Genomic DNA, 505,887 nt, shown 5'->3' with positions numbered 1-505,887 from the left:
GAAAGGGGCCGTATTTAACCCTTCGTTACTATTCTATCTATCGCTTGCGCCTTGTCCCGCGATTACGCAGGGTCGGCCATGGTTAACCAGCTTTGGCATGTCAATTGAAAGGGGTGGCCTGATACCCTTCCTGCCGCCATCCCGTACCCCCCAGGACGGAATTAGTGTACCCCAGCTGTCTGCGTCTAGCGTAAATCGTGAAATAGTGTGTATGTGTTGCAAATGTTTGTGAGTCGTGTAACTGAGGCGGGACGTGGGGACCAGCCCGGTATTCACCTAGTAGGATGTGGAAAACCGCCTAAAAACCACATCCAGGCTGGCCGCCACACCGGCCTTCGTCATTAATCCGCCGGGCGGATTCGATCCGGGGCTGGGGCGCCTACCCCAGTCCAGAAAGTAGCGCCTTTGCGCTCTCGGCTATCCTGGCGGGTATTTAACCCTTCGTTAGTATGACCTATTAATTTGACATTAATAGTACAGTGGAGTTTGAGTAACACAAAATTAATATCTTTTTATTTGGAAATAAAAAATAATTGTGTTCATTCGAAATACTGATGAAAACATTGTTAATGAACTCTGAGAACATACATACACAAAACGAAAGTGTAGCACCACTCCGATTTATCGTGTAAGCGTGTTTCGGTTGTGACTGATCCTGTATCGATCGGAACGTCAGCCTTATGTTTGTTAACATACGAGTACACTACTGGCCATTGAAATTGCTACACCAAGAAGAAATGCAGATGATGAACGGGTATTCATTGGACAAATATATTATACTAGAACTCACATGTGATTACATTTTCATGCAATTTGGGTGCATAGATCCTGAGAAATCGGTACCCAGAACAACCACATCTGGCCGTAATATCGGCCTTGATACGCCTGGGCATTGAATCAAACAGAGCTTGGATGGCGTGTACAGGTACAGCTGCCCATGCAGCTTCAACACGATACAACAGTTCATCAAGAGTAGTGGCTCGGCTCTGAGCACTATGGGACTTAACTTCTGAGGTCATCAGTCCCTTAGAACTTAGACTACTTAAACCTATCTAACCTAAGGACATCACACACATCCATGCCCGAGGCAGGATTCGAACCTGCGGCCATCGCGGTTGCGCGGTTCCAGACTGTACCGCCTAGAACCGCTCGGCCACTCTGGCCGGCCAAGAGTAGAGACTGATGTAATGTGACGAGCCAGTTGCTTGGCCACCACTGACCAGACGTTTTCAATTGGTGAGAGATCTGGACAATGTGCTGGCCAGGGCACCAGTCGAACATTTTCTGTATCCAGAAAGGCCCGTACAGAACCTGCAACATGCGGTCGTGCATTATTCTGCTGAAATGTAGGGTTTCGCAGAATGAAGGGTAGAGCCACGGGTCGTAACACATCTGAAATGTAACGTCCACTGTTCAAAGTGCTGTCAATGCGAACAAGAGGTAGCCGAGACGTGTAACCAATGGCACCCCATACCATCACGCCGGGTGATACGCCAGTATAGCGATGACGAATACACGCTTCGAATGTGCGTTCACTGCGATGTCGTCAAAACGGATGCGACCATCATGATGCTGTATACAGAACCTGGATTCATCCGAAAAAATGACGTTTTGCCATTCGTGCACCCAGGTTCGTCGTTGAGTACACCATCGCAGGCGCTCCTGTCTGTGATGCACCGTCAAGGGTAACCGCAACCATGGTCTCTGAGCCGATGGTCCATGCTGTTGCAAACGTCGTCGAACTGTTCGTGGACATGGTTGTTGTCTTGCAATCGTCCCCATCTGTTGACTCAGGGATCGAGACGTGGCTGCACGATCCGTTACAGCCATGCGGATAAGATGTCTGTCATGTCGACTGCTAGTGATACGAGGCCGTTGGGATCCAGCACGGCGTTCCGTATTACCCTCCTGAACCCACCGATTCCAGTCATTGGATCTCGACCAACGCGAGCAGGAGTGTTGCGATACGATAAACCGCAATCGTGATACGCTACAATCCGACCTTTATCAAAGTCGGAAACGTGATGGTACGCATTTCTCCTCCTTACACGAGGTTCAAATGGCTCTGAGCACTATGGGACTTAACATCTGTGGTCATCAGTCCCCTAGAACTTAGAACTACTTAAACCTAACTAACCTAAGGACATCACACACATCCATGCCCGAGGCAGGATTCGAACCTGCGACTTTAGCAGTCGCGCGGTTCCGGACTGAGCGCCTTAACCGCGAGACCACCGCGGCCGGCTTACACGAGGGATCACAACAACGTTTCACCAGGCAACGCCGGTCAACTTCTGTTTGTGTATGAGAAATCGGTTGGAAACTTTCCTCATGTCAGCACGTTGTAGGTGCCAACCTTGTGTGAATGCTCTGAAAAGCTAATCATTTGCATATCACAGCATCTTCTTCCCGCCTGTTAAATTTCGCGTCTGTAACACGTCATCTTCGTGGTGTAGCAATTTTAATGGCCAGTAGTGTACATAGAGTTACCACAAGCGCTACCTACGGGTAGAACGCCGCACTAGAGTAGATAGCAGAATTTCAGCTAAAAGTAAAGCACCAGTAAGGGCGCATTACAGACGTCTATAGCACAGTAGATTGACAACAATTATGCCACGAAGGACAATCGCGACCAATAACCGGATCCGTAACGCCATGTTGCACAAGAAACTTGTCAACCAGGCAAATTGCCCGACGTGTTCACTGGAGTCAATGTTATATGGTGCGCACACGGAATCGGTTCCAATTGACAGGTAGTGTTGAGGTGTTATACCACACAGACAGTCCACATCCGGAAGGTGCCAGGATAATCGATATCTACCACTTTTCAGTCAAAGGTACAAATGGCTCTGAGCACTATGGGACTTAACATCTGAGGTCATCAGTCCCCTAGAACTTAGAACTACTTAGACCTAACTAACATAAGGACATGACACACATCCATGCCCGAGGCAGGATTCGAACCCGCCACCGTAGCGGTCGCGCAGTTCCAGACTGAAGTGCCTAGAACCGCTCGGCTACAGCGACTGGTACTTTTCAGTCAACGAAACTGTGGGATCAGTACTCCAGAACTGTATCTGGCATTGGAAAAGGCTACTGTGGTATCAAACTATTAAGAGACAACTGCCTAATGCGAATCTCTCTTCCCAACTAGCATTGCGAGATCCACGTCGTACATCATAAAAGTACGGATCTGTTACAGATGGGCAAGAAATCATACGGAATGGACGCCCCAGTACTGGCGTAGAATGCTGTTCACAGACTTTGCACCCTGACAATTGCTGACAACGTGTTTGGAGACAACCCTGCAATATAGAAAACCTTCAACCTTGCGTTCCACATGTGCAATAAGGTGGTGGTGGTGTTATGTTTTGGGGCATCATTAGATGTGGCTACCACATACCTCTCGTGGATGTTGAGGTCAGTTTCACTGTCGTACACGGACGAGATTTTGCAGCCAATGGTGGGACCGTACCGCCAACATTTTGGTAGATAGCTCGTATGCTCATCTGCTGTTCTCGTGAACACGTTCCTTCAGCATGATAGGATAACCTGAATGGAATTCCCCCGGCATGAAACCAATCGAAGACGTTTGGGATCGATTGGAATGAGCCGTTTTTGGACGTCGACAGTGACCATGCAATCTGCACGACTTACGCAGAATTGCCATTGAAGAGTGTGAAAATTTGGCTTGATGATCTCATCGATGTTCAGCCACAACGTATTCAAGCCTGCATCCGAGCAAGTGGACGTACCACCACGTATTGAGACTCCTCAGGAGTGCTAGTTTCTCTTGATTTGATGACCTGGACTCACTAAAAATGAATGGATATGAATGTCTCACAGCCACATGTTTTCGAAACCATCCATTTAGAAATAAAGGGGTGATGCAAAACTTTTCATGATCTGTGTATGTCAGATAAATAATGTTTTTCTCTTTCCTTAAGAGCATTAATTTCTTAGTGTTCTGAAAAGTTTTGTAATTTTCAGTCATAATACTCACATTGTGATAAATACACATATGCCCTAATTTTGATTGTAATGTATAGTTTGCTTACAAGAAATATCTGGAGCAAACAATGTTCATTCAGTGTCTACTTCATTAACCACCTTCCACATGTCGAAAAAATGTGTTCTGCGCATAAGAATTTACTCCATGTACAGCACGGATATTTAGTTTTCCTGTCTTTGCATCTAGGACTTATCACCACCTGCGTGTTCTTTGTACATGATAAATCGCACCTGAATTCAGGTAAGTACTTAGGGACTACAACTGGGAATAGCTTAAATTGGAACGGTCATACAGATTATCTTGTAGGTATAGCAAACGTAAGACTGCGATTTATTGGCACAACACTTAGAAAACGCAACAGATATACTAAAGAAACTGTCTACACTACGCTTGTCTGCCCTTTTTGTATTGCTGTGCAGCGTGTGTTCCGCATCAGATAGGATTGACGGAGTACATCGAAAATGATCAAAGAAGGACAGCTCGTTTTGTATTATCGTGAACTAGGAGAAACAGTGCCACCGATATGATACGCGAATTGAGGTGGCAATCATTAAAACAAAAGCGTTTTTCGTTGCGTCGAGAATGTTTCACGAAATTTAAATGACCATCTTTTCCTGTGAAACCGCAAATGTTTTGTTGGCGCCCACCTACATATGGATAATTGGCCATAATAAAATAAGAAAAATATGTGTGAATTCCTAAGGGACCAAACTGCTGAGGTCATCGGACGCTAAACAAACTACTTAAAGTAACTTATGCTAAGAACAACACACACATCCATGCCCGAAGGAGGACTCGAACCTCCGGCGGGAGAGGCCTCACCATCCGTAACATGGGGCCTCTAAACGCGCGGCCACTCCGCGCCGGCATAAAATAAGAGAAATCAGAACTGGAACGGAAATATTTAAGTGTTCGTTTTTTTCGTGTGGTGTTCGAGAGTTGAACGGTAGGGAAATATCTAGAAGGTGGCTCCATAAACCATCTGCCAGGCAATTAACTGTGAAATGCAGAGTAATCATATAGAGGTAGATGTGAGACATCTGACTGGTAAAAACTAAAATTAAAATATGAATTTTATAAATTACAGGTCAAAAATTTCTTGCCCCAGACGAATTTGCTGCATCACAAATTTTTCGGGATGTAAAGGTTGAAAACTACTTACTTAACAGCTGACTTACAAATAATCAACACATAGAGTACATGTAACACAATTTATATTACAATTTCTACTCGCCAGTTTGTGGAAACATGAGAATCCACTACCGTACTGTGGTTTAATAAAAGCCAGAAACAAAAAACGCGCAAGAGATTTAATACAGAGCGCTACATAGCGCTGCCAACATACAAACACATAAACAGCCTACTTACAAAATACAGGGAGCGAAATGCTATTTACAACTCGTACAGAAGCCGGACGGCAGTTATAAGAATGGAGTGGCTGAAAGGGAAGCAGTGATTTGGAAAGGAGGAGACAGAGTTGTAGCCTATCCCCGATGTTATTCAATATGTACGATGAGCGAGCAGTAAAGGAAACCGGAGTAAGGAGAATATAAAACGTAGAGTGGCAAGGTCAAGAAAAGCGTTTCTGAAGAAGAGAAATTTGTTAACATCGAGTATAAACTTAAGTGTTAGAATGTCCCTTCTGAGTGTATTTGTCTGGAGTGAAATATGGACGATAAACAGTTTAACAAGACGGGAATAGAAGCTTTTGAAATGTGGTGATGCAGAAGAATGCTGAAGATCAGATGGGTAGATCACATAACTAATGATGAGGTACTGAGCAGAATTGCGGAGACAAGAAATATGTACACAAGTTGACTAAAACAAGGGATCAGTTGATATGCCACAAGGAGTCAGTTGATAGGAGACATTCTGAGACATCAATGGATCACCAGTTTAGTACTGGACGGAAGCGTGGGGGGTAAAAATCATAGAGGGTCGCCAAGAGATGAATACAGTAAGCAGATTCAGAAGGATGAACGTAGCGATAGTTATTCGGAGATGGAGATGCTTGCACAAGATACAGTAGCATGGAGAGCTGCATCAAACCAGTCTTCGGATTGAAGACCACAACAACATCTATTTAATAATTACTGATCAGGAATAACGAATATTTGGCTACACACGTGTACATTGATGGGAACTGTATAATTACACTTACGTCTAAGACGATGATTTGAAAATGAACGTTATAGTTGACACTAGTCACCACAAAGAAATGACTAGTATTGCAGCTCTGACGGATCTTGAAGGAAAATAAAGATTTAGTAGCCCTGCTTGTTGGTCCTGTACTCCAGCAGTATGCTGGGACTTCATATAAAAGTTTTTTGTCATAATAACCATACTACTACCTATTGGAATTACCGCCCGGTTAGCCGTACGGTCTAACGCATTTGCTTTCCGGGCGGGAAGGCGTGCCGGTCCCCGGCGCGAATCCGCCCGGCGATTAGTGTCAAGGTCCGGTGTGCCGGTGAGTCTGTGGATGGATTTTAAGGCGGTTTTCCATCTGCCTTGGCGAATGCGGGCTGGTTCCCCTTATTCCGCCTCAGTTACACTATGTCGGCGATTGCTGAGCAGTGACTTTCTCCACGTACGCGTACACCATAATTACTCGACCACTCAAACGTTGGGGCTACACTCGTCTGGTGTGAGTCGTTTCAGGGGGGAGGGGTCCACTGGGGGCCGAACCGAACAATAGCCCTGGGTTCGGTGTGGGGCGGCGGTGGGGTGAGTGGACTGCTGTAGCCTGTTGTGGGGTTGTGTACCACTGAGGGCTGTGGCGGGGACGACGCCTCTCCGTCGTTTCTAGGTCCCCATACAATACAATACTTATTGGAAACAACCTCAAAAATCTGACAATACAGCCATTACAGCCTTGTAACGACTTTACCTGTAAATTTAGCGAAATACTCAGAATTTCTGTGGCAGCTCTAAATATTATTTTTGGGCGAATGACAGCACAGTACCAATAAAGTAAAGCTATTACTCTAATAAGATATTTTTATATCTTTGTGTGTAATCTATAATTACGGACCTCCAGAAGTACGAAGTAATCGTCACGAAAAGAAAGAGAAATCTGAAAGCAGTTCATTAAATCATAAATTGTATAGTAAAAATTTATAATACCTTAGATGTGCGTAATAGACTTTTAAATGTAAAATTACTCTAAAACGCTATATTTGTGGTTTAGTTATTACATGTTTCCCGCTGCGAAGAATAGAAAATATTTTTGGCGGCGCAGGCGGTACTACAGACGAATTCGAATAAAACATGCCTTACACAGGTTGGTTATATTAAATGTACGCTACTGGAGCCCGTGTAGACTTAAAACTGCTTACCGTATGGGTACCCATCTTTCTAGGGATGATGTTCAGATGTTGTCTGCAGAATTTGCGTCGCTAGTGGTGTTAGTGTCATGAGTTGCCGTAGGCACAGGTACTGTTACGGCGACGTGGGGTTGAAACACAAGCGTCAGTGTGTTTTACAGTTGCACAGAGTCGGAATGGGTCTGGATAAGGTGAGCAGCGCTTTACTCGTAAAGTTGTTCTATAAAAACAACAGAAAGAATGCTGCTGCTCTTCGTGAGTATCGACGCATTAAAGCAATACGGAGAGGTCCTGTCTGCGCTCCGGGCTTGACGACGTTCGGAAGTTCGAATTAACTGACGATTTTGGAATTTCTCCTGGGAGAGGCCGGCAGCCAACTGCGCCACAAATTGTTGAAGAAGTTACTGATGTCAAGGTTGAGAATGCTGACCACTCTTTCTAGCACTGCGTCAGCTGTGTCACGACAACTGAACATTCCATGGCACACAGTTCGAAGAGTGCCGCGAACGATATTGTGAAATTGTATCTAGTGCGATTCCAAGCTGTCGTAGACGCAGAAGGGCATCACATTGAGCAACATTTGTAAAACGGACCGTAAACATGGCATGTAATAAACAAATGTTATCGTTTCATTTGGAAATTTTTTCGTTATTTCTCTTCCGCGTAACCTTACAAACGTTTACATTCAGCTTCATTGTCCTAGATCACTCCCTTTTTCTTGGGGGCCCTCTCAAGCAGCGTAAATTTAATTATAACCACCCTACAGAATGTGTAAAATTTTCATTGGTTATAGAGATATAGTTGTAAAAGGAATGACCTGCGATTTCTTCCATTCGCTAGGTACCCTTCGTTGCTCAAGCGATCTACAATAAATTACTGCTAGAAGGAGAGCAAGCTCTTTCGCATAATCTTTGTAGACGCTTATAGCTATCCCATCTGGTCTTGCCGCCTTTCCACTACTAGGCGATTGTAGTTGTTTTTCTATTCCGTAATCGATTACCTTAATATATGCCATTTTGAGGTTCGTACAACGACTGAAAGTGGTACCGTGTAACGATCTTCCACGGCAAAACAATTTTTGAAGACCGAATTCAGTATTTCGGTCTTTTCTCTGTCATCTTCCGTGCCAGTGTGGTCACTGAGTGAATGAATAAATGATTTTGACTCACTTACTGATTTTACATACGACCAAAACCTCTTAGGGTTTTTACGCTGACTGGTTGACAAAGCTTTACTTTCACAGTCATTGAACGCTTCTCTCATTGCTCTTCTTACGCTCATTTTCGCTTCGTTCAGCTTTTGTTTGTCTGCTAGGTTTTTACTTGAACCTGAGGTGAAGTTCTCTTTTCTTACGTAGCAATTTTCTAACATACCTATTATACCATGGTGGGTGTTTCCCATCCCTTATGACCTTACCGCAATATATTTGTCTAGGGCATATAACGCGATTTCTTTGAATTTTTTCCATTTGTTTTCCACATTTTCGTCCTCATTATCGAATATTTGATGCTGACTGCTTAGATACACTGATATTTGTATCCTGTCATACTTGCTAAGCAAAAATATCTTCCTACCTCTCTTAACATGTTTCGTCAGACCCGTCGTCATAAATGCTATCACAGCCTTATGATCACTGATACCTTCCTCTACGTTTTCTGATTCGACAAGTTCAGGTCTGTTTGTTGCCAGGAGGTCTAAGACGTTGACCTCACGAGCTGGTTGTTTACCTGTATGCTCAAAGTAATTTTCGGACAAGACATCCGGAAAAATGTCACACGAATCGCTGTCTCTGGCACCAGTTTTGATAGAATGACACTCCCAAGCTATATCTGGAAAGTTGAAGTCACTCCCTATTACACGATTTAAAAAATTGCTAACGATAGTCTGCAAGTACTGTCTGAAGCGCTCTACCACCAGAGCTCCTGACCCAGGCGGCCTGTTAAAGCATCCGATTACCATTTTTGACCGATATCCGATACTTAACTTCACTCAGATTGATTCACAATCGGAATCCGTGATAAACTCGCTCGAGTTTAATGAATTCTTTACTGCAGTAAACATGCGGCCACCATATACTTACGATAAATATTCCAATCTGAAATTAGGACCTCGTTGTCATTAACGTCCAGTTTCAGCCAACTTTCTGTTCATAATACTATCTGTGCTTTACAACCTACAGTAAGCAATACTAATTCTGAGACCTTTCCTTGGATGCTCCTTTAGTTTACTAAAATCATGCTAACCTTTTCTATCTCTGATCTGCGACGACGAACGTTCTCTGAGGACGTTGTGGCTAGTTTATCAGGCAAATCGTCTTTGATCCCAAGGGGGGGGGGGAGGTTCTAACCTAAAAAAGCCCCATTTGCACGCCACACGTATTCCGCTACGCTAGTAGCCGCTTCCTGCGTGTAGTGCACGCCTGACCTTTTTTAAGGGGAACACTGCAATTCTGTTCCCGATAGCGGAGGTCGAGAAATTCGCATCCGATAACGTCGCAGAGGCATTTGAGTCTCTTGTTAGATCTTCCGCTCCGCTCCAAACGAGAGGACCGCGATCAATCCAGGGACCGCTGCTACAAATAGACAGTTCAGCCTGCACCCCGCATGCGGTGCTAGTTGTCTTCGTCAAATCGACCATCCTCCGAAAGGAGCCGCAGATGCCCTCAGAACGCAAGCAGCAGGCGTAACTCGTGCCGGCATGTGCCACTATATGGAGCCCAGTGCGCTCGACAGCCACCGGCAGGCCTCTTCCACATCACAGACGAGATCCTCCCCGGCAAACATGCCGAGTGCGCATTGGCATCCTTTCCCGCCTTGCCTGCTATTTCCCTGAATGGTTCCATCACTCGCCTAACATAGGAGCTCCCAATGACAAGCATACTCAGCCTCTGCACTTGTCCGGACGGGTCAGGAAAATCGGCCACTGGCCCAACAGGAGAGGCATCCCGTGCTGGCTAAGAGCTACCATCAACACTCGGTCGCACCTCGTACCCGTTGCTAAGGCGCAGGGAACCAGCCGCGCGACCTGTTACCTATTCCGCCTTCCGCTCAGAGACAAGCCAACCCACCACTGTCTGCCAGCCACTCTCGCTGCAACTTTGAGCATTAGCCAGAAGCACGTCGAAGGTAACCAATGCTGCTTCCAGCCGTTTACGGACAGCAGCCAATTCTCCTTGTGTCCTCTCACAACGAGCACAGATCCTAGACATATCGTAGTGTGTAAAAATGGGTATAAGATCTCAAATGGCGCCACTTCTATGTCATCTTCACGCGATCCAGTGCTGGAGATACATTCCTGAAACACATTTTCTCGAACTTGCCACGCTATGATCTGAGCGACGCTGATGCTATTACCACGTTTTCCCTGCGATGTCCTCTAACGCATGTGAAAGAAGAACATTAAGGGTTACTGCACTTTTGCTGTCTGGGAAGACTATCTGCTAGTCAGCTGCAAGTAATTCCTGTATAAGGACCCTTAAAGTTCCGTTTTACGAAACTTGTGGAACTTGTTTACCGAACCGCACATATAGGTTGCTGTGCTAGTAATTGGCATTTCAACCAAAATATAAACAAATGTATCGTTCTGCACATAAATAAGCGGAAACACCGGTTACTGCTTTTTATACGACTGTTGAACTATCACTGGAAGCAGACACACCCATTAAAATTTTGAGAGTAGGCACACGTGGCGATTCGAAGTGGAGTGACAACGTAAGCTACTCGTAGGAAAGACAGAAGCTAGACTGATTCGTTGGAAGAATCCTTGTCCATCACGTACAAGGTACCTTGGAAGAACTATCCGTTATATCGCTGCCGCCTATACATATCTTAGGAAAAGATCACGAAGGTAAAATCTGTATAATTCGACGTCATATGGAGACACAGCAACAGTCGAACTTCCCGCGCACCACTCTCGACTGCTATAGAAAGTGGGATACAAGTGACAGTGTTATACAAAGTACACTCCATCGAACACCATAAGGTCGCTTGCGCAGTATACACTAACGAAATTTTGTACATATATATAAGGTACTAAATGATTAATTTTTCTGTTCATTCGGTATTACGTGCATCATCAGCATCAGCATGAGGTGTGAGCCCCACGGGAACTATCATATTCTTGTATTAGCCTGTTTGTTACTTTCATGTGCCATGGATAATTTGCCCGACAAATCGTAATGATGTGGACCGAGTCATTTTACTTTCACATCAGAAATTAATTTCCAATATAGTCACATGCTGAACGTTTATAAGTATTTTTTAAAATTATTATTATTAAATCTACACTCGTGAGTTAATAAATCCTACCCACCACCTTTTACACATCACAATAATGGAAATTCTTCTACGGAATAAGATTTGTGAAGAAGAAACTTTTCCAGTTTATTTTAAATTTTACTTCGCCGTCTGTCAGAAATTTTATATCACTGGCTATGTGATCATAAATTTTAGTTGCAGCATTGTTCACCCCTTTTTGGGCTAAAGACAACCATAATGTGAACTAATGGATATCATTTTTCCTTCTGGTATTGTAATTATGTAAATCATTCTTCCTTTTGAACTGCAGTAGATTATTTCCAACAAATTTCATGAGAGAGTAAATACACTTTGAACCAATAGTGAGAATGCCCAACACCTTTAACACATGCCTACATTATGCCCTGGGTGACGAAAAACATGTCAACTTACTGACTTGTCTCGGCTCAAAAAAAGCAACGATTCTAAGCAAATGTGAATGAACTAAGTTGTTTTACAAGTTACAAAAAGAGCTTTTCCCAGTTTAAACTCTCATCAACACGGACACTTAAAATTTTTGTTGTGTCCATTCCTCTATGTGTTACTTGTCATTGGTGTAGTACACCTGTTGGTGAGAACTGAATATGTTGTATTTTTTTCAAATTGAGGGTAAGACCATTTGTAGAAAACCAGTCAATGACACTTTTAAGACCTTTGTTTACCATTTCTTCCGTTTCTTTACGTGTGATTGAACTGATTATATATTACTGCCATCTGCCAAAAGAACTAATCCTGCATGTTGTATACTAGACGGAAGATCGTCTACATATTTGAGAAACACTAGTGGACATAAGATTGAGCCTTGGAAAACTCCATATGTGATTTCTCCTCTGTCAGAGAAATCTCCTCTGATTAAATTTGTTATATTACTTAGTATAGCTTCCTACATTCATTTGGTTAGATGTGCCATTATTCATAGGTTGGCTGTACCATCAATCCCATAAAACTTCAATTTATCTAGGAGGATATTTTGATTCACACAATGAAATGCCTTAGACAGGTCGTGGAAAAATCCGAACGCCGTTATTTCGTTATTTAATGCTTATAAATTTTGGTAAGTGGACGTGTAAACGGCATGTCAGTAGAGAACCTCTTGTGAAATCCCAACCCTGGTTTTTTACTCAGGTGGGATACTATTTTAGAAAACATCATCTTTTCAAACATTTTGGAAAATTATGTCGTTAGTGATAAGGTCGGTAGATGGCCACGCAAACAAATTCGTTAGGTCGGTAGTTATTGACATCTCCCCTATCACCTTTCTTATAGAGGTGTAGTTATTGACATCTCCCCTTCCACCTTTTTATAGAGATGTTTAACAATGGCATTATTCAATCTCTCTAGAAAAATGGCTCGAGTAACTATCCGTTGCGACATGGAACAAAACAGCCTCCTAAAGACATCTTGAGGAATTTCTTGTCATGCCTGGTACACATGCTGTGGCAGTTACGACTATTGTCGGCTGGTGGTTGATATGAAACTAAATGTCTTCTCATAGTATCCGATAGATGGTCTGTGAGTCACAGATTAGAGGACTGGCCAACCAGTCATGGAACCGTACATACCTCACGGCGTTTGTGGTGTGACATTATGCATTAATCTACTGGAATGTGTCATTTGATACACTGCTCATGAAGGACATGTTAGTACCATCTTTGCCACATACTGATGACCAATCAGCCTCCCTTAAACAGTGACCAAATCAGTTCTCTTGTCATATCTAGCAGTTCCCCTCGCCATCATTCCGGGTATTGGATAGGTCGGCGTCCGTCTGACCGCCACAGACAGAAGCGAGACTCATCGTTGAACACGTCAGTGCCGCACTTAATACTTTGAACGCGGAACGGTAGTTGGAGTTACCTACATAGGACATTCCATTTCGGAAATCGATAGAGAAGTTAGTGCTCCGAGATATACAGTATTACTAGCGTGCCGAGAATACCAAATACCTCTCACCACGGGCAACACAGATGGCGACGACCTTAACTTGACTCCCGAGAGCAGCGGAATTTGCGTAGAGTCGTCAGTGCTAACAGACAAGAAACACTGCGTTAAATAACGGTAGAAATGTATGGGGGACATACTACGAACGTATCCGTTAGGACAGTGCGCAGAAATTTGGCGTTCGTGGACTATGGCAGCAGACGACCGACGCGAGCACATCACCTTCAGCGCTTCTCGTGGACTGGTGACGAAATCGGGTGGACCCTAGAGGACTGGAAAACCGTGGCCTGGTCAGATGAGTCCCGATTTCAGTTGGGACGAGCTGATGGTAGGGTTCGAGTGTGTCGCAGATCTCAGACCCCACAGAGACATGAACCCAAGTTGTCAACAAAGCATTGTGCAAGCTGGTGGTAGCTGCATAATAGTGTGCGCTGTGTTTACATGGAATGGAAAAGATCCTCTGGTCCAACTGAACCAATCATTCAATGGAGACGGCGTTGTTCAGTTTCATTCAAGGGCTTCATGTTAGCCGGCCGCTGTGACCAAGTGGTCTAGGCGCTTCATTCTAGAACCACGCGACCGCTACGGTCGCAGGTTCGTATCCTGCCTCGGGCATGGATGTGTGTGACGTCTTTAGGTTACTTAGGTTTAAGTAGTTCTAAGTTCTAATGGACTGAGGACCTCAGATGTTAAGTACCACAGTGCCCAGAGCTATTTGAACCATTTGAACTTCATGTTACCAAACAGCGATGGAATTTTTATGGATGACAATGCGGCATGTCAAGGGACACAAATATTCGCAATTTGTTTGAAGAGCATTGTGGACAATTAGAACGAGTGGTTTGGCTAACCAGAACGCCCGACATAAATCCCATCGAAAATTTATGGCACATAAACGACAGGTCAGTTCGTGCACAGACTCGTGGACCGGCAGCACTTCCGCTATTATGGATGACTATATATGGCTCATTATTTCTGCAGGTGGTTCCAGCGGCTTGTTAAGTCCTTGCCACGTCGAGTTGCTGCACTATGCCGAGTAAAAGGAAGTCCGACACGATATTAGGAAGTATCCCATGTGTTGTGTCACCTCTGTGGAAACACCGAATAGATTTAAGGAATTAAATCTTTTTGAACACATGGATAATACTTGATTTTTGTGATTTTTTTCAAGTAAAATAAAAAGTAAAACTAAATCTAATGACACAGTTTCATTCCTTACGTTTTTGTCGTTAGGAAGTCGGAATATTGGTCAGCGGCGGTAATTCTCGAATCCGTCCTATTGGACATATAACAAAACGTTTTGTATAGGTAATTTCAATATATTTTCTATCAGCACACTTAGGAAATAACTGAAATATACGGAGTGTTCAAAAAGTTCTCCGCGGTGCCGTATGATTGTTAGCCCGCGTGCCGTATGCCGCAGTGAATATACCGAAATGAAACTCAGTGAAATACAAGTTATTAATTTATTGAACATTCATTTTTACTTACACCTTTTCACATTAAATATTGAAAGCGTCCCCCATGTTATTGAATACACAATTCAATTCGTCTAATCATGTTTCCGAACGCAAGCTGTAACATTTCTTCTGTGACAGAAGCAGAGAAAGTGGATGTTGCAGTTTTCAATTCATCGATGGATTTTGGACGGTTTTTAATAGACAGTTGCTTTTGCTGCACCACAGAAGAAAAAGTCAGGTGGTGTTAGGTCAGGCGATCGTGGAGGCCAAAGTCCCTGTGAAATTATATGATCACCAAAAACATCAACAAGCAGTGACAATGAAAGGCGAGCTGTATGCGCGGTTGCACCATCTTGTTGAAAATAACCGGCTAACAGTCATACGGCACTGCGGAGAGACTTTTTGAACACCCCGTATTAAGGTCTAACAAAATGTTGACGTGTAGAAACAGTTATCATTTTCCTCGACCACAAAATCAAAACAAAAGTGTGCAGCGAAAATAGACTTTTGAAGATATCGCGAATAGGCTGTGTTCTCTGATAGAGAATTCAATCGTATGTACAGTTCTCAAGTAAACTTCCCGGCAGTTCGAAAAATACGGTTTCGAGAAAAACATGTTTAAAGTTTTGGGTTACATTTTTTTGTAGTTAAGTTAAACGTAATCAGTGATCCCTGAACTATACAGCAATCCTTCCAGATCCAAAAGCAGTCCTCCTCCGCCTTCTTCGTGGCCACGATGGTGCTGTGGGCCTCTTTGGCAGCCTATGCTATCCGCTGCTCTGCTCGATTGATACATTTTTCGTCCTCTTTCGTGCAGAAGTTTTATCAGGCTAGTTTGATCTCTAGTTCGATTACGTTCGTAATTTTCATAATTCCTGTTCAACCGTCGTTGAAACTACAGGTCGACTATTTTCTCCCCACTGTGAATACTTTCTGGAGACACTTCTTCACAGATCGCCTTGTACCTCGATAACGAAGCTCCTGGTAAACTTGGGGTGAACACTGTAATAAAGTAGACATCCCAGAGAACATTTTAAGCCTAAAAAACAAAAACTGATTTTTTGAAATTTTTAAAGAGGTGTACCTCCTTGAGATATAACCGAGACTCTGGAGCAAAGTCTGGTAATACGTAATATTACTCCAGCACTTCCTCTCCCCTAGCCTCAATTTTTTACCATGCCAGGACTAGAAATGTCAACGATCGGAACGACTGTCAGTGTTCGTTAGTGGCCTCGGACACAGAAGTGATATTGCAGCTTCACTTTTTCCGCAGAAATAACCTCGTTACTGTTGTTGATACGATTACTACAACGTAATTAAAGGCTTCATTTTCCTTGCAGAGTATACTTCTTCACACTTAGTAGTTGCTACTTTTGAGCGACAGATAATTTGCTAGGTAGTTGCGTAAGTGCTGCCTGAACCGATTGCATCGTACATTGTAACATTCAGGAACGAGCCAGTGTACCGACGTTCAGCATCAGATCTTTCTTTCACAAAACCGTGCGCCGATCAGTCAACTGTTTTTCTTAAAAGTGTTCAGTGTGAGCATCAATCTTCGACACCTTGATCAGTGTGTCTGGAACAATTGTTACAACCATGCTGTTTCTAAAGTCGGATAGGTTAGCTGGTAGCGAGGGCACGTACACATGATCCTTTGTGAAGCCCTCAAAGATAAAAAACGCATGGCGTCAGATCGCGTGTAAACATGGAAAACATGCAAACAAGCTTGGTCCTCCGGCCCCTTGCGGCCAGTCGAGCGGTCGGATATAACGTCGTTTAACCAGTCACGTACTGAGTTACGCCAGTGCAATGGCGCATCATCTTGCTGCCAATAAAGTTCCGTGGTTCAGTTTCTTCCAGTTGAGGATAGAACAATAGTACTAGCTTATCAAGGTAAGAAACGCCAGTTACATTTGTTTCACCGGCATACGGCACAATTTTTGGGAGACCCGTATCAAATGTACCATCGCGAGGGGATTTTGTGACCCCCAAATGCGCACATTATGTATATTTACATTTCTACTTAGGTGAAATGTCGATTCATCACTGAAGACGACACGATCCAGAAAATCTTCATCGTCATGCAGCAACATTTGCTTTGCAAAACTGTAGGATTTACAGCTTGTAACAACTGCAAACGATTAGGATGTAGTTGCAAGCCACTCCTTATAAGTCTCTACTCAGACGTCCCTGGAACTGCTAATTCACGGCTAGCCTTCCGAACTGATTTCTTGGGGCTGTACACGAAAAACTCTTTCACTCGCTCAACACGTTCTTCGGCCACTCTTGGTCGTCCCGCACTCTTCTCTTTGCGCACAGGTACAGAAACAAAACCGTCTCAGTTGCTCTTACATTTGATGTGTGATTAATAATTGTAAGTTGAAAGTAATAAATGCTACGAAGCCTTAATACCCGTATAATCATACTGAAAGACCCTGTATATTGTAAAACGTCCTGTTGGTCCTTCATATATAATGTTTCTTCTACACATGTGCGAAATTTTAAACAAGGGAGAGCTGTAGTGAACCATCAACATGACGTTACAAGCAATGTGCTGTTATTGACTTCTTGGTTGCAGAAAAAGAAACTCTGGTGGACATCCATAGATGTTTGTGTGCAGTGTGTGGTATTGTTACAGTTGACAGGAACAGTGTTGGGCAGTGGGTAGAAGAGTGAAAGCATCGGGTAGGGCGGAAGCTCAGTTCCATGTTCGGCCACATTCGCGATGTTCTGTTACAGCCATTGCTCCCAAAACGTGAGTCGCACAGATTCGTGCAGGTCGCCGCATCACAACACGACAAATGGTTTTACAGCTATCGGAGAGCTTTGGAAGTGCGTGTGGAATGACTCAATCCCTTCGATATTCAAAGATGTGTTCAAGTTGGGCTCCACGAAAGCTTACAACAGACCACAATACTCAAAGCAAGGCCACTTCTTCTGAGCAGTTGGATAAATCTGAGACCAATGGATAGGCCTTTCTGTTACATCTCGGTAGAGATGATGAAGCCTGGGTGCGTAATTTTGAGCCAGACTCAAAAAGGCAGTCACTTGAGCGACATCGTCTGCATCCATCAAAGAAGACGGAGAAGTTATGGTAACACTCTTTTTTGGGCAGTGATGTTCGAGTGATATATTGCCCAAAAGTCAACCAGTAATTGAGAGGCATATATGAAGAGTCTAAACATACTGAAGAACAGTTCCTACGTGGTCGGTCTCAAAGAATCCTAAAACCTTGTTCCAACACGACAGTTCACGTTCACACCCGTCTCAGAAAAAATGAATAGACCGCCAAATTGAGTTGGAGATCATAGCCTCAACCGACCCATACCCCAGACTTGGCGCTCTCGAACGTTCATCTGTTTTGGATTCTCTACTTGCGACACACTCTGAAAATGATGAGAGCTTAATTCATACGGTTATAGCAGACTACAAGCGTAGGACAAGGCATTTACCAACAGGGAACACATGCTCTTACACATCGCTGGCGTCAGGTCCTAGAGCGTGATGGAGGCTATATAGAAAAACAGTGCAGGTAAAAGAAACGATGACTGATATTATCACGAAACTGCAGCTCTGAAGGATAAATATTTTCTGATAAAAATGATGGGGGATCATTTATTGAATGACCCTCGTACTTTGTCCAGATACTTCTAAGTACTTGTAACAGCGAAAATTACTAACAATGACTGTAGAAAAGACTTTATTTTTAATTGTATGTCATATTAGCACGTATAAAAATTTCCTTTGTGGAATATCCAGGCTGATGCGGAATAGGTACAAAGCTTTTAAAGTAAATAATTTTCCTCTAGAACTTTATAGCCTCTGATAATGTCTTTAACGTTACGCGACGAAAAGCTATACACAGAAACATGCGTTAGACCACGGCCTAACGCCCTTGTAACAAATATCACCACATGTAAATAGCAGCCGTAATAGTCTGCATTATGAAGTCTATTTAAAGAATTCCGAAACATTCGTAATTTCGCGCAAATGGTGTGTTGGAGCGAAATGCGGCTGGCATCCCTGCACATGCCTGTGTTTCATGTGTAACTGCCCGAAGTTTCATTGTTGTACGTCTATTAGTTGTTGTCCAGTGCTTGTATCGCAGAGTTTGCGAATTCGAGATGGCAGAGTTAGAGGAGAAACGCGTCTGCATTAAATTTTGCGTGAAACTCTAAAAAAAACCTTTACAGAGAGACACCAAATGTTACAGGAAGCCTACGGTGACGAGTACTTAAACCGTCCTTGGTTTACGAATGATTCACTCTGTTTAAAAATGGCCGGACGGAAACCCTCGTTCAGGAAGCCCTCCGACGTCTGTAGACGACGTTCATGTCAGAAACGTCAACGAAATTGTGCGTGCCAATCGAAGACTGACTTCCGAGAGATAGCAGAGTAATGTAACGTTTCAGTTGGATCATGCCATGATATCCAGACACAGCATGTTGGAATGCATCGTGTTGCCGCCAAGTCCGTCCAACAGCTCATGAATCAAGACGAGAAGAACCTGCCGCTTGCAATATGTGAAGAGCTTTTGGATAGCTCAAATGAGAACTAGATGTACCTTAAGAGAATCACAACTGCTAATAAGATGGGGGTCTACAGTTATGATGTTGAGACCAAGGTTCAATCTCCACAATAGGTCGGAAAAGGTTCTCCAAGACCAGAAGAAAGCTCGTCAGGTCAGGTCAAATGTCAAAGCCATGCTAATAGTTTTCTTTAACTTTGAAGAATTAGGTCATCATGAATTCGTGCCACAGGGGCAGACTGTGAAAGGTGGCTACACTTGAGACACAGCGCCAGAGACTGCGCCAAAGATTATTATTCTGCCGCCTCCACTGGTGCAGTAGTAGTTGAGAGGATGTCGAGGGCAGTTGTTGTTCTGTTGGGCGAGAGAGTAGATGCTGTTCGGTTGGTGTAATGTATAGATGGAAGAAGTTGCAAATGTCACAGTGTATTTGAGAAAGGAGATGGGCTTTTGATTTATGATGCTGGTGTAATGGAAAATTTTCGTCAATATATAATGAGGTAAAAAGGTATTACTTTTTTCTTTAATGACAATGCCTCTTGCTCCCAGGTACAGTCAACGAAGCATCTGGCTCCTGTTCATTTATTAGACTTTTAATTCTGGTTTCTATGTGCAATTATAGTATTTCTGGTTTTTCAATTAGTTCATTGTAAATGGTGTTTAAAATATTTTGTCGTATTGAGGAAGAACCGAGCCAGATACATGTACGTTGAGTCACACTACCACACACAGAACAGTTAGACTTGTGCTTTGTTGTTTCGTAGCTTTTATAGTTGCAGGGGACTTAATTAATCAATTGTGTTAATGGAAATTCCTTGTCATTCTTTATTTTTATTTTATGCAGTCAGATTGCGTGCTAATACTAGTCAGGGCCAACCGGTTACGAGACTTCGTAACCGGTCATACAACTACTAAAGTTATTGCATTTATTCTTTTAATTACGCCCCCATGCAGCTGTTAATCGATGGTACTATTGTGATGTGTGGCGACGCCTGCGAGAAAATGTGACAAGGGAACCGCTTGAAATGTGGCGAGACAATTCAATGCTCTTGCATCACGATAATGCACCCACACATTCATTCCTTTTGGTGCTTGACTACTGCACGAAAACGAAATCACTGTGCTGCCTCATCCCCCGTACTCTCCAGAACTGGTCCATCTGGACTTTTTTTATTTCCAAAGTTGAAAACCCCGTTGAAAGGACGAAGATTAGCAACGATAAACGAGATGAAAGAAAATTCGAAGACGGCGCCCTGCGCGATCCTGCAAGAGCGTACCAAGACTGTTTCCGGAAGTGGAAACGACGCTGGGAGCGGTGTATCAACTGTGGAGGAGATTATTTCGAAGGAGACTACGCACGATAGATAAAAGGTAAGCGTAGAAAAATTTTGTGAACAAATTTCCGTTATTTTTTTAACAGAACTCGTAGATGGTCCACTGACTTTTTAACTGCTCTAGTCACTTGTGGCTCCGGGTTACGGATAACTGTTCACGAGAGTTCCTGTTTGGTACTAATTACCCAAAAGTCCATCCATTGTTTCACTGAACTTCTTAGGCATGTTCTCACGTCAACTTATTTCTTATTTGACGGAAAATATTATGAACAAAGCGATGGCTGGCTATGTGTAGTCCACTAATGTCTGTCGTGGCGAACCTACAATACATGGAATACTAGAATCCGCCAAATTCAAGTCAACATGTTTTATCGATACGAGAACTACAAGTTTGTGGTGTGGCCACATGGAATGAAAAACTCAAAAAGTTCTTGGAACATAATAACTCATAATATGAAATTGACGCCGAAACACGAGAGATTCGCAAGGCCGCAAAAATCCACGCACATTGTTCTCTATTTGCACGCCTCGAGCCCTCACCATCCGTCACAAAGAAATTCCATCCTGAATATTCTGATCCACAAAGCTCCAATGCTGTCAGCCAAGGAAAGACTCTCCGAAGTATTACTGCTCCCACGAACAGTGTTCTCAAGAAATGGGCACTCAGATCGACAAATTAAGAGGTAGCAGCGCAACACCAACAGTACTTTACATCAGTAAATCTAGTCGAGAAAACCTGAGAGAAGAGTACATTACTTATAAAGTAATAAAAACTCCCGAGTATCCTACATCATTTAAAAAATAATTATGACAAGTACATGCTAAATATGTCTTACTATTCAGCTTTTTGAGATATTATCTCAGTCAGAGACAGGACTGCACGTCTCTCATTTGGTCACATTCACATCAATTCTTCGCATTATCAGTTTACGGAAGCTCCTTAACGTTTTAATAACATTTCATAAGAATCGTGTATTGCAGTTCTTTTTATTTTTCCACGTTTCGGTTGGAATTGATGATCGTGAAGAACACAGACATTTAGAAACCTTATCATACAATAAGAGTAAAAAGAAACACTAATTGCTTAATATACAAGGGGTCCCAATTCTTCAGAGTCAAAATTGGACAGATGCTGAAGGATCTTAAACTGAGAACTTTGATACAAAGAACTAATGGTCAGAATTGATTACTTAGTTTTCTAATGGCATAAACAACTTACGTCTTATAGCAACGAATTAAGCTCACAGTGACTATTAAAAGGGACTTCCGGCATTAAAACATAATCCATTGATATAACAGACCACAGAGTTCATGAACATTTGTCCCCATTGCTTGGTAGTCACGTCCTGTGTTTCGTACCTCACACTCTCCGGCCGACGTCCACCGCGCAGAGAAGCTAAACGCAGGCGTGTGACCGGCGTATCCATTAAAAATACACTGGTCAAAACAATTAGGGGATCAGTTGAGATATCTAGATTCTGTAGTATTGCCATCAGAAGAATGAGCTAAAATGGTTCGACGTCTTTCTGTCGGTTGTACGGAGTGGAGACAACAAATTTACGGTCACTGAGATAGTGGTAATAACGGAAAGTTGCTGCAGAGGGGTTTGGTGTTGACTTGTGTTTACTCTGCCAAGCGAATTACACAAGTAGTTGGGTTCAGATAGTGTAGTGAGCAGGTAGTGCAATGCAACAACAACGTTACTTACCCGAATTGTATGGAGAGGCATAGGACGTTTGGAAGGGGGCAGACACAGAGGAAGGTGGCTGCAGCTATTGGAGTGTCCGACAGTGTAATTTCCAGGATCTGGACGCGATTTCAGACGACAGAAATCATCAGAAGAAGGCAAAGTCAAGGTCGCCCGTGAGTAACATCAGCAAGAGACGACCGTTATCCCCGGTTAGCAGCCCGTCCAGACAGGAGGCCGAATGCAACTCAGGTGCAACGCACCCTCCAGGCAGCAACAGGACGAACAATATCAACACAAACAGTCCAAAATCATCTTCGGGAATGTACCTCTACGCACGCAGTCCTATGGTGTGTGTCCCATTAAAACCATGGCACCGTTTAACCCGCAGAAACTGGGCGAAGGAACATCAGGATTGGAGTCGTAACGCATGGCGCCAGGTGCTGTTCACAGATGAGTCAAGATTTTGTGTTCGGCCGGACAATCGTAGTTCCCTCATCTGGAGAGTACGTGGAACTCCGAAGAGTCCTGCTTATGTGCAGGAAACATCACCATAACATGGTGGTGAACGAATGGTGTGGGCAGGCGTCAGTACTGGCGGACGAACGGACCTCTATGCCGTTCAGAATGGCGCTTTGACTGCTCAGAGGTATAGAGACGAGATCCTTCCACCTTTTATTGTACCCTACGCTGGTGCCATAGGAGACGGGTTCCTTCTGGTGGGCGATAACGCTCGTCCTCACAGAACGGCACTGGTGGACAATATGTTTGAAGCTGAGGGAAGAAGCTGAGGGGATTGAACGAATGGAGTGGCCAGCTTGTTCATCGGACATAAATCCCGATTGAGCATATCTGGGATGCACTTGTCAGACACATTGCAGCCAGATCGGCACCACCCACAACGGTTGCCGAGCTGGATATTGCGCTCATGGAAGAATGGCCAAATATCCCTCAAGAGCTGATTGATAACCTCGTACGGTCCATGCCACGCAGGTTAGCAACTGTACCGGCGTTCGAGATGATCACACACCATATTAGAGGGCAACGAGAATGACTGTTTCACTGTTATAGTAGCCGCATGGTGCCTCGCTCTACACAAACGCCATGTAAACCTCAAGTAAAGAGTTGAGATAGGAAAATATCGTAGCCGGCCGAGTGGCCGAGCGGTTCTAGGAGCTACAGTCTGGAACCGCGCGACCGCTTCGGTCGCAGATTCGAATCCTGCCTCGGGCTTGGATGTGTGTAATGTCTTTAGGTTAGTTAGGTTTAAGTAGTTCTAAGTTCTAGGGGACTGATGACCTTGGAAGTTAAGTCCCATAGTGCTCAGAGCCATTTTGAAAATATCCTACTGTATCACACAAATTACAATTGTAACCAATATCTGAATAAAATACGTTACCATATGCCTATTCTGTATGATATCTTACCTGATCCCCTAATTGTGGTGAGCAGTGTAGTTTTGTATCTATCAGTTTAAAGCCACAGCTGACCGCCTCAGTGGACTTATATTCATCTTTGCTGTGTCTGTTACTGATGCAGAAGGTGACTGTACCATAGTCGCTACGTCGCGAGTGCACAGTTCTAGAATCTGTAATGTAACCTAATAGGCCAGTCGACGAAGACCAAAAAAGAGTGAACGGGGGAAAAAATTCGTGTAGTTGCAATTTTTTACTCAGTGGTAGGGAAGAGTGTCGTGAACAACATGCTAAAAATCCCCCCATCTATCGGGTGTGAGCATTCTTGTGGAGGTACGTTTAAATGACACCTTTTTACGTTTTTCTTCAATAACTTGATAACCCGCGTCTTCTAGCGAAAATGTTTCTCAGTACAAAATTAAATTACATTAAATTTCCTACAAGAAATGCCCTATTCTTTTTTTCTCTAGAACTAATAGTTTCTGCGTTGCAGGGCATGGAAAAACGTCAAATTTTTAAAAATACTGTTTTAATGGTATAAAAATAATGTTTATTGTTAAATGAAGCAGGTTAAGCCCAAATCATACATGACTGTACCATATCTAAGTAGAATAAAGCAATATTAAGGGATAAATTGCGTTCTGAATAAGTGACCGGTGGCAGCGGAAGGGAGCGTGGGTGGAGGGAAGAAATGTGAGGGAAGGCAGGTCGCTAGAATGAGGTCACTTACATACTTTGCGTCTGCAAAACGAAGAACGAGCAAGTGAGTCCCCACTCTCCCTACACCACTACGTCGCAGGAAACAACTACACGCTGTTTCACAATCATACCGACCCTTCCGCAACGCGCTTTGCAGGCGACGCATTGGACAGACACACCTGGAGAGTGTTTATCTTCCACAAAATGCGTTGTGCGCAGACACGTCTGGGAAGTGTTTATTTTCCACAAAATGCATCTACACTAAATGGAATACAGATATTAGTTACTAATAAAACAACACAAACGAAGACAATCTACGGAAATCTTCGCACACCGCCTTGCACAGGTAGCTGGAAACTTGTTTGTTAGTCGTCCTGTACGACTGTTGTGGCTTTCTTCTGGGAACGGTCAGTTCCAGCACCACGAGAACTGCTCGCTCTTCGGTTTACACGCATGATAATCGACTATATCCTCCCCAGCATTTCCTGTCTAGTCCTCTTATGCGTGTAGGCAAAATAACTTCACTGTGCTCATGTTTAAATAATAAAATGATTTTCAGTTTATTGAATGAGTAATTATATGCTGTAATTAAGACCGTTTTATGTATATAAATGTTTAACCTGTGAGAAGGACGTTGTCAGTGACCTACACAATGTTGCCGAGAAAGGAATAGGTGGATTGGTAAATACCAATTATTTGAGAAAAGATTGGGAAGCTGATAATTTCAGGAACAAAAAGACACGATGTTGTTTATGCACCTTTCAAAAAAGTCTATTAAAATATTTCAGAGAAAGGCTGTTTCAGGCGAACAGCTTTCACCGTCAGCTGGTGTCAAACGTTTGCTTTCAGCTGAAGCGATATTTGATTTTAAAAGTAGCTGTCTACTTTGTGCGGAAGCTATTGATAATGAATTCTCTGATAAACCGAAGAAAAATCCCAAAAACGGCGGTGAAATGTTTAGTGTTCGATCCTTCAGTTACGACAATAAGGAATTAGTTCATGCAGAAGAGAGGAAGGATGCATGGAGAGATACCATCCGAAGACGTATCTGCTCTGTTGGGGAGATAGGTATATTCGCTGCAGACGCAAGAAATCACGAGGATTGCTATAAAAAGTTTTTATAATCTCAGCAACTAAATCTAAAAAAAACTGGACACCCTATGGATGAAGGGATTAATGTATCAACGGAGCATATATTTAATTAAACAGAGGGGAAAGACGCCTTAGACGAGCTATTGGAGAAGTTTCGAGAATATTACCTTGTATAAGGACAATCAAAGACAGAGCGAAGTGTATGGGGACGGTTTTGTTTTCAGCACACGGTGTGGCTGCCGATTATCGGGCATTACACGTTCCATGGTTTGTGGCATGTGCTATGGTACTTGAACGAACGGTGCACCGTTACTCAGTCTGCAAGATGATGACACAATAGTTGAGTTTTGAAATGTACTCATTCAAGAAAAAAAATAACTGATTTATATTTTGTAACTCTTCAGGCTTTCCCGGCGATCTAATGACATCTTGGGTTGTCGGGTGTTCTGCCGGATATCAGCGTCGTACTTGCACGATATTTCGGTCACGTAGCTCGAGACCTTCATCAGGTGCGACCTGAGACTGTTCCTCGAGTGGACCTGGTCCAGTATTTATGCCTATGGACTTCCCCCTCCACCAACGGCTGCAGGCGCTTCCTCTGTGGTCCGCGCCCATTCCCTGTGACCTGCTGGAGCGATGCTGCTCCGTTTTCCGTCCGCTGCGCTTCTAGGTGTTCCCTCTGCGGTCCGCGCCCACCAAACCCGCTCCTGGGGGTTTCATCTACGGTCTGGGGTACCAGGCGTTCCCCCTGCGGTCCGCGCCCGCTCACCACGACCTGTTGGAGCGTTGCCGCTCTGTTTTTCATCTGCTGCGGCTCTGGATGTTCCCTCTGCGGTGTTCTGGGTGTTCCATCTTCGGTCTGGTGCTCCTGGCAGTCCGTCAGGGGCTCGTTTACCATCTCCATGTCTCTGGTTCTTCTGTTTGTGTAGTGTTGCAGCTGGCCCCGTTGCTCCTTTAACAATTCCAGAGCCGGATCCCAGGCTCTGCTTAACTGGTACCCTGTGTCACGATTCATAAGGTCGTCAGCCATTTTAATCTCAATCGATTCTCTTATGACACTGTCCCAAAATCTGGGTGTTTGTGCTAGAATCTATATTTTGTTTTATTTCTAAGTTTAATGGGCATTAAACATTAATCTTTTACCATTAAATCACTATTTTTAATAATTTGCGATTTTTTTCATCCTCTGCAACGCATAAACTGTTAGTTCTAGAGAGAAAACTGAACCTCTTTTGTAGGAAATTTACTGTAGTTTAATTCTGCACAGGAATATTTTCGGTAGAAGCCGTGGTTTACGAGTCATTCAAGAAAAACGTAAAAAAAAGTGTCGTTTAAACGCGCCGCTCCCCAGCTGTCACATCCCGCAGATGAAGATCTTTAGCATGTTGTTCACGATGCTTTGTTGGCCGAGCGCGGTGGCGCAGTGGTTGCACAGTGAACTCGCATTCGGGAGGACGATGGTTCAAACCCGCGTCCGGCCATCCTGATATAGATGTTCCGTGATTTCCCTAAAATCGCTCCAGGCAACTGACGGGATGGATCCTTCCATAATCCGATGGGACCGATGACCTCGCTGTTTGGTCCCCTCCCCAAATCATCAACCTACAAAGATTTGTGACAACACGAATTTTTTCCCCTAATTTTTCTTCGTTGACTGGACGATAAGGTAATGTTACAATACTAGGTCAGGACGAAGTAGTGTATTTTTACTGTACTATACTTTCCATTCCCCAATTATGTAATCGTAATTTAGTTTTGGGCGTTACATGATGTGTTGTTATGATCAATTATTAGCTTCTATATGCTCTGCATGTACTTAATTTTGTATTAATCATTAGCTGTACTTCTATGTAATATGATGTTGACGGTTTGGTGCGTACAGGTGCACTTTATGTGTTTGAGACACTGACCATATCATATTGGAGCAATGGTGTCATTGTGTGACGAACTGCATGAAAATACTAAAATTAGAACGGCAGCACGCGAAACGGAGCATGCACGTACACTGAAAAAACGTTCAGGAAGAACTTGGCATATCGCGTCAAGATCTTAAAATTATATGTCTTCATGTCTAACAGTTCACTTGAAAATGGTCCTTATGTGATAAAAAAAATATTTTTTTGAAGAAACGATATTCGAAGTTTCAGCAACAGCCTCATGAAGTCCCGAATCGTTGGAATGATCTTCTGACGACTCTTCATCTTTGCCTCTTTTAGCACCTTTCATTCGCTGTCTACCTTGCCTCTCCAAATCATTCTTTCTCTTAGCTTCCTCTTTCTGTCTTTGTTGATTAATGACATCTCACTGATCATTTATTTCTAAGAGCACATGACGGTGAACTGTATTTCGTTTGTTGTGTGTGGTGTAGCATCATATACTGCAAACTGTAGAATGCAATACACTCTGCTACAGATCTTGAACATTTAATGGATTATGTCCAAAAGGACGAAAACCTAGGTTCAGAGCATAATTATTTACATAACCACTGTCTACTAAAGGCTATCATTGGCATTATAAATCTAATTTTCCGAAATCTGTTTTACACTTCCTTATTGAAGAAATGTTTTCATAGTCGTACTCAGAAACAGAATGAGTGCGAACAATGTGATTTGAACCAGAATTCTGCTCTTTAGATCCATGAGGCTTCTTTGCACTGGATGTCGGAGGTGATGTCTCCTCGGACACAGCATTGTTTGCGTTGCCGCGAGAAACTGTAATTATTCTCTTAGTTGTGCACCTACCTGGACGTTTCATCTTTTTAAAAAACGTGCACTGAATAGCACGTAAGCATCTATGAGAACATGCTGCACGAATATATCAGCTGTAGGTTTCCTGAAAAGTCTGAATGACAGATTTGTTACGAGAATATGCAGCTATAAACTTGCCCTAGGACCTGTTGGGAAAATAAATACAAAACATCTAGAACTAAATTAAATGCAAAACACGTAGTCATGGTAAAAAGGAAAGTCTCTATTATTTTAGTATACAAAAAACGACAACTACGTTGTTTGAAGATCCGAGTCTCCTTAAACGCTCCTTAAGAAAGTAACATGTAAGGTTTAAGGTGATAGAAAACTTACAAAGCACATATTTTTTCTGCAGCTCCTTTGACTGTAGTGTTATTCACCGCAAACACATCGTAAAGGCAGAGACAAAAACGTCCGGTTTACTTTCTCGACGGAAGAGGTACACACAGCCACCACTGAATCACGACAGTGACTGGCAAAATTGCCGCAACACAAGTGTGCGGTCCTGTTTCTGTTTGTATGACAAAGCACTCCCAGACCTCATGAGTCATAGCTCCGTGTCAGAATCTTGTACCCTGTACTGATGCAGGAAATCAAGATTTAATAACAAGTGAAGCTAGCACTTTAAACATTAATATTTTTAGCCAGAATCTGTCAAAATTATTCCTTCATCTCTGTCACTTACGCCACACACAGGTTTACCCAACACTATAATGGCACAGGAACTTTCCATTTACAGTAGTAGTAATGAGGAAAGTACTTGTTAAGGAGATATTACTACATACACTCCTGGAAATTGAAATAAGAACACCGTGAATTCATTGTCCCAGGAAGGGGAAACTTTATTGACACATTCCTGGGGTCAGATACATCACATGATCACACTGACAGAACCACAGGCACATAGACACAGGCAACAGAGCATGCACAATGTCGGCACTAGTACAGTGTATATCCACCTTTCGCAGCAATGCAGGCTGCTATTCTCCCATGGAGACGATCGTAGAGATGCTGGATGTAGTCCTGTGGAACGGCTTGCCATGCCATTTCCACCTGGCGCCTCAGTTGGACCAGCGTTCGTGCTGGACGTGCAAACCGCGTGAGACGACGCTTCATCCAGTCCCAAACATGCTCAATGGGGGACAGATCCAGAGATCTCGCTGGCCAGGGTAGTTGACTTACACCTTCGAGAGCACGTTGGGTGGCACGGGATACATGCGGACGTGCATTGTCCTGTTGGAACAGCAAGTTCCCTTGCCGGTCTAGGAATGGTAGAACGATGGGTTCGATGACGGTTTGGATGTACCGTGCACTATTCAGTGTCCCCTCGACGATCACCAGTGGTGTACGGCCAGTGTAGGAGATCGCTCCCCACACCATGATGCCGGGTGCTGGCCCTGTGTGCCTCGGTCGTATGCAGTCCTGACTGTGGCGCTCACTTGCACGGCGCCAAACACGCATACGACCATCATTGGCACCAAGGCAGAAGCAACTCTCACCGCTGAAGACGACACGTCTCCATTCGTCCCTCCATTCACGCCTGTCGCGACACCACTGGTGGCGGGCTGCACGATGTTGGGGCGTGAGCGGAAGACGGCCTAACGGTGTGCGGGACCGTAGCCCAGCTTCATGGAGACGGTTGCGAATGGTCCTCGCCGATACCCCAGGAGCAACAGTGTCCCTAATTTGCTGGGAAGTGGCGGTGCGGTCCCCTACGGCACTGCGTAGGATCCTACGGTCTTGGCGTGCATCCGTGCGTCGCTGCGGTCCGGTCCCAGGTCGACGGGCACGTGCACCTTCCGCCGACCACTGGCGACAACATCGATGTACTGTGGAGACCTCACGCCCCACGTGTTGAGCAATTCGGCGGTACGTCCACCCGGCCTCCCGCATGCCCACTATACGCCCTCGCTCAAAGTCCGTCAACTGCACATACGGTTCACGTCCACGATGTCGCGGCATGCTACCAGTGTTAAAGACTGCGATGCAGCTCCGTATGCCACGGCAAACTGGCTGACACTGACGGCGGCGGTGCACAAATGCTGCGCAGCTAGCGCCATTCGACGGCCAACACCGCGGTTCCTGGTGTGTCCGCTGTGCCGTGCGTGTGATCATTGCTTGTACAGTCCTCTCGCAGTGTCCGGAGCAAGTATGGTGGGTCTGACACACCGGTGTCAATGTGTTCTTTTTTCCATTTCCAGGAGTGTATGATAAATACACGAAATATTGTATTTGAAGTAAATGCCTTCATTTATAAGCAAATTTTATTATGTTTTATTTTATTTTATTTTTTTGTACCTCGTGAATTCTGACACTTTTGAACTTACGTCCTGGAAATTTCGTTCACATACTGTAACGAAGTGCTGCAGCAGCGCAAGTATCTAACACCGAAATAGATGACAGAATGTCATCAATGTGTTCAACTATTAGAAAACCCTAAGAAAATATGTGGTTGCTATGTCGTATCACTAACAGTTGGTTCAGGTTCCGTATATTGCGTTGGCGATGTTAAGGACCACCGGCTTTTTGTTTTTTTAAATGTGGTACCTTGATATTTTCTGTATTTTGGTTCCCCAGACCAACGACATATTCATGTACGGTATTACTCCCGACAAAACTCTACCATCTGATGAGCAATATGTATGAGACAGGCGAAATACCCTCAGACTTCAAGAAGAATATAGTAATTCCAATCCCAAAGAAATCAGAGGTTGACAGATGTGTAAATTACCGAACTATCAGTTTAATAAGCCACGGCTGCAAAATACTAACACGAATTCTTTACAGACGAATGGAAAAAATTGGTAGAAGCCGACCTCGGGGAAGATCAGTTTGGGTTCCGTAGAAATGTTGGAACACGTGAGGCAATACTGACCCTACGACTTATCTTAGAAGCTAGATTAAGGAAAGGCAAACCTACGTTTCTAGCATTTGTAGACTTAGAGAAAGCTTTTGACAATGTTGACTGGAATACTCTCTTTCAAATGCTGAAGGTGGCAGGGGTAAAATACAGGGAGCGAATGGCCATTTACAATTTGTACAGAAACCAGATGGCGTTTGTAAGAGTTGAGGGGTATGAAAGGGAAGCAGTGGTTGGGAAGGGAGTGAGACAGGGTTGTAGCCTCTCCCCGACGCTATTCAATCTGTATATTGAGCAAGCAGTAAAGGAAACAAAAGAAAAATTCGGAGTAGAAATTAAAATCCATGGAGAAGAAATTAAAACTTTGAGGTTCGCCGATGACATTGTAATTCTGTCAGAGACAGCAAAGGACCAGTAAGAGCAGTTGAACGGAATGGACAGTGTCTTGAAAGGAGGATATAAGATGAACATCAACAGAAGCAAAACGAGGATAATGGAATGTAGTCGAATTAAATCGGGTGACGCTGAAGGCATTAGATTAGGAAATGAGACGCTTAAAGTAGTATAGTAGTTTTGCTATTTGGGGAGCAAAATAACTGATGACGGTCGAAGTAGAGAGGATATAAAATGTAGACTGGCAATGGCAAGGAAACCGTTTCTGAAGAAGAGAAATTTGTTAACATCGAGTATAGATTTAACTGTCAGGAAGTCTTTTCTGAAAGTATTTGTATGGAGCGTAGCCATGAATGGAAGTGAAACGTGGACGATAAATAGTTTAGACAAAAAGAGAATATAAGTTTTCGAAATGTGGTGCTGCAGAAGGATGCTGAAGATTAGATGGGTAGATCACATAAGTAATGAGGAAGTACTGAATAGAATTGAGGAGAAGAGAAATTTGTGGCACAAGTTGACTAAAAGAAGGGATCGATTGGTAGGACATATTCTGAGGCATAAAGGGATCACCAATTTAGTATTGGAGGGCAGCGCAGAGGGTAAAAGTCGTAGAGGGAGACCAAGAGATGAATACACTAAACAGATTCAGAAGGATGTAGGTTGCAGTAGGTACTGGGAGATGAAGAAGCTTGCACAGGATAGAGTAGCATGGAGAGCGGCATCAAACCAGTCTCTTGACAAAAGACCACAACAACAACAACATTATTTGTGTCGTTATAACAGGTATAACTGACTTCTTCTGATGTCCGTATAAAAAACCTATGGTTGTATACTCATCGTTGCACCAGTAGATTTGTTGCGTTATTTGCTGATACTAAAATTGTTTTCCCAGTTCGTTAGTAGGTGGCTATACAGGGTGAAAAGTATTTAAACCGACAGACCTTGGAAGGTTGTAGGGGACATCAAAACAAATATTTTTCCCTAATGTCATTTTTTCCTATGAGGATTATTTAAACCGGTGGGGGGCCGTATTACGCTATTTAGTTGTTAGAGGCCGTATTACGCTCTTTAGTTGTTAGAGGCCGTATTACGATCTTCGGTTGTTAGAGGGCGTATTACGCTCTTCAGTTGTAGGCAACTTCTGTCCACCAGTGCAGTAGTGCATTGTCTCTGTTTACTAATGGAGGATACACCTGGAGTGAGTACACTGATATGGTTGGTGCGTACTACGTAGCGCACCACAACGGACGGGCTGCACAGCGGGTTTATCAACAACAATATCCTAATCGCATCATACGACCTTTGCTGCTGTGTACCAACGCCTGCGTGAGACCGGGTCATTTAGCAGATTACCTGGACAGGGACTCTGTCAGTCGGTAAGAACCCTGCAATTTGAGGAAGCTGTCCTGCAGCATGTGGAGCGGGATCCTTCAATCAGCACTAGTGCAATTGCACATAACATGGGGACGAATCAGACGAATGTAAGAACAGTCCTTCGAGAGCAATTGTTACGTCCATTTCACTTACAGCGTGTCCACAACCTGGAACAAGTTGATTATCCACCCAGAGCACAGTTTTCGCAGTGGTACCTAGAACATTGTGAAATGTATCCTACATTTCCATCCTCTGTGTTTTTTATCGATGAAGCAACGTTCGGACGTGATGGAGTCTCCAACATGCACAATTCGCATGTTTGGAGTGAGGATAACCCACATGCCACAGTTACTAGCGCTCATCAACTGCGGTTCTTCGTTAATGTGCGGGCTGGTGTTGTTGGGGACTGTTTAATTGGGCCGTATCTGCTACCTAGGCCATTAAATGGCAGGCACTATTACAATTTTCTCGCCAGAGCATTGCCAGAATTGCTGGAAGACGTCTGCTCCCTACAAGATAACGCATGTGGTTCCAACATGACGGGGCGCCGGCACATTTCAGTCATCGTGTGCGTCGATTCCTGGACCGACGGTTCCCAGAGACATGGATTGGCAGAAGAGGTCCTGTACCATGGCCTGCTCGATCCCCAGATATGTCCCCTCTGGTCTTTTTTGTGTGGGGAGAGATGCACAATCTTTTTTCCGCAACCCCTGTTTCATCAGAAGAGAATTTGGTTGCACGGATAGTAGCAGCAGAGGGAACAATTCAGGATACTCTGGGGTTTTTTGTGTCTGACAGAACATGATCCGACGGTGTAACCTTTATGTGTCAATGGAGGCATTTTTGAAAATCTACAGTAATTGAAATTGAGTTGTGTTAATATGTTGTCTCTTGGTCATAAAAAAATGGAAAAGAGTTTGTTGGTTTAATTAATTTGCCGCTAGAGAAATCTTCCTCTACTGGTTTAAATACTCCTCATAGGAAAAAATGACATTAGGGAAAAATATTTGTTTTGATGTCCCCTACAACCTCTTAAGGTTTGTCGGTTCAAATACCTTTCACCCTGTATAGCTCAAGAATTCCAGGCAATCAGGATGTGCTAAGGCTATGGCTTCTCTGAGTCCTGCTTTCTGTACATGTGGGGCTGTTTGTGCGGTATTTCTTAACTTCTAATTGTTTTATTGCATACGCTTAGAATGTTGTCTGCAGATAGTTCTATTTACAAGACAGAAAGTAGGACTAGAGTCACAATTCTTGTCATCGTCAAGAGCAACAGTGATGAACTATAGCTCGGGTAGGCCAAGAACGAGCACGGGTGTCAGCTTCAACTTTTTCAAAGGAAACACTCCAATTCGCCGTAAGTGATTTACAGAAAAGACTTACTTGGACGCTCAGGCCTGGAATTCTTATCACTGCAAGTCACTGTGCAGTACACGGTGGAGGGGGACAGGCGGGTGAGGGGAGGCTGTGGCGGAGGATTTACTATCAGTATTAGTAACTTTCTTTCTGTCCAGCTCTGTTAGCGCAGGGGTGGAGGTTGGTACGACTGTATGTTTCGATACGTACTATTATAATCCGTTCATCATAAGAATAAACCTGATGTAAACAAACACAAAAACGATGATTGGTCAGAAGCCTTAGCACACGTACACTGGTGTTGTTAAGTTCTTGGAAGTAGGTCCTACTTATGTATTAGATATATTATTACTAAGTTGTGTAAAATGAAACTTTAAGATATTCAAATGCACTAACAGCCATCAACGTTTTTCTTAATCACGCTTAAGCTACGTAGTTTTTATTTCAAAAATCGTGTACAGTCACAGCCGCTAAAGCGTTGTGCTCTGATTGTCGCGCTGTTAATGCACAGAATAAAAATAGCTGAACCTTCTTTCTGTTCCCTATTGAAACACGCCTGTGGAACACGGTTAATAAGTGCCGAGAAATAGATTGTTCTTACTGTTTTTCATAAATTTACGGAGATAATTGCCTTTTAAGTTTTCCCAGTGTTGTATATAAAGCAGTTGATAAATTACCTCGTATTAAATGTGTATCGCAGTTGGTAGCGTAATGGGATGCGCACGAAATACGGTTATTCGTCCGTTGATTCAAATCTCCCCAATATCAATTGTTTTTCTCGTTCATTTTGAAATACCTACGTCTCTTTATTATAAAACTCATAATCATTTTTATGAATAATGCACGTCTTCTTGTTTCTAATTACATATTGGACGCGAAATTCCTGTTTCCTTTTCAAATACAAATTCTTAATTATGGATGTTTTATGAAAGACTGTTCATAAAAGTTATTAAAAATAAGAAAACATAACGATTTAATTTTTAAGACAAAAATGAAAAACCAAATCGTCTTTATTTGCAGTACGTCCATCGTTTTATATCACAGGGGTAGGTAAGTATCGAAGAAACATGAAAAACAGTCTTTTTCACAGCATCGAGCACATCATACAAATGCTACATTTTTACATTTGCTACCGTACCATTACAATATGTACCCAACAGAACTGATCTGGAGCAAGGTTGCGGGATTTGGCCCAGGAAGTAACAAGACTGTTAAGCTGTCTGGAACTAACGCACCTAGCTTTTTCACACGTCACTGCCGAACGCTGGCGGGCTATAGAACGGCTCGTCATAACAGAAGAAGAGAAAATGCAGCGCCTGGTTGGCTTCGTGGATTCTGTTGTGATAGGCTCGTTATCAACGTAGCAGGTGACACTTCCAGAACCGAAATGTATTTCTCCGAGCCGGATAAGGAAGGAGCTAAGAGATCACCAGGCGACTGACTGTAAGTAATACCTTCAGTGGTTTCAATATTTAACTATACGGTGAAATCCTTCAATACTCTCTTATATTACACACAGCTTCTGCAGAAAAACTACCCTGTGGTTAAGTCAAGAAAGTCAAGAATTTTCATCGTTCTTGTTTTTAATTACAATAGAACGTTAGCTAAAAACGATAACATGTTGCGGTTTTAGTCTAGCCGTCTAAGGAGCGTGTTGTGGGAGATTTGCAGTGTATTATTTCATTCTGCTTAAAAATTAAATGACATTCGAAGCTGTATTGCTCCTCTGCTCGTCCCTTTTTTCGTGAGAAGTGCAGCTGGTCACGTCACTGCAGGCTAGCTCTACCAGCTGACCGGCCAGTCCTGCCCAAGTTAAATGCGCTGGTAAAGCTGTTGTCCCGTATTATCGCTAAGTTGATGTGCGCGTAACGCACAGCACAGAACGTACCCTAATTATCGTACTTGACAGTACTCAAGAAAGCTTGGCTGCAGTCCCGCGTGAAACGTAAATCCAATGAGGTTCCAGCAAACGCGGAAGAACACATAGTGCAATATTTACATCAGGTTTGTTCTTATGATAAACGGATATAGCCGGATTATTAATTTTTATGGCGTCGGAACTAGATTACAATGAAGACAGCTGATTTGTTATGGTATTCCTGAAATACTGGCTAAACTTACTCAACAGTATTTCGCAAGAACGACGTCAGTTTTCTTCCAAAGATAGGCGGTGAAGTAAGCTAAGAAGCACCACGACACTTTCGTATCTATGGCTCCATTAATGTAGGTTCACTGAAAGCTATTGTATAGTGCATGAAGGAAAGTGCCTTGTACCACTACAAGCCATTCCTTTTCCTGTTCGACTCAGAAATGGAGTGTGGGAAAAACAACAATCTATACACCTCCATACGTGCCCTAATTCGACTTTTCTTCTCTTTGCAGTCCTTTCGCGGAACGTACTGTCTTAAGACACAAAACCTGGCCGCAGGCTGACCGCCATAGACTGAATCCTTCATTTAAAGCGCAAATATTGCTGGCCGCCCCTCAGAATTCTAAGCCCGGCAATCTGCACTCTGCACGTCTAGCGATGCGTTACAGTGCCGTATCTGCTGGCGATCTAGTGCTAAACGTGACTCAATGTAGACACAAAGTAGCGAATCCGAGTCAACTCATTCCTTTATTTTGTTAATCACACTTCTGCCGTCTGCTAACTGTATCAGTCTGATGGAGCCTCAAAGATAATTTGCATCACTTTCTAAACCAACAGTAACAGCAAAACCTTCTGAAAGACAATGTGGATGCGTCAATATCAGAACAACTACGCTTGAAAGTTGCCCGACAGTGCCCACCCGCCATTAGTTGCTTGACGCTAGCCGCCATTTGTCATGGCGATCATGTACTTCGAATGTTTCTGAGTTCGCGTTGTTAGCATAAAATGGTTTCTTATTTTATTGTTATTTTCCATACGCAATAACTGCAACGACACGTGCGGTCACACAAGACGCTTAGGCTGCTGTGAATGTGTGTTTACCGTGCGTAATTTTCTTATTTGAAGTTCTAGTATTTATCATGCAATTACATATTGGATTTTGCATCCTTCAGTCATACTAAAGTAGTTTAAATGTTCGGATTTAAAGACGTCAAATCAGGTTTGAAGAACAGTTTCATCTGAAAACTAATTAGCTTGGCGGTTTTTCAATAAGGAATGCAGAAGCTGAACATTTAAGGGCCCAAGATCATTTGAGTAAGACCGTGAGCCATGATACTCCAAGCAGACTCTCGGATAGTTTTCTTTGGGAAACCAGCAGAGTGTGTCCTTGTGTAGTAGCAACAATTGGATCGGTTTTATTGGTTTTTTTTTTCTTTATACTGCAAGCGAAAGGTGTCTTAGTTGTCAGAACAATGTCAGTTGTGATGGAAATTCTCCTTCAGAGGAGTTCGTAGTGCAAACTTGGGAACTTGTGGTAAGTTCCTATGGGACGAGACTGCTGAGGTCATCGGTCCCTAGGCTTACACACTATTTAATCTAACTTAAACTAACTTGCGCTAAGGACAACACGCACATCCATGACCGAGAGACGACTCGAACCTCCAACGGGGGGAGCCGCGCGAACCGTAGCAAGACGCTTGAGACCGCATGGCTACACCGCGCGGCAGTTCGTAGTGCAGTCCGTGCCACTACATAAAAAATGTTATCTGTTCAGATTGCTCTTTGCACGAGGAGGATCAGCGATTAATTCCTTCTTAAGAAGATAACTCATGAACACTAACAATGCTGCATAGGAATGCTGAAAGAACGAAATGTTGACGCTCAAGCAAAAATATGGTAAGTCACATCTTTGATCTTTGCTGTTTTGAATTAGAGCGTGCAGTACTCATACATCCAACCTCGGAAGCTGGCCTGTTGAGTGCAAATGTTGCAGTTCATCACATATGTCAGTTGTCGAGGGTAACTGAATGTGGAAAGTCATTCATGCCAGAACTATCTTAACTGAAACAAGAAAATCCTTTTCTAACCTGATTTGTTTGATAATATTCGCCCCAAACATGATATAAGCGTTTCAAACTGCTCTCGCTGCCTGCACCTCTCCATGAAACCCAAAGTGAGCAATGTCTTGCACCAATGTTAGACATGTTGGCAGTTGTGACTCTCTTTTATAACACTTAACACTTTCGCTGTGGCATCGGTGCACGCGCCCAACTCTCCAGTGCGGCCCGGCACCGTGCGAGTGCGGACCGGTAAAGCTCGAGTGCGGGCAGGTAACACTCTGAAATGGCAGGTAACACTCTGAAAGGACAGGTAACACTCTGAAACGGCAGGCACCGCTCAGAGACGACGCTCCAGAGCACACCTGAGCTACAGGCTGACGTCAAGATCTTGTAAGATCTGTAGGATCATGTTCTATACTGACTTAATGATGACACCTTAGATGCATTACTTCAAATAAGCTTCGACTGTATTGTGGTCATGTGTTAAAGTCTGCCGGCCGCGGTGGCCGAGCGGTTCTAGGCGCTTCGGTCCGGAACCGCGCGACCGCTACGGTCGCAGGCTCGAATCCTGCCTCGGGCATGGATGTGTGTGGTGTCCTTAGGTTAGTTAGGTTTACGTAGTTCTAAGCTCTAGGGGACTGGTATCCTCAGATATTAAGTCCCATAGTGCTCAGAGCCATTTTTTCGTTAAAGTCTGTTCGCTGTCTGACACCTATAGGGGCCACAGGCGTCATTCAAATGTTCGTGATTTGTTGATAATGTAACAAAAAATACAATTCAAACAAGCAACAAATCCACAGCATTCAGGAAAAATTAGGATTCCAGAACTCAAATTCTTATGAAGGAAAAAAAGGAAAAAGGAAACTGGATTCATTTGAAATTGTATTTACTTCAAATGCGCATTTTTAAGATTGACTCTGATAGAGTCCCCCATCACTTCAATTACGGTGCTATTAGAACAAATTTAGCACAACAAATTCTTTCGCAAAAAACTGAAGTGAACGCTTTACAACGCAATAAGAAATAAGTCGACTTACCTTTCACGTCGTAAAAAGAAACCATCCAATGTCAAAAGAAATAAAAGAAGTTGTCTTTGATAATCGGAATTTCCCCGATGTTATCACGTTTTTGCTACTTATGGGAAATTATACAGCAGTTCAGCCAGTATCCAGGTTTGTCTGGGCAGGTTGTACACTCGTATGGTGTATCGGTGCGCTTGCCTTGCTCCGTGCACTTCTTACACCGCTTCCTCATTACTTGCTTCTTCACTGCAGTAGCTTCCCGCTTTTGCACAACGTGTGTTTGTTTGTTATTTTCCTTGCTCATATTTCGTGGAACGTCCATTGGTGGAAGGAAGCACTTTATAATGTTCATTCTGTAATCGTACAACGTCATTTTATTTCCTGAGTATTTGTAGTACAGATATAGAGAATTAAAACTAGCGTGTCAATGACATGAAAGAATAGTTTTTTCGGCCAGCGGATAGTCTTTCGTTCACATAAATAATACGATAACATCTGATCTTGTTTGTCAGTCCCAGAAATACAAATGGTTCAAATGGCTCTGAGCACTATGGGACTCAACTGCTGAGGTCATTAGTCCCCTAGAGCTTAGAACTAGTTAAACCTAACTAACCTAAGGACATCACAAACATCCATGCCCGAGGCAGGATTCGAACCTGCGACCGTAGCGGTCTTGCGGTTCCAGGCTGCAGCGCCTTTAACCGCACGGCCACTTCGGCCGGCCCAGAAATACACACATTGTACCTAATAATAGGCAAAGGTTTCGTGACTATTTGCTGGCGTGCATTCATCACTTGCTGCATAACATTTAGGTGTTCTGTGGAATTGTAGGAAACCTCTCGTCGATCCTTCCATTTTCCAATCATAACTCCATTAGAATACCGCGCAATTGTCTCTCCTCACCCAAGTTTTGCCGATACAACGTTTTCGGGGGGTATGTTTGCTATTTAATTTCAGAGCACCTGTGGAAAGTGTTTTTAGATTCAACAGAGTTGTAGCTAAATGGAAACTGTTATAATAATTGTCTAAGTAAATGTGATGACCAACATGCAGCTTTTCTGCCATCAAATGCAAAACGACATTTTCAGCGTGACCTTTTCCCCCCATATCCTTACTACTTACCGTGTACACAGCGCACTTATTTATGAAACCGTCTGGATTGTTGAGTATGTACATCTTAACGACATGTTTATTACGTTTGCTTTTTATGTATTGTCTAAATGACAATCTTCCACTCCAAAGAATCATTGATTCATCTATTGATAAATCTCTTCCCGGGTAATACACTTGAGACATTCTGGTGTTAAAATAATCCAATATACGTCGTATCTTATATAAACGATCGCCTGGTTTCGGGTTTCCTGGAAGTGGATTTTTTGCAAAATGCTGAGAGCGTAATATGATCAAATACCGGTATCTGCTTATACTCGTCGCTATTCCTCCATTCTCAAACAGCGTTTTTTTTTTCAGTAGTCTTGTAATCGCGGATATTTAACGTTACCCATACGTAACGAAACACCCAGGAAAACTAGTAATTCGCCAATACTTAGAGGTTTCCATTTACAGAACCTAGATCCCTCTTTTGTATTTTCGCTCGGCAATATGTTGACTGCGTTATCGTTCGTTTCGTCAACTACAAGTTGCAACAATTCGTCTGTTACCAATAATCTAAAGAAATCCATAGGAGAATTGCCATCAGGATGAATTTGCAAAACTTCTTCCTTCGTAAATGGGTGATACTTCATATTATGTGATTCTTTATGCCAGAACTCACCTGGATTATCTCCGTGTGACAGGTCGGGCTCTTTTTCGCCGTCGATTTCCACACAGTCGTCGTGATCCATATCGTCAGATTCGGAACTGTCACGAAACAGATTCGAAAGCTGTGCTTCCACGCTGTCATCACTCTGCAATTCTTCTGCAGCCTCTAAATGACAATCGCCGTGGCATGCGTCGTCCTCACTACACAGAAAATCACTGTCGTTTAGTACACTAAGTAACTGTTCCTCTGTCGATTTCACACTTTTCCTGCTTCTTTTCACATTGGAAGGACCAGGTGTCAGTTCATTAGCCGCCATTACGAACAATATACGTTCGATAACTGACCACACAAAACAAAAGTTTACACGCTTTGACGCTGTAACTAGACTGAGTAATCCGACAGTGAGCGCGGACGCTTACAAGCGTCAGCCGCACTGGCTCGTGGTTTGTTCTGACGCTTATAAGCGTCAGCCGCAGCGAAAGTGTTAAACAACTTTCATATCACTGCGGTGTGCGAAATCCAATACGTAAACGCACGACAAATAATAGTACTTGAAATATGAAAATGACACTTCATAAATACACTCATAGCGACTTAAGCGTCTTGCGTAGCCTATTCTGTGTTCATTCAGTTTATCAGAGTTATTGCACGCGAAAAATAAAATTACAATAAGAAACCATTTTATGCCAGCAGGGCGAAATCAAACACTACCGCATCGTACATTGTTGGCAATTTGTCCAACTTTCCGGACTCGAAATTCTAAGGCACCTTAGGTGGACGGCTCAAGCGTGCCACGCCACGCCACACAGAGACGTGAAGGACCTGGACAGGATGTCAACGCTTTGTTTTCCATTGTGGTGTTCACACCGGCAGCCGGGCCGTATCAGAATGGTGAGAGCCGCGCCCGGCAGCGCCGGCAATAAGTCAGAATGCTTAAGTAAGGGGGGCTACAATTAAACTTTTGCTACCGATGTAAAACGAGTGATCGTAGGACAATAAAACTTAGTGGAAATATTTGTAAGGAAATGTGGAAGAGAAATAACGAATAAACTATTGAAGGAAACACATTTTAATTTCCACATTAGAGAGTAACATTTGTTTCCTACGTACTACGTTTACGTTGCAGGTTATATACGTTGCTCAATGTGAAGATTATCTGCATCCACGACTGCCTGGATCTACTCTAAAGATAACATTTCGCACTTGTACGCAGCAATTTTCGAATGGGGCACCATGGAATGTTGAGCTGTCGTGACACAGATCGTGCACTGGCTGAAGATCGCCCATTGCGTCTCGCATTCTCAGTTATGGCGATAGTAACTTCTACAACAATTTGTGGGGAAACTAGCCGTCGGCGCTTCCCAGGAGCAGTTCCCAAACCGCCAGTTAATTCGAACTTCCGAATCGTGTTCTTCAGCTCCGTTGCGGAAAGAGAATCCCTAAATGCACCGAGAGTCCCGAAGAGAAGGGGCACTATTGGGGTTGTTTTATAAAACAGCCCTCCTCACCATTTTCAGACTCATATTGGCTGTCTGCATCTGTAATGAACACTGGTGCTTACGTTTCAACCCTACGTCGCCGTACCATTAACGGCGCCTAACGGCAAGTCATGACACTAACACTACTAACAACGCAAAACCCGCAGCACACACTCTGAACATCATTCCTATAAAGTTGGGTATCTATATGGTAAATAGTTTTCCGTCTACACTGGCTCAAGTAGCGAATGTTTAATTAAAACCACGCTGTATTTGCAGCGTAAGCCGGTGGCCAATGGAACTGCGATTCAGTGCCTGCAGTAAACGTGCCAGACGTTTTCTGTCAGTTTTTATCAGAAGTTCAGTGCACGAAATCCTTTTTTTTTTTCTTTTAAAAAAGTTCCTTCACATTTTCCAGTCAGTGAGAAAAAATTACAGATACTGTAATGATACAAAGTTCCTTAGTTCATCTACATTTACTAACTATATCTGTTTTCATACTGAGCCGTGGCGCCATTGAGTTAGCAGACTGTTCCGTCTGGCGCCGCTGGCTCAGGTGTAGTAGCGACTATCCCTCTTGCGGCCCCATTTCCGATCATATGTGTGGGTTGTGTCTTTAGAAGGTCTTTGCTTGGCGATATACACTACTGGAAATGGAAAAAAGAACACATTGACACCGGTGTGTCAGACCCACCATACTTGCTCCGGACACTGCGAGAGGGCTGTACAAGCAATGATCACACGCACGGCACAGCGGACACACCAGGAACCGCGGTGTTGGCCGTGCACCGCCGCCGTCAGTGTCAGCCAGTTTGCCGTGGCATACGGAGCTCCATCGCAGTCTTTAACACTGGTAGCATGCCGCGACAGCGTGGACGTGAACCGTATGTGCAGTTGACGGACTTTGAGCGAGGGCGCATAGTGGGCATGCGGGAGGCCGGGTGGACGTACCGCCGAATTGCTCAACACGTGGGGCGTGAGGTCTCCACAGTACATCGATGTTGTCGCCAGTGGTCGGCGGAAGGTGCGCGTGCCCGTCGACCTGGGACCGGGCCGCAGCGACGCACGGATGCACGCCAAGACCGTAGGATCCTACGCAGTGCCGTAGGGGACCGCACCGCCACTTCCCAGCAAATTAGGGACACTGTTGCTCCTGGGGTATCGGCGAGGACCATTCGCAACCGTCTCCATGAAGCTGGGCTACGGTCCCGCACACCGTTAGGCAGTCTTCCGCTCACGCCCCAACATCGTGCAGCCCGCCTCCAGTGGTGTCGCGACAGGCGTGAATGGAGGGACGAATGGAGACGTGTCGTCTTCAGCGATGAGAGTCGCTTCTGCCTTGGTGCCAATGATGGTCGTATGCGTGTTTGGCGCCGTGCAGGTGAGCGCCACAATCAGGACTGCATACGACCGAGGCACACAGGGCCAACACCCGGCATCATGGTGTGGGGAGCGATCTCCTACACTGGCCGTACACCACTGGTGATCGTCGAGGGGACACTGAATAGTGCACGGTACATCCAAACCGTCATCGAACCCATCGTTCTACCATTCCTAGACCGGCAAGGGAACTTGCTGTTCCAACAGGACAATGCACGTCCGCATGTATCCCGTGCCACCCAACGTGCTCTAGAAGGTGTAAGTCAACTACCCTGGCCAGCAAGATCTCCGGATCTGTCCCCCATTGAGCATGTTTGGGACTGGATGAAGCGTCGTCTCACGCGGTCTGCACGTCCAGCACGAACGCTGGTCCAACTGAGGAGCCAGGTGGAAATGGCATGGCAAGCCGTTCCACAGGACTACATCCAGCATCTCTACGATCGTCTCCATGGGAGAATAGCAGCCTGCATTGCTGCGAAAGGTGGATATACACTGTACTAGTGCCGACATTGTGCATGCTCTGTTGCCTGTGTCTATGTGCCTGTGGTTCTGTCAGTGTGATCATGTGATGTATCTGACCCCAGGAATGTGTCAATAAAGTTTCCCCTTCCTGGGACAATGAATTCACGGTGTTCTTATTTCAATTTCCAGGAGTGTATATTCGGAGTTCGCTGGCCCGAGAGGGAGGCACGAAGTTTGGAGATTGGTGGTGGCGTCGCCACAAGAAGTAGTCGTGAGGTCCGAGCGGCCGAAGCCACGAGCTGCGCAAGGAGGATCTGCGCAGAGCGAAGATACCGGAGTACTTCACCGGGTTCAGCGCCGACTACAAGCAGCAGGCCGACATCCCGCCGGTTGGTTGGCAACATTCGTGTCGGACGACCGCTCGTGGCCTGGCTGCCCTCTTCTACTCGGCTTTCATCGGCGCCACTCAGTAGCCGCTGCGACGGGTCGTGAATCCATGGAACTGCTTGCTGATAAAGGGGAGTAACATTCTGCAACCCTCGTGGTGATTTGTGTCATCCTCCACCTGCCCTCCTTATTATTTTCTGGTTTGTACCCGACCCTCAGAGTTTTACTCGCTCGGCTGTTTGGTCATAAATATAGGCAGTAACATTGTACTAAGACACTAGTTATCGTTTGAAAATTTGTCCTGCTATTATATTGTCTTTCCTTTCTGGGTTGTACCCCTTCATTAATGTTCTAATTAATCAGTTTTTGGTCGTAAATACAGCCGGAACAATTGTACTAAGGCACAGGTTGCCGTTAGAAGAAAGAGGGGCCTTATGGTTAGATTTAGCTGCTAACCGGTTCACTCCTTTGACTATAATTGTATTTCTCAGTCATTAGTTATAATCTGAACAACCTGTTGTACTAAGCTATTCGTTTCTGTGTTTGAAAGACCGGCTCATTATTGGTGTATTTTAGCTGGATCTTGTAGTTCCGCCGAGTGAATTCTCTTGTAATAAGTGTTCACAAGTAAAGTTTTAAGACGTTCCTTCAGAGCGGTCTTTAATAACTGACAATCAGTTTAACTTTGAAAATATTAACAGCCAACTGTCTCCAGGGTTTTAGTCAAAATAAAATTGCCAGTAGGGACTTGTTGCCGATTGAAATTAAGAGTTGGTTACTTTGAAGTAAGCCTTATCATTGTCATATTGTTTGCTAATCTGTTTAACCTTTAAGCACAGGTGCGCATCTTAACCCTGAACCTTTCGACATACAACTTTCAAATTAAAGGTTAAGTCATCTGTTTTGTATAATTGAATCACTCTTGTCATCAATGGTGCTTATATAGATTTCATGTGTTGCAGAAGGGCATTTAATAAGACAGACTGTGTCCAGCGCGGTAGTAAACTCCGCTGTTTCACCAGCTAATGGGCGGGCTGCAGGTCCGGCCGTATTGTAATCACTGCCTTATTGGTTGCTGTTTTACAATACAGCATTTCAGATTTATTTTGCAAAGATTAAAAGCTTATTCAACTTAAGTTTTAAGGTCAAAAAATTTTGCAAATTTGTTCATTTTGTTAAAGAAAATTTTATGGTTAAATGTTTCGATTATCTGTGAAACACAGTTGATATATATTATTAAACAGGTTGTATGAAAAGAAAGTTATATTGGTGGGTCCTCCCTTCCACGTTTTCCTTCATTCCAGCAAGTACCACGTATCACATACATCTGTAACAACAGGAAACTAACGAGTCATATTATGTTACTCCCTTTCAGGATTCTTCAAAATAAAAAGTTGAAATCGAAATGGAACTCCTTAGAGACAGTTGCAGAGAAGAATTAAAAAAATAAAAAAGGAGAAAAACCTTGGCAAAGTGAGTTAGGGGTGATGCAGAGAAAATTCTATTGAAATGCAGTTACACTCGGCATGGTTTCATCGCATGAATTTCGTAAAAGATGTTTTAATTCCAAGAGCTGTGCACAGTTTCTGTCAGTGGAAACAGAACCAGTGATACAAATGATATTATCTCAAGCTCAAAATGGTTCAAAGGGCTCTGAGCACTATGGGACTTAACAGCTGAGGTCATCAGTCCCCTAGAACTTAGAACTACTTAAACCTAACTAACCTAAGGACATCACACACATCCATGCCCGAGGCATGATTAGAACCTGCGACCGTAGCGGTCGCGCGGTTCCAGACTGAAGCGCTCGGCCACTCCGGCCGCATCATCTCAAGTATTTTTGCCTGTCACCCTGTCTGGATCACAAGATGAAGAATATCGTTAGAGAGGTCGTCATTGTCTCCAGTCGACGAACCATTGACACTGCCACGCACCACATCACAAAAAAAAAAGGAAATAGTGAGAAAAATACGGAGGATTTTGCAGCTTGAAAAGGACAAAATACCTCTGATGAAGGCACAGAAAGATATTACCGAACATGGTGACGTTAATTACTTCCTGGTGTGTCTCAGCAGTCCAAAAAACAGCCTTCCTCTCCAGAAGCAAACATTTTTAGAACTTAAAATGCAATAGCTTGACTGTAATGAATTGGAGGCAGTGAGTTCTGTACAAAGTTCTACTTCAAAATAATGATTGTGCAGTAATTTATCTCACCTTATCGTTGTACACAATTTTTCTGTTCTGCTATGCTCCTACAAAACTGTCTCTCCTGTTCCGAAATTTTATCTTGAATGTTCTGCAGCGCATCATGAAATGTATTATCGTTCATTCTGTAATACGAATAAAACTTTTCAGGAAAGTTTTGATGTTCATACAAGGAAAAAACCATCGTACATGACTGGCACTATTTATGAAATGAGCGCATAACCTGTTATTTCTTCTGTGCTTCCAACTCAATGAGTTACTGCACTGTCAAAACAATACCAATAAAATAATAAAGTCCTTGTTTTGTATGATACCACAGACTGGCTGTCAGTGAACAACCGATGGCCGCACCTGTGTTTTCTATGCCTTCGAAGAGTGAGGATTCTCTGGCACCGACACACGGCAAGGAAGAAAAAAAAAATTACACGCACATATGCATCGATTGACAGTAATTCATTAACCTACCCTGCAGCGTTTCAGGATACGCCTAATGTGGCCACTATTCTTTCTGTTAAAATGGACAAATCGAAATGGAAACTCTTTAGAGACAGAGAACAGAATTTAAAAATTTACCAAGGTGACATCAAGCAGCTGACGGAAAAGTCCATAACACGAACTTCAACTTGCCATTGGCTACACCATCTGAATTTCCTAAAATAAATATTGCTCCTAACAGTTAAGCAGGGTCCTTCGAAATTGGAGATGTGGTCGATCTAAAGCTCATAATCATTTACAACTTGTTATACTACATCTCACAGAAGTACGGAAGTGAAAATTTCAGAAATGAATAGCCTGCATATTAGACAAGTTAGATGTAGAAACATTTATAAATATAAATGTATCTTTTAGCATCTCCAACTAGAAAGCAAATAAGTAGAATGACATAAGGTTTCATTGTAGTCCATCCACAGCAGTCTCATCTTAGACTAATTTAATCTTCTTTTCCATTTGCAAATGCGAAATGTTCGTTGTAATAACTGTAGGATGCGGCCAACAAATAATTGCTTGCCTTTTATTATGTAAAGCGTGGCCCAATGTAAAACCGTAGCAGATGATTGTCCAGTGTAATCGGTCGTTACGCTGGAAAAAAATCGTATACATTTGATTGTTGATTGATGATTGAAATCACACGAGGGTCCGATCTAAGCCTACACTGATCGCTAGTAATTTGTTTTGCTATTCTGCAGTGTTTGACACCACGATGAACTCATGTGAACGTGTAGGCTTGCGATCGTGTCACTGACGCCACTACATAACTCGCATTTACTTCTGAAAGGCGTCTGGTAACAGGAATCACTATCGTTTCAAAAAGTCCTTTGTACTTTTAGCTATATTTCATTCGCAATAATGTATATGATCTAAAATATACTGGACGGTAATTTGCATGCTATCAGACATTTTCAATACAAGATTTGTAAATCAAGTGCATGTGCTTGAGAAATAGCGTCAGTTCACAATGACTGAGATGGATTATGAAAAGGTATATGATTTATTAAGGAGCTAACGTACCATACTACCAGTACAAAAATCAGATTTTTTAACAGCATGCCTTCTTCGAAATGAGAAATGTTGTGGAACTAAAACAGCATGCCAAATGAAAAAAAAAAGGTTCAAATGGCTCTGAGCACTATGGGACTCAACTTCTGAGGTCATTAGTCCCCTAGAACTTAGAACTAGTTAAACCGAACTAACTTAAGGACATCACATACATCCATGCCCGAGGCAGGATTCGAACCTGCGACCGTAGTGGTCTCGCGGTTCCAGACTGCAGCGCCTACAACCGCACGGCCACTTCGGCCGGCAGCATGCGAAATGAAAATTAGATAGTTTCTTTTTTCACAAATAAAGTAAAGCTTTTAATGAAAAAATAGGTTCTTAAGAGGCTGTGGCGTAGTCTTATATACTGCCGAGAGTTTTTATAATGTGAAGCTAGGAGATGTGGATTCCCCCCTTTCCTTCCCCCCGCGCGGCCTGGCAGAGAGGGCAATAAACACAGTTGCGGTGGCTTCAACCGGCTAGCCGTGGACCTGTCCAGTACATCCCATTCCGGCTCGTCCCAGCACGCAGTGTGAATGCAGCATTAGGTTACTCATTTGGGTTCAAGAAGCATTTCTGTGATACTAATGTGTTTTTCGAGCCTACCGGTAACAAGTCTGGTAACACGCATTTGAATTTCGTCGACGTCTTCCATCAACCCGAGCTTGTGGGAGTTCGAAACACTCGAGCAGTATTCATGTACTGGTGTGTTATACAAGGTGTTTCACAATTCATGTTACACACTTCTAAAGGGTGCAGAGGGGACATGAGATCCCAAATCCGGAAACGGTTCGTTTCCATGTTACAACAAAACAAGAGGACATCCAACGATAGCACCACACTCGTCCCGGCACCCCACCCCGTGCGCGAGTGTGGGGAGCAACTTTGAAATCTTGAATGAGAACCCCCGTTTTCTATTCCTAATTACCATTCTACGGCAAAATCTACATACATTTTGTCCGAAGTATTTTCTTCATTTCGTCACAGATGGCTCTGTAATTGGAGGAATAGAAATGGATATACAATCATAATTTACCACACATATCGAACAGGGGACTATTCGACGCGCCACCGTGGCCGTGTAGCAAACTACGACGTCTCGTTACCAGGCAGTGCACTGCGACCGGAGCTCACGTATCGCGCAAATGTCGAAGAGACAGGGGCTCTAAACATTACAATGCTTGCGCAGTGTTCTTTGCCTGCACCCCTACCAATCGTTTGGTGAACAGACGTAAAAGTGGACGATGAAAGTTGCAACAACAGAAGAAAAAACTGAAATGAACCTGATTTACGGAGAATGTAAAAGAAATGTTAAGGCTCACTCTCGTTCGTTCTTTTACAAGGTTGAGAACTCCTTTATGTGTGGTGGCAGCGTACAGACCGGCACAAGGAAACGAAGCAAACATGTTACAGGCGACGCTAATGAAATAGCTGTAGTACTGGCAGTGCACCTCAACACACGGATAAGCGCCCGGCAATTACACCGCGATTCCGCTATATCCGTAGGTAGTACTGTCACAATACGGTATTGTCATAGGTGTCAAGAACTTCATGGCGCCGATTTGCATAACCGGGTAATGTTTTGTTTATTGGCAAGTCAAAAAGCGCAAACAAACCTCACGTTCTTTACAGAGGTACTTTTTCCGATGTGGTAGCGTTAACCGGCACAACATGCCTTACTGGTGTACAGACGGTCCCCACTGGCTACGGTAAATTGACCGTCAAAAGCCGTTGGTCGGGTAACGTAAGCTGTGGCATCATGGGGAACAAATTCATTGATCCGTATTTTATCGTCGTCACGGTGAATGGATGCAAATATCGAACTTTTTGGGACAGGAACTACAGGTGCTTGCCCTGGACGTTCGACAAGGTATGTGGTTTCAGCGTGACGCCCAGCGCATTACGGAATTGAAGCACGGGGGCTATTAGGTCGTGTTTACACTTGGTTGGTGGATCAGCTGAGGTTGCCCTATTAGTTGGCAAGCTAGGTTGCGGGATTTGTTGCCGGTTTTCTTTCTGTGGGGATGTTTAAAAGATAAGGTGTACCAGCAAGTGCCAACAGGCCATGAAGACAAGATCGACAGCATCAGAAACGCATGTGCTGACATTCCCTCAGATATGCTTCCGTCCTATGTAGGGTAATTTGAAAAGCGGATCACTAAGAGTATTGAAGACAAACTGCAAGACGGTACGACGTTTTAACACTTGTTCTAACTGGAAAAGTAATAGCGTTCGTCTCGAGCCATGGTCACAGTGGCGCGTCGAGTAGTCCCCTGTTCGATGTCGGAGGAACAGAACATTGCGAATGGGGTTTCCAATTGGAAGCTATGAAATATTGGCCCGTCCTACACTTGCAGCGTGGAGGTGGGGTCCCACGTGTCACCGGATATGCAAGGCCATTGAGCAGCATGTCGTAAATTACGATGGTGTACCCTTTTCCATTCCTCCGATTACAGCGACATCTGTGACGAAACCAAGAAAATGCTTCTGACAAAACGCATGTAGATTTAGCGTAGAATCGTAATCTGCAATAAAAAAAGGGATTCCCATCGAAGATTTCGAAGTCGCTCCCCGCCACCCATGCGCGCGGTGGGGTTGGGGCTGTCAAGTACGGTATCGTATACTATCATTGGATGTCCCCCTTCCGAAACACTTATAACTTTTTTTGACCCGATGTATAGTTTTCGAGATATTTCGATGTCTTCAGTTGAAATGAACACCCTGTATGTTTAAGTGGTTCTGCAGGTATGAAAAAACTTGAACAAGACATGTTAGCCTGAAGAGCTGCATATACCAATCTTTGAACTCATGCCTACAACAATAACAAAAATATTGCTGAGGCTAGCTGATGTAGTCTAACGATATTGTGACTCTGCTGAGCTAAACGAATACAGCATGGTCTGCAGATTGTAACCTGAAAATCTAACTGATTGTTTATTTGTACAGAGAAGTTGTCTGCATATTGCGTCAGTTGGATGAGCGGTCCTCTATTGATGTCGTTTACATAAATATTACACAGTATTAGCGAGAAAGTTGGACGGTATAAACAAAAGCAACAGTCCTTCTTTTGTGCTACTGATCTGACTGTTTTTGTTTTCAGTAACTATCTTCTTATAGAAATTTGGCAAACGTTGTCATACATGTCAGATATTGTTGGGCTGTTCTTTCTTTCTCATCGTGGCATGTCACAGACCTTTTCAATATCTACAGCTACATCTACATCTGTATGATTACTCTGCAATTCACAATCATGTGCTTGGCAGAGGGTTCGTCGATTCTCTTATTTTATTATGATAATCATTTCTCCCAATGTAGGTGGGCGCCTACAAAATACTGTCACACTTCGAGGAGAAAGTTGGTGATTGAAATTTCATCAGAAGGTCCTGTTGCAGCGAAAAACGCCTTTTTTTTGTAATGACTTGTAACCCCAATTCGCGCATTATATCCATAGCACCCTCTACCTTATTTAGCAATAATACGATACGAGCTGCCCCTCCTGGAACTTTTTCGCTGTAATTGTCAATCCTATCTGATGCGGATCCCACACCACACAGCAATATTCTAGAAGAGGGCGGACAACCGCAATGTAAGCAGGCTCTTTATTCAACCTGCTACATCTAAGTGCTCTGCCAGTAAAGCACAATCTTTGACTTGCTTTCCTCACAACATTATCAATGTGATTGTTCCAACTTAAGTTATTCGTAATTGTAATCCAAACTATTTAGTTAACAGCCTTTGGGTCTGTGTAACTTATCGCTTAACTGAATTTAGCGAATTTTTTTAGTGCTCATGTGGATGACTTCGTGCTTTTCATGATTTGGAGTCAGTTGCATCCCGAAAGCCCGCTATTTTGATATGCTACGATTGAATTGAAGGCGTCGGCGAAAGAAAGTGCTGATTCACAAGAGCGATTTTTGCATTATTTCGTGTTATATATTTGATTAAATGCAAAGACAAAAACGGAAATAACATAATGCGAGTTAGTTTATGTGGTAGACAGTTCTTTCTATCTGTACATGTGGGGCTACTTGTTCCAAGGATGTGGTGCACTCGGAAACACAGCGGATAGCGCGATCTAAATTGTTAGCAGTTTCTTCCGCCGACCCCTTCAATTATTGTAAGCTATGCATAACGGTATGTCTTTTCCACACATCAGAAAATAGTTTTTAGTTTCTTTTACCACTGACGATTACAGGAGTACTCAAGTCTTGCGTTATCTCGTTTCCTGCGTTTCTCTGCGCTTATACGAAAGATCGTGGCAGCAGTCTTCCGAGAAGGCGGCCATCCTGTCTAGGACGGGCGACGAAAGCTACGTTTCAACACCAGTTATGTGTGTGTAATCCCGCCTGTGACGCTGTGCATCTGCCGAGACGTCGCGCCGGGAAAACTGGCGGTGTCCCGAGATAGCTGCTCGTGTCACAACGACGTCAGATATCTTCGTATCAGGAAAATTTTTCACTGGTTCAAGCCTTTAAGGGGAATTTAGATGTTATTCATGCCTTAAGGCTGTAAGGTCCATAAAAACCGTATGTGGCTCTTTTAGACGACATGAACGAAGGACATCTCTTTTTGTTCCCATCTTTCATTCACTATGCACGTTGGTCTCTTGTAGAACCTGATTTTTCTAAGACAAATACCAGCGAGCTGCAATATTTTTTGGCGGAGATTTCCCATACTCCTGAAAGTATTGGTAGCACTCAACTGATTGGGACGGGATTATTTTCGATTGTCTTGGAGAATGTTGCCCATTGTGCTTATGTATGAATGTGAGTGTGTGTGTGTGTTAACTAGAGTCAAAGTAAAAAATACACTCGTCTTGAATAAAGCGAGAGAGACAAGGTTCTAGAACAGGAAATGGTATCAGCAGCGAATTTCTGGCCATTAAAATTGCACGTCGTAACACGATGTAAGAGGCAACCAACCAGCATCAAATTAGAATGATATGTACCGTATGCTTGAACATGCAAACAATTAGCATTTCGCCGGCCGGTGTGGCCGAGCGGTTCTAGGCGCTTCAGTCTGGAACCGCGCGACCGTTACGGTCTCAGTTCTAGGGGACTGATGACCTCAGATGTTAATTCCCATAGTGTTCAGGGCCGTTTGAACCTCTTTTTTTTGTTTTTTTTTGTTTTTTGTTTTTTTTTTTAACACTCGCCAACTTGTCCGTGCGACTCAAACATCAGAAAGTGATTTAAACATATGCTCCTCCTGTGAGCGTTATCGCTGTCAGCAATTAGTTTATGAAAGAGACGAAGCAAGTTGAAAAATCAATATCTTGCTAACATTCTTCACTATCCTCGCACCATAAACTGCAACAAATTACAGATTCGTCTTGAACATTTTAAGGTAATTTGAGCGTAGAACTCAGTATTTCCAGGTTGGCTACTGTACCGTAGCATAGACTTTCAGTCTGCTCTTTATCTTTATTCCATAAACAATCTAAAATATATTTCTTACCAACTATCGCAATGTAATATTCTGATATCCTAGATGTTTTACAATAACCTAAATCAAGAGCAATATAATATGCGCGAAAGTTTTTTATATACGGTGCTCTGTGCTTTCTTTCAAATGGATAAAATGGAGTACTTACGATAATAAAGTTCTATGTTTCCGACAGTTTACTGCCGACGGAAGTCCATAAGAACGTTCATAAAGACATTCTTTCATTTTCAAACGTTAACATTAGGGCAACAGAATTCCAAACGTGGCCGTACTTCTCTTGAAGATGGTACACGTGATCGACGTCACAAAACCTCAAACAAAAGCAAGGTGGACGAATAACAAGTTGTTGGTCGCTCGGACACTAAACTGTGCGAGCTAGCTGACACCATAAGAAAGATTGCAGTACATTCACGTGAAGTGTTCCACAACTTCGAGACATATTTGTGCGAGATGAAGGTCGCACAACACAATATTTAAAAGAACCAATTTCTAGTGATTTACTAAGCATTTTAAAAATAATGGAACTGAATTTGTGTGCCAGTGTGTTCCTTTGGACGAAATGTCGAACATCCTCTTCTCAGCCACAAATGAAAGCAGTTGATCCTGCAATATAAAAAAGCTGAAGTGATTTTATCTGCCAGGAGGGTTATGACACATTTTACCTGGAGTGCAAAAGGTATTCTCGTTGCCTTGCAAAGAGAAAAACAATAACTGCAAATACTACTCACTCTTCTGGTATAACTGGATGAAAAATTCGCGAGAACAGGGTTACGTTAAAAAGAAAAAAATGTGTGTGTGAGGCAGTCAAACGAAAAGTTAACACGCACCCCACCGGGATCATGGAATGGTTCGACTCGAAAGTAATCACCACAGATATTAAGACATTAATCCCGCTGGGAGACGAAGCATTCAATTCCTGTTTCGTAGAACGCATTCGGCCGCTGACCATTTGGCCGCTGGCGGATCCACAATAGCACTCACCCTTGCACTTCCTCGTCCGATTGAAAACGGCGTCCACGCGTATGTTTCTTCAGGTCGCCAAAGATGAGAAAATACACGGCGAAAGATCCGGGTAGAACTGAGAGGGTTGCAATGTTTCCCAACCAAATCGCTGAAGCGTAGCCTTCGTCCGATTCACAGTGTGGGAGCGGGTGTTCGGTTTTAACTTGACTGCCCCTTGTATTCCCTCAGGACGATGCATCTGCTCATTGAGTTGTTTTTGCAGTAGGAAAACAGAGGCATCTGAAGTACGGTTTATCGACACACTCACTCTATTCGCTAAATTTGCTACTCTCCGACTTTCACCTAATCCCAAATCGAAATAAATTTGTAAACGGAAAGGATTTTAAGTCCAGCTACAGATATGTATTTTGGATACCTCCCACATTTACTCTCCAGAGATTTAATCTGCACATCCGAAAAAATGGTGCACTGAGCGAAACAGGAATTGCATTAAAGAACAAGTGCATTTTTCTTACGCTAAAACATAATCTTTAACTTCCGTACCAAGCAATTTACACCTTGCTCACGATTTTCCCGCTTTTAGAAATACTGTCTACTTCCCAGTACTTCACCAATGATTTCATCTCCTAAGTTCGCCCTCTTTACAACCAAATGATATACTCGATTACTTTACATCGCATCGTAACGTCACCTTCGGTACTTAAAACGTGTGACAGCTTGGAGGCTTTGCAGGAATTGTGGGAATGACATAGAAGTCAAACCATGAACAAATCGAACGGAGTGTCAGGACATTTTGTAATTGTAGGTATGCACCTTACTCCAGAAACAACTCACATTAAAAGTCTGTCAAAAATACGCAGAAGACCAGCTTTCCAGTAAGGCATTAGTGAGAAATGTATTATGAAGGTGAATATATTCTACATATGAAGATGAATAAATGGTTCAAATGGTTCTGAGCACTATGGGACTTAACATCTTAGGTCATCAGTCCCCTAGAACTTAGAACTACTTAAACCTAACTAACCTAAGGACATCACACACATCCATGCCCGAGGCAGGATTCGAACCTGCGACCGTAGCAGTCCCGCGGTTCCGGACTGCAGCGCCTAGAACCGCAAGACCACCGCGGCCGGCGAAGATGAATATATTTTGCATATAATGACTTAAGAATGACAACGTCCACTTACTATACAAGCATAGCATCCATCTGCGTATAGGAATAGAAATTAACAAAAGTAGGATACCTGGCCTCAAGATGGCGATAACTACATCGAGTATACGTGGTATGCTGTCAACGGTTTTACTTTGTTAACAAACAAAAGAAACTATTCATCAGTTTGATTCCTCGAAATATGTAACAAGTAATGCTCGTAAAAGAATATGTTTCGTCGTCCACGCTAGCTCGTTGAAGCATTCTTCCTCCAATGGATGGAAAGTCCCATCTTCTTTCCGCATATCTTTTGACATCGCTTCTAAATCTTTCCATAAGGAATTCAGTTCGTTGCAGAATGCGGATTTTTTCCAGACTTTCTTCAGAGTGCTGAATACAGAACTTAAAAATGTTTTCCTCCAAGCAGTACGGTCATGAGCAAAAGGAAATACTTTCCATCTGTTCTCCGACTTGCGTTTTATGAAATTCTTGAAACACTTCTGTCGGCTGACGTCGCATTTCCCGCTTCGCAACGGAAAGCACACAAGTTAGTTTCTGAGAGGCCGACTTCACATACGATTCCAATAGCCAGCCTACGACTCCATGTCGTGTGGAAACCGATTGTTCTCGTGCACAGGTCTCTCCAGTCCTTGAGCTTACCTTGAACGTCATTTTGGAAGTACTTCTAAAACAGTGGTGACAAGTTACTGAAGACAGTTAATGTAACATCGGCGTGGAAAGTCGATGTAACTGTGATCAAAGAGACCTTTACTTTGTTGTTTGCAAGAGCCTCATTATTTTTCGAGATACGCTTCCTCAGTTTATCACATCAAGTCCACGTGAGTATCAACAGTACACGTATTTCTGCCTCTGGACATGCAATCACTGAAAATTTCTCCACAAAGTAACGAGAATACTAGTATAACACTGACTATGTAATGATGTGGCTGATACATTATTCGATCCGTATCAAGACGATTTCGATTTTGGTTTCTCTTTGCATTTTCCCGTTTCTCTACATAGCCATTCTCATACGTCGTTTCTGGCAGAGTTTGTGACAACTGGATAAGCGTAACCACCAACTAACATTCATGACTGAACACAAAACATCAGGATGTGCCACTTTATTATCACTTATCGATACGATACACATTACCGGCAAGGACCCCCGATATCTCCCTTATCCTTACCAGATACCGACAAGTGTGTTCACACAGTTAGCAACCACTGATTTTGCTATATAAAAAGAACATTATTCCTTCCCAATTAAGGCGAAAAGAAATGTATGACCCAACAGGTATAGACCAAAGGATGCTATGTAATCCTAACATATTATTTAAGTATCTCTTGGCTTTAAAACTCTTTTTCTTGCTCGAATTTGCTAAAAAGGAAATTTTGTTCTGCCTTGAGCAAAGACGATTGTCCTTGCTTCAGTACCCAAACATATTTCGGAGAAATTTTTCCAATTTCAGTGGATGCATTTATTCTCTATTAAACAACTTGCAAACAATTTATGCATTATTATTTTAGGGCTATATTATTTTCGTTTATAAAAGTATTGACAGAAATATTTACAAGAAAAACAATTATAATGTATGCCTTAGCATTACATATTGGTGTACACATAGCTGTCTGCTATTTGCAGCACAGCTTTAATTGTTGCCTTCCAGTATGTCATCTGCAATTAATAAGCGTTTATCAGTCTTTTGTTAAGTAGTTTGCCAAACTTTAAACCCAATATGAAATTATTGACTCTTTTTCTCTCTAATGTTTTTATTTTCTTTTTATAGCACTACTATCATTGTATTATGTTACGTTGTAAACAATGTTTCACAATCTTATTTTACCCAGAGATGATTTTCACCTTAGATAAGTACAAAAAGCTACATTTCTTAGGCATCACAATACACATACACAATAACCAACACCAATTTTCCATATTCAGAAAACCTACAAGCACTAGAAGAACCATACGTCACTGAACCATTTCATTATCCACAAGGAGCCTATTCATCAAAACATGCTATACAGATTGAATAAAATTCACCTCAGTGAGGACAAGTACGAAAATGAGCTGGTAACAACCAACAAACATGACAAACTAAACCAAAAAATTAGAACAAAAATAAAAAACGGACCCAATACACAGCAACAAACAGATTAACACCAACACACAACGACAGGCACACTTAACATAAGCACACAGATCACAAGCACAAACAACAAATCTGAAAAAGGAACACCCACAACAACAGACAAATGCCACACGCTCACCTACAACAATAAAGCAGCTCATGGAATAGGCAATAATTTCAAAAAACAAGGAACGAAAATTGTCTTCAGGACAGACAACTCTATACAAAAGAAACTGAGGACAACTAATGCAACACAGACAAACAACGGATCTGGAATATACTCACATGTCAAGACTGCAACTCATTTTATATTGGACAAATAAGCAGAAATTTCAACATCATATATTCTGAACACAGTCATAAACACAGAGCTGAAATTTCCTAATTGTAGCAATAGTCGTCTACAGAAACTTATAATAGAAGAAAATTACCGTATCCAGAAAGCCACAGTGGAAGGAAAAGAAGTAATGAATGGAATACACAGCAATATGCAATGGAAGCCTGTTCTCAACTTTAAAAGAACTGTCAGAAGATCAAGACACATAGTACATATACACACATACACACACACACACACACACACACACACACACACACACACATGTATACACATACATACAAAACCTTATGTCTCGCAGAATTCAAAACTCCCTCCCATAACACACAGAACAAGTGAACATCACATACAGTGAATCATTGTATATTAGGAAACTCCACTCATCTACCCTGAAAAAGTATGAAAACACAAGATCTACAGACAGTAAGTACACAGATTTACAGATTTACATACATAGTCCGCTATCCCCTCCCCCTCTCACATGCCACCCCCAGTCACCATGACAAAATGACATTTCGCAATAAACCTATACTTCAACACATTTGTCGAAAACAAGTACTATAATCTAAAAAACGCTAGTCAAACAGTAAAACTATGAAACTCTGTTTACAACACAATATAATATAATAACAGTAGTGCTATAAAAGTAGAAAGAAAACGAAAAGAAAAAATGAAACAATAGAGAGAAAAAACTGAGATTATTTCAAATTAGGTCTAAAATTTGGAAGTTACGTAACAAAATATTGATAAACGCTTATTAATTGCAGATGACATACTGGAAGCCAATAATTAAAGCTGTGCTGGAAGCAGCAGACAGCTACATGAACACTAATATGTAATACTAAAGTACACAGTATATTTATTTTTCCTGTTAATATTCTACTTTTATTAATATGAATACTATCATCTTAAAATAATGTTATGTGTTATAAGGCACAAATTCTTTATATGTTATTTAACAGAGAATAAATGAACTAGCTGAAAATGGAGAGAATTTTCCTAAATATGTGTGGATACTAAAACAAGAAAAATTGTTTCCAGAATGAGATTTTCACTCTGCAGCGGAGTGTGCGCTGATATGAAACTTCCTGGCAGATTAAAACTGTGGAAGGTAGGAGACGAGATACTGGCAGAAGTAAAGCTGTGAGTACCGGGCGTGAGTCGTGCTTCGGTAGCTCAGTTGGTAGAGCACTTGCCCGCGAAAGGCAAAGGTCCCGAGTTCGAGTCTCGGTCGGGCACACAGTTTTAATCTGCCAGGAAGTTTCAAGAAAAATTGTGTTTGCTCAAGACAGAAAGACATTTCCTTATTGCATGTTTAAATTTACTTTATCTCTGTTTTTGAATCATCAGAAAGTGATTGACACTTAAACTATGGACATAGTTAAACCAAAGAAAATTAGATAAGTTTATCTCGTTTTGATATATCAACCTGTTTTGCTCCTTCATATACAGGCTGTAAACGACAACTACTTACAATTACAGTCGAGACGATCAGTTTGGTACAAGACAGTTGTCGTCTGTCAAGCCGTGAAATAACCTCAAATTGGCCCATAAAAACCACTTAAGAGACAGGTATGCGCGTCATTTTGACTGAGATCTTCCTTGAATGTTGATCATTGTTGTTCTTGCAAGTACAAAATTTAAAATTGATGTTTGTGTGAATTTTACCTCGAAATATTGTGAATTTTGACATTATAAAGTAATAATTAAGTTGTTTTGCAAGTATGTCCACTTCTGCAGCTGAATGGTCCGCGAGGCTGACTGCAATGCTGAAGACCTGGGTTAAATTCCCGGTGGTGTCAGGGATTTTTTCTAGGTGGACGGCCTGGTACAGACTGCAGGCCGATTTGTGTAGCCAGCTGAGGCGGTTCCAAGGTCACGAAACCCAACAACGATCGGGAGAGTTGTGTGCTGACCACATGCCCCTCTACACGGCCTCCAATGACGCCATTGGCAGAGGACAACACAGCGGTCGGTCGCATGAGATTGACCCTTATAGGGCCAGAACGCGGAACTTTACCGTGCCAATGCTTTTGCTTTCTCTTGTCTGGCATTTTCGCTTTGAAACTACTGTGCTTCTAAGGGTTAGAGTTAAATCGAATTGTAAAAGTAAATAGTTACTGGATAAATATTACAATAGTGTTTTTCATCATCTTCACAGGAAAGCTTAAATTAATAATATTAACCAAATAGTCGGTTAGTCTGGTGGAATAAGAAAGTAACAGGATACGGGAAGTCTCCCGCGGCCCCTTGACAGACCACAAGTGTCGGATATAACGTTTTTTATCTTCCCCTACACCACTGTAGTACTTTGTGAACAATGAATGACGTTCGCATGCCATATATCAGTTTCATACAGTGTTTTTCTGCCTTATTTACGTGGATAACTGCATGGATCGATAGCAAAAGCCAATAAATACTTTTTTTTTAGTTGTCAGTCTTCTGATTGGTCTGAACCTGCCCGCGACGACTTCCTCCCTTCATCTCAGTGCAGCATATGCGGACTACTTCATCAGTTGTTTGCTGAATGTATTCCAGTCTCTGTTATCCTCTACAGCTCCCTCTAGTGCCATGGAAGTTATTCCCTGACGTCTTAACAGATATGCCATCATCCTCTTTTTCTTGTCAGTGTTTTCCACATATTCCATTCCTCTCCGAGTCTGCACAGAACCTCCTCATTCCTTACCTTATCAATCCGCCTAATTTTCAACATTCCTCTGTAGCACCCATCTCAAATGCTTCGATTGTCTTTGCTCCGGTTTTCCTACAGTCCATGTTTCATTACCATACAATGCTGTGCTCCAAACGTACATTCTCAGAAATTTCTTCTTCAAATTAAGTCCTATGTTTGACACTAGTAGACATCTCTGGGCCAGGAATGCCCTTTTTGCCAGTGCTAGTCTGCTTTTCATGGCGTCCTTGCTCCATCCCTAATTGGTTATTTTGCTGCGTAGGCAGTAAAATTCCTTAACTTCATCTACTTCGTGACCATCAATCCTGATGTTAAGTTTCGCGCTGTTCTCATTTCAGCCACTACTCGCAACTTTCGACTTTCTTCAATTTACCGTCTTTCCATAGTCTGTACTCATTAGATTGTTCATTCCATTTAGCAAATCACGTAATACTTCTCCACCTTCACTCAGGATAGCATTGTAATCAGCGAATCATATCATTGATATCCCTTCATCTTGAATTTTAATTCCACGCTTGAGCCTTTCTTTTATTTCCATCATTACTTCTTCGATGTATAGATTAAATACTATAGGCGAAGGGCGTCTTACACCCTTTTTAATCCGAGCACTTCGTTCTTAGTCTTCAACTCTTATTATTCCCTCTTGGCTCTTGTACATTTAGTATATTACTCGTCTCTCCCTATTTTCCTCAGGATTTCGAAAATCCTATGAACGAGTCCCAATTTTTCTTTAATCTTGCTTCCATTATCAACTGCAACGTGAGAATTGCCTCTCTGGTGCCTTTATCTTACCTAAAGCCAAACTGATCGTCATCTAACACATCCTCAACTTTCTTTTCAATTCTTCTGCTTATTATTCTTGCTAGCAACTTGGATACATGAGCTGCTAAGCTGATTGTGCGATAATTTTCGCATTTGCTTGCTTTGCTACCTTCTGAATCGTGTGGATGATATTTTTCCGAAAGTCAGATGGTAAATCGCCAGACTCATACATTCTACGCACCAACGTGAATAGTCGTTTTGTTGCCACTTCCCACAACGATTTTAGAAATTCTAATGGTTATCTACACCTTCTGCCTTATTTGATCTTAAGTCTTTCAAAGCGCTTGTAACTTCTGCTTCTAATATTGGATCCCCTATCTCTTCTAAATCGGCTCATGTTCCCTCTTCTATCACATCAGACAAATCTTCCCCCTCGTAGAGACCTTCAATGTACTCTCTCCACCTATCTACTCTCTCGTCTGCATTTAACAGTGGAATTCTCGTTGCATTCTTAATGTTACCACCCTTGCTTTTAATTTCACCCAACGTTGTTTTGAATTTCCTGTATGGTGATTCAGTCCTTCCATCAATAATTTCGTTTTCGGTTTCTTCACATTTTTCCTGCAGCGGCTTCGTCTTAGCTTCCCTGCATTTCCTATTTATTTTACTCCTCAGCGACTTGTACTTCTGTATTCCTGAATTTCCCTGAACATTTCTGTACTTCCAACTTTCGTCGATCAGCCTAAGTATTTCTTCTGTTACCCATGGTTTCTTCGAGTCACCTTCTTTGTATCCATATTTTTCCTTCCAACTTCTGCGATTTCCCTTTTTAGAGATGTCAACTTTCTTCTTCAACTGTACTGCCAACTGAACCATTCCTTATTTCGGTATCTATCGCCTCAGAGAACTTTAGGCGTACCTCTTCAATCCTTAGTACTTCCGTATCCCACTTCTTTGCGTATTGATTTTTCTAGACAAATCTCTTAAACTTCAGCCTACGCTTCATCACTACTACATTGTGATCTGAATCTACATGGGCTCCTGGGTACGCCATATAATCCAGGACACATCTGATTTCGGAATCTCTGTCTGGCCATGATGTAATCCAACTGAAATCTTTCCGTATTTCCCGACCTTTTGTAAGTACACCTCCTCCACTTGTGAGTCTTGAACTGAATTTCCGCTATTACTAGTTGAAATTTGTTACAGAACTCAATTAGCCTTTCTCCTCCCTCGTTCCTAGTACGAATCCCATGTTCTCCCATAACCCTTTCTTCTACTCCTTCCCCTACAATCGCATTCCACTCCCCCATGACTATTAGATTTTCATCTACCTTTTCCACTCTGCATTACCTGTTCAATATCCTAACATACTTTCTCTATCTCTTCATCTTCAGCTTGCAACGTCAGCATGTATACCTGAACTATCGCTGTAAGTTTGCTGTCGATTCTGATGAGACTAACCTATCACTGAATTGTTAACAGTAACACACTCTCTGCCCTACCTTCCTATTCATAACTAATCCGACTTCCGTTATACCACTTCCTGCTGTTGTTGATAGTCCACGCCCCGACTCACAGAACGTTATCCTTTTATAGGTTATTCAGTCACGTCGCACTTCGTAGTTCCCTCCCGCAGATCCGAATGGGGAACTATTCCGGAATCTTTTGCCAATGGAGAGATCATCATGAAACTTTTTCAGTTACAGCCTACATATCCTGTGGATACACATAACGTGTCTCTGATTCAGCGCTTTCGATTGCCTCCTGCATCCTCATGCCGTTGATTGTTGCCCATTCTTCCGCCTTTGGGGGCAGTTTCCCACCGCAGGGGCAATAGAGCGCCCTGAGCCTCTGACCACTCCTCCACGCTCTTTGACAGGACCATTGGCGGAATGAGGTTGAGTTCTTATGCCATGAGCCTTCGGCCGCTAACGCTGATTATTATTGAAAGTTTAAGTGGTTGGAGGATTCGAACGCGGGTCAGAGAACGTTTTGAGCCCTAATAGAAGACTCTACCCCTAGACCACGGATGCATACTTATACGGCGTTTGAAAATATGCATTGTTCGATAATGCTCTCTTAGCACTGTTACTGATGGAGCTTAATGAGATGCTTCCACACCTGGAAGATTACACCGTATGTTAGTCCAGTTTTAGGCCCGAGCGACGCAAGCAGCTGCTTGGGATGCTAAGGAAAAAATTAGTATACGGAGGGAAAAAAATCATAAGTTTTTCGTATTAATTGAAATTTAATTATGTCTCTTGAATACAATAGTTTCACAGACAAGCATAACGTTTACGACATAGATAAATCATAATAGGCTACTATATGGCCAAGTGGCCAGCTACGGATTCGCCTTGCGCCGTTTTCTCATTTCCGTTTCGACACCGCCGTAACTCTCGCTTTCGCTGGGCACTAGACTTTCTGGGGTTCTTGGATTCCTTTCGACGCGATCTTTCCTCTGACTTGTATTTTCTATATTACCGAGAATATTTATGAGTCATTTGAGACAGCTTTCATTGTTTTGTAATTTTCAGTTTGATACTTTTTTTCTTATATTCCGGTGAATATTTTTACCAACTCACTTTGGGTCCTAATAGTGCCCCGCAACCTCTTCGCAATGACAGACCATGAAGACCCAACGGTACCGACCGGCCGCCGTGTCATCCTCAGCCCACAGGCGTCACTGGATGCGGATATGGAGGGGTATGTGTTCAGCACACCGCTCTCCCGTCCGTATGTCAGTTTGCGAGACCGGAGCCGCTACTCCTCAATCAAGTAGCTCCTCAGTTTGCCTCACGAGGGCTGAGTGCACCCCGCTTGCCGACAGCGCTTGGTAATCCGAATGGTCACCCATGCAAGAGCTATCCCAGCCCGACAGCGCTTAACTTCGCTGATCTAACGGGAACCGGTGTTACCACTGCGACAAGGCCATTAGTCTTCGCAATGTCTTACTTAAGCGCGTTGCCACGCTACACTAGTTTTTAACTTGACACAAAGCTAATTCATAACAATCACGCGCATGTGGCTTCATTTACGTGAATAACGCCACAGGAATAACTCGTGCTACCCAACGAACACGTACAGATGTGATGTATGCGTCGCGGGGTCGGCCGTTGTTTATACATTATTATCCCCGTACCTATTAGCCGTTCAAATCTGTCACACAGAAAAGTTCGTCCGATGAACACACAGACGTTTTCACGTCGAAAAAGAATCCATTCCCACGATCACTCTATTCAGTTTTACAGTATAACCTCGTTAGCGCGAACTCGCATAAGACGAGCTCGCGGTTAACGCGAAAAAAATATTGGTCCCGCCAGGAATACATTAATTCTTGTGGTATGTTTTATGGGTTAACACGAATTTCGGTTAAGGCGAATTACGAACTCTGTTTCAGTTCCTAGCGTAATTAAATTTCACTGTAACACAAACTTCCGACCTTAGAGTATTCTAAAGCGTAATTCTTTTTTCCGAAATGAATGTAGGAAATGTAGCTACAAAGCTAATTATATTTATTGTTGACACCTCAACAATCAGCGTATGCTGTACATTGTAAGACATTCAATAATGTGTGCAGCAGCATTTAGGAACGTACACAGTGCCAGATTTGACAGGTGTTCCGTATCGAGTTGGAATTCTGAATAAAAACTACAGTTACAACCGATACCGTAGCACGCGATAATGGCAAAGAGGAAAGAGACAGCTCTAAATGTACAGTTAAAGCTTAAGATTCTAGATGAAGTGGACCGTAGTACCAAGAAAAGAGCAATTGCAGAGCAGTTTGGAATACATAAATCTACTTTATCTATGATTATTAACAATCGAGAAAAAATCATTAATGCTGTGGTATCAGGTTCTGGAAACAAATCTAAACGACTTTGTACCGCTAAGTATGAAGACATCGAGACGTTACTGCCAGAATGGTTCAATCATATGCGTGCATCTAACATACATTTAACTGGCCCTGTGATTCAGTCAAAAACAAATGATTTTGCTAAAGATATGGGCATTGAAGACTTCCGTTGTTCTGCTGGTTGGTTGTATCGGTTCCAAAAGAGACGTTCAATTTCATCTGTACAAATTTGTGGTGAAGCAAATAAAGTTGATGAAGACAGTGCGAACAACCGAGTGAGGGAAAAGTATGCCTCGTGTGATGTGTTTAACATGGATGAAACTGGATTTTTCTACAATCTTTTTTTTCCAAATCACTCCCTGCGGATAAAACGTGATGACTGTCACGGTGGAGCACGAAGCAAACAACGTGTGAGTGTTGTACTGTGCTGTAATGCTGACGGCAGCGAGAAGTTTCGTCCCTGGGTTATCGGTAAATCCGAGAAACCACGTTGTTTTAAAAACATAAATATGGACATTTTACCTTGCATCTACTCTCACCACAAGAAAGCTTGGATCGATGGCACATCATTTCGCAAGTGGCTTCTTCGTTTAAACAGTCGAATGGTTGCTCAAAATAGACGTATTTTTCTTACATTGGACAGATATACTGCTCATAACGTTCATGATCTGAACCTATCCAACATACAGGTTCAGTTTTTTCCACCCAACGCCACAAGCCGCCTTCAGCCTCTGGACCAAGGCATAATCTCTCTCATAAAGAGAGCTTATCGTAAGCGACTTGTAAGATCTGCAATTCGTGCTGCTGAAAACAATAGTGCAATCTTAAATTGGAATCTGCTTGACGCAATAAAAGGCATCGCAGCAGCCTGGAACTCAGTATCGCCACATCATATAGGGAAGTTGTTTAACAGAGCTTGGAGACATAGCAACACTGAAGACGTCCACGCGTTAGAAGATGCCACTTCACCTGATGAATGGACAGTTCTGCAGGACGTTGCGAGCCCTGGGATTAGTTTCGAAGAATTCATTGGTGTAGACGACGATGTTGCCGTATGTGTTTCTGTGGAATCGGATGTTCCAAAAGCTGTGAACGAGGTGCAAGTAGGGCCATCAGAAGAAAGTGAAGAGGAAGAGACTGTATATACCATTCCACCTACCCGTCAGGAGATGTTTACGGCCTTGGACTGTTTAGAACGGTTCGCTTCAACATCCAACGTTACTGCTTGGTTTACGGACGCTATCATTACAAAATATTATCGTACCCATGAAGGCCAGCGAACCATGACCGATTTTTTTCCAAGATAGTAACGTACATAATTTGTGAGTACTTGGATTTTACAATCACTTTATAGTGTTATAAGTCTACAATAACGTGATTGATAGTGTAGCGTATTACACATTAAAAATCCGTGTTTTTCACTTAACACAATTTTTTTTAACACGAACTCCTGATTTTTCGGTCCCTTCGGATTCGTGTTGACGAAGTGTTACTGTATTTTGAATGAGTGGCTTGAGTGGGAAAATGGCCTGTTAGCGGCCATGATGAGGTGGTTCCTCCAAGCGGACGGTCGCGTTTTCGCTAGCCGCCCAGTCACGGCTACCAGGGCGCGTCCCGGCGCTGCACTCTCGGGGAAACCCCGCGCCAGCCCATAAACCAGCCGCCGGGTGACTCGGCGTGCCGCGCCGGTCGCCGCTCCTCTCCAGACGGGCCGGCTCGCTGTAAAAAAAGGAAGTGACGTCCGGGCTTACGTCAAACCACCACGGCGGCAGCGTTTCCTGAACGCCGATGACGCTGCGGCAATGTCTATAAACACTATCGCAAGACGCTCCTCAGCGGACGTAACTGAGTACCGTATATTTTTATAGGAAAGGGGAAGGCAGGCGGTCGATGATTCTTGCACATCACGTATCCTATTTCAGGTGTTCCATAGCGATGTACGTACATCTACACATTTACGTGATTACTCTGCATTTCACAGCCAGTTTACCAGAGGATTCAAAGAACAACTTTCAGCCTTATTCTCGACCGTTCAAAAATGGTTCAAATAGCACTGAGCACTACGAGACTTAACTTCTGAAGCCATCAGTCCCCTACAACTTAGAACTACTTAAACCGAACTAACCTAAGGACATCACACACGTCCATGCCCTAGGCACGATTCGAACCTGCGACCGTAGCGTCTCGACCGTTCCATTCCCGAATAGCATGTGGGAAAAACGAACACCTTAGTCATTCTGTGCGAACTGTGAATTCCCTTGTTTCATCATGTGGTCATTTCTCCCTCAGTTGAAAGTCACAATAGCTTTTGCCATTGGGAGCAGAAAGTTGGTGATTGTAATTTTGTGGAGAGATCCTGTCGGAACGAAAAACGAATTTGTTTTAATAACTGTCAGTTCAAATCGCTTACCGTATCCGTGAAGCCCAACTCGCTTATCATATCCATGACCCTCTGTACTTTATTTCGCGATTATGCAAAACGAGGTGGCCTTCTCTGCAGTTTTTCGATTTCCTCTGCCAGTCTTGTCTATTAAGAACCCCTTACCGCATTGCATTATTGCAGAAAAGGACGGAAAATGCGTATTGTAACCTGTCTCTTTAATTGATTTCTTGCATCTTGTAAGTATTCTTCCAGTAAAACACAGTATTTGGTTCGTCTGCCCCATAACCTTTTCTCTGTCAAAGGTTCCAATTTAATTTTTTCGAAACTGTAATCCCTAAGTATTTAGTCAACATTTGATGGAATTTCTTTAGTTATACTCACAGGCACCGGCCTTGCCGCAGTGGATACACCGGTTCCCATCGGATCACCGAAGTTAAGCCTTGTCGGGCGTGGTCGGCACTTGGATGGGTGACCTACCATCCGCCATGCGCTGTTGTCCTTTTTCGTGGCGCACTCAGGCTCGTGATGCCAACTGAGGAGCTACTCGACCGAATAGTAGCGGCTCTGGTCAAAGAAAACTATCGTAACGACCGGAACAGCGGTGTGCTGACCACACGCCCCTCCTATCCGCATACTCAGCTGATGATGACACGGCGGTCGGATGGTCCCGGTGGGCCTCTTGTGGCCTGGGGACGGAGTGCTCATACTCACACTTTTTACTGTTCACATTTCTCATCATGCGGATATCTTGTCTAAGTCATTTTGTAATTCGTTTTGAATTCGTAGATATTCTTAATAGACCACCATAATTTGTCTTCCCATCAGGAAATGTGACCTGTGTAATTAGGTGTCTGTACTGCCCTTAGTCGACTGAGGCCAAATTCTTCCTGTTATGCAAAACAAAACAGTCAGTCTCATCCATTGCTTATTAAACTCCATAGCGTGACCACAATCACATGTGGTCTGAAAATATTGCGCTCGTACCTTCCTTCGCTTTGTCTTCAAATCATGTAATTGTTTCCTGAGGGATAACAATCGTCATCCTACTCCTTGCATTTGTTCGTCAACTTTGTATTGTGAGCTGTTATGGGCTGCCCTGACCAGAACTTTACTGTTGTGTTCTCGATTTAACGTTACTCATCCAACACTAATTGCAGAATGCGTACCAAAGGTATTGAGTAACATAAACGGTACATAATAACGGCAGACACTGTGATGGTGTCTTTGCCAATAGAACCACACTGAAACAGTTTGGAAGGATGCTTCGGTGTGTATTGCTGCCGACCTGATATGTCTCTAGGGGAGTGATGCAGGCCAAAAACATTGATCTGAAAGCAAATCACTGGCAGACGTTCCATAATGTTATTTCAACCTGTGTAGACGCTACCAGAACGAAGATAGCACCTAAAATCTGCACTGTAACCTGCTGCCAACATAGAACTATTACACTCGTGCTTTATCCATGGTATGTACCAACTCCTAGCGCAACTCATCAGCCCACGTGCCTCTTCCCACGCCTGAAGCGTCCGTTTGCGACATTACTACACCCACGTTACATCCCGTGTCCGATGACGTATAGTCAACAAAGGTACCGTATCCTTTGAGCCCCTTAAGGATAACTCTCGTAAGGATGCTAGCTTACATGAATGGAAATGATCTGCTATACTGTGGTCCATCTATATTGCATTAAAGTTAGTTGACAGTGAAACCTTATTCAAGCTGCGTGCAACTTTCACTCAGTAATTCAGTGGAACGTCTGATGGTATCACGGTTACACTAATCATCTACTACTCATGGCGACAGTTGCGCTTTATCTCTCCAAGATGACAGTTCTTTGTGATACTTTTACTCAGTAATGTACAGTGTAATCTCGTTTACCCTGCCCTTATTAATCCGGAGCTCTGGTAAACCGGACTTTTTTTAGTATAGTGATTGTACAGTACTTCATAGTCCGGAAGTAATAATGATAACAATGAACGACGCCAATCGTTAAACGTAAATTCAGCCAAGCACCGTACACGGGTCTTGGTACAGCTTCAGTTAACAAGTTTGAATGGAGTCTACCGCGGTACACTTATATTTCGCGCCCGAATATTGTAATGATACTAATGTAAACTAAGATGAAACTATTATATTATAAAGCAGTGGGTAGCTGTCAGTGAATGAAAGAGGATGGCGAAGGCAGTTTTCGTGGTGTGCTCTATGAACCCACCAAGTGTTAGATTATAATGTAGGAATTATGAGAATATGTACAGGGTGATTCAAAAAGAATACCACAACTTTAAAAATGTGTATTTAATGAAAGAAACATAATATAACCTTCTGTTATACATCATTACAAAGAGTATTTAAAAAGGTTTTTTTTTCACTCAAAAACAAGTTCAGAGATGTTCAATATGGCCCCCTCCAGACACACGAGCAATATCAACCCGATACTCCAACTCATTCCACACTCTCTGTAGCATATCAGGCGTAACAGTTTGAATAGCTGCTGTTATTTCTCGTTTCAAATCATCAGTGGTGACTGGGAGAGGTGGCCGAAACACCATATCCTTAACATACCCCCATAAGAAAATATCGCAGGGGGTAAGATCAGGGCTTCTTGGAGGCCAGTGATGACGTGCTCTGTCACGGGCTGCCTGGCGGCCGATTCATCGCCTCGGGTAGTTAACGTTCAGGTAGTTACGGACAGATAAGTGCCAATGTGGTGGCGCTCCATCCTGCTGAAATATGAATTGTTGTGCTTCTTGTTCGAGCTGAGGGAACAGCCAATTCTCTAACATCTCCAGATACTGTAGTCCAGTTACAGTAGCACCTTCGAAGAAAAAGGCACCAAAAACTTTATTGGCTGAAATGGCGAACAAATGTACAACTAAATGAAACTTTATAGCTCCCTTAATTCGCCGACAGATAGTGCTTAGCTCTGCCTTTTGTCGTTGCAGAGTTTTAAATTCCTAAAGTTGTGGTATTCTTTTTGAATCACCCTGTATTATGGGAAATACAAATATGGAACCAGCAGTTTCATCGCAAGCAAGGTAAAGATGTTGAACATTTATGACTCTCGTTTTGCCAGGGAGTTAGTATAGAAGAGTTGGCTGATAATTGACAATTGTTGAATAACCCCAGAATGTACGTAAACAGATTTGTTGTAAAGGCTAGTTAGACATTTCCCCTTTGTAACATTTCTAAGATTGGTTGACACAGGTATGTGTAATTTAATGGTTTGTCTCATGCTTTTTAGTGAGGTTAGATAATACTTGTTGTATAAACCTCATTGTTTGTGACTCAAGTAGTAAAAAGGATGTAATTTTTCTGAGTAATGTAATTTCAATTTTCAGATGTTTTGGGAAGGCAAACCTAACTTCGAATAAAATTTCACTATTGAAAAGGTCAGTGTTAGTATTTCATTTGTTTTTCAGAGACATTGAATTTTTTTCAAAGTTTTAATTTATTCGCCAAAAGAAATTCATGTACATTTTAAACAAATTTGGCCAGCATTGCACACAGCTGATCCTGTAGCTAGTATATTTTACTCTTCTTTATGAGAAACCGGAATATATCGCTATCCACAGGTGCTGCGTTACAGGTAAGACTATTTTATTTATTTGTTATGTGCACAGGGACAAAAGTTACCAGTTTTGAACAGGGCCAGAGGATTCAGTGCCTAAGGGGCTGAATGTACTTTGCGGTGACTGTATTTCTGTATTGGTATTGAGAGTTGCATTGCCCAATCAGTTCGTATAAAGTTTTTACTAACAATAACACGGAGTAACTTATTGTGTGTGCGAAATTCCTAATGGACCAAACTGCTGAGATCATCGGTCCCTAGACTTGCACACTACTTAAACTAACTTATGCTAAGAACAGCACACATACAACCATGTCCGAAGGAGGATTCGAACCTGTGGCGGGAGGGGCCGCGCAGACCGTGACATAGTGCCTCAAACCGCGCGGCCACTGCCCACGGCCAACAGGAATAAGTACACCACTTGCAGTTACAACACGCTACACGGTAACTCCAGTTTTGTATGCATTCCCAGTTCGGGCATTCATTCAACTTATTACAAACAAATTATTTAAAGAAAGTTACAAGTTAACATTGACTTGCACGGTGCTGAACTGCCTTGTTTGTTGAGAGTATAAATTAACATCAAAGTGATGCCCATGGTCAAAAAGTTAGATGCACTGCATATGATGGAGGAGAAGTGCTGAAAAACACTGCTGCTGAATTTGGTGTTGAAACTCAAACGGTGTCAGATTGGAACAATAACTGGCAATAAATGAAGGAGTTTGTTTCAGAATGATAACAAAAGACAGTTTAAAGTGTCGCGAAATAACCAAAAAACCAACGAATGAGTTGCTAGATGATGCAGTGTTCATGTGGTTCAGTGCAAAGAGGGAGAGTTTGCAGGAAAAAGCGATAATTTTAAACACGAAGTTTTCTAATCGTGATCACATCTTCATAGTCAGCCAGAATTCGTTAGAAAAGCAGAAGCATCGACGAGAAATACATCAGCTGTCAGTGATCGACAACGTTGGCACTCAATCTAAAGACATTATGACTCACACATAAGGAACAACGCGACGAGTCGAAATAATGGTTTATATGAACGCTAGGCACAAACATCGTTGGCGCTTGACATTATGGTGTACGAAAAGGTGTCGTTGAGTCACTGTAGGAGGGTACAGGATGACTTAGACAAATTTTTGGTTGGTGTGATGAACGACAGCTAGCTCTAAATGCAGAAAAATGTAAACTAATCTAAATGAGCTGCAAAAATAACATCCTATTGTTTGAATGCAGCATTGGTAGTGTACTCCTTGAGACAATCAAGTCGATTAAATATCTAGGCGTAACGTTGCAAAGGTAAGTATTGAAGTTTATTAAAACCACGAGCTGCATTTGAGGATATCAATCGGAAAAAGCTGAGAAAAAACTACACGTTCATCAGAAAATAAATTTCACTTATTCGTTATATTGTTGTCAGAGGATTACAATAATTATTTTACTGCAAAAGAAGTAGGAACGTAAACAAATACTACACGATACAAATATGAAAAGACCTAAAAAATTCTCTTATTCCGAATTTTCAGCGTTATTCTGACATAACGATTCTGGACTACTATCCTAGTCGGAACACAAACAGTTTTCATGAAATAGGTAAGTTTTTGGGCATATTCTGCTGCACTCCTTTATACATACTTTACTTCCTGTACAGGTATGTTGTCCACTGCTTCTGACTTCCGTTTCTGTTGGCTCCACATATCCTCCGAATTCTTCTTTATATCCTTCATTTTATTCGTCTTTCGTATGAAGAATATGTTGAGGGGGTACCAACAGATCTGCTTATGATGGCAACAAAGCCATAGAGGAGATATATTACTCTGTAAAGTGAGTTAACAGTTGAGTACAGACCGAGAATAAAACTAGCTATTCTATAATAGAAACGCAGAAAATTTTGTAACACCGTACATTAAACATAGGCTTCGGAACACAAAACGACGATAAATGTCAGCTAAAACAACAGTACAAAACGTTACTTGCTATGTGTCTCTCTAGACGTCTTCCTCAGATTAAAACCGCAATGAACGCATCAGGTTAGCAATGAAATAATAATCGCAGAATCCCGAAAAAAATGGTTCAAATGGCTCTAAGCACTATGGGACTTAACATCTGAGGTCATCAGTCCCCTAGACTTAGAACTACTTAAACCTAACTAACCTAAGGACATCACACACATCCATGCCCGAGGCAGAATACGAACCTGCGACCGTAGCAGCAGCGCGGTTCCGGACTAAAGCGCACAGAACCACTCGGCCACAGCAGCCGGCCCAGAATCCAAAAGTAGTTGTCCAACAAAACCATTTTCAGAGTGCATGAGAAGACGTCTTTACCTTCCGGTGCTCGGTATGCAAGTTCAGAACCTGCTAAACCAAAAGTGTTCCTCCTTTTATTAGAGAAAATTAGTTACTGACCAATCAGCTAACGAGCACGCAAGGACATTAGCAGGAAGGCGAATGGTCGACTTCAGTTTACTGGAAGAATTTTAGGGAAATGTAGCTCATCTATAAAGGAGACCGCGTATAGAACGCTAGCTAGTACGACCCGTTCTTGAGTACAAGTCGAGTATTTGAGATTCCCTCTAGGTCAGATTAAAGGAAGACATCGAAGCAATTCAGAGGCGTGCCATTAATTTCTTACGGGTAGTTCGATTAACACGCAAGTATTACGGAGATGATTCGTGAACTCAAATGGGAATCCGTGGAGGGAAGGCGACGTTCTTTCCGCGAAACATTAATGAGCAAATTTAGAGAAGCGGCAATTGAAGCTGATTGCTAAACGATTCTACCAGCGCCAACGAAAATTTCGCGTAAGAACCACGAAGATAAGAAATTAGGACTCGTGTGGAGGCGTATCGACAGTCGTTTGTCTCTCGCTGTAATTGCGAGCGGAACAGGAAGGAACTGACTGGTAGTGGTACAAAGCACCCTCTGCCATGTAACAGTGGCTTGTGGAGTATATGTGCAGATGAATATGTTACGAAACAACTGCGGATGGAATAATGCTGGTCAAATGCCTGCATGATCGTGCTGAGCTCTAAAGAAACTTACTGACAGTTTTACTACATAAAAATCATGTTTCTTTAATATATAATCAAAATATACGTGAAAATAATGTAAAACTAGTGTGTTTATGAGAAAATTAATATAACGTGTATGTTTATAGCTTTTAAGTAATTCCATTCTATTTTTCTGAATTTTCGGATTACCAGGATTTTCGATAATCCAGATGACCTACCGTCTCATCCAGTCCTGATAAGTGGGATTTCGTTATATTTATATGCTACAGCAAATTTAGATCGATATGGCGCTCACTGTCATTTAGCACACTTGTTACGCCCATAAGATGGCTTCACCCAGTGATTCTTCATGAGTTAATGCTGACTAATGGTCCGCACTCACGAGCACCGAAACCGATTGGCTTTATGTTCTATGGTTCAGTTTGTCAACAAGCGGCCACGAAAGCCTTAACAATTTTGTAATAATAATGTTCACTAACTAAGCCATCTAGTGAGTATATATTGTTACGCAAAGCGGTTCTAAAGCTCCTGTTCAGTAGGCCGATGCCTAAATGGGTGTCATCGTCATCACTTGCGCCGAATTTATCTTCAGTCTTCTCACTTTAGCTTTTCCGCAAGGTTTAAAATTCGTTAAATATAACGATACTCCTTCCATCTTATCCACCTAACAAGCGCCAAATGTTTTTCTCTGTATTTCGTCATACAGTGAAGTGACAGAAGTCGTGTCGGACCCCCTTTTCCCCGGTGCAGTGCAGCATCTAGACGTAGCATGGACCCCACAAGTCGTTGGAAGTCCCATACACAAATACTGAGCCACGCTACTTCTGTAGCCGTCGATAATTGCGAAAGGATTGTCAATGCAGGTTTTTGTGGACGATTTGACCTCTCCTTTACGTCGCATGTCGGGCGGTCTGTGTGGCTAAATCACTCACTCAAACCGTCCAGAATGTTCTTCAAACCAGTCGTGAGCAATTTTGACCCAGTGACGTGGTGCATCGTTGTTTGGGAACATGAAGTTCATTAATGGCTGCAAAAAAGGGTTCAAATGGCTCTGAGCACTATGGGACTTAACATCTGAGGCCATCAGTCCCCTAGAACTTAGAACTACTTAAACCTAACTAACCTAAGGACATCACACACATCCATGCCCGAGGCAGGATTCGAACCTGCGACCGCAGCGTTCACGCGGTTCCTGACTGAAGCGCCTAGAACCGCACAGCCACACCGGCGGGCGTAATGGCTGCAAATTGTATGTAGCCGAGCATAACCGTTTCCAGTGAATGACCTGTTTAGCTGGACCAGACAATCCAGTCCAACCTTTGTAAACACTGAAACTTCCTGGCAGATTAAAACTGTGTGCCCGACCGAGACTCGAACTCGGGACCTTTGCCTTTCGCGGGCAAGTGCTCTACCAACTGAGCTACCGAAGCACGACTCACGCCCGGTACTCACGGTGGTCCCGAGTTCGAGTCTCGGTCGGGCACACAGTTTTAATCTGCCAGGAAGTTTCATATCAGCGCACACTCCGCTGCAGAGTGAAAATCTCATTCTATGTAAACACTGTCTACACTATTATGAAACCACCACCAACTTGCTTGGTGCCTTGTTGACAACTTGGGTCCAGGGCTTCGTGGGGTCTGCGCCACTCTCAAACCCTACCACAGCTCTTACCAACTGAAATCGGGACCCATCTGACCAGGCCACAGTTTTCCAAAGGTCTATGGTCCAACTGATACGGCCATAAGCCCAGGAAAGGCGACACAGGCGATGTCGTGATGTTTGCAAAGGCACCTCGGTCGGTCATCTGCTGCCTTACCCCAATAACAAGTTTCGCCGCGCTGTCCTAGCGAATACATTCGTCGTACGCCCCACATTGATTTCTGCGGTTATTTCGCGCAGTGTTGCTTGTCTATTAACAATGACAACTCCACGCAAACGCCGCTGTTGTCGGTCGTTAAATGTAGGCCGTCAGCCACTATGTTGTCCGTGGAGAAAGGTAATGCCTGAAATTTGGTATTCTCAGTACACTCTTGGTACTGTGGACCTCGCATTGTTGAATTCCTTATCGATTTCCGTAATGGAATGTCCCATGTATCTAGCTTCAACTACCATTTCGCATTCAAAGTCTGTTACAAGTGTCACTCCAAAAGAAATGCACGCTATTTTTGTAAAAATATAGTTTTCATTCTGAATGTGTGAAAGTTTTACAGTGTGTAGATACATCCTTCTCGCTTGTTTTCAAACTTAGTTCAATCTGTTCCCGTGAGTGGCGCCGTCACAGGATGTCTTCAAGATGGCTGCTACACTTGACGTTAGCCAGAAGCAACCTGCTGTCATAGAATTCCTGTGCTGTGAAAATGAGACAGTGGGAAACGCCCACAAGAGGTGTATGGAGATGCTGCTGTCGATCGCAGTAGAGTTAGTCGGTGGGCAAGCAGGTTACGTGATGAAAGCGGGCACGGCAATATTGAGGATTGTCCTCGCAGCAGCAGGCCTCATACTGCACACACTCCAGAAAATGTGCAGAGAGTTAACGAATTGGTGACTGCTGACAGACGCATCACAGTGAACGAATTGTCACGTTACGTTGGGATAGGGGAAGGAAGTGTTTGCAAAATACTGAAAGTGTTGATGTTAAAAAAGGTTTGTGCCAGGTGGGTTCCCAGGATGTTGACAGTGGCTCATAAGAAACAAGAAAAACGGTATGCAGCGAACTTTTGGAACAATATGAGAATGGTGGAGATGAATTTCTTGGAAGAATTGTGACAGGTGATGAAATATGGCTCCATCATTTTTTCACCAGAGACGAAGAAGCAATCAATGGAGTGGCATCATGAAAATTCATCCAAGAAAAATATCCAAAACCACACCTTCTGCTGGAAAAGTTATGGCTACGGTGTTCTTCGATTCCGAAGGACTCTTCCTTGTGGACATCATGCCAAGTGGAACCACCATAAACTCTGATGCTTATGTGACAACACTGAAGAAACTGCAAGCTCGACTGAGTCATGTTCGACCACATCGGCAAAAGCAGGATGTTTTGCTGTTGCACAACAATGCTCGGCCACATGTCAGTCAAAAAACCATGGAAGCGATCACAAAACTTGGATGGACAACACTGAAACACCCACCTTACAATCCTGACCTGGCTCCATGTGACTATCATCTCTTTGGGAAACTGAAAGACTCTCTTTGTGGAACAAGGTTTGGAGATAATGACTCCCTTGTGCAAGCTACCAAACAGTGGCTCCAACAGGTTGGTCCAGAATTTTACCGTGCGGGTAAACAGGCACTGGATCCAAGATGGCGTAAGGCAGTTGAGGAGGATGGGAATTACGTGGAGAAATGAAAATATTGTTCCTAAAGGATGTATCTACACACTGTAAAACTTTCAAGCATGTATTATAAAAGATGGATTTAAAAAAAAAATAGTGTGCATTCCTTTTGGAGTGACCCTCGTAACTCTCGTCATGCGGCCACAATCAAGTCGGACACCTTTTCATATGAAACGCCTCAGTACAAATGACACCTCCACCAATGCACTACCCTTTTGTATCTTGTGTGTGCACGATACTACCGCCATCTGCATATCGCTATACCATGACTTTCGTCACCTCATTGTAAAGTCATCATTTACGGTTGTAAGGAATTTTTCTTATGGTCACTTTGTTTCCTTGTCAAAATCTTAGTCAAATTTTGTTGCACATAGTAAGGTGTCGGCCAGTAATGACGAGAAACCGCATGGAATCAGATGTGAGAAGTAAGCGAAGGCAGCTTGTTAGATAACAACGCTGCAGGTAGTTTCAGAAGGGCCGTTGCAGGTACGGGACTGAGGGACCCAACCCTACACTCACTATTGCTCTGTACGTTGGTGATAGTAGAACAGTGGAGAAGACTGTGCCACTGTGCAGGACATCGAGAGACTACAGTTTCTATAAGAGTTGTAAGGCTGCGAGATTTAATATCCTGTAAATTTTTTTCGATTTATATTTGTATTAGCTGGAGTACCTGGCTTGGTTCATGGAGCTGATATGGGATTGTGTGGCAGCTGGAAGAAAGGGTAAACTTTAAAGAATAAGAGGTAAAAAATTATTGAAAACATGTTATAACTATTTACAGTACTCGTCAAAATATAAGAGACAAAAAAAAAACTTTTTGAAGACATATCCTAAAATTTACAATACTTGTTCATCAACAACATTTTTCATTTTGTTATCTGTGGTATAAATGTACAAATTTTTCGAATTTCCTATTCTATCTATACTACGTGTAGTTGACCGTGAGAGAAGCAGGTGTCTTTGAGGTCAATGCAACAATATTTTAAGGTTTGTCCTTGCGCTTTGTTAATTGTAAAACTATGGGCAAATTTGATTTTAAATTGAAGTCTTTTAAATTGTAAATGCAGTTCAGTAGAGATCAGTGGCATTCTGGGGATAAATAGTGTGTGTCATTTGTACTTTCCAGTCATAAGTTCGGCTTCGATGATGTTATTCGATAGCTGTTTGATGATCATCCTTGTTCCATTACATAGTTTTGGTGAGCTGAGATCTGAGTAGCATGATCGGAGATCCAGTTTTAAATCGAAGACAGTATAATGGCATTTCTGGTACTTGCAAACAGTTCAGAAATCCTGTAAGGAAGTTTACATTTTCTTCGGCGTTTACTAACGTGTTAATCGGTTTGTATAGCCTCTCTTCATCGGGAATTTTCTTTTCAACACTAAAGTTGATACTGTCGACGATATTATTTTTAGTTTTCAAAACTGCCCTTTCAAATAACCAGTCCGTATTGGTATAGCTGTGCACAATGTTTGGATAAATGTGCTTCAAATGTTCAAATGTTTGTGAATTCCTAAGGGACCAAACTGCTCAGGTCATTGGTCCCTGGACTTACACACTACTTAAACTAACTTAAACTATCTTATGCTAAGAACAACACACGCACACCCATGCCCGTGAGAGGACTCGAACCTCCGGTGGGAGGGGCCGCGCAATCCATGACATGGCGCCTCAAACCACGTGGCTACTCCGCGCGCTATAAATTTAGTCGATGAGTTCGTTTTCAGCAGTGGCTTTGTTGCGGAAATCACTCTTGAGTTTAATGAGGCTGGTCGTCTGGTCAGTAGGATATGTGCCTTCGCCTGTACGTAAAAGTTGTTGAGCAAAATGTGCTCTTGTTTCGTCTTTCGATGGTTCAGCTCTCATATTTTTTAGTACTCGCAGTATTTGTATGTGTGGCCAGAGATGTGATTTTTTTTAGGCATGCGTTGATTTCCTCCGCTGGCGTTGACTTGTGGATAACTGGAAGTGTTTGTCGAAAATCTCCTGAGAGTATGAGTAGAGTTCCCCCCATCACTTTAGAGTTCCCTCGCAAGTCTTGTTCTGTTGTGTCCATGGCTTCGAGTGATTTTTTTATGTGCTATTGTGCATTCGTCCCAGAAGATAATTTTAGCTTGCTGTTGAAGGTCACCCCGCGCAAAATGTTCATCTACATCTACATCCATACTCCGCAAGCCATCTGAAGGTGTGTGGCGGAGGGTACCTTGAGTACCTCTATCGGTTCTCCCTTCTATTCCAGTCTCATATTGTTCGTGGAAAGAAGGATTGTCGGTATGCCTCTGTGTGGGCTCTAATCTCTCTGATTTTATCCTCGTGGTCTCTTTGCGAAATATACGTAGGAGGGAGCAATGTACTGCTTGACTTCTCGGTGAAGGTATGTTCTCGAAACTTCAACAAAAGCCCGTACCGAGCTACTGAGCGTCTCTCCTGCAGAGTCTTCCACTGGAGTTTATCTATCATCTCCGTAACGCTTTCGCGATTACTAAATGATCCTGTAACGAAGCGCGCTGCTCTCCGTTGGATCTTCTCTATCTCTTCTATCTACCCTATCTGATACGGATCCCACACTGCTGAGCCGTATTCAAGCAGCGGGCGAACAAGCGTACTGTAACCTACTTCCTTTGTTTTCGGATTTCATCTCCTTAGGATTCTTCCAATGAATCTCAGTCTGGCATCTGCTTTACCGACGATCAACTTTATATGATCATTCCATTTTAAATCACTCCTAATGCGTACTCCCAGATAATTTATGGAATTAACTGCTTCCAGTTGCTGACCTGCTATATCGTAGCTAAATGATAAGGGATCTTTCTTTCTATGTATTCGCAGCACATTACACTTGTCTACATTGAGATTCAATTGCCATTTCGTGCACCATGCGTCAATTTGCTGCAGATCCTCCTGCATTTCAGTACAATTTTCCATTGTTACAACCTCTCGATATACCACAACATCATCCGCAAAAAGCCTCAGTGAACTCCCGATGTCATCCACAAGGTCATTTATGTATATTGTGAATAGCAACGGTACTACGACACTCCCCTGCGGCACTCCTGAAATCACTCTTACTTCGGAAGACTTCTCTCCATTGAGAATGACATGCTGCGTTCTGTTATCTACGAACTCTTCAATCCAATCACACAATTGGTCTGATAGTCCATATGCTCTTACTTTGTTCACTAAACGACTGTGGGGAACGCCTTGCGGAAGTCAAGAAACACGGCATCTACCTGGGAACCCGTGTCTATGGCCCTCTTGAGTCTCGTGGACGAATAGCGCGAGCTGGGTTTCACACGATCGTCTTTTTCGAAATCCATGCCGATTCCTACAGAGTAGATTTCTAGTCTTAAGATTTTACATACCGGGAATTATTCTTCGACTGTGTTCAGCGGTAGTTGTAGAATGGAATGAGCAGTTCGTCCTCCTTCCATAAGTGTGGCTGCAATGCCGGAAGATGCCAGTGCAAGTGCGATGTTTCGTTTAGCACGCATTTTCGCCAGCAGTAGATTTATTAGAAACGTCTTCCCGGTGCCGCCTGGTGCGTCCGAGTAAGTAATTCCGTTAGTGTTGTTGTCGATACGTCCACGATAACGTTGTAAATTTCCTTATGATTTTTATTGAGGATTGGTTTGTTGTAAGCAATGTACTGAATCAGTTCGTTGATGTTGTAGCTCTTTTTCCTTTGTAATTTCGAACTTTAGCGCACTAACAGCATATTTTCGTGGTGCTTGCATCCCAAGCTGTACTAAGGCCTGATTGTTTATTGCAAAACCTTTTTTTCCCTAGGCGAATGAGTGTTTCATTGAAGGCGTCGTTGAATTCGACGGTCAGTTCAGGATGAGCTTGTCGGATTTGGTACAGTATGTCATTACTCATACTCTCTTTGAAGGAGCCCATAGGTGTTTTGGATTCGATGGGTTACGTGTTGTTGTAATAATGGCGAATAAGTCTCTCATTTGTTCAGCTGAGGTTGTGAGTAAGGCTTCTTGTAGTGTTAATTCCCAGTGGTTGTCGTTTTCCAGCAGTCATAAGCGTTGGCATGCTTCTCAGTACGTCTGGCATAGGTAACCGTCAACAGTCTTGAGATTTGTGAAACATGTTGCAGTTGGTAAAAACCTGTCCATGTTGTGTTCTGAGGAGGTTCATTTGTAGTTTTTCCGGTGATGTCTTTTGTGAAGTAAACTCTCTGTCTATTCTCCACATGTACCGCCAGATGTTGCACAGTTGGTTCGCGTTCGCATATGGAAAAACCGAAAATCCGCCATGCTGCTACTGTTGATATATTTTCCCATTTGGTACACGAGGATCTCGTCGTTTCTGTTTTGTGATTCGCTGTCTTTGACTATTTGAAATACTGCCTTTGTTCACAGACTTACAGAAATATTTGATGGGTTTGTCTGAATTGCAGTATTCTATGTTTATGTGTGGTTAGTACATTATGGAAAGTAGTTGTTATATACTTATTGATTATCTATTTCAGCTCGTCGGTGCCTCCTATTCGTATTTTTGCTGTGAAACCACGGTTTTTGGGCGATCGTCTTATGTATTTCGGATAGCAATCAACCCCGGTTTGTGTGTCGTTCAAGTATGATTTTGGGTATTTTTTTGTACTTTTCCATCACACATACACGCATAAAAAAAAGTTTTGCACCACCCCGGGTCCCAGAACTCCTGAAGATAGACATTGACTGTGAATATAATATCACAGACACAGTCCGTTTGACTGTTCAGAGATGTCACTAAACCCGCCCAAAGAGTAAACAACCATGCATGAGCAGCGCCTATTAGACGGAGGGGGTCCGACAGCCGATAGGTTCCAGTCATTCCACCAGGAAAGAGGTACACGGCTCGTGTTGTCTGTGGTTCAACCATGCCTAGACGGCCAATACCGCGTGTCGATCGCGTCCGCATTGTTACTTTGTGCCAGGAAGGACTCTCAACAAGGGAAGTGTCCAGGCGTCTCGGGGTGAACCAAAGCAATGTTGTTCGCACATGGAGGAGACACAGAGAGACAGGAACTGTCGATGCCATGCCTCGCTCAGGCCGCCCAACGGCAACTACTGCAGTGGATGACCGGTACCTAAGGATTATGGCTCGGAGGAACCTGACAGCAACACCACCATGTTGAATAATGCTTTTCGTGCAGCCACAGGACGTCGTGTTACGACTCAAACTGTGCGCAATAGGCTGCATGATGTGCAGCTTCACTCCCAATGTCCATGGCGAGGTCCATCTTTGCAAAAACGACAACATGCAGTGCGGTACAGAAGGGCCCAGCAACATGTCAAATGTACCGCTCAGAATTAGCATCACGTTCTCTTCACCGATGAGTGTCGCATATGCCTTCAACCAGACAAACGTCGGAGACGTGTTTGGAGGCAACCCGGTCAGGCTGGTTGCCTTAGACACACTCAAAAATGGTTCAAATGGCTCTGAGCACTATGGGTCTTAACATCTGAGGCCATCAGTCCCCTAGAACTTAGAACTACTTAAACCTAACTAAGCTAAGGACATCACACACATCCATGCCCGAGGCAGGATTCGAACCTGCGACCGTAGCAGTCGCGCGGTGCCGGAGTGATGTGCCTATAACCGCTCGGCCACCGCGGCCGGCTTAGACACACTGTCCAGCGAGTGCAGCAAGGTGGAGGTTCCCTGCTGTTTTGGGGTGGCATTATGTGGGGCTACGTACGCCGCTGGTGGTCATGGAAGGCACCGTAAAGGCTGTACGATATGTGAATGCTATCCTCCGACCAATAGTGCAACCATATCGGCAGCATATTGGCAATCGTCTTCATGGACGACAATTTGTGCCCCCATCGTGTACATCTTGTGAATGCCTTCCTTCAGGATAACGACATCGCTCGACTACACTGGCCAGCATGTTCTCCAGACATGAACCCTATGGAACATGCCTGGGAGAGATTGAAAAGCGCTGTTTATGGACGACGTGACCCACTAACTGCTCCGAGGGATCTGTGCTGAATCTCCGTTGAGGAGTGGAACAATATGGACCAACAGTACCTTGATGAACTTGTGCATAGCATGCCACGACGAATACAGGCATGCATCACTGCAAGAGGACGTGCTACTGGGTATTAGAGGTACCAGTGTGTACAGCAGTCTGAACCACCACCTCTGAAGATCTCGCTGTATGGTTGTACAACATGCAGTGTATGGTTTCCATGAGCAGTAAAAAGGATGGAAATGATGTTTATGTTGATCTCTATTCCAATTTTCTGTACAGGTTCCGGAACTCTCGGAACCGAGGTGATGCAAAACTTTTTTATGTGTGTACTATTCTGACTTTATTTTGTACAAAAATTGAGAACAGTAACTGTCAAACCTTAATTATTTTTAAAATGTTGCTCAATAATGAAAACGTGTTGTGTTTCATGTAGCTCTCCATAACAGCCCTGAACTGTCAGTTGTCACGCTGCATTTTTTATTTTTATTATTATTTCTTTTCGTGGGAAACACTTCACTGCACAAATAGCGAAATTTTCAAATCTTGCGTGAATTGTGGGACACCCTAGATGTACGTTGTGGATGAGTTATCTCTTCCTGTGTTTTATCCCTGTTATCTTAAGAATACCAGAGCTTCACAAACTTGAGTTCGGTGATACAGGCCTGTAGTTGTGCACATTTGTTTGAAGGCCTTTTTGAAAATGGAGATGACTTAGCGATTGGCCGTGTCCCTGGCGACGGTGCTAGACTAGAAGGAGCGGGTCACAGATAAAGCACGCTAGCAGCGGGCCATTCCCGATGTGCGGCCGGTCACGCATCGAGGCTGCGTATTTATTCGGCTCGCGCCGCCTCCTAGGAAGCGCGCGTCCAGGGCTGAATTTCAAGCGGCCCGGGAAGTCCAGCATTATTACCCACCGTGCACATACGTCGTGTCATTCTGCTGCCGATCGGCGCTTTATTTACTCGTGTGGCTTACGATCGGGAGCGAGCGTTTCTAGTTGACGCCTCTGATCGGCTCGCGTGTCGGACGCTTTACACTGAGATGACAAAAGTTATGGGATGACTCCTAATACCGTGAGGGACCATCTTCTGTTCAGCGTAGTGCAGCAGCTCGGCTTGCCATGGACTCAACAAGTCGTTGGAGGCATCCAACAGAAGTATTGAGCCATGCTGCCTGTATAGCCGTCCACTATTGCGAAACTGTTGCCCATGCAGGACTTCATCCCTCTCGATTAAGACCTATAAATGTTCGATGGGATTCATGTCGGACAATCTGGTGGCCTAATCATTCGCTTGAACTCTCTAGAATGCGGCCCAATGACATCGCTCATTGTCGTTATTGTTATTGTTATTGTCATTTATTGAGCATCCATTTTATCATATAAAATGATATAGGAGTTGTCATGTTACATTATATGAGTTTGTAATTATACAGTAAATTAATAACATAGGCCTATGGTGGTAAAACATATATAAATATATATCTCGTGCGGCGTGTAGTAGAGAATAACAAAACAAACAATAGGCCTAATTAATTATTTATAGTGCATACTATTTTCATACATTTGTTTTTCACCTATGACTTATCATTATCATTGAGTACTATATTAGAGAATAATGGAACAAACAATAATTAATTAATTATAGTGTGTACAGGCAGACTATTTTCATACATTTGTTCAAACATGAATTATCATTATCATTGACCACTATGAATAACAGAACAAACAATAATTAACTAATTATAGTGTGTACAGGCAGACTATTTTCATACATTTGTTCAAGTATGAATTATCATTATCATTGAGCACTATGTTCTGAAAATCCATGTACTCTGTAACACTGTAAAAACATTCTCTTTACAAAAATGCCGTTGTTGTCTGCGAATATGAACTTCCATCAGTTGAGTTGGATCAGAGGAGCCAGTCTGTTCCATACAAACACAGCCCACACCATCATGGAGCCACCACCAAATTGTGCAGTGCCCTGTTGACAACTTGGGTCCATGACTTTGTGGGGTCTGCACCACACTCGAACCCTGCCATCGGCTCTTACCACCTGAAATCGGGACTCTTCTGACCAGGACACTGTTTTTCGAGTTAGCTCACTCGTCATTTCTCTTCTCTTTTGAAGATTTTGAAGATGTGATTTTATGTATGTAAACTTACAATTTGTAATTCTAGTAATTTACCTTGTATCTGTATTTATTTCTATAGTTTAGTGTTGCAATTTTGTAGTTTTGACTTTGTATCAATTGTCTTGTGACAGATCTGAAAATATGAAGGCCATATCCTGATATACGGATAAATTATGACTTGTATAGTAGATATTGTTCTTGTGTTTTCTGTAATATTTTATGTCATCTAGGGTCCAACAAATAAGGTCACGAGCCCAGGAGAGGCACTGCAGGCAATGCCATGCATTTAGCATAGGCACTCACGTTGGTCGTCTGCTGCCATAACACATTAACACCAAAATTCGACGCACTGCCTAACAGACACGTATACCGAAAATACCCAAATTTCAGGCATTACCTCTCACCACAGACAACGCAGCAGCCGACGTCCTTCACTTAACAACCGAGAGCAGCGGCGTTGTCAGTGTTAACAGGCAAGCAACACTGTATGTGGGAAACTAATGACAGGTACAGACCAACTATGAGTAGGAATAGAGTACAAAATCAATCATCCACATAAACCAGAGTATTTAAGGATATGATGACTCATGAAAGAACAACACAATGAAAAATTCTTAGGGCCTAAATTTCTGATGTGGGGACCAACCCATGAATCCAAACCACAGCAGTTACAAACCAGCAAAAAGTGTTTCAACACAACAAAATGAATAAAGCTGTTAGCCATATCAATAAGTCCAATCATATGCTAAGAGTAATTGTAACACACACACACACACACACACACACACACACACACACACACACACACACACACACACACACAGTCGCAATGACCAGGGGTACCTGAAACAGAGTTAAGCATGAGTCTGTCACAACTTAAGTTCCAATCACATACAATATTGCAGTACTCAGGATAAATACAATACCGGTAAACAGTGTCATAATTAGCTTTGAATGATGATATAACCCAGTAGCTTGAGGACCAAAACCAGTATATGAAAGCAGACTTGGATACATCTCGTTATATTGTCTATACTAATAAATGTCTTCTACATTATTTGCCAATCGTCCATACAAACTAACCTACATGCATAAAGACCTAGAAGATTCATTTACAATTGATAAAAAAAATACTGATTTGAAGTTAAAATAATTTATTTGGAAGTCAGTCCCCCTACTTGAAAAAACATGCATTTGCGTAGAATAACACTGTCTTTAGCAGTCTTGTCTAACAATTTACAAATCTCAGTATCAACACTGATGTAGTTGACAGATGGTTGAATACACTACCCAGCACCTGTCATCTCTTGTAAGTTGACTGGTCCAGCTGGGTACAGCCATAGAGCAGTATGGCGAGTGAATCTGCCCACGTCTTTCAGTTTCCTCCCTAGAGTTCTCATCAGATGCTCCATTGGATAGGCAACTTCCTGTCTAGCATTCACATCAAATCCTGAAACATTGTTTTGTGTACTAAATATGCTGTTCAATACCTTTTTCATATCACACTGCATATGCTCTCCCTATTTATATTCCAAAAGCAGTTACATAGCATTTACATCAGGTGAGATTAAAAAGTGTTCACATATGAAAATTTAATAAAAAGAGTTAAATGCAATGAAAAAAGGATTAATAAGGTGATACACACAGATATGCTAATGTACCATTCCTAATTTTTACAGTACAAATTATGTCCGATTTCAGAACTGTAAAAGGATCTAATCATTTAGTCTCATGGTGTATATGTATCAAATTCTAATGCACAAATCTATTACAAAATATTATTATAGAGTGCATCATATATTTTAACTTAGTTACTAGATAAGACAAAATTTCAAAAGTCACTTCATCTTACATACTAAATTCATGCCAATGGAAGAAGTACAAAAAAAAAAAAAAAAAAAAAAAATTAGATACTTATGGATAATATATGTATGCTTTCAGCTCAGAGATATTGCATAGTCCAAACAACTTCTTAGATTTAGGATACACAAGCTTGTGTGCATTAGGATGTGAATTTTCAAGAATTTCGAATGGTCCAATATAAATATTGAAAAACTTCTGTATCTCATACGTCAACTATTTAGATTTCTCTTTGGCTTTCACCAACACAAGTTCTCCTGCCTCAAACTTAGAAAATCTGCCTTTACCATCATGGCTCTGCTTTCTCTTATTCCCCTGTTTTTTTTTTGTTTTTTTTTTTTTTTTTTTTTTTTATCATTTCCCTAACAGACTCTTCCCTCTCTTGCAGTGTCATAATTTTACATCGTGAAAACTCAACATTCTCAGATGTAAGGTTAGCTGGTCTGCAATTAAACATAATTTCAGATGGTGAAAAACCTGTTAAAGAATGTTGTAAACTGTTCATAATATCCTCAAAATCACTGACATAATCTATCCAACTGGTATGATTCTTACTACAATAAGTTCTAAACAGTCTCCCAATCTCTCATATAATCTTCTGCAGGGCTCTCGAAGGATGGTACACCGAGGTTAGAATATGCCTTATTTTTGTGTGATCAACAAAATCTTTCCAAGGCTATGATGTAAACTGAGAACCATTATTAGATAAAATTGTTTTAAGAATACCCTCCTGATGAAAATATGTGTTTTCAAACTTAGAGATGATCTGCTTACTGGTAGCTTTCTCAAGAGGAAACAGCTATATGAATGTTGAAAATACATTAACCACCACAAAAACATAACAAAATCCATTCTTAGACTTAGGCAAAGATCCATATATGTCCACAGATATGAGATCTAGGTTACTATTAGGCAGTATGTTTTGCATTTGCCTCTACTTGTTTGGTTACTTACCTTCAGTTTTTGACATCTGTCACAGCTGGCAATCTTCTTTTTGACTGTCCTTCCTATGTTATAAAATAGATGTTTTCCCGAGCCTTTTGTATGCATTTTGTTGATTCACAAAGACCAAAAATCTCATGTGCATAAGTAATTAAAGTATCAATACATTGTTCCAGCCAACATAGTTTCTAATCCTCTGAGTCTGTCTTATATCTTCTGAATAAAATACCATTGTGTACCTCATAATACTGTTCTACCTTTTCTCCTTTCTTACCCAACATACTCATAACCAATTTCCAATTGGGACCATGACTTTGATACCTGCAGACGTCTTTGCAAATTTTTGAGATCTCTTTTTCCTCTTTCATACCTCTCAAGTACATAATTTTAAACTCTTTCCCTCCTTCTCCAAAGCTGTTAGATGATTCAGTCCCTAAAGGTAGCATAGATAAAGCACCAGCAACTACACCTCCTGTGCCCTTAATGTATCTGATTTCATAATTGAAGTGCTGTAAAAACAAGGCCCAGTGAGTAATTCTGTTATGGTACAGCTTACACACCTGAACATAACATAATGCTTTGTGATCAGTATAGATGATGACTTTGTGACCTAGTGAATAATTTTTAAACTTGTTGAACACTCAATGTACAGCCAAAAGTTCTTTCTCAATTACAGTGTATGTCTTTTCATGTTTCTGCAATACTCTACTAGCAAATGCAAGAGATCTATATTCAATAACACCAACAACTTCAACCTCCTGAAATAAATGAGCACCCAAATCAACATTACTACTGTCTGTCATAATACAAAAAGGGAGAGACAAATCTGGTCTGAACAGTATTGGACTTTGACACAACTGTCCTTTGATCTCATCAAAAGCATCCTGATACTCCTGATCCCAATCCCAAACGGTATTCTTCTTCAAAAATACACACAAGCATGGAGCATTCAAAGCTTGGCTGCTACAAAATTTTCTATAAAATCCAGTTAACCCAAAAAAATGATTTTAGCTTTTTTTGTTGCTGTGAGGAGTAGGAAAATTAGCCATAGCATCAAGTTTCTCTTTATCAGGTGCAATGCTTGTGTCAGATACAACATGTTCTAAAAATTTAACTTCTTCCACACAGAATTTACACTTGCCTATTTTCAAAGTCATACTCTCTGATTTTAATTTTGAAAACACATCTCTTAACAGATCCAACTGTTGTCCCCAAGTCTTTTCTGTGATCAGAATGTCATCAACATACACAATTAATTTTGAACTCACTTCACTTCCCAAGACAGAATCCAGAGCCATTATGAATTCAGCTACAGATACATTTAGCCCAAATTGCACCACACAGTATTGAAAACACTTAACTCCATACAGAAATGCTGTATACTTTCTAGAATTAATTTAAAGTGGGATCTGGTGAAACCCAGAGGTCAAGTCCAAACTACTCATGTATTTTACGTAATCAAATTTGTGTAGCGGCTCATCCATGTTCTCAGGATGGTCAAACTCTCTGACAAGAAATTTATTGAGATATCTAGAGTCCAAAACAATTCAGAATCCACCATTTCTCTTACTTAGCACAACTAAAGGATTATTGTAAACACTCCTACATCAGTTACACCCCATTTTTCAATTTTCTGAATTTCTTTCTCTACATCTTTCCTTTTTGAAAATGGTTTGAGAAAGGAAGGTTGATGATCTCTAAGGTAAAGCAAGCACTGATAGCCTTTCACTTTCCCTGGTTTTTCACTAAACACATTTCTAAATTGCGATAACGAGTTCGTAACATGTTCCTTTTGTAAGTCATTAAGAGTCATAGCTTCTCTTACTTTAGAATCTACTAAACCTTCAAAATCTTGATCCTCAGTCTCATCAAAATCTATATTGTTATCAAACACCTGGTATTCACCTTGGTTCTCAATGTTTTGCATATAGTTACAACTTTCCCCACAATTTAAAATACAGAAATTAGTTACCACATAACTATTATTTTTAGGTTCCAGAATAAACAATTCTGTAGCATTGCATCCAAAAAACAGCCTCAACTTTCACTATCCACACCGACAATTATATTTTCTTTCAGACAAGGGACCACTAAGCATCCATGTTCAAAGGTTTTGTCTTCTCTACTAAACATGAAAAGTACCTGAGATTTTACCAATTTGCTTTGCTTACCTGTAGTTCCTACACCTAGAACAGGCATTTCCACAAAATTCTTACTATACTTAATCTTGTCTCTAAATTCTTTGGATATACCACAAATTGGGCTACCTGTATCGATCAAACAGTTCCCTTCCCACTGATCAATCTTAATCTTAATGTAAGGATACCCAAAATCCGAATCATCATCTCTGTTATTAGACACTTCATGTAAAAGATCACTTTCAATTTCATCAAATGCTTCGTCCACACTCTGTTTTTACAGGGTTTTATAAACTTTACTGGTATCGTAGCATTAGTTTGGTTACTCAAGTTATCAGGTATAGATTGAACACAACGAATGAATTCCATAGCACAAGTAACATCAATACAGAAGGAACACAAAATATATTACTATCAAAATTACACTTCTTACTTAGATCTTCTTTCACTCCATTCCCCCAATTTGGATACAAATTTTGACTAAATACAGCTAACTTATTCCAGAATGCACATTTATCAATGTTCTCATCAATCTCATCCCAAACAAACTTCAAAATGTTTCCATCTTTATTATCTAGGCTTACAGATAACTCACCTTTACTGTGTGGACCATTACTCTGCATGATATTCATGAAAAACTGCATTGACTGGACTGGTATACCATAACTCTCACTTACCTCTTCACATACATCACTTACCTTATCTGTAAGAATATTATGAGAAGGAAAGTTGCTACTCACCATACAGAGGATATGCTGAGACACAGATAGGCACAACAAAAAGACTCACAATTATATTTCCAGCCATTAAGGCATTTATGAACAATAGACACACATGCACATGCACTCATGCAAACGCAACTCACACACACCAACTGAAACCACAGTTGCCTGAGACTGCAGTTGTGTGTGTGATTTTTATTTGCGTGAGTCTGTGTGTGTGTGCTTATGTGTGTTTATTGTTCAAGGAAGCCTTAATGGCCAAAAGCATAATTGTGAGTCCTTTTGTTGTGCCTATCTGCAACTCAAGCATCTTTGCTATGTGATGAGTAGCAACTTTCATTCTCATAGTATTGTTACATTTTCCATTATTTGATACTTACCTTATCTGTATCGTCAACATCGTTCACAAATAACTCTAGAACTTCATTATTCTTAAACACCACAAATACCTGATACTCATCATCTTCATCTTTATCATTATCATCATCGTCATATTTTCCCAATCTCACTTCATCAAAAACATCATTAATGACCCAAGTCTCATCACCATAATAGTCACTTATCTCGACATTCATTCGCAATAACTATCAGTCTCAGACTCACCAACCTCAGTTATTTCACAGCTCTCATTCACATCTACATAAAAAAAACCTAGTTCAGAGCCAATACAACCATCACCTGTTTTACATACATCAATAACGCTATTTTCTGACCCAGAGAAAAAATCATTAGTACTACATCAAAATTCTCATTACTCCCACATTCTGGTTTCATTATTAGCACCTACGTAACTAAAATGAAATGTAGTATCCCAAAACTTTTAATCAAAACATGCATGAGAAATCTGACATCCCTTCTGTTCAGCTTCAGATACCTGTGCCATATCATCAACACTATTTAGCAGAGATGCTGAGTCACAGATAGTGCCTAATTGTGACTCAGCTCTCTGCCATACGGTGTGCAGCAACCTCCCTTCTCATAATATTGTTACATTCCATCCTGAATTTTCCATTGTTTGATATCATTAACACTATGATTATTATACAACTGCAAGTGTAAATTGGGTGTCCTGTGTTTGTTGTGTTTCCTCGCCCCAAAACTATGGACTTTCATTGAGGCGGACTGCCATTTCTCTACTAGTTACCTGTATGATATTTTCTTCTACTAAATTGCCCACAGTTATACCCATTATTCCTATTCTGCTGATGTTCAAAATTTCTGTTTATATTAAAATTTTGACTTTGATAGAAGTTACCATTATCTCTGTTTCTGTATTTATTACCACTGTGATCTCTATCATTCCAATTGTTATGGTACATACTTCTTTCTGCTGCACTATCCAGCCTGTAAACATATCGTAAAAATTGTTCAAGACAATCGTCAGGTCCGTGTACTAAATCCCAGTGCAACCCTTCTGGTCATCTCTTTTTAAGTGCATCATTCAATGTCATTTTGTCAAATGGTTTGTCAAGATGTGTTAATTTCTTAAGGTGATTCTTACAAAACTCTTTCAGAGTACCATCCCTATTCCTATAGTTAGGACCATTCAGAAATTCGCTTTTAATTCTCCCCTGTTCAGCTTCCAAACAAAATTAATTTAAAAAGCTTTTTTTGAAACTTTGATATCTTTCCCACTGACTTAAATTTAAATTTACCCAAGACAAAGCTTCACGTTCAAGACATCTTTTAACAAGCTTAATTTTCTGATCATCACTCATGCCTGATGCAAAACTATCTCTGCAATGGTGCAGAAAATCCACTGGATGCAAATTGTCTAATGGAAAACTTTTGATGGAAGTGTGGGATCATACAATACCATAGTTTGAATAGAGATTTTTGTGAACACAATTTTCATGAACTGCTGAAATTTTTGGACCTTAAACATTTACATTAGTTTGCATATTGTTTTAAACATTTAATTTTTTTAAATCTAAACTACTAAAGTTCTGTTGTGGCGACCACACTGTTCAAACACACAAAGGGATGAACTACAGCACAGCCGACACAGGTGGCTCATCACTGGAGTGTAAACACTCTGGGATCGGTGATCGAGCCATACAGCAAGTGCAACATGCCTGTACAGATGGGCATTAGTGATGAATTGTATTTGTAACTTAGTGTAAGACTTGTGAAGAATAAATGTGTCACAACCAAAATTGTTCTAGTCGTTTCCGTCACGAAGCCTCTCCCTTGAACATAATGCGTGGGCACGGCTATAAAGCTGGTTCACTGCATGTTAATGACTGTAAGCAGTGATACCACATGTCTCTGCTTCACTGTTCCATTGTTTCGGCTATGGCCTTCTGTTAAAATCTGAAATATTAACATTCTTCGTCTGTCTTGCAGACTTGGCAATAAACTCATTTTCCAAAACAATAAATTTTTTTTCTGAGATGTCAACTTTTTTATTTACACTGTTTAACCCCTTTAACAACCCAAGTTTTAGCTCTGAAACCTGATTACTAAGTTGGTCTATTTGGTATTGTACCCTATTCATTTTACAATTGTTTTCAGTTTTCAGATCATTTAATTGTCCTTGTAGTGAAGTACATTTCCTATTGTTGTCCATCCTTATTTCAGTTAACTGCTGATTAACTGCACTAAATTTGCTACTGTTATCTGTCTTCATTTCCTCTAGTTTTGCTAAAATAAACTGCAATATATCAGTTTTTACTGTTTCTTTGCCGATTATGCTTTGACTTGTTTCAAACATGTCCTGACTGCTTTCACTTCTACATCACTACTACCCTCATCGCTATTCATTTTGTTAACAATCACACAAGTCCACAAACAAATTAATTTCACAAATAGTTTGTACTTATCTTTCCTTTTTTGATGTCCTGCATTGTAGTTCTAAACTCCTCTTTCAATTGATCTGGTTTGTCATTGTTGGTAGTATCTCGTCACTGTTGATATGACTTTGTTGGGCAGTCCTTGTCCTCCTTTCTTCATGTGATCAGAAATTCATTTATATATAAACTGCACATGGCACAAATCACTGTCCCTTCTTCTTCTGCAACAGACAAAACTTCATTATCAGTCAGTTGATCCCGGACAACTCCATCAATTGTAATCTTACCCTCCCTCACATCATTTGTTGACTGTCACTCTTCAAATTAACTAACTCTTTTAATAAGCTTTGAGAGGGTAAGATTTATAAATAAACTTTTGACTTATCTTCTTTTCTCATAGTTGGCTCCAGTACATCAAGTCAAGGGGTTGATTCTTGAGACTGAAATTTTTGACATTATAGATTTGGGCCTGAAATATATGACATCCTGTACAAAATCACATGGAACTCTTTTAGTTAAACAGCTAAGATAATGTTAACCTATATAAGATTTGAAAATATTTTTGGTATCGAGTACTTCTGCCAAATAAAGGTAATGTTAGAGAAGGGTGACACTGACTCTGCCATATTCAGGGCCTCATCAGGTTATCAGTCAATCAGAAAACACAATGACAATCATACTGTACAGCACACCATAGTGTCCTTACAATGGGTTAAACTGGTGTGGGTTCTTGCCAGCCCCACCTCAGTCGATAAGGATTCAGAGCTCATTCCAAGTGTAGCCGCAGCAGGTGACATGATTCCAGGTGAGTGTTCAGTAAGCACTCCCGCCTCCCATCCCCCCCCCCCCACCCCTCCCCTCCCTAGTCGTCATGGTACTGTTAGTGATAATGTTCCTAGGAGTGAAAGCGTTGCTTGTGATGAATTGGTCATACATTTCTTCTCACTGCCCACGCCTTCCACCGCCATGGCTAAAGTCACCGTCAGCATCTCTGCATACCCCATTTAGGATATTTCCTTGCAATGTCATAAAGGCTATTTGTTTGTTATTCATGCACCACCATGCTCCCTCAAAGAATTTTATTGTAACCTTATGCTCATCTGAGCTTTCCAATTATCTAGAAACATTAATCTACTTCTACAATGTGTGTGGTTGTCTACTTTTAATAAATTTCATTTGCTTATTTTTCCTAAATAATACTTTATTTACTGTAGCTGCATTATGCGTAATATACTTACACTGGACAGCAAGATGGCTCCCTTCGAGTGTCTATCAGTACGGACAGTCTGCAGACAATTCATGTCCAAGGTGATCAGCCACAACCCTCACAACCTACGCCTGTCTATGTCCCACTCTCCTTCACTGGTCAACCTCTGTGCCAACCAGCACAGTTACAAGATATGTCATGTCTTAACTTTCCTCTGCTTTGATCCATTCCCTTTCTCTAACTGCTTCTATTCTGTGCTCTGCTTTATAATAAAGCAAAATTCTTTTAAAGTCATGTTTCGGGCATTATTTTGCTATGAAAGTCATCTGCATCTATAGACTTCTTACTGACCATCAGTTGAGTTTTGTAAATAATTCTCTAGAGAAAACACAAAGCTGCAAGTGATATGTCATTGATTCTATGAATAATAAATTCTACTTTGATAATATACACTCCTGGAAATGGAAAAAAGAACACATTGACACCGGTGTGTCAGACCCACCATACTTGCTCCGGACACTGCGAGAGGGCTGTACAAGCAATGATCACACGCACGGCACAGCGGACTCACCAGGAACCGCGGTGTTGGCCGTCGAATGGCGCTAGCTGCGCAGCATTTGTGCACCGCCGCCGTCAGTGTCAGCCAGTTTGCCGTGGCATACGGAGCTCCATCGCAGTCTTTAACACTGGTAGCATGCCGCGACAGCGTGGACGTGAACCGTATGTGCAGTTGACGGACTTTGAGCGAGGGCGTATAGTGGGCATGCGGGAGGTCGGGTGGACGTACCGCCGAATTGCTCAACACGTGGGGCGTGAGGTCTCCACAGTACATCGATGTTGTCGCCAGTGGTCGGCGGAAGGTGCATGTACCCGTCGACCTGGGACCGGACCGCAGCGACGCACGGATGCACGCCAAGACCGTAGGATCCTACGCAGTGCCGTAGGGGACCGCACCGCTACTTCCCAGCAAATTAGGGACACTGTTGCTCCTGGGGTATCGGCGAGGACCATTCGCAACCGTCTCCATGAAGCTGGGCTACGGTCCCGCACACCGTTAGGCCATCTTCCGCTCACGCCCCAACATCGTGCAGCCCGCCTCCAGTGGTGTCGCGACAGGCGTGAATGGAGGGACGAATGGAGACGTGTCGTCTTCAGCGATGAGAGTCGCTTCTGCCTTGGTGCCAATGATGGTCGTATGCGTGTTTGGCGCCGTGCAGGTGAGCGCCACAATCAGGACTGCATACGACCGAGGCACACAGGGCCAACACCCGGCATCATGGTGTGGGGAGCGATCTCCTACACTGGCCGTACACCACTGGTGTTCGTCGAGGGGACACTGAATAGTGCACGGTACATCCAAACCGTCATCGAACCCATCGTTCTACCATTCCTAGACCGGCAAGGGAACTTGCTGTTCCAACAGGACAATGCACGTCCGCATGTATCCCGTGCCACCCAACGTGCTCTAGAAGGTGTAAGTCAACTACCCTGGCCAGTAAAATCTCCGGATCTGTTCCCCATTGAGCATGTTTGGGACTGGATGAAGCGTCGTCTCAAGCGGTCTGCACGTCCAGCACGAACGCTGGTCCAACTGAGGCGCCAGGTGGAAATGGCATGTCGAGCCGTTCCACAGGACTACATCCAGCATCTCTACGATCGTCTCCATGGGAGAATAGCAGCCTGCATTGCTGCGAAAGGTGGATATACACTGTACTAGTGCCGACATTGTGCATGCTCTGTTGCCTGTGTCTATGTGCCTGTGGTTCTGTCAGTGTGATCATGTGATGTATCTGACCCCAGGAATGTGTCAATAAAGTTTCCCCTTCCTGGGACAATGAATTCACGGTGTTCTTATTTCAATTTCCAGGAGTGTATTATGGAATTTTCAGCCTTCTGACACAACCTCCCATTCACTTTAAAAACTGTTCAAAACTGTAATGTGTTCTGATGAAACAAGCATATTAATCAAAAGTCTACACTCAGCCATGTAGGACACAATTTAGATTATAGCTGAATGACTCTACAGCTGGTTATGCAAACTATCTGTCTTTCAGTCTAAATAAGGTTCACATTATGTAATTTGGAACAAATACAAATGACCTGCTATTACCTAAATGAGGCGTTAAGTCAAATACAAAGCAAAATATTATGTACAGATCTCATTAATATTAGCTAAATACAAAGCACATACGTAAGATAATCAAGAAGCACAATTTATCGAGTTTTGTACTTTAAAGTATCTCTCATGGCACTGACTTGCAAATAAGTATGCTAACTTATTTTGTGCACTTACTTCCTTGCTGTCCAGTGGAAGTATATTACGCATAATGCAGCTACAGTAAATAAAGTATTATTTAGGAAAAATAAGCAAATTAAATTTATTAAAAGTAGACAATCACACACATTGTAGAAGTAGATTAATGTTTATAGAATTCTTAAACTAATATCCTAGAATGTTTACACCATAATGATGTTTGAAGACAATAGCAAAGATCAGTTTCAGATGAGCCGTGTTTTGGAATAATCATAATGCAAGAAGCAAAGATAATGGCACTTTAAATATTGTGGATGTTTTTGTAAGAGTCTCTTTTCTTGAAGCAAGTGTTATCAAGTACCAGACTATTTCCCTCACAGAGGCCTAAAAGTCAGATTTGTTCAGAATTTCTTCTACTATATCCATGGGGACCCAATGTAACTTGTCTCTCATTGTTTGTCATTTTATGTTATTCAGGACACCTGCTTTCTTTTCTTTTCGTGGAGCTTAGTGCTGCATCCCAGTTCACTGTTAGGTTAATTATTCTATCACTGCAAATATGGAAAAGAAAACTGAAGATGTGTTAGATGACGATGACTCAAATCATAGTATTTGTTGACCTGGAAAAAGCGTTTGTCAATGTAAAATGGTGCAAGATGTTCTAAATTCTGAGAAAAATAGGAGTGAGCTGTAGGGAGAGATGGGTAATATACAATATGTACAAAAGCCAAGAGTGAATAATAAGAGTGGACGACCAAGAATGAAATGCTCAGATTAAAAAGTGTGTAAGACTTCACCCCTACTGTTCAATCTGTACACCAAAGAATCAATTATGGAAATAAAAGAAAGGTTCAGGTGTGGAATTAAAATTCAAGGTGAAAGGGTATCAATGATACAATTCACTGATGACATTGCTATCCTGTGTGTAACTGAAGAAGAATTACATGATCTGCTGAAAGGAATGGACAGTCTAATGAGTAGAGAATATTGACAGAGAGTAAATCAAAGAAAGACAAAAGTAATGAGAAGTAGCAGAAATGAGAACAGTGAGAAACTTAACATCAGGTTTGATGGTCACAATGTAGATAGAGTTAAGGAAATCCGCTACCCAGGCAACAAAATAATGAATGATGGATAGAGCAAGAAGGACATAAAAAGCATACTAGCACTGGCAAAAAAGGACGTTCCTGGGCAAGAGAAGACTAATAGTATCAAACATAGGCCTTGATTTGAGGAAGAAATTTCTGAGACTGTACATCTGGAGCACAGCATTGTATGGTAGTGAAACATGGATTGTGGGAAAACCAGAACAGAAGAGAATTGAAACATTTGAGATGTGATACTATAGATGAAAGTTGAAAATTATATGGACTAATAATGTAGGGAATAACGAGGTTTCACGTAAAACTGGAGAGGAAAGGAGTATATGGAAAACACTGACAAGGAGAAGGGACAGGATAATAGAACATCTGTTGAGACATTAGGAAATAACTTCCATGCTACTAGAAGGAGCTGTAGAGGGTAAAAACCATAGAGGAAGACAGAGATTGGAACACGTCCAGCAAATAATTGAGGCTGTTGGTTGCAAGTGCTACTCTGGGATGAAAGTTTGGCACAGGAGAGGAATTCATGGTGGACTGCACCAGACCAGTCAGAAGACTGATGACTCAAATAAATAAATAAAATAAAATGCTATTGCAGCATCCATTACAAAGAGACGGTTGTTATTTTACGGTCATCTCATGAGAATGGACGGTGATCAACAAACGAAAAGAATATAGAGTTTCATCCAATCTAAGAAAACAAGGCCGAGATGGTTCGAAGAATGTGAAAAAGGTCGTAGGCAGATTGGTATCTCAGAGAGGGAAATTCCTGACAGAAACAAATTTAGAAGATTGGTGAACAACTACCCAGGTTGAAAATGGCATCAACATCCAAAAGATGGAGAGGACCTTTGTCCAAAGAGCATAACCAGATACTTCTTGTCGGGCTCAGAAGATACTGGCAGGAAGTCAAAGCTGGAACAAGAACAAGACCTAAACACTAAAATGAAGTTGGTTGTTACCATGCAGTCCATAAAGGCTCAACTTGATAAAGATTATTACTATTATTATTAAAATAAAATAAAATAAATATCTGATTTTGTGGAGTAACATCCCCATTCGCCCACCCGTCCCCCTTTTTTTTTTTTTTTTTTTTTTTTTCCTCCAGAGTCAGTTCCAGACTAGAGATAGCCCATAGCTTGTTTTTCTCCTCATTGCCTGATTAATTTTCATGATATAAATTTTACCCTTCCAATTGGTCCTTTGTCAGTCTGAGGATGTTTAAAATCCTTTTTCTGCAAAAGGCATTGCATTTAGTTCATATTGTAAGTGCAGCATTCGTTCAATTGTTCATTCAATTATCAACCTCTGTGGAGCCCATAAACCTTCAAGCAGGCACACCGTTTTTTTGTAACACGAGCAGGCATACATCATAGTTTTTATACATGTATAGAATACCTGTCCTTATGTTACCAAGATAAATATGCATGAGGAAAATCACAGTTTAATCTTAGTTTAATTCAACAATGATATAATAAAATTACATTATTTGAGCTAAAGCACTGTTTAATTAAAAAATAACAAAATAAACTTTTGTTCTATCACTCTGTACCCATGTACAAGTATTACACCAAGGTAATGACACACTCTAAGCATTAAACAGTGCAGTAACAACAGTGTTACCTCGACCATTTATTCAATCATTAATTATCTGGTAGACAACTGCCTCGTTATGGATTTTTTTTTTTTTTTTTTTTTGCTAGCTTGTAATTTGGGTCATTTTCTTACATAAATTGTAATTTTTTCTGACATAGCTCATTGTTTATTTTTACTGCTGCTCACTTGGACATATGATAGCACAGCTTATCATTGTGTCAGCTCAAATAATAATGAATGAGTAGGTTGTTGTTGTTGTTGTGGTCTTCAGTCCAGAGACTGGTTTGAAGCAGCTCTCCATGCTACTCCATACTGTGCAAGCTTCTTCATCTCCCAGTACTTACTGCAACCTACATCCTTCTGAGTCTGCTTAGTGTATTCGTCTCTTGGTCTCCCTCTACGATTTTTATCCTCCATGCTGCCCTCCAATACTAAATTGGTGATCACTTGATGCCTCAGAACATGTCCTACCTACCAATCCCTTCTTCTAGTCAAGTTGTGCCACAAATTTCTTTTCTCCCAAATTCTATTCAGTACTCCTCATTAGTTATGTGATCTACCCATCTAATCTTCAGCACTCTTCTGCAGCACCACATTTCGAAAGCTTCCATTCTCTTCTTGCATAAACTACTTATCATCCATGTTTCACTTCCATACAAGGCTACAGTCCATACAAATACTTTTAGAAAAGACTTCCTGACACTTAAATCTATACATGATGTTAACAAATTTCTCTTCTTCAGAAACGCTTTCCTTGTCATTGCCAGTCTACATTTTATAACCTCTCTACTTTGACATCATCAGTTATTTAGCTCCCCAAATAGCATAACTCATCTACTACTTTAAGTGTTTCATTTCCTAATCTAATTCCCTCAGCATCACCCGACTTAATTCAACTGCATTCCATTATCCTCCTTTTGCTTTTGTTGATGTTCATCTTATATCCTCCTTTCACGACACTGTGTATTCCATTCAACTGCTCTTCCATGTCCTTTGCTGTCTCTGACAGAATTACAATGTCATCGGCAAACCACAAAGTTTTTATTTCTACTCCATGGATTTTAATTCCTGCTTCAAATTTTTCTTTTGTTTCATTTACTGCTTGCTCAATATACAGATTGAATAACATCAGGGATAGGATACAACCCTGTCTCACTCCCTTCCCAACCACTGCTTCCCTTTCATGCCACCGACTATTATAACTGCCGTCTGGTTTCTGTACAGTGTTGAAAATGGCTTATCGCTCACTGTATTTGACCCCTGCCACCTTCAGTATTTGGAAGAGAGTATTCCAGTCAACACTGTCAAAAACTTTCTCTAAGTGCACAAATGTTAGAAATGCAGGTATGCCTTTCATTAATCTACCTTCTAAGATAATTTGAAGGGCCAGTATTGCCTCACATATTCCAACATTTCTACAGAATCAAAACTAATCTTCTCCAAGGTCAGCTTCTACCCATTTTTCCATTTGTATATAAAGAATTTGTGTTAGTATTTTGCAGCCATGACTTATTAAACTGATAGTTCGGTAATTTTCACACCTGTCAACACCTGCTTTCTTTGAGTTTGGAATTATTATATTCTTCTTTAGGGCTGAGGGTATTTCACATATCTCATACATCTTGCTCACCAGATGGTAGAGCTTTGTCAGGCTATCAGTAGTTCTAACGGAGTTTTGTCTACTCCCAGAGCCTTGTTTTGACTTAGGTTTTTCAGTGCTCTGCCAAATTCTTCACACAGTATCATATCTCCCATTTCATCTTCATCTACATCATCTTACATTTCCATAATATCGTCCCCAAGTACATCGCCCCTGTATAGACCCTCTATACACTCCTTCCACCTTTCTGTTTTCGCTTCTTTGCTTAGTACTGTGTTTTTATCTGAGCTCTTGATATTCATACAAGTGGTTCTCTTTTCTCCTAAGGTCTCTTTAATTTTCCTGTAGGTAGTATCTATCTTACCTCTAGTGACATATGCCTCTGCATCCTTACATTTGTCCTCTAGCCATCCCTGCTTATCCATTGTGCACTTCCTGTCGATCTCATTTTTGAGAATTTTGTATTCCTTTTTGCCTACTTCAGTTACTGCATTGTTATATTTCCTCCTTTCATCAATTAAGTTCAGTATTTCTTCTGTTACCCAAGGATTTCTACTAGCCCTAATTCATTTTACCTACTTGATCCTCTGCTGCCTTCACTATTTCATCTCTCAAAGCTACCCATTTTTCTTCTACTGTATTTCTTTCCCTAATTCTTGTCAATCATTTCCTAATGCTCTCTCTGAAACTCTCTGGTTCTTTCAGTTTATCCAGGGTCCGTCTCCTTAAATTTCCACCTTTTTGCAGTTTCTTCAATTTTAATCTACAGCTCATAACCAATAGATCGTGGTCAGAGTCCACATCTGCTGCTGGAAATATCTTACAATTTAAAACCTGGTTCCTAAATCTCTGTCTTACCATTATATCATCTATCCCAAAACCTTCCAGTGTCTCCAGGCCTCTTCCAGGTATACAGCCTTCTTTCATGATTCTTGAACCAAGTGTTAGCTATGATTAAGTTATGCTCTATGCAGAATTCTACTAGGCGGCTTCCTCTTTCATTCCTTACCCCCAGTCCATATGCACAAACTACTTTTCCTTCTCTTCCTTTTCCTACTATTGAATTCCAGTCCCCCTTGAGTATTAAATTTTCGTCTCCCTTCACTATCTGAACAATTTCTTTTATCCCATCATACATTTCATCAATCTCTTCATCATCTGCGGAGCTAGTTGGCATACAAACTTGTATTACTGTGGTAGGCATGGGCTTCATGTCTATCTTGGCTACAATAATGCATTCACTGTGCTGTTCATAGTAGCTTACCCGCATTCCTATTTTTTTATTCGTTATTAAACCTACTCCTGCATTACCCCTATTTGATTTTGTGTTTATAACCCTGTAGGCACCTGACGAGAAGTCTTGTTCCTCCTGCCACCGAACTTCACTAATTCCCACTATATCTGACTATAAACTATCCATTTCTCTTTTTAAATTTTCTAACATACCTGCCTGATTATGGATCTGACATTCCATGCTCTGATATGCAGAATGCCAGTTTTCCTTCTCCTGATGCCGGCCGGAGAGGACGAGCGGTTAAAGGCGCTACAGTCTGGAACCGCACGACCGCTACGGTCGCAGGTTCGAATCCTGCCTCGGGCATGGATGTGTGTGATGTCCTTAGGTTAGTTAGGTTTAAGTAGTACTAAGTTCTAGGGGACTTATGACCACGGCAGTTGAGTCCCATAGTGCTCAGAGCCATTTTGAACCTTCTCCTGATAACAATGTCCTCCTAAGTAGTCCCCACCCGGAGATCTGAATGGGGGACTATTTTACCTCCGGAATATTTTACCCAAGAGGACACCATCATTATTTAACCATACAATAAAGCTGCATGTCCTCGGGAAAAATTACAGCTGTAGTTTCCCCTTGCTTTCAGCCATTCACAGTACCAGCACAGCAAGGCTGTTTAGGTCAATGTTAAATGGCCAGATCAGTCTATCATTCAGACTGTTGTCCCTGCAACTACTGAAAAGGCTGCTGCCCCTCTTCAGGAACCATATGTTTGTCTGGCCTCTCAATAGATACCCCTCCATTGTTGTTGCACCTACGGTACAGCTGTCTGTATCGCTGAGGCCCACAAGCCATCCCACCGACGGCAAAGTCCATGGTTCGTGGGGTGATGAATAGGTATGGGCTCAGAATTGTGAACCAACAATGGAATGATACAAGAAAATGTTATCTGCAGGTGGCACACTTTATACATTGGCACACCTACTGTAGCATCAAGAACAATAGCCTCCTGGGATATGAAGTAAGTCAAGATATACATTTACAACAGATGGGCAAATCATGTTAATATGTTCACTGTAATACTAATCACACTTATGCCAACTAAATATAACCAAATAAATGGAAGTTGTTACTTTTAAAAAGGCTACTGGTTCTCCAGTTATATTAATTACCTGTTTTTCATCTCTTAGTGGTAGGTTAATCAATTACATTAGTATTTTACAAAGAAAATAATTATTTATGTCTGTAAATACTGGCTGCTGTTTACAGTACATTACCACTTGTCATGCAGCACTACAATGAACACTCCTACTTGCTATGTATTTATAGATCATTTCTGTCCTTGAATATAGATATAGTTTGTAGAAAGTGTGGCTAAGGAATCAACTAGGTATTTCCAGTTTCTACCTTTATGTTACATATGAAATATTGCTACTCTCACATATGATATAAATTAAGTTCACACATTGCATTATACTGAATACAGTTTACTGCCAGTGATAAAAAAAACTTTAGAGCAGGTGTAACATGGGAGACCAGGAAACAACGTTATGAAATTATTGGGTCTGATGACTGACCAAGACCACTACGTGCTTATAGGACATGTATGGTGTAGATATCTCCTAATATTTTATGTTGTCTCCAATTGGGCATGAATTTTAAAGTTATTTTACGGTCATGTAAGCATAAATTTGGCTTCCAATTAATTGATTTTGTGCAAATTTACTTCCATAGAACATTCCAAAAAGATTGGCATCACATCAGTTTTGAAATCAGATTTACTTATTTATTTAATAAATGTTCTATAAATACTTAAAATAAGGGAAAGACAACCACTCACCTGTAGTGGATTGATTCGCAGAGCATGGTAACACATAACAGCATTAACACTAACCTTTGAGCACTAGCTCTTTTTCTAGCAATAGTACACACTTTCACACACACACAACTACACAGACACCAAAACACACGTTCCCATGTGCACAACACTGAGGTGGAACTGGAGAGGGGGAAAAAGGAGAGATACATGAAGATGAAGAAGGAGAAAAGGGATGGGAGAGAGAGAGGGAGAGTGTTTGGAAAAGGAGAGAGGAGGAAGGGAGGGAGGCAGAGAGAGAGAGAGAGAGAGAGAGAGAGAGAGAGAGAGAGAGAGAGAGAGAGAGAGGGTGGGAAAGGGAAAACACCTGTATGAGGGGCCTCCGTGTTCAGGAAAAGTAAGTGAGGAGATGAGGCTGCCACAGATGAAGATTGTTCAGGGACGAAAGTTACATCAAGAAATCTCATTGACGTCACCATAGACAGCCATTCTGCCTGCGCACTAGATCTACATCTATACTCTGCAAACCACTGTGAGGTGCTTGGTAGAGGGTATATCCCATTGTACCAGTTATTAGTGCTTCTTCCTGTTTCATTCACATATAGAGTGCAGGAAGAATGATTGTTTGAATGCCTCTGTGTATGCAGTAATAATTCTAATGTTATCCTCACAACCCCAATGTGAGTAATAGGTACTGGATTGTACTATATTCCTAGAGTAACCATTTAAAGCTGGTTCTTGAAACTTTGTTAATAGACTTTCTCGGGTTAGTTTATGACTATCTTCAAGAATCTTCAACTTGAATTTCTTTAGTATCTCTCTGACATTCTCACACAGATTAAACAAACCTGCAACCATTCATGCTGTCATTCTTTGCGTAGTTCAGTATCACCTGTTACTCTACCTGGTATTGGTCTCACACACTTGAGCAATATTCTAGAATCAGTCACATAAGTGATTTGTAAGCAATTTCATTTGTATATGATTGCACTTCCCTAGTATTCTACCAATAAACTGAAGTTTACCACCTGCTTCATCCACGACTGAAACTGTGTGACCATTTCATATCCCCACAAAATGTTACACCGAGATATTTGTATGAGACAGCCGATTGCAACAGTTACTCATTGATATTATAGCCATAGTATAATTTTTTTTTCATTTTATGAAGTACAAAATTTTCCATTTCTAAACAAGCTGCCAATCTCTGCACCATTTTGAAATCTTATCAAGATTGGACTGAATACTCACGCAGCTTCTTTCGGATAGTAAGTCATTATAGATAATGCCATCATCTGCAAAGAGGCTAATTTTACTATTAATACTATCTGCAAAGTCATTAATATACAACAGGAACAGCAAGAGTCCCAATACACTTCCATGGGGCACAACCAAAGTTACTTACTTCTGCATCGGACCACGACTCCCAATCCACAGTAACATGCTACCTCTTCCCTATCAAAAAGTCCTCAATCCAGTCATAAATTTCCTTGATACCCTATATGTTTGTACTTTTAACAGTAACTGTAGGTGTGGTACCGAGTCAAATGCTTTCCAAAAGTCAGAAAATACAGTACCTACCTGATTGGCTTGATCCAAAACTTTCATTATGTCATGTGAGAAAACTGAGAGTTGGATTTTGCAAGATCGATGTTTTGAAATTCATTATGGTTGGCAATGAGAAGGTCATTCTGTTTAAGATACCTTACTAAATTTGAGCTCAGAATATGTTCTAAGATTCTACAACAAATCGATATCAAGGATATTGAGCGGTTGTTTTGTGGATCATTTCTATTCCCATCTTGTAGATAGGTGTGACCTGTGCCTTTTTCCAAGAACTGGACACGGTTTTTTGTTTGAGGGATCTACTATTGATTATAGGCAGAAGAGGGGCTAACTCAGGTGCAAATTCAGTGAAGAATCTGAGAGAGATGCGATGGGGGGTCTGGAGGTTTGTATAATTTTAACGATTTCAGCTGTTTTTCAACACTGCTGACACTAATAATTATTTCATTCATCTTTTCAGTGGTACGAGGGTTCAATTGGGCAATTCTCCTTGGTGTTCCTTTATAAAGGAACATTTGAACATTGAGTTCAGTATTTGAGCTTTTGCTTGGTTATCCTCGATTTCAGTTCCTACCTTATTCACTATGTGCTGGACAGTAACTTTGGTGCCACTAACAGCCTTTACAGACGCCGAGAATTTCTTTGGGTTCTGTGAAATATCATTTGACAATATTCTGCTATAAATGTCACTGGAGGCATCACATATTGCTCTCTTAACAGCCAAATGTGTTTCATACAGCATCTCTCTATCTATAGTTGTATGCTATGGTTACACCTATTATACAGTAACCTCTGTTTCTTTAGAAGTTTTTTTACAGTGACTGTATACCATGAAGATTCCCCCCCCCCCCCCCATTATGAACTGCTCTACTGGGTAAACATCGAACCAGCGCATAGTCAACTATTCTTTTAAACTTGAGCCAGAGTTCCTTTAAATGCTCCTGCCCTGCGCTGAAAGTTTCAAGTTACTCATTGAGATATGACCTTACTAGTTTTTTATCTAGTTTACTGAACATATATGTCTTTCTGCTTTGTACTCTGGTAATCGTTGCCACAGCCATATCATGGTCACTGATGCCAATTTCAATGTGGACATTCTCAAAAGGGCAGGTCTATTTGTTGCCATTAGATCCAAAATATTTCCATCATGGATGGGGTTTCTAGCTATCTATTCTACGTAGTTTTCAGAGATGGCATTTAGCAAAGTTTCACAGGATATTTTATCACTCCCACCACTAACAAAACTGTAATTTTCTGAATTCATTGTTGGATGATCTCCATCGATGATTACAGTATGATTGGGGAACGTATGTACAAGTGAAGTGAGGTTTTCTCTTAAGTTTCCGGTTACACCAGGAGATGAGTCTGGTGGGTGACAGTAGGATCCAGTTATCATTTTATGCCCATCCCTGATACTGAGTCTTGCCGAAACAATCTTGCACATAGCTTCAATTTCTACCTTGGTGGATTTGAGAAATTCCTATTTGAGAAATTCCTATCACCTAGACCCAGGTGATGACACGATCGCAAAACACCGGAGTGAAGACATATTTACAGAGTGCACATATGATCGAAGTTGGTCCGCACAAGCCACAAACCCCGCAAAGCGAGGTGGTCGTTGGCTGTCAAAGCACACACAGGCCCCCGCTCATCCCCCGTGCACTCCATCTCAGCTGCAGCGAGCCGCAGTCATCGAATGCAGGTGAAAGTTGCATGCCTCTATACAGTCACGGTTATACTGAGATCATAGCATTCCAAGGTGTGCTCACGCCAGTATGATTGAGCAGTGGTTGTAATCCAATGCAGATGTGTGCTTGAATGGAGAGAGGTGATTCCAATTGATTGACATCATTTTGAACATATAGCGTAACACTAGAGATCTTAGAAGGTAGTGTACATTTTTCTTCTTACAACCTCAGTCTGCACATCGTTTGCTACTACTGTTTGTATTCCTGCTCGATCAGTCGTTGCGTATAAGTATGTGGATATATCGTGGAACCTCTGATACGATGTTGAGACAGACTGTGTTACAAATACTAAAGAATTATCTGGTTGGGATGGGCTGAGGGAGTCGCAAATACTGCGTACATACCACGTTCCTTAGCCGAATCACTATCAAAGTTCAGTGATTTTATCCCGAGGTTGCATCATTAGCTGATAATACGTATTCCTACGATCACCGTCATGGTTTTTGTCCAGAAAAACCAACTCATTCATGGATTCGTAAAGCGGGTATAGGTTTTAACATGGATACTTGTGTGCACCTGTAGAAGCAAGACTGATTGTGACAATCACATACAGTAATTGCTGGGATCGGTTTTTTCTTTAACATCGCGCCGATTACGTGTCTCTTTCTAGGACACAGGGGTAGGACTCGAAAGAAGAACTTAAGAGACATGCATGCCCATCGCTGTTTTCGATCAGTATTATTTGGTATCGTAGACAATCAGTTATTGACAAAGTATTATACTTGGTAGTATTGGCGGGTTCGCATTTGAGCATCACGTTTATAAAGTATGTGTGTTTGTGGAAAGGAGATTACTATGCCCTGTTGTAGGGAAGGTAAGGATTTGACTTGGAGTACTGTGATAGCAAAGAGGGAATATGTCCAGTTGTAAGGTAGGTACAGCTATTTCCAGAGCAACTGCCCACAAGAGGGTGTATTTCCGATACTTCCCTCATTCTCGAATGTTGTTCAATAGAGAGCGCGATTGTAACATTTATTTGTAAGTATATTGATAAACATATATGCGACCGGTTTTCCGGAATGACTCCGTGCATGCAAAGTCTGTGGTGGTAATGATTCACGTTTCCTGTTAACGGCAGCATCCGTGCAAATGCAGAGGCCTGTTGGATTGTAGGAATCTATATGAGTTTACTTTGCCCTTTTCTAGACGACAAGGTGGCGAACTAATACTTAGTATGTGTTAGGCAGCTTTCGTGATCAAGTGGAACTTTGAGAAGATGGTATGATTGCGTTGGAGTGTTATTCATTCCCATGTAAATTGTTCGGTTGACTGTTTGTACATATTTCGCGCATTTATTTAGTTGAGGGAAGATCGAATGTGAGGTGTGGGAGACACATTTACTTGTTCTCTAGACATGGGAAAGACCTTAGTTGACTTGTAAACTATATGGATGATTTAGGATCTACTCCGCAAGCCACCCAACCGTGTGTGGCGGAGGGCACTTTACGTGCCACTGTCATTACCTCCCTTTTCTGTTCCAGTCGCGTATGGTTCGCGGGAAGAACGACTGTCTGAAAGCCTCTGTGCGTGCTCGAATCTCTCTAATTTTACATTCGTGATCTCCTCGGGAGGTATAAGTAGGGGGAAGCAATATATTCGATACCTCATCCAGAAACGCACCCTCTCGAAACCTGGCGAGCAAGCTACACCGCGATGCAGAGCGCCTCTCTTGCAGAGTCTGCCACTTGAGTTTGCTAAACATCTCCGTAACGCTATCACGGTTACCAAATAACGCTGCGACGAAACGCGCCGCTCTTCTTTGGATCTTCTCTATCTCCTCCGTCAACCCGATCTGGTGCGGATCCCACACTGATGAGCAATACTCAAGTATAGGTCGAACGAGTGTTTTGTAAGCCACCTCCTTTGTTGATGGACTACATTTTCTAAGGACTCTCCCAATGAATCTCAACCTGGCACCCGCCTTACCAACAATTAATTTTATATGACCATTCCACTTCAAATCGTTCCGCACGCATACTCCCAGATATTTTACAGAAGTAACTGCTACCAGTGTTTGTTCCGCTATCATATAATCATACAATAAAGGATCCTTCTTTCTATGTATTCGCAATGGATTACATTTGTCTATGTTAAGGGTCAGTTGCCACTCACTGCACCAAGTGCCTATCCGGTGCAGATCTTCCTGCATTTCGCTACAATTTTCTAATGCTGCAACTTCTCTGTATGCTACAGCATCATCCGCGAAAAGCCGCATGGAACTTCCGACACTATCTACTAGGTCATTTATATAGTCGAGAGTGGAAATATCAGTTTCGTCTATTTGTTTCTAATAACTCTGTGGTTTACAGCATGCTGCACCTCTCTAAAGTTTGGGGTTTGTAGAGAAATAATTACCAGTCTATATCTCGGGAATTATGTTGCGGTAGCACTCGGTAGGCTAGTGCTTGATATCGGGAAGTATCGCGAGAATGGTATAATATTATGGTGAAAATACGTGTGTTCTTGTAATCCACGAGTTAGGAAATGTGCATAGAAAAACGAGCAGGCAAGGAGGCAGAGACAGTAACGCATTTGTGCCGAGGGGACACGATCTCGAATTTGTAGAAGAGTTCTGAGGGCGACTTCAGTTCGCTGATGAAGGGATGACTCTGTATGGTTGGGGATATGAATTGCATGTTTACTAGATCGAGACGGTACTCGGTGATATATTGCTGGGATGGAGATCGGTTTGATGGCCCAATATTCTTGCGAGTCTCGTGATCTGTAGACAACTTTGCGAGGTTTAGTTGTCGATGCAGTATGGTGCTCAGTGTAGTATACTTTATTACCGTTGAATGTGGTGTCTGTAGACTGACAGAAAAGGCTGAGGGTGCTTCCCTGGGACTGGGAGGGTGTGGGCTCGTTACATATAGCTGGTGTGAGTGTAGGCATAGGATAATTTTTTCGGGTGCTCTACAGATAAAAAAGATAACTGCACTGTATGTGTGAAATGTGTATATATTGTATTGTAAAGTTACTGTGGCTTACACTGTGCAAACTGTGTACATTGTAAAGTTAGTATGGTTTATGTTATAGGATGACTGGAGAGGATGGCTGTGTGTCCTATCGTAAGGGACATTTAGATTCAGTACATGGATAACCGCGAGAGATTTTTTACTTGGAAAATTATATGCGCTATAGTTATTGAAGCACAATCGTCAAGAGGAGATATTACCTGCACATTGATTGGTGTCGGAAAGTAGCAGCAATCGTAATGTTTAATTGTACCGGTGGTTACACTGGTAAATATCTTCCTGGCTTCCAATATTCTTGTGAGTCTAGTATGTATTTGATAATGTGTAGACAATGTGTAGATAACATTCCATCAGAATTTCTAAAATAATTGGGGGAAGTGGCAACAAAACGACTATTCACGTTGGTGTGTAGAATATATGAGTCCGGCGACATACCATCTGACTTTCGGAAAAGCATCATCCACACAATTTCGAAGACGGCAAGAGCTGACAAGTGCGAGAATTATCGCACAATCAGCTTAACAGATCATGCATCGAAGCTGCTTACAAGAATAATATACAGAAGAATGGAAAAGAAAATTGAGAATGCGCTAGGTGACGATCAGTTTGGCTTTAGGAAAAGTAAAGGGACGAGAGAGGCAATTCTGACGTTACGGCTAATAATGGAAGCAAGGCTAAAGAAAAATAAAGACACTTTCATAGGATTTGTCGACCTGGAAAAAGCGTTCGACAATATAAAATGTTGCAAGCTGTTTGAGATTCTGAAAAAAGTAGGGGTAAGCTATAGGGAGAGACGGGTCATATACAATATGTACAACAACCAAGAAGGAATAATAAGAGCGGACGATCAAGAACGAAGTGCTCGTATTAACAAGGGTGTAAGACAAGGCTGTAGCCTTTCGCCCCTAGTCTTCAATCTGTACATCGTGGAAGCAATGATGGAAATAAAAGAAAGGTTCAGCAGTGGAATTAAAATACAAGGTGAAAGGATATCAATGATACGATTCGCTGATGACATTGCTATCCTGAGTGAAAGTGAAGAAGAATTAAATGATCTGCTGAACGGAATGAACAGTCTAATGAGTACACAGTATGGTTTGAGAGTAAATCGGAGAAAGACGAAGGTAATGAGAAGTAGTAGAAATGAGAACAGCGACAAACTTAACATCAGGATTGACGGTCACGAAGTCTAAGGAATTCTGCTACCTAGGCAGTAAAATAACCAATGACGGACGGAGCAAGGAGGACATCAAAAGCAGACTCGCTATGGCAAAAAAGGCATTTCTGCCCAAGAGAAGTCTACTAATATCAAATACCGGCCTTAATTTGAGGAAGAAATTTCTGAGGATGTACGTCTGGAGTACAGCATTGTATGGTAGTGAAACATGGACTGTGGGAAAACCGGAACAGAAGAGAATCGAAGCATTTGAGATGCGGTGCTATAGACGAATGTTGAAAATTAGGTGGACTGAGAAGGTAAGGTATGAGGAGGTTCTACGCAGAATCGGAGAGGAAAGGAATATGTGGAAAACACTGATAAGGAGAAGGGACAGGATGATAGGACATCTGCTAAGACATGAGGGAATGACTTCCATGGTACTAGAGGGAGCTGTAGAGGGCAAAAAATGTAGAGGAAGACAGACATTGGAATACGTCAAGCAAATAGTTGAGGACGTAGGTTGCAAGTGCTACTCTGAGGTGAAGAGGCTAGCACAGGAAAGGAATTCGTTGCGGGCCGCATCAAACATCAAACCAGTCAGTAGACTGATGAAAAAAAAAAAAAAAAAAAAAAAAAAAGACAACTTTATGAGTTTAACTGTCAACGCAGATTGCAGATTAGCGATCTGTGCAAAATAATTTTACGTCTGAAAGCCAGAGAAAGAAAAGGTGGATGGTGTTTCCACACCGAGGGCATCAGTAATTCGGTGGGTAAATTCGATAAGAGGCAATCATAATGCTCAATCGTTTGTGCCGGGATATAGGAGCATCTACATAGCGGAGGGAACGTTTGCGTATGTTGAGAGCAGGAAGAGTGCAATCGATATTACACTACTGGCCATTAAAATTGCTACACCACGAAGATGACGTGCTACAGACGCGAAATTTAACCGACTGGAAGAAGATGCTGTGATATGCAAATGATTTGCCTTTCAGAGCATTCACACAAGTTTGGCGCCGGTGGCGACACCTACAACGTGCTGACATGAGGAAAGTTTACAACCGATTTCTCATACACTAAAAACAGTTGACCGACGTTGCCTGGTGAAACGTTGTTGTGATGCCTCGTGTAAGGAGGGGAAATGCGTACCATTACGTTTCCGACTTTGATAAAGGTCAGATTGTAGCCTATCGCGATTGTGGTTTATCGTATCGCGACATTGCTGCTCGCGTTGGCCGAGATCCAATGACTGTTGGCAGAATATGGACTCGGTGGTTTCAGGAGGGTAATGTGGAACGCCGTACTGGATCCCAACGGCTTCATATCACTAGCGGTCGAGATGACAGGCATCTTATCCGCATGGCTGTAACGGATCGTGTAGCCACGTCTCGATCCCTGAGTCAACAGATGGGGACGTTTGCAAGACAACAACCGTCTGCATGAACAATTCCATGACGTTTGCAGCAGCATTGACTATCAGCTCAGAGACCATGGCTGCGGTTACCCTTGACGCTGCATCACAGACAGGAGCGTCTGCGATGGTGTACTCGACGACGAACCTGGGTGCAAGAATGGCAAAACATCATTTTTTTCAGATGAATCCAGGTTCTGTTTACAGCATCGTGATGGTAGTATCCGTGTTTGGAGACATCGCGGTGAACGCACATTGGAAGCGTGTATTCGTCATCGCCATACTGGCGTGTCACCCAGCGTGATTGTATGGGGTGCCATTGGTTACACGTCTCGATCACCTCTTGTTCGCATTGAGAGCACTTTGAACAGTGGACGTTACATTTCAGATGTGTTACGACCTGTGGCTCTACCCTTCATTCGATCCCTGCGAAACCCTACATTTCAGCAGGATAATGCACGACCGCATGTTGCAGGTTCTGTATGGGCCTTTCTGGATACATAAAATGTTCGACTGCTGCCCTGGCCAGCACATTCTCCAGATCTCTCACCAATTGAAAATGTATGGTCAATGGTGGCCGAGCAACTGGCTTGTCGCAATATGGCAGTCACTACTCTTGATGAACTGTGGTATCATGTTGAAGCTGCATGGGCAGCTGTACCTGTACACGCCATTCAAGCTCTGTTTGACTCAATGCCCAGACGTATCGAGGCTGTTATTACAGCCAGAGGTGGTTGTTCTGGGTACTGATTTTTCAGGATCTATGCACCCAAATTACGTGAAAATGTAATCACATGTCAGTTCTAGTATAATATATGTGTCCAATGACTATCCGTTTATCATGTGCATTTCTTCTTGGTGTAGCAATTTTAATGGCCAGTAGTGTATTTTCGTAAACAGGTTCCGTTACGGTAAGAATTTTCGAGCACACAAGCTAAAACATCAAGAAAGCGAGCGTTAACTATTTCTGGGGCGCTATACACATCCCGAGCGGTCGAGTTGGTAGCTATTTTTTTCACAAGGCCATGTGACATAAGAATAACGTTTTAGATGCTAGGTCGCCACGCGGCGAGGCGGGAGCCACGTTGGGGCAGATATGCACGGCTGAGGGTGTGTGTCAACGCATCCTGTGCTATTCTGACTTCAATGCTAAAGACAAGTGGTGCCTGGAGATGTCTCGCATATGAGATTGGAATGCTATGATCTCAGTATAACCATTACTGTATAGAGGCATGCAACTTTCTCCTGCATTCGATGACTGCGGCTCGCTGCTGCTAAGAAGGAGTGCACGAGATCTGAGCGGGGGCCTATGTGTGCTTTGACAGCTAACGGCCACCTCACTTCGCGGGGTTTGTGGCATGTGCGGACCAGCTTTGATTGCATGTGCACCCTGTAAATATGTCTTCGCTCCGGTGCTTTGCGATCACGTCATCATCTGCGTCTAGGTGATAGGAAATTCTCAGGTGTGAGGTATGAATGGGGATGTCACAACCTCATGCTTGTGGGCAGCTGTGCACAGTTTGACATTTGACGGATACGTCACTTATTGCTACCTCCTGTGTGCTCTACTGGACAGGGGGTGGCTGACCGCTTGCATGGGTTGATTGCATTATTTCACGAGCAGGTCTGTTGGCCATGCTATGCGCTATTTGGACAGTACTGAGTGTGTCTACACATGAGCGTGAAGCATTATTTAGGAGCTGTTTGCTATTGTGTACTGAAATTAGGAGTTGGTTGTGTGTCTGTGGGCTGTGCAACATGACCCCAGACACATCAAGGTGGGTGTTTTGTATCAGTGTGATAGATATACTCCATCCCTAAACAAGTTGTTTCAAAATAAATAGAGTGTAATCCTTCCTTACTCTCCCCAGCAGTCCAGAGCAGGCTGAGTCAATTTCGCGCCATTTTCCCCCCACCATCTTGGATTAGGTCACAGGAGGAATGACAGCATCATCTGGTGACAGTACTGTGTACTAGGTCAGTTGGACTCTAAATCTCGTGGTGGAGAGACTGTTTGCAAAATAAAGACTTGTATCCAGAGTCCCGCCATTACCCCAGCCATCTTGGGTTACGTCACGAAACGGATGATAGGGTTCTCTGCTGGTGGTACTGAGTGCTAGAACTCGTGGAGAACACGCTGTTTGACGCCATCATGGGTACCTATACTTGCGTCATCACCTGATGTCACGGTAGCGCTCTCTGGTGGCTACGATATGAACTGAGCCAGTTGGGCTCTGGAGCTCGTGATGAACACACTAGGAGACGCCATCTTAGATTACGGTACTTGCGTCATCACCTGACATCACTACAGCATCCTCTAGTGGCATCGATATGAACTAAGCCAGTTGGGTTCTGGATTCAGTGGCGAATACACTAGGTGGTGGTGTTGCCTCAAATTGTTTAAATAAAGACTGGTGTATGATTTTGACAGTTGACGATTAGCAAGTATGTTTGCAGGATCTTTTAGATGGATTATTATTTTGACAATTTAAGAGTTGTTTGAATCTCTGGACGTAAATATATTGCATTATTTACGAGTGGATTGCATGTCTGTATGCTGTGCAATGCGTTATTTTTGACTGTTTACAATTAGCAAGCACATGTGTAGTTTGCAGGTCCATATGCTGTGGAGAATGTCAGAGTGTGTGTTCTGTGATAAATATACTCCACCCCTAAATAAATTGCTCCAAAATAAATAAAGTACACTCTTTCCTCTCTCCAGCAGCCTAGTGCAGGCTAAGTCCTTTTATCACCAACCCCTAGGAAGAGGTGGTGGTTGGGTGACTTAGGTTAGTGGAGGTGAGCTTCGTTTGCAACAACTTTCTTAGGTTGTTAGCGAAACCCCAAGTGAGCTTTGTTTACTCCAGTTCTTAGGAGGAAGTGGCGGCCAGGTGACTTAGGTTAGTGGAGGTAGGCCAAGTGAGCTATCTTCCCGCCATTTTCTTTGCTTAGTAGAGATAACCGGGGTGTGGTGCATCATTATCCTGCTCTAATTTGAACTACGCACCATTTTCCTGGGGGGGGGGGGGAGGAGGCGTGGCACTTTCCTGCCAAAATCCTCCATCTTGATTGACGTCACGGCCGCCATCTTGGATGACGTCATTGCTCCAGTTTGGATAACGGTACTTTGGACTGGTGCCCACCTTGTTACAATACTTGCATTGTCAGTTGAGTACCATTCTGTCTGCCATGAATCTATTCTTCAATAGTTTAATCTCCATTTGTCGATTATGTCTTGTCCAGTAATTTCTCTCATTTTGTCACATCATTCCCTCTTCAGCCGGTCGGATGCTGCTCTGTGGCGAACTGTAATAGCTGTAGGAAAAACTCCCAGTATGGCACATAGTGCCTTAATTGAGGCTGTGCCGACAGCCCCTGAGATTCTGAGGAGAACACCTCTCTGTTGGCGCCTCACAATGGTTTTATGTGTACTTAAGCATAATCGATGTGACAAGCACTAGCAGCAAAACAAGTTATTGACTCAAAGAGTGCTGTATAATATGTCGTCATTGTCTGTAGGGGTAGTCTGTATCGTATAGGGTTCAGTCATGCAAGTTTATGAATCAGTTTCGTTGCTTTGTTAATTGTTAGTCTGGCATATTCGTTAAAGTGTAAATCTTCATCAGTATATGTAAAGGTTTTTTTAAACTACCGCTAGCAGTCACAAACTTTGTCAAGTATTGTATTACTTATTTATTTAGATAAATAAGTAATACAATAGTTGACAAAGTTTGTGACAGGTAGCGCTATTTAAAAAAAAAATCCTTTACATATTTCTTGAGACAGTCACAGTCGAAAAATAGTCAAAATGGCTTCATCAGTACAAATGCCAAGGTATCTTGTGACAGCTTTCCTGTTCATAGATATGTCGTTTAACTTTGTAATAGGATTTCTTTTCAGTGTGCCTCTCAGAAGTAGATAAACAGTTTTGTTAGTACCTATTGTGAGTTTGTTCTTCATGCACCATTCACCGATGCATATGAGAAGCCACATGGCTTTACTCTCTTACTGGGACCTGAAGTTTGTAGATACCATGACCATAAGGTCGTCAGTGTACGCAACCACCCCGTTTGCCATTCATTGTCTTCTAGTGCATTCAGTAATGGTTCTATGGCTATGTCCCAGAAAATCGTTCCACTTATGGATCCTTGCAGACAACCCCTGATTACCCTCTTTATAACCTTCTGGCGATCAGTCTTCCATTCAACTACCTTGTTTTTACAATAACCTCTAAGGCTGTTGTATAGAACCAGTGGAATACTCACCTCCCTAAGTATTACAAACAATGCCAGCCACTAAAGGTTGTCGAAACCACCAGACATGTCAATTAGGACTGCTACTATGTATTCGTCATATACTGTCTGTGTCATTTATTTGGCCTTGGTTACTGCATCATCGATGGATTTATAGGTCGAAAGCCAAACTGATAAGGGTAAGGCAGAAAAGCTGCCAGCGCGACTCAAGTCTGCTGGACAGCAATCTCTTCTATACCTGTTTTAATGAAGCGTATTGATCTGCATGTCTTAGGGTCAGCTGGGTCTTTGTCCTCTGCTTTCTTGATTATAAATGCACTTGCGGTCTTCCATATATTTGGTATTCTTTCTCCTAGTAAAGCAACATTCAGTAAGTCTGTCAGGTATGGTATAATATTGTTTGATGGCTTCAGGATGCATGTAATCTGCGCCCGGAGCATTTTTGTTCTTTATTTTGTATATTTCCAATGCAACTTCCTCGTGAGCGAAGGGGAAGATGATACCCTCGTTTTTGTATTTGTCATGAAGTAGTCTGTGAAGGTCGGTGCGAAGTTGGTTGTACTGAATGGGGTCATCAGCAGGAAGTACTTTGTTGAGGGGATACTTTGGTGTGCATCTCCAGCCTCTTGTAATGGTACCGTCCGGTTTCCTCAGTGTTGATAATACTGTTGGGTCTTGGTACGTTCAGTCTGAAGTTTAAAAGGCTTCTCCCAGATGCTCTTCTGGAAGCTTGACCTAACGTATGTGTCCCAGTGGTCATTCCTGGTTTTATGTAGTTTGTCTTTGAATCTTGTTTTAAGCTTTGTGGTATTGTTTAAGTCTAATTTCTCCCTCCTGTCATTGAATTTTAGTGACATCGTAGTTTATCATGAATGTCTTTTCCAAGTCTTGTTAATAGTGCTGACCATGGTGTCCTTCGTTTGGCTACACTGCGTACTGCAGATATTGCTGAAGCTTTTGCCCTCTGTAAGACGGCTGTAAGAACGTGAGCTCTGTAATCTATGCTTCATTGGGTGGCACATAGAGACAACTCTTCAATCATGTGCCTCAGACTTTGCCAGTTTGCTTTGCGTAGCACCAAACTTAGCTGTTGTGATGTGTCTGTATCTGTGTCTGCGTTTGTTTTAGTGTATATAATTGCTGTTTTATGATCGCTGAGCATTCTCCTATCGAGCACCTGCCCGGTCACCATCTGTATTAATGACGTGTCGTTTGGCAGAGAAATGTCTATGTTGCTGCCTACTCCATTATTTCCATGGTAAGTTTGTTTAAAACCAAAAGATTACATTCATTTATAACGTCGACTATTATTTGCCCTCTGGCGTCCGTTGTCAGACTGCAAGAGGGGTGACTTGGCATTTATGTCTGTTAAGATAAGTAGTCGTCTGCCATTTGCAGACCGCGCAACTTCTTTTATTATTTCGGCAAAAGACTCTGTATCACGTAGGTACTGGACGTATATCGATGAGATGTCCATGTTAACCGGTCTGAAGTTATATCCACTCTAACCGTTATGTTGTGTACACAGTTGCATTATTTGTGTTGCAGCCATTGCCTTGTTTCCGCCTGTGATTTGCATTTACTGCCTCGGAAGGCCTGGAAATCTCCTAACTGGTGTGTACGGTGCTTGTAGAGACAATACGTCCGCACATACCTCGTTCACCAGCCAAGCTTTGCGTCCACTATCGTGATTCCCTTACAGTTTAGCTGCAAGACTTTCACTATAGGGATGTAGAAAGAACAAAGTACTTCTGAGTGTGATCGAGGTACACACGTCCCCGCGCCCTTACTAGATCCTTGTAGACGTTGTCAAGGTTGAAGCCTTCATTTCTTCGTCCACATAATTTCCGTAAGAGATTGCAGAGTTCGCGTTTATCTGTTGTTAGGTTTTCGGTTCGTAGAATCATTCTGTCCGTCTTTTTCGGTGGTCGGATAGCATGTATTATCGTCCAGTGGGTGATTCAGTCTTGCTACTAGTCCAAGTGTAATGTGAAAAATTCCTTTCTTTTCCAGTCGACGTAGGCACGAATTCCCTTCGATGTCATCGTGGTTATTTTGTTTCTTACTGCTTGGCTTTGTTACTGTCTGATCTACTGTATCGTGTTATTTAGCTCTTGATGTAGTCTCGAGTGCTGCGGTGTTTCGTCAGTTACAGATTGTTGTGATTTTCTACTGTGAGCTTTTTGTGTGTTCATGTTGTTTTTACTATCCATACTGTTTTTGGTAACTTTCTGTTGTTTGATGTTTTCCGTTCGCGTTTTTTTTTCCACACAGGTAATTGTTTCTCGCTTTAGAGTTGCTTTTTCGTGCGTATACTTACCGTGGATGAAAAGCACGGTTTGAATGTACGGTTTACACTTTGATGTGCTATATTCATATTTTTCTGCAGTTGTTATTTCATTGTAGGTAACAAGTCATTACATGACGGAAGAATTGGTTCAAATGGCTCTGAGCACTATGGGACTCAACTGCTGAGGTCAATAGTCCCCTAGAACTTAGAACTAGTTAAACCTAACTAACCTAAGGACATCACAAACATCCATGCCCGAGGCAGGATTCGAACCTGCGACCGTAGCGGTCTTGCGGTTCCAGACTGCAGCGCCTTTAACCGCACAGCCACTTCGGCCGGCACGGAAGAATTAATTTACGTTTATGTTGTTTGGGTGCGCCCAGATGTGCTGATGTTTCGTTTGTGTCATAATGCTCTTCTGGATGAGCTTGACCGTGTCTCGGATTCTATCGTAGTTTTTATGTACTCCTGTTAACTGTGGTGTGTTGTGTTTAACCGCTTGTGTCACAATCCCATTCTTCTTACTGGGGACTTCTTCAAAAATGTTCAGATATGTGTGAAATCTTATGGGACTTAACTGCTAAGGCTATCAGTCCCTAAGCTTACACACCACTTAACCTAAATTATCCTAAGGACAAACACACACACACCCATGCCCAAGGGAGGACTCGAACCTTCGCTGGGGCCAGCCGCACAGACCATCACTGCAGCGCCTGAGACCGCTCGGCTAATCCCGCGCGGCGGGCTTCTTCCATTTCTTGTACTCTAGAGCTGTAACCGTTTGGAGTGTTGTGTGCTGGGAAAGTTCATCTTTTTTTTTTTTTTTTGAGAAAAAAATTCGTCAGGTTAGCTTGATGTGACTCGCCACATGGCGCTGTAGAAACACGCATCGTCGATGTAATCTGTTAGACTGAAATATTTTTCTTGCACAATGTTGCAACTACTGTACGGATTTATGTCCGTTATAGAGTCTGTGGTCAGCAGCGGCCGAAGTTGTTATCTCCAGGCTACTGCACGTTGCCACACTCTTGTTTTGGTTGCTGGTGAGTTTTGTTTGCTTTTACAGCGTGAGATGCTGATGTTCATACCTGTGTTTCGTTAAGAGGACGTCTGTACATTTCCGTTGTATTCATATCCCTACCTAAATTTCCAAATAATGTTGTTGTTGTCTCACGGCTTTTGTTTTCATGTGAGCTAGTTGAGATTGTTGGTGACATTATAGGGCCTTATTACACTAGGCCCCTAGGCGACGCAGCCAGCCACGCCACCGGAGGCGCTGTTCCTGTTACACTAACCAACTGCGCCACCAGTGGCGCAACAATCGCTTGTTGTTCAGGCTATGGTAGTTTGGCAGTTCTCATTAGTCGAGCAGTCTGTTTCCCTCGCACACTTTTCCGCGCACTATTTCATTTGGTTCAATATGTCTAGTGAACTGCAGAGTGTCACTGTGGAAAGAAATGAGTGTAGACAGTACTAAAGGGAACATCATGAAGCTGGAAGAAGCACTGAAAGAATGCCAGAAATTATTGGACACACAAGTGAATACCAAAGATTTAATTTGTGCAGTTGAACAACATCCCGCAATTTGGGACACCAGTCCTGAAGCTTACAGTAATAAGCAGTTAAAACTAGATGCTTGGAATGAAATTATTTGTTTACTTCTACCGGATTTTGACCAGCAGTCCTTGGTTGAGAGGAATAACCTTTGTAACTATTTACGCATTATATTTATTCGTAAATCCTCGTAAGTATAATGTTATCATTATGCCTACAGAGAAAACTGAATGCTTGTACTTCTATTTTTAAAAATCATAACCTTATTTTTCTACATTATGCTTGGGAGGATATCCTTCGTTTTTCTCTATCATAGGAAAAAATTGAAAAGGTCATTAATTTTTAAAAAGCTGCCTTTTATTTATTTTTTGCTAATATTCACATAGGTGTTAAAACACCTAGATCCAATAAACTATAATTCTGATAAATAGTAGGTACATGTTCTCGCTTCAGTGGTCGTGCCGTTGAGTTCATTTATTTAGATTCGCTCCATTTGCCAAGGTACAGCTCCTGCTTCACTGACAAAATAATCACAAAACTTATCCATTCATACAAACCTCCGACTGACAAGGTATCTTCAACTTTGAAACCGTCACGTTCTCTTGCAAAACACAGCAATTTCGTATTATGGATTCACCCAAACGAAGGTCAACATTCAATGGTCGATGGAAATATCTCCACTTATTGACCAAGATTCCAAATGTACGCTCCACATTCCTTCGTGCTCTACTAAGTCGGTAGTTATATACACGTTTTATTACGCTCAAACATTTACCTGCATAAGGTAACTTCGTTGTGAAACCGAAACCTTCATCCCCAACAATTACGAAGGGCATAGGCTCATCGAAGCCCTGGAAAAGAAAATAGCGCTCCAGGAATATTTAAGGAGCCCTCGTCAAGTTTTTTCTTAAAAACAATGTCATTAAAGATCGTGGAATCAGCAGACGTACCATATGCACCCACATCCACGAAAATGAATTTGTAGTTGGCATCACATATAGCGAGTAGCACGACTGAGAAAAAGTTTTTGTAATTATAATACAATGAACCACTTTCAGTTGGCTTGATCACTCGTACATGTTTTCCATCAGTGGCTCCAATGCAGAGTGGGAAGTTGGTTTTTTCGTAAAAACCAACTGCTGTGTTAAGCCAAAAGTCTGTGGTGAAGTCTGGAAACCATTCTCGTCTAACTTTTTTCCAGATGGCATATAAAACCTGTCTTACAATCACTGAGATTGTAGATTGGCTTATTCTGTACTGGTAATCTAGATCTTGCATCGAAGTTTTCGTTGCCAGATATCTGAAACAAAATCAAAAAGAGCAGTTCAATCACTTTAACATGTCTATATATAAAAATGAATGTATGTATTGCCCTCTATGCATTCCTACACCTGCCGGCCGGAGTGGCCGTGCGGTTCTAGGCGCTTCAGTCTGGAACCACGCGATCGCTACGGTCGCAGGTTCGAAACCTGCTTCGGGCATGGATGTGCATGATGTCCTTAGGTTAGTTAGGTTTAAGTAGTTCTAAGTTCTAGGGGACTGATGACCTCAGATGTTAAGTCCCATAGTGCTCAGAGCCATTTGAACCGTTCCTAAACCATTCAACCGACTGCGGTGAAATTTTGGTAAGTTGTTATCCGTACGTCCGTAAAGGTTCCTAGCCAAAAAAAGAGAAATACGACACATTGTTGAGGAGATATGACGTCACAAACAACGAGATGTCACCGCGCGAAAACACCCAGATTTATGCACCCAGTATTTGAGAAAGAGAGCACTTAGCGGCTGTTCTCTCTCTCACCTTCTAATGTAGTCTTTGTTCAGTGACACTCATTCAGAAGAAGTGGAAATCCATCCGCTCATGTTACACGAGAGAACTTCTTCGGGTAAAAGGTGCCAGAAGTGGTTCAGCTGCAACCAGGAAAAAACAGTACACCTATTTTGAACCACTACGTTTTCTAGAAACTGCGGTTAAAGAAATTTACAGCAATCCAGGACGAAGAAGACATTATGAATGAAGAAAAAAAATGAAACTTCTATTTCTTTTGATAATGGACCTACATGTAGGATATCTCAGCACAAATCTAAAAAAAGAACCAGCAACGACGATGAGCAAATTGAAGTTCTAAAGAAAAAGATTGCATCGGAAGACAAATCTCGTACTTTACATGAAACAGATGAGGATAAGCTGTTTCTCCTCTCTATGTTAACTGAGATTCATAGAGTACCTGTTGAAAACAAATTAAAACTCTGGCCAGATATGATTCCTCTCGTCGCTGCTGTCCAAAAACCTGTACAGTAAGGATGGCGGGAAATGGGTTATACTGGACCTTTCACTCCTCTGCCACCACCATCCTATAGAACCACAGCCTATGCAAATACAGTGCATGCCATATCAGCCTATGGAACAACATCCTATGCAACAGAAAACAATGTTTCACCCAGGACTAGTGGATAAACAATCACAAGTTCAATTTTTCCGGACTCAGTTTCAACAATTCCCAAATGCAAACGTGCCCTTACAATCTCCTCCATGTGCAGATAATTCTGTCACATCAAATGAAGATTCTAATAGTCAAATGAGTGAACCTTTGCTCTTCAATATGTAATGTATATATACAAATATTCCACACATATAATGTACAAAATGTTTCGAAATAAATGTTCTTATCCCTGATATTTTTGTAAATAAAAGTTCTTATTAGTGTGCTGCTTTTTGTCACACGTGAATCAATTTCCTTTTGACATAACAGGATATGTTAACCGTTTTCAAAAGTAATTAATATTTCCTGAGGCAAAAAATTTAATAACTTTCAAGGCAATTTATTGGTTTACTTAACTCGAAGTGACTGGGAATTTTTCCTCTGGTGAGATACACTTTCTCATTTTCGTTCCTTTCCTGGTAATATCAGCCTTTATTAACGACAATAACTCAAAGAAAGACGATTTAGACATTCGTAGATAGTTAAAAAACTTGTTGTTGTCTAATCACAGTTCATCAAAAGAGTATAATACAACCCTTTAGATTCTCTTAACTATAGCACAGGGTGTACATGCATCTTCCTCTCCCTTCGCCTTCTCCTTTTCATTAAAAGCGCTAGGAGGAGCATGTATGTATAGTTGTTGTCCGATATGTTCAGTGGTCACTAACGCACAGCAGCGAACTGACGACATGGTGGTCAAACCGAATGGTGGTCGCGGGACTGACTGCGCCGCCTGGTGACCCAGTGGAAGAGGCTATGTTTGACACGATGCCCCGCCAAGACTCTCTGCCACCAATGGCGGCCGACGTGGTGGCGGGGTAAGGCAGCCACCTTCTGACGGCGCCACTGGCTGCCCTAGTCTAAAGCCTAGTTTGCAAGACGACATTGGGTTGCGCCACTCGTTGCGTGGAATGAGTTGCACGCAAGTGGTTTCATATATGGCTGTGGAAACCAGTATACACTTCAGTTTCGTCGTTTTGGGGGTCCCTGAGTCGTGTCTGAAATGAAACTTTTGGCAGCTGCACGTCTCTCGATTTATGATGGGAGTTAAAGCTTCTTGCGTGGAATCGCTGCATAAGAAAAAAAATAAGAAACGTGTTTCGATTCGTAACTGGATGAAGAAAAGATGTCAGCTCGGTTGCTCAGCTTCCTTGCTGAATAATTTATAACGGAAAATCTAAGAAGTTCTTTTAATTATCTTAGAATGTCACCAGAGCTGTTCACGTTTCTTCTAGATAGACATAGTTATTCGATAAGGAATAAAGGTACTGTAATGCATGAAGCACTGTCGCCAGAACTGAAATTACATATCATATTGCGTGCATTACAATAGAGAACAATCGGCATGCTATAAGATACGGTTTTAGTTGGTGATGACGCTTTTTCGTTAACACAAATAATTATTAACATTAACAATAATAATTATTAACATTAGCAACAATAATTATTCGAAACAGGCCGCATTAAGAAGAGAATGGTTTGCAAGCTACTCTCTTGAAGATAGATGTGTACAGTGGCAATATTTCAAAATTCAAACATATGTGGATGGGGAGCACTCCAGCGACGTTTTAAATAGATGAATATTGAATAAAGAATACAGCTTCTTGAATTTTTATAGCCTTCCCTCCTGTCAACAATATTCCTCAACAAAGAGTTGGCCAACTCCAACTATGGGATTTTAGTCTTGTAGACGAGAGCATTGCCACAGCTAGAATTACACTTGCTTGTATTTTCTTAATTCAGTTATACACTCCTGGAAATTGAAATAAGAACACCGTGAATTCATTGTCCCAGGAAGGGGAAACTTTATTGACACATTCCTGGGGTCAGATACATCACATGATCACACTGACAGAATCACAGGCACATAGACACAGGCAACAGAGCATGCACAATGTCGGCACTAGTACAGTGTATATCCACCTTTCGCAGCAATGCAGGCTGCTATTCTCCCATGGAGACGATCGTAGAGATGCTGGATGTAGTCCTGTGGAACGGCTTGCCATGCCATTTCCACCTGGCGCCTCAGTTGGACCAGCGTTCGTGCTGGACGTGCAGACCGCGTGAGACGACGCTTCATCCAGTCCCAAACATGCTCAATGGGGGACAGATCCGGAGATCTTGCTGGCCAGGGTAGTTGACTTACACCTTCTAGAGCACGTTGGGTGGCACGGGATACATGCGGACGTGCATTGTCCTGTTGGAACAGCAAGTTCCCTTGCCGGTCTAGGAATGGTAGAACGATGGGTTCGATGACGGTTTGGATGTACCGTGCACTATTCAGTGTCCCCTCGACGATCACCAGTGGTGTACGGCCAGTGTAGGAGATCGCTCCCCACACCATGATGCCGGGTGTTGGCCCTGTGTGCCTCGGTCGTATGCAGTCCTGATTGTGGCGCTCACCTGCACGGCGCCAAACACGCATACGACCATCATTGGCACCAAGGCAGAAGCGACTCTCATCGCTGAAGACGACACGTCTCCATTCGTCCCTCCATTCACGCCTGTCGCGACACCACTGGAGGCAGGCTGCACGATGTTGGGGCGTGAGCGGAAGACGGCCTAACGGTGTGCCGGACCGTAGCCCAGCTTCATGGAGACGGTTGCGAATGGTCCTCGCCGATACCCCAGGAGCAACAGTGTCCCTAATTTGCTGGGAAGTGGCGGTGCGGTCCCCTACGGCACTGCGTAGGATCCTACAGTCTTGGCGTGCATCCGTGCGTCGCTGCGGTCCGGTCCCAGGTCGACGGGCACGTGCACCTTCCGCCGACCACTGGCGACAACATCGATGTACTGTGGAGACCTCACGCCCCACGTGTTGAGCAATTCGGCAGTACGTCCACCCGGCCTCCCGCATGCCCACTATACGCCCTCGCTCAAAGTCCGTCAACTGCACATACGGTTCACGTCCACGCTGTCGCGGCATGCTACCAGTGTTAAAGACTGCGATGGAGCTCCGTATGCCACGGCAAACTGGCTGACACTGACGGCGGCAGTGCACAAATGCTGCGCAGCTAGCGCCATTCGACGGCCAACACCGCGGTTCCTGGTGTGTCTGCTGTGCCGTGCGTGTGATCATTGCTTGTACAGCCCTCTCGCAGTGTGCGGAGCAAGTATGGTGGGTCTGACACACCGGTGTCAATGTGTTCTTTTTTCCATTTCCAGGAGTGTATATCTGCTTCTAACTCAATAAATTTTGCCCTGCAGCTCAGATAATGTCAAACTATCTATGTTACGATCGCACATGGCGCTCTTAGCAGCAGCAATATGTTGCTTATTTTTATAATCAGCATCATTGAAATCCCACAAGCACCTATGCAAAGCATAGATATCCAAAAAGTGAACATTATTCTCCATTCCCCACTTCACATTTCAATTTGTCTGCACTCTATGAACACACATAACCTCAAAACTCATGCAAGTAGTGTCGCCAAAATTGGAACACGCTGAAAATGTTTAATTTGACCAACGAGTCGCGCAAACCGTGGCGCGCATGCGCAGTGGCCAGTAGCACAGTTGCCTGCAACCTAATGTCGTCGTGTAAACTAGGCTTAAGAAGCTCCATAACAATCTATTCTCAATGACGTGAATGGCTGCGCCGCCTGGCGACCTAGTGTAATAAGGGCCATACTCCGTTCTTTCTACTTGTCTTTTGCAGAGTTCTTTGTATGTAGCTTTGTTACACGTTCTTTTCATGTTCTTGCAAGGAATGTAGGCAATAATTGTTTCTTCACGACATTCGATTCTTTTCTAACCAGGTTTCGCACGTTTCTTGCAGAGAGCTTCACTGTCACATCTTTTCGACGAATGGTCAAAATCCCAGTAGTTTTGCGCTGGCACATAGTTCCTAATGCGTAAATACGTTGTATTCGAACTGCATGTACAGCCTATCCCTTAGTAATAACAGTAATCTGACCCATGGTGTCTTCTGTAAAATATTTTTTACCGTTCTTTTAAAGTTCTTTTCTCTTTTGGACCTGTTTTGAATCGTATTTCGACTTCTTCTTGAAATTTCTATTTGGTAATGTGGTCGGTGAGATTTATTTCAGACAGTTCTTCTAGAAAGTCTCGATCTATAAGTGTTGTTGGAGCACTGTGTACTGCCAGTAGTGGTTTGAGTTTTCTGGATTCTTCGCAATGAATGTGCTTTAAGTTTGATGTTTCCTCAGTAATGTTCCTCTTGTCTGCTTGTATTTCAATTTCACAAATCACCATGTTTGCTGCATTACTTACTGCTTTCACTTTTATTTTGTCAAATCCAGGGTTATTGCTTTAGTCAAGTTTTCCCTTATGGCTTTAGCATTCTGGTTGTTCTCTGGTTTAAAAAAGAGGACAGTTGCCCGTTTATTTTTTGCTAATTGGATTTGTTCTTGAACTCTGTTTTTCAGCTTGGTAACTGGAATACCTGCCGTTTAACTGCAGCTGAAGTCAATGGTGTTGCCCCCTTTCAGTGTGTAAATTTTGATTTTCTTCCTTCAGGCCTGTGATATCAATTTCCAAACATTGACTTCTATCTATTGTTGTCAGGGGTATTTGCAGCCTCCAATTCCCTACCCAATCTTTCGTTTTCAGTTCTTAGTTGATCATTTTGTCTGCAGAGTCAGATTTGACCGAGTACTGACCCCTATATTTTGTTCCTTGTGTGGTAGACACCCTTTTCTACTTTAGTTGTAATTGAAAATTCGTCAGAAGTTTAGTCTACAGCAGCTATCGTTTTTGATTTCACTTTTGTCCATCTGGATGTTACATCCCCTGTTGAACTTGTTCGTTTGGTCGTTCCTTCAAATGGCTCTGAGCACTATGGGACTTAACATCTGTGGTCATCAGTCCCCTAGAACTTAGAACTACTTAAACCTAACTAACCTAAGGACATCACACACATCCATGCCCGAGGCAGGATTCGAACCTGCGACCGTAGCAGTCGTGCGGTGGAGAGGAAGGATCTCATAACAGGAAATTCAAGGGTATATTGTTTATTTATAAAAAATTCAGTTTGTGGGGGTTGGATTTCTCTTGCTGTTTGGAAACATGTAGGTCTTGTAAGAAGTAATTACATGGGGCAAACATGTTGCATAACCTAATGTTTGCCACTGTGCTCTGGGTGTCTTAACCTAATTTTCAGCCCTTTGTTGGCACTTAACATATTGTTATGTTAAGTGGTTTTCCATGTCACATCTATCTCCTTAAACTATTGTCCCTCCTTTGATACCAAATTAAGTAATTAGTAATGTTCTCCCACCATTTTCTGTTACACTTTTCGAATTTCACATGCTTTTGAACGCCATGTCTGGCGCATTCTTCTTTGTCACCCATCCCCTTAAATTATTGTACTGCGCTTTATATAAAAATTATGCAAATTAACCTATTGTTCTGCACTTAACCTGCTGTTTTGCTCCATGTCACCCACTCATGCACACTCTCCCCTTAACTATTGTACCCCTAGCAACACATTGATATAAAAAATCTATGCAAATTAATTAAATCGATATTGTTCACATGTATGGGGTAGTTTTTGTCCTTAATTTGCACCATCCTATTGGTCGGTGAAATCCATGGAATATAGTTTAAATAAAAGATCGCTAATAAAAACACATCCTGCCACTCGACGCCAGACGCCAACGCTGCCGACTCCACACATGTCCCCAGGAGTCAGGATGCACCAGCAGTCCCCGAGAAGTGACGACGTGGTCATCAGCTGCCAAGCAACACGTAGGTGTCAGTTCTGGCCCCGCAAGGATGAAGCGGTGGCATCTCTTTCATACTTGACATCTGAGAAATTCCTGTCAAAATACGTGGTCACCTAGGTACCATTGCTGATGCGATGACGCATAGCTGCAGTGCGGGTCCAGCACTCTGAGAGATGTTCCAATTCTTCCCAGAATAGCACAGGGTGCATTGTTCCTAGCAATCCTAACAGGACAGCCCATTCATCACTGAATTTACCCGTCAAACTGTTGCTGCTGGTTGCTCCGCGTGCCATTGTTTTCTGCAGATGATATTTTCAGTGGCAAAATTGTTTTGTACAGATCGCTACATTCCACTGACAGTTACATCATGCAAAAATTGTCTACAGATTATCAAATACATACAAGACTCACAAGTATTTCGGAAACCAGATACATATTTATCAGCGTAACTACAATTAAATATTACGATTGCTGGTGCAGTCTGACTACAATCGATGTACAGGTAATGTCTCCTCTTCACGGCTGTGGTTCTGGAACGAATCTCAGTATCTATAGTGCAAGTAATTTCCCACGTAAAAATTTCTCTCATACCCTCGCAGTTATCGATGCGCTGCATCTATATGTCCCTCACGATAGGACACACTCTCATTTTCTCTGGTCATGCCACAACATAGGCCACAGTAACATTACTCTGCAATAGACATACATTTTACATAAACTGAGCAGTTATCTTTTATATCTGTACAGCGCCCTTTCAGAAATTGTATAGCTTCCCAGAAATAGTTAATGCTCGCTTTTGTAGGAGCTTTCGTGATCTCTCAGTTTGTCTACATGGAAATTCTTGCCCTAACACAACCTGTTTCCGAAAATAGCGCAGAATAACGTCGAATGCATTCTTCCCCGCGTTCCTAACCCTCCCTGCTTTCAACATGCTCAAATGTTCTCACCTCTATGTAGAGACTGCTGTATCCCAGCACAAAGGCAGATCGCCATATTGCACCGACAATTAAACCCTGCAAAGTGCCCCTACATACCGTCAAATACGGAAAGACTCTTACTCAATTACACTGATCTCTCACTGAGGACAGGAGCTTGAATATTAGAGTGTGATAACGTTCTCTAACCCAGCAATATATCACTGTGTACCATGTCGATGCAGTAAACATACAATCCCTATCCTGCGCCCTACAGAATCACCCATTTTACATCATTCCTACATATACCACGAAGACAGACAGCATAAGCACATGCACCATAGATACACTCGTGGCACTAGATATTTCTCGCGAGGTCGGGTAGTCATCCACTCCCAACGCATGACCAGAGCACCCTCGGTGGACTGAAGCCACTCTCAGAACTGTTGGGCAAAGATGGGCTCGTTTCCCCTCGGCACAAACGCGTTACTGTTTCTGAACCTGACCTGCTTGCTTTTTTACACACATCTCCAACCTCTGGGATTACAAGAACACATGTACTTTCACATGGTTTGCCATAATATTATACCATTTACGGTATACATCTCAATATCAAGCACATAGCAGTATCCTACTGATCACTCGTGCAACATAACTCTGAAAATATAGACTGGAAGTTATTTCTCTACAAACCCGAAACTTTAGCTGGGTGGAACGTGCTGTAAACCACGGAGTAACTAGAAACTTATCCTGTCTGCGAACACCTTTACGTTGAACTCGAAAAAAATAGAGGAAACTGATATTTTCACTCGTGAATACTGATGTCGATGATGCAACAGATTCCGAATCATCCCCATAATTTACAAAGTCAACCAAGGTGTTTCTCACGTCTAGAGAACCAGCAAACTGTCTTCCACCTGTCTTTCACCTGCTAGATGCACACAGCACAATCAATGTTCTCTCAACTAAATCAAGATGCGAAATGTGGATAAGCAGTTAATCGAACAATTTACATGGGAGGGAATAATGGCCCAGCGCAAACATACACTCCTGGAAATTGAAATAAGAACACCGTGAATTCATTGTCCCAGGAAGGGGAAACTTTATTGACACATTCCTGGGGTCAGATACATCACATGATCACACTGACAGAACCACAGGCACATAGACACAGGCAACAGAGCATGCACAATGTCGGCACTAGTACAGTGTATATCCACCTTTCGCAGCAATGCAGGCTGCTATTCTCCCATGGAGACGATCGTAAAGATGCTGGATGTAGTCCTGTGGAACGGCTTGCCGTGCCATTTCCACCTGGCGCCTCAGTTGGACCAGCGTTCGTGCTGGACGTGCAGACCGCGTGAGACGACGCTTCATCCAGTCCCAAACATGCTCAATGGGGGACAGATCCGGAGATCTTGCTGGCCAGGGTAGTTGACTTACACCTTCTAGAACACGTTGGGTGGCACGGGATACATGCGGACGTGCATTGTCCTGTTGGAACAGCAAGTTCCCTTGCCGGTCTAGGAATGGTAGAACGATGGGTTCGATGACGGTTTGGATGTACCGTGCACTATTCAGTGTCCCCTCGACGATCACCAGTGGTGTACGGCCAGTGTAGGAGATCGCTCCCCACACCATGATGCCGGGTGTTGGCCCTGTGTGCCTCGGTCGTATGCAGTCCTGATTGTGGCGCTCACCTGCACGGCGCCAAACACGCATACGACCATCATTGGCACCAAGGCAGAAGCGACTCTCATCGCTGAAGACGACACGTCTCCATTCGTCCCTCCATTCACGCCTGTCGCGACACCACTGGAGGCGGGCTGCACGATGTTGGGGCGTGAGCGGAAGACGGCCTAACGGTGTGCGGGACCGTAGCCCAGCTTCATGGAGACGGTTGCGAATGGTCCTCGCCGATACCCCAGGAGCAACAGTGTCCCTAATTTGCTGGGAAGTGGCGGTGCGGTCCCCTACGGCACTGCGTAGGATCCTACGGTGTTGGCGTGCATCCGTGCGTCGCTGCGGTACGGTCCCTGGTCGACGGGCACGTGCACCTTCCGCCGACCACTGGCGACAACATCGATGTACTGTGGAGACCTCACGCCCCACGTGTTGAGCAATTCGGCGGTATGTCCACCCGGCCTCCCGCATGCCCACTATACGCCCTCGCTCAAAGTCCGTCAACTGCACATACGGTTCACGTCCACGCTGTCGCGGCATGCTACCAGTGTTAAAAGTCTGCGATGGAGCTCCGTATGCCTTCTCAGATTTCCACCCGATCAGGAAAGCTACCCAACACATGGTAAGTATTAGTTCGCTATTCGGCCTTCTAGAGGACAAAACGGTTAATTCAGCTACATTACTAAACTCCCAACAGACCTCCACATTCGGACAGCTCCTGCCGTTACCGAGAAACGTGAATCATTACCGCCACAGGACAGCAGCGCTGCACGCCAAGCATCCCTAGACAGAATTATCCTAGGAAATCGATCATATATATATTTGATCGCTATATTTACAATTAAATGTTACAATCGCGGTCTCAGCTGAACGACATTCGACAGTGAGTGAGGTATTGGAAATACAGTCTGCTGACACTCGTGGCTCAAGAAATAGAAATATCTGTACCATTCTTATGACTTGATGTACTGTTCCCTTTGCTATCACAGTATTCCACAACAAATCAATACCTTCCTTACAACTGGACGTAGTAATTTCCTGTGCACATGTCGGAACACAAACACATAGTTTATAAACCTGATGCTCAAGGAGACCCTTCCACACCCCCCCTACTACTAAGTATAATACTTCACCAATAAATGATTGTCGGCGATAAGAAATAATGCTGACCGAGAATAAACGATGGGTGGACATGTCTCATAAGTTTTTCTTGCGAGCTATACCACTTGTAAGTAGGCTGTTGTATATTGGTAGCGCTATGTAGTGCTCTATATTAAATCTCTGACTGTGCTATGCGCAGTCTGTAAGAGACTCTCTGTGGCCGGTTGGACTTGTTGTTGGAGGTAAACAGCCTGCAGTGATGGAAGTTGGAGTGAGTAGTCAGCAGTGATGGAGATTAGAGATTAATAATTACCAGTGCTGGATATTTGCAATAATAGCGCGAGCAGACGATCTGGACGTGTCTGACTTGGAGATTGACTATTTTTCATAATTATATAATTTTTGGAACTGGATGTCACGGATGATTATATATTTGTTTGAACCGGTTGTCTCATTATTAAGGTAAAATTACATAGTTTCTTTGCAAGAAAATCTTTCTTTTCTGACCACACCCCTATCGGTAGTTAGAGCCTTCAGTAGTTAGAATCTTCTATTTAGCTGGCAGTATTGGTGCTTGCGTCAATGCTGTAGTTCGTGTAATGAAGATTTTTGTGAGGTAAGTGACTTATGGAATGTATAAGTTATTGTCAGGATTTCTGCTTATTCAGGGCCATTCTTTTGAGTTAATTTGAAAGCAGTCAGATCGCGTTACCGTTGAATATTGTGAGTTATTAATGAATAGGAGAAGTTTGAGTGGTGGTTGTAAGGGCCATTATTTTGTATTAATTATTTGAAGTCAGGTTATCATTTTTGATCAGTAAGATTGTGTTGCGCTAGGATATTGTGGGTCAGTGTTGAAATGATAATCTAGCAAAGAGACAGTACATTCAGTTTCATTCAGGAGTTTAAGAAAGTTCACTTGCATTCAGCAGTTTAACTAAAAATATCATAAAGAAGTTTCACACTGTGTCTTAGAAAGAGAGGCATAATTGTCATAAAAACAGCGAGATGTTAACAAACTCAACCAAATTACCATCACAAGCGGTCTTGGTTCTACAGGTGATTACAAGTATCCATGTTAAAAGCTATACTGGCTTTGTAAATCAAGGTGTGGTATTACCTCTGAATGAAGTGGTTTTTTTCCAGACAAATACCGTGACACTGAAAACAGACATTGATCGCCGGAGTGTATAGTGTCAGACCGACAGCGCAGTTACAGGTCGCCGACAGTGCAACCTCGTAATAAAATTACCGAATTTTGAAAGTGATTCGGCTAAGGAGGATGGTATACAACCGGTATTTGCAAATCCCTCACGCCGCCGCCGCTAGATACACTCCTGGAAATGGAAAAAAGAACACATTGACACCGGTGTGTCAGACCCACCATACTTGCTCCGGACACTGCGAGAGGGCTGTACAAGCAATGATCACACGCACGGCACAGCGGACACACCAGGAACCGCGGTGTTGGCCGTCGAATGGCGCTAGCTGCGCAGCATTTGTGCACCGCCGCCGTCAGTGTCAGCCAGTTTGCCGTGGCATACGGAGCTCCATCGCAGTCTTTAACACTGGTAGCATGCCGCGACAGCGTGGACGTGAACCGTATGTGCAGTTGACGGACTTTGAGCGAGGGCGTATAGTGGGCATGCGGGAGGCCGGGTGGACGTACCGCCGAATTGCTCAACACGTGGGGCGTGAGGTCTCCACAGTAGATCGATGTTGTCGCCAGTGGTCGGCGGAAGGTGCACGTGCCCGTCGACCTGGGACCGGACCGCAGCGACGCACGGATGCACGCCAAGACCGTAGGATCCTACGCAGTGCCGTAGGGGACCGCACCGCCACTTCCCAGCAAATTAGGGACACTGTTGCTCCTGGGGTATCGGCGAGGACCATTCGCAACCGTCTCCATGAAGCTGGGCTACGGTCCCGCACACCGTTAGGCCGTCTTCCGCTCACGCCCCAACATCGTGCAGCCCGCCTCCAGTGGTGTCGCGACAGGCGTGAATGGAGGGACGAATGGAGACGTGTCGTCTTCAGCGATGAGAGTCGCTTCTGCCTTGGTGCCAATGATGGTCGTATGCGTGTTTGGCGCCGTGCAGGAGAGCGCCTCAATCAGGACTGCATATGACCGAGGCACACAGGCCCAACACCCGGCACCATGGTGTGGGGAGCGATCTCCTACACTGGCCGTACACCACTGGTGATCGTCGAGGGGACACTGAATAGTGCACGGTACATCCAAACCGTCATCGAACCCATCGTTCTACCATTCCTAGACCGGCAAGGGAACTTGCTGTTCCAACAGGACAATGCACGTCCGCATGTATCCCGTGCCACCCAACGTGCTCTAGAAGGTGTAAGTCAACTACTCTGGCCAGCAAGATCTCCGGATCTGTCCCCCATTGAGCATGTTTGGGACTGGATGAAGCGTCGTCTCACGCGGTCTGCACGTCCAGCACGAACGCTGGTCCAACTGAGGCACCAGGTGGAAATGGCATGGCAAGCCGTTCCACAGGACTACATCCAGCATCTCTACGATCGTCTCCATGGAGAATAGCGGCCTGCATTGCTGCGAAAGGTGGATATACACTGTACTAGTGCCGACATTGTGCTTGCTCTGTTGCCTGTGTCTATGTGCCTGTGGTTCTGTCAGTGTGATCATGTGATGTATCTGACCCCAGGAATGTGTCAATAAAGTTTCCCCTTCCTGGGACAATGAATTCACGGTGTTCTTATTTCAATTTCCAGGAGTGTATTTCTCCAGTATTTGTAATGCATTCTGCCTCGGTGCCATGTCAGAGGTTCGGTGATATATCGACTGGAGTATAGGCGAGGGTAGATTGAGAAGGATCACAAACAGTAGTAGATGATGTACTGATTGAGGTCGTAAGAAATGTACTCTAGCGTTTCAGATCTCTAGTGCTACGCTTTCGGCAGGAATGTTGTCTGGGATTAGAAATCAAGTCTTTCCGTTCAAGCAAATACCTGCATTGGATCCTATAGAGAAGTCCTTTCATGATAACAGCCACTAATGAATCGTATTTCTGGCACTCACCTTTCTCGAACCTATCTACTGCAGTAAAACTCCAGACGCGTTTTAGGTAGTCCCTATGCATCTTGCAACTGCTGCCCTTTCTGCGGCTTTATGCATGTGATCATTCCAATTTTAATCGGAAATGAGTAGTAGTGAGAAAAAACTATATCTACCACTTTCTGCAACCCTTGTAGATACAGGCTAAGCTGTGTTACTGCGACAGGACTGTGTTTTGACCATTCGATGGAAACGGAAACTGGGAGAAAGATGAGGATTTTTGCTATTGCACTGTGGTGTGTTCCTAATACTACACATCCGCGCCCACTCACATATATCTCCCGAACATGCTCGTATTGGGACAAGGACGTTATCAGCACACTCTGCATTGTTGCCAGATGTAGCCAACATGGCGGCGATGATGTCATCCAATATGGCTGCCATGATGTCACTGATGACGCAAGTACCATTACCCAAGATGCTGGCTTTTGGCGGGAAAGTGCCACGCCCTCCTCCCCCAGAAAACTGGCAGGAAGTTCAAATTCCAACAGGATAATGCATCACACCATGGTTATCTCTACTAACCAGGAAAATCGTGGGAAGATACCTCGCTTGGCCTACCTCCACTAACCTGTTACCTGATTGCCACTTCTTCCTATGAACTGACACTCGGTTTGAATTTTGGTAGTAAAGAAAGGTCACTTCGGGTTTCATTACCATCCTAAAAAAATTGCTGCAAATAAAGGTCACTTGGACTAACCTCAGTCACGCGACCGCCACCTCTTCCTAGGGATTTGTGGGAAATAGAATCAGATGGCACTGGGCTGCTGGAGAAAGGAAGGAGTGTATTTACTTTCGAACAATTTATTTAGGGATGGAGTATATTTATCACAGTGATACAGAACACACGCTCTGACATGCCTCACAGCATACAGACCTGCAAACTACTCCCAAATAACTCATATATATTGCTTTGCACACGCGCCTGCTAATTGTAAACTGTCAAAATAACGCAATTCACAGCTTACAGACATGCAAACCACTCGTAAATAATGCAATACATTTACATCCAGAGAGCCAAACAACTCCTAAATTTTCAAAATAATAAACCATCTAAAAACTCTGCAAACATGCTTGCTAATTGTCAACTATCGAAGTCATGCACCAGTCTTTATTTAAACAATTATAGACAGCACCACCATCCAGTGTGTTTGCCGGGAGGTCCAGACTCCAACTGACTTAGTACACACTACCACCAGCAGAGGGTGCTGTCATCCATGACATCATCTGATGATGCGACTACTGTTATTCAAGATGGCGACATCGCAAGGCCTAGTACATATTGACACCACCAGAGAGCACTACCATGGCCTTAGGATGAATTTTCGCGAATACCACGCCCACCCGAACTTGGAAGGAAATAGTGGAAGGAAATAGTTGAAGTCTCCATCACGGTCCTCAACTGACCGCCACGTCCCCTTATCAAAACATTTTGTTGGGCTAAGTTACACTAACATGTACTAAAGTGTACTAACGTGCACTAACATGTACTAACGTGCACAGTACATGATGTCATCCAAGATGGTGGGGGGAAATGGTGGGAAAACGACTCTGCCTGTGATGGGCATAAGTTTTCATTTTGCAAGCAATGTCTCCACCATGAGATCTAGACTCCAACTGACCTAGTACACATTACTGCCACCAGAGGGTATTGTCACCTCTCCTGTGAAATAATCCCAGATGGTGGTCTGGAGGGGGAAAATGGCGTGAAAATGACTCAGCCTGCGCTGGCCTGCTGGGGAGGGTAAGGAAGGACTGTATTCTATTTATCTTCAAACATTTTATTTAGGGATAGAGTATATTTATAACACTGATACACAAAACACACGCTTTGAGATGCCTGGGGTAGCGTCACACAGCCCATTGATCTATAAACTCCTCCTAAATAACGCTCTCCAGACACATAAACTACTCCTAATTTACCGAAATAATTTCAGTACAGACATGAAGACTCCTCCTAAATAATGCAGCACAGTGATGTTGTAGACACGCTCAGTACTCATAAACTGTCCAAATAACCCACAGCGCAGCTTACAGACCTGCTTTGAAAATAATGCAACAGACACGCAATCAACAGACACCGTCCACCACCCGCTGTACAGTAGAGTACACTGGAGGTCAGCGGCAAACCACGCGAAGTGATGCGGCCGTCAGCTGTCAAACTACGCACAGATGCCCTCAGGCTGATAATACACATTCCTACGATCACTGTCACAGTATTTCTCCAGAAAAAAAAAACCACCTCATTCAGAGGTAATGTTGTACCTCGATTTGTAAAGTGGGTATAGCGTTTAAGATGGATATTTGCGTTCAGTTGTAGAACCAAGATCGCTTGTGACAGTAACATGCAGTAGTTGTTGCGATCGGTTTTTTTTTACATCTGGCCGATTACGTCTCTCTTTCTAAAACACAGTGGTAGCACTCGCAGGAATAAATCCAAGAGACATGCATACCCATCGTTGGTTATCGGTCAGTATTATTTCGCATCATAGGCAATCAGCTATTGACAAAGTATTATACTTAGTAGTAGGGGACACATGGTATGTTCACACTTGCGTATCAGGTTTATAAAGTATATGTTTGTGTAAAGGAAATGACTCTGTCCAGTCGTAAGGAAGGTACATATATTTCCATTTCCAGAGCCATAGCCTTCAGCAGAGTGTATTTCCTATACTTTGCTCATTGTCGAATACCGTTCAATTGAGACCGTGATCGTAACATTTAATTGTAAGTATAATGATAAAACATATATGCAGCGGTTTTTTTAGAGTGATTCTGTGTATGCATGGGCTGTGGTGGGATTGATTCACGTTTCCCGTTAATGGCAGCATCAGTCCGAATGCAAAGGCCTGTTGGAGTGTAGGAATGTATCTGAGCTAAGTTTTCCATCCTTTAGACCACCGAATAGCGAACTAATACTTTGTATGTGTTGGATAGCTTTCGTGATCATGTGAAAATTCGAGAATGAATATGGAGATGCGTTTGTGTTGGACTGTTCTTCCCTCCTATGTAAATTGCTCGGTTGACTGCTTCTTCACATTTCGCGCCTTTATTTAGTTGAGAGAAGATCGATTGTGGAGTGTGCATCTAGTTCGTGAAAGAGACGTTTCCTAGTTCTCTAGACATTAGAAACACCTTACTTGGCTTCTAAATTATAGGAATGATTTGGAATCTATTACGTCAGTGAGATCGGAATTCGTGGGTGGAAATATCATTTTTCATTTGTTTGTTTATAGTTACTCAGTGGTCTAGAGCACGCTCCACCTAGCTAAAGTTTCGGGTTTGTAGAGAAATAATTTCCAGTGTATATCTTCGGACTTACGTTACGTGAGCGATCGGAAGGGTACTTCTGTGTGCTTGATACCAGAAGTACTGCGAAAATGATATAATATTATCGTAAAATATGCGAAAATAGTTGTGCTCTTGTATTCAAGCACATGTCATCAGTGGGAGAACAGTGTAATTGAGTAAGTCTTTCCGTATTTGACGATATGTATGGCACTTTGCGAGGTTTAGTTGTCGCTGCAATATGGCGATCAGTGAAAGTCTCGTCTGCAGAAAGAAAGAAAAGGCAGATAGTGCTTCCCTAGGACTGAGGAGCATCGTGACATATAGCAGGTGTGAGTGTAGGTATAGCATAATTTTTTCTGGTGCTGTACAGATGTAAAAGACAAGTGCACTGTTCGTGTAAAATGTGTATATATTGCATTGTAAAGTTAATGTGGATCATGTGTAAAATGTGTATATATTGCATTGTAAGGTTACTGTGGTTTATGTTGTGGCATGACTAGAGAGGATGATGGTGTGTCCTATCATGACTACGTATAGATTCAGCACATCGATAACCACGAGAGACTTTTTATGTGGAAAATTATATGCGCTATAGATACTGAGATTTGTTCCAGAAGCACAGCCATCAAGAGGAGACATAACATGTACATCGATCGGTGTCAAACTGTTGCAGCAATTGTAATATTTAATTGTACTTACGCTGTTGAATATGTTCTTGGATTCCAATATCCTTGTGAGTCTCATATGTATTTGATGATCTATAGACAACTTTACGCATTTAACTGTCAATGCACTTTAGCGATCTGTGCAAAATAATTTTACCGCTGAAAGTCCTGTCTGCAGAAAGAAAGAAAAGGTGGATGGTGCCTTGATACCGACGACAACAGTAATTCGGCGGGTAAATTCGATAAGAGCCAATCATAAGAGCATAATGCTCTATTCATTCAGATCCTTTGTGCTGGGATATAGGAGCCTCTACATAGCAGTGAGAACATCTGCGTATGTTGAGAGCAGGAAAGCTATCAAGTTAGGAGCGCTGGGAAGCCTGCATTCGACGTTATTATGGATTATTTTTGTAAACAGGTTCTGTTAGGGCAATAACTATCTTGCATACAAGCTGAGACATAAAGAAAGCAAGCATTAACTATTTCTGGGATGGTATACAATTTCCGCGAGGTCGACTCACTTCTTGTTTTTTGTACATAGTCACGTGACATGAGTGTAAGATTGAGAACATTGTTAGATGCGTTTGCAAAGTTTTGTAGCTACACTGTCATCAACAGTAAAGACAAGTGCTGTCCGGAGGTGTCTCGCATATGGGGGTTGTGCCTTGGAGTTCTGTGATGTCAGTATAACAGTTGCTGTATTCTTGAAAATAGATGCAACTTTCACCAGCGTCCGGTGGCGGCTCGTAACTGCGACAGTGCACGTGTCCCTGGCTGGTTCCGCCAGCATCGGTGCCTAGGTGAACATGTATTTGGATAGGAATTTCTCTCGTGTCAAGTATGAACAGTATGTCACTGCATCATGCCTGAGGGCATCTGTGTGTAGTTTTGTAGTTTGACAGCTGATGGCCACCTCACTTCGCATGGTTTGCTGCTAACCACCACTGCACTCTACTGCACAGGGGGTGGAGGACGGTGTCTGCGTGCGTTGATTGCGTGTCTGTTGCATTATTTTGTGAGCATGTCTGCAAGTTGCGCTTGGGGTTATTTGGACAGTTTACAAGTACTGAGCGTGTCTACACATCGCTGTGCTGCATTATTTAAGAGGAGTCTGCATGTCTGTACTGAAATTATTTCAGTAAATTAGGAGTAATTTGCGTGTCTGGTGAGTGTTATTTAGGGTTGGTTTACAGATCTGTGGGTTGTGTGGTGTGAACCCAGGCATCTCAGAGCATGTGCTTTGTATCAGTCTGATAAATATACTCCATCCCTAATTAAAATGTTCAGAGATAGAGTACACTCGTTCCTTACCCTCCCCAGCAGGCTAGCGCAGGCTGAGCAATATTCACGCCGTTTTCTACCTCCAGACCACCATCTGGGATTAGGTCACAAGAGGGATGACAGCACCCTCTGGTGGCAGTAATGTGTACTAGGTCATTTGGAGTCTAGATCCGCTGGAGGAGACATTGCTTGCAAAATAAAAACATATATGTCCATCATAGGCAGAGTCGCTTTCCCACCATCTCCCCCCCCCCCCCCCAATCTTGGATGGCGTCATGCACTGTGCACGTTAGTACACGTTAGTAGCTGTTAGTGCACGTTAGTACACTTTAGTACACATTAGTGTACGTTAGCCTGACAACATGGGTTGGTAAGGGGATGTGGCGGTCGGTTGAGGATCGTGGTGGAGACTCTAACTATTTCCTTCCAAGTCGAGGTGGGTGTGGCATTCGCGAAAATTCATCCTAAGTCCATGGTAGCGCTCTCTGGTGGTGTCAATATGTACTAGGCCTCGCGGTGAACACAATGTATGCCGCCATCTTGAATAACGGTAGTCGCATCATCAGATGACGTTACGGACGACAGCGCCCTCTGCTCGTGGTAGTGTGTACTAAGTCAGTTGGAGTCCAGACCTCTTGGCGAACACACTGGATGGTGGTGCTGTCTACAATTGTTTAAATAAAGACTTGTGCATGATTTCGATAGCTGACGATTAACTTCATCTGATAGAGAGCTCAATAAGATTTTTACTGTGTCTCTCTCCTCTCTCACATCAAAAACAAATACTGCATGCATGCCAGCATCGAGCACACATTATAATCCTGTTAAATTTACAGGTCTTGATAAACTGCACAGACCAGTTTAAAGTTTCATCGCCTTCACTGTAGGAGGATGATCGTATCCTGCAGTCTATACTGTAAGTCGCAAGAGACGCTCCCTGGGACCGTCTCGTTGTTTGAAACATAGTTTTTTTTCTGTTGTAACTCGCTTTGTACTCTGCCATACATTTTGTTTTTCTACCACGACTTTGAGGTCTGTGCCAGGTTCTAAACTGCCATTAACACGTTCTGATCCATGGCCTGTCGCAGAAAACTAGATGTCACACAGTGTAAAATAATGTTGTTTGCTGCTACCATAACACACCACACACACACACACTTCGGGTGATTTTAAATAAAAGTCAGTTACAACATAAGCTAACTGGAAGAGTTTTGCGGCGTTGTGGAGAGTTTCCAAACTACAGGGAAACTGATTGACGAGCTCTACATTTGAACTCATCTGTCACAGTTACAAAATATCTGATGGCTCTGCTTTCCATTTCGACTGATTCCTCATATTGCAGTCATGTACGCGATCACTGTTTCAGTGCTAGCTACAGTGAGAAGGTGTTACCCCTCTACAAAACTCTTTCTCCAACTCAAACATGGGTTGTCAGTCAATCATTATGTGGTAACCAACAGTGTGCCAGAAGATGGGATGGAAAATGTACTGAAATAATAACCATCGCAGTTGATAATGCGAACAATTTTAGCAATTTTACAGAATTTTCAACACTGACCAATCATGCGACAGCAGGTTTCCCAATTTCATTATCATAGCTAAACAACCTCTTCTCCACTTTGCGAGTATCATCGCGAATGTAGATAGATGACAGTGCAGTACGTATATTCATCGTTAATTCTCGAACACATACGTCTTAAATTTCTGACACCACGAGCATAGTGCTTAATTTACGATCTGTCTCTAAGCTGATGGGAGTCACAGAGCATTCTCGCAGTCTTAGGATAAAATTAGAGACTGAAAGACCCCCCACCCACACTGTCACTGGCCAATCCACCCTTCAGTGCCGTTTCCGATTTAATCTGCAGCCGACCCGAAGTATACTGCTACATTCTACATTTTGTGAATCAATGGAGTTTGCCGAGTCCACGCCCATCCAAGTACACAGGATTTCTCGAGATATGCCCATGTCGAGGAGGTTAGCACTCCTTATCAATGTGTAGTAACATGTTTGAAAGTGTCGTGATGTAATAGCAGACAGTTAAGAAGAACAACCGGATGATCTGTACGTGATGGAGCTCCAGACAGGTGGAGTTCGAAGAATTTTACGTAAATCAATCAAGCTATCAATTTTAAAGTATTATTCCAGAGTCTAGGATCAGTACCTGGAAGGTATTGGTAAGAGAGAACATAAACACACGCATTCCTTAGTCTAAAATGTCCCGCACTTAAAACGGGCTACAATGTCAGGTCGCTTCAGTTTCCGACCTATCAGTTGTATGGAATCCAGAACTGTTAATATTCCAATGTAAGAAATATATTTCAAGCGCATGACATACATCGTTCTTCTCGGTTTCTCTACGTAAACTATGTTATCGAACCGTAAAGCGAAAATCTACTTCTTTAAGACATCGTCTCTGTGTGATACAAGCACAATATAGCTTTCTGGTGATGTATAGTGTTCACTGTTTACGTCTGATCACGGTTCAGAAATTATACTATGCCCACATCAGTCCTACATAAAATGATCGTTAGTAATGGAGAATACCTGTTACAAGGAAACAGATAAACGCATAGCAGCAGCACCCGAAATGTGAAATTACAAGTCATTCAGCCGCTAACTCTGTAAACAGGACATCTGTCAGGCAAATGTATACACGGGGATTGCAGTGCCTCACAAACACCTATCACTAACTTAGAACCATCTTAGTTATTAAGCTGAAGTCTCGATTTTACACTCAAGATGCGATAGGGGGATGGAGTACACTGCATAAATCATAGTTCGTTTAGAGGAATGTGTCATGTTTCATCACACTTGAGATGGAAGTCCTCTGATGACTGGCAGGTTTGCCCTTAACGATCGCAAGTAGACAGTGCTCTAAATCACATACAGGGCATATGGTGGTATATGAGTCGAATGCAGCCTATGTCACATGACTGATGCATTCTGACAGAACAGCGGAAATATTGACCTGCAGCAACTTGTCCTTCATTAGAATGCATCATCAGTCTACCATTAAATCGTACCTTGTTACAGCTCCATCTCAATCGATCACCCCATCCACTCTCTGTTATCCTTTAACGCAGATGCATGTATATTTAGAGGCGGATTGTTCTCTGTCTTCCTGAAAAGCGTCAGATACTGTAGTCAACTCACGTGTATCACTGGTACCTCAACAGACATACAGTATAATGCTGCCTCGATGGAAAAAAGTGACTGCTTCCCTGGTTCCCTCTGCTTCCATGTCGACTTTGTCTTGGATTCCTCTTGCTGTCGCATACTTGCTCCCATGTACAAATTATTCTGCGCCAACCAATAAATACACAAGTACTTCCTTAATTTCACCGCATTTCGGTGTGTATTCGCTCAATTTACAGTATTGTATTCTCCCATCATTTTTCGCAATTCTATCGATTTTATGTCAGTTCTATCCTTGCGATAATGACATAACCTCTTGTTCTGTGTTCTAAAATTACTTGTAAATGGAGTACAGCTGCCAACTCCTAGGCCAAATTCACTGATTGGTATGCATAATATAGAACTCTACTCGATTGTATCCAGTCGCCCCCACCTGACATATTCCACATTTGGAGAGCATTTGCTCTGTTTTCTGTATGTCTATGTATATGCGTGTGTTGTAGATGGCTCCCATGACCAGCAGTAGACCTGAGTTAGCATTCGAGTGTGGATCTGCTGCTAGTTATACCACAGTGATGTTGGGATGCAGATACACAATATGCTGCTCCCGGGATAGGGTTTGAAGGTGGATCTGTCACACACAATGTACGGAGCGGTGTTGGGCTGCATATCCACAATATACCACATCTGAGTTAGCATTCGAGTGTGGATCTGCAGCGCACTATATATTCGGACTGATGTTCGGAGGTGGATCCACCACACGCCACATCTGGGATAGGGTTCGGATGTGGACTAATCATGCATTACACCCGAACACATGCTCCATGTTCGAAGTTTGGTCCAGCAGTGGGGGGACTGGGTTGTTCTATAGATAGCGATGTTGATTACAGTATACCAACCTACGTCGGTCATGTCTTTCCAAGCATTATGTCCGCAGGTGCAGCATTCATTATCACACATATTACCGGACGACTGTCCTTTGTAGCACTTGTTTGAGAGAATCTTAGCAGTATGCAGCACGTTCCAGAAGCGCTGATTCGAACACTTTGTTAGATAATTTCCTAGGACTGAGGAGAATCGAGACATATAGCCGGTGTGAGTATAGGCATAACATTATCTTTTTGGGTGCTGTACAGATATAAAAGATAAATTCACTGTTTGTGTAAAATGTGTATATATTACAGTGTAATGTTACTGTGGCTTATGTTAAGGCATGACCAGAGAAGATGAGTGTGTGTCCTATCGTGAGGGACACATAGATTCAGCACATCGATAACTGCAGGGGAACGAGAGAGATTTTTACATTGAAAATTATGTGCACTATAGATACTGAGATTTGTACCAGAAGCACAGCCTCAAGAGGAGACATTACCTGTACATCTATCAGTGTCAGACTGCAGCAGCAATTGTAATATTTAATTGTAGTTACACTGGTAAATATATTCCTGGCTCCCTATATACTTGTGAGTCTTGTATGTATTTGATGATTTGTAGACAACTTTTGCGGGGTTTAACTGTCAGTGCAATGTAGCGATCTGTAGCAAATAATTTTGCCGCTGAAAGTCTCATCTGCAGAAAACAATGGCGGACGGTGCTCCCACACCTGCAGCAGCAGCACTTTGACCGGTAAATTCAGTGACAAACAGGCTGTCCCGTTTGGATCGCTAGGAAGTATTGGAACATCTCTCTCAGCACTGGACCAACACTGCAGCTAAGTGTCATCGCGCTAGCAACAGTGTCAAGTATGAAAGAGATGCCGCCACCTCATCCTTGTGGGGTCCGAACTGACACCTACGCCTCACTTGGCAGCTGACACGCACTTCGTAACTTTGCGGGGAGCGCCGGTGCATCCTGACTGCTGGTGGACTTGCGCGGAGTTGTTGGCATCTGCGTCGGGTGTCGAATGGCGGTATGTGTTTTTTATTAGCGATCTTTCGTTTAAACTATGTTCCATCGATTTCACCGACAAATAGGATGCTGCGAATTAAGAAAAAAACTACCCCATACATGTGAGCAATATCGATTTATATACATGACGGTAGTATCTGTTCCCGAAAGAACAGTTACCGTGGATGACCATGCAGCTTTGCTAGAAATGAAATGATAATTAAATGGACACCGTAGCTGCAAACAGGCGTCGATGTACTTCATTGGGGACATGTTGAAAATCTGTGTCCCGACCCGGACTCGAACCCGGGATCTCCTACTTACATGGCAGACGCTCTATCCATCTGAGCCACCGTGGACACAGAGGATAGTGCATCTGCAGGGACTTATCCCTTGCACGCTCCCCGTGAGATCCACATTCCCAACATGTCCACACCACTACATTCGTAGTGCGCCTAATAGATGTTTGCCCATCATACTCATTACTTGTGGCAGATTAATCTACCAAGTCCCGTACGAGTTCGGGCATAGCGTGTGCGTTCGCACAAGAAGATAAATGGCCGGGAAGCCATATTTTAACTATATATGACGGTAGTATCTGTTCCCGAAAGAACAGTTACCGTGGATGACCATGCAGCTTAGCTAGAAATGAAATGATAATTAAATGGACACCGTAGCTGCAAACAGGCGTTGATGTACTTCATTGGGGACATGTTGAAAATGTGTGCCCCAACCGGGACTCGAATCCGGGATCTCCTGCTTACATGGCAGACACTCTATCCATCTGAGCCACCGTGGGCACAGAGGATAGTGCGTCTGCAGGGACTTATCCCTTGCATGCTCCCCGTGAGATCCACATTCCCAACATTTCCACACCACTACATTCGTAGTGCGCCTAATAGATGTTTGCCCATCATACTCATTACTCATGGCAGATTAATCTAGTAAGTCCCGTACGAGTTCGGGCATAGCGTGTGCGTTCGCACAAAAAGGTAAATGGCCGGGAAGCCATATTTTAACTATATATGACGGTAGTATCTGTTCCCGAAAGAACATGGCTTCCCGGCCATTGACCTTCTTGTGCGAACGCACACACTGTGCCTGAACTCGTACGGGACTTACTAGATTAATCTGCCACGAGTAATGAGTATGATGGGCAAACATCTATTAGGCACACTACGAATGTAGTGGTGTGGACATGTTGGGAATGTGGATCTCACGGGGAGCGTGCAAGGGATAAGTCCCTGCAGACGCACTGTCCTCTGTTCCCCCGGTGGCTCAGATGGATAGAGCGTCTGCCATGTAAGCAGGAGATCCTGGGTTCGAGTCCCGCTCGGGGCACACATTTTCAACATGTCCACAATGAAGTACATCAACGCCCGTTTGCAGCTAGGGTATCCATTTAACTATCATTTCATTTAATATCGATTTAATTAATTTGCATAAATTTTTTATATCAACATGGTGTTAGTGGTGCAATAGTTAAGGGGGAGGGGGGGGTTGTGTGAGTGGGTGACATGGAGCAGAACAGCAGGTTAAGTGCAGAACAATAGGTTAATTTGCATAATTTTTATGTAACGTGCAGTACAATATTATAAGGGGACGGGTGACAAAGAAGAATGCGCCAGAGATGACGTTCAAAAGCATGTGAAATTTGAAAAGTGTACCAGAAATTGGTGGGAGGACATAACTAATTACTTAATTTGGTATCAAAGGTGGTATAATAGTTTAAGGAAGTGGGGATGACATGGAAAACCACTTAACACAACAGTACGTTAAGTGCCGACAAAGGGCACAAAAAGACACATAGAGTGCAGTGCCAAACATTAGGTTGTACAATATGTTTACCCCATGTAATTTCTTCTTACAAGACCTACATGTTTCGCAACAGCAGAGAATGATGAGCAAGAGAAATCGAACTCCACAAACTGATTTTTTTTTTATAAATAATCAATATACCCTTGAATTTCCTGTTATGAGAACCTTCCTCTCCACCACCTGACCGCCATCTTGGATTACGTCATGGAAGGGACAGCAGTGCCCTCTGGTGGCTGTACTGTGTACTAGGTCAGTTGGACTTCGGACCTCGGGGTGACCACACTTGATGGCAGTATTCCCTCTAAGTGTTTAAATAAAGACTGAAAATAAAGACTTATGCCCAGCACTGGCTGAGTCCTTTTCTCACCAATTACTAGAAAGAGGTGATGATCGGATGACTTAGGTTAGTGGAGGTAGCCCAAGTGCCATTTCTTCCAGCCATTTTCCTAGGTTAGTGGTATGTTGCATTGTCCTGATGGTGTTTGAACTTCCCACCATATTCTGCGAGAGGGGGGAGGAGGGGATTTACCAGAGGGGTTGAGGTTAATTAAGTTGTCAATCAAATTGATAAGAGTGAGAGGGGGTATCCAGTAACTCAGACCTGAAAGTGTAACTGTAGCAGCGAGGGATGAGGTTTCCTGAGGGGGAGGGGAGTGGGAGAGTGTGGGGCAACAATAGCTTAAGTGCCTGTCAATCAAAAGGAAGGATCATTTTAGCAGAACAATAGGTTAAGTGCCTGTCAATCAAATGAGAGCAGTAGGTTAAGTACCTGTCAATCAAAGGAGAACAATAGGTTTGCCCCTGAGCACATACCTATCCCTGATGTAGGCAACCTGCACTAACAAAATGCACCGAAACTCAGTTAGCTATACTACTTCTGTGGACGGCGTTTGTTGAGTCAGGTGCTGCTGTCTGGGACGCAATGAACAGCTGCAGATCGCGCTGCTAGCCCGGCACAAGCGACGCTATCAGCACCATCTGTATCCCATCAATAGCAACAACTGCGTACACGCTGGCCAGATAGTATTAATCCTTCCAGCACACAGAATTCCACCAAGACAATGCATCACATCACAATACCAATCACATGATAAAACGCCATTTCACTTCTAAAACCGGCTGCCACAGTTCTGTCTCCGTGACATCACTGACTAACTTACCAATGGCGCGTTTCCACATTCAGCATTAACCTCACATCAGAGATCCTCTGATTCTAGAAGGCAGCTCATGGGGTTATGCTAATATTTTCTGCAAGCCGCGTTTCTTTCGAAAAGCGAGTGATGGTTGTCAACAAAAAACTCCCAGCAAAACATGAGAAAGCTGCGCTCTCCTTCTGGTAACATGGCGTCCAAGCCACAGTTTGGCCGCCCTGACCTGTCTCAGATCTAACACACTGTGCTTTCCCAACCACACAAACATCATCCAGGAAACAAGCCATCCCAGCTTCATTTTAAATGAAAGGAAAATAACATAGAAAGTGCACTGTCATTTGATATTCTTTAGATGAAAATATTACCCAAGGAATCTGCGCTTTTGTTTCCCTCTAATTTCCTAATCAATCTCAAACTGAATGTAAAAGGCATGTGAAATTTCTTGCAGTGTTTCATAACATCCCCCCCCCCCTAGCTATGAAAGTTTCTTACAGTGGGTGATCTTCTTAAGTTAAGTAGAATACCTCCTGATATGGTGTCCGACCTCCTTTTGCCTCCATAGTGCAGAAACTCGATGTGGCACAGACTCAATCAGTTGTTGGAAGTCCCCTGCAGAAATATTGAGCCACACTGCCTCTATATCTGCCCATAATTCCGAAAGTGTTACTAACGCAGGACTTTATTCTTCAAATGACCTCTCAATTACGTTCCATAAATGTTCGATGGGGTTCATGACAGGCAATCCGGGTGGCCAAATCATTCATTCGAACTGTCCAGAATGTCCTTCAAACCAGTCGCGAACAACTGTGGCCTTTTGACATGGCGCATTGTTGTCCATAAAAATTTCATTATTGTTTGGGAACGTGAAGTCCGTGAATGGCTGCAGGTGGTCTCTAAGTAGGGGAACGTAACCATTTCTAATCAATAGTCGGTCCCATTCTGTGTAAACACTGTCCATACCATTATGGAGCCACCACCAGCTTGCAAAGTGCGTTGTTGACAACTTGGATCGATAGCTTCATGGGCTCTGCGCCACATTCGAACCCTACCATCAACTCTTACCAATTGAAATTGGGACTCATCTGAAAAGGCCACGGATTTCAGCCGCCTAGGGACCACCAGACATGTTCATGAGCCCAGGAGAGGCGCTGCAGCTGGTGTCGTCCTGTCAGCAAAGGCACTTACGTCGGTCGTCTGGTGCCATAGCCCATTAATGCCATATTTCGTTTCACTGTCCTAACGGATACGTTCGTCGTACTTCCCACATTGATTTCTGTCGTTATTTCACGCAGTATTGCTTGTCTGTTATCACTGACAACTAACAGCAAACGCTACTGCTCTTGGTTCTTAAGTTTTATGTGGTGAGAGGTGATGTCTGAAATTTTGTATTGTCAGCACACTCTAGGCACTATGGATCTCGGAATATTGAATTCCCTAACGATTTTTGTAACTGAATGTCCATTGCATCTAGTCCAACTGCCAGTCCACATTCAATGTCTGTCAATTCCCGTCGTGTGGCCTTAATCATGTTGGAACCTTTTCACATGAATCACCTGAGTTCAAATGACAGCTGCACCATCCATTAACATTGTATACCTGGCGTACACTATACCACCGCCATCTATAAATGTGCATATCGCTATCCCACGACTTTTCTCTACCCAGTGTAGTTGGTTTGCACAAATTACATGCCTTGTGACTGACCACCAGTATCATTATAAGCAACTCCATTAATTACTTACTTTATTTCTGGGTGTGACACTGAAGGCAGGGCCTTAACAGTTATGGAATATACAGTAGCAAATAAGGACTAGAGTACCAGTTGAACAATATGTAGAACAGACTTTTCTCTCAGGTCACAGTCAACATTATGTTATACACTTTGAACCTCTTATTCTGCCTGACATTTAATGTGTCTCCTTCCTCACTCATCTTATTACATCATTAATTGTGACTGAAAGTCCACTCATACCCTATACCTAATAAATGTTTATAGTTTTTAAGAATGTTTTCAGGCGATTAAGTAGAATGTAAGAATATTGATTATGTGTTGTACATATCGCCACTGTAGGGTGTATTCGGAGCAAAACTAGTTGACGCAATGAAAAACATGAAGCACTAAAATACAACAACTGAGTACCCATCTAGAAATCTTTCCATACCACATAAATGACTAATTGAACATTGAATGAAATGTTAAGTATAAGGTGATCAGGCGTTTCCATTTACTAAATTATCGTGTCTGTGAACACGTGATATGAGTTTCAAATTAGTGTGACAATGACAGTTAGACAAAGAAATAAGCCTTATGTCTAATTGTGAAATTCTTAATCGTAAACACGTCAAATCTACAATGCACTGATAATATGTGCGATATCAAAGAACAGAACTAAACACAAATATGTGACAATAAAGAATCAACAAGACATTGACATCAAGATACAGATTTACATAGTGAACGAACCAGAATTGAGCTTGTTCTTTAGCTTTACTCTCTTTTGGAATATCACACAGGCACTGAGGTTCACTTCTGTCACACTGAGGCACAACGTACAGTGGATGGACAGATTAGTTCGATGCAGCTACCTGATCATCGCTTGGAACATGATAATGTCACATCTGGCAGATGCAGTCAATGCAATGGACAATAGGTGTGCTACCTTGTCTTCGTTGGTACAGTCTATAGCAGGGGTGACCATGACACTGGCTGTGGCTTGACGAAAATGTGGCTAGCATTCTCCTATTGCAACAGACCCTTGGACGCAGGTGTGTGTCCAGAAACAAGAAGCTGGACATGTCTCCAAAGTTCATGTCCAGGTGACTGGCGCTGGTTGTAGTAGTCAACTCGATTGTACCCTGACAGTATGTTGCTAAACTGCTCACTAGAGCTTAACGGAAATATATTGTGGAGTAGCTTGAACAGTGAATCCACACTATCCACAAGGTCCGATGAAAAGGTGTGCTGAGCTGTACCGAGTGTGATGGTAGATAGCGTCAGGAAGCTCTCACTGTGAGAATAGAAATGATGACAGTGAATAGCTGCATAGCACAGTACTGCATGTGGTGCAGACTGGCTAATGTATATTGTTCTCTGGCAGGAGAAAAAGGTCAGTTTATTCTATGGCGTTGTAGACCATACGATCTGTATAAAATGGAGTTACACTAACAGTATGCAAAAATATAATGACACAAATATATATCCAAGTGAGCCCAAGTGAAAATGAAAACAAACAAAGTGTATGACATTGAACCGTGGTTTGTATGCCATACAGTTTCATAATTGTTTTATATAATTAGTCTACAGTTTTAATGTTACTGGCTATCAGTGCCCCTGACTGGCAAAATGACTTAAGTCTTTGGTCATATTGTGCTATCCTGGGGGAAGAACGAAATAATACTAGATTAACAAGTATTTAACACGTTATTATATTCCCATTTTCACCATGCCGTGCCTGAAATATAACACGTTCAAATAATTTTCATACATAGTAATCCTAGTTTGTTCTATGGATCATGCAGTTCACTATAACGCATCATGACTGACTGAACTACCAAGATCCTGGATACAAACTGTGATCCCCACAGTTGGATGAGACGATCCCTACATATTTCTTTACTGATTACTTTCCATTCCATTCAACTCCTCCATTGTCTTTATATGCTGCTCCATACTCCTGTGGAGAAAATCTCCCAACACAAGACTAGATCCCACCACACTTATCTGTATATCTAATTTTACCTTCCATTAAAATATTAATGCATACAAAGTCAAGTTGAGATGCTCATCATGTTACCTTCAGTTTAATATGAATTAAATGCCTGCATTCTAATAGCTTTGATTTCCCTTACTGTTCCTTGATTATTATAATACTTTAAGCAGTCTCAGTACTGTCCCCCATTACATTGTTCATTGTGCTTAATCTCTCCTGTACACTGTTAAACAAACAAAATAAATTTTATAGACAGTATATGCTGTATATCTTTACGTGCTGTTGCTAGATATCAGACTGTTGCAGACTGGTGAACGTCTGAGTGCTCTGCAAAAAACATGTATTCCCATATTCATTGCTCATGCACATCATCCTTCACTCGACAAGCAAACTTGTTTGCTGCCCATAAACATATTTCTCATGCTCCCATAAAAAAGCACAAAAACTGTTCGCACTGAGGACACAATTCGCTCCGACGTTGTCTGACTTCAAACGACAACAAACACATACTAACCAACAAATTCATGTCCACTCACATCACTGGTGAGGACATCAACACACATAAAATCATCGTCTATAGAGCACATAATTTCACGCAGTCAGTTGATAACTAAACAACTAGGAAAGACAAAACGCCAAATGGGGATTACTATCCATATCTTATCCCTCGCAACAGCCACCTAACAGGAGCCAAATACTTGATATGTAACTATCTCTTACTCTTCATATCAGCACGAACTGGAATCTCGATAGTCCCACATATCAACCAACATAGCTCTGCACTCCTTCCTTATCAACTCTCTAATCTAGTACATTTACGCTACAAGTAATCAAGATGACAGATTCCCAGTAATAGAAAGGTGAAACATACACAATAAATTACACACACAACCAATACACAAAAAAATCATAAACAAATAATCATGTATAAATACTCATAACCATGAGTAATCTACTTGTCCTTCTTAATTCCAAACAGTTAAGCATGGGGTAAAAACCCCACTAAAATGTATGACTTATCATAATTATTTACAAAATCTAATCTCAGACATAAGGCAATCTACTCCCTCCTTCCTGCCACTGATTACGTGATTTTTATCTGTCCCAGGCGGCGCCTGTAGTCCGCATCTGAGCTCTGCCGTATTCACAACTTCTATATCTGTTACCTGCGATAACTTGTGTACTAAATTGCCGGACGCTACGGTCATGATTAGCACAATTTTATGGGTTATTTTGCCACATACGTGGGCGATGTCGTTGGGTAGGAAAGGCTATCGCCTACGCTCTATCAGTCACATATCTTGCAAGTCTCCTAAATTCATCAATATTTACTTTCTTGTGTTCAATAATGGTTCAACGAAATTTGTTAGGCATCTTGTCCTCGCACAACCACAGTGTTTCTGTGGTAGCGAAGGGCTCGTCAAGATATAAATTTCTTGTTTCCAGTTCGCTCAGTAACCACACTACGTTCTTGAATCCTGTATCTTTTAGCGCCCGCAAACTCAACATTTCCTCTTTAATAATATTTTGTTTTATGCGGTGCCAGCAAATCTCGAGGAACTTCTCCCAGAAAGCTACAAATGACAAGCACTTCCTGTTTACTGGTAGCAGCCTGTTTAGTGCCACTGGGTCTAGGAGTGTCACTACATCATCGAGACAAAAAGGTCGTGACCATTTTTGTGGGAAACAATTATCAGATTGATGTACCCAAGCTACCGGATTGATCGACGTCCCATTGTCCTTGAATTCCTCAAGCATATACAATGTCGAATAGTTCTCCTAGTCCAGCATTTCCTTATCTCTCCTCATGAGTTTTGTAATTGTCTGACAGTGTCTGTAGGATACTGGCTTGGCAACATTTATTAGGCTAACTCCCGCTGCATTAGTGCTTGATATCTCTTCCCCAAATTGATGCACAAGTTTATTGACCGTTGTCTCGCAGTCAGTTTCATTAATGTTATTCAGCCTGTCTCCATTGTCGCACATATTCTCTGTTTTCGATTGAACGGTGCCTGCTTACCATGTCCCTGCTTCTTTGCTCTCTACTTGAATAGCTCTATTCTCTGTTCTCTGTGACTGCAGCTCAACTGTACTTCTGTAGATATTTATCTTTGTCTTAGTGTCCATGCTATTCAGTTAAGCCTCTGCCTTCCAGGTCTTTTCATTTCATTAGTGCACGGCCTCTTCTAGTTTTTCTTCATAGTTTTCTCGAATTGGTCCATATGCTCGTCCATCTTGCCCACTAGTCTGTCCCACTCTTCTTATCGCCTCTCCACATCGTTGATCCCATTCTACAACTTTAAAATTGCTACCCAACTCGTCTCCTCTATCCTCTTACACTCTTCCTTTGCCGCTATTGCTAACCTGTTTGCTTCTTGGGCTCCATTTACCGCCTCCTGAGCAATTTTCTTCATATACTCTGCCAGTTTGGCAATTTTCTTCGTGTCTCCCTTTAGTCCTCGAATTTAATTTTTTATCGTCTCCCAAATATCCTTGTTTTCTTACCGTATTTTCTTCTACATGTCCTCGTTTTCCTCCCTAATTTTTTCTCCCGTTTCCTTATTTTCTTTCCTCATTGCTTGTACCATTTCTACCATATCCTGAATTTCTTGTCTCATTCCCTTCAAAAACTTCATGATACTGAACTCCTCATCTGTCATTTCATTGTTTTGCGCTTCCTGGTTCGGCCTTGTGCCCTCCTCTTCCTCCTGGTTGTGAATTCGTTCCTCTTCTACATCCTATTGTACCTTCTCTTCGTCTCCTCTTCGATAAACTAGCTTTTCATGTGCCCTTTGACCAGTGTGATCACTGGTTCAAATGGCTGTGAACACAATGGGACTCAACGTGTGAGGTCATCAGTCCCCTAGAACTTAGAACTACTTAAACCTAACTAACCTAAGGACATCACACACATCCATGCCCGAAGCAGGATTCGAACCTGCGACCGTGGCAGTCACGCGGTTCCGCACTGAAGTGCCTAGAACCGCACGGCCACACAGCCGGCGTGATTACTGGTATACAATTCGTTATGAATTCCGTTATCTTCCCATAGACCAGATTTAATTCTCCAAATGTTTCTATTTTCTTCCTCGTCCAGAATATCCATCCTTTCTGCCGAACTGCTCCCATTTCTACATCCCTGACAGATTCCCAGTAATAGAAGGGTGGAACATACGCAATAAATTACACACACTACCTATACACAAAAAAAATCATAAATAAATAATCACGTATAAATACTCATAACCGTGAATAATCTACTTATCCTACTTAATTCTAAACAGAAAAGCATGGGGTAAAAACCCCAGTAAAATGTATTGCTTATCATACTTAATTATTTTCAAATTCTAATCTCAGTCATACAGTAATCTACTCCCTCCTGAATACCACTGATTACGTGATTTGTATCTGTTCCAGGCGGCGCCTGTCGTCCGCACTGCGTGCCTACAAAAAGCACGCTGTCCTGATAATCTATCCCATTGCACATTTTCTAACCTTCAACACTACCAGTAATTTGCTTTGTCTCCCCATTTATTCTAAGAACACTCTTTTCCTCTGTGCAACCTGAGTCTGGTGGGTCCACAGTCATCAGAATATGGTATCAGACCACAGACATACATATCTCACAAATGTCATAACTCGGTTGGCGAATTCATTTGGTGTTATGCTCATCCCTCGATTTAATGCTATGAATTCTGATGGTTATGACTAAAGAGATTCACTGCACTTGATGCCCTTGAAAGTTGTTGTCCTCATGTTTTCCATTTTAATATTTAACGTGGAACAAAATGAGCAAAAAGAACACAAAACTTTGACCACCTCATGTCTTCTGACTGACCATGACTCTGTTACTACCCAACCCTTTCCCATTTTCCGTTTGTCCCCCACACCTCTACTTAATCTGCAACCACTCCTGACAGTGAATCTGTTCTGATGCACAGCTTATTGATTTCAGGATAAATTTTCTCCTGCACATACAACACAAAATACTATACAAATCTTTCCCAATAAATCTTTCTCCAGTAAAACTTCTCTCAAAATTCTTCTTGTTGATCAATCTACAGTCGTTATCTGTGGCACTCTCACTGCTCCCCTTATTTCTTCCTCCTCAAATGTAGCCATGTGCAGTGTTTGCATTCTTGTGTAGAGTGTTCATACTGCTGACGCAGCACAAACCTCCAAATTCGCTTTATTATGTGGTGTGCTCTGCCTGGTTTGGTTGCACTGCATGCATTTTGTAGAACGTAGACTTTCTGTACCATGTGAGCTCCCTTTGAGTTGATTCAGATCCGGTAGCTCATTCCCATGAACCAACCTGAGACAAAATATTCGATATTGTGACATAAAATTCTATTAACACTCCTGTGAAAGCCTGATGTTCCTCAAACAACAGAAACAAAAATAAAGTATAACAATGTTATTCTAATTTGTGACAAACAATAAATTGCATTTATGAAACATATCTACATATAAGATCCTTTCAAAAATACCACTGGAGTGGATAAGAATCTACAAAAATCATGAACATGAACCTAGAGAGAAAAAAGTACACGGGTTATTAATTCGCTCCAGCAAGTACCAGAAACTATCATGGCAAAATGTTTTTGTTTCTGGTCCGGTCACGCCAATAAGTGAGACGAACAAACAAAAAACACAGACATTAATAATTCGACTGCACATCAGGGGATCCAAAAAAGAATCATATCTTGAGCATGGGTTCACCAATTTACATGAAACGTTCTGTATGTGTAAAGCTACCCAGACCCAGAAAACTGGTTGTAAACCAGACATATCTTTAAGGTCTAAGCTATAAATTTAATATGCACAACTTTAAGGAATAACGCAATTTCCAAGGCCTTAGCTGTAGATCCTAAAGTGAACATTTACATAAAAATATTTTAATATGAGTCGAAGGTGTTTAACAGAGAAAATCCTTTGAGTCGAAGGTGTTTAACAGAGAAAATCCTTCAGTTAACACATTATTCAATAAACATATTCACATCGAACAAGTTATGAAAGACTATGAAATGGTTTAAAAACTCTATTCATGTAAATTCTAATTACTGCATTTCTACTCATGTGGAGCGTTATCTGACTGAATGATGAAAGTATGCCCTCCTGACGGATGTGTCGACCTGAACATGACTCAAAGTTCGTTAGCCTTAAATGAAAACAGTGACAGTAAGCCGCTGGTTAATCAAGAGGCTCCAACACTCAATACAGCAGTTGTGGCCCTGAAACAGGCGATCGTACGGATGTCTCCAAGTGCAGACCGAGAAATGGCCTATCATGCCAATAGTGGCACTTACGCCCAGAGTCAGCTGTGTCGTGCGAATGGCTCTGCTGCAGAGAAGCTGATGGTGCACCGATCTCTGTCTCCAACAAATATTACCGATATGCACACGATGCACACAGCTCGTCATCGCTTTTTATTCACGCTCCTTACAGACTCCACTAATTTTCATTAATTCCTGTGCCCTGCTATCATTTCGTGACAGAATCCCGCCAACACAATGTATTACAGCACAATTCCAATCCCATGACAAAACGCCATCTTATTTAAAGGAAAAAAAATAGGTTGCTGCAGCTACATCTCTGTGACAGCACTGACTAACTGACTAATTTACCAATGGCGCATTTTCGCACCCATCATTAGACTCGCCTCAGAGGTCCCCTGATTCTAGAAAGTAGCTCATAGGGCTAGGCCAATATTTTCTGAAAGCCGTGTTTCTTTCAGAAAGAGAGTGATGGTTATCTACAAAAAGCTCTCAGCAAAACATGAGACAGCGGCGCTCTCCTGCTGGTAGCGTGGCGTCCCAGCCATAGTTTGGCCGCCGAGCAAGGCCTGGGTTGAAATACACATGTGCCTGCCATCTCCTGGATCGCTCCTGGCGTTCCAACTTCCAGGAAGACAGGCACCTGAGATTCCGGACTGCGCTGGCAGCAAAAGACCACTTTCCTCACGTTCCTCGCAGCATTCTCTCCCCAGCCTGTCTCAAATCCAACGCTGTGTGCTTTCCCATGCAGACAAAAAACATTCAGAAAACAAGCTATCCAAGCGCCACATAAATGAAAGGAAATGAACGTAGAGATAACGAAGTGTGTCCAGTCACTGTCATTCGACATACTTTCAATGAAAACACTGCAGAAGAAGTCCGCACTGTTGTCTCCCTCTAGTTACCTAACTAACATCGAATTGGATGAACAAGGCAGGCAAAATTGTTTGCTGCATTTCAGCGTCTCCATAAAATTTATTTAGGATTAAGAATGTCTGCCCCGAATCTACATCCTATACAGCACAGCTGCACTTACCAAACCAATCAGTGTCGCAGTCGAAATCTGACCCAGAGTCCAAACTTCTGCATCTGTCGATATCTTCACTTCCCTCCTCTCCTGAACATTCCATGAAACAAGCCCCACCTAATTTTCTTGAGCCAATCAAAAAGCGTAACTTGTAGTCAGCCTATGAGACAAGAGGGGATTGACTCTTCGAAACCCCTCCTAAGAAAATTTTCATAATATCTAGCTAGAAGCTTTCATGTATGGAAAGAGACAGCGAGATATGTTTAATGGCTGGTACAACTCCAATCTGTTGCGATGTTCCCGGGCTAAGAAACTTCGAAATTCCATCGTTTAGTCGCTTCGGAAAACCAGAGATTTGCGATCCTGGGGGTCGCAGCATCTTTCCAATCTTGAGAAATGCCTTTGGCAGGGCAGGGATTTTATACCCCACTCCAAATTACTCAAAGCATGACCTAGCTATTGTCCCTACAAAGAAAGGGAGAAAACTTGCGAGTAACAGACTACCTCAGCACGCTGTGCTGTGATAAACCTATGAGTAAACAATTCTCTAATTTGTAACAGACAAGATTTTCAGGACACAAGAGAAAGGCATGTCTTGGGCTGGTACATGACACTGTAGCGCTTCATGACATACCACTTGGAATGTAAATAATGTCTGTCCTTTGAAGCTTCTTCCCTCATAGGCGCCGGCCGCGGTGGTCTAGCGGTTCTAGGCGCTCAGTCCGGAACCGCGCGACTGCTACAGTCGCAGGTTCGAATCCTGCCTCGGGCATGAATGTGTGTGATGTCCTTAGGTTAGTTAGGTTTAAGTAGTTCTGAGTTCTAGGGGACTGATGACCACAGATGTTAAGTCCCATAGTGCTCAGAGCCATTTTTGAACCCCTCATAGGCTTTGTAACGCAAACAGTAAGCTACCTTTTGTGAAGAAACATTCAGGGAGATCGCCCACGCAATTCGCTACCAGGTTGTGGACCCTGCAGATGCACATTCTCTCATGCCATACAGGGTCTCCCTCACTCCTAAGCTGCACTGGTCATACAAATTTAACTACCACATGAAGCAAAATTGTTAAGGCTTTTGTGGCCAGTTGTTGACAAACTGCCTATTTGCTTCTTTCTCGGGTTCTTCGGCCGACATTCGTCTGATGATTTTACTGACGTTTCGCCAGCATGAGTGGCTGGCATTATTAAAGCTTCTCCCTCCATTGCCGGTGGTGAACTGGAGCCGAGCTCGCGGCCACAGACTGTATGTACCTGGAGCGCCAACGTCCGAGGGCTTCTCCGCGGTCATTTCCCGTGCGGTTCTCCTCTTGCTACCTGTGACGGTCGTTCGCTGCAGTACGGTAAGCCAGGATCCGTTTACCTTAAGGCTTTCCTCTTTCTTGTTGAAACTGTTCGCGCGTTTGTGATAGTGCTTCTCTACAGCCAGAACTTCCCTGTCGGCGAATTTTATTACGTGGTCGGTCTACTTCAGTGCGTACTCTGCCGCGGCCGATTTCTCCACCTGCCCCAACCTGCAATGTCGCTTATGCTCTTTGATCCTGGTGTTAATTGATCGTCCAGTCATTCCGACATAAACTTACCCGCATGTGCATGGTATACGTTATATTCCCGACATTGCAAGTGGGTCTCTTTTCTCCTTCGCCGATCTAAGACACTCTTTGATCTTCCTTGTCGGTTTCAGAATCGTCTTTACGTCATGTTTGCGCAATATACGGTCGATTCTGTCCGTCACTCTGGGAATGTATGGCAGAAAGGCCGTACCCGACATTTCTTTTGCTGGTTCCTTACTTCGCCGAGTGTTTGGCTCTGTTACACTTCTAATATAATTTGTGGAGTACCCATTGCTCCTCAGAACAGTTTCCAGGTGTTGCATTTCTCGTTTGAGGTGTTGTGGCTTACATATTCGTCCTGCTCTCGTTACGGGCGTACTAATCATGCCTCTTTTCTGGCTTGGGTGGTGGTTTGACAGTTTGTGCAGGTATCGATCCGTGTGTGTCGGTTTTCGATATACGCTATGTCCCAGGTTTTCGCCGTCCCTTGTGACCGGCATATCTAGAAATGGCAGTTTCTTGTCCTTTTCTACTTCCATGGTAAATGTTATGTCGGCATGGAGGCTGTTGAAGTGTCTTAGTAAGTCACCGAGCTGTTCTTTACCATGGCTCCACACAATGAAAGTATCATCGACGTACCTGTACCACACCTTAGGTTTACAAGTCACTGAGTCCTGTGCCTGTACTTGGAAATGTTCCATTAAGAAGTTGGCCACCACTGGATGAAGAGGACTACCCCCGCAACGCCTCCCAGCTGTTTGTAGAAATTGTCAGTCCACGTGAAACAGCTCGTTGTGAGACACGCATGGAAGACCTTTGTGACGTATTGCGGGAAAATGGAACCGATGTGCTCCAGAGCGTCGCTGAGTGGCACTTTCGTGAACAAAGAAACAATATCAGAGCTGACCAGGGTGTCGTTTGGTGCAAGTTTTAGTTTCTTTGGCTTCTCAATGCTTCAGATATGTGCACTGCGCAGATATGATGTCATATCTGTCTGACTGTGGTCATAAAAGAACTGTGCATGTAAGCGCAAGTGTAGAGCAAACAACTGCAATTACAGTAAATCACAATACACCGATTTAAAGAACAGAAAAGGACGAATCCAACGACATACAGATATACTGTGTGGAGGATTTGTAAAAAAACGTTAGTGCCGAAGATGTCCCATTAACAGAAATTTAATAAATAATTAATAACTACTGTAATTTTAATTGCACAAAAGAGACTGACCTGTCAGTTACTATCACTCATCAGTATGCATCGACTGAGATAGTTTCACATTCTATTACACAAATAATTAAACTTTAAGAGGATATTTGATTAAAATCAGCAATTTTTGTTCACCAAATCAGTTACACTGCTACCAATGCACCAACACTGACTGTGCTGACAGACATATAAAAAGGTCATGAACAACATCTAATTCATAAGATTTATAAATGAAAATTTTAGTTCAACTAATTGTTCGTATTTTTGTGTAATTTTGTACTTACTTTTAAAAATATCGGACAATAATGGGTTTGGTTGAGAATAGTTATTAGTGAATCACAAACACTACGTTTTATTACCGAAATTATTACTCATATCAAACATTTTAAACACACCCAACCTTAGCAACGAAACCATGCTAGTGACAGCGAGCAACCAGTGCCGACACACACACACGCACACACACGCACACACACACGCATTCTGGACTGAAAACTGCTGGACACCCACGCCAAACGCTCACACCAAGCAGTAACAATCACTACCTCAGAACGCACTGTCAGCGGGAAAATGCTAGACTCGGCTTAACCAGCGGTAGCTGCAGTAATGTAATATATAATACGCTATGAAGCAGATTGGTAAGTTTATGACCAAAAGTCACAATTAATAACCAATATATCGACGCAGGAGGATATACGATATTCACAGCACGACAGTTGGAAATATACCGCGATGGTTCAGTGGGTACTTTGAGAAACCCATAGTGGTTGGGAATCCGTTTTAGTCTGCCCGTAGTTCAGTAGAACTTGTGTATTTGCCGCGACTTAACCAGGTGGAACGTGGAGTTATATGCAGCGATTCTATTTTTTGGCATGGGTCCCATAGACTGAGGAATATTATAGGATGAGTTGCACGTGTGTTCGGTAAGCAATCGATTTGCCAGTATCCTACCAGTAAACCGAAGTTTGCCACCAACTTTGCCTATAACTGAGACTATCTGATCATTCCATTTCATGTGAACACTAGGCATTATATCATTACTATTCTATGCATTAATATTTTAATATTTTCAGTTTGTCTAATTCACATAGCGTATAAAACATCACGAATAACATTTAATTTATAAGATTTATGGGTTTAAATTTTAGTTTAATTAATTGTTTATATTTTGTGTAATTTTGTACTTAATTTAAAAATAGCGGACAATCATGGGTTTGGTTGAGAACGGTTATTTCTGAATCACAAACTGCACGATTTATCACTGAAATATTCATTTCAAACATTTTTAACACACCCAGCCTTAGCAACGAAACCATCGTAGTAACGTATTTGTGGTACTTGCTTAACTTTCTGTTAAGTTACTAGGGCTATTATATCCTTGTTCAATTTATTCTTTTGCCAACATACAACTACCAGTTAGCAGTAGTATGGGTTTTACTCAGCGCTGAAGTTAAAATACGAACGGAATTATTTATAAACACTGCTACCACTGAAAGTCTTGTAACAATCGATTCTGTATCCTCGAGAATTTCAGGGGGTGTTGCACTTCGATATTCATTTGTTTTATGTTTGTTTCTGATCTCGTGGTAGTGTTTTCGGATGGCAGCACTAACGCATCAAATGCTGGTTTCTGAAAATGGCCGATGAACAGGTGAGTGAAGAAACTAAGATTTATGTTAATTATTTACTTAGGGCATGACATGAAAGTTAATAAATACGTCCCGAGTAACCGGAAAAGACCATAGATTTCTGTTACATATTGAATTATATTGCTTTATGTTATGTTTTAGCTGAAATGTAAGTGAACACTGAGTTTATCGTTAGTTGCGCGCCGGAAAGAAACGCCAGTCAAAATCAAATATAAACAAATAGGAGTTCGTGCGTAAAGCTCATTGTCAGCTTGAAAATACGCCAATACAAGGTGTGTAGTAAGGGAAAAATTGACTTGTGAAAAGTATACAACGCACTTGTGAGATAAAACGTACTATTAATCAGTGTAGAAGGACAAAAACATTCGCAAATGACGGGAATAATGTAACGTTTGAGTACATCATAAAGAGTAGTAGAGCTACAGCTGTTCATTACAGAATAAACTTAAATTGTTGATGAGGTATTGTATTATCTTGTTGATATCTTTTGTTGACTTTTTAGGAGGTGCGGCAATTGGAGTTACTTTGTAAACAACTCTACGAATCCCAGGATTCAAATCATCGCGCTGAAGCTGAGAAGGCATTAGTTGGTTTCCAAAATGCACCAGACACTTTGGCAAAGTGTCAGCTTCTGCTCGAGAGGGGAGACTCTTGTTATGCCCAATTATTGGCTGCTACAACTCTCACTAAACTTGTTTCAAGGAGTGCACAAGGTCTGAGTTTACAGCAGAGAGTTGACATACGTAAGTTACATTCACCTTGTCTGCAGTTATGTATGAGTATGCACTTTATGTAATTATACAGAATTATTGACAATGTTGTACCATCATAAAGGTAATAATTTAGGCCCCACATTCTTCGAAGTTACCAGTTGTAGGTAGGGAAATAATGGTTAAAACGAAAAAAATATTTTACTCAGTTTAGAGTGCTTGAAGCACAAATTGTCTTTGTTCTCTCACATGCTTTTATTTGTAATGTTTTCGTTTCCTTCTTGAGGGATGTGCAGTTATTTCTTGTGTTCCATACATTTTGGGCCAGATGAACTTACGAGTACTGGTTGGACATTGAGCAGACCGTATTTTGTAAATATGGCCACACACTGTTTACCTGTTGAGTAGAGCTGCTGCTGTACAGTACATGCTCAAGTGTAGAACAATAAGAGCACTTTTCCTTCATAATGCATTGTTTTGTAATGCATGTATTTTGCATACCTAATGAAATAATGTAACCAGGCTAAACAAAGTAAATGGTCTGTGTGTTTTGAACGTTGATTGGGTCTGTTTTATATCCTTTTTAGATTAGCTGTCACAGCTACTCATCACGCTATTTTTACAAGAGACAAAAAAATTGTATATGTACAAAGCAACAATACAACATTTCTACCTGGCCACTAATGAACATTCGATCTTCTTCAGTATTTGGCTCATTCCACATGAAATGAGCCAAGTGGTCATTTTTTGAAAATCAGTACAATAAAGATTTAGGCATGGTAATACACAACAAAATATCAAATTTAATTATTTGAATCTCATATTTATTGTATTCAAGATATTTAGTTATGAATTCTCATCCCAAAGTTGTAGTTGACTATACTCCATAAACACCAAAAAGCTTCATTATATTGGCTGAACTGATATGCTGTCTGTGAAACAGATGATGCAAAAAAAAGTGCCTTACTGTTTAACAATAGGTTTCCTTTATATCCTGCACTGAATATTTTTTTCTGGTAAGCTTTCTTTTGGATTTTTTTTCTCATTTTGAAAGTGTCAGGGATTACTGACACCCCTGTGACAAAAAAGAAGATAAAGTTTGCTTCTTGTTTGAACAAATACTTCAAAGTTGTTAATATTATAGGAAAGTGAGGTTAAGAAAATGTATTAACTCCTAAATCTATTAAGTTTTGGAAATAACTGTATTTTGTACAGGAATGTTGTCACTGGTGTGACAGTAATATTTGTCATGGGTGTGACAATATTCACACATTTTTAAAGATTTTCCAGTGTACTTAAATACCAGTATATAAAATTTAAAAGAATCTGTAGTTGGTGAGATTTCAAATAAATAGAGGTTTACTGATGTTAAAAATAAATCTTACATTCCCAGATAATGATTTCTTCAACAGAAAGAATGAGAAAGCTGTGGGATAAAATGAATGAACCGATCCACTGAAACATGAAGAACACTTAAAAAAGGAGAGAGAAAGAGACAGAATGAGAAGAATGAAGAACAGACAGCAGCTGCTGATGAACCAATGCAGTCTACTAAAAAAGAGAGAGAATGGTAAAACTAGACAAAGGTTGTGTAGAGAAAGGAAACAGAAAAATATGGCAGAAACAAACCGTACCAGTGAATTAGGATCCTACAAATGTTCCCAGGCATTAGCCGAAGCTATACACAAGGAAAAAACATCACTTCCAAACAGTTCAGGGAAATGGACTGCTGTTGTCAGGAAACTGGTTAAGGAACTGGATCTTGCTGAAATTAAAAGAAATGTTAAGATATCCCCAAAAGGTTCAAGAAGTTTGCCAACTGAAACAAGGAATAAAGTAGATGAGTATTTTTGTCAAGATGATGATAGTTGAGCTACTCCTGGTATTCATGATGTAAAATCTGTTAACAACCACAGAAGTGGAAAACGAGAACATGTTCAGAAGCGGTATATGATTATGACTGTTGGTGAGGCCTATGAGGAATTTAAGAATTCAAACCCTGATACTAAGGAAACTAAAGCTGGAACCTTTTTGATCTTCAAGCTACAGAGTGAGAGGGGAAATGGACTGAATTTTGTTGCTGTTTTCCAATCAGTGTGTGTGGCCGATCAAATCAATGATATGTTTTTAAAACCTCGTGAGAAATAAAACAAAACTCTTTTCTGCTAATGAAAATGACATTTCAATTGTTTCTTTACAAAAGAATGTTGTTAAAATTTTGAATCTTCCTGCGATTCAGATGAAAGGAAATAGTTTTTTAATTACTTTTGTGAAACTATTTCTGTTTATATTTCTTTAGTTAGCTAGTTGAATATTCATTCCTTTATTTATTTGAACATGGCAATGCTTCATTCTCCATATTGTGTATTATGTTGAGCTAAGAGAGTGTTTCAGTTGAAGATGAGCTGTCTGTTAGTCTCTATTAAAGAATTGTGTTTTTTATTAATTTAACACCAACACCACTTTCATTAAGCAATGTGATTTGTTTGTACTGCAAAAAATGTAATGAATCCATTATCACCCTTTAATTCTCGGAAATATTGAGAGAAATTTGTACATGTCACACCCGTGACATAATTATGTCACACCTGTGACAACAGAAATTATGTTATTACTTTGAAAATAATGTAATTTTCTTTCTGACATTTTCATGGCTAATACAGTAAGTTTTCAGCATTGTACAGTTATTAATTTGTTTACATCCAATTCACAGATTTTTCCCTGTAATGGTCAATGTGCTACATTGCACTTCTGCATTTTGTCAAACCCACGACATATGATTTTTGGCTAATAATATAGGTTTCCATCAGTTACTAAAAGAAAATTATATTCAGGCTTAGTAATGTAATCAATTTCCTTTTAAATGATATATATTGAAATAGGAATCTTTAATACGGGACATCTTAAAATTATTACACAGTTCATTCATAGAGTTCAAGTGTCACACCCGTGACTATGGAATCAGTCATTTGTAAAATAACCAAATCTAAAAGTACAGTTTTTGTCTTTTCATTCCACTCTGTTGTGTTTTCTAACCATATATGGCCTTGGATAGTTATAAGACTTCGCCTTCATTACGTATTGATACAAAATCATGTGGTTGTTTCATGACAGTGCTTTCCTTCAAGCCCTATATAGAAAAGCAATTTTAATATTCAGATTATGACTCTTAAAATCAAAATTTGCAGCTAAATTAATGAGAGCTCTGACAGTACTATGTCTTACAACTGCCAAAAAAGTTCTAACATAATCCATATCATTTTTTTATGTGAATCCCTTAGGAACAAATCTAGCATGATAGAGTGCTGTGTCATCTGCATTTCTTTTTAATTTTTATTCCTTGGTGAGTCCACAAGTTCCCAATCACCATTTTTGTAGAAACAGAAACACTTTTATTCCCTCTTCCATGGCCTTTATGCAGTTTTATGTGCCACTCCTTGGCATGGCCTCCTCCTGATTCACAGGATCTCCTCCTGCAATGTAAAAATGATTTATCAAATCCAGGTACTCCTTGAGTTTGAATACATGGGCTACCCCTATTGACTGGTCATCCTCTAGAGCCGTAGGATCTGTTAACAGTATTTGTGTCTCCATTGCATGTACTACTGATTGAGAGTCCAGGATGTAGTCTGGGTCTTGATCAGTTCAGCACTGTCAGTCCTAGCAGTGCTGACTTCCACTATTTCTTCTGCCGTGTCCTGTTCAGCATACTGTTCACTTGGCCAGATCATGCAGTAATTTTCATATACAATTGGTGTCCTGGTATTGCCTGTCCTGTACTCATCCTCCAGAAAAACCACACTTCTGCATTTCACAATTTTCTTGAAGTTCTGTAGAACGATTTTCCACTCTTTTTTTTTTTTATCTAGTGTATGGAGAAGAGCTCAACAACTAAGGTACTTCTTCTTTCCATAACTTATGGTGTGCATCACTATTAAGCCCTCTATGAGGAACAAGAGCCAACCACTATGGCTTGAGCGGTTCTGGGCGCTTCAGTCCGGAACCGCGCTGCTGCTACGGTCACAGGTTCGAATCCTGCCTCGGTCATGGATGTGTGTGATGTCCTTGGGTTAGTTAGGTTGAAGTAGTTCTAAGTCTAGGGGACTGATGACCTCAGATGTTAAGTCTCATAGTGCTTAGAGCCATTTGAACTATTTTTTGAGGAACAAGATTATTTATGTAAACATATTGTTTATGACACCTGTATTTCATCCCTCTGCTCAATATTGCTTAGGTAGACCAGATTCGAATAACAGGCACCATGCCATCCCACTAAGTAATCTGTTAGTCCTTTACACTATATCATTCTACTGGACTATAGGGAACATTTATCGCACACTCAAACCCTTTCTTTCTGAAAAATGAATGAAACATAATGTTCACAAATCTGCAGCCAGTGTCTGATCTTTTCCACTAATCCTATTTGTGCATAATTTTTAAACTCACTGCAAAATCATATGATTGGGTTTTACTCTTCAGAAAATATCAATGTCCTGTAATAATCATCCAAAAGTGCAATCATGTACTTTTTGTTGTTGTTGTTGTTGTTGTTGTCTTCAGTCCTGAGACTGGTTTGATGCAGCTCTCCATGCTACTCTATCCTGTGCAAGCTTCTTCATCTCCCAGTACTTACTGCAACCTACATCCTTCTGAATCTGCTTAGTGTATTCATCTCTTGGTCTCCCTCTACGATTTTTACCCTCCATGCTGCCCTCCAATGCTAAATTTGTGATCCCTTGATGCCTCAGAACATGTCCTACCAACCGGTCCCTTCTTGTCAAGTTGTGCCACAAACTCCTCTTCTCCCCAATTATATTCAATACCTTCTCATTAGTTATGTGATTTACCCATCTAATCTTCAGCATTCTTCTGTCGCACCAAATTTCGAAAACTTCTATTCTCTTCTTGTCCAAACTATTTATCGTCCATGTTTCACTTCCATACATGGCTACACTCCATACAAATACTTTCAGAAATGACTTCCTGACACTTAAATCTATACTCGATGTTAACAAATTTGTCTTCTTCAGAAACGCTTTCCTTGCCATTGCCAGTCTACATTTTATATCTTCTCTACTTCGACCATCATCAGTTATTTTGCTCCCCAAATAGCAAAACTCCTTTACTACTTTAAGTGTCTCATTTCCTAATCTAATTCCCTCAGCATTACCTGACTTAATTCGACTACATTCCATTATCCTCGTTTTGCTTTTGTTGATGTTCATCTTATATCCTCCTTTCAAGACACTGTCCATTCCATTCAACTGCTCTTCCAAGTCCTTTGCTGTCTCTGACAGTATTACAATGTCATTGGCGAACCTCAACGTTTTTATTTCTTCTCCATGGATTTGAAGACCTACTCCGAATTTTTCTTTTGTTTCCTTTACTGCTTGCTCAATATACAGATTGAATAACATCGGGGGCAGGCTACAACCCTGTCTCACTCCCTTCCCAACCGCTGCTTCCCTTTCATGCCCCTCGACTCTTATAACTGCCATCTGGTTTCTGTACAAATTGTAAATAGCCTTTCGCTTCCTGTATTTTACCCCTGCCACCTTTAGATTTTGAAAGAGAGTATTCCAGTCAACATTGTCAAAAGCTTTCTCCAAGTCTACAAATGCTAGAAATGTAGGTTTGCCTTTCCTTAATCTAGCTTCCAAGATAAGTTGTAGGGTCAGTATTGCCTCATGTGTTCCAACATTTCTGCGGAATCCAAACTGATCTTCGCTGAGGTCGGCTTCTACCAGTTTTTCCATTCGTCTGTAAAGAATTCGCGTTAGTATTTTGCAGCTGTGACGTATTAAACTGATAGTTCGGTAATTTTCGCATCTGTCAACACCAGCTTTCTTTGGGATTGGAATTATTATATTCTTCTTGAAGTCTGAGGGTATTTCGCCTGTTTCATACATCTTGCTCACCAGATGGTAGAGTTTTGTCAGGACTGGCTCTCCCAAGGCCATCAGTAGTTCTAATGGAATGTTGTCTACTCCTGCAGCCTTGTTTCGACTCAGGTCTTTCAGTGCTCTGTCAAACTCTTCACGCAGTATCGTATCTCCCATTTGATATTCATCTACATCCTCTTCCATTTCCATAATATTGTCCTGAAGTACATCGCCCTTGTATAGACCCTCTATATACTCCTTCTCCCTTTCTGCTTTCCCTTCTTTGCTTAGAACTGGGTTTCCATCTGAGCTCTTGATATTCATACAAGTGGTTCTCTTTTCTCCAAAGGTATCTTTAATTTTCCTGTAGGCAGTATCTATCTTACCCCTAGTGAGATAAGCCTCTACATCCTTACATTTGTCCTCTAGCCATCCCTGCTTAGCCATTTTGCACTTCCTGTCAATCACGTTTTTGAGACGTTTGTATTCCTTTTTGCCTGCTTCATTTACTGCGTTTTTATATCTTCTCCTTTCACCAATTAAATTCAACATTTGTTCTGTTACCTTTCTACTAGACCTCGTCTTTTTACCTACTTGATCCTCTGCTGCCTTCACTACTTCATCCCTCAGAGCTACCCATAGCCATGCCATTTGACATTTGCTCCATCGCCTCACGTAAATCCACAAGCACCGAGCCAAGCAGCTCAGTTGCACATTGTCCTCCAGCCTTAGAAAATGGAAATTGACACATTTTATCAAGCACACAATTTACTCTTGTCAGCATGTTCAGAATCATAAGATTCCAACTTTATGCCTCCACTCTGTAAAGTCCAGTGTCAACTCAAACATGACAAGGCTACAGTGCCACAAGTCTTCCTTGTTAATAATTTTTCCAAAAGGTAGAGCTTGCTCATCTGACACAAGTTCAGTAGTTTTCAGTTTGTAAATGTCATTTAACTCCACTCCAGAATAAAGTAAATCATCCCTTTTGAACATCGTACATCTATCTTTGTCATAAACATAATTTATGTCTTTCTTAACCAATACAGAATCTGACAACAACTTAGTGTCTAAGTCTGGGACAAGAATAACTCTTCGGATGAAATATATAGCTGGGGATTGGGCAATAAGATTTCCTTTCCCTTCATTTACTAATTCAGCATTATCAGCACACTTTACCATTATTTTGTGAGCAATTTTCTGGTGCAAAATGTTGGAAGACATCCCTTACTTGAAAATATGTGTCATTCTGGTTAAAATCCAAAACACCGAGTGCACAAAACGATGATTTGTGTGCTCCCTCGGAATCAGTATTTGAAGCTTCTTGCTTCTGGGGACAGGTGGACTAGACGTGACCATACTTCTAGAAATTGAGACATTTTATTTTCGTCTTTTACTTGTTTCTTTGTAGAAACCATGTAGTGATTTGTTACAATGTTTTGTGAATAAAGAATGATCATTGCCATCTTTGCCGAACTTGAGGTATTATTCCACATTTCCATTTAGCTACTTTCGAATACGGCTATGTAATTCTGAACATTTCCCTGAAATTTGTATAATGTATTGCCCTATATCCCAGAGCTCTAGTTTTGTTTTTCCAGCAAGCTAGTTTTCCGGAGTATCTAAGGCTTCCTTTGCCTTTGTAGTTGTTGTTGTTTAACATGTGCATACAGAGATTTATCCACATGCAAAAGAATAAGTGTCCACACGTCTTTGTTCTCCTCTGCATTTGTAGCAGCACTTGAACACGTGGCAGTCCCATAATGTTTCATATATTAGAATTAGTTTCATTCCAAGCTTCCATGTATTTTAGTCTTCCTCACCTGCTAGGGAGTCTACCACTGGAGTAAAGGTTTTATAAAATTTTACATTTGAAGACATTTTTTAATCACAAAACAGAGTGTTCAAATGCCAATGAGCTTGACCTAACACAGTGTTGATTTGTTTGTGTTTCTACAACAAGACATACTCATGAACTGTTTAGAATGTGCTAGTATTATGTATTATGAACTAAATAACGATTACTGTTAAAAACACATTCTAATAATAGCCCCTACAGGATGAACAGACTGGAGAATCCTGGCTTTCTGGATACGAGGCATATAATAAAGTGATTTACATTCACTGAAATTAAATTTATGTAATGGGGGATGAAATCACAGAAGGTGCTATGGCTTGAAATGATACTTGTAAAATCCATTCAGAAATGCTGAGCCTGGAAATTATATATCTAGTGGCACAACAATCCACAGTCCACAAATTCTGTTTGCACAGCAGTGTTCTAGCCCAACTCTCATGGGAGAGCCTCTGGTGGTAGTATTAGGAAATCATGAGAGGAAAATTCTGTGACAGTGAACGTTTGAGGGAGGGCTGAATGCATACTGTATAAGTATGCTCTTTGTGAGGAGTGTGTTCAGTGGGTTTTGTCTATAAGACAGTTTGCACTTTTGTGTTTCAAGTCTTGTGTTTCACATGTTGTAAAGATTCTGCTAGTGAGTAGGAACACTGATCAACTAAGAATGACCTTAGAGAGTTACTAAAAAGTGAGAGTGATGAATTAATTTTTATCTTGTGTGGAGAACAGTTGTAAATCTGTTTTGCACTATTTGTGACGAGACTTCTCTAAGCCAATGTCCTTATTGATTCGATGTGGTAGAGTATTGTCCTTTCTGCCTTACAACTTGTTGATGGATATTGTTTTTTTATGTATACAAATGATAGAAGAACATGACTAGCATATGGACAAGAGAGGGGAATGTGTGTGTAACAGGGCTAACATAGAAATTTTATATATGACTATTTTGTAAATAGAATAATTTGCAAGCCAACTACAGAGGACAACTGCCACTAGAGTGTGGAATGGTCGCATATGCCACATTGAGGCACACATACCATATGCCCAAGTCACATTGTTTCCGAGCATTCAGCAGCAAATTGAACACTGTGTGCTCAACTTTGATGTTTGAAAAGCACAGTCCACGTACCGACAGCTTACTCCTGTCACCAAGTGAGATGGTGAAGCAATAAGATACTGGACTCTCAATTGAGGTGTTTGGGGTTCAAATCCCCATCTAGTCACCCAAATTCAAGTCATCTTTGGTGTCATTAAATCTCTTCAGGCACATGCCAGGATGCTTCTTTTTTAAAGATCACCCCAGATTACATCTCAACTCTGAACTTGTACTCGGTAATGATTGTGTTGGCAATAGGGAGGTTATTCCTGAGCTTCCATGTAACCTTACCAGGGGGAAAAAAGGAAGAAAGAAACTTTCTTGTTTATTTGGTACCAACAATGGTTTAAGTACTGCTTTATTTAAGGGGTGTATTGGGAGTTCCCATACTGTAAAGTTGGCTATTTTTTCTAGTACCATCTGAGATGTTGCCCAGTGAGCTCAACATTGGATGGCAACAATACAGTGTTTGGAACCAGTGTAGGCCTGTGGGTTATGTGATGATTTGCATCTTGTCTGTAAAAGTGTGTCGGTAAAGACTGATGAATGGTTTGGATGAGCTCACCGAGTGGATACTGTTACACTTAAGGAAGAGAGGAAAATACATTTCAGTAATATTGGTTTTTGATCATTAGGGCATTTTCATTCACTGTGAATGAGAGGTACAGAGCTTAAAGCAGTGGACCTCTATTATGAAGCATTGTGGCAAAATTCTCTTCTGACCATCGTGATTTTTGTATTTTGTGCTTTCCCTAAATAAATTAACTACAATAACCAGCAGTATGTGGCTCTTTTCAGAAGTCTGCGTCCTATGTTCTGTCCCATACTTGATTCATCCATGCTTGTTCTCCACCTCTAATGATGTAGGGGGATGTTGAATGGCATATGTCTTTTCTTAATTTTCTTTCTTATGAGTAATATTAGGGGAGGTTTTGGGTGGTGGAAACAGTCATGGGTGACTAATTTTGAGTGATCTGCTATTAGCTTTTGTTTGGTGACTACGTGCAGGGCCTATAATATTTTCCATGAATAATATGCGTTTTACATTAAATAAGAACTACTGTTATCAGTTTTGGGAATTTTTGTGGTTGTACATTATTTTGTTATTTTTCAACATGATTTTCTCAAAACACAACACAGTTCCACCTTTAAAATTAGTAGAGGAAAAAACTAAAAATAAACAAGTGAACATTGAATGCTGTGTAGGGAGAAAAATTGTGGAAGCTAGAACTGAGAGAGTAACTAGGTGCACCAGAGAAGGGTCTAATAAACATTGTGAGCTGTTAGTCTGTTCTTTGAAGTTAGATGCCATATATTGTGTGGATGGTATCAGCAATGTTTTTGTTTGTATGTTTGTCATAGATGTCTTTATAGTGCAGACACTTTAACATGGTAGTTTATGTGGGGAGGGGGCACTTGAGACGTTGCTAGAGGTTGGGCCTGAACTACATTGCTTATGGCACTGCCAACCTCAGTAAGCAATTATGTTCTAGCCATTACCAAATGCTTTGTGTACTCTACTTTCCTTTTTGTTGTGTGTGTGTTTTTTATTTTCTTATATTGGAGTGGATGAAGAGCCTAATCCTATTCCATCACAGCATTCAAGTACCACTCCCAATACACCAGAAGAGCTCAGTTGTTTCCATCACCTTGAATCAGTCTGTGAGGGGGAGGCAAAAATTGTTCCCCTGCACTGCTGCTGTTCCCTTGGTCATCTAAGTTCTAGTTGTTTACATGCATGGTCATCTGCCACATTAAAGTGTTCACACTGTAGTGTATTTTGTTTAAAATATGTCACTTAGTTCCTGTGGGTGGTGATACAGTTCATGTTGTTTACTAGTACACCTCTGCCACCACCATTATTTATTGGTCCATTTCAGTAATATGTAGATATTTTAACTGAAAAGAAGCTCTGTTTTGCAAAAACAGACATAATGTCTTATGGGATAACAGCAATCAGTGATTTTATGTTACTTTAAATCCGTCTTGATTGCAAATTTTTTTTTTTATTATTATGAATAATAATAATAAAAAAAAATACATTTCAGTAATATTGGTTTTTGATCATTAGGGCATTTTCATTCACTGTGAATGAGAGGTACAGAGCTTAAAGCAGTGGACCTCTATTATGAAGCATTGTGGCAAAATTCTCTTCTGACCATCGTGATTTTTGTATTTTGTGCTTTCCCTAAATAAATTAACTACAATAACCAGCAGTATTTTTTTATTATTATGAATAATAATAAAAAAAATTGCAATCAAGACGGATTTAAAGTAACATAGAAGCTCTGTTTCTTCAGAAATGGCTTAAAGTTACGTTTAAAGGTATTTTCTTATGTTGTTGCTGTTTTAAATCACTAGGTAGGCTGTTGAATAAGTGAACTGTTAGCCGTGAAACACTTCTTACGTGGTATAATGCTGTTCTAGATTGAGACATGGATATTACCAATGTTTCTTGCATTGTGGATATGGACATTTTAAAGAACAGTAATTTGGGAACAGGGTACACTCCTCTATGATAAGGCTTGACAGGGTCATTATTTTCAGCTGAAAGATCAATAATGAAAATAGTGACACATTTGGTCATGGGGGGGGGGGGGGGGTTCAACAATGGCATTGATTGTGTTGTACACTAGACCTCTGTAACTGTAGTGGGGTACTGAAGAATTGATACTGCGATTGTGCATTGACTAGTGAAGTCACAGTCTTTTAGTTTTATTAGTGAAAATTGTGATGACGAACTGGTTTCTTCTGTAACTCAGTCTTGTTAGTGATGTCATTGATTGATCATTTCTAGTGGCTCCTATCTCGGCCAGTTTATTGTCGTGGGTCGTATTAACACATATCACATTTAACGATCTTCATAGCAGCTGTTTCTCTGAATATAGGAGAAAAATACAATATGTATAGTCGACTCATTTGTTTACCATTATCAGTATTTACTTGATTGTCTTGAAGATGTTGACATTAAACAAAAAAAGATTTTTTTTTATGAAGGAAATAAACTTCTGTGGACACTTCCTGCTAGAAGATTGTTACATCAGTTCTTATCAATAATTATGTTTCATGTTCCATGGATCATTTTGAATGATACATCGTGATGATGCGTAACAAGTCATTTTACATTCTGATAGCAAATTAATTTGTAGATGTGGCTACATGCTGAACATTTATAATATTTATTTATTTCTTTAGGGTTGTGTACCCCACACCACAATTGATGCAAACGGAACCCATATAGGATCTCTATGTTGTGTGTGTGCCTGACTGTTAAAGACGCTTTTCCTCAGGAATGGATTGACTTCTGAGTTCGAAATTTGTCAGATACTAAAGTATATAGTCCTGTAGTAGTGTAATAAATGTAAGGTTGGAAGTCAGTGCAGTCAAAAGATACAGCCATGTATGTCAGACATTTTCATACTCTCAAACTCAGACATCAAAACCTATAGGGTACTTCCCGTTGACCTCAAATCATGGAGTGGTCAAGAAGCAAGTTTAAATAGTACAAGTAAAGGAAAAAAAATCCAAAAACTGTTAATTTGTAATTGTATCACATTTTTTGTTATCCAAATTCAAACATAAAATTAAAACATTCTTGAAAATCTTGGAATTTGCAAGACTGATAACTTGCCAGTATCAGTGTCAATAACAGGCAAAAATCTTAAAGATTCCTGCAATAGACAAATTTTGTGTGTGTGTGTGTGTGTGTGTGTGTGTGTGTGTGTGTGTGTGTGTGCGTGTGTGTGTGTGTGTGTGTGTGTGTGTGTGAGAGAGAGAGAGAGAGAGAGAGAGAGAGAGAGAGAGAGAGAGAGAGAGAGAATGAGGGGGGGGGGGGTGGATATCTCTTCTGAACAGCATATTGAAAGGCATCCCAGATATGGCCAGCGGGAGTGTTTAGACTCAGAAGTGTGTTCCTGGAGCCACTCTGCAGCAATTCTGGATGTGTAGGCTATCACATTGTCCTGCTGGAATTGCCCAAGGCTGTCGGAATGCACGGTGGACGTGAATGGATGCAGGTGATGAGACAGAATGTTTACGTACATGTCACTCTCCAGCTGAACATGCCCCACACCACTACAGAGCCTCCACCAGTTTGAGCAGTCCCCTGCTGACATGCAGGGTCCATGGATTCATGAGGTTGTCTCCATTGCTTGATGCAATTTGAAAGGAGACTTGTCCCACCAGGCAACATGTTTCCAGCCATCAACAGTCCAGTGTCGGTGTTGGTGGGCCAAGGCTAGGTGTGAAGCTTTGTGCCACGGAGTCATCAAGGGTATATGAAGGGGCCATTGGCACTGAAAGCCGGTATACTTGTGAAATGGTCGTAAGCGAAAATCCCCACTTCATCACTACTTCGGAGACACTGTTTCCCAGCGCTCGTGCGCTGACTACAGCACCACGTTTGAATTCACTCACATCTTGATAACCTGCCATAGTAGGAGCAGTAACCAATCTAACAACTGCACTAGACACTTTTTGCTGACCGCAGTGCCATATTTTGCCTTTTACGTATTTCCTTAATTGAATACACGTGCCTATACCAGTTTCTTTGACACTTCAGTGTGTGATTCTGTTGTATGGAACCCTCAGAGTGTGAGTCCTACTTGCACTAACCAAGTCTTTTTTTAAAATATACAGATGTGAGTTAGTAATTCCTAACAAACATCTTTTACATTTTACAATAATATACTTTCTTCTGCGGAATAGGAAGAGTTGTCAAGGAGAACTATTTTCAGGTTGTTTTCAAATTTTACTTTACTGTATGTCAGAAATTTTGTATCACTGGGTAAGTGATCAGAAATTTTAGTTGCGGCATTGTGAAATCCTTTTTGTGTTAAAGACAACCTTAATGTGGAGTAATGAATGTCTTTTTTCCTTCTAGTATTGTAGTTATGTACGTCATTGTTCCTCCTGAATGGCAGTCGATTTTTTACAAGAAACTTCATGAGGAAATACATACAGTGTGAGGTAGTAGTCAGAATGCTCAACTACTTAATCAGTTGTCTTACAGGATGATTGTGGATAAGCATCTCACATTATTCTCACAGCAAGGTTTTGAGCTATGATGACTTTCTTTCTGAAGATAAGTTTTTCCCTAACATTATTCCATATGACATTATGGAATGAAAATGTGGCAACTTAATGCTGTCTCTCTTCCCAAGATTTGCAGTCATTTTGAGTGCAAATGTGGCAAAACTAAGTTGTTTTATGAAAAATTTGCTTTTTCCAGTTTAAATTCTCAGCATTATGGACACCTAAGAATTTTGAAAATTTCCACCCTATTATTTCCTTCCCACTTATTACGTTGTCATTGTTAAAGTACTTGTAGATATGCAGAACTGAGTATGTTGTATCTTTTTAAAATTAAGGGTGAGACCATTCACAGGAAACCAGGAAGTGGTACTTAAGAACTTTGTTGTCTTGTAGTATGGGCCCACAGCTTCTGTAAATTATTGAATAATTTCATCTTGCTTTCAGCTGTTAGAATTTCATTTTGCAATTGCAGCTTCACCATTAACCCATTTTCAGGCATCTGCATGACATGGTACAATGTAATGAGAGTAATTTACAGTAAGATTGATTAGCTGTAGATACAACCAGTTTTGTAGTTTTTTGACATTCATATACTGTACTTACAAGATTTTTAGATATAGTCAGGGATGACAATGTAATATGCACAACTGCACATCAAAGAAAAACTAATCAGCAGTACTAGTCAATATTCCATTTCATGTGATGTGGTTTGGAGTGTACTGTATATATTACACAACTACAAGTGTCCACTTACAGTATATTAGAGTGAATGTGTAAAACAATTGAGGAAATTTTTGTTTATGGTACCTTCAAAGAACAATCACAGTACACACTCGGTGAACAGACAGATGTCAGAAATAAAGATTTTCTTGACTGTTTTAGACATTTATTCTAATGTACGGTAAGTGCAAACTTGTAGTTGTGTGATATATACAATTCAATCAAAATTGCAAATAGAACATTGTCTAGTATCACTGACTAGTTGCTCTTTGATGTGCAGTTGTGCATATTACATTGTTACCTCTGTATATACGTAAAAAATCTTTTGTACTAAGTACAACTTTCTGCATTCTTTTTGTTAGAGATGACATTACCCATTGGTAGGCTATGGCATCAATCTCATAAAACTTCAATTTACCTAGGAGAATACTGTGGTTCACACAGTCAAACACCTTAGGTAGGCACAGAAAGTACAAACTGGTGCCAATTTATTATTTAACGCTTTTAAAAGTTAGTGAGTGAACATGTAAATGGCATTTCAACTGATTTATTGATTTTAATCATGTCAGGATTGTCTCATGAAGCTGTTTTCTTTCCCTTGCTTTCCTGTCCTGTGCATGTTGCTTTTGAGTATTGCATGTAGCTGTACAAAGTCAGTATCCCCTATCCCCTACTGATTGAGGTGGCACAGTGGTTAACATACTGGACTCGCATCCAGGAGGCTGATGGTTCAAACTCGCATCCAGCCATCCTGATTTAGGATTTCTGCGATTTCCGTGAATCGCTTTTGGCAAATGCCAGTATGGTTCCTTTGAAAGGGCATGGCTGTAATATGATGGGATCGATGACCTCGTTGTTTGGTCCCCACCTCCAAATCAACCAACCACCCTATTCCCTAGAATTTTACACTACACTGGTTACTATCAGTTTTGGGAGAACACTATACTGAATTGCGTTTTTGGCCTAATAGGAAACAAATAAAATTTGCTGCAAGAGTTTTGCTAGTAGGGTATATTTTAATTTTTTTATATATTCATGTGTAGAAACTCACCAAATGATTTTTGTACTCTTTGCAGGTAACTATGTTTTAAACTATTTGTTTACTCGTCCGAAGCTACCTAACTTTGTAATTCAAGCACTAGTTACATTGTTTGCACGTATAAGCAAACTTGGTTGGTTTGATAATGACAAAGAAGAATTTGTGTTTAGAAATGTTGTCACTGATGTCACACAGTTTCTGCAGGTATGTCTTAGCTGTTTATTTTAAACATTCTCCTTACTTGGATTATAATAAGGTACTGTATATTATCAACTTTTATTTTGGTCTTTTACACATTACTAGATAACTTAAACTATGCAGAGTAGATTATTGTAAAGTTCCTAACAAACTTTTGTGGGTGTAGATGTATTTTGTGTATGTAATGTTAAGTATTTAATTTTATGACATGTTGATTTGGTTATTATAAACAGAACTGGCTTAGTAATGTCAAGCCTTCCCAATGCTGGCCGGAGTGGCCGAGCGGTTCTAGGCGCTACAGTGTGGAATCACGCGACCGCTACGGTCGCAGGTTCGAATCCTGCCTCAGGCATGGATGTGTTGATGTCCTTAGGTTAGTTAGGTTTAAGTAGTTCTAAGCTCTAGGGGACTGATGACCAAAGCAGTTAACTCCCATAGTGCTAAGAGCCAAGCCTTCCCAACACAGAAGAGTAATGGAAAGACTGTAAGTAGCAGATAAAAATAGGGAGGTGGAGATCGAATGGTCCCTCTAGAACCTGCTTTAAAAAGTAAAAGAATTGAGAAATAACTGTGAAGGAAGGAAGAGTAATGGAAAACGCAGCTCGCCCAGCTAGCTGTGCGGTCTAACACACTGCTTCCCGAGTAGGAAGGTGTTCTGGTCCCCGGCACGAATTTGCCTGTCAGATTAATGTCAAGTTCCGGTGCGATGGTGGATGGTTTTTAAGGCTGTTTTCGATCTGCCTCAGTGAAAGCAGGCTGGTTTCCCTTATTCTGCCTCAGTTACACTATGTCGGCAATTGCTGCGCAAACACTGTCTCCACGTACGCGTACACCATCATTGCCCTACCACGCAAATATTTGGGGCTACACTCGCACTCGCCTGGTATCTGGTATGACTCGTTCTTGATTGGGGGGGGGGGGGGGGGTGTACATTGGGGGCTGAACCTCACAATAACCCTGGGTTCGGTGTGGGGCAGGTGGACTGCTGTGGCCTATTGTGGGATTATGAACCACTGAGGGCTCTGGCAGGACAAAGCCTCTCCATCGTTTCTAGGTCCTCAGTTCAATACACACACAATGGAAAACCCACAAGTAACAGCTTGGCAACATCATCTGTTCATTACTGATACCACTATGGCATGGTCATTGAAAGGATCGGCATGATATGTCGGGATCAGGCTTTATTATACCACCACTGTCTTCATTATCTATTGTTATCAAAAAGGCATCTAATAGAGTTTAACTGCAAGATGGATATAAAAAAAAAAATTGTCTTTGTATGATTTAGGCATGATGCATAAAAATTCGTAGCAGGATGTAACATTACTTTATACATCAGTGGTAGTCGTAATGCATTTACCAAATTCTGCGTAAAATTACTGTAAGATTTGTGTTGACCCCTTTGTGAAGAATTAAATGATACTTTCAGGCCAGGCTGTATCACTGATAACATTTACTATCCGTTGATGTACTTAGTTTCCATATATGTGCTAAGAACACAGTAGTTGTATGTTGGCTGTTTCAGTATTCTTAAGAAATCTTATCGTCATCTCAAATTTCCAACATCAATTTATTACAGCTGTGTGGAAACTACACTGGAATCTTCACTTCAGGTGACTTGGTCATTTTTGTAGAGAAACTTAAGTGCACGTGTGTTGTGCTAGAAGAATGGGGTTGATAAAAATAATGTGGCCATGTTGTTTCCAGGGTTTATTCTCTGGCTTGACTAGTGCGCTATTATCATCTCTTATTTTCTCTTTGCCCTATAACATCTGTAGAAGTTTATTGGAACAGCAGCATATCTGTGAACATTGGGGTATTTTTGATCTGCAGTCTCATACAACCTTACATACTTATTGACACTTGCATAATTAACATCTTTCAGTTTCAAATCTTCTACAGGTACCTAAAACTTCTGTATCAAGAGAAGGAGAATTTTTATTACGGTACTGGACGTCCAACAGAGAGAAGCAAGTGGCCATCCACTTTCGGGGCTTTCCATTATTAACTTAGGCAAAAATCTGAGTTTATGTCTCAATATTAGTCATCTTTATGCTGACACTACATCAGTGCTTAATTTTTGTTTCCAACTAGAGCTGTTGTACATAATGTAGAGTGTTTGTATTGGTTTAGATGCTTGTACTACAGTTCTAAAATGTGCTGTGTGGATGTCTTTAAATGAAAGGAAAATCCATGAAACCATTTTAGGTGAACATGGTGCACAGTCTGGCAGTGTTGTATATCTGGGAGAAAATGGTGCCCCGACTGACTTGACTTGAAATGAGCATGAAGATGAAATAACATGTCTCTGTGGCATCCCTTACTACTGGACTTGTTTGTCATCAAAGCCTTTGTAGTGTATATTGGCAAAGACTGTTCAGAGCTCTACTCTGCTACATCATCTCTCAGGGAATTATGATTGTTTCTGTGTGAGCAATGATAGAAACTTTAACTGACACCATTTAGAAGTACATTCAAAATACCCAGGATGTTTTCGATGCCAAAGGTGGCACTAAGCAGTACTAAATGACTGTCTGTTATATTTTGTCCACCACATGCAGGTTAGTAACATTTCATTTTGCAGAGAACACTTTTTAGTGACTCATCATCTGTCACAGTGATAAAGGCCTTGTCTTTCAGTGGATCAGTTCCTTTATAGCACTCTTAGTTGAGTGACTTACTTATTTCCTGTTGTTCCTGTTGGATCATAGGACAGCAGTCAAGACCTTCCATCTGGTTCTGTTGGCAGCCAAACATGTCATTTATGTCCATGTTACACCCGCTTTCAGAGCTTCTACTTCCACTGTTCTTTTCCATGTCTTTTTCGGGCGGCCGCATCTATGTGTTCCTTGTGGGTTCCAATCCAGTGCTGGCTTTTCAACAGCTCCTTGTTGTTTGCATATAGTGTGAGCAATACACCTCCATTTTCTTTCCTTTATTTGTTCACGGATTGGTCGCTGGTTTGTCATCTCCCGGAATTTGTCATTTGATATAACATCTGGTTCGTCTTGAGATGTTCTTATTATGCCAGACAGGGTACAGTTGTACAAAGGCTCCATTTGCCTTCCTTATTCGACTCTTTACATCCTCCTTGGCCCCTCCATCTTTACAGACGGTACTTCCTAGATATACAAAGGAGTCTGCTTGTTCCAGTTCCTTTCCATACGCTGTTAGCTTTGCTTGTTTTTCAGATCACGTTCTCACTTCCTTAGTTTTCTGAACATTTATTTTAAGTCCTGCAACTTCTGCTTCCTATTTCAGTCTTTCCGACTTTTCTTCCATGTCAAGCAGTCTTTGCGAGAGCAGACAGTTATCGTCAGCAAAGTCAAGGTCTTCAAGCATGTCTTGCGTTGCCCTCTGAATACCTCTTCTCCTACCATCAACAACTCTTTTTCATTACGCTGTCCAGTACCAAGAAGAACAAGGTAGGTGACAGAGTACATCCCTGCCTCACCCCAGCATTTGTTTGGATAGATTCAATAAGTTTCCCATTGTGTAGCACCCCACATTCATATTCAACATACATGGCTTTAATAATATTTATTATCTTTGATGGTATTCCATATTCTTCCAAGGTATGCCACATATCTCACCTATTAAGAGAGCCAAAAGCATTTTCAAAAACAATAAATGTAAGATAGAGTGTGTTCTGCAGTCTGCTCAAGTATTATACGCAGTGTGTTGATGAGATCGACACAACTTGTGTGTTCTCTAAACTCAGCTTGCTCTTTTCTCTGTCGTGCCTCGACTGAGTCCTTGGTACGATTTAGCATCACTCTACAGAGTACTTGACTTGGTACAGATAGGAGGGTGATGCCTTACCAGTTATTACAGTTGGTACTATCCCCTTTCGTTGACAACTTAATAACCAGCCCTTCTTTCCAATCCTTTGGTATTTTCTCTTCTGATCGTATCTTCTCAAACAACGGATGCAGTAGATTTACGGTGGTGTCAGTGTCTGCTTTTAGCACCTCAGGTGCAATATTATCCATTCCTGGAGCCTTCCCGTTCTTTATCTGTTTGAGAGCTATTTTAATTTCAGTCGTAGTTGGTGTGTTTACATTGATTCTGTCAGTGGCATCTGGAAAATTCCATTACCTCTCCCTCTCTTCAGGTTGCTCTCTGTTTAAAACTTCAGAAAAATGTTCTCTCCACCTTCTAAGTTGGTCTTCTTCTGTCGTCAACAGTCGACCTGTCATTGCTTTTCACAGGTCTGTTATTATTGAAACCTTTTTTGGACAACATCCTAGTGATGAGGTACAGATCTTTTGCATTACCCCTTGCTGTGGCTGTCCCTGGTCTCAGAGCTTGCTCATCCATCCACATTCTCTTATCATTCCTCACAGTACTCATTATTTGAGAGCCAGTAGCTGCATACTCAGCTTGCATTCAAGTTTTCTGCTGTGTTATTTTACTCATATTTAATTTTGCCTTAATCTCCTTCCTACAGCTAATAAAATTCCATGTACGCTCAGACATCCAATCTTTCTTCAAATGGTTTTTAAAGCCAAGGACCTGTTTGTTTATTGCAATAGATGTCCTTAATCTGAGTCCATGTATCAACAACACTATTTTCATCATTTTCCTGTGCTGCTTGGAGAGCGTCGTATCAGTTCCTTAGCTCAGTACAAAAAGCTTCTTGTTTTGCTGTTGTTCTAAGTTTTTCCACATCATATTTTTTGTTCCGTTGTTCGAACTTTCTATTTTTAACCATGATTTTAGTCTAAAATTTGCAACAATAAGGTGGTGGTCACTGCCAACATCAGTCCCACATTTATTTCTCACATTCATCAGCGACCTTCTAAATTTTTTGCTTGGCACTATGTGATCAGTTTGGTTTTCTGTTCTATGATCAGGGGATACCTGTGTAACCTTATGGCAATTCTTGTGTGGGAATAATGTATCTCCAATCACCAAATCGTGACTGGCACAGAAATTTGAAAACATACCCCCATTTTCATTCATTTCTCCGCTAGATTTTGGAGAAATCCAAACACAAGATGGATACACCTTTCTATACTCTGGACCCGCTGGAGAGTGAAATATGCTCACTATTTTTATATACTGTACTTCGCATATTTCGCGACAGTACCTTTTCCGTGAAATGTTTACAAGATGATATTTGTCTTGGCTTCAGTCGTCTAGTGGAAGATCGGCTGCAGAAATGACCTGGTTCAATGCGTTTGCCTCATTTTTGGTGCTTCAAATACCATTTCTTCGAATGTGGTTTCTTCTTAAAGTTTATATAAAAAAATAGTAACATAATTCATTTTTCCTGTTCACTAGCAAATTGTTATGATGGCGACCTGCACATTGTTCTACCGTCAACACACACCAAGAGTTCACTGCCAACTGACTACAGTCAAAGACGACTCCAGCATTAAAGACATTTTACACAACACACAAGCTTCCACTTGTAATCGGTCTCTTTGATATTCCTCGTCACATCTACTAATAGTAATCAGTATGCTGTCACTCTCAAAAATATAAGTAAATTAGTATAAAATAAGGCAAAATACAATTTTAAAAAAATTCGGACAAAAATATAAGAAAACATTTACAATTTGGTATCGACAAATCCGGTAGAAAATAACACATCTCCCAGATCCATTATAAGAGGATGCAGAGCACAGAAGTGGAGTTGGACTTTCATTAACCAAAGGAGTGAAAAAGAGTCTTGTGGAATAGAAACCGGTTTCAGAAAGACTACTGACAGCACGTTTTAAGACAAACGTTTGACATGCCACAGTCATCCAATGCTATGCTCCTACAGAAACCTCAGATACTGAAGAAAAAAGTTTTACGTCTCCTTAAGAGACACCATTAAAAGTACCAGTAAGAGAGACATCTTGATTATTATGGGAGACCTAAATGCAAAAGTCGGAAAGAACAATGAAAGCATAGATCATGTAAAGGGAGTCCATGGTATAGCACTCTTACCTCATATGAAATTGTTAAAAAATACATCATTTTATCGAATACATTTAGCTGACTGCAAAAAATTTTCCTAGTAATTATAAGAAAGAAATTCAGTACATCATATGTGACTTTTCATTACAGAAAAAGAAAGAAATGTAGGTTCATTAGAAAAACTGACTGTTTGCTTTTGGGTCATGGACATTATGTGCAAGGGTTGTATTTCTGAAAGTGTCAGTAAATACAGTTTTCACTTCAGTAGCTTCTTTGTTGCGGTAACATCTATACTTTCATGGATTAGCTTAAAACAAATCCTTGATATATTCATATTTAATCCTTGTAATTGTTCTGGTGAATTGTGTTTTACTGCATTATATTTGTGATGCAAGGAAGATTTAAGAAGCCTATAATGAAAATAAGTGATTTCTTATTTTTCCGGCAGCCTCAGAGCAGGGCCTACAGTACTGCATGTGTAAAGCTTGTAATCAAATGGTCATCGCAGAAAGCAAATTTTTGTATAAAAAGTTTGTAACTGAGTATTTGTTTTATTTATTATATGTGTATTTTGTAATTCATACGAGAAATAAACTGCAGTAGTTAAAAATTTCATGAGTTTTTTTATTTTTCACCTTTTCATTCAGTGGCTTATACAGTTACCTATTGTGTGTGCAAGTATCCAAGTTTGCTGTTGCTCTTTGCATCATTTTACACACAGAAAGGCAGGTCATAGTGCAGGAGTAACTTATTTAAGTGTTAAATGCATCCCAGTTTTTGAAACCAGTATGATTATTTTTATTTCAAAGTTTACAGGCCAGAAGAAAGACTGATTGTTGAAGTAAATCATGTGTAATGGAAATAATACATAAACAGTAATTTCACAACTGAGGCAGTTACAACAAAGACAATAATACCAGGATTTTCTCGAAAAAGAAAAAGAAAAAAAACCCACCTAGAACTAAATGAAGTACAGTTAGGGACTGTTGCAGTAAATACAGCAAAATTAAGAGCTGTCCTATAAATGAGACAATTTTCAGTGTAATAGTTGTAGTAATGCAAAATATAAGATTTGCTCAGCTTTTGTGATTGGTAGCTCATTCTTCAGTAACAAACAAGAAGTGCCATTTGGATTATCAGAGCAAATGAGGTATGAATGTCCTTTACTTTTTCGTACTCCCCCCTCCTCTCTCTCCCTCCTCCCTCCTTCCCCCCCCCCCCCCCTTCCTCCCTCTCTCCATCCCTCCCTCCATCCGTTTCTTTCTTTAAACTGGCCAGTCTGCAGTCATTTTTCCTCTGTTTATAATTACAAGTTCAGTCATTGTGCTTTTAGACAAGTCAATAACTGCATTAATTTATGTGTGTGCTTTTGTTCATTGTGACCAGTTGTATTCTTGTACTAAAGACCTCTCCAGCTTTGTGAATGAAAGTGTATCTTGTCGTTTAGCAAAAAGCTATTGTATAGTTCAAATTTTTGAGCAATATTGGAGTGAAGCTGTGCAATATAAGCCAGTATCATATTTTATCGCACCTTCATAAAAAAATCCATCATGCATTTATTTTACACTGTTTCAGCAGCAAAAAATGTGGTATAATTTTTTCAGCTATTTTGATATAGTTGAAATTTCTGTATGGTATTTTTGGTTGTTTCTTATGTTTTCATGCTTCCTCACATTTTTATAACCATCTTCGTATCAATGTACTTTCTAAACATAGTGCTAGCGCACAATGCAATAGAAAATGCAGCAGTAGACTTGGAAACTGTCATAAAATTATTCAAGACTGTTATTGACGCAGCTTCAGGTCTCTTGACAGAAATGAGCATCGAAACACAGTGTGCAGTGTAATATGAAAGATGACAACAGAAATAATTGGCTCTTTGCCTTTGTATTCATTTGAAACAGCTGATATGGTTGCTTTAGTGAAAAGAGAGGTAGTTACCTTTAATCATTTTTAGTGTTGTGTGAAAATAAATGCAGTGTCTTTTGAGTGAAATTAAATCTCATTTTCAGTCACTACTCTGCCCTGCCTGAAAGGGGGGGGGGGGGGGGGGGAGTGAGAGAGAATTTAAATGAAGTGGTGTCATAAATATATTATGGCAGCAGAATTTTATCTTTCTAATGAAATTGCAATCATTTAGCCAAACACTATTGTACTTGTTGAAAGCTTTAAAGAAATTTCATTGTACCTGCAGAAGAATTATTGTAATATGTATGACATTATACATTCTACAAGAAAATGGCTAAAATAAATCACGAGCTGTTTAAATTTTCTCTTGGAAGGAAATTTATGGGTGATGTTGCTAAAATACATATACTAACATAAATTGCAATACAATGTTTTTTATTGATTTTTTTCAGTATGGATTGTTATGTATTTCCTTTGTATGTGACAATAACATTTTAAATTTTCATTTCAGACATTTTTCATTTTAAGAGGACTTAACGCTGAGATACCTTTGTTACACCAGCTTAATATTTCAAAAAATCTGTGTGTGTGCCTGATTATTTGTTTTTCAGATTCTAATATTGAAACAAGCTTCCCTTAATATATACAGAGTTGGTGTTACTTGTGTGTTACACTAATATGGACTAAGGAAATTGCATATGGCAATGTGTAGGCTCCATTTCTGACACTTTTCCAATAATTATTGACAAGCTCATTTGATTGTATGCCAAATGGGGACATTAACAGTTGCATTGATGGGTCTGGTAAAGCAGTAACCAACCAGATTTATCTCACAATATGTGAAAAATTATGTTCAAAGCAGTGCTTACCACCTCACCTCCTGTTGTATTAAATCAAATTATTTAATCTTGCAATTAAAGCAATATAACTTTCTCTGTCTGTATCTAGAACATCTAATCAACAGTTTGCTCTTTCTGTTCATTTTATTTAATTTTATAGGAGTGATTTTCTAGCTCTTTTTATGCATAATTCAGCTGTTGTCAGTTGTACAGTTTCATGGATATAATAAGTGTCAGCATCATAAATGAATTGTCTGAAATAATTTAACGTCTTGTATTTATTTAAAGGGTAGTGTGGAGCATTGTATGATTGGCGTGCAGCTCTTATCGCAGCTAACATGTGAGATGAATCAGATTTCTGATGTAGATGCAAATCGCTCTCTAACGAAACATCGGAAGATTGCATCGTCTTTCCGAGACACACAGTTGTTTGAAATATTTAGATTGTCGTGTTCTTTATTGGGCACGGCCAGAGAAAACTGTAAAAATCTGAACTTCAATGATGAAGCACAGGTATGTCTCCAATACTGTTTATTTAATTATTACTTTTTATGAGTGCAGACAAAAACTGAGATATTCTTAATAGTAAACTTGCATTTTTGTTTGAACTGATTGTGTGGTGAGACAGTTTAGAAAAGTGTATTTGGCGACCAAACATTTAACACTATTTTTGTTATGTTGCGAAGATGCAATTAATTTGTGTGTGTGTGTGTGTGTGTGTGTGTGTGTGTTTGTGTGTGTGTGTGTATGGGCGCGCGCGCCACTCGTTCGTTCGTTCTACTTGGCCATGAACTCCAATGTATAGCAGTCTTTTTGTTGTGCCTGTGTGTGTCTCATCATCTCCTCTATATAGTGAGTAGTAATAATAATATTGTCATTATTCTGTTGTGGATTCTCCATTGTTTGACATCTAAAGTTTAATGTTTAGTACAGGCTTATTTTTCACTAAGCATTTTGTGCACATCTGTTAAATATGTGTTTATTGGAAATTGATATTAAAGTAAGAATACTAACAACAGAATTAGAACTTTCAACAATCATTGTGTTTTACCTAGACAAGCTACAAATAGACAAGAGACTTTTCTAGTTTCACTTGTTATTCTGCATGCCACCATATAAAAAACAAAAACACTGAATATTAGTATTCTGTGTGAAATTTTTCTCAAAGAATTGTTTTGTATTACTTTTTACTGTTTCCATTTAGCAGTTCTGACAGTCATTTTTGTACCCTGTCAGTCATAAACAGCGCAGTTTTTCTTTCATATTTTTCTGATTACATATACACTACATGATCAAAAGTATCTGGACATCTGGCTGAAAATGACTTAAAAGTTCGTGGCACCCTCCATCGGTAATGCTGGAATTCAGTATGGTGTTGGCCCTCGCATAGCCACAGCTTCCACTCTTGCAGGCATTTGTTCAATGAAGTACTGTAAGGTTTCTTGGGGAATAGCAACTCATTCTTCACGGAATGCTGCACTGAGGAGAGATATCGATGTCGGTTGTTGAGGCCTGGCACAAAGTCGGTGTTCCAAAATATCCCAAAGGTGTTCTACAGGATTCAGGCCAGGCCTCCGTGCAGGCCAGTCCATTACAGGGATGTTATTGTCGTGTAACCATCCTGCCAAAGGCCAAGCCTTATGAACAGGTGCTCGATTGTGTTGAAAGATGCAATCACTATCCCCAAATTGCTCTTCAATAGTGGGAAGCAAGAAGGTGCTTAAAGCATCAATGTAGGCCTGTGCTGTGGCAGTGCCGCGCAAAGCAACAAAGGATGCAAGCCCCCTCCGTGAAAAACACGACCACACCATAACACCACTTCCTCCGAATTTCACTGTTGGCACTACACACACTGGCAGACGATGTTCACCAGGCATTCACTGTACCCACGCGCTGTCATCGAATCATGTGTACCATGATACGTCACTTCACACAATGTTTTTTACAATGTTCAATTGTCCAATATTTACGCTCCTTACACCAAGCGAGGCATTGTTTGGCATTTACCGATGTGATGTGTGGCTTTTGAGCTGTCACTTGACCATGAAATCCAAGTTTTCTCACCTCCCACCTAACTGTCATAGTACTTGTAGTGGACCCTGATGTAGTTTGGAATTCCTGTGTCATGGTCTGGATAGATGTCCGCCTATTACACATTACGATCCTCTTCAATTTTCGGCAGTCTCTGTTAGTCAACAGACAGAATTCAGTCTGTACGCTTTTCTGCTGTACGTGTCCCTTCACGTTTCACTTCACTATCACATTGGAAGCAGTGGACCTAGGGATGTCTAGGAGTGTTCAAATGTTGCGTACAGACATGTGACACAAGTGACACCCAATCACCTGACCACGTTCGAAGTCTGTGAGTTCCATGGAGCGCCCCATTCTGCTCTCTCATGATGTCTAATGACTACTGGGGTTGCTGATAAGGAGTACCTGGCAGTAGGTGGCAGCACAATGCACCTGATTTGAAAAACATTTGTTTTTTGGGGGTTCTGGATACTTTTGATCACGTAATGTATCTGGTTGTCGTATCTGAAAATTACTTCAAACAAATAGTTAGAGAAGACTCAATTTTCTTTCAACTAAGAGGTATTGAAGGTCAGCATTTAGATGTAAATTTCATAAAGCTGTACAGTTCACTTCTCAAAAATACTCGAAAAAATCTGTTTTCAGAGTTTGAGGGATGATGGTATGTGTAAAATGTTTCACTGTGTCACACAGTCATCAGTAGCTGTGTGTTTAATATTCAATAATTGTACTTGTTCCTATATTGAACTTTGTGAATACGTGTGTTTGTGGTACTTTTATACATAGCACAATGAACGGAAGGCCGAATTGGGATGATTGCCAGAATACTAGGAAAGATGGACGTACATAGACATTTTAAGTGAAAACCAAGGTTCAGTAGGTAAGCATGTCATACATTATCAGGGACTGAATACAGGAAAATTGCGCGTAGGGATGCCACCAACTGCTTGGAGGAGCCATCGTGGCTGAGCTGTGGTGGATAGAAGTCCAAAAAATAGGAAAGGAGATTGCAGAAGATGTGTGTGCTGTTGCTCCCGAGGCTGAGTGTGAGCATCCTCTCAAACTCTCATACTGCTTGTGTACCTCAGAACCACATGTGACATTCTTTCCACAATTCTTGGTGGTCGCATCTGGCATAGTCTTGAAGCATGCTCTGTCAGCAATGCTAACTGATGCTATCCGCCTCCGGCCTGAAATACATGGGTGGACAATAATTTTGAATGTGACAGAAATTTCAGTTTTCCATAAATTTTCAGTAAACCCCTTAGTTAGGTGATAGCCTGCACAGAATACTCATTTTCGGGATATTGGAGATGGAAGCAGACAGATTTTCTCTTACTGATGTGGTGGCCATGTAAAGTACATTTTGACAATTTTTTTCTGTACGCTGGATCTAATAATTTATATGAAACAGTTGAATGTAAATTCAACATGCAAATTTGGGGGGGGGGGGGGGAGAGATAGGAAAATTGCTCTTCAGATGGTAACAAAAAGCTCCTGAAGCAGTGGTTTGGCTGTTTTGCCTACTGGAAGGGCAATAATTCTGTGGTCATAACTGCACATGGACAGACAGTAAAATTTTGTGTTGGGAAGCTTTCTGTGGGATTCATCCTCTTACAAGTGTATAAAGAGATGGAATATGGAGGAGGAGAAAAAGACCCAAGTGCCTTGCCCCAATGCTTTACACCAGTACAATAAGTACATGGGGGAGTGGATTCGGCACTAACACTTACTGAACTGTGCAGAGTATCACTGAACTCAAAATGATGGTATCTTCATCTGTTTGGATTCTCTTTAGATTTCTGTGTCATGTATGCACAGCTCTTACATCAGTGAGAAACAAATGACAGCAAAATCTCACTGAAACAATTCCAAGTGTTTTCTGAGAAGAGGAAACTTGGCAGGCCATCATTGGATGCTCAAACAGCCCAGAAGTAGTAGACTGCAGCTCATGTGCCAGTGAACAATGCACAGTATGACAAGTTTTGGCCACTTGGCAGAGTGTCGGTCAAAGGGAATGTAAAATGTTGAACTGTTCTGTGCTGTGTGCCAAAGAGGAATTGTTTTATGACATTTCACTTTTCAGACACAGGAACAAGATTGTAGTACCTATGAGCCTTGTATGGGTAATGTATTTCAGGAAAAAAAAGTAGATCAGTGTTAGACAAGTCCAGATCCATGTAAAATTTTTCATGTGACAATATACATTTACTTTAAGTTACACAATATGTTTTTCTTCATAATATTTTTGTATGTGCCTAATAACGGGTTAATGGAGTGCTCTGTGTGTGTGTGTGTGTGTGTGTGTGTGTGTGTGTGTGTGTGTGTGTGTGTGTACCAACTTCACCTCAAATGTTAACCTGTTAAGTGGGTAGTTCGCGCGCGCGCCTCTTCCACAGTGGGTAATATATGTCAGCGCACACGTTCGCGGTGGTGCTGCGCACTGTTCTCACATTTTCTTTCGCATTTTTATTGTTGAATTTAAATTGATATTGGGTGAAGATGAATAAAATATATTGCAGAAGTTAACAAAACTGTATTTTCACAATATTACATACCATTTTCAGTGTGAAACATTTTAAAACAAGATTCTGCACACAAGGAAACTTTGCATTCTGCGCACCAGTATGAAGTCTCTTTGCGAATGCCTTTTCTCATACACACCACACACCTCCTTGTTGGTCTTTTCTTCGTTGTGGGCGGCAGAAGGTCTGGAAAATGCCTGGGTGTAAGGCGTGTTGCTTTTGGTGTTCGAGGTGGGCGTCCTACTGATGTCCCTTGATGTGGTGAAGATATGGTCAACTGTTCACCAAGACTAATCAGGAAGCTCATTCTACTTTGTTCGCTACCATGCTTCTTGTACAGATTTTATGCATTGTAGCATGCAATGTCCAACAAGTGGCGGAAAAGCTTCTGATAGTATTTTTTCTGCCTGCTTCTGGCCATCTGGTAGCTTTGTAACTGAGAATCGCACCTATCCATGTCCCCCATATTCTTGTTGTAGTCAACGACAACTTGTGGCTTTTGAACGATTCCCTTCTTAGAGTTTACATTTATAAATGTATCGTCAGGGAAGGTGCTGACCATAACGACGTCTCTTTTGTCTTTCCATTTCATTACCATCTGCTTGCCTTTGTACCCTGTTATGTACTCCCCTTTCTTCAGTTTTTCCTTTTTTACAAAGTCAGGGAACCCCTTCCTGCCTTGCCGCATTGTGCCGATAACATCGGTGTTATTGCTGGTTAGTTTGTCCACCAAATCTGTACTGGTGTACCAGTTGTCAAGATAAATGCAGTGGCCTTTCCTGAGTAGATCGTCTGCAAGCTCCAAAACAAATCTAGAGGTTATTTTTTCATCTGGATAGTGGCTACCATAATTAGTGTCCTTTCCAGTGTAAACAAGAAAGCCCCATACATACCCGGAACTGCTTTCACAGAGTTCGTACAATTTGATGCCAAATCTGCTACACTTTGATGGAATATATTGCTTCCATCCAAGCCGTCCTTTCCAGAGCAACAACAATTCGTCAACGGTGATGTTCCTTTCTGGCATGTACACTGATCTGAATTTATGCCGCAGATGCTCCATAATGGGGTGAATTGTGAATAGTTTTCTGCTGATAGTGCCTAGTGGATCATATGAGGTATTGTCAGCAAAGTGGAGGAATTTCAATAGAAGATGAAACTGCTTTTCACTCATCACTTTCCTGAAGAAAGGTGTGTCAACTGATTCCCTCTTTGAAAAGTACATTTTGTGGTCTGGTTTGTGAAGAATTCCTTGAAGTACAAACATTCCAATAAGTGTTTTTACCTCGTCGCGTGTAGTATTCTGCCAACTGTGAACCCTGGAGTGTGCTGCTAAATTGGGATGAGAAGCTATGAACTGTTCTGCATATAAGTTCGTCTGTTCAGCTATCATTGTGCACAAAGCATCATCCACAAAACACATAAAACAACTCATATTTTTGTTTTAGAGGCGCAACTGTACCACTATTACCACTGAACAAATATTGAATACGAACTGAACTAGCACGCGCAAATTCACTAGGTACTGTCTGCTGCAGTAGTGTCTCGTTGTCAGATGTTTCTGAATCGAAGTCACTTTGACTAGCCTCAACATCTGTATCTTGAAAACTTTCAGACTGTCACTGAAGTTATCGTCACTTTCTAAAAGCAGCTTCTCAATCTCCGAATCTGATACACGACTTCTTTTCGCCATTGCAAAAGATCACTCACTAACGCTGCAGTAAACACAGACAAAAAGGCGCGCTTTTGCGGCTGCCTCACAGGACACATTTTCTCGACGCGCGTTCGGGTGGACAGTGTTATAACTAGCCTAGAACACGCTGTGTTGCATGACAAGAGCTGCCATCTAGTGGACGAAGCTCAACTAATACCACATATAAATAAATGGCAGGCCGATAACTCGTCATTCCCACTAGCTACTAGCCACAGAACGCAGTGGAAGGATATATCCGTCGAACCCACTGTGCAATAGCAGAGCATGGACAGATATATCCGTCATACCCACTTAAAGGGTTAAGGAGAAAAAAAACAGTTGCAAAATATCAGTCCCAGCAATTGATCTTGAGCAAAAATTTGGGCTAGAATTCTGATAGTACCCAGTTGTGACCCAAGAGTACAGCTTCTAAACTTTTGTATGCACCAGTTGTGTGTCACTTGCGTTTCCCCACTGCAGTCGCCTAAAGTCCAAGCACAAAGTACTGTACAGCTGATTGACAAGCAGAAAACTCTTATTCATGTGATGTTGAGTGGGTGGGAAGAGGAGGAAGAGGTGGCCACATTATTCTACATCCAGAGTAGTAAGTAATGTGCGAGTATGTAATGTGTCAACCTCATACACACATGTTCAGTATTATTTCAACAGTATTCTCCTATTGATATTTTGTAGCTATATAGATTCCTCAAAATCGAAATTAACAAACCTAAGCAATTGAAGAATGACCATGAAATGAAATTAATGATTTTTGATTTTGCAGATGTACTTCACTTTAACAGTATGAGCTTAAAAATAAAAAAAATTTACGGTGATGTTAATAATTAAATAGTGCTGTGTTACTTCTTTAACAACCATGTTAATTTGTTTCATTCATTTACACTACATTTGCGAACCGCAACATAAAAATATTCAAAATTGAGAGGTCTCTGGCAACAGCTACAGGCTAGAAACTTCGCACTTTGACATAATGAAGGAAGCATGTTACCAATGTAAAAACAGTAATTCACAAACGTCACTCACTCCACTGTGTAGTACTTATCGCTCAAGCAGCTGCAATGGGATGGGGCAATTGGCAAACAGTTGGTGCAGATGAAAGTTTAAAAGCTGTACTTTCAGGCTTAACTGCATAGTGTCAGAATCATGGCCCAAATTTTCACTCGGGGATACATTGCTGTGGGTTCCTGTAGTCATGTCCTAGTTCATGAACCACGGGCAACGTATGAGTGGCCAAGTAAGTGGTCCTGACAGTCGGGATACCAGTTACTTTGGAATAAGGCTCGGCATCTCGGACATATTCTGAGTCGTGGTCACCTTTGTGCTCATACGGCAAAGACTACCAAATCCACCGGTTAGTCCCTCAGCCGTTAGGGGTAAAACCCAATGGGACTCGGGGCAAGTAAGGCTAGCAACCTGCTTCCCTGGTACTTTAAGTATGATGCTGGCAACAATCAGAGCAAAATGCCTCGGACCTTTGGCGGTGACGGAGTCCCACCTCTAACTGACAAACCAGGGACTCCTAAGATACGACTTGGCAAACAAATGGTAATGAGATGGGGAGCTATTAATATCAATGGGGGCTACTCTGGGAAGATGGTAGAGCTGGCAGAGGCTGCAAGTAAGATGGGGCTGGACGTTTTAGCTGTTAGTGACATTCGGGTAAGGGGTGAGAAAGAAGAGGTAGTGGGAGAATACAAGGTCTACCTGTCAGGAGTCAAAGCAGGAATAGCACAATGGGGTGTAGGGCTTTACATCAGGAAAGAAATGGAACCCAGCATAGTAGCAATAAGGTATGTAAATGAACGACTGATGTGGATAGATTTGACAGTGTCTAGGAAGAAAATTAGGATTGTGTCAGTATATTTGCATTGTGAAGGGACAGATCAAGATAAGATGGATAGTTTTTATGAGGCACTCAGTGATGTAGTTGTTAGAGTAAAGGACAAGGACAGTGTTCTGCTCATGGGTGATTTTAACGCCAGGATTGGAAATCGAACAGAAGGGTATGAAAAGGTTATGGGTAAATTTGGAGAGGATATGGAGGCCAACAGGAACGGGAAACAACTCATGGATTTCTGTGCCAGTATGGGCTTAGTAATCACAAACTCCTTTTTTAAACATAAGAACATTCACCGGTATACTTGGGAAGGCAGGGGAACCAGATCTGTCATTGACTATATAACAACAGATCAGGAATTCAGGAAGGCTGTGAGGGACACACGTGTATTCAGGGGATTCTTTGATGACACTGATCATTATTTAATCTGCAGCGAAATTGGGATTGGGAGGCCGAAAGTGCAGGAGGTCAGGTCCGTATGCAGGAGGATAAGAGTGGAGAAACTTCAGGATAAGGGAATCAGGCACAAGTACATAACAGCGATCTCAGAAAGGTACCAGTTAGTTGAGTGTAGTCAATTACAGTCATTGGAAAAGGAATGGACAAGGTACAGGGACACAGTACTAGAAGTGGCTAAAGAATGTCTTGGAACAGTAGTGTGTAAAAGTAGGATGAAGCAAACAGCTTGGTGGAATGATACAGTCAAGGCAGCCTGTAAAAGGAAAAAGGCGTATCAAAAATGGGTACATACTAGAACCCAGGTAGACAGAGAAAGTTATGTTGAAGAAAGAAACAAAGCCAAACAGATAATTGCAGCATCCAAGAAGAAATCGTGGGAAGACTTTGGAAACAGGTTGGAGACTATGGGTCAAGCTGCTGGAAAACCATTCTGGAGTGTAATTAGCAGTCTTCGAAAGGGAGGTAAGAAGGAAATGACAAGTATTTTGGACAGGTCAGGAAAACTGCTGGTGAATCCTGTGGATGCCTTGGGCATATGGAGGGAATATTTTGAAGAGTTGCTCAATGTAGGTGAAAATGCGATCAGTAATGTTTCAGATTTCGAGGTAGAATGGGATAGGAATGATGATGGAAATAGGATCACATTTGAGGAAGTGGAAAAAATGGTCAATAGATTGCAGTGCAATAAAGCGGCTGGGGTGGATGAAATTAAGTCGGAACTCATCAAATACAGTGGAATGTCAGGTCTTAAATGGCTACCCAGGATAATTGAAATGGCCTGGGAGTCGGGACAGGTTCCATCAGACTGGACAAAAGCAGTAATCACACCAATCTGTAAACATGGAAACAGAAAAGATTGTAACAACTACAGAGGTATCTCTTTAATCAGCGTTGTGGGTAAAATCTTCTCAGGTATTGTTGAAAGGAAAGTGCGAGTATTAATTGAGTACCAATTGGATGAAAATCAGTGTGGGTTTAGGCTCTTAGAGGCTGTCAGGACCAGATCTTAGCTTACGGCAAATAATGGAGAAGTGTTATGAGTGGAAAAGGGAATTGTATCTATGCTTTATAGATCTAGAAAAGGCATATGACCGGGTTCCTAGGAGGAAGTTATTGTCTGTTCTACAAGATTATGGAATAGGAGGCAAACTTTTGCAAGCAATTAAAGGTCTTTACATGGATAGTCAGGCAGCAGTTAGAGTTGACGGTAAATTGAGTTCATGGTTCAGAGTAGTTTCAGGGGTAAGACAAGGCTGCAACCTGTCTCCACTGTTGTTCATATTATTTATGGATCATATGTTGAAAACATTAGACTGGTTGGGTGAGATTAAGATATGTGAACACAAAATAAGCAGTCTTGCATATGCGGATGACTTAGTTGTGATGGCAGATTCGGTTGAAAGTTTGCAAAGTAATGTTTCAGATCTAGATCAGAAATGTAAGGACTATGGTATGAAGATTAGCATCTCCAAAACGAAAGTAATGTCAGTGGGAAAGAAATATAAACGGATTGAGTGCCAAATAGGAGGAACAAAGTTAGAACAGGTGGACGGTTTCAAGTACTTAGGATGCATATTCTCACAGGATGGCAACATAGTGAAGGAACTGGAAGCGAGGTGTAGCAAAGCTAATGCAGTGAGCGCTCAGCTACGATATACTCTCTTCTGCAAGAAGGAAGTCAATACCAAGACTAAGTTATCTGTGCACCGTTCAATCTTTCAACCAACTTTGTTGTATGGGAGCGAAAGCTGGGTGGATTCAGGTTACCTTATCAACAAGGTTGAGGTTACGGATATGAAAGTAGCTAGGATGATTGCAGGTACTAGTAGATGGGAACAATGGCAGGAGGGTGTCCACAATGAGGAAATCAAAGAAAAACTGGGAATGAACTCTATAGATGTAGCAGTCAGGGCGAACAGGTTTAGATGGTGGGGTCATGTTACACGCATGGGAGAAGCAAGGTTACCCAAGAGACTCGTGGATTCAGCAGTAGAGAGTAAGAGGAGTCGGGGCAGATCGAGGAGAAGGTACCTGGATTCGGTTAAGAATGATTTTGAAGTAATAGGTTTAACATCAGAAGAGGCACCAATGTTAGCACTGAATAGGGGATTATGGAGGAACTGTATAAGGGGGGCTGTGCTCCAGACTGAACGCTGAAAGGCATAATCAGTCTTTGATGATGATGATGATGATGATACATTGCTGGTGCTGATGTATTGCAGGTGTTCATTTTTCATCTTAAAATATGAGGTCAAGCTGGTGATGTGTGCTTGTTGGACTAACATATGATGAGCAAGGTTGTGAGGGGTGTTAAAGATACATTCTAGCTCATTAACAGTGTTAGAATATTGCTACAAAACTGAGAGAGCATCATCACATAGTTAAACAAAGTCAAAAATCTAATTAACAAACACAAACTGAATGAAGTGAAAATGAAAGCAAGGGGAGAAGCATTCAATCAATCTGAAAGTAAAATTTTGGTAACTAATCCAAATAAGTCATAAGAGATTCTGTGACCCTAGCGATACAAAAACAAAATGTTCCAGAGAGAATATAGAAATACTGAATTCAGTCTATGAATTTTTTTCATCTCAAAAGATTGTAATACAGTCTTCCTTTCAATCATTTGCACAAACACTGAAATAGGTGAAATTGAGATAGAACTAACTCTTGATGGTGCTCTGAAAGAATGAAGTAAATACTATAAGGATAACCTCCAAAAGCTCAACCCCCCCCCCCCCCCCCACCCAAAAAAAAACACCTCTAATCTGTGAGTTCTATATCAGAGACAGGGAGGCCTCAAAAATGTATCTTGGTGTGAACCATCCTTGGAACATTGCTTTACTCCAAATTACTTAGGAGGAACATTGAACCACTCTTCTCCTTCAGACACTGCTGCTCCAATGCCACAGAGAAACCCAGTGCTCATGATAACATCTTCAGAAGGTCAAGAGGCACAAACAAGGAAGCTAACAATTCTTTGCCCCTTGCTATTATGCATCAGACCACGCTTCCTCTGTTTGGTGTAACTCACCTCATACCAAAACAGCAGACTCCGCTGTGAGCAAAGCTTGCAAGGTGATTACAAGTTGCTTAAAACCTACACCTATTGAGGAGCTTAACTGGATTGCCAACACCATACTTCCAAATATTTGTCAGAAAGCTACTCCTGACTATGAATGACTGAAGGCCAAGAACATTGAAGTTCACCCACAGTTTCACCATGGACTATCTCGTACCTTAGTGTAGGCTAAAATCTAGGAAAAATTTCCATCATATAGTAGATCCTTTGAAACAATTATGCAAGATTTTTATATGGAAATTTGTACAACATGATTGTATGGAACCTTGAGAGCACCTTCTAGGGCCAGCCACAATGAGGAGGGCGGTTGTTTGATGGAGGACTGCTTAAGAACTGGTGTCAGTAGGGCGAAGACCCCCTTACTACGATGCATGACCTTATGCTTGCAAATGATGATGCCCTACAGTGATGGGCAAACTCATTTACTGGTTCACTGATGATCATTCCTTTTCGGAAAATATTTTTACCTGCTCACTATCATTTTTATTCAGTTGTGCTTGCTACATCGATTTAAAATAAAGTTCTAGAAAAAATACGAAGTATCCACAAGTATTACTTCTGCATGATAAATTCATTGATTACCTTATGTAGGCATGTTGTTTATTTCAATTTCATTAACCAAATGTTTACTCAGAAAGCATCACATTAGTCAGCTGATGTGATGTTCTTGTGATTGCTAGCCACATAGGGGAAGGCCATAGCAGGCTGAATGAGGTTACGAATTGTGGAACCTGTTAACGACCCAGCTTGGACAATCCCAATTGTCATTCACTTTAGTGGGAAATTTTCATGGGCTTTTTTAGCGTTATATAACTAGAAGTAAACTGTTGTCTGTCAAACCAACATAGCAGTTTTGCTTTACAATGAGCTGGTGTGTAAATTAACTGCAAAATAAAGTGGCATAATATCTGTGTGGAAAGTAAAAATTCATTTGGAGATATCACATCTTCTGACTCAGGAGCTGAGAAATTGCGTACTAAAATTTGAAGCTTCGTGTCAGCAATGAGGACAGCTAATAAATATGCTGGGAGATTGTCAGAACTTTGTAAGTGAAAAGAAACAATATTTGAACTCCATCACACATCATTGCTTTGGAGATTCTTGCAATTGGAAAAGATAATGAGTTCGTGATCACTAGTTAGTTGAAGGGGTCCCTAAAGTTCATGTGTGGAATCACTCCTCACTTATTTAAGAAAGATAACTTTTGAGTGACCCAAGACAGCCATTAAGAGGTGAATGTGAAACCTATATGAAATTCAGCACTAAATAGGTATTAATGTACTGAATCCTCTCTGGTCATAATTTTTTTCCATTTGATCAAAAAATTAATTTTCTGTATAGAAATTGGAAAATAGGTTATTTATTGATAACTGAGATAAATTTAGGAAATTAGAATTTTGGACTTTAAACTAACACTTGTCCATGATGGCCTAGTGAGTGACAAAATTTATTTTCACGTAAACGCTTCATTATTTTTATTGCCCTAATGAAGTTCATAAATATCACAATCCAGTTGCAAAAGGTTTGCTTCTGTATCATAGCCGTATGATTCATGATCACTGCCTGGAATAGTTCTTACTCTTCATTAGAACATAGTCCATCATCACTGTCAGACATTGCAATATTCAATCTCGTCAGAATTTTTGTTTCGCAGTCACTCAGTGATGCCAGCACTGATTCATCAGATATATAGCTATTGATTTTTCTTATGTGTTTTAGTTTGCTCTTTCTTCTCCCATATCATGTTATAATTCATGCTTGCAACATTGCAAGTAAAAGAGCTACATGGTGGTTACCTACTACGTGCTATAACTGTTCCGTGTAACTTGAGAGTCACAAAGCTATTATTCAAATAAATGCTAATATAAATGAGAATAATTGCAATTATTTGGGATATGTATGAATTAGAATACTCACAGAATACCAGCAATATTTTTCCCTTCTTATGATACAAAATAAATATGGAAAAACAATTAGTCAAGTAACAGCTCAGTAGACACTTCAACATGTGCTTCGCAATGGATATGATATGATAACATAAATGATAATTAATAACCTGCCAACAACAGGAAAGCGCTGCCATATTTAAACTTGGATCTTACAGTCGTTAACAAAGGTCCATTCTCAGTCACTTACAGAAAATAACAACAAAACTGGTATGTGACTTCGAAGTCACATGGGGCTGTAGTGGTTTAAAATATGGATTTTACACAAAAATGTATTCGAAAAGTTCACTACTAGCTCAATGCTCATAATTCTACATACAAATTTCAGTCATTTAACTTACTATGGAAAAAGGCAGAACATAGATTTGTTGAATGGCTTTTTAGTTAAATCATTAATTTCTATCACAACAGCATAAAATATGATCACTTTTAGAGGTATGCGTGTTTCCAGAACAGTTCAGTAGCAATTTTAATGGCCAGAAGATGATGTGACTTACCAAACGAAAGCGCTGGCGTGTTGATAGACACACAAACATACACACAAAATTCAAGCTTTTGCAACCAACGGTTGCTTCATCAGGAAAGAGGGAAGGAGAGGGAAAGACGAAAGGATGTGGGTTTTAGGGGAGAGGGTAAGGAGGAGTCATTCCAATCCCGGGAGCGGAAAGACTTACCTTAGGGGGGGAAAAAGGGACAGGTATACACTCGTGCGCGCGCGCGCACACACACACACACACACACACACACACACACACACACACACACACACATATATATATCCATCCGCACATATACAGACACAAGCAGACATATGTAAAGGCAATGAGTTCAGGCAGAGATGTCAGTCGAGGCAGAAGTACAGAGACAGAGATGTTGTTGAATGACAGGTGAGGTATTAGCGGCAGCAACTTGAAATTAGCGGAGGTTGAGGCCTGGTGGGTAATGGGAAGAGAGGATATATTGAAGGGCAAGTTCCCATCTCCGGAGTTCGGATAGGTTGGTGTTAGTGGGAAGTATCCAGATAACCTGGACGGTGTAACACTGTGCCAAGATGTGCTGGTCGTGCACCAAGGCATGTTTAGCCACAGGGTGATCCTCTTTACCAGCAAACACTGTCTGCCTGTGTCTGTTCATGCGAATGGACAGTTTGTTGCTGGTCATTCACACATGGCTCTGCCTTTGATCGTGTACACCTTCCGGGTTACAGGACTGGAGTAGGTGGTGGTGGGATGGTGCATGGGACAGGTTTTACACCGGGGGCAGTTACAAGGGTAGGAGCCAGGGGGTAGGGAAGGTGGTTTGGGGATTTCAAAGGGATGAACCAAGAGGTTACGAGGGTTAGGTGGACGGCGGAAAGACACTCTTGGTGGAGTGGGGAGGATTTCATGAAGGATGGATCTCATTTCAGGGCAGGATTTGAGGAAGTCGTATCCCTGCTGGAGAGCCACATTCAGAGTCTGATCCAGTCCCGGAAAGTATCCTGTCACAAGTGGGGCACTTTTGGGGTTCTTCTGTGGGAGGTTCTGGGTTTGAAGGGATAAGGAAGTGGCCTTGGTTATTTGCTTCTGTACCAGGTCGGGAGGGTAGTTGCGGGATGCGAAAACTGTTGTCAGGTTGTTGGTGTAATGGTTCAGGGATTCAGGACTGGAGCAGATTCGTTTGCCACGAAGACCTAGGCTGTAGGGAAGGGACCATTTGATATGGAATGGGTAGCAGCTGTCATAATGGAGGTACTGTTGCTTGTTGGTGGGTTTGATGTGGACCGATGTGTGAAGCTCACCATTGGACAGATGGAGGTCAACGTCAAGGAAAGTGGCATGGGATTTGGAGTAGGACCAGGTGAATCTGATGGAACCAAAAGAGTTGAGGTTGGAGAGGAAATTCTGGATTTTCCTGCACAGGCGCAGTTGTCGCGTATGAGTAGTACCTTCTCCTGCTTCTGGATACAGAAGTGTGGTTGTCAGCTGTCTTGCTTGTCTCTTGTCTTCACTAGTTTTATGTATCCTATATTTAATTTTATGTCACAAAACAGCAAGTTATTAGCAAATAGGCAATAAAGAGAGCAAATTTTCTGAAGAGTTCTTGTTCTCCTGGTTACAAATAATCCCATCCAGTATTAATTGTCAACTGGGAACAGGAGAGGCACCACAGGACATTTTAATTTCCCCTGTCCTGAATATAGTTTGATGGCATCCATTACAAAATATACACGTTTGAATTCCACAGAACGAAATACAGTAACATGCAATAGAAGAATACTGTGTGAAGAGGCATGGCACTGCACTTTGGCTCACCTATGACCAAATAACATGTCTTACATTTCCTTGAACATATATATTTTATGTATCGGACTGTTCAGAAAGATGTGTGCTACAAAATGAAAAGTCCCATCTCAAACGCTCGCGGGAGGGCAGGGGGGGGGGGGGGGGGGCACTATCTACTATTGCCGTGGTTCGGAAGTATTGTAAATTCGGGGCTGATGCACAGAGCAATCTGAGTTGTAGTGGAGAGATGGAGTAGTCTCCATGTGACTAGTGTTTCCGTTTAGTGATTTTGCTGTTTTCTGTTCGTTTACTGCTCTTACATCAAATAAAAATGGAACGGATTTCTGTGGCCAGGAGCTGTCAAGTGAATTAAAATACATTCACATAATTACGGTTTGTTACAGAAATTTGGCTTCTTTTTTTAGTCTTTTCCACTGAGGCAGTCAATTTCTTTGAAACGAGGTGTTTAATTCCACACTATTGGCTAGTTTCAACTGTTCACTGCATTTTCAAGTACATGTTTTCATCTTCTAGCACGTATGGCGTTATGTCATAACAAAGAACCAAACATGAGATAATACAGTACTGATTCTCCAAGAAAATTTACATTCTGAAAACCACACTGAAAAGCTTAATATCATGCCAAGGCCTACTTCATTGGGAATCTAGACTTACAAATGTGCACTTTAAGCTGAATTATGCATTTTAGTATGGTTCACAAAATTCCGATGCTCTTGGAGGATTCTCTGATGTCTTGTTTCTTTTATGACATAATGTAAGATATTTTTGTGTTTTACATGTGCGAACGTACGGGCTTCTTACGTTGTCGTAGCTGCGCAAGCTCACTGACACCTGTTATATGGTGCTCCTTGGCAGCTGCTGGAACGAGCCTGTTTCTAACAGGTCGCAGGAAAATATTGTGATTGGTGGTTTGGAAAGCGGTACTTTTAAAGTAAATTCTCTTTTACGCAAGATGAACTATGTGCAAGAATGTACGATGAATTTCTTAAATCACAGAGGGCTTGACTCTCATTCAAAAATCAACTCTTTGATGATGAGCCATTTAGAAGAATTTCTAGCCCAGAACATCAGACATTTGTGTCATTAATAAAAATATTACGGGCACATTTGTGTTATGCATCATAAAGTGTAACACGTTAAAAAAAGATCAACATTATATGTGAAACCTTAGCTTCTCTCGCAGCTTATTAATCTTCGAGACCATTATTATATGTGAAAGCTTTGATTTTCTTGTAGCAACTCTATGTATATTAATTTAAACCATTAACTTTTCCAATTTGTGTATTTGTGCTACTCAACAGCGATGTTTCTATTGGTTGGCTACATCACGTGTCCTATGCTCTGAATATCTGCTGCCATTGTCTGGCAAGATCAGGTGACATGAGCTATGACTGTCTTATAAAAGCGCATTGCAATCTCGATATCGATGTTTCGGAAAGTAACATGCAGTGTTTAGTGAAATTTGAGTTTAAACTTTCACAATACAAAAATATGCAGCATACATGTTACTGTACATCAAAGGTCTTTCCAAAACATGTTTTTCCCCCTCTCAGTTTTGTTTCCTAAAGTGCCAAAAAATTCTACACTGGTGTATAAAACCATAACCATTCAAATAACTGATAAGTTTTACAGTTCCGATGGAAAGTACACTGTCACTTAACATGGAAGAAGTGTATTTTCAACTGGGAGAAAGTGTATTTTCAACTGGGAGAAAGTGTATTTTTAACTGGGAAAAATCTAGGAATTTTTTTTCCTTGTCTGCTTGTACACCCTGATACAGAAGCGAAATATGTGTAACCACACCCACAGAAATCACAACAAATTTCATAGCTGTGCAATTATTATTATTTCTTTTCGTTTATGTATGAAGATAGTAACTGTTCTCGAAAGAACAGATACCATTGATGACCATGCAGCTTCTCTAGAATAAATTAAATTAATTGAAACCCTCAGCTACTGACAGGTGTTGTTGATATTCCTCGATAGGGACAGCTGAAAATGTGTCCCCCCAACCGGGACTCGAACCCGGGTTCTCCTGCTTACATGGCGAACACACTATCCATCTGAGCGACAGAGGACACAGGTGAATAGTGTGACTGCAGGGACTTAGCACTTGCACGCTTCCCATGAGACCTGCATACCCAATTCTCAAGAAGCCTCTTGGAAAAAAAGGGGGCCATCTTATAATCAATGTCAATCTATACTTGGGCAAATATGGTATTTTATACAACATAATATTTTATGTCACATAAATATAAAAAAGTTGTACTGGAACAAGGAATAAGTGACTGCCCAAAAAAGAACAGTATCAAGGAGGGAACAAGAAATGAAGGAACCAGACTGAGCAATGAGACCGAGGCAGGAGTAAGACTGGCAGAAGCGAATGGTGAACAATCATTCTTGGCAATGATATCAATGGTGAACAAAGTGAACGACTGTTCTCAGGAAAGATACCAACTGCGACCGAATGACTGACTGCGACTGAAATGAACAGTGAATGACAGTTCCTTAGAAGCTATTCCTCGGTCTTTCTGGTTCACTTTTGTGAACTCTTTCATTTTACACATTACATGATACCATAGGTGTGGTCCAATTTTGGACACGTCATCTGATTTGCAAATTTGATTGTTGATATTTCTGAATTACTTGTGCATACTGCAAAGGTAGGCTTCTGACTCAAGTAAATTTAAAAATGGAATTGAAAATCAACTTACATATTTAAATAGGTACTGTTTGTGGTTAGTGGGTTTAATGTGGACAGTGGTGTGAATGGAGCTATCAGAGAGGTGGTCAATCTCAAGGAAGGTGGCATGCTGGCTTGAGGCAGAGGTGAAGTGTGTGGGAGAAAAGCCATTGAGGTTGTGAAGGAGTGAGGATGGGGTCTTGTGGCCCTGAGTCTATATCATGAAGTAGGTCAATGAGTCTGAACCAGACCAGAGTTTGGGATCTTGTGAAGCTAGTAGGGTTTCCTCTAGATGGCCCATATACTTGTTGGCGTAGGAGAGTAACATGTGGGTGCCCATAGCTGTGCTGCAGATTTGCTTTTATACCTTCACTGCCTCAAAACCCAGGGCACCCGGATGGTGCCCTCCACTATCAGCTTTTCTGAACTGCATGAATGGGAGCTAACCTTAAAACACATTCACTACTCCCAAAATTATCCTGGCCTCAACCTACGATCACTTACTGTCCCCACACACTCCATCCAACATTTCCAACCCCGTTGTCCTATTACCTACTCCCAGTTCACATCCCCTCGCTCTCATTGTGCAAGTTTTTTGCCCATGCACTCACCAATCTTTTCCCCTCCCTGCTCCTCTCTATTTCCAATCCCTGTGCCCCTCCCCTCCCTCAAACTTTTGATGCTGTTCCTGGCAGGCTTGCCCTGCACACTCTGCCAGACAGTGCTCTTCTCTTTGCAACCTGTACCCTGCTATCCCTCCCCCTTCCCTGCCCCACTATACTGCTCTTTTGTTCAACGGAACAACCACAGTCTGACCAGAGCACTCTGAGACATCACTCAGGAGTGCATGAGGTGTGCCTGCTTGTGTGAATGTTTGTGTATGTTTTTCTTTTCTCTTCTGAAGAAGACTGACCAAAAGCTCAGTATGTAACAGTCTTTTTGTTCTGCCTATCTGCTACTAGAAATGGGATCTTTACGGTGAGTAGCTGACTATCCTTTCCATAACTGTTGATATTCCAACCTGGAATGTCCATTGTTTTATTTTCCAGTAAATATGTTAACAATATATTGAGTACAGAAATTATTAAGTAATATAACAAATGCAAGAAACATACACCAACATAATCTGTGTTTATAACCGCATACTGTACTGCACTACTGGACCAAAAACTGGTTCTTACAAGGGAACCTCCCCATCGCACCCCCCTCAGATTTAGTTATAAGTTGGCACTGTGGATAGGCCTTGATAAACTGAACACAGATCAATTGAGAAAACAGGAAGAAGTTGTGTGGAACTGTGAAAAAATAAGCAAAATATACAAACTGAGTAGTCCATGGGCAACGTATGCAACATAATGGACAGCGTGAGGTTAGAAGCGCTGTGGTCCCGTGGTAGCGTGAGCAGCTGCGGAACAAGAGGTCCTTGGTTCAAGTCTTCCCTAGACTGAAAATTTTACTTTCTTTATTTTTGCATAGTTATTATCTGTCCGTTCGTTCATTGGCATCTCTGTTCACTGTAATAAGTTTAGTGTCTGTGTTTTGCGACCGCATCGCAAAACCGTGCGATTAGTAGACGAAAGGACGTGCCTCTCCAATGGGAACAGAAAACATTTGATCGCAAGGTCATAGGTCAACTGATTCCTCCACAGGAAAACACATCTGATATATTCTATACGACACTGGTGACGGCATGTGCATCACATGACAGGAATATGTTGTCGACCCACCTAACTTGTACACTTGGTGAATGGGTAAAAATATTCTTCTACCTTGCCCGATTTAGGTTTTCTTGTGGATGTGATAATCACTCCCAAAAAAGTGATGAAAACATCAGAGTTTGTCACATAAATTGAAAATAAAAAATTAAATTTTTCACTCGATGGAAGATTTGAACCAAAGACCTTTCATTCCGCAGTTACTCACGAGACCACGGTGCTCCGGCTTTCCCATTGTCCTTAATGTTGCATATCTTCCCTTGAACTACTCAGTTTGTATATTTTGCTTATTTTTTCACAGTTCCACACAACTTCTTCCTGTTTTCTCAATTGATCTGTGTTCAGTTTTTCAAGGCCATCCACTGTGCCAACTTATAACTAAATCTGAGGGAGGTGCGATGGGGAGGTTCCCTTGTTAGTGATTCTCTGTGGTAGGTAAGGTCTTCTTTCAGGTAAGGTCACGTCCCCGACCAGAAGTACGGCTCGTTCTTCAGTTTACAGACCACACCACATGCCTGTGAAAAGTATGGGTCATTCCTGTTTCCATGAAAGTCCATCAGACAGATGTACATAATTACAACCACGTATCTCCAATGTCAGCCTATCGTAGTATTATTCATAAAAATTATGTGAGATTTCATAACACAGTCCTTGTGAAACTCTACTTGGTTCGTTCATTGGTGAAATATGGGATTCCCTTACTAGTTCCAAACTTTAATATAGTGAACAAATTACAAGTTACTGAATATCGGATTAGATTTTTAACTGGATTCAAAGCTTGCTAGCAGATATTCTCAATAGGAGAAAATCGACAGATGGAAAAGATAATTTTGGGAGAACACCAGTAGTGTATTACACAACCTTTATTGTTTACAGTATACATAAATTATCTGGTTGACAATCTCAGAAGGTCCATTCCTGTTCATAGATAGTGATATTATCAGTAGGAAGATTGCAATGCCACAAGACAAGCGAAATACAGAAGACTGATGATTGGTGCAGGGGTTGACAATTGCCCGGGAACGTACAAAGATGGCCCAGAAAGTAATGCACCTCTTTTTTTTTCTTCAATAGTTCTTTATTGAACATAATGAGAATTATACACATGAAAAAATGGTGTTTTATCTACACATCCTGTTTTTCCACATAATCTCCATCCCATTCTATGGCCTTCCTCCAGCTCGAAACAAGGGCGTGTATGCCCTGTCCATACCAATACTTGTCCTGGTGATGGAGCCAGTGCTTCACTGTGTGAATCCAGGTTTCCCCTCCTGTCACAATCTGGGACAAGAAGGCCTCCCCCTCAGCTTCAAAACATTGCATCAAGTAAATACAAATGCTTTTTCTGTGTGATTTGTGATCCACCAGTAGACACTTTGGGACCCATATTGCACTCACATTTGAATATATAACACTGCGGATAATGACATCCACACTTCCTTTGCTGACTGAAAGATGCAGCGCCAACAACCGAGTCGTAATCTGTCTGCAGGTTTGCCACAAGTTCTGGAAATCAGGGGATATCAGAGAATTCCAAATGTATCATGGAAATTTGAAAAAAAAAAGAAGACTGGATAAAACTTGTATTTGTCTCAATTGATGAAATGGTTTGTTTACTGAGATCTCGTGTGTCGTTGCTGGGTGGGTGCAGCTGAAGGCATGTGCCGTTTCCCTACTCCTTCATCTTATTGCGTCTCCCCCCTCTACCGGTCCCCTCAGCTTGCAGTCAGTGCTGCCACTAGTTCTTGCCACTGTCCTAGCAGCTGTCAACGAGAGGCAGGGAGGCGTGAGAAGTGGTTTGTTTGAGTCTGATTCTCAGAGACTGTTGACACAATGGGTGTAAATGGCGGTCATTTGTGCATGAGATGCATCTGAGTGATAGTGTAAATGTATGTGCACTCTCATTTTCTGACAAAGGCTATGGCCAAAAATTTAGTTTTGAGAGTGTGATTGTCTTTTCTGTGTGCCTGTCTGTGGCTCGGTGATCATCTGTACGGTAAGTTGCAACCTATCATCATTGTTATTGATTATCAGAGTATTTGCACAAGTAATCTGTTGCATAGATTGATCACAGCAGTCTCACTTCATCAACATGGTGTCTGTGACAAGTGAATAGCTGGCCACACAAGTGGATTTCCATGATAGGCCAAAACTGCAGGCCATTGCTGTGGTCATCGCTTAACGCTTTGGGCCTGCTGATCTGAAGCCCATAGTTTCCCACTAATGTGTTGGCCCTGCCTCTCGGATCCAGTCTGATCTGCCCGCAGGCCAGGACTGTGTGTGTGGTGTAATGCAGCAGAGTTCCATGGTTTATCCATTGACCAAGGACTGTGGTGCTCCTTGCCAGGCCAAAGGCCACAGTTGTTGGATTTCAGGAATTCGACTGTCTCACTGCAAGTACATTGTACAGTGTGGGGTTTTATAGGCATGTTATATATTTTATCACATTTTGACACTTTGAAAGTAGTTTATGTGTTAGAAAGTATGGACCATAAGAAAAAGAAAAGTGGTGGTTGCTGGCTGTTTGTACAGTATGTACTCACGTGTAAGAAAACTCTCACAATATCTGTAATATAATAGACATTACATAGTGTTCCCTCCACCCCTAGACCCATGTACCTCCTCGTTGGTGGGGGAGGCTTAAGTGTCGCAGCAATACAGATAGCCGTACCGTAGGTGCAACCACAATGGAGTGGTATCTGTTGAGAGGCCAGACTAATGTGTGGTTCCTGAAGAGGGGAAGCAGCTTTTTCTGTAGCTGCAATTGCAGTGCTGGTGCTGCAAATGGTTGAAAGCAAGAGGAAACTACAGCCATAATTTTTCCTAATGGAATGGAGCTTTACTGTATCATTAAATAATGATGCTGCTCTCTTTGGTAAAATATGCTGGAGGTAAAACAATCCCCCATTTGGATCTATGGGCGGGGACTACTCACGAGGATGTAATCATCAGGAGAAACAAAACTGGCATTCCACACATCGAAGTGTGGAATGTGAGATCCCTGAATCATGCAGGTAGATTAGGAAACTTCAAAAAGGGGAATGGTTGGATTAAAAGTTAGATACAGTGGGAGTTAGTGAAGTTCGGTGGCAGGAGAAACAAGACTTCCGGTCTGATAAATTTAAAGATATAAATACAAAATGAAATAGGGATATTGCAGGAGTGGGTTTAATAATGAATAAAATAGGAACACGGATATACTACTACAAACAGTACATTGAATGCATTATTGTAGCCAAGATAGACACAAAGCACATACCTACCACAGGAGTACAGGTTTATATGCCAAATAGCTCCGCAGATGATGAAGGTATTGGAGAAACGTATGATGAGATAAAAGAAATTATCCAGATAGTTAAGGAAGATGAAAATCCAATAGTCACGGGGGACTGGAATTCGATAGTAGGAAAAGGAAGAGAAGGAAAAGTAGTAAATGAATATGGACTGGGGGTGAGGAATGATAGAGGAAGCTGCCAGGTAGAATTTTGCACCGAGCATAACTTAATCATAGCTATCACTTTGTTTGAGAATCATGAAAGAAGGCTGTCCACGTGGAAGAGACCTGGAGACATTCGAAGGTTTCAGATTGATTATACACCAAAGCACCAAAGAAACTGGTATAGGCATGCGTATTCAAATACACAGATACGTAAACAGGCAGAATACGGTGCTGCAGTCGGCAACATCTATATAAGACAACAAGTGTCTGGCACAGTTGTTGATTCTGTTACTGCTGCTCTAATGGCATGTTATCAAGATTTGAGTGAGTTTGAACGTAGTGTAATTGTTGACGCACGAGTGCTGAGAGACAGCATCTCCGAGGTAGTGATGAAGTGGGGATTTTCCCATATGGCCATTTCGCAAGTGTACTGTGAATATCAGGAATCTGGTAAAACATCAAATCTACGACATCATTACAGCCAGAAAAAGATCCTGCGTAAACGGAACCGACAACGACTGAAGAGAATCGTTCAGTGCGACAGAAGGGCAACCCCTCTGCAAATTTCTGCAGATTTCAATGCTGGGCCATCAACAAGTGCCAGCATGCAAACCATTCAATGAAACATCATCTATAAGGGCTTTTGGAGCCGAAGGCCCTCTCGTGCACCCTTGATAACTGCACAACACGAAGCTTTATTCCTCACCTGGGCCGGTGAACACGGACATTGGACTGTTGATGACTGGAAACATGTTGCCTGGTCGAGCAAGTCTAGTTTCAAATTATATCAAGCAGATATATTATGTCATGAATACATGAACCCTGCATGTCAGCAGGGGACCGTTCAGGCTGGTGGAGGCTCCGTAATGCTGTGGTGCATATGCAGTTGGAGTGATATGGGACCCCTGACATGTCTAGATATGACTCTGACAGGTGACTTATATAAGCATCCTGTCTGATCATCTGCAGCCATTCATGTCCACTGTGCATTCTGAGGGACTAGAGCAATTCTAGTATGACAGTTCGGCACTCAACACATCCAGAATTGCTACAGGGTGTCTCCAGGAACACTCTTCTGAATTTAAACACTTCTGTTGGCCATCAAACTTCCCAGCATTGACATTATTGAGCTTATCTGGGATGCCTTGCAACATGCTGTTCAGAAGAGATCTCCTCACCCTCGTACTCTTAGAGCTTTATGGACAGCCCTGCAGGATTCATGGTGTTAATTCCCTCCAGCACTACTTCAGACATTAGTTGAGCCCTTGCCACATCAAGTTACGGCACTTATGGGTGCTTGCGGGGGTCCTACACAATATTAGGCTGGTGTACCAGTTTCTTTGGCTCTTTAGTGTATAGACAGAAATTTAGGAACCAACTATTAAATTGTAAAACATTTCCAGAGGCAGATGTGGACTCCGACCACAATTTATTGGTTATGAACTGTAGATTAAAACTGAAGAAACTGCAAAAAGGTAAGAATTTAAGGAGATGAGACCTAGATAAACTGAAAGAACCAGAGGTTGTAGAATTTCATAGGGAGCATTAGGGAATGATTAACAAGATCAGGGGAAAAGAATGCCTTAGAAGAAGAATAGGTAGCTCTGAGAGATGAAATAGAGAAGGCAGCAGAGAATGAAGTAGGTAAAAAGATTAGGGCTTATAGGAATCCTTGAGTAATACAAGAGATACTGAAATTAATGGACGAAAGCAAAAAGTATAAAAATGCAATAAATGAAGCAGGCAAAAAGAAATACAAACGTCTCAAAAATGAAATCGACGGGAAGTGATAATGGCTAAGCAGGAATGGCTAGAGGACAAATGTAAGGATGTAGAAGCATATATCACTAGGGGGGTAAGATATACGCTGCCTACAGGAAAATTAAAGAGACCTTTGGAGAAAACAGAACTTCCTGTGTGAATATCAAGAGCTCAGATGGAAAACCAGTTCTAAGCAAAGAAGGGAAAACAGAAAGGTGGAAGGAATATACAGAGAGTCTATACAGGGGCGATGTTCTTGAGGACAGTATTATGGAAATGGAAGAGTAGGTAGATGAAGATTATTTATAATTTATACAGAACCCAGATGACAGTTAAGAGAGTCGAAGGACACGAAAGGGAAGCAATGGTTCGGAAGGGAGTGAGACAGGGATGTAGCCTATCCCTGATGTTATTCAATCTGTATATTGAGCAAGCAGCAAAGGAAGCAAAAGAAAAATTTTGAAGTAGTAATTAAAATCCAGAGAGAAGAAATAAAAACCTTGAGATTTGTCGATGACATTGTAATTCGGTCAGAGATAGTGAAGGACTTAGAAAAGCAGTTGAACGCAATGGACAGTGTCTCAAAAGGAGGATATGAGATGAAAATTAACCAAAGCAAAACAAGGATAATGGAATGTAATCTAATTAAGTCGGGTGATGCTGAGGGAATTAGATTAGGAAATGAGACACTTAAAGTAGTAAAGGAGTTTTGCTATTTGGGGAGCAAAATAACTGATGATGGTCGAAGTAGAGAGGATATAAAATGTAGACTGGCTATGGCAAGGAAAGAATTTCTGAAGAAGAGAAATTTGTTAACATTGAGTATAGATTTAAGTGTCAGGAAATCTTTTCTGAAGTTATTTGTATGGAGTGTAGCCATGTATGGAAGTGAAACATGGAAGATAAATAGTTTGGACAAAAAGAGAATAGAAGCTTTCAAAATGTTGTGCTACAGAAGAATGCTGAAGATTAGATGAATAGATCACATAACTTATGAGGAGGTACAGAATGGAGTTGGGGAGAGGAGGAATTTGTGGCACAACTTGACTAGAAGAAGGCATCGGTTGCTAGGACACGTTCTGAGGCATCAAGGGATCACCAATTTAGTATTGGAGGGAAGCGTGGAGGGTAAAAATTGTAGAGGGAGACCAAGAGATAAATACTCTAAGCAGACTCAGAAATGTATGTTGCAGTAGTTATTCGGAGGTGAATAAACTTGTACAGGCTAGAGTAGCATGGAGGACTGCATCTGACCAGTCGTTGGACTGAAGACAACGACAACACAGTGGGTGTTGACAAACAGTAACGAACATAGTAGAACCAACAATAAATTGATGGTCACTTATATTGTTGGTTTACACAACTTTTCTCCGCCTTATTCACTTCTTTCAAGAGGCCTACTTTTTCTGAGGTTATTTCTGTAATCAGTGAAGGTATTTTAAATGTGTCTTGTGACTCCAAGGAAATGTGTGTTTTTGTCACCAAATCTGTTTCGTTTTATTGAAATAAAATAACAACAGTGGTCTTAATGAAAAATATATATCATTTGGCTTGCTTTCTTAGTTTAAAAACAGTTCATTACAAAAGGTGTTGATGTTAGTATTCAAGATTTTTGCTCACATGTTTAGAAATACAGAAGTCCTTACATATTTTGTCAATTTATGTCTTTACTTACCCTTTAGATCTCAAAATCTGTCATGGAAAAATGCTAAAACTTGTCTGGAAATCAGGGAAATATCAGGGAATTTCTCATGGGAAAACTTGTGGCAACCATGGTCTGCCCTCACGAATGACATCAGCTCACTGCAATATGTCAGGTGTGATAGCCATGGATGGTCTCCCAGCCCGCTGCAAATCGTGGAGCTCCGCTGAACTCCCTTCTGATGACCTCACCCTCTGTGCTCAGCGACTAACTGTACTTCTGGCAACAGCAGATGCTCCATAGACTTTGCACAAGCATTTGTGAATATTCCCCACAGTTTCTCTCTCTGCAGTGAGAAATTTAATGACAGTATGTTGCTTGTAATGTACGTTACCTACAGACGCCATTTTGAAGCTGTCCTGCAGCTACACTCTCTGTCAGAAGTGATGGAAACTTGGTGTGCTCACTCGGGAGACTTCAGATAATACATACACAATGTTTCGCATTTGTAGCATTGTTTTCGGCTGAGAAAAAAAATGTGGTTCGTTACTTTCTGGGCAACCCTCGTAAATATATGTAATGTATTACACATAAAAAGGCAAAAAAATTACTATTTGATTATGCTATTGGTGATGAACTACTGGAAACAGTAACAACCATAAAATAATGAGCATTAACCATCAGCAGTGACATAAAGTGAAATGACGACCTCAGAATAATTCTAGGAAAAGCAAACAGCAGGCTGAAATTCATTGCAAGTATGTTATGGAAATGCAATTTACCCATGATAGAAGAGGCTTATGAAACAATTGTGAGGTCTGTTTGGGAGTGTTGCTCATACATTTTGGCTCTCATACATCTTGACTATTTTATATGGTTGGTTTAACAGAAGAGAGAGAAAAGAACCAACAAAGAGTAACATGTTTCATCATAGCATCATTTAATAAGCGTGAGAGCATAGCAGAGATCCTCAACAAATTCCAGTGGCAGTGCTACAAATTCCAGTGGCATGTCTCTCTAAGACATGCATCGCAGAGAACTTGGATGAAATTCTGAGTGGTTACATTCCAAAAAGAGTGGCAACGTATTACTTCCTCCCACATACATCTCACAAAAACAAAGGTTCCCACTAGTTATGGAAATCAGGAAATATCAGGTAATTTCAGATGTGTCAGGGAAATATCAGAGAAATTTTAAAGAACACTGGAAAAATCTTATTTTTGTCTCAGTATATGAAATGGTTTGTTTACTGAGATGTCATGCATCGTCGCTGGATGGACGCAGCTGACTATGTGCACTGCTTTCCTACTCCCTCATTCTTACTGCTTACTCCCTTCCTACCATTCCTCTCAGCTTGCAGTCAGTGCTGCCACAATTTCTTGTCACTAGCCTAGCAGCTGCCAACGAGAGGCAGGGAGGCATGGGGAGTGGTTTGTTTGGATTTGATTCTCAGAGACTGCTGATACAGCAGCCAGAGATGGCGGTCATGTGTGCATGCATTGTGTCTGAGTGATTATGCGAAAGTGTGTGTTCCCTTGTTTTCTGACAAAGGCTGTAGCTGAAAATTAGTTGTGAGAGTGTGATTGTGTTTTGTACATGCCTGTTTGCGGATCAGCAATCATCTTCATGGTGATTTGTTACCTACCCTAATTAGTATTGATTCTTCGAGTATTCGTGCAAGTTATCTGTTGCGTGGATTGAGCACTGCGGTCTCATTTCATCAACATGGTGTCTGTGATACACGTGGTCTCTGACAGTGCAAAACTGCAGGCCATTTCTGTGGGCATCTCAATAGATCGGCCCTGCCGATCTGAAGCCCATCGTTTCCCACTGATGTGCAGGCCTGCCCTTCGGATCTTGTCTCACCAATCTGCTTTGCAGGCCAGGTCAGTTTGTGCATTGTGTAATGTGGCAGATTTTCATGGTTTATCCATGGACCCAGGACTGTGGTGCTCCTCGGCAGGCCAGAGGCCATGGCCAATGGATTTCAGGTATTGTGACTGTCTCACCACAAGTACATTGTACAGTGCAGCATTTTATAGACATTTATTCTAGTATATTTTGGCACTTTGAAAGTAGTTCATATATAAAAGTATGGATGATGAGAAGAAAATTGTGGCAGTCGCTAGCATTTTGTACACTATGTCTCATATATTTCTCAAAAGAAAAATTACATAGTACCTGTAAAATGAAATGATCTTGTGACATTGATGGCCAGGAGGCCCCCATCTGGGGAAGTTCGGGTGCCGGGTTGCAAGTCTTTGTTCAGGTGATGCCACATTGGCATACTTGCTTGTCGGTGATCATGAAATGGTTACAAGGTAATAAGGACAACACCCAGTTCACGAGCAGAGAAAATCTGCGACCTGACTGGGGATTGAACCCTGGCCTGCAGCATGGTAGGCAAGCATGTTACCACTCAGCTACTCAGGTGGATCACAATACCTCTAAAACAATAGACATAAAACAGTGGGTAACAACTGACAATAATGAAGATTTTATTGGCGGTTACCTATAGTGTTGGTTTGCACAACTTTTCCCCACCTTATACACTTCTTCCAAGTGGCCTACTTTTTGTGAGGTTATTTCTGAAATCAGTGAAAGTATTTTAAATCTGTCATGCGACTCTAGGGAAATACATATTTTTGTCAGCAAATGTGTTTTGTTTTATTGAAATAAAATAACATCAGTGCTTGTTTTCTCCATCTAAAAACAGTACATTACAAAAGATGTTATGTTGCTGTTTCAAATTTTTTCTCACACATATAGAAATACAGAAGTCTCTTTATTTGTCAACTTAAGTCTTTATTCACCTTGAGATCTCAAACTTGTCTGAAAATAAGGGAAATATCAGGGAAGTTCACTTGGTGCAACTTGTAGTGACCCTGAAACGATGATGAGAAATCATAGAAATTATATTACATACAGAGGCGTATTGGTCTTCCCATTCACAAATGGACAGGAAGCAAGGTGGAAGTGATAATACTACCAGAAGTACCATCCACTACACACTGTAAGGTAGTTCGCAGAGTATATTAAAAAAAAAATACCGTTTTTTGTCAAGTGGATCTCTCTCTCTCTCTCTCTCTCTCTCTCTCTCTCTCTCTCTCTCTCTCTCTCTCTCTCTGTGTGTGTGTGTGTGTGTGTGTGTGTGTGTGTGTGTGTGTGTGTGTGTGTGTGTGAGAGAGAGAGAGAGAGAGAGAGAGAGAGAGAGAGAGAGAGATTGATTTCGCACTGGGTTTTGTCTGTTCAGCAATCTTCAGTTCCCTCTTTCAGATCAGGCTATGCCTAATTAGATAAGGGCTTCCCTCCTCACACCAATGGACAACTGCAGGCAGTGTAGGCTACCAGCCAGTCATTGTTGTGCACATTATGCCCACGAATGAGCTTCTCGGCCACGCGTGCCTTGTGCCATTGACCAATGCAGCAAGATTGTGTACACTATGTACTGGTTGCAAGACTGCTTACATGTCAGCTGTTTGCCCAACAGTACCCATGCCTACCTGCCTTTCCCCCAGACAGGCAGTCAAACTGAAACAGTCTATTTTAGATGGTTACTTATTCTGCAAGAGCTTATTTTTGTTTATGAATTACTATATTCAAGTTATAACACCACTGATACTTTTTCCTCCCCCCATCACCAATCAGTAATTTGAAAACTGCGCAACTTGGGTCACTTCTTGACGTAATCCTCCTGCAGCTATAAACATTTTCTGCAATTCTGACACCACGATTCTATAGCTGCTGCAAACGCTTCTGTAGGTGTTTGGTTTGACCACTGGAAAATTGCTGGTGCAGCAGCGGCATAGCTAGTGAATGTGTAACCACGGAGTGTGTCTTTCATTGTTCAAACAGCTAAGTTGCTAAGAGTCGATTCAGGTCAGGTCAGGTCATTGGGGAGCTAGAGAAATCAATTCGACGATGTTGCCATGAAAAACTACAATGTCACATTCACCTGATGGCCTGGTGCATTATCATGGTGAATGAGTGCAAGGGTAGCCTTTTCTGGCTGTTTTTTGACAGAATGTTGGAAATATCCTTTTCTTAAAAACATATTGGTAGGCCGCAACTGTCACTGTAGTGCCCTTAGGAATGCAGTGAATAAGGACATAGTTACCACCATTTTTTCAACACCGATGCTTATTCGAAATTTTTTTGGTGGCACTTCCATTGAACTAACTGGCACTTTGCTTCAGGACTGAAATATGGAATTCATGTCTCGTCCATTGTCACACGAGGTGAAGAGAGAGTCTTATTCATGACATCAAAATTGCCTGGCAACATGCTGTGTGCACAACCTTTCTGGTCATCCATCAGCATTTGTAGGCCCAACCTGGAGGACAGTTTTCACATTTTCAGCTCCTCATGCAGGATTTTGTATACAGATCCCACAGAATGCCAATTTGAAGCAATGTGTTCCATATGCATTTGTTGATCTTCCAAAACAACTTCCTCCACTTGCCTGATCATGTTGTCAGACCAGCTGCTGTGGGGCTGATATTGTTTCGTTTTGTTGTCACATGATACTGTGCCATCTTTGACCTGTAGCCCACTCGAATGTACATTAGACACATCCATGACACCATCACCACATGTCCCACTCAACTGGCGATGAATTTCAATTGATTTCACACCATGCAAGTGGAGAAAATGAGTTATTACAAGCTGTTCTTGTAATAAAAAGACACCATTGTAAGTATGGAAAACAGTCCTCACTCCCCCACCTGTCTCTGGAGCTGTGTGTGCTGTACAGTGCTGCCATCTGTCATGCATTCATAACAGATGCTCGCACATTGTTAAACTAACTACATGTTTCTGTCCTGCAAGGAAAAAATCTCGGGTGTTGTCATTTGAATGCACCTCATATAGGGAGAATAACTTCTCAAGTATAGTCAGTAAATTTCACATCAATTTGTGCTTCAGAAGTGTGGAGCAGATTCCCTGAATTTGGTTTTAGCCTTGTAACACATTGTATGGAGTGGGAATGAGGTGCTCTGACTTCCATCTGTTCCCAAAACATATAATTGATGACCATTTCAGAATGGTGAGAGAATGTAGACTCTAGTTGAAAATTTTATTTGGGCTGGTGATTGTCCTGTTTTCTATGTACACCTCTGTAATGCTGGAATGTACTCAATGGGCAGGGTGGGAATCTAATTTTCCTGAACATCATTCTTTGAGGTCAAGATGTACTTCTTATTCAATGTAGCGCCTGTATAGGTTAGTGCACTTTGTCTTAAATTTTTGTAATGTGATCATTCAACCTCTGACATGAGATTCTGGAGGATCTGCAAAATACTTTTCTAAGGCTGCTACACCCTTGTCATTGAAGTCGAAACATTTTAAAACTAAGGCAGAAGTCCAAGGATGACAAATCTGGTGAATAGGGTGCACATTCCAGCATTTCATATTTCAAATGCCTCTCTTTTCCTGCTGTCATATCATATTCGTGGATGGGTATATTTTCCTGGTGTGTTTTTTTTACCCCAGTTCAGACCTCTTCTTGACCCACAACAAGAGTAATTTCTTTTGTGTCATAGAAAACATCGTTTGAAGCTGGCTCATAAATTAGACTTCCATTTGCTTTTTGTTGGCATTCATTGGATACTGCACTTAAACAAAACCTCCTTGTAGTTAATACTTCATGCAAGATGTGCATGCTCTTCATTCTCATAATATTGCAGCATCAGCTATTTCATATACATTTAATCACCATTAATCCAAACATAAATTCCAAGCACAGGTACCGATATGGGTGCATCACATGCAACTGTCCGTCAAATATAAAAATCAATAACTCAAGAACGAAGTAAGATATCGTTCTTCTGTTCTCAGTTTTAAATAAAGTTTCAATATCTCACATACGTTTTGTATACTGGTATGTAAGAGATAAAATCAACCAAATGCAAAGTTTACACAATGTGTTTTTACATCTGCAAACTCTTTAAAATTTTGTGTAATGTTTTATTAATTTGATGCAGTGCAGTAACGATGATGAGTAACGAAAAGAAATTCAGTCCTTTATCGAGCAAAGATGTCAGATTGTAAGATGTGCAAAGGTGATATATTTTCAGTGAATACTTCTTTTAAAATTGGTTGATAAGTATTGCATCATAGCGTGAATACTGTCTTGTAGCATAGGTAACAGTATTTGGTGAGAAGTTCAGCTGAAACAAAGCAGTGTTATACTTGGAATGTAGAGTGTACTTCCATAGCAGTGAAGGGGTTAATGCCATCACTTTTCCACAAAAAGCAATTTTGCCTTTTGCTATTACGAAATAGTCATATTTCTTCCAATTTAATCTGAATAAGAATTTCACATACAGTTAATTACTGGACATTGCATAGACATGTTTTCATGGACCTCAATGTTCATGCTCACATCAGTGTAATTAATCTTCAGTTAAATTTATGGGGAATAATACTGAGCATGATGAAAAGTACTAAAGAAACTGAATTTATGATTGGACAGAGTGAGCCATCCCAGTTTAGGTTTTCAGTGTCCCAAGTCACTTAAGATAAATGACAGGATGATTACTTGAAAGAAGACTAGCACAATTGTCAGTCCAAGGGAACTAATTCAATGTGCCAAATAACTTGTGTGTCCACAGGATGTAAAACCCTAATCCAGTTAAGCATTATTTGGACTCTGCCACTTTATCTCAGCTACAGCAATCCTCCTTCACATACTAACAGTAGAAAATAGAGGGTTGGATGTTTGTCTCAATGAAGTGTTGCATAAATTTCAAAAATTTCAAATTTACTTGCACTCATACTCTTGCTTCTCACAAAAGTCTAGTTATCTGTTAAAAAAACAAGTCTTCCACAAATTGCTGCTTCAAGCATTCATCAGCTACTACATATCACTCACGTAAGAATCATTTTCACAAAAACTGGTTTTTAACCACTCGCATAGATAGATATGAATAATTTTTTTCATGTATTGTTTGTGAGTTGAGTGGGAATGCACAGTAATATATGGTACAATAAGTCACCTGTCACATACTTCAGTGATTTGTAGATCATGCCTGTGGATGTTGAGTAATGATCATTTCCATGATAAATTGTAATGATGCAGAATGAGTCATTTTATGTTCACATCGCAAATTATTTTGTAAATATGGCTATGTGCTGGTCATTTTCAAATGCTTTAAAAAAATAAAAATGTGTGTAGCAGTTCCTACCCACCATCGTTTTACACATTCCATTCCATTCCATGGAATAGAAGTTGTCAAGAGGAAAGATTTTCAGTTTGTTTTCAAATTTTACTTGGTTGTCCCATTCTGAGATAAAGATGACCTAATCTTATCCTCACGATCTATGTGTGAGCAATACATAGGGGGTTGTGTTTCTGAAGCTTTGTTAATAGATTTTCTTGGAATAGTTTATGTCTATATTCAAGAGTCTGCCAGTTCAGCTTCTGTTACACTCTCCCATGGATCAAACAAACTTGTGACCATTCATTTTGCCCTTTTCTGTATATTAGATCCAGTTGCACAAGTGTTTTGTAAGCAATCTCTTTTTTAGACTGATTGGACTTCCGCAGTATTCTGCCAACAAACTGAAGTGTACCCCATGGCTTACGCATGACTGGGCCAGATTTCAAGAATGATTCATTGATATTATACTCAAAGGATACTACGTGTCTTTGTTTTGTGAAGTGCACAATTTTACATTTTTGATCATTCAAAGCAAGTTGCTAATCGTTGCACCACTTTTAAATCTTAACAAGATCTGACTGAATATTTACGCAGCTTCTTTGAGACAGTATTTCATTATACACTCCTGGAAATGGAAAAAAGAACACATTGACACCGGTGTGTCAGACCCACCATACTTGCTCCGGACACTGCGAGAGGGCTGTACAAGCAATGATCACACGCACGGCACAGCGGACACACCAGGAACCGCGGTGTTGGCCGTCGAATGGCGCTAGCTGCGCAGCATTTGTGCACCGCCGCCGTCAGTGTCAGCCAGTTTGCTGTGGCGTACGGAGCTCCATCGCAGTCTTTAACACTGGTAGCATGCCGCGACAGTGTGGACGTAAACCGTATGTGCAGTTGACGGACTTTGAGCGACGGCATATAGTGGGCATGCGGGAGGCCGGGTGGACGTACTGCCGAATTGCTCAACACGTGGGGCGTGAGGTCTCCACAGTACATCGATGTTGTCGCCAGTGGTCGGCGGAAGGTGCACGTGCCCATCGACCTGGGACCGGACCGCAGCGACGCACGGATGCACGCCAAGACCGTAGGATCCTACGCAGTGCCGTAGGGGACCGCACCGCCACTTCCCAGCAAATTAGGGACACTGTTGCTCCTGGGGTATCGGCGAGGACCATTCGCAACCGTCTCCATGAAGCTGGGCTACGGTCCCGCACACCGTTAGGCCGTCTTCCGCTCACGCCCCAACATCGTGCAGCCCGCCTCCAGTGGTGTCGCGACAGGTGTGAATGGAGGGATGAATGGAGACGTGTCGTCTTCAGCGATGAGAGTCGCTTCTGCCTTGGTGCCAATGATTGTCGTATGCGTGTTTGGCGCCGTGCAGGTGAGCGCCACAATCAGGACTGCATACGACCGAGGCACACAGGGCCAACACCTGGCATCATGGTGTGGGGAGCGATCTCCTACACTGGCCGTACACCACTGGTGATTGTCGAGGGGACACTGAATAGTGCACGGTACATCCAAACCGTCATCGAACCCATCGTTCTACCATTCCTAGACCGGCAAGGGAACTTGCTGTTCCAACAGGACAATGCACGTCCGCATGTATCCCGTGTCACCCAACGTGCTCTAGAAAGTGTAAGTCAACTACTCTGGCCAGCAAGATCTCCGGATCTGTCCCCCATTGAGCATTTTTGGGACTGGATGAAGCGTCGTCTCACGCGGTCTGCACGTCCAGCACGAACGCTGGTCCAACTGAGGCGCCAGGTGGAAATGGCATGGCAAGCCGTTCCACAGGACTACATCCAGCATCTCTACGATCGTCTCCATGGGAGAATAGCAGCCTGCATTGCTGCGAAAGGTGGATATACACTGTACTAGTGCCGACATTGTGCATGCTCTGTTGCCTGTGTCTATGTGCCTGTGGTTCTGTCAGTGTGATCATGTGATGTATCTGACCCCAGGAATGTGTCAATAAAGTTTCCCCTTCCTGGGACAATGAATTCACGGTGTTCTTATTTCAATTTCCAGGAGTGTAGATAATTGCAGCATCTGCAAAAGACTGAAGTTACTATTAATATTATCTGCAAGGTCATTTACAACATGAACAGCAAGTAATCTAACACACTTCTCTGGGGGACACACAAATTTACTTCTACATCTAATGATGGTTCTCCATAATGTGCTGCATCCTTCCTACCAGTAAGTCCGCAGTCCAATCACAAATTTCATTTGATACCCCATGTGATATTACTTTTAACAACAACTGTAGGTATGGTGCCGAGTCAAATGATTTTCGAAAATCAATGTGTCTGTCTTGATCCAAAGTATGTCTTGTAAGAAAAGTGCAAGTTGGATTTCACATGATTGATGATTTTGGATTCCATGGAGGAAGTCATTCTGATCAAAATACCTAATTATTTTTGAGCTCAGAATATGTTCCAATATTTTACAACAAATAAATGTCAAGGATATTCGGTAGTAGTCTTGTGGATCACTTCTTCTAGCCTTCCAGTGGATGGGTGTGACATGTGCTTTTTTTCAAGAACTAGGCACAGTTTTTTGTTCGAGGGATCTATTTCAATGTTTCTATAAGATTGCCATGAGCTAATGATGCATTACACATTTCAGATAATCCAGGGCTTATTATATGGGAACATATCTTTAGTACTAAGTTAGAAACAACGCCAAAGCCATACAAGTTTTTATTTTTGAGAGGGTGTGTAATTTTCTTCATTTCATGGGGCATAGTTGATGATACATTCATATGACTGAAAATTATGAGCATTCCTTTTTCTACATACTGATGTGATTTTTCTTTTGAAGTGTTTGTCCCTATACCTTATACTGTATTTAAGAAACGATTATTAAACATTTGCAACCTGTAATTTATCGTTTATAGCCCTTCCATTTAATTCAATAGTGATATTATCCTGTTCTATAGTGAGTTGTCCTGCACCTTTTTCACTACATCTCATATAGTCTTACGTCTGTTGTCAGACAACTGATTTCTGACATAATGTGCATGTTCCTTGATTTTTTAAATAACCTTTCTTAGTAATCTTGAGTAGTTCTAATTTGCAACCACTGCAGGGATGTCTACTTGTACTTGTCAACAGATTCATTTACCTTTGCCTTTTACTAGACATTTTAATCTCTCTAGTGGTCCATGGTTTTTTACACAGCTGATTCATTTAATATCTAATTAACTTGTGAGAAAAGGTATTTTCAAATAATTTTATGAATGTATCATGGAATAAATTAAATTTCATTTCAGCATTTGGTTCATTATAAATTTCATCCCTGATCATCTCTTAAACTGTTTGTAAAAACATTTCTTCTGGAGTCATTAATTCCACCTGATTTCCACTGAGGTATATCAATATCTTTTTTATCCTAACTAGCTGTGCATCATGATCAGAGAGCTTTAGTACTGGGTATACAGGTACGAGGGTAATCCCAAAAGTAAGGTCTCCTATTTTTTGCATAAGTACATGGACCTGTTTATTTCTACAGTGGTTTACATCAGTTTACAGCTTGAACATGAGCTATTTTTCGACATAATCACCATTTCTGTCAATGCATTTTTGTAGATGCTTTGGTAGTTTTTGTAAGCTTGTATCATACCAGCTCGCCACCATGCTGTTCAGAAAGTTATGAACCTCTTCATTCACCTCGTCGTCTGAGCTGAATCACTGGGACCACAGTTAACGCTGACAGGTACTGTGAGACTCTGAAAAAACTCAAACGGGCAATTCAGAACCGGAGAAGAGGAATGTTGAGCAGAGGCATACACATTCTCCAGGATAACACTCGCCCACACATCACTCGGCAAACTGTTGCTCTCCTGCAACAGTTTCAGTGGAACATAATCACCCACCCACCCTATAGTCTTGGCGCCCTGTTCCCTATGTTAAAAGAACATTTGGCCGGAAAGCAATTCAGCTCCAACAATAAGGTGAAAGAAGAGGTTCATAACTTTTGAACAGTTTGGCATGGGCATGGGCATACAAAAACTGCCACAGCGTCTACAAAAATGCATCGACAGAAATGGTGACTATGTTGAAAAATAGCTAAATGTTCAAGCTGTAAACTGATGTAAACCATTGTAGAAGTAAACAGGTCTTTGTACTTATAAAAAAAATAGGAGACCTTACTTTTGGGATTACCTTCGTACTGTTTTGCTTTGCAAGAAAACATTACCAGTTAGTCCTAGTGTCTTTATCCACCTGTATTAGAAAATTAATTACTGAGATCAAATATTAGAATCTAAATAAGAATTCCAGATTATTTTTCCTTTTCTTAATCCTCCAGAAAACCTAAATTGAAATAACCACAGTCTATTAACTCCTTCCTACTGCCTGAAAGCATAGTCAGGAATCCAAATCCCTCATAAATGGTTCAAAATTTCCCAGTGGGAATCTATATATACTTACAATTAAATGTCGATTATTTTTCCATATCAATTCACAAGTACATGTTTCTATGTTCTGAGCACTAGAAAAGCGACTTGTTTCAATGTGTTTGAACTTGGCTCTGTCTTAAAATACCTTCTCCTTTTCTTATATTAGTTCTAGATGAGAAAGATACTAGAGTTTTATATTTAACTTCTCTAATCTTTTGGTTATACGGTGCTCATGTAGGCGCAAGATTTGGGTCTATTCAGAGCACTCTAAATTTGACAAGAAGCTCTTCTGCCTTATTACTCAATCCTCTAATATTCTGATGAATAGGCTAATGTTGCCATGCGTTCTAAAGCACTTTGTGGGGCTTTCTTGTGATTTGAATTCTTTTCATAATGGGGTGCCTGAATGCTGATTTTCGTCAAAAAGAATGTGTCCTTCTCTCCGGGGATTCCTATTTGAGTTCCTATTGCTGCAATACTTGCGTGTTGTTCAAACATACTGGTAACAAACCAAGCAACCCATCTCTTAATTGCTTCATTATAGCTATTCAGGTGTTGATCATGTCTAGTATAGCCCCATGTTCCAATTGTGACAGCAGGCACTACATTCATATGGTATTTCATTTCAGTCAGCAGCAGCCTGCTCAACTTGGTGTTCACGTGGCTCTCAGCAGTGTTAACCAATATCTGGTAAAGATGCTTTAGGACCTCCACAAAACTGGCACCTGTGTAACTGCTATGCCTATTTCATCCAGGTCATCCCTACTATAGTAAATTCTGTCTTTACCAGGCTTTTCTGTGGTCTGCCTACTATGAAAATCTGATCCTGGCCAAATGTACTATTTGGCTCCACAATACTGTGACCTGTTATCATGTTCTTAATTTGTCCTGTACTCTCTGGCCTACATCCCTGCCATGTTAATTATTCAGCTGTTACAGTCTTCTCTGTCTGCTCCTTCGTTACCAACCTACACACAGTCTCTTTAGGAGAGGTCTGTTGCACCCTACTATGATATACAACTGCATGAGACTCTTCCCCCTCCTGCCTCATGTAACAAGTCAGACTTATTATATACTGTAAGCTCATATGTAGATGAAGTAGTCAAAGAGCTGCTCCTCCTTTTTACCATTGCTTGTTACTGTTACAGCATTCCATGATTCCCCCCCCCCCCCCCCCTCCCGCCTCAACCTATCTAGTTCAAATTTCATGTAATCTAATTCAGCCTGAAGAGCACAGATATTTGCCTACAAATCTTTTCCTCCTGTTTAGTGATTCTTTTGTCTTTTTTACAAAGTTTGCAGTTCCATGAGAGAGCTTCACTGAGTTCCTCATTTATTTGCTCCACTGCAGTCACCCCAGTGGAAATCTAACCCACAGTCTACACATACAACTCCCTGCCTGACTATACTACAGCAGCATCTATTTCCATACTTACCATGTGTTGCTACACAGCTGAAAAATTAGGCCTGCAGCACAGCACTTCAGGTGTATCATATGACATGAAAAGTTAATTATTTCTGCTAGAAACAAAAAATTTTACTCATTGAATTGTGGTATAAATTAATTAACTTATTCTCAATAAAATGTAACATTGACGTAACTTGAAAGTATACAAACTGTACGTAAACAAAGTACTAGTACAATGTTTCTGAATCAAACAACTTAAATTTTGCGCTACTTTCCAGAAATATAAATTTGATAATGAAGGGATACACTCTGTTTAAATTGCCTGAAAGAAAAAAAGAGCAATTACGTGAGATTCTGTAAGTTTACTGTGCCGCAAACAATTACAACCCAGCTTTATGAATTTTTACTTGTTCTGCATTAATATGTAAACAAAAGTGGAACTTTTAATAGTAAGCTTAAAATTGCACTAAGATGTGTATTTACTGAGTAATCTGTACTCAACTAATTGTTATTACACAAAAACTCTCAGGGCTGCGGACCCAGTACCAATGATAACACTTCATACAAAAACAAAGTCGAAGTTTGCGTGGGTATCTTCCACAGCAGCAGTTAAAATCTGTTACTAGTGGTTACCTGTCTTTAGCTTACTGCAATTTAATAAAAAGAATTACAACAGATGCGCTTCGCTTTTATTTACAAAACATCTTCCATTGTTATTAATGTTTCTTTACGTATTCTGCTACTTCCCTCCTTGCTAGCAGCGGTTGACATCAAAGGGCTACAATTCACGTTTGCACTTGACAGTTTTTACCATTCTGCAGTTTTTCTTGCACTGCATTATTTACATTTCACTTTTGTAAACTGTTTCTCATTCCAAAGAGTAACAATGTGCCAAGACGCAAATGTGAAATGAAGTCTTTCGATGTCAACCACTGCTAGCAAGGAGAGAAGGAGCAAAATATGTTTTTAAAAAGGGAAGATGCTTTATAAATAAAAGCGAAACCCACCCGGTATAATTCTTTTTAATTAAATTGCAGTCAGTTCAATATGGATAAAGAATAGTAACAAAGAAGTAATTTAAGTGAAGTACCATAAACACGATAAGCTGTTGTTTAGAGTTGAATACAACATGGTAGCAGCTTATTGGCACATGTCAGTAACTTGTATGTTTATAATAAAATAAAGAAAATGAAAAAAAAATTTCAGATCAGAAGTGGATGGTAACACATTACTTAATCATTCTGGTAGGAAGTAAGGAAGACTTAAAAGAAGTGTTGAATGAAACAGGCAGTTTTCTTAGTCCAGAATTTGAATTAAGAATAAACAAGTATTAAGCTTATGACTAGAAAGTGGAGATTAGCTGTTTGGCAAGTATCAAAATTAGTCAAGACATAAATGGTACATGAAAGAATTTTAAATATTTAGAACCATGTTGTCATAAAATTACCAGTAACAGGTGTAATGTGGGTGGGATCATACTTCTCATTGGATAATTACTGATGGGAAACTCAAAAGGCAATGTGCTTGTCTGTCTGCAATCACAGGCAGTTGATTACTGGATACGCCATTTTGCTGCTGAGGCAATGCATAATCTGTGGTTCGTATACACGCTGTTGCATCTAACACTTAGTGGATAGGGCAAGTCAAATTCTGGAGGTCTGTTGTATTTATTGTTGGGATGGCATAGTAGAGGTCTTTGGTCATTTACTTTCCAGTGTTTGCAGCCTCAATGAGTCCTTCAAATATTGAAAGACTTCTTGATATGAGTCTTGGATACAAAATTCTGTCCTAACCAGAATGCATTAGTAACTTTTTGTTGTACAGCACTTTCATGATATTTTTATGTGAGAGCATTTGCATTATGAGATATGGTGGGGCAGCTGATATCAGTCTTATTGTGCAGTTGAGCTGTTGAACAGTATTGCTAAAATTTCCATTCCAGAACTGAACATTGTATGATCTCTTGGTAAACAAATGAAGCACGTCGGTTATTTGAGACTGCTAACAGTGGAAAACTATGTTGTGAGTATCCCTGTGAATAAACCTTTCTTGAAAGTTCATAAATCATGATGATCTCACTTACAGCATCACATTGTACTTTTAAAAAAAAAAAAAAAAAAAAAAAAAAAAAAAAAAAACGCTAAAGTTTCAGGAGGTTAATCGGTATTGAATATTGACTTCGGTGGACAATGGAGTACTTCAGAAACTCGTGCCAGAATATTGGATACATTAGTTAGATAATGCATTAATTTTGTGCTGCCGGTGTGTATGGTGGGAGCATCATAAAATAAGCAAAGATATTGAGTATGTAATAGAGACTTCAGAGCATGTCAACTGCAGTATGTAAACAAAAGTAGTAATAAAATCTTCTAGAGCTGTCAGACACACCAACTTGTTAGTTTCATGAGCTTTCAGCCATTGTTAAGTGATAATTGATGACCCTGTAATTGATGGCCATTCTTATATACCTTTGCTACTGGCTGTGGATCAGGTTGTTCACTTCATGGAAAATTATTTAATTGCTTTCATCTTGTATCTCGTACAACTATTAAAGACTCACACTGGTGAGATCCCAAGCTGTATTGAGCAGTGAGCTGCTATCCTTCAGGCTTTTTCTTCTAATGTTTTCATATCAATTACTTCCTTTATTATGCTATGTTAGAGACTGTTTGTCTGTGTGACAACAGAAGTATCATACAGTAGCAGTCCTAATGACTACATACATACTGCAAAATCCACCGTATGTTGCATAGCTAAGTGTGCCCTGTACCACTGATAGTCAGTGCCCTTCCTGTTCACCTCTCAAATGTAACGAGGGAAGAATGACTGTACAGGCTCTAATTTTTCTTACTGTGTCTTCGCGATCCTTACACTGGCAGTAGAATCATTCTGCAGTCAGCTGCAAAAGGTGGTTTTTTAAACTTCCTCAATAGTGTTTTGTGAAAAAAAATGTCGCCTGCCTTCAGGAGATTCCTGTTTGAGCTCACGGAAAATTTCTGTAATAATCTCATGTTTATTGAACTTGCTGTTGTTGTTGTGGTCTTCAGTCCTGAGACTGGTTTGATGCAGCTCTCCATGCTAGTCTATCCTGTGCAAGCTTCTTCATATCCCAGTACCTACTGCAACCTACATCCTTCTGAATCTGTTTAGTGTAGTCATCTCTTGGTCTCCCTCTACGATTTGTACCCTCCACGCTGCCCTCCAATCCCTTGATGCCTCAGAACATGTCCTACCAACTGATCCCTTCTCCTAGTCAAGTTGTGCCACAAACTTCTCTTTTCCCCAGTCCTATTCAACACTTCCTCATTAGTTATGTGATCTACCCATCTAATCTTCAGCATTCTTCTGTAGCGCCACATTTCGAAAGCTTCTATTCTCTTCTTGTCTAAACTATTTATCGTCCATGGTTCGCTTCCATACATGGCTACACTCCATACAAATACTTTCAGGAACGACTTCTTGACACTTAAATCTATACTCGATGTTAACAAATTTCTCTACTTCAGAAACGCTTTCCTTGCCATTGCCAGTCTACATTTTATATCTTCTCTACTTTGATCATCATCAGTTATTTTGCTCCCCAAATAGCAAAACTCCTTTACTACTTTAAGTGTCTCATTTCCTAATCTAATACCCTCAGCATCACCGGACTTAATTCGACTACATTCCATTATCCTCGTTTTGCTTTTATTGATGTTCCTTTCAAGACACTATCCATTCTGTTCAACTGCTCTGAACTTAACAGTAACAAATGTAACAGCACACCTCTGAATTTTTTCAGTGTCTTCTTTTAATACAATCTGGTGGAGTTTCCAAACATTCGAGCAGTACTCAAGTACGACCCTCACAAGTGTTTTATGAGTAGACTCTTTTATGGATGTGTTAAACTTTTCTAGTATTCAACTAATAAACTGAAGTTGTCCAATTCATGTTCCCTGCAACTATACTTGCATGCTCATTTCATTTCATATCGCTTTGCCTAGATATTTAATCAATGTGGCTGTCAAGCAGCACACACATGGTCTCTGTGATCTTCAGGCACTGAGACACAACTTTCATTGTCCGTAAATGACAGAAGCCATGTGTGGATATGTTTATGATGTTTTTCTAAATCTGATAGCTTAGATGATTTTAAAATGTGCTGTTAAATGTACCTATCTGTTACACAACGCTGCCTCATGTGGTGACCAGCAGTCTATCTTGTTTCATATTGTTGTTATTGCATACCCGGTTTTCCATTATCTATCTCCATTTATGCATCAATTCATGCTCAGACATGAAGATTATGGTTGTGGTGCCATGGTACGCTTGGTGTAATTCATGCTCTTGGCCCCATCGTTTAGTCCCCATGCAGTTCTGTCAGCATTAATCTGCAAGAAAAATTGCAGTGCAGTCTCGAAACTAAAACTAATTCTATACACTTGCTAAATAGAACTTCGATAAGGGAGCAAGCCAGAGACAATTTATATTTGCCAGCCATTTCTCCCCAGAACTAACTGCGCGAAAGGTAGAATTGTCGTCTTTAAGTGTGGCATTATTGTTTCATTGGAGAAAAAGTGTAGTGTATTGATGAAGGTATTTGATCACCCAAAAGGACCATGTAGTCTTCAACTAAAGTCATGTAGGCTTTCACCATAACTCGTGTAGGCTCTGGAGAGTAACAATACATTGAATGAAATGCCTACACAGAACAAGCTGCATTATTAGCTTCCCATCTCTATAATAGATGCTACAAACTCCGCAGTTCCATAATTGAGGGTCTGTGCTGTTATAAACAAAGTAAGAGAGGAGTATTCACTTACAGCACCATATTACTATCTTCCAGTCATTGTATATCCACATTGCAAGGGCTTGGTAAGATTTGCACCTTCCTAACAGAATTTTGTGCCAGTTCTGTATCACTCAGTCATGTATGTACAGTCTGTGGAATGTGTATTAGACTAGGGCTGAAGAGCCAGGAATATCATAATGCTGATATAGAACCTTTTTGTGCCAGGTTAGTTCTTCTGCTGTTTGAAGTTTGTCTATTCATTGGATTGGTTAACAGATGGTTAACAACTGAATTGCCATACAACAGTGATATCTTCCATACATACATATTTATGCTGTGAAAACTAAAATATGCACATAAAATAATGCCATAATGTGCTTATACATCGATAAAAAATGAATTTATATTTTTTTAGCTTCAAAACAAGAAGTTGTAATTAGTTTTATTCACAGAACAGTTTCATTTTGAGTGGGCCCCTTAAAATAACATGTAACAAAACCACTTTTATATTGCCATTTTACATAAATGTTTTGTACTTTGTGTGCTTTTCTATAAAACATATTTTTACTTCACATGAACTATTGGATCCATTTACAGTAGCAACTACAGGGTGTTTCAAAAATGACCGGTATATTTGAAACGGCAATAAAAACTAAACGAGCAGCGATAGAAATACACCGTTTGTTGCAATATGCTTGGGACAACAGTACATTTTCAGGCAGACAAACTTTCGAAATTACAGGAGTTACAATTGTCAACAACAGATGGCGCTGCGGTCTGGGAAACTCTTATAGTACAATATTTTCCACATATCCACCATGCGTAGCAATAATATGGCGTAGTCTCTGAATGAAATTACCCGAAACCTTTGACAACGTGTCTGGTGGAATGGCTTCACATGCAGATTAGATGTACTGCCTCAGCTGTTCAATTGTTTCTGGATTCTGGCGGTACACCTGATCTTTCAAGTGTCCCCACAGAAAGAAGTCACAGGGGTTCATGTCTGGCGAATAGGGAGGCCAATCCACGCCGCCTCCTGTATGTTTCGGATAGCCCAAAGCAATCACACGATCATCGAAATATTCATTCAGGAAATTAAAGACGTCGGCCGTGCGATGTGGCCGGGCACCATCTTGCATAAACCACGAGGTGTTCGCAGTGTCGTCTAAGGCAGTTTGTACCGCCACAAATTCACGAAGAATGTCCAGATAGCGTGATGCAGTAATTGTTTCGGATCTGAAAAATGGGCCAATGATTCCTTTGGAAGAAATGGCGGCCCAGACCAGTACTTTTTGAGGATGCAGGGACGATGGGACTGCAACATGGGGCTTTTCGGTTCCCCATATGCGCCAGTTCTGTTTATTGACGAAGCCGTCCAGGTAAAAATAAGCTTCGTCAGTAAACCAAATGCTGGCCACATGCATATCGCCGTCATCAATCCTGTGCACTATATCGTTAGCGAATGTCTCTCGTGCAGCAATGGTAACGGCGCTGAGGGGTTGCCGTGTTTGAATTTTGTATGGATAGAGGTGTAAACTCTGGCGCATGAGACGATACGTGGACGTTGGCGTCATTTGGACCGCAGCTGCAACACGGCGAACGGAAGCCCGAGGCCGCTGTTGGATCACCTGCTGCACTAGCTGCGCGTTGCCCTCTGTGGTTGCCGTACGCGGTCGCCCTACCTTTCCAGCACGTTCATCCGTCACGTTCCCAGTCCGTTGAAATTTTTCAAACAGATCCTTTATTGTATCGCTTTTCGGTCCTTTGGTTACATTAAACCTCCGTTGAAAACTTCGTCTTGTTGCAACAACACTGTGTTCTAGGCGGTGGAATTCCAACACCAGAAAAATCCTCTGTTCTAAGGAATAAACCACGTTGTCTACAGCACACTTGCACGTTGTGAACAGCACACGCTTACAGCAGAAAGACGACGTACAGAATGGCGCACCCACAGACTGCGTTGTCTTCTATATCTTTCACATCACTTGCAGCGCCATCTGTTGTTGAAAATTGTAACTACTGTAATTTCGAAAGTTTGTCCGCCTGAAAATGTACTGTTGTCCCAAGCATATTGCAACAAACGGTGTATTTCTATCGCTGTTCGTTTAGTTTTTATTGCCGTTTCAAATATACCAGTCATTTTTGAAACACCCTGTACTTGCTCCATTGTTGTGGAAATGTTGTTCAGAACTTCATTATGTTTACTAGTTGCAATTTATACTCCACCAACTTTATTTGGGGCAAAACTAAATTTAGAGACAGTGAATGCACTTACTTCTTTGCATGCAAGTTCTACGTTCTACACAAGGAGGCAAAGAGCTCTCTCTCTCTCTCTCTCTCTCTCTCTCTCTCTCTCTCTCTCTCTCTCTCTCTCTCTCTCTCTCTCTCTCTTTCTTTTTCTCTCTCTCTGTCCCACACCACTTGCGCCTGCTGTTTTCTCTCCTTGAAGTTTGCAATCATGGGACAAACTCCACATAGGGGCTCTATTACTGCTACTTCTACTCTCAAAGTTAATCATGAAATGCCTCTTGCTCATTTGTTTAATGTTGTGTTTCCTTGGTTAGCTGTGGTGAACATTGCTGCGGAAATAGAGCATTCATTGTACGTAAATTAACGTAAAAATTAATGTGACTTAGTGAAAGAACTGGAAGCGAGGTGTAGCAAAGCTAATGCAGTGAGCACTCAGCTACGATCTGCTCTCCTCTGCAAGAAGGAAGTCAGTACCAAGACTAAGTTATCTGTGAACCGTTCAATCTTTCAACCAACTATGTTGTATGGGAGTGAAAGCTGGGTGGATCCAGGTTACCCTATCAATAAGGTTGAGGTTACCGATATGAAAGTAGCTAGGAGGATTGCAGGTACTAGTAGATGGGAACAATGGCAGGAGGGTGTCCACAATGAGGAAATTAAAGAAAAACTGGGAATGAACTCTATAGATGTAGCAGTCAGGGCGAACAGGCGTAGATGGTGGGGTCATGTTACATGCATGGGAGAAGCGAGGTTACCCTAGAGACTCATGGGTTCAGCAGTAGAGGGTAGGTTGAGTCGGGGTAGACCAAGGAGAAGGTACCTGGATTCGGTTAATAATGATTTTGAAGTAATAGGCTTAACATCAGAAGAGGCACCAATGTTAGCACAGAGTAGGGGATCATGGAGGAATTACATAAGGGGAACTATGCTCCAGACTGAATGCTGAAAGGCATAATCAGTCTTAAATGATGATGATGATTGATGTGACTGTTCAACACACAACCTGAAGCTCATGTGGCAGAATCCAGAGAATGTCATTGGTGGGTGCACACTTGGTAGACTGCTCCTTGCTGCAATACATCATCCCTCAATCCATAATTTTATATTCTCACTCACCACTGTAATAAACTACAAAATATTCCTTGAATTGGAAATATTAAAAAAAAGACTGCTCTACTATAATGATATATGGTGTTGATGTTGACTGGTCAGTTTTGTTTAGGCATTCAGTTACAAGTATTTTGATGTATGATAGTTATTGTTATGTTTGTAAAATGAATTTTTTATAGAAAACCTGTTAATAATTTTACTTCCTTTACTGCAGTGGCCTTTCTTTATTTTATTTTTATACACGAGGCTTGATAACTGTTGCTTTTCTCTGTTTTTCAGCATGGCCTTATGACTCAGCTACTTCGCCTGGCACAAAATTGTCTTACATTTGACTTCATTGGCACATCAACGGATGAGTCATCAGATGACCTGTGTACTGTCCAGATTCCAACGAGCTGGAGACCAGCATTCCTTGACTTCACAACTTTGAAACTATTTTTTGATCTGTATCATTCCTTGCCAAATACTCTTTCACCTTTGGTAAGCTGCAATAAATATATTTCCTTTAATGTCACCATTGGTGTGAAAAACTAAATGTTGTGCCTTGTGTATAATAATGTAGGACTAGCACATAACTTAGACACGCTAAATATCATGGAAGTAAACAAAATATATTATGACTGAAGTCCAACATAATATTTTATTTGAAAAATAGTGCCGTCAGATGATACAGCGGCTGTGGCTATTAGTCTCCACAATTACCATCTCCAAAATGTCCAGTGTCAAATAAAAACAAAATAAGCAGGCAGAAACTGGTGCACTGTAACTTTGGAATAGCTAGCTACATATGTGACCCAATGATATAGTATGGCAGTAACATATTTTATAAAATATTGTGATTTGAATCCCACTAAAGACAGAGTTAACTCCTCAGTTTCTTTCAGTTGCAACAGATAGTTGCCAAGTTAGTTGCCTGTGCCAGACTTTCCTCTTTCATGTTCTAAAATGTCATAGGAGATGCATTTATATATTCACTGTATTTGTAATCTGGTTGTTCCACTTAAAAGTAAAACATGAGTCTGTTATATGTAATTTTGAATATTTTGTTAGAAAACAAGAATTTCATTGCCCCATTTTCAGCAGGATTCTTTCGTTATGGATACATAGTTCTGCCATATTTTCATGTAGTTGACAAACTGAGGGCTATCAATGATGAATTTCATTTACTTCCAGTGTCTCCCTTTAGATCAATCTGATAAATCTAATTTATATTTAAGCAAAGTTCCACATTGTATTACACAAATAATTGCAGTGAGCTACAGTCTTCTAGGTGTCACACATGCATGTGACATACTGCCATGGTTGCAGTGTTGAAACCATTGATTCTGGGGCCTTATCAGTTGATTGAAGTATTCTGGCTACAGTTGAGTAGTAGTCCACTGGCAACTTTTAAGCTGGTAATTTGCTCTAGAGTTCAAGTTCTGCTAACAGAGTGTGTGTAAATTCAAAGGAATGATGATTTGATTTTCCTTTGTGCCCTGTCAACTAGCTCATGCAGTCAGTCATGGATTTGTTGCAATAACGTTTCACTCAGCATTTACACCAAAATCTTTGAGGTGGTAGCAAAGATTGATGATTCCGGTGTAATTCTTGTACTGGATTGCAAACCTGTCACTGAAGTACGATTTTCTACAGGTTTCCCACTTTTTGTATCAGTAAGCCTGCAAGTTTTGTCAAATAGACTTGAACTGCAACTGTAACATGTTTTAGGCTGTCACTAATTACACAAAAACTTTTGCTTAGTCTTTACTAATTTTCAAAGAAATATGCAGATACGGGCTGTCGTGTGGGTTAAATGTTTCCCAGTGAAAATCTTGGATGGCATTCAGGTCAACAAAGGACTGATTCTCTGCAAAATGAAGCAATGCAGTTACTTCATGAGGCTTATTAAGGTTTTACTTATCTGTTTTGAGATATTGTGTCTGATTTTTTGGAACAAAGTGGTGATACAGTCCAGTCAGATGTTTTTGATGCCATGTCTGTGACAAAATCAATCTACCACCAATAGCTTAGTTTCAAGTGATGCACAACCTGTCCACTGTTAGTACTCCACAGTTTTTTCAGGGTCAGTGTTCTTGCATAGATCAGTGGAATATGAGTTATTTTCTCTCAGGGCAAATCTTGCATGAAAGCTTTTGATTCAGTATTGCAAACTGTCAAACCCATCAAAAATTTATAGTCCTTGTCAGTGATGTTATGGCAAGCATCAGTTCCTAATCTATTGTGTGCCCCCTCCCCAACCACCACCTCCCCCCCCCCCTCCTCTCTCTCTCTCTCTCTCTCTCTCTCTCTCTCTCTCTCTCTCTCTCTCTCTCTCTCACACACACACACACACACACACACACACACACACACACACACACACACACACCTGAGTGACAAACATTGACCCACCATTTTGACGTGAGATCACATAATTTAGAAAAGCCAATTTATTGGCAAGCTCATTTCGATAAAAATGAACATTTCTTTGAAATTGCTTTGCAACAGGCACTTTTGTTTCTGAACTTTTATTCCATCAATTCAGACAGAAACACAAGTCTTCATGCTAAGGCAGATCCTACTAAATTCATCATCATCATCAAAAAATTCAAGTGCTTGTGTCTTTTAACTCCATCAGAAAGAACTTTACGTGCTTTTTGCGTAGTGCTACAGCAGGCCCTTTTCAATTTTAAACTTTCTGTTTCAACTATTCTCTCAGAGACACAGTTCTGCAAAGGCTGTTTAATGAGTCAGCACCTTGGTGCTGGTGTGAAAATCTGAATTTTCTCAGCTTGACAAGATTTGTGCATTTTTCTTTCAAGTCTGACAATAGCCAAGTATAATCAGAACAGTTCATGCACTTCACTCCTGTTGACTTGAACCTGCTGGCTGTTGCAGCTCACCAGGATGGTAGCCACTAGCATATGCCACTTGGCTACTTATTAAGCTTTGTGTTTGATGTAGCCTTTTAAATTGCATCTTAATGGCCGTCAGAATTTTAAGAGAGGAAGCCCCAAGAGAATTCAAAAACTGATTTTAAAAATTCTTATGTTTCCACCTCCATTAGATGAAACCAAAGCTGTAACAGCAGCAAATATAATATGGTGTTCTATTTGACAGTTTAAACATAATTTTTGCCCATTTGACGAACCGTACTTGCTGATTCATGAGGGTTCCTTAAATTTGGCTCAGATTTTTCCAATTGTGATGATTCTTATTATCAAATGGATTACAGCTTAATCACTGCAGAGATTAAAATTTTGTCAGCAAAATGGGTTTATAATGGAGACAAATTGTACATTCAGGCCAAAATGACTCGAGAACAGTGAACAGTGTGTAGTGACCAACAAGAGTGACATCTATCCAGCTTCAATGATCCACAGTTTTACATTAAATTTGAAAAACGTGATACAGTTGATGTACAGGTACCATCTCATCAGTAAATGAAATACAGCAAAAAATAAAGAAATTAAGGAATAAAAAGGCTTGTGATGAAGACCAGACAGATACTGAATTATTAAAGAATGGAGGACTACAACTGCAATTAGAACTACTGTCCTTAAAGCCGGTATTACATGACATACCTACAAGTAAAGTGTAGATGGCCTGCCACCTAATGGCAGAATAGGTGAAGCTACTGTTAGCAGATGGTTTATCCACTATGGAGAAACAGGTGCTGTTCTATTCTGCCCTGGATCCACATGTGTGCTGTGGAGGAGGTGCATATGCGCATGTGAAAAACACAGCATTGCAAATGGGCTTTCCGAATGTTACTGTTTTCACCTGTGGTCAGCAGAAGAGATATATGTGAGCTCTTGAGTGCTCTTTTGGTTGTTGTGTAAGGTATTTGACACATTTTTCAGTGAATAATTTTTTATAAATATGACAATAAAACAAATGAAAATTGGCTTTTAGTTTTGCTGTTGAGAAAGCTCTATATCAAATGATAGCTTCTTATAATAGAAATGGAATGCAAAGAAGAAAGTATAAGCCTGTTTATTGAGACACACAGCAAGGAAAGATCTCGAGAGACACTGTAACATAATAAGGTATGTCAACAAATTAATTCAGAGTTTATATGTTTTACATAAATGTGCATATAATTTTACTTTCAGTATGTTTATGTATCACCATAATTGGTGAAAGTACTGCATATTTGATTTCATGAGAGAATAGCCACAAGAGTCGGAGTAGTTGTGGAGCTGTGATGAGAGAGAACTGTAAAAGCCATTTTGCATTTTTGCAGTCACACTATTGTGCAGAACTGAAAAAGATACGAGACACTGAGATCAGTGGTGCAGGCACAGTAAAAGTGCACATACCAGTACGTGAAATAGCTTCCGTCGTTACGACACGACATGCGCAACTCCCGTCATGTGCAATCTATAGCAGCTTGTCGAAACAAGGCACGGGTGCAAGAATGTAAACATAGATAATCATTTGCTTGTACCAGCACGACACATAATGAAAATTTTAGTTCATAGTTCTGTTTAATCATAACTTAATTTCATTCTAGCTGCACAAAACCAGGAACTGCTTAATAAATACAAACCTAGACCTCTCAGAAGTTTCAATATGAAAAAATATCAGCTTTACAAAATTATCACCTTTCACACTCGACATTGTAAACAAGCCTGCAGTTCCGAATATATAACCTTGGGATGTTGGAGAAGACTTACACTTCAGCAGTGTCATGTAATAGAGCTAATGAAAAAGTTGGCAGTTTCAGACTTGTTCAGGAGAAAATCTTCAACATTTAGCAAAATTTCATTCTAATGGTGCTAACTTGAATGCAGTAGGTTCATAGTGTAATACTGTCTTAATATAAACAGTCTTACCAATTTACATATTAAACAGTCCGATCCCAATAACTGAAGAACTAATTAGGGACTACCAGTGTGGTTTCCTTAGAAATAGATCCACAAGAAATCATTTATTAACTCTAAGACAAGTAATAGAGAAGGTGTCGGACTTCAGTGTACACTTATCAGCCAGAACATTATGACCACCTACCTAATAACCAGTATGTCCGCCTTTGGCATGGATAACAACAGTGACGCATCAAGGCATGGAAACAGTGAGGCCTTGGTAGATCACTGAAGGGAGTTGGCACCAGATCTGCACACACAAGTCATCTAATTTCTGTAAATTCAGGGGAAAGGGGGCGATGGGCTAACATCCCAGATGTGTTTGATCAGGTTCAGATCAAGCGTGTTGGGCCAGCACATCAATTGGAACTAACCACTGTGTTCTCCGAACCACTCCATCGCTCTCCTAGCCTTGTGACGTAACACATTATCTTGTTGAAAAATGACACTGTTGTTAGGAAACATGATTGCCATAAAGGAGTATATGTGGTCTTGCAACCAGTGTATGATACTTGTTGGCCGTCATGGTGGCTTGCACGAGCTCCACTGGATTCAAGGATGCCCATGTGAATGTTCCAGATTCATGCCCTCTCTTCAGCATGATGAAGAAGGTATCAGGATTCATCAGACCGTACAACACTCTTGACACTGCGGCAATGTCTTATTCCGATGATCATGCCCAGTTTAGTCATAGTTTCCAATGTCGTGGTGTTAACATTGGCACATGCGTGGGTTGTTGGTTGTGTAGGCCCATCATTATGAGAGCTCAGTGCACTGTATGTTCAGACACACTTGTACTCTGGCCAGCATTGAAGTTATATTTTAGCTCCACAACAGTTTGCCGCCTGCCCTGTTTCACCAGCCCACCCAGCCTATGACGTCTGACATGTGTAATGAGGGGTGACCATCCAACACCACGACATCTGGACGTGATTTCACCTTGGTTTCGCAACGTGTTGAAGAATCTGACCACAGCTCTCCTCTAATACCTGACAACTCGTACAGTTTCCAAAATGCTCGTACTGAGCCTCTGAGCCGTCACAATCTGTCCTCGGTCAAACTCAGATAGATCGTGCACCTTCCCCATATTACACACAGACAGCACACTCACTGATACTACATGCACCATGTGTATGACTAACAGTCATTCCTCAGCGTGTGACACTGCTATTGCCTAGATGAGTTTTCATTGATAAAAGTCAGTGACCATAATGTTCTGGCCGGTCAGGGTAGATGTCCATTATATAAAATGTGTATAGATGAAACTTTGATGCATAGAGACACTAGTAGGAGAAACTGAAAACTATAAGGTGTGCACTGGACTAAGATAAGGGGACGCCATTGACAGAACACATACAGAAATAGACATCTAGCGACAGCAAACAAAACACTATTTAATTTCATCGAAATTCTAAAGAAAAGATTACACAGATATGAGGCATTAATATTTATGAAGAAAGATGAAGAAAAATTGTTAATATTTGAAAGCAGAATACTAAGGAAAATTTTTGCATCTGTATATGATGACAATAACATGGAATGGAAGGTAAGAGAAAGTGGAGAATCAAAGGAACTATGAAGACACCTTAGCTTCATTGAAGTGCTAAAGAAGAGAAGGTTGAATGGCAGGACATATATCAAGAGTGATGGCGAATAGACTACTTAAATAGCGTTCTGCAAAAGAAAACATAGAACAAGAGGAAGAGGAAGGCTCAGAATTTATGGTGAAATATTATCCACAGGGCACAGTCAGGATGAGCATTAACACCAAATGGACGGAAAGTGCACTCGACGTATAGAAACGGGAGAACCTCATAGAGCAAGTGTATGGCTGTTACGGCACTTGCCACATACTAAGTAAAGTAAAAATAAATGTAATTGTGCAGCTGAGAAAATAACTAACGCTTCACATATTGTTGAACATCTCATTGCTAATGATTATTGCGTCAACTTCATCTCAACAATAAATAAAACAAGGAAATTGTTTTGTTCCTTTGATTTTTAGCAAAATTCCATTGCTCAAGTTATATTCTCAAGCTATATTCCCAAAAATTCTAGTTTCTGTGAGAAGTTGATAGCAAAACAATCAGATGTAAGCCTTTCAGTGTTGATTTTATGTGAGTGGGGACTAAGTTTGCTAAAAGTTAATTGTTCTTTTTTATATCCATATTACTACGGAATAGCCCAGTGGCCATTTGCATGAAAAATGTACTGGGTAATTGACCTTCAAGGAAAAAGTATGTGTGCAAATGTGATATTTTGGAGAGAAATAGATGCTCTTCCAAATGGTAGTTGGCACAAATGTGGATCAGGTGGCCTTTCTGAATTACCGAGGTTCAGTAATCAATTAATTTTGCAGCAAATTTGTGTTCTGGCAACTTCACCACCAGCAATCTCAAAAACTATGAACTCAAAAGTGACAAATTTTTACAGGTTTAATAAACAAGTTACTAGGTAATATGACCACAAAAGGAGAGGTTTCTAAACCAACTGTATGAGGAAATGAAGTTGCTTCAACTTGGAAGAAATTGTAACAAGAAAATTTATAGAAAACTTTAAGAGTGACACTTGGAGTACAGATCATGAGCCAACTTATATAAAAATTACACAATATGTTGCAATGCAAGCTTTTCAACTATCTTGCCAAGTTGTCAGCTTTACTACAATTAACCACAGAATTACAGCACTTTGAACATGGTTTAAAAAATTTTAAATATCACTACGACATATTCACACCCTAGAAGCCCAAACCCCCAGAGTATAGAAATTTGAGAGCTATAAATGTGTGAATGTTCCTTAGGTTTCACTGCAGAAGAGGAGAGGCTGTTAGAATGTTAAGTGTACTTATTGGTGGTAGTTTGCCACTAAGTAGCTGGATTGGTGGAATTGAAGTAGTTTCATAACCACAAAGGTGTAAAAGACTCGGTAGAATAATATGGGAGTACTGAATGTTTCTTAGCTTGGATAATTAATTGATCCCTTGTTAATCATAATGTGAGAATAAATACTGCATTAAAATGTAACAGAAAGATACATTACATTCATACGTTGATTGATTGAAATTGATACTTGAAGTTCACAACATCTGTGGAAAGTATGAGGATAAGTATGTACATGTTCAGTGGATGTGTGGAATGTGAAACAGGCTACGAAAGATTATGAAAAAGTGAAGTGCTTGTGAAGCTGCTGAAATATGATATGCCATGTAGAAGGTTCAGATGGCTTCATAGAAAGTATTTTCTTAGTTTTTTATTGTGTAATAAGCAAGCAGTGTAAAATGTCGGTATACACATCTTTACAGAGGCAGAAATGTGTGGATTGAAAATCTTAAGCAGTTGCCTGGCAGAATTTGTCAACCTCATGAACAATGCTGGTATCTTCCGTTATGTCATATGTAGCTATGTGCGACTGGGCAGAAATGACACTGTTACATGTGGAATTGATGTATGCTCAGTCCAACAATCACAAAGTATGAATTTCACAATTAAACTATAAAATATAATCTTTAAATATGTCTGCTTGTGTCTGTATGTGTGGATGGATATGTGTGTGTGTGTGCACGCGAGTGTATACCCGTCCTTTTTTCCCCCTAAGGTAAGTCTTTCCGCTCCCGGGATTGGAATGACTCCTTACCCTCTCCCTTAAAACCCACTTCCTTTCGTCTTCCCCTCTCCTTCCCTCTTTCCTGATGAGGCAACAGTTTGTTGCGAAAGCTTGAATTTTGTGTGTATGTTTGTGTTTGTTTGTGTGTCTATCGACCTGCCAGCGCTTTTGTTCGGTAAGTCACCTCATCTTTGTTTATATATATATATATATATATATATATATATATATATATATATATAAAAACAAAGATGATGTGGCTTACCATACGAAAGTGCTGGCAGGTCGATAGAAACACAAACAGACACATACATACACACAAAATTCAAGCTTTCGCAAAAAACTGTTGCCTCATCAGGAAAGAGGGAAGGAGAGGGAAAGACGAAAGGAAGTGGGTTTTAAGGGAGAGGGTAAGGAGTCATTCCAATCCCGGGAGCGGAAAGACTTACCTTAGGGGGAAAAAAGGATGGGTATACACTCGCGCGCGCACACACACACACACACATATCCATCCACACATATGCAAACACAAGCAGACATATTTAAATATGTCCTTTAAAAAACTCAATCTCCGCTAATTTCAAGTTGCCGCCACTCATACCTCACCTGACATTCAACATCATCTTTGCCTCTGCACTTCTGCCTCGATTGACATCTCTGCCCAAACTCTTTGTCTTTAAATATGTCTGCTTGTGTCTGTATATGTGTGGATGGATATGTGTGTGTGTGCGCGAGTGTATACCCGTCCTTTAAAAAACTGATGAGGCAACAGTTTGTTGCGAAAGCTTGAATTTTGTGTGTATGTTTGTGTGTCGACCTGCCAGCACTTTCGTTTGGTAAGTCACATCATCTTTGTTTTTAGATATATTTTTCGTATGTGGAATGTTTCCCTCTATTATAAAATATATATATATAATAGAGGAAAACATTCCACGTAGGAAAAATATATCTAAAAACAAAGATGATGTGACTTACCAAATGAAAGTGCTGGCAGGTCGACAGACACACAAACGAACACAAACATACACACAAAATTCAAGCTTTCGCAACAAACTGTTGCCTCATCAGGAAAGAGGGAAGGAGGGGAAAGACGAAAGGATGTGGGTTTTAAGGGAGAGGGTAAGGAGTCATTCCAATCCCGGGAGCGGAAAGACTTACCTTAGGGGGAAAAAAGGACGGGTATACACTCCCACACACACACACACACACACACACATATACAGACACAAGCAGACATATTTAAAGACAAAGAGTTTGGGCAGAGATGTCAGTCGAGGCAGAAGTGCAGAGGCAAAGATGTTGTTGAATGACAGGTGAGGTATGAGTGGCGGCAACTTGAAATTAGCGGAGATTGAGGCCTGGTGGATAACGGGAAGAGAGGATATATTGAAGAGCAAGTTCCCATATCCGGAGTTCGGATAGGTTGGTGTTAGTGGGAAGTATCCAGATAACCCGGACGGTGTAACACTGCGCCAAGATGTGCTGGCCGTGCACTAAGGCATGTTTAGCCACAGGGTGATCCTCATTACCAACAAACACTGTCTGCCTGTGTCCATTCATGCGAATGGACAGTTTGTTGCTGGTCATTCCCACATAGAATGCATCACAGTGTAGGCAGGTCAGTTGGTAGATCACATGGGTGCTTTCACACGTGGCTCTGCCTTTGATCGTGTACACCTTCCGGGTTACTGGACTGGAGTAGGTGGTGGTGGGAGGGTGCATGGGACAGGTTTTACACCGGGGGCGGTTACAAGGGTAGGAGCCAGAGGGTAGGGAAGGTGGTTTGGGGATTTCATAGGGATGAACTAAGAGGTTACGAAGGTTAGGTGGACGGCGGAAAGACACTCTTGGTGGAGTGGGGAGGATTTCATGAAGGATGGATCTCATTTCAGGGCAGGATTTGAGGAAGTTGTATCCCTGCTGGAGAGCCACATTCAGAATCTGATCCAGTCCCGGAAAGTATCCTGTCACAAGTGGGGCATTTTTGTGGTTCTTCTGTGGGAGGTTCTGGGTATGAGAGGATGAGGAAGTGGCTCTGGTTATTTGCTTCTGTACCAGGTCGGGAGGGTAGTTGCGGGATGCGAAAGCTGTTGTCAGGTTGTTGGTGTAATGCTTCAGGGATTCCGGACTGGAGCAGATTCGTTTGCCACGAAGACCTAGGCTGTAGGGAAGAGACCTTTTCATGTGGAATGGGTGGCAGCTGTCATAATGGAGGTACTGTTGCTTGTTGGTGGGTTTGATGTGGACGGACGTGTGAAGCTGGCCATTGGACAGGTGGACGTCAACATCAAGGAAAGTGGCATGGGATTTGGAGTAGGACCCTTGTAACCGCCCCCGGTGTAAAACCTGTCCCATGCACCCTCCCACCACCACCTACTCCAGTCCTGTAACTCGGAAGGTGTACACGATCAAAGGCAGAGCCACGTGTGAAAGCACCCACGTGATCTACCAACTGACCTGCCTACACTGTGATGCATTCTATGTGGGAATGACCAGCAACAAACTGTCCATTCGCATGAATGGACACAGGCAGACAGTGTTTGTTGGTAATGAGGATCACCCTGTGGCTAAACATGCCTTAGTGCACGGCCAGCACATCTTGGCGCAGTGTTACACCGTCCGGCCACCAGGCCTCAATCTCCGCTAATTTCAAGTTGCCGCCACTCGTACCTCACCTGTCATTCAACAACATCTTTGCCTCTGCACTTCTGCCTCGACTGACATCTCTGCCCAAACTCTTTGTCTTTAAATATGTCTGCTTGTGTCTGTATATGTGTGGATGGATGTGTGTGTGTGTGTGTGTGTGTGTGTGTGTGTGTGTGTGTGTGCGAGCGAGTGTATACCTGTCCTTTTTTCCCCCTAAGGTAAGTCTTTCCGCTCCCCGAATTGGAATGACTCCTTACCCTCTCCCTTAAAACCCACATCCTTTTGTCTTTCCCTCTCCTTCCCTCTTTCCTGATGAGGCAACAGTTTGTTGCGAAAGCTTGAATTTTGTGTGTATGTTTGTGTTTGTTTGTGTTTGTTTGTGTGTCTGTCGACCTGCCAGCACTTTCATTTGGTAAGTCACATCATATATATATATATATATATATATATATATATATATATATATATATAAAAACAAAGATGAGGTGACTTACCGAACAAAAGCGCTGGCAGGTCGATAGACACACAAACAAACACAAACATACACACAAAATTCAAGCTTTCGCAACAAACTGTTGCCTCATCAGGAAAGAGGGAAGGAGAGGGGAAGATGAAAGGAAGTGGGTTTTAAGGGAGAGGGTAAGGAGTCATTCCAATCCCGGGAGCGGAAAGACTTACCTTAGGGGGAAAAAAGGACAGGTATACACTCGCACACACGCACATATCCATCCACACATACAGACACAAGCAGACATATATATATATATATATATATATATATATATAGAGAGAGAGAGAGAGAGAGAGAGAGAGAGAGAGAGAGAGAATTTTTTGCTTCTTGTGACACCTGAACAGATTCAGTTGAGTGATTTCATTGTTGTCTGTTGCCCTATACAGAACTCTTAGCATGCCACGTGAGTTGCTTAATTTGCTGTGGTAGTGCTGTGAGTGTCTCTCATCTTTTTTAAGGAAACTCTTTCTACATTGAGTTGTACCCATGTTCACTGGCCACAAAACAGGCTGAGCTCCATTATATTCAGTGCCTTGGATTTTTTGCTTTTGGGCTATTACTTTTCATCAGATGTCACTAGCAGCAATTTTGGCAAGGCAGTATAAATTCTTTGGAATAGTATATGATAAATAACATCTAATAAAGGTGTATAGCTACACCCCTGATTTAGTATGGTAGGATTTGTGCTGTACATGTCGTCAGCAGGTTAGCTGGATTGGCAATTGCTGAAACTACAAGAAAAAAACACTAGCTGTGCAGCAGTATTGAATAGTATCTTATCACAGGTATCTGTCCTCTCTCCTCTCTTGTTTAATTTATATGGATCTAATATTCCTTCAACATAGTCCAGAAAGTTAGGCTATATAGATGATTGATCAAGGACTGTCTAACACAAAACCTTCAAAACAAGTGAAGAAATCCTACCTTCTGTGATAGACATCTTAATCCAATACTTCTGTAATGGAGATTACAACCTAACTCAAATAAAACAGAAGTTGCATGTTTCTGCCACCTGATAGATTGGCATCTTGAAGTCTATTTTGAGGGAGATGAACTTCACCATAATGTGCATCCAAAATAATTTGGGACCACATTAGGCAGGACACTTTTCTTTTAAGGAACAGTTGACATAAACATCTGCTAAACTTGAAAGCAGAAATAACATCTTTAATAAGCCCTGTGGCCCTAGTTGGAGATCAGCAGGAAACACACTTTGAGTATCTGCACTCAGATTGGTTTATTCAACAGCAGAGTACTGTGCATCTGTCTGGTATAATAGTTCATTAGTGAAAAAGATAACCGTACTATTTAACATATCCTTGTGCATTTTTAGTAGGTTTATATGATACTGTTACCTATCTTGAGTCACATTCCACCTCCTGAGATCAGACAAAAGAGTGCTCTTCTATGTGAATTGTTGATAACCCCAGTCTTCTAGTATTGAATGATGTATTCCCTGTGGAGCAAGGGAAAAAAAGAAGAAAAAAGAGTGAGACATCCCCCTCTTAAAACAGTCAGGATTCTTGGTGAAAGTGAATTCATCACCTTCAGTGAATGGGAATGTTACTGGTGACAGAACTCTCATCCACAAGCCTGAACTTGCTCTGCATCCGGGAGGAGCTACCTAGATTTGAACAAACTCGGGAAATTTAGACTACCTTGAATCGCATCGTAACGGGCCATAGAAGAATAGTGGGACAAACCTTCATCACCATCTTGTGACTGCAGTACTGAACAGCAGACAGTTGTTCATGTGTATCAGCCATGTCCCACAAATGCCTACAATTGTGCTGTTGAAAATTTCCTTACAGTGACAAGTAGGGTGTTGAACTATACAAAAGGTCTTGATATTTGCCTATAGCTATTGTCATTTGTTATGCATTCTGCTGGAGAGGATGTAATCTTTGTATATGTATAGATAAACATTTGTTTCAGAAACTCTTAATGTATACAATGTGATGAATAAAAATCCACTATACAGGCCATGTGTACTCAGCTGTAGAGTTACAAAAAGCAAGCACCGAATTGTTCACAATTTCTGCTTGTGCTCCCCGAGTTTTCTTGCTGAACATATGTCTACAAGTTTTAGAAGAGTATTCATCTGATGGACGTAGTTCTTTTAATTGTTTTTTTCATCGACAGTGACAAGCATGTTTTGTAAAAACAAGATTGGGAGACATCTGTTTTGGAATCATACACTAATATAATGGTCCTGTTGTGAGACAACACTAAAACTGCTAAACTTCCTAACTAATAACACAAATCACATTATTCATTATTTAAAATGCTGACATATTAAAACTGGTGTCATTTGCATAAGTATTTCAAAATATTATTCAGTTGGGAATGAATAAAATGAATTTATGTGCAAAAACATCTTACAGAAAAAAATTTGCTGAAGTGCCAGATTACTGACTATTTTTGTGTAGCATTTTATTAATGGTTCTACTCTGAAAATTCAAATCTTTTATAGATTTTATTTATTTAGTTATATTTTGATGCTCACGTCTTTTCAAAAGAAGCATATTAACCTTTTCAAATTTTGTTAGAACCCACAAAAAGTACTGATTTTGAGAGTTTTCAAAATGGTGTTCTAAGTCCATTTAAAACTGATTTTTCGCTACTCATTTCTTCTCTGAATAAGTACTGAAAGATGTATTCTGTGCAAATGTATTCTAGTGAGGGTAGAGTCAAGTAATAAGTATAACATTGAAAATTTCAGTTGACAGTTGCAAGTTTCTATGCGCCTTTTCGAGTATACAAGAGAAAATATCTCTACTATATTTTTGTTGGTTTTTGAATAAATTGATAGAATTTTTCCATAAGTTTAATAAACACAACAGACACACGTAACAGAGGCTTCAGTCATCAATAATACATTCTCCTTCACTATTTATAACAATCTGCCAATGTTGGGCCAATTTTCTGATTTTGCAACTGAAGAAATCACGTGGTTTTGAGGTGAAGAACTCGTTGAGCTACGTTTGGAGTGCATTATATATTTTCAACTCACATTTTCATCTGGAAGGAAGCTCCTTGAAGGTTGTTTGATAATGAGCAGAAAAGGTGAAAATCTGAGGGCGCAGGATCTGGTGAATAAGGTGGGTGTGGAATGACTTCCCTTCCCAACCTTGGGTAGTATTTTTTTTTCCAGTCTAGCAGAATGTGGGCAGGTGTTATCAGGGAATAGCATCACTTCACGCAGTCTTCCTGGTTGTTGTTCTTGGGTTACGTCTGCAAAGATATCTCAGCTGTTGACAGTAAATGTCAGCAGTGATGGATATACCTTGGAGAAGCAACTCATAGTACAACACACTGTTGCTGTTCCACCAGATGCATAACATCATCTTTTGTGGATATGTGTGTAGGTCTTTGGATGGGGAGTTGCTGCTCTGTTTGGGTTCAACCATTCCTTTCTGTTTCTTATGTTACCATAAAGACGCCATTCCTCATCACCAGTAATGGTATGGGATAGGAATGGTTGGTGTTGTGCACGAGCCAGTTGATGACGAGCAAGCAGAGATGTACATATGGCCACCTGCTGATTTTTGGGGCTTGTGGTACCCATACACACGATTTTTGAACCTTTACCATTGCATGCCATGCAAATGTCGCTCGATAGTGGAATCATACCAGTTCATTACATTTTCCCTTTCTCAAGTATGCTGACACAGCTTATGTGCATTAATGCATTTAAACAATCTTCATGAAACCCCAAAGGTCTTCCTGAATGTGGTGAGTCACTAATGGTGAAAAATTCCTTCTTAAAATCAGAGAACCATTTTGTTGCCGTGCTCCGTCCAGTGGCATTATCATCATGCAAGGTGCAAATGTTCCCGGCCACCTCCGTTGCTGTCACCCCTCTACTGAATTCAAACAGAGGAATGTGTCTGAAATGCTCAGATTTCTTCATTTGGCACTCTTTTGTACCGTCACAGGTCTACTCACTATCTCCAAATGACAATATGTAAACTCAGATAGTAACAGTGAAATACAAATACAAATGGCATCGGCAAATAAACCCCTCACAACCAAAATATCAACATGCAAAACAAAAATGCTATGAACTTAATGCACCAAGTTAATATTGTCTATTTTTGCTTTTTGCATGGGGCACACAGCAAGAAAAATATTAACCATGAAGTTCATTTTCACGTTTTGAAATTGTATATCAGCGACAGTCATGTGGAAAAAGAGCCTTTTTGCTGTAAACTAACAATGTTCCCAAGTTTAAAAAATCAGTCGTTTTTTCCAATTTTAGGAATTTACATTAGTGTTAATTTTGTGTGCCTGCTTTTGTGTTTAGAGCCAGATATTTACAGCCTAAAAATTATGCATTAATTTAATTGCTATGCATTTATCAACAACAGTATTTTTTCTTTATTTCTTCTTGGTACATGCTCCAATTTGACTTTGGTAAAGTAAAACAAATATTTTTTGTTTTCTTTGAATTATATGTAATTGAGATCCATCAGGAGAGATTAATAAAATGTTAATAATGAATGCAAAATAATAAAAAATACTACAATCTATAGTTCACATTAGCAAAAACATGTTGGAGGGTAAAGTTGTTGACATGTAGCTGAGAAATAATTTGTATGTGTAGCTTCAGCTCGTGGCGCCAGTAAAGCTGTCACTGCTGCTTATGTGATAGACAGTGCTGCTCCAAGGATTGTGGGAATACCTGATCCCTTTTTTAAGGTGACTGCCCTGGCATTAATTTAATGTTCACACAGATACTGTATATCAATTTGGAGCTGTTTAAATTCATAATGAAAGAAATTTTAACTTAAAATTTCATTGACTGAGTTATGGTTTATGAATATGTCATTATTGTCCTTGTTTAAACATTGGTTTATTTACAACTATTAGATATTCATCACAATTTTAATTTTTTGCAGGCACTGTCCTGTCTTGTTCAGATAGCATCTGTTCGGAGATCTCTCTTTAGTAATACAGAGAGAGGAAAATTTTTAACCCACCTTGTGAATGGTGTGAAACACATACTCCAGAATCCTCAGGTATGTAAGGTGTGTCTTGCTGAAATAATGCATATAAGATGATAAATGAAGAACATAACATTCTTCAGGAAAAAAAAGAATGTCACCCTGCTGCTACCAAATTCAGCATATGTATTCAAGCTAAGGACAAATAGTGAAGACATTTTAAAATAGCAGAACTTGTGATTTGGATACCATATGATGAGCAAAGAAGAATAGGGCAGTACAGAGATTTGCCTGTAGTTCACATATTCTTCTGCCATGTCCTCAATTTTCCTTCTCAACTTAACCAAGTTATGGCACTTCGTATTTACTAATAGTTATGTATGTTTCAGATCAGTTTTAATTCCATGTTTTTCTCCATATCACACTTCGTTTTCTCCCACCTTCCTGTTTCTCTCTCATTATATTACACCGTATGTTTCTTGCCACTTGTTTATGACAACAGGGTTTTTTCTTTTTTGCCATATCCCAAGTAATTCCTTGAAAGTTTCTTATCCTTCCCTTATGCTTAAAAAATCAAGATGGCATCAGTATTCCCTTTATATCCAGGTAAGTTGGGTTAAAGTTTATAATAATAAACATCCTGAAAAGCTTTAGCATTCAATCTTCCATAGGTGTCTGGAAGTCCGTAATACTCATTGATAATTAGTAGATCTCAATTTTGGTAGGTAGCACAATAGAGCAAGTAACTTAATGTTATGTATAAAAAAATCTAAAAATATTTAGTTTATAGCAGTTCCACAGTTTTTCCTATGCAGAGGCCTCTGGTTGTTAAGAAACACTGTTTATCATTGTAGTTAGAAACTTACTGAATTGCTTGCTGAATTAGCCAAGTAAATTAACCAACTTGCCAACAAGTTAAATGCTTCAAATGAAATTTCTAGTTTCTGAACTGTTGAGCTTCCAGTGCTATCTACATTAAGATATACCAATTCTGTTTATCTAGTAAATAGATTTCTTAGAACAAAGTAAAATAAATTTAAAATTTGCATTCATTTGTTATTGACTTTGCTAAGATCTCCATTAATGCTCAAAACATCAGTATGAGGGAAAAACCTTTTTTCACAAAGCGCCCAGCATCCGTCGCATCTAGAAATAAACTTTCCTGTAGACAGAAGGGGATGGGGTCTATACAAGCTGAGCAAATAAAGCCGAAAGGGTGAATGACAAACGCTGTTTATGTGGTTGGGTTTGCAAATTATCAGCGTTGTTATAATTACTAGCGACTTCCATAGATTCAGACAACCAGAGTGGAAATAAACGACTAACAGGAATAACAGGCAACTAAGATTACTTATTGTCTTCCCTGTGTATCCAAGAAAATTAAATTTTGACAAAACACTTTTGGCCAGACCGCTACACTACTAAGGGCCAGTTATACAGTCCCCGGCTAGCAGCCGCTAAAGTTCTATTCTGGGAGTAGCGCAGAAAACGCGTTGTACGTACATGTAATAACGCTTAACCGGAGAACAAATGCGGGATAACTACTCCGGTGATTGTGGCAGGGTTGCTGAAGTTAACCAGAGAATAAATTTTGACACTGACAGAAATAGTTACAGAATTAGTGGTGACAAGAAATTCCAAATTAGAATGAGGAAGGAGAAGATACGGAGACTCTCACAAATTACGGAAGAATATGACGATTCCAAATTTATATAAAAATTTCGTACTGCTACTTTTCGATCTCATGCTTCAGAAGCTAGAGTGTATGAATGAAATGTGAAACTATTTCCTAACATAAAACTTTTTGCTTGTAGTAGGCCTAATAGGCATTTGATATTGGTTCTTCGTGAATTATATTCTGTCGTGTTATAAAAATGACCATTTGTGCCAAAACAGTCTCGTTTATTTGGTGTGTGTAACAATTGCTGCAATATTAGGAAGGCCTGTTTCGTTTTATCTAGCACACAGTGGCAAAATACACGTAATTAGATCGAGAAACCACACCAGTCGTGGGTACTATTTGTACTAAAAGCTTTTGTGGTATTAAACAACGACATTTCGTTTGTTCATGGAGCAAAACATTGACGAACTTTGATGAGGTAATATATTATTTCCCAGAAAGGAAAGTACGCCATATAAAGCTGTGGCAAGATTAGAGAGAAAAAAATGCTAGGACTTAAGGATTGAGGAAATGTGTACTGTCTTGCTTGTCTCTTGTTTTTACTCGTTTTATATATCCTATATTTAGTTTTATGTCACTCGAAACAGCAAGTTATTAGCTAATAGGCAGTAAAGACTGCGAATTTTCTGAAGAATACTTGTTCTCCCGGTTACGAATAATCCCATCCACTATTAACTGTGATATTTTTTTAAGAGGGGCAGGATGTCAAACTGGCCGATTGGGAGCAGGAGAGGCACCACAGGACATTTTAATTTCCACTGGCCTGAATATAGTTTGATGGCACCCATTACAAAATATTACATGTTTGAATTTCACAGAGCGAAATACAGAGACGTGCGATGGAAGAATGCTGGTGAAGAGGCGTGCCACTGTACTTCGGCATACTTAAGACGAAATGTTTTACGTTCCCTCGATCATATATGTTTTGTGTATCAGACTCATCAGAAAGATGTGCGCTACAAAATGAAGATATTTTTGAAAAGTCGATTTTTAAATTTTTTACCTGCTACCTCTAAAACTAGAGGGAGGAGGAACGTCACTATCTATTATTGCCCCGGTTCGGAAATATCGTAGATCTGGACCTGATGCGCAGAGCAGTCTGAGTTGTTGTTTGGAGGTGGTAGTCTCCATGTGACCCCTGTTTACATTAAATGATTTTGCTGTTTCCTCTTCGTTTATTGTTCTCACGTCATTCACATAATTATGGAAGGCTAAAATATTAGCTTCAGATTTTATTTTGTTTCCACCTTTCTGACAGTCAAGCGTTAATTGCCTTGCAGAACAATGAAGTTATTTTTGTTGTTTTGTTAAAGAAATTTGACTTTTATTAATCTTTTCTGCTGAGACAGTCAATTTATTTGAAACGAAGTGTTTAACTCCACACTATTGACTAGTTTCAACTGTCGCGGGAAAATATTCTGAATGGTTGTTTGAAAAGCGTTACTTTCTAGTAAATTAAATTTCCTTTTACACAAGTTGAACTCTGTGCGTGAATGTCCGATGAATTTCTTAAATTGGAGCGTTTGACTCTCATTCAAAATTCAAATCTTTGACGATGACCATTTAGAATATTTTTGAGAGCAGAAGTTCAGACATTTATGTTGTTGTTAGAAATTTCACTGGCACATTTGTGTGCGCATAAAAGATCAACATTATGTGTGAAAGCTTAGCTTCTCTTGCAGCTTTTCAATCTCAGAGGCCAATATTATACGTGAAAGGTTTTCTTTTCTTGTAGCAACACTATGTACAGTAATTTAAACCATTACCTTTTCCTATTTGTGTGTTCGCGCTACTGAACAGTGATGTTGCTATTGGCTGACTACATCACATGTCCTATGCTCTGAATATCCGCTGACATCGGCTGGCGAGGTCACGTGACATGAGCTACAACTGGCTTACAAAAGCGCATCACAATCTCGATTTCAATCCTTCGGAAAGTAACATGCGGTGTTTGGTGGAATTCGAATTTATACTTTTGTAATACGAAAATATGCAGTGTACATGTTGCTGCACATCGGATATCTTTCCAAAACGTTTTTTTTTTCCCCTGACTTTCGTTTTCTAAAGTGCCGGGAAATTCTATGCAGGTGTAGAAAACCACAAGCATTGAAAGGATTGATAAGTTTTACAGTTCCGAGGAAAAGTATACTGTTACTTAACACGGAAAAAGTGTATTTTCATCCGGGAGGAAGTGTATTTTTAACCAGGAAAATCCGGGAATTTTTTTTGCTCGTCCACGTATACACCCTGTATAATATCTCAGGCATGTCTCACTCCATCTGGATGTTAAAAAAACATGCCTTCAGTGCTCTGAGATTCTACATATTGTTTTATATATGTTTAAACTTCAGTTAAATTTCATCCAAACTGATTCTGTTTGGCCAATACCCTTGCCACTGTGCCGTTTTATGCATATTGAGTTACATGATAGGGTTTTTGTTGTAAAACATATCATTTTACTTGATATAAACTTTTTAAGTTCTTGAATGCCTCGACCATCAGCTGATCTTTTCCTTTTCATCATGTCGTGTGGCTTTCTTTGCATTATTAGATGCCTGTTTTTTGTAATATCCTAAACAATTTTCATTTGCTCACATAGCATCTTCCTTTGTAGTGTTTCATAATTTTGTGTTCATAGTGCCCTGCACCTGTATGATATTGATGACATTGTTTTTATATAGATAGATAAGGCTGATTCTTTTATTGTTTATTTTATTTTGGCCAGGCAGTATTGAGCCACATGTCCATCTTCAGCAGTTGTAAATTTACTGTTGTTCATTTACAGAATTTCTATTGGTTTGTTAGAATTTTTACTTTTAATTAGTTTTTAGCATGTTCTCAAATGAAAGGGGTCATTTTTAAGTAGTTCATGTACTTTTCATCATTGTGGTTCCTTTATTTGTTGACTAAATGTTATACGCTTTATTTTCTCTTTTACTTTGCTTTTTCTTAAATCATATTTGATATTTCATGGCTGATACATGATGAGCATCAACACTTTTAATCTAATACTTTGACTCCTTTAAAATAAATTGTAAAAGTATATGTTTGTAGAATTAGTTTGTAATCTAATCATTTATACTATTTTACCTTGTGATTTTCTTTGTGAAATCATTTCACATTAGTAAGTCTCATTCTAAAAACCTTAATGCCTCATTTTTCATGTTGTCTGTGATACTCATATTATCTTTAAGTCTCAAATCTCTCAAGCTATATTTTACTTTTGCCATTTGGATAGTAAGATAACTGGTGTCCGGAGTAGAAAGGGTATAAAATTTAGACTGGCAATTGCAAGAAAAGCCTTTTTGAAGAAGATAAATTTGTTAACATTGAATATAAATTTAAGTGTTAGGAAGTCTTTTAGGAAAGTATTTGTCTGGAGTATACCCTTATATGGAAGTGAAAGGTGCATGATGCAGTTCAGACAAGAAGAAAACAGAAGCTTTTGAAATGTTGTGTTGCAGAAGAATGCTGAAGATTATGTGTGTGGATCACATAACTATTGAGGAGTTACTGAATTGAATTGGGAAGAAGTTAAATTTGCGGTATAAATTGACTAAAATAAGGGCCTGTTTGAATTGGACACATTCTGACACATCAAGGAATCATCAATTTGGATGGACGGGTAGCAGATCGGGGAGGGAAACCAAGAGATGCATATAGTAAGTAGGTCTGTATTGATGCAGGTTGCAGTAGTTACCCAGAAACAATGTATTTTATTCCAGATATTTCTGATATCTTTGGCAGGACACATTTACTGCAGATAAGTCTGAAATGTAGTCTTCTGATTCATTTATTTATGTTGTCAATTCTAACCTCTTCAGCAGTTTCTTGTGAAAAATCTGCTAAAGAACAATATTAAATAGTTGTAATTATCTTGGTGTAAATACAAGGCCTGGGTAAAAAGGAATGAGATCCATTATTTTTCTCTGAAATGGCTTTATTAACAGCAGTACATCAGGGTTTCCACTGGGTCTTGAAATCAGGGAATATCAGAGAATTTCAAACACGTCAGGTAAACCAGGGAAATATCGGGGGGGGAAAAAAACCCACTGGAAGAATCTCATTTTTGTCTCAGTAGATGAAATGATTTGTTTACTGAGGTGTCGTGAATCGTTCACCAATTCTTGTAGCTACCTTAAAAGCTGCTGACAAGAGGTAGGAAGGCATGGGGAGTGGTTCATTTGGATCTGATTCTCGGAGACTGAAGATGCAACAATCGTAGACGGCAGTCATGTGTATGAGTTCTGTCTGAGTGATTGTTTGAATGTTTGTGTGCTCTCGTTTTCTGACAAAAGCTTTGGCTGAAAATTTAATTGCAAGTGTGATTGTCTTTTCATTGTGTCTGTCTGCAACTCAGCAATCATCTTTACGGTGAGTTGCTACCTATCCCCATTATTATTGATTCTCAGAGTATTTAAACAAGTTATCTGTTGCATGGATTGATCACTGTAGTCTCATTTCATCAACAAACTGTCTGTGGCTCGTGAATAGCTGGCCACTTTTTTTGGTGAATTTCCATGGTGGACCAAAACTGGGGACCGCTTCTGCAGGTACTTTTAATGGATTGGGCCTGTTGATCTGAAACCATTCATTCCCATTAATGTGCAGGCCCTGCCCATCACATTTAGTCTCACCGATCTGCCCATAGGCTGGGTCTGTTTATGTGTGGCATAATGCAGTAGATTTTTATGGTTTATCCATGGACCCAGGACTTCGGTGCTCCTCAGCAGGCCAGAGACCATGAGCGATAGATTGCAGGAATTGCGACTGTCTCACCTCAAGCACATTGTAAGGTGTGGCATTTTATTTGTTCTAGTACATTCTGGCACTTTAAAAGTAGTTTACTTGTTAGAATGCATGGACGATAAGAAGAAGAAAATTGTCAGTTGCTGGCTGTTTGTAGGCTATGTACTCATATATCACACAACACGTAATAGATGTAACACAGTGGGTAATAACCGACAATAATGAGCGTGGTAGAACCAACAACACGGGTAATAACGAACAATGATGAGCACAGTAGAACCAAAACAATTCTTCCCCACCTTATATACTTCTTTCAAGAGGCTTACTTTTTTCTGAGGTTATTTCTGAAATCAGGGAACGTATCTTAAATCTGTCTTGTGACTCCAAGGAAGTGCATATTTTTGTCACCAGATGTGTTTCATTTTATTTAAATAAAATAACAACAATGGTCGTAATGAAACACACATCCGTTTGGCTTGCTTTCTCCATGTAAAAACAGTTGATTGCAAAAGATATTGATATTAGTACTTCAGATTTTTGCTCACATCAGGAAACTTAATCTTTTTTTAAGACATTTCCTTGTTTGCACTATTGTTTCTTGTACGGTAGCTACAAAGACAGATTGTCAACTTACGTCATAACTTACCCTTGAGATCTCAAACTTTGTCAGGGAAAAATGCTAAAACTTGTCTGGAAATCAGGGAAATGTCTGGGAATTTCACTTGGAGAAACTTGTGGGATGCCTGTTATTACAGTTACTCACCTTCAGTATAATCGAGGCCTTTTGTCAAATGCCTGGAAGGCATCGTATAATTTCTGTGGATGTCCTGTCCTGACTGCCCTATGGCATGGATAATGTCATCTCTGATGTTGTACTGGATCCCTCGCACTGATTCTTTCCCTTTGGCAAAGAGATCATAATCGCAGGGAGTCATTTTGGGTGAGTATGGAAGATGTTTTAGGCTCTCCTGCTACCAGCGGTGCAAGAGGTCCTGGACAGCAGCAGCAGTCTGGCATCATGCATTGTCCTGCAGAATGATGGGTTCCTGTTCCATGAAATTTCGTTGCTCTCACCTGAGCACTGGACAGAGGTGGTGTTGCAAGAACCTAAAGAAGTAGGCAGCATCTACCGTCACCGTTGGTGATACGGCGTGATGCAGTATTGCCCTGTCTTTGTCATACGCCACAATGAACATCACCTTCATAGCATGTGGTGTACTGCTCACTTCCTGTGGACAAGGAGAACCAGGATGCCTCCATTCGTTGGATTGACCTTTCAAGTTTGGTATACACAAGCATACCCAGGTTTCACCGATAGTGACGATGTGTCAAAGTCATTCAGTTCCCTTTGGTACTGGCCCAACAAATCACGTGTGATGGCACAGTGATGCAATTGTTGCACCTCTGAGATTTCATGGGGTATTCAACCTACATGCTGCAGTTTTGCGGTACCCCAGAAAGTCGTGCAGAATGCGGAGCACAGCTGCGTGGCATACTCAGACTTCTGCTGCTAATTCATGCACAATCCAGTGGTGATCAACATCCAACAAGGAAGCAAGAAGTTGAACTGTATTGTCCTCCACGTGAGTTCATCCTGTACGGGAGTGATCCTTCACAGCATCTCCACTTAATCAGAATGCTTTAACCCATCGTGTGACTATGCTGTATGACAACTCTGCGTCACCACATGCTTCACACAGTCCCTGGAAACATTCTTGGGTACTCCAGTCTCATACTATTTCAATTTTGAGCCCTGCATGTTCCTCTATCTTTGTAAACATGTCCAATATTGTTGTGATATTCAGTGGTCTACACACCTGCTGTAGATTGACAGAATACTGTCCCCACTTGCTGTACAAACTCTTCTCAGAGGTCTTTGTTGGGTCAACACAGATGGCAGCTCACTGACTCGTTGGTTTGACATTACAGCAGTGTTGGCACTACTTGTATAAGATGTCAGGGTGGCACTAGGCAGCTAGTTTACATATTTATGATTAAAAAAACTTGTCAGGACAGAAGTTTCTGTGACTATTACTTCTGGTAAATAAGCTAGATTGTGATTTGATATTGTTACAGTTCAGTATTGCCTGTGCAGCTTCAATGATTCACTTACTTCCATTATACCACCATCTCATAGATTATACTTGGGGGTTGTTGAATTACAGATAGATGCTCCACTGGCATGATAAATGGGATATGTCAGATAATTTGCTAACCCTTGTTGTGACAGTCATAGGAAGGAAAGGCAGGACATGCAATATCAATGCAGTTCATCACAACCATACTTTGGGTGCCAATGACATGGGTGCTGGAGTTAGTTGCCATGGGAAATTGTGTATTAATGACAGGAGACATCATTGACTACTGTGTATTTAACAGCAAATAGACTGGCTACATTGAAGGAATCACTAATTTGATCATGCACAATGATAACCCATGAGCAGTCATACCATCCTGAAACACCCACGTCACAGTAGGATTCGGAAGCCACTGCCCCCAGACACAATGGTGTCCAAAATTAAAGCAACAAATGGAAATTTTTCAAGATATCATTTATTTTGCCACAAAACAGTAGAAACATGTGATAGTAAAGTAGGAACAATGTAAAGAATACAGAATGTAAACAACTGTAACATCCATAATGGTAGACAAAAATTTTTCATTTTTTTCCCAACTTAACAGACTTGAGCACGCTTTCTGACAACTCATTAATGTGTTCAGTATGGGGTGTGACCACCACTGGCAGCTATACAGGCCTGGCATCAATGATGCATGCTGCGAATGATGTCTTCAATCTCACATTGCAGCAGTAATCCCCATTCTTCCTGCTGAGCTGCTCGCAAGTCTTGGAGAGTGGCTGGTGAATGCTGATGTGATGTAACCCATGTCCCTAGTGCATCCCAGGCATGCTCTGTGGGACTCAAAGTGGGACAGCAAGCAGGCCACACCATTTGTGCAGTACCTTCCGTTCCCAAGAAAACGTCAAGCACCTGTGCTGTATCAGATTGAGTATTATTGTCCATTCATCCATCAGTATGAAGTATGGGCCCACAGCAACTCACAACTACTGCACATATGGTCCCAAGATCTTCTCACAATACCTGACACCAGTCAACCTTGCCAATTCATCTGTACAATTCCATGAAGAGGTGTTTGTGTGGTCAACATAATCCCTGCCCACACAATTAGGGATTGTCCTCCATATCACTCTCTTCCCACAACGTTCGGGTCCTAAAATCATGTTCCACATTCCCCCACATGTGAATCCGAGACTCACTCTCCAAACCAATTTGGAACTCATCTGTGAGAAGAACATTAGTCCACTGTTCGGCCATGCAGGTGGCATGTTGACAACTCCACTCTAGACGTGTCAGAGGTACACACATACAGCTGGTCTCTGACAATAAAGGCCACTCTGCAGAAGCCATCTGTACACCATATGCCTCGATACAGCACATCCAGTGAATGGTGCTACGTCAGATGCCAGTTGCCATGCAGTCCCAAGACGGTACCATCATGCCCTTACAGCCAAATAATGGTCCTCTCTTTCTGATGTCACATGTAGTCAGCCCTGACCTGGTCTTCAGGATACAGTTTCTGTCTTCATAAACTGTCACCACATCAGAGAAACAACAGAATGATTCACATTAAGCTATTGGACCACATCAGGTAGTGACTGTCTTGCTTCCATTCTTCCTATAGCCCTCCACTGCAGAGAGTCTGGTAGGCATCTTCTCTGCGCCATACTCCACCATCTGTGGGGGTGTACACAGCGACTATGGATGTGGGACTACCCGGAAACCACTATGCCATTTGACGGGTGCCCAGACATCATTGTTGGCATGGTTGTCTGTTGACCAGAATGCCATCTTCGATGCGGAACAGGATTGTACGGGTATCTTTCGACAATTTGTACGACTATATTGGTAGTTAGACACAGGATGGGGAAATAGCAGTTTGTTGCTTTACTTTCGGGCACTAATGTATGTACCTTTGCCACTGCACATCACATAAAACTATAATTATCAGTCCTATGATTACTACAATTATGCACAAGGAAGTCTGGATAAAGTGCATGTGAGGCAATGATTTGTAGTTCACATACACAAAAACCATATGATATGTCCTCCTTGACACCATGGCACTTTTTAAGGAGGATTCAGAGATAATCTCATGTATTGGATGTTCACACAGAAAGAACAGGACTCCTCCCAAGTCTTCCTTCGTCTCTTGCTGACAAGCAATACTGGTATCAGCTGTTCAATCAAGCGTGTACCTGTAATTATTCACCTACAAAACCACAGGATCATGTTGTACATTTAGAAAGATAATGCACATGTGCACTCTTTAAAATTGTGTAAGAATAGTCTGAGGCCTCTTGGTCAGCATTTTTTTTTTTTTTTTGTTTTTTTTGTTTTGAAGAAAAAAAGAAATTTAAGGGAACACACCTAACACCAACTGCTCTTGTTGAAATGGGCAGTAGCCCTATGACTTCCCATGGGACTGTGACCTAGAAATCAGCTTCCTCTCATACTTGCAAATGTAATTAATCTGGGCCTATCACTTGACCATTGTGGTTATGATGAATCTGCTAATAGAAATTAAGGACAGGGAGGTAGATTTCAAAGACAGTCTCAAAGAAACAATATTGAACAAAATCCTCAGATGCAGGTACTGGAATCTCACTTAATTAATGTGATGGTACTGAAATAAGTGAGACAGAGTACATAAAACTTTTCAACATGTACAAATTATTCGATGTGAAGTTGCTGCTCAGCCATTAAGAGAAAGTCACATGTAATACAATCTGACAATATAAAGAAAATGATAGTTGCTATTCACCATCTAGTGGAGGTGGTGAGTCACAAGTAGGTACTTGAGATGCCGAGTCACTGATAGGCACAACAAAAATCAGAAAATTAGCTTTTACACACACACACGTGCGCACACACACACACACACACACACACACACACACACACACACACACACACACACACACACACACACACACGAGTGGGCGCGCGCGCACCAGCACAACTCGCACACATGACCACTGTCTCTGACTGCCGAGGCCAAAGTTAATTTTCTGACGATCTTTTTGTTGTGCCTATCTGTGACTCAGTATCTCCTCTATTTGCTGAGTAGCAACTATCCATTTCATAATATTGTTCAATGTGTTTAAGTTGTGACCTTTTAAAGTTTTGTATATTATATATGCATTGAATGTGTTTTTGTACATTCAGTGTGTCTTATTATCCACAATAATACAGTTTTTAGCTGAAACTGGCCAAGAGAAGTCCATTAAATGCAAGTTTTATTAACATTTTCAGTCTTGGCAGAAAATGAAATATTTGAAAATCTTTATTGTACGTTACAAGTGTAGTATATATACGTTGTATAGTACTTGAATGGGATGTGCAGTGCCATTATTTTTTTGCTTCATTATATTCATTGGCTCATCATAAGAAACATGATAGCATGAATAGTTTTTGTGATTTTTAAGTTGCAGTTTCATCATTGTGAACTTGTTTGGTTTTCTGGTAGGATGAAGTAATACAGTTTTTGCTTGAAATGGTATACTTTATTGTCACATATTTGCGATGTTCTCTGCTGTACTACAGAACAATGCAACTCTCTGTTGAAGTGTTGTAATGTGTTACTTTTTTCCAATTCAGCTTACAAGTACAGTTATATACGGTGATTTGGTAAAAGCATATGAGACTTCTTATAGCTGCCAGAATTTTTACCATATTTAACAAAAAGCCACTTAAGCATGGGACTACATATCAATAAGAAGTTTATGTACCAAATAATAGAGGACCTAAACACATGTAAAAAGTGACAAAAGAGTTAGCTTTTGGCGAGAGGAAAGAGTATTCCCTATCATAGCACTGCAAGACTAGCATCTCCAGGAGAAAAAATACAGTGGGGAATTTAGCATTATTCCTGTTTCAGGGTGTGGAATTTGGAAGGTATTGGGGGAAGCCATGAGAAGTTGATACTCTGATTCCATCCTAACGCAGATTTGGGTTGGGTGTTAGTAGAGAACTGTCTGTGAAATGTGAAGACATACTCTTAAAGTCCCAGCCCAGCACATAGTTTTATCACACATAATAAATCTTTTCTTTATATTGCATCTGCAAAATCACAAAGATAGAAGACAGCTATCATCTGCTAGTTGTGGGCAATCTGCATCTAAAGTAAAGATATAAATATAAATGTCTTCTATGCCCTTTAAAAACATTTTGTTAATTATGCCCTATTGACTGTTAATTTACATTGATTGTTTCAGTAATATGAAAAGGTTTTATAAATACTGCTGCCAGTCTCAAAATTTGACTGCTTAAATTATTTAATTATCAACACGTTTTAAAGTTAGTCGTCTATTTCTGTGACTCTTTTGAACTTTTTAGCCTTTGTTCACAAACATGTAAAGGTAAGTTGAAGCATAATATTACAGACAAATCAATTTGTTTGTGACTGGTAGCAGTATTTGTAAAATATTTTCGTATTGTTAATGGTGGATGATACAAAAAATGCTTTTCTCTTTCTAAAGGGATTGAGTGATCCAAGCAATTATCATGAATTCTGTCGTCTGCTGGCACGACTGAAATCTAATTACCAGCTTGGTGAATTAGTCATGGTAGACAATTATCAAGAAGCTATTCAGCTCATAGCAAAATTTACTGTTCAGAGCTTGCAGGTAAGACTGTACGACAAGTGTACCATAAATAATATATTAATAGTTATTGCCTGTTCAGTAATGAGGTTCACTATTTTAACTATTCAGGTAATAGAAATTCCACATTTCACATGTGTGTTCTGCCCTCAGAAGAAATACTTCACTCACCTCTTTTTTAACCTCTGCAGTTCGTTCTGAACTGTGACCTCTTCAACAGTTACCTGCAAATTATCATGATCTGGTGTTGGAGCTTACTATTCCCTGCAGATCATTTTCTGCAGTTCCTCCACAACGCCATCTGGTTCTTGGTCAACCCTATCTTCTTTGACTCCCTATATTTCCATTTAATGCTGTTCTTCAGTTCCATATCATTCATCTGTGCCACAGGCCCCTCCCATGTTAATCTGGCTGATTTCACTATTCCTCTAATAGATTTACAGCTCATGATTGTACTACCTCTCCATCTTACTCTTTCACAGGTTGGGCCAATGATTCTTCAGAGTATGTTTCTCTGAAAGGGATCTAGCATTGGAATATCTTTTGATGTCAGTGGCCAATTTTCTGAGGTATATGTAAACACAGGTGTTTAAAAAATGGTTAGTTTGATGATATGAGTTAAAGTCCTAAAGAATATAGTTTTTTACTGCAAAATAGGCTCTGTTGGCTGCTGTTAATCTCACTTTAATTTCATAAGGGATACCATTTGAGTGAATGACTGTTGACCCAGATATTTAAACTACTTATCTCTCTAAAAAGGTGTAAGTGCTCAGTGTTAATGAGGATTGCTTCTTCTCCTTGTGTGCTTTCCCAGCAGCCATCTATTTTTTTCTGTTTGTTGATATTCATTCCCATATTCTTGCTGGCCTGATCAAGTGTAATGAATGACTCCTCCATTGTCAAGTTCTTGCACCTATATCCATGCCATCAGCATAAATGAGTATCTTCACTGGTTTATAAAATATCATTCCCTGCTCAAGAGATTTGCATGTCATGACCTTCTCCAAGGTATCATTAAAGTGAAGACACAGCAGTGCATCTCTGTGCTTTACACTATCTTGTGTATCTATTTGATCAGACACCATTGCTCATGTTTTTATACTACTCTGTACCTCATTCATTCACTCATTCCTTCATTCAGTCATTCACTCATTCCTTGTCATTCTCACAAGCTCTAATAATGCTCAATCCTCACTTTAGTTGTTTTTTGTCAACATATACTAAGGCTGCTGAGTAGAAAACATACCATAACAGTTTTACCAACAAGTGTTGGTGAAACAATCTTTATGATTTTCACATTGCTTCTTTTTAGATAGTTTATCAGTCTTTTGTTATTTGTTATCTGTATTTTATTTCATAATGTTACAAAAAATAATTTTTGACAGGTGTGTGTGTGTGTGTGTGTGTGTGTGTGTGTGTGTGTGTGTGTGTGTGTGCGTGCGTGCGTGCGTGTGCACGCGCGTGTGTGTGTGTGTATTTCTGTCATATTTAATTGATTATTTTAGGTTACTACTTTCATAAAGGTTTTCACAATATTTTTCTGTTTTCTGCTTACTTTTCAGATGTGGCAATTTGCTCCAAATAGTGTCCACTACCTTCTAAGCTTGTGGCAGCGAATGGTTGCTTCTGTACCATATGTGAAGGCTACAGAACCCCATATGCTAGAAACATACACACCGGAAGTGACAAATGCATACATTACATCCAGACTTGAATCAGTTGCTGTTGTTGTAAGGTAACAACTGTTACTTATTAATAATGAAATAAACACTAATGGGTTGGAGGGAATGTCTTTTTATCAGCTACTGAAATGACATATCTGGTGAAATGAAAAATGTATGAATGAAGTTGAATTCCTACCACATTAAATTTTAAAAAGATTCTTTTGTGAGGGTAAAGGGAAAGGTAAGAGACAGGTTAAAGAAAAGGAAAGTTAGGTTGTTGAAATGAAGAGAAAAAAAAATCACTCAAAATCCTTGTCCAGGAAACGTGGGTGTTCAATAATAACAAAGAACTAAGAGCCAAGTGTGAAATGTCAGATGACTGTTAATAATGAGCTTTGAAATATCGATTTTTGTTGCAGTTGTTTAAGAGATACGTTTATTTCCTGTGTCTAGTACATCCCTCACCTATTTCAATTCAGTTAAAAGTGCACAGTTCGAATGCTCCTTCTTGATGCTATGTGGCCCAAATTCCTGCAGCTTGTTCTTTGAAATAACCAATAGTCTCCCTCACTGACAGTAGACATCACAGAACAACCAGAATAGCCTGTTTCTGGTGCAATGGCAACATGAGATAATGACTGAAAGAGGGAAATTATTTGTACAAATCTAGTGCCTTCTTCATGTTTGCTCAACATTTTGACAAGTTTTTGCAGGTTCAGGGGGCATATTGCAGTCAAAAAACTGAGTCTCATTCTCTCAATTGCCATTAATGGAATAAGAATCCCAGTCAGAAAATGCCCTTTTTTTTTGTATACAAGGACTAGGAAGAGCAGTTGAACGGAATGGACAGTGTCTTGAAAGGAGGATATAAGATGAACATCAACAAAAGCAAAACGAGGATAATGGAATGTAGTCAAATTAAGTCGGGTGATGCTGAGGGAATTAGATTAGGAAATGAGACACTTAAGGTAGTAAAGGAGTTTTGCTATTTAGGGAGTAAAATAACTGATGATGGTCGAAATAGAGAGGATATAAAATGTAGACTGGCAATGGCAAGGAAAGCGTTTCTGAACAAGAGAAATTTGTTTACATCGAGTGTAGATTTAAGTGTCAGGAAGTCGTTTTTGAAAGTATTTGTATGGAGTGTAGCCATGTATGGAAGTGAAACATGGACGATAACTAGTTTGGACAAGAAGAGAATTGAAGCTTTCGAAATGTGGTGCTACAGAAGAATGCTGAAGATAAGGTAGGTAGATCACGTAACTAATGAGGAGGTATTGAATAGGATTGGGGAGAAGAGAAGTTTGTGGCACAACTTGACTAGAAGAAGGGATCGGTTGGTAGGACATGTTTTGAGGCATCAAGGGATCACCAATTTAGTGTTGGAGGGCAGCGTGGAGGGTAAAAATCGTAGAGGGAGACCAAGAGATGAATACACTAAGCAGATTCAGAAGGATGTAGGTTGCAGTAGGTACTGGGAGATGAAGAATCTTGCACAGGATAGAGTAGCATGGAGAGCTGCATCAAACCAGTCTTAGGACTGAAGACCGCAACAACAACACAAGGGGCATCTGGAAATTACTAACAATCACATTGTTTTACAAGTACCACTCAAACTACAGTGACCTCTCTTATAGGACGATGAACTGATCCTAGTACTGTTAACATTGTGGATAGTGAAAGGACAGTACTTGTCTTTTGTGAAGTACAGAAAACTATGAAAGGGGACTTTCATGGAAAGAGATGGATCACATGCTTTTTGTGGAAGTAAGGAGCTGAGACAACAGATTTTATAAATGTTTAACTGCTGTGTATGGTCTAGAAGCTCCTGTTTATTGGGCAGATCATTGGCAGCAGTGGAATAATGAGCAAAGTTGGAATCACTACAGTTTATTGTTATGCCACTTTCACCGGATCTCTCTCTCTCTCATTGCTTTATTTGAGTACATGAATGCTGCACTGTAGAGTAACAGATTCAGCAAGAATGAAGAACTGCAGGCAGCTGAGCGTGAGCACGTGTGTAGTACCCACAAACATTGGCTCTGTGACATTGTAATGAAGTTGCCAGGAAGGCTGTAGTGATGTATTGACATCGGTGGGGATTATATTGACAGATGCCAGGTGCAGTGATTGATGTTCATTAATAAATCATGTCCAAAACAACTGTTGTAAATCATTTCCAAAAACCCTTTGTATATATTGCTCACACCACATAGAATAGCTATTTGGTATTTATCATATAAATTATTCTGTTAGCTTTGTAATTACAATGAATTGTCAGGATATCGCTGACGTATTTCGGATCAAGTCTGTCTCATCTGTCTGATATCAAATTCCCTCCCAGCTGTAGTTATTTTCGCTAGCCATCTTTGGGGCTGGAAAACACTGAATTAGATAGGTTGGGAGAGAGACTACTATTACATTTCCACTTCTCGAGCAGATCACCACCACCACCACCACCACCACCACTACAATCTTTTCAGATTAAATAGAAATCTACCTCATTAGTAGACTCTAGTATGACGTGGCGTGCAATGTAGTCACTGTGGAGATGGAGATGACATTTTATTCATTTGTCAGGGTGGCTGGTGTCCTCTCCACAGCCTTAAATAAATATTTACAGATATCAGAATGACAGAGTAGGATATATTACTGTCACATTATCATTTTGTTGTAGCTTATATGGGTCTTAAAGTTCATGACAACTTCAACACACATCATTTAAGTCTCATCTGCATCAGAAATGGACATCATTTTTAATAATTGGAAGGGCGCCCAAATACATGTTGCTGTTCTGTGCAACCTCAAAGAAAACTGGGTGTACAGTTTCTTAAAAATACCTCTGTATCATGAGACCTTGCTTTACAATCAGTTCTCAGCATACGCACCCATAACTAAATAGATTGACGATGATGATAATTCTCATCATGGAACATTTTTATTGTATCTTCGAATGGCTCTAAAAGTGCCAGGAGTTCTTTTGCATCATCATTCTCGCAGCCGGTAACTTTTCAGGCACACCTTTTTCTGCAAGCATTTCCAAGATTTTTTCGTGCTGTGTACTATAGACTGTAGTGTTCTAAACAAGCCGTAAGATTTTTTCGTGCTGTGTACTATAGACTGTAGTGTTCTAAACAAGCCGTTCCACCAAGTCTCCATTTCTTGCTTCAGGCTGATCTGTATTGAATTCACCTAATCAGTTTTCTCTGTGAAGTGGACAGAGTTGTCGGCAGCATTATTCATGGACTACACCATTGCAACCTCATTTTTTGAAGTAATCATTGTGAAAAAAAGTATGTCAGGACTGTGTTCAAAATACGTGCAATGCATGTATAATGCTGAAAGGACTACAATACCTTGCATATATTAGTACCTCAGGTAATAACAAATACAATCTTACTAAGATGCTGGAGATGTGCTCTTAAGTTAAATGTTTCCTCAGTATAGTTTTTAATAAATTCCACAGATTTTTCTGCTCGGAAATGTGAGTTGTTGCCATATTTTGTAGTGTCTAAACTTGATAAACAACGTGTGCAGTAATAGATACATAACGTCTTTCTTGACATGTATTGTTTCACATATTCATTATACATACACATGCATTCTAGCCTGCGATCTGTGGAATGCTGGACATCATATGCTACCTTGTTTGATCGGCTTCTTTTCAGTGTGTCATGCTAATGTCATAGCATATGATAATAGTCATTTTGGAGGTGGAGTGCAAGTGCACTCTACTTTCTTCACACTCGTTTCAGCATCCCATGCTCAAATGACCCAACCATCTTCTCTAGTATCCCAATCACTGCTCAGTCACTTGTGGCAGGATCAAGGCCACTTCTGAACTGGCATTTACAAGCTCCTGACAAAGAGTGAAATCTTTACCTGATATTGATGTAAATGGACGAAGATATCTGGCGCATGTTCCTATGCACTTTTTAGCTATCATAGATTTCACTGAAATTGGTAATGCTTCAGAACTTACACTTTATCATGTTCTGCAGATATGTGCAACGGACGTTTGGTGATGGAGGCTCTGTAAGGCAGGAGAGCAGAGTGCCTGCCACAGTACATCTTGCTGACATGAATCCCATCTTTATTAATTACTAATGAAAATCCCTCCCAAATGCTGCTATAAACACCATCTTTCACACTCAGGATATATTCTTTCATTTCAAGTTAGGTTTCACATTCGCCTTCATCTCAAGGTGACACGCCTTGATCCTGCCGCAAGTGACTGAGCAGTGTTTGGGATACTAGAGAAGATGGTTGGGTCATTTAAGCATGGGATGCTGAAACAAGTGTGAAGAAAGTAGAGTGCAGTTGCTCTCCACCTCCAAAATGACTTTATTATCATATGGCAGATTTTTGTGGAATTACATGTACCAAATAATTTGAGTGAGATAAATGGACAGAGACCTCTGGTGGTTAGTCCGTGAGATTTCTGTGATGCTCGGCACAACAATTTGAAAAAAACCAAGTGCTCGGTTGATATTGGCCCAAAGAGAGGGAAGGGTTCACATTCCACCAGTAACAGTCATGTTGAGCGTCTCCTGCAAGCGTGGTGTTACTAGAGTACATATATTTCACAGAATGCAGGACCCTATATTAAGCAAAATTTCGATGATTCTAGTAGCATAAATTGAAGAAAGGCTTAGAACACCAGTTGATATCTAAATGAGACAATACTTCCAAAATTCTGTATGAAAAGCCAAGAAATTAAAACAAAGAGAAGAAAGCGCAGAAAGATGGGAAGCTAGGAATTGTCTGATTGGACAGAGAAAAGCTTTCTCAGAGGAAGCATTTTCTTAATTTAGGTGAATAGTCTCCTCTGAAGGACACTGTAGATAATGAGTACTTCCTTGAATAGTACAAATAAATGAAATTTCTTAGCAATGTAAGTCTTCCTGACATGTAAAGCATTATCCACACCATCTTTCTTGCAGTGGAGAATTACTCTAGAACAGGCTGTTCAAGTTCGTATGCCCACTCGGGAGCATGCAGGCAAGCTCAGGCATAGATGGACAGGAGTGGGCAAATAACCGGTGCACAGGCAGTCTTGCTGCCAGGCTGTAGCTTACGCAGTCATACTCAAGTGGCCGATCTCAGTTGTTCACAGGTGCCCTTGCCCAATGGGATAGCATTGGAAAAGCCTGCTCTAGAGTAGTAGTACAATCTGCAGAGCTATAATGTGACACTTTTCATTCAGACAATACAAAAATAAAAACTGATTTGATGTGCTGTTGATGACAGAACCTGAAAATACCTTGAATTAGTAGAATAAAAGAATTGGAGGTGATGGAATGAGTAAGTGAGCTGAGAACTATACCAGGGTTGCCACAGGTTCTGGAAATCACGGAATTTCAAATGTGTCTGTGAAATCAGGGAAATTTGAAAAAAATAAAAAACTGGAAAAATCTAGTTTTTGGTCTCAGTAGATGAAAGGGTTCAAAAATATAAAAAGATGGCATTTCATTATTTTGATCGCTATTTTTAATTTTCTATGACTGGTTTCAGGCTAGCTGCCCATCTTCAGATCATATATTGCAGTTACAGAGTAACCTGTCACTACAGAACTATCGGTTCTCTGTTATGATGGTTTTATGACAGATAACCATTAGTTCTGCAGTGACAAGTTACTCTGTAACAGCAAAATATGATCTGAAGATGGGCAGCTAGCCTGAAACCGGTCATAGAAAATAAAAAATAGCAATCAAAAGACTAAAGTGCCATATTTTTATTTAATGAACGATCACGGAAATCCCATTAAGACTATCGTGTCTAGTTTTGATAAAAATGAAAGGGTTTGTTTACTGAGATGTCATGCATAATCACTGGTTGGGTGCAGCTGAGCACATGCACTGCTTCTCTACTCCCTCATTACTACTTCCTCTCCCCTTCCTACCACTCCCCTCAGCTTGCAGTCAGTGCTGTCACCACTAGCCTTGAAGCTGCAGACGAGAGCAGGGAGGTGTGAGGAGTGGTTTGTTTGGATCTGGTTCTTAGAAACTGTAGATGCAGCGGCCAGAGGTGGCGGTCATGTGTGTGTGAGTTGTGTCTGAGTGATTGGGTGAATGTATGTGCACTCTCACTTTCTGACAAAGGCTATGGCCAAACATTTAGTTGCAAGAGTGTGTGTGTCTTTTCTATGCTCCTGTCTGCAGCTCAGTGATCATTTTTATGGTGAGTTGCTACCTGTCGTCATTGTTATTGATTATCAGAGTATTTGCACAAGTTATCTGTTGCATGGATTGATCACAATGGTCCTATTTCATCAACATGGTGTCTGTGAGTCCTGAATAGCTGGCCACACTAGTGAATTTCCACAACAGTTGAAAACTGCAGGCCATTTCTGCAGGTATCTCTAATGAAACGGGCCTGCTGATGTGAAGCCCTTCCTTTCCCTCTAATGTGTGTGTCCTGCACATCACATCTAGTCTCACCAACCTGCCCGCAGGCCGGGTCTGTTTGTGTGTGGCGTAATGCAGTGGATTTTTGTGGTTTATCCATGGTCACGTGAATACTAGGTTATAAATACAAAAATCAAATAGGGATAATGCAGGAGTAGGTTTAATAATGAATAAAAAGAATAGGCGTGCAGATAAACTATTACGAACAGCGTAGTAAATGCATTATTGTAACCAAGATAGACACGAAGCCCACGCCCTCCATAGTAGTAAAAGTCTATATGCCAGCTAGCTCCGCAGGTGATGAAGAGATTGAAGAAATGTATGATGCAATAAAAGAAATTATTCAGATAGTTACGGGGGATGAAAATTTAATAGTCATGGGGAACTGGAATTGAGAAGTATGGAAGGAAGAGGAGGAATAGTAGTAGGTGAATATGGACTGGGGGTAAGGAGTGAAAGAGGAAGCTACCTGGAAGAATTTGGCACAGAGCATAAGCTAATCATAGATAACACTTGGTTTAAGAATCATGAAAGAAGGTTGTATATGTGGAAGAGGCCTGGAGACACTGGATGATTTCAGATAGATTATATAATGGTAACAGTGAGATTTGGGAACCGGGTTTTAAATTGTAAGACAGATGTGGACTCTGACCACAATTTATTGGTTATGAACTGTAGATTAAAACTGAAGAAACTGCAAAAAGGTAAGAATTTAAGGAGATGGGACCTGGATAAACTGAAAGAAGCAGAGGCTGTAGAGTGTTTCAGAAAGAGCATTAGGGAACGATTGACTGGAACAGGAGAAAGAAATACAGTAGAAGAAGAATAGGTAGCTCTGAGAGATGAAATAGTGAAGGCAGCAGAGAATCAAGTAGGTAAAAAGATGAGGGCTAGTAGAAATCCTTGGATAACAGAAGAGATATTGAATTTAATTGATGAAAGGAGAAAATATAAAAAAATGATCCCAAAGAAAGCAGGTGTTGACAGGTGTGTAAATTACCGAATTATCAGTTTAATAAGTCATGGCTGCAAAATACTAACACAAATTTTTTACAGACAAATAGAAAAACTGGTAGAAACTGACCTCGGGGACGGTCAGTTTGGATTCCGTAGAAATGTTGGAACGTACGAGGCAATACTGACCATATGACTTTTCTTAGAAGATTGATTAAGGAAAGTCAAACCTACTTTTCTAGCATTTATAGACTTAGAGAAATGTTTTGACAATGTTGACTGGAATATTCTCTTTCAAATTCTGAAGGTCCCAGGGTAAAATACGGGAGCGAAATGTTATTTACAATTTGTACAGAAACCAGACTGCACTCATGAGTCGAGGTGCATGAAAGGGAAGCGGTGGTTGAGATGGGAGTAAGACAGGGTTGTAGCTATCCCCGATGTTGTTCAGTCTGCATATTGAGCAAGCAGTAAAGGAAACGAAAGACAAATTTGGAGTAGGAATTAAAATCCTTGGAGAAGAAATAAAAACTTTGAGGTTTGCTGATGACATTTAATTCTGTCAGAGACATCAAAGGATCTGGAAGAGCAGTTAAACGGAATGGACTGTGTCTTGAAAGGAGGATATGTCTTGAAAGGAGGATATAAGATGAACATCGGCAAAAGCAAAATGAGGACAATGGAATGTAACTGGATTAAATGAGGTAATGCTGAGGGAATTAGATTAGGAAATGACACACCTGAGTAGATGAGTTTTGCTCTTTGGGGAGCAAAATAACTGATAATGGTTGAAGTAGAGCGGATATAAAATGTAGACTGGCTATGGCAAGGAAAGCATTTCTGAAGAAGAGAAATTTGTTTACATCGAGGATAGATTTAAGTGTGGGGGAAGTCTTTTCTGAAATTATTTGTATGGAGTGTAGCCATGTATGGAAGTGAAACATGAACAATAAATAGTTTAGACAAGAAGAGAATAGAAGCTTTCAAACTCTGGTGCTACAGAAGAATGCTGAAGATTAGATGGGTTGATCACATAACTAATGAGGAGGTACTGAATAGAATTGGGAAGAAGAGGAATTTGTGCCACAACCTGACTAAAAGAAGGAATTGGTTTGTAGGACACATTCTGAGGCATCAAGTGATCACCAATTTAGTATTGGAGGGCATAAATCGTAGAGGTTGACGAAGAGGTGAATACACTAAGCAGGTTCAGAAGGATGTAGGTTGCAGTAGTTACTTGGAGATGAAGAAGCTTGCACAGGATAGAGTAGCATGGAGAGCTGCATAAAACCAGTCTGTGGCCTGAAGACCATGACAACAACAACAACAACAACAACAACAACAACATCCATGGACCCAGGAATGCAGTTCACTCAGCAGGCCAGAAGCCAGAGGCCAGAGATGATGGATTTCAGAAATTGTGACTGTCTCATCGCAAGTACATTGCAAGGTGTGGCGTTTTATAGACAATTTATTTATTTTAGTACATTGTGGCATTTCGAACATAGTTTATATATTAGACACGATGGACAGTAAGAAGAAGAAAACTGTGGCAATCACTAGCGGTTTGCACGCTATGTGCTCAAATATTTCTCGAAAGAAAAATCACATAATACCTATAAAATAATAGATGTAACATTGTTCGTAATAACCAACAGTAATGAACATAGCAGAACCAACATTTTATTGGCAGTAACCTATATTATTGGTTTACACAACTCTTCTCCACCTTACCCACTTCTTTCAAGAGGCCTATTTTTTTTTCTGAGGTTCTTTCTGAAATTGGTGAAGTTATTTTGAATCTGTCTTGCGACTCCAAGGAAATGCACATTTTTGTCACCAAATGTGTTCTGTTTTATAGAAATAAAATAACATAAATTGTCTTAATGAAACACAGTGGTCTTAATGAAACACACATACCATTTGGCTTGCTTTCTCCATCTAAAAACAGTTCATTACAAAAGATATTGCTGTTAGTACTTAAGATTTTTGCTCACATTAGGAGTCGCTGTCTACTTGCAAGTTTTATTTAAATATTTCCTTGTTTGGCACTATTATTTCTTGTATAGTAGCTACAAAGTACTTACTCTTGAGATCACCCAAATCAGGGTATTTCACTTGGGGACACTCGTGGCAACCATGTATACTAATAAAATCGAGATAATGAGCAGTTGTATGTTTGATGATTGTATGACATGGTGTCAATCGACACAGTGCAGCTGTTGGTAACTTAAGAAAAGATTAAATTGCAAATTATTATTACATAAAAATATCAGTTGTTACTATCTGGAATGACTGCATTTGTGTCATCACAAGTTAACTGTAGAGACACTATGCAATCAGACCTGTTTGGTAGTTTGAGGCACATTCATTTGACCTTTTCACTGAAATATGCACTAGCTCAAACTTAAGTTTACCCCCCTCCCCCATACCCAGCCACTCTTTGTGTGTGACTTCTTCACTGGAGCATTAGAAACATGGAGATAGCATCTGCAGAAAAATAGCATATTGTTTGTGGTGGAAGATGTTCTTGTTAAAGACTCGTGTCATTGGATTGTTGTAAGTGAAGATATGTAACAGTAGCATTCTTCCACAAAATATTTACAGTATAGTATTCCTCTATTTATTGTTTGTTAATCTTAGCCTGAGGTATGTGCGAACAAAATTAATGACTTGCCTTGTTTTTCTTGTGCTTGCAGACAGTTCTTTAAGCATTATACTGAAACAGAATTGAATTAAGCTATCTCCTACTTACAATGCTACTACATATGGTGCAGTTACATTGGATGTTTCTAAACACTGAATAGCAGTTATAAGTCGTCATAAAATTGTTCAAAATCATAATATCGAAAATCTTTATTTTAATGTGTGAGCTTTTAACTATTGTGATTCAATTTGCTGTTGATTTTTGTGTCTTGTAGAGATGGCTTGGAAGACCCTCTTGATGATCTGGGTATGGTACAGCAGCAGTTGGAGCAACTGTCAGTTATTGGACGCTGTGAGTACCAGAAGACATGCACACTATTAGTTCAACTGTTTGATCAGGCAGCTGGAGCCTACCAGGAGTTAATGTCAAATCCAAATTCACAGCAGATTGACATTACCATACAGGAAGGTATGGTTACATCTACATAAATGTGCTGTCTTAATACATGCTCTTTCTCTGTGAAACTTTTAAACTATTTCCATGTTTGGTGTATAATAGTCATTTTGTTACAATTGTGAGAGAGAGACAATTATGAAAGAGACTATTGAAATCGTTTTTCACATGAGAGTAACCTTTTGACGTAATTACTGAAGAAGCATTTTTAATACATCACTATCAGAAGCAGTTCAAATAACACAAGAAATTTAGGGCCATGTGCACCTAATCGTAGGCTTTTTTATTATTGCTTCTAAACGAGGTTATGGAATTTTTCCCTTTGTTAATATTGTAATGGAATATCCTCTAGAGAGGGCGTAAATAACAGGAGTAGTAAAGGTAAAAACTTAACTGTGTACTTGAGGCAGTGTGTTGCCAATAGGCACATGAACAAGACTGAAAATGTTGTGAAGCTCTTGACATGATTCATCCAAGTTGACTATAGAACACAAATACATGCGTCCCTCCCCCCTCTCTCCCTCCCCCTCTCTCCCTACCCCCCTCTCAATCCCCCCTCTCCCTCCCCCTCTCTCCCTACCCCCCTCTCAATCCCCCCTCTCCCTCCCCCCTCTCCCTCCCCCCTCCCCCTCTCCCCCTCTCCACCTCCCCCCTCTCTCCCTCCCCCACCCCCTCTCTCCCTCCCCCTCTCTCCCTCCCCCTCTCTCCCTCCCCCTCTCTCCCTCCCCCTCTCTCCCTCCCCCTCTCTCTCCCTCCCCCTCTCTCTCCCTCCCCCTCTCTCTCCCTCCCCCTCTCTCTCCCTCCCCCCTCTCTCTCCCTCCCCCCTCTCTCTCCCTCCCCCCTCTCTCTCCCTCCCCCCTCTCTCTCCCTCCCCCCTCTCTCTCCCTCCCCCCTCTCTCTCCCTCCCCCCCTCTCTCTCCCTCCCCCCTCTCTCCCTCCCCCCCTCTCTCTCCCTCCCCCCTCCCTCTCCCTCCCCCCTCCCTCCCCCTCCCTCCCCCTCCCCCCTCTCTCTCCCTCCCCCCTCTCTCTCCCTCCCCCCTCCCTCCCCCTCCCCCCTCCCTCCCCCCTCTCTCTCCCTCCCCCCTCTCTCTCCCTCCCCCCTCTCTCTCCCTCCCCCCTCTCTCTCCCTCCCCCCTCTCTCTCCCTCCCCCCTCTCTCTCCCTCCCCCTCTCTCTCCCTCTCTCTCCCTCCCCCTCTCCCTCCCCCTCTCTCTCCCTCTCTCTCTCTCCCTCTCTCTCTCTCTCCCCCTCTCTCTCTCCCCCTCTCTCTCCCCCCCCTCTCTCTCCCTCCCCCTCTCTCTCCCTCCCCCTCTCTCTCCCTCCCCCTCTCTCTCCCTCCCCCTCTCTCTCCCTCCCCCTCTCTCTCCCTCCCCCCTCTCTCTCCCTCCCCCCTCTCTCTCCCTCCCCCCTCTCTCTCCCTCCCCCCTCTCCCTCCCTCCCCCCTCTCTCCACCTCTCCCTCCTCCGTCTCTCCCTCCCCCCTCTCTCCCTCTCCCTCCCTCCCCCCTCTCTCCCTCTCCCTTCCTCCCTCCCTCCCATTACCATTGTCTTCATACCTTCATCACCACCCTATTAATCTAATCATCCCATAGTTTCCTATCCACAGTCTTCCACTTACTCTGCACTGTTTCTATGTTGTGTTCCCTTGCAGCCTCTCCCTCCTGGCTACTGGTCACATTTCCCTCCCTCTCCATTTTCTTCTTCCTCCCAACCCTCAACTTAACACTGTCCGTCAGCTATGAGGCTTGCTGATGGCTAATTGCCTCGCCTGCACAGTGAGTGGTTATCTTCATTTCTTACATTATTTTTATTGTAACGAAGACTTTCCAGTAACAGTTTATAAGTAGCACTTTTTGCATTGGTTTGGCACCAATGAAACTAAAATCCTTTCCATATTTTCCTTCATATTATGAATTGGACAGATATTTTACTACTGGTAATTTATTGGGTCATATACACTTCTGTTTATCATATTTTGTATATAAAATGATTCCAAGAAAGTTAAGTATGGTAGTCCAGATAGTGATGGAAGAAGGCATTTGTTTCCCTGTGTTCAGTGAAAGGTACTGTCTTTTCAGAATGTTAAACAAAGCAGATTCCCGTTACTTTATGATAATTTGCTTTGGGCTTGATTTGCTTTGTCCATTTTGTTATTCATCATTGATGACATAATATTTATTTGTTCATTGTTTGTATATTTTTATTGCCAATGAAGAATACAATTACATGTATGTGAAGATTGCATAAGGAATGTCAGGATATAAATACATACAAAAATAGGCAATTAAATGATGACAAAATTATAAATAGGTTTATTTAGAATTTATGGCCATAATATTCCTTCAGAGCATAGAAACAGTTTTGAATTAACAAATTCTTGGCAGAGCCCTTAAATTTTTTCAGCTCCAATCGCTTTATTGAGTATGGTGGTTTGCTGAACAGCTTAACTGATGTTGTCCTAAAACTGCTTTTGGTTTTGGAATAAAAAGTTTCTTTTTTTATACCATTACATTGCCTTGTGTTATGGCTTTGTACATTGGAATGTACAGTAAAATTTGATAAGTTTTTCTTGACATATAAAAGACAGTGATAAATACACACACATGTTAATGTCATAACACTAAGCGTGACGAATAAATTTCTACAGTGCCTTTTAGGTGAGACTTTGCAGATCAGTCTCACTGCTTTTTTGTGCTATAAAGAGGCATTTGGAGTAACAGTTGTTGCTCCATGAGATAGCTGCTTAGGTCAGATGGGAATGCATATAGGCATAGTATGCAGAAAGCAGGCTTGCCTCATCTACTGTCTTTTGCAACTTTATAATCACAAAAAGAGAGTTGAAAATTTTTGACATCAAATAATTAGTATGTGGCTGCAGCTGAGATTATAATGTAACATGGTGCCAAGGAACCTAATGAGTAGCTTTGCATTCTCTAAGGTTCTATTCTTGTAAGAAATATTTAATTTTCGCATTTTTTCTATATTCGTAGACAGTTTATTGGTGCTGCACCAGTCAGAGAGTATATCTGTTTTGAGTAAGGCAGTGTCATCAGTGTTGTTGTTGAGAGAACTGGATGCCATACTAAAACACACATCATGTGCATATAAATAGCCCTTTGAAAAATCATTTCTTATATTGCTTGGAGGGTTGTTCATATATAATATGAAGAGAAGGGTGCCCAAGACTGACCCTTGGAATAACTTGTTGAAGACAAGAGGTCAAGTTTTATGGGATAAGTATGACTTGATAATTTCAGCAGCAGGGTCAGAAAAACCTACAGTTTTTAGTTTAGCAGTAGAGTATTGTGAGAGAGAGTGTCAGAGGCCTTTGTTAAATCAAAAAAACTTTGTGCTTACATTAAATTTTCCTTTCTTTGCCTCAAGACAATTAGCTATGTAGTTCATAACATCATCACTAGTTCATAACATCATCACTAGTTCATAAATTTTTCCTAAATCCAAATTGACTAATAGAGAGTAGTTGATTATTTTCAAAAAAATTATTATTTGATCACACATTAACTTTTCAGTTACCTTAGAGAAAACAGATACAAGTGAAACTGGCCTGTAGTTGCTAGCCAAATTGTTGTCACCTTTTTTGTGGATTAGAATTACTTTGATAATGATCAGTTTTTCTGGAAAACAGCCCTCATCAAAACACTTATTAATTACAAAGGACTTTTGCTATACCACAATGTGCTCCTAAAATAGTGGGAACACCTCGAATTTATTTTATGAGCATAACATGATGTCATGGGAGCAACGACATATACGACATAATCTGCTACTAAAAAATCATCCATAAAATACTTGAAAAAAGCCTAAGGCCAAAATTGTATGATCGTACAGGAAATAAAGAGAATGGCAGCTGAAGGCTTCAAGAAATCTTTCAAAAACTTCATTGCAGCTGCGGATCCTATCACATTGAAAATTATGCAACTCTTAAGTTTCAATATCTTGAAATTAATATTGTAGATGTCAAATGGATCACTGTAACTAAGTGAAAGAATGGATGTATACACATCTTCAACTGAATCATGCTCAAAATGAAAAATATTTTGTTATATTTTTCATTTTATAGGCCATACCTAAATAATAGTTTGGTTCATATTTGCTATTGGGTATTTTATTTGCAACATTGGTTACACTATTTACAAAATGATTATTAAAAGTATTTGCACTGATCTTGGCTATAGTCGCAGAATATTTCCTACCTGGCACTGAATTGACATTAGTTATCTTCCATATTTGTGTAGGGTTATTAATAGCTTGTGCGAACAGTTTGCAATTATATTCTACTTTAGATTTTCTGATGTCCATTCTGTATTTGAGTTTTAGTTGTTTATACCTTGTTCAGGCAAGTGGACAAGAGGAGTTCTTTGCTATGGAGTAGTATTTGAGGCACTGGTCTTTTAAGTTTTTGTAATTATGGCTGTACCACCTTTTCATCTTTTTAGTAACTGATGCCCTAGCTGTTGTAACTGTTTTGTTCCTTAGTGATAAGCCTAAATTAAATGCCCACAAGTAATGCTGTTCTGCCATATACATATAGCCAGTTTATTTGCATGAGATAGCCTAAAAATACAGATATATTGTAGCCACTAATACTTCTCTGAGTCTTATTCAACATAGATAACTTGGAACTATTGCTAATAACTGTTTCTATACTTAAATTCATAATGATTGCGTAGTGATCAGAATAAAGTGTATCAGTAATGTTTGTATAATATTTTGAAGGATGAGAGTAGTAATAATAGTAGCTATTTATACAAGTTCCACCATTTCATATGGCAAGGCCTAGTGATAATATTTTTGAGCATACTATGCACACCATAGCTATTTATTAGGCGGTTTAGTTCTAAATTATCCTAATTACTCAGGTTGAAATCAGTATTAAAATCTGCCATTGTAATTACATTCTCTTTCATTGAGAATACCATATTTAATAGTGTTCAAATCCTTCAAGAAATTTTTTCTTAATGTCTAAAATTGGGGTTCTGTAAATACAAATAATTTCCATTTTATAAGGTACAACATAGCAGAAAGATACTTCAAAAATTTATTCAAAAGCTAAATTTTTTGTAATAGGCAATGGTTCTAAAACTATAGTGACAGAGCCATCTCACTTTTTATTTGTGCAGCAAAAATGAGATGCTAGTTTAAAATTTGGGATACAAGCTAAATTAATGAGATCAGACTTCATCCAGTGTTCAGCTATACCACTAATATCTAAGTTCTTTATGAAGCCAGTACGTACAGAATATCAAATTTATCTATTAACCCTTGAATGTTAAGAAACAGGACAGTCACAGTAAAAACTTGCTGTACAAAAATTCAGCAATGACACATAATGCTACAGTAACCTCAGCACAGGTTTATTTGAATGGCACACACAGTCATTGTCCTTGTTGGTGCAAATGTTGCACCATACAACCTGTATCACTAGCACCATTAATTTAGGTGCATGTTACACATTTAAAACTGTGTATATGTTCATGTAACGTAGCACTCAACTTACATGCTGTGATCACACAATGGTTAATGTGGGCATGACACTGCAGGCTGTGCTGCTACAAAAAACTGCAGACCCAAGCTCAGTGGGGAAAAATGCTCTCCCATTGTGTCTTAAATTATTAGCGCATTTAAAGCAAGTCTTAAATAATTGTTGATGTCCATGTTGTAACAAATAAAAAAATAAGTAGACTAGCGCAGATTGTAAGGTAACAAGTTTTTTCAATCACTTTTCACTGATTTCAGTTTTTTTGTTTTTAAATTCCATTTTATCTGCTTGAAATCAAGTTCCATTTGGAAAATAAGTATTATGCTATGCAGTGTGGTTTCAGTTGCCTGAGACTGCAGTCGTGTGTGTGTGTGTGTGTGTGTGTGTGTGTGTGTGTGTGTGTGTGTGTGTGTGTGTCCGTCCGTCCGTCCGTCCGTCCGTCCGTCCTCTATTGTTGACGAAGGATTTAATGGCTGAATGCTTTAATTGTGAGAGTCTTTTTGTTGCGCCTATCTGCAACTCAGCATCTCTGCTGTATGATGAATAGCAAGTTTCCTTTTCATAATATTGTTATATTCCATCCTGTATTTTCCATTGCTTGATATTATGCTATTACTTATATGCAAAACTGTGCTGTTAATTTTGTGGAGTAAATAAATTGTCTATTACAGGAAGGCTTACGTGGTTAGTATACATCATAGGTTCAGCGATAGGAGGAAGAGTTTCATTCAATAGTAATGAAGAACATGATGCAATGGATGGAGAACTAGTCTGCAGGTATTTAACTGATCCACATTGCTTTTCAGTGATAAAAATTTGTACTTGTTTTAAGTCAGCAGCTCTTCCTTATTCCATTCAAATAAGAGGCATTCCAGTCTTATTCATTATGTCATTAAAAACAACTTAATATTCAAAGGAGTTTTATCTTAACAGCAGTGTGTACACCATATTTAAGTTTTGTGGTGCATTAAATGTGTGTGGAACGCTGGAATTGGAGGAGATATTCACTCTGCTGATATTTGTCTGCCAGTCGCAGAAGCAAGCTTCTTAGTCTCCCGCATAGCTTCTTGCCCCATGGTTTCATCAAGGTAGAATGCAGCCTACCCAATTTACCTGCATAGATGTTGAATGTAGCCGTTGCCACTGCTGAAAACTGGCTGAAAAATTTGTGCTGAAAGTATGCTATTGTCAGTAATGTAGTACACACCAAAACTTGAAGTTCAAACAGTTTAGTACCACATCAGTATTGTCATAAATACTTTTATGCCCAGTTCAGGTCTCATTACTTCAATTTGGTATAGATAAATTGGTAGCTGTGTACTACACTCAGTATATATTATACAGTGGTTGTAGTGAGAGTGCAGTAACCTAGTGCCAACACCATAGTTTACTGTGCAAATCTGGCAAAAAAATTGATCAAAAGAAGTCATGTAATAAATTGCTATATACAATGATAACACAATTTAGAAGGATATCACTCTGTTCTTCAACCTGCATAGATGCATTAACGTCAGTTAGAAGTACCTAGTAAGACTTTGTTCTCACTGTACAACATAGTCATGATAGGTCATTGTTAAAGTTCAAAACAGACATGTAAAAGTTCACATTAAAAGTAATTATCAAAAGTTGTCACTGAATTATTGAGTAATAAGTGGCTGGGCATGAAACACCTCACGAACGAGGTACAATTATTATTGTTTAACGTATCCGCAGGATCGACTGATGTACATTTTCCATGTTGGGGACATGGGTGTTACTCCATTACAGTCTTGGCACACATTGAATCTTTAGTGGTAGAGGTGGGTCCTATAACGAGTGGTGTAAGAATAACCTTTTATTTTGAAAACTACATAGTGTTGTAAAAAGTTTTAACTGTTTTGGATGAAATACCAATAGAATTGTGGATTACAGAAACCGTTCCTGATTATAGATTTAGAAAGATAAATAGACACTGTTTTTCTTCTGCAATGTAATGAGTAAATGAGAGGTCATTTACTTGAATAAATGGGATATTGAAAATTATATTACTTTATATAAAATTGTTAATTAATAATGCAATTAATTAGTGCTGTATGTAACATTATTCTGAAAAATTTGGGCAGCAGAAGTACGTAATCAAAGTCCAGAGTCTTACAGTAGTTACTATAGAATTTACATTGATGTGTGTCAGCCCCTCAGAATCTCAAATTCAATTAACATGGAAGATAAATAATTAATTGCAGGGAAAATAAAATATGTTACCTTAAAGTTGAAACATTGTAGTATACAGGGTGTGAGTCAAAAGTTTCAAGACTTAACTCAGAACTAGAAATTTATTGGACATTTAAGTACAGTACACTGAAATTCTTCAAAATATCATCCTTCAGCATCAACTCAGCACTGCCAGCGCGTCTTCCACTGTTCGTAGCCCTTCTGGAAGTCCTCAGGCGTCATGCTGTCAAGGGCTCTTGTCGAAGCCTGATGGAGTCACATCACTTCCCTTTTAGGCTTGTCTTGATTTGGGGGAAGAGGAAAAAGTCACTTGGAGCCAAGTCGGGGCTGTAGAGTGGCTGCGGCAGTGTTGTCACATTGAACTTGACCAAAACTTCGGCGGCAGCACGCGACTTGTGAGTGAGCACGTTGTCGTGGTGGAGAATTCAATTGCCCTTGGTCACCGGGTGGACGCAGCGAACTCGATCCCTCAAGCAGCGGAGCACCCACACTAAGACAACGGCCATTGTTTAAAAGTTCCCACATACTCTCCACATTTTGATCCGTTTGGCTTGATGATGGCCTCCCAGAGCAGTCGTTGTCTTCAACATTCCCACAGCTATCTTTGAAATGTTTGTGCCACATGAAAACCACTGCATGGGGCATGGCTTCTTCCTTAAAGGCATCTTGAATCATACTGAGTCTCTGGTGGTTTTGTTCAGTCGCAAGCCAAACTTAATCGCATAACGCTGCTCCAAGTGCTGCTCCATTTCCGCCTTTCCCACTTTTCGACCGAGGTCAATGACACACACTCACGCTGCAAGCGATGCGCACTCTCCAGGGTTCGTTGGCAACTGCTGCAGCGTCAGTTCATTCCCTGAGATCCCCCACTTCTTCCCCCACCCGGCGCGGAACTGGTCCGCTTCTGAATCACACCTTGTAGAATACTGTAGGTTATTATAATGAAATATGTATGTTAGAATTCTGAGGATTGTTTTAGTTTTCAGTTAAATTATTGTAATTTTGCCTTTTAAAAACTGATACTCTGACAAAGAAATTCCCTTTAGCCCACTACTGCAGAATAATACTGCAACAGTGAAACATTAACGGGAGACTAACACCAAACTAAATCTTTAGTTGAGAAAAGAAATTAAAACACAGTAACACACAAGCACCTGCCAATGGCAAAATGTGTTAAAGCCGTCAGGATGAATATACTTCATGACAACAAACTGCTTTAATGGTGGTTTGAGAAACCTTACTTTCAAATTTAATTTTCTTTTACACCAGATAAATTGTGTTGTATTTGAGAATACACAAATAATTTCTGAAGTCGTGGATTAACTTAAAACTTTTGAGTACCAGCCATGTAAAAAAATTTTGGCGCCAGAAGACTAGGCATTTATGGCACAATTTAAAACTTTTTACTGTCACATTTGTGTTTGCTAATCTTAAAATTGCACACCAGTATTATATGTGAAAGCTTAGCTTTTCCTGTAGCTTTACAGTATGTATGTTAATTTTAACCACTAACTCTTTCTTTTTGTGTGTTTGCGCTACTTATGTGTATGTTGCTGTTGGCTGACTGCATCATGGATCGTGTGCTCTGAATATCGCTGCCATTGGCTACTGAGACCACTTAACACAAGCTGTCATTGGCTGACAAAAGCACATCGCACAGTGCAATCTTGATTTCAGTGCTTTGGAAGCTAATGTGCTGTATTTGGTGGACTTCATATTTGTACATTTGTAATACAAAAATATGCTGTGTACATCTTTCCAAAAGCATTGTTTTTTGCTGTGTTTCATTAAAAGTGCCAAGAAGTTCTATGCCGGTGTACGAAACCTTTACCGTTTATAGACCGATAATATGTACAGCTCTAAGGGAGAGTATATTGTCACTTAACACAAAAAAATGTGTACTCTCATGCATGTTATTTTGTTTTGTCACGCAGGAATAGTGTATTTTGAGGGAAAAGTATATTTTTAACCATGAAATCCCAGAAAACACCTTTTGTCCCCCCACCCCTTCTTTTTTTCCACATATACCGTGGTCCCTATTATCTATTATATACGTGACTATTTTTGCTAATTCACTGCATTTAGAAAAAAATTATGCTAATTACTGGGGAGGGAAATGCAACACATGGGGGCTACCCAACTTGCTAAATCTCAGAATGATCAATCTGAGGCTGGTTGACAAACATGTATGGTACAAAAAAGGTGCCTCTCTTCACCCGCATTGTGGCTCCCCAAATACTCACTGAACTTTATCAGTACAAAGAGATAGTATTCCTTACAGATGAATGGCTGCATTCTTCATTAAAACGTGAATAATTTCAAAAACTGTGTATCGTAGCTTAGCTAGCGCACATACATTTACTTGAATTACGCTTTAAACGTTCGACATCCCAGTATTAAGAGATTATGCACTTGAAGTTAGAGCAAAAGGTAAGCTGAGTTCGTCACTTAGACATAACACTTTAGCTGCATTGCTTTCACTGTCCACTTATATACAGTTGCTGTAACTATTCATGGTTCACTTATGATCATCGCAATTTCCATGTTACTCACCATGATATTGCCCACTTGCCAAAGGGGGATTCAGAGTTAGTATGGATCTTCCTAGACCCTTACCTTTCCAGTCTGCCAGTGTGCATTGTATTTTAAATAGATGTATGCAATAAGTTTCCTTTACTTTACGTCTATGGTCACAAACATCTTGTTAACAAATTACCGGTTTTGCTCTATAATGACCATCATCAGATGTGTCTCATAAAAACAAAGGCCTAATGTATTGCAGTTATGTTTTTATGAAACAGATCTGAAAATGGTAGAGTAATGGTGGTGTACTTGTATGTGGAGAACTTGTTTGCGCAGCAGTTGCCAACATAGTGTAGCTGAGATGGAATAAGGGGAACCAGCTTGCATTCGCTGAGACAGATGGAAAACCGCCTAAAAACCATCCACAGACTGGTCGGCTCACTGCACCTTGACACAGGTCTGCCGGCCGGATTCGTGCTGGGGACCAGGTGCTTCTTCCCAGTCCGGAAAGCCATGTGCTAGATCGCACGGCTCACCAGGCGGGCACCATAGACCTTACTTTTCAGTCACATGACCTTGCAGATAGTGCAAATTGGAAATTTGGTACTGATATCCATTTGAACAATCTTTTGCGAGTCTTAGTATAGCTTCACTGAGAGAGATGAGGATTTGAATTTGAAAGATTGTTATATTATTTCTCATCTGGTCAAGCTAATTTTGTCATGTTAAGGGTCATACTAGGACATCACAAGTCCCCAAAAACCCAGTTAAAAGGTTATGACAATATAAATATTGACTGTAGTGTTATCTTTCATTTTCTTTCACTGGAGGCTTGCACCTACATCTACATAAATACTCTGCAGGACACTATATGGTGTAAGGGGAGAGGGGGATGTAGGTAGGTTACCTTTTGTACCAGTGCTAGTCTTTTCCTTACCTGTTTCTTTTTCCGTTCATTTTTGGCGGTTGGAAAAAGTGATTGTCTATAAGCATCTGCATGAACCCTAATCCCTTTCATCTTCACAGTCCTTAAGCAAGATGTATGCTGGTGGCAGTAGAATCATTTGCAGTCATCTGAAAATGTTAGTTTTCTCTATAGAGTTTTGAGAAAACATTGTCTCCCTTCCAGGGATTCCCATTAGAATTTATGGGGCATCTCCATAATATTTGCATGTTGATCGAACTTACTTTTAACATGCCTCCGTATTGCTTCATTCTCCTTCTTTAATCCAACATAGTGGGGATCCGAAACACTCGAGAGAAGTACTCAAGAATAAGTCAATTTAGTGTTCTCCATGCAGTCTCCTTTATAGATGAGCTACACTTTACTGGATTTCTCCCAATAAACTGAAATTGAGTAATCACCTTCCCCATCACAATCTTTACATGCTCGTTCGATTTCATATGGGTTAGCAGCATTATGCCTAGACATTTAATCTACCTGATTGTGTCAAGAAGCACACCACTAATACTGTATTTGAAAACGGCAAGATTATTTTTTCTACTCATCTGCATTAACTTGAATTTTTACACATTTAGAGCAAGCTATCATTCATAATAACAAATAGAAATTCTGTCTAAATCATTCTGTATCCTTCAGCAGTCACTCAACAATGATAGTTCTCCATATATTTTCCGCTTTCATCCATTCTAATAACTCAACATATTTCTCTTTTAAGATAAATTAGCAGATGCAGTCGCAGTATAGATGATCGCCAGTTACTTTCTAGAATATAAGTATGCGTAAATGTTGTTGAATAATTTATGTATTGAAAATTATAAGTGGAACATACTTGTGTTACTCTTTTTTGTGTATCAATTGTTGTATAAAGGAACTAGTTTACCATGACTTGGAATAAATATCTTTGTTACAGGGTGCTGCAGCTGATGAACTTGACAGATTCTCGATTAGCCCAAGGGGGTTGTGAAAAGCTGGAACTAGCAATGCTTAGTTTCTTTGAACAGTTTCGAAAAATATATGTTGGAGACCAGGTAACCAGTTTCTGTAGTTTTTTAGCGTAAAATGTGTTAGCACAGTGTAATGTGAACATTGAACACACAAATCTAATTTGGTACTGGACAGTAGTCAAGAAGTTACACAATTATGTATTTTGTTAATATGGTTTATTATAGATAAGTTTCTGTACAGTTTGTAATTTATTTTACACACGCAGAACACACTTGTTGACCCAAATAAGGGGAATTGTAAGCTGTGCTGAGTACAGAGTTTTATCCCCTAGTGTTGCTCATATGTTGAATTAATTTCGTGTTCAACTGAAGGGTTTTTTTTTTTTTTTTTTTTTTTTTTTTTTTTTTTTTTTTCCCCCCTCAGTAATTAGTATTGTATCAAATGCAAAATTTATACAATCAGTGTGTGCATTTGTCGGTACAGAAAATGGAAATTAAATTCAAACCAGGGTGTATACGGCCCGGGAGATCCGGGAAAAACCCGGGAATTTTTTCCTGCGGGACAAATCCGGGAAAAACCCGGGAATTTTTTAGAATTCCGGGATTTTTCATTCTTTTAGATTTCAGTTACATTTTTGTAGGTTTGACGTGTAAGATCTGATACGCTGACAAAGAACTTTAGCCCACTACTGCTGAATAATACTGCAGCAATGAAACATAAATCAGAGAATAACACCAAAATTGAAGTTTAGTTGCGTAGAAAATGAGTAATTTACACAATGCACAGACCAGTTTGACGACACTGAAAAGTGTCAAAGGCTTTAGGTCGAAGATTATGCAGTACGTCCGTAACAACTAACGTGCATTCGATGTGCTTGCATCGCAATTGTTTACATTTCTAACAGATCACTGGAAAATATTACGAATAGTGACTTGAGAAGCGTTACTTTCAAAGTAAATTTCCACGCAAGATGATGTATGTTGCGTGTGAGAATGTGCAGTGAATTTCTTAAATCACAGGGCGTTATAACTCTCATTCAAAACTTACTGGTAACACTTGAGGATCAGCCATTTGAAAAATTGCGGACCCAGAAGATAAGTCATTTATGCCACTATTTAAAATTTTACCGCACATTTGTATTTGATGTGACATAAGGTGTAACACACGTTAAAAAAAGACCGAGCTTCAAGTTAGTTTTCATATTTAATGTTGTTCTTTCATAGATAAAAAATTATGCAATCGATGGCAAAAAGTATAATTGACCTTCAAAAAAAAGTGAATAATATGTTGCTGAGCAATGTCACAAGTCTCTTCATGCCAGAGCACTTAGACTTTTCTGTAGTATAGAAAAGACGAAATGTTCTGGCATGCAGAGCAATACCAGTTAGCTTCTTTTCTACTTTTTTGCCGGTGAATTGGATCTTCGTCTCCGAACAGCTCTAACGTTCGCTACTACTTCTTTTTAACTAATCCTATAAATGGACAACAGAAGGCAGCACCAGTCACGCGACAGGTAGCGGGACATCCGTACCTTGATCTGGTACGAAATTAGTCCAGTTTTAGAGCGAAAGCCTGTGTCAAGCGCAGCTACTATATTCCCCGCTCTACAATTTGCTTTCAGTACGGACAAGTATGTCTTCTACCTCTTCAATTCCTCATTTTTTCTGATTTTATTATTTTTTATTTAAATACAAAAGCTTGCGGTTTAATCGTTGTTAAAGACCTTTAATTACTGTCTTTCGTTTTAGATTAATAAGAGATTTTTTCCGTAAAATATTTTGTGCATTTTTACAGTCCTTTCTTTTCGGATTTTCGTGTTGCTAAATTTTAGCTCTGGTCTTTATTTTAATACTTAATTTCTTAAATTACGTTTATTTCTCAAATATTTTTTAATCACGAAAGTTATTGTTTGAAATGTATATTCAAACATCTGAGGGAGTTAGCAGTTTAAAATAAATAACGCTATCATATTCATTTGTTTTAAAAACATTTTATTAAAGAAACATTTTAATTATTATTAGACAATACGACAAATAAAACAAATAATTTAGAAGGAAGTACCATGTTTAACAACAAATACTGTAATTTAGGAATTGATCTTGGAGAATAACTCACTTGGAGCTGTTTGCGAGAGCATTGATTCGTTCTATAATAGGTTCTCGCTCTATCTGAGCGTTTTGAATAGTCCCCTCAAGTTTTGCCTTCTTCTCTTTAAGCTGTCTTATTTCTGCGTCAACAATCTTCCTTTTAGTCAGATGATCCTTTTTCCTGGATGACTCGTCGTTTCGATTTTTGAGGTCTTCAGCATATCGATCTCGTGAGTTTCTTACAGTGTGTATAAGAGACTTTGTTATAGGCACTCCTTGGATTCCGCCGTGTCTCTTGACGGCATCGTACACCAGTCTTCTGCTCACTACAGATTGTTCCCTCATATTCTCGAGGAGGCACTCTTTGTTCACCGAGAATCCTCGCTCCGCAGCTGCTTGACCGTGCGACAAAGTGAGCGCGATTTCCATTGCCTTCTGCAGCTCGTGGCATGTTGCATTCTGGTTCTTGAGACATTTAATCCAGAACTCATCCAGCCGTTGCTCCTTTTTGTTGAATGTTTTGAATTTTGTTTTGCAGTTCTTCTTTACATCAGATGCGTATTGCGCTTCTGCTTTATCGGCACATACACCGTTCATCCAATTGCTCTCCACCAAAATCTGCAGAAAGGAATGAAATCGTTTGGGACCAGCCTCCCTGCACGCTATTGTGGGATCAAAGCAGCTTACAGCTTTTGTCAGCCTAAAGTGTAAGGGAGGTTTCTCCATCAACTTTGACACAAGCTTGATCATTCCTCTTCTGCATTCGCTCCGGAACTTAGCGATTTCAAGGGCTGTGAGAGACTTGCACTTTCTGAATTCATTCTTGACGGTGAACCCAATCTTGACGTAGTTCACATCCAAAAGATTGGATTCTTTGTCCAAACTAACTAACGGCGAGATCTTCGTCGGCTGGACAAATCGTGTCATCGTTGTCTCCATTATCTCTGTCAAAGCAGAGTGGAGGAACGGTGCTAGCGGCCAATCGGATTGAAAATCCTTTAGGAAAGGTGTCAAGTCTCCAGCAAGAGTCTTGAAAAAGGCAATTTTCGGACCAAGTAGCTTGTCCTTGAGGTGATCCTCCACTACTCTGTAGCTAGCACATTTTGGTTTGTGTTTTTCTTCCAGTTTTCCAACAAATATTTGCAGAAACGGAAGCATTACTAGAGCTCGCTCAGCAACTTCCACATTCTCCAGCCATCGGATTGCGCAAAACTTTAAGGGAAACAGTTCCGATTCCGTTGTCAAAATATACAGAGCTCTTCTGGCAGGGACATCCTTAAAAAGATTGTACAAGGCACGTAAAAACTGAATTATCATCCACTGTGTTTCTTGAATTGCGGACTTGAAGGCGCTGTGAACAATGTGAAGCCCACACGTTCCAATTTCCAATAAAACGGTGTCTACTCCTTCAATTTCTTTCAAAAAAATTTTAAGTTCCCTTAAGAACGCGAAGTTGACGTTAGGGCCGTCCATCGATACTTGTAAAAGTTTTTTCATTGCTTCGCCGGGAATTTTTTTCTTGAAGGACTCGAGTAGCTTAGCTGCCGTCGAACTGCCTAGAAAAGCCAATGCGTAGTAACGGGTGCACACTAGATTTTTTTTAATGTCCCAATAACGCACTAAAATGTCCATCTGGATTCTTTTGCAAACCTTGTTCAAGGATTCGTCAAAACAAACAACAATGCTTGATGCGTTTACGAGGTCAGATTTAATTTCAGACTCAAAGAAGGGAGCTAGTCCATATTGCACGATATAACCGATTTTGTCCTTTTGTAAACGCATGCTCTTGGTCACTTCACTGTCGGGGAACATTGCGGGGAAAAGCAACACGTCGTTCGCAGAACTACGCAGTGACTTGTGTGAAACGATGCACTCCAAACACCACAGTATTTCCGCCTTTGTTACTTCGTCCTTTATTGCCATCCAATCAATTCCTCTCAGTTTATCCACGGGTTTTGACATTGCAATAACATCCTTCCGCGGAGGCGCAACAATTCCAGTGGCCAACGCACTGTTGTTGACCCAGCTGAATCCGCAGATGTGGTAGTGGAAGTAGAATCTGTCTGCTGGGTTGAAGTGGTCGCCACCGGTCGGGTGTAGACATACAAACTTGCTGTGCTTCTCATGGCAGCTGCTTTCGCGACATGCTTCTTGGATTTTGTCATGTGACTTGTAAGAGCCGATCTTCCCATAGTACAGATGTTAATGAGGGTCCCTGGACATAATCCACATTTAGCACTATAAAGATCTGTAGGTACTTTCACCAACCAGTCCTTGAATGCTGGATCTGAAAGCCAGCTATCTTGAAAACCAATCGACATGGCGCAGTCGCAGTGGTTGTTGGTGGGCAACCTTTATTGGAGAAAGAAGAACGATGGATGTAAATAAGGCTGTGCCTCGTTGTTATGCATAATGAAATACGACACAAAGAGTGTTACCTACCTTGTCAGTTTATAAAATTTTGCCCTGCACGTGCGCAGAAATGAATTCAACAGGTGAGCCGAGCACACTGACTACTGACAGACTGTGATTTGAAAATCGAACGAGGCACGTTTGACAACACTGTCTCTGCCAAGCAACAATCGGCGTTAATTACGATATTATTGGTAGCGCTGCATTTGTTGACCCTTCAAGAAACTATGAATGACAAGACGTATCAACCAGTTTTACTCCAGTAACCTGTTGCAAGTTTGTAGCTAATTTTACATGTACAGTACAGCACCTCAGGTATAAAGACGGAAGATATTAAGGCCACCGCGCTCATCGACCAAAGTTCTGAAGGCTTCGCCACCTTTTCGTTCTAGCTTATTCCTTATCATGAGGCTTCTCCTCCTATTCTCTCTCTCTCTCTCTCTCTCTCTCTCTCTCTCTCTCTCTCTCTCTCTCTCTCTCTCTTTCTATCGTCTGCTATTGGTTGCTTGCTCTCGTCTCCCATCCACGATTACTAAGTTATGAAGTCTGCCGGTTACGAACGACTTGGCCTCCCAGTTAATCTACAGCTGAGGCGCTCTACTGTGTGTAAAATTTCCGAAGTGCTTTAGGACTTGGTAGACCTTCTGTTGTACATATACCGAAAGTAGATGTATGAAATACATCAAATACAGCAGTTTAGTTTCCGAAGCATTCTTAGGTTCCTGCCTAGCCACGCCCTTCGAGAAAAAGCAGCAAAACATTGTTAATGTCCAACATTATATGTGAAAGTTCAGCTTTTCATGAAGATACAGTGTACTTACATTACTTTATCCCATTAACCTTTCGTCTTTGTATGGTCATGCTACTTAACAATGATGCTGCTAGTGGTTGAGTACATAACATGTATTATGCACTGATCGAGGCCCACGAGAAAGACAGGCCGTGGCGCGTACGTCACGAAGAACAGCCTGAGCTCGCTCGTTCCCGTAACTCAGCGGGCAAAATGCGTATTTAAATCTGTTAACTCGCAACCGGGTGCGTACCTACTAATGAGAATTTCATCTTGTACTGGAATCCGTTATTATGAAGTCTTACTAATTACTGTTCGTACAACAAAATTTAAAATCAATTCTCGATAGAAATGGTATAGCCGCTCGTTTACAGTATTTAGTCTCTTCTTCGTAACAGTTCTCCTTTCATAGATGATGTTGTGCCTTACGCAACTGATAATCATTTTGGTATGATTTTAATTGCCAAATTAGAGCCTGTTAGTAGGCCTACGGACTTCCTATCATTGTAGGACTAATAATAGTGGATTCCAGTAGTCGATGCAATTCTCGTTCATACATACACATTTAGTTATGTTAACCGGTGTAGAAACGCACTTTGCTGAGTTGAGCGAGCTCGGCCCACGTTTGTAACGTATGTGCCGTGGCCTGTCTTTCTCGTAGGCCTCGTGCTCTGAATAACTGCCGTCATTCGCTAGCGAGATCACGTGTCACGTGACATGAGCTATGACTGGCTGACAAAAGTGCATCGCTCAACGCAATCTCTATTTTAAGGCTTCGGAAGCTACCGTGCTGTAACTTGTGGAATTTGTGTATATACTTTCGCAATACGAAAATAAAATCTGTCTATATTGTCTCGCATCAAACATCTTTCCAAACGCATTGTTTTTCCTGTTTCCTTAAGTGCTGGGACGTCCTCAGCCGGTATAAGACCTTCACTATTCAAAGGACTGATAGGTTTTACAGCCCGAGGGAAAGTATACTGTTGCTTAACACGGATGTATTTTCACCCGCTTTATACGTAATTTCATCCGGGAGAAATTGTATTTTCACCCGCTTTATACGTAATTTCATCCGGGAGAAATTGTGTTTTTAACCGGTAAATCCGGGAAAAATCCGGGAAATTTTTTTTCTTGTCCACGTAGACACCCTGCAAACTCTCTTGAATATTTTTCTTCATGTGACAATGATATTCTCATTCTTTGTGTGAACAATTTATTTAATAAAATGGATTACACTACCCATTAATGAAAAGAAACTTCCTGCAAATATGCAATACCTCTTGACTGCTGAATATAGCAAATACAAGGGAAACATGATTTTTTTCTTTTTATGTCAATTGGAGTCATTGTGAATACATTAGCTGATTAATGATCATTGTAATTAAATAGAAATCTCAAAATTTGCTCTCCATTAGGCTGTCAAATTAGAGCAACCATTTCCACAATACAAAAACATTGTTTACAAAAACAAGCTCTGCAAAATAATGGCTGCTACCACATAAATGACTGTCAGCTGATGCAAAACATTGTGTAATAGAAGCACCCACAAAAAAAAAAAAGAGAGAGAGAGATTTATTGTTAAATTTAAGATTCTCCTGCCGCTCCCTTCACATGGTTTCTTAAAAGTGCTAAATTATGAAGGAGGTCATTTCCAGGGTTATTACATTATTGTTTGTGTTTGTTTAAAAGTATTACGTTCATGGTCACTTTTCCGCCATTTGCATGGATGGATATGTGTGTAAATGTTATGCATATACCACACTCTGCGTTTGAATTTGCAGTTAAATCATTTTGTTGTGCACTTGTGACAACTTTTTAACTTGATATGAATAACAGACGTGCATTTAACACACTTTGTAGAACTGAAGTCACCCTTACCACTAAAACAATCTCTATTTATTTTATAATACTGATTATTGGTCTTTTATTCAGTTCAGATAGACATTACGGTTCTTCAAAAGCTTGGTGGGTGAGTGAATATCATTTACTGTAATTTTTTAAAATGGTTTGTCTTGAAGCTTTTAGAGCTGACAGACCATTAAAACTGGTTATCCAAAACTACATGGAATGTTAGTAACTGTTTACTATTAAAAACAGTGTTGATCACGATTTATTTATCAAGGTGACCGGTTTCGACCACTACTGTGGTCATCTTCAGACCATTGAGTAGGAACCTCTTTCTGTTGGAGAAAGTAGTGATTCTCCAACAGAAAGAGGTTACTACTCAATGGTCTGATGATGACCACAGTAGTGGTCGAAACTGGTCACCTTGATAAATAAATCGTGATCAAGACTGTTTTTAATAGTAAATATTTGTAGGACATTGATCACTGCCTTTCCCATAATGTATTCAAAAGTAAGTTAGTAACTGTGATTGCTTTCTCTCTATTGTTTATTATTATTATTATTATTATTATTATTACTATTATTGTTTTTTTTTCTAGGTTCAGAAAAATTCCAAAGTATATAGAAGATTATCTGAAGTTCTTGGGTTAAATGATGAATCTATGGTCCTTAGTGTGTTCATTAGGAAAATGTAAGATAAATTTCATACTTATATTTCTAATATATTTTCAGATTACATAATCTACAGAGAAATTTCAAATGTAATTGGTTTTCGTAGTCTCTGAAGTGCATATGTACAAGATAACCTTGAATGATAGTTGTAGATGGTACACACAGTCATGTTCCTTTTATTTTCCTTCAAGCTTCTCTGCATTTATTGTATGTCTCCTAGTGAATTCAGTCACATAAATACATGGAAATATTGTGTTAATGTCGTGTGCAGTACAAACTATAAACTTATCTAAAAATAACTTGTGCTTCTATATCGCCAAGAGGAAAAACCAACACTCTTCTCTAAAGTGTAAAATATGCACATAAGTCAATCTGTTTTGAGATATAAAATTTTATTTGCCACTTTCTCATAGTTTTACATTCTTTATTTTTTTTATGTGCTCTGGCTTGTCATTTTATTGATGACTGTGGATGACATGTCTTACATAGCTGACACTCAGTATTCGAAGTTTTGTCTCCTTTATGTCCATTCTTCAACTCCTCTTCTCCCGATAAACCCCTTTGTTTTTTCTTTCATAGCATTCCTTTCATATCTGTTATCATCTTCCTCTCCCTGTCCTTTCCCAACCCCCTCCAAATTGAAAGAGTTGCAGCTATCTTTTATCCATACTCGCAATAGCTCAGTACACTTAGATTACCATGACTGAGTACAAAATTAATCATATCGTCAAGTGGGGTTATTTTGGATGGTTTTGTGGTTATTTTCACTGTAACTTACATGGGTTTTATTAGATTGTGTTGTTTGTTGCAAGAGTGGGGGGTTTTATGTGTAACAAATAAAATATTCTAAAAACAGAAAGTCTTTGTGTACGTATATTTGCCTGAGAGACAGATAGATAAAGTGTCCAAAATCACCCCACCAAAGTTTCAAAGTATATCAGGGGAATTCAGACAGAAATTGACTTCCTATTAGGTGTTAGTGACATTTAGCATGTCCTAAGGTTATCCATCATTATTAATAAGTGCTAAGGAGTAAGATAATGAATTTTGTATGTTAAGTCAATTTTTATTTTTTAGCAAATTGAATTACAAATTTTTAAAGTTCTAAATCAAAATATTAGAAACAGGAACAAAACAAATAAATTCTACTTAAAGATCAAAATTGCTATTCTTACTCAACACCCAAAATTAAGTTGCAGATACATCAAACATTGTTCATAAAGCTGTGATGGCCTATAAGTCTAAAGCACATCTTCTCTAACAATAAACATCCCTCTCGTCTCAAATGGTGGAGGAAGTACTTGCAAAATTTGGCCTTTTTGCATTGCGTCTTCATCAGGGACATTACACAAATTTGTGTCTACTGTCGTCACTTGAGTGCAAGAATTTCGTATGTACTTCCCTTGCACCAATGTTTTCAGCAGAGTTTGTTGAAATTTAGTCAATATCTGCTTCAGAAGAGATGAAAAAGCATCCTTGGAAATGGTTCCACGAGTGTGCTTCTTCCATTAAATTCAAATGGCTCTCCACATTGCTTTCATTGATCTGGAAGAGGTTATATCCAGCAGTTGGGGGGACTGGGTGCTGTTAGGAGGAAGGAGAATTAATGACTCACATTCTCTGATAACTTGCAAAAACATGTGACTGAATAAGTTGTCCCCAACCATCAATGTTGGCCCATTTTGTTTCTTCAAATAGGGCAAAGTGACTCTAAAGAACCAGTCTTCAGGTATCAGCAGATCAACCCATCTGCTTTTTTTCCTGTTGAAACGGGTTTCTTGTAGACCACCTTCTTGCCACTTGGTCCACAAATGCTCATATTTATAAATGACGTGTGAATTGAGCAGTTAAGTGTGCTTACTCCTTCGTTCTGTAATTATCTACTGCTTGCCGATATCATCTGGCATGTTGGTTTTGCCATAGTTGATTATGGTGCTAGGCAGGAGATTTTCCATTTTGGCTCTTTATTGGAGAAATAAATTTTAACTCTCTCTTTGTTCACTTCCACCCGAGCTATTTTGGTGTTTTCATGCAAGCAAAAGGAGAAATTCTCTGAATCCGCTTGAGGAAGAAATGCACCCATTTTATTCCTGGTAAATGGTTAGAAAATTTTTCTTTTTTCAGCCAGATTTATCAAGGTGGTGATTCACTAAATAACTAATATCCCTTTAGTGAAAGGAAATCCCCAATGTGGAGCGCTCGAGATACCTTGCTTCAACATTCCTTTTTCTTCCTCATTTAGTATTGGTTCTCTTTCCAGTTTTTTTGGATGTATTTCTCGCACTTCATTGTGTAGGGACGATCTACGTATACTATAAAAATCACACCCTTTTTCCATACAGAAAAGCAGCTTTACCTATGGGGTCCGGGTGGATTGACACTGTACTTCAGTACCTTTCCTGCTTTTATACAACCTCACATTGTCCAAAAGCACCACACACAGTGCACAGTTTTGAAAAAAGTGTCATTATTTTATATTACCTGAAAAATTTGACCAACTTGTACAAGGATTGTCTCAATGTTGTAAGGTACTGAGATTATCAACTGCAGTTATTATACTTTCCACATGACAATAATGTGCGACTTTTCATCACTGAGACTGGTCATCAAGCATTTACGTTGGTAAACAGTTGTCCCAAAATAAATCACAGAACATGATAAATACCATCTTGCACTTAAAATAATTGGTGTGCAGAAATAAAAACAAGCGACAATTTGTTTGCTACACAGCCAAAAAGAGCAAATAAACCGTACTGTCTGAAATCCTCCTTGGTGTCTGAAATCGCATTGCTTGCTGGTGTGTTTAAAGAATTATTCACTTTCTTGTGAATATTGTTAATGTTTTCTACAACCTTCATCATTCTTTTTCTTTCTTTCTTCCTTCCCTCCCTCCTTCCTCCCTCCTTCCTTCCATCCTTCTTCTTCTTCTTCTCCTTCTTCTTCTTCTTCTTCTTCCTCCTCCTCCTCCTCCTTTTTTATAAAAAAACCCACACAGTTATGTAACTGTATATTTGTCCCAGGCTGTGCTACATTGCCGAAAAATTGATAATTTCCGACAATAGCTTATGAGATTCATACACAAATTTTTTATCTGGTAAAAATCAATCTGCATCTTTTAATAACCACTGCATGAGAAATAGTTCTTTTACACTGAAGCACCAAAGAAACTGATACAGGGATGCGATTCAAATTCAGAGATTTGTAAACAGGCAAAATAAGGCACTGCAGTTGGGAACACCTGTAGAAGATGACAAGTGTTTGGCGCAGTTGCTAGATCTGTTACTGCTGCTACAGTGGCAATTTAACAAAATTTGAGTGGAGTTCTTCATGCTTTCCTGGCGATCTGTTGACATCTTGGATATTCAAGAATCCAGCCAGATGTTCGCGCCGTTCTCGCACAGTATTTCAGTCACACGATATACAGTCTCAGGTAGCACCTGAAGAAGACAGCGAGGCACGCTGTTGAAATATCGCTCGAGAATGACGTGAACATCCAGCTGAATTCCCAAATATCCAAGATGTCAAAATTTAAGTGGGTTTGAACGTGGCCATATAATCGGCACATGAGTGATGGGACACAGCATTTCCATGGTAGTGATGAAGGGGGTATTTTCCTGCATGACCATTTCATGAGTGTTCCGTGAGTATCAGGAATCCGGTAAAACATCAGATCTCCAACATCTCTGTGGCCGGAAAAAGATCCTGCGAGAAAGGGACCAACAATGACAGAAGAGAATTATTCAATGTGACAGTAGTGCAACACTTGTGCAAATCGCTGCAGATTTCAGTACTGGGCCATTGAGAAGTGTCAGCGTGCAAACCATTCAACGAAACAACATCGATATGGGCTTTCAGAGCCGAAGGCCCACTCATGTATCCTTGATGACTGCACGATGTAAAGCTTTACACCTCGCCTGGGCTCATCATCAGCAACATTGGGCTGTGGATGACTAATCATATTTCCTGGTCAGATGAGTCTCGTTTCAAATTGTATCGAGTGGATGTACATGTACGGGTATGGAGAAAACTTTGTGAATCCATGGACCCTGGCTGTCAGCAAGGGACTGTTCAAGCTGGTGGAGGCTCTGTAATGGTGTGGGGCGAGTACAGTTGGAATGATAGGAGACCTCTGCTATGTGTAGATACAACTCTGATAGGTGACACGTACATAAGCATCCTATCTGATCAGCTGCATCCATTCATGTCCATTGTGCATTCTACCAGACTTTAGCAATTCCAGCAGGACAGTGTGACACCCCACATGTCCAGAATTGCTACAGAGTGGCTCCAGGAACACTCTTCTGAGTCTAAATGGGATGCCTTGCAACATGCTGTTCAGAAGAGACCTCCACTGCCTTGTACTCTTATGGATTTATGGACAGCCGTGCAGAATTCATGGTGTCAATTCCCTCCAGCACTACTTCAGACATTAGCCGAGTCCACACCACATCTTTTTGCGGCCGTTATGTGTGCTTGCGGGGCCCTACACAATATTAGGCAGGTGTACCAGTTTCTTTGGCTCTTCAGTGTGAAAAGATGTGTGTTTATTATGGTACATTGATAGTTTTTACTTATGGACTGACTGGCAGCAACTGAATAAAACACAATTTTAGTGAAATACGCGTTTTGCCTTTATTTTCTGCAAGGCATCATCAGTGGCCTGGAATATGTACATATGTTTGCTATTTTATTTACTTTTTTGTCATTGTGCCTATAGGTTATAAACAGTTCTGGTGGTTGGTATTTCCTATTAAGTAGTAATGTTTTGAACTGTACTTACAGATTGTGTGGACAATTTCTTACATATTACGCACCTGTTGCGTTTTTGGTGTTGTTCTTCTTCTTATGAACGCCAATTTGCGGTTTTTTCCACATTCCACAGCACTATGCACTGAACGCTTGTTTTAAAGCAATGTTTTGGTTTCTGTTACCGACTGTCAAATGTTTTTGCCCAAGATCGAATGTTATTGCCAAACTTATGAGTGTAACTATTGAAGTATCTGTGGTCTGTTCGTGTATGCATTTGTGTTTGTGTGTGTTTTTTTTGGTGTGATATATATATTTTTTGTGCTGTGTGTGTGTGTGTGTGTGTGTGTGTGTGTGTGTGTTTGTATATATATATATATATATATATATATATAAGGGTGTTTTTTTTTTTTTTTTTTTTTTTTTTTTTTTTTTTTTTTTTTTTTTTTTTGTGGCCGTGTATGTGTGTGTGTCTCCAAATGGTGTGGGGAAGAGTAATTTTTTTTTTTTTTTATGTTATCATTTCCTTTATTAAGTGTAGTAGGGAGCCTGTGCTGATGTGTGTTTGTTCATTTATCACATGTTTGTTTTCTGCTATGGCTTTCTGGGTGTGGAAGTTTTCTTGCATTTGTATAAGATGTTTGTCATGGTTGCTTATTCTCATTATTTTCATTTCTTGTTCCATGTTTGTAGGATGATGGTTGTAGTGTTTTAAATGCTCTGCAAATGTGGAATGGTTTGTTTCATACTTCCAACATCTGATATGTTCTTTCTATCTTGTTTCAAAATTCCTGCATGTCATGCCTATGTATACTGCATCACAACTTTGACATTCAAGTTTATATATTCCTTATTGTTGGAATTTGTCCCTCTTGGTAGCTGGCTGGCTTAGGTGTGATTGAAGGGTTTGCCCAGCCTTATATGCTATTTTGAAACCCTGTCTCTTTAGGATGTTTGCAACTCTGTGTGTTAGTTTATGTGTGTAGGTCATGGTGTACCATCTGGTTCCTTTCTGTGTGGTGTTGTCATTGTGTGTGTTTGTTGAGTGTGTTTGTAAGTTTTCAGCTTGTGAGTTCTTCTGTATTCTGGAACTGCTGTGTTTGTTTTTTATTTGTGTTTTTATTTTTTGATTGAGCTTGTGTACCACATGTGTGTCATACCCGTTGTTCCTAGCTATTTGTACGATTGTACTCATTTCTTGTTCATAGTTTCTCTTGCTGAGTGGGATTCTGTTTAATCTATCTAACATGTGTCTTAGTGCTGCAAGTTTCTGGCTGTGGGGGTGGTTGGATGTGGAATGTATTATTGTGTCTGTGGCTGTTGGTTTTCTAAAGATGTTAAATGTATGTTTACCATTTTCTTTTTTAATTGTAATGTCAAGAAAATTTATTTGATTTTCTTTTTCTTTTTCAAGTGTGATTTTTATGTTCTGATGAGCTTTATTTATTTCTGAATGGAGTTCATCTAGTTTTTCACTTGGCTCATCTACCAGACAAATAATGTCATCCACGTTTCTGTACCAATATATGATTTTGAAACTTTCATTTGCGGTTATCTTATCAAATATCTGATTTTCTAGGTGACTGATGAAAATGTTTGCTAGTGTTCCTGATATTGGGGATCCCATGGGCAGTCGATCAGTTTGTAGATAATATTCTTTCTCAAACTGAAAGTAGTTTTGTTCAGTAGTCAGTCTGAGCATATCTGTAATTTCTTTTATTGCGTCTGTGGTGAGGTTGCTGTGGGATGAGAGATTTTGTTCTATGATTTCTATTGTTTCTGTGATAGGGATGGAGGTATACATATTTTCTATATCGAATGAAATCAGTGATGCTCTGTGTGGTACCTGTATATTTTCTATTAGGTTTCCTGTGTTTATCACTGTTCTGTTGTTTTCTACTTTATAGTGTTTTGTAACTAACTTCTGGAGCTGTTTGGCTATGCGGTATGTTGGGGCTTACTTGAAGTTGATAAAAGCTCTCATTGGCATTCCGTCTTTATGTACTTTCGGTTGACTGCGGAGTGTTGGTGCTTGTTGGTTTTTCTGTGTTAAGTAGTATTTCTGTTTGTCTGTGAGTGTGTGTTCAATGTTTTTCAGTGTTCGTTTCACATTTGCCTGGAATCGTGTGGTTGGATCTGACTTCAGTTTTTGTATGGCGTTGGTGTTTATGTATTCCTTGGTCTTTGTGATGTATTGCTCTTTGTCCATGAGTACTGTTACATTTCCCTTGTCTGCTCTTGTTATTAATACGTTATTGTCTGTTAACTTTTGTTTTAACCTTTTCATAGTAGCTGCTTCTGTTTGGTCGTTCTTATTATGTGTCTGCTGTGTTTGTTCTATTATGCCTTTTATTTCTTCTTTTACTAGTTCTCTTGTCAGTCCTATATTTATTTCACAATTATTTTGTTGTTCTTCACGTGTAAGGATGTGTTCGGTTTCTACTATGAGTTTTTCTACGTATTGATTGTTCACTTTGCTATCGGTGCAGTGTTTCAAACCTTTTCCCAAGAGCATTTTTTCATTTTCGTGTAGTTCTGTCTCTGTTAGGTTAACTAAACATAGATGGAATGTGTGTTGGTGTTTGTGTGGTTTCACATTTAAAATGTAAATGTATTTTTGCGTCTTTTTTACTGTTAGTTTCATTATCTTCTGTCTATGTTTGTTTTGTAAATGTTTCATTGCTGTGTATGTGTTGTGTTCTGTTTTTTCTACTAGTGCCATGAAAACTGCGGCGTTTCCTACGTTTTTTGCCAATTCTAGATGAGTCTCATAGAGCATCATGTTTAGGTGCTGTTTTTTCGAATAGAGCATCTTAATTTCATGTAGTAACCAATATCGTTCTGCAAATGATTTCGACTTTTGTGCCACTGTAGAACTGTTTTTAACCCTTACATTAATGTAACTTGGAATTAAATCATTCTTTTTGCATGTTTTGTTGAATTTTATATGCTGTATCATCTTATGGAGTCTCAGATGTATTTTCTTGAACCTGTTGTACACGTTGACAGGGAATGCTTGACATAGCTGTATTGACATCTTCAACTTTTATAGTCCTGTCTTCCTCAGTTGCTTGTAATATTATGGTATATTGATAATTTTTACTTATGGACCGACTGACAGCAACTGAGGAAGACAGGACTGGGCAAACCCGTCAATCACACCTAAGCCAGCCAGCTACCAAGAGGGACAAATTCCAACAATAAGGAATATATAAACTTGAATGTCAAAGTTGTGATGCAGTATACATAGGCATGACATGCAGGAATTTTGAAACAAGATAGAAAGAACATATCAGATGTTGGAAGTATGAAACAAACCATTCCACATTTGCAGAGCATTTAAAACACTACAACCATCATCCTACAAACATGGAACAAGAAATGAAAATAATGAGAATAAGCAACCATGACAAACATCTTATACAAATGCAAGAAAACTTCCACATCCAGAAAGCCATAGCAGAAAACAAACATGTGATAAATGAACAAACACACATCAGCACAGGCTCCCTATTACACTTAATAAAGGAAATGATAACATTAAAATATATATATATATATATATATATATATATATATGAATATAATAGAGGGAAATCTTTCTTTTTATATATATATATATATATATATATATATATATATATATATATATATATATATATATATATATACTCTTCCCCACACCATCTGGAGACACACACACATACACGGCCACAAAAAAAAAAATTATGTAACACCAAAACACACACACACACACACACACACACACACACACACAGCACAAAAAAATATATATCACACCAAAAAACACACACACACACACACACACACACACAATGCATACACGAACAGACCACAGATACTTCAATAGTTGCACTCATAAATTTGGCAATAACATTCGATCTTTGGCAAAAACATTTGACAGTCAGTAACAGAAACCAAAACATTGCTTTAAAACAAGCGTTCAGTGCATGGCTCTGTGGAATGTGGAAAAAACCGCAAATTGGCGTTCATAAGAAGAAGAACAACACCAAAAACGCAACAGGAGCGTAATATGTAAGAAATTGTCCACGCAACCTGTAAGTACAGTTCAAAACATTACTACTTAATAGGAAATACCAACCACCAGAACTGTTTATAACCTATAGGCACAATGACAAAAAAGTAAATAAAATAGCAAACATATGTACATATTCCAGGCCACTGATGATGCCTTGCAGAAAATAAAGGCGAAACACGTATGGCACTAAAATTGTGTTTTATTCAGTTGCTGTCAGTCGGTCCATAAGTAAAAATTATCAATATACCATAATATTACACGCAACTGAGGAAGACAGGACTATAAAAGTTGAAGATGTGTGTTTGTATAAATTTTCTCGTCATTGTAAATGTGTCTGCAGCTCCATCCTCCCATTGCTTGGATGCAGCTTTTTTATCTTTTGGCTTTTTTATAACAGATATAGAAATTATTGGATGGAGCAATTCATAAAATAAAGGAAGAGCAACCGCTCACCTATAGTGGATTGATGCGTGGAGAGCAGTTATACACAACAAGAAACAGCATTCACACTATTTTTCGAACACTAGTTCCTTTTCCAGCAATAGTACACACATTCACACACACGCCCAACCAGACAGATGCCTACACATTTGGGTGTCTGTGTGGTTGTGTGTGTGAATGTGTGTGCTATTACTGGAAAAAGATCTAGTTCTCAGAAGCTAATGTGAATGCATTTCCTGTTGTGTGTTACTGTGCTCCATGCATCAATATACCTTTGGCTTTTATGATTATTTTTGTTGAAACATAGAACAACTTTACTATATGATTGTAGATGCTTACTAAATATTATTTACAAAGTATCTTTGACACCTGTTCTCAGATCCTCATTTGCTATAGGTATCATATGAACTTTTCATGATTCTTGAAAGCAAGTATTGTCACACATGAATCTTTGGCAGATTAAAGTTGTGTATTGGTGTGGAACTTCAACTTAAATCTTTCTTTTCAAGAAACACTGTAATATCTCATGTAGAGTTGCATCATGTTACATAGGACATTGTGGTACATCTATTTTTGTGACATCTGTATTATGCCATTTATTGTGAATCATGAAACTTATTGTCTTTTGCAACCTGGAAGAGTTGAGATTTTCCTGCAAAAGATAGATCCATCTCAGGTGCTCCAATCACTTCTGTAACTTAATTCTGCAGTAGCACCTAGCTAATTTCAGTTGCATGCTAGACAGTGTAAGTCGCTTTACAATATTGGATTTTAAGATGCTATGAATATATGAATCCAGTGTAATTTCGGGTATTTTCACTCGTATAACAAAGAGCACTTCACAAATTACTATGTGGACTGCCCACAGTCTAAGCAGTGAGACCTTTCCACCCAGACTGTTTATGCACTGTTATCCTTGCTTCTTCTCATTAGGGGGTCCTCAGCCTGATTTTGAATGTATTAGGTTTTACTGGCCCAGTTGCTGGAAAGTTAGTTTAGGATTGACTCAGGTTCTAGTTGAAGTACATAAATTCTGAAGAGTGCAGGACAAATAGACTCCTTTATTCATCACTGTGTAATTTCATCTAATGAATGAACACAGTTCCTCGCCGTACAGTATGACTGTAAGCAGCATGTTTGTGTTCATTTATCCAAAAAGTCCACCCCCAAACTCTTGCATTTTGTTTAACAGTGCCTTACATAAAAACCTGTGTACTTACTTACTCTAAAGGCCACCAGATATATACAGGGTGTGCTGTTTATAAATTTAATCTGTTTAACTGCCTGTTTTATTCATGGATTAAACACAGGAAGGACAGCTCACCGTGCACCCCCTTATGAGCCTATATTTCTATAATTTTTGTAAAGTGATTATTGCAATATCTGTTTTTCCTGGCGGTGTTGTGGGTAATGTGTCCTGTGAAACCAGTTGCAAGAAAAATATTACTGAGAAACAAATGCTCAAATTTTTGTGTTCTTGTAAATACTTTCTTTCTGTCCTTCTATCTCAGAAGCAGAAGAATATAATGCTACTGATGAAAAAAAAAATAATGTTATTACAACTTGTCACACATCTGAAGACCATATGTGCTGACTTTGTGGCAATAACTGAAACCTGAGTAAAGTATTAAATTGACAGTTACTTCTAGTTAATTCCTAAGTCATATTTTTTCGTTCAGTTGGTCCTCCTCATTCAAGTGATGATGCCATCTCTCATGCCAAAACCAGTGTTATCATCACCTGTTCAAGTGTGATCTGCTCCCTCTAAATAGTGCAAGTTAGATATTTATTTATTTGTTTGCTGTTTTATTTTAGTCTTCTCTACATACAAGAAGAGGCCAAATGTTTCACAGGAAGTGGTATATCTGAACATAACACAAAGTATTTTATCATAATTTCAAATGTGTAGTATAACTAAGCATAATGGTGTTTAAGAAAGAAAATTCATCTAAAATATATACTTACAAAAAAATAAATAAATAATTATTAAAATGTACATAGTACCCCTGTTGCCATGTGGTTCACAGATGTAAGTTCATCGTGAACCTAGGAGGCACATGCTACTGGTCTAATGTACTATTATAATTCTAGACTTCACTATACTACATAATACTACACTACTGTAGCTGGTATCAGAATGAAACTAGAGTTCCTAATTTTATCTAGAGCATTAGTCATTGCACACTGAGGCACAACTCGCGATTCACAGGAACAGTGCTGTTGTGCCACCCAAGGTGTAGGCATAGAGAGATGGCTCTTAGATCTAAGGAAATCCTTCCTTGTATTTCTTGAGGCTCATTTCTTCATTGCCTCCAGAAGTTTGTTGTAAGTGGATGTTCTTCCATGGTACATCGCATTGTCATAATGTATGATTTCTTCTTGGTTATGTCTTGGCCATGTAAGCTTGCAGTTCAGAAGCTGATTTTGCTGTCAGTAAGTTCAGCTCGTGGCAGAATTCTGTTACGTTATAGATGGGTATATTATCAAATAGGGTCCTGTCCTGGGCTGCAACATCTTGTTTAATGGCACACTCCTAGGCAATGTGATTCGGGATCCTGATTGCTCCACATTTACAAGTGACTGTGATGCAGTGTATATTTTCTGTAAATAGCTGGGATATGTACCATGTCGTGGTAGGTAGTGCATAGCCTCCTTGGTTGGGAGGAAGTATGACGTTCTTGATATTTCTTTTATGTTTCATTCACCCATGTGCTTAATTCTTATCTACTGACAAAATTACACACACCTCTCGTCCTTTTTGTCTCACGCCTTATTCGTTTGTGTGCCAGTTTTTATAACCTTGTAACTTTCTGTGTGCTGTGTCAGTTATTGGTCTGATAGACAACACTCTGTTAAGCCTACCGTATTTACTCGAATCTAAGCCCCACCTGAAAAATGAGACTCAAAATCGAGGGAAAAAAAATGTTCCCGAATTTAATCCGCACCTGAAATTTGAGACTCGAAATTCAAGGGGAGAGAGAAGTTTTAGACCGCACCTCGAAATCGAAATGAAGTTGGTCCATTGTAACATGAGACAATGGCTGAAGATAGAGCTACAGTAGTTTGGTTCGAGTCGTAAGCTTAACAGTTAAGCTTTACCATGTAGCCATTGCTGTGTGTCAGGTGCTCTGCGTTATCGCTTCCCGCGCCCGGGTTCGATTCCCGGCGGGGTCAGGAATTTTCTCTGCCTCGTGATGACTGGGTGTTGTGTGCTGTCCTTAGGTTAGTTAGGTTTAAGTAGTTCTGAGTTCTAGGGGACTGATGACCGTAGATGTTAAGTCCCATAGTGCTCAGAGCCATTTGAATCAGGCGCTCCATCCGTTATACGGGTACCCTTCCTTTTTCATGTGCTTCGTCTGGTTTGAATCGATTGCTTATTTTGCTTTGATCTGATAAGTACCATTCTCTTTGTTATAGGTGTTTACGTCACTCTAAGCTGAAAATGCATTATTGTACTGTGTCATGCATTGTTTGTCGCATTCTGATAATGAGTGTTTACAACCTGTCGCCGCTCGCAGCATGGTTTGCTTTTGTGCGCACTACCGCCGCTAACAATAAAAAAAAGAGAGGAATTGTCTCATAAGCGAAACAATGGCAAGAGACTGCTATTTGTTGTTACTTACACTGCTGCTTTCTTTGATAATGATCAACAAGAACCAAATAATAGACTGCGTGTGATAGAAGATATTCTGAACAAGCGTTTAGCAAAAAAATTTTCTCTGTTAGAAAATCTTTGCAGACGCCTCTTTAGTACATTACATTCTGCACAGAAATTAGAGTCATCTTAGATTTAAAAATCCAGTCAGTTGACGTGCTTCATTTCTGACTGTATCACTATTCAGCAAAAGAATAATACCAATATAAACATGACATGATATGTTTATTCTTCTGCGTTTGCTGTTGTCTCACTCTAGTTTTGTAGTTTATTAGGCAGACAAGATTTAAATGAGATAGCAGCAAACACGAAAGAATACATGGCATAATGTTTGCATTCTTGTATCTTTTCTTTTAATTTATTTACTGACGCAAAGGTTTTGGCACCAGTATTTTTGTGCCTGCAAAGCAAGCCTGTATAGCGCTACATATATTCGATGGCACCTACCAACATTTTCCAGAACTTCCGCTTACTTTGCACTCGATTCTAAGCCGCAGGCGGTTTTTTTGGATTACAAAAACCAGAAAAAAAAGTGCAGCTTAGATTCGAGTAAATACGGTATGTTTAGTTCTTTTAATGTGCCCTACATCTCTGCAGTGCTGATTTTCCATTTCTTACAGCCTTCTGAAAGTGTTCAGTTGTAGCATCTAGATTTACACTTTACAATTCTCCAAGTGGTACTGTAAATTACATTATCATAGTACAGTGCTGAAGACTTCTCTGTTTTAGTTATTGAAAATCGATTGTCATTTGTTCTCCATTCAAACTTTTTTGTAGAGCTGCGATTTCTGGTAATGGAAACATTCTCCTTCTGAGTGTCGTACCTGAAATTAGAAGTCCTATTTCAGTTTGTTTGAATGTACCTTGGATTCTTTGATTCTTTATTATTGCATTTGGAGTGTTTGTAACTTACTACTTTGTATGAGCTCCATCGCTGTGAATCTGGCTTTCGAGATGTACTAAGTCTTACCGAATCATTGAAGAGAAAAACTTTCTCACTTACCTTAAATTCCTGCGCGTCCTGTTTCTCATCATATTGATCCTTATTGGTTTTCTTAGTCTTTAGTGTCAACTGCCTCACTATTGTGTGCTTCCTGCTTTCTTGCTCATAATCAATTCACATGTGATTCATAATAGTAACTTACCTCTCTCGACTCTTGTTGCAATATTGCTTGTATGTTTGCTTTTCTTCTATAATGATGCGTACCCTGTGCTGCTGTGAGATATGTTGAACATAAAAATTTGCATATAGTACCCACTTCTCCCAAAAACATTGATCACCTGTTACAAAATGTCGTAAATATTCAACCATTGTATGGTGACTTATCTCCAGTGCACCATTAGATTCTGGATGATAAGCTGTAGTCTGTACCTGCTTAATCCTTAACAATTTTCGTAATCTTTCAAAAGCACCATTCAAGAAATTCAAACTTCGGTTCATTAAAAGAAATAAAGGAATGCCATACCTCAATAATTATGTTCCACAAATACTTCAGTTGCTGTTTCTGCGTCTTGTGTTTCTATCAGCACTGCTAATGTAAGTTTAGCCAAGTCATCCTTAAAAGTTAACAATGGAAAATCCATGTTGGAATATCAAGAATATTAGGAGGAGGATAGATTGCTTAGCTTTCGGCCTAAGCCTTCTTCAGAAAAGAAAACACACACACACATTCATCGAGGCAAGCACACCTCCACTATGTTCATTGAACACTTTCCAAACTGTGTCTCAGCTGTGTCAGTAATTTCTAAAAGGTGTTTGTGTTCGCTTGTGTACACTTACTTTTTTGCTGTGATGGACACTTCCATACATAGTCATCAATATCATGCTTCATTCTACATCATTGTTCATATGACTTTAGTCTCTCGAAATTCCTGTGCGTTCCTTGATCGCCTCCCAACAGATTATCACCCATCTCTTTTAAAATACTCTCCTTCTCTTGGAGACTAAATTCCTATTTGCCATCTGCTTCTGTTTCTGCTTCTGGGGTTACATGCACGTGTCGTACACTCAAGAGATTTCTTTTGCTACCTGTTTCTGCCTCAGAGTTCTCTGCATTAGTATTTTCACAAACGATCTGTTCCTGGTGTGTAAGTTCCTTTTTTTCTGTAGGCCTTATTCACTCAGAGCATCTGCATTACTGTTTAACCTGTCTGGCTTGTAGATTATGAGGGTGATTTGAAAAGTTCTCGGAACGGAATAGAAAAAAAGTACTTACATCACTGAAGCTGTTTTTTTATTTTTCAATGTAGTCTCCTTGAAGATTAATGCACTTGGTCCAACGATGTTCCAGTGCCTTGATCCCATCTCAAAATTGAGTTTCCTCCACACCTGCAAAATAGTTGTCAACTTCGGCTATTAATTCTTCGTTTGAATGAGTCTTTGTCCACCAAGAAAAATTTTCAGTTTTGGGAAGAGATGGAAGTCTGATGGAGCCATATCAGGTGAATAAGGTGAGCGTGGCAACAATTCATACCTTAGTTCGTGTAATTTTGCCATGGCGACGGCACATGTGTGGGTGCGCATTATCTTGATGGAAGATTACTTTCTTCCTTGTTTAACCTGGCGTTTTTTTCACGTATATTTTGTTGCAATTTGTCCAGGAGATTAGCATAGTATTCTCCAGTAATTTGTTTGCCTAATAGGGAGATAGTCTGCAAACAGAATCCCCTTCACATCCCAGAACACTGATGCCATGACCTTTCCCGCCGCCGGCCGGAGTGGCCATGCGGTTCTAGGCGCTACAGTCTGGAACTGAGCGACCGCTACGGTCACAGGTTCGAATCCTGCCTCGGGCATGGATGTGTGTGATGTCCTTAGGTTAGTTAGGTTTAATTAGTTCTAAGTTCTAGGCGACTGATGACCTCAGAAGTTAAGTCGCATAGTGCTCAGAGCCATTTGAACCTTTCCCGCTGAAGGAATTGCCTTTGCTTTCTTTGGTGGCGGAGAATCAGCATGTTTCACCGAGTGAGGTGGTCCAGTGGTTGGCACGCTGGACTCGCATTCGGGAGGACGACAGTTCAAACCCCCCGTTCGGCCATCCTGATTTAGGTTTCCGTGATTTCCCTAAATCACTTCAGGCAGATGCCTTTGAAAGGGCACGGCCGATTTCACTCCCTGTCCTTCCCTAATCCGAGCTTGTACTTTGTCTCTAATGACCTCATTGTCGATGGAACATTAACGCTAATCTCCAGAATGTTTCCACTGCTTCGAGTGTTGTTTTGTATAGTAACGCACCCAAGTTTCATCTTTGGTCACAAACCGGTGCAAAAAATTTTGTTTCTTTCTCCTAAAATGGGCCAAACAATTGTTCTGATATGTCCATTCTCATGTGTTCTTGATCCAGTGTCAAGAGTTGCGGCACCCATCTTGCAGATAATTTTTTCATTTCTAATTCTTCAGTTAAAATGTGATGCACTCTTTCGACGCCTGGCAAGGATGAGCAATTTCACGCACTTTCAATCAGCGATCCTCCATGACTATTTTGTGGACATTTGGAATGATTTCTGGAGTAGTGACACTTCATGGCCGACCACTGTGCAGATCATCTAAGCTCTCCCGGCCAATTTAAATTCATTTGTCCACTCGGCAACAGTTGAATATGAAGGAGCAGAGTCCCCCAGTGGATTCTGGAAATCGGCATGAATGTCCTTTGCTTTCATTCCTTTCTTTACAAAGTACTTAATCACTGCTCGAGCCTCGATTTCCCCCCCCCCCCCCCCCCCCAAATAACTACACGGGAACAACAACAGAACCATATTACTGCCCCAGATGTCTTCCAAGAGCACTGATGTGGCATGTATTTACAGGCAACAGTTCAATGAATGTCACATGAACAACTCATTGTGCTAGCACTAACCTCATACCTTGTAATTGTGCTCCTTCAGTCTTCACTTTAGGAGTTTCGAGCTTGGATCCTTCACATTAAAGGTCCATGATAATGGCTTGTGGTATGTCACCACTGTAAACCTTTGTTCATATAGGTAGAGTCAGAATAGCTTCATTGCATATGCTATGGCCAACAATTCTTTTTCTGTGATACTATATTTTAGTTACACAGTGTTCAATAACCTGGATATGTATGCAATAGGCAAGGCTTCACCAACTTTCTTGCTTTTGTGTAAAACTGCCCTCAGAGGTTCCTTACTCTTGCATCTTATCACAATGAATGGCTTCCCAAAGTCTGGAGACTGAAGTAGCGGTAGATTAACAAATATCTCCTTCAGTTCCTCAAAAGTGTTAGTTTGCCTTTTGCTTCATTCATATTCCATTCCTTTCTCTAACAGTTCATGAATTGGCTTTATAGTTTTGCTACATTTAATAAGAAATCCTTGATAACAAAGCCTGAGAACCCAGTTAGTGTCTTTTTCATTCGTGTGTGAAGGAAGATCTTTACCTTATACACATTTGCCATGTTAGTTCCCTTCCTCCGGAGATCCTTTCTGCCTGCTGCTGACTGCCATCAGCCCACTGCTTTTCTTAGCCAGAAGGTGTCTGCTGCCTTCTCAGAATGGTGTCTACCTTCAGATTTCTGCTGTAAGTACTGTCTGCTGCTGCCCTCCCTCCTCCAAATCAGTTCAGAAAGTTGCACATCGCCACAACTTTCTGCAGGTGCTACTGTTGCTGTATCAAAATTTATAAATTCCTAATCACACAACCTACATGGCTCCACATAACCAAACCTACCCTTGGCACCATATTTATATGTTGTGTCCCGAATGTGGATTTTGCATGGAATTGAGCAACAGGGGTTTGTGCTATAGGGAGTTCAGTCTATTGACTGAGGTGATGATGAGACTTGATTGTCTTACTTAAATTCTGTAAAGTTGGTAGATTGAATTGGAGGATGAGGAGATTAATAAGCAACTCAAAAGAAGTGATTAACTTCTAATTTCATTTCAGGTATCAGCGAGTTCCATAGCTGAAGTGCCTCCACAGTACTGGCCAAGCTCTTACACAGAAACAGGGGTGTTTTACTACTGTTCAGTCTGCTTACTCAATGCTGTGCATCCTCCAATGACTGTTTCCTGCTTGACCCTCCCCTGGTCCTAGTATTTTGTTCACCTTCCCCCTCCAACCTCGTCAGTCCGTGACATGACATAGCGCCAAAAGATTCACATCCTCATATGGCTACTCTTGCACTTTATTCTTCAATTACCTTTCAGTGGCTGAGTGGAGGGGATAGGAAGTCATTACCTGTTTGGTAAAGAACTGCCTTTTTAAGTCTCTCATCAGATTCTTATGACACAGTGTGTCCTCCACTACAAGCCTTCTGCTTTTCTCTCTCGCTGCTCACACACTCTGTTTCATCCATATATTGCATAAGGCATTTGCTTAATTAATTTTGTCTTCTTATTTATCCTTTGCTGTTTAAAGGTGTAATCACCCAGAAAAATTTCAGTCATGCGCGCAAACAAACCTGCAACTACTTCATGGAAATAATTACTAGTCCTTTACACTACCAGTTACATAACAACTGAAATGTTTTTATCACTGTACTGCTAACTGTTATTAAACTGTTTTGCTTCATTAACTATGTCAGCTTACTTAACCTTTGCTGTCTAAGGATCTCATCTCACTAAGCCTCTCAAATAACTTACTCCACAGTCCTCAAACAACGGAAAGTCCATGTTGGAATATCAGCAGTTATGAAAAGGATAGACTGCTATTCACAATGAAGATGACACATTGTATTGCAGACAGGCACAGCAAAAAGAAAGTTACACGCTAAGGTTTCGACCAAAGCCTTCTTCAGAAAAAAGGAACACACACACACACACACACACACACACACACACACACACAAACAAAGGAAGCACACATCATGCACATGACTGCTATCTCTGACACACACACACACACACACACACACACACACACACACACAAACAAAGGAAGCACACATCATGCACATGACTGCTATCTCTGGCTGCTCTAGCCAGGCTACAACTGTTGCGTTGAACAAAAGTAGCAGTTGAGAATGGGCAGAGAATGGAAAGGGGTAGCGTTTTGCCGTGAGCAGCCGCAGTCCCATCATGTGTGCGTGATGTGTGTCTGAACGTGTGTGTGTGTGTGTGTGTGTGTGTGTGTGTGTGTGTGTGTGTGTTTTTCTCTTCCGAAAAAGGCTTTGGATGAAAGTTTAGTATTTAACAGCCTTTTCATTGTGCCTATCTGCAACTCAGTGTTTCATGTCTATGGTGAGTAGCAATCTATCCTTTTCAGAATTGTTATTCCACACTCTTCTTTTTCCATACCCTCTGACCTGACGCTAATGGTCCCTGTGGTTGCACATGCTGTGCCCAGCTCTGTCTTTAATGCTGGCCAACTTCAAGAACATTTACAGGATTTGTGCTTTAGTTGTGGGTGTGGTAGTCCTTTACCTTATCATATTCACCCTTTTCAAACCTATATTGTATACCTCTCATTCGTACAGCTAAGTCCAGTGGTGATAAGCCTAGTATCATCATCAGTTCCACAGTACTGTTGTTCTCTGTGCAGTTTTCAGGCACAGGAGTACGCTTTCCTGTGCTCATTGAAGTGCCTGCACTGCTGTTTTGGCTGTATGAGCCCATACACTCCCTCGACCCACAGCATACAATCTCGATTGCTACTTTGTTCAGGATTTTATACTTCTCTCTGACAAACAGTATTTATATGTGCATAAAAATATTGATTTTCATTTATGTTTATACCAAGTTACCTGTATACTTGTTTCGTCTTCAGCAGATGAGCATTTGTTCTGATTAAGGGATTTCTTGAGCTTGATAATGTTTCTTTTTGTAATGTATAAACTGTTTTGTGTGCTGCTATTGTTTATTTTCCACTAATTTAGTGCTAATAGGCGACACAGCCTCTTATGTCTGTCATATTCTGAAGATCGCTCAGTAATGGCTGTATGCCAACATTCCAGAGTTGTGGACCACAAACAGAGCCCTGCAGGCAGCCTTTGATGATCTTTTTCACAATTATCGTTCTGGACGTTCCAGTTTCACCTGCGTGTCAGTATAAAGATCTCATAAGCTATTATTGAGACACGTAGAACAGTCCATGTACTTCAGTCTTTGAAAAGGGCAGCCCACCATTAATTATTGAATGCCTCAACTATATTAATCATTATTTCTAGAAGTTAGCTGTGATGATGCAGCCACAAACCTGTTGTATTGAAGTAGAAGTTTTCTTGTATTTCATTATAGTCCTGTTTTGTTACATGCATAGCTAACTCCAGTAAATGCTGTCATCACAGCAGTTAATTTTTCAGGAGGGTAATTAATCAAATCTATTATGTTCCTCCCAATCACCTGAATTACTCAAAATAATAATTAATAAACCTTAGTCTGGTCGTTACAGTCACCTTGTAATGTCTCTGACAGCACAAAACACCAACAACGTGATTTTGTATTCTGCCATAGGCATAATCAAATCGGGTCATAGCAAGTGTGTGTAATTCATCTTCTTCAAATGTGATATTAAGTTCCGGTCAAGAGCAGGAAAAAAGGAGAATTTTTATGTTCTTACACATTGGTTCAAATTTGTTGGCAGAATGTTAATTTAGCTTTAACATCAAAGTCTGTAGAATACACATGACTGAGAGTTGTAAATTAAGTATTCATTGGCTGTTTTATGTTTGTATTGCAGAATAACTAATCTAAAGTACTGGGGACGAAGTGAGCAAATAATATCAAAGACCTTGCAGCTGTTAAATGATTTGTCTGTTGGGTACAGCTGTGTCAGAAAATTGGTTAAACTTGAGGAAGTACAATTTATGCTAAACAACCATACAGTAAGTATTGTAGAAACTAAAATGTGTTGTATTTCAGGGGTTTATTGAAAACTAGTTTCCACTGTGGACACATTTGCTAGTTCTCACTGTGAACACATTTGCTTGAATCAGCTGTTAAGTATTTACTAAATATACCACATGATTCTGAGAACTTGTGTGTTCTGTATCTTAAAATAAATTGTAAACAAAAATGCTTCAGCTGCATTTCTTTGTTAAATCTCTGCTCTCCAGTAATCAAAAGACCATAGTCTGATCCAAACTGGATAAATACGAGGGCTACCCAGAAAGTAACAGATTTTTTGGTCTATCGCAGCAGTGGGTGGGATTACAGGTGCCATCTTGGTGCCATAACGTTCCTACACGCTGGACACATCCAGCGGTGATAACATGTGGTCTGTGTTTCTGCTGCTTTGCATTCTGTGACATGTTAAAATGTGTACTGCAATGGAAAATCCTGCCAGTTGTGAGGTTCATTCTGTGATCAAGTTTTTGTTTGCAAAAAAACTGCTAAGCAGATGTTAAACACTGACAAAGTTAAGTGGATGATAAACAAAACAAGTTTCAGGGAAAACTTAACACAAAAGCTTTGCCTTTTCACAACAACACACTTCCACAGACAGCTAATTGTACCCGAGAGCTCCTATGGTGTTTTGGATTGGAAGTGATTGATCATCAACTGAGCAACAACCACCTCTTTCCAACAATGAAGACATGGCTCACTGCATAATGCTTTAATACTGATGCTGAACTGCATGCTGGTATAATCTAAAGGTTGCAATTGCGCACAGCAGATTTCTACAGAAAGATGTTGCAAAACTGGTGCCATGGTATGATAAGTGCCTCAATTTGAATGATGATTCTGTAGAAAAATAGCTGAAGAGTGTACCTTTAAACTGTATATAATAAAACTTGGTTTTTCTTTATTTTTAATTTCTAATTCCAAGACGTCCGTTACCTTCTGGATAGCCCTCATATCTCAGTTTCACTCTCAGGTACTGTATCATAAAGTGATCTATTTCAATTGCTTGCGCAAGGTGTTTACATGTTATGCCAAAAAAATGTTGCTCACATTATCTACTGCTGTTTCAGTTTAAAACAAACTCGGTTAGTATCTGATGTATTGAAGTCATGTACTGTAGTAACACCTGCATCTCGTGCAGCAGTCTCATCTCCATCACCTTCTATCACTTTTTGTAATTAGCATAAGGTGCAAGTGCCACAAAGAATTCATGGCACACTGCCTTCAACCCTGTCAGAGAACTGATGACTTAATATCACCACATTATCATCAACCATTGTGCCCCTAGACTTCCGTCTATTTTACAATTTATTCAGGGTGTTCCCAAAATATCTTTACAACTTTGGACATGTATATTTAAAAATTGGGGATAGGTGGAAATGTGTGGTTTGCAGCATAATGTTCACAAGCACCTAAGGTTTTAGTAACCGTTGAAGAGACTTCTGTAACGTTGAGGATATGTAAGTGGCACTCCAGTTCCCCCCATGTCCAGTGTAGCATTTCCTCATTAACTTACACAATTGTAGCTCTGATGCGAGCTCAGAGTTTCTGCAGGTCCTGCACTGGACCTAATGGGGTTATGTGTGGAGGCATTGGGATCCAGGAGATGGGTCCACCTCTGCCATTCCATTCACCTGGAAATGTTGTCCAAAGCCTTCAGAACGATCAAGGCCCAGTTAGGAAAGGCAGTATCCTACCAAAGCATGATGTCAGAATGCAATTCTTTGAACTGTGGAAATGCAAACATGTTCCAACATGTCCATATAAACAGTCAAGGTTATTGATGCCTATGCAAAGAACAGTGCAGAATCAGTTTACACCACACATTTACCTTTGGACTGTTGCACACTATTATCATGCTAAAGTGAGGGTTTTCAGAGCCTCATATTGTCAATTTACCTTCCCAGACATGTGAAAGTGAGCTTTGTCCGTGAACATCACATTTTTCAGATAGTCTTGGTCATCATTGTGGTACTCAGAATATCAGTTGCAAATGCTTTGTACTTTGGCCAATTGTTGAGTTTGAAATGCATGCAGCAGCTGCACCTTATAGACGTTCAATTTCAGTTTCTTGTGTAGCACCTTGTACACTGTGGTTGTTCGTAACTGCAACTGATGGATTGATTTGGTTGGCTCCAGATAAATGTCCATTGCACCCATACCACATCTGCCCCAATTGTGCTTAGACACCCAGAACTCATCCTCTTCATGACATTTCTGGATTCCTTGAACCTCATTTACCATTGTCTAATGGTAGGACATGGCAGTGGTGTTCTTCTGCAACATATCCAGAAGCACTGCTGGACCTGAATCTCCATCAACTATTCCACACAGTGTGCTTTCTGCTGGAGGTGGCCATTTTTATCAATAACTAACTTGCAAAAAGGAAGAGGAAAAAAACTATAGTTGTGTGTGAACATTTTGCTGCAAACCATACCTTTCTATCTATCCCCATTTCGGAAATAAACATGATCAAAATTGTAAAGATCATTTTGGAACACTGTTTAGTTTGAATAACATGTCACTGTGATTACGGCACTGAACTCAGCTTTGGGAGGTCACAGTTCGTAGGAACGGTTTTTTTTTTTTTTTTTTTATTTTTTTTTTTATTTTTTTTTTTTTTTTATTTTTTTTTTTAATAGGAATGATTTTTGCAATTGCTATGCTGATTCATCACCTGAAGAGTTTCCTTGCTTAGTTTTTACACTTCATATCTGCCCAACAACATAGTACAAAACTTCTCCTTATCTTTTTATATTTAATCATCAGCAATGTTAATTTCTCCAAGGAGCACTATTTTAACAGTGGGTTATTATCTTTCACCATACGTATAGGTACTACTTAAGTTTCATGCAATAGCAGCACTCTCACAAAGGTTTAAGCTTGAATGGTATCTTGTGTCGTGTACAACAAACCTGTACAAGGGGTTGTAGTAAACTTCGTAAATTATAACGTCAAAAAAATCAGGCTGACGCATTGAAACTTGGTGATGGTGTCAACCCTTCTGTACGTATTCATGCTTCAGTTGACCCATTTTTCCAATTGACTGATGACTTGGTGGAGGCCTTGGTTGTAGACGTTTGCATTTTGGCTGCTAACCTGGTCATTCTGGAAATGCCTGTGGAAATGCCTGCCAGCCAATAGTTTCTTCATTTAAGGAAAGAGGAAGACTTACTGGTGCCATGTCAGGAGTATATTGGAGGGGGGGGGGGGGGGATGGCAGAAATTGACAACCCAAGGAAGCAGCACGTATGGCTGTACCCTGTTCAGAATGAGTTGGGGCAGTCACATTTTTAATTTTGGAAATGTGGTGCAATATATTTGAAACTGACTCATGATTGATTTTCACTTTTTTCCACTAGTGTTTCAGTTGTCATATACTGGTCTTCAAGCACCAGAGCCTCCACTTCTCGTACAACACTCAGTTCTTCACAGAGAGATGGGCCATCAGTTCATTCTTCACCATTCAGACTTGTTCGACCACAGTAGAAGTGTCTGTGCCACCTATCCACTGTCCTATATTTGAAGGATCGAAGCTACCCTTACACCTCTTTGCTACTGAGCAGTTTGCATCACTGACAGGGATGCACCATAGTTCTAGAAGGGAGAGATTGGCACCTGGAGATCTTTTGGTGCGAAGGATTGAGTCAGTTGAGTGGGAGCATGCTTGCAGGGCAGGTCCCGATTGCCTGCATTTCCCTTGATAGTCTATTTGGTCAAAAGATTATACTAAGTCACAATGGAGCCATCATGCAAGTAGGTTGTGTACATGTTTGAGCAAAATGAGAATTTTGAAGCTCAGGATTAATTTGGTATCAGGAGAGTTGTTCTATAATTAAATGGCAATTACACATTAAAGAATCAGCAATGGTAAACTTGTATAAGATATTGATGGATGGGTGGCTGTAATTGTAATGCGAGTGCACTCAGAATTTATAGTGGAATAAATTAACTGTGTCGTACAAAAGTGTTCACAAATTACAACCTCTTCCTAATTATTAGAATATTTTGGGAGAGAATGAATTGTAGAACAGTATCAGAGAAGAGACAGGGCATGCGCCATAGGCTCACATTTAGAACTCAGGTTGCCTTGGGAGTAAGTTTGCCCTCCATAACTGCCTACTTCTGAATGTCTGATGCCTATTTTTCCTGAACAAGTGGTTTCATCCGTATATAACTAGAAGAATGCAGAAGGCTGAAATCAACAGTACAGGTAGTCGCAAAAATAAGCAGAGTCCTCCAACTGGGGAGTTAGCAAGAATGGTGTCCCACAGGGTTCAGTTGTGGGTCTCTTAATCTTCTTAATATATATGAATGACTTGCCACTATATTCACAAAGATGCAAAGCTAATTCTTTTTTCTGATGATACAAATATAGTTATCACACCCGACAAACAAGAATTAACTGAGGAAATAGTAAATAATGTATTTCAGAAAATTATTAAGTGGTGCTCTGCAAATGGACTCTCATTAAATTTTGAGAAAACACAGTATATACAGTTATTTATAGTAAATGTCATAACACAAATCAAACAATGGATAATACAGGATAGAATGTAACAATATTATGAAAAGGAAAGTTGCTACTGTTACCTTAGACTGCAGTCTTTTGTGTGTGTGTGTGTGTGTGTGTGTGTGTGTGTGTGTGTGTGTGGTGTCTTTCTCTGTTTTTGACGTTGGCCTTATAGGCAGAAAGCTTTATTTAGAACAGTCTCTTTGTTGTGCCTATCTGCAACTCAGAATCCATGCTATGTGGTGAGTAGCAAGTTTCATTTTCATAATAAAATGTCATAACACCGTAGCTAAATATACACTACCGGCCATTAAAATTGCTACACCAAGAAGAAATGCAGATGATAAACTGGTATATGTTATACTATAACTGACATTTGATTACATTTTCATGCAATTTGGGTGCATAGATCCTGAGAAATCAGTACCCAGAACAACCACCTCTTGCCGTAATAACAGCCTTGATACCCCGGGGCATTGAGTCAAACAGAGCTTGGATGGCGTGCACAGGTACAGCTGCCCATGCAGCTTCAACACAATACCACAGTTCATCAAGAGTAGTGACTGGCGTATTGTGACGAGCCAGTTGCTCGGCCACCATTGACCAGACATTTTCAATTGGTGAGAGATCTGGAGATTGTGCTGGCCAGGGCAACAGTCTAACATTTTCTGTATCCAGAAAGGCTCGTACAGGACCTGCAACATGCGGTCATGCATTATCCTGCTGAAATGTAGGGTTTTGCAGGGATGGAATGAAGGGTAGAGCCACGGCTCGTAACACATCTGAAATGTAACGTCCACTGTTCAAAGTGCCGTCAATGCAAACAAGAGGTGACTGAGACATGTAACCAATGGCACCCCATACCATCACGCCAGGTGATTCGCCAGTATGGCGATGATGAATACACGCTTCCAATGTGCGTTCACCATGATGTTGCTAAACATGGATGCGACCATCATAATGCTGCAAACAGAACCTGGATTCATCAGAAAAAATGACGTTTTGTCATTCGTGCACCCAGGTTCGTCGTTGAGTACTCCATCGCAGGCGCTCCTGTCTGTGATGCAGCGTCAAGGGTAACCGCAGCCATGGTCTCCGAGCTGATAGTCCATGCTGCGTCAAATGTCGTCGAACTGTTCGTGCAGATGGTTGTTGCCTTGCAAACGTCCCCCTCTGTTGACTCTGGGATCGACACGTGGCTGCACAATCCGTTACAGCCATGCTGATAAGATGCCTGTCATCTCGACTGCTAGTGATACGAGGCCGTTGGGATCCAGCACGGCGTTCCGTATTACCCTCCTGAACCAACCGATTCCATATACTGCTAACAGTCATCAGATCTCGACCAACAAGACCAGCAATGTCACGATACGATAAACAGCAATCGCAATAGGCTACAATCTGACCTTTATCAAAGTCGGAAACGTGATGGTACGCATTTCTGCTCCTCACACGAGGCATCGAAACAACATTTCACCAGGCAACACCGGTCAACTGCTGTTTGTGTATGAGAAATTGGTTGGAAACTTTTCTCATGTCAGCACGTTGTAGGTGTCGCCACTGCCGCCAACCTGGTGTGAATGCTCTGAAAAGCTAATCATTTGCATATCACAGCATCTTCTTCCTGTCGGTTAAATTTTGTATCTGTAGCACGTCATCTTCGTGGTGTAGCAATTTTAATGGCCAGTAGTGTAGATTTTGAACGGAAGTCTGTTGTTAAGGCAGAAGATTCAAAATTTCTGGGAGTGTGCGCTGATGAGAAATAGAGTTGGAAAAACCATGTTCATGATCTGCTGAAATATTTGAGTCGAGATATTTATGCAATTAGGGTTATTGCAAATTTTGGTGATGAACATATCAGCAAATTTGCCTGCATTGCTTATTTTCATTGACTGCTTTGACGCGGCATCATATTTTGGCGTAATTTGCCATTAAGAGAAAAATCGTCTAAGGAGCCTGCAGACATTTATTTAAAGAACTGGGATATTTACAGTACTCTCAAGATACATATATTCACTTAATGAAATTTGTTGTTAATAATCCATCCAAATTCAAAAATAATAGCAAAGTGCATAGCTACAACACTAGAAGAATGGATGATAGTCACTATTCTGGATAAATCTGAATTTGGCACAGAAAAGGGTGAGTTATGCTGTCACAGAAGTCTTAAGTCTTTGGTCATTTACCAAATAGCATTGAAAGTCTGACATACAGGTAACCAACATTTGTAAACCAATTAAAAGAATTTTTGAATGACAACAGATTAATTTTTAGATATGAAGTAGTAATAGTAAAAAAATCATATTGTGTAAAGAAATCTTATGTTAAACTGACACATTCTATATAATTAAAAATGTCGTATTCACGATCTGTGGTAATGGGACAAGTATTAATGAACAGTACATCAATAAATAATACATTTCTGCCAACTCGGCATGGATTGTTACAGCATAGTTCCCCTACATATGCAGAAAACTAATTAGCACATGATACGATATTTTATCAGTGGGCTACAGAAACCACCCCCCCCCCCCCCCCCCCCCCCCCCCCCCCCCCCCCGCCGACCCCCGGACAATATACTCACCTACAAAAAGTAAAAAACTCTGACAATATACTGTGGTAATGTGGTGTGGGGATTTTGGACTGCAGACTTCCACCTACAAAAAGCAAAAAATAAGAAAAAAAAATTTCTTGAGTTGATTATCAAAATTTGACTTCGCCTCATACATTTTGTTGCTGCTTAACTTTGTTTAGGCCAGTAGAATAAGTAGCACTTTAGGGTTCTGCATTCAAGAAATTCCTTGTGACACATCGGTCTACCTGTGTTTCATATAAGTGGCTGCAATTTCATGTGAATAGCTTATTCAGTTTTATTTGCAAACTTGGGACCAAAATGGTATCTGTTGTCTTTGTTGGATGTAATAAAATGTGAAATAGAAATTTAATAATTCTTGTGTCATTATATTCTGCAGGCTACAATGTAATGCACACGACTATTGTGTTATTTACAAGAAATAGAGCTTGATTGAATTTGTAGATGCTTTGATGTTCTAGTCTGCAGGCTGCAATGTAATGTACACAGCTATTGTATTTGTTCACAGGAAATAGTGTTTCATTGAATTTGTAGGTGCTTTGATGTTCTGAAGTAAAATATAAATTAAAAGCAGTAAAAATATTGAATTTCTGTGAAGTATATTTATCTACTTTCTGAAACCTCTCTCCTCTCAGGACACGTTCAGATTTCAGAGCTTATAGTATCAAAATTTTTGTTATGGTGAATTTATGTATGAATTCTTAAATTAGTGATCACTACATTGGACTGACTTATTTTCATGTGAAATACTAGAAAATGTGTTAGTAAGATAATCATTAAATTTGCATTAATTTCTTTTTGTTTCAGAGTGAACATTTTCCATTTTTGGGAAATAGTGTGGCTGTAAGTGAAATGCGATGCAGATCAATGTTTTATACCTCACTGGGTCGGCTTCTTATGGTTGATTTGGGTGAAGATGAGGACAGATTTGATAGCTTCATGTTACCACTAACAGGTTTGTACCTGTAATTGTATCTTTGTGTGTAGTTTATATGGTTAGTTTTCACTCAAGAGCCTTTAATGCTGTTGTTGATTATGAGTATTATTGATTTCTTAGTGTGAATCTTTTGTCTATAAATGTTGTTACATTAAGTTTTTAGTGTGCCTGTCATTGTATGACTTCCCATTTTTGAATGGAGGTCAAGATATTGATAAACTTGATTTTGGCGTAGTGAAAGTAGTAGATTTTTTCATGTATGAGATTGCGTGGAAGTCTTGCTGGTGTGTTGTCAGTAATTTAGTGTGAGAACAATATGCGTAATTTTTTTTAATCATCCTTATGTTATACAATATTTTTGTAACAGGATTCAGAATCTCTTAAATTATTGGTACTAGAATACAGCTTGAAGAAGCTCCGATTTTGGCACAATTTCTGACTCCATTAGTATGCACTAATATTAATTAATAAGTGAATATTTTACACCATAATGAGGTTAACATACATTTACATGCAGGTATTGGATGTGAAGGCAACTTAATGTTGCTGTTGTGCTTACCCTCATACTGCTGCTAGTGGCACTGCCACTTCAATTTGTTCTCATAATGATACTGTACGGTCCTGGGCAACTGCAAGTGATGTCAGTCTTTGTAAATATCCATAATTGTTGTTCTGTTAAATAGACTTGTCACGTCTAAAATGAAGCAATTCTTATTATTCCTTTAAAACCGTCAAAGAATTCCATTCAAGTATTGGTAAGAAAGACATTTGTAATTTAGAAACACAGTGTTCGTACAAACTGTATGGGTCTTATTTCTAAAAGTTCAACATTAAACACTCTGCTGTGACTTCAGCAGCATAAGGGGTTGGAAAAAAGGGGCTTCTCAAAACTGAGGGAACGTAAGTTTTACAAAAACATGGACTGTTCGAATATATTTAATACCTTTGAGTTACTAACAGTTGTGTTTAGTTTTAGAAGCACTGATCACTATAATTGGCATAAGATCAGTTACATAAAACAACAAAAACAGGTGTTAGAGTGGCCGGGTTGTGAGAGCGAGATTGCAGCGGTATATTGTGAACTGTGTGAGAAAAATACGTGTCGCTTGCTTCACACACCATTTCATCTCATGACAGCATTGTGGAGCCAGTATGTCATGTACAGAAAAGTAATCATGTACATTAATAGTGGGACATTTGTGATGGGAGATTCCTTTTACCTTCAAGATCATGTTCTGAGCTTAGGACAGGAACATACTGAAATTAGATGAAGACTTACTAAACTGTTGAACTTCTGACCCAAAATAATAAAAAGGTTTTCATTGAGTTCTAATGCTGTGCCATTAGAAATTAATAACCTTCTGTCATCTCAGATTTGTGAGTGTCTTTCTTCTGCTCAAAGTGTGTTAAAAGTGAATAGTGTTCTTTCCAGTACTCATTGTATATGTAATAAATATGTACCTACATCAAGATATCAATGGCTTCAAAAAGTCAATCCTACCACTGGGCACTTCTCCATGTTAATTAGTGCAGTCTCGTGTACCATAGGTTTAAATTTCCTTGCCCAGTACTGTCTCATTCCATTTGAATTCAAAATGATAGGGTTTGAGCCTTTCATAATATTTGCCATTGCGAAAGATGTCACCCAGATGTATTCTTGTAAGTTGTTTGAATAGTTTATACAATGGGAGAAACTCGAGTTTCACAACAATACAGCTTCTTGTCTTCGGCATCATCTGCCCCGCATCTCTCATGTCTCACCCCACCACTCCCACAAGAATTTCCTAGAGCAGTTTCCACTTCCTCCCGAAGCTTAATAATCAGTTGTGATACTACTACTACTACTACTACTACTTTGAAGTTATTTTTAGTGTGTCCACATTCTTTTTCCCCTTTTTTTTCTTCCTTGTTTCCAACACCAAACTGAAGTAGGTAAAATGATGGTGGCATTGAGATGAGCTATTTAAATCCCAGCTGCAAAAATACTGAGTCCTTTTTGATTTCACCAGTCATTTGAAAGTAATACTGCAATGATGCATCAGCATCTATTGTCCTCCTTATATCTCTTTCGTAGCTGTACTAAGGCTTAATCTAGTGAACTCCTTGGTGATAAGAAATCAGAAAGTAACATATATGATAGTAAATGACTTTTTGAATACTTGGAATATATTGCAACTTACCTCTTCTTTTTTTTTTCATCTTGGTTTCACCTGATTGGTGGCAAAATAAAAATTGATTGATAAAGTAGCAGTTGACATCTTCACCCAAGCTTACCGTTTTGTGCCTTTCGTGGTATCTCTAACCTCATCCAATGAAGCAACGTTCTGAACATAGTAATGAACTCTTTGATGACCACTTGTGTAACTTCAGAAATGATTTTAAGTGGAGCTATGTGCCACCAGTAATTTTAATAAATAATCTTCATCAGTTTTATGTAGATTTATTATTATTATTATTGGTTGTAATATCTAAGTAATTAATTTTGTAGTGAAGGAAACAATATACAGTAGTGACCATAAGTTAAAGGACCTTCAGAAACTAGATGATATAATGAAGCATAGTGATAATGTATGCACTACAAGATATCTTAGCAACATCATGACATTGATAAGGATTCAATATTATGACAAATAAAGTTGCTACTCACCATATAGTGGAGACGCCGAGTCGCAGATAGGCACAACAAAAACACTCTCGCAATTATTCTTTCGGCCATTAAGGCTTTCATCAACAATAGACACACATACGCAAATTCAACTCACATACACTGCAGTCTCAGGCAACCAAAACCACACTGCGAGCAGCAGCACCAGTGCATGATAGAAGTGGCAACTGGGTGGGGGTAAGGAGGAGGCTGGGGTGGGGAGGGGGAAGGACTGGGTTGGGGGTAAGGAAGAGGCTGAGGTGGGGAGGGGGAAGGATGGTATGGTGGAGGTGGCAATCAGTGAAGTGCTGCAGGTTAGACTGAGGGCACAGGAGAGGGGGGCTTGGGGGGGGGGGGGGGGAGTAGTAGCGGATAAGGAGAGAAATAAAAAGACTTGGTGTGGTGGTGCAATGACGGCTGTGTAGTGCTGGAATGGGAACAGAGAAGAGGGTGGATGGGTGAGTACAATGACTAACGAAGGTTGAGGCCTGGAGGATTATGGCAATGCAGGATGTATTGAAGGGAAGGCTCCCATCTGCGCAATTCAGTTAAAGCTGGTGTTGGTGTGAAGGATCCATATGGCACACTCTGTGAATCAGTCATTGAAATGAAGGCTATCATGTTTCGCAGCGTGTTCAGCAACAGGGTGGTCCATTTGTGTCTTGGCATAAGTTTGTCGGTGGCCATTCATGTGGACAGACAGCGTGTTGGTTGTCATGCCTACATAGAATGCAGCACAGTGGTTGCAGCTTAGCTTGTAGATCACTTGACTGGTTTCACAGGTAGCCCTGCCTTTGATGAGATAGGTGATGTTAGTGACTAGACTGGAGTAGGTGGTGGTGGGAGGATGTATGGGACAGATCTTGCATCTAGGTCTATTACAGCGGTATGAGCCATGAGGTAAGGCATTGGGAGCAGGGGTTGTGTAAGGATGGACGAATATATTCTGTAGGTTCGGTGGACGGTGGAATACCCTTGTGGGAGGGTTGGGAAGGATAGTAGGCAGGACATTTCTCATTCCAGGGCACGACGAGAGCTAATTAAAACCCTGGTGGAGAATGTAATTCAGTTGCTCCAGTCATGGGTGGTACTGAGTTATGAGTGGAATGCTCCTCTGTGACTGGAGGGTGGGACTTAAGGAGGTGGTGGGCGACTGGAAAGATAAGGCACAGGAGACTTGCTTTTGTACACTAGTCTGTCTTGTGCAAACCTCTTCATCTCAGAAGAACCACTGCAACCTACATCAATTTGAACCTTCTTACTTTGTTCATCCTCTACAATTTTTTCCCCTTACACTTTCTTCCTATACCAAACTGACGATTCCTTGATGCCTCATAATATGTCTTTTCCACTAATTCCTCCTTTTAATCAAGTTAAGCCATAATTTTTTTTTTCTCCATTGTTCAGTTCAGTACCTTCTCCATTAATAAAGCGATCTACCCATCTAATTTTCAGCATCCTTCTGCAGCACCGTATTTCGAAAGCTTCTCTTCTCTTCTCTTCTCTTCTCTTCTCTTCTCTTCTCTTCTCTTCTCTTCTCTTCTCTTCTCATCTGAAATATTTTCACAGCCATCCAAAGCTACCCTCCAGTTAAGTACCTTCAGGAAAGACTTCTCCATACTTACATTTGTCAGTTGTCTTTTTCAGAAATGCTTTTGCTTAACCCTTTTAGTGCCAAATACGATCTGATCGTAATCCAGATTTTCGGCGAAAAATGCCAGTAACGATCTGATCGTGATGCCTTTCTCATTCGCTAGGAAATACTAACAACTTTGCCTTCAAGCGCGGAAAAAATGAATAAGAAAGGCATCACGATAAGATCGTTACTGGCATTTTTCGCCGAAAATCTGGATCACGATCAGATCGTATTTGGCACTAAAAGGGTTAATATAGGCACTTTGCATTTTATATCTCCTCTACTTTGGACCTCTCAGTTATTTTGCTGCCCAAAAAGCAAAACTTATTTACCAATCTACCCTGATCTCTTTTAATTTAACACTGTGAGCATGGCCTGGTTTAATTCAAATACATTCCATTTCATTAACATTAATCTGTACCAAGTGAGGTAGTGGAGTGGTTAGCGCACTGGACTCGCATTCGGTTCAAACCCATATTCCGCCATCTTGATACAGACTTTCCATGATTTTCCTAAATCACTTCAGGCAACTGTCAGAATGGTTCCTTCGAAAGGACATAGCTGACTTCCAATGACCTTGCTGTTGTGTCTCCTCCCCCAAATCAGCCAACCAATTAATCTATACCTCTTTTGAAGGTAATACTCATTCTATTAACTGCTCACCCTATCCTTTGCCAACACACAAAAAGCTTTCTTTGAGTGTGCAAATTTTATAAATGTAGGATTTCCTTTCTTTAACTTATCGCCAAAGATAATTAGCAGGGTCAGTATTGCCTCGTTTGTTCCTGTATTTCTCCAGAACCCAACTGATCTTCCCTAAGGTATGCTTCTACCAGTTTATCTATTCTTCTAGTTAATTTGTGTAAATAGTTTGCAAAGATGACTTATTGAACAGATTGTTTAGTAGCATTAATATCTGCTATTTTTTGAAATTGGAATTATTACATTCTTCTTGATGTTCGAGGGTATCTTGCATGTCTCATATATCAATGTATCTCATATATCTTCCACACCATTTGGAATATTTTGTTAATGGCTGGCTCTCCCAAGAATATTAAGAATTCTGATGGAATTTTGTCTACTCCAGGGAGCCATGTTTTGACTTTGATCTCTCAGTGCTATGTGGAATTCTCCTTGCAGTATATCTCCCCACTCATCTTCTATCCAGTATGGCTTGCAGTAATGCATTACATTGCTAGTTAAATGTTATCAGGAGATTGGAAGTAAGATAGCATTTTTAGGACTTCATTCTTTGAGCCTAGCCCTGTCTCATGGACATGAAGTTTAATTTCAGGCCTGGAGAGGGATCTGGTCACCAAATAATTGATGTCCTCATGTTACAGGTACTTGTTTATTAGGTCAGCCATGTCAGGGTAAGCTTTGTTATTTTTCAGTTGAAAATCAGATCTGTATGCACCGCAGAAAGGTTTACGTTAACAGGTTGTTGTCATCGTCGTTAACTGCAGCCATCACTTGTTTCTGCAATGACTCTCAGTGTGCTATCCCAAAACAGAAACACTGTTGTTGCTGTATCAGCCCCGTTTCACAATATAAGCATGGTTCTAATTTGAACAGAGAATGACTTTCCAAGATAAAGGGCGACTTATGTGTGGGCGTAATTATCCCACTTCTATGCACTGTTTGGTGCACAAGATTCCATATTTGTTAAGCCATGTATTGCCTCTGCCGGAGAAATGCATCTGAACATACAAAGAAACATCTCGAAACCCGACAACTCAATGTGTGAAGGGATTTTTGTAAACTAGAAACTGCCATGTGTCCCTTAACCAGTGCAGATAATTTGTTATTTTGGATCTTTTCTTGTCACTTAGGGCAAGATAATGATACTGACACTGGGCTGTTGCACATGGTTGTCCATGCCCATACTTCAGTTGGAGGTTTCCACTGTCCTGGAGTCTTCTCCACATTCGTGGAATGTGTCTGAGGGTGACATTCAGCTTCCAGCCAACTCACACCAACTTTGGTCATCCTCTGATATGGCAAATATCCATATAATGTCACTCAAATGTGTTTGCTGCTTCCATACACCCCAAAATAATGTACCAAGTCCACATAAAGTACCGGGTTAAAACTACTATATTTAAGATCTCAGCACACACAAACTGTTGCAGGATCAGTATACAGTGTTGTACTTGCATGCACTGTATATTTTATGTTTCCAAGTTCTGTTACAGTTTACTCTGTGCACTGTCACTGTGATGCAATATTTCCTTATTTCTCAAACATCCCTCAATTTATGGATGGGAATGTTCATTCTGGATCTGTGGTGCAAGAAGTTTTAGTTAAAGGAGGAGTTCGTACAATCTATCAAAGTAATTGCTAGATAAGTTCACAGAGATATAACACTCACTTGATTTGATCTGTTAGAAACGATTTGTGACACCCTGTTATTTTGAAAACAGTGGATTTGTTTATAAATATCTTTCCTGTTTTACCAGTTATGATTATCTTTTATTTATATTTTACATGATATGTTTCAGGAAATTATTCTCATTTTCAAGTGCGTATTTCTTTGTTTTCTATGCAATTTTTAATAATGTTTGTGATGCGTGGGGTTGTGCATTGTTATCTTGCCTTTAAGTTTTATCTTGGTCCATTCGTGCAGAGTCTCACATACATTAAACATCACACATAATTTTCTGAGCACAGTATACATCGAAAAAACAAATTTACAGATGCAAAGATGTTTCTAGATGTCAGCAGAAATAATGCTATAGGTCTTCGACAGAATATTATATAGTTCTGTACAGAGGGTATTTATCTTGATAAACTGGATCATGTTATATCTATTAACAGTGGTGCTTATTTCTCTGTGTTACTATTTTTATATAAGTATACAGTCGACGCACGTGATGAAATTCACTGTTTCTGTTTCAGCTTCTTCATTTAATATTTTATACTTGTATTTTTTGTAATGTGAACATATTTGTAGTTCTTCTAACAGATCTATTTTATGCCTTTTATTTAGTTGTTGGGGTAATTTGATATTTTGCTCTACTTTTCTGAATATGTTTCCTGTGTTGGGTGTGTGTATGGCTGTTGCTGAAGTAGTGTGTCTTTGTGTGTGTGTGTGTGTGTGTGTGTGTGTGTGTGTGTGTGTGTGTGTGTGTGTGTGTGTGTGTGTGTGTGTGTGTGCGCATCTGGTGTTGAAGTCTCGACCTGTTTGTCCTAGGTAGAACATCGAGCATTCCTGGTATGTTACTTTGTATATTCCAGAGCCTTGAGTAATATGAATCATGATTACACTTTGTTTTCTATTAGCTTTTGCTGTAGTTTATTAGATGTAGAAAACCCAGTTTTACTGTGTGGTTTTCGAAAATATTTGCTATCTTCCATGATAAATTGCCAATGTGTGGGATGATCTCAATATACATTTGTTTTTGTCTTTCTCTTCTATGATGTGGTTTATGTTGGGGTTTTTCTTCACTTTGTCTAGTACTGTGTAAACAATGGAAGCAGTATAATCACTGGCAGCTGCAATCTGTTTCACTATGTTTATTTCGTATGTAGATTTTCTTCGTTTAAAGGTATTTTAATTGCCCTATATAGTGTTGATCTGTACGCCGCCTGTTTACGATTGTGTAGATGACGTGAGTTTGCAGGGAGTGTGATGTCAGTCATTATATTTTTCCTATAAATTTTAAATGTGTATGTTCTGTTGTCTACTATTTAGGTTCAAATAATTTGTTTTGTTCATTTTCCACTGTAAATGTAATTTTCTCATATATATACTACTGAAGCAGTTGTGAATGTCTATTATGTCCTGGGCATCCCATTTTGCCAACAGCAGCATGTCATGTCCATATACCCTATAAAATTCAGTTTTTGCAGATATACATGATGCTAGGCCATCTGCATCCTTATAAATGTTGCTTCCATGGTTGACGCATTATTAGAAAAAGTGAAGAAAGACCTAGATATGAACCACACCACAGAAGAAAAAGACAAAAACAAATATATGTTGATAGTGTATCACAGAAGACTACAAATATTTTTGTAACTCACAAAGTAAATCTAATGAACTAGAACAAAAAGTAATACACAACATAAAGTTTGATCATGACCCATATACTCAACTCTGGAATATATAAAGTAACATGCCAGGAATGCTCCATCTTTTACCTAAGACAAACCAGCTGAGATTTCAACACCAGGCATACAGAGCACATTAGACAACAGACACGCTACTTCAGCAATAGTCACACACACACACACACACACACACACACACACACACACACACACACGACACGCATTTGGAAAAGTAGAACAAAATGTAAAAGTACTCCACCGACTAAATGCAGAGTGTAAAATGGATCTGTTAGATGAGCTGGAGATATATTCACATTACAAAAAATATGAAGACAACAAATATTAAATGAAAAACTTTGAAGTGAATCAGTGAATTTCAGATGCTTTGACAGTAACTTGAAAATAATAGCTCACAGAAAAAGCACTATTGTAAATAGATATAAACAAATTATGATACAGATTATTAAGATAAATATCTTTGTTGACTACATCTAAAAACACCTTTGTAACTGCTTATGCAAGTTAGTTATTCTTGATGTATAGTGTGCACAGAAAATTGTGTTTGATTCTACAGAAATGGACCACAGGAAAACTTAGGTAACAGAACAATGCAGAATTCCACAGATCAAAACCATTATGAATAAATGGCATAGTACATTAATAAAATGGGAATAATTTCCTGAAAAACCTCATGTAAAATATAAATAAAGGAAAACAGAGACTGGTAGCAGGAAAGTTATTTATAAAGAAACCCATTACTTGTCATTTGTTTAAACTTACCTCAAATTTGTTAATGAAATAATTTTTCTGTAATTATTTCAGCTGCTTTTGAATCAATTGGCACTATGTTAGCATCTGCTGAAACTCCGCTTTTCGCATCTGAAGAAGCGAAGAAAGCTCTAATAGGGCTTGCACGAGATCTGAGAGGACTGGCTTATGCTTTTAATACAAAAACGTCATATATGATGTTGTTTGATTGGATGTATCCTTTCCTGCAGACAAGGTATATTTTGTATATGTGTAATATGATTAAACAATGGAAAATGTGGTTCAGTTTCAAACTGTTGTGTCTATTACTTACAGAGTGAATTAATAAAGCATGAATACCTGTTTAATACATTCTGCAAAGCTAGTCGTGAATGTATTTGAGAAAACTGAGAGGGTGCTCTTAACACTTCTTGGTAGGGCTTGCTTACCCGTCCCTTCAGCATGTTTTGAGCAACACTATTCCATTTAATGCAAACAGTAAGCTTTCTGAAAGAAACTTGAAGGTACAGACAAGAGGTAGTTTGAATTCCACTAGTCTTTGTTCTGCTGCATGGGTTCCTCTGAAGGTGAGCAGCTAAACATACCTTGTTTTTCCTATTGCTGTTTTCATTGAAGTGCCATTGAAGCCTCTGTGTGATATGTACATCATAAACAAGTTAAACTTGATTTGGAAAAATCTGAGCACATATTACCACGTTGCATGTAACTCAGGATTAGTGTAATGATTTCGAGAAGAACTGGTTGTCACAGCGTAAAGCTGTTCAGTTTGTATAATGAAAATGATGTGCAGTAGTTATCAAATATAATAATGGATTGAAATGAATAGAATAATAATGAATAGAAAATTGATGACAAAGATAGAATGTGAGGACTATTCAGTGATTTATGAAGATTTAGATGTGTGTCTCGGGGGTCCAGGCAGCCAGCAGACACAAAATCATGGTGCCTTTGGAGTAAGACTGTATAATTTATTAAAATATTGTTACATAAATAAAATTGCCAACATAGCTGGACATCCAAAAACAAGAGTACTATTTTATGTAATAAATGGCAATGTATGAGAAACTCATCAGCAAGTGTAGTTAAAGTTGGAGGGAGGGAATTCATGTAATTCAGTAGATTAAATTTGAGAACGTTGTACAATATAAGATGATTTTTCAGCATTATACCAAACTATTCACAAGCTCTACGCCCGTTGCACCTAAGTAGTGGCAACTGTTACAACAAGGTAGATGTCTATCAGTAATGGTACAAAATGAACAATAATTCAGAATATGATCTGGTGTATGGCATAAATTAAAAAATTCTGAAGAAGAACAGTGATGATTAAATAGAATTTATTAACATTGAGAACTGTTAGACCGTACAGAGCAAAAACAACTCTACAGTATAGTACCAGTATGAGAAATTAAGTACAATCAAGTATCAGCAGTATGAAGAGAACTCCGGCCAAATAAAATGAAATACGCTATACTGTTGTTTGTAGTGTGCATCAGACATGGTTTATATAAAATAAGTATGAGAGTAAGTATTCAAAGTAGAAATAAAGGAGCATAAATATGCAAATGCCTTTCCTTCATAATAGTTTTGTGTTATTGACAAAGGTTAAGATTCCTGAACGCATGCATGCGCATGCTCACTGCCCCTCCCTCCCCTCCCCCCCATGCTGCCCCCCCCCCCCCCCCCCCAAGAACACACACACACACACACACACACACTATTAATTGATTAATTGAATCTTTGCAGATACTATTGAAATATAAATAAAATTACACACAAGAGATTGCTTATATTCTGTTATCAGTCTGTATGGGCTACCCTGGAGAGGCAGGTACTTAAAATATGCCTTGTTGTCCCCATTGCCCTATTTACTTGGGCTCTTTCTGTTTCTGATCACATTCAAAGGCTGCCCAGTGTGCAAAAGATCTGCTTGTCTCTCCTTTATCCTTTCATGGGGGGAAAAATTACTCCTATCTTTATGTACTACCAGTTTAATCAGAGTTATAGTTAAAGTTATTTGACCATATATTATTTGTATAAAAAGGGACATAAAAGCAATGTGTAACAGTCAAACACACAATTCAACAACCAGTGCAATCAGCCTTACAACCATTTTTAATTAAAAGAAGTTCTTTCAGTTTATTGCTTTCTCTTAGACCATTTTCTGTGGCCATCTCCTGAGCAGGGGAGAGGGGCCTGATGGTGGTGATTAGGGACAGAAAAAATATTTTAGTTGAAGGCCAAGTTTGGTATTGTTTTTGCCAGTTTTGGTGCTATCTTCTGGCTACCTGTTTTCCAAGTACCATATGTCCTCATTTCATTGTTTCTCGGTGTTACATTGAAAACGATGGTACAGAAACCTCCATGAATGTTCATTTCAGTATTTATTTGGTATTACATTTACCATTTGAAAGTGGTGAGAGCATGATCTTAATCAAAGCCAGAGTTCTAGGTTAGATCAAAAATTAGGAACTTGGTTGTGAGTTGGTGAAGCCAGAGAATGGGATTCCTTAAAAAGCTGTCATACTACTCATGCAGCATAATTTCAGTTATTCTATCTGTTGTAAGTGTCAGTGCATTTTGCAGGATGTCATGTCATATACTGTGACAGAAACAAACTGAACATGTGCCATGTTGTTTTATATGTTTGCAAAGCTACAATTCCATATTTGGTCGCTTTCATATTTATTCATGCATTCTGTGAAAATAAACACTTCAGTTGGTATGTTGCATGAAAATCACACCAAAATGCGTCATGTTTGGTACGGTTTGTTGTGCAAAAGTGTCGGGAAATGTGACATTGATGAATAAAATTGTTACTGAAAGAGAGATCATTAGATTTAGGCCATTTTTGTTGTAGTCAGATGCAGGGCATCAGTTGTTTACATGGCGATTAACAATCATTTTAAGGCTGTATGTGAACTTCAGTATTGGCACAATAACACAAGATCAAATTTCAATATTAAACAACTATTGATTTCCAATATTAGTAATCTGCTGACCTCAAATTTGACATCTTTTCATGGGAGTGTGGAAAATGCCAAATTTCAGGACTTTCTATTAAAACTGCCAATTTCGTATTGGACCATTAAAAACTACTGATTTCACATTATTTTAGTCATTAGCATGTATGTGAAATTTTTGTATTCCTAATAGTCATAAACATAAACTGGAAATGTATGAGAAGCTGCCACTCTGCCCCAAAAGGACCAAAGTGCATTATAGGAGGCACCTAGAACAAGCATTTGGCAGTCAAGCTACTCATTTATAATTCCAAAACATTGGTTTGAATCCTCGCAAATGTGCTGGTCAGGTTGTGCTGTTGCTGTTCTTCGTGCTAGTAAATTTGACTTTCTCACATTCCAGGCCCACTGACTTTTTAATACTTAAAACTGCTTCAAACAGAATAATAAGCTTGGTTTTACTGTATGCAAACCATTTATATGCAAATTTAAGCTGCACCTAAACTTTTTACATGATAGTATAGTAAAAAGTAAATCTCAAATATAGGCTGCACTACTAAATTTACAAGAAAGTTCAATTAGTCTTTTGAGTTGCTTCTCTCCCCTTCCCCTTATTCAACACCACATGACTACAATGTACTTCTAACTTGGCAGAATAGAACAGTTCTGCTGTGAGGTGCAGACTGTTTACATGTGACACATGTTCATGGAAATACAAGATTTTTACAGAGGTCTAGTGACATGACTAATTCCAGGGACAGTGTAAGCAATTTGAGAGTGAGAGAAAAGTTGATCTTTTGGTTTGTGAGTGACGATGGAAAAGGAGTGTACTAGTTAACTGCAAAATTTAAATTTCAAATTATCAGCTTTGTAGAGGAATATGTAAAGCCGGAGCTTGATGTGGATTTGATGTTGATGAAAAAAACATTCGTTGGTTGTGTGCAAGTGAAGAGAAACTCCTTAATAGTTCAGAATATTGGTGTGCATTTCGAGGGTAAAGGTTGAAATATCCAAATGTGGAAAAAAGACTTGCTTGACTTTGTAATTGGGAAAGGAAATGTGGATATTGCATTCCTACTGAAATCATTCAAATTGAAGGCTGATAGGATGTAAAAGAAACATTTCACCAGTAAAATTTAACATTTCACATGGGTGGGTTTTGCAATTTATGCAACAAAACACACTATCTGTTTATACAGTTTGATATCTTTCCAGCATTGCATAATCCGACATCGATGCAAAAATTATTATTTACTTTCCCAAATAGGGAATGTACACCAAACGCTGATTAATTTTGATATGCTGAGCTGCACTACAATAAATAACATAGGTAAATGTACTATGCAAATATGTACATGTGCTGAAAAGCAGCAGTCACAGTGATGTTAAGCATTACAGCTGATGGACAGAAATTGCCACTATATGTGGTTTGTAATTGGAAAACTCTGCCCAAGGGAGAAATCTACCCACCTGGTATCATTGTAAGAACTTGTAATGGTGGATGAACTACAGAGGAACTGATCCTGTACCGGACTTAAGCAATTTGGAATAAGTGGTGAGGAGCTCTTCTTAGCTCAAGATCAATGCTTGTGTTGGATAGTTTCTGCTGGTACACAGGTGACTTGAGTGAAACAGAATCCGAAAAAAGGCAACTGTGACCTAGTGGCATGGCAAGTGTGTTGCAGCCTTTGGATGTGTTTTTCAGTCATCCATTCAGAGCTAGTATAAGACAATTCTATAGAGATTACATGATGAACAATACAACTTTGACACCAGGAGGCTGGTTGTAGTATGCTTCTGTGTCATAAGTGTGCTGTTGAATTTTGGCTGCTTGGCAGTCAATGCTGGAAGAACTTGTGGTGAAAAGTTTTTAAAAAGCTGACTTTCCAGTCATCTTGGTGGGACTGAGGACAACCTCCTTTGTCATACTGACTTTGAGCAGAGTTCTGGATCATGCAGCGACAATGACGAATCGCGTGCTGGTGACACTTGGAGTTATTGTGCATGATCTGGGTGGACTGATAGTGTGGAGTAACAAGGACCCACTGTATAATATTTCAGTGTGTTCAGATTTAATGTATGTGTGGTTATATATTTTCCGCAAAAGCAATAAAAAATTGTTAATTGTGTGAATTTTACCTCTATCATCTAAACTAGATTTGATCACAGTTCTTCATTTTGTGGCCACAGTGTTCATAAATGCTTTGCACTTGTTAAAGGTATTTGAAATCCATATTTGCAACTATTAACAATGTGGGAGCAGATGACATTTCCAGATATAAGCAGAATTAAGACAAAAATACAACAACTGACAATGTTTTCAACAGATAAAACAAACTGTGTAAAGTGAAGTATATGCATCTTCAGAAGTATCCAAAAGGCATTCAAATACTTTAATAATAAATTTGATTAATGCAGCAACTGCTACATATTATGTAGCAAAGAGTAGCTTCATTGAACTCATCATAAAATTTAAACCATATCAGATTCAAATGCATATCACATTCCTTTGGTTTGGAATTTCATGTGTTACATAACTCTACATATCTTAATGAGCTTGTAGACACATTCAGCATACTGTCGCCTGCTAACTATAGTTTGCTGTTCTGAAACAGCTGTGGGTTCTAACTGAGGTCATTTGATTTATATCTAAACGCCATCTCACATCAGTCACTGTGCCGCAGCTCTTTAGAAAGTGAACAGGTTGTACAAACAAACTGGTGCAGTTTTGTGAAACATTGCTAAACCATGTTCAAACAGTGTGATAAACTTGGTTTTATTAAAATTATCACATGGCACTGCAAACATCACATAACCCCATACTTTCAGTAAACTATTTACTGGGGAAAAAATGAGTAGGTAATTAATTTAAACATTTTGTGGCATTTGCCACATAACCCTCAGGCTTCGTTTGGGCAGGTTTCTGTTTCTTTAGTTACTCTTGAGATTGATATGATTCTCACTCATAAAACATTTCCCTCCAGACTTAGTCTCAAAACCATAATGAAAATTGGTCCTTTGGCACATTCTTTTTACTCTAGTATTTGTGTTTAGGGCCTTTTGCCATAGTGCATTGCCTGTGTGTAGGTAATGGTGCAAATGATGTTGTTTGGTTGTGTGTCTTTTAATCAAAATTCTATCAATTACAGTTCTAAATAGTCACCTCATGGGTCAGTAGCCTTGCCATAAATGATCTTACGGAAAAAGATTTTCAAATCTCGTCCAGTGCTGTCTCCAACTATCAGTTCTTCCTTCTCCCATCCCGTCTGGTAAGTCTCCCCTGACCCCGGGTTCAAGGAGCCACTGGCTCTGAAAGCTTGCAAATTTCAATATCTTTATACATGTGGTCTCCTGCCTGCACTTGGCGAGTAATTTTTTTAATCTACCCAATTACATTATATTTTCAGAAACTGATGATTTACATTGATTATGAGAGTAGATGCCTTTACTCATGATGGACTGATACCATTTTACAAACAGGAAGATCTGAAAGATTCACTGGCATACTGATATTAATAAAATATCTGCAAATTGGACAATTTTTAAGAGCAATGTCTACTTCATGCTGAGCTGAACAACTGCAAAATACCACAGAAATTAAAAATTTGAAGAAATCTAGAATGAGAACTCGGAGAGTTTATCCACCTCTTTTGCCATCACTTGGTTCATCCATATTTGCTACACTCTTATTTACAGTTCAGGTAACAGTATGACTACACATCACACTATGCAAATACCATTAAAATGTATTGACTATCTTGTGGCAAAGAGTTGTAGCCTTCACAGAAAAGATTTCCTTAGATGTAAAGGAGGGTGTGGGGGAATTAACCACTTTTATCGCTGATAAGTAATATCCCCCCCTGCAACTTTCGTCACTTTTTTTGCCATGATTCATGAACTAACTGACTGACTAACAATATGTTCCATTTACTTGCAGTTACATTATTATAAGTCTTTGATTGTTTGCCTAGTTTTGTCCTACACTTGACTTGCCCTTTTTCTTCATTCATAGGAAGATTAGGGCATACAATGTTTTAATGTCGTATAGCTGCATATGTTAAGTTTGAGCTTGTGAGATCACCACCATCTGTAAGAATGGCTTCTGGTCAGAAAGGAGAATTTGTCTAAATAAACAGTGTGAAATTGTCAGTAGTGTTCCAGTGGCTGCTTTGGGAACTACTGCTTCTTGTAAGGAAGAGCAACCTCCAAAAGGAATATGAAAACATTAGTGTATGCCAATGTAAAGAGAATATTGTTCAATCATCTCTATATGTTTGAACATCAGAGAAACATCGAGGAATTGTTTAACAAACTTGACTTAACATGCTACTGGATTGATTGCAAAGGTTCAAGTGTGCCCCTTGCAAAGAACTTTATAGCCCTTCAGAAAACATCTACAGTATGTTTCCATGTAGCTCAGTATAGCAGTAAGGAGTAAGGAACTGGGTAAATGACATCCTGTTTTCAGATCACTTTGGGGAAGATGGTAGGGTGTTTGGAGGGGGGGGTGACTGGCTGGCTGGCATGCGTGCTCGTGTGCATATTGTGTATTACTAACTTTCATTATGAGTCTTTATGGCTCTTCAGACTACTTGCATTCCTGATACTAGTACAGTGGAATCTCGTTAGCATGTTTCTGAAGGGGCTGCAGATTTTAAACACTATAAGCTACAGAAAAATACCTATTTCACAATAATTAGATTTTTGCTTCGATGAAACTGTGAAATTAAGGGTACCATATTTGGGATAATATACAATCTGTTAATGCCACACTTCCTGACAAACTGTCTCAGTTAATTATAATTGAAAGTTCACATTTTCAAGAACACGCTCTGAATATCACATCCAGAAACATTTAGAATTACATGGTAGTGCATTTTTGCTTCTTGTACACTAACAAGGAGAGGTCCCCAATAATGGGATCCATCTATTGAAACCATATGTATGGTGATGTAAGTTAAAGTCTCACGTATGTAAGTTAAATTCTCAGGTATTACATCCTAAACCATTCACATCGGTGGTTGCTTGTTTGCGAGTAATTGACAAAATAAAATGTTTATAATTTCGTGTGAAGCTCTACAGCTTTAAATAAGCAACATATTGTGATTCGATTGCATTGTGTAATGGTTATAGTACTAGCTTCATATGCAAGAGCGCATGGGGGTCAAATCCTATTAGGTAGTTCAAAATTTTTTATTTTAAAATGTTTATCATAATGACTTTGATCATTATTTTCATTTCATTAATTAGTTTGAATGTAATTTTTTATTTCTGTTCCTTTGCCACATCATTTTAATCACGATATTAATTTATTCAGTTGCTTTCATTTTTAATTACCATCATTCATTTTTGACTTGAAATCTTTGTGCATGTGAAGTTGATTAATTTATTTTTATTTATCTGTCACTGCCAATGGCCTTGCCGCAGTGGTAAAACCAGTTCCCATCAAATCACCGAAGTTAAGCTCTGTTTGGCTGGGCTAGCACTTGGATGGGTGACCAACCTGTGTGCCGAGCGGTTATGGCAAGCAGGGTGCACTCAGCCCTTATGAAGCTAACTGAGAAGCTACTTGATTGAAAAGTAGCAGCTCCATTCTCGTGAACTGGCATACTGCTGGAAGAACAGTGTGTTGACCACATGCCCCTCCATATCCGCATCCAGTGATGTCTGTTTTTAGACTACTGTAACATTTAAACTCTTGAAAATGCCAATCTATTCAAACATTTAAATCACAAATATTTATTGCACACTGGGCAAAATGAAGTAGGCAAAAATTTGAATGAAGGAAGGGATTAGAAGTAAAGCGAAAGTCAAGCAAAATGAGAAATAGAAATTATGAAGGGAATAAAATGTACAAAAATATAGGATGACGAAACAGAAGAAATTAAATCGATTTTAATCCATGGGCGTTATTAAAATCACATGCACTAAGATTCCAAGTGGAAAAAGAATTACAGGAATTAAAAATAAGAGCAATTCAAAAAGTTAATATGATGATTAAAATGATGTACCAAAGGAATAGAAATAAAAAATTTCATTTAAACCAATTAATTGAATAAAAGTAATGATTGATATCATTTCAATAAAGATTTAAAAATAAAAATTTTTGTAGCACCTACCATGGGTCGAACCCACTTCTTGCATATGACGCTAGTACTACAACCATTACACCAAGCAACCACTTTATATTAAGTTACTTATTTAAAGCTTTAGCCCATCACGCAAAATTTAAAAAAAAAAATTTCGTCGATTACTGGCAAATGAGGGCCCACCATGGTGAATGGTTGCAGGATGTAATATCTGGGACCTTAACCTGCGTCACCACGCAAATGGTTTCAAAAATTTGATTGCACTCTCCTTGGCTAGATCCAATTTATTGGATGTGTATGCTTTTATCATCAGCCAGTTGGAATGCAGGACAGTCATGTGACATGAGTGTGGAGCCTCATGTGTCCAAAATACGAACCTAGCTTGAGGTGTAGAAAAAATAAAAATACTCTAATATTTCAGATGTTATTACAATTCTCTATACAAACAATTATTGTTCATTTATCATTTCTCCATTAGCAAATCACTTCCGGTGACCGCTGCCATACCTTAACTAAAGACCTGGCAAAGAACCCAAGAAAATTCTGGTCGTATGTAAAATCGCTAAGGGGGTATAACACTTCCATCTAGGCACTCATTCACCAGTATGGTGTGCCTGTTAAAGATAGCAAAATGAAAACTGAAGCTTTAAATTCCACATTTAAGAAATCGTTCATGCATACAAACGCACTGTCGTTTGACCATCGCACAGATTTACATATGAGTGACATAGTAACGAGCATCACTGACAGAGAGAAACAGCTGAAAACAGGTCCAGACAGAATCCCAGTTCGCTTCAACAAAGCGTTCTCTAGGGTACTGGTGCCTTACTTAACTTGCATTTATTGTGAATCTCTCACCCATTGGGAAAAAAGTGCAGTTCATTCCTGTAAGTAAGAAGGTTAAAAGAACAGACATGTAAAATTACAGGCCAATATCCTTAACACTTGTTTGCTGCAGAGTTTTAGAACATTTTCTGAGTCTGAATATAATCAATTTCCTAGAGACTGAAAACCTTATGTCCACTAGTCCGCACGGTTTTAGAAATCATCGCTCATGTGAAACTCGGGCTTGCTTTTTTCTCATGATATACTGTGGACTATGGATGAAGGACAACAGGCAGATTCCACATTCTTAGATTTCTGGAAAGTATTTGGCATGGACCCCCCCTCCCCATCCCCTAGACTGTTACTGAAGGTACAAATATACAGAATATGTTCTCAGATGTGTGAGTGGCTCAGACTTTTTAAGCAATAGAACCCTGTATGTTGTCCTTGATTGCAAAGTGTTTATCAGAGACAGTGTATTGCTAGGGTGCCACAGAGTAGTGTGATAGTACAGCTATTATTTTTTCTCTGTACATAAATGATCCAGCAGACAGGATGGACAGCTGTCTGCAGTTGTTCGCTGATGATGAGTGACTGTAGGATGGTGCAAGATGACTCAGACAAAATTTGTAGTTGGTGTGATGAATGGTAACTGGCTCTAAATGTAGAAAAATATTAAGTTAATGCAGATGAGTAGGAAAAACAAAACCAGAATGTTCAGTTACAGCATTAGTAATGTCCTGCTTGGTGCAGTCGTGTCATGTAAATATCTGGGCTAACATTACAAAGCAATATGAAATGGAATGAGCATGTGAGGATTGTGGTAGGAAAGGCGAATGGTTGACTTTGGCTTATTGGGGGGATTTTAGAAAAATATGATTCTTCTGCAAAGGAGACCGCATATAGGATGCTAGTGCAACCTATTCTTGAGTATTACGTAAGTGTTTAGGATCTGTACCAGGTCATATTAAAGGAAGACATTGAAGCAATTCAGAGGCAGGCTGCTAGATTTGTTGCTGGGAGCTTTGAACAACACACAAGTGTTACGGACACGCATCAGGAACTCAAATGGAAATCCTCGTAAGGAAGCAATGTTCTTTTCGAGAAACACTATTGAGGACATTTAGACAACCAGCATTTGAAGCTGACTGCAGAACAGGCCTGCTACAGCCAAGATACATTTTGCGTATGGACCACGAAGATAAGATACAAGGAATTATGGCTCATACGAAAGCATATAAACAATCATTTTTTCCCTCACTTTATCTATGAGTGGAGTAGGAAAGGGAATGACTAGTAGTGGCAGAGGGTACCCTCTACCAAGAACCGTATGGAGGTTTGTGGAGTGTGTATGTAGATGTAATTGAATAGGGGTTGTCCTTTCAGTAAACTACCAGTATATCATAATCTTAACCTGACTATACTGTAATACAGTAAGATACAGTGCATAGTCTCGTCTTCACAGAGGTCTGAAAAATATGTGAGTAGTTAATTGTTTCTTTTGTCCTTATTTTAGTATTGTATTGTCCATCTATGTTATTACATTCATCACTTCTTCATAGACTTCTAAACTCAACAGACAATACTTAACTGTGCCCATTGTTCCAGTAGCTTTTGATATTGAAGAACCAACGAAGGTTCTGGTTTGTCTTCATCTTCACATTCCTGTTTCTCTGCCATCTGCTGCTGCAATACTTCATAGTCAGTAATGCCTTCGTAACATTCACAAAAACTAAGGTAGTCAGTGTTTTATACTTGCTCCATTATTATATGACATTGTTCAGCTGCGTTTCCTTCATTTTCTGGCGTGATGCTTTCTATAAGTATCTGATGAAAGCCAGCCTTCTTGAAGCAGTTTGAGAGTGTGCTTTCTCATACAGATTCCCAGCCACTTATGTGCGCAAATCTTCCTGTATTTTTGTTTCAGGAATTTTGAAAGATCTTGATCAAATGGCTGAAGGTGGTTGTGTAGTTGGGAGGAAAATCCACTACATTTATATTACCTAGATACGACGTATCTTGGAGATGCGATGCACATTGTTCAATAAACAGTACAATTTTCCTACTTCTAACAACCAGCCTTGCATCCTAGGCATGCAAGAATAGTTGGAATATAGTTTTTGTAATCCGTGCTTTCACATTAGATGTATGTGTTGTGGGTGAGAAAAATACTGACAATGCTGCGAGCGATCTGACTACGTTGTGTTGTTCTAAATAATGTGTGTAGACCGGTGTGTTAATCTCTTTTAGATGCTTAGTCTCAAGTTTCAATGATACAGCCATCATGTGATTTTTGAGAGTGCCATCAGTGAAGTTGTGCTTTGTTAAGAAGATCTAACAGCTGAATTTTGAGCAACATTATGCCATCAAGTTTTGTGTTAAACTTGGGGAATCTGCAATTGTGACGTTTGAAAAGTTCATACAGGCCTATGAGGAACATGCCTTATCAAGAGCATGAGTTTTTCACTACCACAGATCATTTTTAAAATGCTGAGAACATGTTGAAAATGAACCTTGCTCAGTGAGATCTTCAGTTTCAAAAACTGACAAAAATGTGAAAGTTGTGTGTGCTGTTGTGTCACCAGACAGCTTTGTTCCTGCAGAACTATCAACCAAGTGTTTTTGCAAATATGTCCTTGAAAGGCTCTGGAGGAGGATGAATCAAGTGAGACCAGACATTGCAGACAAGTGGAGGCTGCATCATGACAATGCCCCATGTCACACGCCCATTGAATTTTTGACCTCAGAAGACATTCCTGTTGTTCCACAGCCCTTGTACTCACCTGATGTGAGCCCTTGTGACTCTTTCCTTCTCCCAAAATTGGAAAATTCCTTAAAAGGGTGTCGTTTTGGGACTCTGGAGAACATTCAAAAGAATGTGACTGACAAGTTAAAGGCCCTACCAGTTGAGTATTTCAGTGTGGGAATGACTCTGCTGATGTGTAGTTGCCAAAGGGAACTACTTTGAAAATAACAATATTGTTGTTTGACAAAAATAAAAAACTTTGCTAGATTAAAACTCTGTCTCGTCACTTTCTCACACACTTCGTATTTTCATGGAAATGTCAGCAAATTTTTAAATCATTGTGTACTCTTTGCCTTTCCAATTATTAGTGGCATCATCTTTTCTGTTCAACTCTCATCACAACATAATAAGAAATTAACTAACCCCTCTTCACTAAATTTTCCATTGTGGCATTTCGCTCCCCTGTACTCCTAAGTTCTATCGTACAGATGGTGAGAAAATAAGCCTGTTTCATCTGCATTAAAAACTTCGTTGGAACTGCAGCTTTCTATGGTTGATGGAAGATTATTTTTCCATGACTAAACAGTCCCAATGTTTATTCTACCATCCTCATGTCAAACACATTTGTACACTAAATTGTCAGTTCTTGACCCTTTCGATCCAGCCATTTGATGATTTGAAATCTGCGAGTGCTAACTTTCATACCAAATACGTTGCTTTAGCGCAAACCACAATGGTATACGAGGTGCTATCCAAAATTTTTGGGACTAGTGCTGCCATCTGTTGAAAACCTTACCTTTGGACTAACGGTCACCATCACCCTCGAAGTAGTTCCCATCGGCACGTACACACCAGTCACAGTGCTTCTGCTGCTGGTCAAACGTTTTCTGGAAGTCCTGTTCTTTGAGGGTGTTTATCACCGCCAGCAATGCTTCTTGAATCCTCTCTGGAGTGTCGAACCGACGGCCTTTCAACTTGAGTTTCAGTTTTGCGAAATCACGAGGTGCCAAATCTGGCGAGTATGGTGGGTGGGGTACAACTGCCATGTTGTTTTTTTGCAAAGAAGGTCCTGGTGAGCAAGGACGTGTGACAGGGCGCGTTGTCATGATGCACCAGCCAGTTCCTTTGATGTCGAAGTTCGGGCCGTCGTTGCCACGTTTTCACGGAGCCATCGCTAAATGTCACAATAGTACATGGAATTCACTGTTTGGTTGGGTGGGACTAATTATTTGTGCACAATTCCCTTGGTATCAAAGAAAACGATGATCATGCTCTTCACTTGGGGAGCCCAGGCTCTTCCAGTGGGAAAATTGTTGCTTTGTCTCTGGATCATAACAGTAAATGGAGTTGAATCATTGCAAGGGTCTCCGTAGCACTTTTCCTGAAATGCACACAGAATTTGATACACACCCGCTGTTCTGTTCACAGATCCATCATAAAATCACCACACACCAAACACAGAGTATTACGGAAATCACTGTGGACACCCAACATGTCCTCCCAGCTGAATGCCACTCTGCACACTGACTTATCAGATATGCAGCACCAGTCCGGAAAATTTTGGATTCCACCTTGTATTTGAAGCATGAGCTTATTTAATTCACTTCAGTACCACATTTTCCAGTTCTCAAAACTTACTCTCATGAACTCATCTTCGTTTGCTATAGCCTCCTTCCAAACTAGCTGCTTCAGTTATTTTTCATTTGCTCACTCTTGTACTTAATTTTGATGGAAAAATGTTCATGCAGTACAAGACGTAAACTATGGCTACTGCGCTTCATATCAATTGCCTACATCTTAGCACAGACGACGTGGCAATGATCTGTTCTGAAAATGCATTACGCATTCCAGATGGAAATGCATTAAGTTCTGTTAGTTTTGACCAGTCTGTAGCCTTTTAAAGGTGTCCTCTGTGCAGACAGCAGCACGTAGGTTGTAGGTCCATTGTCTTGAGGCTGGAATGAACTATTATCAAGGGACTGATGTTATGTAATTAAATAATTCATTCACTCTTTTCTACGGATACCACTCGTATTTATTGTAGCATAACGCAAGAAACTGTAAGTTACGAACATTATCCATGTCACATGTTATTAATGTATTTACTAACTTTATCTTGTGACATCAGTACTTGATTACGTGTTATGGATTCTTAAACTGCTCTAGACTCATTATTCCTGCACAAAATTAGGATTTGACTGATGACACAAGATATATGTCTGTCTGCCATGACTGCCCCTTCTGACCTGATTAAAACTTTACTGAATTTGCATAAAATTGAAATATAACTGTCTGCAGCTGACAACATGTCTGTCCACCATGACTGCCCATTCAGATCTGATTCGGCAGTGCCACTACTTCACTTGGGAGCCTGGTCTAGGTGGGGCTTGAAGACACTTAAAGAACTTTGTTTTTTCATTAGCTTTTGTTTTTAGCTTTGCATGTAATTCTGACTTTTGAAATAACTAGATGACAGCATGCTATTTGTAGATAAGTTTAATGCACCATTATTAAAATATTTGAAAGAAAGTTAGCATTTTGATTCTCAGTCTCTGAACATATCAACTGATTGCATTGGTAGGCTGCATATATATATATATTTTTTCTTTTTTTTTTTTTTGGGGGGGGGGGGGGTGGTCCTCACTCAAGAAAGGTGCTGTCTGGTACTGGTACCTCACACCACTGATAACGCCATACGCATGATGCTGCAACCTCTTCTGCTCTGAGGAGAGAACCTTGGAGCCGTATGAGTCTCGTACAGATTCCTGTATGGAGGACATAGTGATAGACATCCCTTGGGTTATGAAGCAGCTGAATGGGTTGAAAATAAATAAATCACCAAGTCCTGATGGGATTCCAATTCGGTTTTACAGAGAGTACTCTATTGCATTGGCTCCTTACTTAGCTTGCATTTATCGCGAATCTCTTGCCCAACGTAAAGTCCCGAGCAACTGGAAAAAAGCGCAGGTGACAACTGTATATAAGAAGGGTAGAAGGACGGATCCTCAAAATTACAGACCAATATCCTTAACATCAGTTTGTTGCAGGATTCTCGAACATGTTCTCAGTTCGAATATAATGAATTTCCTTGAGACAGAGAAATTGCTATCCATGCATCAGCACGGATTTAGAAAGCATCGCTCCTGCGAAACGTAACTCACCCTTTTTTCCCATGATATCTTGTGAACCATGGATGAAGGGTATCAGACGGATGCCATATTCCTTGACTTCCGGAAAGCGTTTGACTCGGTGCCCCACTGCAGACTCCTAACTAACGTACGAGCACATGAGGTTAGTTCCCAAATGTGTGAGTGGCTCGAAGACTTCTTAAGTAATAGAACCCAGTACGTTGTCCCCGATGGTGAGTGTTCATGGGAGGTGAGGGTATCATCTGGAGTGCCCCAGGGAAGTGTGGTAGGTCCACTGTTGTTTTCTATCTACATAAATGATCTTTTGGATCGGGTGGATAGCAATGTGCGGCTGTTTGCTGATGATGCTGTGGTGTACGGAAAGATGTCGTCGTTGAGTGACTGTAGAGGATACAAGATGACTTGGACAGGATTTGTGATTGGTGTAAAGAATGGCAGCTAACTCTAAATATGGATAAATGTAAATTAATGCAGATGAATAGGAAAAAGAACCCTGTAATGTTTGAATACTCCATTAGTAGTGTAGCGCTTGACACAGTCACATCGATTAAATATTTGGGCGTAACATTGCAGAGCGATATGAAGTGGGACAAGCATGTAATGGCAGTTGTGGGGAAGGCAGATAGTCGTCTTTGGTTCATTGGTAGAATCTTGGGAAGATGTGGTTCGTCTGTAAAGGACACCGCTTATAAAACACTAATACAACCTATTCTTGAGTACTGCTCGAGTGTTTGGGATCCCTATCAGGTCGGATTGAGGGAGGACATAGAAGCAATTCAGAGGCGGGCTGCTAGATTTGTTACTGGTAGTTTTGATCATCACACGAGTGTTACGGAAATGCTTCAGGAACTCGGGTGGGAGTCTCTAGAGGAAAGGAGGCGTCTTTTCGTGAATCGCTTCTGAGGAAATTTAGAGAACCAGAGTTGAGGCTGACTGCAGTACAATTTTACTGCCGCCAACTTATATTTTGCGGAAAGACCACAAAGATAAGATAAGAGAGATTAGGGCTCGTACAGAGGCATATAGGCAGCATTTTTCCCTCGTTGTGTTTGGAAGTGGAACAGGGAGAGAAGATGCTAGTTGTGGTATGAGGTACGCTCTGCCACGCACCGTATGGTGGATTGCGGAGTATGTATGTAGATGATGTCTGCTAAAGCCAGAAATATCAGCAATAGAAACACACTTCATACGTGAATTTTTACGCACTTTCTCAATAATGTTCCACTTTTCTTCATTTTTTAACTGTCTTTTTGTCCTTGAAGTATTGGCACTCGGTTTCTTGCACGCGCGCGCACACACACACACACACACACACACACACACACACACACACACACACACACGGACTGAGAATCACTCAAGTGCTAAATAGGAACAAAGAGTGCCAGTGATTGAGCTGCACACTAATAAATATTTGGTTTATTTTTTGGCTACTACAGAAGTCTTACTGCCAACCTGTAGGTACTACTTTGTCATAACTAGTGTAAAAAACAATCTGTATGACTTCCAGAGCTGCCACCACTGAATAATGCTATATCCCTGCACATATCCACATATCCTGCAAAAATCCTGCACCCACCACTCTCATCTCTTAGCGGCAGATGTTGCTGTGGTCCAACAGTACAGATTCCATCAAATCTGAAATCACTAAACAGAGGAGGAGAAGAAATAAACAAGTTGTTTTAACATGCTTTTAATGCAATTGGGAGTGAGACTTCCAAAAACAGTCATATTATGCATTGAAAATGTGGTAACAAGGGACGTACTAATGTGATTCCACTGTAATAGATGTCATCATTGCAATTAGGACAGTGGTAGAAGCCTATTAATCTAAATCATGTCTATGTGACATGATAAATGGGATATACTGTAGCATCTGTTAGTATATAAAGAAAATATATACTGTGGCAAGTTGTCAAATACATTTCTACCCATGTATTGACTCCAATACTTCCAAGTATTTTCAGAGGCTACTATTTTGTCCTATTATAAATATTCATGCTTTGCTCTATTTTTTGAGAAAAGAGAGAGATTATTGAAGATGGGAGACATCAGTGGATAAATGTAGTGTGCAATTGTCAAAATACCAAATTTTTGAAGAGGTCTCTGCAGCATGTACCAGAACTACCATCAGATTTAATACTTGCAACATGATTATGTACTTGGAAATATTATACTTGTAAGTTAAGGTTTCTCAAAAATGATTCTGTGATTAATTAGTTAATGAAATATTCAGCATTAACTTTTTTCTTAATTTTTAAATCACCTATAGCTGTAACAATGCATACTGCAAATGTAACGGAACTTAAGTGCTTCATTAATTCTAGAGTGTGGGCTTTTATAATAAAGGTTGCAACATATTTGTAGTTCCTAAAACATAACATTAACCACTTCTTGTATTTCATTGTTTGAGTGGACACAAGTCAAATCCGAAATTTAATGATAATCAAAGCATGTGTTTATGTTCTAAAATCTTTCATTAGCTGCTCTATCACGTAGAGGATTAGTGTGGTTTTATGCCTTCTTGCTATATGTTTATTTTGAAATGCTGTTGGGTATTCAGCTGGATAGTGTCATCCAAATGGTGTAATATTTCAGCAGACTGACTTGTTGGCATCTTCAGGTAGTAATCTTCAGGGCTGCCTGCAGGTAGTAACAAGTCAGTTTGTCAAAATATCACACCATCTGGATAATCTCACTTGGCTGAATACCCAGAAAGAATTTCTAAAACAGTTCTAAGGTTACTTTTTATCCATACACCTGAATCATCTACAGAAAGGTAAAATTTGTAGTTTCTGTCATGAATGTGGTAGACCATTAATGTGCATCAGAAAGAAAGACAACCGAAAATAGAACCTTTGATTAAACTATGCCTTGGTGCTTCAGATTGTTAGCGCTGTTGCTATGCAATCACCATGGAACCTATATTCTCTGTTGTTATGCAGGTAGAAAGAAAACCATGAATGTGTTGTATTCCATAATATTTTAATTTGCACATGATAATATGATTGTTCACACAAGCAGAAACATTAGCCAGGTCACAAAATATTTACATTGGTAATTGTTTCTGATTTATTGGCTCTAAGTTAAGTTATTTGCATGTTCTGTTCATCATAATTGCACCCTTTTGTTGTTACGCAGAATGGGAAGGTAATGGAAAATATGGCAGTATACTAACCATTTACATGATTTCTTAAGGTTTTTTTGTTTAACATGCATACCGTGATTCAACTCTTCTGTGGAGTAGGAGGTATCAAGCAGATGTTATTTCATTTCTTATTTAAAGTTAATTTCAACAATTTTATGAAAAGGATAGAGTGCTACTCACCATATATTGGAGATGTTGAGTCGTACACAGGCAGAAAAAGCCTACTAAACGCACAAGCTTTAAGCCGGAAGGTCTTATTCCGAAATAGACAACACAGGCAAATGCAGACACAGCTCACACACACATCACCACTGTCTCCAGCTGCTGAGACCAGACTGTGAGCAACTGTGCATGATGAGAAAGCAGTTAGGGTGGTGGGAGCGAGGAGGAGGCAGGGGTGCGGAGGGGGAGGTAGAACAGGTTATGGGTGGTGGACAGTAAAGTACTGTTTGTGGGAGCATAGAGGGACGGGATGGGGGACAATGACTAACAAAGGTTGAGGCCATGCGGATTATGGCAATTTACAATATATTGCAGAGAGTTTCCAACTGCGCAATTCATAAAAATTAATGTTTGGTAGGAAGGATCTAGGTGCCACAGGCTGTGAAGCAGTCATTAACGTGAAGAATGTTGTGTTGGGCAGTGTGTTCAGCAGCTGGGTGATGCAGCTGTTTCTTGGCCACAGTTTGTCACTAGCCATTCATGCAGACAGCCAGTTTGCTGGTTGTTATGCCCATGTAAAATGAAGCACAGTGGTTGCAGTTTAGCGTTTAGATCACATGACTGGTTTCACAGATAGCCCTGCTTATGACCACACTGCAGTAGGTGACATTGGGGGGATGTGTGGGACAGATCTTGCATCTTGGTCTATTACAAGCATATGAGCCGTGAGACAAGGGAGTGAGAACAGGGTTTATGTGGGGATGGATCAGTATATTAGGTGGACAGCAGAATACAGCTGTGAGAATGGTGGGGAGGATAGTGTGTAGGACATTCCTCATTTCAGGGTACGATGAGAGACAGACAAAACATTGGCAGAGAATCGAATTCAGTTACTCCAGTCTTGGGTGGTTCTGAATCACATGGTGAATGCTCCTCTGTGGTTGTATGGTCTCCAGTCAACCACCACCTCCGAAACCCCCACTTATGGCCACAGAGGAGCCTTCCCCTTGGGTCAGAACCATTCAGGACTGGAGTGACCAAACCACATTCTCCGCCAGGGCTTCAACTACCTCTTGTTGTGTCCTGAAATGAGGAATATTCTACCCACTATCCTTCTCACCCCTCCCACAGTGGTATTCTGCAGTCACCGAACCTATGCGATATACTCATCCATCCCTAAACAACCCCTGCTCCCAGCTCCTTACCTCATGGCTCATACCCATGTACTAGAACTAGATGCAAGAACTGTCCCATACATCCTCACACCACCTGCTACTCCAGCACAGTCACAAGCATCACCTATCCATCAAAGGCAGGGCTGTGAAACAAGTTACGTGATCTACAAGTTAAGCTGCAACCACCATGCTGCATTCTATGCGGGCATGACAACCAACAAGCTGTCTGCCCACATGAATGGCCACCTACAAACTGTGGCCAAGAGACAGCTGGACCAACTATTTGCTGAGCACAAAGCCCGACACAATATTATTCATTTTAATGGCTGTTTCACAGCCTGTGCCATCGGGATCCTTCCTACCAACACCAGTTTTTGTGAATTGTGCAGGTGGAAACACACTCTGCAATACATTCTACATTCTCGTAACCCCCCTGGCCTCAATCTTTGTCAATTGTTGTCCTACACCCACCTATCCCCTCCCCTGTTCCCACTCCACAGCCTCCTATTCCACAAGAACACCTGCAGTCTGTTTACTTCTCTTGTTTTCCACTAGCCCTTCCCCCGTCCTGCCCTCCCTTGGGCATCCCGACTGCACCTAGCTGCCCTACCCTCTCTACACCTCATCCCTGTATCCTCCCCCACCTGCCCCCATCAGTAAGTAACCAGCTCTCCCTCCCCCTTCCCACCCCAGCCGCCTCCTTAGCCCCACCAAACAGTCTGCTTCTCCCATCATGCGCAGTTGCTCACAGTCTGGCACTAGCAGGCAGACACAAGTGATGTGTGTATGAGCGAGCTGTGTGTGTGTGTGTGTGTGTGTGTGTGTGTGTGTGTGTGTGTTTTTCAGGAGGCGGCCTTCTGTCCGACAGCTTACATGTTTAGTAGTCTTTTTGTTGTGCCTTTCTGCGTCTCTGCATCTCCACTATGTGGTGAGTAACAATCTATCTTTTTCATAATATTTTTATTATTCCATCTTGAATTTTTCATTGTTAAAGTTAGTTTATAAGCCATTGCATTATTTACCTCACTGGGTAGGTAGTCAAAGATTTTTATGGCTGAATACCTTACTCTTTTCTGTCAAAATTATTTAACTGAGTGGATAAAAAATCTACTCACCAAGTGGTGGCAGAGCACACACATAAAAGATGGTTGTGAGTGGCAAGCTTACAGAGCCAGAGTCCTTCAGGCAGAAGGGTTGAAGGGGAAGGAAGAGAGGTGAAGGAAAAGGACTGGAGAGGTATAGGAAAAGGGGTAGATTTCCGGAGAGTTGCCCAGAACTGCGGGTCAGAGGAGACTTACCGTATGAGGTGAGAAGGAAAGACTGATACTGTACGGTAAGTCTCCCCTGACCTGCAGTTCTGGATGACTTTCTCAAAATCTACACCTTTCCTTAGACCTCTCTTGTCCTTTTCCTTCACTCCTCTTCCTTTCCCTTCAACCCTTCTGCCTGAAGGAGGAGCCACTGGCTCTGAAAGCTTGCCAATTACAACCATCTTTTTTAACAGTGTGTTCTGCTGCCGCTTGGTGAGTAGATTTTTTTTTATCCATCCAATTAAATAATTTTGTCAATAATTGATTGTTTTCATTGTTACTCCTTTCTGTGGAACACTCAAACTGAGTGATAGATATTTTTAAATATTTCTCCTCTTAGTATTATGTCTTTTGTTTTGAAAGTATGGTTGATTTGTGGACAGGATGTGTTACCCTTATTATATGCTTCTGTTCACTACAGCAGAATATGATGCCATAAGTGAACAAAAATGGGAAAAGAACGTCCACTTTTTGTTTTGGTATCCAAATGCTGATACTATTCATAATGCAAAAGTCGTAGAGTATAAACATTTAGGATGGTCTGTAACAGATTATTTCCAATTCAGGTTCTTATCAGTATCAACACTTAGAAATTTATATGGATGTGTTAAGGGTTCTTGTGTACATTTATTTATTTATTCATTTTTTCCCAGTAGGTTCCAGGAGGTGGTAAGTAATCACACTGGTTGATAATTGTTAACATACCAACTACACTCATGCTCATAAATTAAGGATAATGCTGTTATGTGGTGAAACAACGCTCTGGTGGGCGGTTTGTGGGTTTAAATCACCTCGGGGTGTGACCATGTGGTGCATTTGACCTGCAGTCATCGCACGGTGGTGCTGGCAGCAGTCCACATATGCAGAGATGTGTTGGTGCATGTCAGAGTACGGTGCAATGAGTAAGTGTGCAGACATTTTCAGTTGTGCTAATGGTGACTGTGTGTTGAAAATGGCTCAAAGATCACATATTGACGATGTTATGAGGGGTAGAATGCTAGGGCGACTGGAGGCTGGTCAAACACATCAGGTCGTAGCACGGCCCCTCCATGTGCCACAAAGTGTGATGTCAAGATTATGGCAACGATTCCAGCAGACAGGAAAGTGTCCAGGCGCTACAGTATGTCCGCCTTTTGAGGGGTGATGCATGATAACGCACGGCCCCACCGAGCTGCTATTGTGGAGGAGTACCTTGAAACAGAAGATATCAGGCAAATGGAGTGGCCTGTCTGTTCTCCAGACCTAAACCCCATCGAGCACACTCTCGATCGATGTATTGCTGCACGTCTTCAAACTCCTACGACACTTCAGGAGCTCCGACAGGCACTGGTGCAAGAATGGGAGGCTATACCCCAGCAGCTGCTCGACCACCTGATCCAGAGTATGCCAACCCGTTGTGAGGCCTGTGTACGTATGCATGGTGATCATATCCCATATTGATGTCGGGGTACATGCACAAGAAAGAGTGGTGTTTTGTAGCACTTGTGTTTCGGGCGGTTTTCTCAACTTATCACCAATACCGTGGACTTACAGATCTGTGTTGTGTGTGTTGCCTATGTGCCTATGCTATTAGTGCCAGTTTTGTATAGTGCAACATTGTGTGGCACCACATTCTGCAGTTATCCTTAATTTATGAGCATGAGTGTACTTTTATTGTGAAGTGGACTGACAACTCCAGGATAGCACATTTCAGCTTGTCTGAAGAAAGCCCCTGAGGTAGTGATGTCGAGGGAAATATAGCTAGTTGAGTCCTTTCTTAAATCGTAAATTTTTCGTACCAAGCATATATCTCTGCACTAAATGATTGACTTTATATACAACCTCCTTGAAAATTACTGGTAGTAATGCATAATTATTTGCTGTTATTTTATTTACTTTTTGTTGAAGTGGCCTGACAACACCTTATTCAAGACTGACATGGAAAATACCTATATGAAAAGGTTCATTAAAGAAGTAATAAAATGTATTACAAAGTTCACTTGAGTAACATGATTATTTTAGTACTGGTCTCACTACGACACCATAAATATTGTCATAAAATTTTGTCTTGTTTCTTTTTTATTATTATAGTCATAGTTTTTAACCCATGAGTCTGCTGCCAAGATTACCATCAGTGTTAGTGTAATATTCAATTTTACCATTACTTATGAAGTATGAAAAATAGAAAGGCAAGGTTCACTAGAGTAAACAAAATTGTGCCAGGAACTTAAATATAGTCCTTATTTTAACATTAATGGAAATGGATAATTAACTGTTTCAGTTGTAAATAGTTTTATCGGTTCAAAATCACAACTGGTTTCAGGGGATATAAGCCCATCTTCAGCTGTACAAGACTGCAAATGGAAAATGGAGATAATTATACTTTGTTCGTTCCCCTTTTGCAGTCTTGTGCACATGAAGATGGGCTTATAATCGTCCAAAACTGGTTGTGATTTTGAACCAATAAAACTATTATCAGTTGAAGCAGTTAATTATATGATTGAACCATGAAGTGCAGTTGTGGATGTCCTTTGAACTAAATCTTATTTTATAATTAAATTTGACATAACAATGCCATTCTGGCGAAACTGGTGAGCTAAGGCTATTCTATTCATAATGTGTTATGCAAACATTAGAAACCAACATAAACTTCAAATTTGATTATATGTTCTGTGTTAGTATTACTTAACTGTGTATACCTTTGCTGTTACTATAAGTTACATTTCTAATGTTTTTCTGAAATTAATGCTTATCTCATCCTTAAAATTTCAGCATATTTCTGACACTTTGGTTGACAAAATTTTGATCACTATAAAATGAAACTTGTTACTGAAATTGTTAGAAAATGATGTATATGCCTTAATTGAGTTTACAGATATCCCAGTTACACCCCCATCCTTCTGCATGCTGTGGAATTATGGTACCACGATCCTCAGGTTACCACGCCAGTTCTCAAATTGTTTGCAGAGTTAGTACAAAATAGATCACAAAGGTTACAATTCGACGTATCCTCTCCCAATGGCATCCTGCTGTTCAGAGAGGCAAGCAAAGTAATATGCAGCTATGGTAAGACATTTTTCATATCAATACCTTTTCTCAAAACATTTGTATGTTACCATTCAAAGTTTAGGTTTTTAAATCATTCATTTTATGTTACGTAAGTGATATTTTTAAGGAGAGTTGAGCTGTTGTGACTAACTGTGACCATGCAGTACACACCATTGTTAAAAGCTGTAATAAATGTGAATATTTACCAATATTTTGAAAAGTATAGTTGCTGCTCACCCCCCCCCCCCCCTCCTCCCCCCACCCTCCCTCCTCCTATAGCAGAGTTGCTGAGTCACAGATAGGTGCAGTAAAAAGACTGGCAGTTAGTGAGCTTTTGGTCAGAAAGGCCTCCTTCAGAAATAGATGACGGGGCACGTGCATGTGCGCACACACAAATGCAAGTGACCACAGTCTCTGGCTGCTGAGGCCAACCTCCCATCCCCCACCTCCTTCTCGCAAGACTGGCAATCTACGTCTTGTGATCTGTTTTTCTGCGAAAGCAGAACTGACATAATGGCCATCTGATCCCTTTTGGTGTTGTGAGGGTCATACTCAAACGCCATCATGTATTAGGATTAGTCTCTTCACTCATTTTTAAATAAGAAAAGAAAACAACAAGCAACATAAAGCCAACTGGAGTACACAAAATATTTGGTAAAGACTACAGTGCATTTGTTTGCTGAGTTTGGTAGTGTTGTAAACATGGTGCTTCAGGTCCGACCTCTTCCAGTATCTTAAGCAACCGTAGTTGAAAACACTCCCCACCTAAAACTGTCACATAGTATGTTCACGTTTGTATACATGTACTCTAGCTTGAAAAATGATCTGCCCTAAACCTACTGAAGTTGTTAGTCTTGCTTATGTGCCTGCTGATGACTCAATGCCATTACTATTCGGCAAGTTGTTAGCTTTACCTGTAAATTATTTACATTCTACAAGAACTTCCCATACCATATTTGTAATATTTTTAAATTTTGATAGACATCTTAATTTTGCTATTCCAGAAACTTGGGTCCTGTATCATTATACTGATTCTGACATTTCTCACTTCATGGGTATTTTCCAGGCAATGCTCAGTGATGCCCTATTTGCTTCGCTATTTCATTTGAAAGTGTCACTGATGTTTCCCACATACAACCTTCCACAGTGACATAACATACTAAATGCAATTGCTTCACATGTGCAAATCCCACAGTACTTAAAGTTAACTGCCTGACACCTTCAGTAATAGTTGCTGGTGACGTTTGGCAGGTTATACTTGCTGGTGTCCACACGGGAGTGGTTGTCTATTACACATTACTTTACTCAATGGAATTTTTATCTCACAATTTGAAACAAAATTTTAGTAAACAGAGGACATTAATACTGCATGATCAATTTGACATACAACCAGGTAAAGAATGTAAGTAGATTATGATATGTAAGGCTTTCCGTATGCTGTTTGCACTTCGATTCTCTCACTGCCTTTAGCAGTGTATTTTTCCTCGTTTGTTACATGGTAGGCTTTCAAAGCACATGCCGACTTCGGCAAGTCTCAACATCACCATGAGCATCTCTGAAGATGTCCAGCACAGCTGTGCAAAATTCAGGAACTGAAAAGTTTCTTCAACGAAGGCCATACAACCATCAGCAGTTATGAGATCTGGTTGTGAAAGCCTTCATTGTATGAATATTGTAGATCTTCAGCAAGCTGTTCCAAGAAAGTTTGAAATATTGTTAGATCGAATTGCATATAGATTTGTTGGCAGACTGTTTCTCTGTGGTGTTTCTTTCATCTATAGGTACATTCATTTCCTTAGCTAAAACTGCGATTACTAAATATTTTGATAATCAGTATCCATAGATAGCTTCAAGCTTGCTTGTTTTAATTTTTCTATTCTTTCTTGTTTAAGAAAGAAATAAAAGTATAGCTATGAATACAAATGATAAATTCAAATGACTTATAAATTGTACCTCAGCAATTCATTAACTCCATTTGCTTGTAGCTGAGATAAGTATTGAGTAACTCGTACTGTTTTCTTTTTCTGTTTTAACAGGAACGCACATATTAAATGTGGATGTACCAAAAGACCAGATATACCCAATGAAGTTGAAAGGAATTTCTATATGTTTTTCAATGCTGAAAGCTGCTCTGTGTGGTAGTTATGTTAATTTTGGTGTTTTTCGATTGTATGGTGATGAAGCCCTTGATAATGCTCTCAATACATTCGTGAAGCTATTACTCTCAATACCGCAGTCAGATCTGTTGGTAAGTGACTTTTTTTCAAGTTTGTGTTTTCAGAGTAGAACACACACATACACACACACACACACACACACACTGAGGCACCAGTTACTTCGGATGTAAGATGGAGTTACCAAAAAAAAGTGCAGTAAATTTTATAATATCTGCGACAGTGGAATCAGATGTCAAATGAGACAACTCTGTGGAGTTGTATACATGACATACAATGTCCATTAATGTAACATCTGCTAGCAGTCAGTGTTGGTTGAGTACATGACTATTTTTAGCATGTTTCATTAGTTGTTAAGTGTATTCATATTTCTAAGGCTGACATGCTTTCTCAGTTTTATTATATCCCTACTGTTTATCTTCCAATAATATCTTAATATTTACTAATGACGTAACTGGATCAATAAAAAATTTACTCAGTAAGCACCAGCAGGAGAACGCACATACATATAAAGGTACTGAAATTTGCAAGTTTTCAGACCCAGTGGCTCCTTTTTCTGGCAGAAAGGTTGAAAGGGGAGGAAGAGGGGTTTAGGGAAAGGATTGGTGAGGCTTAGGAAATGTGGAGAGTTCAGAAAAGTTGCTCAGAACCCTGGTTCAGGGGAGACTTACTGGACAAGATGAGAAGGAAAGACTTAATCAGTCGCTTGCTGAGTAGATCTTTTTGTCTATCCAATTACATTTTATTTCCAAAAATTATGTTAATTGATATTTACTTAATTATGTTGTTTTTCAAAGAAAATTGTTTACTTTACTGTAACATTAGATGCATATTTACAATATATTTCTGTTTGTCACGCAACTAAACAACAAACTGCTACTTGTCATCAGTGCTGTATTAAGCCAGTTCATGGCTCATAGACAGTGCTAAGAAGAGGCCCTTGGTTTGCTTTAGTCTCAAAGTTTAGGACATAAAACAAAACAGCTCTTTACAAAAAAAATTCTCTGAATTTAATTTGGACAAATTTACAGATATCACTTGTCAAATCTTTGTCTCTAAGCAGGTCACACTCAGTGTTCATTAAGGTGAGCTCGCAGGGACATTCTTGTGCGATGGGTCCTTAACTCATATTTAACATGCTTTAATGTTAAAACAGTACATTCTCCACGGCAGTTACTGATCATCAAGGACAAGTAGATGCATAAGACTATTTCTACATCTGAGAAACACGATTCTAGTAAATTTTCCATCAAAAGTTTAGAAAACTACGTTCCAGGATCTCGTACTTTTTGCTGTTGATAGCAGCAACCACATCTGCTTTGAGCAGCTCAGCAAACTGCATCAGTTTGTCACTAGGCTTTCTTCCAAATTGTCCGGGTAAGCATTGGCATTAAGATCTTTTCCGCTGTTAAAGACTTAAATTGCTGAAGTATTCCAGTTACACTAGTTACTTCATAGTACACTTCCATGCATTTAGCTAATGCAGACAGCACATTATCAGTTATGACAATAAACACCTGAATTTCAAAACGTTGTCCAGGCTTTGAGTATAGTAGAGCCGCTGAAATGGTTGCACTTTCTATTTTGCTTGTGTCGTCGTGAAGTCTGTTGCTTTGTTTGTTACACCAGGTCAGCACTTGGGCTTTTACTTCAGTATCTGAAAATGTGAACTGCATTGCTTGGATGTAACCATGTAAAAATTTATAAAGGGCATATCCCATGTTAAGATCGTGATCAGATGACTGCAGCAAAGCACTAGTTGCTTGCATGCACTGTTGGATTTTGTTCCAAGCAATAGTCATTTTTCCCAGACCGAGCAAGGTGGTGCAGTGGTTAGCACACTGGTCTCACATTGGGGAGGACGGCAATTCTAATCTGTGTTCAGCCGTCCTGATTTAGGTTTTCCGTGATTTCCCAAAATCTCTTCAGGCAAATACCAGAGTGGTTCCTTTGAAAGGGCAGGGCCGACTTCCTTCCCTGTCCTTCCCTAATCTGACAGGACCAATGACCTCACTGTTTGGTCCCCGCTTCCCGAGTCAACCAAACAACTGTTTTTTTCCCATTTCAAAGTTATCTATCATCAAAACTAGTCTTTAAGCCTGATTACAACACTCTACCTTTTGATTTAAGTTTTTATGTATATAATCTAAAACTTTTTTATTTGTGGTAAAATTTCATACAAATGCATTCGTAGCATCTGCTCGGGCAGACCACCTAGTTCAGAATTGGAATTTTTGAAGTAGTTTATTTCATTGTTTTCAAAAGAAGACCCCATCAATAGGTATAAATGGAAAAAAATGTAAAAGGCTTTCAACGAAGTAGAAGAAAAATTATGTTTGTGTACAACATTCTGTAGCACACACGACAGCCAAATTGAATGAATGTACAAAGTAAGGAATGTATTCTGCATATTTATTTATGTTTCTGAGCCACTGTACTTCCCACACGTCTTACTGTCATTGTTATAGCTTTGCCCACAGTATTCTTTGATATCAGTGTTATTCTCATTTTAAAACTCTAGTATCAGTATTATGGCCGTCCATGACCAAGAAACTTATAAATGTTTCCACTGGTCCAGGCGCTGTCACAGTCTGTAGGTCTACAGGCAATATGTCTGGAATGGAATCCAATGAAACAAAATATTATTTGCATCTCATAATTTTGCAAATAACATGGTCCTGTCTACTTGATGCATTTAGGTAAATAGATTGCTTGCATGTCATTTTTGACAGATATAATGTATGTCCCTTTCCTTTATTTGCATGAATATGTATAAATTGCACAAGAAAAATATCAGCTTCGTCTGTTAATTGGTACAACCATTGTAAATCATTTGCATTGTAAGATGATTCAAGAATTTTATCGCTGCCCAAAAACACAAGACCTAAGTCTGCTAAAAAAATTAAACTGTGAGCAGTTGTTCTAAGTGTGTCCACCAATACTTTTGTTCCATCTAAACCTAACTAACAAGTTGAGCATCAACAAGCGCATCCTTACTTTTTTGGAACTAATAACAAAATTATTGCTTGCCTATGTGAAGTGCTTTCTTCATGCCTTTTCAACAAAATATTCACATTCTTCCAGTCCTGAATCTGTAACTTTGCAGACAAAACAGAAAAGTTTGCCTTTAGATTCTGCATAACCTAACCAGTCTCATGAGTTTTATTCATTAGTTTATGTACATATGTGAAAAATTATTTTTGACAGAATTGTAGTTTATTTTCTTTGCCGTACATTTTCTTTGAAGGCAACAAAATTAGTGTCATATGTTGCACTTTTGTTTCCATTTGTATTCCAATAATCTTGATCAATGTTGCTCAGCCATTCAGCAAAGTCCCTGGAGTACAATTTATTTTTGTTTTGTTTTTGGCTTGTACAACATTTAACAATATTAGAAGCATATAATATACTCTCCACCTCTCTTCAGCTTGAAGAAAATGTCTCTGGGATGAGAGGGCTTGTTGTGCTTTTAACTTGGCTTTGAAAGACAATGTGGCTGAATTGGGAGGAGCTTTTGTCTGTTCAATTACACTATCACTTGTAGAAAATGTGGCTACATTGGAAAGAGTCTCTCTCTCTCTCTCTCTCTCTCTCTCTCTCTCTCTCTCTCTCTCTCTCTTCCTCTCTTCGATCACAGACCCTGTAGACCACGTGCTGCATCAACGGTCTGCATCCACCACCTTCTATCTCTCGCACCCTCTCTGCACCCTCAGAAATTCCTAATGCTTTGATGCCCTTCTCTATGTCATCTTTCCACCTTGTACGAGGTCGGCCCAATGGTCTTGTTGCCTGGAGAATTCCTTCAAATGCTTTCTTGGTGATTCTGTTGTTTTCCATTCTAGCCTATTGCAGTCTCGTACTTTGTAATTTCTGGATGATAGTGGGTTGCTTCATTAACTGATAAATGTCATTGTTCTTTCGAATTCTCCATACGCCATTCTCCAACAGTGGTCCACAGATATTTCTCATTACTTTTCTTCCGAAAACATTCAGTTTTTCTCTTTCATTCTTTGTAAGCATCCAGCTTACTAAACCGTACAGTACTCTGGGGCAGATGATAGTGTCACAGGTCATAGAAAGTATTTTATAACGTGCCTGCTGCCATCATCTGTACAGTGAAATGTGGCTTCTGTATTTTCTGCTTCAGTATCTTTAGACTAAGGGGGGGGGGGGGGGCACAGGTTGAGTGTTTTTGGTTTAACCCGAGGGAGGGGTTGTATATTTTTATATTTTTACTTCCAGTTCCATAGTGTCGGCACATATCTTTAGACCTGACGCTCATGTTGTCTACATCAGTACTATAATTTACACTCATTTCATTTTGAAGCCAGCACCAGTAGGCTGCATCAGGTATGAGAACCAATAAGCTTTCAGTATCTATACAGTTGTCTCAAGGTTAGGTCCCAGGTTACACAGCCTTCAGTTGTCCACCCTGGTGGGCTTTCATTTGTGAAGAATGTACAAAAAATGTGGTACGGAAGACCTTCAAAAATATCATTGAGTGCATAGGTACTGTCATAGTCTCACTGTACACTGGCAGTAACATAACAAAACAATTTGAATATACCTTCAGCAGGAGAGTGCAAAGACCAGACTCAGTCAGATGCGTAGACACCAACACTCTTTCATTCCAAACCAACAGTGCTGCGGTGAAACTAACTAAAAGTTATATTTGTTGAACAACATACTTGCAAAGAAAACAGATGCACCCGGTCAGTAGTAGGTACAAATATCAACAAAATTCTCAAGGGGAACAAAGCACTAGAAGTTGTGAGAACAAGTGTCAATAATTTAAAAAAAAAAAAAGAAAAAGAAAGACTTTCAAAAATTAATGTGTTTGTTTATTTTCTTTTAGGTGTGAAAATAAATGTAACTCAATCTTTGGAATGCTCTATTAGAGAAACGTCTGCGTTGACTTGTACCCAAAAAAGCATTCCATAAAGAAAACACTATGATAACGTGTTTGTATTTGACAGTTCACCCAGAATAACCATTTTCATTGTCTGATGTCACTGTGCCAAGAAAATACTAGACACTAAACTCACAATTGTGGATGAGCCATTTAAGAAAAACATGTGCTATCACAGTGTTTGATTTTCATACTTTTGAGATCTAAATGTTAGTATCATTTAGATGTAAATGTTATAGCTTACTCAGCATATTGTAAAGTAGTGCACAGGTGGCAAAGTTTTCTCCAAATTCATTCATTTTCACTAACACAGCTTATTCGTTGTGTACCCTAAGGTAGTAAATAATATACTGAATTGTGGATCTCAAAAAGATATGTGTAACAGCCCATGACAGCACATTTTTATCTTGTATGGTTTGTGTACAATCACCACTTGTCTGTTTGGTAATTATGTGACTCACCTCATGTGTAATGCATGTTACACGTGCGCAAAGAAGTATCACTTCAAAAAGTGACCAAAGCTATAGGATTGTAAACTGCATGTCATGGGTTCAGTTCCAGTGGCATGCTAATTTTTTTAATAATATTAATCAAAAATGATGTAGTCTTTATTCTTATCAGTTTAATTTAGTTTCAAATATAATCATTTTTTAAATTTTATTTTGAGTCCTTGTTCATGTCGTTACAGTCATCACTTGGGGTTTTATTACTTCGCTATCATCTTTTTCTGCCTTTTATTTATTTATTTTTTTTTTTAATTTGAAACCTTTGCTTATGTCATCATAATTATGGTATTTTTATTAATCTGTCATAATATTTAAATTTCTAAAAATTACCTGTGCATCGATTACACATAGCTGACCAAACATTCTAGTTGCATTGCAAAAAGTTTTTGAGATTCTTGCCCAGAGGCACATGCAGGGAGAGGAGTGGGGGTGGGGGCTGCAGCTGGGTTAGGGCTGGCAATGTACGTTCAGCGATGAACATCTGCTACACAGAAGTTACAGAATTTAATGAAATCTCGTTACAAAGACACTCATGTCTGTATGTGCTACTTATTTTTAGTAATGAATATGAAATTGAATTCAACATGTCTATACTTTAATTAAGCAGCAGTGAGAAGTGTTATGATGTCTATCAAATTCTTCCGATATCTACCAAATGGAACTGGGTGGCTAAGCTCACTTAGTTTACTAAGAGTTTTACAGACTGTACTTGTCACATTAGTCCCAAAATGATGTGTTTAATTTGTTTTAACGTTATCATCATACAAACATTTAAACATAAATTCTTTTCAGACCATGGAAAAATATAAATGTTGCATTAGTACAGTCTCATTTTTTAAAACAAATTCACTTCATTAAGTTTGTGCAATATAATAAAATAATTAGATAAATAAAAGATCTACTTACCAGCTGGGGACAGGAGAACATGTTGCACAGGCATTGAAATTGCCAAGGTTGCCAGGGAAGGAAGAGTAGTGAAGTAAATGGACTTGCGAGCTTTAGGAAAGGACAGAGTTCAGAAAAGTTGCCCAAAACCCCGGGTCAGAGGTTGCGTACTGGATGGGATGAGAAGGAAAGACTGATTGTTGGGTCCTGCGCCTAACAAAATATGGGGATGGGGAAAATAGACAGGTAGAAGATAAAAGTTATAGGAAACTAAAAGGGAGTGAAGAAAGGAATAGTTACTGAGAAGTACTGAAATTAAAGAAATTAACATAAATTAAGAACAGGTGGGTGGTTAGAACCAAGGACATATTGTAATGACAGTTCCCACCTGCAGAGTTATGAGAAACTGGTGTCTGGGTGGAAGAATCCAGGTGCCACATGTGTTGAAACATTCACTGAGGTCATGCCTGTGATGTTGTAGAGCATGCTCTGAAATAGGATATTGTATGTTTCCAGTATACACCTTGTGCCTATGCCCATTCATCCTAACTGGTAAGTCAGTGGTAGTCATGTCAGTGTAAAAGGCCAAATAGTGTTTACATAACAGCTTTTGCATTATATTTTCAAAAATTAATACAGTAAAAAAAACGTGTGACTAGGGCCTCCCGTCGGGTAGACCATTCGCTGGGTACAAGTCTTTCGAGTTGATGCCACTTTTGGGGGGGGGGGGGGGGGGGGCATGGGCATGGCCATGGGCATACGCATGAATGAAATGACAAAAGTTATCTCTAAGATACCCCAGTTCATCAGTAACCTCGGCACTGCCAGAGCACCCTTGTGTGGCACTTAAAAACTGTTCCTGTACAGAAATAGTGTCAGTCACTGATTACTAGGTGTCAGGTAGCCATTTCTACTCTCCTCAGCTGAGTGCTGCTATATTACTGAACTAGTGCTCACTGGCCACGTGCAGAATCTAAAGGATGTCAAAAAGGATGACAGTTGTGACAGCGCGAAGTAATTAGTGACTGGCTCTCTGTACAGGTATATTTTTAAAGTAATCAACAAAGACGTGCAAGAGGCACCGAGGGTGTTACTGAATTGGGGGTCCTAGATGGACCCTTTGCTGTTTTTTTCATGCCGGTTTCAGTGTCATCCCTGACACCGTCATCACGTCAGAGGGCGCTGCGAAACAGGAGGGCTGAAAAAGCATAAAAACCCTTTTCTGCTTCAGATCACATTCAAATTGCATGGAAATTTTTTGAATAATCCACAGTGGTTCTAATTACAGTCGTGCCGCTCTCCATAGGCATGCAATAATGTTCATTGGTGTTGTTGCTCACAATGTTGTTGTTGAATAAGGGGATGTTGAATGATGGGTGTCAGCTGTGTAAAAGGTTGCCAGTAACATCATCGTATTGTTGATTGCACTGCAAACTATCATTCACGATTGCCAAATTTGTGAATATTAAAACCCCAAGAAAAGGGGAGGTTTCATTAATGCCCTGTAGGTCACCTCCTGAAGCCTTTTCATGATGATACTACACTGCAATGTGTGTGAATTATTTTCTTCGGCCACTCACAAAAAAACTGCTGTTCCATGTTGATTATGAGTGGCAGTGTGTCCGAAATGCATTCCTAGGGCACCCATAACCAAACCGTGTGACTTCAATGCTGAGTGACCTAGTTATTACCATCACAGAAACATCGAAAGAAGTGGTGAACTGTGGGTAAGAGGTGATGTGATGACCTACCTATCATGTGATACATCCATGGTGACACTGGGCAGAATTTTTGTGAGTTTTAATGCCAAAGTGACATCTTCAACTTACAGTTCACATGAACTTTTTAGCTCTGATCTTTTTTTTCACGTGTGTAGACACCTTGCTGTTTGAAGTGTTGCCAAGCCCGAGAGTGGAGTTGCAGATTGCCACACTTTTACAGAGCAAGGCTGTAAGCACTTTTTGAGCCAAATTTCAAGCTTCTGCACCGCAATTGGAGACAATTACAAGTTTTTGAAAAAGTAATCCTCTAATTGTGTTGTGCAGTGTAGTAGACTTACAAAAAAATGCAGTATCCATTAACTACTTTTTATAGGTAAGTAGTAGAACCCTACTCAAATTGATTGGGATATTATGACTACGTCAGGCACCGTTAAGGAATTCCCTTTTAAGTTTTGCGGTGTTGTCAACTTAAGAAACACAGTGTGCGGAGCAGCTGGTTAATAATAAGAAATATTGTTCGCTGTCTTTTGCGAAACTATTTTTGTTGTCAGCCAGAAAGCTATGGAGAACATATTGACCATAGTTTCCAGTGTGCAAGTCCACATTCTTCTTTTGTTCCCCGAAAGAAATGTTTATACTCTCTGTTTGCTCAGCGGGCTCAGGAACTATGATTATAAATGAAAGTTTTAAGCTCTAACTGACTGATTCGCCCTGACTTCTAATAATCTAAGTTAATTGCTCGCCACAAAAGTGGAATATAATCTCACCACTTGTCATGCAGTTTTGTTAACATTATGGGCAGCACACAAACAGTTACTTCCATTAAATCTAAGCAATCCAGGACAGCATACAATCCTTGCGAGTTCACTTCCTATTTGTGCTAAAAATATGCATTTAGTTGCATCCTGGCTGTGATGTCACCTGAGGCAGCAGGTAAGCCAGCATTTGACCGACACCGACCATATGGTAGCTGGGTGCTAAGTGAAGATCATCAGTACCTCTCAGGGCATATTTATATATGGGCGCAGAGGACGGCCGAAGGAAACACCTGCCATCATCCACTCTATCCCCAAGTAACAGCATCTAAATTGCCGCTTTCGTGGACACACATAGTTTTATAACACTGTTGTGTATTAATTTAGAATCTTCGTAATTTCTGTGGGAATGGAATCAAGTTGTCTATAATCACAGAAAAACATTTAGCTCACATGCATTTAAACTTTGCCATCTAGAATTTTTAGAACAGGACTGACAGTAGAACATGACCTCTGAACTACAACTTTAAGATACCTTGTATTGATTGTTATTTACATCAAAGTCTTAAACTTGCTATAGCTCTATTATTTAAGGGATTTCATCAGGTACTGTAATCAAATTTTTCTGTCATTAATAGAAGTGATACTTAATCTATTACAAACAAAGAAATTTTTGTTCCAAATTTAGTTCTCAGTATAGTTAATGTTTTAAATCAGACTGAGGCTTCATAAGAATTTTTGGCTCTCTGGTTTTATTATTTAGTACCACCTTTTTTTTTCTTAAAACAATGCTTTTCGGGGAAAGATATTTGTCTGACCCCTCTGAGATTTGACAATTTAAACACTTATTTACTGAAGCATATTTCGACAAAGTATGGAAAAGCTTCTTTAATTTTTAATTTCATCCTTAATTATGGCGCAATACTTTGTATGCTATACACAGGCACATTATGATGACACGGCTCTAGTAGCACTGAACCAGGGTATATCCTGACACACTCGCTCGCCTCTGTATCTCTCCAATGATACAGCTCTTGTTTCGGCACAAGTGTATGGTGCGGTCAGGGCTCACTTTTAGAAATGATCTTTAGTGTTCTACTCCAATATTGACATTAAAACACAAGTATTAATCACAAAACAAATGCTTATTATGACCATTGCATCAGCACATTCTACCACTCCCCCAATCATTTTTGATGGTTGCCCTCTTGCTCTTCATCATTATCATGATTCTCTCATTGTTTTATCCCATGAATGTCATGGTTTTAATGCTGAGTCTTGTCTATGCTGCTGTTGTGCTTTATCCCTTTTTTACTGTACATTCTCACTGAGGCAACCATTTTGATTAAACACTGTGTTCTTTTATACACTGCTGCCATTTAAGTGCAATAATTCCATGGAAAAAATATTTATTTTCATGATCTTTACACTTTCTGATTAGGATTTGGTCTTGAATATGTGGTATATTGCAAATTTTAGTGCTGTCACAGAATGGTGACCACTTTTTAGAACCATAGTAAGATAATAAGTTCGCATAATATTACTGTCAAAAGGGATAGCCATCCACCAACTGTCTCTAACATTACCAAAACCCATTAAACAGTGCCGAACCCATAGAGAAATGGAGAATGGCAACAAAGCAGGAGAAAAAACAGGTGCACAAAATATAGTTAGGTAGAAATCGCTTTAAGCGTTTTACTTATTGTTTCAGATTAACACTTTTCTTCAGGTTTCAAAATGATTCATCACTTTTTTTTTCCCAGTATCTTTGAACTTTTGAGGAGATTCATATTCCAATACCTGCAACAGCTCTCAAATTGCAGAAACTTGCTATGCTCTGAGCGGAGGGGGCACAGTGGTGAGATATGACACTCACATTTAGGAGAACAGCAGTTCAAAATCCTGTAGACCAGTTCAGATTTGGATTTCTTTCAATCCCTGTGAATCATTTAAGGCAAATGCTTCGACGGTTCCTCTGAATGGGCATCGCTGATTTCCATCCCCAGTCCCAGCTTGTGCCCTGTCTCTAATATGTCTCAATGACAGGACATCTACATCTCCATCTACATAAATATTCTGCAAACCTCCATACAGTGCCTGACATGGGGTACCTTGTATCGCTAATACTTGTTCCCTTCTCATATAGAGTGAGGGAAAAACAACTGTCTGTGTGCCTGTATATGAGCCCTAATTTCTCATGCCTTACCTTCATGGTCCTCACGTTAAATAAATGATCGTATCAGTAGGATTGTTCTGAAGTCAGCTTCAGATTCCAGTTCTGTAAATTTTCTCAGTAGTGTTCCTTGAATAGTGTGTTACCTTCCCTCTAGGGATTCCGATTTGAGTTCCCAAAGCATCTCTATAACACTTACGTTTTGTTCAAACCTACCGATAACAGATCTAGCAGCCCACCTCTGAATTGCTTCAATGTCTTCCTTTAATGCAACATGGAAAGGATCCCAAACACTCCAGCAGTATTCAAGAATATGTCGCACTAGCATCATATGTGCAGTCATCTTTTACAGATGAACCACAGTTTCATAAAATTCTCCCAATAAACCAAACTCGACTATTCGCCTTCCCTACCACAATCCTCACATGTTCATTCCATTTCACATCGGTTTGCAACATTACACACAGATATGTAAATGACGTGACTCCATCAAGCAGGATGATACTAATGCTGTATCTGATCATTATGGTTTTGTTTTTTGTACTCATCTGCTTTAGAGTAAATTGTGCTTCATCACACCAACTAGATATTTTGTCCAAGTCATCTTGTATCATTTCACAGTCACTCATCTTTGACCCCCTTCCCATACACCACAGCATCATCAGCAAACAGCCGCAGATTGCTGCGCAACCTGTTAGACAGATCATTTATTTATATAGAAAATAACAGTGGACCTATCACACTTCCCTGGAGTACTCCTGATGAACCATTGTCTGTGATGAACACTCACCATTGAAGAGAGCATATTCAGATCTATTACTTAAGAAGTCTTTGTGACACTGACATATCTGGGAATCTATTCTGTATGCTCATGCCTTCGTTAACAGGCTACAGTGGGATACCATGTTAAATGCTTTTCAGAAATCTAAAAATATGGAATCTGCTTGTTGCCATTCACCCATGGGCTGCAGTATATCATGGGAGAGAAAGGCAACCTGAGTTTCAAAAGCCTTGTGATCCTTGGACATAACTTTTGCTCTCTACAAAATTTGTTATATTCAGACTCAGAATATGTTCTAGAATTCCAATGCAAACCAGTGTTAAGGATATTGATCTTTATATTTGTGAGTCGATTCTTTTATCCTTCTTATACACAAGAGTGATCTGCTCTTTTTTCCAGTCGCTTGGGACCTAGCACCGGTTGAGAGATTCGCGATAAATGCAAGCCAAGTAAGGAGCCAATGCCGTAGAGTACTTTTTGTAAAACCGCATTGGAATTCTGTCCCAACCTAGTGACTTGTTTTCAACTCATTCAGTTGTTTCTCTCTGCCAGGGATGCTCATTACTATGACATCCATATTGGACTCTGCGTGATGGTCAAACAGTGGTATGTTTGTATGATTCTTCTGCATAAACAATTAATAAACACAGAATTTAAAACTTTGACTCTCGTTTTGCTGTCTTCAACTGCCACACCAGACTGCTCAGTGAGTGACTGCATGGAAACCGTAGACCCGCTTAGCAATTTTACATAGAACCACAATTTTCTTGGGTTCTCAGCCAGATATTATGGTTGTAGTTGTTGTACTCTTCGTGCATAGATTTTTCCATAGACACACAAATCTGTACTAACTTTACACTACTCTGCCTCACCTCCCTTTGAACAAAATGTGGCTAAGTCAGATTGGACAAGACCAAAGCTGTTGGTTGGAGAAGGAAGTGGGAGATTAATAATTATGAAAAAAAGAAACTGGGTGATCATTTATTATGAAAATCCATCAGGTATTTGAGTGTGATTGGAATGTAAGCCCAATTATTGGCACTCTGTTTTGAACAGAGTCTTCTTAATAATCTTCCTTCCATTCTCCTTATGGCAAAGAAAATAGGCCTTATTCTCTATTTGATAGTTTTTTAGAATGTGACAGTTACACCCCAACTTTCAAACAATTCACCTCTTACTGTGTGATGAGGTTGGACTCTCATAGTAACAATGCTAGATTTTTGTGATTGGTTTGAAATTGTGTGGCATATTTCCTTTGTTGTATTGAGACAAAAGAAGTAGGCATTATGACTTTCAAATATGCTACATGTATTGTAAATGCCTTCTGAGGTAGTGAGCTTGGATTCATTTACATGCTAGATTATGAATGGTGTGATTGGTTCACAAACCAAATTAACACAACTCCCCCTCCCCCACCCCCCACCGACCTAAAATCCTTGCCCTCCTACCTGTCTCAGCTCCCCTTCAGATGAGTACTATGCTGTTTTCATACTTCCACCTCATACATACAGTATTGTGGAAACTGTTCAGTGAGAGAACATAAACAACTGAATGTTTGTGACTAACAGAAGAGACTAGAAAATTTCTACTTATCTTTTAGCTAATATTCTGATAGTGATATTCAGATTTGCAGCCACTAAGAGAAGTTTCAAATCAGTGATGAATTGGATACAGCAATTTTTATCTAACAGTAAATTTTATTTAATTAATATAACAGATTTTGGTTTCTACTTAGAAATAGCTTTCAAAGATATTCTTATCAAAATTCTATTCTCAAGCTGCATCTTGTAAAGGCAAGGGAAGACACTGCATCTCTAATAGGTGCAGTTAACTTTTATAATGCTTTTACTAGGAAAACAATATGTAACTGATCTATGTACATTGATCCCATGACTTTTTATGAGGGTTGTGCCAAAAGTAAGGTTCCCAATGAGTTACAGCCTCGAGGGAAGGTGCTAGGCTAAATCTGACAACAGTGCTGTGTGCAGTGGTTCCCCCACTCTCAAGCCCGCTCATTCGCGATTTGCTACATCACTCAGTGTTGGCTTGGCAGCCGTCAGAGATGGAAGTGTCGCTCACCGCTCCTACCAAGTGCGAGATTCGAGCAGTAATCCGGTTTCTCCACACAAGGAAGTTACCGCCCGTGGAGATTCATCGGCAACTGACTGAGGTTTATGGTGAAGAGTGCATGTCCATTCAGCATGTCTGCAAATGGTGCAGGGATTTTGCTGAGGGTCGCACAGAAGTTCACAATGAAGAACAGAGTAGAAGACTGTCAGTTTTGGATGCCATTGTCCAGAAAATCAACAGTGAGCTGCTCAAAGATCGGAGGGTCACTGTCCGTGAACTTACTGAATGCATTCCTGAAGCTTCCCACGGCACAATGGAAAGAACTTAAACAAAAATGGTGGGTTATCGCAAGATGTGTGCTCGCTCATTCCCCTGGATGCTGACTGACGGACACGAGGAGCAACGCGTTGACTATGCTTGCAAGTTTCTTCAACAATGTGAGGGGGAAGGCAACAAGGAGAAGTTGTTGGACTCAATCATCAGAGGAGATGAAACGTGGGTGTTTCATTACACCCTCGAAACAAAACAACAATCTTGTCGGTGGTGTCACTCCGTTTCACCGCCACCAAAGAAATTAAAACCAAACGCAGTCAGCAGGAAAGGTTACGGTAACTGTGTTTTGAGGTTGGAAGCGGGTACTCCTCATTGATTTCATGCAACCTGGGACAAAAATAAACTCGGACAGATATTGTGAAACATTGACCAAACTCCAGCAAGAGAGGACGACTGACGGAGGGAGTAGTGCTTCTTCATGACAATGCTTGACCCCACGTCACTCGTCAAACACAGGAGCTTTTGAAGAAATTTGGGTGGACTGTTATGCCTCATCCCCGTACAGCCTGGACTCAGCCCCCAGCAATTATCATCTCTTCCCCAAGTTAAAGGAACACTTAGGTGGCACATGCTTCCTCAGTGGGTTGGTGGGAAACTCCTTAAACCTAGAATACAAAAGCTGGAGCATAGTCTTCAAAAGAGTGTTGAAAAAAATGGATACTGTGTTGAAAAATAGACAAAAGTGTAAGCTTTTCAACGACGTATAAATTAATAACAATAAACAATCTTTTCTATTTGTAAAAAATATGGGAACCTTACTTTTGGTACAACCCTCGTAGGTGTAGTTTTGTTGTAACACCAAAATAATGTGTGATTTAAGAGTAATTGGTAAAGTTGCTTTCTTGGCTTTGTTTATATGTTTGAGTAATTGATACTGTGTCCTACATATTAGTGTTCCTTTTGTATTCTGAATTACTATAGGTGCTTGATAAATTAGTGTACAGATAATATTTAATATATTAATAAAAAATTTCTCTTACAGGATTATCCGAAGTTGTCTCAAACGTATTACGTTTTACTGGAGTGCCTTGCACAGGATCATATGAGTTTCCTCTCAACACTAGAGCCACGCGTATTTCTCTACATACTGTCATCAATCTCTGAGGGTCTTACAGCTTTAGGTGTGAACCTCAATTTCTTCACAGGTATAGTCGCAGACATCTTCATTAGACCCTATACCACTTTTTTGACCTTTGTTTTAAGGCTAATACATGTCATTAGCTGTGCAAAAGCATGATATGCAGTTGGCTTTCTTTGTGGTTTTCTTCACCTTATTTCAAAGAAATTTAGCACTTAGTATTTGGGTCAGGATGAATATGTCTGTGACTGTGTTAATCAGTGATCCTTATCGTAGTGATTGCTTCCATCTGTTTATTTGTTTTTATGACACTGATAGTGGTATGTTTTTAGTTATTTAGCATGTCATTCAAGTATGTAGAATACAAAGTTCTTTGTGCTTTATAGTATCTATTCCTCCATTTTTCATGTTTTTAAATGTGCATTGTTTGTTGAGGTAACTATTAAAGTGTCAAGAGTGCTGTCAGGCACATCAAGAAATGCATGTTAACTTAAAAATCATATGAAGACTGCAATTGTTCCAGTTTTGTGATATAAATAATAGAAACTATTGTTTGTTTATGAGTTATTAACCCTATCATTTGCATTACAGACACAATGGTGTGCACTGGTTGTTGTGCAACTTTGGATCATATTGTCACATATCTGTTCAAGCAGTTAACACAAAAAGGTAAATATCTTGATTCAGGATTAATAGGTAGGCAACAGTGATATATGAGCATGGATGTTTATGGACTAAGTTGTTGTGTTCTGCAGATTTTTGCACGGTGTAAAAATAAGTGTGCCACAGATATGCAAAGCCCACTCCACACTTTTATTACATACACATTAAAATATGTTGCATTATTAGTGATTTTTACCAACAAATTAGTTAACACACTAGAAGAATCTAAAGAAAATAGCAACCAAGCAACCACAATGGACAGAAATATGACTCAAGCCTTAGTGTACTGCATAAGCCTACCTTCCATTTAGGTCATATTTCATATCCATCCTGGCAAATGCTACAGGTATTAACCAGTCCCATTTCAAGTACTAGTTTTTGAAGGAAACATTCAGTTTATTAGGTCTGAAAGACTACCCTTTACACAGGCTAAATAAAACATACACAGTTTCCATTCTGGACCAGCGCATTCAAATTCACATTGATGCTCCTCGAAAAATATAGGAAGTCCAGAAGCCCTTAAGAAAAATTTCTGTGCAATTTAAGGCTATTTTTAATAGGGAACAGGCACATTTTGTTGTTGGATTTGTTTATGTTATTATTTTATTAAAATAAACTGGGAGCATGAAGAAGAGAAAAGTCAGTACACTGTGTGTTCTCATTTTCTAAATTAATGTCACACTGGGAGGAGAGAGGTTCAAACACGTGCGAACTGTCCTGATTTAGATTTTCTGTGATTTCCCTAAATTGCTTAAGGCAAATGCCATGATGGTTCCTTTGAAATGGTGTGACCAATTTCCTTCCCCATCCTTCCCTCATCCGAGCTTGTGCTCCGTCTCTAATGACCTAATTGTTGATGAGATGTTAAACACAAAATCTCTTCCTCCTCTTGAAAATTTATTTCTGTAGAACAGGTAACAAATCTTGATGACTGAAAGACTGTCCATACTGCAGTACTCAACCATTACCCTAATATATTTTGATCGTACCTCATTAAACATTGGTTGAATTCCTTCGGTATAAATCTTTCTGCCTACATAAATATTTAATTTCATTGACCAGGAGAACTTTTGTGTAATTTGTTGGGGCAGAATAAGCTTAGTGTGAAGTTGTAAAAAATAAATTTTCAGAACATGAGCTTAACTCTTAAAATAGTGAAAAATTAATAATTCATTTGTAAGATTTTGGATCTGTTAATTGTTAACATTCTGACAGCCCTAAGTTTCTTTTATGTATGTCTAAGGAACCTTTTGTTGTTATTGTTTTTAATTTATGTCAAATATCAAATTGAGTTTTTTTAATCTTGCATCTCATAAAAGTTTTATGTAATTTTTAAACAATATCATTTCTTCAAAGTTACTTTTATTAATTTTTTTTAACTTGACTTCATCCCTCAGTTGTACCTTTCTATTTCTCTGATCCTGGAAAAAGTAGCTATATATTTCATGTATTACTTTTTCTTTCTAGTGATATAACTCTACAATACACTTTATTAGTTCTTTATATACACTTTTTATGTATAAAACAAAGGGAAGAAGACACGACGAGGTGTTCCAGCACCGAGTGACGTTTTCCTCCAAGTACTTGAGCTACACCCAGAAATTCTTCAGCAAATTCTCAGCACTGTACTCAATGTTATTATGTTTGAAGACTGTAGAAATCAGTGGTCTATGTCTCGACCTCTTTTAGGCCTCATTTTATTAAATGAAGAGGTAAGTTTGGTTGTAGAATATGAATACTGACAAATATTTTTATTTTATCCATGGTACCATCTTTTATTGTGAGTTGAAAATAACTCTACCAAGAAAATGACTTCGTTTCATAATTGTTTTATAGCCACACATTGTTGAATTATTCTTTGACTTTAATCTACCAAATTATTCAGATTCAATGGTACAACAAAGATAACAAACATCTGGCTGAATCTTTCTTACATAGGATAATCTTTCATGATCGTACTCAGGAAGAGGCAAACAAAGAGAGAGTTACACGACATGGAAGTATGTGAAAATGAGTCAAACTTTACATCTGGGTAACAGCCTCTTCCTTGTGCTTAGTTTCTGACGACTTTGTGATCAGTGCGTCTTTATGATTTAGTCTTTGTTTCTTTTCTTCCCTTCACCATGCTGTGTCAGTCCCAGATGGATGTATTTTAATATACTGGAATATTATGGTAATTGCCATGACAATTGACTATGGCAATTGTCAGGTCAGCAATTCACTCAACTCTTTACACACTGCTTGTATTCAGAAGGACAATGTTTCAGATCCCCAATTGGCTATCCTGATTTAGATTCTGTGCTTTTATTAGAGAGCTGTCCTCCTTTCTTAAGGTAGATGCTGGAATATTCCTCTGAAAGGGCACAGTCAATTTCCTTCCCTGTTATTTGCCTTGTGCCCAATCTCTAATGATCTGGTTATTGACAGAATGTAAACCCTTTCTTTTTTCAAATCTTAAGTTAGTTAGTTAGTCATAATTTCTGTGGCTGATTTGTAAGATACGGAATTTGGAACAAAACTCTTCACATGATATTTAATATACTTCATATTTCAGTGTGCTTCCATGCTGATTATTAGTAGATGATTTATATAACAGTGAAAAAGTATGGGATTAATAACAGAAATAAGTGTGTAATTCATTCACACTACATAACATAAGAGTTTTTGGGGCAAAAGTAGTTAGCTACAATGAATTTTCTGACTTCCTTTCATATCTGTCAAACGTCCTATACTATTAAAAAAGAGGACTGATAATGCTCATTGTCTCATCTTTCATTGTAATTGTATTTTTTTTCTGAATTGTAATGTATTACTTGCAAAAAGTTTTTGCTTGAAGTTGCATGTTTTCTGACTTCTGTTATAGTATTTCAATCAGCTGAGGGAAAATATAATAAGGAGTCAGCCACCAGACAAACAAGCTGCAATGGCACAATGGTTTGAAAATCTCATGGAAGGAATTGAGCGGAACTTGTTAACAAAAAACAGAGATAGGTAGGTCAATTAGTATTGATTTATTAATAAGAGTTATAAAAGGATGCTATTGTTCACTTTTGTGTACCTGTAGACTAGTGTATTTGCAGGTAGGACTGACTTAAATGCAGGTAAACATGAAATAATCCCGTATCATGAAGTCTTTTTTTGAAAGCCCCAATGAATACTTTTTTTGCTGGTAGTGTGAGAGAGAGCTCTAAGAAATTGTGTCCTTCAGTCTAACTTCTCTCTGTCTCACATAGTTCTCCAACCCCCCCCCCCCCCCCCCCAACCCCACCCAAAGCAAAGCAGCCTCCTTAATCTGTTAACATACGCATCGATTTGCATGTGCAGTCTAACCTCACCACTTCAACATTTTTGCAGGGGACCATACAGCACTGTGTTTATCTAAGAACTAGTTGGGGACATGAGTTTGTGAAAAATATCTTACAGTGAAGATGAAGAAAGTTCAGCTACTGCTGGGCCTTGCACGACTTCCTTTTCTGCATAGTTATTTCTGTCCACACAAGCTCCTTACCCAAGAACTTGAATTGCTTCTATTATTCTTGTTGTAGCATTTGACAAAAGTTATATCTCACTACAGTAGAAAAAGAGTACCAGTCAGTTTTGCAGTACATTTATTCTTGAAAATGAACAGTGTATCATTACTTCAATGAAGTGTCTGTAGAGATTTCAAAAGGCTGTGCTTTGTACTCTACCACCTGAGCTTTGTACTCTACCACCTGAAAATAATTTTGGGGTACAGAGGAGTAATTTAAGTGTATAATACTCGTACTGCAGTTTGACCTCATACATTGTTCACTGAAAACACTGACAAGGGAATTCAGACAGCTTTGGTGGAATTCAGGATATACTATCTAATTCAAGAGAAAGAGCTCCACAAATTAAGTAAGTCAATAACATGTTGGTCCACCTCTGTCCCTTATGCAAGCAGTGACTCAGCTTAGAATTGATTGACAGTCAGTTGGAGGGCCCTACCCGTAATGCCCTAAATGTTCTCTATTGGGGAGAGATCCGATGACCTTGCTGGCCAAGGTATAATTTTTAAGCCAAAAGACAAGAAGTAGAAATTCTCGCTTTGTGGGGGGGAGGGGGGGCGGTGGCATTATGTGTAAAATTTTGTCACTGTACCACTGTACTGTAAGTGTGTCACAGGTGACAAACCAAAGGGGTCCTGCTATGAATAGTAGAGATGGGTCAAACTCGTTCATTCCAGTGAACTACTTCATTCATTTCACTCTTTGCCGTGAATCGTTCAAATGAAGTAGTTCATTCGTGAAGTACGGAAGCCTGTCGAAGTTGCCCAGTTCGCCGCTCAGCCGCTGCTACGCTCGCTTCGCCTCGCTCGTACAATGAAGCTTCGTAATACTTCATAATTTTACCAACAGATGGCCGAACTATACAGTAACGTGCACGCAACGTTTTACGCTCTTACAGCGTCTGAGTTAACTTAAATAGAGCATGGTCGAAGGGGACAAAGTAAAGATAAACAGAGAAGCCTGTTACATATAAAGAAGGTATTACATTTAATCTTGCTCGAAATTTTCTCATGAAGCGTCCAAAAAAGTCTTTATCTGCCAAATGAAATATTATTTGTTGTATTCATGAACTGAAAAATAGGGCTACCAACGAAATGCATTCCAATTTTATGTTCCTTGTAAAATTTAATCCAAAATAGAATGAGTATGTTTACCACTGTCACAGTCTATATACCTACGTTAAGAAATTATTCAGAAGTTTTCCTGTAGATTTTATTTTTGTTGAGAATAATAACCCTCCAGATTCAAAACGTAAACTGTCACCTGTAGTCATTGGTACGATTTCAGGTAAAATCCCTCTTTCAGTGTTATTAACAAACCTTTTATTTTCATGTTGGCTGTGCGTGCTCACACAGCCAGCCCCTTCGTTTATATCTTTAATATTCATTTGTCTGCAAGCGCTGCCAACGGTAGGCTACCCGTAGACGCGAAGTATAACTGCACAAATAGTCACAAGTAATGTCAGCACTGCACGTAGCAGCTGACGCTGCCTTCCCCTCGCCCCTCACCTCACCAACCCCTCGTAAACCTATAATTCCCCACAAACCCCGCGCGATTCGTCGACAGGCAGCAGAGGGAGGACTGAAGTGAAGGGAGGATGAGTGACGTAGCACCGATGTAGTTGGAGAGGGAGAGGGGAAGAGAGTGAGTGAAGTAGAAAAAAGTGTGGAGTGTGCTATCTGTGAAGAGTTTGAAGTACCAGATCATTGAAATTGAGTGGTTAGTTCACACTTCACGGAAGTGAAGCGTTCATTTGAACGACTCATTCACGAGCTCCCCATCACTAATGAATAGAAATGACCCCAAACTGTAAGTCCTCGTTGTCAGACTGTTTGGTGGGCAACAGTCAGTTTGGTATAACACTGCTGTGTGGGGCATCTCTAGACACATCTTCAATGGTCATCAGGGCCCATTTTGAAGCAAGATTTATCAATGAAGACAATTCTACTCCAGTCAAGGAGATTCCAGGCCAAAGACATGTCTGGAGACACCACAGACATCAGAGGGTTACCAACCTGACTGCCACCCACCATGCAACCCGACAACCACAAGTGATGGTGAGGGGTGCCATTTCTTTTCATAGCAGAACCGCTTTGTTATCATCTGGAGCACCCTTACAGCACAGTGGGATGTCAATAATATTCTGTGCCTCATTTTGCTGCCCTTCATGGCAAGCCATCCTGAGCTTGCATTTCAGCAAGATAATGCCCATCTGCACATGGTGCGAGTTTCTACTGCTTGTCTTCATAGTTGACAAACCCTACCTTGGTCAGCAAGGTCACCTCCCCCACTTGAGCAAGATGGTGCAGTGGTTAGCTCACTGGACTTGCATTCAGGAGGACAGTGGTTCAAACCCATATGCAGCCATCCTGATTTAGGTTTTCCATGATTCCCTAAATCGCTTCAGGCAAATACTGGGATGGTTTCTTTGAAAGGGCACAGATGACTTCCTTCCCTAATCCGATAGGACCGATGACCTCGCTGTTTGGTCCCCTCCCCGAGATCAACAAACCAACCAATCACTTCCCCAACAGCGAACAGTTGGATCATTATGAGTAGGGCCCTCCAATCATCTCAGAATTTTGACAATCTAATGCATCAGTTGGACAGAGTTTCGCACAATATTACTCAGCAGGATATCCAACAACTATGCCAATCAGTGCCAAGCTGAATAAACGCTTGCATAAGGACCAGAAGTGAACCAATGCATTACTGACTTGCTCAATATGTGAAACTCTCTCTCTTGAATAAATCATCCATTCTTTTAAATTGTAATCATTTGTTTGTCTATACATGTACTTTACATCTACTGATACCCTTTCTATTTGGATAATTTTTAAAGAAAGTGTATTACATCACCGGATGTTAATCTCGAGCTTGTCTGCATATGTAACTCTCACAACTTTGCAAGACAGCATTAATCTGAAAAATCTTTGCTCTTTGAAGTGACACTTTTGACTCAAGGGCATATAGTGAATTGTCCTGTGGCATGTGACAGTGCAACTTTGAATGTTCTATTTAAGGCAGAATACAAATTGTTACGTGTTCATGAAAAGTTGTCGTCGTCACTTTGGGTTGTTGCTCTCAGAATGACAGTAACAGAACAACACATCTACATCTACACTCTGCAAACCACCATGAGGTGCATGGCAAAGGGTACATCCCACTGTACCAGTGATAGGGATCTTTCTGTTCCATTCACGTATGGAGCATAGGAAGAATGATTGTTTGCATACCTTGAGTAATTATTCTAATCTTTCCCTCATGATCCCTATGTGGGTGATACATAGTGAATTATAGTATATTCCTAGAGTCATTTAAATCCGGTTCTTGAAACTTCATTAATAGACTTTCTCGAGATGATTTACATCTGTCTTCAAGAGTGCCAGTTCAGGATTTCTGAACAATGAGAGCAAGTTGCCAGTCGTTGCACCACTTTGAAGTCTTATCAAGATCTGACTGAATATTTATGAAGTTTCTTACTATTAATATTGTCTGCAAGGTTATTAATATACACTGAAGAGCCAAAGAATCTGGTACACCTGACTAATATTGTGTAGGCCCCCCGAACACACAGAAGTGCCACAACATGACGTGGCATGGATTCGACTAATGTCTGAAATAGTGCTGGAGGGAATTGACACCTGGAATCCTGCAGGGCTGTCCATAAATCCATAAGAATATGAGGAAATGGAGATCCCTCCTGAACAGCACGTTGCAAGGCATCCCAAATATGCTCAGTAATATTTATGTTTGGAGAGTTTGGTGGCCAGTGTAAGTGCTTAAACTTGGAAGAGTGTTCCTGGAACCACTCTGTAGTAATTCTGGATGTGTGGGGTGTCACATTGTCTTGCTGGAATTGCTCAATTCTTTTGGAATTTACAATGGACATGAATGGATGCAGGTGATCACAAAGGATGATTATGTACATGTCACCTGTCAGAGCTGTATTTAGACATATTGGGGGTCTCATATCACTCCAACTGAGCATGCCTCACGCCATTACCGATCTACCACCAGCTTGACTAGTCCCTGCTGACATGCAGGGTCCATGGATTCATGAGGTTGTATCCATACCTGTACACGTCCATCTGCTAGATACAATTTGAAATGAGACTCATCTGACCAGGCAACATGTTTTCAGTCATCAAGAATCCAGTGTTGGTGTTGATGAGCCCAGGTAAGATGTAAAGCTGTGTGTCGTGCAGTCATCAAGGGTACACAAGTGGGCATTCGGCTCCGAAAGCCCATATTGATGATGTTTCGTTGAATGGTTTCCTTGCTGACACTAGTTGATGGCCCAGCATTGAAATCAGCAGCAATTTGCAGAAGGGTTGCACTTCCGTCAGATTGAATAAATCTCTTTAGTCGTTGTTGGACCTATTCTTGCAGGATGTTTCTCTGGTGGCAGCAGTGTTGGAAATTTGGTGTTTTACCAAATTCCTCATATTCACGGTACACTTGTAAATGGTCGTGCGGGAAAATCCCCACTTCATCACTATCTCGAAGACGCTGTGTCCCACCGCTCGTGCACCGACTACAACGCCAGGTTCAGACTCACTTAAATATTGATAACCTGACATTGTAGTAGCAGTAACTGCGCCAGACACTTGTTGTCTTATATAGGAATTGCCGATCGTAGCACCAATTCTGCCTGTTTACCTATATCTGTATTTTGAATATGCAAGCCTATATCAGTCTCTTTGGCACTTCAGTGTGCAACGTGAACAGCAAGGGTCCCAACACACAAGTCTGGCAAAGTATATTTCTGTAGATCCTGACCCGGATTGAATCTGCCTGAAAGATTACTTCGAGGGCTGGGGAACCACCCAAGCCTGGATGCAGTTTCTATGCTATTTCCCACATCTCACTAGGTAAATATATTATGACATTTCTGGATATCCTCTGTGATAACCAACATGAGTTCCGAAAACCGCTCGCTCTGTTGATCCATGAGACAGAAAAAGCTGTAGCTATACCACATTTACCCATGTATAAGATGACCCTGATTATAAAACAACCCATGTTTTCTAGAAGCTTCTTGAGAAAAAAATTTATTTTTAACATATTCTGACTCATCAAAATTTCAAACTGTATTGTTGATGTAAACTACCTGCCTAAAAAGTTAACAAGTCAACATTATACCTATTTCGATAATGCAAGGAGAAATAAAATAAATGAAAATAAATAGTTTACATTAATTTATGGAGAATTTCATTTTCTACATTTTCGCCTTATTGGCCCTGTCTGCTATGGTATTTATATCTTGTGTTATCACGAATATTTGAATGTTTCTCCTGAATATGTTGCGATTTCAGAGATTGTGGTTACCATGGCACCTGAGAATACTGCTGTTTTTATATGAATACATATCAGATGACACTTCTATACTGACATGAGAATGTTAAAATGTCTCCTGTTTCTAAACACAACATCTGCCAACTGCTCTTTCATTGACTGCATAGAACCAGCAGCTGAAACACCTCCTTTCATTTCTGTCCTACATCACGGTGCGCATCGACAACACTGCAGCACAAAACAGATAAGTACATCACTGGCCCCAATCTATAGTTTTATCGTCTCCTGCAGAAATGAGTACTATTGTTATGCAGTTGTCCCATTTTAAAGTCATTGTAATTCCAGTTACAAATAGATTCAGGCTAACTGCAGTTCAAATGTGGTAGATGTTCCTGAAAAGCTAAAGTACTCTGTATAGATTCCCATGGTTGGCAATACGACATAATTTGCTGCCCACTCACTCATCTAGCTCTCATTCAAGCTGGTACCACTGTTCCCACTCCAGTCCTTCCATAGTGCTGTGCTTGAGCAACTGTCAAGACACAAACTGCAATATCTTCTAGATGCATTTCATATGTAACAACAGTAACTAATACATAAATAAAGGATTGTAATCATATTCCATCCGATTCTCAAACTTTCGCCCGTGACCTACCGATGTCTGTTGGTGCTATCTCCATGAAAGATTATGCCGCTGTAATTTATTCTAGCATCAACAGTTACAGCTTAATGTGATTTGTTTTGTTTGTTGTCTGGATTAATCATCCTCCTTGTTTTATCTGAATGTCACCATTATGTTCTAAAGCTGGTAACTTTTTATCCGGTGTTCTAAGAAGTGAACAGTGACCAGATTTCTCATTTACAACCCACTTAGTAAATCATTACAGTCTCTCATAATCAAATAAAATATTGATCAGGGTTCAGGGTCAAGTACTGTTTTTTGAAGGACAACATTTTCACTTTTGAATATTACCTTTACTCAAAAAGCTGCATTACTGTAGTGTTTGTTTATCCATACATATATAAGAACTTTTATTGCAGATATTATCAGATACGAACGCATTATTGTGGCCAAGATAGATACGAAGCCCACGCCTACTACAGTAGTCCAAGTTTATATGCCAACTAGCTCTGCAGATGACGAAGAAATTGAAGAAATGTATGATGAAATAAAAGAAATTATTCAGATTGTGAAGGGAGACGAAAATTTAATAGTCATGGGTGACTGGAATTCGAGTGTAGGAAAAGGGAGAGAAGGAAACATAGTAGGTGAATATGGATTGGGGGACAGAAATGAAAGAGGAAGCCGCCTGGTCGAATTTTGCACAGAGCACAACATAATCATAACTAACACTTGGTTTAAGAATCATGAAAGAAGGTTGTATACATGGAAGAACCCTGGCGATACTAAAAGGTATCAGATAGATTATATAATGGTAAGACAGAGATTTAGGAACCAGGTTTTAAATTGTAAGACATTTCCAGGGGCAGATGTGGACTCTGACCACAATCTATTGGTTATGACCTGTAGATTAAAACTGAAGAAACTGCAAAAAGGTGGGAATTTAAGGAGATGGGACCTGGATAAACTAAAAGAACCAGAGGTTGTACAGAGATTCAGGGAGAGCATAAGGGAGCAACTGACAGGAATGGGGGAAATAAATACAGTAGAAGAAGAATGGGTAGCTTTGAGGGATGAAGTAGTGAAGGCAGCAGAGGATCAAGTAGGTAAAAAGACGAGGGCTAGTAGAAATCCTTGGGTAACAGCAGAAATATTGAATTTAATTGATGAAAGGAGAAAATATAAAAATGCAGTAAGTGAAACAGGCAAAAAGGAATACAAACGTCTCAAAAATGAGATCGACAGGAAGTGCAAAATGGCTAAGCAGGGATGGCTAGAGGACAAATGTAAGGATGTAGAGGCCTATCTCACTAGGGGTAAGATAGATACTGCCTACAGGAAAATTAAAGAGACCTTTGGAGATAAGAGAACGACTTGTATGAATATCAAGAGCTCAGATGGAAACCCAGTTCTAAGCAAAGAAGGGAAAGCAGAAAGGTGGAAGGAGTATATAGAGGGTCTATACAAGGGCGATGTACTTGAGGAAAATATTATGGAAATGGAAGAGGATGTAGATGAAGATGAAATGGGAGATATGATACTGCGTGAAGAGTTTGACAGAGCACTGAAAGACCTGAGTCGAAACAAGGCTCCCGGAGTAGACAATATTCCATTGGAACTACTGACGGCCGTGGGAGAGCCAGTCCTGACAAAACTCTACCATCTGGTGAGCAAAATGTATGAAACAGGCGAAATACCCTCAGACTTCAAGAAGAATATAATAATTCCAATCCCAAAGAAAGCAGGTGTTGACAGATGTGAAAATTACCGAACTATCAGCTTAATAAGTCACAGCTGCAAAATACTAACACGAATTCTTTACAGACGAATGGAAAAACTAGTAGAAGCCAACCTCGGGGAAGATCAGTTTGGATTCTGTAGAAACACTGGAACACGTGAGGCAATACTGACCTTACGACTTATCTTAGAAGAAAGATTAAGGAAAGGCAAACCTACGTTTCTAGCATTTGTAGACTTAGAGAAAGCTTTTGACAATGTTGACTGGAATACTCTCTTTCAAATTCTAAAGGTGGCAGGGGTAAAATACAGGGAGCGAAAGGCTATTTACAATTTGTACAGAAACCAGATGGCAGTTATAAGAGTCGAGGGACATGAAAGGGAAGCAGTGGTTGGGAAGGGAGTAAGACAGGGTTGTAGCCTCTCCCCGATGTTGTTCAATCTGTATATTGAGCAAGCAGTAAAGGAAACAAAAGAAAAATTCGGAGTAGGTATTAAAATTCATGGAGAAGAAATAAAAACTTTGAGGTTCGCCGATGACATTGTAATTCTGTCAGAGACAGCAAAGGACTTGGAAGAGCAGTTGAATGGAATGGACAGTGTCTTGAAACGAGGATATAAGATGAACATCAACAAAAGCAAAACAAGGATAATGGAATGTAGTCTAATTAAGTCGGGTGATGCTGAGGGAATTAGATTAGGAAATGAGGCACTTAAAGTAGTAAAGGAGTTTTGCTATTTGGGGAGCAAAATAACTGATGATGGTCGAAGTAGAGAGGATATAAAATGTAGGCTGGCAATGGCAAGGAAAGCGTTTCTGAAGAAGAGAAATTTGTTAACATCCAGTATAGATTTAAGTGTCAGGAAGTCATTTCTGAAAGTATTCGTATGGAGTGTAGCCATGTATGGAAGTGAAACATGGACGATAAATAGTTTGGACAAGAAGAGAATAGAAGCTTTCGAAATGTGGTGCTACAGAAGAATGCTGAAGATTAGATGGGTAGATCACATAACTAATGAGGAAGTATTGAATAGGATTGGGGAGAAGAGAAGTTTGTGGCACAACTTGACCAGAAGAAGGGATCGGTTGGTAGGACATGTTCTGAGGCATCAAGGGATCACCAATTTAGTATTGGAGGGCAGCGTGGAGGGTAAAAATCGTAGAGGGAGACCAAGAGATGAATACACTAAGCAGATTCAGAAGGATGTAGGTTGCAGTAGGTACTGGGAGATGAAAAAGCTTGCACAGGATAGAGTAGCATGGAGAGCTGCATCAAACCAGTCTCAGAACTGAAGACCACAACAACAACAACATTATCAGATACAACAATAGTTTGTAAAATGATAGAATTTAGTGCTTTTTTTGTCCTGTTTGTCACAAGATCGCCAAATTTTAAGCAGAGAAATAGACTGCTGTAGTGGCTGCATCATAGTTTCTCATGTATCCCTTGCACTAGTGCTGCATAATTCAAAAGTCACATGATTGTTTGAGCAACATTGATACTATATTGAGAATTTTGGCATATAGGGAAATCATGAGCGTGTTTGACAGTAAGTATTTTTTCCCCAGCATCAACCTTCCAAAATCTTCAAAATAAATCTGCATGTCACCTCAATAGTCAAAGCTGTATTCTATTAAACAAAGTAACAGTGTTAGCCTCAGCAGGAATAGGTTAATCTTTGAACATAAGATGACCCTGTGTTTTTCTGATGACGAATTTGGGGAAAGAACCTCATCTTATAATCTGGTGAATACAGTAGCTGTGTAGGTAGGTACCATGTTCCTTGACTTCCGAAAGGCACAAAATGAACAAAATACAAGCTTGTGGGGTATCAGACCATCTGTGTGACTGGATTGAAGAGTTTTGTAGCAAACAGAACACAGCATGCCATTCTGAATGGAGAGAAGTCTTCAAGTAACTTCAGGTGTGTCCAAGGGGAGTGTTATAGGACCATTACTTTTTTACAATATACAGGATGTTTGTTTCAACTTTAGACAACTAAATATCTCTAAACCAACGCATCATATGGAGGAAAAAAAATATTCTAGGTGAAAAGTTCATATTAGGAAAGGGGGTTGTTGCCTTTGCTACAACTGGCCATCTAACTGCCCCTCCTGTGTGGGCAAGGTCAGCATCATATTTTGTGATGGGAAAGCCCCCTCCCATTTTATTGCATATGTGAGTTCTGTGCAAAAAAAAATACATACAGTTTACTCAAGCAGTTGTTTCCCATTCACAGTAGATGGCACTATATCAACAAATATCAGGTGTATTATTCCATGCCGTAACTCTTGCACTAGTCACTATGCAATATCAGCGGAATATGAATGACGACATTTAAATATCTGAGCTTAACATTGCAAAGCAATACAAAATGGAATGAACATTTGAGGATTATGGTAGTGAAGGCAAATGGTCGATTTTGCTTTATTGGGGGAATTCTAGAAAAGGTTGGTCCATCTGTAAAGGAGATCGCATATGGGACACTAGTGCAATTTATTCTCGAGTATTGCTCAAGTGTTTGGATCCATACCAGGTCTGATTAAAGGAAGACATCAAAGCAATTCAGAAGCAAGTTTCTAGATTTGTTGCTGGCTGGTTCGAACAACACACAAGTGTTACGCACACACTTCAGTAACTCAAATGGGAATCCCTGGATGGAAGATGACATTCTTTTCAAGGAACACTATCAAGAAAATTTCCAGGATTTGAAGCTGAGCACAGAACAGTTTTACTACCTCCGACATACATTACGCGTAAGGATCACAGAGGTAAGATACAGGAAGTTAGGGCTCATATGGAGGCATGTAAGGAGTTGTTTTTCCCTTTCTCTGTTTGTGAATGGAACAGGAATGAAAATGAAAAGTAGTGGTACTGGGTACCCTCCGTCAAACACTGTATGGTAGATTGCAGATTATCTTTGTGGATGTAGAGCTGTTACAATAATAATGTAAAATGTCCATGAAGTGATGTGACCAGTGTATCTGCCATGGATACTCACCGAAATCAAACACCCCAATGGTGAGAGGCAATGGGACTCACCGAAATCCAGCACCCCAATTGTGAGAGGTAATACCGTTTCCGTTTCCAATGAGACATTGAAACAGCTTTGTTGTACTGTATAATCAAATTTGTGACTCTAAAATAAGTTTTGAACATAAATTGAACCATTAGAACACAAAGTCTTACATATACGTCACAAATGAAATGTAGAATCAAATGTGTCGGTTCTTAACTGCAGGAACAGATGCACTTGTTTGTTGATCACAGTGCCATCTGCCGTGAATGGAAAACAATAGGTTTAATAAACCATAGATATTTTTTGTGTAGAATCCAAATATGCAGTAAAAATGGTGTTCCTATATGAAGTTGAGCAGTTAGGAGCTGGCCAGTTATAACACAGACAGATGTCCCCTGTACTAATATTAACTTTTCAACTAGAACTGTTTTGTTTTCATGATGCGTCACTTCCAAAATATTCAGTTGTCTCGTATTAAAACAAATGCTGTGAATATGAATGACTTTGTAGATATTATCGGAAGCTCTGTGAGGCTTTTCGCGGATGATACTGTTGTATGCAGAGAAATCGTGATGCTAGAAAATTGTAGTGAAATGAAGGAACACATGCAGGGGATTGAAGCTTGGCGCAGGGAGTTGCAACTGACCCTCAACATAAACAAATGTAACATATTAACATATTGTGAATTCAGTGACAGAAAGACTGTTTATTGTATGGTGATAAAATTTCAGAACAGTCACTCAAAGTGCTCACGTCAATAAAATATCTTGGACTGTGCATACTGAGTGTTTTTGAAGTGGAACGACCACGTAAAATTAGTCGGACTCGTGCAGATGCCAGACTGAGGTTTATTGGAAGAATCTTCAGGAAGAAATGTAGTCCATCAACAAAGAAAGTAGCCTACAAAGGGACTGACGATCATGTTTAGGCTAAGCTCCGAAAACTTTCCTTACTGGGTGATGTGTAATCATTGTTTAGTTATCGAAAATTAGGTACTCATCCTTCCCCCTCCTCTCACCCCCTACGCACACACACATAAACACACAACTTTGGTATCACACCTCAACAGAATATGTAGAACAATAGTGATACTTGGTTAAGATTGTATTAATTGAAAATTAATCAGTAAATTTGCTAAAAACAGTTAATATTATTTTCACAAAAATAACATTTATTTCTGAACATAATCTCCATATGACTTCATTTGGCTGAGCAAAGTTCCAGTTTCTTTATTCCTGGGGGGCGGGGGGGAGGGGGGATTTGATTTCCAACTTTATGTAATACTCATTTGCGGATAATTTTTCTGATAAATTAAACATAAGTTACTTATTGATGTGTCATAAGAACAAAGTCCACAGCACGTATAAATCGTGAAAAAATGGAATGGGTATTAGATGTATGGAACAGCTGAAGAATAGGCTTTAACATAGAGCTTAAATAAAACAATTACCCTTTTAATCCTAGTAATGGTAACAAATTTTTTGTAACATGTAGTATGGAAGGGAGGGGAAATTAAAAGACAAATTTTGTTAATTGTTGTTAACTTTTAATAACAAGATCCTTCCTAAATTCACACTGATGTGTAAGTAGGATCCAGAACCCACAAATAACTTTCAGCGTGATTTTAGCAACACCAACACATTGTTTCTAATGTGTACACAGAGGGAAGAAGTACTTTACGCAAAAAATTTTAAAATATACTAGTTTCAAAATGTTGTGACTTTCATTCACAATGTGATTTTTAAAGATATAGAGATGTGTAAGAAGGGTCCTGAACTTGAGGATATAAATATGACATTTGTTGTGAAAACTAATTTTTGCTACTATGACTTAAATTTGTGGGTCACATTGTACTGAAAAATTTAAAACAGTTACGTGAGTGTTGAACTGTGCTACTTATCACAGAACTGCATTTGCAAGCTCATACTTCAGCTAATAACTGAAGTACTGAAGGCAGGCTGCACCATTCAAGCATCATTCACTTTTCCAGGCAGGTACTAGTCATATATTACAAGTACTGATTTAAAAACTTTCTCAATTCTAGTTCTTTGATTTTCTGTTTCTGAAATTCTCTTGGGCAGCTATGATCATCATTTAAAACCATGTTTATCTTACTGAGAATAAAACAGCAATGCCAGAACTTGAAACACTCATACTTTAACAGGAATCTCGTGAAAAGTTTATACTGGGATTTAAATGTTTGGTAAGAAACCACCTTAATTACATAGTACAGGAAAGTTATTTATCAGAAGTTTTCTGTTGAACATAATAAGCAATGGAGTCATGTTCTGATAAAATGGATCAGACAGAGTTAGGGGTCCATGAACTATGGACCTTGCTGTTGGTGGGGAGGCTTGCGTGCCACAGCGATACAGATAGCCGTACCATACGTTCAACCACAACGGAGGAGTATCTGTCGAGAGGCCAGACAAACGTGTGATTCCTGAAGAGGGGCAGCAGCCTTTTCAGTAGTGGCAGGGGCTGAGCTGGCCTTGTAACATTAACCAAAACGGCCTTGCTTTGGTGGTAATGCAAACAGCTGAAAGCAAGGGGAAACTACAGCCATAATTTTTCTCGAGGGCATGCAGCTTTACTGTATGGTTAAATGATGATGGCGTCCTCTTGGATAAAATATTCTGGAGGTAAAGTAGTCCCCCATTCAGATATCTGGGCGGGGACTACTCAGGAGGGAAAAAAAACTGGCATTCTGCAGATCGGAGTGTGTAATAATGTCAGATCCCTTAAACGGGCAGGTAGGTTAGAAAATTTAAAAAGGGGAATGGGTAGATTAAAGTTAGATGTAGTGGGAATTAGTGAAGTTCGATGGCAGGAGGAACAAGACTTCTGGTCAAGTGAATATGGGATTATAAACACAAAAGCAGATAGGGTAATGCAGGAGTATGTTTAATAATGAACAAAAACAATGGGAGTGCAAGTAAGCTACTACAAACAGCATAGTGAATGCATTATTGTAGCCAAGTTAGACAGGAAGCCCATGCCTACCACAGTAGTACAAGTTTATATGCCGACTAGCTTCGCAGATGTTGAGATTGAAGAAATGTATGATGAGATAAGAGAAATTACTCTGTAGTGAAGGGAGATGAAAATTTAGTAGTCATGGGGAATGGAATTTGATAGTAGGAAAACGAAGAGAATCAAAAGTAATAGGTGAAATGGAATAGCACTAAGGAATGAAAGAGGAAGCCACCTGGTAAAATTTTGCATGGAGCATAACTTAATCATAGGTAACAGTTGCTTTAAGGATCGTGAAAGAAGGTTGTATATGTGGAAGAGGGGACACTGGAAGGTTTCAGATAGAGTATATAATGGTAAGCCAGAGATTTAGAAACTAGGTTTCAAATTGTAAGACATTTCCAGGGGCAGATGTGGACTATGACTGCAATCTATGGGTTATGAACTGTAGATTAAACCTGAAGAAACTGCAAAAAGGTAAGAATTTAAGGAGATAGGACCTGGATAAACTGATGGAACCAGAGGTTGAAGAGTGTTTCAGAGAGCATTAGGGAATGATGGACTAGAACGGGGGTAAGAAATACTGTAGAAGAGGAATGGGCAGCTTTGAGAGATGAAATAGGGAAGGCAGCAGAGGATAAAGTAGGTGAAAAGACAAGGGGTAGTAGAAATCCTTGGGTAACAGAAGAGATTTTAAATTTAATTGATGAAAGGAGAAAATGTAAAAATGCAGTAAATGAATCAGGCAAAAAGGAATACAAACATCTCAAAAATGAGATTAACAGGAAGTGCAAAATGGCTAAGCAGAGATGGCTAGAGGTCAAATGTAAGGATGTAGAGGCATAGATCACTAGGGGTAAGATAAATACTGCCTACAGAAAAATTAGAGAGACTTTTACAGAAAATAGAACCACTTGTATGAATATCAAGTGCTCAGTTGGAAAACCAGTTCTAAGCAAAGAAGGGAAAGCAAGAAGGTCGAAGGAGTGTATAGAGGGTCTACACAAGGACGATGTGCTTGAGGGCAATATTATGGAAATGGAAGAGGATGTAGGTGAAGATGAAATGGGAGATACGATACTGATGAAATGGGAGATATGATACTGTGTAAAGAATTTGACAGAGCATTGAAAGACATTAGTTGAAACAAGGGCCTGGGAGTAGACAACATTCCATTAGAGCTACTGATAGCCTAGGGAGAGCCAGCCATGACAAAGCTCTACCATCTGGTGAACAAGATGTATGAAACAGGTGAAATACCCTCAGAGTTCAAGAAGGATATAATAATTCCAATACCAAAGAAAGCAGGTGCTGACAGGTGTGAAAATTACTGAACTATCAGTTTTATAAGTCACACTTGCAAAATACTAACACAAATTCTTTACATACGAATGGAAAAACTGGTAGAAGCTGACCTCGGGGAAGATCAATTTGGATTCTGTAGAAATGTTGGAACACGTGAGGCAATACTGACCCTACGACTTATGTTAGAAGCTAGGTTAAGGAAAGGCAAACCGATGTTTCTAGCATCTGTAGACTTAGAGAAAACTTTTGACAATATTGACTGGAATAATCTCTTTCAAATTCTGAAGGAGGCAGGGGTAAAATACAGGGAGCGAAAGGCTATTACAATTTGTACAGAAACCAGGTGACAGTCGTAAGAGTCGAGGGTCATGATGGGGAAGCAGTTGTTGGGAAGGGAGTGAGACAGGGTTGTAGCTTATCCCTGATGTTATTCAATCTATATATTGATCAAGCAGTAAAGGAAACAAAAGAAAGATTTGGAGTAGGAATTAAAATCCATGGAGAAGAAATAAAAACTTTGACGTTTTCCGATGACATTGTAATTCTGTCAGAGACAGCCAATTACCTGGAAGAGTATGGAACGGAATGGACAGTGTTTTGAAAGCTGGATATAAGATGAACATCAACAAAAGCAAAACGAGAATAATGGAATGTAGTCGAATTAAATTGGATGATGCTGCGGGAATTAGATTTGGTAATGAGACACTTAAAGTAGTACATGAGTTTTGCTATTTGGGGAGCAAAATAACTGATGGTGGTTGAAATAGTGATGATATAAAATGTAGACTGGCAATGGCAAGGAAAGCGTTTCTCGAGAAGAGAAGTTTGTTAACATCAAGAATAGATTTAAGTGTCAGGAAGTCTTTTCCGAAACTATTTGTGTGGAGTGTAGCCATGTATGGAAGTGAAACATCGACAATAAATATTTTAGACAAGAAGAGAAAAGAAGCTTTTGAAATGTGGTGCTACAGAAGAATGCTGAAGATTAGATGGGTAGAGCACATAACTAATGAGGAGGTACTGACGAGGGAACCTCCCCATCGCACCCCCCTCAGATTTAGTTATAAGTTGGCACAGTGGATAGGCCTTGAAAAACTGAACACAGATCAATCGAGAAAACAGGAAGAATTTGTGTGGAACCGTGATAAAAATTAGTAAGATATACAAACTGAGTAGTCCATGTGCAAGATAGGCAACATCAAGGAGAATGTGAGCTCAGGAGCGCCGTGGTCCCGTGGTTAGCATGAGTAACTGCAACTGCAGAACTACAGGTCCTTGGTTCAAGTTTTCCCTCGACTGAAAATTTTACTTTCTTTATTTTCGCAAAGTTATGATCTGTCCGTTCGTTCATTGACGTCTCTGTTCACTGCAATAAGTTTAGTGTCTGTGTTTTGCTACCGCACCGCAAAACCGTACGATTAGTAGACGAAAGGACGTGCCTCTCCAATGGAAACCGGAAATATTTGATCGCAAGGTCATAGGTCAACCGATTCTCCCACAGGAAAACACGTCTGATATATTCTATATGACACTGGTGACGGCATGTGCGTCACATGACAGGAATATGTTGTCGACCCACCTAACTTGTACACTTGGCGAATAGGTAAAAAGATTCTTCTACCTTGCCCGATTTAAGTTTTCTTGTGGATGTGATAATCACTCCCAAAAAAGTGATGAAAACATAAGAGTTTGTCACATAAACTGAAAACAAAAAATTAAACTTTTCACTCAAGGGAAGACTTGAACGTAGGACCTCTCGTTCCGTAGCTGCTCTCGCTAACCACGGGACCACGGCGCTCCTTGGCTGACAGTCTTCTTGATGTTGCCTATCTTGGCATGGACTACTCAGTTTGTATATTTTACTATTTTTTTTCATAGTTCCACACAACTTCTTCCTGTTTTCTCGATTGATCTGTGTTCAGATTTTCAAGGCCTATCCACTGTGCCAACTTATAACTAAATCTGAGGGGGGTGCGATGGGGAGGTTCCTTTGTGATTAGAAATGGGGAGAAGAGGAATTTGTGGCACAACTTGACTAGAAGAAGGGGTCAGTTTGAAGGACATGTTCTGAGGCATCAAGGGATCACCAATTTAGTACTGGAGGGCAGCGTGGAGGGAAAAATTGTAGATGGAGACCAGTAGATGAATACACTAAGCAGATCCAGAAGGATGTAGGTTGCAGTAGGTACTTGGAGATGAAGAAGCTTGCACGGGATAGAGTAGCATGAAGAGCTGCATCAAACCAGTCTCTGGACTGAAGACAACAACACAAACACAGGGTTAGGAGTCTTGACTATTTTTAAATAAGGAAAGGTTTCCACAAGGCTAGTGCAAATTATGAGAACATTTACATGTCACAAGAACTGAGTAGATCCAATCTTTACCCTTGACCACATGAATAACAAAAATACTTGGAGGTTATAATTAAAATTCCACTACTTGAGACAGTGTAGACAGTGACCTGTGTACCAAAGGGGTACTCAACTTTATGGGAATGCTGTCCTGACTGTGCTGCAGGATTTGTGTTCTGGTAGTGTTAGTGTCATGAGTTACTGTTAGTTGCGGTACTGGTATGGCAACGTAAGGTCGAAACATATGCATCAGTGTGCATTGCAGTTGCAGACATAGTGTGTCCAGCGAACCTTGAAATCTTGAAAAAGCCAGGAATTTTCAAAATCAGAAAAACATGTAAAAACCAACAGATTTTATTTAAAAACATTGATTTTTTAAAAAAATTTCTGTGCTACACCCGTATTGAAGTAGTATCAGTTTAAACCATATGTGGTATTTCAAATAGCATTTAAATATTCAAATGAGAATATACACGTTATATACTCAATACTTGTTAGTGATCCAATATTTACCCAATAATCTGTACCTGTTTTATACTCGCTGAGATGTTGTGTGAGGCTGGTGTCCAAGGAAGCTAATTGGTGCTACCATGTGAGAGGTGGGGAGAGACAGGAGGTTTCATTACTTCGCAGTCTGGCTTAAAATACAGATCAGCTACTATGGTAAAAATATACAGATGTAAAACGTTTTGTAAAAGCGTTTATAGAGATGTTCATAGTCAGTTTAGTGCAGTGTCCAAAATTACATTAAGCCTGTTGTAACCCTTTCAACTATTAACAGTCAAAAACAAGACATCATAGTCATGAAGAGTAATGACTTGTACTAATACGCGTTGAACAGATGTATGGGGCTGAATGACTGCTCAGTGGTGGCAGACTGACATATCATGCATACAAGATTAATCTCAATAGTAGACACAAAAAAACCTCAGTTGCATTCTTGAAATTCTTTTTTCTGTTTTTTTATGGAAGTGGAAATTTCATATTAACTTTGAGGAATATTATAAACTACTTTCAGTCTTGAGTAGTTTATTAATTTGTGAATGTGTGTTATTTATTAGCTAATATAGATATAGGAGGTCCAGTATGAAACAAAGCAATATGTTCAAAGCCACAGAACGATTCATGGAATCAGTCTACAGTGCAGTCATATGCACTATCAGATGACATTACAGGTGCTGAAATTGTGTGGGGTTTGCACACCGTTGGGAGCCATTTGTCCATTCGGAGCTCAGCAGGCTGTGTAGCTCTGTTCCCATTGTTATTTCCGCCAGTCAGATTGCAAAGAAAATGCAGTTGCAAAAATCAAAACTGTGTTACAGCACTGGACACTGATTGGCATCATACACGAGATGTAAAATTGCTGACCTTATTGACAAATGTGAAATGATCATACTCATATTTGATGAAGGTATGAATACTGTTCCTCGAAAAACCCAGATATCCATCTGGGTTTCATGTACGATTTTGGGACTGTGATAAATCGTTAATAACACATAACTTGGATTCTGTTTTTCTGAAACATACAAGGGCAAATGATTTACTTGAAAGTGTAAAAAGATCGTTGAATTTGGAAAAAATTAAAATACAAAAAGTTGCTGTTATCAATGGATGGACCAAATGTGAATTTAAAACTTTTGAATTACATTAACAAGGAACTAAAAGAATCCTTCGATTGTCCTCAACTGCTACCAATTGGTGCCTGCAGTTGCATGTATTATGTGGCATATCCAAAAGTAATTGGGAATTTTCATTTTTTAGAACACTTTATTAATTATGTAATGATTTATTTGCATGAAGATCACAATACACTGTGAAAATCAGATCTCCATCTTTTCCTGTCATTTTGTAGAACTAGATAGGCTGCTAAAGCTGTAGAATTTCTTGAATACATTTGAACTTGCGTTATTGAGATAAATAAATCGAAAACTATTCCTCAGTTATCAAGTTTCGAATTTGTTTTTGAAACCGTCAATGATAAATTGCTAGCTCCAAAATTGACATTCTTCAATTCAACAGCACACTTGTCGGAACCATTTTTACTTGATTTTCAGAGAGATGACCCAATGGCTCAATGTCTGTATGATGTACTACATAATCTTGTGAAATTTTGATGCAGCAAGTTGTGAAACTAGACATCTTAAAAAAAGAGCAAAAACTCATCTTTGATTAAAATCGACTTAAGGGATATAAAGAATGATATTGCAGCAAGACAGTTCAATCTGAATTTTTGCTACAAGAAGTGCGCTTAAAATAAGAATGTGTCTGAAGAGGAGATATTGTTGCTGAAGGAAAACGTGCGGTTATGCATTATTTGCATAGTTGAGAAGTTGCGAGATAGATCACCGCTCAAATACAACTTTGCGCATGTGATTTCCTGCTAGAATCAAGAAATTTTGTTAAACCAGGAATTAGCTCAAAGAAGATTGACAGTATGTCTTAAAATTTTGGTATGAAATGGAAGAATGTTGGATTCAAAGGCAGACCGTGTCAAACTTGAATTTGTGAATATCTGCAGAGAAAAGAGAATTGAAGATGAGATAAAATGTTACAGGAGAAGTGAAAATCATCTTGATAAATTCTGTAGTCATATAATCAAATTCTTCAAAGGCATGCCCAAATTTCTGAGATTTTGTGCAAATTATTTTAATAATCTCACATGGGAATGCTTCTGTTGAGTAAGCTTTTTTTGTAAACTCCGAAATCATAGTTGAAAATCAAACAGAAAAAAGCCCTCTTGTTCAAAGATATGTATATGACTTAGTCAAGAAAGCAAATGGAGTGGACAATTTCAACATCAACAGAAGTATTATACACTGTTTTCGCAGTGCACATTCTTTGTACTAAGACGATATGAAACACAAGATAAAGAAAGGTGAAAGAGAAGAGGAGGAGTGATTATTGAACAAACAAAAGCAAGCTGAAATCAAAGAATTAGAAACGAAAAGAGTACCTTTGTTGACTGAAGCCTCAAAGATTTTGGCAGAGATAGAAAATTTAAAGAAATTGTTTATTCATTTTTAACATGACTAAATTCTACAGTTTGTCCCTGTAATGAGCGAGTTTCAATGCACGAGGGTGGATCAAATATAAATGGGATTTTGTTTTTTATTTAAATTTATTTATTTAAAAACTGAAGGCAATTATAATTTATTTTTTCACATAATCTCCATCTTTGGAAATATATTTGTCTCAGCGTATGGGCAGCTTTTTGATGCCCTATCATGAAAAGAACTGGATCGTGTCACCAGCCAGTTGCGCACATAGTCTTCCACACACTCGTCATCTTCAAATCATCGCCCTCCTAGAGCTTTTTTAAGCAGTCCGAATAAATGGAAATCGCAGGGCAATAAGTCTGGGCTGTAAGGAGGATGATCAAGTGTAGTCCAGTGCATTTCCTGTAGGTTGGAGACAGTTAGAGCTGTATAATGGGGTTGCGCATTGTCATGGAGGAGGATGACCTGTTGAATGGAGTGGTCTTGTTTTTTTGTAGCGATATGCAACTCTCGCGTGGTTCAGCAGTTCGCAGTAGTAAGCAGTATTGATTGTGCGTCGCTCGTACAAAAAAATCAATCAGCAAAATGCCATGCTGATCGAAAAAAACCGTTGAAAGAACCTTGCCAACTGACAGTCGAGTCTTCTTCCGCAAACCTTGCTGTAAGCCTCTGACAGTCCTCCAAAGGTCTCAGCTTCAGATTTTGAGTCAAAGCTTTAGGGACCCATCTGGAATACACTTTACAGAACTGTAGGTTGTTTGTGATGACTGCCTGACAGCTCCCATAGGTGATTCTGACTTTTTGTGCAATTTCTGATACTCTCACCCCTCAATCATTGTCAGTAATGTCTTTAACCGCATGAATGTTTTTGTCTGTAATGCTGGTTGGAGGATGGCGATTGTGTTGCTGATTTTCCACACGTCCTTGTTCTTCCTTGAACTTTTCATGCCAGGTAAACACATGCGTCCTTGATAATGTTTTATCAGTGAATTGTACAATCAATCTTTGGCAAATTTCCACCACTGTAACTCCTTCACAAACAAGAAATTTGATAATTATGCATTGCGCAATGGAGGGGTGCATATGTTGCTCATACATCATCAGCGTTACTGACAAAACGGCGGGAAATATCTGACAACACTTTCTCCTAACTTATAACGATCCCACCTAAGCATAACAGAAGTGTGGGGCCAGTCCTACTAACTGATGATGTTCAGGAACAAAAATCCCATTTATATTTTATCCCCCCTCATATATACATTGTAAAAACAGAAATTGTACTTTTTTATTTTGTATTTTTTATTACCTGTAAATCAAGATTCAGTATTAAAATTTTAATTTGTATCTGTGGTGTATACTACTAAAGAAGTAACTTGTAATTAATTATGCATATTCCAATAATTATCAATATAAAGTTTTGAAAAAAGAATGTTTTAGTCTCAAATTCAATAAAAAAAGTTACATGGAAAAAATTTGCCTTAAAAACCTGGAAAAAATCCTTAACTTGAAAATGATCACTCACAGGATACCTTGAGACAGTCAACATGCATCTGGCCATGGTGAGTAGGGCTTCACTTGTACAGCTGTTCTATCAAAAGGGCAATAGTGCTGCTGATTTTCGCAAGTGTCGATGTATTAAAAAACCACAGAGAGATCTTCTTTCTTTCCGCTCTGCGGTTGAAGAACGTGATTCGGAAGTTCAAATTGAGGACAGTTTCGGAATCACTCCTGGGAGAGACCAGTGACCAGTTGCACCACAAATTATTGAAGAAGTTAATGTTGCCTTAGCTGAATATTCAATGGGCCACTGTTGTTTCTGGCATTTGTAGAGCAATCTCTAGTGCAGTTCCAGTCTGTCATGGGTACAGATGGTTGTCACATTGAGCAACATTTGTAACCTGGAATGTAAACATCGTACACAATTATCAAATGTTATTCTCTCTTGTGGAAATAAAAGTGTGTTTCTTTCAATGGTTTATTCATCATTTCTCTTCCGCATGTCCTTAAAAATGTTTCCACCAAGTTTCATTGTCCTGCAATCACTGTTTTGTTGTGGAGGCCCTTCTCAAGTAGTGAAAGTTTAATTATAACCACGCTGTACATCTAGCATTATTATGGATCAGGAGAAAATGAAATCTTTAAATTTTACATAAGATATACAGGGGTAAGCAAGCTCACAGGTAGGTCATGATAGAAATAATAGACAAATTCTCTCTCCCATTAAAACCGTGTGGTGGCTTAATCAACAATAACAAAGGAAATTCTCATAAACAAGAGAAAACAGACTTAATATGTGTGATTGAAGTGTAATCTAAGAACAACTCACACATATGTGCAGGGTGTTAAAAAGAAAAAAATATTCAATAGTTTGAGAGGTGGTGGTACGGAAAATGTCCAGTAAACATGTGCTCTAAAAAGGAAGCCTTAAGAGCTGTGTGCACTAGTTTATCTTCACTACTTGGAAACACAGCTCCTCTTCTGAGCAAGTGCTCATCATAGTTCTTAAGTTACGAATTTTAGCACCCATGTGAACTGCAAGTGTCCATACTACCACGTTTCAAAATATTTGCTATTTTTTAACATCCTTTATATCTGAAGGGGACATTAACATTGGTTGATTTGTACCATAACATACCTTCATACGCACCACATGAAAATCCAAACCATATACTTAGAGTGTTTTACAAATACAAGAACAATGCTGCAAACACAATAACAGGAATAGAAATATTACAAATAGGTAACTGAGCATACAACATTGGTATTCCAAGAGATACTTTCCAACTCTGAACACCACCACACCTCTGTCATGTGCACTCTTCCCACTCATCTCAGCAGACTGACTGCTAATCCAAATGTGTTGTGCCATCACTTTGTCACTTGTAATAGCGATCCAATTAAAACCAAATTACAGCTTTGTATGCTGAGGGTGCAATTGCAATTTTGGTAGTGAATTATTCCTCATCACCCCCCCCCCCCCCCCCAATATATATATGACAAACACAAATATTTATGCTCTTCAAAATAGAAATAAATTTTAAAAGATGGTTTGTTTTAGTGATACCTGTAGTGTTTTAATTCTGCCACTGTAGCCTTCTGCAATTCAAAAAGAAAGTTTGCTGCAAATATAATATGCAGTGTGAATAAAATATGAGATATACGCACATAATCATGTGAACCATAAATTGAAAATAGATTAAGCAACCAAGGAATGACTGAACACAGATAAAATGACAGTGAAAATAGATTATCCACATATCTGGCTAACAAGGGGAGGCCGCCAATTGTGAAATTCAGATTCGATTCATACTGTGCATAATAAAAGCTCATGGCCAGAGGTGTAATGTGGCAAAGCTCCAAGATGCACTTCTCAGCCGTTGTCGAGAAAATCGACAGTTAAAAGAAACCGTTGCGGTGAAATACTCTCGACGATTAACAATTTTCTACAGCGTCGTGGCGCAGCGGTAAGCGCTCGGGTTCGTAATCCGAAGATCGCCGGATCGAATCTCGTGCCATGCAATTTTTTTTTATTATTAGTTTTTGTAATTCAAATTTTTATATATATATATATATATATATATATATATATATATATATATATATATATATATATATATATATATATATATATAAAAAGAAAGATGATGAAACTTACCAAACAAAAGCGCTGGCAGGTCGACCTGCCAGCGCTTTTGTTTGGTAAGTTTCATCATCTTTCTTTTTAGATATATAGATATATTTTTCCCACGTGGAATGTTTCCCTCTACTATATATATATATATATATATATATATATATATATATATATATATATATATATATAAAAAACAAAGATGAGGTGACTTACCGAACAAAAGCGCTGGCAGGTCGATAGACACACAAACATACACACAAAATTCAAGCTTTCGCAACAAACTGTTGCCTCATCAGGAAAGAGGGAAGGAGAGGGGAAGACGAAAGGAAGTGGGTTTTAAGGGAGAGGGTAAGGAGTCATTCCAATCCCGGGAGCGGAAAGACTTACCTTAGGGGGAAAAAAGGACAGGTATACACTCGCACACACGCACATATCCATGTGTGCGAGTGTATACCTGTCCTTTTTTCCCCCTAAGGTAAGTCTTTCCGCTCCCGGGATTGGAATGACTCCTTACCCTCTCCCTTAAAACCCACTTCCTTTCGTCTTCCCCTCTCCTTCCCTCTTTCCTGATGAGGCAACAGTTTGTTGCGAAAGCTTGAATTTTGTGTGTATGTTTGTGTTTGTTTGTGTGTCTATCGACCTGCCAGCGCTTTTGTTCGGTAAGTCACCTCATCTTTGTTTTTATATATAATTTTTCCCACGTGGAATGTTTCCTTCCATTATATATATATATATATATATAAATTATTAATGAATTGCTTATGCATGTTGGTGAAGGCGGATCGCTATACGTATTCGTTTCGGAATATCGTTTCTACGTCTTCCGTTAACTATACGTGGTTAACATTATGAAGACAATTAATAACATTTGTGAAATACAACTTTGTTTGCGGAAAATATAATGATGTTCGAAGTCGCCAGTTTTTCCACGACAAACGACTTTCAACAACTTATTATATGCATAATTGTTGCAACTGATTGCCGGGAATTTTTTTTATATATATATATATATATTTGAATTATAAAAAACAAATACTAAAAAAAAAAAGGTTGCATAGCGCGAGATTCGATCCGGCGACCTTCGCATTACGAACCCGAGCGCTTACCGCTGCGCCACGATGCTGTAGAGAATTGTTAATCGTAGAGAGTATTTCACGGCAACGGTTTCTTTTAACTGTCAATTTTCTCGACAACGGCTGAGAAGTGCATCTTGGTGCTTTGCCACATTACACCTCTTGCCATGAGCTTTTATTATGCACAGTATGAATCGAATCTGAATTTCACAATTGGCGGCCTCCCCTTGTAAGACAACATTGTCAGTAGACTTAAAAGAGCTGATTTCTAAAACAGTAGGTATTCCCAACCAGGTCCTAAGAAAATATGCTATACAGTGGAGCTAATGAGATACATTGTGCACAACATCACGAAGCATGCAGAATTTTATGAGAGACCCATTTAAAACTTGTTTTTAGGAAAGAAGAAATGAACAGTATCTTGAAACAACACACCCAAGTGTTGCAGTTGGTTTTGTTTAATATTTATACATGATTCCAGATGAAACCAGTTAAGCATTTACTGGAAACAATCTCTTGCTTAGAGGCCCATTCATATTCATTCCTTACTCATTCCTCTCAACCTGCCATTGGATATTACTCTTGTGTTGATTGTGCGTAAGAATCCTTGGAGCTTGAGTGTTTTCAGGTGTGAGTTGCATATGAGAAAATCATACAGGCCTGACAAAAATCGTTGACTAAGAATTGAAGATATCATTAATAGATGTAAGCTACACATTTTTAAGTGGCCAGATAGTGGTAAAATGACAGTGTTTGTTGTGCTGTCCCCCTTTCTCTTTCTTTCTTTCTTTCTTTCTTATTATTATTATTATTATTATTATTATTATTATTATTACTTTTGTGATGTCTGGAGTTGGTTGAATAGTATTCAAATTTAGTAGTTTACTATTAATGAAGAATTAACTACCGCACCCCTGTTTAATTTTAATTAATGAAAGCAATTTGTATTGATTTATTGAAATAAACACTTTTTAAATATTTCAATTAATAAATGTCAAGTAGGGTAAGGTGAGGTAGATGCAGGTAGCAGCATAAGTTGATGCAAATGAAAATTTGGGCTATGGGCAGGTCCATACCAAGGCTATGGTGAGATAGCCCGCATAGGTGGTGCAGAAACTGATCAGCTAAAAAAAGAAGGGAAGAAAGACAGCAGTGTTCACTGAGATGTGGGAAATAGGGAGTATGTGTGAGCTTGTCCATCCATTTGGGCCCACCTGAGGTGGTCCTAAAGTATGCTACACTGAGGGGCAAGGTGGAGAAAGGGAAACAGATTAGTCACATCACTGTGACTGCAGCTTTAGTAGACAGAGTGTGGAGGGAGTATGAACCACCTAACACTGACCCTTAGAAGTTGGTGGGTAAGGAAAATGAGTCACTGTGGAAGGATGCACCAAGATGAGGGAGGAGAGTGAGGGAGGAGGGTAGCAAGTCCTGGTACAGCTGCTAGCAGCTCAGTAATTTCGTGTTTCTGTCACTTGTACTAAGCCAAAATAATGTCATACTGAAATTCTTTGATATAATACTGAAAAAAAAAAAATACACAGAATAAAATTATATCACAAAATTTCTGGTGGGGTCAGGCCCCTGTGTCCCTTAGTAACAAACCACTCATGCACTTTTTATAAATAACTTTGTACACAAAAACAGAAGTAAAATAAATAGAAGCATTTTGGAAGGGTTCAGATGATAGTGGTCTTTAGGAGACAGTAATTCTGTATGCAACCCATTTTTATATTTTCTGTCATTATTTCATTGAGTAGGTTGTCACCTGTTTCTTCTCTACTCTACCATGTCTTAAAAAAACAGGGGTACAGTAAGCATTTGTGCAATTTGGCGTGATATTGTGGTGGAAACTTGTTTAGTGTTTATGTAGTTCTCAGAACCCATTTGGTCTACATTTTTACCTCCTTGTCACATATGCGCACATTCATGTGACTGGACTGTCAAAACACAACGTACATTTCTGTAGCTGTTGACAGAGACTTGTTTGCTGGGTCTCGTTTATACCTAAGTAAATTAGAATATTTAAGGGCTTAATAGGACCAATGCAGAAAAATATAAGGAATTACTGTATATAAACTGCGTAACGACTTTATATTTTTCAGATTCACGCAGAATTTGTCCATGTTTCGGCGAGATATCAATGATTCCTTGAAGGGTCCTAATATGACGGCAGCATCAGTGAGTGATATGATGACATCATAGTGACTATGTAATCTTTACCAGGAATGGAGTGTGGTGTAACTGAAGTGACAGTGATATTGCAAGGTTGTTTAAGTTGTGAATAAAACAAAATCACAGATGAGCCTTTTTCTATTTATTAATGCAAAATATATAACCTAAGTAAAATGAAGGCAAGTTTGGACAAACACTATTTCAAAATTTGTCAAGTGCCGGATATTCAGTATAAATGTGCCATTGCTATGTATCACTGTATCTTTATTACATGTATTTCATCCTGGTATTGTGCAGACATTAAACAAAAAGTTGTGGCTGCCAAGGTGAACATATGAAAGACATTTTCAGAATGTGACTTTCAGAGTATATTGATATGCAATTGTGTGTGAACACAGTGCGTATATTCGTTGTAAAGTACATGTGATTCTTATATTCTGGTTTTGTGAGTGTGTCTTGCCGCTGACGTGACAATGTGAATACTAGAGAAAAGAATGATTGTGGAATTAATTGTACTGTGATTTGTTGTGAGATTACAATGTATGAAAATCTGGAATTTACTGTGATTGTTGCAGTGAATTGTGGAATATTTGGTTGATAATATTATTGTATGTAAAAATGTCAGGAGAATGTATCATTGTCACACTTGTTGTTTCTATAGCTCGTTCCATAAATAAAGAACTTGCATTCAACATTTTTTGTTCCTATTTGAAAGGACTGAATTTTTACCAGGCACAAATTGTTGTGAACTGCCAACAAGAGACGTAGCCATGTATGTTACTCTGTTATTATTAAACTGTTGTTAAGTGTCTGTATGGACCATTCTCAGTCACTTTCTTTTGTTGTGTATCAAAGAAAAAAACCTTTTGTGTGAGTACTTTATCTCAAAATTTTGTTCTACAGCTGTAGACCATTATTCATCATTAAGAGCCCTATAAAATATGTGACGCTTTTCTATGCATAGTGTTGTTGTTGTATATTTTATATAGCTTCTGCACATGAAGTAGAACGTACTGTTCACATAATTTTAATGTAATATAGTCTTATTTTTGTATGTATTGTGCATTGATAAATAAGAGCCAATCCAAGAAAAATCTTTGTTTCTTCTGGCTAAACTTGTACAAACCTTTGCTGATGCAATCCAAAATCTAAACCAAATATTAATTTTCTGTTGAGTTTTCTAAATCTTGAAAACACAGATAAGTTCACATCCACTTCCTTTCCTAATTGTTCTCAAGAAGAAACATGGGCTCCATTCATCTTTATTCAAGCAACATCTTATTTAGTCTGACGAGACTGAATGGCACCATCTGAGACAGTATTGGCCCAGAAAAATCTGAGGTGGTCATCAGGATTTAAAGCTGTGACATTGGGACATGAATCTAAAGACCACAGATCACAGTCTCTTGGGGCAAGAACATTATGTTATAAGTAAGTTATTTATAATGGGTAGCTCCGAACTTTCATCCTTTCACTAAGTAACAGACAAAAATTGGAACCTTTGCCTTTCATGGTTGAGTGCACCACCAGTTGCGCTATCTAAGCACGGTTCATAATCCATTTTACTTCCGCCTCAGTACCTCATCTCGTACCTTCCACCAAGCGAATTTTCATATCACTGCACATACTGATGTTGAATGAAAATTCGTTATGGAGACAAAAACTATTCAACATTGTTTGTGCAAAGATTAGCTCAACTACTGTAGGGCTGAGATTGTAATGATGCCTCAGCTATTCAAAAGTATATCATGAAAAATGAAAGTTACCTATGTAAAGTAAGATGAAGAAGCAATTGGTTGCTTAGTGTCACCCCTAACTAATTTAAGTTGCTATTCATAGGCCTCTGCTTGAACAGACTGTCTTGTCTCCTTAGCTGTTCATGAAAACTCCTTCGAATTCAGGGTTGTTTGTCAACTACTCAAAAGCGGTTTGCATAGACCACCAAGCATATTAAAATGCAACCAACAAAATGAGCACAACTGTAGTGCCCTCTTGAGAAATCCACTGCACAATTTTTAATTTATAAGATTTCAATTTCTGTGTGGTGTCCTGGATGCAGGTAGGCATTAGAAAATCTGTAAAGTACAGGACATTTGTAGTAAAGAGATCCACATCTCCAAGACAGTTAGCACATTAACAGCTGTATCACTTTTTATTACATTCTATTAAGTTATATTACAACAAACTTGCACCCAATCTGAACTTTAATAAGGAATTACACTGAAGAGCCAAGGAATCTGGTAAACCTGCGTAATATCGTGTAGGAGCCCCGTGAGCTCGCAGAAGTGCCACAACACGATGTGGCATAGACTTGATTCATGTCTGAAGCAGTGCTGGAGGGAAGTGACACCATGAATCCTGCAGGGCTGTCCATAAACCCATAAGAGTATGAGGAAGGGGAGCTCTCCTCTGAACAGCATGCTGCAAGACATCCCAGATATGCTCAATAATGTTGATGTCTGAGGAGTCTGGTAGCCGGCAGAAGCACATAAACCCAGAAGACTGTTGCTGGAACCACTCTATGGCAGTTCTGGATGTGTGAGGTGTCATATTGCCCTGCTGGAATTTACCAAGGCCGTCATAATGCACAATGGACATGAATGGATGCAGGTGATCAGATAGCATGCTTAAGTACGTGTCACCTGTCAGAGTCATATCTAGACATATCAGGGGTCCCATACCATTACAGAACCTCCACTAGTTTGAACAGTGTCCTGCTGAACTGCAGGGTCCATATATTCATTAGGTTCTACCTATACCTGTACCTGTACACATCCATTCTCTGGATGCAATTTGAAATGATACTCATCCGACTAGGCAATATGTTACCAGTCATAAACAGTCCAGTGTTGGTGTTGACGGGTCAAGATGAGGCATAAAGCTTTGTGTCATGCAGTCATTAACGGAGCACGGGTGGTCCTTCGACTCCAAAAACACATATCAATGATCTTTTTGTTGTGTGGTTCGCATGCTGGCACTTGTTGATGGCCCTGCATTGAAATTGGCAATAATTTGCAAAAGGGTTGCACTTCTATCACATTGAACGATAATCTTGAGTCTTTGTCGGCCACGTCCTTGTGGGATCTTTTTCCGGCCGCAGCGATGTTGGAGATTTGATGTTCTACCCAATTCCTGGTATTCGCAGTACACTCATAAATGCTAGTATGGGAAAATCCCAACTTCATCGCTACCATCCCTTGAGCGTCGACTATAACATCACATTCAAATTCACTTAAATTTTGATAATCTGCCATTGTAGCAGCAGTAACCAATATAACAACTATGCCAGACACTTATTGTCTTATATAAGCATGCTGACAGCAGTGCAGTATTCTGCCTGTTTACATATCTCTGTCTTTGAATACTTATGCCTATACCAGTTTCCTTGGTGTTTCTGTGTAGGTACTACTTAATTGTTAGAACAACGACTTCATCGCTGTAACGGGACATCTACATCATTCAGTGATCAGAATTCTGGTGCAGCTTGTCATCAGAGTTAATAAAACAGTTAAGTCCGAAACTATATACTCACAAAACAATCAGTTGTCACCATGGCCAACAAGAGTAGACTCAAAAAAGTCACTGAAAAACACACACAAAGGAAAACAGAATTACATTAACAGGGTGTCTACGATCTGGGAAAAACCCGGGAATTTTTTCATCTGGGGAAAACCAGATAATTTTTTTGAATTCCAGGAATTTTTCATTGTTTTTGTTCTCTGTTAAATTTTGTAATTTTGACTGGTAAGAACCAATACTCTAACAAAGGATATTACTGTATCCTGCTACTGCAAAAGAATACTGTAGCAATAAAACATGAATGAGAGAAAAAACTAAAATAAAACTTGAATTGAAAAGGAAATGTGTCATATACAGCAACAAAACAGTGCTCATACAAGCATTTGCCAACAGCAAAATGAGTCAAAGGCTTTAGGAAGACTATGCAATGCTTTGTAACAACAAATTGCCTCCTATGAGCACGACGTCACTACTGTTAACATTAGATTTGATTTAGCAGTTATGAGTGGGATCATGCGCATGCGCAGTTTAGTAGTATCTTCTTCTGCTTCTGGCTACAGAAATGTGGCTGTTGGCTGTGTAAGCAGTCACATAAAAAAAGGGGGGGGGGGGCAGCTAGGTCCTACCGGGAAAAATTTTACTGGTGCGCCCAAGCTGCTTGGCCCATGCATGTGCAGCAGCCCTGGATCTAGGAGTTGAGGGGGAGGAGGGGGGGTGTTAGCAAATTCATATTCTTATATTCATGAGGAAAAAACCTTGTTTCACAAAGCACCTAGCATCCACCGCACGTTGGTCTATCGATTATTCGTATGACTTTGAAACTTGTCCCTGTCGGTTTTTGATCATTGTTGAACTCATTCTAAGTTGATTTCGGAATGAATCATAAGTTGATTTGTGAATGCGTGCATAGTGTACGTGATGTCTCTGTCAGTGGAATCCCTGTCACATCTAGAAATAAACTTTTCTGCAGACAAAAGTGGCAATACAAGCTGAGTAGAGTATAGCCAAATGAAAGAAAGCCAACCACTGTCTGATTATGTGGCAGATTGGGTTTGAGAATGATGAGCGTTGTTATGATTACCAGCGAAATCCATAGATTCAAACTACCAGAGTGTGAATAAATGACTAACAGGAATAACGGGTAATAAAGATTATGTGTTATCTTCTCTGTGTATCCAAGAAAATGAAATTTTGACAGAAAATTTTTAGCCAGATCACTATACTAGTAAGGGCCAATTGTTTAGTCTCTGGCTAGCAGCCGCTTTAAGGTCTATTCTGGAAGTAGCACAGAAAATGTGTTGTATGAACACGTAACAATGCCTAACCGGAGAATAATCGTGGGGTAACTAAACTGTTGATTCTGGCAGAGTTAGTGAAGTTAGCCGGCGAATAAGCTTTGAAATTGGCAGGAATAGATACAGAATTAGTGATGACAACACTGTTTGTTAGAACGAAGAAGGAGAAGAAATGGTGACATCACTTAAATTATGGAAGAATACGATTACAAATTTATATAAAAATTTCACACTACTACTTTTCAATCTCATGCCTGAGAAACTGGAGGATATGAATGAAGTGTAAATCTATTTCCTAACGTAAAGCTTTTTGCATGTAGTGGGCCTAATAGGCATTTGATATTAGTACTTTGTTAATTATATTCTGCCGTGTTATAAAAATGACCATTTCTGCCAAAACAGTCTCGCTTATTTGGCATGTGTTACAATTGCTGCAGTATTAGAAAGGCTTATTTTGTTTTATCTCGCAGACAGTGACAAAATACTGGTAATCAGGTCGAGAAACCACACCAGTCTTGGGCCTATTTGTAATTACAGCTTTTTCAGTATTAGACGACGACATTTCGATTTTTCATGTAGCAAAACGTTTGACGAACTATGATGAGGTAACAGATTCTTTCGCAGAAAGGAAAGCACGCCATGTAAAGCTGTATCAAGATTAGAGAGAAAAAATCTAGGAGCTAAGGATTGAAAAAATGTGTACTGTCTTGCTTGTTTCTTGTCTTTACTGGTTTTATGTATCCTGTCCTTAATTTTATGTCACACAAAGCAGCAAGTTGTTAGCTAATAGAGAATAAAGAATGCAAATTTTCTGAAGAGGGTTCTTAGGATGTCAAACCAGCCGACTGGAAGCAGGAGAGGCACCATAGGACATTTTAATTTCCACCGCACCGTCCTCAATACAGTTTGATGGCATCCAGTACAAAATATACACATTTCAGTTCCACAGACCAAAATACAGTGACGTACGATAGAAGAATGCTGTGTGAAGAGGTGTGGTGCTGCACTTTGCATCCTTAAGATCAAATAACATGTCTTACAATTCCTCGGATACGTATGTTTTATGTATCAGACTCTTCAGAAAAATGTGCGCTACAAAATGAACATATTTTGGGAAATCCGATTTTTTGTTTTAAATTTTTGACGTCCTATCTCAAACGCTCGAAGGACGCCACTATCTACTATTGCCCCGGTTTGGAAATATCGTAGATACAGGTCTGATGCGCAGAGCAGTCTGAGTTATAATATGGAGGCGGGTAGTGTCCATGTGACCCATGTTTACATTTTGTGATTTTGCTGTTTCCTCTTTGTCTACTGCAATCACGTCAAATTAAAACAAAATTGATTTCTGTGGTGGGGAGCTATCATGTGAATTAAAATACATTCACATAATTACGGAAGGCTAAAATACTGTATTGGTTTCAGATTTTATTTTATTTCCACCTTTCTGACAGTCAAGCATTAATTGCCATGCAAAACAATGAAGTTATTTTTATCAGTTTGCAGAAGAAATTTTCTTTTATTAATCTTTTTCGCTGAGGCAGCCAATATATTTGAAACAAAGTGTTTAATTCAAAACTATTGGCTAGTTTCAACTGTTCGGTGCATTTCAAGTGTACGTTTTCATCTTCTAGCATGTATGGTATTTTGCCATAACAAAGAACCAAACATGAGATAACAAAGTACTGGTACCCAAGGAAATTTACATCCTGAAAACGACATTGAAAAGCTTAATATCAGGTTGAGGCCTATTTCACTGGGAATCTGTGACTCATTTAAAAATCAGCTCTTTGACGACGAGCCATTTAGAAGAATTTAGAGCCCAGAAGATCACACATTTATGTCGTTATTAAAAAATTTACTGGCACATTTGTGTGATATATCTTAAAATGTAATACGTGCATTAAAGACCAACATTATACGTGAAAGCTTAGCTTCTCTTGCAGCGTATTGGCCTTAGAGAGCAATATTGTATGTGAAAGCTTTGTTTTTCTTGTAGCAACATTACATATATTAATTTAAACCATTAACTTTTCCTGTTCGTGCTACTTAACAGTGATGTTATTGGATGACTACACGACGTGTCCAAAGCTCTGAATATCCATTGTTATCGGCTGGCGAGATCACGTGACATGAGCTATGACTGGCTTACAAATACGCATCGCAATCTCGATTTCAATGCTTCGGAAAGTAACATGCAGTGTTTGGTGGAATTCGAATTTATACCTTCATAATACATGTTACTGCACATCAAACATCTTTCCAAAAGGTGGTTTTCTCCCCTGAGTTTCGTTTTCTAAGGTGCTGGGAAATTCTACACCCGAGTATAAAACCATAACCATTCAAAGGATTGATAAGTTATACAGTTCTGAGAGAAAATATACTGTCAATTAACAGGGAAAAACTATGTTTCCATCCAGGAGAAAGTGTATTTTTAACTGGGAAATCCGGGAATTTTTTTTCCTTGTTCGCGTATACACCCTGATTAAAAGTTCATAGTCAGCTTGCTGCATTTTCCAGCACTCATAAAGACTCGCAGTTCAGGATAGATCAAAATTCACTGATTCCTGCTTCCAAATGTCCATGTAACACAAACAAAACAGCACTTGGTACTCCATAATAATAACATAGAAAGCAGAATGTGTCATACTCTCTTCTACGTACCTCCATTCAGTACATCTGGCTCACTCGCTGCATTGTGGAAGGGGTGTGATCCATACCATACCAGTAGAATAGAGTAGAGGGGAAAGCTGCATTCAGGTGACTATATGGCTGGTCGGCTCCATCTCAGGTGCAGTCTGGATGTGTCTGAGCTAGGGGTGCTTGCAGTGGTAACAGGTCAGAGAGAGAGCTCGGTTGGTAACTTCCATCTTTGTACATGATGCTATCATTGGCTCTAATTGTGATGGCTGTCTTCATTATTATGCTCCAAAATCCAATGACCCTTCACAACACTCCAAGTGGTTCAAAATCAAACATATAACCTTTAGTAAGCTGTGTTCAGAGACTGTTGATTTAGCTTCCTGTCTAAGATGAAGATGGCTTGCATACTCCAAGCAGTACTGTAGATCAATGTTGTGTCTTTTCGATGTATCACAGTGGTCAGAAGGTAAGTTTTAACAATGAGTACTTCAATACCCTTGCAATTTTATCGTGTTGGTGGCCGCAGAAATGCAAGTCACTTGCTCTCTTCCTCAGTCAATTTGGTGCACTGCATGTTGTTTATGTTGTCTTCCATCTTTGTGTGTTGCTGTTCCATTCTTCTGGAAGACACCTCTCAGTTGTTGCAGTTTGGTAGGCTGGTTCCCTGATCACTTGTGATCTGAGTTCAGTGGGCAAGAATTGATATTTCCAAGAAATTGATCCCTGATGTATGGTCACACAACGATGATAAGATCTACATATCTGTAGAACTGTTTGGTTTTGAAGTGGTCTCAACAATTATCTCCTCAGAATGCACTGTGTATAGGCTCTTCCTCATGGTAGGGGATACATCATAACCTCACTGTCCCTAGATTATGACAATGCCTGCCACACTGGAAGTAAGTGATTGTGAGAACATCTAGAAAAATCTCATCTTCTGTGAGTCAAAATGCACTATTGATGTCTGCTAATCTTTCAGAGGCACTCATGAACAATGACACTTCATCGAAGCTCACCAATAGGTCATCCTTGTCAAGTAGGATATCCTCCAGCAATTCCATGAACTCGTGAGATTTTCACGCGGTGGATACAAGTTTCAGTAGTTTTACCAGATATTTGACAAGTTATTATAGCTGTGAGCTGAGAGTACAAAAGAGCAGCAGTCTTCTTTGTCACAACCAATAGCACACCATTTGTGAGTTCCTTCTGTTGGGTCTTGCAGCAGTGTGGAGGTTTTCTGTGGATATTCAATGACACATGATAAGACCGTCCCATGGTCTTTGTCACTGGAGCACAATTGTATCTTTGTCTGTACTGTACATATCGCTCTGCAGTCAGCTGCTGTAATGTTCATTTTATTGCACTGTGAAGACTCTGTGTGTTTCCAATTATTTCTCTGGTTGCTTTCAAGGCCAGATGAAATATAGCCTGTTTCACACAAGCTGTAAGCTTACTGACCTGCCAGTTGTGCTCCTTGGTAGTTGTATTCCTCTGAAAGTTCATTTGTCAATTGATAATGATTTGGGGCGGCTTCTGATTAAGTGTATGTTGTCATGATTTTCACATTTATACACTGTCAAATCACACTGTGATCATCTGTCAAAAACTTGAATAACTACCTTTTGCAGTGCAGACTGCTGCGAGAGGTGCAGGAACTGACAGGGATGTGAAGCCATGCTGGCTCCGTTGCCATGGCCAGCTGCACTACGTTTCGCAGTTGAGGTTCCGTGGAATGAACAGTCTGATTGAAGTGGTTACAAAGATTCTCAATTGGGCTTTAATCTGGGGAGTTTGGTAGCCAGGGGAGTATGGTGAACTCATCCTGGTCCTCTTTGAACCATGCACGTGCACAGCAAGCTCTGTGACACATTGCATTACCTGCTGATAGATGCCATTGTGCCAAGGAAAAAGAAACTGCATGTAGGGGTGGACATAGTTTCCAAGGATAGATGCATACTTGTTTTGATCCATTGTGCCTTCCAGAGTGATGAGGTCAACTAAAGAATGCTTTCTGGCCTGGACCCTTCCAACAGCTGTTGCACAATGTTTGGTTTCAGACATTTCACACTGTGCTTCCTTATGGCTATCTGTGCAGTGGAGCATAAAATGCATTTCATCTGAAAAGGCCACTCAGTGGACATCAAGTTGCAGCATTGTCATGCAAATTCCAGCTTTCATTGCCTGTGAAAAACAAGTGCATGTACCATGTTCCTGCTGCATAGTCCCATACTTAGCAACATACGCTGAACATTGTTGATAGCTACTAGGTTCATTTGGGTGGTCAGCTGCTCAACAGCTGCACATCTGTTAACCCACACACATCTCTGCAGCCTCATTCATCCCTACCATCTATGGCCCATGGTGCATCATAGTTGCCTTGGCGCCACTTTTTGATAGAGCCATTTTGTCATGCACACTGTACTTTATCTGCAGTGACAAGCCAACAGTTCAAAAACTTGGCTGTTTGAGAAATGCTTTCGCTCTTGATCTGAAAGTCAATGATCATGCCCTGTTGGAAGTCAGATAAATTGCTGTGTTTCCAGATTATGACAACTATTACACTGTTTTCCGTGTCCCTCCAACACACTTTATATACCCTCCACTGCAACTGCTGCCATCTGTGAGCAATTTATTGCACATTTACCTCTAACGTAGGCAGTGGTCGCATTAATATGACTGGACCATGTATACATCTCTCTCAGTTATGTTTGGCTGTAGATCAGTGTTCATCTGTTTCGGTTAACAGGTTTGCAAACTTAACAAATAACTGCACAATCAATAATAACATAATAATGTATCACTGAAACATATTCAGATTGACTAGAACTTTGTATACTGTACACGAGGGGCTCAGGTTTGATTCCCAGCAGGGGACTGGGTGTCGTATGCCCATCATCATTTTTATCATCATTGACATGCAAGTTGCTGAAGTGGCGTCAACTAAAAATATTTGCAATATGGCGGCCGAAACCCGAAGGGGATATCACGGCCAATAAATGCCATACAATCATTTCATTTCATTTTACTGCATGTTAACCAGGGACCAGCTATAAACAATATTATACTGGCTGACTTGGAACATTAAATAGTGGTTGTTCTTGTTTTTTTCTGGCTATAGACTGGGTATGTCTTTGTGCCTGGTCCTCATTTAAAGACATGCATAGGAAAAATATTATGGAATATTAAAATATAAAGTTATTACATTTCAAGTAGTAATATAAAAGTATAGAATATACATTCTTATTAGACATACATTAATTTTGCTAATAGGTGGCTGATTGCCCTGAAATTGGTACAAATGGTGGTTCTGTTATAAATGGGAGAAATTTGTGTCTGCACTGGGATTTACAAAGCCCACCAAGATTGTTATGTGAACTCAAGTTTTGTAATTGAAATGTTTCATAAACTAAGATGTTATTCTAGAAAAATTATACATTTTTGGAAACAGAAAAACACTGAATTTTCAAAAAGATTGCTTCTTAAGTTTTGAACAGTCTGGTAAGTGATAATTTTGAATAAAGATAATTTTTGAATTACACATTTTTCAGAAAAGATGTTCTTGAGAAATATTAGAATTAGGCTTTTCAAATAATCTCAAAAGAGTTATTGATGCAGTCAAATGTTGAAGTGGATGTGGTTTTAATGTATCATGAAGTCTGAATATTCCTGTAAATAAAAGGTTTAGTTCATTGTTTATACCGCTATCAGCAGCTTGTAAACTATATACTGAACCATGTTTCAAAAAAATACTGGTTGGATAAGAATTTTGAGATTTCACATATACATTGTATACACAGGGAATGGAGAACAGAGAAGGGAAAAAAGGCATATGTTAGATGTGGAATTATAGCAAGAGGAACTATTCCACCATGTTACGATTCACAGTGATGCAGCCATTCTTGCAACTATTGGAAAGGAAAGCTTTTCACAAAGAAATTGCTTGTCCATTACTGTAATTTTGCGCCATGTGTTCTGGAATCAGTGCATATGGAGTAGCGAATACATTATTTCCACCAAGAAAAGGGAAATACATCATGTTAAAGAAATTGGGTAAATATCATATACCCAAGCAAGGAAGGTCTACATGCAAAGCAACCTTTAATTGCCTGCAGGAACTTTGGCTCAACCTTTAAAAGTCTGTGGGATCTTAAGAGTTTTTTTTTTTTTTTTTTTAATGTGTCATGTGGCAACACTGTCCTGTTTGCCACTGTCCCCTCCACAGTATCTTCTCATCAGCAAATCATTTATGTAGCAGAAGCATTGCAGTTCAGTTTGTGGCTTCTCATTGTCAGTTACATATTACTATAATATCATAAAATGTACGGGTCTGTCTGATGTGGTGTTCCGCATTACACATGAAATGCCTCAGTCTATTAGACAGGATGTTTTGCATTACATGTAATTTATTTTTTCTTCTACTCCTGTTTTGTGGATTTTTGTTTTAGGAAATGCCATGGTGCATAATGCTTCAGTATGTGTTCATAAATCAACAAGAGCCACAAGGAAAGAGGGAGTACAGAGAGGTTGCAGGAGAGCAGTGGTAATTCCGAGGTGGAAAATGATTACTCGGATGCTTATTCTGACTTCACAATTATTGATGTGAAAGAAGATGATCTGAGAAGAAAAAAGAATGATAATATAATGACAAGTGAGAGCAGTAATGATGGAGATGATGATGACAATTGTGGCAGTATATTGGAAGGTGAACAAGAAATAATTACTGACACCAGACATTGAAAACAATGTGGCATGCCATATCTTCTGTTGGAAAAAACATCAAGAAATATTTTGAATAGATCCAGAAAGAACAATAAGAACACCAAATCGTAACATAGTGAGACCATTACCTTGACTGACTAGGGAAGCTACTGATTTAAGTAATCCAAACATGCTAGCAATTTGGGCGTGTTTGCTCAACCAAGATATGATGTAAAATATTGCTTTACAAACAAGTAGCATACTTTTGTCAGTGAAAACCAACCCGAAGACTAAACAAACCAATCTACCTATCGCAACACTGATTCTGTGAAACTTTCATCCCTTGATTGGTTTTCTATTGTTCACATCTATTTTCAAATCTGGACATGAATATGTGACCTCTCTATTTGCCTAGGACCTGTATGGAAGACCAGTATTTAAAACAACCATGTCTGTCAAACAGTTTGGTAACTCTACATGAAGTGGGGAAACAAAGTGACCATGCAGCTGCCATTTCTGAAATATTCAACAGATTCATACATCATACCCAGCAGATGTACAGTGGAACCCCACTTAACAAGCAGCTCCCACAGCAGGCAATTCGCATAACGAGTGATGATTTAGTGTGACATCACCAGCCGTCCGTGCACGGTGTGGGAAACATTCAATAGCATGTACACATTTCACTGTTGACAGCATCATATGAACATTGTCTTTAGTATGTAGTGCAGTCTGGGTTTAGCATTCTTTCTGCTACCATCTTTAGTGCAGCTTGTGATCACACATTTTTCTAAACTTTTGTTCACACAGTGTTTTTTGTGTGAAAATTTTAACACCTTTCGTAGAAACATCCCTGAAGATAAAGTTGCAAGAAGCCAACCATAAGAGAAAGAAAATTAAACATGAAATCATTGAAAAATATGAGTACACACATACAATCAGTCTACATCAACTGTTTGCACTGCCCTCAAGAACAAGGACAAGATTAAGGAGATGTTGCTTCAAAAGAAGTGACAAGAGTATCTAAACAATGGTTTCATATTCTGGACAATGTCAAAAGGTTGCTCCTTGTATGGATAAATGAAAAGCAACTGCAAAGTGATGCTATTAACGAGAACAACATTTGTAAGAAGGCGAGAATGATTTTTGCTGATGTCGTTAAGAAGACCCAAGGATGATCAGCAGCTGAAGAAGTGTTTAAGGGAAGCCATGGATAGTTTGAGAAGTTTAAGAGAAGAACTGGCATCCACAGTATTGTGAGCCATGGTGACACAGCCAGCTCAGACACAAAGGCAGGAGAGAACTTTGTCAGCAACTTCAAGATACTCATAAATTCTGAGGGTTATATGCCGCAACAGGTTTTTAATTGTGATGAGACAGGTCTATTCTGGAAAAAGATGTGAAAGTGTACCTTTATAATGACAGAGAAGAATGCATTGCCTGGTCAAAAGCCAATCAAAGACCGTTTCACACTGCTATCCTGTGCCAATGCAAGCAGCAGTTTGAAAATTAAGCCACTGCTTGTTTATCATTCAGAAACTCCACAGGCCTTCAAGAAGTGTAAAGTCTAGAACAGCATGTTAAATGTGATGTAAGGATCCAACAACAAGTCTTGGATGACACGTGATAATTTCTGTGAATGGGTCGATGAAATGTTTGGTCCTTTGGTGAAAAAATATTTGCTTGAATTGAATCTGCCCCTCCATGTCTTGCTTGTTATGGAAAATGCTTTTGCCCATTCTCCAGGCCTATAAGACCACCTCCTTGAAGAATCTCAGTTCATCAGGATCCAATTTCTGCCTCCCAACACCACTCCATTACTCCAGCCTATGGACTAGCAGACTATTTTTAACTTTAAGAAGCTCTACACTAAAGCACTCTTTGAGCATTGCTTTGAGTTGGCTGAAGCCACCAATCTTGCTCTCAGACACTTTTGGAAATATTACTTTAAAATATAGGTGACCCCAGCTGCATCAAGATGGTTGAAAAGGCATGGGAAGGGGTTACCAAGAGAGGTCTCACTTCTGCTTGGAAGAAGTTTTGGCGGGAGTACATTGGCGAATGTGACTGAGGCATTTGAGTCAGTACATGTGGAGTATGTAGTCAATGAGATTGTCTCTTTAGCCAAAAGCATGGAACTAGAAGAGGATTACAAAGATATCGATCAGCTTGAGGAAGATCACCCTGAAGTGCTTATGAAGTTGCAGTGGGTGTCACATCAAGAATTCGTGGAGAGTTCTTCAGAGGAGGAGGAGTAGGCAGTAACAGCAAAGCAGAAATCTTCTGGCACAATAAGAGAAATGCTGAAAGCATGGGAATCTGTTGCATTGGACACTGAAAATTATCGCCCCAATAAAGCATTGGTTAGTGTGCTACAAATTTATTTGATGGTAACCTGTATCACATTTTTGCCAGATGTTGAAGCATCGGCAGAAACAAATGACTATAGATAGCTTGCTAGTAAAAAAGAATTTGTTATGAATCATGAACAATAAAGTACATAATACCATATGTATAATTTTCTTTGAATAAATGGCACGAACAAGTTAAAACTTTTAGTGCTTTTTCTGCATGGAATGCATTATTGTATTTTACATTGATTTATATGGGATAAGTTGTTCTGTTTAATGAGAGTTTGGCACTACAAGTAAGATTCTGGAATGGATAATATGAGGTTCCATTATCGCCAAAGTGAGAATGTGACAGTTGATAAAATGCTTGTTCCTTTCAAAGGGAGGTGCGGATTTTGCTTGTTTATGCCAAAGAAACCCGCCCAGTATGGCATCAAGGTACAATGCGTAGGTGACTCATTTGGTACATAACTTTTCAATGCTTACATTTAGACTGGAAAGGACAGTGGTGGCATTGGACTACTTGAAGAAGGAAAGAAGCTTTTGAAATCTACTCATGTGACAATGATCTAATGCAAATATAGTGAAGTTTCAAACAGAAATGTCTCTGCAGATAACTGGTTTTCATCCATGGATCTAGTAGAAGAACTGAGGAAATGATGTCTGACATTTATTGGGCCCGCAAAAAAAACTCAAAACTGTTATTCCTCCAGAACTCAAGTCTGATAAGTGTAGACCACTTGGATCAGTTCTCTGTGGTTTCACAAATTATTTACCTGTTTTTTTTCTGTGGTTCCCAAGAAAAAAAATCAGTTGTTCTGATATCTTCTGTGCACCACAGCACTGAAATGGATCCCAGCAAGAGGAAACCTGAAATGATCTGCTATTATAACATAATGAAAGGTGGGATAGACATTCTGGACTTAAAATGTGCCTTGTACTCTTCCAGTAGGAGTGGTAAGAGAAGACCATTAGCTCTTTTTTAAACTTATAAGCATAATTTGTGTAAACAGTTTCATACTCTACTTGTGCTACAGTCAAAAGGATGAGGCTCATCAAAAGATTGGTCCACTCTGGTAGAACCACACACCAGATTACAGTTCACCATTGCCACTCTGTCCAATGATATCAAGAACATCGTACTGCAAAAAATCCATGAAGAGGAATCTATTGCTGGAAGAGATGGTCAAGTTCCAAGCAGTAAACTTGAGAAGAGAAATATCTGCTCTTAGTGTCCATCTTCCAAAGCTCAGAAGACTTCCTACAAGTGTATACAATGCAACAAGCTAATTTGCCTGGAGTGTGGTAGGAAAATGTGCAGTCAGAAATGAATAAACACTGGTTTTCATAAACTATTACAATATTAGTTTTCAGTAACAATGAACCACAACAGTTGTGCAATAACTACAGATAATTTTGAATAAATAATACTCAATTTGATGTTTCATACAAAAATATTGTCCTAAAAGCTTAAACACAGTAATGAAAATGACAAATTCATGAAAAAATATGCTGGAGGGAGAATCAGGTCTCTCTGACCAGATGTTTCCAATTATGTACATTCGACCTATGTTTATGTTTAAGGGTTAAAATGCCTGTTTAGACACACCAACACAGACTACGTAAATACTGCTAGCATAAATACTCATGCTTTCTAGTGCAACAGCAAAACTGCTCATAGTGAAATGTTAGTCTTTGCTGAAACAGGAGTAAAACGGTTTTGCTCATTTTTTGATAAAAAACTGATTAGTAATAATATTTATTTGTCACTGTACACTAACATATTAGAAATATCAAGCTATACAGAAATAGAGAAATGTAGTACAAAAATAGTTTCACTCTATTTATAGTACAAAACACACTTTAAGCATCTGAATTAAGACTCGCTTACCTAGTAGCAAGTAACATTCTATTTGCTCTGATGAGAGCTGTGTCAGAGTACACAATCCATGAGACAACAAAAGTGCTGAGGCACCATTGGCCATTCTGAGCCATGCCGCCTCAATTTCTAACCACAACTCTATGAGACTGGACAGACACACAAGCACCCACTTGTCTGTAGAGTGCTTCACAAACCTTTCTAACAAGATTTGGGAGTTATTGTCTTGAAGATATAGGTGACCTACAGATTGTTGTAAGAAAACAAGTGAATGTACTTAGTAAGACAGTAGGGATTGCAGTAGCCTCTGCACTCTATAATATGGAACTAGTTCTCTATAGTATGGCTACTGACTGGTTGTTCTTGTCCAACCATGAACTAGTGGGAGGTTTGCTGTATTGTCCCTTTATCAGCTGTTACAATCAACCATACCTGACAGCAATTCCCTCATGTAGATGCCAGCACCTGCTGCTAGGCCTCCCCTCTGGCATCAGGCATGACATTGTATGGGAACAACCCACAGCCAGGTTGAGACCTGAGGTTTTTGGTATTCGGTGATTGACTGATTGCCATGACTGGCAGTGGAGCAGATGGAGTGTGGTGCTCTATTAACTTGGTGGTTGATAGTGTTGCAAGCGGGCTTCCATCCCCAGTTTCTTGTCTCCCAGAGTCCTCAAAATGGTGTCCAATGTTTTGTGGTGTAGTATACAGGATGTAAAAGTCAGAGAACAATAGTGCTGAAATTATGGAGGTGCCTGTCAGCCTATGCAGCAGCCACTATTGTTTATTCTGCTGGAGTGTGTAGCAATTGGTGGCATGAAATGAATAAACGGCAAACATTCTGAGTTGACTGAACCTTTATTGAATTTAAAGTATAGGAACCATGAATTCAAGGAAAGGGGGAGGAACCATATGTGCAGATACTGTGCCAGGTATCAGATAGTAGGGTCCAAGGAATGAAGTTTACTATTTATTTTGTTGCTACAGGAAATTAAAAACTTTGTGCAAGGTGAACATCATGAAAAACTAATGTTAAAAACTAAATGTTCGATTCAGATGGTTTTTTTCATTTGTTTATATTAGTTTATTGGATCACTGGTACTCCCCACAACTATGATTTCATCACTTAAGAATTAAATACAATTAGAGTAGTTGCTCAGAATGATTGCCTCCAGTGTCACAGCATGCCTGACATCTGCATAACACTGATTTTTGTGCTCACTCAACGATATCAGGCATGGTGCGAACTATCTCACATGCTACATATAGCCTTGTCATTGGGTCTTCCACTGACTTCAGCAGAGTTTTGTACACACCTTCAGATAGCCTGACAGGAAGAAGTCCAGTGGGTTGAGATAAGGTAACCAATGTGGACATTATAGGGGCACCTTGGCCAATATAGCGATCTGGGTTCTGGGAACTTGACTAAGTGTGTGGATGTCCCATTGTGCTGGAACTACGAAGGTCGACAGACTGCAAGTGGCACCTCCTCCAGTAATTCTGGCAGCATTTCCTGGATGAGCATTGTGCAGATGTCACTTGTCACTCTAGGGGGAAGCATGCAGGGTCCAGTCAAGTAATTGTAGACCATGCTGGCCCATATGTTGAGTTGAACATTTCCTGATGACATCACTTTGGGTGGTGAGGGGATTGCCTCCAACCATACATGGCAATTGCAGGGATTGAACACACTGTCATAGGTGAAGGATGCCTCATCTGTGAAAAACAAATATGCAGCATGATATGATTGCCTGGTGCAACTCTGCAGGAACTACTGCCCAAACTCAACATGTACAGCAAAACCGTGAGCCGACAGTGCCCATGTCTTCTGAAGACAGGTTGGATGCCTTCCCTCCTCATGCAGCAACTGCCAAACCACTGACTGGGAGCTATTCATTGCATGTGTCAAAGTGCGGATGCTCACAGATGTGTGTGCACCAAATATCTCTAGTATGTCCCCAGTGAATCATGGTGTGCATACACTTTGCACGTGACCTCTATGATGCCATGGCCTATGAAACCACCCGTTTCACCCAGATGCTGATGGATGGCCACAAATATGGTGTAGTGCGGCTGACACCTATTTCAATATCATTGGCCACAGATATATTATGCTGGATGCCCATTGCCTCTTGCCTTATCGTACACAAAATGCATGTTGTGCTGCTCAGTCCAGGTGAACGTCTCCATGATCCGGCACACAAGCAGCACATGAAAGACTACAACTGAGTGCTGTGTTTCTACTGCATATGTGTATCATTCCCTTTTGCCACTGTTAGTGGTCTCTGTAGTGTTGGTGTGAGAGGTAAGGCCACATTCAACACCATCTAACATCCAGGCTGCTTTAAGGTACAGCGAGACATTCTACTTGTGATCTGTATGTGTACAAACTCACTCCTGCTGTTGGAGGGGAGGCCTAATGGCAGGTGCCAGGGCCTATAGCTTGGACACACTGTAGCGTCATTGCATGACATTTCCAGACAGGAATTGTGCTCAGGTAATTGAAGAGGTTAGGGTGACCACTTGCATAAAGTGGAAATTCTTGATTCAGTTACTGATCCAGCATAAATTTTCATCTACCTTCATTGAGTTATATCAACTGACTTATTGTGGAAAAAAAATTAGTTTCAATTTTGGGCACTAGGTGTATGTTTCCATATGTAATGGATCAGGAATGGGACATGAAAGAAAAGGTCAAACAAGTGAGAATGGTATAATATTCATGTTATTATTAACTGTTGATTAGACAATTTGTTCAAAATGAGCACCGGAGATGTTGAAAAGATGCTGCATCCAAAAACAACATGATCAATAGTTGCTTACAGCAGTTCCGATGAAAACTGAGCAATGTGTTCCTGTATACTGGCTTTCAGAGCATGGAGAGACTAAATGTGTCCCTGGTAAACATGTTCCTTTAGATATCCCCTGAGCCAAAAGTGAGGATTCAGAGCAGGTGACCTTGCAGGCCAAGCATCTGGGAAACTTCTGGAGGTAATTCATTTTTGGAAGGTTTCATTAAGGAGATCTTTGACTGTGTGTGAAACATGAGACATCATCCCATTTTGCATGAAAACAGTGGTTTTCACACAGTTGCACTCTTCCAAAGCAGGAATCACATGCTATGCAAGGAGATGTTGATAATGAGTAGAAATCATGGTCCACCTGATGGGCCCCCTGGGTATATTCTCTTTGAATAAAAACAAACCAAGAATAAAGGTGCTTGTGAATCTACAACACACTGTCACGTACGGTGAGTGAAATGACCCTTCGTGCACAGTACATGGCTTAACAGTACCCAAAATTCAGCAGTTCTGTGTATGTTCCTTGTCACTCCATAGAATATTGCCTGCCACATGTCATCAACTTTGGTCCATGCCAGAAACTGAAGAGCAAATTCAGAACATTTGCTGAAAATCATGAGGTTTCAGTTGCTGCATTGTCTGAATCTTCTGTGGGTATTAGTGTAAAATAGACAATAACACTTCCTATACTGTTGACTATGGAAAGGACAATTCTCGTGGCACTGTACAAGCACCAGTGCTCAGGGCGTGTGCTACATGGCCAATTAAAGCAACAGCAACTTCATCAATAACTTCCACTGGGATAGGATGCCTTCACCGTCCAGGTGCCTTGTGAACCTCACCTGTGTTTCCAAGTTTAATTATCATATTCTTTAAATGATTTAATGACACTAGGCCACACCTCAGGTCTTTCAGTTGGCAATACTCTCTCAATGCAGCACTGTAATTGCTACCATTCACATAAAGCAGTTTCACTAGCAATGTACTGTCTCTCTTCTCGACAGCCATAATTGCAGCCCACACTGGACCTCTGACAGGATACTGAGCTTTCAGTGCAGATGCACAGTAATGTTCGACCTCTTGTGGGAATACATCAGGGCTGCAAGGGAAAGGAATAATGGACAGAGTGCACAGTGTATGGAGATTTGGGTTGGGTGGGAAATGTGCTTGGATAGCTGAAGCAGTTAAGGTGACTATTCGTGTAAAGAGGGGAATTTGGGTTCGAAACCAGGTCTGGCACAAATTTTCATCTGCCACCATTGAGTTGCATCAAAGACCCAATGCAACAAAAATCAGAAATTTTCTTTGTCAAGTGTGTTATTTTAGTGACTGAATAAACATTCTTTTAGTTATTTGTATTACTACCAAGTAACTACTATTTTTAAGGAAAGTGAATGGCTCAGCTATGTCACCTGTGAGTTTGGCTTTTTGGGGAATGATCTTGAGAAAGAAGATAATCTAATAATAGTAGTGATGTAGCCAACAGTTTTAATTGTAACCTTCATTACACAACTGGGGATGCCATAAGGAACACTGGTGAGAAAGTGTCATACAACAATGTGAATAGTGTGTCACCTTTTGACCAGATATGATGAGCCTCATTTGAGCTTTGTCCACATGAATGACAACCGACAAACTGTGGCCAAGAAACAGCTGGACTGCCCAGTTGCTGAGCACGCTGCCCAACATGATGTTCTTCATTTCAATGACTGCTTCACAGCCTGTACTTCTGAATACTTCCTACCAATTGTACTTTTATGAATTGGGCATGTGGAAACTCTCCCTACAATGTGTCCTACTTTCCCATAACCCTCCTGATCTCATCCTCCGTTAGTCATTGTCCTTTACCCACCTATCTCTTTCCCTGTTCTCATTCCAGCACTACACAGCATTCTATTCCACCAACAAACCCACAGTCTTTTTACTTCTCTCCTGTTCCACTCCCCCCACTCCATCCCCTCTCACCCCACGTCTAACCTCCCAACTGCACCTAGCTGCCTACCCTCTCCACCTTCTTGTATGCTCCCACAAGCAGTAATTTATTGTCCCTACACTGCTATCCCTCCCCTGCCCAGACCAACCTCCTCCTTACCCCCACCACCCGGACTGCTTCCCCATCATGTGCAGTTGCTCGCTGTCTGGCCTTGGCAGCCAGAGACAGTGGTCTGTGTGTGTGTGTGTGTGTGTGTGTGTGTGTGTGTGTGTGTGTGTGTGTGTAATCTGCCCTTTTCATAAAATTGTCATTGTTCCATCCTGGATTTTCCATTGTTTGATCAAAGATTCTTAACCATACTTATGGCTTTCCACTGATAACCACACCTTTTGTGCCCTAAAACACTAACTGTTGCTTTCAATCACGTTATTTGTTCTCATTATTATGTTACCAATGTGTAACAAATAGTGAATTACTATTTCAAACTCATACTATGTATAAATTGTGTTTACTATTTCAAACTTAACTTCTCATATTTTATAACAAGCAGACTATTTGCCAAATCATAATTTATAGTAGCAATAAAGTAATAGCAAACAAATACAATGAGACTTAAACTGTTAGTTGTGAATCGCTTGTAGGCATATTCATTTATCATCTGAAGAGTATGTGCTAAGATTGAGTTTTAAACCTTTCATTTCTACACTTGAATTATCAGCAAACATTACAGTTTTTGAACTACCCTTTTAACTGCACCAGACAAAACCTCATGGTACTCCACATATTATATTTCCCGTGTCTGAGTTTAGTTTTATGCATGAGTCACATTTCATTATGAAACCCTCTTTTTCTCTTCTGGCATACCATCAATGTAAGAGGGATGTCATCAAAGTCACAACAGTTCAGTCTGATAAGTACAATTTTGTGACCCAACACAATCATAGGCTTTGCCAAAGACACAGTATATTCCAACAGGATAACTTTTCTTGTTCAGCAATGCCAGGACTGCATTTGTATTTTGTATTGCTTTATCTGTGGAGAATCTTTTTGTTGTTGTTGTGGTCTTCAGTCCTGAGACTGGTTTGATGCAGCTCTCCATGCTACTCTATCCTGTGCAAGCTTCTTCATCTCCCAGTACCTACTGCAACCTACATCCTTCTGAATCTGCTTAGTGTATTCATCTCTTGGTCTCCCTCTACGATTTTTACCCTCCACGCTGCCCTCCAATGCTAAATTTGTGATCCCTTGATGCCTCAAAACATGTCCTACCAACCGATCCCTTCTTCTAGTCAAGTTGTGCCACAAACTTCTCTTCTCCCCAATCATATTCAATACCTCTTCATTAGTTACGTGATCTACCCACCTTATCTTCAGCATTCTCCTGTAGCACCACATTTCAAAAGCTTCTATTCTCTTCTTGTCACTTCCATATATGGCTACACTCCATACAAATACTTTCAGAAACGACTTACTGGCACTTAAATCTATACTCGATGTTAACAAATTTCTCTTCTTCAGAATCGATTTCCTTGCCATTGCCAGTCTACATTTTATATCCTCTCTACTACGACCATCATCAGTTATTTTACTCCCTAAATAGCAAAACTCCTTTACTACTTTAAGTGTCTCATTTCCTAATCTAATTCCCTCAGCATCACCCGATTTAATTTGACTACATTCCATTATCCTCGTTTTGCTTTTGTTGATGTTCATCTTATATCCTCCTTTCAAGTCCGTTCAACTGCTCTTCCAAGTCCTTTGCTGTCTCTGACAGAATTACAATGTCATCGGCGAACCTCAAAGTTTTTACTTCTTCTCCATGAATTTTAATACCTACTCCGAATTTTTCTTTTGTTTCCTTTACTACTTGCTCAATATACAGATTGAATAACATCGGGGAGAGGCTATAACCCTGTCTCACTCCCTTCCCAACCACTGCTTCCCTTTCATGCCCCTCGACTCTTATAACTGCCATCTGGTTTCTGTACAAATTGTAAATAGCCTTTCGCTCCCTGTATTTTACCCCTGCCACCTTTAGAATGTGAAAGAGAGTATTCCAGTCAACATTGTCAAAAGCTTTCTCTAAGTCTACAAATGCTAGGAACGTAGGTTTGCCTTTTCTTAATCTTTCTTCTAAGATAAGTCGTAAGGTTAGTATTGCCTCATGTGTTCCAACATTTCTATGGAATCCAAACTGATCTTCCCCGAGGTCCGCTTCTTCCAGTTTTTCCATTCGTCTGTAAAGAATTCGTGTTAGTATTTTGCAGCTGTGACTTATTAAACTGATAGTTCGGTAATTTTCACATCTGTCAACACCTGCTTTCTTTGGGATTGGAATTATTATATTCTTCTTGAAGTCTGAGGGTATTTCACCTGTCTCATACATCGTGCTCACCAGATGGTAGAGTTTTGTCAGGACTGGCTCTCCCAAGGCCGTCAGTAGTTCCAATGGAATGTTGTCTACTCCGGGGGCCTTGTTTCGACTCAGGTCTTTCAGTGCTCTGTCAAACTCTTCACGCAGTATCATATCTCCCATTTCATCTTCATCTACATCCTCTTCCATTTCCATAATATTGTCCTCAAGTACACCGCCCTTGTATAGACCCTCTATATACTCCTTCCACCTTTCTGCTTTCCCTTCTTTGCTTAGAACTGGGTTTCCATCTGAGCTCTTGATATTCGTACAAGTGGTTCTCTTCTCTCCAAAGGTCTCTTTAATTTTCCTGTAGGCAGTATCTATCTTACCCCTAGTGAGACAAGCCTCTACATCCTTACATTTGCCCTCTAGCCATCCCTGCTTAGCCATTTTGCACTTCCTGTTGATCTCATTTTTGAGACGTTTGTATTCCTTTTTGCCTGCTTTATTTACTGCGTTTTTATATTTTCTCCTTTCATCAATTAAATTCAATATTTCTTCTGTTACCCAAGGATTTCTATTAGCCCTCGTCTTTTTACCTACTTGATCGTCTGCTGCTTTCACTACTTCATCTCTCAGAGCTACCCATTCTTCTTCTACTGTATTTCTTTCCCCCATTCCTGTCAATTGTTCCCTTATGCTCTCCCTGAAACTCTCTACTACCTCTCGTTCTTTCAGTTTATCCAGGTCCCATCTCCTTAAATTCCCACCTTTTTGCAGTTTCTTCAGTTTCAATCTGCAGTTCATAACCAAGAGATTGTGGTCAGAATCCATATCTGCCCCTGGAAATGTCTTTACAATTTAAAACCTGGTTCCTAAATCTCTGTCTTACCATTATATAATCTATCTGATACCTTTTAGTATCTCCAGGATTCTTCCAGGTGTACAACCTACTTTTATGATTCTTGAACCTTTTATGTATTCTAAACTAAGAGATATTTAACAAGTTATGCACAGTGAAATGAGTCAGTTGCAATTAATGAAACCCTCTTTTTCTTCTCTAATGAGATCCCATCAATGAAAGAGGAATGCCTTCAATGTCATAACACTTCAGTTTGATAAGTTGAATTTTCTGACCCCACACAATCAAAGGCTTTAGCAAGGACACAGAATATACCAACAGTCTCATAACAAATAAATACCCCACTCATATGATTATAGTTGGTGGGGACTTCAACCTTCCCTTGATATGTTGGCAAAAATACTTGTTCAAAACCGGTGGTAGGCAGAAAACATCTTCCGAGATTGTCCTAAATGCTTTCTCTGAAAATTATTTCGAGCAGTTTCATACGATTATAGTTGGTGGGGACTTCAACCTTCCCTTGATATGTTGGCAAAAATACTTGTTCAAAACCGGTGGTCGCCAGAAAACATCTTCCGAGATTGTCCTAAATGCTTTCTCCGAAAATTATTTCGAGCAGTTAGTCCACGAACCCACGCAAATTGTAAATGGTTGCGAAAACACACTTGACCTCTTAGCCACAAACAATCCAGAGCTAATAGAGAGCATCATGACTGATACAGGGATTAGTGATCACAAGGTCGTTGTAGCTAGGCTCAATACCGTTTCTTCCAAATTCACCAGAAACATATGCAAAATAATTTTATTTAAAAAAGTGGATAAAGTATCACTAGAAGCCTTCCTAAGAGAAAATCTCCATTCCTTTTGAACTGACTATGCAAATGTAGATGAGATGTGGCTCAAACTCAAAGCTATAGAAGCAACAGCAATTGAGAGATTCATACCTCATAAATTGGTAAGAGATGGAACTGATCCCCCATGGTACACAAGACAGGTCCAAACGCTGTTGCAGAGGCAACGGAAAAAGCATGCGAAGTTCAGAAGGATGCGAAATCCTGAAGATTGGCTAAAATTTACAGACGCGTGAAATTTGGCACGGACTTCTATGCGAGATGCCTTTAATAGGTTCCACAACGAAACATTGTCTCAAAATTTGGTAGAAAATCCGAAGAAATTCTGGTCGTATTTAAAGTACACAAGCGGCAAGATGCAGTCAATACCTTTGCTGCGCAGTGTCGATGGTACTGTTACCGACGACTGTGCCGCTAAAGCGGAGTTATTGATCACAGTTTTCCGAAATTCCTTCACCAGGGAAGACGAATGGAATATTCCAGAATTTGAAACACGAACAGCTGCTAGCATGAGTTTCTTAGATGTAGATACCTTAGGGGTTGCGAAGCAACTCAAATAGCTCGATACGGGCAAGTCTTCAGGTCCAGATTGTATACCGATTAGGTTTCTTTCAGATTACGCTGATACAATAGCTCCCTACTAAGCAATCATATACAACCACTTGCTCACCGATAGATCTGTACCTACAGATTGGAAAATTGCGCAGGTCGCACCAGTGTTTAAGAAGGGTAGTAGGAGTAATCCATCGAACTACAGACCTATATCATTGACATCGGTTTGCAGTAGGGGTTTGGAGCATATACTGTATTCAAACATTATGAATCACCTCAAAGGGAACGATCTATTGATACGTAATCAGCATGGTTTCAGAAAACATCGTTCCTGTGCAACGCAGCTAGCTCTTTATTCGTACGAAGTAATGGCCACTATCGACAGGGGATCTCAAGTTGATTCCGTATTTCTAGATTTCCGGAAAGCTTTTGACACCGTTCCTCACAAGCAACTTCTAATCAAGCTGCGGGCCTATGGGGTATCGTCTCAGTTGTGCGACTGGATTCATGATTTCCTGTCAGGAAGGTCGCAGTTCGTAGTAATAGACGGCAAATCATCGAGTAAAACTGAAGTGATATCAGGTGTTCCCCAGGGAAGCGTCCTGAGACCTCTGCTGTTCCTGATCGATATAAATGACCTGGGTGACAATCTGAGCAATTCTCTTAGGTTGTTTGCAGATGATGCTGTAATTTACAATATAGCAAGGTCATCCGAAGACCAGTATCAGTTGCAAAGTGATTTAGAAAAGATTGCTGTATGGTGTGGCAGGTGGCAGTTGACGCTAAATAACGAAAATTGTGAGGTGATCCACATGAGTTCCAAAAGAAATCCATTGGAATTCGATTACTTGATAAATAGTACAGTTCTCAAGGCTGTCAATTCAACTAAGTACTGGGTGTTAAAATTACGAACAACTTCAGTTGGAAAGACCACATAGATAATATTGTGGGGAAGGCGAGCCAAAGGTTGCGTTTCATTGGCAGGACACTTAGAAGATGCAACAAGTCCCCTAAAGAGACAGCTTACACTACACTCGTTCGTCCTCTGTTAGAATATTGTTGCGCGGTGTGGGATCCATACCAGGTGGGATTGACAGAGGACATCGAAAGGGTGCAAAAAAGGGCAGCTCGTTTTGTATTATCACGTAATAGGGGAGAGAGTGTGGCAGATATGATACGCAAGTTGGGATGGAAGTCATTAAAGCAAAGACGTTTTTCGTCGCGGCAAGATCTATTTACGAAATTTCAGTCACCAACTTTCTCTTCCGAATGCGAAAATATTTTGTTGAGCCCAACCTACATAGGTAGGAATGATCATCAAAATAAAATAAGAGAAATCAGAGCTCGAACAGAAAGGTTTAGGTGTTCGTTTTTCCCGCGCGCTGTTCGGGAGTGGAATGGTAGGGAGATAGTACGATTGTGGTTCGATGAACCCTCTGCCAAGCACTTAAATGTGAATTGCAGAGTAATCATGTAGATGTAGATGTGGATAATTTTTCTTGTTTAGCTGTGGCATAATTACATTTGTGATGTCTTGTATTGCTTTATCTGTGGAGAATCCTTTATGAATACTAAACTGAGAGGCATTTAACAAGGTCCTGACAGTTAAATGAGTCAGTATTCTATTACAGGCAACTTTACCGAACAGTTAAGAGATGACTGGGAGAAGTGATACAGGTTTGTAATCTGCTTATCTCCAGTTTTATAGATTTGTGTTTCTATAGCATATTTGTCTGTCAGGATGTTTACACCCCATGCCACTGATTGATTACAATGATAGCTTAAGGGTAATTCTATCAAATCAGCACAAGAGTTTAATATACTGCTAGAATCACAAACATAGCTAGCGTAATTACAAGGGTGGTTTGAAAAGTTCTCAGAATGGAATAGAAAAAAAGTATTTACATCACTGAAACTTCTTTTATTTTTTAATGTAGTCTCCTTGTAGTTTAATACACTTGTTCAATCAATGTTCCAGTGCCTTGATCCCATGTCGAAAATGAGTTTCCTCCAGGCTTGCAAAATAGTTGTCAACTCTGGCTATCAATTCTTCAGTTGAAGTGAATCTTCATCCACCAACAAAAATTTTCAGTTTTGGGAAGAGATGGAAGTCTGACAGAGCCATATCTGGTGAATAAGACGGATGTGGCAACAATTCATACCTTAATTCGTGTAATTTTTCCATGGCGATGGCACGTATGTGCGGGTATGGATTGTCTTGATGGAAGATGACTTTCTTCCTTGCTAAACCTGACCTTTTTTCGTGGTCTTTTGTTGTGGTTTGTCCATGATCTTTCCCGCCGAAGGAATTGTCTTTGCTTTCTTTGATGGTGGAGACTCAGCACGTTTCCACTGCCTTGACTGTTGTTTTGTCTCTGGGGTATAGTAGTGCACCTAAGTTTCATCTGTGGTCACAAACTGCCACAAAAATTTTGTTCATTCCTCCTAAAACTGACCAAACATTGTTCCGGTATGTCGATTCTCACGTGTTTTTGATCCAGTGTGAAGAGTCGCGGCACCCATCTTGCGGCCAATTTTTTCATTTCTAATCATTCAGTTTAAATCTGATATACCCTTTCAGATGACATCTCCCAAGCGTGAGCAATTTCATGCACTTTCAGTCGGCAATCCTCCATGAGCATTTTTGCAATGATTTCTGGAGTAGTGACACATCTTGGCCGACCATTGTACGGATCATCATCTAAGCTCTCCTGACCAAATTTAAATTCATCTGTCCACTTGGTTGAATATGAACGACCAGTGTCCCCAAGTGTCTTCTGGAAATCAGCATGAATGTCCTTGGCTTTTATACCCTTGTTTTCGAAGTACTTAATCACTGCTCAAATCTCAATTTTTTCAATCTTTGCAAATCACTATGTGGGAACAACAACAGACCCACATCAACACCATAGCTCTATTCCAAGAGCACTGCTTACAGGCAAAAGACGAATGAATATGACATGAACAACTTATTGTGCTAGCGCTGACGTCATATGGTGATTCCAAGAACTTTTCAAATGACCCTCGTATTACGTTTAGTGACTTGATAAATTCTGCTCTAGATTTTTTCAAAACTAATATCTGTTGGTGGTGAATGTAATGTTCGCAAAAATCAGTTAAATTCATATGTATTTGGTGTTTATTACTGGGTGTAAGTTGAGTACTACAGTAAGGAAGTAGTCATTGAATTTGATGGCCAGTGATTTAATCATGTCACCATTTCTGCTGGAACCATCATCTGGGAGCTCGTTTTCATAAGGGTTACAATTTTTATCAGTTTCTTGTTTGATAATATTCCAAATAGTTTTTGCCTTATTCTTGAGTGTTTTATTTTTTGAGCATAGTACGTAAGTATTGATTTTTTTTTTTTTCCTAATAAAAGAGTTGAGGATTCAACAATACTGGTGGTAATGTAGCTTCAAATCTGTGACTACTTCTTGTCCTCTGAAATAAAGAGCTCTTTTGCTAGCACGTGATGCTTATATCTCAGGAGTTATCCACAAATTACCCTTACGTATGTTCAATTTTTCTCTTACTTGTTTCAGGGGACAACATGACTCAAAGTGCAGTAGGGCCATGTTTGACCCTCTGGTAGGCACAATCAGCCTGATGGGCACAGCTGACATGCTTTTGTTCCTCTCTCCCAACTTAGGCTGTGTGGGAGATTCCCACCATTAGTACCTCCCCACCTTCAGTTTCTGTTTACAGCCACCTCATTAGTTTTTGCATGACCTCCATGGAGAGCAGACTTCACGTTAGTGGCCTCCCAAGCTCATTGCACCCCATTGCGTATCACTTACAGAGTTGTGTGTTTTTAGTTTTCATCAGAGGTGTTAATTTGCTCACTTGATTTGAATTTTCTCAATATTTTGTGAAAATACAAAGTGTACTGATCTTGGCGTTTCAGGCACATACATCTGAATATGTAATTATCCTCTTGTTCTTTCTTTTGCGGTCCAGATTCTCTACATATATGGCTCAGAATCATTACGATTTGTCTAATACAAGTCACCTCAAAGAAATATAGGCTTTGCTGTTGTGCAGAGATGAGGAAGAGCCTATACTCTCTGAGGATCTTGGTGATGAGAGTGACATTGATTCACAAGATGAGGTGTCTGCCCCTGGTAGCTGAGTGGTCAGCGCGACCGAATGTCATGCCTAATGGCCCAGGTTGGATTCCCAGCTGGATCGGAGATTTCCTCCTCTCAGGGACTGGGTGTTGTGTTGTCCTTATCGTCATCATTTCATCCCCATCGACACGCAAGTCGCTGAAGTGGCGTCCACTCGAAAGACTTGCACCAGGCAAATGGACTACCCGATGGGAGGCCCTAGCCACATGGCATTTCCATTTTACAAGATGAGGTGGAAGAACATGAAGGGGCTTTGCTACTGAAGATGAAGAAGAAGGAGATAACAAAAAAAGAAACTTTTATTTGGGAAGAGATGAGAAGACCATCTGAGCCAAAAAACTATCTGGGAAAAGACATCACATAGGATCTCACACCATAACTCAGCTTTCTGGAGTCATAGGAAAGGCTAAATATGTTAAAAGTGCAGTTGAATGCTGGAATAATTTATTCATTGATGACACCTTTGACACAGTCATCAAATACACAAACCAACACATTGACATTATCAGGAATCAATTCTCCAGAGAGAGAGAGAGAGAGAGAGAGAGAGAGAGAGAGAGAGAGAAGTTCCACAGATGTAACTGAACTAAGAGTTTTTATTGGCTTGTAACTTGTAGGTGCATACAGAGTGAATTGTCAAAATTCGAGAAACTTTGGGGGACTGAAGGTGATGGCACTGAAAAACTCAGTCTTGTGACGAACCTCAAAAGAGTCTAATACATTGCCTTCATTTTGACAACCAAACTACCAGAGCCCTATGGAAAGAATTTGACTGGATAGCCCCTGTTTGTGAAGTGTTTGAAAAGTTCTTGAAAATTGTCAAAAGAGCTATTACATCAGGGATAATGTCTCAATAGATAAAATGCTTCCACATTTTCATGGCAAATGTTTTTTTTTTAAATAAAAGATAATTGCCATCAGTTTTTGTTGATATAGAAGGGAAGAAACAGCACAGCAGTATGTTTGGCTTTAATGTTGGTAAGTTTTTGGTTTCCTACATACCATGCCAGAACAGAAATGTTTCATGTATCTTCACTCCATAATGAGGAGGCCATTAATCCCACATCTGGAGATAAAAGTAAAACAGAGATAGTCACAGTCTACAGTTCAACAAAATGTGGTGCTAATACTGAGGATCAAATGGTTACTACTTATAGTGTGAGTCAAAACACAAAGTGTTGACCAATGGTCATTTTTTTCACATTGTTAAATGTGGGTAGTATCAACTCCATGTTATTTACCTTGGAAAGCAACTGGAGGAACTGCATAGAAGAGTGTACCTAAAATCACTGGCACATCAGCTTGTTCTTGGAGAGCTATGCAGAAGAAGCATAGAGAAGATTGGAATATCCTCCAGCTTGCTAATATGAATCAGAAGATTTATCTCCACAGAAGACAGGAAGAAACCACCACCTGTCCCTCACCCCAAAAGACGTGGATGCACCACCTGCACTACAGAAATGGGTCTCAGAAGGATATCAAACGACAAATGTAAAAACTACCTCAAAGCAATATGCTTATCCCGTGCAAATATGATCTATTAATTTTGCTTCTCTGTGTGCCAATGTGTTTCTTCTGGTAAAGTTGAAAACATGAAACAGGTGATTTTAAAATCTGTGCCTGTGAGACTCATTGCGCCCGAACACAGAGCCCCCAGAAGTGCGCCTGATGGAGGGTTAACAAAAAATTAAAATTTCTATCTGATGTAAACATCAAATTAGAAGTATTGATTAAAAAACAGTAACTTATAATGAGCAAAAATGTTCCGTTTTGTAACTGGAGTATGCCTATTCTCAATAACAACAACGGGGAATACAAAGCATAACAGCTATGTAAAGAGTACAACCACAGTCCTACGTTAGATTGTGGTACATCAAAATCAGTTAGAGTATTCTTTTTTTGACTGTCGAGCATACTGCCACGAAATTTTATCTGTGTGAGCAATTGCTGCGTTGAGAAACTGTCTCTTCACCCATTTCGCTTTATTAATATAGTGATATTCCCGTATTCGTAGTTCTCTGATCTCTCCAATATTATATCTTTTCGATTGTCGACATAGTCGATGTGCAATTTGTAAAAGGAAGTTCAGCCTATTACTAAAAAGAGGGCGTGGTGGCGTCGAGACGCCGCGTCAAGCTTAGAGTAACAGAACGTCCTCACATTAAGACTTTAAATGGTCATTAAAGAAGCAGTGTTAAAGCTTTTGATGGTATTTCGTAGCCCCAGAGGCATAAAATTTCCACTCAACGTCAGCTGAAGTTATGGACATGCGTATTTTGCTAGATAACATTCCGTTAAGCTAACACCTGTGTTCCAGTATCTTGTTTACGTAATGTACATTGGAGTCTGTGCTAGTTAATGCCCGTATGAATCAGTCGTCACGCAGGTGCACGCGGGAAACAATATTTTACAATGAAACTCGCAGTGGTGAGTTCAGTTCGTCATTAAAAATTTTCCTCCCGTCAATTTTATTTGAAGGAGGTGTGGTCAATTGTGTGAAGTTTTGAATTGACGTCAGAGTTCCGATTCTTTTACGACAGTACTTTATTTGTTTATGATATCTTTATTAATGGTTGTGTGCTAAGTATCGTCCAGTAGAATTTTCTGCAGGATGCTGTTTCACGATAAAACTTTTTCTTAAGGGATTAGTAACGCGTTGACATTAAATTTGGCAAAGCTTGTCGGATAATTTGCTGTTTACAGGCCACAATTGCCCCCTCCATGGATTGATCTCGTTAATAAATATTAAATGAATAAACAACGCATCTAAGTTGTTCAGCGTCCAAGTGAATATTACAAAAACTATGAAACCCATTTTGCAGGTTGGTTTCATTGATCAACTCTGTGTTGGGCCACTCCACCAACAGGGCTCGACAACGTTAATATATTCCATTTTAGCACTTAACATCACTTTTGTTGTATACTAACACTTATGTTGTAGTATACAAGATCACGTTACTGGATATGAACCAGATTCTGTTTTTCATTGTGATCTTCAGTGTGTTTTGTCAAATTTTGCTGTGATAACAGTGCTAAGATGTAAATCTGTTATACCATTTTCCCTGTCGACTCAGTGTGCCACTCATTAAGTTACAAGTAAATGACAGGAGCAATTTTGATGAGGAGAATAAGGAAGAAAATTGATCACATTGTTATTGAAGTGCTTAAATTAGTGTTTATTGGAAGGGGTCAGAGGATATATGGGAAGAGATTTCAGCCTGGTTCCTTCTTATATAGATCTTGGCACTTTTCTTCTGTTCTGATACAATTTTTCATCTCGAGCAAAATTTAAAAATTTTAAGACCACAATGATTGTTCAGAACTGCATAGCAAAATGCTTAAGCTTTCTGAAATGCTTGTAGGGCCTAATGTGTTTGATAAAAACTATATCTTGGGGTGCCTGGACAAGTTGATCCCAGTTTTTATGAAGTAGTCGGTGATTAAATTTCAGGCTGCAGGTGTCCACAAAACCAATCCTCACAGCAGTAAACAGAGACATTAATAATAATAATAATAATTTTATTGTCATTCAGCCATTACAGCAATAGACAATGTCATATACATACTAAAATACAATTAATAGTTTGAAAGAAACAACAGGTTTGTTGTTAACATTATAGTATTATATTACATTTGATAAATTCTCTTATATCATAGAATGGATGGAGGACTAGCCAGTCATGAATTGTTTGTTTGAATAATTGTTCATTAATTGAGGAAGATTATTAAGTAATTTGTACCCCATGATTTTGTAGCTGTTGAGTGACTTTGACAATCTGTGGTGAGGAATATAGAGGCACCTATTCCTTCTTGTATTGTGGCTATGTACAATTTCTCTGGTTTTTGTTTCTGGTAATTTCTTCTTCGTATAAATTAGAACATAGTATATGTACAAGTTTATAACAGTCATGATTTTCTGTTCACAGAACAATGGTTTACAGTGTGCCTTATATGCAGAACCAGTAATTATCCTAATTGCTTGTTTTTGCATTATTAATATGTCATGTACACAGCTAGAGTTCCCTCACAAAATAATTCCATATGTTGTTATACTTTGAAAGAATGAAAAATAGGATGTTCAGACATATTTCTCAGGAACACAATCCATAAGTCGCCTTAACAGGTAAATAACTCTTGACAATTTACCACTAATATATTGTACATGTTTGACCCCAATATAATTTATCATCAATGTATACCCCCAAAAATTTGACATAACTTGGATCATCTGACAGAAGCTTGTCTCTAAGACTACAGACCATCTGCTGTGTTTTGTTTTCATTCAGCAGGAATCCATTTGCCTTGAACCAATAGGATGCTTGGTCAATTGTCTTTGCTGCACGTTTTAAGGCTATTGAAATCATCACTAGCATGAAGAAATGTTGTATCATCTGCATACAACACAGTGGTGGACTTGATAAATGACGGCAGATCATTTATCATTATCAGGAACAAAAAGGGCCCCAGCACAGATCCCTGCGGAACACCTACCTTGACTTGTTCTATACTTGACATTTCTCTCCCTACACAAACAACTTGCTTACGATTCTGAGGATATGATTTTATTAATACTGTTTGTAAATATTCTATTATAAACCCAGACTAAAAACACGAACCATATAATTCTTAGGATGCCTAAATTTACTGTTATTTGTTGCAGTAAATGAGTTCTTTTTCATCCAAATAATTTTGTTAAGTTCATTATCTGTTGTACTTAGCCGATTTACCTTCACGTTAATCTACGTCAATACTATGCAAACCACTGTGAAGTGCATGGCAGAGGGTACATTCCATTGTACCAGTTATTAGAACTTTTTCCTATTTCATGCAGATGGAGAAACTATCGTAGAGGCTGCCTGTTCAGTTGCTTTGCCATCTTTGTCACACTCTCCCATGGGTCAGACAAATCTGTGACCATTCGTCCTGCCCTTCTCTGTACACGTTTGATTTCCCCTGACGTTCCTTTTTGGTATGGGTCCCACACACTTGAGCAATATTCTAGGAGGGTTTCACAAATGACTGCTTAGAAATCTCCTTCATAAACCAATTGCATTTCCCTAGTATCCTACCTATAAACCATAGCCTGCTGTCTGCTTTAGCCACGACGGAGCCTACATGATGCTTTCACTTTGTATCCTTACTAAGGGTTGCACCCACATATTTGTACAATTTTACAGGTTCAAACTGTGACTTACTAATATTATATTCATCTTGCATTTGTTTGTGTTACTTAGTTTAAGTTCACTGTATACTCACAAGCTGACCAGTATGAGTAAGTCTGTATCCCAGTCTTTCTAGTTCCACGACTTGTGTGTTGCCCACTTAATAGCTTAGTTTTGATATCTGTAACTGCTGCATTATGTTAAGTAGCTGAGTCTTTACAATCTGAGTTCCTTATCTTCAACTTATCATGCTCATCATGAAACGGCTAGAGGGATTAGTAAACTTCTTAACTTCCAAGCAGAATGAGGTAATATTAAGTGGCGATAGTAACAAGCTACAATCCCTAGTACAATTTGCAACAAGAATTGTGGCCACCAGCAATAATACTATTGACAACATTTTTTTATGGGCTTAGATTCGTTCAGGCTGGAAAGTCATAGTGTGATTCCCACAGTTAATGACCTCACAGACCGCAATGATTAACTGCTGATGGTAAGTATCAGGGTGCATAACAAAAATATTTCGAAACTGTAAGGGTAATAAATTAAAATGAATTGAGGAATTCAAGAATAATTTGCATAATACAGACTGGAAAAATGTACTCTGTGCAAGCTGGTGTTAACAAAAACTGTGTTGTTTAACAGTCAGGTCAAACTGAAAACTGCTTTTCTAAGAACTTAACTAGTGGAAACAGATTAAATGCACCTCGAACATGAGTTACAAATGGAATCAGCATATCATGCAAAGCTGCAAGAAGGCTCTCCTTGGCATCAATGGACACAGATGTTGAGAGGGTTAAATCACATTACAAACTGTACAGTAAAATTGCAAACTAAATCATCAGAGCCTCAAAATGTACATATGCTCTAGGAAAAAAATAAGCTCCTTTGATAACTGTTTGGAATATAGTTACAATGAATAGGGAAAACCAATCGGGAATAAATTTATTTAATGGTAGATAGTGAACCGACCATAGAGAGCCCCAGTATTGCAGAAACTTATAAAGAAATTGCGTCAGTAAAAGTTATTTAGATTTGAACACTCCCCTGGTGAATAGCCTACTGTTTCTTAGAAATGTCATTCAAAATTATAAAATTCAGGTTGGTCTTGCCTCTGCAAAAGAAGCGATCAATGTCATTACGTCTTTCAAAAATGAGATTTAATTGTACTGAAGTCAGTAATAAGTCAGTATTAACCTAGAAGTGCATAGAATTACTTGTATAATGAATTTTTTCACAGTGATACCTTAGAAATACTTGAACCCACTATTGTCAGCACACTTCACTAAAAAGTAGACTAAACATTAGTAAAGTATTACAACCTTTTCTCATCATTACAGCCAATTTTTTTGAAAAATAAAGAATCATGTACAGTATAAGGAATGGCGCGCAAAAAAACCAGCCCTGAGTGCAACCTGCTCTCCAGTTATGCATGAATTGTTGCCCGCCACTACCAGACACAGCAGCAAATAGATAATCATGTAATAATTAGATAATAAAGACATAACAAATAAGCTAATGTGAAGATCAGAACAACTTTGAAACGATAAGTGACAGTTGGCAGGTGACAATGGGCAGTGTAGTATTTGGGGCAAGTTTTTCATGTGCCCTCCTGTGCTTTATGTACAAGAAACATGCTGAGTGGCAAATATTATGGAATGTAATATTTTAGGAACAAATAACTTGCTTATATAATTGTCTTAATCATAGCAAGTTGTTTGTTCCTCAAAATATTACAGTCAGTAAATCAGAAATTACTGTTATGGCTATTGTGTGAACAGTGATGTCCTCAAGCAAAAGCTAAAATATTATGGAATAATAAGAACATGAACTCATGGTTTTTGTTAATTTTACAACTTCAAAATGCCTTTTTCATGTTGCAGTATTCCAGCAAGTAAAATGCATTTTGAAGTTGTAAAACAGACATTTATATACAGTACTTGGGGCAGAAAATGACCACACAAACAAACTTGTTATGGTTTTTATCTATCTGAATGGTAGATAGCAGAGACTATTAGTACCATGGTGTTTCATAGCTATAGGCACTCATAGGGATGTGGGCCAGACAAATGCCCAGTGAGCAGGACATTTATACTTTGGCATTTGACATGGAGTTCATCCAAAGCAGTTTTAAATGCCCAAAACCTGGGCAGTTGTAAAAAAGTGCTGTTCAAAGTTTTTAATGCTAGAATGTATAATTTGCCAATTAGAATAGTAAGGGATGGGATGGCACATGTTGCTGACAGCTGCTTAATATAACACACTTTAACATTTATGTCGTGATTATTGAAGAAAGACAAAAATGCTTCATTGTCATATGTAGTGACATCTGTGACTGACTATAGTTTTCTGTTCTTTATCTTTTTCCATTTGACTGCACTGCTGTGAAGACAAAATGAGAACACTAACAAAAAAAAAAATTATTTACAAGGAATTGATGCCCAAGACACTAGAATCATTTGATTCCTTTGCTAGTCAATTCCTAGAGAATCGGCTCTTCTTGGAATCTGGATCAGCACGTGACACATTTGGCATCCCTAATTAAAATCATTATGGATAAACTTTTTTGTTTTACTCTAGTACCAGCTATTCTAAGTAAATATTAATGCTATTACTGTTATTGCAAATAGTAGATGAAATTTTGAATGAGCAACTACTTCTAAGGTAGAAAGAAATTTGGTGTGTGTTCTACCCATCTTGCAGTTAATCATCTTGATCCAGCAGTACAAGGAAGTAACCTGAAGCCCGTAGAGATACTTAATGCAATAAGCTTCATGGCACAGCAAAGAACAGCGGACTAAATGTTATTCAGGTTAGATAGTGCTTGGCTGGTGATGGGGACAAACAAGGACTTTTGTCCACACAGTTTGTGTGGGAAGGAGTGGATCCTCACCCTCAGGAAGATAAAAAATATTGTCTAAGTCCTCTATTGTGGCGGAGAAGTTTAGAAGGGACTTGTGAACTGGCAGAAGTTGTTGTAAAGATTTTGGGTGCACCTGTTGCATCTGATGCTACAGAGCATTCCTTCAGCACTCTTAGAGGGATCCACACACTCACATCAGAGAGAGCTGAAAAACTAACAACAACATACCTCTCGTGTAAAAAAGTTGATAAATGGAGTATGAAAACGACCTAAGCCTGTTGGTCCCGAGGAAAAACACACACTGAACAATCCAAGCAAAAACAAAACATAAAGGAACCCAATAGTCAGTGAGGAATCAGATTCAGGAGAATCTGTGACAGTCAGAATTTCATGATTCTTCTTTAACTTATGAAGATCAGGAAACTGACTGGGAACAAATTTTTTATGTTTTTTACTGTAGTACAGTATAAGTAAAAATATTCCCTACAGGGTAGCTACTTAATATAAACAATATTTCAAAAATTACTTCTAAACTTGAGTGAGCGTTATTCCATTTTTTATATATATTATGTACTACCCCAGAAACTGACCTTGGTTACTGGAAGTTTACAGTCCAGTTTATTTCCCCTAGTAACTGTCCACTAACTCTCAAGTAGCTTAGCTTAGTTACCCAACCACTAATGAAGCAGTGTTGCAAAACACCTTTCCAATACAAAATATCAATGCCTGGGCATTTATGAATTTTGGGAATTTGCCCCAGCTTATAAATGCTGAGGAATTTTTCACCACCAGGCACTCAGAATGTGAAGCAGATAAATGCATTAAGTTATTCCACAAGGTTCTGTATTGGGCCCTCTATCGTTTTTTATATAAATCATCCAGAAGAAGCAAATATTATCCTTTGTGCCGTTGATACAAATGTAGGAATAAATAATATTACCCATTCCCTTGGTAAAGGCAGATGATGAAATGTTAAAAAATATTGACAGAGGGTTGAAGACAAATGTATTGCTAATAAATTTTGGCATAACTCAATACGTACAGTGTAATACATTCATAGAACTCCACAAGTTATAAATATGGGTTTCTCAAATAAGGAAATAGAAAGTGTTAATTCTTTGGGACAGCAAATAGGTAATTATCTTAGTTCAAAAACCCCAGTGCCAAGAATCACTGAAGCATCTTGCTTTGCAGCATTTGCAGTGCTTGTGGTTACTGCTAAAAGGGCTGTGTTGGGGTGTGGAGCATCTTGCTTTGGCAACATTTGCAGTGCTCGTGATTACTGATGTACAGAGCCGTGTTAGTGTCTGTAGGCCTCCTGGCTGAAACTTTGGTGAAGACCCTACCAGTGGAAATTTTGTGATACCTAACCTGGGAATATACCATTTTAGAGCTGTTTTCTTATTAAAAGCCTATAATGTAACATTTAAGATTTATTAACTAATTGTGTAAATTAATTTTACTGTACAGTTGATGATTTAATAAATTAAGAAGATTAAAACTGAAGTAACTACTACCATTAAGGTATTAAACACTAGATGTTGTTTGTTGCTGTGGTCTTCAGTCCAAAGGCTGGTTTGATGCAGCTCTCCATGCTGCAACCCACATCCTTCTGAATCTGCTTACTGTATTCATTTCTTGATCTCCTTCTACAACCCCTCCGCCCCATGCTTCCCTCCTGTACTAAATTGGTGATCCCTTGATGGCGCAGAATGTATCCTACCAACTGATCCCTTCTTATAGTCAGGTTGTACCATAAATTTCTCTTCTGCCCAATTTTATTCAGTACCTCGTCATTAGTTTCCTGATCTACCCATCAGTATTTCAACTTTAAAAATAAAATATTGAAACTATAAGGAAAGATGCTTGTTAGGCAATTGCAAGATGATAAAAGGGATGTAACAGCAAGAAAATTTTAATTATAATTAGTTCAAACTTAATACTATTCGAGCCAACATTAAAATGAAAATTACATATTATCTTATTGACTGATTTGTTTACACTTACAATTCATACTAGTGAAGTTACTTATAATACAGGGATGTTTCAATAAGTAATGCAACACTTTTTTTTATTGTCAAGCAATTTCAGTTGAAAAAATGCAGAATATGTTATGGGAAATTATCGAATATTCCCACTTTAGCCCCTATAGCTTCATGAACATATATTACTCAAGTCGTTCTACTTCCTAGCGTCATACGCTTAACAGGATTTATGGAATTTGTAGATAAATAAAATAAAAATAAATTAATAAAATGAATGTCCCATAGGTGGTGGTGGTGCTATATGTAGCCTTCAAGATGGTGTCTGTAATGGAGGTGCATTCCAAGCAGAGAGCTGTCATTGAGTTTCTTTTGGTGGAAAACAAGAGCATTGCAGATTTCATAGGTGCCTGCAGAATGCCTAAGAGACCTGGCAGTGAAAAAAAGCACGGTGTCGTTGGGTGAGGTATCTGTTATCATCGCAGCAAGGTCGTGCAGACATCTCCGATCTCCCACGTGCCCTCCGGCCACACGAGGTTGTGACTTCTGCAATTCTGGAACGTGCAGACACACTCATTCGAGGTGATCGACGGATCACAAACGCCTCGCTGTGCAACTGGGTGTGTCAGTTGGTTGTGCTGACACACTCACCCACCGTTGGGGTACTCAAAGGTGTCTGCCCATTGGGTTCCTCACCACTTAACAGAAGACCATAAAGAGGAACGATGGACCATCTGTGTGGAACTGCTTGCACATTATGAGGCTAACTGTGACAATTTTTTGTTGATCATCATCACAGGTGATGAAATGGGTTCATCACTTTACACCAGAAACAAAATGGCAGTCCATGAAGTGATGCCATTCCACTTCTCCTCTGAAGAAGTAGTTCAAAGCCACACACTCAGCTGGTAAGGTCATGGTGATGGTTTTCCAGGACTCTGAAGTGGTTATTCTGTTTGATGACCTCCCTCATGGTGCAACAATCAACTCTGAAATGTATCACACTACCCTCAGGAAATTGAAGATATGACTTCAATGTGTTTGTCACCAAAGAAATGCAAACAGACAACTACTTCTCCAAGGCAATGCAAGGCTTCACACAATTATGCATACCTAGAGGCTCATAAAACTTCAATAGTGTGTTCTTCCTCATCCACCCTACAACCCAGATCTTTCACCCTCCAACTTCTCTTTGGCCCAAGAAGGATGTACTCGACAGGAAACATGTATGTGGATAATGGGGAGGTTATTGACACAGCAAGACATAGGCTACGTCATCAAACAGTAGAGTGGTACCATGTAGGCTCTCTCAGTAAGGTGGCGTAAGACCGTTGCATTGAATGGAGATTGTACTGAAAAATAGGATTTTGTAGTCAAAAGAGTAGGGAATAATATGGTATGTTGGAATCCTGAATAAAACCTACCTGCTTTCAGGAAAAAATGTGTTGCATTACTTATTGAATGCCCCTTATATCTTCATAAGAAAAGGCTCATAGTTGTAGCTTGTCCTTATTATGAAGTCACAAATAAAGTTGTTATCTGTCAGACACTATGGGTATTAAGACATCTTATATGTATCCTAAAATCTCATAACTTTATTCATTATCTGAAAATAGATCTCAAGAATCCGAATCTGGTGACAGAAAGCTATATATATTTTTTGAGAAATCAGATTCACTTTCAGCTGCAAATATTCCATTAACCATTCTTTTAAAAGTCATAACAATTTTGCCAAATGAAGTTCCACATATTTTATGATGGCTGCTAGGAATCTGGCAGTGCAGAGTTTGAGAGATGAAAGCTGGTTCATATCAGTTGTCTGCTAAAAAGTTGTTGCATAACCTCATACAAAAAAAATTATGTCTATGTCTTCAGTGATTATAAAAATGCAGGCTCCAAGGCTGCAGCCTAGACAGCCTGAGCATATTTGCATATCTTTATATATGTGTTACGGAATCATTTTTGGGGGGAAATTTGATGTACAGGGGCAGTATTTAAGGTATACAGAGCGTGATATAAGAATTATCTCTGATGTTAATCAACAACATCTTGCAGGTAGAGTATTTTGAGAGAGAGAGAGAGAGAGAGGGGGGGGGGGGCAGGTGCATTTCCTTTGTCTTTACTAATACTGCTCTTTTCTTACAAAATAGTGAGGAAAGCATGAATGTAACACTAGGACTGAAAGCAGCATTTACAAAGACATCAAGGTATTGATGGACATACAGAAAGGAATCGGGTGTATGGGTACAAATATCTTCAACAAACTAACAGAGCACATTAAATGTTTTATGTAGATAACATGCTTTATTTTAAGACTGAATTAAAGGACTTTCTGTTAGGCAACCCCTTTTCTGTTGAAGAGTGCTGCGTCCTTGTCACCACTGTGGAGTCTTATACCAAGCAACACATTGCAACACAAATGCACACGTGGATTAACATGGTTCTTTATTTACATGAAAAGATAGCTGCTACTTAACTTTGTGTCCATGTGTTGTGCTACAAGCTCTTCCATAATAGTCCTCTTGCAGACGATATTGGTTATCTTGTTATTACTCTGATCTGGTCCAACTACATACTGTCATAGCCTTAGCTGAACTATGCCACTCCTTGAATAAATGACAGATTTCAACCTGGAATAGTGAGTTGAGTTACTGACTGAGGCCCTCCAGTCAGTGGCAGCGATCTAAATACCTGCGGTTGAGAGGGCATTGGCAGCGTGTTGCTTGTGAGTGTATCTTTGGCCTCTTTCCTGATAAGTACACTTGACCCAGCACCTACTATCGATCTTGATGCTACATCTTTGCTGATTGGTGTGCTGGTGACAGCTTATGTCAGCACATCCCCCACCCAAAAAAAAAAAAAAAAAAAAAAAAATACTGCACTGTTGTTGTGTAGGGAGGATGTGAATGGCAACGGAGGGAGGGGGGAGGCAGGACACTGGACATAGAGCTGAACCGGGAGCAGTGATTGGAGGATGGCACACTCCCGGCCATACCCTGCCATCTGGCTTGTGAGGCAACAGGAACATCCTCCGTAAAACTGCTGCCAGGGCACACATTAGGCTTGAGGGCATGTCCTTAGGCAATGATGCTGAAGAGAAAGACAGTTCACGTCCATCGGGTCAACGAGCAGGGATGGTGTGGGCAAGGGCAAATCATCCATCCAATCCTTGTGGGGTGAGCTGGTGGTACCAGCGGCCAGTTACAAAGGCCACAGGGTCCCATGAGGCCATGAATCTGGAGGAAGAAAAGCGACAGAATCACAGAACAAATGACATGCTCAAATTTGGTTCTGGTGGCAGCACTAAAAAACATCAGGACTTGCAATCAAGTACATAAAAGACCCAATGTGTTCCTGGATCATGCCTCTTTCCCAGCGCCCATGGTTGACATAAACCGTGAAAAGAACAAGATCATGTGGCACAAAGCGATACTTGCAGACCGCTGGCGGCACTGGATGCTGCAGTGGGTGTAGCGTGAGTAGCAGCATCCGATAGCGGTGGCCTTGCAGAAGTTCCGCCAGTGATGGTCCATCTCGTGGGTTTGAGCAATAGGAGGCAAGACAGAGTTGCAGCGCCTTTTCCCATGTGTGGGTGATGCGAAGCTTGGTCATGTGTTGTTTAAAGCTGCGTACAAAGCGTTCTGCTTCTCAGTTGGACTGCTGATGAAACGGAGCACTAGTTAGATGACAAATGCTGTTTCGTTCATAAAACTATTCAAAATCACGGATGTAAACTGTGGTCCGTTGTCCAAAACAAGTGCTTCTGGCAAACCTTCTGTGCGAAATACGGAGGATGACACCTGAATGGTGCTATGTGATATAGTAGAAGCCATGGGCACCGCAAATGGGAACTTGCTAAAAGAGTCTACCAATGCGAGCCAACGAGTATTCGAAAAAGGTCATACAAAGTCTATGAGCACTCATTGTCATGGTGATTGAGTCTTAGGTCAAGCTGAGAATGTCTGTGGCGGATTGTTTTTCTGTGCAAGCAAAACACTGTGACGTCTTCTGTTCAATGTGGGCATCCATGTCCTGCCGTATACAGTGCTGTCACATTAACTGTTTAGTGTGAACAATTCGTCCTTGATGGAGCAATTGCAACACATCCTTTTGAAGCATTTTGAGAATAAGCACGCACTTTATTCACTGTCATTTTGAACTAGAATCACACCTGTTTAACTGAAAGGTTATGCTGACGTACAATGTATCAGCGCACGAGTGAGTTCTGGATACTGTTAAATGAACAAGGCCAAGACTTGTGAATTTGATGCAACAAAATCTTGAGATCTGAGTCTGCTTCCACTGTCTGTGCAATTTTTCTGTAGTCCAAGGGAAAAGATTCCAACAATTCACAGTCCTGTGCTTCGATTTGCCAACAAGATGTGGCAGATGCATCAGAGTCTGGGTCAGTTGGAAGGCGAGATAGGGCATCTACATTGCCATGCTTTGCCGTAGATCTGTACACAATTTCATTCTGATACTGCGAAAGCAACAGACCCTGATCTTGCACTTTTTGAGCTGAGAGTGTAGGAACTGACTTTGATGGATGAAACAAGGATTGCAAAGGCTTTGTGATCTGTCATTAAATAGAATTTGTGCCCATGCAAATAGTGATGGAGTTTTGTCACACTATACACAATAGTGAGAGCTTCTTTTTCTGTTTGCGAATAATTGCACTGAGTCTGCATTAACAACTTTGAGGCAAAAGCAATGGGTCTGTCTTGTGCTCTAATTCTGTGTGAAAGCACAGTGCCAATTCTGTAGGAAGAAGCATTGATGTGAAAAACTACTGCCTCGGCAAGGTCAAAATGCACGAAACATCTGTCACTAAGCAAAGCATTTTTGAGTTTCTAAAATGCATCTTGACAGCCTTTAGTGCACACAATAAGTACATTTTTGTGATACAAGTGATGCAGTGGAGCTGCGATCTGAGCAGCATTCAATATGAACCGAATGTAGTATGTCATCTTCCCTAGTACTGACTGCACTTCAGACACATTGCGAGGAACAGGCAGGTCGTGGATTGCAAGCAAATGAGACTGGAGGGGGTGCACACCCGGACTGTTTATCACACAAGTACTGTAGTTCAGTTTGAAAAGAGTCACACTTTTTGAGATGACACTTGAGTCCTGCTTCTGACAGCACTCAAAAAAGAGTACACAAATTGGCAATGTGTTCCTCTGGTGTATGACCTGAGATAGCAATATGGTCAAGGTAGTTTGGACAAAATGGCACTTGCGCAGTCTGCTGTTCCAAGTAACATTGAAAAATGGCGGGAGCAGAAGCACTGCCGAAGGGCAGACACAAATACTTGAACAGTCCTATGTGTGTATTTACAATAAACACTTTCTGTGAGTCTTCATCCAATGGAATTTGCAAGTAAGCTTCACGCAAATCAACCTTAGAAAAGTAACATTGTGCACTAAGCCTGTCCATGAGTTTCACAGGGCGAGGTAACAAATAAGTGTCAACTACGGTTTGTTAGTTGACTGTAAACTTGAAGTCAACACGAATCCGAGCAAAAGGCTTAGGCAACAAAACGAGAGGACTTGCCCATTGACTAGCTTGAATGGGAGCAATTACATCATTATCTTGCAATTCTTTCAATTCACTGGCTACTTTGTCTCTTAAGGCAGCTGGAGTGGTGCAGATGTGGAACAACTTAGGCTGTGCATTGTCTTTCAGTGTAACATGAGCTACAATATTATTAGCTCTTCCCATTCCTTCTGAAAATAGTTCAGGAAATTCTTTAAGTAAGCTAGCTACATTGTCTGGTGCAAAAGCAGATACGGAAAGTACGGTGTCGTGGATGCTAAGTCCAAACAAATCAAAGGCATCCAAACTGAATGTGTTCTCACTGTCTCTCGATTTCAACACAGTAAAACTCACTGCCATAGTGTGAGATTTGTAAGTGGCAGGCAAACTACACTGTCCAAGTGCTGGAATTTCCTGTCCGTTGTAAGCAGTTAGGTACTTACTAGATTTAGAAAGGCGTAGTAAGCCTAACTCTTAGCGTGTGGCACGATTAAGCAAAGTTACTGAGGTACCTGTGTCTAACTGAAAGTTCACACAATGGCCACCACTCGTAATGAGATAAATAGTAATGAGATAAATAGTTTGTTAGAATGTCACTGCACAGCACTAGGGTGAGGAGGAGGCACAACTTTAGTCTTACTTTGGTCAGAACCTGTCATAGGTTTATAAAAACACAGCGTTCACTGCAACTGCATGAGCCTGTTTTTTCTGGGAGCGGGCAAAATTGGCGTTTTTGTGCTGTTGCAAACGGACTGCTTGGACATGGCCTTCCTTCCTACATGTGTAACACATTGTGTTATGTGATGGGCAGCCCTGTCTTCTATGGCGAGCAAAACGTCTAGGGCAAGACTTCACTAAGTTCACAAGTTTTTTTTACTTGCATACAGAGCTGTCTGCATGGTTGTGTATGTGCTCGTTGTTGTGGCTGCTTGGAGTGGTCGCAAACAATGGGCGACTTGAACCAACAAATCAGGGCCTGGTCAAACTTATCGACCGCTATGGCACCCGAGTCATATTGCTCTAAGATTTTCAGTACTTGAGGAAGTGATGGATCAGAGTACTTTAAGACCTGTTCCTGTATTCTGCTATCTGGGACACTGAATGTTATTGTATCTCTTGTCATGAAATCACTGTAAAAGTTGCCACAATTACACTTAAATTTACACTTCCCAGTCATGCCCGTAAATTCTGTGTACCAGTGATGATATGTCTGTTCTGGCTTTTTCTGCAAGCGAAAGAACTGATATCTAGCTGCATCTACATGGACTTCCTGGTCTTAATACTTCATTAATGCATTGATTGCCTTATCATAGCTGAGTTCATCGGGAGAAATGGTTGGGAATAGTTTTTGTATTAACCTGAACCCTGGGGACTTTGCAATAGAAGGAACTTTACAGTGCCTTGAACACAAGGAACCTGACAATGTGTTTGAAACTAGGTCAGGTATTCAATCCATTCATACTCTTTTTCCTTAAATTGCAGGAACATTGGTATACTGGTTAGCAGCCCTTGTTGGGCTGGCTGGCTGGTTGGTTGGTTGTGCAGCCAGTAGTTGTACTATTGTTAGTAAGGCTGTGATTTGTTAGTTCTGAAACTGAAAAGCTTGTGCTAGACTCACCACATTGGCTGTCTGCAGCTGAGACACAGGGGCAGGGAGGGAGTGGTGGGGGTGGGAAATTCATGGTTTACACATATCTGTTAATGCAAGAAGCAAGAAAAGCCTCTGAAAAGAGAAATTTGATTAGTTTGCAGCTGCCTTCCTGGAATACATGCAAGAACACAAAAATAAATTAGCAAACGGAAATGAGCCCCCTGCTAGCTAAAACACAAAAGAAGCAAGCAAAATCTTTGATCGCCACTAAATTATCCTCCTCCCCACTGTTGTGTCCGCATCGCCAGTGTAGAGATTTGCACCAAGGTTGCAACATGACACAACATAAATGCACATGTGGATTATCGCAGTTCTTTATTTACATGTACAGACAGCTGCTATTTAACTTCAATAGAGTCGACGTGTTGTGGTACAGGCTTTTCCATAATAGTACTCTTGCAGACAGTATCAATTATCTTTGCTATTACTCTGATATGGTCCTGCTATGTACTGTCGTAGCCTAAGCTGAACTATGCTGCTCTTCAAATGAATGACAGACGCCGACCTGGAGTAGCGAATTGAGTCAGTGACTGAGGCCCTCCAGTCAGCGGCGGCAATCTAAATACTTGCAGTTGAAAGGGCTTTGGCAGCGTGTTTCGCTTGCCAGTGTGTTTGGTTTCTTTCCAGATAGGCGCGCTTGATCCAGTGCCTACTATTGATCTTCACACTATATCTTTACCAACTGATGTGCTGGTGACAACTTTTGCCAGCAAAAAGAGTATCTTCAAAGAAACTCTTGAATTTAAATGTTTTAGTTTATTTTAAATTATAATTAACACTGCAATACAGAGGTCTTTGGTAATTTTAATTCATTTCAATGTATTGCACTTGAATTAAATGTACAACTTTGACTTGTTTCCCCACCTCAGAACCCATCTTCCAGTGCAGCTTTCTTCCATTTGAGAACAAATATATTATACAGAAGAGCAGTGAGCAATTAATATTGTGGCACGGGCTTTAAACAGGGAGGGTTTCTGGCTGGGAGTTGGCAAATGTGGACTTAAACTGAAATAACCTCTCTTAACAAACATATATTATAAAATAAAAGCTCAAATGATATTAACAGAATCTATGACAGTTAACAAAAAAAAATAAAAACTACACCACCTAGGAATTATTCTTTAAAGTGGGTACAGCACGGAAAATAATAATAATAATAATAAAAAGAATAGGCCTCCGGTATGTTCTGCCAGTCGTAAAAGGCGACGAAAAGAACAAACCGCTAATAGGGCTAACCCCCCCTTTTAGTGTGATTAGTTGGTTCAAGACAGAACTAAAGAAGCCTCGGACAAGTGCTGTCATGGTCGGGGACGACGCTTGAACCCTATGCCCGGCCACAATGGTAATGACACTGCTAGCCACACGGAAAATGATTTAAATCCAAATAGAGGTGTTTTGCAGGATATGCTTCCTGCAACCACTCTAGAAGGAAAACAAAGACAGAGGATGAGATGGTCAGATGACGGGTTAACCGACACCTCATGTTCTGTTATTACCAAGCAACAATCTTAGGAACCAACACAACTGGATACAGATCACAAGTATACACAACATTTATTACCAGATACCCAGAATTAAAATTTTTAACAGAACAACAACTAGCTGATCAGATCCATGTGATAATAAAAAATAACAGGATACCCCAGTCAGAATTAGAAAACATCAAACAACAAGTCCAACAAATACTGGAACAAAATAATGTACAATCAGAAGAAGAAGAAAATACAGTAATGGACTCAAACATCCCAGAGCAAACAAACAAAGAACACAACGCATCAATTAAACAATCAGAGGAAAACGAAATCTTAAGAAAGCCACCAGAACAAGCACATATAGAACACAAAGTGACACACATGTTAGATATAGAAGAAAAATTTCAGCTGACATGTATAGAATACAAAGACACAAATACAGACAGTAGACCATTCTTGCATAGACCCCCAAATAACCCACAAGTCGAAACAACAATAACAACTATCAACACAATCATACACAACTAAATAAATGAAAATACAACTATGGAAGAGTTACAACTACTGGTTTATATAGGAGCACTCACTACACTAAATATACACACTAGGCAGAGATCAGAACCAACCAACACACAGAAGAAACCCACAAAACCAGCATGGCAACACAGGCTACAGATCAGAATAGAAAAACTGAGAAAAGACACCGGACAGCTAACACAATTTGTAAGAAATGAAATATCAGACAGAAAACAAAAAAGGTTAGGTAAAATCTCACAAGAAGAAGCGATAGAGCAATTAGATGAAAAGAAGCAGAAATTACAAGCATTGGCCAAACAACTTAGAAGATACAAAAAAAGTGAAAATAGAAGGAAACAAAACCAAACATTCAACACAAACCAAAAGAAATTTTACCAGACAATAGATACCACACACATTAAAACATAACATACATTAAAACATAACAGACATGGAACACTTCTGGAGCAACATATGGTCAAACCCGGTACAACATAACAGGCATGCACGGTGGATACAAGCAGAATCAGACACATACAAGATGATACCACAAATGCCTGAAGTGATAATTTTGCAACATGAAGTCACCTGAGCAATTAATTCTATGCGCAATTGGAAAGCTCCTGGAAAAGATAAAATAGCAAATTTCTGGCTAAAGAAGTTCACCTCAACACATTCACATCCAACTAAATTATTTAACAGTTACATTGCAGACCCATACACATTCCCTGATACACTTACACATGGAATAACTTATCTGAAACCTAAAGATGAAGCAGACACAGCAAACCCAGCTAAATATCGCCCCATGACATGCCTACCAACAATATACAAAATATTAACTTCAGTCATTACACAGAAATTAATGACACACACAACACAGAACAAAATTATAAATGAAGAACAAAAAGGCTGTTGCAAAGGAGCACGAGGATGTAAAGAGCAACTCATAATAGATGCAGAGGTCACATATCAAGCTAAAACTAAACAAAGGTCGCTACACTACGCATACATTGATTACCAAAAAGCTTTTGATAGTGTACCCCACTCATGGTTACTAGAAATATTGGAAATATACAAAGTAGATCCTAAATTGATACAGTTCCTAAACATAGTAATGAAAAATTGGAAAACCACACTTAATATCCAAACAAATTCAAATAATATCACATCACAGCCAATACAGATTAAGTGTGGAATATACCAAGGAGACTCATTAAGTCCTTTCTGGTTCTGTCTTGCTCTGAACCCACTATCCAACATGCTAAATAATACAAATTATGGATACAATATTACTGGAACATACCAACACAAAATCACACATTTGCTATACATGGATGATCTAAAACTACTGGCAGCAACAAATCAGCAACTCAACCAATTACTAAAGATAACAGAAGTATTCAGCAGTGATATAAATATGACTTTTGGAACAGACAAATGTAAGAAAAATAGCATAGTCAAGGGAAAACACACTGAACAAGAAGATATCATATTGGATAACCACAGCAACTGCATAGAAGCGATGGAAAAAACAGATGTCTATAAATATCTAGGATACAGACAAAAAATAGGAATAGATTATACAAATATTAAAGAAGAACTAGAAGAAAAAATAGACAAAGACTAACAAAAATACTGAAAACAGAATTGACAGCAAGAAACAAGACAAAAGCTATAAATACTTATGCTATACCAATATTGACCTACCCATTTGGAGTAGTGAAATGGAGTAACACAGACCTAGAAGCACTCAATACACTTACACGATCACAATGCCACAAATATAGAATACACCACATACATTCAGCAACAGAAAGATTCACATTAAGCAGAAAGGAAGGAGGAAGGGGATTTATTGACATAAAAAACCTACATTATGGACAGGTAGAGAATTTAAGAAAGTTCTTTATAGAACGAGCAGAAACTAGCAAAATACACAAAGCAATCACTCTTATAAATACATCAGCTACACCACTGCAATTTCATAACCGCTTCTACAACCCTTTAGATCACATAACATCAACAGATACGAAGAAAGTAAATTGGAAAAAGAAAACACTACATGGCAAGCACCCGTATCATCTAACACAGCCACACATCGATCAAGATGCATCCAACCCATGGCTAAGAAAAGGTGATATATACAGTGAGACAGAAGGATTCATGATTGCAATACAGGATCAAACAATAAACACCAGATATTATAGCAAGCATATTATTAAAGATCCCAATACCACAACACATAAATGCAGACTTTGCAGACAACAAACAGAAACAGTAGATCACAATACAAGCGGATGTACAATACTAGCAAATACAGAATACCCCAGAAGACACGACAATGCAGCAAAAATAATACATCTGCAACTTGCCATACAACATAAACTAATAAAACACGTTCCCACATACAAGTATGCACCACAAAATGTACTGGAGAATGACGAATACAAATTATACTGGAACAGAACCATTATAACAGATAAAACACCACCACATAACAAACCTGACATCATAACTCACCAATAAAAAGAAGAAATTAACACAACTAATCGAAATATCCATACCCAATACAACAAATATACAGAAGAAAACAGGAGAAATAATTGAAAAATACATACAGCTGGCTGAGGAAGTCAAGGATATGTGGCATCAGGATAAAGTTGACATTATACCAATTATACTATCAACTACAGGAGTCATACCACACAATATCCACCAGTACAGCAACACAATACAGCTACATCCAAACGTATATATACAACTACAGAAATCTGTAATTATTGATACATGTTAAATTACCTGAAAGTTCCTAAATGCAATGTAACATATACTGTACTGTTAAAAGGAAGTCACGCTTGATCAAGGTCCACGTCACTTTCTATTTTTAACCAGACATAACGTCTGAGAAAGGAAAGAAATAATAATAATAATCTTATTCTAAGCAGATACAACATCCTTAAACCGTAATCTTATTCAGCCTGAGTAACTTGACTATCAGGCACACTATACACTAAAAATGAACAACTGTAACAACTAGAGACAATCTACTCACATGAATCCCTTCCATGTACCCTACTAGTTTATTTTTCCCTCAACTCTGACAGAACCTGTCAGCCACCCACCAATGGGTCATGAAAGCATAATGCTTGATAGTATCTATATTTCCACATTAAATATACTCTTCAGGGTTCCTCATCTGTGGCTGTAGTCTGCTGACTTCTTCTGAACATTGGGAAAAAGACATCATATACTTTGCAAATAGGCGATGTCCATGTATAGTTTGGCAACACTCTGCGTTGATTGTTATGACCCTCCACGTGCTGCCCAGTTCCATGGCACAAGTTTGTTGCTTCCTCTTTCTGTCTCTTTTGGGGTCTGCCAACAAACTCTTCCAAACTGTGGCCTGTGGTGATTACTTGGGGGCTGCAATGCCGTATCTGCTCCATACTGCGGACTGGTACATCCAGTGCCATCCTGCCGAAACAGAGAACTTAGCCATCATGCCAATGCCTGGCCCCAGCAATGCACCAGCAGATTCTTGGCCACTTCCACAGCAGTCATGGCACTGTTCTCCAGATGATTTTGATAGAATTCCTCCATACAGCAGACTGCCATTCTGTTCTGACACATCAGCAGAGGAAACCTGGGATTGGTGCTGCTGCAGACTGCGTGTCACCCAATATGCCCTCTGAGAAGAGAATAGCACCTGACACTCGCAGGTGTGCCCTGCAGGAAGAGAGCTGTGCTGCAAAATTTCAATTTCGTGGCACAAAATGTAAAACTTTTTAATTAGCTGTGAGTTCAGAAAAACATGATAACACACTGATGAACGCTCATAAATTGGGCATGTTTTATCGTGTTTTTATATTATGTAACAATGCTAAGCTGGGCTATAGAGGTTATTTGCTTCTTTTACTAAGTTTACGGAGACAGGTATGTTACTTGTTAGATGCTTCTCAGACAATGTGAATCAAGGCTGCTAATTTTATTGTTGTAACTTACCATAATGCTCTTACTCATAAATGAATTTTACAACTGCAATACTAGAGATAAAATAATTTATTTATTGAACAAATCATCAAAAACTATTTTCTATGTTCAGAATGGAGTTTTAATTCTAGTGTAAAAATATTTGATGGCTGACTAACATCAGGCAGAAAATTGCAGATATTCAAAAATAAAGTAAAAGAACCCCAGTACCTTACTACCTACTCCTCCTATAATTAATCAGAATATGTGGATACATGAATGGGAATTGCAGTTAAAATTAATGTTCATATTAAACAGATTTTAACTTTTCTGATGTACAGAATGCTGATAGTGGTGTCTGAAATTAGTAAAGTTGCATGGGCACCTAGTATGAATTGGTAAATAAGAACAGCAGCTAAGAACTGTAAGAAAAAGAAGAGCATTGACCTTTTTTCAAAGTAGCTTGTCTTCTGATATATACAAAGTAACTGAGAAGTAAATCCCATAATTATTGATATAAGTAGATTATCAGTAATCAAAATTTGTTGTTAACATACTTTACAACGGTATCCTGTGAGTGCTTCTGCCCATTGATATAGAAGTTGACTCATTCCGTGTTCCTGGTGGCTGTATTTCATTATGGGACATATGAACACTACCAGTGAATGAAAGATCTTTTTTTTTTAAAAAAAAAAAAAAAAAAGTGAGAGAATCTGCAAACTAACAATTTGAACCATATCAATCAAACAGAGTATGAGAGATAAAATGAAATTTGAGAAAAACGGTAATAACTTTGATCAGTGTAGTGTGCACTCTGAGTCAATGCCAGGTATATATTGTATACTTCAAGACTGGATTGTTGGTTGCACTTTATTTTATTTATTTTTATTATACACAATTGCCAAACACAAAACTGACTACTGGCTTTACTACACTATTTGTTGATGAGAAAACTATTCTGATGGCGTGCAGTGACAAAGCTGGCCAAAATAAAAAGTTAAAAAAATGAAATTCATTATGCTCTCACTGAGTGAATGGTTCAGTGAGAACACTGTTGTTGTAAACATACAAAAACAGCTGAAGTCAGTTTCTACTGGTCACCACTAAATTGAGAAGTCCCAAAAACTCCCTAATAACCAAGAACCATCAAATGTAAGTACAGTTTAATATCTAGGTATATGTCATGAACAAAATCTTAACTGGAATACTCATTAAACTATGCCTCAAATAAGCTACACAACACAGGAAGATCTGTGGGAGAAGTAACTGTGCTCATAACACCAGAATTAACACGAGTAACCACAACTATCAAACAGGAGCATACGCTGCTGGCAGAAACAAAACACATGACAATAATATTGGCATACATCCAACCAAACGAAACAGCTGTTGATATAATAGATGAGATAGGTCAGCTGATCACTCAAAGTAAACATGAAAAACCACTAATGATTGCCAGAGACTGCAAAATTTGTACACAAAACTACTAAGCAAAAATAATGTGGAAAAGTTGCAGGGAATAGACTTTATCCTGTTAAGAGTCCCAACATACAACATATGTACCCCACAACAGAAAAGTGCAATGGACACCACATTTATAAGGAGGCCAACCAGGGGGAACATAACACCTCCCTGGTCTGCAGACCAAACACCACTTCGGAAACAAATCCGTCTGGAAATAAGTATTCAAGGAGAATGGTGAAAATCTCAAGAAAAAGTGGAACAAGCAATTTAAAGAATAGACATCGGGGAAGTTAACGCAAAATCAGATGATATAAAACAAATTGAAATGCAAATAGACAATGTGTTATGACTCGCCGATCTTTCAGTGCCGCCGCGCGGTTACGCGCGTTTACATGCAGCACTGTCTGCCAGCCATGCAGCAGCAGCACCACCTAAGCGGCCAGCCAGTCAGCGGCTGCTAGACTTGGACTCAGTTATGATTTGACTGTTAAAGTGTACACATGTCTTAATCTGTGTACTTGATTTGTGACTTTCATGTATTGTGTCGTCCTTGAAATATATTTGTTCAACTTTAAGTTATAACAATTGGCGACGAGGTAGTGATTTTTCTTTTCCATTGTTGACCTACATGTTTCCATGGCTACTTTAGAGCAACTATTGCAAGCAAATGCTTCTCACAAATGTGATTCGTGATTTCGTTGTGGCATCAAATGCGGGACGTCTCTCGTCGTCGTCTCCACCTCCTTACGACGAGACGGCGGAAGACTGGTCTGATTACGAAGAACGTCTTCGAGAGCACTTCTTGGCATTTCATGTCGCAGACGAACAAACATGTAAGTCTCTGTTCCTTTCATGGATTTCACCTCAAATGTATCGGTTGTTGTCGCAATTGGCTCCTTTGAAAGATCCTGCGTCTTTGTCCTTTGCTGAAATGTGCTCACTTCTGTCCATCTATTTTCAAAAGCAAACACATGTGATAGCCTCTCGTGTTACCTTTTATCATTGTCAAAAACAACCGAATCAGTCCTATTGCGCTTGGGCTGCTGAACTTCACGGCCTCAGTAGAGAGTGTCAATTTCTTACTGAAGTTCACAAAGAATCCTACGCCGATTCCATGGTACGGGATGCTGTTATCCGATTGGTGCCCGACAAAGAAGTTAGGCAACGTGCCCTTCAGTTGGCAAATCCGACTCTAGATGAAGTCCTATCCATCGCTCAGTCTTTTGAAATTTCTCACGCCGCTGGCACGCAAATAGAGGCATGGGGCGACGTTGGGGAAATACAACCTGTTGACGAAGCGTGTGGCATGTCCTCGCCGGCCAACATGGCCGCAGTACACTCCCAAGCGCAGCCTTGGCCTAACTGTAAACAAACCTCTAAGAAACTGCAGCAAAACCCACAGCAACTTCCTTCATGTCCGCGGTGTTTTACGAAACATTCACGAGAAGATTGTCCACAACGTTGGGCTGTGTGTCACAAATGCAAAAAAAAAAAAAAAAAAAATGTGTCATATGTCATCCATTTGCAAATCCGACTGCATACATAATGTTCATGACCATGACGCTGATTCTGATTCTGTGTTGTACTTGGTCGAGAATTTCGCATGCAGGTGGATACTGGTTCTGCTGCCACTATCATCAATTCTCAGATGTATCTTCAGTTGGGTTCTCCAATCCTGTCACCTGTCACTAGGCAATTATGGACTTACAATAAACAGAAGATTTCTCTCTTGGGACAATTTGATGCTGAGGTATCTTACAAATCTGTCGTTCGCGCTGTTCCCATATTTGTAGTCGACCATAGTAACGCGGAGAATCTTTTTGGTTTCGATGCCTTTCACGTTTTTGGGTTCTCCATAGATGACTCTGTCAATATTGTCTCTGATGCTATTCCTTATGCTCAATTGGACTCCTTGTCAACGACATTTTTGTCCATTTTTTTTCTCCTGGGTTAGGCCGTGCAAACGACTTTGAAGCTCATATCATGCTCAAATCCACTGCTCGGCCTTAGTTTTTTTGGGCTCAGCCCATTCCTGTGGCCCTTCGTGATCAGGTCAAATGGGAGCTGGACCATCTCACTGCTCCAGGGACCTTGCTTCCTGTCCAGTGAGTGGTCCTCTCCTATCATTGTCGTTGCTAAGCCAAATGGTGATATTCGTCTCTGTGGCGATTTCAAAGCCACTGTAAATGCTCAGTGCCTTATCGACACTTACCCTATGCCTCTACCTGAAGAATTGTTCACTAAACTTGCTGGAGGCCAGTATTTTTCTAAACTTGACCTGTCAGAAGCTTATCATCAACTTCCTCTCGACACTGCTTCCCGGCAATTTCTGGTCTTTAACACGCTTTTCGGCCTCTATCAATACCAACGATTGCCATTCGGGGTTGCCAGCGCCCCTGCTCTCTTTCAGCGATTCTTGGAACAATTATTGCTCACTGTCCCTGGGTGTATAAATTACCAGGATGACATTGTTGTCACTGGCTCCACCACTGACAAACATCTTCAGAATCTCCGCACACTTTTTCATGTCTTACAGACTGCCGGTCTTAAAAGTAATCTTCAGAAATCAAAATTCTTTCAGGCATCTATCACATACTTTGGGTTTCAACTCTCTCGGGATGGTATTCGTCCACTTCAGCAAACTGTCGCTGCGATCGATGCCCTTCCTCGCCCTACGTCTTTTAAGGAACTGCAGGCCTTCTTGGGGAAAATAGCATACTATCACAAGTTTTTACAGTCTGCTGCTACGGTGGCTCAGCCATTGCATCGCCTGTTGCATAAAAACGTGCCTTTTCATTGGTCCGTTTCATGCAATGCGCATATCCAGAATTTGAAGACTATGCTGAAACAGGCCCTGTGCCTGGCTTCTTATCGACCTGGCCAACATCTTGTTCTTGCTACGGACGCCTCTCAATATGGGGTTGGTGCTGTCCTTGCACACCGTTTTCCTGATGGTTCTGAACAACCCATTGCTTATGCCTCCAAAACGCTCACGGATGCCCAACAAAAGTATTCTCAAATTGAAAAAGAAGATTTGGCCATTATTTATGCTCTTCATAAGTTTGGTGTTTTTCTTTATGGATCCAAATTTCATCTTTTACGGATCACAAACCACTTGTTTCCTTGTTTCATCCATCATCACTTCCCGATCAAGGCTGCACACCGCCTCCAGCGTTGGGCTCTTTACTTGTCTCGTTTGAATTATGAGATTCATTTCCGGCCGATGGCTGAACATGTGAATGCTGATGCACTGTCTCGCCTTCCCATGGGTCCTGATCTGGCATTCGATAGGGACGAACTTTTGTGTTTCCACCTGGATGTTGCCGAGCAGTGGGTTGTGGACAGGTTCCCCATCACCGGAGACCGGCTGGCAGATGCTACGGGTTCTGACTCTATCCTCTCCTGGGTTTTACACTGTATTCAGAAGGGTTTTCCACTGAAAATGCTTCGCGGCGTGTTGTGGTAACTGCATCTTTGTGTGCTTTGGTCTTGCGCCTCCTTCACCAAGGGCACTGGGGTGTGTGTCGCACAAAATCTCTGGTGCGCTGTCATGTGTACTGGCCCGCCATCGACTCTGAAATCGCACACATGGTCGCTGCTGCTGCTCTTGGGCATCAGAGGCCGCCGCCCCGAAGTCATCTTTGTCACCATGGCCTTCCCCTGAGAAGCCCTGGGAGCATATTCATGCTGACTTCGCAGGACCTTTTTTAGGTACTTATTGGCTTCTCGTTATTGACGCCTACTCTAACTTTCCTTTCATTGTCCGTTGCACGTCACCTACCACCGTGGCAACCACCAATACTCTAGCTCGCATTTTCTCTTTGGAAGGCCTTCCCTCTACTCTTGTTACTGACAGTGGTCCGCAATTTTCCTATTCCGATTTTGCGGATTTTTGTGCCTGTCACGGTGTCATGCATGTCACGGCCCCTCCATTCCATTCACAGTCAAACGGTGAGGCTGAACGACTGGTCCGTACATTTAAGGCTCAGGTGAGGAAACTCCTGACTTCTTCTTCTACTGATGATGCACTTCTCCAATTTCTGGCCTCTTACCGTTTCACCTCCATGGGCGGCGACAGCCCGGCTGAGCTCTTACGTGGCCAACAGCCCCGCACGCTACTTCATCTTCTGTGGCCTTCCACCTCACGGCTGTGGTTACCTTCGCTTGGCCGGTTCACCGTCGACGACCTTGTATGGGTATAGGGATATGGCAGGCGGCCAAAACGGAGTCCTGGCCGCATCTTATGACACCATGGCCAACGCCTGTATGAAATCCAGATGGACATGGGTGTTGTTGTGCATCATTCGGACCAGCTTCGGCCTCGTGTGCTGGCAACGCATGTTCCGGATGCCGCTATACCACCTTCGACTTTACCTGATGCTCGGGATACTGGAATCTCTCATTACTCACAACGCAGTCCTCTTACCATCATATCGGTACCAGCACAAGAACTGACGCCACCAGGAGATGTGCCCATGCAGGAACCAGATGACCATCATCTGTCGGAGCAACTCTACTAGCCTCCTTCTCCTACGGACACGGACACATCGCCTATGTCTCCTGTTATAACAACCAGACTTGCCGCAACAGGCAGATTGGTGCAGTTCTTAGCATCTTCACCTGCAATAACTGACACAGCTCCTTCTATATGTCCAACATGAATTTTGTCTGTACCTGGTGCTCCAAACTTCATCATACAATTGCTAACCATTTCTTGTGTGTCTATCACCGCCTGCTGATTTGGCACAGCAACCATCTCCACATATCGAGAAAATGACCTATTATTGTTAACACAAATCAATTTCCTATTGGTGTATTATTGAGCAGTCCCAGTGTATCAATTCCGATAATTTCAAACGATTTTGATGCTTCTGGTAGACTCTGCAATAGCACTGACTTACAATTCATGTCTGCTCGCTGTGCACCCCGCATGCCATTCCACACCTATTGATCCACATCAAGTTTCCTTCCTCTCCACCAATATTTCAATCACTCTCTGGTTTGTTGCCCTATACCCTCCATCATTAGATAACATGTAATCATGTGCTTCCTTTCAAACAATGGAAAATTCAGGCTGAAATGTAACAATATTATGAAAAGGAAAGTTCTACTCACCATATAGCAGAGATGCTGAGTCGAAGATAGGTACAACAAAAAGATCACAAATAAAGCTTTCGGCCAGTAAGGGCTTCATCAGAAATGGACAACAGACATATACACAGACATTCACGCAATCGAAACTCACACAAACAACTCCAGTCTCAGGCAACTGAAGCCACAATGTGAGCAGCAGCACCAGTACATGATGGGAGTGTCGACTGGTTGGGGCAAGGAGAAGGCTGGGGCAGAGAGGGGGAGGGATAGTGACAGAGGGCAGGGGGAGGGGGCAGCAGAAAAGGACAGAAGTAAAAAGACTGAGTTTGATTATGGAATGACTGATGTGTAGTGCTGAAAAAGAACAGGGAAGAGGCTGGATAGAAGAGGACAATAACTAATGAAGGTTGAGGCCAGGAGGGTTACAGGAATGTAGGATATATTGCAGGGAAAGTTGCCACCTGTGCACTTCAGAAAAGCTGGTGTTGGTGGGAAGGATCCATATAGCTACAGGCTGTGAAGCAGCCATTGAAATGAAGGATGTCATGTTTAGCAGCCTGCTCAGCAACAGGGTGGTCCACTTGTTTCGTGGCCACAGTTTGTCAGCGGCCACTCACTGTGGACAGAAATTTGTTGGTTGTCACACCCACATAGACTGCAGCACAGTGGTTGCAACTTACTTTGTCGATAACGTGACTGGTATCACCGGTAGCCCTGCCTCTGATGGGATAGGTGATGTTTGCAACTGGGCTGGACTAATTGTGGTGGGAGGATGTATGGAACAGGTCTTCCATCTAGATCTATTACAGAGGTATTAACTATGAGATAAGATGTTGGGAGCAGGGGCTGTGTAGGGATGGAAAAGTATATTGTGTAGGTTCAGTGGACGGCAGAATACCACTGTGATAGGGCTGGGAAGGATAGTGGGCACAATATTTCTCATTTCAGGGCATGACAAGAGGTAGTTGAATCCCTGGCGGTGAATGTAATTCAGTTGTTCCAGTCCTGGGTGGTACCGAGTTATGAAGGGAATGCTTCTCTTTGGCTGGACGGTGGGACTTAGGGAGAGATAAGGCATGGGATATTTGTTTTTGTACAAGGTTGGGAGGATAATTATGATCAGTGAAGGCTTCAGTGAGACACTCAATATATTTTGAGAGGGACTGCTCATCACTGCAGACGTGACAACCACAGGAGGCTAGGGTGTATGGAAGGGACTAGTTGGCATGGAATGGATGGCAGCTGTCTGCTGTATTGCTGGTAGTCATCTTTGAGGTGGAGGTCAACAAATAGGAAAGTTGTTTGTTGGTTGGAGTAGGATCAGGTGAAGCAAATGGAGGAGGAGTTGATGAGGTTCTGGAAGAATATGGATAGGGTGTCCTCACCCTTAATCCATATCACACAGATGTCATCAATGAATCTGGAACAGGTGAGGGGTTTAGGATTCTGGGTGCTTAGGAAGGATTCCTCTAGGTGGCCCATGAATAGGTTGGCATAGGATGGTGCTATGTGAGTGCCCATAGCCATACCCCAGATTTGACAGTAGGTAATGCCTTCAAAGGAGAAGTAATTGTGGGTGAGGATATAGTGGGTCATGGTGACTAGGAAGGAGGTTGTTAGTTTCTAATCTGCCGAGCATTGGGAGAGGTAGTGTTCAGTAGCGGTAAGGCCATGGGCATGAAGGATATTAGAGTAAAGGAGGTGGCATGACTAGTGAAGAGCAGGGCACCTTGTGGCAAAAGGACAGGAACTGGAGAGTCAGTGGAGGAAATGGTTGGTATCTTTTATATACAGGGTGTTTCAAAAATGACTGGTATATTTGAAACGGCAATAAAAACTAAACGAGCAGCGATAGAAATACACCGTTTGTTGCAATATGCTTGGGACAACAGTACATTTTCAGGCGGACAAACTTTCGAAATTACAGTAGTTACAATTTTCAACAACAGATGGCGCTGCAAGTGATGTGAAAGATATAGAAGACAACGCAGTCTGTCTTTCTGCTGTAAGCATGTGCTGTTCACAACGTGCAAGTGTGCTGTGGACAACATGGTTTATTCCTTAGAACAGAGGATTTTTCTGGTGTTGGAATTCCACCGCCTAGAACACAGTGTTGTTGCAACAAGACGAAGTTTTCAACGGAGGTTTAATGTAACCAAAGGACCGAAAAGCGATACAATAAAGGATCTGTTTGAAAAATTTCAACGGACTGGGATCGTGACGGATGAACGTGCTGGAAAGGTAGGGCGACCGCGTACGGCAACCACAGAGGGCAATGCGCAGCTAGTGCAGCAGGTGATCCAACAGCAGCCTCGGGTTTCCGTTCGCCGTGTTGCAGCTGCGGTCCAAATGACGCCAACGTCCACGTATCGTCTCATTCACCAGAGTTTACACCTCTATCCATACAAAATTCAAACGCGGCAACCCCTCAGCGCCGCTACCGTTGCTGCACGAGAGACATTAGCTAACGATATAGTGCACAGGATTGATGACGGCGATATGCATGTGGGCAGTATTTGGTTTACTGACGAAGCTTATTTTTACCTGGACGGCTTCGTCAATAAACAGAACTGGCGCATATGGGGAACCGAAAAGCCCCATGTTGCAGTCCGATCGTCTCTGCATCCTCAAAAGGTACTGGTCTGGGCCGCCATTTCTTCCAAAGGAATCATTGGCCCATTTTTCAGATCCGAAACGATTACTGCATCACGCTATCTGGACATTCTTCGTGAATTTGTGGCGGTACAAACTGCCTTAGACGACACTGCGAACACCTCGTGGTTTATGCAAGATGGTGCCCGGCCACATCGCACAGCCGACGCCTTTAATTTCCTGAATGAATATTTCAATGATCGTGTGATTGCTTTGGGCTATCCGAAACATACAGGAGGCGGCGTGGATTGGCCTCCCTGTTCGCCAGACATGAACCCCTGTGACTTCTTTCTGTGGGGACACTTGAAAGACCAGGTGTACCGCCAGAATCCAGAAACAATTGAACAGCTGAAGCAGTACATCTCATCTGCATGTGAAGCCATTCCGCCAGACACGTTGTCAAAGGTTTCGGGTAATTTCATTCAGAGACTACGCCATATTATTGCTACGCATGGTGGATATGTGGAAAATATTGTACTATAGAGTTTCCCAGACCGCAGCGCCATCTGTTGTTGACAATTGTAACTACTGTAATTTCGAAAGTTTGTCTGCCTGAAAATGTACTGTTGTCCCAAGCATATTGCAACAAACGGTGTATTTCTATCGCTGCTCGTTTAGTTTGTATTGCCGTTTCAAATATACCGGTCATTTTTGAAACACCCTGTAGAAGGATAGGTTCCGAGTAATAGGTTGAAGGTGTTGGTCTACGAGAGCAGAAATTCTCTCAGTGGGTGCACAATAAACGGCCACAATAGGGTGTCCTGGGTGGTTAGGTTTACAGACTTTGGGAAGCATGTAGAAGGTAGGAGTGCGGGGAGTGGTAGGGGTGAGCAGATAGGTGGGCTCTGGGTAGAGACTCTGGGATGGGCCTAAGGATATGAGGAGAGTCTGGAGATCCTGCTGTATTTCTGGAATGGGGTTACAGTTGCAAAGGTTTGTAGGTGGATGCATGTGACACCTGCAGAGTCCTTCTACCAGGTGATCCTTGTGGTTCAAAACAAGAGTGTCAGAGCCTTTATCCACACGTAGGATTATAAGGTCGAGATCAGTTTTTAGATGGTGGACTGTGGTTCTTTCTGTGGACGTAAGGTTAGTTTGCATGTTGAGTGATTTGAGGAATGATGGTGAGGCAAGGTTCGAGGTTAAGAAATTCTGCTAAGTTAATAGGGGATAATTTTAGAGCAGTGGGGGTATCACGGTTGGGTGGAGGAGTGAACTGAGTTAGGCAGGGTTCAACATTGGCCTGTGGTTGAGTCTAATTGGTAGGGTTGGTAGCGAAAAAGTGTTACCACTGTAGGGACTGGGAGAAGGAAAGAAGATCTTTAACAAGTCCTGCAGGATTGAATTTGAGAGTGTGGCAAAACGTGAGGCCTTTGAAAAGGTCATATTTCTGCCGAGCCAAGGCTTCTGGAGGAAAGGTTCATGACTGTGTTTCAGGTCTGTCTAGGTTCTGGGTTCTGTGTGGCGGTGGGACTGAGTTTTGGAGGGTGGCGTAAATGTATTAGGTCTGTGAGACAGGGTTTGTCAGCTATGAGGGGACGTGGAGGATATTTGGAGGTTGTTGTAGAGGTGATGGACAATGGTACTCACAGGCAGGAGTAGGAAGTGAGCAGGGTGCAGAGCTTTTTCAGGTGGCATTCTGCATGTTGCTCTAGTTCCCGGAGGGCAAGTGTATGAATGTGTGTTATGGGTTCCAGGAATTTGGGATTGTATAGTAGGAGAATTTTGCAGATGGAGAGAAGGTACTGTAATGGGGTTTTAGCTCAGTTGATACGGTTTTGCAGCCTGGATTTCTGCCTGACGACTTTTCTTTGTTTCTAACTTGGTACTTTTTTCCTTTGTTACTATTTTCTAATGCATCTCTGTATTCAACGTCTGTCCTTCTTTCTCTTCTTTCCCATGTTTCTCTTTTCAGCTTATAAACCTCACTCCACACTCTGCTTATGAGCCTCACTTTAGCAACCATATCGTCCGCTCACAACAGATGGCTACAAACCACGCTGATTGTTGGTGCAGCATCTTGTGTCCCACTTTACTTCCAGTGATATAATTAATCCTACACCTTCAAATTGATCACTCTTCCTGCGCCACTCTCCTGTATTTTCGGGTGTTATTTCCCCGCATGTTACCGGTGCCACATGATCTTATATCTCATCCTGCAAAACCCCCTTCCCACCCCCAACTCTTTCTCCATTCTGTCCCAGTTCTGCGTCATCCAGTCACATCTGCTGTTCCCTTTCTTCATACTTATCCACCCTCAGACTTGCTGTACACAGTAAAATATATGCGTATATTCTTTTTCTTATTTATATCTTTTCTCTGATGTCATTGTGACTTCACCCTCAGATTTCATCTTGCTTCCATCTGTTGCACCCATTTCATGCTACACGTGATTTTTCACGCGTATGGGGTGTATTTTTGCAAATTTCTTCAGACGTAATTCTGCATTATTTACGTAATTTTTCGCATTTTCTCCTCCACCATGGACCCTTATTCCTCCCATCTGCATCAGTACAGTAAAGTTTCCTTAGTCTTAGCCAGAACCCAGTCCCACATATTACTCCTGTGTTGTTGCTTGGCTCATGGAATCCTCCAAAGTGGCCTTACCATCAAATTACCCATCTCCGATTGCCACCCCTCCTTCCACAATGACCTCCACCTGTTCAGATTCCACTAATCCTTAGTCCTCACCAACATAGTCTTGCAAAACCATGTCAGCCAAGCCCAAACCTCATTGCAGTACCTTGCAAAATTCTCCTTCTACGCAATCCAAAATTCCTGGAACCTCTGAAACTTTTACCCCGCAGGAACTAGAGCACCATTCACACCGCCACCTCAATAGGCTCTCCATCCTGCTCACTATCTCCTCCCACCTTGGAGTACCACTGTCCACCACCTCTACAACAACCTCTATGTTCCCTCATAGCTTACAAACCCTGTCTTGCAGACCACCTACATTTACCCCACCCTCTAAAACTCCCTCCCACCACTAAACAGAATCCAGAACCTAAACAGACCTGCAACACAGTCATGAACCTTTCCTTCAAATGTCTTAGCCCCACAGAAATATCAGCCCTTTCCAAAGGCCTCACCTTTTGCCCCACTCCCAAATTCAATCATGCAGCACTTGTTAATGACCTCCTCTCCTTCTCCTGATCCCTACAGTGGAAACACTTTTTCGCCACCAATCCTACTAATCAGACTCAACCAAAGACCAATATTGAAACTTGCACTAACTCAGTTCACTCCTACATCCAACGGTGATCCACCCCCCCCCCCCCCTCCTCCCTGCCCCCAAATCACCTCCTGTTAACTTATCAGAATTTCTTAACATCAAACGTTGAGTCATCATCATACCCGAATCCTTCAACATGCAAACTTATCTTACACCCACAGAAAGAACCGCAGTCCACCGTCTAAAAACTCATCTCAACTTTATGATCCTTCCTGAGGACAAAGACACCACCACTGTTGTGAACCGCAAGGATTACCTGGCAGAAGGACTCCACCAACTGTCAGATACTTCCACTGACAAACCTTGCCACTATGACCCCATTCCAGTAATCCAGCAGGATCTTTGGTCACTACTCAAATCCTTAGGCCCATCCCACAACCTCTCCACAGAGGCCATCTCTCTACTCACCCCTACCACCCCCTGCACTCCTACCTTCTAGATGCTTCCTAAAGCCCATAAATCTAACCACCCAGGATGCCCCATTGTGACCGGTTGCTGTGCCCTAACTGAGAGAATCTCTGCTGTCATAAACCAATACCTTTAACCTATTACCTTGAACCTACCCTCATACATAAAAGATACCAATAATTTCCTCCAGCGACTCTCCACAGTTCCTGTCCCTTTACCACACGGTGCCCTACTCATCATTATTGATGCCACCTCCTTTACACTAACATCCCTAATGCTCATGACCTTACCGCTATTGAACAGTACCTCTCCTAACGCCCGACAGATTCCAAACAAACAACCTCCATCCTAGTCGCCATGACCAACTACATCCTCACCCATAATTACTTCTCCTTTTGAAGGCATTACCTACTAATAAATCTGGGGTATGGCTATGGGCATCCACATAGCCTCATCCTATCCCACCCTATTCACGGACCATCTAGAGGAATCCTCCCTAAACACCCAGAATCCTAAACCTCTCACCTGTTTCAGATTCATTGATGACATCTTTGCGATGTGGATCGAGGCTGAGGACAGACTATCTACATGCCTCCAGAACCTCAACAACTTCTCCCTCATTTGCTTAACCTGGTCCCACTCGACTCAACAAGCTATCATTCTAGATGTTGACCTCCACCTCAAAGATGGCTACATCTGCACCTCCATCCATATCAAACCTACTAACCACCAGCAATACCTTCACTTCAACAGCTGCCATTCATTCCATGCCAACAAGTCCTTTCCATACAGTCTAGCCACCTGTGGTTGTCACATCTGCAATGATGAGCAGTCCCTCTCGAAGTGTACTGAGTGTCTCATTGAAGCCTTCGCTGATCGTAATTATCCTCCCAACCTTGTACAAAAGCAAATCTCCCATGCCTTATCTCTCCAGTCTGCCCCCACCTCCCAAAGTCCCACTGTCTGGCTTCAGAGGAGCATTCCCCTCATAACTCAGTACCACCCAGGGCCGGAGCAACTGAATTACATTATCCACCAGGGTTTCAACTACCTCTCGCCATGCCCTGAAATCAGAAATGTCGTACTCACTATCCTCCCCACTCCTCCCACAGTCGTATTCTGCCAACTACTGAACCTACGCAATATACTTGTCCATCCCTACAGAGGTCCTACTTCCAACCCCTTACATCATGACTCATGCCACTGCAATAGACCTAGGTGCAAGACATGTCCCACACATCCACCTGCCAACAGCTACTCCAGCCCGGTCACAAACATCACCTATTCCATCAGAGGCGGGGCTACCTGTGAAACCAGTCATGTTATCTACAAACTAAGCTGCAACCACTGTGCTGCAGTCTATGTGGGTGTGACAGCCAACAAGCTGTCTGTCCACAGTGAATGGCCACCGACAAGCCGTGGCCACGAAACAAGTGGACCACCTTGTTGCTGAGCAGGCTGGTAAACATGACATCTTTCATTGCAATGGCTGCTTCACAGCCTGTAGCCATATGGATCCTTCCCACCAACACCAGCTTTTCTGAATTGCACATGTGAGAACTTTCCCTGCAATTTATCCTACATTCCCATAACCTTCCTGTCTCAACCTTCGTTAGTCGTTGTCCTCTCCCATCCAACCCTTTCCCTGTTCCCATTCCAGCACTACACAGCCCTCATACCACCATCACATCCAGTCCTTTTACTTCTGTCCTTTTCTGCTACCCCTTCCTTACCTCTGTCCTCCATCTAACCACCTGACTGCACATCTAAGCAGCAATTTTGTGTGTGTGTGTGCATGCATGCACATGGCTCTTCGAAGACTTGAGGAGAATCGATACAGAGCATGCACTGCATGTGACTGGCTGTGTAAACAGACTGCAACCATTTGAACATAGTTAGTGTGAGAGGAAGTGTCACAGTGCAATGGAGCAACATTTCAAACATAAAGTTCTGTTACAGTTTGGGGAAGTCTGCAACGGAGACACACAGAATGTTGGTGCAGGTGTATGGGAGGGAAGCCATGAGCAGAAAATGTGTTTATGAATGATTTAAAAGCTTCTGTGAAGGGAAGAAAACAACTGAGAATGAGCCACTTTCAGGTTGGCCGTCGACAAGCAGAACTCCAGAAAAGATCGAGAAAGTGTGACAAATTCTGGCACAAGGTCGGTGACACTCTCAGATTGACTGCGGAGGGATTGGGTGTTAGCAAGGACACAGTGCACACCATCATCTGTAAAGATTTGGGTAAGTGGAAGATATGCTACTGATTTGTGCCACACAGACGAGCGGAAAATAAAATGAACGGAAACTGCTGGTGATCACATTTCCATGTGTGATCAGGATCCATTGCTTCTGAACATCATCATCACAGGAGATGAGACCTGGTGCTGCCAATTTGACCCAGAATCAATCGATGTTATGGTGTTCGCCATTTTCTCGTGACCAAAAAAAAAAAAAAAAAGCCATCTGCAAAAATCCAAGTTGAAAATCCTGTTGACCACCTTCTTCAACAACAATGGCATCATCCTGAAGGAATTTGTTCCTGCAGGTGAAACCATTAATGCTTCATTTTTACAGCCCATTTTGAACCAATTGCTACAGCGTATCTGGTGGGTTTGGCCAGAGTTGCACAGGACTGGAAAATGGATGCTGCTCTGTGACAATGCCCCTGGACACTGCATGATTCGTGTGCACCAATTACTGGTGCAGAAGAGAGTAACTCCTTGAACATCCTCCATACTCCCCTGATGTGGCTCATGCGGACTTCTTCCTGTATCCCCACTTGAAGGCGGCCATGAAAGGTGAACATTGTGCAAATGTGAATGCCATCAAAGATCATGTGACAGCCATTCTGTGATCGATTCCACAGGAGGCCTTTGCTGAGAGTTTTCAGAAGCTGTAAAAACATCGTCAAAAGTGTGTTTTAGCGGGTTGCGACTATTTTGAAGGGCAATAAAGAACATTTGTTTGTATCTTTTGTGTTGTTTGTTGTCTGATAGCATTCACCAAACGTTTTAGACACCCCATGTATTGTTACACATGCTTCCTTTAGTATCTCCTCTTTAAACTTTGCTAGTACTACTACCTGTGGCCCTAGCCTTGTTTCCTTGCACAAGAGTCCTTCACATACTAAACTGCAATTGCGTCCTGTACAAGACTATGAGCCAGATGTTTCAACACTGCTATCTTCCTGCTCAGTGCATCTACATTCCTGTGCTTCTTTCCTGGCTTGGGTATTGGTTCGTAGACAAACTTGCAGAGTCTCAGCACCCACTTGTCAGCCTACTAGATGGGTCCTTCAGTCTCAGCCACTTCAATGCAGTGTGGTTGGTTACTACATGAAATTTTTTCCCTTAAAGATAACATCAAGAGTACTTGATGCCATAAATGAGGCTCAGCATCACTTCCAATGTTTTTGAATGGTTTTACTCTGTTACATTGAGCTGTCTTGATCCATAGGCAACCAGATACTTTTCATTGTTAATCTCCTGGCTTAGGACATATCCCAAAGCATGATTAGATGCATCACATGAAAGGATAAACTCCTTCTGAAAGACTGGAAATATTAGAACTGGGCTTGATGTCAAAACTGTATTTAATTCATCAAACACACCTTGACATTCTGGCCACATGAATTTCACACCTTTTCTTAGAAAATGTATGAGTGGTCATGCTGAGTCAGCACATTCTTTCATGACCTTTCTGCAGTAATTTGAGATCCCCAAAAAAGATTGAAGTTCCTTAATCAATTTAAGCATTGGAACTCTTGAACAGCTGTCCTAGCCTCAGGTCTGTCCATACTTCATATTTACTAATTACATGGTCCAGATAGCCAACCTCCTCTTATGCAAAATGACACATCTTTGTGCTCAATGTCAGACGTGCAACCCTCAATCTCTTTAACACTTCCTTCAGGTGTGGTCTATGCTGCTCCATGTCTTTTGAGAATGCGATGATATCACCTGGGTAAACTCGACACTGGTGCAGTTTCAAACCTCTCATCACACTGTCCAATAACCTCTGAAATGTTGTAGATGCAATTTTGAATCCAAATGGCATTCTTCTGAACTGATGATGCCCCCATGGTACAGGAAATGCTGTCTTTGGGAACAGCCTACAATTGATGGTAACCTTTCCTTAAATGCATAGTCAAAAAAGTTCTGACATCGTTTCAAGCTATAAATGGTCTCAGTAAGGTTGTGGGTATGATATATATCTCTTATGGTCTTGTTGTTCAGGTGACAATAATCATAGCAGAACTAGTATTTTCTGGAAGCATCTGTAGACTTTTTTGGTGCAGGCATGATTCCTGCACCCCATGGATGCACCTGTGCTTAGCTCCGTGTTGATATTTGATATTGAATCATAGACGTTACTGGCAATAGGCCCTTTGGGACAAACAAATACTCAAATTTGAACAGCAGTTCTTCCACCTGTGCTCTCTCTCTGTTCCATTAGCTGCTCCATTTCTCTACGTAATGCAGTCTTAATGGTAGCTTGTAGCTACTTGTAATTTGCTGCTTCATGCTCCACTCGTCCTCATCCAGAATGTCTAAACTTGCTATTAACATCCCCTTCCCTAACTTAACTTCTTCAGTGTAAAAATTTATCTATACTTATGGCTATCACTCTCCCGCCATTCCTCTCTTGTAGGTGTACAGCACTTCTCTTAATGAAACAACTTGCTAGATATCTAGCATATCATTCTGTTACAGAGTCCCTACAGCACGTAACATATCTGCAGGTAGATCTCTGCCACCTAGCACACAAGCATATGACTCCCTCCTTAGTGCAGTAGTACACAGTTCAGCTGGCTTGTCTAATACACTAGATGCCCCTCATGACAGTTCTACAGAAGCAACAGCTTCCCCTAGCTGCAATATCATTCTATTAAGTTCTACTGTACATTGCTGAAAGTCAGTTTTAGTGCAATGATGACACAAAAAGTCTAACAACCGAATTGTCCCTATACAAAAAATGTGCCCACCAATCCCTGTGGACTCACATTGTTATCCCTGATCCCACATAACCTGTATTGTGATGGTTTCCATTGCCTATGGCTGACCAAGTCTCTACTGGGAAACAACACATGCACCCTTGTATCGAACAAAAACTTGTACTCTTTGGCTCTTAAAACACCCATTATTGCACATTTCATCTCTGCATATGTGTTTGTTGCATCAAATTTTAACAGGAATGCCTTTAGGTGGACTTTGAGTTCCTCTTGCATTTAACAGCTGCTCATCACCTCATTATGTACCCCTGTGTCCATCACCATGACTTTACTACTGATACCTTCCTTTTCCTCTGTTGTCCTATGGTTGGCAACATTGCCTTTGTAAATGCCTCATTTGTCCATACCTGTAACACTTAATGTTTACAGAAAATACCATAGGTGGTACCCCTCTTCATATGTCAGTTTCTTGACATTCCATCACTAACCTAATAGTAGATCTTTTGGTACACTTGTACGCACCCTTCTTGCTGTGTCCAATGGCAAACTCCTCAGAAAAGCACAGAATGCCCTCTTCTCAACTTCTTGCATCAAAATTGTATTGGCTGCATCAATCTGCCCCAAATCGTACATATTCTCATAAACTTTCTCTGTCCTGCCTGCAAAATCTTCCACAGGTTCCACAATTGTGCTTTGAGAGTTTGCTTCATTCTTTAATGCAACACGGGGAGGGGGATGGCTGTAAAGGTGGTGGGGGCGAGGGGTGGGGGGTGGGGGTGGGGGCTCTCGAGCTCCAGAGAAAGGCAGTTGCCAAGTTAATGAGTTTTTTTATCAAAGCATCTGCACTGTGTAGTATACCAGGTCAATGGTTGGCTGACTGCTGAGTTGTGCTTGGCTGCCTGCTTGCACATCTCATAGTGCCGACGCAGAATCTCAGCTGTGCATTGGCAACCTCATTATGTAAGCTGGCAGTGAGGTTTCTGCACCAGCAATGTGTGTGCTTAACAATGCTGCACCTGCTGCGACCCCAAATGATACCTCGGCTGCTTCAAAGTGGAGGAAGCTGACCACAATGAGGAGCTTGTTCTGCTATGGTGGAAGATGGCTGGTGTGCATGGGGAGCAACCTGCTACCCCCTGGGTAGGAGTCGGACATTCTGCTGGAGTAGACCTAGGATGGCCCGCTGCACCAGTCCAGGAGGGACTGTTGACCCACCCTGGCCTGAACCAATGTCTTCTCTGGCAGTTCCATGTGGCAAACTCATCTGCCACAGCCATGATGTCCTGATAGTGCTGTAAGATGGAGAATAATTTTGTTACAAAATGGCCAGTACTCACACTTGCCGCTGGCAGGCCTGTTGTGTATATGCTAAAATATTACTGCCACTGCTACTGCCAGTGTGCACATATGCCTTGCCCCTTGCTGTATGACTCTTTGCAGCACCAATGATTCCACTGTTTCAGTAAGCTAAACTGCCTCACAACATTGTGTTGGTCTTGTTGAACCAATACAGAGAAAACATCCTGCACTCAGCTGCTGGCCATGCAGCTGCAATTCACCGCTCAGACTCACACTATTATGCCCACACATGATCAGTGCTACACATTTCTGATAGTGGTCAGCATACATAAATGCTTTAAGTATTAGATAACAACAGCAGTTGAGTGGTATAGCAGGAGGAGGAGGAGGAGGAGGAGGAGGAGGAGGGGGGTTGGTTCTTTTCAAAGTAGCTATTTTCCTCCTCACATATATATACAATGTAATCTAGAATCAATTACTGTAGTTATATTTTAATAGATTAGTGTTAATCATAATTTGTTGTTAGTGTACTTTACAGAAGTAGCGAGGAGTGGTTGCTACCAGTCAGTGCATAACTTGGTTCATTCAATATCTTTGAAGGCTCTCCTTCATTGTAGAATTAACAGAACATGGTGTGTGAATGAATAAATGAATGAACGCAGTAACAATGACTTGAGTCAGACTGAGCTTGTTTGACAATATACTACTACGCCATTCCATGTTGCTTCAGCTCTTTGCCAAAGTTTCAATTATATTGGCTGGTGAGTGGTAGCTTGCTAGTTATCAGCAATCCTTGACCAGTAGGTGAGATAGCAGGAGAACATTCTGTGCCGGGTAACAGTTGAGTGCCCTCTGCATCTTGGTATGTTGTGATAGTATAGGCAACATGCAGTTTTGCTTTATCTTACTGACAGGTAACGTCAGAGAGCCCTCAAAGATAGGCCACTGCCCTAAGCATGCAAAATTTAATGCCTGCTGTCAAAATTACCAACTATGTGAGTGGAGGAGATTATGTTGCTTATCCAGTGGTACTCAATATCACCATTCTAGGTGCTGTGCCACTATGTTGATGACAAAAGTAATCTATTAATGTTTGTTCTCCTTGGAACCTCCATACATACATGCATACATCCATCATTATGCTGTGCACAGAATGAGGACTCACTTGAAAAAATGACATGGTACAACTCCTGTGTCCAGTGTTGGCATTGATTGCAGCATTGCCTGTGCTCCTCCCTCTGTTGCCACACAAAGGGAAGCCACAGCAGTCATCACTGTGCTGACAGTCCATGGTGCTCCAGACATTGTTACCCTGTCTGTGTAGAGCAAATCACTGCCTGTGAAGTCATGTGTGATGGAAGCAGAATCTAAGTGGTGACACAGTACCATGGTCATGGTTGTTGTGTTACAGTATGTTATAGGCAACACTGTGCTCTGTGTTAACAGTGTAGGCACTCTGCATGTTTCTTTTTATCAATTTTTCTTACCGTTGTGGTCATCTTGTTGAATTGTGTTTGCCTATCAGGTATTAGCTGATGCATTTCCAAGTGTATTATTGGGTACAGGAAACAACCAACTTACGGGATGCGTGTTGCTCTGACCCCACAAGAATGTATAAAACATCCAAGAACATATCCAGAATGTAACAGTGCCCTTCATTGCTCAAAGGAATATAATTACAATTTTAGTCTAACAAGTGACTAAATATGCAGTTTGTTTTGAGACCTGTAAAATAAAATATCTATACTAAGCCTTATGCAACAAACCAATTGAAATATTTAAGAATCAGTATTAGGTTAAAAATAGAACATTTATGTTTGTGCCAGTTATTCCAATGAAGAAAAAGTTAAAGGATGAAGATGATAAGCCATAAAAAAAAAGTCACATTTCAAGCAACAGAACACAGTCTTTGCCTGATAATGATGATTCTGCTGCTGATACTGAAGACATGTAAATGTGCTCTAAGGAGCAAGCAGTTACTTTAAAAAGTTCTGCTTCTAATTTCTGTTTGTAAGAAATGAGGAGAAAGAAAACTGGCATTCTACGGATCGGAGCGTGGAATGTCAGATCCCTTAATCGGGCAGGTAGGTTAGAAAATTTAAAAAGGGAAATGGATAGGTTGAAGTTAGATATAGTGGGAATTAGTGAAGTTCGATGGCAGGAGGAACAAGACTCCTGGTCAGGTGACTACAGGGTTATAAACACAAAATCAAATAGGGGTAATGCAGGAGTAGGTTTAATAATGAATAGGAAAATAGGAATGCGGGTAAGCTACTACAAACAGCATAGTGAACGCATTATTGTGGCCAAGATAGATACGAAGCCCACGCCTACTACAGTAGTACAAGTCTATATGCCAACTAGCTCTGCAGATGACGAAGAAATTGAAGAAATGTATGATGAAATAAAAGAAATTATTCAGATTGTGAAGGGAGACAAAAATTTAATAGTCATGGGTGACTGGAATTCGAGTGTAGGAAAAGGGAGAGAAGGAAACATAGTAGGTGAATATGGATTGGGGCTAAGAAATGAAAGAGGAAGCCGCCTGGTAGAATTTTGCACAGAGCACAACTTAATCATAGCTAACACTTGGTTTAAGAAACATGAAAGAAGGTTGTATACTTGGAAGAACCCTGGAGATACTAAAAGGTACCAGATAGATTATATAATGGTAAGACAGAGATTTAGGAACCAGGTTTTAAATTGTAAGACATTTCCAGGGGCAGATGTGGACTCTGACCACAATCTATTGGTTATGAGCTGTAGATTAAAACTGAAGAAACTGCAAAAAGGTGGGAATTTAAGGAGATGGGACCTGGATAAACTGAAAGAACCAGAGGTTGTACAGAGTTTCAGGGAGAGCATAAGGGAACAATTGACAGGAATGGGGGAAAGAAATACAGTAGAAGAAGAATGGGTAGCTTTGAGGGATGAAGTAGTGAAGGCAGCAGAGGATCAAGTAGGTAAAAAGACGAGGGCTAGTAGAAATCCTTGGGTAACAGAAGAAATATTGAACTTAATTGATGAAAGGAGAACATATAAAAACGCAGTAAATGAAGCAGGCAAAAAGGAATACAAACGTCTCAAAAATGAGATTGACAGGAAGTACAAAATGGCTAATCAGGGATGGCTAGAGGACAAATGTAAGGATGTAGAGACTTATCTCACTAGGGGTAAGATAGATACTGCCTACAGGAAAATTAAAGAGACCTTTGAAGAAAAGAGAACCACTTGTATGAATATCAAGAGCTCAGATGGAAACCAAGTTCTAAGCAAAGAAGGGAAAGCAGAAAGGTGGAAGGAGTATATAGAGGGTCTATACAAGGGCGATGTACTTGAGGACAATATTATGGCACTGGAAGAGGATGTAGATGAAGATGAAATGGGAGATATGATACTGCGTGAAGAGTTTGACAGAGCACTGAAAGACCTGAGTCGAAACAAGGCCCCCGGAGTAGACAACATTCCATTGGAACTACTGACGGCCTTGGGAGAGCCAGTCCTGACAAAACTCTACCATCTGGTGAGCAAGATGTATGAGGGAGGCGAAATACCCTCAGACTTCAAGAAGAATATAATAATTCCAATCTCAAAGAAAGCAGGTGTTGACAGATGTGAAAATTGCCGAACTATCAGTTTAATAAGTCACAGCTGCAAAATACTAACACGAATTCTTTACAGACGAATGGAAAAACTAGTAGAACCCGACCTCGGGGAAGATCAGTTTGGATTCCGTAGAAACACTGGAACACGTGAGGCAATACTGATCTTACGACTTATCTTAGAAGAAAGATTAAGGAAAGGCAAACCTACGTTTCTAGCATTTGTAGACTTAGAGAAAGGTTTTGACAATGTTGACTGGAATACTCTCTTTCAAATTCTAAAGGTGGCAGGGGTAAAATACAGGGAGCGAAAGGCTATTTACAATTTGTACAGAAACCAGATGGCAGTTACAAGAGTTGAGGGACATGGAAGGGAAGCAGTGGTTGGTAAGGGAGTAACACAGTAGCCTCTCCCCGATGTTGTTCAATCTGTATATTGAGCAAGCAGTAAAGGAAACAAAAGAAAAATTCGGAGTAGGTATTAAAATTCATGGAGAAGAAATAAAAACTTTGAAATTCGCCGATGACATTGTAATTCTGTCAGAGACAGCAAAGGACTTGGAAGAGCAGTTGAATGGAATGGACAGCGTCTTGAAAGGAGGATATAAGATGAACATCAACAAAAGCAAAACAAGGATAATGGAAAGTAGTCTAATTAAGTCGGGTGATGCTGAGGGAATTAGATTAGGAAATGAGACACTTAAAGTAGTAAAGGAGTTTTGCTATTTGGGGAGCAAAATGACTGATGATGGTTGAAGTAGAGAGGATATAAAATGTAGACTGGCAATGGCAAGGAAAGCGTTTCTGAACAAGAGAAATTTGTTTACATCGAATATAGATTTAAGTGTCAGGAAGTCATTTCTGAAAGTATTTGTATGGAGTGTAGCCATGTATGGAAGTGAAACATGGGCGATAAATACACTCCTGGAAATTGAAATAAGAACACCGTGAATTCATTGTCCCAGGAAGGGGAAACTTTATTGACACATTCCTGGGGTCAGATACATCACATGATCACACTGACAGAACCACAGGCACATAGACACAGGCAACAGAGCATGCACAACGTCGGCACTAGTACAGTGTATATCCACCTTTCGCAGCAATGCAGGCTGCTATTCTCCCATGGAGACGATCGTAGAGATGCTGGATGTAGTCCTGTGGAACGGCTTGCCATGCCATTTCCACCTGGCGCCTCAGTTGGACCAGCGTTCGTGCTGGACGTGCAGACCGCGTGAGACGACGCTTCATCCAGTCCCAAACATGCTCAATGGGGGACAGATCCGGAGATCTTGCTGGCCAGGGTAGTTGACTTATACCTTCGAGAGCACGTTGGCTGGCACGGGATACATGCGGACGTGCATTGTCCTGTTGGAACAGCGAGTTCCCTTGCCGGTCTAGGAATGGTAGAACGATGGGTTCGATGACGGTTTGGATGTACCGTGCACTATTCAGTGTCCCCTCGACAATCACCAGTGGTGTACGGCCAGTGTAGGAGATCGCTCCCCACACCATGATGCCGGGTGTTGGCCCTGTGTGCCTCGGTCGTATGCAGTCCTGATTGTGGCGCTCACCTGCACGGCGCCAAACACGCATACGACCATCATTGGCACCAAGGCAGAAGCGACTCTCATCGCTGAAGACGACACGTCTCCATTCGTCCCTCCATTCACGCCTGTCGCGACACCACTGGAGGCGGGCTGCACAATGTTGGGGCGTGAGCGGAAGACGGCCTAACGGTGTGCGGGACCGTAGCCCAGCTTCATGGAGACGGTTGCGAATGGTCCTCGCCGATACCCCAGGAGCAACAGTGTCCCTAATTTGCTGGGAAGTGGCGGTGCGGTCCCCTACGGCACTGCGTAGGATCCTACGGTCTTGGCGTGCATCCGTGCGTCGCTGCGGTCCGGTCCCTGGTCGACGGGCACGTGCACCTTCCGCCGACCACTGGCGACAACATCGATGTACTGTGGAGACCTCACGCCCCACGTGTTGAGCAATTCGGCGGTACGTCCACCCGGCCTCCCGCATGCCCACTATACGCCCTCGCTCAAAGTCCGTCAACTGCACATACGGTTCACGTCCACGCTGTCGCGGCATGCTACCAGTGTTAAAGACTGCGATGGACCTCCGTACGCCATGGCAAACTGGCTGACACTGACGGCGGCGGTGCACAAATGCTGCGCAGCTAGCGCCATTCGACGGCCAACACCGCGGTTCCTGGTGTGTCCGCTGTGCCGTGCGTGTGATCATTGCTTGTATAGCCCTCTCGCAGTGTCCGGAGCAAGTATGGTGGGTCTGACACACCGGTGTCAATGTGTTCTTTTTTCCATTTCCAGGAGTGTAGTTTGGACAAGAAGAGAATAGAAGCGTTCGAAATGTGGTGCTACAGAAGAATGCTGAAGATTAGATGGGTAGATCACATAACTAATGAGGTAGTATTGAATAGGATTGGGGAGAAGAGAAGTTTGTGGCACAACTTGACCAGAAGAAGGGATCGGTTGGTAGGACATGTTCTGAGGCATCAAGGGATCACCAATTTAGTATTGGAGGGCAGCGTGGAGGGTAAAAATCGTAGAGGGAGACCAAGAGATGAATACACTAAGCAGATTCAGAAGGATGTAGGTTGCAGTAGGTACTGGGAAATGAAAAAGCTTGCGCAGGATAGAGTAGCATGGAGAGCTGCATCAAGCCAGTCTCAGGACTGAAGACCACAACAACAACAACAACAAAGAAATGAGGATGATGATAAGAGGATAAATGTCACAATGTAATTGTACAATGCTGCAGTATGATGTACAGATGCTTTTCAAAATGATGAGGGAGCACGTCTTCAGAAATGTATAATTTTTATGGCAAAGGAACACTGGCCATTTGTGTGAGTGTGCACAGAAATGTATCTGAAAGGGAGCAAGATTTTGAAATTGCTCTTTTTTTATACAACAAATTTATTGATTTTTAAGACATGCCCTTTGTGAAGATCATAATTTTGCTGGGGTGTACATAACTTATGCCATCCTTAATGTTTAATAGTTATTCACTTAAAATTTTCTATTGGTAAGTTACTATTATACCTAAGAGCTATAGTAAAGTTATTAGTATATATACATAAATCATTTTATAATATTAGTAGCTTTTAACAATTCATTAACACTTTGCCATCCCCACATCTCATACAAGTTTATTCGCTTTGCGCCGGCAGTGCTAATTCGGATTACTTGGCTTGTCGCCAACTGTTCTTGACATTATTGGGAGATTATAAATTGTTAAGTTTTACTAATCTCATTGTTAGTCTTCATAAGTTCTCAACTCTATTCCCCTACTTTCATGAAATTTCGATGATATACATATGTAAAAAAATTCAAAATTTGTTTGTCTGGTATATTTATTTGCATTGTCTGTGGTACTTAGTATTTCTCTTTCATATGATATGTGGCAAAACAGTCTCCAAGATGTAATGCAACTCCACAAGACTTGCACATTAAGTTTTTTTTTTTAAACATACATGGCAGTTGCATTATTTTCATTTATTTGTTTTGGAAATAAGTGTTACTTGACGTTCCTTTATGTTACTGAAAAGTCTGTCACTCAGATCACGATGAGACATACGCGATGTAGTGGCAACCTCCAAGCTTTGCTTAGAAGCAGGTACATGGTCTTTTATCCATGAATCAGACACTTTCAATAAAAAAATAGTGAAATCGAAGACTCTTGTGTTCTGTATTGAAATATTGACATGTATGGAATGTATTAAATAATGCACAATTAAGGAGGTACATAGCAAACCTTTTTTGACCATTTTATAGTTTTCTGTATATAGGGTAATAACTCAAATATTGGTCTGCCCGATCCACGCCTTTCATTTATTTGTTGTAGTCTAATACACTTTAAGGTTTTTTTTTTAATTGTGTAATTGGTTTTTCTACATTTTCTTTGAATGTCAAAGTGGCATTATGTATTGTAGAGATCATTCATATCATCTTACGTTCGAAGCGAGTACTTCACCTTTCCATTGATAACAAGCTTCAAACACATTGACTTTTGCGCACTTTAATTTTTCCAGAAATTCTCTATTTTGCCGTATAGTTCCACAAACTCGAATTTTCTTTTCAAGTAACTTCTGCACAAGTTCTACATTGTTATAATAATTATCCATGTAGAGATGATGCCACTTTCCATAAGAAGGTGTCAGTATTTCCAGAATGAAATTTTCACTCTGCAGCAGAGTGTGCGCTGATATGAAACTTCCTGGCAGCTTAAAACTGTGTGCTGGACCGAGACTCGAACTCGGGACCTTTGCCTTTCGCGGGCAAGTGGTCTACCAACTGAGCTACCCAAGCACGACTCATGCCCCGTCTGGCAGAAGTAAAGCTGTGAGGACGGGGTGTGAGTCGTGCTTGGGTAGCTCAGTTGGTAGAGCACTTGCCCGCAAAAGGCAAAGGTCCCGAGTTCGAGTCTCGGTCCGGCACACAGTTGTAATCTGCCAGGAAGTTTCAAGGTGTCAGTAGTTCCATCACTGTTTTTGCTAAAGGCTGTCCAGAGCCAGAATATATCTTGAATGAGGAAATGTATCCCATACTCGAATCACACACCACCCCAAATGAGTATGCCATATTTCATAATTTTTGATGGATTGTAAACTTTATAATTTAACCATCCACGCCACTGTATCATTACTTCATCAACTGAGATGTTTTGACTTAGATTAAAAGTTTCTTTAAACTTTTTGGAAAAATAATCAATTATGAATTGCACTTTGAAAAGCCGGTCAACATTATCCAGTTTATTGTTGTTGTTATTATTGGAAAAATGTAAAAATGATAATATTTGTCTAAATTGGTTGCGGGACACCATTCTGCAAAATATCGATGTGTCTATTAATGGATTCATTCACCAATAATCATTGATCCTTACTTTTTTGACATTTCCCATAAGGGTAGCAAGCCTAAACCATTTTCTAAGTTTGGGTCCCGCAACATCGACAAATTTGTAATTTTTTTAAATCCAGTTTCCTTTTATTGCAATTGTGACTGTAGTACTTGTTGGTTTCATTGCTAACATATTCAAATAGATCATTCCCAATATATAATTCTACGATATCCTCGATGCTCTGTGTATCTTTGGGAAATATGTTTGAACCCGGAGGATCCTTCAAATTTATTATTGGTCCTTGGTAAATCAAAGTCTGACCACTGTGCATTGTCTTCTTCATCTGAATCAGTTGGCAACTGTAGCGTTCACTGAATTCTTCTTGGATATATTTCACTATCTTCTGATGATTCTGCTTCACTTTCATTTTTTTGATATCCAGTGTCTTCTTCCCAATTGGCCAAGTTATTCGGAACATCAGACAAGACATCCGCACATTCTTTGTAAATAATCGTATTGTCTCTTTCGTCTACAATGATGAAAGGGCACAAGAACTTAATAAGCATACGACACCACTGTGGTGTCGCTGGCCACTGAGCAATTTTATGCACACGACACCACTGTGGTTGTGCCAGCCATTGACTGCCATTTCACTCATGCCATCACTGTGGTGTTGCCAGACAGTATAGTGTTAAGATTCATTTCACTTGATTATCAATACCTCCTGTTAGTCCTCTCAGGTATGGGCCCCACACACTTCAGCAGTATCCTAGAACCATTCACACGAGTGATTTGTAACCATTCTCCTTTGTAAATTGATTACACTTCCCCAGTATTCTACCAATAAACTGAAGTCTACCACCTGCTTTGCCCCCAACTCAACCAATGTGGTCATTCGATTTCATATTCCTACAAAGTGTTACACCTGGATATTTGTATGAGTTGGCTGATTCCAGCAGTGACTCATTGATATTATAGTCATAGGATACTATGTTTTTTTGTTCCATGAAGTGCAAAATTTTACATTTCTAAACATTTAAAGCAAGTTTCACAACTTTGAAATTTTATCAAGATCTGACTGAATATTTATGCAGCATCTTTCAGATAACACTTCATCACAGACAACCGCATCATCTGCAGAAAGTCCAATTCTGCTATTATAATTGTCTGCAATATCATTTGGTTCCAACACACTTCCCTGGGGCACACCTGAAGTTACATCTAAATCTGACAATGATTCTCCATCCAAGATAATATACTGTGTGCCCCCTGCCAAAAAGTCCTCAGTCCATTCACAAATTTCACTTGATACCCCCATATGATTGTACTTTTGACAATAAGCATTAAATGTGGTACCGAGTCAAATGCTTTTCGGAAATCAAGAAATACTGCATTGGTCTGATTGGCTTGATGCAAAGCTTTAAGTACGTCATGTCAGAAAACTGCGAGCTGGGTTTCACATGATTGATGTTTTCAGAATCCATGCTGGTTGGTGTTGAGGAGGCCATTCTGTTCAAGATACTGCATTATGTTTGAGCTCAGAATATGTTCTAAGATTCTACAACAAACCAATGTCTAGGATATTGGACGCTAGTTTTGTGGATCACTTGTACTACCCTTCTTTCGGATGGATGTGTCCTGCTCTTTTTTCCAAGAACTAGGCATGACTTCTTGTTAGAACGATCTATGATAGATTATAATTAGAAGAGGGGCTAACTCAGCTGCAGTACAGAATCTGACAGGGATTCCATCAGGCCTTGGAGCTTTGTTTAGTTACAACAATTTCAGCTTTTTCTCAACACCAATGACTCTAATATTTATTTCATTCATCTTTTCAGTTATATGAAGGTTAAATTGGGGTAATTTTCTTGGGTTTTCCTTTGTGAAGGAGCATTTGTAAATGGAGCTAAGCATTTCAGCATTTGCTTTGCTACCCTCAATTTCAGTTCCTGTCCCATTCCCTAGGGACTGGACATTAACTTTGGTACTGTTAGCAGTCTTTACATATGACCAGAATTTGACAGCCCACCACATTTCACTTGGCATCTCTCTACTTATAACCCTACACTTTGATTTACACATGTTATGCAGTAATCTCTGTTTCTTTAGAAGTTTGTATCCACGTGTTGACTAGGTTTTACATTGAGGCAGTTTAGTTTCCTGCATTTCCACTGAGGCTTTATATATTACGATAGCAGTGAATCCTGGGGTTTGGCCACATGTGCTCTGTTTTAGGCAAAGAGGAGATTTATGGCATATTTTAAGATTTTTACATTGCTTGGACTATATTTACTCTGAAATAAATATATTATTGTCATAAAATGTATGGTTATGCTACTTTTTGTGAGTGGTGGTTTTTTATACATAAAATACACTTGTCACATTTATCTTTTTACTCGTGGTAGGTCACTGGAGGAAACAAAGGGATTGGTCTGGCCATCGTCCGATCACTGTGTGAAAAATTTGATGGGACTGTGTATCTGACTGCCAGAGATGTTAAACGTGGTGAAGCAGCTGTAGATGAGTTAAAAAAGGTTTGTGACCAAGTGTTGGCAATGATTTTTGTTTGTTGGAGACAAGTATGTATTATAATTCTCTGTTTTGGATATGTAGAATAAATATGAAAGTTAGTGAATTCTGTATTCAATATGAATGAGGATATAAATTAGAAAAAGTACTTTATATTTTGTCATCTAGAATTTAACATTTACGTCTATTTTATCTTTCAGTTAGTGTAAGGAATGAGAAGTAAATGAAGTTCAGTGATAAAAACATAATATGAGGGACATTCAGATGTGAACTGAATTTATTCTAAATACACTCTCCGGGAAGGGGAAAAGTGAAGCACCCAGAAGGGGAGGAGGGAGCACAATGAAACTTTATGGGTTGAGAGAATGTGTGATGTTATTTCAGTGATTACAAAATTAAGTCAAATTTACAAAGAACTTCGTGAAACCCATTTATCAGACTGATTTTGCACCCTCTTTCCCTGGGTGCATGCGCTGGATCACTTGGGAAGGGTGTTGTGAAGCAACTTTATCCTCTAATGAGCAAGCTGAGTGACAACTGGATGTTGATATCTTGGATACTGGCACTGGGATGGAGTTGACGTCCAAGCTGGTCCCACACATATTGTATTGGGCACAGATCTGGGGATCTTTCTAGCCACAGTAGTACCTCATTGTCACACAGACAGCTTATGGAGACACTTTCCATGTGTGGCGACCATTGTCCTTTTGAAAAATGGCACCACAATAGTGAGCATCACATGAAAGTTAACAGAGAGGCTGCAGGATGTCCATGGTATACGGTTTTATTGTCAGGATTTCCTCGATCACTATCCAGCTGTGGCCATATTTACTTAAATAAGGATTTTTGGTTGATTTTAAATTATAAATTTGTTTAAATAAATGAACAATTACTTGTTTTTAATTTATTGGTGACTTAATGACTTGCTTTTCAAGAATATACTGTCGCCTGTCAGAAGCTGCTGCTCTCTTTTTTTTTTTTTTTTTTTTTTTTTTTTCAAGAAATATTTGTCATCATTCATTAAATTTCTGTGAATTTCTTTAATATATGCAGTATCAGGATGTTCATAATATGAATCATTGTCGTAGTTACTGTAATGGACACTGAATTCATCTCAAGGATCCATTCTTTTCAGTCATATGATTTCTTCCATTCCTGTGCCACTGAGCCCTTCAATATTCTGATCCAGACAGATAGTTCACTATTAAGAAAACACCTTCTTCTTATTGGCACTCAATAAAAATCAAGTACTGGATTGGTAATAACAGTGACAAAAGTGGTAACAGAGCGCAGTGAACAATAGTGATGTAAAAATGGCAAACTGATTGAATGTTTCCAGTCATAACTGAATGTGCCAGACTGGTGTTGACTGTTTTCATTTGGTTGCTCCTACAAACTGGTTTCACTCAAATGAATGAATGAGTGAATTAATATGGAAGACTACAATCAAATGAATCAATTGTTTTTCAACAACTGAGTGAATCAATAGTTTCATTTGGTTGTTCCCGTCACTACCGACAGTGTGTGTATGCACAAAGTTACAATGACATACAACCATGTTTTTTTTTGTCAGGCTGTGTAGTTTCTTCCAGTTAAAATTCATTTTCCTCATTGGATAAACAGCTTTTTGACACCACACTATAAAAAAGAACAGACAGTATTAACAATTATGCATCTACTGCCCTTCATTTCCTGCATTATTATGAATATTAGGGAACTTTTGGGCCAAATGAAACATACATCTTTAGAAAAAGTTCCCATATTATGCTTGGAAACAGTTAAAATTGTTGGGGAAAACTGATGACGCTTGTTGATAAAATTCTCTCGAGCTTCCATCCAATCAAGAAGTTAAAAACCCATGAGCTTTCGCTCGAATTCTCCTCAGCTGTTATTGATTGGGTGGTCATCTGCAAGCTGCTGGCTGCCACCTCCCAACACAGAAACATTCTGTCCTGTTTCAGATGATGAAAACCAGCTGAAAGAAATGAGCCATTTACATAAATTGATCAAAGAAAACTGCTACTGCAACCAACAAGTTTTGCAAGCCATTTCATTGAAGACTAGTAAGCAGGAGGCCTCAGAGGAGGAGAAGCAGCAGCTCTTATTTTTCCACTCTATGGCTCAGTAACAGCAAAGATGAACTGGCTCCCAAAGGGGCATATAACTGATTCAACCATAACAGGCATCCAGCAAAGCTTCAATGACTTATACTGATGAGCCAAAACGATATGACTACTGTCCACCATGATGCTGGATGCTGCTTGGGGGTGTTGCAGGCACATAATGTGCTAACAAAATTATGTTAGTGGAGCAGACACAGATGGTAGAGCACCGTAGTAAAGATAAGGGCTGCAAATGGGGAAATCCATTGAGATAAGCAACTTTGACATAGGGCAGGTTATTAATGTAGAGTGTCTCAAAAATGCTGAATCTGGTCAAATGTTCATGTGCTACTGCCGTGAGCATGTACAGAAAGAGGTAGAAGGACAATGAAGCTACCACTAGGTGCTAAATGGTTGGATGTCTACAACTCTTCACACAACGTGTGGTTCAGAGGCTTGTCTGGTCTATAAAGTAGGTGATTTGCAGCAACTCTGCAGAAAGAGCACAATGCTGGAGCATGCATGAGTGTTTCAGAGTGCACCATTTACCATAAATTGTTGAACATGGATCTCCACAGCAGACCTCCCCTATGTTCACATGTTGAACCAATAACATCATTGGTAATGACTGCAGTGGGCACGGGACCATCAGGATTCAACTGTCGATCAGTGGAAATGTTTCAGCTCTTTGGGTGAATCACATTTTTGCTACACTAGATCGATGGTCGTCTCCACAAATGCTGTCATTGAGGCAGACAGCTGCTTGAATTGTGCAGTGCCCTACAGATGCAGGCTGGTGAGAGCAGTATTATGCTATGGGAGATGTTCTCCTGCACTTGCATTGGACCTGTGGTAATAATGGAAGACACATTGAAAACTGTGAACCATCCGCATCCCTTCATACTTGATGTCTTCCGCAATAGCAATGTCATCCTTTAGCACTTCGTGTCTCAGAACAAGAACCACGTTACAGTGGTTTGAGGAGCATTATAGTGAACTCGGGTTGATGTCTCAGCAACCAGATTCACATGATATAAATCTTATGGAACCCACCTGGATCACTGTTGGGTGCCATCACCTTGAGCGCGAATCAGTGGCCTGTTTTTTATGCACATTAAATGACCTCTGCATAAATATCTAATGCCACATACTTCCAAAAACCTACCAGCAAACTGTCGGCTCCCTGATGTGCAGAATCAGTGATGTATTTCACTCCAAAGATGGTCAAACAAGCTATTGAGCAGGTGGTCATAATGTTTTGGCTAATGAGTGTATACGACTGGTGAAAGGTGATGTAGGCCTCAGTAGGCCGGAAATGCACAAAATACCTTATGCATGTGGACAGAAAGGTGTTTCCACCTTACAGTATCCTGAGAAAACAATGGTAGCTGAACACTCTGGAAAACAGACATCAAATTGCATTTGACAAAACGCCTGTTATTAAATGGACAAATGGTTTCTGGGATTGTGTTATGAAAGGAGCAGTTGAGATAAAAATTTCTGAAAACACTCTCAATAGTTAACAGTAGTCTGCAGTTAACCACAGCTTTGGACCTGGTCATCGGAAGATCTGAAGTGAGCACAGGAGTCTTGCAACCCAGACATTGTCTATATGTCACAGGAATAGGAACATCACAGGCAGTAGCACGGTTATATAATAACAGCAGCAGCAACCACATGACAGTTACCACCTGATAGTGGCCAAGAAGCATTTGGCTGAAAGCTCATGGGTTTTAAACCCCCTGACGCAGATGGAGGCTCAACAGAATTTTATAGGCGTGTGTCCTTGTGAAACTATACATTCGTACAGGATGACATTTGTGTTTAGTCATTCCTTCTGTGCTTATTGCTGAAGGAACAAAGAAATGGAAAATTATGGTATAACAGGCTGTCAATCATGAAATCCTTAGAGATCGAGCACACGCTCAAATCAGGGAAAGAAATAAATTGTGTCATTTTCAAAGGAATTGTCCCGTCTTAAGTGACATAGGGAAACATGGAAAACTTACATCTGGGTGGAGATTTGAGCCATTACAAATACCAGCCATTGTCTTACCACTGCCGACCTTGCTTAGTCCAAAGGAACAGTATTTGTAGAACAGTGTGGGACAGGCACTCTCTTCTTTATAATCCTATGTAACTACCTGTGCTACTCCAACCTAAATAACTGCTTTCTGTGAGTGTACCTTATGCTTAAATGGCCACCATATTGAACCAAATGATAGAAAACATTTGTGAGACGTTTAGTCCTTTCATTTATCCATTTTAGATGTAATGATTTGATATTTTGTTATTTGTAGGGCTTTATAAATCAAACAAAAATATTTATAACTTTCTTTTTACCCCATAGGATGGCTTGAAAGTGAAGTTCCATCAGCTTGATATTGATGATCAAAATAGTATTGACAGGTTTAGTGACTTTTTAAAGGAAAATTATGAAGGACTTGACATTCTGGTAAACAATGCTGCAATTGCTTATCCGGTAAGAATGCCATTGTGAAATTTCTGCATTAAGATATCACAAGGAATACAGTGTTGTGTAATGTGGTGCAAGAGCTTATTATCAAAATGTTATAAAGTGAGTGCAGTATGACAATGTGGTTAGCTAGACTGAGAAAACTTTAGCTTTAAAAAAACTTTAACTTTAAAAACTCAGCATGATTTCATAACCAACTTGCAGAAATATTTTTACAAAATTTCTCTTTTAATTATTTGTTTCAAAGGTCGAATCAACTTTATCATTTGGAGAACAAGCAGAAAACACCATAAGAGTGAACTTTTTTGGAGTTTTGGCAACATGTAAAGCATTGTTTCCTCTGCTTCGACCTCATGCTCGTGTAGTTAATCTCTCAAGCTCTGAAGGGCATCTGACAAAAATTCCTGGTGACAGCCTCAGAAAGAAATTTTCAAATCCTGATTTGACAGAAGAGGAACTCTGTGATTTAATGAGGCAATTTGTTGAGTAAGTAATAACTGTTTGCATTTAATTTGTGTGCAACATGTATTAAAATAAGAAACAAGGTTATCATAATTTGAAATCTGCTGAAATGTTTGATGATTATATTGATTGTACCTCTATTAATTGTTCTAAAGTCTGAAATGTAACTTTTTTCATATTCATATATTCCACTTTTTTTCATTGAGTGAATTGAGAATCATTGTTAGTCTTGTTTGAGAGTAGAACAAAATGATCTAGAAGAGAGGAACCATTTGTGTATTTAAATTTCTCGTTTGGTTATCTTATTTTAGATTGTACAGAATTTTAGAAACAGTTATGGGCATTTAAAAAGCAGAAACCATTTCTGTTAGAAAATTGACTATGTCAAGCAACTTATTTGAGAAAAATTCTGTTTACAATCGAGAGATGTATGGCAGAGAGTACTTCCCATTTTACCATCTGTTAAGGTTTCTTCACATTTGCTTTACATATGAAGCACAGGAAGAATGATTGCTCAGATGGCTTTGTGTGTGCCTTAATAGCTGAGCCTTCTATTCATGATTCATACAAGAGAGGTATGTTTATGGATTTCTCACTTCATATTGGTTTTTGAAACTTTATAAGTAGGCTATAATGGGACAGTTGACATCTGTCTTGAAGAATCTCCTAGTAAGCTTTTCTACACTTCAGTGACACTCTGCTATGGATCAATCAAACCTGTAGCCATTATGTGCTGCCATTCCTTGTGTAAAAATCCCCTGTTAGTCCTATTTGGTGTGGGTCCTTCATGTTTGAGCAATGTTCTGGGATGGTTTGCTCAAGCGTTTTGTAGAGAACCTCACTGTACACTCATTGCATTTTTCCAGTATCCTATCAATAAACTGAAGTCTACCACCTGCTTTACATATGATAGAGCCTACATGATTATCCCATTTTACATCCCTACAAATTGTTACATCCAGAAATTTCCAGTAGTTGAGTAATTCCAGCTGTGACTCATTATGTCATAATTATCTTATGTTTTTGCATTTTCTGAAGTGTAAATGTTTCCATTATTGAACATTTAAAGCAAGTTGACACTATTTGCACTACATTAAAATCTTGTCAAGGTATGCCTGAATATTTGTGGAGCTTTCTGTGTGTTTTAGGCCAAGTCAGGACATCTGTACAGTGGGCAGTTAGTTTTACTCCTCCCTTCGCAATCATAATTATATTATGGATTCTGCAGCTTGTAACTATTTCAACACAGCAAATTTTTTACGCATGTATAGAGCTCTAGTGGAAACAAAGGAGTTTAATGAGATTCTTTGTCTTTGAAGGATTATGTTGTCAAACCAAAATATATGCAGAATAACATTACAGTATACTTCCCAAGTAATTTCAACTTAGTTTATTTCATTGCTACACATCTGTGGTGGTCATATTTAGCTAAAACTTATAATTGTGATAATGGTGTTATTTAAAATTGTTGACTATAAATAAAAAAGTTTTCAATTACCTTTTGGATGGATATACTCCATTTATGGCCCAAATTTATCACAGCTGAAGTATTTCAAATCATTACATGATATTCAAAAGGTGCAAATCCCAATAAAGTCAATAGACATGTAAAAATAAATAAATACTCGTAACTATTGGAAGTAAAGGTTGCCCCATCAGGGCAGAAAATAGGAAATGGTTGCAGAAAGGGAACAGGTCAGTAATGACCTTCTTTAGTGAAGAAAGGAGGAAATAGTTGGGGAAGGTTGGTGAGGAGTAATTGTTGTAATGTACCATTCCAAGATTAACTTGTGAAACTAATAATGTAGGAAAAGATGGATTGCTACTTACTGTTTTCAGCCACAGCCTTCATCAGCAGAAGAGAAACACAATCCATTCATACACACAAGCAAGCACACTTTGGCAGTCTTGTGTGTGTGAGATGAGTGTGTATGTGTGTCTGAATGGTGTGTGTTTCTCTTTTGGGATGAAGACTGTGGCCAAAAGCTTTGTGTAAGTGTTGTTTAATTGTGCCTGTCCGCAACTTATTGTGTCTTATTTATGGTAAGCAGCAATCTGTCGTTTCCTACGTTGTTGATATTCCTACCCGGAATTTTCATTGTTTCATAAAACTTTTCAGGCCTGCATGTTATTCTATAAAAACATCTACATTATTGCTCTCAGTATGGGTTAGTGCGCATTACATATTCTTATTTTTGAAGAATATGTAATGAGGACAAACTCATACTGAGAGTAATAATGTGCACACATGTATATGTATCAAAAAGAAGGGTGCATTCATAAGATTGACCTAATGGAAAAACAAAATAATTTTGTCAGAGGTATCTTAAACTGTCTTGTAAAAAAATCTTGTTTTTGACTGAAGATGCTGGTGTTATTGAATGTAGAAACTTTTTAAGATCCAGAGATGATTTTTCTTAATTGATGAAATATTCATAAAATAAGTAAATGCCCCATAAAAGAAAATTGCTCTGAGAAATACATTATTTTTATTCATTATTAATTGTAACACATATTTTAACATCTGCATTGTTACCAACACAAATTTCATCCTCATAACTGACTCCAACTCAGCTGCAATTATTCTGCCACTTTTTTCACGTCTTTCAGGCCCTATTTCTGAGAGCAGAGAAGGTTGCTCTAGTAATTAGTTCTTTTCTGCTTTATTTAGGACGAGACAATGAGGAATAACAAGTAATTATAGGAGATGAATATCCTTAGAAATGTAAATGGTGCACACATTAAGCAAAGAAAAGTGTGAATGAGAAAATCCTGTGTGGGAGAAATTATGCGAATGGAAGAACTGTGTACAGAGGTGGGTGACATCTTAAGAAGAAAAACATAGGTGGATTGACAGTAAAGTTAAAAAATGTAAGAAGAAAGCAAAATAAAAAAACAAAAAGAATAACGAATACAGAAAGAGAATGAAAAATGAAGAAGTGTTGTAGAACCTGTGTAAATGGATGAACATGATGAGACACACAAAAGAAAGAAAATGAAATTATTAGTCCAGTTATGGTAATACTGAAGTTAAGATAGAGTGAAGAGTTTTAACTTGATTGATACACATCCATTACAGCAAAAATTGCCTTAGAAATCATTACTGAAATCCACAAATTAACTTAAATCACAGACTGAGTAGAATTTAATGCTTACCAAGTGCTAAAATTTATAGACATGAACAAAATGTGTCTCTGAAACAATGGTTCTGTACACACAGTTTCCTTCATCTGTCAGAAAAGAAGGTTAGTCAGAGACTGAGCAGGAAAGACCTTTGATCATGAGTTCTCTTGTGGCTCTCTCTGAAGTCCACTGCCATCATTGTTGTTGTTTCTGTTACCATTGACATCTTGGCCATCATCTCCACCATCATTATCATCACCCTTAACTGCCTTTTTGCTGGCCATGTTTGACCAGCACTGCCCATCAGCTCCTATTCATGTATATGTCGTTGCTTCTTATATCTTCCATCAAAACTTATTTTTAATCATCAATAAATGGAAAGACTTGTTATTGTTTGTTTCCATAATTGCTGAACAGTCACTGGAAAGAGTCACAACCATTAAACATCTGTAAGAATGCATACAGAATGATTAAAAGTGGAATGAACACACAAAACGAATCTTTGGAAATTCAAAAGCCGTACTGAGATTCAGTTGAAATAAGAGTAGCTTACCTACGAAGAAGGTAGCTTAGAAAACCCTCAAGCTACCAACAATTGAGTGTTGTTCTCCAGCCTGGGCAGTAGGGAAGTAGGGAAGATCCAAATAAGAACAGTGTTTTTTGTCTCATGATCATTTAGTATTTATGAAAGTTTCACTCTGATACTCAACCAGCTTCAATGACAGATAACTACAAGAAAGACATTGTGTAACACAGTGAGGTTTGCTCTTGACATTCTGAGAGTATACATTCCTAGGAGAGGCAGCTAAAGTATTGGTGTTTCAGTAGCTGTAATACTGTCTTTCCATCACTTTGAAGTCTTAATGAAAGTGCTCACCCTATTTGTCACTGTTATATCCCAGATTTTAAGGTAAGAATCAAGGAGACTCATAAAATGTTGGATCTAAGACTCATCAAAGTCTAACTTCTGTAAAGTTTCTAGCATATTGACAACAACAGAAATATAACATGGACCCTTTTTGTTGCTTAATATCTTAGTAAAGACATCTTGAATGAAACCCAAGCTTCCCTCTCATAGCTGCCGTAAAGCAACCAGGTCCAACAAAAACACCATATATCAATTTCACCTCTGATAGCTGAGGAAATTTCCCTCAGAGATACTTCAACTTTCTCCATTTGGATGAGGCTTTCACAGATTGTTTAATTAGGCTCAGTTTAATTCTTACTAATCATAAATTCCTTTGATATACTGAAGTTACAGTTTTTAATAGCCAATTGTCTCCACTACTTCATGTTTTTATTTGTGTTTTCACAAAGGGTCATGTTAAGTACTGCTACACTTACTGTAGTTTAACTGTGATTTTGTCTTTCAACAATAGAAAAACAAAATGCTAAGAGATAAATGCGATTTGGTTTTGTAACTCTTCATCATTATTTAGGGCAGCAAAGAAAGGTGAGCATGAAAAGCACGGATGGCGAAACTCAGCTTACGGTGTTTCAAAAGTTGGAGTTACTGCCCTCACTTTCATGCAGCAAAAAGCTTTTGATGCAGATGAGCGTCCTGACATTATTGTGAACGCTGTCCATCCAGGTTATGTATCAACAGATATGTCAAACCATAAAGGTCCCCTCACTGTTGAACAAGGTATGTTTAATTTAAATATCCTTGTCATTGTTTATTGAGTAGTGCGATTTTATAACCTGTTGCATGTGTCTATACTTCACTCATCGTTATCAACAGGCAAGCGGCTAGCTTTCCATTATTGTAATGAAGCTGAAACTGACTTAATATTTTCACTACTTTTGCATTTGTACATTAATTCTATTAGATACTTTTATATGTTGCTATTTTCTGGTGTTTTAGTTATGTGCTGAGAATACTGATTTTACAGGTGCTGATGCTCCTGTATATTTGGCACTTTTGCCTCCAGGTGTATCATCGCCCCGTGGTGAATACATCTGGTGTGACAGGCAGGTTGTAAATTGGTTCAAAGGTCCAATGCCAGCTCCCTATTAGTTTCAGCTCTCAGATAATTACAGCTGAACTTAAAAGAGAATTGGAAAAGTTAAATGTCCAGAGAACAAAAAATGTTAGTGTCTAACAAAAAGTTTACACAGCTGTTATCTGAAAAATACAGTGTCTAGATATTTAAAGGACACACACATTGCACCAGGTTTCTTTCTAATGGATGACACTAAAGTAATAAACAAATATCACACCATTACTGCAAAATGTAGGTAGTTGGCTTATTAAATTTTGCTTAGTGATAGCTTCATCTGGGAATATATTTTATGATCTTTATATCTACAAAGAAACTGCAATTATGAGTGAAATATAATGATATAAGCAAAATTCTGAATGTTGTAATGATACAAGCAAAATTGTGAATGTGTTTATGACATATGTGTGTCAAGTGGTCAGCAACTGTTGTATTTGTGGTTATTAAATAAAGTTGTACTCTATATATGTTTGTGCCCCAACATCTTGTGTTTCATTCAATGGTACATTTATCAGTTACTTTTCAGGTTGTGATTTCATGGTAAAACCAAGGGACCCACTATATCTATAACTCCATAAATTTTTGAATAGTTACTTTATTACAATAATGTACAACCTTTTCCAGTTCAGAAAAGAGTAAGTTTCATCCCTGTGCCATCTCTCATATCTCATCATTAGGCAGTAATATAGGAACATTTGTAATCAGCACTTCACTACACTTTTATTGCACAGTTGATAAAGTATAGGAAGGAATAGCACTTTCTCTAATAAAATCCTTTCAGTCTGGTGGCATGGCACAGACTTTTGGCACAGTTGTGTGGAGAAAGTGACCCTTTTTCAAATTGCCCTTATAATAAGAAATGAAGACACTGAAGTTGCTCATTACTGTTTTTACTAATGTGAACTGCTGTAATGTGAGAGGGTTAATGTTTATTGTGTTCAGTGAAATAATAGAAAGGAATTCTGACGTATATTATCAAGTTG

General features: G+C 40.3%; 2 protein-coding genes and 1 non-coding gene across 6 annotated transcripts; all 3 read left to right on the top strand.

Annotated features, from left to right (window-relative positions):
- Positions 1-165,191: 165,191 nt before the first annotated feature.
- Positions 165,192-412,426, top strand: LOC124784582 (exportin-7). 4 transcript variants are annotated; one of them, XM_047254115.1, is made up of 22 exons: positions 165,192-165,260; positions 165,761-166,001; positions 181,632-181,798; positions 190,738-190,962; positions 238,955-239,155; positions 255,187-255,306; positions 268,221-268,367; positions 269,906-270,078; positions 280,290-280,483; positions 286,638-286,743; positions 292,575-292,692; positions 300,343-300,434; positions 320,951-321,095; positions 329,028-329,175; positions 338,313-338,472; positions 362,680-362,870; positions 364,889-365,100; positions 380,142-380,280; positions 380,829-380,906; positions 382,431-382,612; positions 383,764-383,891; positions 411,546-412,426. In XM_047254115.1, exons 1-22 carry the CDS (start codon positions 165,246-165,248, stop codon positions 411,643-411,645), a joined length of 3,282 nt encoding a protein of 1,093 aa, XP_047110071.1. In that variant the 5' UTR covers positions 165,192-165,245; the 3' UTR covers positions 411,646-412,426. The 4 variants fall into 4 exon arrangements, with proteins under 4 accessions (XP_047110071.1, XP_047110069.1, XP_047110070.1 ...); XM_047254113.1 differs by having other exon boundaries at positions 380,142-380,304; XM_047254114.1 differs by having other exon boundaries at positions 338,313-338,493.
- A 31,368-nt stretch (positions 412,427-443,794) lies between these two features.
- LOC124793667 (carbonyl reductase [NADPH] 1-like) lies at positions 443,795-505,366 on the top strand. The gene is made up of 6 exons (XM_047258039.1): positions 443,795-443,912; positions 494,618-494,746; positions 499,194-499,325; positions 499,567-499,805; positions 504,344-504,549; positions 504,797-505,366. The coding sequence occupies exons 1-6, from the start codon at positions 443,898-443,900 to the stop codon at positions 504,919-504,921; spliced, it is 846 nt and encodes a 281-aa protein (XP_047113995.1). The 5' UTR covers positions 443,795-443,897; the 3' UTR covers positions 504,922-505,366.
- On the top strand, positions 491,738-491,812 carry Trnal-caa. Its single transcript has one exon. It is a non-coding gene; the product is annotated as a tRNA-Leu (tRNA).
- Positions 505,367-505,887: the final 521 nt, after the last annotated feature.

Source organism: Schistocerca piceifrons, chromosome 1 (genome assembly GCF_021461385.2).
Source record: "Schistocerca piceifrons isolate TAMUIC-IGC-003096 chromosome 1, iqSchPice1.1, whole genome shotgun sequence".
Lineage (NCBI taxonomy): Eukaryota > Metazoa > Arthropoda > Insecta > Orthoptera > Acrididae > Schistocerca > Schistocerca piceifrons.
This window is presented reverse-complemented; position numbering and strand designations above follow the sequence as displayed.

Bases quoted from the DNA above. Each gene is read 5' to 3' on its own strand.
- LOC124784582 (XM_047254112.1), top strand. The intron at 270,079-280,289 runs GTAACAACTGTT...TGTGTCTTGTAG, and splicing joins TCAGTTGCTGTTGTTGTAAG to AGATGGCTTGGAAGACCCTC. The intron at 382,613-383,763 runs GTAAGTTTGGTT...CTTCTGTTATAG, and splicing joins TCATTTTATTAAATGAAGAG to TATTTCAATCAGCTGAGGGA.
- LOC124793667 (XM_047258039.1), top strand. The intron at 499,326-499,566 runs GTAAGAATGCCA...TTTGTTTCAAAG, and splicing joins ATGCTGCAATTGCTTATCCG to GTCGAATCAACTTTATCATT. The intron at 504,550-504,796 runs GTATGTTTAATT...CTGATTTTACAG, and splicing joins TCCCCTCACTGTTGAACAAG to GTGCTGATGCTCCTGTATAT.